This window comes from Nyctereutes procyonoides, unplaced genomic scaffold, assembly GCF_905146905.1.
Source record: "Nyctereutes procyonoides isolate TBG_1078 unplaced genomic scaffold, NYPRO_anot_genome, whole genome shotgun sequence".
Lineage (NCBI taxonomy): Eukaryota > Metazoa > Chordata > Mammalia > Carnivora > Canidae > Nyctereutes > Nyctereutes procyonoides.
In genome coordinates this window covers 12,508,193-13,084,908 of record NW_026575035.1, presented here as the reverse complement: position 1 = coordinate 13,084,908, position 576,716 = coordinate 12,508,193, and the positions used below count along the sequence as shown (strand labels likewise).

The 576,716-nt window shown below is 36.7% G+C and overlaps 7 protein-coding genes, 3 long non-coding RNA genes and 5 other non-coding genes across 33 annotated transcripts; 5 read left to right on the top strand and 10 right to left on the bottom strand.

Moving 5' to 3' along the window:
• The first annotated feature begins 13,059 nt into the window (after positions 1 to 13,059).
• On the top strand, positions 13,060 to 146,407 carry SGK3 (serum/glucocorticoid regulated kinase family member 3). Of its 5 annotated transcripts, none has more exons than XM_055318156.1 (17): positions 13,060 to 13,284; positions 83,024 to 83,236; positions 89,613 to 89,696; positions 94,579 to 94,651; positions 102,836 to 102,911; positions 109,796 to 109,883; positions 114,796 to 114,845; positions 117,388 to 117,445; positions 124,758 to 124,841; positions 124,942 to 125,073; positions 129,250 to 129,362; positions 129,466 to 129,502; positions 130,073 to 130,159; positions 132,778 to 132,873; positions 135,093 to 135,248; positions 139,024 to 139,113; positions 143,539 to 146,407. In XM_055318156.1, exons 2-17 carry the CDS (start codon positions 83,159 to 83,161, stop codon positions 143,707 to 143,709), a joined length of 1,473 nt encoding a protein of 490 aa, XP_055174131.1. In that variant the 5' UTR covers positions 13,060 to 13,284; positions 83,024 to 83,158; the 3' UTR covers positions 143,710 to 146,407. The 5 variants fall into 5 exon arrangements, with proteins under 5 accessions (XP_055174131.1, XP_055174133.1, XP_055174134.1 ...); XM_055318158.1 differs by lacking the exon at positions 13,060 to 13,284 and adding an exon at positions 13,769 to 13,866; XM_055318159.1 differs by lacking the exon at positions 13,060 to 13,284 and adding an exon at positions 31,935 to 31,955.
• On the bottom strand, positions 135,257 to 177,999 carry LOC129505204 (uncharacterized). Its single transcript, XR_008663497.1, has 4 exons — positions 177,817 to 177,999; positions 172,637 to 172,698; positions 171,006 to 171,143; positions 135,257 to 136,404 (listed from the first exon to the last, which is right to left on the bottom strand). It is a non-coding gene; the product is annotated as an uncharacterized LOC129505204 (long non-coding RNA).
• Positions 154,365 to 190,667, top strand: MCMDC2 (minichromosome maintenance domain containing 2). The gene is made up of 14 exons (XM_055318155.1): positions 154,365 to 154,582; positions 154,676 to 154,806; positions 154,877 to 154,936; positions 157,380 to 157,575; positions 158,185 to 158,307; positions 158,425 to 158,529; positions 160,948 to 161,073; positions 162,977 to 163,214; positions 167,656 to 167,861; positions 170,373 to 170,539; positions 171,431 to 171,610; positions 176,153 to 176,295; positions 182,165 to 182,274; positions 189,347 to 190,667. Exons 1-14 carry the CDS (start codon positions 154,489 to 154,491, stop codon positions 189,511 to 189,513), a joined length of 2,046 nt encoding a protein of 681 aa, XP_055174130.1. The 5' UTR covers positions 154,365 to 154,488; the 3' UTR covers positions 189,514 to 190,667.
• Positions 158,063 to 169,196, bottom strand: LOC129505205 (uncharacterized). Its single transcript, XR_008663498.1, has 3 exons — positions 169,072 to 169,196; positions 165,012 to 165,194; positions 158,063 to 158,226 (listed from the first exon to the last, which is right to left on the bottom strand). It is a non-coding gene; the product is annotated as an uncharacterized LOC129505205 (long non-coding RNA).
• Positions 185,072 to 185,178, top strand: LOC129505426 (U6 spliceosomal RNA). Its single transcript, XR_008663522.1, has one exon. It is a non-coding gene; the product is annotated as a U6 spliceosomal RNA (small nuclear RNA).
• Positions 190,668 to 190,792: 125 nt separating the features above from the next.
• LOC129505203 (uncharacterized) lies at positions 190,793 to 194,449 on the bottom strand. The gene is made up of 3 exons (XR_008663496.1): positions 194,333 to 194,449; positions 191,923 to 192,025; positions 190,793 to 191,407 (listed from the first exon to the last, which is right to left on the bottom strand). It is a non-coding gene; the product is annotated as an uncharacterized LOC129505203 (long non-coding RNA).
• Positions 191,731 to 191,819, bottom strand: LOC129505446 (small nucleolar RNA SNORD87). The gene has a single exon (XR_008663539.1). It is a non-coding gene; the product is annotated as a small nucleolar RNA SNORD87 (small nucleolar RNA).
• An 18,651-nt stretch (positions 194,450 to 213,100) lies between the features above and the next one.
• Positions 213,101 to 220,236, bottom strand: TCF24 (transcription factor 24). Its single transcript, XM_055318145.1, has 3 exons — positions 220,152 to 220,236; positions 219,177 to 219,592; positions 213,101 to 213,290 (listed from the first exon to the last, which is right to left on the bottom strand). Exons 2-3 carry the CDS (start codon positions 219,567 to 219,569, stop codon positions 213,177 to 213,179), a joined length of 507 nt encoding a protein of 168 aa, XP_055174120.1. The 5' UTR covers positions 219,570 to 219,592; positions 220,152 to 220,236; the 3' UTR covers positions 213,101 to 213,176.
• On the bottom strand, positions 220,096 to 267,905 carry PPP1R42 (protein phosphatase 1 regulatory subunit 42). The gene is given in 13 exon segments (XM_055318193.1): positions 220,096 to 220,396; positions 220,457 to 220,716; positions 221,962 to 222,021; positions 222,023 to 222,059; positions 229,522 to 229,613; positions 229,616 to 229,652; positions 229,654 to 229,681; positions 232,323 to 232,454; positions 236,801 to 236,918; positions 259,961 to 260,077; positions 262,774 to 262,912; positions 264,219 to 264,385; positions 267,777 to 267,905. Coding segments are annotated over 13 exon segments (1,617 nt in total).
• A 763-nt stretch (positions 267,906 to 268,668) lies between these two features.
• Positions 268,669 to 268,804, bottom strand: LOC129505445 (small nucleolar RNA SNORA51). The gene has a single exon (XR_008663538.1). It is a non-coding gene; the product is annotated as a small nucleolar RNA SNORA51 (small nucleolar RNA).
• Positions 268,805 to 287,141: 18,337 nt separating this feature from the next.
• COPS5 (COP9 signalosome subunit 5) lies at positions 287,142 to 304,263 on the bottom strand. The gene is made up of 8 exons (XM_055318431.1): positions 303,777 to 304,263; positions 301,341 to 301,575; positions 299,716 to 299,844; positions 298,955 to 299,020; positions 298,315 to 298,400; positions 293,102 to 293,213; positions 289,295 to 289,443; positions 287,142 to 287,383 (listed from the first exon to the last, which is right to left on the bottom strand). The coding sequence occupies exons 1-8, from the start codon at positions 303,917 to 303,919 to the stop codon at positions 287,299 to 287,301; spliced, it is 1,005 nt and encodes a 334-aa protein (XP_055174406.1). The 5' UTR covers positions 303,920 to 304,263; the 3' UTR covers positions 287,142 to 287,298.
• A 1,728-nt stretch (positions 304,264 to 305,991) lies between these two features.
• CSPP1 (centrosome and spindle pole associated protein 1) lies at positions 305,992 to 432,337 on the top strand. 14 transcript variants are annotated; one of them, XM_055318260.1, is made up of 32 exons: positions 306,028 to 306,098; positions 315,755 to 315,824; positions 315,944 to 316,052; positions 322,796 to 322,895; positions 339,536 to 339,639; positions 340,355 to 340,378; positions 344,633 to 344,713; positions 345,869 to 345,970; positions 346,937 to 347,373; positions 358,751 to 358,849; positions 359,987 to 360,057; positions 364,916 to 365,009; positions 366,541 to 366,598; positions 368,588 to 368,796; positions 371,342 to 371,463; positions 371,806 to 371,884; positions 386,562 to 386,691; positions 388,440 to 388,587; positions 399,053 to 399,205; positions 402,038 to 402,150; positions 405,863 to 406,012; positions 406,384 to 406,530; positions 410,319 to 410,423; positions 412,149 to 412,215; positions 413,028 to 413,145; positions 417,486 to 417,625; positions 420,577 to 420,717; positions 422,499 to 422,545; positions 425,907 to 425,970; positions 427,965 to 428,071; positions 429,522 to 429,660; positions 431,462 to 432,337. In XM_055318260.1, exons 3-32 carry the CDS (start codon positions 315,954 to 315,956, stop codon positions 431,668 to 431,670), a joined length of 3,657 nt encoding a protein of 1,218 aa, XP_055174235.1. In that variant the 5' UTR covers positions 306,028 to 306,098; positions 315,755 to 315,824; positions 315,944 to 315,953; the 3' UTR covers positions 431,671 to 432,337. The 14 variants fall into 14 exon arrangements, with proteins under 14 accessions (XP_055174244.1, XP_055174234.1, XP_055174245.1 ...); XM_055318258.1 differs by having other exon boundaries at positions 346,934 to 347,373; XM_055318269.1 differs by lacking the exon at positions 315,755 to 315,824 and having other exon boundaries at positions 305,992 to 306,098.
• Positions 320,414 to 320,550, bottom strand: LOC129505447 (U11 spliceosomal RNA). Its single transcript, XR_008663540.1, has one exon. It is a non-coding gene; the product is annotated as a U11 spliceosomal RNA (small nuclear RNA).
• LOC129505444 (small nucleolar RNA SNORA31) lies at positions 330,885 to 331,018 on the top strand. The gene has a single exon (XR_008663537.1). It is a non-coding gene; the product is annotated as a small nucleolar RNA SNORA31 (small nucleolar RNA).
• A 972-nt stretch (positions 432,338 to 433,309) lies between the features above and the next one.
• ARFGEF1 (ADP ribosylation factor guanine nucleotide exchange factor 1) lies at positions 433,310 to 576,473 on the bottom strand. Of its 2 annotated transcripts, none has more exons than XM_055318213.1 (39): positions 575,941 to 576,467; positions 530,766 to 530,796; positions 530,104 to 530,260; positions 521,495 to 521,641; positions 519,943 to 520,122; positions 516,482 to 516,758; positions 512,811 to 512,921; positions 500,345 to 500,520; positions 499,116 to 499,249; positions 495,555 to 495,789; positions 487,811 to 487,910; positions 487,561 to 487,700; positions 487,350 to 487,458; positions 486,452 to 486,653; positions 482,419 to 482,530; positions 481,866 to 482,071; positions 481,506 to 481,590; positions 479,361 to 479,532; positions 476,942 to 477,093; positions 473,243 to 473,371; positions 472,188 to 472,346; positions 471,791 to 471,941; positions 466,628 to 466,718; positions 461,636 to 461,676; positions 461,373 to 461,542; positions 460,874 to 461,025; positions 460,559 to 460,731; positions 459,605 to 459,765; positions 458,530 to 458,660; positions 455,350 to 455,479; positions 454,158 to 454,293; positions 453,938 to 454,076; positions 452,219 to 452,291; positions 444,754 to 444,886; positions 440,845 to 440,984; positions 439,251 to 439,419; positions 437,378 to 437,516; positions 436,241 to 436,358; positions 433,310 to 434,758 (listed from the first exon to the last, which is right to left on the bottom strand). In XM_055318213.1, the coding sequence occupies exons 1-39, from the start codon at positions 576,062 to 576,064 to the stop codon at positions 434,594 to 434,596; spliced, it is 5,550 nt and encodes a 1,849-aa protein (XP_055174188.1). In that variant the 5' UTR covers positions 576,065 to 576,467; the 3' UTR covers positions 433,310 to 434,593. The 2 variants fall into 2 exon arrangements, with proteins under 2 accessions (XP_055174188.1, XP_055174189.1); XM_055318214.1 differs by having other exon boundaries at positions 434,620 to 434,758; positions 437,416 to 437,516; positions 575,941 to 576,473.
• Positions 576,474 to 576,716: the final 243 nt, after the last annotated feature.

Sequence of the window (576,716 nt, the reverse complement as noted above, 5' to 3'; positions counted from 1 at the left end):
GGTTGCCAGGAGTTGGGAGGAAGGGACTGATGAACAGGTGGAGCTCGGAGGATTTCAGGGCAGTGGAACTATTCTGCATGATACTATTATAGTGAAAACATGTTACTATACATTTGTCCAAGCCCATAGACTATGTAACAACAAGAATAAACCCTAATGCAAACTACAGACTTTGAATGATAATGATGCGTTAATGTAAGTTCATCCATTACAACGGAAGTACCACTCTGGTAGGGGAGGTTGTGCGTGTGTGGCAGCAGGGGTTATTTGAGAACTCTACTTTCTTCTCAATGTTGCTGTGAACCTAAAACTGCCCTAAAAATAAAGTCTATTTTTAAAAATGCTTTGAAAATGACAGTGTACTTTAAAATGTAAGATATTATTAATAATGGAAGCATGTATAGTAAGTTTTTGTTAATCTCTCTCCATACCTGTCCAAGTCCCCTATGTCCTTGGCCTCATCTTCCTGCCTATCACCTCCTCCTTTCCTTAGCTTGGCCTCTCTTCCTCTGGTCCTTGTCCTCCTCTTGAACCTTCCCAACCTAGGTTCAATCCCGCTGTCTGTCTCCTCCTCCATGGCTATACCACGGCTGCAGAGCTCTGCTGCAGAAAAACCACAATGGTGAAGATGGTATCTACTGTACAACTTGCATTCTCCTACATCAGCTCATCCCTTAGTGTTTTCTGCCAATTATTTCTGTTTCATCAACCAGAGCTTTCTGCTTAAAATATGTATCACTAAGTTTTAAGTGTAGTTTGCTTTTCTGATATTGTACTATTTTGAATGAATAAAGATTCTCAAAGTCTTAGGCTGTTTCTTCCAACTCTACAGATAATATATGTCAGCTTTTTTGGATATATATAAAATTGGATTCATGTTATTAATTAAGCTGTTTTCTATTAAAACAATTAAAATAATCTGGCTTCTAATGATCATGTATACATGCATGGCAGGTAAACATATCTATCTATGACAATTCATCCAAAAATGTTTATGCATTAGCAAACCCAGGGGGTTGATGTGTTTAGAGTAATTTTAATTACTGGCGTCTTTAAGAAGATTCTGTGGAAAAGTTGAGTCATATTTCCTTCTCCAATGTGCCTCAATGCCCTGGAATAAGCCTTGCTTGTTCTTAGATTAGGGTTATAAAAAAAAAAAAATATTAGGGTTATATCGTCACTCAATGAGCTCAAACAAAATCTAATTCAATCCTTTATACTAGCATTTTGAAATTATGACATTTCACATTAAGTGTATATTGCTAACTTTTATTGAAAAATTTTAATCTAGCAACATGGGCCTTTATCCTCACATAGCAACAATCAGCTGGTAGGAGCCATCAGCCATTCTTTTAGAGAAGGCACTCATAAAGAGTGATGGTCAGTTACAATTTATCATTTCACTTTCACTTCTTCTGACACCATCTCAGGTGCCTCCCAGGTCCTTTTTTTTTTTTTTTTAATGTATTCATGAGAGGCACAGACCTAGGCAAAGGGATAAGCAGGCTCCTATGGGAAGCCTGGTGGGGAACTCGATCCCAAGACCCCAGGAACATGACTTGAGCCAAAGGCAGATGCTCAACCACTGAGCCATCCAGGTGCCCCCCTACCAGGTGCTTTAGGCATTTAGTTTGTAAACTCTTCTACACCTGGTCCTTGCTGCCTTTCACCTACCACCACCTGTGGACATGAGAGGCACTGTGGTGCTCTAGAAAGACCATGGGCTTCAAATAAAATGGACTCAGCTTTGCCACTTACCTGCTGTGTGACCTGGGTGGGGTTATTTTTTCTGTCCCTTTGTCTGTGAAAAAGGGAATAATGATGGTGTGGTTATGTGAATTAAAGGCAATAATGGGGGTGCCTTGGTGACTCAGTTGGTTAAGCATCCAACTCTTGATTTCAGGTCAGGTCATGATCTGAGTCATGAGATGAAGCCCTGAGTCGGGCTCTGTGCTCAGTGGGGAGTCTGCTAGAGATTCTCTTTCCCTCTCCCTTTGTCTCTCACCTTCGTGTGCTCACTGTCTTTCTCTCTAAAATAAATAAATAAATAAATAAATAAATAAATAAATAAATAAATAAATCTATCTTTAAAAAAAGAAATAAAGGTAATAATATACATAACATGATTTTGATAGAGCCAAGAAGAGGCAGGAAGGGCTCAGTGAGTGTGGCCTAACTCCTTTGACAACCTCTGACTTCACCTCTCAGGAGATGACAGGGCTATTCTTATAAGTCTCTAGCATGGTCAATTCATAACTAATTTGTGTGATACTCTCAAGTGTCTAGATACAAATAAAAATATAAGAAACTGGGGGTAGCTGGCTGGCTCAGTTGGTAGAGCATGTGACTCTTGATCTTGGGGATCATGAGTTTGAGCCCCATGTTGGAGGGGTAGAATTTCATGAAAAAATAAAATTTAAAAGAAAGAAAGAAAAGAAAGAGAAAGAAGAAAGAAAGAAAGAAAGAAAGAAAGAAAGAAAGAAAGAAAGAAAGAAAGAAAAGAAGAAAGAAAGAAGACATAGGAAACCAGATAGTACTTAGGTACAATTTATATTCTATAATTGTCATCTGCCTTCATCAAGGAAACATAATGGGTTAAGCTGTTAGCCAACAGTACTTCTATTGTTTGGAGAATAATCCTATGGCATGGTAAGTCAAACTCTTGCAATCAGTTATATAAAGAAAACAAAACTGAAAAAGTTTGTGATTTGGCCTTTTTCCAAAATTCGGGGGTGGTGGCAATTCTGTATATGCCACACTTACACTGTAACTTTTGTAGAGTTCCTGATATATCTATATATCTAACTTGCTTTTTATGGTGCTGTTGTAACAAATCACCACAACTCAGAGACTTAATGTATTGTCTTATAGCTCTCTAGGTCTGAAGTCTGACATCAATGCCATTGAGCTAAAATTAGTGTGTCAGTAGGGCTGCATTTATTTTTTTGGAGGCTCTATGAGTGAATCCTTTTTCTTGCCTTTTTCTAATGCTAGAGGCCACTCATATTCCTTTTTTTTTAATTTATTTATTTATGATAGTCACAGAGAGAGAGAGAGAGAGAGAGAGAGGCAGAGACACAGGCAGAGGGAGAAGCAGGCTCCATGCACCGGAAGCCCGACGTGGGATTCGATCCCAGGTCTCCAGGATCGCGCCCTGGGCCAAAGGCAGGCGCCAAACCGCTGCGCCACCCAGGGATCCCCGGCCACTCATATTCCATGGCTTGAAGTCCCTTCAAAGCCTTCAAAGCCAGCAAAATTGTATCTCTCCAACCATCCTTCCATAGTGACATCTTTTTCTCTAACTCTTCTTTTGCCTTCTTCCTCTTCACTTTTTTTTTTTAAGATTTTATTTATTTATTCATGACAGACACACAGAGAGAGAGACAGGGACACAGGCAGAGGGAGAACCAGGCTCCATGTAGGGAGCCCGACGTGGGACTTGATCCTGGGCCTCCAGGCCCAGGCCGAAGGCGGCGCTAAACCGCTGGGCCACCAGGGCTGCCCCTTCCTCTTCACTTTTAAAGACCCTGTGATCACCTTGGACCCATTCAGAAAATCCAGGATATTATTCTTATCTTAAGGTCAGCTGATTAGCAACTTTAATTCTATCTGCAATCTTAAATCTTTTTTAAAATTATTTTTTTAATTGAGGTATAATTAACATATGCCATTATATTAGTTTCAGGTATACAGCATAATGATTCAATATATGCATATACTGCTAAATGATTGCCATATGTCTAATTAACACCCATCACCACACATAGGTATGTTTTTCTTGTTATAGAAATTTTAAGATCTACTCTCTTAGCAACTTTCAAGTATACAATACAGCACTATTAACTATAGTCACCATACTGGACATTATATCCCATGACTTATTTATTTTATAATTAGAAGCTTATACCTTTTGACCACCTTTACTCATTGTACACCTACCAACTGCTTCTGACAGCCATGAATCTGTTCTCTTAACTGAGTTCATTTTGTTTTCTTTTGTTTTACATTCCATATATAAGTAAGATCTTATAGTCTTTGTCATTTCTTGTCTGACTTAATTCACTTAGCATAATGGCCTCAAAGCCCATCCATATTGTCCACTCAAACTAAGTAGGTACATTACTATGAATTTATCTTCCTTAATCTTCACAACAACCTTATGAAGTAGGAACTACTTTTATGAATAAGAAAACTGAGGCTGAAGAGTTAGTGCTTGGGTCCAGAGCTGGTAAGCAGCAGTGAAATTCAAACCCAGAGCTATTTTCCCTTAAGCCATGTGCTTAATCACTATACCATACTGAAATTTGTTCAAATGCTATTTTTCTATTTTTTTAATTTAAAAAAATTTTTAAAGATTTTATTTATTTGAGTAGGGGAAGGCCAAAGGGAGAGAATCTTAAGCAGACTCTGCACTGAAAATGGAGCCTGACCCGGGGCCTCATCCCACCACCACAAGATCATGACCTGAGCCGAAATATAGTTAGACATTTAACTGACTGAGCCACCCAGGTGCCCTTCTTTCTATTTTCTATGTAAATGATTATTATAGTGAAAATTGGATTTTTTTTGGGGGGGGGTGAGTGGGTTAGCCCAAGGAGTATATATGTATCAGTTAAAATTCAAATAAAGATATTGCTCTCTATATTTTTCAAAATTAAATTTTATATTATCTCAGACTTTTGCAACTGACTTTTCCTACCATGCTCCAAATTGTTAGTACCACTTGTTTTTAAAAAGTCAAACGGATATAGTTTCCTCCAAAGACTGTGAACTATGCCTGCTTATTAGCATAGTTTAAACGTAGTTTATGTGATTCAGCCTCTTGCCTTGAATACCTCACATCACCAATTTTTTTTCTATTTAGGGAAATGTTATGAGATTAATTTCTCATAAAATTTCTCAGGTTTCTCCTAAACTCTGTTAGGAGTTTAATTTCTATAATCTTAACTTCTAGCAGTTTTCTCTTCTACCTGTTTTTCATGATTGTTCTCTAATGCAAATAACTAGCAATTAAAAGTAATTTATCTCAGTCATGAGTTGAAATTATAAGTAATGAGATAAAATTTTAAAGAGGTGGTTGAGGCCAAATAGCATGCTTATAAAACTTTCAAACAGTATGGTATCAGGCTTGAAGAAACACAGCAGGCAAAAGTGGTAAGATAGTTAAAAAGACAATTGTACTGAGGAATACATTCAATAATGAAAGAATTCCACATGGCATAAGGAAAAGATTAGTGTGTTTTTTTTCATTTTCTGTCAAGGATATGAAATTCCCTTGAAAGCACAATGCATTGTTTGTACATTGAACCTTCCGACTGTCTTAACACGGTGCTTTGAAGAGGAAATGTTTGTTGAATCAGTGATATTTATACTTACATATGATTGCATAAAAAGCACCTTGCAGATATCTAGAAGAGAAAATAAGTTATAAATAGTTTATTTAAACTACATAAAAACTAAGTGGGTGTTCGGATGACCAGTTTCAAATTCAAATCCCAGTCCACAGCAAATCATGATCTATGCCAAGGACGAGGAGTAGAGATCGAGGAAGAAGCTGAGAAATAGGTGATTCCATGAACATTAGCTGTGGGAACAGTTCTTTATTATATGCTTCATAAGTGATTTAAACTACTCTGTGGGTGGGGATTAAATTTTTAATTTCTACCTCTCTGAGCCTAGCACAGCACCTGGCATACACTGGGTACTCAACAAATAGTTACTGAATGAAGAATAAAGAGAACAAAAAGCATTAAATTCTCAGATGACACCAAAGCAGCATGGACACACATATAAATTACATATTGTGATCTCCTATACTAATATATTGCACACGCTGTAAAACAGAAACCCCAAATTTTAAAACATGAGATAATATACTTTAAATAATTTTCTGACATTTTATTAATAGTTAAAAGCCTTTTTGCTTCCATTTGATGCTTTATTACTTGGAACTTTTGTAAAATCTTTGTTTAATATCTTCTGATACAGTGATTTGAAGATCTGGTTTGAAGATCTGGTTTGAAGTTTAGCTTATTCTGATATTATATTTTAATAGCTGTCAGAGCTAAAAGATACTTCAAAAATATTTAGATTTAAATTGAAGAAATACATTCTTGTTCCTATACCTATTATTCATTTTCTTCTTCAGTCTCATCAACCAGTTCTGCAAAGGTTTTTGTTGAAGTCTTACTAGGAAATTTGCATTTTCTCTGCTATCAATCAGCAATTCTTGCAAACTAATTTAAAGGCATTGCATTTTAATTAGTTTAAGGCCCACTGAAATTATTTGGAAATATTTAAAGAAATTGAAAATTGTGTTTCCAAAATTTTTAAGTATGTATATATGAAAGTTTTTTTTAAGATTTTATTTATTTATTCATGAGAGACACAGAGAGATAGAGAGGCAGAGACACAGGCAGAGGGAGAAGCAGGCTCCATACAAGGAGCCCAACGTGGGACTCGATCCCAGGTCTCCAGGACCAGGCCCTGGGCTGAAGGCGGTGCTAAACCACTGAGCCACCCGGGCTGCCCATATATGAAAGTTTTAAAAGGACACACACACACACGTTTTCTCACAATGAAATTACACACAGGTAAGAAATATTTCTAAACATCATTTTCAAACATTCCCTCCATAGTATTTCTTTCAAAAACACATGTATACTTAAAGAGAAGGTGGATGGAGTTACTTCCTCATTCAACGGTAAAACTTTCCCTTAAAAGGAAAATACTAGTCACAGAAAAGGTAGGGAAATCTCGATCCTTTGTATTTTTAAGAAGAATTGTGTCATTCATCTTGATATTTTTCTTTTAAGTAGTAATAGTAGCTAATGCTTATGTAGTGCTTATTTTGGTGGTAGATTTTTATATATTAGCTCACATCATCCTCAAAACAACTTGATGCAGTAGATACCATTATGCTCTCCAATTTACAGATGAGAAAACCAAACCTCAGAGATGTTGAATAATTTGCCCAGGATTACATGGCTGGTGATGGTAGAACTATGGTCAGACCCAAAAGTGTGTATGCAGAAGCAATGCTTTTAACTCTAAGTATCCTGAATACTTCAGTAGAAGATAAAGAGTTTCTATGATTAATCTCCATCTCAGTACAAACTATTATATAAATCCTATTGAAAGGATTTGTTTTGGGGCACCTGGGTGGCTCAGTGGTTGAGTGGCTGCCTTTGGCTCAGGTGGTTATCCTGGGGTCCTGGGATTGAATCCTGCATCAGGCTTCCCGCAGGGCGCCTGCTTCTCCCTCTGCCTGTGTCTCGGCCTCTCTGTGTGTCTCTCTTGAATAAATAAATAAAATTTTTTTTAAAAGTTCACTTCTTTCTTTTTAGATAAAACAAATAGACTTTGGAGTATTTTCTTCCTGAACTGTATTAGATTGTCTCGAGCACTCTTAGGATGTATGCCCTCCATGTTTTTTGACTTAACAAATACGATGAAATTCAAAATTATCCAGGAGAAGAACAGTTTTGATAAAAATAGGTATAGGGATAATCAAAACAACCTCTCAAATATAATGCAAGAAAACATAAGTAGGCCAAAAGAGCATTTCAAGTTCAGATTTTAAAATCTGAAAATGACAAAATTTAATTTTAAATATGAGAATAATTCTAAGTTACAGTATAGGAGTGTGAATTGAAGAGCTGTGAGAGAATGCTCTCACTGTACTAAGGACTTACCTGATCTTTTATAGAGTTCCATGTCTCATACTGGGCATCTCATCTAAAGAAGAATGTGAAGAATTTGGAAAGAATTCATATGAGAGTCATAAAACATTAAAAACAAGAGAGGCGTGAAAAAAAGTTAAAAGAATTGTAGTTGTTTATTCTAGAAAACCTGAAGAATTTAAGGATCTTCCAGTATATGAAGAGTTACAATCCCTTAAAGTCTATTTAAGTCTTTGACACATCTGGTTGAGCCAGACACAGATGCCTTTGAGAATTAGTTGCAGAAATAACAGCAACACACTTTTTTAAGCCAGAGGCTATTAAGCCTTTGCATTTGAAATAGGCTCAATCATTAATTGTACATAATTAACAGTAAGTAACTGAGTCACCAAATGACTAGTGTTTAAGAAAAGCTATTATTTACTACTGATAAGCAACTAAAATAATTGTTATCTTCAAAGTCCACCTAGTAGGTTTGAGCTCAAAGGCCTAATATGATTCTCTGAGGAATGTAGTAACTGCTGACACAACTTATGTAAGTACGTTATGGTCAACCATTAACAGACGTAGTTTATGTATGTAACAGACTATCCAAACAAAAGTCAGGAAAAAAAAAAAAAAGAAATGAGAAAGAAAAAAGTGATTTGTATTTTGTTCTTGATACTCATAATAACTAGATTGGAAGAAAATGAGTTTTCCTTAATCTCCTTAGTAGAGAAGGATAATAGTTTTACTTCAGATAATTAATGTTCTTAGCAAGATTCAAAGTAATTTCTAGCAACTTTTTATCAAAAAGCTGTGCCAGCAATTTAAGGGTTCTGATCTCTTAACACTTCCCCTTGGTTTTTCTCAGGAGTCTAATATAGAAAGTGAAAAAGTCCTGTGATCTAAAAGTCTTTATATATGACCCTAACATAGTCTTGCTTTAAAATAGTTTTCTTGGGATCCCTGGGTGGCTCAGTGGTTTAGTGCCTGCCTTTGGTTCAGGGCATGATCCTGGAGACCCAGGATCAAGTCCCACGTCAGGCTCCCTGCATGGAGCCTGTTTCTCCCTCTGCCTGTGTCTCTGCCTCTCTCTCTCATGAATAGATAAATAAAATCTAAAAAAAAAAAAAAAGTTTTCTTTGTTACAAAACACACTTGGATTTCAAGCACGTCAGTTTTGAGTTTGAACATGGCTAATTCGGCCCAACAAAGATGTTGAGGTTTGGGTCATTCCCACCCCCAACACACAAAATGAGTACACTCTGAACCATTTTCTAGATGAAGGAAACAAGTTAATTTGGCTCTGTGCCAAGGCAGTATAAACCAGTATCAATTTCAGCTCCCATGAATATCTGAGTTTTTCTAACTATACCTTGGGTGGCTTTGTGTTTTACTAAATTTTTTTTTATTTTGTTTTATTTTGTTTTTTTTATTTTTATTTTTTTAATTTTTATTTATTTACGATAGTCATACAGAGAGAGAGAGAGAGAGAGGGAGAGAGAGGCAGAGACACAGGCAGAGGGAGAAGCAGGCTCCATGCAGGGAGCCCGACCTGGGATTTGATCCCGGGTCTCCAGGATCGCGCCCTGGGCCAAAGGCAGGCGCCAAACCGCTGCGCCACCCAGGGATCCCTATGTTTTACTAAATTGATTTGCTCACAAAATTCAATAAATTGGTCACTTTAATTCTTATATTCTTATCTATATTACAGCAGGCTTTTCAGGTTAACTATTTCCTGAGCCAATTCATGGCTTGGACTATCCCTAAACTACCTTCCCAAGAATGGAAGGTAGTCTTCTTTTTTTGAAGCTGTGGGATGCTACAATTGGTATACCAAAGGATAAACATAGCAGGAAACTATAGCAACAGCTCCTGGTGTCTGACTCACTTAAGGAGATGAGTTTGTAGTAGAATGAACGAAAAGGTGCTATGAAATCAATACAAATAATACAAATCAAAAACATCTTTGCTTTTGTAATCATGTGGTTGGTAGCACTGTTCTTACTTCTCTGATCTTCTCGATTTATTTGCTGTAAAACAAGTATTTTCACAAATGCTGGCCCCCACTTCTGTTACCAACTAACTTATAAATAGAAGCCATTCAGGTCCCATAGCTGTTATTTTATCAAATTTTCTCCCTATGGAAAGTGAGATTTCTTATATTGTTAACACTCCTCAACTCTTCCAAAGTTACAGTGAAAGAAATAAAAATAATAGAGGACTTGAGGGGCAACTAGCTGGCTCAATCAGTTAAGTGTCTGCCTTGGGCTCAGGTCATGATCCCAAAGTCCAGGGATAGAGCCCTCTATCAAGCCCTCGATGGAGCCCCTAGATGGATTCTTCCAATCAAGCCCGTGATTGAGCCCCCAGATGGAGCCTGCATTAGGCTCTTTGCTCAGCAGGGAACCTGCTTCTTCTCCCTTTCCCCCTGCCTGTCACTCTGCCTACTTGTGCTTTCTCTCTCTGTCAAATAAATAAATAAATAAAATCTTAAAAAAAAATAATAGAGGACTTCGTTATGATATAAAAAGGGAAAAGTTTTTCCATTGTGAAAAGTAGGTGAAAATCAGGCACTTATCTTATTGGAATATGTTACCTAAAAAAATATGTATTTTGTCAGGTGGTTGTTTTTATTTTTAATGCTTAGACCAACAGTTTACAGTATTGCCAGTCTAATTTTCTAAAGTTCTGAACATAACTATATCTTAGTATTTCTACTATAATTTTTTCTTGTTATTTTTAGGACCTCTACAAAAAAAAAAAAAAAAAAAAAAAACAAACGCCAATACAAAACTCTAAAATTTGACCATTCTTTATACTAGTAGAAAAGGAATATAAAGCACTGGCATTTTTATATTCGTGTTAGAGCTAATAATAATGATGATGACAATAGCAATCAATTGATATTATGTCCCAGACATTCTACCAAGTTCATTTGATCCTCCTAGCAATTTAATGAGATAAGCACTGTTATTATCTCTGTTTCACTGAAGAGAGAAAAGTACTATTATCCTATGTTACTGGTGAAACCAGTACTCAGAGAGGTAAAATAATTTGGCCAAAGTAGAAAGTGGCAGAGCCAGAATTTGAGTCTGTCCAATTCCAAAGTTTATCCTCATAATCTCTACATTATAGATAAAATAGTTGAACAAAATATTTGCCCTATCTGCATGAATAGAGTCCTATTTCCAAACAAAATATTGGAACCCATAGTCTAAACAAAAAACTTTGTTTTTAAATTTTATTTATATGAAACCTTTTATAAAAGCATAAATATCAGCTAAACATTTAGCTGAACATTCAACAACTTTTCTTTTACAATTTTACAATAAATTGGAAACATAATGGAACATGGAGATATGATCTATATAGGTTAATATGATTAATCAAAGTGATCAGCCTTAAAGTGTGACTTTAAAATTAATTTTAAGTGAAAAAGCCCTTTAATATAAGTTGGTGAGTATATTTATTTACAACCTCTAGTATTCTCGAAACTCAAGCTAGTAAATGGCAGCTCTCAGATTATAAATGCAAAATACCCAATTTATCAGTTGGATGTGGCTCACCCATCTTCTTGTCTTAAAATTTTGTGGGAGGTGGTGTGCATGCATGTATGTACGTGTGTGTTCTTCATAGCAGGAAGACAGATTTATTCTGGAAATGTAATGGCTCCCAGATGTTTGTTTTTTAAGAAGAAGGAAGGAAGGAAAGAAGGAAGGAGGGAGGGAGGGAAGGAAAGAAGGAAATTGAAATGAGATAGCCAAGTATGTATGTATCTCTAACACCAGAATGATGTCACTACGTTTGGAGTTTATTTTTTTTTTTAAGATTTTATTTATTTATTCTTGAGAGGCACAGAGACAGAGAGAGAGGCAGAGACATAGGCAGAGGGTGAGGCAGGCTTCATGCGGGGAGCCCGACGTGGGACTCGATCCTGCGTCTCCAGGACCACACCCTGGGCGGAAGGCAGGCGCTAAACCGCTGAGCCACCCAGGCGTTCCCTCATTTGGAGTTATTGACACAAAACTTCCTTTTGTCTGAGAAATTTTTCAGCACTGTCAATATGGTTTTAATTATGAGGCTGATCACTTGTTGATTTTGTTACAAGGGAAGAAATTCTGTAGCTTCTCTGTGCCTCATTGTGTGGATCACAGTGAAAACACACAGAGGACCCTTGCAAAGCGTTGATTTGTATCTACTGTATTTTACATCCATTTCTGTATGCTACTGAAAAATCATTGTTTACAAAGTCCTGCAGGATTATTATGTTTTGAAGTATAAAAATGTTGGATTCACAATTCATTTTAAGAAGGAGAAGGCCATACTGCGCTTAATGGACATTACAAATGAATATGCTTACCTTTACCTGTGGGTTAAATTCGTGAGTATTATTTTAAAACATAAGGAAATGTCCCCTGAATTTAGAGAAGCCGCACATAAATGCTGGCTCTTCTAATTTCCTTGGGAAGTTTATTTGTTCATAGATTTATGGCATAGTCCCTGGAATCATATGATCTGAAGTATAGATCATTGCCTCAAAATCTAAAACAGGATATAGGCATAGTAATCTTTATATAGTTGCTTGAGTGGATCTTCAAGTGGTTTATCTGATACAGCTTAAACTCCAGTAGTGTTGCGGAGCAAACGACACCCCCACTCTGCTTCAAAATCCTAACTACTTTATTCCACGCCCACTGAATCATGCAAATCTTAGTTTTCCACTCACCTTCTTTACCTCTCTTTATCTTATTTGGAAAAAAAAAAAAAAAAAAAGGAGACCAGTAAAATGCAACTTCTATATTTAAAGAATCAGAAACTGTCAAGTGTGACCTCAGCTGACTTGGAGATGAATGGGAACGCAAAACAAACAAAAAGAAGTAGCTCTGGAAAATGCGTGGAAAGGAAATTTCCCTGTCCCTAGGATCCGCCAATTTCTGAACTATCAACACAAAAGCCAAAACGTTACTGATGGGGGGAAAAAAAAAGCAGAAAACTTCCAATAACGCTAAATGAAGCACAGTCACTGTGCTTTCACACTACATTATCTGGGTGCTTATCTCGCTACTTCCCTGCGTTTCCGATTCACAGCCCGCGGCAGGCCCACCAGGCCCCCGCCGGGCGGCTCCTCACCCGGCGGGGTCGGGCGGTCCTGCCCGCCGCCGACCCGGGTCGGCTCCCCCGGGCGCGCCGGCTCCGCGGCTCCGCGGCTCCGCGGCTCCCGGGCAGCAAATCGCTCGCAGCCGAGCGGCAGGAAACCTCGAGGAGCCGCAGCCTCCAGACAGAATCCACCGGCGTCCCCTGCACTTCGCGCACACGGCGAAGCGGCCGCCAGACCGCGCGCGGTGGCCGGGCTCCGCGGGGACGACAGCGAGCGGCTCCGGGCGGCGCGGCCGCGGCGGGCCCGAGCTGCAGCCCCAGCGGGGCGCGGGCGCCCTCCCGGCCTCCCGCCCGCCGCCCGGCTCTCCCGGGCCGCCCGGCACACTGCGGGAGGAGCCGCGGGCCGCCGTGACGCGTCAGGGAGGAAACGGCGGCGCCCGGCGGCCCTACGGGGAAGGAGGCAACGCGAGTGCGCTCGGCCCGGCGCCCGTAGCGCCGGGAGGCAGCACCGCCGAGCGGGGTAGGTGCGGGGCCGCCGCGGCCGGGGCGGGTGGGCCGGCCGCAGGGGCCGCGCGCGTCCGGGCCGCAGGGGAGCCCCCCGGGCGGGAGACACGGGGCGGAGCGGGGCGCGCGCCGCCCGGGCCTCGACTGCCGCCTCGCCTCCCAGCAGACGTGACTTTCCCGGGTCTTTTCGCGGCTCCCCCGACCCCTCAGCCTGAAAAGCTCGGAGGAAAGGGAGAAGCAACGCCCCCGCCCAGCCCCCCGACTCTTAGAGTTTGCGGTCTGGGTTTCCTCGAGGTGAATTCAGAGTCTGCTTTTTTTGATTCCTGAACGCTCGAGCCGTGTGGGTGGACGGACCTAGTGAACCCGTGCGCGGCTGCGCGGCGTCGCGGGGCGTCCGGAGGGTGGGCGACCCCCCCCCCCCACCCCGCTGAGGTGGGAAGAGGAGGTGCGTCACCTGGAGGATCGGGGATGGAGGAGGCCCGGGAGTGGACGGCGCGGCAATCATTAACCTGTTGGCAGCGGGCCGGACTAGGAGACCCAGGCGTTAGGACCCCCAGGTTCTCCGGGATTTGAATAAACCCTTTCCGCCTCTTTTAAGGTGACTCCGGCTCTCTTGCTTCCCACAGCTTTAGTATTGACACGTACCCTTTAGAGTGGCTTGAGATTTTTAGATTTGTCATCTTAAGTGGTGGTTAGCCGGGAAAATGGAAAAGAGAATTCATCCCCTGAGACTTCAACTCTTTGATCATTTAATTTTTGCACAGTGACTTCTGAACTGCGAGTTAGGATTTTGGTCCTGCGCAAAAGGCTAGTATAGTTGAGATGCAGGCACGCTTGAAATGCGGGAAAACATATAGGGCCCCGTAATTCCCACATCTTTATTGAAAATATTAGACTGTTGTGTGTTTGGATTCTCTCTTTTGTCTCTAGGTTGAGGACTTACCCAGCCAATCTGGGAGGTGACTTATTTATTTAGCAAACACTTAAGCGGCTCTTACTACGTGCTTGGGCTCCTTCTTAGTGTTTTGTAAATATTAACTCAAGTTGTTAACTCAAAATATTAAATTATAGCGGTTCTAGCAGTGAAGAGGTTGTGTACACTTCAGTTCCCCAAATGTCATTGCAAGAGCTAGAAACATTAGAGGAAGTTTCAGGCATATTTTAGGACTGGGTGTGCCTTCTGGCGCACTTGGCTACCACTCCTGTAAGACAAGCCGCCACCCCTCCACTCCCTGGGGGAAGGGAGTCTGGAGCTACAGGAATGAGATCTCTTCCTTGCAGATCACCAGATCCCTAGCATCGTTTATAGGATAGTCTTTCTCATCCACCCTAGTACCCATCTTAGGTAACTCTGGAGAGACCAGAACTTCCCCCTTTTTCAACTGTCACTACATTGAGCCTAATTTTGCTTTTAAAAGAAGCTTTGTTCCTAATATGTGGAACAGTTGATGAATCCATAGTTTAGTGAAATGTACTATAAAATAGACTGTTTTTGTTTGTACACATCAACGTAACAAAACAATGCTTTGTGATTTTGGTGCCATTTGCTGTTGGTAATGTTGAGTCGATCCTCAACCTGGTAGATGTCTAATTTGTGATTTGCAGATACACAGAGAGAATATTTTTCCAGAATAAAGTAGCTTCTTCAAATGAGTTCTTGGCCTGATGGCCAGATTGGTAGAGACCCAAAATGATGAATCATGGTTCTTATCATTATGCTGGTTATCAAAATCTGCATGTCATACTAGCTTTCTCTTTCTAGCTTTTTCTGTCTCCCATTTAAATTTCCAGAAAGATGATTAAATGTAGCTATAAGCCTTATTTAACAAGATTATGAAGTGTCTCCTGGAAGCAGGAAGGCTCACTTTTCCTCTGATATAATTTTTGGTACAACAGATAGTGGCATTCATGAATTCAGTTCAGTGAAATGACAACACTTTGATGGTTTACAGAGTGCTTCCAAGTATATGTGGGAAATTGGCAGCCATTTTTTATTCCTCTCTTTACAGATGAGGAAACTGAGGCATAGAAATGTTAAAATGCCTTAGCCAGGATTGTAAGCTGGTGGGGGAGAGAGCTTAAAAAGAGAGTAGGTGTGTGGACAGTGCCTGTCATGTGCCAGCCTGTAATAAACATTGTGGAATGAATGACTCCAAATGACTTCAGATTTCTTGGTCTTTCCAAACATTATGCTTCTCAAATACCATATTGATTTATGCCTAAGAGATTTTCCGGCCTATACCAATGTCCCTGCTATTTCAAACAGTATGTGATAAAACAAACATCTTTTCTATAAAAGAGAGGAGAGTGCCTTTTAGACTAATTTCTTAGGACTTAACAACTCTGGTTTTGGAAAAAGCAAAAAGATTGGTTGTTTTGTTTTCTTCTCAAACATCCTTCTTTTTTCCTCTGATTTGAAGACAGTTTAGATTGGACATAGGGTTTCATTGTGTTGACAACTTCCTTATCTCTCCCTGCTCATTGAAGGTCATTTTTTAAAAAAATATTTTATTTATTTATTCATGAGAGACAGAGAGAGAGACAGACAGACAGACAGACAGACAGGCAGAGGGAGAAGCAGGCTCCTTGCAAGGAGCCTGATATGAGACTCGATCATGGATCCCCGGATCAGCCCTGAGCCAAAGGCAGACGCTCAACTGCTGAACCACCCAGGTGTCCCTGAAGGTCATTTTTAAGGACTACAAATCACTGTAGGTTTTCAATGTCAGTGAACTCAATTAAGCTACTTAGATTTATGATCAGGTTCAAACACAATGATTATAGGTATTGTCTTTTTTTGAAGCATCTGGCACTTCTGCTGTGTTTTTTGAGATGTTGTAAGTACTTTAGCATAAAGTATCTTTTTAAAAATTTTTATTTATTTAAATAATAATCACCAGGGGGCTGGAGCTCACAAACTCAAGATCAAGAGCCCCATGCTTTCCAACTGAGCCAGCCAGGTGCTCCTAAAGGGTCTTTTTATAACAAAAAACAAAAAACCCTCAACTATTTATATCCTTTGAGCATAATCTCTGTATCCTAAAATATGTGACCTGCAGATATGGTTAACCTTCAATTAGGAAAATATGGCCATTACCAGCAAGGAGGAATTGAGAAGGACATGGAAAAAAGAGAGATGGGGTGGCCTCTCCCATGAAGGATATTAGGTGGTAAGAAGCCCTTAATGAAGCCAGACTGAGTCATCTGCCTGTCAACATTCTTCTGTGTGGGGGTGGAATAAAATACTTTTGAAACCTGCCTTGTTTCAGAAACCACTTTACCTTTTCGAATCCTCATATTTTTTCTCTTTTTTTTTAATTCATGTAAATTACTGACTAAACTGCTGATTCATGAAACGCAAATTATGTAACATGTTATTCCTGACAGAAACAGCTCCCACATTTTTTAAAGAGATTCAATGCTTCTGTTTTCCTCTTTACCTATCCCATTCCTCATGGTGACATCTTTGTTCTCATTTCACTTTTTTTTCCTATTTCATGGAGAAAAAGTAAATCTAAGAGGTGCTGATTCCACATCTTATAGTTCATGTCAAAGTAATTTTAACTCAGTACTAACTTTGAGTGAATCGTCATTGCTGAGGAAGACGACGTGGAAATCAAATGTTGAAGGCTGATTCAGAGCATCAATAAGTAACATTCTATTACCTTTCTGAAGCTGAGCCAGGGGGTTTTCAAAGGGAATTAGCGCAGTGTACAATATCCTTGTACAGTTTCCCAGGGCATCTCCTATTTCCCATAGGTCCTGAATACCTGTCTTGGCCCATCTCCTTGTAGACACTACTTCTTCTATTACTCAAAACTAAAATCTATTTTCCTTGGATGTGGGTGGTGGTGAGTGAAAGGAGGGTGAAGGGAATTGTTGTAGAGTAAGAGATTGATAATATGTAAGATGGAAGACAGGAGATGTGTGGGTAAAGTAAGCTCTCATGGTGGATTTGTACTTTGTGCACAGTACTGGCCTCCCTCAACAGGGCCATGAATATAGGGAAGACCTACATGGGATCAAAGAATGTTTGGCAGGGATTAAAGACATCTACTGCTGTGAGATTGGCAGGCAGAGCCCCTTTGTACTACCAAGGGTGGAAATATCATTTCAGGTAGCAATTTCTTCAGGCCATGGTATGAGTTTAAAATGTAGAGGGCCAGTTCTGTGGCTTTTAACTTAAGAGTAGGAATGATTTGGCAGGCTTTTGGCTGCGTAAAGGCCTGGATTATGTACCTTTTTAAAGGCTGACATTTTTTGGAGAATGTCTATAGTGTTGAGATAATGTTTTTCCTCTTACTGTTTTGTGATTTTAAATAAATGACATTGTATTTACATTGCATATAGTAATGAATGTGATTCAGGTTAATTGCTTACATTCAGGTTCCTGATGTATTTGCTATATGCCAGTCAATGCCAAACTTTTTTTTCCATAGGTAAAATAGCTTTCATATATAATATATTCATATATAAAATTGGACTCAGTGATGAACTAGCCATTCCACAGACAGCAGATGAAATGTCCTCAAGTATAGTGGGGCTTCACTAGGACTTGACTAATTGTTCACTTGAGTTAAAAAATGAGAAGGACCTTTATTACTCTAGTTATTTACTTCCCTGTTTTTATTTTATTTTATTTTTTAAAATTTTTATTTATTTATGATAGTCACAGAGAGAGAAAGAGAGAGGCAGAGACACAGGCAGAGGGAGAAGCAGGCTCCATGCACTGGGAGCCCGATGTGGGATTCGATCCCGGGTCTCCAGGATCACGCCCTGGGCCAAAGGCAGGCGCCAAACCGCTGCGCCACCCAGGGATCCCCTACCTCCCTGTTTTTAAAATAAAAATAAAGTTTACTTAAAATGACCTGGTTTCCATCTCAGTGTCCACATATACAAACACACACAAAGGACTAAGTGTATAGGCTATATAATCTAATGCACATGTATGTTATATATATGACTAGCTAAGAAGGAATACAAGAATTCTATCATTCATTTCCCGAGAAAACACTATACATTATCTCTTCCCCCATTTTAATTTTATTGTTGTCTCTTATATTTTCTAAACATTATTATTATTTTTTAAAGATTTTATTTATTTATTCATGATAGACACACACACACACAGAGGCAGAGACACAGGCAGAGGGAGAAGCAGGCTCCATGCAGGGAGCCTGATGCGGGATTTGATCCCGGGTCTCCAGGATCATGCCCTGGGCCAAAGGCAGGCACTAAACCACTGAGCCACCCAGGGATCCCTAAACATTATTTTTAATTACAAAGGTACGCCTGCCCTTAAATTCAAGCAACTGAGAAGCATATTAAATAAAAAATGAGTACTCTCCACTCTAATCTTACCCACAAAGATAATTCACCCTCCATTTTTATATCCTTCTAGACTTTTCCCTATGTTTAAGTAAACTTGTATATCTATATAGGTATACGTACATCAGTTTTTTTCAAATGGGAATCGTTCTACACAATATGTTCTTTTGTTTCGTATTTAGCACCTTATCATGTACATCTATAGATCTATATAAATTTTGACATCTACATAGTGATCTATTTCATAGCTAATAACATCCATTTTCTAGCTCCATTACTTATATGTTCCTTCTCTTGTATTAATATATATTTAAAATATATTTAAATCACCAAAGTAATGCATCTTTTTTTCAAGAAAAATTTAAAGAACAGGAGAAAAGAATCACCAATAAACCTACCATCCCTTAACAGTCGCTAGTAGTACTTTAGAGTACATTTTCCTAAACTTCTGTGTGTATATATCTGTATTTTCAATGCCATTTTTAAAATTTCTCTTATACAGGCTTGCTTTGTTGGTTAGAGAATCATGTTTATGTAGCCAACCAACGTCATAGATTCCATGCATGTTTCAACCAGTTATTTTATAGTTTCCTGGCCACCTGCCATACCCTAAACCTGGATAACATGAAATTTATACTACTGCTCATCAAGGGGATGAGGTGAGGGTACGTGGGTGGACTGACAAATCCATCCAAATCAGCATAAATCCTCTTTAAAAAAATATTTTATTTATTTATGAGAGACACAGGGAGAGAGAGAGAGGCACAGACACAGGCAGAGGGAGAAGCAGGCTCCATTCAGGGAGCCTGACGTGGGACTCGATCCCAGGTCTCCAGGACCATGCCCTGGGCCAAAGGCAGCGCTAGACCGCTGAGCCACCTGGGCTGCCCAAATCAGCATAAATCCTCTTAATGGAGGTTGGTCAATACTTGTATTTTAAGTACATCTAAAATACAAGATGTTTAAGAACAGAGGTGATGGAATATTTTCATATAATTCTGATCACTACAGGAGAAGCCAAAGTAATGGACTTGAACCAAGGAAAAGTGCTAAATTCAGTTAAAAATTAGAAGAGCTGAACTTCAGATGTTTTGAAATAGTCTCCTAATGATAAGCACATGGTTTGGAGTGCTTAGTTTAACAAAGTCTCAGCAATAGTAGGATAGATGACCTTGAAGTTCCTTGTGATCCTCTTCTATTATAGGCTGTCTCAGAGTTAGTAATACCTGACTTAGTATAATTTCATGCATATAACTCCCTAGGTGCATACTAACTCCACCAGTCTTTCCAGACAGCACCTGTCCAGGCTAACATGTCTCCACCCACTGAGCATGTGCATAGCTATCACACACGGTCCTCCTATGTTCTCTTGCCACCTTCCCCCCTTTCTGAAAGTTTAGAAGTCTTTTCATCTTTTGCTTTTTTTCCTTTTCTTCCAGCTTTTGCTCCAAGGAAATTTTTGTTCTTTCTCCATCCCACTCTCTTCATTTTGATCTTGAGCAAAAAAGATACTAATCATGGTGATACAGTTACGAACAAGCCTTTAATAAGGGAAAGGAAAGCTTTTAGTTTGAGAGGGAAGGTAGACATTATAAAGAACTAGTGGTTTCAACCTTCAAAGCCCTTGAGAATACCCAGTAATTCCTTTCAAAATTTCCACAGAAGTCTCCACCCACCTCCTCTTCTGTAAATAAGCTGGTTTTCCTTAAGCGTTGACATGTATAATAAAATTTAAAATTGTTTACAATTGGGGGGGAACTCATGTCATTGCAATAGCATTGTTTTGTGCTACTCTTTCCCTGTTGAAGATGTCAACAATCTTATGGATTGAATTAGAATGTTTTGGTCATAAAAACTTCCAAATAAGACCACTCTTGCCTTCAGAAAATACATCTAGTTCTAGGTATCTGGTTTAGAAACAATTTCTTTGGTTTTAAGTAAGTTGAATAGTAAGAAGGCTATTTTAGATAAAAGGTTAGCAATCTTTGAGAAGTGGTATGTCAAGATTCCAACCCTTTTCTTTCCAGATTTTCATCAGCAGAGATATGCATTTGGTGAGAAGCATAGATCAGACTTTCATCCTTAGGAGTCAGAGAAGAAGCAATACTGGTTGCAAGAATGTTAGTTTGCCACTGGAGACTCTCTCAAGTCAGGCCCTGATTGCTATAGCTGACTTCAGCTCACCTGTTAAAGGTGCTTTGGCAAGACATTCTGAGGAGCTCCACACCAAGAGAATAGCTGCATAAGATAAACTGAGAGGAAAGGCCTTTTTTTTTCCCCATAAATATTAATGAAAAAGCTTTTGAAGAGACATTTTTATTCAGCTTTCAAACATGATTTTAAAACTGATGTTGGCTTAAATATGAAAGTTTGTTATCATTCACTTGTTTGAACTGGGTTAGTAAACATTCAGAAATTAAGACTTTGCTATAATTTTTTTAAAATGGCTCTTATTTTTGTAGTTTTTTTGTGTATCTAGGGGTGCACAGTTCACTTTTAATCCATTCTGACCTAAGTAGCTCTCTTTTCTGATTGATCTTCTGTTACCTCCTACCCTCTCTTCTCGTGAATATCTGGTTAAGTTTTTTGTTACCTGTGAGGGAGTGATTTCTTTTTAATTAATGAAAGATAAGACACTCATGCATGTTTTAGCAGAGAACATTTTTTTAAAGAGATTTATAAGACTATGCTCCCTTTTCTCCTTGAATTTTATTTCCTCCTCAGGGTTTCCTTTATTTCTGACTCCCACTGACATTAGCATCATTTATGTTTCACCATTTAAAAGTCCACTCATGTGTGAATGAAAATTCCCAGCCTGTTGAATTTATTTGTTGCTTTCATTGGACACTTAGGATTAAAAATTTGCTTTTGAAATGCAGAATGGTATTTATAAATTGCTACTTTGGTGTAGAAAAACAAGGAAAGAAAAAGGATATATTTTTGCTGTGCTTGTCTAAGCATAGAGAGACTCCAGAAGGCTACTTAGAAATTAACAGTGTTTATCTATCTGGGATTGGGTGGTGAGAGCTGGGTGGATAGGTACAGGAATAGGAAACATACTTTTCTCTGTCTCTTTTTTATTCTCTTGGTTTGAACCATGTCAATATGTAAAAATCATTGTAAAAATCATTTTTAAAATTGTGTCTATTAATTTCCTGATTTATAGAAAATAAATCTGTTTTCCCTTTTCCATATATCTTAAGGAATGTTGTTTTATTTTTTTACAATAACACAGCTTTATATATTTTGTTTTTAAAAAGTTTTTATTTTAATTTCAGTTAACATTAGTGTTCTACTAGTTTCAGGTGTACAAGATAGTGATTCAACAATTCTATACATGACCCAGTGCTCATCATGATACCAATACTCTTTAATCTCCGTCACCTCCTTAACCCATCCCCTCACCCACCTCCCCTCTGGTAACCATCAGTTTCTTCTCTGTAATTGTGTCTGTTTCTTGATTTGTCTCCCTCTCAAAAGTTGTTGCTTTAAATCTTTTTAAAAGAATCTTTGTGTAGTCTAGTCTCAAAGGACTAGCAGTATTTTGTGGGCATCTTGACCTGTTCTGCTCTCTCAAGTGAGATTCAGTATGAAGCTTTCTCTTAGGAAATTCTGATACGGCAAATACAGCCAAACCTTAAGTTCTTGCTGGCTTATTTGATGAATCATTTTACTGAAGCTGTCTGCAATATTCTGCCAACAGGAAACTCAGTTGTTTCCCAATAAAACTGTCATACAGTACCAGCATAATTAGTACAAAGTTAGTTGATTTCCCCCCATGGTATCTTGTATCTTATCATCATGGTTATAATTTACCTGCTTAAGATTATATGAGTTTGATATTGTGGAAAATAAAGGTTCATTTACTTTTAGTATTTGGGTAATTCTGTCCTTTTTAGTACACACAAAGCCAAACAGTTTCTTCATCAAGGATTTTTGTAGTTTTTGTCATTTGTGACTTGTACTTTAGTTTGTGGAGAGCAAAGAGAAAGGAACTAATATTTGTTGGGTATCTACCTTGTGCTAGGTGCTTTAAGACCCTTTTTAAAAATTATTGTTGTTATTATTATTATTTTAACAACGATTTGAGAGTATGTGAGCATGCACACACATGTGCAGGAGCAAGGGGAGGGGCTGAGGGAGAGGGGGACAAGCAGACCCCGTGCTAAACAGGGAGCTTGACATTGTGTAACCCTATCCCAGGACCCTGAGATCATGACCTGAGCTGAGATCAAGAGTCAGACGTTTAACCGACTGAGCCACCCAGGTGTCCCAAGATATTATTTTAAATCTTTTTTTTTAATTTATTTATTTATTCATGATAGAGAGAGAGAGAGAGTCAGAGACACAGGCAGAGGGAGAAGCAGGCTCCATGCCGGGAGCCCGACATGGGACTCCATCCCGGGACTCCAGGATCATGCCCTGGGCCAAAGGCAGGTGCCAAACTGCTGAGCCACCCAGGGATCCCCCAAGACATTATTTTATTAAATGTTCAGAAGAACTCTGGGGAGTAGTTTTATTTTACAGATGAGCAGATTGGGGCTCAGTGAGGTTTTGAAGGGGGCTATACTTAGGCAACACAGGGCAGAGCTGATCTGAACACTTCTACCTGGACTTACCAGGAGGTCTCCTGTGCCTTTGAGGTGAGGGTAAAGGCTGACTCAGCTTAAACCCCTCATAGGCAGAATTGATTTACAGATAACTCAGATTGCCATCTGCTGTTGAGGTAGTGGTTAAATGAGTTTGAAGACTGGCTTTTCAGTTTACCTTATTAGTCTGAGATTACATTGTTTTAATTTAGTAGCTGGTGCCAGACCTTAAGAAGAAAGCTGACTGAAAATGTTTTAAATATCATATATTTCTTGCTTAATAGAAAAGGGCTTAAAAGTCTAAATTGAATTACTGAATGGGTTAAATTCTGCACCTACAGGTTGTGAATGTCTTATATTGGTATCTGCAGGGGTATCAAACTCCTACTATTAGCAACTAATATCCAGCGAACTTTGCCAACTCTAACAAACGCTGTTGTCTAAAATCATTTAAAGATGATGATAAGCACCGCTTACATAAATTTGAAGATAGAGCCATCAGCAAGTAGAGTCTGTCACTGTGCTAATCTTTGATGGATGTTAGCTAATGTGGATATATCTGTGTCTTGGCAGTTACTGGGATAAACTCCTGTTTAAACAAGTAAGAATGCAAGAACATTTTATGTCTCATTTTATATTACTCCATTATCTAATGTATTTATGTTCTGGGCAAAGATGGTAAGAAAGATATGAGGAAATTCAAGTGATTAGAAAAGCATAAAAAGAAGTTAAAGGCCACAGATAGTGAATGAAGAGGACAGAATAAACCCACCCACACATACTCTGGAGTCTGTTACGCTTAATATTAAAAAAAAAATAAATAAAACAGCTTTATATTCTTTTCCCATTGAATTATCTTGACATCATGTAAAAAATCAATTGACCATAAATCTGCTATATTTCTGTACTCTCATTTTTATTCTAATACCAATGCCACACTGTCTTATTTAGCTTACTGTGCCTTTATACTAAGTTCTAAAATCAGAAAGTATGAGTCCTCCAACTTTGTTCTTTTTCAGATTGCACTGACTATTTTAGGGCCATTGCATTTGAATTTTAGAATCTGCTTGTCAGTTTATGAAAAAATGGCAACTGGGATTTTGATAGGGATCACAATGAATCTGTAGATCAGTTGGAGAGTATTACCATCTTAATGATATTTTGCATTCAGATCCATGAATGTGGGTTGTTTTACATTTATTAAGATCTCTTATAATTTTTCAACAATGTTTTGTAGTTCTCAGTGTGTAAGTTCTCTTGTGCTTTTGTTAAAATTTATTCCTAAATATTTTATTCTTTTCGATACTGTTGTCAATGGAATTGTTTTCTTAATTCATTTTTTTTCATTTCTTAATTCATTTTGTTTGCTTATTGCTACTGTATAGAAATAAAATTGATTTTTTTATTAAGGTATAACTGACATACTGTTTTATTAGTACAATTGATTTTTAAATATTGACCTTGTATTTTTAATCTTGCTGAATTTATTTATTAAATAGGTTTTTGGTGGACTCATTAGGATTTTCTATATACAAGATCATATTATCTGCACATAGAGATAGTTTTACTTCTTCCTTGTCAATCCAAATGCTTTTTACAATTTTTTTCTTGCCTAATTGCTCTGGCTAGAACCTCCAGTACAATGTTGAATGCAAGTGCAAAAAGCTGATATCCTTCTCTTATTCCTGATAACAGGGGAAGAGTGTTTAGTCTTTCATTATTATATGTGATATTAGCTGTGGGGCTTTTGTAGATGCCCTTTATTAACTTGAGGAAATTCTCTTCTTAGTTTGCTATGATTTTATCATTAGGAGTGTTAGAGTTTTCAAGTGCCTTTTCTGCTGCTATTGAGATGATTGTGTAGTTTCTGTCCTTTATTTTGTTAATACAATGTATTACATTTGACTGGTTTTTAGCTGTTAATCCAACTTTACATTCCTGGGATGAATCACATTTGGTCACAGTATATAATCCTTTCTATATGTTGCTGGATTTGGTTTGCTGATATTTTGTTGAGGATTTTTGCACTGCTATTGATCTGTAATTTTCTTGTGATATCTTTATTTGGTTTTGGTATCAGGGTAATACTGGCTTCCTTGAATGAGTTCTTTCCTCTTCTTTTTCTTTAGAGGAGTGAGATTTTATGGAAGATTAATGCTAATTCTTTTTTAAACTTTTGGTAGAATTCACCAGTGAAACCATCTGGACCTTGACTTTTATATGTGGGAAATTTTTTTTGTTACTAATTCAATCTCTTATTATATATCTGTTTCAATAGTTTCTGTTTCTTTAGTTTGTTTTGTTAGTTTTTTGTTCTACAAATTTGTCCATTTCATCTAGGTCATCTAATTTGTTGGTGGACAGCTGTTCATAGTATTCTCTTAAAATTCTTTTTACTTCTGTGAGATTGATAGTGATGTTCCCATTCATTCTTTATTTTATTTTTATTTTCTTAAGATTTTAAAAATTAATTAATTAATTAATTAATTAGACAGAACACAAGCAAGGGGAGCAGCAGGCAGAGGGGAGAGGGAGAAGCAGGCTCCCTGCAGGGAGCCTAATTTGGAGCAAGATCCCAAGACCCTGGGATCATGACCTGGGTTGAAGGCAAACGCTCAACTGACTGAGCCACCCAGGCACCCCCATTCCTTATTTTAGTAATGAGTCTTCTCTCTTCTTGATCAGTATGGCCACAGGTTTGTCATTAATTTTTTTTTTTCAAAGAACCGACTTTTGGTTTTCTCTATTGTTTTTCGGTTCTCTATTTCATTGATTTCTAGTCTAATCATGATTACTTCCTTCCTTTTACTTTGCTTTGAGTTTAACTTGCTCTTCTTTTTCTAGTCTGTTAAGGTGGAAGGTTAGGTTGTTGTTGACTTCAGATCTTTTTTAATGTAGGCATTCACAGTTACAAAATACCCTCCAAACACTATAGTAGCTGAATTCTAGAAGGTTTGGTTTGTTGTGTTTTCGTTTTTATTATCTGAAAGTATTTTCTAATTTCCCTTGTGATTTCTTCTTTGACTCCTTGGTTATGTAATAATGTGATCTTCTGCTAGATGTTCCCCTTAATACTTTGAAGGCATTATTTTAATGTTTCATATAAGTATATTAATATAAATATGAAACCTTACTATCAAGATAAAGACTCTAATGTGACCTTGGGCTATTTAAAAAAATTAAATTGAAAAATTATTTACTTTCATTACTTTTTAATACTAAAATTTAAATGTAACTTAAGTTCAGTTATATTTTCTCAGGTCCATGATTCTTTTGTGTCTATGTGATAGGATTTACTAATAAAGTGCACTCAAATATTTTTTTCAAACAGTATCAACACTCATTTCATCTCAAATAAATCAACACTTTTACTGATCAACTTACCTGTTAGGAATTAAGGGTTTACTTGCTAACATGTGGTGGAGGTGACAGCTCCAAAAAATGGAACAGCACCATATCTTCGCACTATTCAAAAGTAGTTGAATTTTCTTATTTTTCATTTTCAGTGGTAACATTATTTGATCTGTACCTACAAGAATTCTATGAAATACACATTTCAAAATTTGTAGTAGTAGAAAGTGGTAGAAATTCAGTTAATAGAGGCAATTTAAAATGTACCAATATATGAATACCAGTAAATTTATTTCCTCAACTAGAAATACTTGGACATTTTAGTGCCATGTGTTTGTGAAGACTGTAATTTTACTTTGCCTTGCAGCACATATAGAAATTATAATGATTTAAAAAATAAACTATTGTTTTGAAATTATAAAAAAGCAAATACCCATATGTTAGTGTTTCTTTCTTTTAAACTGTAGTTAGAATGATCTCTCATTTAATGAATCCTATCATCCAACAGTAACCATTTTGGAAGACCATTTGGCCTAGGTAGATAAAAGGCATGGGTCAGGGGTACTTGGGTGGCTTAGTTGGTTAAGCGGCTGCCTTGAATTCAGGTCATGATCTCAGGGTCCTGGGGTCGAGCCCCACATCAAGCCTTGGCACAACAGGCTCCCTGCTCAGCAAGGAGTCTGCTTCTCTCTCTCCCTCTGCCTGCCCCCCACCACCTTGTTCATGCTCTCTCACAAATAAATAAATAAAATCTTTAAAAAAAGGTGTGGGTCAGAATGTAGAGGAAAAACTCTACATCATTTCTATATTATCCAGATTTTTGGATTATTAGAGGCAACAGCAGTTTAGGAGAAAGCATAGATTGGAGAACAAACAGAGGATTTTTGGATTATAAGACACAACAGCAGTTTAGGAGAAAGCATAGATTAGAGAACAAACAGAGGAGCTACAAAAGAATCAAAAAGAATGTCATAAGGAAAAAGTATAAAAGTAGATGAAAGAGGAGGAGGTAGCTTCAGAAGTCTTTATAGGTCCTTGGCAAAGAGGCCAGTACATGGAAATGTGTTCCTATATACATATATTTTTTCATTGAGCTTAGATTTGCCAACATATAGTATAACACCCAGTACTCATCCCGTCAAGTGCCCTCCTCAGTGCCCATCACCCAGTCACCCCATCCCCCTGACCACCTCCTCTTCCACTACCCCTTGTTTGTTTCTCAGAGTTAGGAGTCTCTCATGTTTTGTCACCCTCTCTAATTTTTCCCACTCATTTTCCCTCCTTTCTCCTGTAATCCCTCTCACTATTTCTTATATTCCCCTTATGAGTGAAACCATATAGTGATTGTCCTTCTCCGATTGACTTACTTCACTTACCATAATACCTTCCATTTCCATCCACGTCGAATCAAATGGTTGGTATTCATCCTTTCTAATGGCTGAGTAACATTACTAGGTTTTCTAAATCAATATCTACTTCTGGGAAGGAAATTTCTGAGAGTAAAGTGTGTCATTGGAGCACATCCTCTTAAGCAGTGTAGTTACTGCAATAATTGAATTTCATCTTTCCATTTAGATCATGTGGCAATATTCTCTCTTGGCAACACTAAACATCTAAAGGAGTGAATGTGATTATTATTTTGTTAAGTGTTTTAAAAATCTTATGAGCTGACTTAGAAAAGTGATGATAGATGTAAAAATGCTTGGCATAGTAAAGGGCACAGTAGGAATGTGATAAATGTCGGCTGATATTAACCTATCCATAATATTCAATAATACTTAATAGCCTTGGCTAGAGAATTTAAGAAGCCTAAGTTTTAGTGTTAGATCTACCACTAACTCCTTAAGGTATCCTTCGCAAGTCACTTGATTTTATTTGATTGTAAATTACTCAAATTTCCTTCTACCTCCAAAATTCTATGGTTCTATTATATCCATATAGGAAAAAAAGCTCTAAATAAAGATTAATTTTTTAATAGAGGTGGAAGCTTTGTTGTTGTTCTCAATTTTTACAATTTTAACTAGGGTACACTACATGAATAAGATTCTTTATAGCATTATCTAAAGCCAACCACTGATTTATTTGAAAACAAAGGGTTTCTTTACAGTGTCATTTAGCCTGGCATTGCCATGAATCCAAGAATTATTCTACACTAATCAGAGAACAGTAATTCAGTTGTACTTAAATTTAGAGTTCCACACAGCCATTCACGAGAGATGAATTGAGGTGAACAAGTACTTCTAACTTAATTTGCAAAAGTTCTAAAATGTACTGGTGGAATGCACTGTAGGAAAGTGAAAAGTAGGTTGGAAGTGTGGCTCAGATCATGCAAAGCTGTTGGAGAAACTATTGCAGCTTTTTGTTGTATTTTCTGATCTATGTGATTTCTAGTTTTAAAAAAATAGTGATCATATAAGTTTTAGGAGCATTTTTACCATTTTGTTGATGTATGGTGTGGTTGTTAGATAATGAATCAATCTGGTTGATATTTTTGTTTTAAAAGGAGGCCAGTGCCTATATGGAACCACATTCATGTAGTTGTGAAGGACAAAACTCTTGTTTTCCTTTACACACAATACTCTGAACAATTCTGTACTCTGGTCGTAAATGTATGGTAGTTTTCCAACACACCAAGCAATTCTGAGACATCAGCTGGGTTTCCTATAATTTAACTCAATCCTGACACTGCCTATCTGGAGATCCCACAGATTAAAAACTCAGTTCTATAAAACTGTTGTCCCCGCCTCCTTTGGCCAACAGTTGCAAGGCCAGGTTGTTACCTGTTCTTCTGACCAACAGGCTATAAGTTAATTTCCCATGACTCCCTCCCCAGATTTGATTAATTTCTTAGGGTGGCTCACAGAATTCAGAAAAAAAGTTTACTGACTAGATTGCCAGTTTATTATAAAAGCCTATAACTCAGGAACAGCCAGATGGAAGAGATACCTAGAGCAAGGTATGGAGGAAGGGATGAAGGAGCGTCTATGCTCCCAGTCAGGGGTGCACCACTCTCCCCACACCTCCTTGTACACCAGTTTGGAAACTCTCTGAATTCTGTCCTTTTGATTTTCTATGGAGGCTTTATTATTTAGGCATGATTGATTAAGTCATTGGCCATTGGTGGTTCTAGTAAATCTGTATAGAATTTATTTAGATTCTAGCGCTATTCCCTTCCCCAGAGATGGGGCTGGGTGGGTATGTGTCACTGATGGTTCCAACCCTCTGATCTAATCAGATTGGTTCCCTTGGCAACCAGTGCCTATCCCGATATTACCTTGGGGTTTCCCAAAAGTCACCTCATTAACATAAACTCCAGTGTGATTGAAAAAGGCTTGTTATATGAATGACAAAAGACACCTGTTTCACCTTTATTGTTTTTAAGTCACTTAGGAAGGTTTTAGGAGCTCTGCCAAAAACTGACAAAGACCAAATATATGTAATTCTTAATATAAATCACAATGTCACCGAAGTATATGGGTTTGTTTTAGGAGGCAAATTACGTGCTAAGGCTGAGTTTGTCTTTACCAGTGTGAATATTAATGATGGGAAACATCACTAAAACGGAGTCAGGAGGTTCAGCAGGCAGAGCGCTTACACCCTACCACTTGTAGTCAACTGCAGACCCAACAGAAAGAGATGGACCTTGCAAGTGGGTACTACGTTACTATCTCACAGAAGGAAGAAAAGCTTACCTCTTCTCATTCCCAACAGCCCAACCAAGGAAAATCCACTGTACTTCCAGCTCCCAGTTTACTCCAGTGGATTTCTTTGTTTATAACTGCTTTCCCAACTTACCCCTTTTATCTATGAAAGAACCTACTACTCCCTCATTCTCTGCACTTGCCTATGGTTTTGCTGCAGCTTGCTTGTCTGGGATTGCAATTCTTTTTTATTCCCAAATAAACCCATCTTTTGCTGGTAAAATAACCAGAAATTTTATTTTTAAGAACAACACCAGCACTTTTTTTTAAATTTTTATTTATTTATGATACTCAGAGAGAGAGAGAGAGAGAGGCAGAGACATAGGCAGAGGGAGAAGCAGGCTCCACACAGGGAGCCCGATGTGGGATTCGATCCCGGGTCTCCAGGATCGCGCCCTGGGCCAAAGGCAGGCGCCAAACCGCTGCGCCACCCAGGGATCCCAGCACTTTTTTTTAAAGCAGGTTCACTATAGGGATGTCATAAGCCAATAGCATACAGGATAATGTGTCTTAATAAGCCAATAAAGAAATAACAAACTCCAAAATAATGGTAGATTAAAAATCACACTATTGTTCCAGGCAAGGGGAGAATAAAGAAACAAAGTCCAAATTTAGTTGTGGTATACCTTTATATAGTTGGTTCTCTGGAGAGACAGCTCAGTCAACCGAGAGCTGACAATAAACAGCCAGAAGAAAGTAAAAATCTTTTTTTTTTTTTAATCCTTTGTTGCCTAAAGCATGTTGGTGAGGAATAATGGTGCTGGTATTGATGGGAAAGACGTTCTTTCTGGGGCCACTGCAGTTTCACCACTGTCAGGATAAGAATTGCCTTCACTCCACCAGGACCCACCAGATCACCAAGTCTTAGGAGAGCTATTTAGATCAGCAAAGGGTAGACTTGTCAGACTGAATACTCACCAGAGTCCTTGCATCCCCATTGCCGTAGTTGCCTCTTCATATGTTTTATTGATAAGCTCCTAGCAAGGCCCTCAGCAGCTGAGCTATGGAATGCTCATCAACAATAATGGATAAGAGGATGAAATTCTGAAACAACTTACTTCACTCTTATATCAAAACAACTTTACCCTTAAGAATGGTTTCATTGGGATATCCGGGTGGTTCACTGGTTGAGCGTCTGCCTTTGGCTCAGGTTGTGATCCAAGGGTTCTGGGTTTCCGGTCTTGCATCAGGTTCCCTGCAGGGAGCCTGCTTCTCCCTCTGCCTCTCTGTGTGTCTCTCATGAATAAATAAATAAAACCTTTAAAAATTGTTAAAATTATGAGAACCAAAACAATTTTTTCCACCTCCATTAAAAGAAGATGATACACTTTAAATACCTATGTAATCTTTAGTGGAAAAATCAGGAGGCAAGCTATTTAAATGTACTGTGGGTTTTTCTTTTTTAAAATTTTAAACTCTTACTATTAAAGTTTATTATAATTCTCTGTACATTGCCTTAAGATCAGTTTTAAAAGGAGGGAAAAGTGGAAAACAAGTTGTGAAACACTAAGGTAATGGATGGTGGTTATGAGTCATTATGGTTTATTATGCAAGTATGTACAGAGGTAGAAGGATCTATCAGGAACAGCTCTCATAAAATGACAAATTCATCATATCCTCGGTGAAAAGGACCCTGTATATATTTAATAGAAGTCTCTTCTCATGGAATTTCTAATCATTAAGAATTTATAGTTTGAGTCACTTGGAGAAGGTTCTGGGTAAGTGACTGTTGAAGACTGTATATTTGTTGGTCAGCATTTGCTCTTAAGCCTTTCTAGGATCCACATATCTAGCCCTAACCTGGAGGACAGTATTGACTTTCGGACTTTATACAGGTAGAAAGCAAGGAGTACTTTCTCATTTCATTTTGGGTAGTTAGCTATAGACAACATTTTGTGCTGAAAAAAAGCTATTTTCTGTTAATGTCTGTCATTGAAGTTTACCACTTAGGTTTCAATTTTAATGTTTCTCTGTCATAATTAAAGCAGAATGAATCTTTGGACTGTAGCATTGAAAAGAACCTTTATTCAAACTTTTATATAGTCATACGTGAAAACAGAATACTTCCTTAAAATGTAGATAAGATGGTCACAAATGGGATAAATGATAATGACAGGCATTGTTATGCATAGAAGTAGCAGGTTTCCTTGGGTGACTTATAATTTTTGAGAAATTATACTTAACAGTGGTTAAGAACAGGCATTCTGGGGCAGCCCCGGTGGTGCAGCGGTTTGGCGCCTCCTGCGGCCCGGGGTGTGATCCTGGGGACCCAGGATCGAGTTCCACGTCGGGCTCCCTGCATGGAGCCTGCTTCTCCCTCTGCCTGTGTCTCTGCCTCTCTCTCTCTCTGTCTATAATGAATAAATAAATAAATCTTAAAAAAAAAAAAAAAGAACGGGCTTTCTGGATTTATCCAGACCATAGTTCAAATAGTGGTTCAGCTACCAGTTAATGAGTTTTTACCTGTAGACTAGGCATAGTAATCAGACATATCTCATAGGGTTGTTATTAAGTTTAAAATAAATAATAATTGGGGATGCCTGGGTGGCTCAGTGGTTGAGCATCAGGTCGTGATCCTGGGGTCTGGGGATTGAGTCTCACATCAGGCTCCCTGCAGGGAGTCTGCTTCTCCCTCTGCCTCTGTCTCTGCCTCTCTCTGTGTGTCTCTCATGAATAAATAAATAAAATCTTTTAAAAATAAAATAAAATAAATAATATTTGTAAAGCACTTAACACAGTGTTTGTGATATAGTAGGTGCTCAATAAATATCAGCAATTAATAATACTCTAGTCTTCCTGTATCTGTAGGTCATATGTTCTAAGACCCCCAGTGGATGCCCGAGACCAAGGATAGTACCAATCCTTATATATATTATGTTTTTTCCTATACATGCATATATGTGATAAAGCTCAATTTATAAATCAGGCACAGTAAGAGATTAACAATAATAAATAATAAAATAGAACAATTACAACAATATACTATAATAAAAGTTATATGAATGTGGTCTCTCTCTGAAGATATCTTGTTGTACTGATGTGGGATGATCAAATGCTTATGTGATGAGATGAAGTGAGGTGAATGATGTGATGTAACGTTAGGCTACAATTGACCTGATGATACATTTAAGGATCATCTACTTCCAGACTGCAATTGACAATGGGTAACTGAACCACGGAAAGCAAAACCATGGACAGGGGGTGGGGGGTTACTGTATTTTTTTTTAAAGATTTTATTTATGTATTCATAGAGACACAGAGAGAGAGAGGGGCAGAGGCACAGGCAGAGGGAGAAGCAGGCTCCATGCAGGGAGCCCGACGCGGGACTCGATCCAGGGTCCCCAAGGATCACACCTGGGCTGCAGGCAGCACTAAACCGCTGCGCCACCGGGGCTGCCCGGGGTTACTGTATTCTTAATGGATAAAATTTTATGTCCTTAATTTTGTTTCTCTTTTGTTAATTACTTCAAAGGAAAACACATACCACAACTTTCCCTTTATAAGTCCTACAAAGCTTTAAGGAAGGAGAGAGATCTGGAGAATGGCAAAGAAATGATTCTTCAGAGATTATTCCTGACCTAAGCATAAATATGATAAAAGCCTGTTCCCCCTTTTGTGTCCCCAAGAGTCTGACTTCCAGCCTATTGCCTCTTGTGACTACACAAGTTCTCTATGGGTAATTAGAGCTACTCCTCTGGTTTACATGTCTTTTGTGTATGACTCCCCAATCATGGCTCCTACGCTGACCTTTATCCTTTGCCATTCAAACTAATATGTCCAATTGCCTACTACCAGATAATCAGCCTCACCTAGTGCTACCCTATAGGTAGTTCAAATGCAACATGTATAAAACATAATATGTCTTCTCTACCCTCCTCCTGATGCCTTACCCTCACTTTCCACTAATTTTGTCCTCCTTTTATTGTCCCTATTCAATTTATGGTATCTCCATCAACGTGAGAGGCATTCTAGACTTGTCTCCCTTATTGCCTATATCCTGTCATTTACAAAGTCCTCCTGATTTTGCCTCCTACATATTTCTCAAGTCTGTCTTGTCAGTTCTATGGCAACTAAAGCCTCTTGAGGCCTTTATCATCTCTTGCCTTTTTCTTTAGATTTCTCTAATCTCATCTTGATCTTGCCTCATCTTCATTCATTCTCCATATTGCTTTCAAAGTGATTTAAAGTGAAGATATGACCATTGTCATTCCTACATATGAACACCTTCATCATTTCCTATACAATCAAGTCCAAGGTCCTTAGTATGACTTATCAGGCTCATTGTGATCCTCTGATCTCTGCTTATTTACTAGCTCTTCCAGGCCCATGCTCTCAGCTTCAGTACTAATTACTTCCACACATGTTATGTGTGCTTGGAATACTGGTCTTCTGTTCACTAACGTGTCCAGTTATCAATACTCAGCTCAAGAGCCACCTACTTTGGGACAGCTTCTCTAACCTTCATTTTCCTTCCTATCCTGTCTCCCAAAACAGAACCACTTGCCTCTCCTTTGTACTTCCACTATAACCTTTGGATACTTCTATGCTAACATACTGTTGTATTGGAATTATCTCTTGTAGCCCATCAGGAGTCTTGAGCTCCCAGGGAACACCTTCAACATAGTGCTTTTTTCCAGAGGTGGAAGTCACAGTTATTAAAATTATTTCATTACTGGCATACTAATAGTGTAAGAAAAGAATAATTAATATGCCTTTGTTTTATGAAAATAATAAGTTCAGTCATTTTATGTAGACACTTTCCCAATTATACTTAAGTACCATAGACTCCCCTTTACTACACTGGAATGCTGACATTAATGTGGCTCAGCTCTCAACAATTTGTATCCATTTCATTAAAGGTCAGGTTATAGTATATGAAGCTATTCGATTTAATATAGTACAGCTCATGGAACATACAAGAACCTCAAGAAATGTTTGTTGAGTTGATGAATACTAAACTCAAGCTATACAGACTGGGCCTTTGTGGTTAATTGCTCATGTTAGCTGGCCATCTGCTCACACTTTAAAAAACAGGCTAAAAAAATGGAGGAAAAAATTCCCCCCATTCTGTCTTGCATACCAAAAGAGGCTAATCTTCTTAAAGCCCTATTTTAATTGCATGCCTACCTTTCTTAACCTACAATAGCTCTTTATTAGTTCAAGTCCCAACTCTTCACCCTGCCTTACCTATTCAACCTAATTTTGGGCAGCAACTTCTACAGAATCAGTCTGTACAGTTAGATCCACTTAATAAGCAGAGTAGGCTGGATATATGGATTGGTTGTTCTTACTTGAAATAGATTTTGACTTTTTGAATCTAGGCTTTAGTATCAGGGTAGAGACTTTAAAGTTATATGTTTGTACACTAAACAAAAATTTGTGTTCATTAAATATTTATTGAGTGCTTACTATGGGCAAGGCACTGGGGCAGTGGATGGGGCTTTGGTGATAATCAAACTCAACGTAACCTCATGGAGATTCTGGTCAATTGTGAAGGCCAGTAATTATAATTCAGGGTAAAAAGTGCTAGGACAGGGAAAGTGCCCCAGGAGTCCAAGTTCACAGCAGGAACATCTAACCGAGCTATGGGATCAGCTTAGGCTCAGTGACATCTATTTTGGTGGCAGTCAGTGGGCTGTGCATTACAGGTTGAAGGAACAGCAAGTGCAGAAGTTTAGAGGGAAGAGAGGTTAGTATGCTCAAGACAATGAGAGAACTTTCTTAAGGCTAGATCTCAGGTACAAGGAGTCATCTGTATTACTGTAGTAGATCATGACAGAAAAGAAAGACTATCTCTTTGTCCAGTCAGGGACTTACTTCCTCTTTTCCTCAGGGTCTAAATTGTTCAAGTAAATGCATTCTTTTCTTTCATGGAAGTTTTAAGAAAGTAAAAAACCAGAACGAATAAAATAAGCTTCTGTTGTTTCACTGCTTAGCTTCTAGTCACATATCATGTTGCTTTTAATTTGTGTAATTATGCATACAAAATTAATAAGTCACACTGAAATGGTATAAGCATCACTGTAGTTTGCTGACACCCCCACTTCCCTTGGAGCCTTTCCTTGGATCTACTCCTTGGATTTACATTGCTATCAGAAAAACGTTAGATTCCTCAGCAGAGTTGTTAAGCCTTTTGTGGTTAGTCTTCAACCTACTTCTCTCTATGTATTTCCTACTTATCTCTTTCATCCAGACTTACCCTTTGCTCTGCCATAGCTTTAGTACACCCTATGTTTTCCTGCCTTTGAGCCTTTATTTACCTTCTCTTCATTTGTAATAGCTGCCTTCCCTTTTACTGCCTATTATGATCCTTTCTTGAAAACTCAATTCAAATACTTTTCTACCAAGTCTCTGATTTTCTTGCTTTCCCTTTTGCCTCCTCCAATTCTCCAGAAGTGGTTTTTTTTTTCCTTTCAATAAAACATACTGTAGTCTTTTGCAGTATTTTTTTAAAAATATGGGTTGCAATCCATTAGTGACTTGTGAAATCAATTTAGTAGATTGTGATCAGGATTTAAAACCTAGAATGATGGTGCACCTGGGTGGTTCAGTGAGTTAAACATCCAACTCTTGATTTCACCTTTTTTTTTTAGATTAAAAACTTATTGTGTATTCTTAGTATCCTATTTTTTGTTTTTATTTGTTCTAGTTTCATTTTTTTTTCCACTTTGGTCCTTTATATTAGAAGTTTTCCTTTTCTTTTTCACTTTGGTCCTTTATATTAGAAGTTTTTCTTAAGTCTCTGATGATCATTTAAGAGTAGGACACTAAAAATTCATTGAAAATTGAATAAAAGTTCTATGTATCTGAGTGGAACTTGTTAAAGGTAAGCCAGCTTTTTTTTTTTTTAATTATCCTTTTTTAAGATTGCATTTTTTTGAGAGAGAGTGAGAGCCAGAGAGATCACAGAGGGAGCAGACTCCCTACCAAGCAGGGAGCCTGATGCGGGGGGGGGGGGGGGGGGGCTTGATCCCAGGACCCCGAGATCATGACCTGAGCTCAAGGCAGACACTTAACTGGCTGAGGCACCCAGGCACCCTTAAGCCAGCTTTTTTGATGGGGACCATCACAGATTTCATCAACAGCAGCTGCTTTCTCAAGGACCATTCAGTTTTTCCAGACAAGAAGCCTCTCATCTCTTTCCTGTTGCCCCAATTCTGAGCCTTTTCACAGAATCTACAGGTTAGGTAAGCTCACTCCTGTCTGGTCCCTTCTGCAGACCCAGTTTCACCTTCTGCCACTCTCCCATTCCTCCATAGACTGTCTTCATACAGTATGGAGTTTGATGTCTTTTGTGTTTTTCCTATTGTTTGAGGTGACTTCTGAGAGAAAGGGGTGAAACATCCTTATACCAACATTTTATTTTTATTTTATTTATTTTAATTTTTTTTTAATTTTTTTTTTTAATTTTTATTTATAGTCACACACACAGAGAGAGAGAGAGAGGCAGAGACATAGGCAGAGGGAGAAGCAGGCTCCATGCCCCGGGAGCCCGATGTGGGATTCGATCCCGGGTCTCCAGGATCGCACCCTGGGCCAAAGGCAGGCGCCAAACCGCTGGGCCACCCAGGGATCCCTATGCCAACATTTTAAAATGGGAAATCCTTTCCTGAACTTTTTAATTCACAAGTTTCTCCATTTATGTCATTAAAAATGGAGGGAATGTGCTAATATTTCTCCTACACAGGTATGTTGAGACCTCATTGAAGTTAATATATTGTGTAGATGAAATCCTTGTTTAAGTATTAAGTGTCCTGCTGTTTTTCAGAGCGCATAGAAAGAATGCTGTATAGATTTGAAATTACCTTTTATGGTTTCTCATTTTAAAAAAAAAACAGAGATTCTCCCTTTTAACTTTAGATTTTGGCAAGCCAGTGTTTGTTGTCTTTTCATAGCCAATTCAAATATCCGGAGTATGACATCAAGAGACGATTCATAATATGAAGCGTGCTGAATGTGGCTTTGTGAAAGTTGTTATTTCTCATGATATTGGGGTGTGAAGTTTACTTTTAAAACAGACTATTTTATTCCCTAAGCTCATTTCAATATTCTTTTTCTTTTTGACCATGGTTTTTCCATCCCAGTAACTTCAGTAAAATTTCTTGCAGAGCAATTGCTTACAAATAAAAGATTATCTTTAAGTAGTTTAAACAGACACATAGTTTTTTGAGTAAATAGTACAGAATGCCTGCTTTAGAAAGTCCAGATTTAGAGAAGTAAGAGCTGGAGGAGACTGAGATTGTGCCATATTGTAGAAGAATGGTAATACACATCAGTTTAAAATTCTTTGACATGAGGACCATTTTAGTATGAAGCTAAAAAGCCTCTAATCTTTTAAAGTTTTAGCCACTTAGCAATTTAGTTTTTTTTTTTGTTGTTGTTGTTTGTTTGTTTTTTAATATCCTTATGGGGATTACACCACAAAATGCATGTGAAGTCCTCAGCACAGAGCTTGGCTCCATTAATGTTAGTTTCTTCTATTGAGGCATGTAAAGCATTTAGTTCAGTGCCTTTTCCTCCTACTTTCTTTCCTCCTACTTACTCAGGATGTTCTGCTGAATCAAAACTACCAGTAGGAAGTTATATAATTCAGATCCTTTCGTCTAATTCTTAGAAGTTTTAATTTGGAGATAGTTTTGGTAAATTCAAAAAAATACTGCTACTAGGGTAGTGTTTATGCTCAGGGCTTTCCAAAGAGTTAATCCTGTCTGTGCTGAATTAGCAACCTATGAAAACAACAGTGTGTTGCCGGAGGGAACTCCAAATTTTTGAAATAACTTCTTTGCCAAGCTACTCAGGCTTTGGGTATTACCTACGGGAATTTATGAATATGTCAAGCCTTGATAGATCCTTCCTTTTTATGTTAATGTACTATAAATATGCTAGGCTCATCCTGCCTGTGGGACTTGTTTTGTCCAGGCTGTTCTTCGTATCACCAATATGACGATCCTCCTGGACTTGAGTAGTGCTAGGGACCCACAGGACCAGTTTAGCTCTGCCCACACTTGCATTTCCCTTTAACATTGCTGATTTTGAGATCAATAAACTCTCTACTCTGACAAGTAGAAGGAGCAGGCTCATCAATTTTAATTTTGAAAATTGCCTACATGCTATTGTCATCATTTTGTCTGGGTTACCTTTGCAAAATGGTGGATTCATCAATTTGAAACCCATTATGACAGAGTTGGCCATTAGGGATTTCTAATTTTGCTATTACATTATTTCCAGTGAAACTCTAACTAGATATTCTAGCTGTATGAATGCTTATATGAGAGAATGGTAAAGAAAATATAGAGTAAGGGATGGATCCATTTTGCATTATTCAGAAAATTATTCTATAATAAGTTTCTGAAATTAACTGCCTTTGGTCAACACCTAACAAAATGGGCAAAATTTGATTTGTTAATGATACAAAATTATCTGATACAAAAATTATCATTTTATTAATGGGCTGCTTCTTGCATCTGGAAGACTTAGTTCTAAATTTTGAAGGTAAGTATTATGTAGCTTTACAGATATATTTTTATTAAACTAAAAATCCCCACTTATATTTTTTTATTTAAAAAGTAGAAGCTTTAACATTCCATGGATATAGTGGACTAGATTTGAATTGCTTAAAATATTTTTTATAAGTTATTCACTCTTTTTTTGAGAATATTCACAGTAGATGTGCAAAATACAAAGAATAACACTAAGATAAATAACCATGTAGCTACTACTCTGTTTAAGAAATAGAATGCTAGTAATACATTAGATTCCCCATGTGCTCATTCCCAATTCAGTTCACCTCCCTCTATCCACCAGTTAACTATAGCAAAACTTTGTATTTATTATTCTCTTGACTTATGTAAAATGATTTTTTCAACATTTATATTTATCTCTAAACAGTAAGTTGAATTTTTTGATTTTGAAACTTATATAAATGGAATGATTTCTCCTGATACTTTTACTAGTAGTGTTGGTGACATTCATCCATGTTGATGTGTATAGCTGTGCCTATTCATTTTCATTTCTGTGTAACATTCTGTTGTATGTCCTACAACTTAGTTATCTGTTCCTCTCTCTCTCTCTTTTTTTTAACATTTTATTTATTTATTTATTCATAGAGACACAGAGAGAGAGAGAGAGGCAGAGAAACAGGCAGAGGGAGAAGCAGGCTCCATGCAGGGAGCCTGATATGGGACTGGATCCCGGGTCTCCGGGATCACGCCATGGGCTGGAGGCAGCGCTAAACCCGCTGAGCCACCAGGGCTGCCCTATCTGTTCTTCTCTAGATAGACATTTGGGTCTAGCTAGTTTTTTGGCTGGTACAGACATTTATTTCTTATACATGTCCCTTGTTGCACATGAGCAAAAGTGGAATTGCTAAACAAATTGCTTAATTTCTGAATTTCATGAAAAAATGCAATTTGCTTTCTTTTGAATTTAAGGAGGATTTGACATTGAGAGAATTTATTGCAAAGCAGTGGTTTGATAAAATGGATCTATTTTAGCAATTTTTCTAGGAAAAATAGTTCAAATTTTTAAAGATAGTTGGTTTATTCAGAAAAGTCAGGGAGTAAGGAATTTTAGATTATTTAGATATGTTTGTACATGGATGTAGGGATACAGATACATAGATATGAGATAAAGGGTCAATTTCAGGAATCAGGATATAATCTTAATAATAATAATGGGTAACTTTTATTGAGTATGAACCAGGATGACTGTCCTGGTACATGCCAATTGAATAGTTGAATATAAGCCACTGCTGTGTGGAAATTGTGTGTGTGTGTGTGTGTGTGTGTGTGTGTGTGTGTGTGAGAATCTTTGAATGTGGGCAGTGAAAAAATTGCCTTCAGATTTTTTGATTTTGGGACAGAAGAGGAATTTTATATTCATTCAGCCTACTTTAATCAGTGCATGCTCTACCATCTGCAAGTAAGATGGACTATAAGATGCTGAATTAATTTTTCACCATGATACTTGAATTTCTATAAATTCAAGGTAAGATGAGTCCATAATGCCTTTCATAATTGTCAACTTTATAATTAGTGTTTATTGCCAGTGCTTTCCTTTGTATATATCTGGAAGTGTATTACAAATGAAATTTATGTGCATTGCTGATAAAATGCCCTCTCTTCTGGAAAACCTTTGTTTTACAACTATCTAAAATTTACTCACTTTTAAGATTTCATCCCCTCTTCTATACTTAAGATATTTATTTTTGCCCCTGCCTGAGCCAGGCATCTATTTGTCTAAGTGCTGGAGATTCAATAAGAAACTAGATCCAGGGTGGCGGTGACTGAGTGACGGGCACTGAGGAGGGCACTTGATGGGATGAGCACTGGGTGTTATTCTATTTGTTGGCAAATTAAGCACCAATAAAAAATAAATTTATTTAAAAAAAAAAGAAGCTAGATCCAATCCTGCCCTCAAAGAACTTAGAGTTCAGTGAGAGAGAGGATATGTGAACAGATGATTCCTGGGCAATTTGCTTTGATAAGGATTGGTTCATAATCAGTCTTCAGAACAGGTGAGGGGAAAAAAAAAAAGAACAGGTGAGGGAAAGCCTCCAGTATTAAGATATTTTTAAAACCTGTTCTCTGATTTAAAATAAATCTACAATAAATTTAAATACTTGTTTGCTTACTCATTTTTATAGGTAATTTTTAATACATCTACTTTCAAAACTTTAAAGAAAAAGTTATTTATTATGATTCTTCCTAACAGAATACCATTCTGTTTTCTTGTTTGGATTTCATGAAAAAGGAGAACTGCTTTTCTTGTTGCTTCAAATATTTTTTTAATTCTATGAGTCATGACTTCTGGAAACTTATTCAGAAAACATAGTAGTCATTGATTGCATCTTGTGATTATTTTAATGAAATCATAAGTATGGCATGACATTTAGAACTATGTAAACAACACATGGCATGGGGCCTTGAATCCACATATACTCATGCACCCAATGTGGATATTTTAATACTGGCATGCTTTACTAAAAGAAAAAGCAGGTACACTACAGGAATAATCTTTGGTTACTAAATATAATTTATTGAAAGGCCAATCTAAGGGGGATATAAAGTGTCCAGTCGATTTGGGCATGAGAAGAGTGCTGTGCTATGTGTCAAAGCAGTTTAGGGAGGTGAGGGATGGAAGCTGATGATATTGGGTTGAAGAGTGAAGAGTAGAAAAGAGAAAACAACGAGTGTGGACTCTGTCCATTCAATACGTGAGTTTGCAATAGAGTGACCAACTACCCAGTACTGTAGGGTTTTCCCTGGACTCAGGACTTTCAGGACAATCCCAGGCAAACAGGAGCATTTGGTTATTCTATGTGTTAGGTTCGGTGCAAGGTTCTGAGGTTGTAAAAGTAGACGTGCAAAGAGTGAATTATTACATAATAATGATAATTTAGGATATACATGTAAGGGGCTATGCAAACACAAAAGGGAATACTCCCCAGTTTGCAGAAGGTGGTCAGAAAGAGAGAAGATGAAATGAATCCAGAGAAAGAGTAGAAATTATCCCAACAAAAAATGGGGACAGAAGATTTCAGGCAAAGAAACCATGCAGCATTTGGTTTTTAGAGAAACACAGTAGTTTTTTCCTGAAAGAGAAGGGGAAGTCACTAAAAGGGAAGGGAGCTCAGTTTCTTATCCCTCAGGGTTTGGGCATGTGGGGGATGTTAAGGGAAATAAAGTCTGGGGGCCTCTATGTCTTTGGTGAGACTGGTGTACTGCTGAGGGAGAGAGAGAGAAGAAAGGAGGTAGGGAGTTTAAGGAGAATGGGGAAATCACAAGTTTCTGAGATAGCCAGATGTGATTATATTAGGTAGAAAAGCTTCAAGCATTACAAAGCGCTAGAAGAAATAACTAATACTTAGTTATCATATACCTAGGTATCTTACAAACATTTTCACATTTAATTATCATAACAAGCACAAGAGATAGATAGTACTATTATCTCCATTTTACAGATGAGGAAACGAAGGCACAAAGAAGTTAACACTTGCCCAATGTTATGCAGGTCCTGAGGGGCAGAAACTAGGACTCAGTAGGTCCTATGGAACCCTTCACTCTTTATCTCTACGTTAAATACATTTCGCCATGTGATTTTACCTGACACTCCCAACTATCTCTTGTAGTATTTTTATCCCCAGATGAGGGGACAGTGACCAAGGTAGAATCTTGTCCAGAGTCACATGGGCAGTCAAGATATATGGCTAGGCAATGTGTAGGAAAGAACAACTCAGGACACTGTAAATTGCTGACACTTTTCTTTTCCCCACATTACCTACTTTCCCAGCTTTAAAATAAACAAATGTGATCCTATCCTGCCCATACTCCAGAAATATTCTAGCCATTTGTTTATATTTTGGTTTTTTGAATTCAAATGCACTTCTCCCTAGAAGTCACAGATGACACTTAATTCCTAACCAGGTTGTAAGGTGATTAATATTGGCCGTAGATTTTAAATGCCCTTATGAACCCCTGAACTCCATTTGCCTCTGAGTCCTGAGTTTTTGGGAAGTGGGAATGATTGTCTGAAGATTTGTCTGATTAGCAATCTGCTATTGTGGTAAGCAAGAAATCTTCAGAAACCTGGAGGTGGGACTCCCAGAGCTTTAGCAGAATTAGTTGTTAAAGATGTGGTTGATCCTCCCATCAAGGGCAGACGAGGGAAAGAGTTGGACTGTATATTTTGGATATTCACAGATTAGGGGGTTTCTGTTTAAATTGTCGCCAGTTTTGACCTTGGGTAATTTCTGCATTTATGGAAGATGAGAGATAATGCAAAGTTAAGGAACACTGCCCCATTTTTATGTTGCTAGTTAATGATTAACTAGAGTTAAATCTCTATCCCCTTAACCAATTGCCCCAGTGGGATTAAAAACCAGTGAGACTTTATCACCACCAAGATACTGATTTGCTGGTACATCCCTTGTGGATGGCAGCTGCCTCAGTATTCTGAATGCTTCCCAGGCATGCTCGTAGACCTGAAGTTTTTGCCAAAACTCTCTAATGTTGTGATACCACACAGCATTCCCTCACTGTCTCATTGAGTGTTCCTAGTATGTCAGGTATTAGCCTAAACCCTGCAGACCCAGTGGTGAATATGACAGGCACGGTCTCTGCTCTCATGTGCTTAAGGAAAAACAATCATGAAACAATTACACCAAGTATATAATTACATTTGTGTGATAAATGGTGTATAGAATAAGTATTGGATACTATATGAGTATAACAAGGGCCCTAACCTAAATCCAGGGTGAAGGAATGCTCCCCTGAAGAAGTACTCTTCAGATTGATCCCTAAAAGATAAGTAGTAGTTAGCTAAGTCTTAAAGACTGAATCATGTCTCCCTCTAAATTCATATGTTGAAGTCCTGACTCCTTAGTACCTCAGAATGTGACTATTTGAAGATAGTCTTTAAAGAGGTAATTAAGGTTACATAAGATCATTAGGGTGGGCCCTAACCTGACATGACCAGTGTCCTGATATGAAGAAATGAGGACACAGACACACCCAGAGGGAGGATCAAGTCAAGATGCAGGGAGAAGATGGCCATCTACAAGCAATGAGAGAGGCCTCAGAAGAAACCAGCTCTATAGACACCTTGATCTTGGACTTCTAACCAATAGAATTGTGAGAAAATAAATTTCTGTTGTTTAAGCTACCCAATCTATGTCACTTTGGTATGGCAACCCTAGCTGACTGACAGTTCAAGCAAAAAATAGAGGTATGAGTGTTCCAGGTAGAGTGACTATACGAAGATTCCGAAGAAGGTTGTAGTTGGCTAGTGTACCATTTAAAGGGACTTATTCCATCTATTTGGAGGAATAAGAGAATAAGAATAATAGTATGTTATTCACATTTACAAAACCAAACTTCTTTTCTAGTTGTGGGTTACCAAAAACTAACAAAGATTCCTGAAATTGAGTCATGTTAGGTCTAGTGTTTTAAAAGGTAATAACAATCTGGATATGTAAAATTATGTTTGTTTGCTTGTTTATTTTTTTTAAAGATTTTATTTATTCATGAGATACACAGAGGGTGAGAGAGGCAGAGACACAGGCAGAGGGAGAAGCAGGCTCCATGCAGGGAGCCTGATGTGGGACTTGATCCCGGGTTCCATGCAGGGAGCCTGATGTGGGACTCGATCCCAGGGCTCCAGGATCAGGTCCTGGGCCGAAGGCAGGCGCTAAACCGCTGAGCCACCCAGGGATCCCCTGTTTGTTTATTTATTTATTTTTAAACAGGAGTGGGTTGTGGGGTTTTTTTTTTGAGAGAGTGCACATGCACAGGAGCAGGTGGAGGGGAGGGGCAGAGGGAGAGAGAGAATCTGAAGCAGCCTCCATGCACAGCACAGCCTCCAGCGCCAGCTCTGGGCTCAATCTCACAACCCTGAGATTGTGACCTGAGTCGAAATTAAGAGTGGAACATTTAACTGACTGAGCCACCAGGCACCCATGTTTATGTATTTATTAATGGCCCAGTCTTCTGACATTATCACGTGTAGACCTGCTTTTAAAGTGCATTATATGTTTATGGGGTCTTTTGCCTAGAAGAGTCTTTCTCTGCCTTCTTGCCCCTGAAAATCCAATGTGTAGTTAAAAATTACTGAAATCGTATGTGCATATACTTTTGACTACTCAGGCCCCTACTTGTCTGTCCTTTTTTACTAATTGTGTATACCAGTGGTTCTCAAACATTTTGGTCTCAGAACCCCTTAGCTCTTTTTTTTATACATATATTTTGATAAGACTTTATTTTAAAAATAAATGGCCATCCAAGAAAATACACATAGGGCCAATACACATATAAAAAATTGCTCATCATCCTTATCCATCAGGGAAATAAAAAAAATCAAGTACACATCAAAGCCTCAATGATAGATCACATCATGCCCACAAGGATGACTACCATCAAATAGACAGTAGCAAGAGCTGACAAGGATGCAGAGTCATTGGGAGTCCCCCTGTTCTACTTGTAAGACTGTAAATCAAAAGAGCCACTTTGGAAAATAAGTTGGTGAGAACCCCTTACACTCTTAAAAATTATTGAGGACCCCAAAGTGTTTGTATCTGTGTAGATTATCAATATTTGCTATATAAGAAGTTAAAACTGAGAAATTAAAAAAAATATTTAAAATAAAAATATTTACTTATTACATATTAACATAAAATATTTCTATGATGTTTCCCAAAACTAAAAAAAAAGAATTAGGGCAGCCCCGGTGGCCTGGCAGTTTAGCACCACCTTCAGCCCAGGGCCTGATCCTGGAGACCAAGGATCAAGTCCCACGTCAGGCTCCCTGCACGGAGCCTGCTTCTCCCTCTGCCTGTCTCTGTCTCTGTCTCTCTGAACATATGTTCTCTTCTCTGTCATGAATAAATAAATAAAATATTTTTTAAAAAAAGAATTAGTGAGATTAACACTGTTTTACATATTTCAAATCTCTTTATTTTTTTTAAGATTTTATTTATTCCTGAGAGACCGAGACAGAGAGAGAGAAAGAGAGAGAGAGGCAGAGACACAGGCAGAGGGAGAAGCAGGCTCCATGCAGGAAGCCTGATGCGGGACTCAATCCCAGATCTCTGCGTGGGCCAAAGGCAGGCACTAAACCAGTGAGCCACTCAGGGATCCCCTCAAATCCGTTTAATTATGTCTGTCTTACGAGGAGATAGCTGGATCCTTATACCTGCTTCTGCATTCAAACAGTTACAATATTTTGTTTTGATTGAAGTATATAAATAAATAAATAAATAAACAAACAAACAAACAGACAGACAAACAAATCAGGCCTCACAAAGACATGTAGTGGGAAAAAGCAGGGATATTTTAATTGCCTTTCCAGAAACTGTGAAGATTCTTCTTTGATACTATACCAAGACTTGGCAAATGGCTGTTTTTTAAACACAAACTGTGCGCCTTAGAACAACAAATTTATTCTCTCACAGTTCTGGAGGCTGGAAGTCTGAAATCAAGGGGTCAGCAGGGCCACATTCTCTCCAAAGACTCTAGGGGACATTTGTTCCTTACCTCCTATAGCTTCTGATGGTTGTCTGCCTTCATCTTTATGTGGCCTTCTCCGTGTGTCTCTGTGTCTTCTTGTCTTGTGTCTCTTATAAGGACACTTGTCATTGGATTTAAGGCTCACTTAGATAATACATAAATCATCTTATCTTGTGACCCATTTGGGGGGCCACCATGCAACACACTATAGTCATCTATAGTCATCTTATATTTTGATTGGACCTTTGATGCATGCATTGTTTTGTAACTTCATACATTAGTCTTGGAAAACATTGGTTCACTAATTTATGCAGATTTCCCAAATGTTGACATATTTCAGTTAACGATATCTTTTAAAATCACATTTATTAATATCACCAACTGAATGCATCAGAAAAATCTTTCAGTGGAAGGAAGCAGGCAAGCTCATGTGAGAAGAAACACATTTTCCAAAATTCTTAATTTCACTTTAAAGGCTGAATTTTATCATTGCCAACAAATACACTGAGTTGTTTTCCTCGATGTGACAGGCTTACTTTGTTCATTTTCAAGAAAATGACTGCCAAATACCCAAGTTTGGCAAATATTGTCATTTGTCAGTCATCCTTTTCAGTAAAAATGGTGTTCTATATAAAGCAGCTAGTTCAGCTTTTAACTCAAAGAATCTCACAAGAAAAGACTTTCCCTCCAGACAGTCATTAGACTTTGGTAAACAGCAGAAGTACTTTATGCATACTTACATTTTGCCACACAGTATATTAAAAATGAATGGACTCAAAGGTCAAGATTTAATACAATTTTTACTGCCTTTTTTTTTTTTTTACAGATATCCTTAAGTGAACTTGGCATTTTTCTTTTTTTTTAAACTGCAAGTCAGTAATGGTGAAGAAAGCAATGAGTAGGTAGCAATGAGACTGCCTTCTTTCATGCAGGGCACCATCAATTCTAAGTACTATAACTTTTGCACCATCGATGTAAATCAGTGAAGAAGGCAAATAACATCTTACTGTTATTATGAACACAGTTTGACCTCACAGACCCCTTGAGAAAGTCATAGGGGTCTATGAATTATACTTTGAAAACTGCTGATGTACACGATTCATTTTAGAACTAAAACACTATAGACTGATTAAATTTTTAAGATACGTGTATGTCTTATTAATAGGACTGTTTCCTTAGAAATGAAACATATGAATGTATCTAAATAAAAACAAATAGTACACGAAGGCTTATGATGAAAAGTTACACTACCTTATGTCACCAGTCCTCTGAAGCAAACACTGTCTTGAGTAAAAATACCTTTTTTTTTAAGATTTTATTTATTCATGAGAGAGAGAGAGAGAGAGAGAGAGAGAGAGAGAGAGAGAGAGAGGCATAGACACAGGCAGAGGGAGAAGCAGGCTCCATGCAGGGAGCCTGACATGGGAATCTATCCCAGGTCCCCAGGATCAGGCCCTGGGCTGAAGGCGGTGCTAAACCGCTGAGCTACCCAACTGCCTGATTACCTTTTTATTATAGAAAATTTCAGACACCTACAAAAATAGTCTGAAGAGCCTTCATAATTAGCCTTCATAAACGTGTTGCCTGGTTTCAATAATTATCTACTTTCAGTTCAATCTTATTCAGCAAATCACACCCTCTTCCCCTGTCTCCACACTTTTGAGGCAAATCTGAGACACCAGGTCATCTCATCCTTAAATATTTCAGTATTTTTAAAAATATGTATTTATTTTAAAAATTTATTTATTTAAAAATATGTATTTATTATTTTGAGAGGGAGAGAGAACACTCAAGCAGGGTAGGGGCAGAGGAAGAGGGAGAGAGAGAATCTCAAGCAGATTCCACACTAAGAGTGGAGCCAATACTAGGCTCCATCCCAGGACCCTGAGATCATGACCTCAGCTGATGCTAAGAGTTGTTCAACTGAGTAAGCCATATAAGTGCCCCCTTAAATATTCAGTATTACCTCCAAAATATAGATCTTCTCAGAAACATAAAAGTAACATATCTTTAAAAAAAAACCACAATGATTTTTTAATGTTATTAGATATCCAGTTATCATATTTAAATTTCCCAAATAGGGGATCCCTGGGTGGCGCAGCGGTTTGGCGCTTGCCTTTGGCCCAGGGCGCGATCCTGGAGACCCGGGATCGAATCCCACGTCAGGCTCCCGGTGCATGGGGCCTGCTTCTCCCTCTGCCTATGTCTCTGCCTCTCTCTCTCTCACTGTGTGACTATCATAAATAAATAAATTAAAAAAATTAAATTTCCCAAATAGCCTCATAATTTTTTCAGTTTGTTTGGTCCAGTGAGGATCTAAATAATATCCATATATTACGATTGGTAATTGTTGTATCTTTCAAGCCTATTTTTTTTCTTTCAAGCCTATTTTTAAAAAATATTTTATTTATTTATTTTGAGAGAGAGTGAGCCAGCAAGCATGGGTAAGAGGGAGGGACAGAGGAAAGGAGAGAAGCAGACTCCCTGATGAGCAGGGAGCCCAATTCGAGGCTCAATCCCCGGACCCTGAGATCATGCCCTGAGCTGAAGGCAGATGCTTAACTGACTAAGCCACCCAGGCACTTCACTTTTAAGTCTTTTAGTCTAAGTGTTTCCTGCCTTTCTTTTTCCCTTACAATTTACATAATGAAGAAACAAGATCATTTATCCTGTAGAATTTACCAGTAAATTTTGCCGATTGCATCCCTGAAATGTCATTTATCATGTATCTCTGACCCCTATGTTTCCTATATATTGGAAGTTAGATTTGGGTTCAAATTTTTTGGCAATAATTCTTTATAAGTGGTGGTGTGTTTTTTCTTTCTAGAGACAAAATGTCTGGTTGGCTATCCAGTCATTGATCATCATTGCCTAGATGCATTAATTCCTTAGAGGTTGCAAAATGGTCACATTCTAATTCTGTTCTTCTTTAATCATTCTTCTATAAAAAGCAACTTCCCCTCATTGATAATTTGGTTACTTTGGGGCGTAATTTATATTGGAAACGCAGTATAAAAGCTTGATTCTTACCATTTATTTACCAGCTAAAAAAAAAAGAATTAGTTCCTTGGTATCACTCATAGATAATCCATGAGGTCTGTTTGGCATTTTTTAACCATTTATTTATTTATGAGAGAGAAAAAGAGAGAGCGCATGCACGAGTGGGGGAGGGGCAGAGACTCTTAAAGCCGACTCCTCACATAGCCTGATGCAGGGCTAGATCTCAGGACCCTGAGGTCTTGATCTGAACTGAAACCAAGAGTCGGATGCCACCTAGGTGCCCGTTTTTATATTTTTTTAATGTCTTTGTATACTTCTGTATTTATTGTGTTTTAGTTCACCATGGTCTTTTTTTTCTTTTTTTAAAAGATTTTATTTATTTATTCATGAGAGACACAGAGAGAAAGAGAGAGAGAGAGAGGCAGAGACACAGGCAGAGGGAAAAGCAGGCTCCATGCAAGGAGCCCGTTGTGGGACTCGACCCCAGGTCTCCAGGATCACACCCTGGGCCAAAGGCGGCGCTAAACCACTGAGCCACCCAGGCTGCCCAGTCATTTTTTTTTTTTTATGCTTGATTTTTACATCTTTGGTTAACTCTACATTGGTCCTAAAGCCTGTAGCATGACTGTAGTACTCATTTATATCATACCAGAAAGTAAGAAAGTTAAGATATTTCAGGTTCATCTTGTATATTTTCTGATCCCGATCTGCAATCACCCAATCCTACAGGAAGCCCTGGTTCATTTTAGCAGAAAGTATCTAGAGACCACTATCTAGGTACTAATGATGCTCATTTCACTTCATTTAAAATGTGCTCTTGTAGGTTCCTGGGTGGCTCAATCAGTTAAGCGCCTACCTACAGCTCAGGTCATGGTCCCAGGGTCCTGGAATGGAGCCATGCATTTGACTCCCTGCTTAGTGGGGAGTCTGCTTCTCCTTCTGCCCCTCACTCTGCTCATGCTCTCTTTCTCTCAAATAAATTAACCTTTTTAAAAAATAGAATAAAATATGCTCTTGTGCTATTGGTGAAAATGCAAACTGGTATAGCCACTCTGGAAAACATTCTAGAAATTCCTCAAAAACTTAAAAATAGAGCTACCCTATGATCCAACAATTACCACTACCAGATATTTATCCCAAAGATACAAACATAGTGATTCAGAGGGGCACCTGCACCCCAATATTTATAGTAGCAATGTCTATAATAGCCAAAATATGGAAAGAGCCTAATTGTCCATCAACAGATGAAGGGATAAAGAAGATGTAGTATATATATATATATACAATATAACTTGACTATAAAAAAAGAATGAAATCTTACCATTTGCAACAACATGGATAGAACTAGAGAATATTATGTTAAGTGAAATAAGTCAGTCAGAGAAAGACAAATATATGATTTCACTCATGTGAAATTAAAGAAACAAAACAAATGAACTTAGGGGAAGGGAAGGAAAAATAAAATAAGATGAAAATTGAGAAAGAGGCAAACCATAAGGATGCTGAACTCTAGGAAACAAACTGAGGGTTGCTGGAGGGGAGTTGGGAGGGGGGAGGAAGGGATAACTGGGTGATGGGCATTACGGAGGGCACTTGATGTAATAAGCACTAGGTGTTATATGCAACTGATCAAACACTAAATCCTACCTTTGAAACTAATAAAAATAAATCTTAGAAAGTATATTCATATGAATGAAACCATTAGTGCTAAGCTCCGGGACCCAAACTAGAAAAAAAAAACAACTCCTCTATTTATGACATAGTCTATTGAATCATGAAAATATAGTGGAAAACAATTTTCCCCCTTAGTATACAAAAAAATGCATAAAAGAGTTCCTGTAATCTCTGCCTCCATTAATGGAATCTGAACTAGTCAGTCTTTTAAAAGAAATACGTCTAATTAATCATAGATTAAAAATTACTGACCAGATCATATAAATCATTTGAGACAAATTTAAGCCCAAAGGCCTATTCCAAATTCCAATGTCAAATAAAATTACTCAGCACATCATTAATAGATGATTTTCTGCCTACAAGATTAATAGAAAATATCTGACTTTGGGGAGTTGAGAAAAGGATTAAATTGGATGTCAAAGTAGAAGATTTCCTCTCTAAGATGAATAACCTCTAATTGTTGTTTATTAAATTTTATTTTCTCTGGCCCACTGCTATATAGGGCTTCAATGTAAGTGTATCATAGGTCACTAATTCTCTTTTATAGAGTTAGATCCCCTTCACTATAACACTAATATTTATGTAAGTCAACATGGATTTAACAAAAGATACAGGGGAATTCCTGGGTGGCTCAGCGGATTGGCACCAGCCTTTGGCATCGGGCTCCCGGCATGGAGTTTGCTTCTCCCTCTGCCTGTGTCTCTGCCTCTCTATCTATCATAAATGAATAAATAAAAAATCTTTTAAAAAAAGATATATAAGGACTGTTATATAAGAATTGACAGACGCCTGGGTGGCTCAGCAGTTGAGCATCTGCCTTTGGCTCAGGGCGTGATCACTGGGCTGTGGGTATCGAGTCCCACACTGGGCTCCCTGCAAGAAGCCTGCTTCTCTCTCTGCCTATGTCTCTGCCTCTCTCTGTGTCTCTCATGAATTAAAAAAAAAAAAAAAAAAAAAACAGGGACGCCTTGGTGGCTCAGTGGTTGGGTGCCTGCCTTCGGCTCAGGTCGTGGTCCCGGAATCCGGGATCAAGTCCCGCATTGGGCTCCATGCGAGGAGCCTGCTTCTCTCTCTGCCTGTGTCTCTGCCTCTCTCTCAGTATGTGCCTCTCATGAATAAATAAATAAATCTTAAAAAAAAAAACCTGCTATATATAAGAATTATATAGAATTTGAGATACAGAAAATAACATTTAAATAGAAGTTTATACTTAATCAGTCTTTCTTTATGAAATCTTCAGGCTCCTTTATATTTCAGTAAATATATAGTCCTGTTGGTGTACTTAAGCTTTTATTGTGTTCCTTTATCATAGTTGATTTGCCATTATATCTTTAATAGTGCATTTTATTATGTTCCTGCTTCAACTTTGTTTCTTAGTCAATATACTTTCTTTAGTACAATGGAGTCAAGTTTATTCATAAGTTATCAGCCATCTCAGAATTCCAGGCACAAAGTCTGAGAAAACAGTGGAAGTTTCACATTAATCTGCTCTAGAATATTAGCATTGAGTTTCTGGGAAATTCACTGACCTTTCAAAGTCACTTTATTATACATGGTTAAGTTGTCATTTTAGAGAGGTGACATAGCATAGTGGTTGAGAGCATGTACTTTGAAACCAAAGTAGCCAGATTCCGATCCCAACTCTCCCAGTTAATAGCAAATAACATTGAGCCAAGTGATTTGGCCTTGTAGTGTTTCTTCACCTGTAAAATGGGGATGATAGTTGTGTGTAGCTCATAAGCTTATTGTGAGGATATATATATATATACACACACACATACTTATATGACTGTTGGCTATTATTATTTTAACTATTACTATTTAGAACATTAGCAATTATAAGTTGCCTGGGCAGCACAATTGGTTAAACATCTGACTCTTGGTTTCAGCTTAAGTTGTGATCTCAGGGTGGTGAGATTGAGCCCAGCATCTGGCTCTGAGTTCCATGCAAAGTCTGCCTAAGATTCTCTCTGCCTCTCTCTCTCTACCCATCCCCCACCTCAAATATATATATATATATATATATATATATATATATATATATTTTAAGATTTTATTTATTCACCAAAGACACAGAGAGGCAGAGACACAGGCAGAGGGAGAAGCAGGCTCCATGCAGGGAGCTTGACGTGGGACTTGATCCGGGGTCTCCAGGATCACGCCCTGGGCTGAAGGCGGCACTAAACCGCTGAGCCACCTGGGCTGCCCTAAATAAATATTTTTTAAAAAGAACATTAGCAGTTATTGTCAGGGATGTAAATAATTCTAACTTTTTCCTATTAGTGTTCAGAAATATGTTTCTATTTTTATCAGGAAACTGTAATATTACCTATTTATGTGATTTTCAAAGGGTATTAGACATGCTAGAATCAAATCTCAGAAAACACATCTCCATTTTTATAATGGAAGCCAAGAGGATTTGTATGCAGAAACTTATTTTATATTGATTTGTTTCTTTTAATATTATGTGCCTAATCTGTATAAGAATATTCTAAGGACCCTGGGAGTAACAGGATGAATCACATATGGATCTTGCTAATAATTATTGACTAATAGAGGACAAACAAGCAAACAAATAAATAACTCTGAGGTAGAAAGCAAGAAGTGCTGATCAAACGCTCATAGAAGCTTATAGGAAAGAGTATTCTCCACTAAAAGATTAAGAAAAAAAACTCTTGAAGGAGCTTGTATTTGAATAATGTCATAAAAGAAGAGCAGGACTTATGCATGTAGAGAAATGAGGTTCTGTGCTGCATGTAAAGGAAAGGGCTTATTTTGCTTGGAGAATGGTATATATGTAGACGAAGTAGAGTTATATGATGGTCAGATATGAAGGATCTAGGAGGCTAGGCTGATAAAATCTTATCCAGTCATCAGTGGTATATTAATGTGTTTTTCACAAAATTAAGGTGGCATTCACATAACAAAATTAATCGTTTTAAAATGAACAATTCAGTGACATTTAGTATATTTACAAAGTTGTGCAACCACTACTTCTATCTAGTTTCAAACATTTTCTTCACGCCAAATTAAACCCCGTGTCCATTAAGCAGTCATTTCCCACTTCCCATTCCCTCATCCCCCCACCCCCTGGCAACTACCAATCTGCTTAGTGTTTCTGTGGATCTACCTATTCCAAGTAGTGGATTTATTCAGGATATGCCCACTTGTGTTGGACTTCTTTCACTTAGCTTAATGTTTTTTGGGGTTCATCCACATTGTAGTATGTAAAAATTACTTCATTCCTTTTTATGGCTGAATAATATTCTGTTGAATATATATACAACAGAATTTGTTCATCCATTCATCCGTTTATGAACATTTGGTCGTTTCCATCTTTTGGCTAATGTAAATAGTACAGCTATTAACATGTACATGTGAATATTTATTTGGGCACATACATTCAGTTGTTTTGGGTATACATCTAGGTGTGGAATTGCTGGGCTATATGGTGGTTCTATGATTAGCTTTTTTTTTTTTTTAAAGATTTTATTTATTTATTCATGAGACACACAGAGAGAGAGGCAGAGACACAGGCAGAGGGAGAAGCAGGCTCTATGCAGGGACCCCAATGTGGATTCGATCCCAAGACTCCAGGATCACTCCCTGTGCGGAAGGCAGATGCTCAACTGCTAAGCCACCCAGGCGTCCCTATGATTAGCTTTCTGAGGAACTGACAAACTGTTTTCCATAGTAGCTGCACCATTTTACATTCCTACCAACCATATACAAGGGCTCCAGTTTCTCCACATCCTCACCAACACTTGGTTTCTGCTTTTTTTATTATCATCCTAATGTGTATGACACAGTATCTCTTTGTGGTTTTGATTTGCATTTTCCTAATGACTAATGATGTTAAACATCTTTTCATAGGCTTGTTGACTGTTTATATATCTTCTTTGGGGAAATGTCTATTCAGGTCCTTTGCCTACTTTTTAATTGCATTATTTATCTTTCTATTGTATTGTACAAGTTCTTTATATATTCTAGATACTAGACTTATCAAATATATGATTTGCAAATATTTTCTCCCACTCTATAGGTTGTCTTTTTACTTTCTTGATAATGATCTTTGATTCACAAAGGTTTTTAACCTTTTTTAAGTTGTTCCTCATACTTTTAGTGTCATATCTAAGAATCCACTGTTAAATCCAAGATCATGAATATTCATCTCTGTTTTCATATAAGATTTTATAGTTTTAACTCCTATAGTTAGGTCATTAATCCATCTTGAATTAGTTTTTATGTAGAGTGTGAGGTAGGAATCCAACTACATTTTTTCGCATGTGGATACCCAGTTGGCTAACCACCATTTGAAGAGACTATCCCTTCCCCATTGGAGGATCTTAGCACTCTTGTTGAAAATTAGTTGGCCATCAACATACAGATTTATTTATGGACTCAATTCTATCCCAGTGGTTTAAATGCCTATCCTTATGCTAGTACCATAATGTTTTGAATACTATAACTTTGTGGTAAGTTTTGAAATCAAAAAGCATGAGACCTTGTTCTTTTTCAATATTGTTGGTTACATAGGGCCCTTTGCCATTATATATGAATTTGAGGATCATTTCTGCAAAACAAGCTGTTAAAATTTTGATAAGGACTTCATTAAAATTGTTACAGGATTTTGAACAAAGAAAATGATGTGATTAGAATTTAATTGTCTTAGACAGTATTCTACAATATGGATAGGAAAAGGAAAAGAAAGGAGTCCGGGAGACCATTAAAAAAATTAGTACAACAGCAACGCTCAGACCTATATTATTGGAGTGAAGAAGAAAGGACAAATCCCAGAAGGGCATTTGAAGAGGCAGATTTGAAGGGACTGAAGAAATTGCTCCATTCATTTAATGATTTGCACCCCATTGTTTTATGCCCCAGGCACTGTGGATGCTATGGTAAACAAGATGGATATCTTATTTTGCTTTCATGGACCTTGGACTTGAATAGGGCAGGAACTAGGGAACAGCAAACGGTGAAATAAAGCACAAATTGTGATCACAGTGCTATGAAGAAAATGAACAAGCTACTATCATAGAGATAACAGAGGAAGGCCTATTTTATATAGGAAATTCCTCAATGAAGAACAGCTGTTTATTATTTGTTTGTTTATTTATTTATAAGTTGGCTCCACGCCCAGTGTGGAGCCCAGGGTAGGCATGAACTCACAACCTTAGATCAACAGTCAGACATTTAACCAACCCAGCCATCCAGGCACCCCGAAGAACAGCTATTTAAACAAGACCCGAATGATGAGGAGTTAGCCTGTGAGAGATCAGAGGTGTACAAAAGGAAGGATGCCTAGCATCCTTGTTTCCTAAGAAAACAAAATTATCAAAGGTTCTGATAACCTAAATGGGAAAGGGAGGGAAGATCTGGGGAGAAGTCAAAGAAGAATCCAAAGTTTTGAACTGGGTAAATGGTGGTGCTACTAATGCAACAGGCATGGAGGGAAAACCATGAAATCATTTTCAGGGGGAAGATATTTAGCAGGTACTTGGAAATTTGGAACTAGAGCTTGGGAAAGAGGTCAGGCTTCAGGTAAGTATATTGTATTCAGGGGTATGGAGGATGAAAATCAAAGACACAGCTTGGATGAAAAGCTGATTATAGTGAAAAGAGCTCAGGACTTAACATTGAAGAGCTGGATTTAAGTCTTCTCTCTCTTCTTGAGTGGTAGTGATACTTCAGGCAATTTCTCTTTTTAAGGTCACAAAGCTCTATTTGTTTATTTTGTTCTAACAATCTATTTGTCTATTTTTATGACAGTACCACATTGCCTTGATTATGATGGCTTTATAAGTCCTGAATATCAAGTAGTTTAAGTCTTTCAACACTGTTCTTTTTAAATATTGTTTTGACTATTCTAGCTTCTTTTTTTATTAAGGATTTTATTTATTTATTCATGAGAGGCACAGAGAGAGGCAGAGACATTGGCAGAGGGAGTAGCATGCTCCCTGTGGGGAGCCTGATGTGGGTGGGGCTCAATCTCGGGATCCCGGGATTACGCCCCAACCAGAAGGCAGACGTTCAACCACTGAGCCACCCAGATGTCTGGACTATTCTAGCTTCTTGATATTTCCACATGTATTAGTTTTCTGTTGCTGCCATAACAAATTACCACAAACTTATTGGCTTAAAACAACAGAACTTTATTATCCTATAGTACTGTGTTGAGAAATCCAGCACAGGTCTCAGCTAAAATCAAGCGTCAGGAAGGCTGTGGTCTTTCTGGAGGCTTTTGGAGAGGATGCCTTTCCTTGTCTTTTCCAGCGCCTAGAGGCTGCCTGCATCACTAGGCTCCTAACTCTCTTTCTCAAGTCTCTCTCTCTCTCTCTTTTAAAGATTTTATTTATTTATTTGAGAGAGAGAGAGAGAGAGGAGAGAGAGAGAGAGAGAGAGAGAGAGAGAGCGAGCATGAGCCTGAGTGGGGGAGGGGCAGAGGGAAGGGACAAGCAAACTCCACACTGAGCAGGGAGCCTAAAGTGGGGCTTGATCCCAGGATCCTGAGATCAGGACCTGAGAAGAAATCAAGAGTTGGGTGCTTAACTTACTGGGCCACCCAGGTACCCCTCTCAGTCTTTTTTTTTTTTTTTTTTCCTCTCAGTCTTTTTTGTGTGTGTGCTGGTTAGTCTGGTTTAGCAATTTGACTAATTTTTTTTTAAATTTTTATTTTTTTTAAATCAGCTTTTGGTCTCATTGATTTTTTTTCTTGTCTCTTTCATTGGTTGTACTTTGATCTTTGTTACTTTCTTTCTTTGCATAATACTTTGGTTTAATTTTCTCTTTTTTAAAAAATAAGATAGAAACTGAAGTAACTGATTTGAAAACTTTCTTTTTCTGTTATGACTATTACCTCCTAAGTACTGCTTTAGTGCCATCCACAAATGTTGATATGTTGTGCTTTAGCATTCATTCAATTCAAAATATTTTCTAGTTTTCCTTTTGATTTCTTCTTTTATCCATGGGTTACTTAGAATTGTATATTGATTACAAATATCTGGAGGTTTTCCAGATGTTTTTCTGTTACTGATTTTTTAAAAAGATTTTATGTATTTATTTATTCATGAGACAGACAGAGAAAAAGAGAGGCAGAGACACAGGCAGTGGGAGAAGCAGGCTCCATGCAGGGAGCCTGATATGGGATTCAATCCCGGGTCTCCGGGATCAGGCCCTGGGCTGAAGGCAGTGCTAAACTGCTGAGCCACCTGGGCTGCCCCTGTTACTGATTTCTAATCTAATTTCATTGTAGTTAGAGAACATACTTTGTATGCCTTAAATCCTTATAAATTTACTGAAACTTGTTTTGTGGTCCAGCATATGGTCTATCTTGGTAAATATCTTATGTGTACTTGAATTATATTCTTGTGTCTTATAGTGACCTATGAATGTCAGTTATGTTAAGATGATTAATAGTATTTTTTAGGTCTTTTATATCTGCCATGGTCTGAATGTTTCTGCCTACCTTCAAATTCATATACGGAAATCTTCACCTTCAAAGGTAATGGTATTAGTAAGTGAGGCCTTTGGGAGGTAATTAGGTCATGAAGGTGGAAGCCTCATGAATTGGATTAGTACTCTTACAAAAGAGATCCCACAGAACTCCTTATTTCTTTCTACCAGGCTAGGACACAGAGAGAAGATGCTGGCCATAAAGCAGAAGAGGGCCCTCACTCAACCATGCTGGCTTCTGGATCTTAGACTTCCAGTTTCTAGAACTCATGAAAATTAAATCACAGTTATTTATAAGCTACACAGTCTGTAGTATTTTGTTATGGTAACCCAAACTGATAGGACAATATCCTTGCTGATTTTTTTCTACTTGTGTTATTATGAGAATTCTTAAAACCTCTAAAAATAGGATATTCCTATTTTTCCTTCAAGTTGTTTCAGTTTTTTCTCATTTAGGTATATAAATGTTTAGGACTTTTATGTCCTCAAGATGAATTGGCCTCTTCATAATTATGAAATGACTTTCTCTTTCCCTGGCAATATTATTTGCTCTGAAGTCTACTTTATGTGATAATGTTTTAGCTGCTCCAGCTTTCTTTTGACTAGTGTTAGCATGGTATATTTTTTTCCATCCTTTCATTTTAACTTATTTGTGTCTTCATATTTGAAGTATAGTTTTTTGGAGGTGAAATATAGTTGGGTCTTGCTTTATGTCTCCAGTAAGACAGATTTTAATTGGATTGTTTTGGTCATTTCTTTTAATGTTATTATTGATATGAGTTAAATTTATGTCTGTCCTCTTGTTACTTGTTTTCTATTTGTCTTACCTGTTCTTTGTGTTCTTTCCTCTTTTTCTAACTTATTTTGGATTGAGCATTATGCTTCCATTTTTTTCTCCTTGGTTGGATTGTCAGTTATAATTCTTTCTCTCTTTAATGGTTATTTTAGTGTTTAAGTATACTTCTTTAATTTATTATAGTCTATCTTCAAATGAACTATGCCATATCACTTATAGGATGCTTACACTTAATACAGAATATATCTTTCAATAATATACTTCCATGACTCTCCTCTCAACCTTTATGCTATTGTTGTCATACATTTTATTGACATGTAGGCTTGTAGGCCCACAATAAATGATTACTATTGTTTTAAAAAGATTCAAATTGTAAAAACCTCAGTGACCCCTCTTGTTACTATTTCCACTGTTCTTCATTCCTAGTATACATCTGTATTTCCAGAAATTTGGAGTCATTTTCTGTCTGTCTGGTGGACTCCCTTTAACATTTCTTGTAGTGCAAGTCTTCTGGTTATGGTCTTCTAGCTTCTTTGCATCTGAAAAAAAATCTTTATATTCTCTTGAATTTTGAAAGATAATTTTTGCTGGGTATAGAATTCTAGGTTTACAGCTTTTTTGTTCAGTACTTCAAAAATGTTGCTCCACTGTCTTTTTCTTGCTCTGTTTCTGACAAGAAATCTGTCATCTCAACTCTTGTTTCTCTATATATAGCATGTCTTTTTTTTCCTGTGGCTGCTGTTAAGATTTTTATTGTTGGTTTCTAGTAATTGTATTATGAAATATCTTCTTGTAGTTTTCTTTATTTCTGGCATTTGGATGCATCAAGCTTATCAGATCTGTGGGTTTATAATTTTCATGAAATTTTGAAAATATCAGTCATATTTCTTCAAATGTCTATTCCGATCTCCTTTCCCAACCCCACCTGTATCCTCTCCTTTATGGACTCCCAGCTGCAAATATATTAGGCTGCTTAAAGGTTTCCCATAACTTACTGATTCTCTTTTCTTTTTAATTTTTTTCTATGGTTTATTTTTGAAATTTTATATTGTATATATTCAAGTTCACTAATCCTTTCTTCTGCAACGTTGTTCTTCTGTTAATCCCATCCAGTGTATTTTTCACTCTAGAAAAATTGTTTCCATCTCTAGAAGTTACATTTAGAAATTTTTAATACCTTCTTTATCTCTACTTAATTTTTTTAGTATATTATCATTATAATAACTGTTTTAATGTTCTTGTCTGCTAATTCTAAGATCTGTATCAGTTGTAAGTTTCAGTGATTGATTTTTCTTATTATGGGTCATATTTTTCTTTGTATGCCTTATAATATCTGATTGAAAGACAGATGTTGTGACTTTTAGCTTGTTGGGTGCTGAATATTTTTGTATTTCTACAAACATGCCTGAATTTTAATTTGAGACCCATTTAAGTAACTTAAAAAGTAAGATTCAAAAGGATCAAACTATTTTATTTATTTATTTTTTTCAGCAGCACCCTAGCAGCATTTAGCCTAGGGCTAATTACTATACAGTACTAAGGCAAGACTCTTCTAAGTACTCTATATCATCGAATTGGGAGGTTTCTAGTTGGCCTGCTGTGAATGGCCACTATTCCTGGCCCTCTGTGAGTGCCCAGTACTTTTCCTTCTAATGCTTTAAGATGGTTTGTTCTTTCCTTGACCTTGAGTACAGGCATACACTAATCAGCACTGTTGATTTCTCAAGAAAGAACTTCTGTATATCCCTGGGATTCTCTGTGTTGTTAGCTTGTCTCCATATCTGAGTTGTGAACTCTAGCTGTCTTGTTCTCCCTGGACTCACAGCTCTTGGCAGTTCCCTCTTTTACTACCATTGCCTTTAAGTTCTCTAAAGGTAATAAGCTGGGGCAAATCTTGTTCATTGCCTGATACCCAGTATCTTGAAAACTGTTGTTTTATATATTTTGTCTGGCTTATTTTTGTTGTTGTTGTTTCAGGTGGGAGAATAAATATGGTCCTTGTTTTTACATCTTAGCTGGATGCAGAACTTCCCCCAAGGCTCTAATCTTAATAGTCATTTCACATTTTTAGAAGAGGAAGAGAAACATTCCAAGAGTCTATAACCAGTAGTCTCTGGTACAACCAGTCTATAAAATGAAGTGTGACTGTTGTTTAATCTCCCTTTTTAATGCTTTTTAAAACATCCAGAATATTATAAAGGTTTGCTGTGAGTAGTGTTTTATAGATTGTTTGGGCCAGATTTCAGAGCTCTGGGGTCTCCTTTAAACATGCCAGTGACATTTTCAAAACACAAGGGGCCATTGATAGATTGCAAATCAGTTTTCACTCTTACTTGGTAGTCATTCTGCAAACTTGGTTCTGCTTCTACTTTTGTCATCTGGGTAAGTTTGCAATTAAAGAAAATTTACTTTCTAAAGATGTTAGTAGTATGTAAGGCCCCCTAACATAGGCACTTTACTGTGATTTGAGGGTTTATTTCTTGGACACTAAAAACCTTTCTAGTTCAACTCTAAGAAGTGCTGTGTGGTTCTTGTTTATCTTATTCTTAAGAATTTATTTGAAATTGAAGGGGAAACTCTACGATCTTATTTGCATAAAAAGAAAAGACCAGTATTTTAATTAAAGCAAAGGAGAGAGAGGGCTTAAGGAAAGCTGCAAATAATTATAGACTAATGAATATACTTTTAAGCACTTATTATGGGTATGTCCCTTGTTTTGGTAATGGGGTGACAAAAGAATGGGTCAGCTACTTTTTATTTTTATGTATTTTTGGAAATCTCATAGATTTAGTTTTCAAAACAAGTCTTATTAATATTAATTATTAATAGTAATTTATTTTCCTCTTTCTTTCTTTCTTCTTTTTATTAAGTAATCTCTACATCCAACATGGGACTTGAACTCTTGAACTCAAGACCCCAACCAAGATGAAGAATCACATGCTCTGCTGACTAAGCCAGCCAGGCATTGTTGTTTTCCCTTTTAAAAATCAGTCACATCTAACTGAAAGCTTTGGTTAACATGAAGTAATTAGTGTTATTTCAGTGTTATATAATTTCAGATAAAAACAGAATCTTGGGGCACCTGGCTGGCTCAGTTAGTGGAGCATGTGAGTCTTGATCTTGGGCTTGTGAGTTTGAGCCCCACGTTGGGTATAGAGATTTCTTTAAAAAGAAAATTTTTTTAATAAAAAAATTTTTGCTGTTATAGGTAATTTGAATAGCCTAATTGTAGATGAATATATAATTTCTTTTAGGCTTTTTGAGATACTGAAAAGAGCTTTTTCTTCCTTAACTGGCTGGGGCCTAGGGTTATTCAGTAAAGAGCTTACAGTTTAGTTTTGGAACTAAATATAAATAACAGAAAAAACAAAACAAGGTAGGACTACTAAGTGCCACATTGAGTGGTATCCCCTAAGTGTTATACAGCGTTTTATTGGATAGAGAGGTTCCTGAGCTGAGCTATTTATCATAATCTGAACAGGTAGCTAGGACGAGAAGTATTCTGAACTGGGAAGCAGTGGATACAAAAATGTTCAGTGGCAGGAATGTTGGCTGTATGTTGTGGATACTGTACAGTGGGGAAACAGTCCTCCAGACAGTGTAGTTGGAGATTAGGTAGAAAAAATAGGTAAGGGTCAGATCTAACATCCTGAGTTCTTTGGTTTTTGTACTTTATACAGAAATGGCAGTGAAAATGAGAAGGTTCATTGAAGAGACTCTGGCATGGAAAAAGCTAAGGGACTGGTGACCAAATGTGAGGATTGAGAGGGAAAAGTCAGAGGTTTTGAGCTAGGACAAGAGTCTTTGCAAATAGAATAGTCAGAAAGGAGAGCTTGAATGAAGTGATGCCAGAAATCAATGAAGTGATGCCAGAGGCTTTTTCTAAAAATTTCTAGTTTCTCTGTGTAGCTCCTGACTGAACGGCACTTTCTCTATGGTCCTTTGCCCTTAATTGTTGAGCCTGGCAGGATGAAATCTAGTTTGGAAGGGCATTTAGAAATCATGAGGTCACCTGGCCTAATCTCTTTTTTTTTTTATTTTAAGATTTTATTTATTTATTCATGAGAGACACACACAGAGAGAGAGGCAGAGACATAGGCAGAGGCAGAAGCAGGCTTCACGCAGGGAGCCCGACGCGGGACCCAATCCCGGGACCTGATTCTGGGACCCCAGTATCAAGCCCTGGGCGGAAGGCAGGCGCCAAACCAATGAGCCACCCAGGGATTCCCCCCCCCCCCCCGGCCTAATCTCTTTATTTTACAGATAAGCAGATGGGAGTGCGGGGCTTCAAATATTGTGATTTACCTTAGGACCACAGGGCAAGGCTGGCCTCTTGGCAGTTTTCTGAAATTCTTCCAGCAAATACTGCTTATTGGCAAAATGAGCCTTGTGTTTCCCCAAGATAATTCAATTAGTGTTTGACTTGATTCCTCAGTTTTTCACCTTCAAAAATCAAATAAATTAATAGTTAAAATAATTCCTTCTGAGTAGTCTGATTTTTTCCTTTATCCATAAATGTAGTCGCACTCCTTGTAGTACACCATGGGGCATCAATGCTGAGCTCAGCTGGATGTAATGGGTCTGCTCTCTTGCAAAGTGCCTGAGCTATTTGACAGGAGAAGGAATGATTACCATTTAAGTCTGGAGTGATTCCTACTGAGAGTCCTTTACAGGATTTTTTAAATGAAGAATAAGGATATGTGGTAGAGATCAGTAAAGGATTTGCTTCCTTTCTTTGTCCCTCTAAACCCTAGTTGCTGTGACTTCTGGTGCATAGAACCCTGAATTCATGAGTCCTGCCTTGCCCGAGGAGAATGATTAGCTAATGATCTGAATAAATGAGCCTCGTTGCTTTAAGACGTCTCACCCAGTCCTACACCTCCGTTGAAACCTGGGGAAAGCGCCTTCTCTTTCCTCTCCCAAAGCCTCTTTTCTCATCTTACCACGTGGCTGTCTGTCTTACCACGTGGCTGTCTGTCTCCCTTTGCCAGTTCCTTCTGCCTGCGTCCCGCACTTCCTCCCAGCGGGTCACGCACCCCCATGCCCTCCCCGCCTTATTTACTTAGCGCCTCGGAGCTGCGCAGCCGGCGGCTCTGCTAGGGTCCACCGCCTCCTGGCGAGCCGGGGGCGGAGCTGAGAGCCTAAACCCCGCCCCTAGCTTCGGGCGGGGCCAGCGGCCGTGGCGGTTCCGTTGATTGGTGTGGGCGGAGCCTGGGCCAGGGGCGGGGCCAGGGGTCGGGCCAAGGCGGGGAGGGTGGTGGGCTCCGCTGGGGGTGGGAGGCGCGGCGTGGAGACCCGTGGAGCGCGGCGCCGCTGTGGTCGTGTTTGCCGCTCGCTATGCGTCGGGCGAGGGTCCCCGAGGGTAAGTGTGGGCAGGGGTCTGGGCGCCGCGAGCGCCAGGGCAAGGGACCCCCGCGGGCGCGTTCGAGCCAGGTGAGGCTCGGCGGGACCCCGGCTGGACCACTTCCGTGCTTAGTAGGAGCGCGTGGTGCGGGTGGGCGGCCCTCTGGCGTGACCCCCCAGAGGGAGGGAGACGCGGGGTCTGGCTCTAGTTTTGCAGCACTTGTTCTCGGCGTTACCTCCGGGACAGAAAACATTTGCGTTGGCTCCACACACCTCCTCCCTAAATCTCGAGAGACCTCAGGTACTGAGATTTTATGTTCTTTAAAATACATTTCTAGTTCGTGGTTCAGGACTGGAGGAGAAACTCCATAGTGAACTTGGCGGTGCAGTTTTATTTTGACTTTGTGTTATTAGGTTTGCAAGAAGAGCGCGACTGGTAATGGGACTGTTATTTAAGCAAGGACACCAGGATTACGTAGGCGGTGTATCGTGGAGGTTAGACTCACAGGCTTTGAAGCTAGAATGTCTGGGTTTGAATCTACTTCTTAATTGTGAAAATGTGTGCTATCTGCTTACTTTCTCTATGACTTCGTTTCTGCATATGTAAAATAAGGATAATGATAGTTCCATCCTTACAGGATTGTCATGAGGATTAAATCAGTTGGTACTTAGTTCCGCGTGGTGCATAATCCACAGTAACCTTGGTTATTTTCTTTATTATACATTTAGATGTGTATTAATTTTCAAAGCTGTCAACACCGGAAAACCTTTCTGCACAGTTGTGGCTAGAAACGCTTGGGGATTCCTTTGGAATTTCAGAGACTGAATCCCACCAGATAAGGTCTCATTACTTTTCTCACCTCCTAGAGATGTGATCATCCACCTGATTTCAAATCTAATCCACTCTCAAATGATACAGAAGCCTCAGAGCCTTAAAGACTGTTCTAAAACAGGGATGAGGGATCCCTGGGTGGCGCAGCGGTTTAGCGCCTGCCTTTGGCCCAGGGCGCGATCCTGGAGACCCCGGGATCGAGTCCCACGTCGGGCTCCCGGTGCGTGGAGCCTGCTTCTCCCTCTGCCTGCCTCTCTCTCTCTCTGTGTGTGCCTATCATAAATAAATAAAAATTAAAAAAAATTAAAAGAGGGATGAAAAAAGCACTTTCAGAGGGGATAACCTCATTGTAAACACCACCCTCCAGTAGGTTTAAAAGGTCATGTCACTTTTATACAAAGCTTACAAGTTTTGCTACTTGGGATGGGTGCTTATTTGCACTATTACTGCAAAAGGAGGTATACCAGTGAATCGAAGTACATAAATAAACTAAACATCATAGGAACCATAACTAGCCCATAGAATTTCAGAATTGAAAGGAATCTGAAAAATCGCAACAGCTACCCTTTACAGATAAAGATGAGGCCACAGGATTCAGAACCAATAAAATTCATAGCTCAGACTAGAATTCAGCTCTGCTGAACAACAAATTATAAAATCAAAGAATGATATTACTTCTGATTTTGATAATCGTACTGTTTTTATTTTTGACAGTTTTTGTGGTGCTGTGAATGGTTTTTCTCTCTGCAGCATCCTCCTTGGTAGCTTAATTGCATGATTCATAATCATTCTTTAGCACCTTTGATTTAAATTACAAGTCCAAAAGTTGCTACATCAATGATTGCTTTGAGAACAAGATGATTGTCTTCTTAAGCTTTGTACAAACATGTTCTAACAGTGCTTTCGTTTTGTTGTTTTAAAGTGTAGTCCTTTCTCCTATGTAGGGAACATCAACAGCCAGTGTAAACAAAATGACCTACTAGGCAGTTTGTTATCACTGTGTTATTGGTGAAGTTTTCTTGATCTGGTAGGATAGAGTCAGGAAGTGGAACACTGAATGCTAGCCCAAGGAAATCGGACTGGGTCAAAAGAGATACACTGCAATTGCTGCTAACTTCAAAAGCATCACAGAGTGAAACTATTTGATGATATTGGTGTGTTAGTTGCTGACTCTTTTCTGGCTCCTTGTGTGGTTCACTCCCTCACCTCTAGGTATTTGTTTAGATGTCACTGTTTCAGACACTCCTAATTAAAATTCTATACAACCCCACTCTTCCTATAATATATATTTATCTCTTTATTTACTTGTTGATTATCTCTTGTCTGCCTTTAGAGGGTAAGTTCCATGAGGGCTGTGGTGCTTGCCAGTTATGTTCACTGCTGTATCCTAAGTGCCTGGAAACAGTGCCTGGCACCAGAAGATGTCAGATTTGTGCATCTGATGCAGACATTTCCAGCTAGGGCTATTAATTACTTAAACCAATTCATTGTCCTTTTGCCCTGCTCTCCCCTCCCCCTATTTCTAGTGATTTCTTCTGGTTACCAGGAATAAAACCTTGAGGCAATGTTAATGCCTCCTTTTACCTTGCACTCTACATGCAAATAGCTATTACTTATTTCTGTCAATTTTTTGCAAACCTGCCATTTCTATTGTTGCCAAACCCTATTTCTTCAAGCCCTCCTCCATTTCATTCCATTCTCTCCACCTACAACCTTTCAAGTTCCCTTTTACATCCTTATCTGCAGAATGAAATCCAGAGTGAGAAGCCTGGCATTCAGAGTTCTCTACATGATCTCAAATGTACTTTTCCAGCATGTCTCCTATATGTAAGAAAAGTGATTTCGATTTTATGCTTATAAATATGAAAGTAAAATAAAGCTTTAATGAGAATGCCATGTAAAAGCCCAAGGTGTTGCTTCTTGACAGTTTCTCTTTCTGTTTTTATGGAGTAGATCTTTTCCTGTAAATGGGCAGGAATTCAGACAAATTTGATGAATGGCTCTTCTCTGTACCGAGGACTTTTGCTGCCCTCTCTGTTTTGAGTGCCCATCCTTCAGATCCTCCCTCACACGTCACTACCCAAATACCTAGATAAGTTCAGTTGGAAGTGTTTTTTTTCTTCCTATGAATTCTAGAAACTTTTCATGCTTTTCTTAGAGAATTTATCACAGTCTGTTTTGAATTGTAATTCTTTGGGCATTTATCTTTTCTTTTTTTGCTACATATGAGCTCCCGGAGGACAAGAATCACGCACACACAAATTCCAGTTACTTTTTTAAGGAAAAATAAAGCACCCACTTCTTTGTTTTTTAAGTAAACGTGAACTTGAAGTTCTATTTTATAGGTCTTTAAATCATTAAATATTGAGCTTCAACAATCATTTCTACAATATGGACAATTAGGAAGAAGGCATGGGGAAATTTAATACTACATAAAAAGATCCAAATGAGAATATTGCGATCTGGATTCATAGAAGAGGTGCAAGGAGAATAACATGCCCAGCACCCACATAGTTGGACAGGCAGAAATTTAAAAAGATCCAGAGTCACTCAGAAAACCATTAGGGCAAGACAGACATTATTGAGCAACATCTGCAGCTTTGGATTTTCTTGTGGGGAATTATTCTTAAGCTTTATTTTGTTTTTGCATCTCTACGCACAAGTAATACTGTCACTTTGCTTTGTTTTCTGAAATGGGTAAGACAACTTTCTCTTCCTCTTTCTGGTCTGCAGAAAGTAGTTTACCTTCTTTCCCTTATTTTTAAACTAATAAAATGTTCATACTTCTTTCTTATTTTCCTGTATATATGGAGAAGATATATGTCAGAAGCTCTTAGTTCTTCAGAGAAAAGAATTAGAAGATACTTGAATTTATCTATTGTGAGAAGCTTCTGGTTTTATTGCTTGATATCAGCATCTAGTTTAATATATTTTGTTTTATTTCATTACCAACATATCCTTGCACATATCCCAGTTCAGCTTTTATTTTACATGTGACTTTTTTTGATAAATTAAAAACCTGTCTCTAGAACATTTCTGAAATTTAATTTTCTCTCCTGTTGCCTCCCAAACCTTGACTGGGGTTTTTCCTATTCTAGGGCATGCATTAGCCTGACTTACTTTCTTTGGTCTTGATTTTCAGTACTTACAGGTGTCAACGAAATTTATTTTACCATTCCTAGGATGAAGCTGCAGTTTCTATTGGTAGAAAAGAGTTGGTAGGGAAAATCTATATAAAAGTCCTAATTTTTAAGTTTTTATTTTTTTGTTTCTAAAAATATTATTTATTTATTATCTGAGACACAGAGAGAGGCATAGGCAGAGGGAGAACCAGGCTCCTCACAGGGAGCCTGATGCAGAGCTCGATCCCAGGACCCTGGAACCACTACCTGAACCAAAGGCGGACACGCTCAACTGCTGAGCCACCCAGGCGTCTCCCTAATTTTTTAAAAGTTAAAACTTTAAAAATCTTCATGTTATTTTTACTAATAAATAGCTAATACAAGATCAGGACTTAAAGCTAATATACTACAATTTATTACTTAATTATAGCATATTAATTTATTACTTATAGTATGTTTTAAATATGTAATTGGTTGTATGTTTTGTCCTTGGGGAATTTCTTCTTATGTGCTAACCAGTAAACTTTTACTGTAAGAATCATAAAAGCAAATATTTGCTTGGAAGTAAAGTTTCCTTTATCACACTGTATAAACATCTGTGTTTATCCTGAGCTCTCCTGTATTCAAAAGCCTTAGTGCACATCAGATAGGATCATTCATACAAATAATGAAAGATGGGGCACAGACTAATTACATATTTCTAGTACCTGGTAAACACTGTGTAAGTTATCTGTTAAATAAATTTATATTTTTCAGAATTTTGTTAGGATACTGTAGTGTATTAGTACGTTTAATAATGGAATTGATGTTAAAGAGGGAAAAGTTGATGATTCAGGAGACATTAAGGAATGATGAATCATGGTTACTTTGAAGATCTCACACACTTTGGCAAATTGGAATTTTTACATGCCTCCTTCCACATGTTTGTTGAAAACATAAATGAAATGTGTACCACAAAGTGCCCAGCAGTACGTAAGTCGCAATTTCTACAAGCTAGTCGGGGAGGTTCTCAAGCAATATCTGATCTTAGGTGATTATAAATGCTAAAATGGAAAAAAAAAAAAAACAGAATGATGACAGATTACTTTGAGGAAGGAGTGCTGTAGTTAGGTGGTCCTGAAGGCTTGTTGCAGGAATTGGGATTCGAAAAAAGGCCTCCGTGTGAAGAGCTGATGAAGAGCTGAAGGGAGAGTATTCTAGGTAGAGGGGACACAGGCACAAGAGCTAAGATCCGAGAGTGCTCAGTGTGTGTGAGAAGTAGGAAGGGGGCTGTTCCCATAGGAGTCTGATGAGTAGAGGGGTGGGAGGCACTGGTGGGATGCAGCTGGAGAGATAGGAAGAGGTTAGACCATGTGGGTGCTTGTAAGCTAGTAGCAGTAATTCAGAGTTTGGATTTTATTCTAAGGGCAGTGGGAAACAATGGAAAGGGTTTAAACAATGGGGTGAAAATACCAGATTTATAGTGATTAGGAAAATGACCTGGCTCCTGCGCAGATAACGGATTGCAGGGATAGAGTGAAAGCAGAGATACCAGATTGGAGGTTCTCTAAAGAGACTGTGAAATGCGATGGTGATTGTTGTCTTTATGGGGGGTTCTTTGGTGGTTGGGTGTTTTGTTTTTGGTTCCTTCTCAGTTTTCCCAGCCTTCCCAGCCTTCCCAGCCAGAGCAAAGCTTCCTAGGACCTGCAGTATTCCACATTCGTTGTTCTCAGGCCTCATATAGTCTTCCATCCACCCATCACTCTGCCAGTGATCACAGTCCTCCAGGAATCATCCTTGAAGGTGTTCTGTGTTCCCATCTTCCTGGAACATGTGCTGGGAGTGTGCTTTCCAGTGGAAAAGGGTAGGAAGCCAGGAATAGGGCAGGCATTCTGGTAATAGGGAGCCCAAGACAGTGGCTGTAGGAAGCTGAGAAGGATAGCAGAGCGTTGCACCTGCAGGTAACATCTAGAACTGAAACCGGTGAAGGGACATGTTACCAGTTGGACTCAGTTTAGGACCTTCTTCCTTAGTCTGGCAGCTGTGAATCTAGTTTTGGAAAACAGGACTGTCAGCTGTTGCTTCTACCTCCTCATTCAGTCCTTTCCTTAAATATCAGTATTAAATGGAACCAGTTTCAGAGAACCAAGAGACTCATGAAATTTTTGTCAAGATTTTTGGATACTCCTGTCAAATTGTTGGGTGCAGACTTCTTTTGTATTGTGTCCCTACATTGTGTCCCTATTGATATATGACCCGCCCATATATCACTTTTCTTTATCAAAAATCAGGATAAGTAAAAGGTACCTCAACTTAGAGATATAATAAACCTTGGAAAAACCAGGACTGCTTTGTGATTGCAGAATGAGGGAAAAATCAAAGAGGGGGTGGGGTGGGAATTAGAGGAAGGATATATTAGTAAGAAAGGAAAACAGGAAAAGTTGTGACTGATTCATCATGTAATATGTGTAGGGTGAAAGTTATTATGTATCTTCCATTGGCAGATCCTGTTAGATTTTTCTCATCTATTCTGCAGTGAATTTCATTTGCAGATGTGACAAAGATGTGCTTTGTTTGAATTGGATGTGTTTGGAGCTAGTATTTTGAAAGGTGGAAATCAACAGATACAGAGTATATACTATTACAGTAGACTTTCATTAAGGTAACCAGTTAGTTTGGAGTAAGAATTTTCTAAAGTACTTTTAGTGTAGTTTAGAATGAAACCCAACTCTCTTGGCCTGTTCCCTTCTCAGAAGTAATTCCTGCCCACATCCCCATGCCCAGTTCCTTTTCATATTCTCTGGATGTATCCCCATGTTCCAGATCAGTCCCTGTGCCATGCCCCTGGTCTGTACTTGGATTTTCTTTTGTCTCTTCCTTTGTCAGTTCCCTCGTTCAGGACCTTTGTTTCCATACATCCAGCACCCAGTCCTGTCCCCCTGCTGAAGAAAATGTTTAGCCCTTCCAGCTCTACTTCCTGCCTTCTGGAAGAGTATTGTTCTTAATCTCCCTTTATGCCTTAATGTGAATCTCTGAACCCCCCTCTGCCATATTAGTTAAGAGTGGATAGTAATACTTAAGAATGTATGGGTCCTGAAATTTGGGGTAGGGTCTACTAGTCAGTACCAGATAGTATCTGTGATGTGTGAAAGAAATGGAGTTAAGAACTTCTCTGCTTAAATTTTAGAGGTGAAAAGCTGGAGACTCTTAGGATTTTATGAAACAGTTTTTTGGCTGTCTGAAATAAAGATGGACAAGATCTAGGACAGTAATTGCATATAATGGACAAAAAGATGGGCACAATGATGAAGGGAAAACATGCTTTTAAAAAAAGCCTTAACTGATGTTAACTATCCTGGAATTGAAATAAAAAGCTTAATTTGGGGCAGCCCGGGTGGCTTGGTGGTTTAGCGCTGCCTTTGGCCCCAGGGGCCTGATCCTGGAGATCCAGGTGGTTTAGCACCGCCTTTGGCCCCAGGGGCCTGATCCTGGAGATCCAGGATCGAGTCCTAAGTCCGGCTCCCTGCTTGGAGGCTGCTTCTCCCTCTGCCTGTGTCTCTGCCTCTCTCTCTCTCTGTCTCTCATGAATAAATAAATGGAATCTTTAAAAAAAAACTTAATTTGTAAAAAGCCTTTATCAGTGGCTGTCTATTTGAAGAAGTATTTGTCGTCAAAATTTTAACATAGCATGAATTTGGACAGTTTTCTATCATGGTGTTTCATCCATATTTCTATTTTTTATACCCCAAAATAAAAAAAAATAAATCTATTAGTGGTTTTTTTAATACTTCCTTTTTAAAAAACTATATCCTGTGATAGCATCCTTTTTTTGTGTCCTTATTTCATAATTTAGCCATTGATTGTCCTTGTGTTGGGGCCAATACCCAGGGCCTCTTCTGCACCACACTCTTGGTTAGATGTTGGCATATGATGTTTTATCTTGATACAGTGCTACACAAACCTGACCCTCCTGGTGGCAGAATCAGAAAGCTGCTTTTCCTGTGCATGACTTTCTTTCTTTAACCTGATAGCTAATGGATTTTGAAGAAAGAAATGCATGCAGGGGAATTGAGAGACAGTGTGTGCACACCGGGCTCTCAGGTCAGAGCTGTAATCACCTTACTGTGCTGCCACCCAAAGATGTGTGAGAATGTGGATCTTGCAGCCTAAGTTTGTTCATCTGTAAAATGCAGATAAAGGTACTTCATGAGTCTCCATGAGAAGCAAGTGATGTGTTAGATGTAAGGCAAGCTTAAAATAGTGCCTAGCATTAGTACTTCATAAATATTAGTTTCTTAATCCCAACAGTATTGACATCTTGAGCTAGATAACTTTGTTGTAGGGGCTGTCCTGTACGTTGTAGGGTGTTTAGCATCATCCTTGACATGTAGCCACTTAGCAACTCCATTAAGTTGTGACAACCAAAAATATCCCCAGGCATTGCCCAGTGTCCCCCTGATGAGAACCACTATACATAAATATAATATTTACTAGCTATTTGTCTACCTTTGCAAATCACAGTCCCTCCTAAAGTCTGGCTGGTCCCTGAAAGTTCTCTTCTCATCTGACCCGCTTCTTTTTGTCATGTTGGACTTGTCTGAGTTGATTCACTGGATGAATATCAAGATTAGGTGAGCCGGGTATCCCTGGGAACCAATCTACAAGACTATATTGTGACTCTTCAACAGATTGAAGGCAGATGATTTTTTTTTTAACATCATCTCTCTACCCAAAGTGGAGCTCAAGCTCAATACCCCAAGATCAAGAGTCCCAAGGCCTACTAACTGAGCCAGCTAAGTGGCCTCCCGCCAACTCCATTCTTCTTTTGAAAACCCTAGCATATCTATGAACCTCCCCCAAAATTCCAAGTTGTATTCCTATATGAACCACATAGCTTTTTTTTTTCCTATTCTTTTTTAGTTGTGAGGTCTTTATATCAGTCCTCTTCTGATTGCTTTATTTCCCTGCCTGGCCATAAGATGATTTTGCAGAATTTTAATTGCTTCAGTTTCACAGAATAAACATAGATTACATTTATAGTAATAGTGGAGTTGCTTTTTCATAGTTTCACTCCTGACCACATAAGAATAAATTTATGAGCCTTCATTGATTTCCAGAGGACTCTTTAGAGCGTATGTTGTTGTAGAAGCAGTGTAGTATAATCTGTAAAAGTCCTGAAGTCAGACCACATGGGTTCAAATCCTGGTTCCATCAGCTGAGCCCGGTTACTTCTCCTTTTATGCTTCAGTTTCTCCTCAGTTTTCCTGTCAGTAAGACTTTTGTGAGAAGTCACACAGTCTTGCTTGTAATAAGCTTAGCCATTGAATATTAAATATTGTTAGGTTACTGGATTGATTTAACTTAAAGGAAAGGAAGACCTTATTTAAAGTGAGACAATGTGGGGCAACTGGGTGGCTAACTGACTGAGTGTCTGCCTTTAGCTCAGGTCGTGATTCTAGGGTCCTGGCATCAAGTTCTACATTGGGCTACCCGCAGGGAGCCTGCTTCTCCCTCTGCTTATGTCTCTGCCTCTCTCTCTGTATCTCTCATGAATAAATGAAATCTTAAAAAAAAAAAAGTGAGACAGTTTGGTATAGCAAACAAGGACATACAGATTTTGGAGTTGGTCAGATTTGGACTTAAATCCTAGCCCATTAACTGGATAGTAGCTTGGGCAAGTGATTTCTTTCTTTCTTTCTTTAATAATATTATTATTATTGGGGAAGGGGCAAATGATTTATTCTCATTGGTTTTCTCCACAGCAGCATCTTCATTTCCAATACAGGATGTTAGCTCTTTTCTTCCAGAGAAAACTGAAGCAGGCAAGTGTGATCTTTTCAGATTTCTACTCCCATATCTGCCTGGCTTTATTTTTAGTTAGGCTGAGAATATGAGAGTCTTCATCTGCGACCCTTCTCTGTGCTTTCACAGTGTACCATGCATACATCTAAAATCACGCTTACTGAACTTTTGAAATTTTTATATTGCTTACCATTCTCAGATAAGTTCTTTGCAGGTAGGATTTTCTCTTATCTTTGTCTTTCTATTGGTTAACGCATAATGAATCCTTAATAAGTATTTGTTGAACGAAGGAATAAAAAGTAATTTGAAACAAATTGCTATGTATTAGATCCAATTTATTGACTACTTATACAGAGCTAGGTTTTTTACTTAAATGCTTAAAACAACTATGTGAAATAGGTGTTGCTAGCCTCATTTTCTAGGTTAGGAAACTAGGGCTCAGATAATTTAATCTAGTCCAAGGACTAAGGTAGAGAATTGCAGCATTTTGTCCCTATAACAGTTGTGGTCATAAGACAGAAGATCGTCTCTCAGGAGTTTTTGGCCTTAGAGGAACACAGTAGCTAGCTACCGAACTGCAACCTGCTCAGGAGGGCACAAGATGAGCAAATACATATCCTGATCCCCTTTTCCCCATTTCATGCCAGAGGGATGAAATCAACCAGCAGCTAGAGGGCAAGGGAGCTTATAGGATGCAGGCTGTAGGGGTCAGCATCGCAGGGCGTGGAGCAGGGTGGAGATGGATCTGAAAAGACATAGAGGATATCCAGCAGAGTCCTCCCCTTCCTGTCCCTTAGTATTATCTCTTGTACTTTGGGCATAAAACTCTTGTTTCTAACTCAGAGAAAACACAATTAGTCACTGTTGGCCAACTGTATCCAGTTCATTCATACTCCCACCTGGAACCACTGCCTGTGTTCATAGAAGGGAACAGAGAAGAAAACTAAGATAAAACAAAACTGCTATTGTCTTGGCATCTGTAGCTAGTCTTTTGCCTCAAGTTGATAACTAGTACCTATTTTATGTTCCCCTACCATTTTCCAGGACTTAGCTGGTCAAAGGTGTTTACTGGTGGAGGACTCCAGACCTTCATTCCCACAGGATCAAAGTCTGTAGTAGTTCCATCTTTATTGAGTTGCCAGTTTCCCATTGACTGGTACTGTTGGACATGCCCCATTGAATCTTTTCCATTCAGACATAATTCTCCTCCCCACACCGTATAATGACATCTAAGTTTCCAACTGGAAATCCAGATCAGTCACCTGACTGGGACAGTGACCTCTGTCTTACTAGGTTGAGTGGCTTCATAAACCACAGATGGCTAAGGAGTAGGCTTAGGTTTCAGTTTAACAGGACTAGACTGTTCCTCACTGGAAGCGCTCCTCCAAACCCAGGATTGTAGCAGAAAGCAGAAATTGCTTAGAGATAATACTGAGAAGAGCTATTCTTGGTTCCTGCCCGACAGAGTTGGTGTGCAATAGCACCATACATTGGCTTTTGGTGTAGCATGTATACCACATCTTATGGTCTGGTACCAGTGTTAAACAGTGTTATCTCCCAGCAGGTGCCAGAGCTGAGCTTTCTATAGCCATTCCATTGCTCTGTTAGGCAACTTCTTCTAAGCGAAGAGACGTAAGACTAGCACATTCTATGGTTATGAGCCTTTTGTCACACTTCCTGGCCTTAAATGTGTTCCTTGGCATGATGTGATGTTTATAGGATTTATGACAGTAAGTAAGGCATGATATAACCAAGGATGGTGCTTCTGGCCAGAAGCATTTCGGGGAAGGAAGGCAAATCTGGCTTCTGTGAGGACAGATGTTGCTCCAAGTGGCTGTCTGCTCCCCTTATGGGATGGTGCCATAGTAGGGCTTAATATTGGTTTTTGCTGTTGAAGTTGGGCGCTCAGCACTGGTATAAGCTAGATCAGGATAGCCTGAGAAAGCCCACATTGTTGCCCATCTATGCCCTTTTGTTTGTATGGGGGCAGGAGGTACATGGGAAATCTGTGTAACTTCCCCTCAATTTTAGTATAAACCTTAAACTGTTAAAAAAAATAGTGTTAATAAAAACTATGATAGAAGAAAATTTAGTATCTTGAGAAGAAAAGGGGTATAGTGTCATGTTAAATCACAGATCCTGGAATGAGACACCACTTCAAGTTCTGATTCCACCAACCAGTTGCTTCAATGACTTTAAGCAGTTACTTAGCCCCACTAAGTGTCTCTTTGCTCACATGTAAAATGAGAGTGACGATAGTATCTCCTAGGGTTACTGTGAAGATTAAATGTCATCCTAGTGCCTAGCATACAGTAATAATAATCATCACTATCATTATTGGTATTAAAATATGAAGTTTAAAGTACTAATTTGTAAAATAGTATGTTCCATCATTTAACATACGTACAGATACACATAATACAGATATAAAAAATTGTCACACCCTTACATGTTTATAGACAGAAAAATGAAATACATGCAAAAAATATTGACTGTACTTGTCTATTGTGTGCTGAAATAATGGATTTTTTCTACATGCCTTTCTGTATGCTTCTAATTTTTATGGTTATTATTTTTGTATTCAAATGGCAAAAGTCACTCCATGAATTTTATGAATAATTTAAAAGTGACTCAAGAAGGTAATTGAGCCAAATTTCATCACGTAAAAACATAGTTCTTAGCCTAAGGTTTAGTTAATCCTTGTTGATGAAATCAGGGAGGATACCACAATTCAGCCAATTCAGTCTGAGAACTGAGGGTACATTCAGTCAGGGACCATCACAGTTCTGATACTGAGTTTATGCTGTTGATGATGGGTCTCCATGTCAACAAAATGAAGTATAGTCACTGAGCGGTGAAAACACAGACATTGCCCAGAGATTGAACGGAGTACTCCAGAAACTGAGTGACATAGATATGACACATACTTGATCGTTCAGGAATCTTCCGTGCATAAGCATCAAAAGCAAGCAAAGAAGCGTAAGCCGTGATTCATAGCACCAAAATGAGTGAATTGCTTCTGAAAGAGTGATTTCATTTTCTCAGATATTTCTGTACTTCAGAATTTTGGATCCCATGCAGTTCAGGCCAAGTCACAGTGGAAAATAAGTTCAACTTCTTTTTGAGGTCTAATAGACTGATTCTCTCAGGATGCTCATGAGTTCCCAGAAGTGTTAGATCTGAGTTTGGTAAATACCTTCAACAACTTTTTGCTGCTAAGTCATCTAACCAGTTAAAATAATCTAACTTTCACAGCTAACTTCCACTCCTTCCAAGTAACCCATAAACTGTCAGGTCAAAGGCGTTAGACAAAGAAATACTGCCTTAGCTACTTTGTCTTGGATTCATTGAGCAAGCAATGGGTGATTGGGAAAGAGGCTGACTGACATCCATAGGAGCAGTCATCTTGACTACCTGATTATTGAGAGTCTCTCTTCAGTGAGCTTTTATGTAGGATACAAATGTTTTTTATATTCTGTGCTGTATTGAAAAGTTCATCTACATGCATCTGCAAACCCCTTCCCCTTTTAAACTTTTAAAAAATTTGATTAAGAAAAAGATGAAAGTACAACTTATGGGAATATATTCTCCCCTTTAAAAAACAATTGGATCTTGTCCTTTCCAACTCTTTTTCCAGTGAGCCATCCATTAACCACTGGCCACAGGTCAGCATTGATATATACCTCGGGCATGCATTTCTCCTGACGCCACATATACTGCTCAGAATTCTGCCCACTTTGGGAAGATTTCCCTTCACCACTCTTTCAGGACCATCTGTGAATAGGGCAAAATTTTCTTCTTTCTGGTTGGAACTAACGTACCATACATGTCTGTTCATAATCGGACATGTCTTTTCCCTCCTCTGCTAACTGGTCATAGGATCCTCCCTGGGAGCATGTGTTGAGAGAGCTAAAAAGGAAGATGCTGCAAGTACCAGGTGTTCTGTAGTTTACTTGTGCCTTCTAGAACTGCTCAGGCCTAGTCTTGCTTTTAACATATCAAGTGGAATGCTTTTGTACAGTCTGATTTTATGATTCAGTGGGTCAGATAATACTGTTCATGATGGGCTGTTTTTAATACACAGTTTCTTGACTTTGATTTCCCATGGGCAGGTATATAATCTTTACTTCAGCCTAGTAGCAAGCCAAGAACCAAATGGACAAAAGTTATTGACAGTACCCTAAGGAGTCCATAACTCTTATTCTCTTGATCCTTGTCAGGGGCCCCTTACCCCATCCCTGCCTGCTGTGTCAGTAGTAGTACTAGTGGGTGTGCTAAGGCATTGCCCCAAGAGTCAGGGCAGCTTTTATTGCTGAAGAATCTTGTCTTGAATCAGGCCTCAGTAAAAACTGGCAGCCTTATGGGTTCCCCAGGATATAAGTCAGAGCAGCATATCAAAATATGAAGCTCACCAGTTGTGTTACCTCCTTCTTAGCGGACATAGTACCAAGTGTAGCAGTTTTACTTTAGATGGGATATCCAGCTTCAGACCTCTGGAACCATAGGAACCACCAATATGGTAGATCCCTAACTTCCATGGGTTTTATCCTCCATCCTCTGGCCTGTATGTGTATCTTACAAAGGTATGGAGTGCTTGCTACTTCTTGTTCACCAGATCCAGTTAACATAATGCCGTAAATGTGATGAACCAGTGTAGTGATCTTTGGGATACTGAGATGATCAAGGTCTTTCCAGACTATATTATGACAGTGTAGAGATAGCCCTCAGGTAAAACATTGAAGACGCACTACTATTTCAGGCAGTTGGTGGGAAATTGCATCGTATTATCCTTATTGGTGATGATACAAAAGAAAACATTTGCCAGGTCAATAGTTACTACCAGATATCAGACGTTATGCTCATTTTCTCCAGCAAGAAGGATCCCATTTAGAAGTGCAACCATGATTGGCCTCACCATCTGATCAAAGTCATAGTAATCTGCTGTCATGTTCCAAGATCTTTCTGGCTTTGGTCCAGGTAAACAGGCAAGTTAAAAGGAGATAAAACAGGAATCAGTGCTGCTATATCCTTCAAGTTTTTTGATAGTAGTACTGATTTCTGAGCTTCTCCCATGGATATGGTACAGCTTTTGGTTTACTTTCATAGTAAGGAGAGGTAGAAGAGTTCCAAGGGCTTCTTCATGGCCCTTTCTTCTATATGACTTTTATGACATAGGAGAGGAAACCATTGCAGGGACTTGGACAATTCCTAAGTATATCCCATTTGCACAAAAATTTTAGGACTTGGGACATAACCACAGGATGGGCCTGTTGTCCCATTGTACCCACCGTGAGATATCAGGGTTGACTTCATCACTCATCTCTTTTCTGGAATGAGATAGGTCCTCTGACTAGTGAGCCATGTTTTGGATCTCCAGGGATTAGTGTCAGTTTAGACCTAGTGTCTAATAACCCTTGGAAAGGCTATACATTTCTCTTTCCCCAGTGGGCAGTCACCTTTATGAATGGCTGTAGGTCTTGGAGAAGGACCAGAGAAAGATTGATAGGATATACTTGTCACCATGTATAGGATCACAGTAATCTCATATTTAGTCCTCCTTCATTTAACATTCTTTGAATGTACTCCCATATATGCTCCTCAGACTCCTGCTGGTAAAAATTTTTGACATTCTGCAGATTTTTCGGTATAAAGGCAGTCCCTTTCTAGAGTCAGCTTTGAACTTCTTTCTGGGTTCTTGTGGGAGCTAACTCCTATTAGGGTGCTATGAAGGGTGGTGGGAATAGGCAGTGAAGAATTGGCATCCCCATAAGTGCTGGGCTCTATACTTAATTGTGTACTATTCATGTCCCCTGGCTACCTTGTATGAAACCGCTTATCCTGCTTCCCAGCTCTTTCCTCCTCATCTATTCCTGTTGCCACTTAATGTCATATTTTATTGTCCCTTCCAAAGAGAAGGTCTAAGGCATGATGTTCTCCTCTAGTTCTCCTGTGTACCATGCACAGTAAGGTACAAATAGACAGTCAAGCTCATACATAATGCGGTATCAATAAGGCCTACCATCGGGATCTCTGGGTGGTGCAGCGGTTTGGCGCCTGACTTTGGCCCAGGGCGCGATCCTGGAGACCCGGGATCGAGTCCCACGTCGGGCTCCCGGTGCATGGAGCCTGCTTCTCCCTCTGCCTATGTCTCTGCCTCTCTCTCTCTCTCTCTCTCTCTCTGTGACTATCATAAGTAAAATAAAATTAAAAAAAAAAAAATAAGGCCTACCATCCCCTGGGTCCCACATTCTCAAGAGATAGGTGTGAAATGTGTAGCACTGTAACTTTCACCCTCTTGTCACTTCTGCCACAGATGGAGAATGGGCTGATATGGGTCTGGGATTCCTGGACAAGTTCATCTGCATTAGAAGAGCTTAATTTCCATCCGCTGTGATTCTTTAGCAGTAAAGCTCTGGGACTGCAGAGCAAGACTTTGATCAGGTGGCTGGTCTACTGGGGAGCTGAAAAAGCTAGCTGCTTTTATGGGACACTCTGAGCTTAGGAGGAGGCCAGTTACATTTCTGTGTTTTTTTTTTGACAGCTAATTCAACTATGTATAAGTCTTTCTTGACTGCATTTCCAGCATCAAATCCAGAAAAGTAGGTTTTGAATAATCTCAAAGGAAGCACCCTTTTTTTTATTTTGAAGTTTTTTTTTTAAGATTTTATTTATTCAGGAGAGACAGAGAGAGAGAGAGAGAGAGCGAACCAAAGACACAGGCAGAGGGAGAAGCAGGCTCCATTCAGGGAGCCTGATGTGGGACTCGATCCGGGATCTCTTGGGCCAAAGGCGGCGCTAAACCGAGGAAGTGCCCTTTTAATAGATTAAAACTCACTATACCTGAATATTCAATGCCTCCTAATAGATATTTGAAATCATTATAATTTATTTATAATTATTATATCTCTCAGAATTACTTCCTAAAATTAGTCACCAGGGAAACTGGCAAACTAATTCCTTAATGGGTGTTATTTGGTATCAGTGGAGAGTCTGGGTTGATATGTGTAGCAGAAGTGACCTCAGTTTGACATTTCAAGCCCTTTGTCCTTGGGTGAATGATAAGATTAACATAATTGTATTTGTTCTCTATGAAGATCTATAATATCTCTGATCAGGGGTCCAGTACAGAAGAATTATCCAAAGTTGTTAGAATGTATAGCATTGCACAATGCTTAAGAGTCCAGACTGGAGCCACACAGCCTGGGTTCAAATCCTGGATAGGCAAATTTATTTAAGGTCTCCATGTCTCAGTTGCCTCACATGTAAAATGGAAGTAAATAGTTACCTACCCCAAAAAGGATCCTAATCTGAAGCAGGCTTCACCTCATCTTGATGCAAAAAGTCTGAAAAACACACTTTAGGGGTGCCTGGCTGCCTCAGTCGGAAGAGTACGTAGCTCTTAATCTCAGGGTCGTGAGTTCAAGCTTCACCTTGGGTGTAGAGATTACTTAAATGAATAAACTTTAAAAAAAAGTTGAAAAACATACTTTGAAAAACCTTGCTTGAAATCTAACAGAATAGAACCCTTTTAGGTGAAAGTTGGGTTAGTCCATATGAATTTCTTAGTAGCGAGAGAAGGTAGATGGGATGCACATGTTTGATTGTGATTTAGCTATTGATGGGGCATAAGAGAAACTATATCTCTAACCTGGGCTGAGACATATGATCAAATGTAAATTCCTCCCAGAATAAGCATAAAATGAGTCCTGTGAATAATGACAAATCATTGGGGTTTTTTTAGATTATTTTGCTAATCCGTATTTTTTTTTTCCTGTTCATTAAGGTTGCATGATGGAATTTGAATATTACCTCAAGAGGTTTTATATTTTGGATTAGCTAGCTGTGTTTGTCCTCTGCTGTTTCTTCGGACTCATTTTTTGGTGTCCTCTTGAGGCAATAAACCCAAAGGGATTATACCATGGACTACAAAGAAAGCTGCCCAAGTGTAAGCATTCCCAGCTCTGATGAACACAGAGAGAAGAAGAAGAGGTTTACTGTAAGTATGTAATATAAAGCATATGGAGGACAATGGAATAGAGAATATTTCCATTTCTCCTTTTGTTCTTCCTTAACCAGAACATCCTCCCCATGTTTCCACATATCCAGACCTTACTTATCTTTCAAATGATATATATCCTCCACAGTCTTCCCTTTGTACTGTAACAGAATATAGTTTCCTTTTCAGACTTTTCCCTGTTTACCCTTGGAGAAGCTTTTGGAACCCTAATAGATCCTCTCACCAGAAAATGTGCAAACACAATGATCTACAAACATGCTTGCAATTTTGCATGCATTGTCAGGTTAATGGACTCCAGAAGTCATTGATCCCATATTAAGAACCACTGTCTTGTAATTTCCACAGCATCTTTCTTATGACATTAATCATTTTATACCTCAGTTATTAAAAAATGTTTAATCCAGTATTTTATCATTTTTTTTCCACCTGAAAGGTTTTTTTTTTACCTGAAAGGCAGTCGATCTCTAATTTTACTTTTTATCATGGTAGTATCTACTATAGAACAATAAAGAATAAGGACAATGAATGTTTGCTGGATCATTGTATCAGTGACTATTATTGGAGAGTAGCCATTTCTCTAATGAAGCATGCTGTATTTAGTTCCAGTAGTCCTGTTTGTGTGTACATTCCCAGATCGCCTGCCCTCCTCCCCCTGAAACAGTATCAGTTATCTTGTCTGTAACTGATCTGCTCTTCCTTGTAAGCTCCCACCTGCTGAGTGCTATGAAGAAATTAAGCCAATTCTGTATAACACTTACTTCGAGCTAAAATTTAAGCAGTTCCTTTAAGTTAAAATGCTTGGGCTGTCTTCATTCTGCTCTCTTTCTCCCACTTGAACACACACTTCTCCAATTTGATGTTGCAGTTTATGGGTAGAGAGGTGTCCCCTTTCATGGTATTTTGTTGAGTCAGTGACTGACTTCATGGTGGCCTGCCGAAGGCTCTTGTATTTTTGTTAGCCCTCTAGATCTTTGCTGTCCCAGGTGTAGAGTGACTGGTCTGGCAGACAGCCAGCTGTGGTTGACCTGATCTAGCCCTGGACATTTTGTTGGCATTCATTGCTGGCATCTACAGTCGATCAACTGATTTGTGATCTGTTCTTCATTGGCTTGGCCACAGTGGTGGTGACTCACTGCTGACTCAGCTTTCCTTAGCTCTTGATGGCTGTTGACCCTACTGAGGCTCTGCCATTGCTTTCACTGCTCCTCACTCAAGTGGTCTACCTTAGCCTCTGACTTGGGGATCTCCTGTCTCCTGCCAGGTGCATCCCATGACAAATGACTTTCAACTCAGAGTTCATGTCACAATGGAAAATTGAGGAGTTAAACTGAACCCTTTGGTCTGACCACTCCAGTCTCCCTTCTTAACTAGGTAGGGCAGGAGCCCCAAATGACACTTTTCTCCCAGAATCCCAGTTAAGGAGCTGGAAATAACCTCTCTTCTTCTGTCCTCTGTTTCTTAATAAATGTACCTCCACATACTATACCAAAGCCCAAAGTAGAGACTGCATTGTATCTGGCCATTTGCCTCTGCTCAGTGTCTATTGCAGCAGTATCTTAAGCATTGTGCATTTATTCCATAATCTTATAAGGAAGTCTTAGAAACATCACATTGATGGTAAACAAGAGGTCCATGTACCTCAGTAAAATAGTGGAGTGTGTGTGAAGGTTTTTTCCTTCCCTCTCTCTCTCTTTTTTTTTTTTTTTAATTATTTTTTTACCTTTGAGCATTCTCTCCTTCAAGGGCATAGCCTCATATCAATTTTTTTTTAAGATTTTATTTATTTACTCATGAGAGAGAGATAATGGTAGAGACACAGGCAGAGGGACAAGCAGGCTCCCTGGGGGAAGCCTGATGTGGGGCTTGGTCCAAGGGCTTCAGGATCATGACCTGAGCCAAAGGCAGTTGCTCAATCACTGAACTACCCAGGTGCCCGCTCTTGCCAAATTTAATGGAAGTTCAAATATAGCAAATATAGGCAGTGGGTTATCTCACTGTCCATGTACTTTTCTTGGTAGAGGTATTTTTTTGCCTTTTGTGAAAGGTGCAGGGAAGCCTATAACATCACTCTTACTCACCTGTCCCACAGCTGTCCCCTGCATACTCAAAGGCCCTCTCCAGATCACCTTATTCATTTCCTTGCTTCAGATTATCAAATGTTGCCTTTGTAGAGAGGCTTTTTCTGACCATACTTTATAAAATAGTATCTTAACACCCCATCCTACTGTTTTCACTCTCTGTCCTGCTTACCTTATTTAATCTTTTTTTAATTTTAATTTTAATTAATTAATTAATAATTTTTAAATATTTTATTTATTCATGAGAGAGAGAGAGAGAGAGAGGCAGAGACACAGGCAGAGGGAGAAGCAGGCTCCCTGCAGGGCGCCCGACACAGGACTCAGTCCTGGGTCTCCAGGATCACGCCCTGGGCCAAAGGTGGCACTAAACTGCTCGGCCACTGGCGCTGCCCTCCATCGAGTCCCACGTCAGGCTCCCTGCATGGAGCCTGCTTCTCCCTCTGCCTGTGTCTCTGCCTGTCTCTGCCTCTCTCTCTCTCTCTCTCTCTCACTCTCTGTGTCTCCCATGCATAAATAATAAAATCTTAAAAAAAAAAAAACAAGTCGGATGGATGCTTAACCGACTGAGCCACCCAGGCATCCCCCTGGTTTTTTTTGGTATAGGTTCCACACCTAGCATGGAGTCCAGTGCAGGGCTTGAACTCACAACTCTGAGATCAAGACCTGAGCTGAGATCAAGAGTCAGATGCTTAACTGAGCTACTGAAGTGCCCCTACCCTATTTAATTTTTTAATAGCATTATCACTACCTGACACATTTTGTGTTTATTTATTACTAGAATAGACTAGAATGCAAGGGCCTTTGAAATAAGAACTTCCCTCACTATTGCTTTATCAGTACCCAGAACAGAGATGGATATTAAAAAGTATTTGTTGAATTGATGTTGAATGAAAAGTAATACTAAGTTCACATGTTAGTTACTGATTGCTACAGGGAAGTCCTCAAGAACCTCAGTTCTAGGGGACGCCTGGGTGGCTCAGCGGTTTAGCGTCTGCCTTTGGCTCAGGGCGTGGTCCTGGGGTCCAGGATCAAGTCCCACAGCGGGTTCCCTGCGAGGAGCCTGCTTCTCCCTCTGCCTAGGTCTCTGCCTCTCTCTGTGTGTGTCTCATGAATAAATAAATAAAATCTTAAAAAAAAAAAAAAAAAAGAACCTCAGTTCTAGTCAACACAGACTCCACCTTACCCAACACAGACTCTGTGTTGAGCTTCAGCAGGTCCCAGATGCCTGTGTCATACTTGGGAACATAAATAGATGTTGTATTATTTGCTATTTGCTAGTATTTTTGTACTCTAGTTATCTTTTATATAGCTCTATACTGTGAAACTTCTAACAGAGAGATGCATTGCCTTCTATGATGTCTTAAATCAAGTCTCAATTATACTTTCATTAATCCATTCAACAAATTGTCATTGAGTTTGCGTGTCATGTAGGTACTGTTCTAGACATGGGATATGGTAGGTAGCAAGAATGATACAGCCCTATCTTTCAAGGAACTTAGATTCTGGTAGGGTAAGATAGGAAATAAAGAAATACTTAAAAAAAACAACAACATAATTTTGGGGCTCCCAGGGGGCTAAGTTGGTTAAGCATCAGGCTCAGATCATGATCCTGGAGTCCTGGGATCAAGCCCCACATCTGACTCCCTACTTGGCAGGGAGCTTGCTTCCTTTGCTCCTTCCCCTGCTCATGCTTGTGCATGCGTGCTCTCTTAAATAAATAAAATCTTTTTTAAAAAAACAAGTAGGGATCCCTGAGTGGCTCAGTGGCTTAGCGCCTGCCTTCAGCCCAGGGTGTGATCCTGGAGTCCTGGGATCGAGTCCCATATTGGGGTCCCTGCATGGAGCCTGCTTCTCCCTCTGCCTGTGTCTCTGCCTCTCTCTCTCTCTTTCTGTGTCTCTCATGAAAAAATAAATAAAATCTTTTAAAAAAAATAAAAAACAAGTAATTTTATATTGTAATAAGCATTGTACTGCTTTCTGTGAATTCTTGTGCTTCTTTGGCAAATGAAAGTGTTTTTTAAAATTTGAAGAGTTTGTTTTTACCTCTTGGTGTTTTATTAGAACTGACTTAATAAACCCTTGCTTGAGGCACCTGGATGGCTTAGTTGGTTAAGTGTCTGCATTCGGCTCAGGTTGTGATCCTGGGGTCCTGGGATCGAACCCCTTATTGGGCTCCCTGCTTGGCAGGGAGTCTGCTTCTCCTCTGCCCCTCCCCCTGGTTGCTCGTGCTCTCTCTCCTAAATAAATAAAGTCTTTTAAAAAAAAATAGGCCCTTGTTCATAAGTCATAGTGCTGATTAGTAACTTCAGGTGGCTTTATCTTAGTTCCTATAAACATATTTGCAGCAGAGCTGCTTCAATCTGGAACCCATTTGTGGGTTCTTGTCTTGGCTCTACTTGGGTAACCACGGGAAGCCACCTTACCACAACTAGGAAGCCAGCATAAATAACTGAAGAAGCTTGCAATCATCTAAACTTAGGTTTCTGATCCTTTGATAGCAGTCCTGCTTCCAGTCCTATCTGATCCTGAGTACTCTATGAGATAAATCTGTAGTCTAATCTTAGATGGTACAGCTTCATTGGCACCTTGACCAGCTGCTTTATCCTCTACTTCTGCATTCTTTCCTTGTGAGTGGTGTCGTCTTACAAACAAATCTGGTATCATATATCCAATAGCTTCCTGTAAGACAACTTGATGCCTTCTTGGTTAAGACCGGAAGTGCCATATTACCACCCACCACCACATGTAGCTCATGTAGAGTGCCTGAGTGCTCTTTTTTTTTCAGTGTAAGTAATTCATCACTTAACTCAGGTGATTGATACCAAAACCTTTGTTTCCCTTCCAGGTGAGACTTTATTCTTCCTCTCGCAGAGGACTGTAGCTTTACATTCTCAATGTGCATTTGTTAATGTGATCATATCTTACCTAGTGCTATAAAATTTGTATGTTATAATCACATACAGTATCAGAGAGGTGCTTTCTTCACCATATTATCTAACTATAAGTTTGTGAATGTAGCTTTCAATCTTTTATGGGAAAGGATAGTTTATACATATTTGTATGCCCATCTTCTAAAAATAAACCTGATTTACTCTATGTTGTCTAGTAGACTGTGGACAACTGTATTGTAAACCCCAAAGCAATTCCTATCTCTGTAATTCCTAACCCAAATCATATATCAGTGAGTTTTTCCTCAAAAAACTAGATTGTTGTTATTTGTCCCTTTCCCCTGCAGTTGGTTAAGTGTCTGACTCTTGGTTTCAGCTCAGGTCATAATCTCAGGGTTGTGGGATCAAGCCCCTCATTGGGCTCCTTGCTCAGTGTAGCATCTGCTTAAGACTCTCTCCCTTTCCCTCTGCCTCTCCCAACTCTGTGTGCCTCTCTCTCTTTCTCTTTCTCTCTCTCAAATCTTTAAAAAAGAAAAAAAGAAATGACACAGACCATTGGGGTCCCAAACCCTTTTCTCTACATTACTATGTTGAATTATATTCTGAGAATATGGGATGGGATGAATTAAGAGAATTCTGTATTATAATTGTTGATTTGATACTAGTTGTAGTACATGAAGGGTTAGAAGAATTAAATTTCAGTCTCGTAAGTCTGTGAATTTGGGCAAGTTTTTCAGCTTTTTTTGGGCCATCATTTTCTCATGTATATTCTAGGGGTTGTAATGTTTGTTCTTCTTACTTGTTCTTGACTATGGTTATATGGAGTTATGTATATATGAAAATATTAAACACATGAAAGATGGTAGTAGGAAGTCTGAGGATAAATTCCTAGTGTGAAAAATACTGTGTACAAGATGACCTGGAAAGAGAACTAATAACTGAGTCTTTACTATGTGCTAGGCATCCTTTTGAAAATGCTTTATAATTTCAGATTAATGGTTATTGCTGAGGAAGAAGAGAGGAGAATGGCATCAATTCAATCTATAATGTAATTTTGGGGGAAAAAGTATGAAATAAGAATGGGAAAATGTTAGAATTCAGAACATCTGAATGAGTTCACAGGTGTTCACTGTGTTATTCTCTTGAAATATATGGAACTATTTCTTAACATTTTAAAAATGAAATGTCTCCTAAAAATATAAAAATCTCCTTTCAAGAAGACTAAGTCTTTCAGCCGATATCCTTATGTATTTTAGAGAATCGTGTATAAACATGAATGTCTAGTATCAGTTTTATGAGAATAAAAACAGATTATTCACCTATTAAATCGCTAATGAATTTTTTTTTTTTTGCAATCAAGTTTTATTATACTGTTTTTTATTTCCACAGGTTTATAAAGTTCTGGTCTCAGTGGGTAGGAGTGAGTGGTTTGTCTTCAGGAGATACGCAGAGTTTGATAAGCTTTACAATACTGTAAGTAAATGTCAGTCTGCAGGATTTTTATTTAAAACAAGACACCTGAGGGTGTCTGGCTGGCTCAGTTGGAAGAGTGTGCAACTCTTGATCTTAGGATTTTAAGTTCAAGACCTATATTAGGTATAGAGACTACTTAAATAAATGAAACTTAAAAAAAAAAAGAATAAAACACCTGAGAAAACTTGCAAATAAGAGAGATTTCCTTTTTTTTTTTTTTTTAAGATTTTATTTATTTATTTATTTGGGAGAGAGAGAGCACACATGCTTGAGGAGGGGAGAGACAGAGGGAGGAGAAGCAGACTCCCCACTGAGCAGGAAACCTGAGGCGGGGTTCAATCCCAGGACACTGAGACCATGACCTGAGCTGAAGGCAGATGCTTAACCAACTGAGCCACCCAGGCACCCCAAAAAGATTTCTTTGAGTGATTAAATATTTCTACTCATATATATAAGCAGAAAAGGGTAAGAGTCTTCAGAAGCATCCTAACTTTGGAATTCCTAGAAAAAAGGGTGGAGAGAGGATAACAATCCTCTTTCCAAGTAAACTCTTAAAGATACAAATACTAGAAGTGCAACTTATTTTTTTTTAAAGATTTTATTTATTTATTCATGATAGTCACACAGAGAGAGAGGCAGACACACAGGCAGAGACACAGGCAGAGGGAGAAGCAGGCTCCATGCAGGGAGCCCGACGTGGGATTCGATCCCAGGTCTCCAAGATCGCGCCCTGGGCCAAAGTGCCCTAGCGCAGGCGCTAAACCTCTGCACCACCCAGGGATCCCTAGACGTGCAACTTAAAATACATTTAATGTCAGAATATTAGAAATAAATTCTTTCTGCTGCCTCTCTAATAATTGTTAGTCATCATGTTATTTCTGGTTAAATTGCCCAGCAACTAAATTTAGATCTAAATGTTTGTTAAAAGCTTACCTTCCTTCCATAGTTTCATTTTTGGTTAGAGTTAAGTCTTTGGTTCTGGATTTTAAGTAACCAACTCAACTAAAATGAATACGGACTTTTGTAAGTTCTGACAGTTACTGGAGGGTGGGGGGTGATAAGTAAGGGGTCATTAATTATTTAAATTTGTAAAACCTACTCTTATATATTCAAAATTCACATATTAAATATTAATTTTAATATGTAATTAATTTTGGAATTACAAATACTGTCTAAAGTAAGAAGCAAGAGCACCATGGTCATTGAAACACATCAGGTCAATTCTATACAGTGACCAGGGTTTGTGTATTATTGTTCAGTGTTGTGCATGTATTAGTCACATATACCTAGGAGGACAAAGAACACCATCTGTGTTGGTCATTATAGACCTCAGATTATTAAGAGAGCTCTGGATTCAAGCTTTACTTCAGTTAAGAAAAAAAGTAATTATGCTTCAAATCCCAAATTTAAATTTTTTCTGCCCTAAGAATAAATAGGAATATCCTTATATCATTATTTAATAAATGGCAGATTACCATGCATCCCTCAGAAAAAATTGTTTCATATTTAAGAAGATAATTTTTTTCAATTTTCTTAATCCTGTATCTTGACCTTAAAAATAGGGTTAAATAGATACATAAGTCTGTGACTCACCATTTGTAAGATACTTTAAATATGGAGGAAGTTAAGCATACCTCAGTTAAGAGATAAGTTATTTTGTAAAATGGACCAGAATTAATCAGATTTCTAGCTGTACAACATTCCATGTTTTGCTAATGCACAAAAGTAAGGCTTCTGATTCATTTCTATTTAGCATTTCACTGTGTCTGTTTTTCTTCCAAATAATATTCAAATGCTTTGCAAGTTAAAATTGAACTTTTAAAATAATACTGCAGTTTTTTAAATGGCCATTTTTTTCTATGTAAAATTAATATGTATTCTAGAAAATCTGGAGTATGGAGGAAAATAAAAGTGTTTAAATTTAAAAATCACCCATAATATGTTACTACTTAGGGATAACTGTAGTATTTTTACTGTATTTTCTTCTGTTCTTTAATTTTTCTTTAATGCATATGTAACTGAACTTAATACATATTTTTAAACTGCTTAATCAAAGGATATTGAGACAGTCTTTTTTTGACTGTAAGTAAAGTCACACTTTTGAAATATAATAATAGCAAAAAAGAATTTGTACATGAGAATATATTCTGTAACATTGAATGATTTTTTTAAATTTACTTATTTATTTTTATGTAGGCTCCATACCTTGTGTGGAGCCCAACATGGGGCTCAGACTCACGACCCTAAGATCACGACCTGAGCTGAGATCAAGAGTTGGATGCTTAATTGACCCAGACTCCCCTATAATGTTGAGTGATTTTTAAAAAATAGTTTATATTGGAAAAAAAAAGTTTATATTAGAGGCTGGGTAAGGGTTGAATTGCCAACTCTATTTGAAATTCTTGGATACATTTATATACATGATCAGCACTTTTTGAGAATTGTACAGGTTTGATCATAGTTATGTTGGTACTATAACACATGCATACAGAGACAGTTTATATGAACTTCTTAGAGAAATGAGATTAAATTTTGTTCAGTGAACTATTAATAACTGAAAAGCTGACATTTCTTTTTGTATTTTGCTTAAAAAGATTAAATGAGCCAGATTTACCTTCTAAACATTTCCTTCTGTAGAGCTGTTTATAAGAAGGAGGAATGAAGGGGATGCCATCTAAAAACTTGGCAATGTGGAGATCTTGCTTGAGTGAAAAGCCATCCTCATGTTAATGATGGTTTCATGATTTAAATAGCTAGAGATTAGGGATGCCTGGGTGCCTAGGTGGCTCAGTTGGTTAGGCGTATGCCTTCAGCTTAAGTCATGAACCTGGAGTTCTGGAATCAAGCCCAGCATTGAGCTTCCTGCTCAGGGAAGCATTGAGCTTCCTGCTTCTCCCTCTCCCGCTGCCTCTCCCTGCCTCCCCCTGCCCACTTGTGCATGTACTCACTCTTTCTCTCTGTCTCTCAAATAACTAAATAACTAAATAAATCTATAAATAAATAGCTTGCTAGAGATTAATTAGATAGGGTGTTAATATTTGAGTATCTCTAAGTGTAAAGGTAAAATAGAATGGTTTGTTTTGGGGTACCCTACCCTCCTGCACCATGATCACTTTCATTTTCTTTTTCTTTTTTTTTTTAAAGATTTTATTTATTTATTCATGAGAGACACACACACACAGAGAGAGAGAGAGAGAGAGAGAGAGAGAGAGGCAGAGACACAGGCAGAGGGAGAAACACGCTCCATGCAAGGAGCCCAATGTGGGACTTGATCCTGGGTCTCCAGGATCACACCCTGAGCTGAAGGCGGCACTAAACCACTGAGCCACCCGGGCTGCCCTCATTTTCTTTTTCTATCAAATATTCCATCTTATGCTTTTTGCAGAAATTTTTTCTTAATATATAGTTGAATTTTTATTATCCTTCCCCCTCATTTTTCCTGTATTTCTCTTCCTTTATTCCTCTTTTTCTTATTTCTTCATTTTCTCTGTCTGCTTTTTCTGTAACTACTAATTCTGTCTCCTGTGGTGAGGGACAGAGCAAAAACCAGGGGAACAGTATCAGTTGTGTTCTATGAAACCACAGAAGTGAGGTTAAACCTGGCTTGGATTTCCCTAAGTTTGAAAACATAGGTTCTTCCTCTGTGCTCCTTTTAGAGTAAAAGAAAAAACAAAAAATATCCAGTCTGTAGACACTATGTCCATATAAATGTATTTTTATGAGTATAGTTTGCATTTGAAAATTTTTAATTGTAGAAATTGTTGCACATATACAGAAACAGAATAGTACAAACATAGAAAATAATCTAATTTACCATCCAGTTGCCACAATTCCAGATACATGGCCATTCTTGTTTCAGCTCCCTCCTTAGCCAGCCCACTGTAATTTTGAAGCAAATTTTAGACTTCATATCATTTTATCTGTAAATACTTTAGTACACATCTCTAAAAAGATAAAAGTTCTTTAAAAATACACATAGAGAGTATTTATTTTCACATCTAAAAATAACAGTAACATTTTAATATCAAATATTTGTGTGTTTATATGACTGGTTGATAAATCTATGAAGTGTCTTTATGTCGCAAAGTTTCCCCCTTCCCCTTTCTTTTATTTCCTTTACAATTTTTTGTTGAAAAAGCAGGGTCATTTCTCTACAGATTCTTTGGTCTGGGTTTTGCTGACCACATACTCTTGGTGTAGAGTGATTAATACATTCTTCTATTCTTTGTATTTCCTGACAGTTGGTAGTTGGATATATAGTTTACGTGTGTGTGTTGTGTGTGTGTGTGTGTGTATGTGTGGTTTTTTTGACATCAAGCTTATAATAAAAATAAGCATGAACCCATTAATGACTTTACTGCCCCAGATTTAATGTCTTCAGAGCCAAGTTCTTTGTCTAGGGATAAGCAAATCTGATAAAATAATGTATTAAAATATTAATAAGGGGTAGGCTAGAGCAGAGGGTTTTGGAAGCAAAATTCATCAGCTTTCTTAGAAAACAATGGTCAGTGATCCCTGAGTGGCTCAGTGGTTTGGCGCCTGCCTTTGGCCCAGGGCGTGATCCTGGAGTCCCAGGATCCAGTCCCACATCGGGCTCCTTGCATGGAGCCTGCTTCTCCCTCTGCCTGTGTCTCTGCCTCTCTCTCTCTGTCTCTCATGAATGAATAAAATAAAAATCTTAAAAAAAAAAAAAAAAAGGATGATTAGTCAGGCTATGATTTTATTGCTATAATTTAATATAGTATCTATTTGATCATATATACCTAAACATATGTGTTATGATGGATTTTCTTGAAAATCAAATTATAATTTGTCTTGGTACATATATAACTAGAAGACTTAGAAAATTAAGTTCATTTAATGTTATTTTTTAATACTCTAGTTAAAGAAACAATTTCCTGCTATGGCCCTGAAGATCCCTGCCAAGAGAATATTTGGTGATAATTTTGATCCAGGTAAGCAATATCTTCATAGACCAGCTGTAAGTGATGGTTGAAGTTTGAAGAAGTAGTTAATGTACTCATTGTGCTGTTTAGTAAGTAGTAAAAGGCCTCACAAAGCTAATGATCTCATGTTCTATGAAAATAATGCCCAAGAAGGGGTTTTCTGTGTACCAGGCATTGTTTTAAACACTTGACATGTTTTAATTCATTCAGTCCTCACAAAAACCCTTTGAGGTAGGTATTCTTGTCATTGTTTTATAGATAAAGAAACTGAGGCACATTTAGGTTAATTGATTTGCCCAGGGTCCCAGCTAGTGTCAGATTGAGATGTAAAATTCAAGCAGTCTGGATTCAGATAAATTAATTGGTCATTAAGGATAATTTGGGATACTTTCTACCATGAAGGATATTATTTGTTCCTTCCAGAATATTTATAAAATTTATGCTGTATACATAGCACCCTGTAGGCCTCTGAATGGCATACTAAGAAAATGTCCTATTGTTCACCCTTTGGGAACCTAATGACACATAGGCTCTCAGGAGTCTAGAACTGTATGTCTGAAGGCTCAAGCCTGGAACTTTTTTCACTAGAATCTATAGTATCAATTCAGGTCACAAATGGCTACATACAGAGAGACTTAAGTCTTCTCAACCACCAGATAATCTCCTTATGCAGATGAGAAAAGTCATCTGTCTGTGCCACAGATGAATCCTGATGAGCTAGAGTGCCGTCCACCCTCATCATCTGTCTCATCTCTGTAAGAGGTAACCTCGTAACCCATTAAACCTATGATTCCTTACATGTCCGCTTTTTTTGGGTCTCTACTCAAGATAGAACTTCTCACATCACTTATCCTGACTATATGTTCTCCCTTCAACTTAGCCTTTTTTTTTTTTTTAAAGATTTTATTTATTTATTCATAGAGACACAGCTAGAGAGAGAGGCAGAGACACAGGCAGAGGGAGAAGCAGGCACCATGCAAGGAGCCCGATGTGGGACTCGATCCCGGGTCTCCAGGATCACGCCCTGGGCTGCAGGCGGTGCTAAACCGCTGCGCCACCGGGGCTGCCCTCAACTTAGCCTTATATCATTTCTTTCCCTCTCAAAGCTTTTCACTGTGCCCTGTGAAATTCTGTCTACAATGAACAAATTCTCTTTATCCTCCAACATTTTCATTTTTCTTTTACATTCTAGCTTTAATTAAACTTAGTGTCTTCCCTGAGAGACTACTGGATCATCCCCTATAGCCCTCTGTACTGGACACTCTTTATTCTTTTACACTTTGTGAACTTCAGGATTGGAGAGGGTTCTCACTTCCCTTATTATGTGTAGAATTTTTTTTTCTTGAGAGAATTTAGCATATTTCATTGTCATTGCCAGTCTGTCTCATCTGGCTGTAGATTTTATGAATGCTGGTATTTGTCTTTTTTATTGATTTATAGTGCCTGGTAGATCTTAGGTTTTCAATAAATACTACTTGAATACGTAAATTCATTCATAAAGAGAAGCAAATAAAAAGAAAAAAAGAGAGGACGAAGAGAAGACTGAGTCGCCACAACAAAACCAGATTGGGTGTTTGACAGAATTGATTCTGTAGGACAGCACCTTTGTTCTCATTTTGTTTTTAGCTGCAGAATGCTTTTTTTCCCAGTGAAATCTTTTGCAGAAAATGTCATGTGTAGAACAGTTAAAAATGGAGCTGCTTTGTTGGTACAGCAGTAAAGTGTATCTGTGGAGCATAGGTTGAAAAATATAATCATGGGCAACATGTGGGTCCTAGAGTTATTTAGGTAAAGTGAGTGTGAAACATGATATGAAACCAACAGTGTATGATGTACTGTAGGCACAGAGAGAAGAGACAGGATAGAGACTGGGACATTGGATAAGGGAATATTCGGTAGTCCTCACATTGGATAATCAGAATGAGGACTCAAGGGGAAATTGGCTAAAAAGGGAGCAATATACAGGAACTCTTTTAAGGAAAAATCTGTAAGAAATCTTGGTGATTGGGGCAACAGTGCGGCTCAGTTGGTTAAGTGTCTGCCCTTAGCAGATTGAGCCCCTTATAGGGTTTCCTGCTCAGCAGGGACTCTGCTTCCTCCTCCCCCTCTGCCCTACTCCCTTCCTGTACTCTCTCTTAAAATAAAATTTTTAAAATGAAAAAGAAAAGAAAAGAAATATTGGTGATTGCTTAGGTAAATGGGGGAAGAGGGAAGAGAGAGATAAGTGAGGTGTCAGGCCTCAGTGAACAACCGAATGAATTACTGTGAAGTGACAGAAAAGACATGAGAGGAATCGTACTGTGTGTTGCTGATAATAGAGACTTGAACTCGGGCTGGTGTTCTAGAAAGCCCTAAGTTAAACCCTAATGACAGGATCCTTTCATTTTTTTCTCGGGAAGAAGACAAAGAGATTAAAGCCTGCAACTTCTTTAAGGCAAAATTCCAGACAGAATGCCCTATGGTGTATACGTTTTGGTAAATTAATTATTTGATACTAAACAAAATGTATTTTTATTGAAGAGCAATTTGAAACCCATCCTGAGCATATTGTATATGATTTGGCAACAGTGTAATAGACCATATGTCACAGAGATCTTGGAAAACTTTATTGGGAGATCAAATCTAAGCCATACTAAAAAAAAAAAAAAAAAAAAAAAGGCAGAGTGACAGAGTGCTTATTTGATTAGAATTTGGGGAAACAGACATATTTTGCTAGTGGGGATGCAAAGTGGTCTAAGCCATAAAGAAAGGAATTGGGTAATATTTAGCAAAGCTATATGTGCATCTCACTATGACCAAGAAATCACATTTCAAGGCGTTTGTTCCATAGATAAACTGCATATGAAATGATGTGCATACGAAACTGTTCGTTTTTAATAGCAAAAGCAACTGAAATACCTTCCAACCTTGGAATATGATGCAGCTTTAAAAAGGAACAAGCAAAGCTTTATTGTACATTGCAGTAGAGTGTTCTCCAAAATACATTAGAAAAAACAAGGTGCAAAAAAAAAAAAAAAAAAAAACCAAGGTGCAGATGTGTATAGTGTATCTTTTTTGTGTAGTAAAGGTTATGGGGATTCAAAATTAAATAACGGAATAATAAACTGAAAAACTAAAAACTGAGGAGGGAGAGGCCAGTGGGAGGAGGCAAAAGAGAAAGAAGTTAGATGTTCCTGAATAAGTCTTGTTTATAGCTTTGACTTTGGAACCATGTGCATATTTTAAAATATTTAAAAACAAAAGTAAAATTCAGTAATAAAGCAATCTCTAACAGTTAAACTGAAGGAAAAAACCCTATTTTGATTGATAGTGTAAACACAGGGAGAATAATAATAATTATTTTATCTTATTTTATTTTTTAATAATAATTATTTTAAATGACTTCAGAATATGGAATTTTGACTATATATTCCTCATGGGATGAATGCTAAGGACAAAAACATGCACAAAAAAATTTTTGCACTACATTCAACAGTCAGTCTTACCGTTATAATATGAAGTTATTTTGTATTCATGTTACTGTCTTGGGAACCAAAGTTTTAAGCAGAAGAGGAAAGAGATAGAAAAATAAAGTCAAAGAGATTTTAAGTAAAAATCCTATAAGTTTTAACTTAATTTGGGAATACAGTGTGAAATCATGATTTATTTTTCTCTAAAAATAGCACGTATTTCCTAGCTCTGTCCTTTGGAAATACCTAAAAACTGTAACAAGCAGTAGTGAACATTCGTAGGCTCCAGGTTGTCTTTTCCAAACTGTTTCCCCCATAAAGCAACCAGAGTTCCATGGGAAAACAGTACTTCCAGGTCCCGGGCAAGAAATGTACAAGATGGTCTTAGCACATCTTGCCTGAAAGCGATGAAGCGATACAGGATTACCAAGGCTTTATCAAAAGAACACACGAGCTTAATTGATGGGGCTTTCACTGGCCAAAGATGGGACAGTTAGAGCATGAAGAAAGAATTTGCCCTTTTAACTTATCTCATGCCTGACAGCTATTGTGCAGAGCTTTTCCGGACATACCTGGGTTCTTATGTTGCAGTTTAAGAGCATGTCTCCATTTTCCTGTTTTCATTTCTTTATTCTGGTGGTTACCAACCTCTGCAAGATAAGTTTTACATGCCTGAAGGTAGATTTTAAGGGTTATTTCTTCCTATACTTTTCAAAGTTAAAATTTCATTTTGAATTTAAGAATTTGTAGAGTAGGGATACCTGGGTGGCGCAGCGGTTTAGCGCCTTCCTTTGGCCCAGGGCGCGATCCTGGAGACCCAGGATCAAATCCCATGTCGGGCTCCCAGTGCATGGAGCCTGCTTCTCCCTCTGCCTGTGTCTCTGCCTCTCTCTCTCTCTCTCTGTGACTATCATAAATAAATAAAAATTAAAAAAAAAAAAAGAATTTGTAGAGTACACAGAGATAGCTATAATTTTTATATTCTAAATGGTTTAATATCAAGCCTTTTGCCAATAGGATCCTGAGATCAATACATATATATTACTGTTTTTCTGAAATTAAAAAAAACAGTAGTTAAAATTAATTATTGAAAAATAAGAGTACAAAGTAACAAAATCAGGGTGCATCAAATAAGAGGACATATGAAATTAAGAGACTATGAATGTTAGAATATATAATTGCTCAGTATTTATCCATTCATAAACACATCAATTAAGTACCTTTTGTTACACTTGTGTTAGGCTCTAGATAAAATATTTTTTAAAGGCATAATTAACAGCTTATGTAGAAACCACTTTTATTTCTCACTTTTAACCCTTACTAATTGAAGAGAAATAGGTTTGTACAAAATAAGACAACTGCCCATTATTATTCTAATCTTTGAGTTCTTTTGAGGCCTAGGTATCGTACCCATCTAGTTCTTCATAAGACTTGGTGTAGGTACCATAGCCTTGGGAAATTTTTCTTAAGTGCTAGTCCCTAGGTGGGGTTGGGAGCCTCTTCTCTGCTCTCATAGCAGTTTGTGGATTCTCTCAGTTCCTTTGGTATGCCTGAGTGTAGTGATTTGTTTAAATTTGTTTTCCTCTAGAATTGGACCTTCTTGAGAATAGGTGCCATGTCTTAATTAAACATTTTGTATTTCCAGTGCCTTATACAAGGTGATTCGTGAACAAATGAATGCATGCATGCCATCTTCAACTAGTCACTCATTTTGGAAAGTCTACTTAATATTAGTCTGAAGATTTTAAAAATCACTTCTCATAGACCTTAAATTTTCAAATAGTTAAGGATTCTGAATTATGTACATTATTATTTTGTTAACCAGTCTTAGTCTCTTTTTTTTTTTCTTTTTTGGATGACTTCTATTTTGAGACATGAAATGGTATAACTGGAAAGAGAGCTTATAGATCATCTAATTCTATCCCCTATTTGACAAATTAAAGAGGAGTTTGTATTAAAAAAAAATAAAGAGGAGTTTGTGGTTATAAAACAAGGTAGGCAGTGGCACAAATAAGACTCAGTTACATCTTAGACTCTGATTCCAGTATTATTTCCCTGTAGCAGGCTGTTTTTTAAAATGCTGTTAATGTTATAGTATTAGTATATAATAATACAATATCTATAGTAATAATACAATAATGTAATAATAGTAGCAGTAGTAATGATAATAGCTGTGCTATTATTTGAATTCCTAACTATAAAGTAGCTCTTTTACCTCTGTTTCATGCATGAGGAAAATAGAAACTTAGCAAAGACCAGCCACACAGCTAATATATAGCAGAATTACATTAATCCAAGTTGGTTTGTTTCTGTTTTCACTTTACTCTATTGTCCGATTTATGCATGGTACCTTTAAAAACAAAATACACAATTTAAAATTACTTGTTTGGGGGCTCCTGGGTGGCTCCGTGGTTGAGCATCTGCCTTGGGCTCAGAGCGAGATCCCCGGGTCCTGGGATCCAGTCCCACATCGGGCTTCCTGTAGGGAGCCTGCTTCTCCTTCTGCCTGTGTCTCTGCCTCTCTCTCTCTCTCTGTCTCATGAATAAATAAATAAAATCTTAAAAAATTACTTGTTTGGAACAGTACAAAAATCTTTTTTTTTTTTTATAAATTAATTTTTATTGGTGTTCAATTTACCAACATACAGAATAACACCCAGTGCTCATCCCGTCAAGTGTACCCCTCAGTGCCCGTCACCCATTCACCCCCACCCCCCACCCTCCTCCCCCTCCACCACCCCCAGTTCATTTCCCAGAGTTAGGAGTCTCTATGTTCTGTCTCCCTTTCTGATATTTCTCACACATTTCTGGAACAGTACAAAAATCTTAACCTTGTTTCCTAACCAGAAAGGTGTGAATTAGGACTAAAAAAAAAAAAAAAAAAAAAAAACTCTGTGGTCCCCAGGAGCTCTAAATATCCTTTGATAATGAATATAATCAGGCACTTTGTCCATCAACGGTTTAGTGCCGTCTTTAGCCCAGGTTGTGATCCTGGAGACCCGGGATTTCGAGTCCCACGTCTGGCTCCCTGCATGGAGCCTGCTTCTCCCTCTGCCGTGCCTCTGCCTCTCTGTGTCTCTCATGAATAAACAAATAAAATCTTAAAAAAAAGGGGGGGGGGAATAAAGGGGAAAGGAGAGCAAATAGGAAATATCAATGAGGGTGACAGCACATGAGAGACCCCTAACTCTGGGAAACGAACAAGGGGTGGTGGAAGGGGGAATGGGCAGGGGAATGGGGTGACTGGGTGATGGGCACTGAGGGGGGCACTTGATGGGATGAGCACTGGGTGTTACGCTGTATGTTGGCAAATCGAACTCCAATAATAAAATATACCAAAAAAAAAGATATTTGCATGCTTAATGTTGATCTAAAAATTAAGCTTGGAATTTCCCCTAAACTCTGACTACTAGGACTTCTTTTTTCATTACTGATTTCTTTCTCTTCTTATGTCAGGCTTTCCATAGGACTTTCAAAAACTGTGAAGTCAGCAATGAAATGGAAAGTCTAGTAGTACTTATTGCAGCATGGGGCTGTAGCTCAGTAAAGAAAGAAACTTACTCTCACAATTGATCTCCCAATGTAAAATGTACCTTTAGTAAATATCCACAGAACAGGGTAAAGCTGCATTCCTATAATCATTAGATTTTCTCTAAATGATCTCAAATGTCATTCATCTTAGTTTTCTGTCATATGTTATTTACTGAATTCAGTTCCTGAAAAATAACTATGTTTCAAGTGTAGTTTCTAATGTAAACCTCACATATGCTTTACTCTGTGGTGAATACTAAGAATGCCCTTGCAGGAGTTTTAGAAGATACCTTACTGAAATTATTCAAGAAATTCACAATTGAACAGGAAAAAACTTGGATCTGGATCCAAGAGACCAAATCTAATTTACATTTGTTCTTTTATAGCCATACCTTACATTTAAGAAATGGAAAATGTGACTAGGAAAAAAACATAATTTTGGTGAGAGACATTGTACATTAAAACCTTTATTGAGTAAAAATCATTTTACTAAACCAAAACTCATTCTTGAGTTGAATATTGTTTATAGATTTTTATTGAGACATGCAGTAGATTTTTAATAACTAGTAGGTAGCACAAATAAGACACAAAGTTTTTGATTTCCAGGAATCTTTTGGGTTGACCTTTATTGCTAACCTGCTGATGCATGATCCTTAATTATTAATAGTCAGAACACTTGGAAGCTGCTGGACAATTGTTCTTTAGGAAATTGTTCCATTGTATTTAGCAGAGGGAGTTTTTTAGCTGTGAGTTTTGGTGATATTCAATTAACCATTAAGCACCGTTCCCCAGTTGTAAGGATTTCTGGTAATTTTTGGTGTTTTTTTTTTTTTAATTAGTGTAATTTTCCATCACTAGTGTCATAGTGTTAATTTTTATTCATTACCTGATAGTACTTGAGAAGTAGGACAAAGCAAGACACCTCTCTAAATTTTGTAGTGAGTCTGTTTAGAACCTAAAATGGGCATTTCTTTGGAGAATTTTCTTTTGGGAGAAATGTTTTCTGCTTGATTTTAATTCTATAATCGTACTTATAGATTTAAAAATATATTTCTAAGTATTTCTTATTGTACATCAAGAAGCATGAATTAAGAAATAGCTTATCGATCAAAGTTCACTGTCTTTTGGTTGTCTATTCTTAGATAGCTATATTAATGATAATTATACATAGTCTGACATAAGTAATCCTAATAGTTTATGTCTCTCTTAACAGATTTTATTAAACAAAGAAGAGCAGGACTGAATGAATTCATTCAGAACTTAGTTAGGTATCCAGAACTTTACAACCAGTAAGTAATTTTCATTGTGTTTTGAAGAGGTACTGAAACCAAATCTAAGAATATTGAATAAGCTACTGATAATAGATTTTATATGTTCTATGGAATGTTACTGTGCTATATATGTTTGTAAAATCCGCAAGCAGTTTTCTTCTGATCTTCTTAATCTCCTTTTCCCTCCATCAACTCATGGCCTTAGTTATTTTCTTCCTTTTGTACCTGTATTAGTTTTGTAGATCAAACTTGGAAGAACTTTGCATAATACACAGTTAAGACATTTTTCTAATTATATTTGAAAAGCATTTGTTAAATCACTATGTTGTATACCTGAAACTAGTATTTAATTGTCTGTTAAATAACTGGGATTTAAATGAAAACTTTTTTTTGAAGCATTTATTAAGTACTTGTTATATGTATTGGTAATATAAAGAGAACCTTCCAGAAGAACAGGCTCCCAGTTGAGTGTGAGAAACAGGCATATAAACAAGCAATTAAAGGTAGGAAAGTTTTATGAAAGAGGTGCTAGAAGATAGCAGAGAAAAATGTGAACAGCTTTCCTTGGGAGAAAGTCAAGCAAGGCTTCCTGGTATTTAAAGGATGTGCAGTTGTTCAGGAAAAGATAGGGAGAGTGTCCAGGCAAAAGGGGCAGTACAATGTAACAATCTGTAAGAAGTCTAACATGTTCAAGACACTTAAGTTTTGACATTTTATGGTGACTAGACTACAGAGTAGGTTTTCAGAAAGGAGATGAGGCTGAAGGAATTGGCAAGGGTCTTGCACACATGCCACTGCTTCTTGTTCCACCACTTCTTGACCCAAATGGGGTCTCCAGGCTTTCTCAACACAGCATTGCAGGCATCCACTGAGCATGAAAGTGCTTTCCCGCCCCTGTGTGTATCTCATGTTAATAAGCCAGAAGATTGGGGCATCTCAGATACGGGAATGTACAGGTAGAGCCATCGTTTTACATGTGTTTTCATTTTTTAGTCTGGTAATGAGTTCATGGATATTCATTATTATGATGTAGATTTTAAATTTACGTCTATATTACTTAACATTGTTTTGTTTATATAAAGTGTTCTTGGAAGAAATAAAGAGGATAGAGTAAACTATGTGGGGAGCTTTTCTATAATTATGTAGATATGAAGGTTGCCTTATGGACAGTGATGCATCTTTAATATTCTTTTCAGAATCACAGCACTGGAGGACTGTATTTTTTAGCAGTTCTAAAACCAGTGACTACCAATTTGTGTAGTTCTTCACAGTGTAATTATTGAGGGCTTCTATCATTCTGAGTAAGTCCTCTGACCTCCTTTTTTTAATTTAATGTAACTTACTAAATTAGTAAAATACTAGACCTGGACCTCCTCCAGCCAAGGTCTCCTGCCCATTGCTTTAGATTTTCCCTAATGCTCACAAGTAGGACAAGGGTCAGGAAGAAGCACAGCACTTGTGGTAGCTCTGGGATTAGCCAGTGCATTGAGGAGCAGGTGCCTCTCTATTCTGGGCCTTCAGCAGGTAACAAACACACACAAAATCAGGGAAGATCCTTGAACTCAGAGTTTGTACATCTGCTCTTTTCCTTAGCAAAGAGACTTTTGTGATTTGGCTCTCTGTATGATTATTTTTTAAACATTATGTCTTTTCCCTAGGACAGATTCTAGGTCTTTAGCTTAGATCTACACCCTAACCTCTAATTTTTGCTGTCTGCACTTGAGATCACTAAAGATTGGTGGGTTAGTGGCTTGTTTGAAATATAGTTCATACATTGGGAGGCCAAATTTGTCTTCTTTGATGGAGCCTCACATGGAATAAGTATAGAACGAGTGGTGGTGATGGTGGTGATTATTTCACCCAGCATTTTGAAGTGTTAGAACCTCTACCACTATATATTAAATTCTAAATGTTTATTCTGGATCTGTAACATTTTAAAGATGTTATATTTTGTGTTAAAAGCAATTTGGTTAACTTTAACATTATACTATAAAATACACAATTCTTAAAACCTAATGGATTTTTTTGTACATATATATACCCTACAACTGCCATCATTCCATTCAAGGTAGAGGACATTTAAAGAATTCCAAAAATAAATACCCAGGGATTTTTTCAAATTTAATTTTTCACTGCCATCATCTTGATGTTAACAGAGCTTTGTTAATTTTCATACTTCTCATTTATACATCAAATTATAAAATAGTACAAATTTAAGAGAGCAAGAAGAAGCCAATCATCAAGTATACTGTGAACACCTACTGTGTGCCTGTTACTTCTGTGTCAGGGAAATGTACTTTAAAAATACTTAATGGGGTGCCTAGCTAGCTCAGTCGGTGGAGCATGTGGCTCTTGATCTTGGGTTGGGAGTTTGAGCCCCATGGTGGGTGTAGAGATTACTTAAAAATAAAAATCTTAAAATACCTTTACTTATTCTACAACAACTTTATTAGAATTTATTTTTTAAATTATCTTAAAACTAGAATAAGATGGCTTAATATTTATTTCTCTAATTTCTAGATTTAAAAAAAGTTTTCTGAGCATATTGGCAGTGCATGATATAAAGTAAAACAATGACAAATTTGGTCTTTTTTTTAAAGATTTTATTTTTTTATTTATTCATGAGGCACGGAAGAGAGGCAGAGACACAGGCAGAGGGAGAAGCAGGTTCCTTGCAGGGAGCCCAATGCATGACCCAATCCCAGGACCCCAGGATCACGCCCTGAGCCAAAGGCAGACGCTCAGCCACTGAGCCACCCAGGTGTCCCAGACAAATTTGACTTATTAAAAACTTTTGAACCCCAGAAATCACAAGTGAAATTAAAAACCAAAAATGTAAAAAAAGAATGTAGGAAAAGCTTCCCATAGTAAAGGACAATCGATAAAATAATGTAGAAGGAGCTTGTGCAGATAGTACACATGACACCAAAACAAATGGACAAAGCATATTAATGATTTATAAAAGAGGAGATACAAGTGACTGTCAGAGAAACTGAACATTTCTTTATTTAAGAAATGCAAATGGGAGTAAAATACCTTATTTTAGCTTTATTGAGGTATAGCATATACAGAAAAGAGCACAAATCATATTACACAGCTTAATGAACTATGAGAAAATGAACACACCTGAGTTGCCCTCCCTGAGGCCAGGAACTAGAACATTACCAGAACACTTGACACCCCTCACATGCCTCTTTACCATCTGTATTCCTTCCCTCCTCTTCAAAGGTTAACTATTCTCCTGATTTTTAGCAGGAAAGATTAATGTCCCATTGTTGTACTTTATAATAAATGGTATCATACAATATGTATTCTCTATCTGGTTTGTTTTCAACCATGTGAGTCATTTATGTTGTTGCATATAGCTATAAATTGTTGATTTCCATGGCTGTATAGCATCCCATTGTATGAATATACTCATTTATCCATTTTACAGCTGATGCACATTTGAGTTAGTTTTATTTTGTTATAAATAATGTTGCCGGGGATCCCTGGGTGGCGCAGTGGTTTAGCGCCGGTCTTTGGCCCAGGGCGCGATCCTGGAGACCCGGGATCGAATCCCACATCAGGCTCCCGGTGCATGGAGCCTGCTTCTCCCTCTGCCTGTGTCTCTGCCTCTCTCTCTCTCTGTGACTGTCATAAATAAATTAAAAAAAAAAAATAATGTTGCCATTAACATCTTTTCGTGCATAACATTTCTGATATATTTGGAGTAGAACTTCTAGGTTATAAGGTATTATATGCTTAACCTTACAGGATAATGTTAATGTTTTCCAAAGTGATTGTAGCAAATAATACTTCCACTATCCATGTCTGAGATTGCACTGCTCACCTCACCAACACTTAGTATTGTTAGACTCTTCCATTTCAGCCGTTCTGGTGAGTGGATTGTGGTATCTTACTGTTGCTTTAATTTGTATTTCACTAATTACTAATAAAGTGGAGTGTCTTTTCTTTAAATTATTACTTTTCACTTATTAAATTGTTAAGAGTTTTATGAGCTAATATTTAATGCTAACCAGAACTGGAGAGAGTCTTCAGGATGTTCATGTACTGCTGGAAGATAATGGAATTAGTATAACCTCTCTAAAAATCACATTAACAAACTGTATTTAAAGCTTGAAAATGGTTTATAATTCAGACCAAATAAGTTTATTTTTAAAAACCCATAGTGAAAATAATAAATGTAGTTCTAATGGTATGCAGAAGGATTACCAATTGCAACATTATTTGTAGCAGTGAAACTTGTACAGTAGAAAGTTGGAGGCCATCTACATATCCTAAAGCAAGGGAGTCATTGAGTGACATTTAGTGCATTCTTATCATACAACATCATACATTTATCATAAGTGACTGCTTACAAGGAATTTTTAACAACATGGGGAAATGTTTATGGTGTAATTTTTTAGGTGAAAAACAGTAAAATAAAAATAACTTATATACAGGATGGTCTTACAGTGCAGGAAGAAGATTTGAAATAAAATACCACCAAGATAAGTAATAGTTGCCTCATGGTGGTAAGATTGAAGATCCTCACCCTCACCTTTAAAAAAAATTTTTATTGAGATAAAATTCACATAAATATCATTCACCCTTTTAACTATTTTTAAAGTATTCAATTCAGTGGTATTTAATATAATTACATTGTTGTACAGCCATCACAACTATCCCATTCTATTCCTCGAAGTCTAATCTAACATTAACATGACTCCAAAGTGACTACAGTTGACCCTTGAACAACACGGGTTTGAACTGTGCAGGTCCACTTATGCATGGCTTATTTTTTGATAAATGCAGTACTGTAAATGTGTTTTCTCTTAAGATTTTCTTAATAACATTTTATATTGTAAGAATGCAGTATATAATACATATGACACAAAATATGTGTCAATCAACTATGTTATTGGTCAGGCTTCAGGCAAACAGTAGGCTGTTAGTTAAATTTGGGGGGAATCAAAAGTTATACATGGATTTTCAGCTACATGAGGCATTGGTGCCTCTAATCCCCACATTGTTTAAGAGTCAACTGTATTTTTTAATTTCTCCCTTCTTCCAACCCTTGGCAACTACTAATCTACTTTTATGTCACTATGGATTTGCCTATTCTGGACATTTCATATAAGTGGAGTCATATATGGGATGCCTGGGTGTCTCGGCGGTTGAGTGTCTGCCTTTGGCTCAGGCGTGATCCTGGAGTCTTGGGATCAAGTCTTGCATTGGGCTTCCTGCATGGAGTCTGCTTCTCCCTCTGCCTTTGTCTCTGCCTCTCCCTGTGTGTCTTTCATGAATAAATAAATACAATCTAAAAAAAAAAAAGTGGAGTCATACAATATGTGACCTTTTTTTATTTTAGAACATTGTTTTTGAGGTCACCATGGAGGATCATGTGTCAGTACTTCCTTTTTAAGACTGAATAATATTTCTTTGTATGAATATGCTAAATCTTGTTTGTCCATTCATCAGTTGGTGAACATTTGGGTTGTTTCTACTTTTTGACTATTGTAAATAATGCTGCTGGGAACATTTGTTTTGAGTTTTTGTGTGAATATGTTTTTATTTTTCTTGGGTACATACCTAGGAATGGAATTGCTTAGTCATATGGAAATTCCATGTTGAACATTTTGAGGAACTGCCAAACTGTTTCTCACAGTGACTGCACTATTTTATGTGCTTACCAGCCCCTAGTGTTTTTAAAAATTATTTTTCATCTTTCTGAAATTTTTACAATGAATTTTACTTAATTATTAAGAACAATCTGAGGAAGAGGTACCTCAAACACAGAGATTAAATCATCCCTCAGCATCATCATTAATGCCATCCTGTCAGTGCATTCGTGCATTAAGTCTCCTCTTGTAGTTTAGTCCCATTTTTTTTCCACTTCATCTTTGATCTTCATATGTGTATGAAGATCATCCCTCCTCTTCATCCCTCCTGTTAATACTCATTTTAATATATTTGTTATATGTCCTTGGAATTTGTATTTTGGGTGTTGCTTCACATCTGTGAGTATGTAATAAATATACAAAAATGATACTGTGCTATACAGTGTTTTGTTTCTGGTTCTTTTTTTTTAAATATTTTATTTATTTATTCATGAGAGAGAGAGAGGCGGAGACATAGGCAGAGGGAGAAACAGGTTCCACGCAGGGAGCCTGATGTGGGACCCAATCCCGGGACTCCAGGATCATGCCCTGGGCTGAAGGCAGGTGCTAAACCGCTGAGCCACCTAGGCGTCCCTTGTTTTTGACTCTTGAGTGCAATTCTTTGTGGGCATCAACTGTATCTTTCTTACTAATTTCTCTAGTGGTAGATGCCTATTTTGCTTCTAATTCAGTACTATAGAGAAAGTTGGAATGAGTGTCTTAGTTATGGGTCTTTCACTGAACCCTGCAGATAATTTTTTTGTAGTTTATTCGTATTCGTAGAACTGGAATTCGTAGGACTGGAATTTGTAGAATAGGAAAAAAACATACACAGTTTCACCAAATATTGCCAAATTCCTTTTCAGAAAAGTTACCTCATTTTACATTCTTACTAGCAATGGATGAGGGTGTGTCTCCTCCTATATTCCTAACCAACTTCTGGTATTACCTTTCTGATTTTTCCGGTTAATGAACATAAAGTGGTATATCATTGGTGTTTTAATTTGTATTTGATTATTAGTTAAGCTAGACATCTTCCTAGGGTTTTTCTTTATGAACTGCCTTGTTTGTATCTTTGACCATTTGTCTGTTGGATTCCCTATTTTTAAAAAACTAATCAGCTTGTTCCTTTTATAATAATATTGATGGATTGTATTGGCTTTCATGCTGTTAATGCTACTATGGTTATTTTCATTTTAAAATGGAGAAAAGCTATAGAAATGCTTTCAAGGTCATAATAAAGTTAATTTTTGTTTTTAGTCCAGACGTCAGAACATTTCTTCAAATGGACAGTCCAAAACATCAGTCAGATCCATCTGAAGATGAGGATGAAAGAAGTACTCAGAAGGTAGTAGGAGGGATTGTATTTTTTAATAGAAAAACTACTATTCCCCAAAGATGAAATTACTGGCATCTTTAGGGCAACATTTACTTAAAATGATGTAATTTCATCAATTATAAATTTTCTACTCTCTAGAATACATAAAGACAAATGTGTACACCTCTTATAATTACTGTTTCTTTCAAAATTTATAAATGAGTACTTTTATGATAAAAAGTAAGTTATGTTAGTATTTAGTAGGAAGAGTAGTAGAAAGTTTAGTTAGTAGAAAGTTTTGAAAATTGATATATTACTTCCTTATCACTAATCAGACCAGTAATTTTTAACATTTTAGTAATTTTCTTTCTATTCTTCTCTTAATATATAAGGATTTTTAAGTTACCTGATTTTAATTGTACAGCATATATAATTATATATTCTACTCTCTTCACTTTACATCTTAATTTTTTGTCATTATGTATCTTCATAATCATTAACATACTTAAACTATTATTTTGAATTTTGGCCAGCAGGAAAGGCCTTTTCAACCAGAATGTTAATTTAATACTTCTTCCTCTACATAGCCAGGTTTTTTGGTGCAGAACAGTCAATACACATGTGCCAGTTGGCATCAACTGTTTTATTCCTATAGGTATACACACATAATCAGTATGTGTTCCAAATCAAGAATAGGATATTCTTATTTTTTTAAATCAATTGTAATAACACATAAATAAATATAATAAGCTGTGGCTTATTATAAAGATGTTTTTAGCATTTACTTTAGAAAGTGATGTGAGAAAGATAAATTGCAATAACTTAACCCAGAGAATTATTATTTAGCGATTAAAATTATAATGAAAAATGTAAATAAACATGGGTAACACCTTTATAATTAAAAAGTGATGAAAACTAGATATAAATGTTTGGTTAATATATACATGAAAATCAGAGGTGTTAGGTTGAAGTGTATTTTTGTCTTTATAATGTCTTATTTTGTCATGGTTCTGTTTTTGTGATTTGAAAGATAATATGAATCAGAATATTATGTCCCACAGCTAAAATCTTTATTTGGAGAATAGTCCTATTCCTTTTTTGCAGCTACTATAAAGTAGTAATTTTCCTTCTCTGATATCATAAGAGGGTTTCCAGTAGAGAACTGATACATCTTTTCCATTTGTGATATGATCCATAAAAGAATATTTTAATTTTATATCTGTGCATCATGTCAAAAGAGAAACAAACTGGGACAGAATTCGTAATAAATAAGGCATAAAAAGGAAAAACATTTGTGTAAAAATATCACACAAATGGATTTTTGAAAAAAAGAATATTTAAGACCCCAGTAGGTTAAAAGAAAAGGAGCATGAAGAAATACTGTTAGTGAACAGATGGGAGAATGTTCAACCTCAATGCCAATAGCAAGTGAAATTTGTATAAAAGAGATTTTTTTTCTGACAAATTAACAAAAATTTAAGTAGATAAAATACTTTAGGACTGATAAGGGTTAAAGCACAGTAGGCACCCTCGGGTTTTCCTGGCATTGCTGTAATTTTATGCAACTCTTTTGGAAAGCAATTTGGCAATGTGTACCAAACATGAAAATATTCAAGTCATTTAGGAGTTGATGCAAATGAAATAATTCTTCACACAGGGAAAAAAAAAAGATACTCATTTTAGTACAGTTTATATGAAAAATTAGAATCAGTTTAAATTCATCAATCAAATAGTGTTTGTCCCCATATATTGTGTATTCTGAGATATTAATATTTTAAGTTTTGACATACTGTTACCTGAAATTAGTGTATAAAATTTTTATGCATATTTTCACAGTATGATACCAGTTTTTTAAAGCTACACAAAGACTATATGAAATTACTGTAATATTTGCAAAATCATCTGTCAATAAGGTTACAGATTTTTTAAAAGCATTTTCTTCTTGGTACTTTCCATGTTTTCCAACTATGAGAACATATTTTTCATTGAAAAAGATGAAATTATTTAAAAATATGTTAAAGAATAAAATGTATGTAACCCTGATTTTCCATATTTTGCTTGCTAATCATATTGAGAGTATATAGGTTTAGGTCATTTGAAAAATACCTTGCCTTGCCATAGGAGACAGCTGGTTTTGAAGAAAGAACCAGACTAATGAGAACTTCCCGAATTCTGGTTCCTGTTCTCTGCTGATTTTGGCCTTAGATCTGAATTTTATTTCCTGTCTCTTTTTTCATCCATAAAATCTGAAATTTGGACTAGGACCTCTTGCAGTTTTAAGATATGGATGAAAAGAATCTCTTCAGAAAAGAGAAAGAGCTGTGTTTTGCCTTACAGCTATAGCTTTTTTTTTTTTTTATTTTAAGATTTATTTGAGAGAGAGTGCATGTGAGAGAGAGGCAGAGGGAGAGAATCCCCGCTGGGTGCAGAGCCCAACCAATGGCTCCATCTCAAGACCTATGAGATCATGGGGATCCCTGGGTGGCTCAGCAGTTTAGCGCCTGCCTTTGGCCCAGGGCGCGATCCTGGAGTCCCGGGATCGAGTCCCATGTCAGGCTCCCGGCATGGAGCCTGCTTCTCCCTCCTCCTGTGTCTCTGCCTCTCTCTCTCTATGTCTATCATAAATAAATCTTAAAAAAAAAAAAAAGACCTATGAGATCATGACCTGACACATAACCGACTAAGCCACCCAGGCACCCTGCTGTAGCTATTTATTAAGGACTTCTAAGTGGATAACTAAATTAATAGCCAGAAAATACCTTTGAGGGCATCTAGATGTTTCAACTTTTTTAGAGAGAGAAAGCAGCCAAAATAAATCAGGAAACTTATGTTTTTGGTTAGTGTTCACTGTTAATAAATTATATCTCGCCCTCAGTTTACTATTTAGATGTAATTTTTAAAAATAGAGTAAAAGGTTATCTAATTATATCTCCCAGTAATTTCCATTATCATTTCAGAAATGTGCTCTATTAGGAAAATCATTGCTATGTATTGAAATCTTCCTACATAATGGTGTGATTTAGGGCACAAGTTGTCCTATTGTTAAATCCATGCTTACTGAATCATCTTCCTTCATTTATATAAGAAAGTTAGTTAGTTGCATGGAAAAGTGATCCAGTTTTGAGGGGCCTAGGTGGCTTAGTCAGTTGAACAGCTGGCTCTTAGTTTTGGCTCAGGTCATGATCTCGAGTCGTGGGATTGCCCTGCATGGGGCTCCTCACTCAGTGGAGAGTCTGCGTGAAGATTCTGTCCCTCTGCCCCTGCCTCTGCTCACTCTCTCGTCCCTTCCCTCTCTCTCTGAAATAAATCTTTAAAAAAAGAGAAAAAGTAATCCGTAAGTTTTCTGCACATTCATTAAAAGATAAACGTATCAGAATTGTAACTTAGTTTGCTTATTTTATCAGATTCTCTGGAACACTATAATATATAAGTAGAAAAGATTATTCCATGTTAAAATTATGGCACAAGATAAATCTAATTTCATGAACCGGATTTTTAACATATTTTTTTTTGTCTTGTGCTAGATTGTATGGTTCTATTTCTGTCTTCTGGGGACTGAAAATGTATTACTTGAAAGTTTTTTGTGTAAAGATATTGATTGGTAGGAAATAAATTTGTAAGTAAGAAGCTGGTGCCAGTATTATTTATAAGAAATGTATTATTATACTTAGGAATTTTTGCCCTTTATTTTTAAAAGTAGTTTGTATTCTAGAGGTTGTCTATAAGTTTCAAATGAATTTAAATGGAAATATATATGATATATGTCTCTAAGAAGAAATTGCTTAGATAAAATTTTTTGGTTCTGATTAACCTAAAGAGAAAAATTCTTTAAAGCTTATTTTATATCTATAACTTATATGAAATGTAATTATATAGAGCTGTAGTAAAAGTATGCATATTTGGGATATATATAACTTTTAATTCTCTGTATGCATAAAGAATTTCAAAGGGAATTTATGTGAAGCAATTCACTTACACTTGGCTTTGCAAAAAGTGCTCACATTAATAGGATCACTAGATTAATCTTATGGGACTTGGGGTTAAATTTCTAGCTAATTAGTGAGCTAGAATCTATTTTAGGTTAAATTGCTTTTTGGCATAGTAGGTAAGTAAAGATTTGCTTCTAAATTAGTATTAGGGATCAAATTTACCATATTAATTATTGTAAAGAGAAAAGGCTATCTAAAATTTTTATTTGGGGCACCTGGGTGGCTTACTCAATTAAGTGTCTGCCTTTGGCTCAAGTCATGATCCCAGGGTCCTGGGATCGAGCCCCACGTTGGGTTCCCTATTCAGCAGGAAGCATGCTTCTCCCCCTCTCGCTCCCCCTGCTTGTGTTCTCTCTCTCTTTCTCTGTCAGATAAATAAAATCTTTAAAATAAAACGAAACAAAATAAAATTTTTATTTACCTACAGTGGTAGAATTAGAAAAACTCTCTTGTCTACATATATTTGATTTAGAAATAAGTCTGTCTCCTATAATTCAGTCAAGCATTTGCAGTCTTCATCATCTTAGTATCATTTGCATATCATAAAATTAATAAGCAATTATTTGAAAATTTTGAAAAAAAGACAGCCATTTACCAGCTTTTTAAATGTAGAAATGATCCTTCATAAATTGTGGTTTCTAAACCCACTTGTCCAAGGACCTTTCCCCAGTTTACTTCATTCATTTGACAACTTTGAGCTTCATTTCTGCCATATTTTTTCCTTAAAACTGCTCTTGAAATTTATCATAAAAATGAGTTTGTTTATATTGATTGTATGTTTCCAAATAACTTTCTGCATTTTTTAAGAATTAGGACTTCAGGTTTCTTTAATATGAAAATACATCCAATATCTGTGGTAGAATTATGTATATTTTATTTTCAGAAACATTCATTGACTGTTAACCTTTGAAGCTCCAATAAAAGTGTTACTGTTTTTTCCCCCATCCCAATAGCTACACTCTACCTCACAGAACATCAACCTGGGACCATCTGGAAATCCTCAGTAAGTTTGTTTCAGACATCCCCTAATTGAATTCTAGGAAGACCTTTTTTGTGACTATGCAAATATACACCAGTTTAATTACACCGGTTTAACTAGAATCCTATGAAATATAAGAACCACAGTTACACTGAATATAGTACCATCACATGCTTGCGTATTTTACTGCTCTAGCTTTGCATTACTGTAATAGAGCTCTGAGGAGTTTTTAAATCCATAATTTATTAATTGGGTTTTACTGTTCTGCCATTGTTATTTTTATGGTGTGTGTGTGTGTGTGTGTGTGTGTGTGTGTGTGTGTGTAACCAGGAGACCATATTTCTCGGGAGATCTTAAGTCCTGAGAGGTACTCTGACAAAAGTATCCATGCAGACCTAACAGATATTCTCTCTGGTGCTCAGTGTTATTGGTGAAACCCTAAGTGTCAGCCAGCTTGTTTCAGAGGAGTTGTGATGGACATGCTTAGCATCGTACAGGCTGTTAAACTTGCTCTGACCAGTTCCTCCCACAGTCCCATATTTGAGCACAGGGAAGACAGTTTGAGGAGCAGCAGAAATGGCAAATATAGACTCCATCTTGAGTGTCAACTCCCGCAGTTCATTAGAAGTGAATGCCTAGACTACAAATACAAAGGATTCCAAGGCCACTTCTTGGCTCAGTTTGAGGAGTGCCCTGACAGATTAGTGGTATCTGCCGTGAAGAAAAAGTATAGTGTTGCCATCCTTATGTATAATTATTCTTTTTCAGGTTCATTGGACTCATTCTGAAGTAGTCTGTCTTTTATCCCAGGACATTATGTTTCCCTCACTCCTTTGGTCCACTTAGTGAGTAGACAGTTGAGAAATGGCTCAGGGATTGGGTGCTGGGAGACTACAACATTGCAGTAAGGTAGAAAAACTGGGAATGCAATGTCACAAAATCAGTTGAAGGAAAGTGTGTCAAGGGAGGAGTAATTAACTCCGTTAATGTTGCTGGTAAAGCAGATAATTGTTGAGAATTGACCACCGGATTTGACCTTTGTGAGCCATTTCAGTGGTGTGGTGGGTACAGACCCTGATAAGAAAGAGTTCAAGAGAGACCTAGAGGAGAGGACAGCAGGAATAGATAAAGAATTAAATCTCTTACTTGAGGAGTTCTGTTGCAAAGGAAAGCACAGAAATGGGGTGGTAGCTGAAAGGGAAGGTTTGGTCTTGAGCATGTTTTTCTGTTGTCATACACTAAGTTGGTCAGGCAGCACAGAAACAGAAACTTGCTTTCACTTAGAGTTCATCACTGACAGTTAACAGTGGGACCTTGGGTATTGCCTCAGTTAGCCTATTTACTATGTTTGAGGAATTTGCAAGATTTTTTGCTGTTACATTTATTTAAAAAAAATACTTAAGTGTCTCAGCATATCATTCAGGAGCAAAATAACTAGTCCAAAGAGCAGATTCTTGAAGAAGAAAAACACCTGAGTTAAGTTAAAGTTAATAATAAGTTAAGTATTTATCTCCCTAACCTTTACCTGTTATTATTTAACCTAGACCTTGTGTTACTCTCATGTTTGAATTGACTTTATTTTGATAATGAATTAAAGTAGATTTAAAGTCTAGGGGCACCTGGGTGACTCAGTCCAGTTGAGCATCTGCCATCAGCTCAGGTTGTGATCTCAGAGTTCTGGGATTGAGCCCCACATCGGCTTCCAGCTCAACAGGGAGTCTTGCTTCTCCCTCTCTCTCTCTGCTTCTCCCTCCCTCTTGTTGCATGCTCTCGTGTGTGCACATGTGCGCTCTCTCTCTCTCTCAAATAAATAAATAATCAATCCTTTTTTAAAAAATTAAAGGAAATTTAAAATCTAAATGGAGTCGTTCTCCTCTTCCTAGTCCAACTTAGGATTCAGTCTGTGTTGAAGGAAACAGCTCTTCTGTCTGTTTAGGCTCTGCTTTCTGCTGCAATGTGCTTTTGCCTACCTATAGCCAATGTCGTTTTTACCTGACAGGTTAATATAAATAAAAGGACAAAACTAGTGTTCCCTCTGGTTTCTCTACTGGATTTTCTGCATTACCATGTATGAGCAGAGAGGTCTTTTATCTGTAATGTACAGTAAGTGACGTATACATGTCAGAAGAATTGCCAGACGAGGCAGTCCTTGAAATATATTACTAATTTATATAATTATTCAGTGTCCTCATTAACAACATTGGTGAGTTTATGGTTAATAAAATTGATTTAAATAGAAACTATTTTGAGTTCAAAACAATATACAGGCATAGATACATCCTTTTTCCCAAAGAGACTATTATTAAAATCCCTCTTAAGCAGAACTTAACAAGACTTAAATAAAGTTATAAAATGTCTTATCAGAAAGTAGATGTTACTACTATTCATTATTAATCTATTTTATATTCAGAATGAGTTACTACCAGTGTGGAAGCTGGAGTCATCATGCTGAAATGCCTTGTGCTCAGCATTTACTTAGTAAAGAGTAGGTGCTAAGTAATGTTTAAAAGTTGACATCTTTCCAATTTCTAGGAAGCTAAATCTTGTCATTGTCCATTTATTTCAGTGCTAAACCAACAGACTTTGATTTCCTGAAAGTTATTGGAAAAGGCAGCTTTGGCAAGGTAAGAGTGTTTTTAATTTGCCATTCAGTAAATAAGTACCTAAGAAATGCATGCCTTATGTATTCCAGGCTTCAGGACTTATTGGTATGCAGGGTATGGAGTTACAATGCTTTTCTCTATCTTTGAAATACGTAGGGAGATAAGGCATCTACTTCAATTTTAACATAAAATTCATTTGTTCAAGTATTTATTGAGCCCCTCCGATGTGCCAAGCAGCATACTGGGTTCTGGTTAGAGAGTATTGAACAAAAATGATATAGTTACTGGAACACCTGGATGGCTCAGTGGTTGAGCATCTGCCTTCAGCTCAGGGCATGATCCCGGAATCCGGGATCGGGTCCTGCGTTAGGCTCCATGTGGGGGGCTGCTTCTCCCTCTGCCTATGTCTCTGCTTCTCTCTCTCTCTTTTTCCCTCTCTCTCTCTCTCTGTCTCTCATGAACAAATAAATCTTAAAAATAAAATTTAAAAAAATTTTAAAATGACATAGTTACTACCTTTGTGGTGCTTGTAACCTAGTAGAGAAAATAGCCAATTAAAAATATGCAGTCAAGGATAGCCCGGGTGGCTCAGTGGTTTAGCGCCGCCTTCAGCACAGGGCCTGATCCTGGAGACCCAGGATTGGGTCCCGCGTCGAGCTTCCTGCATGGAGCCTGTTTCTCCCTCTGCCTGTGTCTCTGCCTCTCTCTCTGTCTCTGTCTCTCATGAATAAATAAAAATAAAATCTTAAAAAAAAAAAAAACAACGCAGTCAGGGATGCCTGGGTGGCTCAGTGGTTGAGCACCTGCCTTTGGTGCAGGGCATGATCCTGGAGTCCCAGGATCGAGTCCCACATCCGGCTCCCTGCAAGGAGCCTGCTTCTCCCTCTGTCTATGTCTCTGCCTCTCCCTCTCTTTCTCTGTGTCTTTCATGAATAAATAAATAAAATCTTTTAAAAAAATGCAGTCAGCACTTGACGGGATGAGCACTGGGTGTTATATGTTGGCAAATCCGACTCTAATAAAAAATATATAATAAAAAATATGCAGTCAATTAAATAATTAAAAGCAGTAATGGGGATTGTGATATAAATAAAGAATAGCATGAAGTGATGGAGGACAGTAGGCAAGTGGCGGTGAAATTCCTCTTCAGATGGGTGTCCAAGGATGGCTTCTTTAAAGAGGTGCTGTTTAAGCTGAAGCTGGAAAAACAAAAATGAGCAGCTCTGAAAATAACAGTTGGGGAAAGAAAGGGATATGTGAAAACCCTGCTGTTCCTCATACAGTGAGTATCAGATGAATCCTATAATTTGATCATGTGGCCAAACCAGGGAAGGAGAATCTGCTTTAAGGCCAAAAGCATCATAGATGGAGTTACCAGAATCATCAGATAGATTTAAGTGATTTTTTGCATTACACTTCAATCTGTAGTGAAAATAAATATGCATGTGTTTAATTATAGTTTGCTGCATTTCTAGCTTTGGATATCTCTAGTTTGTTTTCTGAGTTCCCTGGATACCAGAAACTGTGACCATACATTTAAATCCACGTGTGTTAATTCAGCACACATATATTGGCTACCCACTACATGCTGGACATTGTACTAGTACAGCAACAGAAGGTTAGAGAGGGATACTGCACTCAAAATGCTCAGTTTGTTGGGATGTTAGAGATAATCTGTCATTAAAAACAAAACGTATTATGGGGGGGGGGGGCACCTGGGTGCCTCAGTAGTTGAGCGTCTGCCTTTGATTCAGGTCATGATCCCAGGGTCCTGGGATAGAGTCCCACATCAGGCTCCCTGGAGGAAGCCTGCTTGTCCCTCTACCTATGTCTCTGCCTCTCTCTCTCTCTCTCTCTCTCTCTCTCTCTCTCTCTCTGGGTGTGTGTGGCTCTCATGAATAAAATCTTAAAAAAAAAAAGTATTATCTTTTGGAAATTTCATGTTTAGATCTAGAGTCTACCAGAAATTGGTTCCTGGATATACTATGAAGTTGCAGGGTGTCACAGTTCATTTTTTCCCCTATTGATATCCAACTGATCCCACACAATTTATTGAAAAGACGGATCTTTTCCCACTGATCTATAGGGTGACCTGCATCATTTATCCATTGTCCATATATGCATGGATCTGCTTCTAGATTTTATGTTTTATATTTCTGTTTCGAGATTGTACATTTTGTTCCATTGTTCTACTGGACTGCAAAATAGCTTGATATCCAACAAAACAAGTCCTCCCTCTTTGTTCTTCAAGAGTCTTAGCCCTCTGCATATCTTTTTAAGTTTTAGAATTAGCATGCTAATTTCCACAAAATTCAGCTGGATTTTTTTTTTAAGATTTTATTTATTCATGAGACACACAGAGAGAGGTAGATACATAGGCAGAGGGAGTAGCAGGCTCCCCACAGGGAGCTCCATACAGGACTCAATGCCAGGACCCCTTCAGCCCTGTGCCGAAGGCAGATGCTCACCCACTGAGCCACCCAGGTGTCCCTCGGCTGGATTTTGATTGGGATTGCATTGAACTGCAGATCAATTTGGAAAGAGTTGTTACTTTTATATCACTGAGTCTTCTGTGACCATGGATTTTTTTTTTTTAATTTAGTTCATCTTTAATTTTTCTCAGTACTGTTTTATTGTCCTATATAGAGTTTTTACACATCTTTAATTAGATTTATTCCTGTGTGTTTCATTTTTTATGCTGTTGAAAACTGGTGATAATTATTGAAGCTAAATATATGCAATTACGTGCGTGACACATTGGTTCTACTTCTACCCATATATATATCCAACAGAAATACGTGCACATATGCACTAATTCATAAACAATCTAAATGTCTGTCAATTAAGGAATGGATTAAACTGTATAATGCAGTTTTTCACAGAACTAGAGGAAATAATCTTAAAACTTGTATGGAACCACAAAAGACCCTCAATAGCAAAAGCAGTCTTGAAAAAGAAAAAACTGAAGGTATCTCAATCCATATGTCAAGATATACTACATAGCTGTAGTCATCAAAACAGTGTGGTAGTGGCACAAAGATGACACATAAATCAATGGAACAGAATAGAAAGCCCAGAAATAAGCCCAACAATTATATGGTCAATTAATCTTCAACAAAGGAGGCAAGAATATGCATTGGGACAAAGTCTCCTCAACAAATGGTGTTGGGAATACTGGACAGCTGTATGCAAAAGAATGAAACTGGACCACATTCTTACACCATACAAAAAATAAATTTAAAATGGATTAAGACTTAATGTGAGACTTAAAACCTCCTAGAAGAGCATATACGCAGTAATTTCTGACATCAGCCAGAACAGTATTTTTCTAGATGTGTCTCTTGAGGTAATGGAAATAAAAACAAAAAGAAACTTTTGAATCTACATCAAAATAAAAAGTCTTTGCACAGCAAAGGAACTAATCAACAAAACAAAAATACAACCTACTAAATGGGAGAGAATTTTTTGCAAATGACATATTTGATACAGGGTTAGTATTCAAAATAAAGAACTTCTACAACTCAACACCAAACACCAAGTCATCCAAATAAAAAATGGGCAGAAGACATGAACAAACATTTCTCCAAAGAAGACATACAGATGGCTAACAGACATATGAAAAGATGCTTAACATCACTCATCATCAGGGAAATAATGCAAATCGAAACCACATTGATAGATCACCTTATAACTGTTAGAATGGCTAATGTAAGGATGTGGAGAAGAAGGAACCCTTATGCACTGATGCAGCCACTATAGAAAACAGTATGGAAGTTCCTCAAGAAATTAAAAGCAGAACTACTATATGATCCAGTAATTCTGCTATAGGGATTTACCCAAAGAATACAAAAACACTGATTGAGAAAGCTACACACACCACTATTGTTTATAAGCTAATAAAAAAGAATGATATCTTGCCATTTACAACAGAATGGGTGGATCTAGAGAGTATTATGCTAAGTGAGATAGGTTGGTCAGAGAGAGACAGATACTGTATGATTTCCTTCATATGTGAATTTAAGAAACAAGACAAATGAAAAAAGGAAAAAAGGACAAACCCAAGAAACAGACTCTTAGCTATGGAGAACAAACTGATGGTTACCAGAGGGGAAGTGGGTAAGGAGATGGGAGAATTAGATGAAGAGGATTAAGAGTAGTACACTTACCATTTAAAAAGGGGGGGGGCAGTCCCGGTGGCTTAGCGGTTTAGTGCTGCCTTCGGCCTGGGGCGCGATCCTAGAGACCCAGGATCAAGTCCCACTCCCACATCGGAGTCCATGCATGGAGCCTGCTTCTCCCTCTGCCTGTGTCTCTGCCTCTCTCTCTCTCTTTCTGTGTGTGTGTGTGTGTGTGTGTGTGTCATGAATTAAAAAGAAAAAAAAGTCTTTAAAATTTTTTTTTTTTAAAAAAGAGTACACTTACCATAGTGAGTATTGGATAATGTATAGAATTGTTGAATTACTATATTATACACATTGAAACTAATATAACACTGTATATTAACTATTCTGGAATTAAATTTTTTAAACTATGTAATGCATTGTTCTGCACAATAAAAATACAAAATTATGCTACATGCTACAACATGAATGCATATTACGTTATTTAGAGTGAAAGAAGTCAGAGACTTTATATGATTCTAATTATGTTAAATTTAAAAAAAGACAAAACCTGTGTTACTACAAATTTGTGACAGGGATAAGTAGTTTCTGAAATAGGGGAGACAGGAAGGGGTACTTCAGGCTTCTGATGTTGGGTTTTTTAAATTTTTAAAATATTTTTATTTAAATTCCAGTTAGCTAACATCCAGTGTAATATCAGTTTCAGGTGTACAATTTAGTGTTTCAATACTTACATATAATACCCAGTGCTCATCATAAGTGCACTCCTTAATCCCTATCACCCATTTAACCCATCCCCCCCCCACTTCCCCTGTGATAACCATCACTTTGTTCTCTGTAGTTAAGAGTCTGTTTCTTGATTTGCTTCTCTCTTTTTATCCCTTATGATGTTTTGTTTTGTTTATCCCTTATGATCTTTTGTTTTGTTCCTTAAATTCCATGTATGGATAAAATTGTATGGTATTTGTCTTTCTCTGACTGACTTATTTCGCTTAGCGTAATATTCTCTAGCTCCATCATGTCATTGCAAATAGCAAGAATTCATTCTTCTTTATGGCTGAGTAATATTCTATTATATATATCATGTCATCTTTATCCATTCATCTTTTGGTGGACATTTTGGCTTTTTCCATATTTGGCTGTTATAGATAATGCTGCTATAAACAGGTTGCATGTATCCCTTTGAACTCATTTTTGTGTATTCCTTGGGTAAATAAAAAAATAGACACATAGATCAATGGAACAGAAAAGAAACCCAGAAATGAACCCACAACTATATGATAATATTTTATTTTTTGACCTAGATAGTGGTTACATAGTGTGTTCATTTTGCAGTAATTTACTAAACTGTTATGATTTGTGGGTTATTCTATATATGTGTTATGTTTAATAAAAATTAAAAGCCTTACAAAATGGTTAGAAACCAATAAAGTACAGTAAAACAAAAGCAGAAGACACAAAAAAGGAAAAGTAAATGAAAGCAAATCCACAATGTGTTTGAAAAATAGAATAAATATATGATAGGCTAACATAAATAATGGTGATCTAAAAATTATTCTAAACTCTTCTCCATTAAGGGATCTTGGTTCCATTTTCCTTTTGCCTGTTTGTTTCTTAACCATATGTCTATTCTCCAAATCTACCAGTCTATTGGAAAAATGCTTACTTTAAGAAAATTGGTACCTCCTAATTGCCACATTTGAATTATTTACTCATCATGTACTGGAAGATAAACCAACAAAAAACAGAGCTGGAAAGGTCAGGCAGGTGGGAGGTGTTGAGTAAAGGAAAAATGTAAGAAGGAAAGATGTTCAATAGAGTAAAATATTGTATCAAATAAAAGAATGGAAAATGAGGAAAATGTCAAAAGTGAAGCACGGGACATTTTTACCCTACAGATGTTTTGACTCCACCTTGATTAAAAACAAACATTTTTTTAATTGATAGGTTTTCTTTTCTTTTTTTTTTTAATAGGTTTTATTTTCTAGAACAATTTTGATTTACAGAAAAAATTGAATAAAGAAGAAAGAAAGGAAGTTCACAGAATTCCAAAACCATCCTCTACTCCATACACACTGTCCCTATTGTTAATATCTTATATTAGCATGGTACATTTGTTCCAATTAATGAGCCAACATTGATGAAAGGTCCATTGTTTATTTAGATTTCCTTTCCTTTCACCCAGTGTCCTTTTTTTGTTCTGGAATCTCATCCACAATACCACATCACATTTAGTTGTCATGTCTCCTTTAGCTTCTCTTAGCTGTGATGGTTTCTCAGACTTTCCTTGTTTTTGAGGACCTTGATGATTTTGAAAAGCACTAGTTAGATATACTATTGTAAGATGTACATATTGTAAGATGTCCCTCAATTGGAATTTGATATTTTTCTCATGATTAGATTGGTATTTTAAGTTTTACAGAGGAAGAGAACATACATACAAGAATATAAGGCCCAGAAGTATCACTAGTTGCTGTGTCAGATAATCCCAAAAAGCTTTGGAATGTATTATTTAATAGCTACACAACTTGTTGGGCATCTTGAATCTCTTAAAATTATTTGCAAAATCCTAAGTATGTCTTCTTTTTTCCTGGGGCAAGAGCCTCTAAATTTCTTCAGATCCTTGAAAGTGCATGCAACCCAGCCCATTGTAGAAACTCAGCTATACATGGTGCTTCTTCCTCTGAATGCTTTTGAATTTGAAAGTTACGAGAGAAACCTAAGTGTTAAAACAAAAATGCATTTTGATCACATAGATACCATTTCCTTCTCCTTTTTTTTATGTATCAAGAAGTTGATAGCCTCAGTATTTTCTAAGGACACTCTTGAGGACTCAGGGCTGGTGTGTGTGTGCATGGACGCGCACACACACACACACACACACACACACACCACACTTGATCTCGAGCAGTCTAGATTTTGGGACTTAAATTTAGTAAAAATCTCAAACATCAGCATATTAAATGACGAAGGAATGGTACCTGCCTATTCAAGTGACTAACATTCTTTTTTTGTTACGGTCTTGTTAAAATACCTAAGGAGAAGTGGAACAGAAATAAATTCAGTAATTTTCAGTGTTCAAAACTAAAATATATTATCTAGGTCCATTGTAGACTTGCTTTGTACATAATTTAAGTATGAATTTATTGGCAAGTGAATAATTTCAATCAAAATATTGAGATTTTTAATAGTATGCACAATCTTTACAACAGGTTCTTCTTGCAAAACGGAAACTGGATGGAAAATTTTATGCTGTCAAAGTGTTACAGAAAAAAGTAGTTCTGAACAGAAAAGAGGTAAAGTGAAAGAGCAATGTTTCTCCTAACTCCATTTTCTGAATTAACAGAATTGTTTTCTGGTATATAATACAAGCTGATCCTTTACCTTTTTTTACAGCAAAAACATATTATGGCTGAACGTAATGTGCTTTTGAAAAATGTGAAACATCCATTTTTGGTTGGATTACATTATTCTTTCCAAACAACTGAAAAGCTTTATTTTGTTCTGGATTTTGTTAATGGAGGGGAGGTAAGTTTATGAGTTTTATGATCAGTTTTCTAATTGTTGATAATGTTTAGAAAAAATAGAATAAAGTCACACTTTTTGTTTGCCTTCAGTTTTTGGAAGGATAGGCCAGCATTTACAGCTCTTAGATTCATGATGCTGGCTAATTAATAAGCACAAAGATATAGAGAATTGTAAACAAAGCTCTTAAGCAGCTTATGGTGTGTAGGTGGGAAGATTCATAAAAAAACCTTTGTGTGCAGCTACAGACTTCACAGATAGTATAGCAAGATAATATACTGAAACGTTAGAATAAAACATGATTGGTAGTTAGGTAATTATTGTCTACACAGTTGCACATAAAGATTACCTAGCCTGTCATTTTCTAAAACGTGCAAACTATAATCAAATGAGATGATCCTCTAATAAAGAGTTCAGTGGTGAAGTCAGTTTGGAAAATGTTTCATGTTCTATCCCATTGACAATTAACAATATGTTTCTTGGTGATTCACAATATGTTTCAGCATGTTAAAGTCTTTGAGTTCTACCTTAAACAAAGCCAAGATTTCTTTGAAAATATTTTCTTAGCATGCAGTTCCATTTGTTTGAACCAAATCTGTTAATAATATTCCTCAAAACTCTGAATCAGAAGCATATTAAAATACACTTTGGAAAATGCTACTCTCATCCTAATAATTATAGTAATAGCTAACACGCATCAGGTATACTTACATAAACTATGTTATACAAAATATTTTATAAAATGTTATATAAAATAAAGAAACTGAGGCACAGAGAAGCTAGGTAACTTGCTCAAGGCATGTGGTTATTAGTATTAGAGCCAGGAATTGAACTCAGGCAGTGTGATTCTAGGATTTAGGCAGCAGCAGACCATCCCCTGTTCCTGTTTCTCAATCCTCACACCTTTCTAACTTGTTTGATCTATGACCTGTGAATGTCTCCAAAAATTATTATTATTATTTTAAGATTTTATTTATTTGTTCATGAGAGACACAGAGTGAGAGGCAGAGACACAGGCAGAGGGAGACGCAGGCTCCACACAGGGAGCCCAACGCAGGACTCGATCCCGGGACTCCAGGATCACACCCTGGGCTGAAGGCAGGCACCAAACCGCTGAGCCACCCAGGGATCCCACCAAAAATTATTTTGATAGATAGTGTTCCATCTTTACAAAGGGATCTTTCAGCCTTCATATAGTATACCTAACTGTAGAATAAAGGAATTAGAAGAAAGACTAATGTCTATTCTGCAAACGTGAAAGATAATAAGACATACCTAGATCATTTTGGGGAAGATCATTAATAGAATCATTATTCAACACCCTACATCTATATGACAGAAATGCCGTATGCCTCCTCAGTGTAGAAGCAAAACTTTGAAGGTTGAAGATTAAAGGTTGTCATTTTATTTTGTGTGTACATAAGTGCTAACCTGAGAATTTATTGAGGGCCTGGCACTTTGTAATGATCTTATTGGCATTAATTCAATTAATCATTACAACTCTTTGAGATAAGCACTATTTTATAGATAATGGAAACTAAGGCTCAGAGAAGTTAACTGACTTTCTCCATGTCACCATGCTCTAGTAAGTAAGTGTCAGGGAATTAAATCCAGGGATTTAATCTAGACCTGAGTCTAGATTTGAAATGTCCTGTAAGGCATTAACTGCAGATGAGATCCTGTTGGAAGCTTCCTGCTTTGTCCGTGGTTTCTTTGTCCTGTTTTAGAACCTTGCTTCTGAGCCCTTTTTATAGTGATCACTCTAAACAGAGTGACAAAAGTGGAAAGAGTAGGCTTATATTCTAAAAGATAGACCTGGCTAAGATAATGGGGAAATAAAAAGAATGAAATAGAATGTTGGGGTTGGTGGAGGAGAAATTGAATGGGGCTGTAGGCAGAAGAGCAGGTAAAAATGAGAAAGGATAGAGGGAGGTAGGGGGAGTATAATATCATTATGGGTTTCCTGTAATTATTACTAGTATCCCCCTGATTTTCATACTTAACATTTTAACCTTGACATGTGTTCTTAACTTTGATATAATACTGGGTGTATAAACAATACAATTCCTGAACCTCAGCTTCCTCATTAATTTTCTGCCTCAAGATACTTGAGTAGATTAAATAATAGAAGCATATAAGGTCCTCAATATAGTGCCTTTGATTTAATAAACAGTCATTGTTAGCTACCATTGGTGAATGGTCAGGTTTCATTTTGGGTAGTTTTCGTTAATATTGTATTGGATTGATGTGATCAGATCAATAAATAGATTATTACAATAGTATAAGCTAATAAAGGCAATAGTCAGGCTAAACAGGAAGAAGTATTCCAGGAATAATTAAAAGATAAAAACAGAAGATTTTTTTCATTAGTTAGATACAGAGGCTAACAAAGCAGAGGTACAGAGGTAAAGGAGCAATCCAGATGAATCCCAGGCCAGCCTCCCACGTCCCTACTCTATCAGGATCTATTATAACTAATCTTCAGGGGCAGCCCCGGTGGTGTAGCGGTTTAGCGCCGCCTGCAGCCCAGGGCATGATCCTGGAGTCCCGGGATCAAGTCCCACGTCAGGCTCTCTGCATGGAGCCTGCTTCTCCCTCTGCCTGTGTCTCTGCCCCCCCCCCCCCGCATCTCTATGAATAAATAAATAAAATCTTAAAAAAAATATTTATAACTGATCTTCACCGTAATCTTTCAAAAGAGGTTAAGAAAAATTTGGGGACAGTTTTAATAAGTCAGAGAAGTTAAATGAATTGCTCACAAAAGGAGAACTAGGATTTGAATCCAGGTCTGGTCAGCTGTAAAAAAACCTGACTCTTCTCACTGGACCTCGTTGCCTCCCATGGCTCAGAGGACTGGATAGAAAGTGATGGTGATGTCATTAAAGAATATAGCAGCAGTGGCAGTAAATCTGTAAAAGAAGACGGGGGCTCTGTTCTAGACAAGATGAATTTGTTGGCTTATGAAATATTCAAGAAAGATCAGCAAGCAACATGTCTTTGCAAGAGAAGTTCCAAGCAGAGGTCTAGGTGGGGTATGTCCACACAAAGGACTGTCAACATAGAGGTGGTGGTTAAAATCACTGGATGGATCAGTTACTTGGGCAGGATATCCAGAGAAAGAGTAACAGTGGAGAAACCGAGGACGTACACCTTGGTATCCCTGCAGCATAAGGGGCCAGAAAGGAGCGTGAGATGGAACTCTCCAAGGAAGAAGGAGACCCTAAGGTGAGATCACTGCTCTAGAAGCCAGGGAACTTAGAGTAAGGACCTGGGGAAAACTTTGCCCAGGCAGGTAACCTCATGAATAAAGGGCAGAATAAAGAAATAAAATACGATTTCAGAAGTGTAAGAAATGAGCTGGCGTGTCCAGCTGCTGCTCAGCGCCAGCCATCTGCTGCCCTACTGGAATTTAGGCTTAATATTGCAGAGCTTCCTCTTTTTTTTTTTTCCCAGAAGAAACCAAAACTAAATTTTTACCGAAAAAAAATTTTCTCCATTTTTAAATGTTAACCAGTTAATTTAGATTTTTCTAAAAACAGTATTTGGCTCAAACAGATTATATCTGTGGATTATATTTGATCTGCCAGCTACTTGTTTGCAGTCTCTGAAGTGTTTTTTTGTTTTGTTTTGTTTTTCCAAATGAAAGCACAAAGGGGCACCTGGGTGGCTCAGTGGTTAAGGGTCTGCCTTCAACTTGGGTCATGGTCCCAGGACCCACATCAGGCTCCCCACAGGGAGCCTGCTTCTCCCCCTGCCTATGTCTCTGCCTCTCTCTCTATGTGTCTGTTCTGAATAAATAAATAAAATCTTTAAAGAAATAAAGCACAGTCAAAAAAAGGGGTTAGTGAGAGACCTTATTGACTCCATGGCAATATCAAGATCATCAGTCTTGGTTGATAATCTTCTCCAGAGTGGTGAGGACACTGGACATTGAGATTGAGTAGTAAATAAGAGATGAGCAAGTTAAAGTTAGCAAGAGTAAAGAAAGATGCATGGTTGAAGAGAGAATGATTGCAAGGTTGGGGACACAGATAAGGGAGAATCATAGTTCTGTCCTTTGGTGCATTTTTATCTCATGTTCAGAATAACAAATCCTATTTTTGTATTTATGGGATATATTTCTTTCACTTTTTGTGTGACTGATCTTAATATCCTTTCTTTTTCCCTTCCATTTTATAGCTGTTTTTCCACTTACAGAGAGAACGATCCTTTCCTGAACACAGAGCTAGGTTTTATGCTGCTGAAATTGCCAGTGCATTGGGTTACTTGCACTCCATCAAAATAGTGTACAGGTACATTTTAATGTATTTAATGTATTTCTTGCAGAAGTGTCTTTTTATTACTTTATTTTAGTGAATACTCAGTTTTGCTTTTCTTTTTCTTTCAATTTAATAGAGACTTGAAACCAGAAAATATTCTTTTGGATTCAGTAGTAAGTATTATCTTTTAAAAATCTACTAATTCTTAATTTTATCATTGTTATGCTTAGGGGGAAAAATGCAGTCTCAAGAGTTCCACATTGCATCATTCCATGTACACTTAAGATTCTCCGAATGACAAAACTTAGATGGAAAACAGATTAGTGGTTTCAAGGTGACAGGGACAGTGGAAATAGGGGAGTACATGAGTATGAGTGAGTGAGTTCTTTTGTTCCTTTGGGGCGTTGGACAGTACTCTGTCTTGATTGTGGTGGTAGTTACACAGATCTACACATCTCTATTGCATAGAACCACACACACACACACACACACACACAAATGCATACGTGTAAGAAAAATAGTGAAAACAATAAAATTGGCACTCTGGTTAACTACTTTAGAGTAGAGTAACTGTAGAGTTATATAAGATACTGGCATTGGGAGAAGCTGCATGAGGGGTACACGAAACTCTTTGTAACATTTTTGCAATTTCTTGTGGGTCTATAATTCATAGTCAAATGGTTTTAAAAATTGTCAGTTTATGCCCATGCATTGTTTTATCTTATTGACCCTGTATTTGTCAGGGACATGTTGTCTTAACAGATTTTGGGCTTTGTAAAGAAGGAATTGCTATTTCTGACACAACAACAACATTTTGTGGGACACCAGAGGTAAGAAAATGTCTCTCATTTGTTGTTTATAAAATAATCATAAGTAAAATGCAAAAATGAGTCACAAATTGCATATACAGTACTTGAAATCAGAAAAGTAAAATAAAATCCTCATTTCAGGAAGCATTTAGCCACTTGGATATATCTGATAATCATCCCTTCAGAACATTTAGTTTTTTGATAGTATTTTTAATTGTGATTGTGAGCTACCACAGAGAACCCATCAAAGATATAAATTATTGCTTATTTGTTAAAAATTTTATTTAAATTCAAGTTATTTAACACATAATGTATTATTAGTTTCAGGGGTAGAATTTAGTGATTATCAGTTGCATATGATACCCAGTTCTCATTACATCAGGTGCCCTCCTTAATGCCCATCACCCAGTTAACCCATCCCCCCCCCATATAATTACCTGTTTGTTTGGATTTTTTTTAAGATTTTATTTATTTATTCATGAGAGACACAGATTGAGAGAGAGAGAGAGAGAGAGAGAGAGAGAGAGAGGCAGAGACACAGGCAGAGGGAGAAGCAGACTCCATGCAGGGAGCCCAGATGTGGGACTCAGTCCCGGGTTTCCAGATCACGCCCTGGGCTGAAGGCGGCACTAAACCGCTGAGCCACCCAGGCTGCCCTACTTACCTGTTGTTTTTTTTTTTTAATTTTTTATTTATTTATTTATGATAGTCACACACAGAGAGAGAGAGAGAGAGAGAGAGAGGCAGAGACACAGGCAGAGGAAGAAGCAGGCTCCATGCACCGGGAGCCCGATGTGGGATTCAATCCCGGGTCTCCAGGATCGCGCCCTGGGCCAAAGGCAGGCGCCAAACCGCTGCGCCACCCAGGGATCCCTACTTACCTGTTTTTAATGTTAAAAGTATACCTTATACTTCTTAAAGCATTTGATTATATTTCTTATCCTTTAAAAAAAATTAAAAAATCAGCAGTGAAAAATGTCCTAAAATTGTGGTAATGTTTATACCACCACTCTTTAAATATCCCAAAGCCATTGAATTACTCACTTTAAAATGAGTAAATTGGGATGCCTGGGTGGCTCAGCCCAGGGCATGATCCCAGGTCCAGGGATGAGTCCCACATCGAGCTCCCTGCAGGGAGCATGCTTCTCTATTTGCTTATGTCTCTCCCTCTCTCTTTTATGAATAAATAAATAAATCTTTAAAAAATAAATAAAAGGAGTAAATTGCATAGTATATGAATATCTAAAGCTTTTTTTTTAATAAGCTAAAGCAAATATGGCAAAATATTGACATTGCCTGTATTTACTGGTGGCTATATTGGTTTCTATTTTCTCTTTTTCTATATGATGAAAATATTTTATAATAAAATTAAGTATTTATTTGACAGAAGGAAGTGAAGCAGTGGGTGGGTGAAAGAAAATCACAAGTCAGAATTAATCAGAACATCCCATTCTCTAATCATGTTATTAGCTAGCAGAAAATGTATCCTTCTATTTGAGACAGTAATCATTATTTCTTAAAAGTTATCTTAAAGCCTTATTATTCTCACTATACACATACACACATTTAGTTTATTTTAAACTATGCTAGTTTTAATGTATTTATAATGATCTTAGATGCCAGGTAGTATTAAATCTTTATTGTAGAGTAATTGCAGATATCATGTTGAAATGTGTGATAAAGTGCCTCATATGAGACTTTTAATCAAGATCAGAAAAGTTAAAAAAATTAAAAGTAAAAATACTTTGAAATGTTTTATTTTCTTCCTTTTTCTAATATGTATATTTGTGACCATTCTATTTTGGTTTGTGCATAAAGAAACATTTTTTTGTGAACATATATTGATTTTGTAGTTAACCAAATCTTTAAGTCCTATAGTTTTTAGAGGGGAAACACAAGTTTTTTGGGTCCTCTAAATTTAAAGATAATCAGAAATTACTAAACCCTTTTAATATGTTTTGCCATTTCTTTGGATCACAAATTTTTTTAAAAAGCTTAAGAAATCATTTTCTAATTTCATTTGGTAAGAGAAAATACATACTTTGGAATCCCGAATTCAGATTCACTGTTTTACGTGTGTGAAATTATGATGATGTTTAAATGTGTTACAAATAAAATGTGCATAGCCATCTAATAACTTGCACGACTTTTCTAAATAATATGTTAGAGAATAATTCTCTAATACAAAATCCACATTCTTTTGTCTTTAACTGAAGGAAAAAATAGATTATAATTGCCACATTAAAAATTCTTTCTTCAAGAGAAACAATTATGGGTAATGACTAGAGGAATTTCTAAAATAAATTAATCTTGTGAAAGACTCTCTCCGCCCCCCATCCCAGTACTCAGTTTACATAGTATTACAGATTTCTGCATTTGTTGTCTTCTTCCATTTGTCTAAATTGCATCACAGTTTGTGCTTGAATTTGTGTAGTTTGAAAAATGTGCCACATGATTCTGAAGAGTACTACTGTCTGAGAACTGCTGGTATAGAATAACAATACCCAACCAATTTAAAATCTAGATAATATGTTTTTAGCATCATAGTAACATCTTAAATTTGTTAAATTTCTTAATTATTTCTAAATTGTATTGTGAGTTGTTTGTTGAGTTGCTCAAATATTTAATGTTTTCTATAGTACCTTGCTCCTGAAGTAATCAGAAAACAGCCCTATGACAATACTGTAGATTGGTGGTGCCTTGGTGCTGTTCTATATGAAATGCTGTATGGATTGGTATGTATTTCTGCTTTTTCATTATTCTAGTATGTTTTCATTGCTTTGAGTTTTCTCTTTTTTTAATAATCCCAAGGACTCTAGTGACCTGGTTAAGTGAATTCAAAGTCCCTTAGGGATATGCACAAAAGAAAAAACTTCTCCTTTGTTACTGCTCTCTTAATGTAATTATTTCTCTGTCATACTAATCACTACTTACACTAATCAGGTATTCTCATCCCACTTGCATTTTTTAGAAATAAACACTAGCTGTAATAATATTATTCACTTCCATACAGTTTACCCCAATCATCATTCTTAGGCATTCTGCCCAATTTCAAAAAGATGGAAAGAAAAAGATTTTGTATTTATTAGAAGATCCTATCTTTTGGGTTTTGCCTTGTATTTTATTTTTATAGGATTAATACACTGTTCCTCCACTTTTTCCCCCATTGGGAACCTTCCATTCCCTTTACTGTAAACACATCTGGAAGATTTTTTTGCAAAAAAAGGTATATTCGGGACACCTGGGTGGGTCAGCGGTTAAGTGTCTGCCTTTGGCCCAGGGCATGATCCTGGAGTCCCGGGATCAAGTCCCATGTCGGGCTCCCTGGATGGAGCCTGCTTCTCTCTCTGCCTATGTTTCTGCCTCTCTCTCTGTGTGTCTCTCATGAATAAATAAATAAAATCTTTAAAAAAAAAAAAAAAAAAGGAATGTTCACTATGAAATAATTTACCCCAGCTTTTATTAATTGAAGACGCATAAAGCTAACCAGTGCTTCTGATTAATGTGTAAAGTTGTTTTACTACATTAATATTCCAGTCAGGGGTGCCTGACTGGCTCATTTGGTGGCATGCAACTCTTGATCTCAGGGTCTTGAGTTCGAGCCTCACATTAGGTGTAGAGATTACTAAAAAAATAAACTTAAAAAAATACATCATTCCACCCAAAAGCAAACAATTTTGGCACTTCTGTTAGTTTACATATTCTTATAGGGACAATACATTTTTTTCTCTGTACTTTTTTGAGATATTTAATTTCTAGAGTCCTTTTTGGATTCCATAAGTGTCCAGCAGCCTCATGGTGGGGACCATGAACTCATCATCCATGCTGCTGCCCACACTCATCTAAATACCAGCATCAGCTGAGACCTGCGTTGGGGTTTGGGTTTCTTGTTTGGCTTTTTGCTTTGTGTGGGGTTTTTTTTTTCCCTCTGAAAACAGGAGCTCTCGGTGAAATCCAACACATGAGGTACATGTTAGAGCATTTGTCTTATGTTGCTAATTTTGCATGATAGATTCCTATGACAATCAACATTGTCTCTTCTTTACCCTTGCTTATTAAAAGATTTCTTTTTCCGGTTATGCTAGTGACTTGGAATACCTGATATATCTTACTTTTTTTAAGTGCTGGGTATTTACTATCCTGATATTTCTGAGTCCTTTAAATTTCTTTAGAGGACTATGAAAGTGGAAAATAATGTCATTGTATATAAAGTGCAGTTAATTTAAAAGGGAACATTTGAAACATATACTTCACTAAGGACACTTATATTAACTATTTAAAAATAAAGTTTGATTTTAAAAAGTGAAAACGCTTTTTCTTTCCTATAAAAAAGAAAATGACAAGCTATATAACTTGCCTTAACTTTAAAAATTATTTTTAGTTTAAAAGTTAACTCGATGATTAACTGACTAATCCTCATGTTGTACAAGTCTTTAGGCTGTAACAATAGAATTGTAATTCAGCAGGGTGCACCCTTAATGCTGCCATTACCACAAGTACTTAGTAAGGAGTGCAATCTTCAGGTCTCCCATCTCTACTGGAAATCTCTTTTAATTCACATATTCCCAGGTCTCAATAAATTATTTAATGTTTGAGCTGTGTTGAATCTGTGTGCAGTAATTCTTTCATTATACTTTTGATGAGGTTGGTGGTTTTTTCTAAAATATACTATTACAAGTTTTACACAGTTTACACCTACCTGCCTGCAGGGTGTTCTTTAACATTCAGTGAACACATATTGGGTGCTACATCGTGCTGGGTTTTAAAACACGGAGACCACACACATCTTCACATTGGAGACCACACACTGCAGATCTACAGAGGCCTCTGCATTTCTAGAACTGTCCAGACCCCAACTGATCTCTGTAGATCAAGGCCAAATCCAACTCTTTTAACCACATTTTGGCATACTTCAATTAACATTAACTTTATTTTCCTTTTCCCCCCCCGCCAGCCTCCCTTTTATTGCCGAGATGTTGCTGAAATGTATGACAATATTCTTCACAAGCCTCTGAGTTTGAGGCCAGGAGTGAGCCTCACAGCCTGGTCCATTCTGGAAGAACTCCTAGAAAAGGATAGGCAAAATCGACTTGGTGCCAAAGAAGACTTTGTATGTACATCCTTCCCAGTACTCACTTTATTTCAGCTTATTTTAGATTGGAAGACAAATTCTTATTTTATGTGGCATTTACTGGGATGAATACAGCTCTTAAATACCACCATAGAAAAGAAGCATGCTTGTCCCAGCGGTTCTCACCAGTATTTTTATAGGGTTTGAAGCACTTACACAGGCAGTTTTTCATTTGATCTTCTTAACAGTTTGAGCCTCTCCTCACTCTTCCATCCTGCTCTCACACCCCATTATTTATTTGATTTTTGTTAAGAATTTTCCCTCCCTTCTTTTTAAAAAATGTGTGGCATGCATTTTTTGATTGCCTAAACTTTGAAGTCATTGTACTTAAGAATTTATTAAGTGCCTCCTGTCTGCATGAGGTAATGCCTTTTGCCTTGAACTATTATTTAATAACTTTTTTCTTCTGAGAATTTGGTGATATCTCCCTGAGGTAATTCTAAAATCTACAGATTTGGTTTTTTAAAAAATCAAGGTAACTAGGGGCTCCTGGCTGGCTAAGCCAATGGAGCATGTGACTCTTGATCTTGGGGTTGTGGGTTTGAGCCCCAGTTAGATGTAGCTATTCCTTAAAAATTAAAAATATTTTTTTAATTTATTTATTCATGAGAGACACAGAGAGAGGCAGAGACACAGGCAGAGGGAGAAGTAGACTCCATGCAGGGAGCATGATGGGGGACTCGATCCCAGAACCCCAGGATCCTGCCCTGAGCAGAAAGCAGATGGGCTCAACCTGCTGAGCCACCCAGGTGTCCCTAAAAAATCTTTTTAAAAAAATTGGGATAATTAAATTGCTTGTATAGCTACAGATGTTATGTTCACGTGTCAGTAAATTCATGCACTATTGAGGAACATGAACTTTTACATTTCTCATATATTCTTGGGAACTGTTTATTGGTTGTGAATTTGAACTGTGAATAGCAAACTTGTCCGCTACTGCTCTTTCCCTCCACACTCTACACAGTTCAGTAGATCACTCTGCAACAGTTTTCCATCCAGCTTGGATTCATTCCATAGTCCATTGTTCCACTTGGTCTTGTTAATACTTCACACCTTCTTGCCCCTTGGTCCTTTTATGGAGCTCACTGGCAGACATCACAGCCCTGGGTGAGTCCAGTTGTCATCTTCTGGGCTGCTAAATAGGGAAAATAGAATCAGCAGAGCAGAACTACTTCAGCCTCGCTGTCAGATTTGTAGACCTACACACACCTGCTCACTATTGTTTCCTTCTATCTAGTATAGTGGAAAAGGCCAGTTTCCACCTCTGCACTGGATCCTGACTCCTTGCAGAAACCCTGTGTGTGCTTTTTTTCAAAGCACATAACTGTTCTCTTTTGTTAGGGGTCCTTCCAATCAATTATTAAACATTATCAAGTCTCTTGCTTCTTAAACCAAAACCCCTCAACTATGCTTTCCTGCCAAGTAATACTTTTTCCTTTCACAGCCAAACTTGTTAAAAGTTTCTGTATTCATTTCTTTCTCATTTTACCAAAAATAGCTACTTAGAATTGCTGAATTCCTCTATTCCTTGGCTTGCCTTCTCAGCAGCATCTAAACTTCTAACACTCTTTTCCACAGGCTTCTGCAAGAGCTGACAGTCATCTTGTGCTTTCCTTTCTGTATTTCTGGGCCCTCTTCCATAATGTCTTGTATAAAGCTCCTTTCTTCAACCTGATGGTTGAGTGTCCTGGTTCCTTGTGGTTGTCCGAAACCTTCTTTCCTTCTTCTGTGCTCTCTTCCTAGACAGTCTTATTTGGCCCAATGGCTTTGGTTATCTGTGTGTCTATATCTGACACATTTATAACTCCAGTCCAGACCTCTCTTCTGAACTTGAGACTCAGAGGATATCTGCTTATTCAACACCACCCTTCAGATTTCTGGAGAGAACCTCAAACATAGCATGTGCAGAATTGGACTCTTCCCACTTTCCTTTTGTGTGCCTCAGGTTACAAATCCGAGTCATTCTTTGACTCCTCTTTCTACCTTACTTCCATATTCACCACCAGCCAGATCCTGTTGTATTTGCCTCCTAAATCTTCCCATATCCACACACTTATCTGCTTCCTCTGCAACTACTTTTTTTCTACCATTTCCAATTTTTTTTTAAGATTTTATTTTTAGGGGATCCCTGGGTGGCTCAGCGGTTTAGCGCCTGCCTTTGGGGTGTGATCTTGGAGACCCGGGATCAAGTCCCACATCGGGCTTCCTGCATGGAGCCTGCTTCTCCCTCTGCCTGTGTCTCTGCCCACGCCCCCCCCCCACCGTGTGTCTCTCATGAATAAATAAATAAAATCTTTAAAAAAAAATTTTATTTTTAGGTGATCTCTGCATCCAGTGTGGGACCCAAACCCACAACCCGGAGATCCAGAGTCTCATGCTCCACTCACTGAGCCAGACAGGAACCCCTACCATTTTCAACTTGTGTTTGGCCACAGCAATAACTTCTCTTTCTTAATCTGTTCATGGCTTATTTCAGTCCATTTCCTTATTACTATTAGAGTGGTCTTAAAAAACAAACCAAAGATCCCCCGTATTTGTAACACTCCAAAGCTCCCTGATGGCTTCTCAGAATCCTAGAATAAAACCCTAAGTTTTTAACGTAGACCCAATATGATACGGCCTGTTTACCTCTTAGCTTCCCCTTGTGTTACTGTCCCACTCCTTCCCTGTACTTCAGCAGTATTTGACTCTCATTTTCTTGATCAAACTAATCTCTTTGTCACCTAAGGGCCTTCATATTCTCCCTGGAATGTTCTCTAATTTTTGATCAAATGTTATTTCACCTCCAGAAACTCTTTTTAAACCCACCAAACTAGTTTGGATTCTACTTTATACACTCTTGTGTGTCACCTTGTATGGAAAATAACTGGAATCAGTACTGTGCCAGCTTTTGATAATACTAATCCAGAGTGAAATTTTTTTTTATTTTTTGGTACAATAGCTCATCACCTTGATTTTACCTCTGCCCCACTGTGTAAAAAACTTACCTTACTTCTTTTTTACCTCTGCCATTCAGATAACAATTACAATTCTTTGTTTCTATATAGTGCCTTGTTCTTTTCTTTATTTGAGAGAGAGAGCATGGAGAGGAGGGGCAGAGAGAGCAGGAGATAGAATCGTTTTTTTTTTGTTTGTTTGTTTTGTTTTTTATTCACGAAAGACAGAGACATAGGCAGAGAGAGAAGCACGCTCCATGCAGGAAGCCTGGCGGAACTTGATCCCAGGACCCTGGGATCACACCCTGGGCCGAAGGCCGACACTCAACCACTGAGTCACCCAGGTGTCCCAGGAGAGAGAATCTTAAGCAAACTCCATGCTGTGTGCAGAGCCCAATGCAGGACTCAATCCCATGACCCTGAGATCACAACCTGAGCTGAAACCAAGAGTTGGACGCTTAACTGACTGCCACCCAGGCTCCTCATGCCTTAATTCTTTTCATAGGTCTTATTTATGTTTTTTTCCACTAGTCCTTAAAATAGTGTGTGAAGATTCTAGGACAGAAATGTTAACTCTGTTTTACCTATGAAGAATTATGACTGTGAAGAGGATATAACTTGAGTTGGTCATTCTGTATAACCGTCTTTTATGTCTGCTCTGGTAGTCTCTCCACTATACCATCTTGCCTCATGAATACCAGAAACATGTACCTAAAAAGAATTGAGGGACAGAGGGTAATGATTTGGCTTCATTAATTCTTCAGTGAGCACTGAATTTTATTTTTCAACATTAATAAAATATTTCTTTAACATTCTAGCTTGAAATTCAGAATCATCCTTTTTTTGAATCACTCAGCTGGACTGATCTTGTACAAAAGAGGATTCCACCACCATTTAATCCTAATGTGGTAAGTATATATCCAAATCTTGTTTTCTAAAGTAGTGAAATGTAGAACTGTAACTCATAATTTTAGCAATAGATCTCAAAACCTGATGTGAATGAAATAGAATCAGTACCTAAGTTTTTTTGTTTTTTTTTTGTTTGTTTGTTTATTTTTTTTTATGATAGTCACACAGAGAGAGAGAGAGAGGCAGAGACACAGGCAGAGGGAGAAGCAGGCTCCATGAACTGGGATCCCGAACGTGGGATTCGATCCCGGGTCTCCAGGATTGTGCCCTAGGCCAAAGGCAGGTGCCAAACCGCTGCGCCACCCAGGGATCCCAGTACCTAAGTATTTGTAAAATATGTGTCTCAGGGTTGTCTCGTACACTGATAACTTTAAGATGACCAGTAAAATTGTAGTTATAGCGGTAGAAGTATTTTTTAGCATAGTAATTATGAAGTGTGTTTCTTTGAATCATCCCATGGTTAAGAAAGGGATGAGCTCATTAGATTAAAAAATATGCAAATTAAAGTAACTTTGAAGTGTCTCATGCTATAAATCAACAGTTTAACATTAATGCACATTTTTTTCTAGTTTTATTTTAAAGATTTTATTTACTTATTCATGAGATACAGAGAGAGGCAGAGACACAGGCAGAGGCAGGCTCCCTGTGGTGAGCTCCATGTGAGACTCGATCCCAGGACCTCGGGATCGCAACTTGAGCCAAAGGCAGATGCTCAAACACTGAGTCACCCTCAGTGTGCCCCTTTTTTCTAGATTGATATATAGCCAGACACAAGCAAACATTATTAATGGTAATATAAATTGTTAGATCCCTTTTGGGAAAATAAAATGTTCATGTTAGTGTAACTTGTTAAATCAACTGATGGGAACATTTTATGTCATTTTTTTTTTTAAAGAGGAAAGCTTCATCAAAGATCTGTTCACAATATTAACAATGTTGAAAATTTGGGGAAAATGGGCATCTGGGTGGCTCAGTGGTTGAGAGTCTGTCTTTGGCTGGGGTTGTGATCCCAGGGTCCCAGGATTGAGTCCCACATTGGGCTCCCTGCATGGAGCTTGCTTCTCCCGCTACCTGTGTCTCTGCTTCTCTCTCTGTCCCTCTCATGAATGAGTAAATAAAATCTTTTTTTTTTTTAAAGAAAATTTGGGGGGATCCCTGGGTGGCTCAGCGGTTTAGCGCCTGCTTTTGGCCCAGGGCGCGATCCTGGAGTCCCGGGATCGAGTCCTGCGTCGGGCTCCCGGCATGGAGCCTGCTTCTCCCTCCTCCTGTGTCTCTGCCTCTCTCTATGTCTATCATAAATAAATAAATCTTTAAAAAAAAAGAAAAAGAAAAATGGGGAAATAAATACAGAAAAAGCCAATAATGATGTTACTATTGATATATATATATATATATGCATATATACTTTTATGTGTTACAGTGTAATTTATTCCTCATGCTATCAAGTTACTACCATTACTATCTTTATTATACATGTTTTATAAATGGAGAAATGGAAGGTCAGAGATGTCCCAGAGCTGGATTAAAAAGTACCAGAGCAAGGATTCAAATCTGTTCCGCATTCCAAAATCACTATTCTTTCTATGCTTTTTTATGTTTGTTTGTCATTTCTTGTTAAGTGAATGGCAATAATAATAAATATAACAAGGAGTGGGCCCTTAGAAAATCTTTATAATGTTTAAATAAAAACGTGATAATCCTTAGAATATCAAATAAAAAACATGGCAATTTTTGTGATATGCTATTATAGCAGTAAAATAATGTATAAGGACTAGAGAGATTATAATATAAACCAAGATTGAAAAAAAATAATATAAACCAAGATTGATTTGGGGTTGCAGGATCATAGGTGAATTTTTTTTTCTTTTATTTAAAGTTTTTGGTGTTATGGAATTCATGTCATACTTTTTCAGTATTAGTGCAGAATAAGGAAATCACTTCAGGAAAATATTTAGTCTACTCAGATTCTTTTTATCTCGAATGTCTTCCTGAGTTTAGTTATCCCCAAATAAATATGTCATCAGGCACGTTAAAGAGACGTACTCCTAAGCAGTACTGGAAATGGAAATAATGTTGACTTCAGAGTCAGATACCTCCATTTGGATCCCCGATCTTTTAAGAATAATTAATTTTTTTAAGATTTTATTTATTTATTCATGAGAGACAGAGAGGGAGAGAGGCAGAGACACAGGCAGAGGGAGAAGCAGACCCCATGCAGGGAGCCTGACGTGGGACTTGATCCTGGGACCCCAGGATCACACCCTGGGCCGAAGGTAGGTGCCAAACTGCTGAGCCACCCGGGGATCCCCAGAATAATTAATTTTTTAAAGCAAGATCTACAACCAAGAAGCCACAGGAGAAGAATAGGTAAATTTGGCCACATTAAATTTAGAAATGTCTATGTGGTAAGAAAGAAAAAAAGAACACTGCAAATTAACTGAGGAAGATTTCTTTAACACATAAAGCATTCTTATAAGTCAATGAGAAAAAAAAAAGACCAATGACTGCTAAAAACATGGACAAAAGACACAAAATATTCAGTTACAGAAAAGTAAATTACAGATAGCTTTTAAATATATGAAAAGATGTTCAAACTCACTGATAGACTAACATGTTACCATTTTTCACTTAAGAGATTAACAAAGATCAGAAAGCTTTAGAGTATAATAAAGTAGATGTTTTCATATACTCTGTTCTCAGTATTTGCATCCTTTTATCTAAACCTGCATGGAGCCTGCTTCATAGAACAGCAATTCTATGAAATAGTACTACTATTTTCCATATAATATGGATGAGTTAACTTAGGTACAGAAAAGGTTAAATAACTTGTCCAGAGTTTAAAGTTGAAGAAATAGAATTTGAGCCCAGGCTCTTAGAAGAGAGAGCCCCCCCTCACTCTTAACATAATACAGTATTGTCCCTGTCAGTACTAGCCATGAGCCATAAGGGCATTTATAAATATCTATAAAGTCAAGTAAAAGAACATTTGCCATCATTTACTGAGTACCTTCTTCGTGTCAGATTCTGAGAATTTTATGTATTTAACACATCAGATCCTTTACAACAACCTTAACAGTAGGTGGTACTATTCTTACTTACAGAAGTAAAAAGAAGCTCACAGAGATAGGGTAGTTTATTAAAAAAAGAACATTAAAGCTAGAATAAAGGAAGGAAGGAAGCAAGGAAGCTAGCAAATTTCAAACCTTAGTTTTACTCCAGAGCCCATCCTCCCAAGGTTACATATAAGAATTTGACAACATTTTTTTATATATACATAAATACAACTTCTAGCATTCTTTCTTCTCTGTGGAGGAGGAATTTCTCAGTTGAGGGATCTAGCATTCTGGGGTTCTCTTGTCTGTGCTCTGCTCTTTGTAGACCCACCATGCTAACTGTATCCTCGTCTTAGAATATCTGCCCTGGATCCTTGTCTGTTCACCTCGGTCAGGCATGATGACCTTGACATGCTAAGGATTCCCTCCCCTTAGAGCAGAGATAACCTAGAGATTTCAGGGATGAGCTCTAAGAGTGAGTAACTTGAATTAGTACGTTAGTTTTTATCTGCAAATACATTGGAAGGGGAGAGTCCGTTAGCTTGTGTTTGATTTGTAAAGGGAGATTAAGAACTGCTGCCATCGAGCAGCTGCCATGCTTTACTTCCCAGGTGCCCTGCTTCATTCGGTCCCTAAAGCTAAGGTATCCTTACCAAATGCTTAATGGCCTCTGTAGCGCAACAGGAGTTACCTTTCACAGTTTCATTTACAACCCCTTCATTCTTTCATAAAAAGGCTTCACCTACCCAGAGTACAGAAACTAGACAGGCAAGCATTTTATGGAAGCTCAAGTGAAAAGTGCCATCCTGAAAACCTACCTGGACTTCTTTTCTAAATTTAGAAGTGGTGATGGGCAGAGAGAAAAGGAGTCAGTTGTAGGGCCTGATGTTCAAAATACATTTTTTTAAGATTTTATTTATTTATTCATGAGAGAGATACAGAGAGAGGCAGAGACACAGGCAGAGGGAGAAGCAGGATCCCTGTGAGGAGCCTGATGCGGGACAGTCAGAACCGGATCTGGGATCCTTGGATCAGGACCTGAGCCAAAGGCAGATGCTCAACCAATGAACCACCAGGTGCCCCGTGAGGCTCAAATTCACATAGGTGAGGACTCTGTTATGCTAGCCTTTCTCACCCTTGTCTCCTGGCACGTCCAACAAGAACTTTGTTAAAAGGACAGATAACCTCACCTAACTTGTAAACTCTGGAAAGGAAAAGCAGAAATTGTTTCAAAGAAATGGTGAAGCAGGAAGGCATCTAAACTTGCCAGGAATAAATAGATAAATTCATGAAGAGGTTTTAATGAAATACTAAACTAGTGGGGGGAAAAAAAAGTTAAGGTGAATTAACAATGCGTTTTTGATGTTTCAGGCGGGACCAGATGATATCAGGAACTTTGATGCAGCGTTTACAGAAGAAACAGTTCCGTATTCTGTGTGTGTGTCTTCTGACTATTCTATAGTGAACGCCAGTGTACTGGAGGCAGATGATGCATTCGTTGGCTTCTCTTACGCACCTCCTTCAGAAGATTTATTTTTGTGAACAATTTGCCATCCAGAAACCATTGAGCAAATATAAGCCTACAGATGAGACTGAATCTCCTATTTGTGTGAATATTCAAATATGTTTAACTAGTGCCTCATTTTTACATGTAATGTTAAAAACTATGAAAAAATGTATTTTCTGCTGTATGCAAGAAAATAGGGCATTTCAAAGAGCTAAGTTTTGAATTAAAATTTGTATTGTTTATTAAGCTTATTTTTAAACAGAAATTTTAAAAGCTGTTGTTCTCAGCATTAACCTATTTTTAGAGAAACTTTTTGCTAATGATGACTGTTTCTCCCACTAAGTTTACACTAACATCTACCCAAGACAGACTATATTTCGACAGCCTATTTCAGTTTGGTTAACATACATTAATGCCTTTGTAACCCTCTACTTTGACCTTTGTTTTCAGATCAGAACTATGCAATTGGTATGTGGTCAAGTTTAAGAAGAAACCACATCTTTCCATGATAAGTCATTGTTTGACATAATCAGTTCTTGGTAGGATTAAAATGTAAAAGCATAGTTATTAACACATGGGCTGTAAGTTAACATTTTGAATAAGTGTTGATTCTGCAAATCAAATTAAGAAATAAGGGGAGATCCATTGTTTTTGAAATACCAACTCAAATTTGTGAATTATTTTTTCTTTGGAAGAAAAGTAAAGGCTCAATAGTTAGAAAGTTTAAAATATTCCCAAAGATCTGAAGGGTAATTAAGTACTACTGGATTTTTTTAGGTGATGCCAAAAATGAATGTCTCTGTGTCATGTATTTATATTACAAATACATTCTATTTATGTTATTTCTGGTCTTTATGTTAAGTAGGCCTAAATCTCAATATTTGCTTTTGCAAACAGCTGTTGAAAACTGTTTAATTTGTTAATGAGTGAAAAATATTGAGCTTTCTAGAGTTTTGACCTAATTGGGAATTAAAAAATAGAATAGCAAATTCTTGGTCAGTATAAATAATATAAATATATATTTCACTACGATGTAACAAAGGTTAAAAATAGTTCAGGCAGATGCAATGTCAGTATCTTTTTTGTCTTAGAAAAAGTATAGGAAACTGACCTTAAAATCATACTAAAAGCCATCTGTGTACTTGTCATTATAAAAGAGAATAACTACAGGAAAACTAAAAAAGAATGCTTGCCTTGGAATTCTGCTTCTTAGAGTAGAGATTTTTCAAATCATGAAGGAGACATTGTGAATATTTAGGGACCAAGTTTAAATGCTTCAGGAGCAAGCATTCTTTCCATGTATTATCTCCTGAGAAAGAAATTACAAAAGCATTTCACACCAATACCCTTTGGCTTAAAAATGTCCTGCAGAATGGGGGGAGGGAAGTGTGCTTTTGTTAGATTAACAATATTTGCATCCAATACACTGAATCTTCCTTTAGAGGTAAGACTTTAATAGCAACACTGTAAATATTTGGTTTATTTGGCACTACTGTAAGTTCTGCTTTTACACAAAGCTCTTTGCTTATTATAAAGCAAAATAAAAACTAGTTTCTTGTATGATTTTTTTTACTCAGCCACTCCTTAATTAAACTGCCAAAAAATTAAAGTGCAATATTGTATATTTTTAAGAACAAATTTAAAATATTATGCTGATGTTTATTGAATCACAAGAAGTACAAATCTTATAGTATAATAAAACTAGCAAAAAAGATTATTAAACATCTAATTCCTGTCATTATTTTAAATTGGTAATGGTTTATAAAAGTCATTACAAAAATGAATTATTTGTATATGTGAGGGTTAAAAATATAAAACTTTACCTAAGTATTTGGGCACACATAAAAATTAGATCATCTAGATTATCATAGGCTGACATGTTATTCAGGGAATAAAGCCTCTTCCAAGTTTCAAGTTTATTTTTTCTCTCATAGCATGCTAAGTCTTTTAGGAAAAAAAGAAAAGTGTGCCCTTTAAATGGTTAAACTATTTCATGGCTATTGCCAAAATAAATTCAAAGGTCTAAGTGAAGAATCCCTAACATTCTTCATGTTATACATACCTCTTATTTTATTGCATATGGTACAGTGAAGAGCTTCCCAGCCATTGTTACATCATAATACACACTGAAATTTACAAGCTTTTGGTATACCTGGGGAGAGGTGCTAAATGATGTAGAGACAGGAAGCAGATTCTCTGTTCAAAATTTGTATATGCCAGACATCCCTGGGTGGCTCAGTGGTTTAGCACCTGCCTTCGGCCCAGGGTGTGATCCTGGGGCCCCTGGATCAAGTCCCATATCAGGCTCCCTTCATGGAGCCTGCTTCTCCCTCTGCCTGTGTCTCTGCCTCTCTCTGTCTCTCATGAATAAAGAAAGAAAATCTTTTAAAAAATTTGTATATGCCCAAATAATTTTTGAGCTTAAGATACTTACAGAGCATATATAAATACTGTTTGGATATAATTTTAGCAATGGTAATCATTTAAAAAGTGATTTAAATGTTTGAAATCTTTACTACTGTAAAATTTTGTCACCATTAAAAACTTCACATTACCAGTTTCTTTTAGAATACCTGTAACTAGTAATTATCCACAGGCATAATATTACAAAACTTTACACATATTTTTTGAGTTGTTCTTTTGTACATCATATATTGTATGAAAAGTGGGAGTATTATAGGAAAAATTTTGGTGATATTAAAATGAATTTTTCAATAAAGTGTGTTGAAATTAGTAACTTAATTCCTCATATATGTAGTTTGGAAGTAGGTCTATTTTTAAAGTGGGATTTTCTGCCACTTGCCTTTAAAGTCAGTTTTTACTTTTGTTGATTTTTACAGATTCCATGTCTCAAGGTAATGATTGTTTATTTATTATGAAAGTACATGCATGAGTTTCATGTGGTTGGAGTGCCTTGAAATGATAGGCCAAGTTTTGAGTGTAAATGAAATCGACTTGGGGCAGGGAATGCTACATGGCTTGATCAGATGCTCAAAAGGATTCACTGCTGTAAATATGATTGGGTTTCCTCTCTACCATTTTTGTTCTTCTTTACTCACCTACTAAGAGAAATTGCTAATTTCCCTGAAAGCGTTCCATTTGGGAGTTTATTTTAAGCATTTTTGGTGTCTTACCAATATTGCATAATCATCCATTTGTACTCCTTTAAAAACATTCCTTAATAATTAAAAAGGCCCCTATGCAGAAATATTTATTTTACTGTTCCCTTACATTATGCCCATTTTTATAGAGTTAATTCAGAAAGAAACATAGCTGTCTCAGAGTATACCTTTAAAATAATTTACCCGAAGTCAAGATAGTAGAGAATAATTTAAAGCAATATTACACCAAAAAAGCCTACAGAGACGTATAAATTCAAGGTGATATTTATAGCAGTGAAGTAGCCAATCAAAGGACCCCACAAGGCAGCCTGGCTGGCTCAGCGGTTTAGCATCTGCCTTCAGCCCAGGGCCTGGTCCTAGAGACCTGGGATTGAGTCCCACGTCAGGCTCCCTGCATGGAGCCTGCTTCTCCCTCTCCCTCTCCCTCTGCCTATGTCTCTGCCTCTCTCTCTCTCTCTCTCTCTCTCTCTCTCTCTCCTCTGTCTCTCATGAATAAATAAAATCTTTAAAAAAAAAAGATCCTACAAACAAGTTATTTTTACATTTTGTACTGAAAATGATGAACACTGTATGCATCTTAATAGCATAAAACAAAAAAATTATATCACTCTAACCCTCTTTTTTGGAAGAACCAGACATTTTTGGTAATTTTATTTTATTTTATTTACATTTGGTGATTTTACAAATCTTGTGTTCAAGTGTGACTTGGAAGTTTTTACTGAAAAGTCTCTTTTGCAGGAATATATCTCATAGATGTATCTTTTTTCTTTCTAATATATTTTCAGTATTTTCATGTCATTAAGGAGCATAGATCTAGGGACGCCTGGGTGGCTCAGCAGTTTAGCACTGCCTTTGGCCCAGGGCGTGATCCTGGAGTCCCAGGATCGAGTCCCACATCAGGCTTCCTGGATGGCGCCTGCTTCTCTCTCTGCCTATGCCTCTGCCTCTTTCTTTGTCTCTCCTGAATAAATAAAATATTAAAAAAAAAAGGAGCATAGATCTACCCTTCAATTTTGAGTTTCTGTGGGAAAATCTAGAATGAGTTATTAACAATTGTTTTTACAGTTTATTAGTTAACTCCTGGAATCCAGAAGGCTTATATGCAGTAAAACAGACTTACCCAAATAGTCTAATGTGATCTCAGTCTGATGGACTTCTTCAGTTCTTTCAAGATAGTAGTTAATATAGCCTTGCTTTGTTGAATTTTTCTCTTATGCCTCAGTAATAGGAATAATAATACAAAAATTACAGCCTACTTTGTTAATGTTACGTTGATGCTGAACATTAATACTTATTTACTTCAGAAAGATAACCCTAGCTATATGCCTCAATTAGATACCAAAAGCAAAGCTTTGGGGGGGTGCCTGGGTGGCTCAGTTGGTTAAGTTGTCTGACTTGATTTATGCTCATGTTGTGATCTCAGGGTTATGCGATCAAGTGCCTCGTCAGGCTCTGCACTCAGCAAGGTGTCTGCTTGAGATTCTCTCCCTCCACCTACTTGTGCACACACTCTCAATTTTTTAAAAAAAATGCAAAGTGTTGTATTTGTCAAAATTCATGTAACTTTAACATTTAGGAGCTGTACATTTGTTCTATATAAATTATACCTCAGTGGGATCCCTGGGTGGCTCAGAGTAAAGTTTAGCACCTGCCTTCGGCCCAGGGCATGATCCTGGGGTCGAGTCCCACATCAGGCTCCCTGCTCCCTGTCTCTGCCTCTTTCTCTCTCTCTCTGTGTGTGTCTCTCATGAATAAATAAATAAATTCTTTAAAAAAATTATACCTCAGTGAAAAATATTAAAAGGAAAGACAAAGCCATATATAATAAAAAATAAAATTTAAATAATCCATAATTCTACCATTTTAAAGTATTTGAGCCATTTTAACCACATTACATATGAAAGAATTCAGGATTTGGAGCCCAAGAAAAACTAAAAGGGAAGAGGTGAAAACAGCCCAACCTGAGCCATGTTAGTACACAGGAATGCATTACAGCGACTTACATTTACCAGTTCCACCTGTAAGGAGCTTAGAAGTTGCCAAGTAAAAAGCTGAACAGACTGAATCATCAACAACTCTTCTTGGATACAGAAGGAAAGGGAGGACACAGGGCAAACTGCTACCTCCAACACTAGACAGGTGAATATAAGAAGCTGCAACTTACTGGAGCAGAGACTCAGCTACTGCAGGAGCCAGTGCAGTAGTTGGAAAATCTGAACTAGATTAGCAAATTGCCAAAGGCTAAGTGTAAACAACTGAGAGTTAAAAAGTCCAGGGGGAGCAAGTCATAGGGATCCCCCACAGTTTTGTGAAATTGACCTCCCAGAGCTCAAGCACCTTCTCACAAATATTGGAGGAAAAAAAATATATATATAGGAGAAAAGTCCTCTTGTGCTTCCAGCATTTCAAAAATGCCAGGGCATGCTGGTCTTCATAACATTCTGGTCTACTGCCTTTAGGAGAAGCTAGTTAAACAGAACCTAACAGAGCCTAATATACAGGAAGGAAAGTACCAAACTCCAGTCAGTTCAAGTCTTACTCATGGGAGAAGGGAAATACCCAACCTCAGTCTATTCTAGCCACCCTGTCTCACCTAATGGGGGAGAAAAAAAACTAAGAAATACAGTACAGTTGTTAAGTTCTCCCAGAAGCATAGGATCACTAAAAGACCTAATCATAGTATTACAGACACTTCCGCTCCCACCGTACCATATCACCACATTTTAAAAGATCTATTAATAGCACCTTCCTTTCACCCACTACATCATGTCTGGCCACCAAGAAAAATTACAAGATATGCTAAAAGGTGAAAGCAAAAACAAACCCCACACAATTTGAAGAGAAAGCATCAGAATGCAGTGATTTTGGAATTATCAGACCAGGAGTTTAAAACAAGTATGATTAATATGTTAAGGTCCCTAGGGGTGCCTAGGTGACTCAGTCAGTTAAGCATCTGCCTTCAGTTCAGGTCATGATCCCAGGGTCCTCGGAATGAGCCCCGCATTAGACTGCCTACTCAGCAGGGAGTCTACTTCTCTGTCCCCTCTCTGCCCTCCCCCCTGCTAATGTTTTCACTCAGATAAATATAATCTTTATATATAAATCAAGAGTTGGATGCTTAACTGACTGAGCCATCCAGGTGCCCCTTATGTCTAATATATTTAAAAGAATGTATTCAATGCATAAAAATCTATTAGGTTTTACTGGATTTGGTTGAGATAAAGCTCCGTTATTACTTTGTCATAGCAATGAATTGTTACGGTTAACTATTCAAGACTTAAAAAAAAAAAAAGCCTTCAAAATATATGAGTACTTTTTTGTGAATTGATTCTCCTTTAAAATATAAGGCCCATCACCAGACCATAGCCTGGTTTTTCCCATCTAAAATAGTATTCATAACTACAGAAATGCTCCACAAGACAGTTTTAACATCCTTTTGCTGTTACAAGTTAATTTCTACTTCAGCAAAGCATTTTCATCACCTCATCACTAACAAAAATCATATTCCCCAAGAGAAACAAACTGAGTTGTTTTGTCAACCCTAGTAAATGTTAAAAAGAATGGTTTCAATTTATTTTCTGTAGAAAGTGATCCAACACTCCACTCCCTGGGTCCTCCCCAAATCACACAATACAGTGGGACTGATAATTGCACCAAGTAATTCTAATGGAGGATGAGTCAGCATAAGTTTTAAGGTTTTTTTGGCAACAGCTTTATTGAGATTTTTTTTAAATACCACACAATCTACCCATTTAAAGTGCACATTTGGGTGGCTGAGTCAGTAAAGTGTCTGACTCTTGATTTCAACCCAGGTCATGATCTCAGGGTTGTGAGATTGAGCTGCACATCAGACTCTGCACTGGGTGTGTAGCCTGCTTAAGATTCTCCCTCTGCCCCTCCCCTCCTTTCTCCCTCTGTAAAAAAGTTTAAAAACAAATAAAGTGTCTAGTTCCCTGACTTTTAGTTTATTCAGAGTGGTGCAACTATCACCACAATCTATTTTAGGACATCTTCATCACCTCAAAAAGAAATCTTATGTGGTTAAACAAAATGATATAGATACATACAATGGAATACTATTTAGTCTTGAAAAAGAAGGAAATTTTGTTATGCTACAATATGGATGATCCATGAAAGGAAATTTTGCTAAGTGAAATAAGCTAGTCAAAAGAAATAAGTAAAAAAAAAAAAAGAAAGAAAGAAATAAGTACTATAGGATTCCATTTATATGAGGTTCCTAGAGTAGTTAAATTCATGGAGACAGAAAGTGGAATGGTGGTTGTCAGGGGTATCAAGAAGGGGGTAAGGATGGGGAGTAAATGGAATTATTGTTTAATGGGTACAGAATTTCATTTTATTTTGTGTCATATATATTTTACCACAATTTCATTTCCCCTCAAGTCTAAACCACTGATCTACTTTGTACAGATTTGTCTATTCCAGCTATTTCATTAAGATGGAATCATGTAGTATTTGGCATCTTTTAAGATTTTTATTTATTCATTCATGAGAGACACAGAGAGAACGAGAGGCAGAGACACAGGCAGAGGGAAAAGTAGGCTCCATGCAGGGAGCCTGACGTGGGACTCGATCCCGGGACTCCAGGATCACACCCCGGGCTGAAGGCAGCGCTAAACCGCTGAGCCCCCCCGGGCTGCCCAGTATTTGGCCTTTTGTACCTGGCTTCTTTCACTTTACATAGTATTTTCAAGGCTCATCCACGTGGGTCGAAGCATGTATTAGTACCTCATTCCTTTCTAAAGCAAATAACATTCCATTGTAGGGATATACCGTTTTATTTAACTATCAGTTGTTTACAATTTCGGCTATGAACGTTCCTGTATAAGTTTTTGTGGGAGCATAGGTTTTAAATCTTTTCATTATCTATGTATAATAGAGAATGTGTGGCATGGTCTTGTTGGATCTTAGAGTAACTCCGCGTTGGAGGTAGTCCCAAAATATTTTCCGAATTGCTTATATTTTGCATTCCCAGCAGGAGCGTTTTCAGTAAATTAAAAACAGAAGAAACGGACGCCTGGGTGGCTCAGCACTTGAGCGGCTCCCTTCAGCCCAGGGCGTGATCCTGGGGTCCCGGGATCGAGTCCCACGTCGGGCTCCCTGCGTGGAGCCTGCCTCTCCCTCTGCCAGTGTCTCTGCCTCTCTCTGTCTCTTTCTATGTCTCTCATGAATAAATAAAATCTTAAAAATAAATAAATAAAAACAAACAAAAACCCATAGACACCCCTGGCCTGTGAAAACAACGAAAAGCAAAGTTTCATATCTAGCTTTCTCCCATTTCTGTGCCTCACAGAGAGGGGGCGACGGTCATTTAACTAAAGAGGGCGGAGGAACGGGCCGGGTACCCGCCCGATGGGGGCGGAGTCCCAGCAGCCCCCGCGCCGCCAACGGTGGAAAGGTGCGCGCATGCGCGCGAGGTCTTGCTGGGAGTCGGTCTCCAGGGAGCGCCTGACTGGCGGGCTCGGTGGGTGAGGCGCGGCGTGGGTGGTGTTCGCTGTTGGGCTAGGGCTCCTGGTTCCAGAGGCTGCGGAAGGCAGTGCGAGAGCTTCTGGGTCCCAGGGTGTGAGGTCGGATTCGCTTTTATCCGCTTTGTGAGGTGTTTTTCTGCTGAGGGGCCAGGGTGAGGAGACGAGACTCGCGCCTGTTCGAGGTGAACCGGCCCTTGAGTTCTCTGGAGTGTAGGAACGCTTGTAGAATTTTACCCCCGTTCTCTTATTTAATGCGTTTACGCAGGCTTCCATGTCGATTTCCACTTTCCCCTCCTCAAAAGTGAATCCACTCCCAGGACCTCTGCTTTACACAAGTGACACCGGGGCTTTATCTCTCGCTTTTTTTTTTTCTTTCTTTCTTTTTTTTTTTTTTTTAAGCTTATGGCCTCCAAGCTGTGATTTACGTGGCCCTCATCCTTGTATATATCGGTGTCCCAAGAGCCTGTCAGGGTTTACAGTATCTCACATGAGCTTTACGTTATTTTCCTACTCCTCGGGGTTCCATGTCTCCATGAGAGCAGCAGCATCCACCCATCCTGAGAACACCCCCAGGCTGATCACCAGGTCCAGCGTGACATCTTCAAGAATCTAGAATCCATCCCCTCTAGTTCATTTCACTCCTAATGCCCTGGATTGGACCATACATCTATCTCTCAGGACTATTTCAGTAGCTAGAAACTGATTATCTTTAACTCTCTATCCAACCCATCTTCCGCACTGGCAGCAGGCATTGATTACCAACATAAAAATCTGACCATGTTTCTCCTGTTAAAGACTTTGATGGCTTCTTTTTTGCCTATATAATCGTCACGGACTTCAAACACTTTAATAGTCTGATTTTCACCAATTTCATTACCAATAGCCTCCCTTCATTCAGACCCAGAAACCCTATGTTCAAATGAAGCACAGATGTGATGTCCTGAACACAACATACACTTAAGATCATTGTATCTATGACCACTGAGGAACTCTGAACTTTACCCCCCCGTATAATAGCAAAAAGGACAGGTCTCAATTACGTTTCTTTGGAAAGTGACCTGAATTCCAAATAGTAATAAGGACATGGATTCAATACTGTAGGTCTGAAAATTGGGGTAACAAGGGATTACCCCATCTTTGGAAAAATTCTGTTTTCACATCTCCAATTAGTGAAATCTTTATCAAATGTCACCTTTAAAGTAGAATTCATTGTTTTTGCTCTATGACCCATTGTATTAAGTCAAAATGTCCTAAAACAATAGAAAATATTATGCCCCTAACACAAGGATGATGCCGTTTTGTGAACTATTTGATATATCTTGTACATTAATATTTATTTTATAGCAAGTAAGTTATAACTTTTTTACATGTCTCTCATCTCTCACTGTACTCTTTGTGAACAGTAGGAATCATTTTACTCATCTTTGTATCCCCGGTGTCTAGGACAGTCTGGTATCTAATAAATAGTTAAGTGCCCAATAAATACTTGATGATGAGTAAATGTGATGGTCATTATCTCCGACTTCTCTTAATTGGCAACTCCTTGAAGGCAGGATCCAATCTTAACCATTTTATCCCTAACACCTGATACAATTGGTATTTATTGTTTCCAATTACTGTTTGCTGTCTTTAAATGAATTTGACATATTCATTCTCATTACCAAGGTTTAATGTGTTATGTTGGATCTGGAACTAAGTCCTCAGACTTTTTAGGTTAACTACATTTTACTTAGATTGAATTTTTGGAACAACTTTTACCACTTTCACTTTTTAATAAACAAGCTCTGCAAGAGGACCTCATCATCTACTATTTATTCCAACAAGCATTTTATGAGAACACCTACTCTGCAAAGAGACAGTTGAGGCTCCTGTTCTTAAATTTGCAATCTTGTGGAGAATAGTATGACCTACTGTCGATAAAAAATGTTATTTGGCAAAAAAACCCACAAAGTTTTGTTTCCTTTTGGGCAGGAATTTTTTTTTTGGGGGGGGGCAGGAATTTTTTTAATTTGAAAATATTACCTCATTTCACTCTCAGTTTTACGTTGAACAGTTGTGAGGTTTTATTAGAGATCATGAATTGAAAATTCTAATTTATTTTATTTCTAGGTAGTCTCATCTTTTCTGTGCATTTCACCACCTGTAGTCTTTACCAGCCAGTAGTTTAATCACTTAGTAATAGAGAAGAATCATTAACCAGAAGAAAATGTCCAATCTAAAAATGAAAGAGGCAGCCCTGATCTATCTTGACAGAAGTGGAGGCCTCCAAAAGTTTATAGATGATTGCAGGTCCTACAATGGTATGTTCAACAAAGGGACTTTATATTTAAGAAACTTTAAAATAAATCCCTACATGTAACTATCTGCATTTTTATATTTGTGTATCTTTACAGATTCAAAACAAAGTTATGCTGTGTATCGATTCAATATTTTAATAAATCCCTCTGATATTACTGAATTGGATGCTGAACTAGGAAATCACATTTTACACCAGCCTTTAAAAGCTGCTCAAGTTTTTCAATCAGTAAGTTAAAGAAAGAAATAATTTTATGCCACGTGGAATTTTTGGTAACTTTGTTTGTTTGAAATCACAGGTCTGTTTTACTGCTGTTAAGACTCTCTCATTAATTGGACAATTACAGACTGAAACTCAAGTAAGTTTTACTTAAATTTAACAAAGAAACCTAAGGTAAAAACTTGATAATTACTTGTAAATAAATATTTTTATATTCATACTTTTGTTCATTAAAAAAGAGACTACATTTCTTCAGAGTTCAACACAGTATCTTAAATACACATCTTTGCTTCTTCTATTATAACATTGGAAAATTTTATAATAAAACATTTCAAACATACCCCAAAACAAAGAGAATAATACAGTGACCTCTATATAGCTATCATTTAGATTTAATAGTTTATAATATTTTGCTATACCTGCATCATCCATTTTTTGCCAAAATATTTTAAAGCAAATCCCAGACATCCTAATGATACCCCCTACAGCCTTTAGTATCAACTTCTAAAAGTTGCAGACATTTTTCTTATATAACCACAGTGCCATTATGACCCCTTACAAAATAACAATTTTTTTGGTACCATCTAATATCTGGGTCATATTTAAATTACCCATTTGGGCTCTCAAGAGTGTCTCAAAATTGATTTGTTCAAATCAGGATCAAAACAAGGTCTATGCATTATAATTAGTTTCATTAAACCTCTTTTAACCTAGAGCAATTTCTTCCCTCTTCCTTTTTTATTCCACTGAGTTTTTGAAGAAACTAGTTAATTGTTCTGTACAATGTTTCATACTCTGGATTTGTCTGATTATGTTTTATGGTATTTATTCTTCCATACCCCATATTTCTGAAAAATATAAATTGGCTCTAAAAACTTGCTTAAATTCAGATTCAACTCAGGACACCTGGGTGGCTCAGCAGTTGAGTGTCTGCCTTCGGCTCAGGGCATGATCCCAGAGTCCCAGGATTGAGTCCCACATTGGGCTTCCCATGTGGAGCCTGCTTCTCCCTCTGCCTGTGTCTCTGTCTCTCTCTCTCTCTCTCTGTCTTATGGATAAAATTTTAAAAAAAATTCAGATTCAACTCATTTTGACAAGAATAAGTCATACTTATTGTCATGTATTTTATATTGTACTACATTAGAAATACACTGTTTTTCCACTTTTAGTAATCCCAGAATTACTGATCAGTGGGTTCTGGTAATGTCAGTCTGATCTCTTCAATATATACTCTCCCATCAATATTCACCTAATCGTTTTTGCAGCCACTGATGGCCATTACCTAGAATCCATTATTTCATTAGAAGTTGCAAAATTGTGATTTTTCTAATTTCAGCAACCTTTCTGAATTTATTAGTTGAAGTTATTCTATAGCAGAAGTTTTCTCTCATCAACTATTTGGTCACCCTGAAATACAGTTTGTACCTGAAAGGCAGAATAAATGGTTGATTCTTTCCATTTATAAATTTTCAGAGAATAGGAATCCCTGGGTGGTGCAGCGGTTTGGTGCCTGCCTTTGGCCCAGGGCGCGATCCTGGAGACCCAGGATTGAATCCCACGTCGGGTTCCCGGTGCATGGATGTCTCTGCCTCTCTCTCTCTCTCTCTCTCTCTCTCTCGTCTCTGTGCGACTGTCATAAAAAAATAAAAAAATAGGGATCCCTGGGTGGCGCAGTGGTTTGGCGCCTGCCTTTGGCCCAGGGCGCGATCCTGGAGACCCGGGATCGAATCCCACGTCGGGCTCCCGATGCATGGAGCCTGCTTCTCCCTCTGCCTGTGTCTCTGCCTCTCTGTCTCTGTGACTATCATAAATTAAAATAAAAATAAAAATTAAAAAAAAAATAAAAATTAAAAAAAAATTTTAAAATAAAATAATAAAAAAAATAAATTTTCAGAGAATAATGAATTGAAATCTAGGAGCCTCCAATAATGACCAATAATTTTTTTGGTTTTGTTTTTCCTTTTTTTATTATGAGTAACTCATAAATTTTAAAATATTTCTAATATATTTCAATGAATCTTTGTCACTCTTTTTGATATTCATATTATTGTACTTTTGATCATTGGGAGTCCCTTAGAGTTTGCTTTTATGTCCTTTTGGCACAACCCATGTTTTAATTTTTTTGTAGCTCCCTTGGTTTCTGGCACACGGAGGTGTACGAGGTCCATCTGGTATATCTTCTGCCCCAGACCTACAGTCAGTCATTTCCCTTAAGCAGCCTTGGTTCCTTTTGGTGAAAAATTACATTTAAGAGATCACAGTCTGGCACTAAAAGTATTCATTAGTATTAGATTGTCATTGTTTTGTAGGTCTTTTCAGTGTAGGTCTTGTTTTATAGCCAGGAATTTGTGGTTTTAAAGAAAAATAATTCATAATAATATTTTCAATTAAAATGTAAGATTTAAGGGGTTTACATCTTTAATTTTATATTTAAATCTTTTTTCTTATGCTTAAATTTTGTTTCCTAATAACAGTAACAAATCATTTACTTGATTTACTCCACAGATATACTTACTATAGTGTAATGCAAGTCCACTTGGATCTTCAATTTTTATTAATACCATTTTTTACATTCTTATTAGATTAATATAGTGCTGAAGTTAACACATTTACCACAACTGCGAAGTTATAGTCTTGATCTTTGTGAGTTTCCACTTGATTATGCATCTCAAAGATTTTATATGATGCAAGGAATTGTAATTTCAATGACAACTGTAACCAAGTATACACAAGGTGCAAGATTTCTTTGTTCGGATGGAGCATGCCCTCTTTCAAAAGGTAGATATAAAAATGTAAAATCAAAACGTCAAGCAATTTATTGTTTAATCCTAAATCGTGTTTACCATTAGTTATGAAACATTCATAGAGTAGAAAGAATAGAATAAAACTTGGTATTTCATGTTTATAAGTTCACTTTGCATAATCTTGAAGAGTGCATTCTTTTCTTTCCCTACTATCTTGGATTGTTGAAGTACTTGTTCTCACACATTGTTTCATGACTGTTCATGCTGTTACCTCTCCCTGTAATGTCGTCTCTCAAACCTTTGGCTTAACTTCACTTCAGTCCCTCTCCGGACATCTTTTCCATTCATCCCCACTTCTCATTGGGTTGGATGCCATTCCTCTCTATGCCACTCTAAATGAATACCACTTATTGAAATTATCTGTTTCTTATTGCTCCTTTTTGAAACTGTATGTTTAAGTATCCATATCACTAGTACCTTGGCATAGTGCCTGGCGAGAAATAGCCGTGCAATAAATGTTCATTGAACTGCTCTGAACCCATATGCAAAATTGAATTATACTTTGAATTAGATTAATTTTAAAGGACTGAAAATGGATAGCTAAATCTAAAATCAAATTTAGCTTACCTTTGTTTTCTTTCAGGATTTCAGTATATAAGAGTGCATGTGCCTGGTGCTACAGAATCTGCAACAGTAAGAAATGACTTTTTGTGTAATCTATGTTCATCTTCGCTTCAAGAAGACAGAAAATTTAGAGTACTTGGTGGTAAAAATGCATTTATATTTTGTAATTACAAATTTTAAAATAGTGTTTGATATGTTAATGTGGAAATTCAATTAAATGTATATTCAAATAACTATTCTTTTTGCTGTTTGCCTTAAGATAAACAGATAGTTGAATTAATCACAGCAAAGGCACTTCAGGCTTTTAAAGGATATTCTAACAACCAGCCATTTAGGTTTCAATCTCTTACAATTTTTCTAAGAGGTAAGTAAGTTTTGTATGAACTAAAAACCAATTGCTCTAAAATATATGAATATGTAATTGATTTCTTTATAGCCATGTATTATAAATGGTGCTTCTATAGCTTAAGAATCACAGGTCTCTTTTGAGTGTTTTAAAGAGTTATATTTAGCTAATATATCAGTTATTAAGTCATATATCATTAACTTAAAAAGGTATTAGCACCTGCTATGCTCTAAGCACTGTGCTAAATTTCAGGGATACACTTATTTATGGTAATGGTCTCCCATCATTTTATGTTGTATATTATGTAAATATTGGGGTTATTTTATTTATTTTTTAAAGATTTATTTATTTATTTGAGAGAGAGAGTATGTGCAAGCAGAGGGAGGGGCAGAGGGAAAGCAGACTCCCTGCTGAGCAGGGAGATCAGATATAACCTGAGCTGAAACCAAGAGTCAGCCTCTTAACCAACTGAGCTGTTGAGGAGGCCCTGGAGTTATTTTATAATGTAAATTTCATGAAAGTAAGGACTTTTTTTTTTACTGTACATAATAAAACCTCAATAAATATTTGTTTAAAAAATGAATGAGTTGTGACATATGATTAACTGTTGAGAACTGCATGAGTAAAAACCTGTGAGTGGACAGTCTGCCATGGAGGAAATCATTTTCGGTATCAATCACCCAGGGAAGGGTGAATCTTCACTGAAAAGCTGGAACTGTGAAAATGAGGATGGGGCTCAGCCTCTTTTCTTGGGTTGAAATTGGAGGAGTTAAACTGTTTAAAAAGAGAGAACTTGGATGTCAACCATGTATAAGAAAATTAAAAAAAAAAAGAAAAAGAAAAAGAAAATCAAGAGATAGGGAAGTAGAGACCCAAACAAAAACTCTTTCCACCATGGCCTGACAAGGATGAGGCAAGCATGTAAGCACAGATGATAATAGGTAATTTTTATATAGCACTAACTGTGTGCCAGGCACTCTTACATATATTAAATCATTTAGTCACAACCCTATCAAGTAAGTTCTATTGTTATCTCAATTTTACAACTTGGAAATTCAGGCACAGAGAAGTTACTTGTCCAAAGTCACATAGCTAAATATGTGGCATAGTCATGATTTAAATTCAGGCTTTCTGGCCTCAAAGCCTATATTTTTTGGTTTGGGGTTTATTTATTTATTTATTTATTTATTTATTTTTTTATTCATGAGAGACATAGAGAGCGGGGGGGGGGGGGGGCAGGACACAGGCAGAGGGAGAAGCAGGCTCCATGCAGGGAGCCTGACATGAGACTAGATTCTGGGTCTCCAGGATCGTGTCCTTGGCTGAAGGCAGCGCTAAACCGCTGAGCCACCAAGGCTGCCCTTAAGCCTTTCTTTATAGCTTTACAACCACCCAACTTCTAACTGTGTATTGGAGGATCAAGGTTTTTAGTATATGTTTTTATTTTTATTTTTTTTTAAGATTTTATTCTTTTATTCATGAGAGGCAGAGAGAGAGAGAGAGAGACAGAGACAGGCAGAGGGAGAAGCAGGCTCCATGCAGGGAGTCCGACCTGGGACTCGATCCCGGGACTCCAGGATCACACCCTGAGCCGAAGGCAAATGCCCAACCGCTGAGCCACCCAGGTGTCCCTTTAGTATGTGTTTTTAAGATAAATTTTGAGGGGTGCCTGGGTGGCTTAGTTGGTTAAGTGTCTGACTCAATTTCAGGTCAAGTCTTGATCTTGCCATCCTGTGCTCAAGCCCCGCATTGGGCTCCAATGCTGGGCATGGAGCCTACTTAAAACAGTCTGTCAATCAATTTTGAATTTGTGCAAAAGCTTTGCCCAGTCTGTAGATGTGAAAAGGAAAATCTAGCATAGTGCAAGAAGGTAGACTTTGGAGATAGGCAGATCTAGATGTGAGTTTCAGTTCTGCTACATATTGTTTAGACTTGTACCATTTACTTAACTTCCCAATTTCTTCAGGTACAAAACAGGAATAACAATATCTAATAGTTTTCAATTAGATAATATGTGTAAAAATACCTTGTCTATATTGTAGGCAATGAACAATACTTATAAATTATTTTCTTCTCAAATTATTATGTATAAGGGAATTTTTATTAACAGTTTTTGTCATTTAATGAAAAGATGTTTTGTCTTAAATAGAATGATCTTTTTTTCCTTTAGTTATATTAAAGGAGACTATCTAGTTGCTATGTCTCATGCTTCTTGAGGTTAACTCGTCATTGCCTATAAATATAAAAACTTATCAGCAATAAAATTGCCTCAATTTACACTATTAGTGCTACTCTGTATAGATACTGTACTAAACAAAGGTAGATGCTTTACAACCAGCTTGACTACTGAGTTATTAGTTCTAGATCTTAGAACCATATGATCATGTAAAGTTTCATTTAGTGAATACATATTTTCTTTGTGTTTACTAATCTTAGATGAATCAGTGGGTAAAATGAATATAGGAAGTGAGTATAAAATTATTGGAATTCCAACCTGTGTAAAAACTTCACAAACTGCTGTCTGTATAGAGGCAAACAGTATCATTTTTTGCAATCCAAAAGGTAAGAAAATTGTTAGTAGCATATATTAACAGATATTTAAATTTAAGTCCATGTGATCAGGAAATAAGTATTTGCTCAGGAAATAAGTATTGCTGGACACTCTTCTAAGCACTAGGTATATAGTTGTAATTAGGGCAATCAAGGTTCCTACTTTTAAGTCGTGGTAGACAATCAGTAATCATGTAAACTAATCAACAAGACGATTTCACACAATAAATGCTTTAAAAGAGATAAAATGTGATAATGTAGAACCTTGTCCACAGGAAGGACTCCATTTTTTGCCTAAACCTTTTGATTTTTTCATAATTAGCAATGAGAAAATTGTGTCCAGATGCCAAGAGTTAGAGATTCATCAAAAGGTTTTTCTACCCAACCTTTTGTTTTCTGACTAAGACAAAGTAACTCGTGGCCTGAGAAAAAGAACCCAATACAGTAGCATCCTTTTCCTCATCTGACTTCTGAACCAATCAAGAAATAAGACAAAAGAGAAAGGCAGATGGGGGCTAAAATATACCTTAATACTGGTAATTTCCTTTAACAACTCAAACGTAAATTAGCATTAAGTAAAAGTGGAGGGCAGACCTAATCTTTTAACTTGGCACACAAATAATTAAAGTAGGAAAAGACTAGTTAAATCTTGAATAGATTTAGAAAGTTTTTGGATTCATTAGTTAACCATCTGCAATAATAGAGGCCCAAGTTGAATTTATTTTTTTTTTAATTTTTTTTTAATTTATTTATTTATGATAGTCACACAGAGAGGGAGAGAGAGGCAGAGACACAGGAGAGGGAGAAGCAGGCTCCATGCACCGGGAGTCCGACATGGGATCCAATCCCGGGTCTCCAGGATCGCGCCCTGAGCCAAAGGCAGGCGCCAAACCGCTGCGCCACCCAGGGATCCCCCAAGTTGAATTTTAAATGCAAGTAGATACTAGATACCTCTGCCTGTCTTGAAAAGTTTTTTTTTTTCTTTTTTTTAAAGATTTCATTTATTCATGAGGGACACACAGAGAGAGGCAGAGACATAGAGGGAGAAACAGGCTCCTCATAGGGATTCCGATGTGGGACTTGATCCCCAGACCCGGGATCATGCCCTGAGCTGAAGCCAGATGCTCAACCGCTGAGCCACCCAGGCATCCCAGAAGAGAAAAATTTCTTAAAAGAATAAAAATATTGATGAAAGGAAGCACTAATGGACAATACATATTTTAATGATATTTTAAATATTTTTTTCTTTGAAGTGTTTCCAGTTTATTGATTTGGCAGCAGAGCATGATTTATATGTAGATGAAAATGTATTTTTTCTCATGCTGCACTACAGAATTAGGCAGATTTAACCACCCAAATGTGTCAGGAGCTACACTAAAGTAGGTCTCCCTTGGTCCGTAAGTATAAATGGATACAGGAAATAATTGCTTTATGATGGTGGCTTAAGAGGAAGGAGAAAGGGAGTAGGTTATGTATGCACAGCTATTCCTCCCAGTGATCAATTGGATTAAATCACTCATTTCTTTCAGGAGCTGGATAGAGTAGGGGAGTGGAAAAGATCTAGAATGTTACAGTAAAGTACAGTACAGTGCTTTCAAAGTAATAGTAAATCTTCCGTAATAGACAGTAAATCTTCCCTTTTAACAACAACATTCAAATATTTCCCATTCTACTATTTAGCTCTCACTAAAGGTGGTATTGTTTTAAACAGAAATATAAAAGCAAACACTGCAATACAGGAGGCCTCTGACCTGGCTTTGTTCACATAGGTCTTAAAAGGAAAAGAATTTGAATCTATATGGTATTACTAGAACTACAATTTGATAATATTTTAGATAAATGGAATTAGAAATCTATAATGTCATTTTCTTGTTTTAAAACCCCTTTTTAAAAACGTGTTAATATTTATTTTCAGTTCCCTCAGGAATTAGCAACAATTTCAAGGATCTTCTCTCTTTGACGTCCAACTCATGCTGGAAATTTACAGCAATACTTGCCAATATCTTTGCATCACAAATTGTTCCTCCTGGGACTTATAATTTGCTCAAGCTCTGTTTACTGATGAGTCTGGTACAAACATGTGACCGTAACAAGGAACTGAAAGATTGCCTGGATATTTTAATTATAACAAGTGATACTCTACTTATAGACAGGTAAAATATGTGACATGAATGTTTTCAAATTGTAAAGTGGTCATAGATTTGCATAAATCCTTTCCATGAGCATTATTACAAGACAAATATTTAGAATTTATCTGGACAGTATAAATATTTAAAAAAAGACTTTTATTAACGAAGTTCAAAACTTTAAAAACAGGAATTGATTAATTGGATATTTGCCTCAGTATTTTGAGGATCTAACCATTCAAAATTTCAACCAATTCCCCACTCAGACCTAGTTTACAAATAAATGCATCCTTAACAGGCTTCCTTTTCCCCCATTCCCTAGATCAGTGTTCTGCTTTTGTACTTTGCTTTCATTTAAAAATAATCTTCCCCCTAAGAGCCAACAAGCCATTGTCTTATTTTTCTACAAGATTCCATTAAAAAATACTCATGCACTGTATCCAAATAAGTCTGTGAAAAGTGCCACAATTACTGTTTTGGGGCTATCATCCTAACTTTGGAATAAACATCTACTCAACATTTTGGGGCTCCCCACTAGGAAGTACCATTTTTAAAGTTACTTAAGTGTTCAAAAGCTAGGGATAAACTTCTTGTATTAATACCTTGGATGCATTTGTAAAGCAAAAACAAATTTATAGAATGAATTTAAAATTTAAAAAATGCAAATTAACTTAATTGGACAGATGATGTTTTGCTAAAATTAAATTGCAATGTAAATGTGGTACAGACTGCTACAGATTGTACCAATTTAATCTTCCACGGATGAGCCTAAGAGTATTTGTTTCCTCACAGCCTCACCAACACTGGGTATTATCAGACTTTTAAATTTAGCCTTCTGATGGGTGGAAAATGGTATTTTATTTTAATTTGCATTTCTTTAATTAGAGCTTAGATTATAAATGAATCTGCTGTAAACATTCCTATACAGGTCTTTTTTCTGGACTTGTATTTTCATTTTCTTGGATATGAACTGGAATTGCTATGTTATTAGGTGTATATATTTAACTTTATGAGATACTGCCAAAAGGTTTTCCAAGGTGGTTATACCATTTTACATTTCTACCAACAATGTAAGGTTCCACTTGTTTCTATCATCACCAACATCTGGTATTGTCAGTCTTTCTCAATTTAGCCATTCTGGTGCATGTGAAATGGTATCACGTTATGTTTGTAATTTACATTTCAACTGATAACTGCTGGTCTTTGCTTATTGGCATATTGGCTGCTCACATATCTTCTTTTATGAAGTATCTGTCTGTTCAAGTCCTTTGCCCACTGTTAGGTGGGATTGTTCTAGATACACATCCTTTGTCACATATATGTACCATGAGATTTTTCTTTTAGTCTAAAGCTAGTATTTTTTTTTCCTTAAAAATGTCTTTGATGAGCAAACTTTTTCATTTTGATGAAATTCAATTTATTGGGTTTTTTAAGTTTAGAGTTTTCTGGATTCTGTTTAAGAAATCTTTTCCAGGGACATCTGGGTGGCTCAGTGGTTGAGTGTCTGCCTTTGGCTCAGGTCATGATCCCGGGGTCCTGAGATCAAGTCTCCCATCAGGCTCCCTGGAGGGACTCTGCTTCTCCCTCTACCTATGTCTCTGCCTCTCTCAGTGTCTCTAATGAATAAATAAATAAAACCCTAAAAAAATCTTTTCCTACACTAAGGTCATAAAGATTTTTTTTTTATATCTTCTTCTAGGAGCATTGTAGTTTTTGCTTTCATATTAGGTCTGCTATTCATCATAAGTTAATTTTTATATATGGTGTGAGATAGGAGTCAAGTTTAATGTTTTTTTCCTATGCATTTATACAGTTTTTCCATACCTTTTGTTGAAAAGACTTTCTGGGGGAATCCCTGAGTGGCTCAGTGGTTTGGCTCATGCCTTCGGTCCAGGGCGTAATCTTGGAGACCTAGGATCGAGTCCCACATCGGGCTCCTGGCATGGAGCCTGCTTCTCCCTCTGCCTGTGTCTCTCTCTGTGTCTTTCATGAATAAATAAATAAAATCTAAAAAAAAAAAAAAAGGAAAGAAAGAAAAGAGTTTCTGTTCCTCATTGAATTGTTGTGGCACCATTGTTGGAAATCAGTTGAACTAGATATAAACTAGGTATAAAATTGAACTTTTATACCTAAATCAATTTGAACTCTTTTCTGTTATTTTGACCTATTTGTCCATAATTATATAGTACCATACATTTTTTATTATTGTAGTTCTATGTTAAGTTTTAAATCAAAGTGGTACAACCTTTTTCTTCATTTTCAAGATTCTTTTTCACTATTTTAGGTCCTTTTCATTTTCTTAAAAAATTTAGAATCCATATATTAACACCAATCTCTTACCAGCCCCCAAAAAAAGGCCATTAAAGATTTTTTTGGAACTGCATTTAACTTATAAATCAATTTTAGGGAGAATTTACATCTTAACAATATTGAGTCTTTTGATCCATGAATGTAGTGTATATCTCCATTTATTTAAATCTTCCTTAATTTCTCTTAGCAATGTTTTATAAAGGTCTTGCCAGTATTTTGCTAGAGTGATTTCTAGATATTTGAAAATATTGATGTTATTAAAAATAGTAGTGTTTTATTAATTTCATTTTTCATGTTTGCTGCGAATATATAGAAATATAATTGATTTTTGTATTTTGACTTTACATTGTGTGACCTTGTATCACTATTTTAAAAAAATTTCTCGGGCAGCCCCCGTGGTGCAGCGGTTTAGCACCACCTGCAGCCTGAGGTGTGATCCTGGAGACCTGGGATCGAGTCCCACGTCAGGTTCCCTGCATGGAGCCTGCTTCTCCCTCTGCCTGTGTCTCTGCCCCTCTCTCTCTGTCTCTATGAATAAATAAAATATTTTTAAAAAAATTCTCATTGGATTCCAATCTGTAGACACACAAGTTTGAACCCCTTGTTCTATATAACTAGGTTCTCAACCTTCCTGCATATTAAAATTATCTGGGAGAATTTTTTTTTCCTTTTTAACCAGGCTCCATGCCCAGCATGGAGCACCTCATGGAGCTTGAACCCATGACCTTGAGTCAAGACCCAAGTTGAGATCAAAAGCTGGATGCTTAGCTGACAGAGCCACCTAAGTGCCCCACTTGGGAGAATTTTTTTTAAAATATTGTGACTTTGGCCCACCCCTAGAATGGTTTGGGGTGGGGCTTGCCATTGGAATTTTTAAAATCTCCCCAGGTATTTTAATATGAGCTAGGGTTGAAAACCACTGCTATACACTTTTGCAAAAGTTTCTTAATAAATCTCATTCCCCCATTTATATATCTTCAAACTAACATCCAAATTTCTTAGAATGGCATAAACACTAGAAATTTTATAGCATCTACCTATCCATATGTAAAAATACTGCTTCGTCCTCTTTTACACTGGATGTCTGTCTATGTCTGCTCATTATAGTTGATTGCACCAGCAAGCTGTGATTTCTTTTTTTTTTTAATATTTTATTTCTTTATTCATGAGAGACAGAGGCAGAGGGAGAAGCAGGCTCCATGTGGGACTCTATCCCAGGACTGAGGGATCACGCCCTGAGCTGAAGGCAGACCCAGGCGCCCCAAGCTATGATTTCTGTGGCAAGGATTTGAAAGCTAAGCTAAGACAATCATAAGCCTTTCTTAAAATGTAAATTTGAGGGACACCTGGGTGGCTCAGTTGTTGGGTGTCTTGCCTTCTGCTCAGGGCGTGATCCTGGAGTTCCAAGAACGAGTTCTACACTGGGCTCCCCGTGGGGAGCCTGCTTCTCCCTCTGTCTCTGTCTCTGCCTCTGCCTCTCTCTCTCTCTCTCTCTCTCTCTCTGTCTCTCATGAATAAATAAAATCTTTTTTAAAAAATCTAAATTTGAGAAATGAAGAGGCTGAGGCAATTGGCAAAGAGATTAGAAAACAGAAAGATATATCAAGAGTTACCATGATAAGTAGGCAGCAGAGATAGTCTTTATGGGCTATTGGCAAGCCTAAATGCAAAAATTCTGAATAAACAAAAGAAAGCAATCCATAAAGAGGAAGGCCCAGTTCAAATGTCATCTCTTTGTACCTTTCTCTGACTTCCTTCCAGGAAGAAGTAATACTCTCCTGTGGATGTTCTCATGAAAACACATTGTGTTTTAGTTTTTTGTTTATGTCTCTCTTTTTAGGCTGTGAACCTTCCAAGTTAAGGACCATGTCTCATATATGTTTTTATATGAGACACCTTAGACACCTTTTATATGAACACCTTAGAAAAGGTGTTCACTAGGGGTTGTCTGGCTGGGTCAGTCAGTAGACCATGCAACTCTTGGTTGCAGGGTTGTATGAGCCCCATGTTAGGTATAGAGATTACTTAAAAATAAAATCTTAAAAAAAAAGTTGCTCATGAAACATTCAGATTAAATTTAATTGTGTAGCTGTTATACATTATCACTTCTGAAAGTCAAACATTGAATAATAGTAATGAGTAATTTATTTTTTCCTAGGCTTTTGAATTTTAGTATAAACCTTGTGCCCCGTGGTATACGTAATCCAGTCTCTACTGAAATTTTTCCTACTCTAACCAGGAATAAATATGGAACTGGAGCAGTTAGCATTCAAGCTGGCAGTGCTTTGCTAGCTAAAGGTGGTATCTGCTTTATAGGAGACTTGGCTTCACACAAAAAAGATAAACTAGAACAGCTTCAATCAGGTAAACAATATTTTTTTCTAATTAATTTTTACCTGTTTGATAGTATCATTATTGTCAAGGAGTTACTTAACAGCTTTGTATTGTACACATTTTAGGAATTGAGAAATTATATTAAATAATATTTCTCCTTTTACCTTTATAAATAAAAAGAGAAATTTAATATACAAATGCTCTGTTTTGGCTTTTGCCCTAAGTTGTGCTAACATGTAAGTTTTTATTGGCCCAGATTACTTTTCTTGTCTGCTGTTTTTAGCTTGGACTTCCACTCTGATGTTGAAAAACAGTGGTGAGGGGATCCCTGGGTGGCACAGCGGTTTGGCGCCTGCCTTTGGCCCAGGGCCCGATCCTGGAGACCCGGGATCAAATCCCACATCAGGCTCCTGGTGCATGGAGCCTGCTTCTCCCTCTGCCTGTGTCTCTGCCCCTCTCTCTCTCTCTCTGTGACTATCCTAAGTAAATAAAAATTTAAAAAAAAAAATCAAAAAAAAAAAAAGAAAGAAAAACAGTGGTGAGGGCTCCCTGGGTAGCTCAGTCATTTAAGCTTGTGCCTTCAGCTCAGGTCATTATCTTGGGGTCCTGGGATCGAGTCCCTACGGGCTCCCTGCTTCGTTGGAAGCCTGCTTCTCCCTCTACCTTTCTCTCTCTGTCTCTCATGAATAAATAAGTAAAATCTATCGCTTCTCCACCTTTTGGCTAAGATCAAGTGTAGTGTAGTATAGCCTTTTGGCTAAGATCAAGTGTAGTATGAATAAATAAGTAAAATCTTAAAAAAAAAGAAAAAGAAAGAGAAACAGTGGTGAAGAGAGAGATCCTTGTCTTATTCCTGATCTTAGCAGGAAAGTTTTGAGTTTGTCACCATTAAATATGATGTTAGCTATAGGTTTTTTATAGATATTCTTTTCCAAGTTGAGGGAGTTCTCGTCTATGGTGAAATACACATAACATAAAATTTACCATTTTAACCATTTTAAAGTGTATAATTCAGTGGCATTAAGTACATTCACAATGTTATGTAATCATTACTACTCTCCATTTCCAGAACTTTTCATAAATGCCTAACAGAAACTCTGTGCCCATTTATACAGTAACACCCTATCCCTCCCCCTACCTCCAGCCCCTAGTAACCTCTACTCTACTTTGTCTTTATGAATTTGTCTATTCAAGAATCTCTTTTCTCATTGCTGAATAAGATTCCATTTTATGTACATACCATTTTTTAAAATTCACTCATTTGTTGAGGGATGCTTAGGTTGTTTCTATCTTTGGCTGTTGTGAATAATGTTGCTCTGAACAGAGTCCAAGTATCTGTTTGAGTCCTTACTTTCAATTCTTGGGTGTATACCTAGAAGTGGAATGCTAGATCATAAGGTAATTCTGTGTTTAACTTAATGAGGACCCACCAAACTGTTTTCCACAGTGGCTATGCAATTTTACATTCCCACCAGTAAAGGATGAGGATTCTGATTTCTCCAGACCAATCTTATTACATTTCATAAATGATAAAATATTTTTAAAGGAAAAATCTTTACATATTAGTACTCTTAACAGTAGCTTTTCCCTTGCTTTTGATTAAGGAGCCCATATTTTTAGTCTACACTGGACCCACATATTAAGTAGCTGGCCCTGGCTACTAGAATGGCAAAAACTAAAAAGATTGACAACAAATGTTACCAGGGTTGTGGAAAAACTGGAATTCCTATATACTGTTGGTACATAGTACAACCTTTTTGAAAACTGTTCTAGCAGTTTCTATAGTGTCAAAAATATATACTTACCTTATGACCCAAGGGAAAGATAAATATAAGCAAAAGACTCTGTTATCATGAATGAAGGCTAATTTGATAAATATTTGGAAGATAGAATCTTAGGAATCAGAATGAATCCATACATTGAATGGTTGTAAGGGGTGAAGGAAGGATAAAAAGGAGATTATGTTACTTCTACTTTTTTTTACATGGGTTTTAAGTAGTTGGATGGTGATACCCCTAATTGTGAGTAATGTATACAGAGCCATTTGAAGAGGAGAAATGATGAATTTGGTTTTCAGCATGTTGGATTTGAGATATATTTTCCCCTAGTCGTTGTAGTTTATATTCTCTCTCAATCTTACTTACCCTCTTTCACTCTCACATATATGTCCTGCTTTCTTTTTTCCACATAAAAGAACATTGCTTAATTTCAGCCCCCCCTTGTAAGCATGAACTATATGATCAGTCTCTTAACACTCTGCCTATTCCACCCAGACACTCACCATAATTCCAGCTACATATTGTAGACTGTTGTTCTCATAAAGTCATGGGACACATAAACATTCAAATATTTTTCTTGTCTTGTTCTTTTTTTGGCAGAACCTCTAATTTTAGCCATGTCTTGCAAACAACCAATTTACTTGTGCCTTTACTGTCCAACACTTAGGCGGTAAAATGCTATATAATAGTATTTGTTATTAATTTGTAGAGATATAGACCAAAATGAACCTAAATAATAAATGGGTAATGTCTTTTGACCTAGTTTTGGAAAGCAGAAGCATCACAGTATACATCCCAGGAAAGAAGTTTGGGAATGATGTTAATCAACACATGACTTTTCCAGTTCAGTGCAGTTTTTGGTCTTTTGTTGATATGGATTCATCTTCAAGGAAAAATATGCAGAAAACCAACACTCTAATTGGTCAGATGGTAAGCTATATGTATATTTTACTTCTAGAATGTTCGGGGAATTTAATCACAGATTTTAATCTCAATATTTTTGTTGTTCTTAATGTTTTGTTATTAACCCATTCCTTTTTTTTTATTTTTATTTATTTATGATAGTTACACACACACAGAGAGAGAGAGGCAGAGACATAGGCAGAGGGAGAAGCAGGCTCCATGCACCGGGAGCCCGATGTGGGATTCGATCCTGGGTCTCCAGGATCGCGCCCTGGGCCAAAGGCAGGCGTCAAACCGCTGCGCCACCCAGGGATCCCTATTAACCCATTCCTATCTTTAATAGGATACTAGAGCTAAATAATGATGCAGTTATTTGAAATTTTTCATTTTTTTAGTGTGGCAAAGAAGGTGTCTGTTTACTAGAAATTATTATTTGAATAGGCAGTAGAGTAGGCTTTAATGAATAATGTATAAGAAAATAATACAGAGATACCTGGGTGGCTCAGTAGTAGAGTGTCTGCCTTTGGCTCAGTGTGTGATCCTGGAGTCCTGGGATCAAGTTCCCCATCAGGCCTCCTGCCTGGAGCCTGTTTCTCCCTCTGACTGTGTCTCTGCCTCTCTCTGTGTGTCTCTGATGAATAAATAAAGAAAATATTTAAAAGTAATAATAATAAAGAGCATTAAAAAATTGATAATATTGAGTTCCCTTGCTACTCAGGAATCATTTTAAATAATAATTAATAATAACAAATAATAAAATAAAATAAACAGTCCTATAATTTACTGTAATGAAATAATATTATAACTATGTTAGTAATTTAAATAATTATAAACAATACTTAATTTATAATTATTTCTAAAGTGTTTTTGGAAATGTCAGAGTTTAATGTTTGCATTTTACATTTTCATTTGATGTAGGATTGCAGTTTGATTCCAGCTAATCTTCTAGAGACATTTGGATTATTGATTAATTGCAATGAATCATCTTCTTTCTACCCACTTCTTTCTACTGTGCAACATACTTTAAAGAAAGCCATTGATCCTGAAGGGCAGCTTTATGTAGCTTCTAAGAACTTCACAACTGAAGATTTTGAAAAGGTACAGGTAGAAAAAATGAGTACCAAGCATATTTGTGCTAACGTTTCTCAGTTGAAATAGAATTCAAGCACTCAGTTTTCTTTATTAGATTTTTTTTAAAGATTTTATTTATTTATTCATGAGAGACACAGAGAGAGAGAAAGAGACAGCCAGAGAGAGAGAGAAAGAGAGAGAGAGGGGCAGAGACACAGGCAGAGGGAGAAGCAGGCTACATGCAGGGAGTCTGACATGGGACTTGATCCGGGTCTCCAGGATCATATCCCAGGTTGCAGGCATCACTAAACCACTGCGCCACCAGGGGTGCCTAGATTTTTTTTTTTTTAAGATTTATTTACTTATTCATGAGAGACACAGAGAGAGAGAGAGAGACAGAGACATGGGCAGAAGGAGAAGCGGGCTGGGAGCCCAATACAGGATTTGATCCCAGATCCCAGGATAACGTCCTGAGCCGAAGGCAGATGTTCAACGGCAAAGCCACCCAAGAGTCCCTAGATCTCTTTGATCCCAAGTCCCTTTCAACTTTTAAATATTTTAAGGGCATTGTATAGAAAATATTTAGGATTATAATTTAAAAACTGTATAAGGACATAAATATTGAGTTAATTGTTGAGTTGATTCTTTGCACAGCTCTCCAAATGACTTTTAAAAATCTCAATAAAAAGAAAACCAATAAATATAAGGGAAGGGAGAAGAAATGTGTGGGAAATATCAGAAAGGGAGACAGAACATAAAGACTCCTAACTCTGGGAAACGAACTAGGGGTGGCGGAAGGGGAGGAGGGCGGGGGGTGGGAGTGAATGGGTGACGAGCACTGAGGGGGGCACTTGACGGGATGAGCACTGGGTGTTATTCTGTGTGTTGGTAAATTGAACACCAATAAAAAATAAATTTATTTAAAAAAAACCAATAGAATATTTCTTTGGAAATTATGAGAGGCTGTATAGATGTAGTTATTTACATTTTATAGACTATTCAAAGGGATTAATTTTATATAAATGCCTTCAAAGTTCTGATTTAAGAGCATACCTGTCATGACTCCCCCATTTCAGTGTCCTGACATGAAAACACATGCAGCATATTCAGGGAACCTGAGAGTAGAGGATGTAAATTAGTAATGATGTTTATAGCTACTAAAGGTACACAAGTATACAAGTATTTACAAGTGATGCCCTTTTATTTTTTTTTTAATTTTTTTTTATTTTATTTATGATAGTCACAGAGAGAGAGAGAGAGAGAGAGGCAGAGACACAGGCAGAGGGAGAAGCAGGCTCCATGCACCGGGAGCCCGACGTGGGATTCGATCCCGGGTCTCCAGGATCGCGCCCTGGGCCAAAGGCAGGCGCCAAACCGCTGCGCCACCCAGGGATCCCAGTGATGCCCTTTTAATATTAACTCTTCAGAATCTATCAACAGTATAGTTAAAGTATCTGGATAGGATAGATAAAGGGCAGGGAATTACTGGAGTGGGAATCTATGAGTCATTAAAATTATTTTTCATACCTGCCTTCCTTGCAGGTAGATTGCTGGGTAAAAGGTTGAAAAGTGAGGAGGGCTTAAAACTGAATTATAAGCATTGTTTATTGACATAATTTAGAACAGAAAAAGAATATGATAAATTAGACCTTTTGTTTTATTTTATTATTATTTTTTTAATTTTATGTATTTATTCATGAGAGACACAGAACGGCAGAGACAGGCTGAGGAAGAAGCAGGCTCCATGCAGGGAGCCCAATGTGGGACTCAATCCTGGGACTCTAGGATCACACCCTGGGCCGATCACACCCTGGGCCGATCACACCTCAGTGCTAAACCGCTGAGCCATCCAGGTGTCCCTATTTTATTATTTAGTTAGTTATATTTCTTGGAGGAAAAGTGCAGAGGAAGAGAGAGAATCCTAAGCAGGCTCCATGACCAGCACAGAACCCAACATGGGGCTCGATCTCACAACCCTGAGATCATGACCTGAACCAAAATCAAGAGTCGGGTGCTTAACTGACTGAGCCACCCAGGCGCCCGTTTGTTTTAATATATAAGAAAAAAGTAGCTAGTCTCTAGGTATGAGAGTACTAAATATATAGACACACTAATGACCCAGGGAAATTTTCGCCCAGTTTTTCTCTGAAAAACAAAAACAAAAACCCTGGGATTTATTATTTAGGTAGTTACTGGATATCTTTATATATGAGCCTACTTCTGCTCTTTTATATTTTCACAGAAAAATAAATCTTCTTTATCATTTAATTGAGATAAAACAAGATATATGGAGCCATTAAGGGACAATTTAAGTGCTAAGCTGGGTGGTGTTAACTGCAAGTATTTTAGGAATTCAGGAGGGAAGATATCAAGTAGAATGCAAGAATTGGGAAGACTTCAAGGAGGTGAGATTTTAATTGAGCTTGAAGAAAAAGTAAGATTTAGATAATAGGAAGGATGGGCATTCTAAACAGAAATGAAAGTAGGAGCAAAGACAAAAGTAGAAATAAATATACATGGAAAACTATGAGGAGGGCAGCCCGGGTGGCTCAGGGGTTTAGCGCCTGCCTTAGGCCCGGGGCGTGATCCTGGAGTCCCAGGATGGAGTCCCACGTCGGGCTCCCTGCATGGAGCCTGCTTCTCCCTCTGCCTGTGTCTCTGTCTCTCTCTGTGTGTGTGTCTCTCATGAATAAATAAACAAAATTTTAAAAAAAAATTAAAAAAAAAAGAAAGAAAACTATGAGGAGAATTAGCTGACTGGAGTAGGAATTACATGATAGAGTCATTAGGATTAGGATTTGTCAAACTTACAATAAGCCTTGAAGCTGAGGCAAAAAAATTTATAGTTGATTCGTCAGACTAGAGAAAAGTTGTACTTTATTAGGCTTGTGAAACAGTGAAAATGATTTCTCCAGAAGATAAATCTGTCCATTACTCAAAACAAATTAGATAGAGTGTGTCACAGCCTGGGCTCTCCAAGAGGCTGACCAAGATGAGTTTAGTGTGCCATTGTTTATTCAGCAGTGCTCTTCTAGCACTTCTGTTAATACCTGTGGAAGGGATGGGGCTCCTGGGTGGCTCAGTGGTTGAGCAGTTGCCTTTGGCTCAGGTTGTGATCCCAGGGTCCTGGGACCAAGTTCCACATCACACTCCTTGCAGGGAGCTTGCTTCTCCCTCTGCCTAAGTCTCTGCCTTTCTCTGTGTTTCTCAAGAATAAATAAATAAAATCTTAAAACAACGACAAAAACCTATGGAAGGGAGAAGGAAGCAGAATTAGCAGTGAAAGGACTCAAGTTGTGATGCGGGTCCAAAGATAGCCCCACAAAGAGCTCTAGAGTTAAAGATACCCACCAGAATTGTTTTGCTTTGGACATAAATAGATGGACTTATTTTTATAACACTTGTCCCACTTCCACTTCAGTCAGTGATTTGATTATGGGCTGTCCTAAAGCATTCCCTGAAGGAGCCTGGAGGCCAATTCTAACAGCACTCCTGGTAGCTGGGAACAAATCATTTCCTAAAGGGGGAGATAGGTGGCACATTACTGTGATTCCATTGGGTAAAACTTGGAGAAGGCTACTGATATTATTAATAATATTATTATCCAGTTATGAAGGTCTAGAGGGTGAACCATGGAGTGTAAAGAGAATAAAGAAGACAGGATATACTCTAATGCAGGAGTACCCTAATCCTTTAAAAGGTTATATTTAAATATAATAGCAACCTTATTATCATAAAATTTTCCTTTTGATTCTGAGTTGAAAAACCAGAAAACAATCAGGATAATGAAAACTAGAAATGATTCCATGGATTAAGGATTTAAGGGACTGGGAATCCTTTGAAAGAAAAAAAGCACAAAACTCAGAGAAGACAGTGCTAATCATTTCGTTGAAAGCTTCTTCTCTCTTGGAAGTCTTAACTCAATCTCCAAGGCCCACCTTCATAGTAATTAACACCATACCTCCCACATTGCTAGTATTCAACTGTGTTCTTTAAAAGGAAGGAAGGGGGGATCCCTGGGTGGCTCAGAGGTTTAGCACCTGCCTTCGGCCCAAGGGGTGATCCTGGGACCAAGTCCCAGGTCTCACATCGGGCTCCCTGCATGGAGCCTGCTTCTCCCTCTGCCTGTGTGTCTGCCTCTCTCTCTCTCTCTCATGAATAAATAAAAATCTTTATAAAAAGAAAAAAAGAAATAAATTGTCAAAGAATTAAAGCCTTTCAAAGGGAAATGAGCTGCTGAAGGAAACCTTTTTCCCATTGAAAAAAATCTAAGTGAGCCTTTATTCGACTGGAAGCAGAGACTTGATAGTCATTCAAATACATTGCACAGAACATCTCTGTACTAAGAGGAAGAAAGAGATTATTCTGGCTACACTTCTAACAATATTTACAAGTATAAGACTATGAGTTCAAGTGCTTAATGACTTTGGAATGGCCCCAGATATTTAATCAACTTTGATATAAATAAAATATGCACACTTTGGGGTTTTGTCATATAGATTTTATAATAAAGTTTGAATATCTTTTTTTAAGTGTGAATTTCTTAAATTTCTCATATTTTTAATTTAGCTACTGGCTTTTGCAAAGAATTTGAATGTAGAATTCAGTTTGGAGGCAGAAAGAATGATTCATGGCTATTATCTAGCAAGTCGAAGAATCAGAACAGATTCTATAAGTGGATCAAAACTGTCAGCATCTGCATTAAAATATTTGTAGGTATTCAGTCTAAAATTTTAAAGCCAGTATTGACTTTTAAATGATGTGTTTAATTAACTTTATTATGTTTCACTTGTTTCTTTTTTTGTTTTATTGCTAGTTGGCTGGTTTATAATTTACCTTGTTCCAAAAGATTTTAAGGTGATTTTTTAACAATTCCTTTTGTTATACTGTTACATCGTTTGAACCTCCAGTACTTGTTTTCATGAAATTATTTTTTTACTGTAACCTCTGTATGAGATGTGTCTGAGTAAAGTGCAATGATTTCAAATGCAAATAATTGTTTTTTAAAATGTGGCTTTTTTATATTCCAGGTATTTTTTAGTTAAACCTAGAAAAATATCTTTTCAAGTACCTCGTTCCCTGTATTTTTAAATACTTTAATAGACTCATCTATTATTGTTCCTTGAAAAGTTATTTTAAAACCTGGGGCAGCCTGGGTGGCTCAGCGTTTAGCACCACCTTCAGTCCAGGGTGTGATCCTGGAGACTGGGGATGGAGTCCAACATCAGGCTCCCTGTGTGGAGACTGCTTCTCCCTCTGTCTGTGTCTCTTCCTCTCTCTCTGTGTCTCTCGTGAATACATAAATAAGATCTATTAAAAATAATAATAATAATAAATTTTAAACTAATTTTTATTATAAAGTATGGACACAGTAAAAGAAAAGTCTAAAATAATGAATAAGGTGTCCAGGTAACTCTACCCATTGCCATCCCACTCTCTAGAGAGATAATCACTGTTAACACTTTTTGTGTGTTCTTCCAAAAATTATCCATTCAAATACTAGCTTGTTCAAACATATGTAATTTAAATATATCATGTATATTTAATACATACTTTATTTCAATATTTTATATATTTTTAGATGAATATCTTAAACATATATATATGGATATATATATATATATGGATATATATAGATAGATAGATGGTCCCCAACTTGGGATGGTTTGACGTACGATTTTTCAACTTCATAATGGTGTGAAAAGGATACACATTTGGTAGAAATCATACTTTGAATTTTGAATTTTGATCTTTTTCCTGGCTAGCAATATATAGTAGGATACTCTCTCATATTGGGCAGGGATAGTGGGCCACAGTTCCCAGTCAGCCATGAGATTAAAAGGTAAGTAATTGGTACACAGACAACCATTCTATATCCATGCAGCCATTCTACAGTTCACTTTCAGGGCAGTATTCAATAAATTATGTGAGACTGTCAACATTTCATTATAAAATTGGCTTTGTTTAGATGATTTTGCCCAAGTGTAGGCTAATGTAAGTGTTTTCAGCATGTTTAAGGTTCAGCAGGATAACCTATGTTTGGTAGATTAGGTGTATTAAATGCATTTTTGACTTATGATATTTTTAGCTTACAGTGGGTTTATTGGGTTGTAAACCAATTGTAAGTTGAGAAAGCTATAAATATATCTATATATTCAATATGGGTAGATATTTTCCTTTTGCCCAAATGGAATCATGCATGATTTACATATTATAAGAACATAAGGAATTACCTTACTTTGTTTTAATAGCTGCATTACTGTGTTCTGATGTGGCTGTACCATAATTTAAACAGTCTCCTGGGACTCCTGGGTGGCTCAGCGGTTGAGCATCTTCCTTCGGCTTGGGTCGTGATCCTGCAGTTCCGGGATCAAGTTCCGTATCGGCCTCCCTGCATGGGCCTCCTTCTCCCTCTGCCTTTCTCTCTGTGTCTCTCATTAGTAAATAAATAAAATCTTTTTAAATAAATAAATAAACAGTCTCCTATTGATAAACCATTACTTCATTTGATATAAATTAATGTGTAATCTCAAGCAAATCATGAAGTAGGACCAGCAGTAAAATAATCCATTAAATAGGGGATCCCTGGGTGGCTCAGTGGTTTAGCACCTGCCTTCAGCGAAGGCATGATCCTGGAGACTCGGGATCAAGTCCCACATCGGGCTCCCCGCATGAAGCCTGCCTCTCTCTCTCTCTCTCTCTCTCTCTCTCTGTGTGTGTGTGTGTCTCTCATGAATAAATAAATAAAATCTTAAAAAAAATAATCCAAAAAAATAATCCATTAAATAAATATCTTGTTACAACTACAATAAAAAGTAAGTGGAGGATTGGCAGGAAATGTCAGATATAGGTCTACAGGAGATAAATATGTTTAGTTAACTTTTCTAGTTATATATTTATCTTCATAGAGATGATAAAAAGTGCTGAAGAGAAAGTAGAAATCAAGTGTGATGTTCTAAAAATGGTAAATGGAATTTTGTAATGTTTTCCATTTTCTGAAGTAATATTTAAAATACTCAAATCAGGAGTGCCTGGCTGGCTCAGCTGGTGAGCCATGTAACTCTTGATCTTAGCATCATGAATTTAAGCCCCACATTGGGTATGGAGCCTACTTAAAAATTTTTTTTAATAATAAAATACTCAAATTAACACTCAAATACTCAATACTCAAAGCCTTGGAGATCCTATTTTCTCATATTTTTTTTCTCTGTAGCAAAAAGATATTTATTCAAAGCCATATAGCCTCAGTTTACATCTGACTATATTGAACCAAAAATAAAGCAGAGTTAAATTTAATGTAACTCTGCTTCTTCCAATTGTAGAAATAAACACTAGAGATGGAGATGGAGTTTATGAAATAGCAAAGTAAATAAAATTCAAAAGGATCATAAACTTAAAATTTTTCAGGCAGCCCTGGTGGTGCAGTGGTTTAGTGCCGCCTGAAGCCCGGGGTGTGATCCTGGGGACCCTGGATCGAATCCCATGTTGGGCTTGCTGCATGGAGCCTGCTTCTCCCTCTGCCTGTGTCTCTGCCTCTCTCTCTCAGCGTGTCTCTCATGAATAAATAAACAAAATCTTAAAAAAAAAAAACTTAAAATTTTTCTTCTGCTTCTATAGTCGGGTACCTAATAACAGCATCCTTGCTTTTCTAGAGTAGAGCTGAACAGGACTTTCTTTTCTTTCCCTGAAAGGCTTTGTCTATATTCTGTTGTGGTCAACATTTTTAAAGGATGAGGACATCAGGAACATGATAGTCATATTTGAAAATAAATGGAGAGTTCTCCATAGACTCAAATGATGATCTAACCAAGAATGAATGGATAAGAAAAATTTGATGGCTTAATATGAAAAAAATTTGAGATTTCATTCTTTTTATGTTTAATATGGGTAAACAGTGTAATATGGCTATTAATATTACTGTGAATTCAGGTTGTGTTAATAGAATATAGTATCAAGAGTTTAAAAAAATGCTAGTTCTGCCTCACTTCTACATTGCTGGTTAAATCACACCTGTAGTACTGTACTGAAAAAGAATATTAACTAAATCTGGTCATGATGAAAGTAGCCAGAATGATGAAGAGCCTGAAAGTTATGTCTTATGACATATTAAAAGAGCTAGGAATATTTTATTTTGGAGAAAAGAAAATATAGGTCAACTAGGAAAGTTGTCGTTGAGTATTTGAAGAGCTGTCATATTTAAGTAGTATTAGGCTTGTTTTATAATCTCAGAAAACAGAACCAGGGACCAGTGGGTAGAAATTTAAGTGAAACCGGGATGCCTGGGTGGCTCAGCGGTTGAGCCTCTGCCTTCAGCTGAGGGCATGATCCTGGAGTCCCGGGATTGAGTCCCTGCGTGGAGCCTGCTTCTCCCTCTGTCTGTGTCTGCCTCTCTCTCTCTCTCTCTCTCTCTCTCTCTCTCTCTCTCTCTCTCTCTCTGTCTCTCATGAATAAATAAAATATTTAAAAAAAGAAATTTAAGTGAAACCAATTTCAGCTTAAATTTATATAATCATTGTGAGTCCCAAAATTTTCAAATGCTTTATTTGAAATCGTAACTGAATTATTATTGTCCCCATGTTATACCTGAGCTTTAAAAAAAAAAAACTCAGAGGGCAGCCCCGGTGGCGCAGCGGTTTGGCGCCGCCTGCAGCCTGGGGTGTGATCCTGGAGACTCGGGATCGAGTCCCATATCGGGCTCCCTGCATGGAGCCTGCTTCTCCCTCTGCCTGTGTCTCTGCCTCTCTCTTTGTGTGTCTATGAATAAATAAATTAAAAAAAAAAACTCAGAAAGGGGCACCTGGGAACTCAGTGGTTGAGCGTCTGCCTTTGGTTCAGGTCGTGATCCTGGAGTCCTGGAAACAAATTCCCTATCAGGCTTCCTGCAGGAAGCCTGCTTCTCCCTCTGCTATGTCTCTACCTCTCTCTCTGTATCTCTCATGAATAAATAAATAAAATCTTTAAAAAAAAGAAAAACCCTCAGAAAGTAAATGATTTATATGAAGTCACAGAGATAGTAAATTCTAAAGCCTTAACCCAGGTTTTCTGATTTCCAAGTTCAGCATCATTCAATATGCCTAATGAAAGCTTGAGGGAGGGGCACCTGGGTCCCTCATTGGTTGAGCAGCTGCCTTAGGCTCAGGTTCTGATGCCAAGGTCCTGGGATCTAGTACTCTATCAGGCTTCCTGCGGGGAGCCTGCTTCTCCCTCTGCCTCTCTCTTTGTGTCTCTCATGAATAAATAAAATCTTTTTAAAAAGAGAGAGAGAGCTTGAGAGTTGCTTTTTTTTTTTTTTTTTTTTTTTAGGTAATCAAAGCTTAGTTTAAAAATAAAAGGTGGGGATCCCTGGGTAGCTCAGCGGTTTAGCGCCTGCCTTTGGCACAGGGCGTGATCCTGGAGTCCCGGGATCGAGTTCCGCATCAGGCTCCATGGAGCCTGCTTTGTCCCTGCCTCTCTCTCTGTGTGTGTGTCTCTCATGAATAAATAATTAAAAAAATAAAATAAAATCTTAAAAAAAATAAAAGGTAAAGGAATGGATTCCTAGTGAGCCCTAGGAAAAGTTCAAAAGAGACTGGACAATAAGTAACCTGAAATGTTGTAGAGAAGATTCAGTTTTATCTGATGGAGTCTGAACTTTAAGGTTGCTTCCAAAACTAAAATTTCAAGATTCTGAGGACTTTAAATAGATGAAGAACTGGAAGAAAGCACCAAAGATATCTATTAGAGATATTTAGTTTGGTTAATTTTCCCAGTTGTGTATTTATCTGAACAGAACTTGGGGAAGAAGGTGTAGAATAATAAAGATAAGCCAGGGTGGAAACCAAGTGTTTGATAACAAGTCAGGGTATTTGCTTGCTCTGGAACAGTCTGTTGAATTTGGTAGGAAAAAAATGCTTTGAAAAGAAACTAAATTTTTTTAAAGATTTTATTTATTAATTCATAGAGGCACAGAGAGAGAGAGAGAGAGAGAGAGAGAGAGAGGCAGAGGGAGAAGCAGGCTCCACGCAGGGAGCCTGACGTAGGACTCGATCCCAGGTCTCCAGGATCATGCCCCCGGCTGCAGGCAGCGCTAAACCACTGCGCCACTGGGGCTGTCCCTAAATTTTTATTTTATTTTATTTTATTTTATTTTATTTTATTTTATTTTATTTTATTTTATTTTATTTTATTTTATTTTCATTTATTTATGAGAGAGAGAGAGAGAGAGAGACAGGCAGAGGGAGAAGCAAGCTCCATGCACCGGGAGCCCGACGTGGGATCCCCGCCCCTAAATTTTTTTTTTAAGTAAAAATATGCTGTTCTCTAAGGTATGGTTATGTATACATATGCCTTCATGTGTTCCTGCCAAAATATATATTATCTTTTAAAAATATTTTTTTAATTTATTCTTGAGAGAGAGAGACACAGGCAGAGGGAGAAGCAGGCTCCATGCAGAGAGCCCAATGTGGGGCTGGACCCCAGACTCCAGAATCATGCCCTGAGCTGAAGGCAGATGCTTAGCCACTGAGCCACCCACGCGTTCCAAAATATATATTATCTTTATAAAATCCACATATTTTGATTAGCATCAATTTTCTTTTTCAGAGTTTCCCTAGCTGAAGCCCATGCTCGACTGAGCTTAAGGAATAAAGTGCTTAAAGAAGATGCACTAATTGCAGCCTTATTATTTGAAACATCTCTCACACTGAAATATGGTAATTTCTTAATTTGTTAATGATCACTATAAATAATTTAAATATTATTAGTCTTTTAATATGTTATATATATTTTAAATATGATTTTAAACAATAATAAATTTTTATCAGGTAAGGCTTGTTGAATTTGAACACTTACTAATTGTATATAGGTAGTATCATCTGTAAGTTCCTTGTTGTGCATGATTGCTCGGATACTTAAACTTTTGCATTGCTTACAGAATTCTGAAAAAAACATGTACTTAATACATGAAGTGATTTTCAATTTATCTTCCTTGTCAAATAACATGCAACATTTAATTGTCAAGCAGTCCCCCTCAATGGAGTTAGGAAAAGAAAAGGTGATCATCTGGCGTCACCTCCTTTCTGAATTGCTAGCTATACTAATCCTGTGACTATTGCGTTTAATTATTTATAGTGAATTTGAGCTTATGTGGTTTTGCTAAAAAAAAATGTAAAAGGACTCTTAAGAGTAAAGAGAGTCATTCTCCCAAAGGTCTTTGTTGAATTGGATGAGACATTAATTTTGATAAGATATTACCATCCTTGAAAACAAACTTTGGGGACATCTGGGTGGCTTAGCGGTTGATCGCCTCCCTTTGGTCCAGGGAGTGATCTGGAATTCTGGGATCAAATCCCATGTTGGGCTCCCTGCATGGAGCCTGCTTCTCCCTCTGCCTGTGTCTCTCATGAATAAATAAATTAAATCTTAAGAAAAAAAAGCGAAAACAAACTGGTTTCACCCTTGGGACTTAAAGGATGTATTAACACTGACTTTTCTGTGTATATATGTTCAGTGCTTATATTTGCCTTAAATTCAATTTATATAGTAATGACTTTTTGCAGAGATTCATTACAACATTAGGACTTTATTCTATAGTTATCTAAACCCAAGCATTCTTATCCTGGGATTCATGGATACTTAGAGATAAGTCTAGAGGCTCATGAATCTCTAAATTATATAAACATTTTTATATGTATGTGCTTTATAAAACCTTTTTTATAGACAAATGAATGGTACATTTTATGAAGTATGTCTTATAGGTTCATGACCCCTAGAAAAAGTTAATTATCATGCTGAATTAATTTGTGTACCAAAGGAGAAAAGCATTGGTTCCCAAGCAATGCTAAATAAGAGGAATGATATAAAAATATATTTTTGATTTTTTGATTTTTTAAAGATTTTATTTATTTGTTCATGAGAGACACAGATAGAGGCAGATACATAGACAGAGGGAGAAGCAGACTCCCCACAGGGAACCTGATGAGGGACTCGATCCCAGGACCCTGGGATTACTCACCCAGGCCAAAGGCAGACACTCAACAGCTAAGCCACCCAGGTGTCCCAAAATATTTTCGTTTTTAATTTGCTTTATCTTTTACATTCTCCTTTTACTCTTTTTAAAAAGTTTTGGGGTTTTTTGTTTTTTTTAAAGTAATCTCTACACCCAGCATGGATCTCAAACTAGCAATCCCAAGATCAAGAGTCACATGCTCTACTGATTGAGTCAGCCAGGTGTTATTTTTTACATTCTTCTTATTCTATACTTAAAAGCATTCTTGATAAAAAAAAAAAAAACTAGCACACATTTTTTTATGTACTGTAACGAAAAATTGCTGCCAATTTTAGTATGGCATGCCATCAAAATTGTTAAGATGCACCTAGATTTCAGTAAGACAAAAATGTGTGTCTTTGAACTTAAGAACTATGTTATAATATTAAGGACTCTTGTAGTAGAATATGGCAATTTTGGTAACTGTTTTGTCAAGACTTTCTTGAAGCATTTAAGAAAACATTTGCTGAGGAAAATAAAACTGTGAAGATTTTTTTTCCTTTAGTTTTTGTTTTCAGAATGAATTTGTTAGGTATATTTGATTTTTATTTATTTGAGGGAGAGACAGAGAGTGAGAGAGAGAACAAGCACAAGTGGCAGGGGGGAGTGGGCAGGCAGAGGGAGAGGGAGTAGACTCCCCACCAAGCAGGTAGCCCAGTGCAGGACTCAATCCCAGAACCCTGAGATCATGACCTGAGCTGAAAGCAGATACTTAACCGACTGAGCCACCCATGTGTTCCTGATTTGTAAGTCTTAAGCAAAAAATCAATGTTAAGAGATCCTTAAGTGTTACTTTAAACATAATAGGAAATTGGAAAGAAAGGAAAAAGGGAAAAAAACAGCAGGAAATTGATTCCTACTCAAGTACATTTTTCTTGGATGCAAAAACCAATAGGTTGTCCTGGGACAGAGGGCAGACGGAAGAATTAAGAAAACTTCCAAGTTTCTAAGTTTCTGCCTTGAGCAATTAAGTGGATCATGGAACTATTTATCAAGACTAGGAAAAAAAAGGGTTGGGTGATAAACCAAATTATAGATTTAAGTTTGAGGGATCCTACAGAGATACCAAAAGAGAGAAGAATCTGGAGTTTAGATGAGAGTTCTAATTTAAGAAATTTAATTTGGGGGGGATCCCTGGGTGGCTCAGTGGTTTGGTGCCTGCCTTTGGCCTGGGGCATGATCCTGGAGTCCTGGAATTGAGTCCCGGGATTGAGTCCTGCATTGGGCTCCCTGCATGGAGCCTGCTTCTCCCTCCTCCTGTGTCTCTGCCTCTCTCTCTCTCTCTCTCTCTCTCTCATGAATGAATGAATGAATGAATAAATAAATAAATAAATAAATAAATAAATCTTTAAAAAAAGAAATTTAATTTGGGAATCATCAGCAGAGAGATGGTACTCATCACTGTGGAATGGATGAAATTCTCTGAAATCCCCTAGAGAAAGACTTTATACAAAGAACTTCAGGTGCTCGCTTTAGCAGCACATATACTAAAGTTAGAACGATACAGAGAAGATTAGCATGGTCCCTGCGCAAGGATGATAGTCAAATTCATGAAGTGTTCCATATTTTTCTCTCTCATGAAAATAAATAAATCTTCAAAAAAAGGGTTTTTTTTTCAAACGCTTCAGGACTGCCCTTGAGGAATTTCCACATTTAGAAATGGAGTTGAGGAGGAAGAGAAACTAAAAAAAACTGAGAAGTAGGAGCTAAAATGTGGAAAGAAAATCAAGTGTAGTTATAAATGATTAGATTTGGCAATCTAAAGGATATAGGTGGCCATCATCAGTGCTACTTCAAAGGGTTGGTATTTGGGTGGGATAAGAAGTGAGGATATGGAAATAGCACACAGACAACTTTGAGATGTTTGACTATAAAGATGAGGAAAAACAATGGGTAGAGAAGGATGTGTGGTCCAAGAAAAGATTTTTTTAAAGACAATAGGTCTTATGATGTGCAATAGAGAGTAAACTAATGATACTACAGATACTAAAAAAATGAGAGGATGAAATCCAGAGTACATGTGAAAGATATTGGTCTCTAGTAGAAAAGTCACTTCATGGGATGCCTGAGTGGGTCAGTGGTTGAGCATCTGTCTTCGGCTCAGGGCGTGGTCCCAGGATCCGGGATCCAGGATCCGGGATGGAGTCCCACATCTGGCTCCTTGCAGGGAGCCTGCTTCTCACTCTGCCTGTGTCTCTGCCTCTCTCTGTGTATGTCTCATGAATAAATACATAAAATCTTTAAAAAAAGTTCATTTTATAAGACAGAGGACAAATGGGCATAGAATCAGGTCTATAGATTTGGTCATAGACTCTACACAAGGTCACCAGCTAAAACGCTTGAGAAGAATGGAATATAATAGTTGCATTGTAGGGGACAGGAGAACACTTGTGCTAGACAAACCCAGCAGGGTCTTCTGGCAGTGCAAGTGCCTACCATCTGAGGTTTCTGTGATTCATTTAAAGTGAAACCAAGAAATGCCAATTAGGTGATTCTCTGCCTAACAGCCCAGAGTGCAGACATAAAGTAAATAGTTGGGTTCATGCAGAATTGAGGTTTTGATAGGGGAGTGTGACAGGCAAGGGACAAGGGAGTTGAGGGACTGGCTTGGGAAAGAATCTTAAATAGGTTAAAAGAGGGAAGTGAATTGAAGGAAGCCAATTGGAGGTTTCAGAGAGTCCAAGAAACTAGAAGTAGAAGAGGTAGTGTAGGGAAGGGGGACATTTGAACTCATGGCTTTGAAATAAGTTTTTGGTGATTTCAGTTTCCTATGACCTTTCTATGCATAGTGGAGGTAAAAGGGATAAGGTCAAGACAGGGAGGTCTGGAATTAAATGGGTAATTCACATGGAAATCACTGAATGGCAAGTATTAGGGAAGAGAGGAAGATTGTGAGCCATGTGCTAACAACTGGTTGTTGACTTTACCATGGAAGGCAAAGGGTAATAAAGCCCAAGTGGCACTGGGCATTAGAGGAAAGATTTTTTTAAAGAGTTTTAATCATTTTTTAAAAAAAGATTTTATTTATTCATGACAGACAGAGAGAGAGAGGCAGAGACATAGGCTGAGGGAGGAGCAGGCTCCATGCAGGGAGCCCAGTGTGGGACTCAATCCCCCAACTCCAGGATCACACCCTGAGCCAAAGGCAGATGTTCAACCACTGAGCCACCCAGGCGTCCCTAGGGGAAAGATTTTTATGAAGAGGAAAGCAGGGGTGAGAATGGTTTGGTAGCAGCAAAGGGGCAGCAAGTTAGGCACTGTTTCTGTCTTGTGATACTAAGGTATGAGGGGTGTTTTGAGAAAAAGCAGCTTCACTTGAGAATGCCACAGGGAAGAAAGCAGTGTTCGCAAGGGACAACAAAGATTCAGGTAAGCTAAAGAGAGTAGTAAAGGAGACAGTCACAGAAGTCTGAGGCTATATAAATGTTTACTGATGACAGACAGCTCTAAAAGAGAGGCACTGTCTGCTTGGCTAGCAGCTGTACGCCTGGCCAGTCACAGTAGTCATTCAGTGAATCAACAATGAAACAGGAGTTTACTCCTACAGTAATAGCCAAAGGTTTTTTTTCTTTTAAATTGTGGTAAAATACACATAACATTTACTGTCTTAACCATTTTCAAGTGTACAGTTCAGTGGTCCATTTGCATTGTTGCCTCCATCCATCTCTTTAACCTTTTCATTTTCCCAAACTGAACTCTGTACCCATTAAACCGTAACTCCCCAATCTCGACTTTCCCCAGGCCCTGGCAACCACCATTCTATTTTGATAAAATTGACTTCCCTTTGTACTTCGTATAAGTAGAATCATGTGTTTGTCCTATTTTGTCCTGCTTACTTCATTTTGTATAATGTCCTCAAGGCTTATCCATGTTGTAGCATGCATTAGAATTTCTTTCTTGTTCAAGATTGAATATTCTGTGTATGTATGTATACACACACACGCACACACATTTTGTTTATCCATTCATCCAACAATGGACCTTAGGTTGTTTCCACATTTGCCTATGATGAATAATGCTATTAACATGAGTATACACTTAGCTCTTTGAAACCTTGCTTTCAGTTCTTTTGGGTATATACCCATAAATGAAATTGCTGGGTCATATAGTAACTTTTTGGATAAACCACCATACTGTTTTCTATAGGGGTTGTACCACTTTATATTCCCGCCAACAGTACACAAGCATACCAATTTTCTTTACAACCTTGCCAACATTTTTTTTTTTTGGTAGTAGCCATCTTTATGGGTGTGAGGCAGTATCACAGCATTTTCCTAATGATTAGTGATATTGACCATCTTTTTATGTGCTTATTGGCTACTTGTATATCTTCTTTAGAAGAATGTTCTCTTTTGCTCATTTTTGAATTGGGTTTTCTTGTTGAATTGTAGACCCCCTATCAAACATGATTTCCAAATATTTTCTCCCATTCTATGGGTTGCCTTTTACTGTGTTAATTGTAACATTCGATGCACCAGTTTTTTATTTTGACATGGTCTAAATTACCTGTTTATTCTTGTTGCCTATGCTTGTAATATTCTAGAAATCACTGCCACATCCAATGTCATCAAGTATTTCCCCAATCTTGTTTTAGTTATGTTTAGGTCTATAAGGTACGAGAACTTCATTCTTTTTTGTACGGATATTCTTTTCCCAGTACACTTGTAAACTGGTCTTTGTTTCCCCCATTGGTCTTGGCACCCGTATCAAAGATCATTCAACCATGTATTTGAGGGGTCATTTCCAGGCTTTTTCTATTCCCTAGGCTTATGTCTGCCTTTATTTCAATGGTTTTAAATAGAGAAACATACAATGATGTCTTTATCCTCAATCATCCACTTAATCTTTATCAAAAGTTTCCCTACCTTCTAATACCTTCTCTCCCCTACTTCTTCCACCTCCTCACGTCACTATTCAGGTTCAAAATGTAATGACTAGGTCAACAGATAACAGATTTCTGTAGTTCCTAAACTTTTTGTTTTTTTTAAAGACTATTTATTCATGAGAGACAGGCAGAGGGAGAAGCAGGCTCCACGCAGGGAGCCCAATGTGGGACTTGATCTCAGGACTCTAGGATCACGTCCTGGGCCAAAGGCATACACTCAACTGCTGAACCACCTAGGTGTCCCACTAGTTCCTAAACTTTAAAATGTGATCAACATACTTCTTGGCACTCGTAAGTTTGTGCATGTACTGAAACTTTCATGAGTCTCAAAATCAAGTCAGCTTTATTATTTTTTTTATTTAAGATTTTATTTATTTATTCATGAGAATACAGAGAGGAGAGAGAGAGAGGCAGAGGGAGAAGCAGGCTCCATGCAGAGCCTGACGCGGGACTCCATCCAGGGTCTCCAGGATCATGCTCTGGGCTGAAGGCGGCGCTAAACCGCTGAGCCACCCGGGCTGCCCTCAAGTCAGCTTTAAATGGTTATTGAAATACTCTACTAAATAGTTCAGAACCTAATTCTTTACTTTTTTTTAATTCTTTAATTTTTTAAAGATTTTATTTATTCATGAGACAGAGAGACAGAGGCAGAGGGAGAAGCAGGGTCCATGCAAGGAGCCCAATGTGGGACTCGATCCTTGGACTCCAGGATCACGTCCCCAGCCAAAGGCAGGCACTAAATCGCTGAGCAACCCAGGCATCCCCAGAACCTAATTTTAAAACTTTAGTTGAAAACGGTTTCACATTTAGCACTTCAAGGACTTCTTTACACTTTGTTTCCTTCTTTACTTAGGGGCCACTGTATTTTGTGTTGCTCCGAGTGCAGTATTTCCGTTTGAATTGTATAATGAAGAGTATTTAGAGCAGAGGGATATCTATTTGACTCAAAGCCAACAGCAGCTCCAGCAGTTTATTGCCACATATGGACCTGGGACAGCTATTTTCACTAGTGATGAATAAGCAATCGGAGGACATATTTAAGCAGTGAAAAGGGACTTTGAAGTAATGCTTCAGGTACTACTATGTACAGTAATGCATTAGAATGCTATCTTAAATGTATGAAAGATGGTCTCAATATGAATTTAGAAATTAAGCAATGTAAAAAATGGTCACTTTTATGTAATTCCCTCTATTTGTCACAAGATGGCAATACTTTAAATGAGAATATTTACCTACAAATAAGTTATTTTAAACCATTTTTCTTGCACCTGAGAACCTGACAAACGAACTGAGTAAATAACAGCAATTTATATAAACAGAAGCCTCAAACTGAAGGATGTTTCATATTTTATTACATATCATTACATCTATTATAATTTTGGAAGCCCTAATTATGAAGTCAGGGAAAGCTTGGGTATTTCCCATATTTTATAAGCCAAGTTAAATGATAATAATTTAAGTCAAATCAAGGAGCAAGAATTGGCTTTTTAAACCTAACTGGTTATAAGAAAGTTACCAAAGGCAAAGAAACCAATTTGCAAATCCAGTCTGTTTTCGGAGGGAAGAGTTCTATTCTACTCTGAATAGTGAGGAAAATATACTTAAGTTGTAAAATCCACAAATCCTTTTAATTTTTCAAAGGCTTAATAGAAATTCTAAAATAAATAACCCTGATTCTTTAGAAACTGTACCTCATGGAACTTAACCATAAAGATGGACAGGTCTCTCTACAAACCTTTGACAAGTCATTCAGTAGTGATAATTCACTAGTCCCAGAAACCTAAATTCCATTTTAAGAAAGTAAAGCTAGTTTTTAAACAATTTATATATTACAGCTCTGTAATTCTAGTTAAAACCTTATCTTGTGGCTTCTTTGTTGCTATACAGGTTTTGTACTGTTTGACTTGCCATACTGAAATTATAACCTGGATAAAAGCAAGTAATTTATATATTGTGACTCAATAGGGTTGAAAAGTAAGATTTACCTAAGTCTTCAGTTAGGAATTCGGTTTTAGAATTATTGTAAATCCTCAAGTCCTGGACAGACTAGACTGTCCAGTCACTATTTTCCTTAATGTAACATACTTGTACAGGCATCAGGATTATTTTTTTCCAGAGCAATTAATGTTTTTAATTTTTTTTCATTAACATTTATTCATGAGAGAGACAGAGAACAAGGGAGGGGGGAGCAGAGAAACTTGACTCCACACTCAGGGCAGAGCCTGACACGGGGCTTGATCTCACAACCCAAGCAGAAACCAAGAGTTGGATATCCAATCAACCGTACCACCCAGGCACCTCAGGATTACTTTTTTTATTCAGAGGTAAAAACAAAGAATAAAATAAGATTTAATCTTAAACTCTGTAGGTCACAGGTATAATCTTTACTTGTAAGGGATAATTCATTAAGGTGGTTAGGAGATTCTAAATACTCGTTTTTAGGTATAGTAGCAGGTTCTTAAGGGGAGGTGTCCATGGTTATCTAGTTTGCTGAAATCCCCTAAGGCAAGAAAAGGCAGGAGAACTGGAGGTACTGGACTGTTTCCCCAGCTGACTGCCCCCTCAAAGGTTGTCATTCCACAAATGAGCTAGTTATTGACAAGAACATACTATCCTTAAAGTATGTTAAAAAACAGTCTGACTAGTAATTATAAGAATCGAACTGTTTAAACATTTGATATATTTTAAAGATTAATTCTTTATTGCCTAGCAATTGTAAGTATTCAAACATATATTTTTCTATATAACTTATTGATTACCTCACAATAAGTTATATAGAAAAATATATGTTTGTTATATAGAAAAATATAACTTATTGTGAGGTAATCAATGTTAAATAAAATATTAATTTTCAACATGTTTCGATTCATCTCTTCTTGACCAATTCTTCATTTTTCCTTCCAATTGCATGCCTCTAGGGAAAAAAAAAAAATCAGAAACCAATAGTGAAAATCATTCCATAGTCAAAATCAAATGAACTCTTACTCCTGATACACACAGGCAACATTAACAGGAAATGGCCCTAGCCCTTTGGAGTTTCAGATCCTTTTGAATTATTAGTAGCTGTGATTGCGTGACAAATTTTAATTAATTACTTGAGGCAACGAAGAATTTCAATCACAAAAGTTATGGACGAGAATATTCATCTGCAGCTACCTATATGCTGAAAAGAACATTTCACTCATTTTAATAAAAAATTGTATTATACTTGAGTAGTTCACATAAATATTATAGGCTACTGGCATCTCAGTCTTAAAATTATTTCTTCAAAGAAACCCTCAGCTGGGTAAACGGCAAAAAATAATTTAAGTCATCACTGTGCCAGTTTTTAACCTATGTAAAAAATGTATTAAACATTTTTGGTACTGCTCTTCATAACAGTACCACAAATACATAAAAAAAAGCACAATTAACATTAACTTTTGGTACCTCGTTACATGCAGTTACGTTCCTAGTGTTTTATCACAGCCATCCTCTAAGTGGTTTCTGGAAAACAGGACAACCTTCATTCATCTTCACGTCACAGGCTCTGCTGCACAGGGAAATTAAAATATTTTGAGTGCTCATTTGTACTTGAATCTGCTTGTTTGGCATCTTACATGTAAGAACCATCCAGTAAGATTTTTTCCCCTTCTTGTCAGAAACCATAAACATATTTGTGACCTTCCTGACTCCCAGAATAACTTTTTAATAAAAACTACTAAAAAACAAAAAAACAAACAAAAAAAAAAAACTACTAAAACCGAGGCCATATACTGGAACAATTTTCTGTTAACATGTTTTTTAAGGAACAAAGTACTTTCTGCTTAATTCTACTTTTTTGGGGTACTCAAAACAGATAAACCCAAATTTTAAATTTCTATTAGTACTTTTGACTGTTTAGGCCCTAATAATTCCATAAATGATCCTTCCAAGCTGGAAATGGGCTTATTAGCATGGACAGAAAAAACGGTGTATACAATGTTCTTTACCTTGGCAGTATCGATTTTAAGACATGATGGTCCTAATGAGTACCTAACCATTGCTTTTCTGTCTCAGAGCTTGACAAGGAGATGAGTCAGGTTAAAGGTTACACATATAGAAACAAGTGTGCAGACTTCCAACTAAAGCATCACAATGGCAAATCTAATACAGCTTTAAAGCAGATACATTATGCTGGCATCATTATTGGACAGTTTTGTAGAATTAAATCCCAGGTTGCCTGAAAGCACACGTAGGTAGTGCAAAGGGAACGGCCAGGGCCACAGATCATATCCCACAGCACCCAGGAGGATAAATCACTGAACCAGACAGCTACTGGAGATGATTTATGAAGACACATCAAATGTTGGACCTTGCAAAACAATTTATCATTTTCAAGTCTGGAAATACTTTCACATAATCAATATTAGGAACACAAACTATTAGTTATGAATAATTCCAAAGGGAAGAGTTCAGTGTAATGAGATTCACAGGAACTACTGACAACCACATGCATAATCCCATTTGTGTAAAGCCTACAAGAATGTTTAGGGACACATGTTTGTTTAAGATTTTATTCATCTATTCATGAGACACAGGCAGAGGGAGAAGCAGGCTCCTCGCAAGGAGCCCGATGCGGGACTCAGATCCCGGGTCTCCAGGATCAGCCCCTGAGACGCTCAGTTGCTGAGCCACCCAGGCGTGGTTGGAATAATAAAACTGCCATCCATCCGACTCAGCTCAAAAAGCTAAGAGACTGGATACAAATGCCCAGATGACAGGCACCCAGGATGGAAGGCAGGACAACGGGATAGGGAAGAAATGAGATGCCGCCATATTATAAAAAAAATCACAGTTCTTACATGGCTTGGTGGGCTCTATTTATTATGCTGCAGGAATTACCTGTATTACCAATATTTTTACCGATAAAAATAGGACTCAAGTCCCTTAAGCCTCAATTGATGACTAATACCAAATATAAACTACTTTTGGCCATCACAACTGCCCAGAGCACAGTAACATATTTGGGGGAGACAACAAAAAACCACAGGCTTACACCCAGTCTCATCAATGAAGTATTCATTAATAACTTGTGGAATTGGCAACGGTTTTCCAGTCTCCCAGCTGTTGTCCAGTTTCCTATGTATCATGTCCCAATTATGCCCGAAACACACCCAGAGAACGCAAACACCTACGGGCGGGGCAGGCCTTCGGGCCGGGCAGGCCTTCGGCCTGGGGCGGGGCAGCCGGACACCCCGTTCTCCGGTTTCAACACCACGTCTTTAGGGCGTATTTACAAAGGAAGACTCACGAATGCTAATTCCTACCAGAATAGTTACTGCTGTCAACGGTTTTAAAAGCCAATCCGAACACACAGTTCATTCCGCAAAGCTGGTCTTACCCCAGAGACAGGCCCTTCCCCCTTGTATAAATGCTCCTTTGCTAGGGGTAAGTGCCCACCCCCCGCAGGAGACCCTAAAGCCGTCCAGGCCGCACCAGGCTTGGCTGGGAAACCGAGGGGCTCCGCAGAAGGGCCGCGAGGAGCGCCGAGCGCACCCGCCGGACCCTCCGCCGCCTCGGAACCCCCCGAACCCGAGGGCCCCTGATGAATCTTTGAGCTTAGAACAGCTGAAAGCGGAGTCTACTACGGGGAGGAGTAAGACTCCCGTCGGGTTACTCAGAAAATGCGGCCGAGCCAAGGACCGGGAAGTTAGGTGGGGCCGCGTCGACTGAGGGAGGCGGACAAGGAGACCGCGGCCTCCAGAGACCAACTCGCGCCACGCGGCGGAGGCCCCGGGCGCCCCAGGGCAGCAAGCCCGAGGCACTGAGTCGGGCTCCCGGCAGGAACAGGGGGAACTAAGACCGCGAGGACTCCCACCTCGAAGAGCCCAGCGACTGGCCCGCAGACGCTGCCGCCGGGGCCGTTCGGCGACGGTGCCTCGAGAACCCTCCTCCATCGTCGGCCGCGCGCAAAAGAAAGCCCAGCTCCTTCCGCCGGGCGGTTGGCGCTCCGGGCCCCGCCCCTTCCGGGCCTTTGCCCCGCCTCTGCGAGGGGCGGGGCCCTGGCGGCGGAGCCGGGCTGAGCGCTGGGGCCCGGGTCTCGGTGTAGGAGCCTGTTCCAACTTTTGCTATTGATATTTGTGTTTTTTTTCTTTCTCTTGTTTCTCTCAGTCATTTTATATACTGAGTCTTGGCTGCAAAGCAGTAGGCTTTCGAGACAGGTGGATGACCTTGTTGCCACAAAGAATATACATGGAAGCATATAATTAACTTGAATCAGTAAAAGACACATCCTTCCTTCAAACACTGAAAGTCTAAGAAATTCATAGAAAATATATTTGCCTCAAAGAAACACGGTGTATAACTCTAAACATTGCAAAAACAATTGTGGTTATACTCGCTTTACCAAAGGATTTCTCTTTATATAAAAGTTGTTTTTTTTTTTTTAAGGTTTTATTTATTTATTTATTTAGAGAGACACACAGAGAGAGGCAGAGACACAGGCAGAGGGAGAAGCAGGCTCCATGCGGGGACCCCGATGCTGGGACCCCAGGATCACCCCTGAGCTGAAGGCAGGTGCTCAACCACTGAACCATCTGGGTGCCCCTTAGTTGTTTCACATTCTTCGTAACACTTGGTATGATCATCCTCTTACTTTAGACATTCAAATAGGTGTGTACTGATATTTCATCATGCTTTTAATTTGCCTTTCCCTGAAGAATATTAAGTATCTTTTTAAATGTTTATTTGCTATTTGACATCGTTTTCAAGTATTTTCTCCCAGTCTCTAAACTTGTCCTTTCATTAATAGTGTCATTCAAATAGAAGTTTCCATTTGATGAAAAACAATGTATTAATTTTTTTCTCATATGGATTTGGCTTTGGCTGTTATGTTTAAGAAACTTTACATAACTCAAACTTCTGGAAAGTCCTTCCCCTCCCCCAACCATAGACCAATTCAGTTATTCCTCATGAAATAAATATGTCCTTCTCAGGACACAGGTCACTCCACCAGGTTCATCAAATGACTGTCTCTATCCAAGATTCAGAGCTATGTCCATACAGATTATGTCATGAATTTTGCCCAAACCCAATAAGGCCCCTCAACATTGAAAGACTCATCCTGGGGCACCTGAGTGGCTCAGTTGGTTAAGCCTCTGACTCTTGATTTTGGCTCAGGTTATGATCTCATGGTTTTGAGACTGAGCCTTGCATTAGGCACCATGCTCAGCAGGGAGCCTGCTGGAGATTCTCTCCCTCTGCTCCTCCAGCTAGTTGTGCTCTCTCTGTCTCAAATAATCTTAAAAAAAAAAAAGAAAAAGAAAAGAAACAAAGAAAGAAAAGACTCCTCCTAATCGAGAGTCTCAAAAACCTCATAAATATCCTGCCATTGCCCTTCCCTTTCTAAAATGCTATCAACACTGTCAAGGCAATAGTCTCCCTTACTTCCCTTATCCTTCCCTCCTTAGAAGATTTTGTGATAAGCAATGAATTTGACTTTGTTCTACCAACAGGTTATTTGGGTGGTCTTTTCAAGGAGTCAGCAGTCTCAGCAGTCAAAAATAAATAGAAAGAAAGAAAAGGAAAGGAAAAGAAAGAAAAGAAATCTCCAAAAGCATAGGCAGACAAAGAAGAAGAGTATCCATCCACATCCACATTGTGCCTGTGTGTGTGTATCTGTGTAGGTGTGTGTTTTAAACAACCTAAATATCTGGAGACTTGTAAAGTGAATTACAAAACAACCAAACAATAGGATGGAAATTCTACTTTTGTCTCTCAAATTTATTTACCCCCTTTTCCAGACTATTTCAGCCCATTTCTCCCCAAACCCCCTCTTTTGTCTCCCCCACATCACAGCTTATAACTTACTAGCTTTAAGAGAACACAAAGTAATTTAAACAGAAAAAAAGGTTTTTTTGAAATTTAAATGCAATTTGCCAACATATAGTATAACACCCATCAAGTGCTCATCCCATCAAGTGCCCTCCTCAAGTGCCCATTACCCAGCTACCTCATCCCCCCACCCACCTCCCCTCCAGTAACCCTCAGTTTGTTTCCCAGAGTTAGGAGTCTCTTATGGTTTGTCTTCCTCTGTAATAGTTCCCCATTCAGTTTCCCCTCCTTCCCTTATGCTCCTTTTCACTATTTCTTATATTCTACATGTGAGTGAAACCATATGATGGTTGTCTTTCTCTGATTGCCTTTTTCACTCAGCATAATACCCTCCAGTTCCATCCGTGTCGATATAGATTGTAGGTATTAATCCTTTCTGATGACTGAGTCATATATACCACATCTTCTTTATCCATTCATCTGTTGAAGGACATCTTGGCTCCTTCCACAGTTTGGCTATTGTGGACATTGCTGGTATAACATTGGGGTGTGAGTGTCCCATCATTTCACTACAACTGTATCTTTGGGGTGAATACTAAACAAGAAAATGTAATATAAAGATTTAACTGTAGGGGTGCCTGGCTGGCTCAGTCGGAGGAGTATGCAACTCTTGATCTCAGGGTCATGAGTTTGAGCCCATGTTCAGTGTAGAGGTCACTCTAAATGAATAAATAAATAAAAATTTAAAAAAAAGAATTAACATAATAAGAGATTATCTGTTAAGAGAAAAAGAAAATTTTAAAGAATATGGAAATAACATATCGGAGCTGCCACCCTCTCTGACCTGAGGCAGAACCTAGTAAGGAACAGATTTGGAGGAGGCCACTCCAGACTTGTGGCTAAGTGCTGCCCTCTGGATTGCTGGCGGAGGCCACTCACAGGAAGGTGCTACGTGCTGCCGGCCACAGTATGCTGTAGGAACCTGTTGAGAGGAGCAAACCAGAAACAAGAGGAGCAGCTCCTCCTGCAATCTCCCTTCAATACCCTTTACTGACAAACCTTCACATTATGTGCTTGGCAAAAGAGAAATGTTTTTATGGCCCAAGTTCATTATCATAGAGCAGGTTATGTGGGGGTAGATCTGGAGACGAAAGACAGTAAATTGATAACTGGAATATGCTTTTTTTCTCCATTGAACAAAGACAAGCCACCAGATAGGAAACCATCATCCAGCTTGCACCCCTCTGTACATCAGTACCCACTTCATTGTTCTGTCCTGTTACTGCCCAAAGTATTCCTCCTGTTAAAGGCTCTTGGTCCTGACCTCCTTCTTCCCTGCTCCAAGACGTGCCTTCAAGTATCCTCTCTCTTCTGCATTATCTATCTCTCCCTTACCAATGGCCCATTCCAGCAGCATATAAACATGTTCCAGTCTCTTTACACTATTTATTAATTTTTGGCTGCCTAGTATCCATTCCCAATTCTTTTGATAAAAGCACGTACTGATATTGCCCAAATTCATGTCTCTACCTCAGACCTCACCTCCAAACTAACACTCATATATCTTCCTACTTCACCATCTCCAGCGCTGAGGGTGGAGGCAGGTAATGAACCTAGACCTTACTTTTGATCTTTGATTTTCTTCTCTCTCTTTTTCTATTGAAGCTTTTGTATTTCTTCTTTCTCTCTAATGGAAACTTCATTTAAGTCATTTCTTGATAGGAAATGACTTCATATTTACTCCTTTAAACTTTGCTCTTAAAGTCAATGTAGAGACTCAGGGTTGCCAGATGACCTTGATTAGTGCAAATAACTTGGGGCACCTGGGTGGCGCAACTGGTTAAGCCTCTGACTTCTGATTTCGGTTCAGGTTTTGATCTCAGAGTTGTGAACTAAAGCTCCATGTTGGGCTCCACACTAATAATAATAATAACATGAGAATATTAATATGAATATGAGCAAATAATATGAACAACTTCCCATTTTGCTTAAAAAATATCCACTTGCATATATAGTCAACTGATTTTTGACAAGGGTGCTAAGACCATCCAATGGGGAAACAATAATCTTTTCAACAAATGGTCCTGAGAAAATGATATCTACGTGCGAAAGAATGAAGTTGGCCCCTTACCCTATACTACATACAAAAATCAACTCAAGATAGATCAAAAACCTAAATATAGGGATCCCTGGGTGGTGCAGCGGTTTGGCGCCTGCCTTTGGCCCAGGGCGCGATCCTGGAGACCTGGGATCGAGTCCCACATTGGGCTCCCGGTGCATGGAGCCTGCTTCTCCCTCTGCCTGTGTCTCTGCCTCTCTCTCTCTCTCTCTCTCTCTCTGTGACTATCATAAATAAATAAAAATTTAAAAATTAAAAAAAATAAATCAATCTTTTTAAAAAACAAAACAAAACAAAAACCTAAATATAAGAACTAAAACTATAGAACTCTTAGAAGAAAACAGGGCAATAGTTTCATCACTTTGGATTTAGGAATAATTTCTTGGATTTGACACCAAAAACAGGCAACGAAAGGAAAAATAGATAAATTGGATTTGACTGAAATAAAAAAATTGTGATTAAAAGGCACTGTCAAGAGAGTGAAAAGATACCCACAGAAAGGAAGAAAATATTTGCAAAGCGTAGATCTGATAAGGGATTAATATCCAAGATATATGGAGAACTCCTAAACTCAGCAATGAAAAAGCCAAACAACTCTGCAAAAATGGACAAAGGATATGAATAGACATTTCTCCAAAGAAGATATACGAGTGGCCAATAACCACATGAAAAAGCTGCTCAAATAACTACCTATGAGGGAAATGCAAATCAAAGCTGCAATGAAATACACTTCACACCTATTAGAGTGGTTATTTTCAAAACAGCAACAAAATAACAAATATTGGTGAGGATATGGAGAAATTAGAACCCTTGGATCATTGAGTGAGAATGTAAAATAGTGCAGCCACTGGGGAAAACAGTATGGCAGTTCCTCAAAAAGGTAAACATAGAATTACCCTGTGATCCAGCAGTTCCACTTCAGGGTATATACCCAAAAAAAATTGAAAGCAGAGACTTAAATACTTGTACACCAATGTTCATAGCAGCATTATTCATAATAACCAAAAGGTAGAAACAACCAAATATCCATTGATAGATGAATCAATAAATAAAATGGTGTATATAAAAGCAACTGTTTATAATGCATGCCTCTAGGGAGTGAAACTTGAGGTTTGTGGAGAAAGTGGTATTTTAATTTTTTATTGTATACCATTCTCTACCGTTTGGGTTTTCACCATGCATATGCAATTTTATAATTAAAATTTAATAATAATTATTAAAATAGTAACATTTATTCTTCAAACAACTGTAAAAATAGGTCATTTCTAAAATGTGTCCTTTAGGCTCATTATCACTCCTTCCTTCACCCTTGACCTGCGTTATGAAAGGTGCTTGGCATTCTCCAGCAATGAGCACATCCCTGGAGGTCGCTGGTCACCAAGCTGCTGAACCAAGTTAATGTTGCTAGTTTGCAGCTACAACTAAAACCATTTCAAGGGAAAAGCTTTATGGTTTAAATCTGATACAGCAGTTTATCAAAAGCAACTTTTTAAAAAAGAGCCACTCTTTGACAGTATAACCAGGATTACCTTGGAAAATTTACATTTTGCTGATGGACCTATGTGTGGCTTCAGGGCATGTAGGATATTATTTTCTCTTAAACTGTCAGAATCTATCGTCTGTACTTTACACATGTAAATCTCATTAGTAAATTAATACATTTGCCCTTCAGTCCTTTTTCATATTAGTGAATGATTTGGAGAACCTCCTAGTTCCTCTAGATGTTTGCAGCAGAAAATGAAGGTTGGAACTGGAAGGAAGTTGGCTATAATAACCTCATGTTTGTGCTCTCCCTTGCTCAGTAGTAAGCATGTCAAAATAGAGTTAATGCAAGAGAAATGTAAATGACCCTAGTCATAAATGCATGACTTTTACATATAAGATCCTTTTACCTCAGGCAAGATTATTTTTAAACATAATATTGACATTAAGATAATCATAGCATTTATACCTCTCGTCAAGGTTAAAGTTCCAAATCTGTGAAAAATACATTAAATTGTCAGAAAATAGGGCACCGATCTGAATGAAAGTTGATTCTTAAACACTTGAAGTACATGAACTTTACTGAGATAATTTTGGTGAAAATTACCTAAATTACTTATGATTTCTGCCCGGATCTAAAATAATGAGTGGCTTTAATTGTCAATGTGAGACACTAGGGCTTTCCTTTTCTGGTCCAAGATTTAACTTTTATGTTAAGAGTGAGCCTTGCAAACAACTACTTAAATCCTTTGACAAATTCTAAGTATAATGTAATGTTATTAAAATTATTCAAGCCTGCCAATGGGACCGGAGGGGAAGTCTGCTAGGAGACTTCAGGGAAAGTTTTCTTCTTTGATGAAAAGACACAAATGAGAAGAAATATCTCTTCTTCCCCTAGATATCATCTGTGAAAGAATTCTTGGCATCGCTGTAGCCATCTTCTTAAATGAGGGGAGCTTACTGGAAATAGCAAAATAGAGGCAAAGAAAGCAAGCAAGCAACTTAAAGACATGGGATAGTCACCAAATCAACCAGCCAGAGAGCCACTCCAGTTCAGGCTTCTTGTTTTGTGAAATAATACACTTGTCTTACTGTTTAAAAGAATTATTTAAGAACGATTACACAGAGAGTTGAGAATGTGGAAGTAATTGAAAAACTCAAACTAAGGCTAAATTATGTTGTTATTCGTACCTTAGTGATGATCTAATGCAAATGATGTCCTGAAATTAATACTCCATAAAATTAAACATGGCACAGAATCTTCTGAATGTTTCTTCCACAGTGTTCTGTGCATCTGCATGAAAGTTTCTTTTTTTTTTCTTTTTTCTTTTCAAAGATTTTATTTATTTATTTATGAGACACAGGCAGAGGGAAAAGCAGATGCCTCACAGGGAGCTGGATGTGGGACTCGATCCCAGGAACCAGGGATCATACCCTGAGCCGAAGGCAGCCGCTCAACTGCTGAGCCACCCAGGCATCTCTGCATGAAAGTTTCTCTATGTACAATGGTATTCTGATAAACAGGACCTAAAAACAAAACAAAACACCTAAACCCTGATTTGTTAGGGTTACAGATTTCTATGGTAAATATTCCCATCATGACTGATTTCAAGATGCTAACCATTTATCAATTGGTTTATATATGACCTGAATAGTTGAATAACTTAACAGTTGGTTCTCACAGAACACCATTCCCAAGAAGCTGAACTGCTGGATTGAAGGATTGAAGGAGGAATGCCTCTTCATACTTATATAGTCAAATTGTTTTCTAAGTGGTTGTATCACATCCCTCTCAAAACTTGCTTCAGAATTTAGACATTTAGACATTTTTGCCAATCTGATAAATGTCAAATGGTATTTATTGTTATTTTAATTTGCATTTACCACGAGGTTTGAAAAGATAACTTTACATATATATTTTTTCATTAAAAATGTTTTGTATGTTTTTAACCACTTGGGTTTTTTCACTTCTCTAAGTTCTAGCCTTCACCCAATTGTATATTGGAGTATTAGTAATTTTTAAAATTGATTTATGGGGGCAGCTCCAGTGGCTCAGTGGTGTAATGCTGCCTTCTGCCCAGGGTGTCCAGGTCAGGCTCCCTGCATGGAGCCTGTTTCTCCCTCTGCCTGTTTCTCTCTCTCTCTGTCTCTAATAAATACATTTAAAAAAATCTTTAAGAAAAAAATAAAATTGATTTATGGGATTTCTTTATATATTCTAGATACTAATCTTTTGTCTATTAACAGTTACATGCATTGCAAGTAACTTTTCCAGTCTTTATCATTGTATTTATGATGTTTTATGCTGTTTGGAAGTCTGAATTCTTCTCTGTGCTTATCAGCAGCTCCCTAACACCCAACACCTCTGCATTCCTATGCAGAATTTCTGGCTGCCTTGAAATCCAAGTTCTTTAATGGGCCTTGAAAGGCCCTCCTTGGTCTGAAAATTGGGAATGATACAGTACTCATTTCTATGATTTTTATGAGGATAAAATGAAATAATATATGTATGAGGATAAAATGAAATAATATATGTAAAGTATTCATCCCCCTTCACCATGCTCCTTCTTTCAAAGCAGCATATTCTTGCTTTTCCCTGTGCTTGGAATAATCTTCTTATCCCTCTTTGCCTTCTCTTTTCTTTTCTTATTTAAGTGGAGTCCATTGTAGGGCTTGAGTTCATGAACTCGAGATCAAGACATGAGGTGAGATCAAGAGTTAGACTTTTTTTTTTTTTTTTTAGTATAAGAGTTAGACTCTTAACTGACTGAGCCACCCAGGCACCCCTCTTTCTTGCCTTCTCAGGAAAGTCTTTCTTGATTTCTTAAGACTGGATCCGGTATCCACAGCAGACACTCTTGTTGCTGCCTCTGTAGCCATCCCAGCCCTCTTCTCTGATAATGAGACTGATTTTGTGTTTGGCCTAGTTTTAGAGCTAAGCCAATCTGTTTGCCTGTTTCCCCTGCCTCCTGTAGTAGATGCTGGAGACTGCCTCACTCGATAGCTATTCCAGCCTCCTTTAATCTGTGTTTGGTTTTTTTTTTTTTAAGATTTTATTTATTTATTCATGAAAGACACAGAGGTGGAGGCAGAGATATAGACTGAGGGAGAAGCAGGCTTACTGTGGGGAGTTCGATCCCAGGACCCCAGGATCAGAGCCAAAGGGAGACACTCAACCACTGAGCCACCCAGGTGCCCTAATCTGTGTTTCTGTACTGCAGAGGCCGAAAGCTAAGCATTACATATTCCAAGACTCTCTTGCAGCTAGGATTCTGGATGTGAATTGGGTCCTGCCAATCAAATACATTGGTGCAAAACCTGAATTCTAAATGTAGTAGTCATGTAATGAGAAAAGCAGGCCAGGAGCCGTCTAGTTTGCTGACATATTTGCAGCAAAGGCAGTGTGCTTCTAGAATCAGCCACTGTGGAGTAGCTTCTCATTTGGCAGGCAGAGTCCAGATCATTGCAGAAGTATCAGCTGCCTTGGCAGCCCAGTTCTGTGGAATGACTTTGGAAATTCTTCCTATAAATTAAGCCTGAGTTTGTTTCATCTCAATGATTCTCTAAGTCACTATTGCTCTATAACAAGCTTCTATTTTCTTTAAAAGATTTTATTTTTTAATTTATTTGAGAGACAGAGCTAGTTAAAATACAAACAGGAAGAGAGGCAGAGAGGGAGGGAGAGAGAATCCCAAGCAGATTCCCCACTGAGCCAGATGGCACTTGATCCCATGACCCTGAGATCATGACCTGAGTCAAAACCAAGATTTGGACACTTAACTGACCAGGGACCCCATTCTTTCATTACCTTTTTATGTTTATTTTTCAGAGAGAGCGTGTACTCCCCACTCCGTGGGGGGAGGAGCAGAGGAAGAGGGAGAGAGAATCTTAAGCTCCCCATTAGGGAGCCAGATGCAGGGCTAGATCTCAGGACCCCAGCCGAAATCAAGAGTCAGACACTTAACTGGCTGAGCCACCCAGGCATTCTGCATCTTTTTTTTTTAAGTTATTTGGAGCAGATACCTCAACAAAACCCAGACTGATATACCTTCCTTACACCTGGGGTGACCTTGTGCCCAAGTTCTGGGCAGTAAGAAATAAGTAGGAGCCTTGGACTCTGATAACTTTATGAAGCTATCTTACCAGTCTTGGACTGCCTACCTATGGATTTCTTTTACATGAGAGAATAAAGTCCTAAATTATTTAAGTCTGTAAAGTTGGGTCTTTTATATTAATAGCTGAATATAATTCCTAACTGATACAGTAAGCAATAAACAATATGTGCTGTAGCATTAAAAAACAAATAAGCACAATAATAATATAGTATTATATTTTATAGTATAGTACAGTATTAAAAAATGGGCAGAAGACGTGAACAGGCATTTTTCCAAATAAGACATATAAAAGGTCAATAGACACATGAAAAAATACTCAACATGACTAATCACCAGGGAAATGCAAATCAAAACCACAATGAGATATCTTACACTGATGAGAATGGATAGAACCTAAAATGCAAGAAACAAGTGTTGGTGAGGATGTTGAGAAAAAGGAACTCTCACACAGTGTTAGAGGGAATGCAAATTGGTGCAGCCACTGTGGAAAACAGTATAGAGATCCTCAAAAAATTAAACATAGTACCATATGATCCATTAACTTCACCACTTTGTATTTATCCAAAGAAAATGGAAACACTAATCCAAAAACATGCACCCTTCTGTTTATTGCAGGATTATTTATAATAGCCACAATATGGAAGCAATGCAAAGTGTACATCCACAGATGAATAAAGAAGTTGTAGTATATATTTACAATGGAATATTACTCATCCATAAAAAAGAAAGAAATCTTGCCATTTGCAATCCCACAGGGTATAATGCTAAGTGAAATCAATCATACAGAATGACAATTACTATATGACTTCAGTCATATGCGGCATTTAAGAAACAAAACAAATGACCAAATGAAGAAAAAGAGACAAACAAACAAACAAAAAAAGACTTAAATTCAGACAACTGGTGATTGCCAGAGGGGAGGAGAGTGGGGAATGGGTGAAATAAAGAGGATTAAGAGTACAGTTATGATGAGCACTGAGAAATGTATAGAATTGTTGGATCACTATATTGTAAGCTTGAAACTAATATAACACGGTAGTTAATTATACTTCAATAAAAAATAATGAAAAAATATTTGTGGACCAACTGATGATTTGTAAATAAAGGCACTGAAGCATGGAATAGCTGTGTGTGTGTGTGTGTGTGTGTGTGTGTGTGTTCTATAATGGAAAGTAAAATAGAAAGTGGTAGAGTAAGAGTAATTTGTCTTACAACTGGATAGTTTGTATTATTCTGATAGGTGAAATGTTATTTTATTGCTTTTTAAATTTTTATTTCTTAATATCACGTGGGTTTGTGTCTTTTCATCACAGATATTGGCTGTCTTCTATGAACTTCTTATACCTTTTGCAGAATTAAAAAAAAAATCTATTTATATGACAGAGAGAGAGCAAACCAGGGGGAGGGGCAGAGGGAGTGGGAGAAGCAGGGTCCCTGCTGAGCAAGGAGCCCTACACAAGCTCCATTCCAGGACCTAGGGATCATGACCTGAGCCAAAGCAGATGCTTAACTTGCTGAGCCACCCAGATGCCCCCCATTTGCAGAATTTTCTACCAAGCTGCTGGTTTTTTTAATTTCTGAGAGCTGATTTTGTATAAAGGAAGTTACTACTGTGACTATCTCACATGTTGTGGTCTCCTTCCCTGCTCCCCCTTACCCCAGGTTTGCTTTTAGCCTTTTTGTCTTCTTTGATTTTTTCTTTCATTTTATGAATTTATTTTTATATAGTCAAAGTTACCCATCTTTTCCTTTTTGGTTTGTGTGGATTTTTGTTGTATGTGTGTCACACTTCACCTTGCTATTTTTAACCCTCCATCCAATTGAACTAAGCAGCCAGAGAAGAATTCCTGACTTTTTTGCTGTCTACATGCATTTTTTTCAGCTATTATTTCTATTAGCTTTATGGGCTAATAGAGGGAATAGAGGGAAACAGGAGGAAAAGGCAAGAGAAATTTGTTGAGGGCAAACACTAAGATAAATGCATATCACAGTGAGAGACCTGAAGCAAAGAAGGATATTTTTCCACCAGGACTGGGGGTAGGACACTGGAATGTCGGACTATCCAGGGAAGTAACAGGGCAGGCAGCCTAGAGCAGGTAAGAATCAGACTTTCAGAGCTGCAGTCTGAATTCTGGGTCTGCCATTGACTAGCTGGGCATCCCTGGGCAAGCTTCTCACACTCTGAATTCCCTAATCCATTTGCAGAGGTCCCATGAATGTCCTCAGTGTCATCACAGCCATTCACTGAGGTGTGTTCTAAACTCTAAGGTCAAAAAAAATAAAAATAAAAATAAAAAAAATAAACTCTAAGGTCAAAAAACCACACAACTGAACAATTATGTTGTAAATTGTCAATGCAGGGCAGCCCGGGTGGCTCAGCAGTTTAGCACTGCCTTCAGTCCAGGGCATGATCCTGGAGACCCAGGATCAAGTCCCATATCGGGCTCCCTGCAAGGAGCCTGCTTCTCTCTGCCTGTGTCTCTGCCTCTTTCTCTCTCTCTCTCATGAATAAATAAATAAAATCTTAAAAAAAAAATGTCAACGCAGATAGTTAATCTAAGTGGCATAAGTGGGGGGTGCCTGGGTGGCTCAGTTGGTTAAGTGCGTTCAGCTCAGGTCATGATCCTGGGGTCCTGGGATCAATTCCCGGTAGTCAGGCTCCCAGCTCAGTGGGGAACCTGCTTCTCCCTCTCCCTCTGCTACTGCACCTGCTTGTGCTCTCTCTCTCTCAAACAAATAAATAAATTCTTTAAAAAAATAAAACAATAAATGACATAAGTGGGTTAAAATGTCCACACCAGGACTTGAATGTGAAGAAAATAATGTAGCTTTATGTCCTGCATCCAACTTCATCTTGTTCTGGAATCTCTACCCTTAAAGGGGAAAAATATCCGCCAAACAGGCAGTTAAATATGCAGTTAAATAAAAGCTGAGATTCTCTCGAGGCTGTTTTTTCCTCTCCATGGACTTCGTACCTGCCCTTTCCTTTCAGTCCCTGGTTAGCTTCAAGGAGAAGTTATATATCCAAAGGAAGTGGAGGGAGAAACTGCAGCTCCCATGCCTTTGTATTCTTGGGTATAGACCCAGCTGAAATGGTGTGCCTGCTACCTTGATGTCATGCTGGTGTTACTACTGGGGCTCTGAGTCCTGCCTGCAACCTTCAGTTCTGAGGCCCCCCACCTGCCCTATTCTGCTGTCTCCCTGATTCCTGGCCTCCTGGCTTCTGCAACTGCCTGCTGCGTGCCAGCTGCTCTCCAGATCCTTGCTCAGCCGCTGCCTCTCATCGCCTTTTGCATGGATGTCGCTCAGGGTGGAATCCAGGGCTTCTTCAGGGTCTGCAGCCCCCCAGGCTTTGCCTAGAGAAGTGTATCTCCGTGTCTTTGCTGCCCCGCATTTCCTCACTCTACCCACAGTGGATGACATTGGGGAGTTATGCCTGCACTGGGGCCTTTCTCCCTGTCTGCCCCCTGGCCTGACTCTCCCCGCTATTACCACTTAGAGTAAAACTCTATTTATAGACCTCCTATCTTGCCTGTTATACACAAAGGCAACTTTTTGAATTTTGAATTTATTCTCTTTTAATAAAGTTTGAACTTTAGGTCTCTTATCTTACTAGGGATTCTGAGTCAGTTTTGTGACTTCAAAGGTATGCAATGACTTCATTCTAGGAGTCTCCCCTTAACCAGAGGTCCTTAATTCACTGACTAGGGGAGCCTGTACCCTACTAAATCAGTTTATTTTTTTTTTTATTTTTTTTTTAATTTTTTTTTTTATTTATTTATGATAGTCACACAGTGAGAGAGAGAGAGAGGCAGAGACACAGGCAGAGGGAGAAGCAGGCTCCATGCACTGGGAGCCTGACGTGGGATTCGATCCCGGGTCTCCAGGATCGCGCCCTGGGCCAAAGGCAAGCGCTAAACCGCTGCGCCACCCAGGGATCCCTAAATCAGTTTAATATTTAAAAATATATAATCTCTCGGGGCACCTGGGTGGCTCAGTTGGTTAAGCACCTGCCTTTGGGGTTGGGCTCTCTGCTCAGTAGGGAGTCTGCTTCTCTCTCCCCTTTGCCCCCTCCCTCTCAAGTCACCCCCGCTTGTGCTCTAATAAATAAAATCTTAAAATATATATATTTGAAGGCAGTCTCTCCTGTACATCCCAGAACACACTCTTAAGTCTGATTGGCTCCATGGTAGAACTGGCCTTCTCTCTCCAAAAGGAGGATTTGGAAATAGCCTCCCACTTCCCACTTTCTTCCTTCTCTTGACTCTCCTGTTTCTGCCATTGGACACCACTTTTTCCACTTGGTTATAGCCTATGTTTCAAGAGGACTCCAGTATAGAGGCTAACAATCAACAAGAGGCACAGATGTGCTGCACACGAAGGAGAAACACAGGCACAGGCCTTTAAAAAAAAAAAACTTAATTAAAAAAATACTGATCCATATTATATATGCATCTATGTAAAGCATTAAGATGCTTTATAATAGCACACATTAAAGATTTTTAAATTGAGCCATTTCAGAACTTACTAGAAAATAAGAATGTTTAAGATCAATTCTTATTTAGACCTCATATTGACCATAAAAATGGAGACAAGTGATTTAAGTCTGCCTCCAGAGCTCCCCATGGACATACTTCTTGTTCTGAGAAGGCAGGAATGCACGAGTTTCTTCAGTAACATTCATATGCACAGGAAATGACTATTGACATAATCTTTAAGCCTAATAGTTAAGATTATTCTTCAGTTTATAATTTAAAAGCTTCTGACAGCTGAATGCTATGGTACAATTTATAATGAGAGTTTGAGTGACGGAGGTATATTTCACTGAGCTGGTTTCTCTTATGAATTAAAACTAAGACTTGTATAAACATAGGAAGGGAAGACCTTCCCGGGTTTATATAGTTAGGCAAGAATACTTAATGTCCCACATTCCCAACTGTGCAGCAGTACCATCTGTGCTGTTCTCAAAGTTTATAGGAAACAAATCTATAGGATTTAAGGGGCATTTTTTTCCCCAGTAAGACAGTCTTATGCTGCTACCAGTATGTAACAGAGGTACATATTGATTTCTTTGAGATACACAATTCTGTATTTCCCTAGTGTTACTTTTAAAAATTGGGAATCTTAGCTTGGGATATTTTTAAAGTTACCATAAGAACAAAAACAAAACTAAAAAATCAAAAGTGTGGGATGCCTGTGTGGCTCAGCGGTTGAGTGTCTGCCTTTGGCTCAGGGCGTGATCCTGAGGTCCTGGGATGGAGTCCCACATCAGGCTCCCTGCAGGGAGCCTGCTTCACCCTCTGTCTATGTCTCTGCCTCTCTGTATCTCATGAATAAATAAATAAAATCTTTAAAAAAAATAGTGTGCCATGGAGAAAGAGAGCAATAGTACACTACTAGTTGTAAGTCATTTAGGAAACTGTAGAGATCGCATCCTCCAGCAATGTTTAAAAAAAAAATAAAAAGAATTTGAGGTGCTTGGGTGGCTCAATGGGTTAAGCGTCCACCTTAGGTCATGATCTCAGAGTCCTGGTATTAAGCCCTTTGTCGAGCTCAGTGAGAATAGGTTTGGGATTCTCTCTCTCTCTGCCCCTCCCACTTGTGCTCTCTCTCCCTCTCAAATAAATAAATCTTTAAAAAAAATAAGAATGTTACCAGATGAAAACAGAATCTGCCAATGCTTGAAGAGTCCAAGTTCATACCTTTTCAAATAAAATATACGATATAATCTGCAATAACCTATACATAGTTGGGAAAAAGCACGTGGATTAAGCCATCCTCTCAAAGTAAGATATCTAATATATAAATTTGGATCAGAAGCAATCTGTTTGATTTACAATTTCTTCTCCCTGCCAGCTAAGAATACAATTTTATGTGGAGCCAACAGGCAACTTGTCTTATAATTACATCAGATACAATTCATGTGTTGATTTTTAAGGGAATCATGTAGGCCACTACAGAAATGTTTTGTCTGTATTGGCTTATTTCCTCAGAATGGTACCCTAAGGCTTAAATAAATGATGTGCTGAAAATATAGAATTCTCTCCCCACTAAAAAACAGAGAGAGAGAGACAAACAGAGGGAGAGAGATCTTACTAGAGTCTGAATACTTTCTCTTTTCTTGATAATAACTGGTTAGTTGCTTTCATGAATATAAAATGAGGACCTGTGAGAGAAAGAGAAATTATTGAATAATTTGACCAAAAAACAATTTTAATAAAATAATGAGTGGGTACTTCAGTAAGGTCAATCAGCATTTATTTTCTTTTTTGCACAGCTTCTTCTAAGTTTAAATAAAGTCTCCGTGAATAGATAAAAAACTACTGTTTAGAATATCTATAACTGCAGGTTGAAGTAGTTTGGCCAAATATGCCTTATAAAAATGCAAAACCCATCTTTATTACCAGGTAACGTGTGATTAGATTTCCCCACCCTTACTCTATATCCCAAACACCCTCTTCAATTGCAGGACTTCTATTTGCCACATTACCCCTTTTATTATTAAGTTTTAATTTTTAAAACAGGGAATATCTATATATACATACTTTTAGTATAACTATTGATGCATAATCAACATATAATAAACAGCATTGCATTTTTATAATCAGAAAAGGAAACAATACTTTTAAAGACTGTTGTAACTGATTATACTTCTAAACAGACACTTCCATATCCTCTAAAATATTCATTAGAGGAATTTAAATGTATGTCATATTGCTGAGAGCTGAGTGAAATGACAGAAATTTAGGATTTCCCTTGTAGACTGTAGGATAATACTATGATCCAAATAAACCTCCTCTCCCTGGTCCTAATAGATACTCCATTAAGGGAAGCACGGTGAAGACGTTAATGCTAAATAGTTATCTATCTTCTGGAAAGATTTCAGATGTACCTTAAGTACCTTAATATTTGTTAAATACCCCAAGAGACAGATGCAAATTTAACAGACTAAATTAATTTTCAAATTAATGCTTTATTTTAATAATACCTTTACCCTGACCATGCACCATTAATTAAAACAACATGCTCCTTTCAATCTTTGGGTGAAAATATGCAACTTCTCCCTTGAGATCTTCCAATCTACCAAAAGCTGTTAGCATATTTAGCAATTTAATGAAATGTTATGAAAACCTATGACAGAAATATACTTTTTTGGCATTAAAACATTTCTTTTCTGTAAGTGGACAAGAAGAAATAAAAAGTAATACTGCCAAAGGCAAAGCTTAACTATTTAACAGGATGATTTAGGGAAGTCTGGCAATTCAACAGAAGTCATAGTTTTAACCCAATTAAATGCTTTAACAACTGTAGCCAAATAGATTATTAGCAAGAAAACCATTTTTCTGAAACTCTTGGTATTAAATGTGGCATTTAGAGTTCAGTAGGTAACTTTAAAGAACTTTGATTTCATTCCTTAAGATAAAAGATTATTCTCAGCACTTTTTATGGCAATAACTTACAATAGTGAATGGCTGAATTCATATCTCATTTTACATTTTATTCCTTTCAATGTTATATGAGTGGGTAAATATATTCACAAATATTTAAATATATAAACATTTTTGCTACCTATTAATATGTAGAAAGTTTTTATTATATGCCTTTTCTTGTAAAGACATGCTTTGGTCACATTACAAGGCGTATTCACATTAAAATAATAAAAATTATAAGCTATCAGATATTAGCCAAGATATGGCCATGTGTGGCTGAATCAATTGAGTGATGGTTTTTGCCTTCAAATGATCTTTTACCTCATTTCGCTGCCAAGAGCTGGAAGAAAACTGCAGGGAGGAGAAAAATAAAATGATGGTTCAACAGCTATATTAAGCGGTTCAACCAAGTCCATTACTATACTTTTCTGTTTGCTAATCTTGGATCAAATTCAGCTACTTTAACACTAGGTTATTGAGAAAGAAATGAACTTTACAGTTGAAAGACGAATAGTAGAGACTGAGGAGAAAAAGAAGAAAGAGAGTCAAGACATGACAACAGACCTGCTTGGGGTTCAGTGTGTTCCCCGACCAACATTTCTACTTCCTGGCTCTGATCCCCGAGCTCCTGTTGGAAACTAAAACTGGCACAGTCTGGCAGTGCAGCCGCTCCCTGGGCATCTGGTGTGGAGTGCAGTGGGAGAGGCCCATCGCAGAGGACATTCCTGGGGCGGATTCAGTTTGCGGGCAGGTTCAGGGGGATAAACTTGGGCCTAGGTTAGCCCAGGGTAGCCACTCAGTGTCCTCAGACTCCCCTCACAGTGCAGATCCGTGCCAGAATTCCCAAATCAGACAGGTTTTCTCCTATTTCATAATGGCCAAGTAGATTGTGAACAGCACCTGGCAAGGGGGAGAAGTCCTGTGACAGGTTGACTCTCTGTTAAGTGGCTGCAGCTGCACCTGCTCATCTAGTCTAGGACCTGAAAGAGGGTGAGATGGATATGGAATGACAGGGAGGAGGGTGACAAACTCTGCTGCCCGGTGACACTCACCTGCTGTTCACACTGGGCTTCAGGGATTCCCAAAGCCTTCCACGGTTTGGAAACATGGCATTTCATAGTTATCTAGGAAAGGTGGCCAAGCTCTATCCAATAAAGTATTCGAATACTCCAAACAAGTTTACTGAGAGAAAAATCACTAGTTGCAGAAGTTATTGAAACTTCATATTACCCCAACAATCTTTTCATTCCATATCTTCAGCTAAAACTGAATAAATGATCTCACACTTTCCAACTGAAATGACTTCTTAGACCAACTTAAGCACAAACTGGTTTTCACAAAAATGGAATACTGGTGTCTAATTTTTTTTTAAAACTATAAAAATTATTGATAGATATCAGGTTTTCAGTGTGTAATAGATACACTACAGAGGACATGTGCATTCTTTGATATATTCACAATTCTTTGATTTTGAGGTCTTTCTTTTTTTCTATACTTTTTCTTGCACTATATAGTAGTAACTATTTCTCACAATGGATAGATAAGCTGTGTATTTTATATAAGACTGATTATTTCAACCCACATTTATTTAAATTAGACAGGTAAATCTGAACTTCCCACTATGGATTCATATGTAAACTTTCAGGAATGATGTTTGTTGTCTGATGTAATAAATACAGAATGATTTCCTACTATTTAGAAACAATAGATGCCACTTTGTACTAGCACCCACCAGGGCAAAACCTAAGGCTGTGAGTCTGTTGTAGTACTGCCATGATTTGCTTTTTCTCCAGACACAGAATGCTTCAGAAACTGACCAGTAGCACCAATGTATAATCTTGATCGCATGGGCCATTTCTGAAAAAGAACATTTAAAACAAGAATCCAAAAGTTAGTATCTATGACAGATAATGTCTGTTATAGTAATATCAAAAATTCCGATTGCCTCAAGGCAAATGCAATACCATGAAGCTAGTAACAATTGTAATTGTGAAAAGTCTGAGGAACAACATGAAAAAATGTTTATTAATGCTAACAATAAAAGTAAAAATATGCCAAGACTTTGATCATAACTGTAGAAAATAATATGGGTGCATTTGGACAAGAACTTCAAGAAGTCATGGAGTATGAATATAGTTAAGTGGAGGAAAATATATCTATCAACAGTATTTTAATTTAAAACTAAACCTAAAACAAAATTAAGCCTAAAACAAGATCTCTGGCTTTAAAGATATTTTAAGGAGTTATACATAGTAAATATTTTATGTTCTCACTTGTCACAGAAGTATAAGGAAAAGTGACCAATTCAACTATTTAAACATTTTATTTATCTAAGGGCATCTAGGTGGCTCAGTCCATTAAGTGTCCAACTTGGTTTCTGCTCAGGCCATGATCTCAGGATCCTGGGATCGAGTCCTGAGTGGGCTCCACACTCATGGCAGAATCTGCTTGTCCCTCTCCTTTGCCCCTCCCCCTGCACTCACTCACTCTCAGATAAATTAAAATCTTAAAAAAAAAATCATCTAGCTAAAAGTGGTATTTCGATGTTGCGAATGTTAGAATATTTGGTGTTATGTAGATAAAATGCCCAAAATAAATATCTGGATATAGCAGGATCACACAGCATTCATGTTTCAGTAATGATCACATTTGTATTCTAATTGAGATTTTTCTAAACTCACCTTAAAATTGGACCTTTAAAAAATAATATCACTTACTGCCAAATAGACCCAGTGATAAAAAAAAAAAAAACATATTACATAACTAGTACTTTCAGATATTTTTGGGGGGAGGGGTGTCTGATAATCAGTTCTAAGGTCCTTGGAAAACTAGTCAGAGAAATACTACTTTTATACAAAGGGAAGTCTTTTTTTTTTTTAAGGTTTTATTTATTTATTCATGAGAGACACAGAGGGAGAGGCAGAGATACAGGCGGAGCGCGAAGCAGGCTCCATGCAGGGAGCCCTACATGGGACTCGATCCCAGGTCTCTAGGATCACGCCCTGGGCCGAAGGTGGCACTAAACCACTGAACTACCCCGGCTGCCTAAGAGAAGTCTTTGGATTAGTAAAGTGCAACTCCCAAAGGTCAGCAACGGGATCCAACACTCTCCAGAGAGTAAATGCTGCAGTAAGTAGTAGGCTATTTTTATCATCAAACATTCACAAGCCCACTCCTGGTTACACAACACTATTAAATATTCTTAAATGCCTGACAGATAATCTGCAGTGTTCAAATAGAGATACAATCATTAACAAGGTAAAGACCATAAGAACTTCAGATTCTTTTTTAATTTTTTAAAATATTTTATTTATTCATGAGAGACACAGAGAGAGCGGCAGAGGCATAGGCAGAGGGAGAAGCAGGGTCCTTGCAGGGAGCCCTATGTGGGACTCAACCCCTGGGCCCAGGATCACACCCTGAGCCAAAGACAGACACTCAACCACTGAGCCACTTAGGCATCCCAAGAACTGCAGATTCTTAACCCACACTTCATATTAAAATCACTTGGGGAGCTTTAAAAAATACTTACGGCCAAGTCATACACCAGACCAATTAAATCAGAATGGACCTCTTTTTGCAGAAGTTGAGTATAAGGTGGAGTCGGATTGTACTTCTGAGTACAGCTAGTATCACCTAAACTGGCATTCCACGTGACATCATCCGGAAGTTTCTGTTCTTAGCACAACCAACAAAAGTCCTATTTTTATGCCTCCAGATATAATAAGTGAATTTGCTCTCTCATGCAGTTCAGGTCCATTTTAGAGTCCTAAATTCAGATAATTCTGGCTGTAAATCTATACTTTAAACACAGATAAACTATAAAATTTACATTACTTAGAATTTATAATTATTTACTCCTGTATAGTCTTCCTATAAACAACCTTGTATTTTACATTTGATACAGTAGTAAGACTGACACTGTGCTACTTGTTTTTGCATTCATTTCAGGTTTGTGGTATTTTTTTATAAATCAGAGATGTGCATTCTTACACATTCTGGGTGTATCACGGGTCCTGTCTTTGGGATTCTTGCCATCATGGATCGATAACCTGAGGGATTTTAGAAACTGATCTGGCATTTTTCTGATATGTCAGGAGCTGATGTTAGATCAGATTCAAGTCCTGCATTATACTGAAGAACCTTCTGCCATAGTGTTATGGACTAACTGCGTCTTGGCCTTGTCCTCCCCATTCATATGTTGATGCTCTTGCTCTAACTCCCAAATGATGGCGTTTGGAGAGGTAATTCAGGCTAAATGAGGTTAAAAGGGCGAGTCCTTCATAATGGTATAATGGTCTTTTAAGAAGTGGAAGAGAAAGCGTCTTTCTCCTGAGAAAGAGGGATGTTGGTCAACTGCAAGATAGGAAGAGAGCTCTTACCAACAATGCAATTGGCCAGCACCTTGATCCTAGACTTTCCAGACTCCAGAATTATGAGAGAAGAAATTTCTGTTTTTGAAGCCTTTCAGTCGATGATATTTTGTTATTGCAGCCCAAGCAGAAATAATACTTGTAGTGAATAGTGTAGGGCTAAAATAATCAATTTCAAGTGTAGAATTTTTGGCATGTTATAAACCTGTGCCTCTCAAACTTTTAAATTCCTGTGTCATATTCATGAGCATAAAAACCTAATGCTTGGGATGACTGGATGGCTCAGTGGTTGGGTGTCTGCCTCCAGCTCAGGTTGTGATCCCAGAGTCCTGGGATCGAGTTCCACATCGGGCTTCCCATGGGGAGCCTGCTTCTCCTTCTGCCTGTGTTTCTGCCTCTCTCTCTGTGTCTCTCATGAATAAGTAAATAAAATCTTAAAATATATATATATATATATATATATACATATATATATATATATATGTGAATTTTTGCCTCATTTTTCACAAACTTAATAAAACTTGAAGAACTGTGTACTTCGATTTTCCAAAAGGCTTCTAATAATTTTATTCAACTAAATTTAATGTACATACATAGTTTAAGTGTCAGAAATAAAATGTAAATAAAATATTGGTTAGGCTGCATGTCAGTATCATGCCAAAAAAGCCAGTAGACTGTTTTACATTTCACTTTTCAATGGAATGTTTTAACATTGTGTAGATTAACATAATCCTGACCTCTATTTTACCTAATAAAGTTTATTTAAAACCATATTTCATTAGGCTTATAACAATCTAGCAAACTCACAGAATTAATGGAACTGAACCTGAAAACCTTAAAAATGTGCTCTTGAATTCTGGAGTTAAATGACCCCAAAATAACAAAACTTTGTATTTATTTTTAAAATTATTTTATATGTATATCATCAATAGTGATTCTCCAGGGATAATGCAATTAATAAAATCATCTGTACTTTTCTCCCAATAAAAGAATCTGAAAAATATATCCCTGTTCTCTTAGAGGATCATTGCCCTTTGGTACACTGGTGCTGATCAAATTGCTCACATCCCAAAGGGACGGAAACTGCTGTTTTAGGCTATTCCCCAGGATCCCTGTCACTTAAACCTTCTAGTTTCATGAGATATTCTTAATGTAAATTCCCCCAAATAAGGACTGATACAGATAATAAGGACTGATGACTTAAAATCCTGGCCTTGAAATATTTGTTAACAGATCTTTAATCATCAAAGACATAGTGATACTTAATGGCAGAAAAAAGTCATCTTGGAACACTTTTAAACTAAGGGTTACAACACCCTTAATTAACTAAAAATTAATACAAATAATCAGAATATTTTTATTTCTTTTGCATTAGATTAATCAAAGATAGACTTAATACTTAAGCATTTGGTAATATCCGTAAAATAATGTGTTACAGGTGGTTTCAATTACGTGTATGAAATCTTTTTCCTCCAAACCTCCACAAGCACATGATTATAGCTTTCTTATGGCACACAGAACATTATCCCTTACCGTATTATTTTATTTTTGTCTTTGTCTCTATTATATATTTATTTAGGGCAGGGGCTGAGTCTTACTCTTAATTGTATTCACTTTCCTAACTGTAGACACACAGTAAATGATTTTAAAACAGACTAGTCACTTGTTCAACCATCATCAATTTCACTTTAGAGGTAATCCTTGACCTTGTTTCATTATCCCTAGAATTGTCTTTTAAAATAAAAATAATTGATTTAAGAACAGAGGAGATTTTATTTTTCTTAAAAGAGTTGTAAAACTACAAAAACATTTGGTGCCTGAATCAAGTACAAAAAGAATCAACTCCTGTTAAGCTTATTGTTACACGAAAATTATTAACAGTATTCATTCACAAAGATACTATAAGAAACAAAGGTGAAACAATTTGATTTCTTCCCTGAATTCTATATCCCACAGAGGCATTTAACAAAAGCTTTCTGTATTAAAGTCTACTTAATGTTAAACTTTTTTAGAGTATATGGGAAATGTTGAGTCAACAGAAATCTAATATTAATGATATATTTGAGTATCAATTTAATGCCGACGGTAGGGCAAAACCCATAATTAATAACGAATGACTTTTTAGCAGAGATTGTATAACACATGAATATAATGAGGTCTACCATAATTGTAAGTAAATGATATTCCAAATTTCTATATTCAAAATAGTCTGAGCCTATCATCATGTTGATTATATTTGCAAAGTAAACTGTTAAACCTCACCGCAGAATTTTAAGTTCAGTTAATATCAGGGAGTGTACTACTGAAATTTCAGTGATTATTCACTGAATTGAACACTGACTGATATGCTTAAGGCTAAGTCCTAATTTTCTATTTGCATGTGTGGCAAAATATTTCAGAATGGTAGAACCCAGAACTTGAACCTTTAGGTTTAGAAAATATAGGGAAGATAATGCATTTTGAACAGAAAGCCAGCTGAATGCTGGATTTTGAAACAATCAAATCTAGGTGAAAAGAACAAAGCAGAGTCTAAACACTGCAATATAGGTGATAAATCACAACCATATACACAATGTTAAATGACAACCCTGACCATTTTATCTATATGGGATGTAAAAAATCCTACGAAATGGATTCTATGATCTAATTTTGCACACTACAGAATTTTAATACAGTATTGAATCAACTTGATTAACATACCCCAATCTATTGTGAAAATTACATAAATGCATTATAGTTTTTCTAACATTCTACGTAACTGTCTAACCCATGATAATTAACCTTTATTAAAACGGACTGAAAATTTACTCCGTAGGATGGCAGAACGGTTTCATTTTGTTCTTATCAGTTCTACAAAAAAATTTCAACATGGTTGCCTGGATTACTTAAAGGGATAATTCTATCACCCCCCCCTTAATTCGTGAAATTTTTCAACCATCTGATAATAACCGCGATGGAAATGTAATTATGTAAATTAAGCACACTTTTTAAAAACTCTCAAAAGCTCATGAATGTAAATCAGATACCAAAAATCACTAGAAGTTGCCAACCAGGAACTCCCGAGAAACTTCTCACCTAGGAAAGGCATCGTGTAGGCTGCATCCTGTAAGTGGCGTGGGTCACCCCTCCTACCCAAGCCACCTCGGATGTAAAGCCACTACCCGGGGACAGTTCTGGAGTTAGCCTTATGCAGTGGGGGACCTCGCTACCTGCGCCCTAGCCGGCCAAGGTAGCTCTCCGGGTCTGTTCCCCGCCTCTCCCCGAGGGGGGAGTGGGAGAGCTCCTGGCATCGGCCCAGTCGGTGGCCGACCCGGAGGGTTAAGGGGCCCGGCTCCCCATCCCAGCTCCGCAGGGCGCCCTGCCTGCCTACCTTGACAGGGTGTAGGTAGCCGTCTCCGCGCAGGGCGCCCAGCGCTGGGTCCGCCGGCGCCTCGGCGTCGTCCTGCAGGCTGCGGGTGAGGTGAGCAATGTAGGTCGTGGCCAGCAGCAGCACGTCCAGCTTGGACAGCTTGGTGTCCGGCGGCACCGACGGCAGCGTGCGCTGCAGCTCCAGGAAGGCGTGCCGCAGAGTCTGCACGCGGCTGCGCTCCCGCGCTGCGTTCGCCGCCGCCGGCCGCCCGCCCCCGAGGCGCGCGCCGCCGCCGCCAGGGCCCGCGGGTCCCGGCCCGGCCCTGCCCGGGCTCGAGTCGCGGGTGGCGGCGACCGGGGGCGCCGTCTCGTTGCCGGCGATCAGGGGGCTGCTCGCCGGGCCGTCGCGGTCCATGGCGGCTTCCCGCGCGGCGTGCCCTGCAAAGGACCCAAGGCGCGGTGAGGCCCGGCGCGGGTCGGGCTCACCCCGAGCAAGCGCAGGCCTCTCGCCGCGGCTGCAGGCCGGCGGGGACACCGACGTGGCTCGGGCGTCCTGGGAGAGGAGGTCTTTCCGACCCGGGCGTGTTGGGAGAGCTGCGCAGCCCGACGGGGCCTGGGCTCAGAAGGCTCAGGAGCGGCGCGGTGCCGGCTTTACTTCTCAGGGACAAATTAAGCGAAAGGGCTACGCTAGCGAGGAAGGAGGGTCGGGAGCACAGCTCCGGTTCGGAACTTGTTCGCACTCCTGCGGCAGCCCCGCGGGGGCAGGGGGCGCCCTGGCCTCGCCAGGCTCCTCAGCGCCCACGCGGGCAGCCCGCGCACCATTCGCTCTCGAGGCCAGGGCATGCCGGGGGGCGGCGGGGAGGTGGTGACGGCGGGAGCTCATTCTAATTCCTGCGGGAGTAGAGGGGACCCCCAGACCTCACCTTGGACTAAGACACCCGCTATTCTAACAAACCTGAGGACCAAGCGGCGTGGTGGGTCGGCCCGAGGTCCTCACCTTTCCCGGAGCGGCCGTGCAGGGCTCCGCTCCGCTGCACGCGCGGGCCAGGAGCGTCGAGCTGGGTGTGAGTGGCCAGGGCCGCGCGACACAGGTCACTCCATCCCCGTCCCGCCGAAGTCGACAGCCGCCTCCAGCCCCTGCTGGCCGCGCCTTCTATGCGGGCGCCCCCGTGGCGAGGCGTGTGTGGGCCAGGCTCGCTGTAGGGCTGCGACGGCAGGGCGCGCGCAGACGTCCGCACCCACCTGAGGGGCTCTGACGGGGGTGGGAGTCATTAATCAAGCGGCCCGGCGGGGCGGGGCCACAGGGGGCGGGCCGTCGTCGTGGCCCCGCCCCCGCCCCGTCTCCGTCCGCCCCGTCTCCGTCCGCCCCGCGGCGCGACTGCCGGCGAAGCACGTCGAGCGTCCGCGGTGTCGGCGGCCGGTGAGGCGGCCTCGCGGGTTCCCCGGCTGTGCCGCGGGCCTCCGGTCACGGGTCCTGCCTGCGCGCCGGCGCCTCCCAGGCAGGCGCCCGCGGGAGGCGGCGGGAACCCTGCCGTTTTGTGGAGCGTGTGCCGTTTAATTTTCTGAGGAAACGTGGAGCGTGCGGCTGCGATGCGCTAACCTGGTAGATGTTTCCTGCTGCCCTGGTGAAAGCAGTGGCCGCTCCACCTCGGGACTCCGTGACCCGTTCGTAGCCGCTCGGAGAGTGCGCGCCTGCTGTGATATTTACAGTTTCCCCCTCAAACCAGAGTGAACGGCCCTGGGATCGCGGGGGCGCGGATCGTTGCGGGCCGCCTCAGTCGCAGACGCCGGGGCCCCGCTTTGTTTCGGTGTTTGGACCTCACGTTCGTCCTGGCTCCGCCTCCGCTGCGGGGACTCCCCGGAGGTCCCGCCCTTGGGCGCCCTGCAAGCCGTGCGGTGAGGCTCCCGTAGCGCCAGTGCTGGCTCCACGCCGCTGGGCCCGGGACGCCCCCCAGACCCTGGGGTTCCCGGGGTCCTGCACCCAGGGCCTTCGGAGGTGAAGCCTCGGTGGACGCCAGGTATTTCCTAGAACCTCGTTAGTACGCCCTGGAAATAATGCCCTCAATTCGAAGAGCAGGACATTTAAAAGTCTTTGGAGTCGAGACAGAATATGAAATTTAAAATACCATTGATGAAATTGCTCTTACATACGCGACGTAATTTCTTTACAATAGATTTTTTTTTAGATTTTATTTATTTATTCATAGAGACACAGACTGAGAGAGAGGCAGAGACACAGGCAGAGGGAGAAGCAGGCTCCACTCAGGAAGCCTGACGTGGGACTCGATCCCGGGATTCGATCCTGGGTCTCCAGGATCACGCCCGGGCCAAAGGCAGCGCTAAACCGCTGAGCCACCCAGGCTGCCCTACAATAGATTTTTAAATTGGAACTGTTAAGTAGGACGTAGTAATGGTGACACTTGGAATTTAATATATCATTTCACACTTTTATTAGTGGATCAGAATAATAACTTCAATTCCCGTTCAGTAGCCATAATTAGATGTACACTCTAGAAAGGGATGTTATCAAAATACCATTGGCTAAAAAAAGGATTACTTTCTTTTGATGAATGAGGAAGCACATCCTTATTTTCTCAAAAATTGTACATGATGAAGCATAAAGCAACTGAAAGGCAATGTTTCAGATGCCATAAAGAAACAAATCAAACAGCTTAAAGGTTTTTCTTATATAGCGAGATACCCTAGAGTTACAAACCGGGAAGGATGATATTGCCTGGTACTATAAAGGTAAAAACAAAAACAAAACGTGTCAGATCACTTAAGGCTGAATTTACTCATTTTTTTACAAACAGATTTTCTTTTACTTTTGAGTTACAGAGAAAGTGAAATTCAAGTATATCACTTTTTTGTGAGCAAGCTTTCAGATTCCATCAAAGAGAGATTCCTATGTTAATAAAGAAAAAAAACCCTGGAATATTATTTCAAAAATGGAAGTTATCCAAAATGGAAACAAACATATAGACTCTAGGATACAACAATAGCAGAGGCTAATGATTAGTCACCGAACTGTGTGAACCTTTATAGGCTTTTAAAGGAAGTGGAGGGGGATCCCTGGGTGGCTCAGCGGTTTAGCATTTGCCTTTGGTCCAGGGCGCAGTCCTGGACACCTGGAATCGAGTCTCACGTCGGGCTCCTGGCGTGGAGCCTGCATCTCCCTCTGCCTGTGTCTCTGCCTCTCTCTCTCTCTCTCTCTCTCTCTCTCTGTGTGTGTGTGTGTGTCTATCATGAGTAAATGGATAAAATCTTAAAAAAAAAAAAAGGTGAAGTGGAAAGAGTCACCCCTCCCCCCCCAAAGTGGAGAAGAATCTGGACAATCTATATGTTGGGAGAAGTGTGGAAATAAGAATTGTGTAGGGAAGGTGGCCTGGGGCTCCTTATTTTTTGAACCCTTGGCATCTCACCTGCCTGAACTTAGCCTGGCCTGCTAAGCCTCCTGTAAGTGCAGGAGGTGGGATGGAGGTGGGGGCACCAGGGAAGTTCCTCACTGATAACAGGCTGGAAAATGGACAACTGTGTTGCTTGATAGGTTCAAAAGAAAGGACTGATGAAACAATACTGGCCACTTTGGGCCATCTTGTCTTACCTGCTGCCATTCTAAGGAGCCTTTCTAAATCCTCTCATGATTCCAGAGTAGTCTCAATTACCACAAGAAACCAATATTTGCCATTAAGTTAAAAATAGAATAATAAAAGATTCAAATTTTCAACATTACATATGTCAGTAACAGGTACCTTATTTAACTATATGTGCTAAGTTCTTTACAAAAAAAGCACTTTATTTTCTCATTTAATCTACAAAAACTCTTTGAGGGTTTTACATTTTATGGTTGAGAAAATAAGGCTCAGAGGGATTAAGTAACTTGTCAAGGTCACAGCTACTAAGTGGCAGAGACAGGATTCAAGCCAGGCTGACTAACCCTAATACTTGTGCTTTTACCACACCTATTCTTTTTAATATTTGTAGAGTTCTTCATAATTTGCAAAACATTTTTTTGTATCTAATATTTCAATAAAGGACATATTTTAACTTGACACCCTATTCAAACACTATTTTCATTGTACAGTATATTCTTTGGAGTTCTTGTCTAGTCTTCCAGAAAATAGATGGCTTTAGAGTGCTGTAGATTTTATTTCATGGAACGTGGTCTTAAAATTATATGTCTTTTGGGGGATGCCTGGGTGGCTCAGCAGTTGAGCATCTGCCTTTGGCTCAGGGCATGATCCTGATCCCAGGATGAGTCCCACATCATGCTCTCTGCAGGTACCCTGCTTCTCCCTCAGTCTGTGTCTCTGCCTCTCTTTCTGTGTCTCTCATGAATAAATAAATAAAATCTAATAAAAATTTGTCTTTCTCTAAATTCATCTTTAAGTTACCGTCTTTATAATGTTAAGTCCCACACATCAGTGAAGAAAATATATTGCTGTGTTATATACATATATATAAAATAAGGATTATGTATATATAATGAAAAGTAGGTTTTATATAATTGGTGCTTTTTTTCACCCTTCAGCTATTTCCCATATTGTTTGGTTAAGGTATAATGTACATAGTTAAATTCAATCTTGAGTATATATAGTTCAGTGAGTTTTGATAAAAACTACCACAATATAGATACTTAACATTTCATCATCCCACCCTCCCATTCCTTTGTGACCCTGTGCATTCTTCCCCTAGGTCTTGGCAACTACTGATCTGTTTTCTGTCTCTATAGCTTCACCTTTGCCAGAATGTCATAAAATCATACAGTGTGTACCCTTTTAAGCTGGCTTCTTTAGCTTAGCATAGTGCTTTGAGATCTGTGCATGTTGTTTTGTGTATCACTAGTTCATTCCTTTTTTTAAAAAAGATTTTACTTATTCATGAGAAACACAGAGAAGAGGCAGAGACACAGGCAGAGGGAGAAGCAGGCTCCTCACAGGAAGCCCAATGTGAGACTTGATTCCAGGACCCCAGGATCACATCCTGAGCCAAGGCAGATGCTCAACCACTGAGCCACCCAGGTGCCCCTAGTTCATTCCTTTTTAAGGCTGAGTAGTATTGCATTGTGTGGATATACCACAGTTTGTTTATTCATTTCCCAGTGTCAGACCTTTGGGTCGTTTTGTTTTTTGTGATTATTAATAAGCCACTATACACATTTGGGTACAGATTTTTGCATGGATGTAGGTTTTCATTTCACTTGGTAAAATACCTTGGACTAACAATGGGACTGCTAGATGTTGTTAAGTACATGCTTTAACTTTATAAAAGTTATGTCAAACCATTTTCCAAAATGGCTCTACATGGGATCCCTGGGTGGCTCAGCAGTTTGGCGCCTGCCTTTGGCCCAGGGCATGATTCTGGGGTCCTGGGATCAAGTCCCGCGTTGGGCTCCCGGCATGGAGCCTGCTTCTCCCTCTGCCTGTGTCTCTGCCTCTCTCTCTCTCTCTGTGTCTATCATGAATAAATAAATTTTAAAAAATCTTAAAAAACAACAACAAAAAAGTGGCTCTACCATTTTTGCATTCCTTCAGTAGTGCACAAGAGTTTCAGTGTCTCCTTATGTTTGCTAGCATTACCAGATTCTTTCTTTTTATCCAGTAATAATATTTCTAAAGAAAAATTATTGAGCCAATATTTTAAAATTCGTTGATTTCTTAATCTAGATATCTTGCTTGTCAGTCTGATTTCTCAAGTTTGAGAACTTGAGAAAGTTCTGTCTGGCTCACCATTTTGGGGTACAATAGCTGCAGGTGCCTTTGGGTGAACAAGTGCTCTCCAGTTGACCTCAATCACATTCTCCTGCTTCCCTCACTTACTTTACCTACCTATATCTGAGGGCATTTTTGAGACCCCCTTGCAGAGTAGTTGAGAGCTTGGCTTTTGGAGTCAGTGACCTGAATTCAAGTTCCAACTCTGCCTCATGGCAGTTGTGTAACTCTGGGCCCCTCTCTGACTGGGTGTCTCCAATGCTCATTTTCCCTGTCTATAAAATAGGTCTGGTTATATTCTTATCTCAAAGGGTTCTACTGTTTTTTAAAAATTTGGGTAGTGAATATTCAGGTATCAAAGTAGAATTTTAAAATGGGTAATAACATAATTCTTAAAAATTAGATCTTCCATAGCTCTTGTTCATAGAGTGAAACATTGATAGGGTTGAGACTAGCAATCACAAAACCTAGCTTAGATTGTTCTAAAAAAAAAAAAAAACAAACCACCTTTTGCTTTCTACTATTGTTTTTTTTTTTTTTTTTTGAGGAGGGGTGTCCTAATTTCAGAAGGGCTCTTTGAGAACTAACTAGAAATCAAAGTCTCAATGTTATACCTACATTACTGATACATAGTTTATTTTGCATATAAAATTAGACTGAGGCTAGGTTTAATATAGCATAATTAAAGGCATTTAGAGCTTTGCAGATGAGTTTATATAAGAGCATCCCAGAGTTTTGTAACTAAAAATATTACCTAAGTTTTAAAAACTCTTGAGGCACATAGAAGATCTGTTGTTACAACTGTTCAAACATAACCTTAGCAGTGGTGAAAGCAAGTTATTTTTACTTTTTTTTTTTTTTACTATTTTTAAAGTTCACTTTCTAATTCAAAGAAATCTAATACTTCCATATTCTAACTAAAGATAGTAGGTATTTTATAAATAGTCAAATAATATACAGTGAACATTTCCCTGCGAATTCTGGGTCCCAGAGATTCACATTCCTTGAAAGTATCTGAAACTAAGGGTATTTTAACCCAGCTACACAGTTATTTTTACAGTAACAAAAGAGATGGATTGACTCTATGGACATTTCTTATGCTTGAAAGATAAATAATCAAGTAACAATTTGCTTTCTTCAGTGTACATTGCTCTACAGAATTCTCAGTGGATCTTATTTACAATATGTAAATGCATTTAATGTCTGTTTTAAAATTACTAAGTCTCAAGCACCTCCTAGCATGTTTGAAGAGAGGAAACATCTGTCAGAAGTATTTACTGTGACAAACACAGAGAGAAGCAATCATGTGTACGCTTTTTGATACCATAAATTATTTTTAATTGAACAGTGAAGACATTTGTTTAGAATCAGCCTTTAAATAAAAAATAGTTTTGAACTAATCTTTAATTAAAGTGTACATCGACAGTATCAAGTTCAGTTTGAGGGTCAAAACAACGTCAGTGAGTCTGACTTTTTCCTCCCTGTAGGGAAAGCAGGCTTGTGTAAATATACATGAGCACAGACTGCATGCATTTATAAAAGAGGTGAAAAACATTCCCCTGTCATTGGACAGATGTTGCTGCACTGTGTTCACATAGGATATGGGCACAGTTCCTAATGTGTAGAACCTTAAAGGAGGATGAGGTACATACTTTTATCATTTTGGAAGAAGATTAAGCTTTTTTACACCTCTGAGCATTAAATGTACACTATAGGGGACACATTTGCTAATACTAACTCATTCTCCCCTTAAAGAAATTAAGGGAAGGAGTTACTTTAATTGACTTTTTAGATTTTTAGAATTTATTCTTTGTATGTGTGTTTTTAAGATTTACTTATTTATTTATTTATTTATTTATTTATTTATTTATTTATTTATTTGAGAGACAGAGCACGCATACAGGGCTCCCCTGTATGGATGGGAAGACGGAGAGGGAGAGAGTCTTAAGTAGACTCTGTGCTCAATGCAGAGCCTGATAAGGGACTTGATCTTACGAACCTGAGATTACGACCTGAGCCCAAGCCAAGATTCAGAAGCTTAACAAACTATATCACTCAGGCACCCTGAGGGTTGAGTATTTTGCTTTAACATTTTAGTGACCTTCTACTTTATTCTCATTATTTGTTAGCTTTAAATTAGTAAAACGTTAGCAATAGACACCCCCTAAAAATCAAGAGCTTAATGAAATTCCATATTGGTCACCTTTTATTACAGAGAGGTAGAACTGATCTTCCCATTTAGTGAGACTTAAATCGTTTATAATACCAAAATGATATTTTGGCATGCCTTCAGTAAAAATGTTACCTGAAGAAATAAAAAGCTTTAAAAATATTTATATAATATTTTTTCACATTATAGAATTGAAGACTTGGGATTGAGCATAATTGACTTCACTGACAGTGACAGAAGCAGGACATTATTTTCTTCTCATGGGAACCTCTCTATTCTTCCAACTTCTTTTAGAGCATCCTGTCTTTGCAGTACAGTAGTAGTTAAAGATGCATTTAGCTCTGTATTTAGTGTTCCTAGTTGGGAAAATGAAGATAGAATGATTTATTTGCTGTTTTGCCACTGCAGTCCTAATAATTAGAGCTTTCCTTGGAGGTATAGGATATACAATACATGCCACAGTTCACAACTGATCTAACATGGTGTGTGTGGCAATGTATTTACTACCAACATTGTTTTGAGTCTGTCCATTTTTTATTGTTTTCCTTTCCATCTTGATGACCTATTAGCAAGACCTTTCAAGATGCTTGGCAAAGAAATGAAACTGAAGAACAAAAAGAAAAAAAAAGAAAAGAAAAGAAAAGAAACTGAAGAACACTGTCGTGGAACTGACACTAATTACAAAAATCTTTTAAGAAACTACCAGGGTGCTATGGACAGAGTGGCTATGGTTTTGATGGTAATAGCAATGGACATAAGCAAACTCTCACGCAGCTGCTTTGTTTTTTTTTTTTTTTGTTTTTGGTGAGTGGAGATGAGCTTAGACTCTACATCCTTTTTCCTCTGCCTGAATAAATCGTTTTCCAGACTCATAGGATCCTTTCTCCCTTATGCCTCCATCCCAGCAAGCCTAAGCCACTCTTGGGAATGGGGGTACAATTGCGCAGCAGTGTTGTTCACAGGTCTTCTTTAGGTTAGCTCCATTAAGGAATGCTAAGTCACTATCCCTTGACTGGATATACCAAACAGAATCTAATGACAAACCTACTTTACATTCAGCAAGCAGTTCTGGAAAAAGGAAATCTATTCTGGAGTATGTACACTGGCTCTGATTACTTTCTCAATGAAATATTCTATTGTCCCCTTCATTGTATTGTAATGACTACTGTGATATGGTTGGAAAGGTCAATAGAGCAATCATATTGATTATAAATAAAAAAAAAACTTGACAGAATAATGTATAGAATGTATTAGGATCCGGTTTATAATGCTTGTAGCACTTACACAGTCCACAGTAGTTGAGTCATATTTGAGTCTCTAACTAGCTTGTTGTAAGATCTTTGAGATCAGGACTATTTCATTTGAGTTTTTATATTCATATTGCCCAGCATATAGCAGGTACCTATTAATTTTATAAATAAATGAACTTATTTTCTGGGATGGTTTATCTTTACATTGAAGCAATATCATTTTTTAAAACTAAAAAAGCAGGGGATCCCTGGGTGGCTCAGCGGTTTAGCGCCTGCCTTTGGCCCAGGGCGCGATCCCGGAGTCCTGTGATCAAGTCCCACATTGGGCTCCCGGCATGGAGCCTGCTTCTCCCTCTACCTGTGTCTCTGCCTCTCTCTCCTCTCTCTGTGACTATCATGAATAAAAAAAAGAAAAAGAAAAAAAAAGTCTAAAAATAAATAAAATAAAACTAAAAAAGCAATTTTCTTTTTTTTAATTTATGATAGTCACAGAGAGAGAGAGAGGGGGGCAGAGACATAGGCAGAGGGAGAAGCAGGCTCCATGCACCGGGAGCCCAACGTGGGATTCGATCCCGGGTCTCCAGGATCGCGCCCTGGGCCAAAGGCAGGCGCCAAACTGCTGCACCACCCAGGGATCCCCACAATTTTCTCCTCGTTAGGAAACTTACGAGCTGATTCATGTGGAGCTACATTATGCATATACTCAAGGTTTAGAATAGTGACTCCAACTGATTTTTTAGATCATAAACCCTTTTGAGAATTTAATGAAACTTCTCCTTCAGGGACACCAGATTCAGAACCTTTGATTTGGAGAAGTAGTGAAAGTAGCCTATCTCTGTAATGCTCTGGGTCGCCCCTCCTTTTCTGCTACTAGATGTCCTTGGCGTAGTCATCTATTCACTAGTGGACTACCCATCATCAACTAGGCCTCAGGCTCCTTTGATATGACCTCTAGTCATTCAGACCTCTTTGCCTGCTGCTTCTTGGAATGTCCTTAGTCACTTGCCCTATCTCAGTGACTCCTAGCTCTTCTTGAAGTAGCTGTTCCACCACAGCTCTGTAATTATTTGGGCACACCAACCATGAACTTTTTTTGTACAGGGGGTTCTTGGTCATGAGGGATTGAGACCCAAGAATAAGGAGACAGTTGAAGGACCTTCTCTTCCTCTGTGTTGTTGGCAGTGTGTTCCATCTTCCCAAAAAAGGGAAATCACACAAATATTTGAAAGGACCTACCCCAGATCTTCAATAATTTTAGGGTTATCTTCTTGGGAGCTTTCTGCAGATGCACTTCCATTTGGAAAGTATCTGTGTATATCAGAGAAAAAAAAACTACTTTTGGCTTACCCATCTGTAGGTAATAAACTAACTATGTGATGCATTGTTTCAAAGTTACCTGTAGCATACAAAGAATTAAAAAGTTCTGCTTTAAAACTAATAACTGAATTGTAAACCTGGCCTATGACAGCATTATTCAAAATTACAATTTATGAAATGGACTTAAAGTTAAATAGATCCACAGTAAGACCAATTAAAAATTGATATCACAGACTTTCATGCATAAAAACCTATCCAGGAAAGTGTATGGTCAGCTCTCATAGCCAAAATGGTTACACCAACATTAATACAAATATTAACTGCATTCTGCTGATTTTAGTTTTTCAGACTGTTTAACCTTTAGGGAGTAGATTACTTATATATAGTTTTTGGAGTATGTTCGTAACTTTATTTTGGCACTTAACATTCCACATCATTTTCCTATTGATAGATCCTTCTCCCTTTCCAGCAGTTATTTCCCTTTAAGCGGGAACTGTTTTATTCACCTCTAATTCCAGCACCCAGCATAGTCCTGTGCACATCCAAAGTACCCAATAAATATTTATTAAACGAATAAGTGAATGCTTCCATAGAAAGCACTACAGAAGCATATGCTAAAAGATATGCATATATTTTGGACTTTGTTAAGTGTTTGATTTTTTACAATTTTTTAAAAGATTTTATTTATTTATTTATCTGAGAGAGGGGAGAGTGGTGTACACACTCACACAAGAAGGGGGAGGGGAAGAGGGAGAGGGACAAGCAGAATCCCTGCTGAGCCGGAAGTCCAATGCTGGACAGGATCCCATGGCCATGACCTGAGCTAAAGACAAATGCTTAACTGACTGAGCCACCCAGGCATCCCAAAGTGTTTGATTTTGTTTCCAGATTTGGGTTATATGGTGTTATGTGGCTATATTTAGAACAAAATTTCTTATCATAAGATTCTTGAAGTCTGAAGTCATAATCTCTATAAATCTTGTCATAATACCCAATTAGAGCTCCAAATTTACAAGGCTAGCAAAAACGCATAGGTCAGGAAGTACAAAACTTACTCTTGTTCACTTAATAATGTATTTGGTTGTACAGAGATGTCTTTAAAAGGTTCATCTTAGCTCTTCTAGAGACCTGAAGGTGTATTTTAGATTTTAAAAATACATATCTCCTAGACTTTAATTAATGCTTTCCATTTCTTTTGAGTAGTAATAACAGAGCCTTTGTATAAAGACAATAGTGTTAAGTTGTTGGCCACATACCTAAGGACAGAGTTATTGTATGCTACATACGTGTACCCACAGATGTCACTGATATTAAATCTGAAAGGCTCAGAACTGTGTCATTGGGTTTAGATGGGGATGGCAAATGTGTAGGAGGTGAGAGAGAAGGATATCTGCAAGTGGCTAAGGGAGAATAATTAAGTACTCCTGAGGAAAACTCAGATAGTTTTCTTTTGCGGCTAGTCAGCTTTCAATTTCAATTTATTTTAGTTGACTTTAGAGTTTATTTTTCAAAATAGTAAATCATATAATCTATTAGAATATAAATTTTTTTCATATTATCGTATTTTTTCTGTAGTCCTCTTTTTTTAAAAAAAATTATTTACTTGAGAGAGACTTGAGAGAGAAAAAGAATGAGCACAAGCAGGGAGAGAGGCAGAGGGTGAAGGAGATAAACAGAGGAGAAGAAATGCTGCCTGTCCATTTAATAGATTTCAGATCTTGGAAAATTCACATTGCCAGCATAGTGTCATCATTCATGGGTATACTGTCAATTCAGAAAGTCCCACTCTTTGAAATGATTTCCCACAGTTTATATGTAATGCACATGATATGGCAAAATCATCAGAGCTCCATGCCTTTCAACCTCTGCTTCTCCTCACCTCAACTTCCTTGTTTTGGAGCAGCAGAGCTCCTAGGATACGGTATCCATGCATAAAGCCTCACTACACTATTACAATTTCTTTTTCCCTATTCCCTGGCCTAACTCTTTTCTATGATCCCATCCCATTAACTGTGAAACAGAAAGACCGTTAGCATTCAAACACTGTCATGGAACAGAGGAAGAGGTTCATTCCAAAGTTGTGGATTATAGAATCTGTGAAGAAGGAATTCTAGGATGCTCCCAAATATGATAGAGATAATTGTTATATGTTCTACTTGGCTGGATTAGTTAGTCAAGGAAAGTTGACTTTCCTTTGTATTGTAACCTTAAGCATATTATAATGAAAATATTCAAGTGTTAGGGCATGTACATAAGAAAGGGGACAGGCCACAGAGTATAGGCCACAGATGTGGTCGTCATACATTTTTATTTTGTATTCTGGTGGAAAATGTGATTTTTGCACTGCTAAACAAATATACTAGTGACTTAGGTTTCACAATTTACATAGCTGATTGTTGTTTCACCATTTGCATAATTAATATCATGCACTTTGCCGGATAAAAAATTATATATTTTCTCCCACCCTCATGTCTCTGTTTTCATAGCTGATGCAAACTCAATATGAACCAAACACAGCTTTTGTTGATAGTAGCTACCATTTTCATATGTAAACATTACAGGTAAAATTTCCTAGGAACTATAAATAAGTTAAAAAAATCTTAAATCAAAAATCTTAACAAATACCTCTTTTTTCTTGGCATTTGTTGTTGTTGTTGTTGTTGTTGTTGAGAATATTCCTCTGTTAGAAGTGGTCAACTAATGAATGACAGTCTGCTTACTTATGTGTGAGTTACTTGCATCTTCAGTTTGACTATTCCTTTTCTTGCTGATTTTCTTGGCATCTTTGGATGCTTTCCAATTTATTAGGAATTGTCTTTCCATGTTTCTAATTTCTTTTCCATCAAGAAATTCTAGAGAAAAGTATATATGTTAAAAATGTAATATATAAATATATAGATAATATATATATGTCATATATATATGTATATGTATTTCTGGTTTAAGGCATATGAACTTAAATTATACCAGAGGCTGAAATAAATACCTTTTAAAAATTATCTTATTTACACAGCTTCTTTGTTTTTACTGAGCTTTTACTTCTTTTTAATTATTTTTTTCTGATTTCAAAAAGAATATGTGCTTATTATAAACAACTGAAACATGGTAGAAAAAACATAAAAAGACTCTATAATTACTATCCATAACTCTCCTTCCCATCACTGACAAAGATAATCACTGTAAACGATTTGATACATGGTTTTCCTTCTAGGGTCACATGTAAATTATATTGTTATTTTTAAAAACAAAAATGTTGGGCAGCCCTGGTGGCGCAGCGGTTTGGCACTGCCTGCAGCCTGGGGTGTGATCCTGGGGACCCAGGATCGAGTCCCACATCGGGCTCCCTGCATGGAGCCTGCTTCTCCCTCTGCCTGTGTCTCTGCCTCTTTCTCTCTGTGTCTATGAATAAATAAATAAAATCTTTTAAAAAAGTCATATTCAACAGAAATTAGATATTATCTGTTCATTTCCATATTATAGTTGTTCTTAGGAAAAAACAAAATGTATTTTATGTTAAGGTGAATAAGAAATTTTATACATTTAGCATGGTATTATAAAAGTACATACATTAATAATGCTTGTTATATTCTAGGCTTAACCAACTGAGCCACCCAGGGGCTGCTATTATATCTTAGGATATAGGATATGGTAGGGACAACCCACAAAACTGGTCTCTTGGTTTTGTTTCAGCCATATTTATATTTTGTGTCTCTAAAAACTGTTTTGAAAACTGAGCATCTTAAATTACACAGAATAATTTTTATATGCTGTAAGATATTTGGAAAATACAAAAAAGTGGGAAAAGAAAAAAATTAATATTGCTTGTGTTCTACAACCAAAAATAATCACTAAAACCCATTAACAGTATATTTTTTAACATTTTTTTGTTTTCTATGTGTGTGTATTATATAAAGTTGGAGTTCTTTATTTTCATAGCATTCTGTCTTAATTTTTATTGCTATATTGTGATGATTTTATTGTATCTTTCTTTAAACGCAAATTTTTAATGGTTGATAGTATTTAATTATATTTGCATATATACTACATATACTACAAAATATTAAACTATTCCTTTATAGGACACTTTGTACTATATGTAATCACATGAATACAGGTGGCCTTCATTTGATAAAAAATACTTTTTTTTAAGATTTTTTATTTATTTATTCATTATAGACAGAGGAGGGGGGGCATGCAGAGACACAGGCAGAGGGAGAAGCAGGCTCAAAGCTGGGAGCCCAACGTGGGACTCCATCCCAGGACTCCAGGATCACACCCTGGACCAAAGGCAGGCACTAAACCACTGAGCCACCCAGGGATCCCCTACTTTTTTTTTTTTAAGGTTTTTATTTATTTATTCACGAGAGAGGCAGAGACACAGGCAGAGGGAGAAGCATGCTCCCCGCAGGGAGCCTGATGTGGGACCTGATCCCGGATCCTGGGAATAATGACCTGAGCCAAAGGCAGACACTCCACAGCTGAGCCACCCAGGCATCCCAAGACTCTTTCTAACAAAATTTGCTGTATAGAGGTTTTTTTAAGTAAATATGTATTTTCTCTCATCATCCATGTAATGTCTTTCAGTGGATCCCAGAGTAAGAAAAGAATGTAGTAAAAAATTTTAAATCATGTTCTTACAGGGTGACAGATCCTCACACTGATTGCACTACTGAAATTATTAATAAATATGATGCATAATACTGTAAGATCCTAAGTACAAAATAAATGAAACTGGAAATTTAAACTAGAACCATAAACTCTAGAAGTATAATTGTTTCCACATCTTTTCTCATGTATTTCTTTTAACTGAAATTAGTACTCTCCAAATTATAATGTAAGAAATAGGTTAACTATTCTATTATCAAGCATTTTCATCCTTAATCTTTATATTAAAAGTCATTCTTTTATGCTTAGTTTTCCCAAGCACTTGGATTTATTGGTATCTTTCCAAATGTGTTTTTATCAGTAATTGTATAATTTGTTAGTGCATTTTTGCGTGTAATATGTGTAAATCAATACATATTTTAAAAATCTGGTATAAAGATAAGGAATAAAAATCCAAATCTTTTACCATCATCCCTTTTCCCTCATGTTTATGTTTCAGACAGAGCCTGAGAAATGACTGTGCCTCAGTAAGCCTGATTTCATCCTTTAGCAAATCATCGTGTAGCTCAGGAGGGGAAACCAGGTAATGGGCATAAGATCAGAGACCTCTGAGATTTGTTTTAATGAATTGTTCTCAACACAAAATTTGTTTCCACTCAGGCTAAGTAAACCAAATGTGTGGCTTGTTATTCTGTTTGGTGAGACCTGAGTTACTTACAAAACAACTTTCCACAGTCCTTATTGGGATACATCAACGAAGTCCTCAATTCACTTTTTGTTTTTTGTTTTTGCATTTAAGAAAAAAGGACATGAAAATAATGGGACACCTTGGATGCCTCAGTGGTTGAGCGTCTGTCTTTGGCTCAGGGCATCATCCCGAGGTCCTAGGCTCAAGTCCCGCATCAGGCTCTCTGCAGGGATCCTGCTTCTCCCTCTGCCTGTGTCTCTGCCTCTCTGTGTCTCTTACAAATAAATAAACAAAAATCTTTAAAAAATAAAAAAAAGGGCAGCCCTGGTGGCCCAGCGGTTTAGCGCTGCCTTCGGCCCGGGGTATGATCCTGGAGATCCAGGATAGAGTCCCACGTCAGGCTCCCTGCATGCAGCCTGCTTCTCCCTCTGCCTGTGTCTCTGCCTCTCTCTCTCTCTGTGAGTCTGTCATGAATAAATAAAAATAATAAAATAAAATAAATTTAAAAAGATACGTTTAAAAAAAAAGGAAAATAAGACAAGCTAGAACCAAAGAGAAAAGATTGAAGGGACATATATACTAAAATGCTAACAGATTTATGGTGGAATTATGAATGATATAATTTTATTTTCTATATTTTTATAAGAAATGTATATTAATTTTAGGGGTGACTGGCTGGCTCATTTGGTGAAACATGTGACTCGATATCAGGATTGGGAGTTCAAGCCCCACGCTGGGTATGGAACCTACTTAAAATAAAAAAAAAAGAAATATGTATTAATCTTATAATCACAAAATATGTTTAGAAAAGATTTATTTTTGTAAAAATTGACTAAATCCTATTTATTTGCAGATCAGTACCTTAGCTCCACATCCTTTACTACATCACCTACAGTACTTCCCAGAAATGGTTTCATGAACATAGGAAGATTCTTAATCATCTAACATTAGTTATATTTACTCTGCTGCCTAAGGAAAGTGAACTAATATTGTTGTGTATGGTGGGCAGGAAGGGAAGGAGATGGAGAGTTGGGGGAATGTGCATTGCAGATTCATCTGTACAACTTATAAAAAATACACATGACTGTTCTGGTGTATTCTCTATTTCCTTCCCTTGGCTAGTGGGATCAGGGGTGGCGAGCAGGGTGTGACCTTTGCATATGTATTTTGAGAAATCTTGGATTTTTCTGATAAAGTCTTTGTCAGCTTCTCCCTCTCCCCAAAGAACCACTGCACTAGCATACTGATTAATTAAGGTTTACAACAGCTATGAGCTTTGAAATGTTTTTGCCATGCATTAGTTTTTATACTCAAGTATAGCATGTCATAGAATTTCAGATATAGGAAACTCTTTAATGAATCTCCTTTGTGAGAAGGAAGTGTTTGTATCTCTGATGTTTTATATCTTGGCCCGTGTTGAAGAGCTGTGGTCCATTACCCCCAGTATAGTGCATAATCAGGGTGTTATTATTTCTAAGGAGCTCATAAAGGGCCTCCCTACCTTATTCCCCTTTCAAATGAAAGGAACCCTGTATGTTTCTAGGGCAATTGTCAAGCAATGAAAACTTTGATTAATTTTATCTACAGATCCAAGAACTAAAGAGTCTCTTGGGATCTTCAGAGGATTTGTGCCAATGAGAATTTGCCAAAGGTCAGCAAGTTCTATACATTTTTAAAGAAAGGGTATGTGGTGCCTTAATTATTTCTGAACAGCAGATATTTTTCATGTTTTTTTTTCTCAATTTTAACTTTTGCTTTTATTTAAAATATTGAATTTAAAGTTGACCGTGTTTGTAGATTCAGACATCATATTCATATTTTTTAAGGCTTGCTGTTAATTAACTAAAATGTTTAACCAGGTCTCTTTCTCTAAGACAATTATATTAATATAATATAAATGTATACCTAGTGACTTGGACACCAGTATCAGTCTGTCTCTGTATTTTGGTTTGAGACAAACAGGATTTCCATTTAGATCCATTTTCCACAGCTTCATCAATTTGTTCAGTAAAAATTCCAAGTCCTATCGAGAAGAAAAAGCAAAACACAAATATTTCATAATCATCAGCATTTCTTTCATATAAGTTAAACTGTTTTTAAAGGTAATTACTGCTTTTCTAGCTCTAATTACTGCTTTTCTACGTACTTAGAAGGTGTACCATAAAACTTTTTTGGATAAAATGGTCTTTACTACTAACTGATCTTGTACACATCTAGAGGAATAAACTAATCTTTAGAATAAGGTGGTAAGGGGACACCTGGGTGGCTCAGTGGTTGAGCGTCTGCCTTTGGCTCAGAGCTTGATCCCAGAGTCCCGGAATCGAGACCCACATCAGGTTCCCTGCAGGGAGCCTGCTTCTCCCTCTGCCGGTGTCTCTGCCTCTCTTTGTGTGTCTCTCATGAATAAATAAAATCTTTTAAAAAAGAGAGAGAATATGGTGGTGAGGACTACAAAGTTAATGAAAATTCTGGAGAATAGCAGCAGGCAAACACCTATGATTCTTCCATTTGTTCTCCTTAAGCCAAGACCAAAATTATAGGATATAAGGGACAATTAAGAAATACAAGGTATAGATTAATTAATAATGTTCTTAATTGCAAAGCTGAAAGCAATTAGCAATGCATTGCTTGGTATTTTTATTCCCAGTATCATTTCCACACCTTTAAGCTTGATACCGGGGCGCCTGGGTGGCTCAGTGGTTGAGTGTCTGTCTTTGGCTCAGGTCCTGGTCCCGGGGTCCTGGGATCGAGTCCCACATCGGGCTCCCCACAGGGAGCCTGCTTCTCCCTCTGCCTATGTCTCTGCCTCTCTCTGTGTGTCTCTCCTGAATAAATAAATAAAATCTTTAAAAAAAATAAAGCTTGATACCTTTCAACCTTGTATATCTTATTTGTATCTCCCATCTTATTCTTTGCTTAATCCATGTTTATTGTTACTTAAATATTTCATTTTTCCATTTTTGTGAAAATTTCTTTTGGTAAGACTGCATTTATCCTTTAGATTTTAGAAAATCATTTTCTTGTTTATTTTTGTTTTTTTAGAGAGGTTGGGGAAGGACGGAGGGACAAGGAGAGAGAGAATCTTAAGCAGGCTCCACACCTAGTGTGGAGCCCAATGTGGGGCTTGATGTCACAAGCCTGAGATCATGATCTGAGCCTAAAGCAAGAGTTGAACATTTAATAGATTGAGCCACCTAGGCACCCCGGAAAATCGTTTTTGTTTTTTTGTTTGTTTTTACTGTGAGCTGTGACAACAGTTCCCTTCCACATATTAAAAATGCCCACAAGGGGCACCTAGCTGGCTTAGTTGGTGGAGTATGTGACTCTTGACCCCACAGTAGTGAGTTTAAGCCCCTCGTTGGGCATAGAATTTACATGAAAAAAATTCCTGCAAAATTCTGTCATATCATGGAGGTAACAAATGTGGAATATCCGGATATATGCCTCTACCTACATGAAGGGATGGTGTTTTAGGGGAGTAAACACAAGGACAGCTGGGTGGCTATCTAGGACCCACTACAGAGCATCTGGTAGGTAGTTCTCTTAATCTTCTTGAGACCAATGTCTTCCTACATAAAATGGTAAAAATATTTCAGTTCTAGGGATCCCTGGGTGGTGCAGCGGTTTAGCGCCTGCCTTTGGCCCAGGGCATGATCCTGGAGACCCGGGATCGAATCCCACGTCGGGCTCCTGGTGCATGGAGCCTGCTTCTCCCTCTGCCTGTGTCTCTGCCTCTCTCTCTCTGTGTGTGACTATCATAAATTAAAAATATATATATAATATATATTTCAGTTCTATCTACTTCATTATTCAACAAAATACTTATTGATTCATGGTCTCAGTTCTGTACTAGACTCTGAGTTATCCAAATAAATAATTTGTGAAAAATATATTGGAGTTTTTTTTTTTTTAAAAATACAATCCCAGCCTTCCTGGCATTATTGTAAGTCTGTGTCTTCATGTATAAAGTGTGAATAGTTAGGATTAGTTGTTGTGGCATATGAAGTGCCTGGAACAAAGAAGTTAAGTAATATGTTAATTCTTTTTGTCTGCCCTACCACCCCTCAGCTAATAACTTCTTAATTTTGGTCAGTAGAGAGCAAAAATTATTGTAAGAAAGAATAAGCTTCTGACTTAGTAGTTGATTTCTTATAAGAAAGCTTTCTTCAAAAGTTTTAACTTCATCCTTCAGTATTGGAGCTAGATTATGCCCCATCCGCAGCATTTGTTCAGCAGCATTTGATACAGCCATGATTATTTTATATTGGAATTTCACTGTATTTCTCTTAGTCTAAGAAACTTTAAGGAAGGAATTGTGCATTGCATTTTGTAGTGTTGAATGTGACGCCCATCGTCCAAAAGTTCAGTAATAACAATAATAAGAAAATCTTAAATTTATATAGATAAAAAGAATCCTGTAGAGTTTTGTTAATTGTTCCTTGCTTGATAAATGACCCGCGACACACTCCCTCCAGTGTATGTTTATTTAAGACTAAACTAATCCTGTGCTGAAATATGATTACCCGTTGGATACGCTCTGGTAGTTCATTGCCTTCCTGTCTTTAATAAAATGCTTTCGCTTTCCTGCCCTTCAATGTTACTATAGGGAGCAGACACTTTTCTGGACAGTCTCTGTTTGATAAATGATCATGTCATGCTATCACTTAGAGGAGTGCTGCAAAATACTGAAGAGCTGATTCTATTTCCCATGCAGGGCTGGTGCCCAAGGTCCTGTATAGGCGCCTGCAGTAACTGGCAGTGCTTGTTCTACAATTAATGATGGTCACTGATGAACCTGTATTTGACCAGCATGCTCCAATCTTTATTGGAAATGTCTGGTCCAACTGTCCTAACTAAATCTAAAGACAGCCATTTGTCATCCTCCTGACTGCTTGTCATCATCTGCCTGGGAAAATCTATAATTTTTGGCTTGTTTCTGACTAAACTGTAGAGTGAATAAATTTATCTTTGGGTTACTCTGCTTGTCAGGATCAATATTGAGCAGAGGTTGAATAAATTAGAAACTGGAAAAACATGACAGGCCATAGTGGTTTGTTCGTTTGTGTCTTATAAATCAAATACTTAGTTTATCTAAGAGGCACGCACATCAAATTTTTTGTTTCCACCATTCATTCTGAAGATGCTCTACCTCATGATAAATGGTCATCAGAAAACCAATGAAGTAAATCACTAATATATCTGACTGTGAAATGAACTTTTCAGATCATTTTATTGATTTATCAAACTTTGTAGACATAAAAACTATAGGTAAAGATGATTTTTCTAAAGTTACTGTTCTTTCAAGTTTTTACACATTTTTGTATCCATGATATTATATGGCTTTATCTGTCATCAAGGCATATAATGTTGGTCCTAGTGAAGTTCATGGCTCATCACCTGCTTGTCGAAATGGAAGTTTTATTGTAAAAGGCCAGTGAGGTTTTAATATTTTAATACATTGATGTATACTTATTTAAAGGAGTTATGGGGAAAATGCAAAGAAGTGTTAATCAAAAGTAAATGTCCTTTAAACTGGAGCCCATTTAAACTATGAAATAGGGCAGCCCCGGTGGCTCAGTGGTTTGGTGCCACCTTCATCCCGGGGTGTGATCCTGGAGACCTGGGATCGAGTCCCACATCGGACTCCCTGCATGGAGCCTGCTTCTCCCTCTGCCTGTGTCTCTGCCTCTCTCTCTCTCTGTCTCTCATGAATAAATAAAATAAAATATTAAAAAAATAAACTATGGAATATTGTTTGGCGTAAAACCTCTCTCCTTCTCATAGCCTTTGCTATCAGTTTTACTGGAGAGAACTGGGTCATTGCCCACAGAATTTTCTCAGTTTTCTGCCTTTGGTCTCACACTTCTTCCAGCCCTCTTTCCTATTTTTTATCAGCAAAGAAAGAGCCACACCTCTTTTTTCAAGTTATTCAGCCCTCTTGATCTTTTCCCTTCTCTTTTTGGGATCTTCTTTCTCTTGGGTTTCCATTTCCAATCTCTCCCTCTCCTATGGCTTTTACCCTATCTCTTACCCTCTATCGCTACACTTCTTGAAAGAGTAATACAGAGCAGTGTTTCTTAAATGTTTATGTGCTTAAGAATCACCTCAGGATCTCATTTATTAAATGCGGGCTCTGATATGTTTGGTCTGGAGCAGAAGCGGAGATTCCGCATTTCTGATGCTGATGTTCCTGGTCCTAGGACCACATTTGGAGTTATAAGGGTCTAGGCCACTGACTGTGCTTCCCAACATTCTGAATAGGCACTGTTCACTGAATGAGGCACTGCTAACCTCGTCACTAGCTATACATTTCCAAACTCGGACTTTTTCAGTTTCACTTCTTTGGAGCATCTTACCTTACCATCCCTAATGACTTTGTGATTCCACATTTTTGCAGGCTCCCAAATCCTGAATGAATCTCTGACCCCACAAGTAACACACTTCTGACCATGGAAATCCCCAATGTATTAACAAGCTGTTTTATAAAAGTTGCTTTTGAGACTAGAGAAAACATTTCATTAAAAAGAGCTATACTGGGTGGACTGTTGCCTGAGTTGGCCCATGGAAACAATGTATTTTAGTTGAGAAAAAGCCCAAGGAATATCTGTGCAGTGACTGTGCTATAAAACTTCTCCAAGTGCATCATCATGTTTCCTGAGCATAGTTTCCTAGAGAAAATAGGAGCAGGTAGTGGCAGACACTCGGGTATCATCAATTCACTTGCTTCCTTTTCTATAATCTACATTTATTCCTTTCAAACTTGTTTCCTTCCCTGGATCACAGCAGACTACAAAATCATGGCTAGAAAAGCAATTGTCTAATCCACCATGATCTCCATTTATGTGCAGACCATTTACAGAAAAGGAATAGCTACACTGATGAAAATAGTAAAATATCTGTTATACTGAGGAAGGAAGGGTCATCTGTACATGACAGGAAGAACCAGATTTTATGGGAAACTACATTGAACATTTTAGCATATACTCTTTCCTCCCATATCTAGGCAGTCTCATTCATGATGGCAGTTTAAGTGATCACAATCAATATGCTGAAGATACCCACATTCTTCTGTCCATTGAACTCTGGCCTTATATATCCAATTTTCCATGTAATATTTTCTCTGGAACACTACAAAGGCACCTCAAACTCTACATGACCAAAAGTCATGATCTTCTCTGTCTCCCCTGAACCCAACTCTTGAGTTTCCTATTTTCTGTTGTGCAAGGTAGAAGCCAGAGAATCATTATTGACCTCTGCCTCTCTTTGATGCTCCATATATCCAACTCACTACCAAGTTATTGATCACTCTATTTCTGAAACAATAAAGAGCTTCTACTCACTTCATTTCCACTCCAACCAAGAGCTTCTTCTCATCAAGAGCTTCTTCTCACCAAGAGCTTCTACTCACCAAGAGCTTCTGCTCACTTCATTTCCACTCCAACTCTATTCAAGTTTCTACCATCTCTTAACTGGTCTAGCCTTTTCCACTCTATTCTCCCCACTGTAGCTATGCTGGTCTTTCCAAAATATTACTCTATTACTATTTTACCCCTTGCTTAAAACACCTTCAGTGATTTCTCATTGTTCTTAGGTTAAAGACAAAACTCTATCATGACCTAGGTAGCCCATCTACCTATCAGCCTCTATTTGTAGTATGCACTACCTTCACTCTCTCTGCCTCCTGTTCTCATCTTTGCTATGCTTTCACCTGCTCCAGGGCCTTTGCACATGCTATTCTCTACCTGGTAAACCCTTCTATTCTCTCAGAGCCAGGTTTAGCAATCCCTTCTTAAAGGAAGCTTCCACTCAGTGCCCTAAGGCAAATCCCGCTGGTGGAGGCCCTCAGAGTAATATACTTTTTCTTTGTAGTGTTTGCCATAGGTGCAATTTTACGTTTGTTTTTGGGTGATTATATGCTTAATGTTTCTCTTCCCCTCAAGGGTGAGAGCTCTTCAAGACTAGAAACTATATCTGTTTTTTGTTCACTCTCATTTCCTCCATTGTCTAGCAAGCACTACCAGATGGTGGTTGTTATGAATGAATGGAGAAGGAGAAATGAACAAATGCATGCATAAATCAATGGATTTGATGTTAGGAGGAGGACAGGAATTAAAAGGAGAAATTGTATGAAGGCACTTTGAAAAATTTGCTCATTAGAGGGGCCACAGATACAGAAAGAGGAAAGACAGGATTTATCTTCTGTTCTTCTATTTCCTCCTCTAGTCCTCTGCCACCTTCCCCTCCCTCCCTGTAACTTCCTTGGCCCAGATATCTGCCCTGGACCAATTTTGGACTAGGGAATAAGAGAAATGAGGGCAGGGTTAGAGGATCTTGGGGAAAGGAGTCTTGGCAGCTGTGGGTCTGTAGAAGTGAGAGGGAAGGGAATGAAATCTCAAATAGCAGGAAACTTCTTCCAGGTCAGTATCCTGTGCCTCTGCCTCTAACGTAGCCACTCTCCTGGGGCTCTAGGACCCCTAGTAGGCTAGGGCATGGGCAATGTTTGGGAATGCCTATTTTTGTCAGTGATCCAGTTCTCTTTCCTTTTTCCTTTTCTTATTCCTTCTACAGAGCTCCAGGATTTTCAGTTGCTCTGCCAGTATTTTTGTTGTTGTTATATCTTTTCCTTTTTAATTTTTCTTAAATATCTTTCTCACTACTCAAACCAGAATCTTGGAAGATTCAAAGTTATTTAACTATCCTAAAAGACCGTTATTTTTCCTTTTCTCTTATTTCATGTATTTTCTGTAGGTGTATACAAGGAATCTATGGATGTCCATATAAAAGCAGCTTCTCTAAGTGCTAAAAACCTTGGGTAATTATAGGGTTTTTGTTAGGAGTCTCTAATGATACCCACTTCTTTTTCCCCATGGCACAAAGCTGTCTGTTGCTGAAGACTTTTAGGATGGATGTCAACGACCTTGTTTGGCACATTGAGCTTTCTCTCCCATGGCGCACAGGGTTTGATGTCAGCAGTGTTGGGGCAAGTTCAAACAGTGAGCATAAAGAATGGAAAAATAAAAGCCAGAAAAATGGAGACACTGACCCCATTAATATATACCAAGAAACAAGTTAATATTTTCCTGCTAAACTTCAACATGTCCTTTTACTAAGGCATTGGAAGATGATTTGAAATGGACCACAAGAGTACATTTTATTTTTTATTGTTTCTATCATTTTTATTTTTTTTTATTTTTTTATTTTTTTTATTTTTTTATTTATTTATGATAGTCACACACACACACACAGAGAGAGAGAGAGAGAGAGAGAGAGAGAGAGAGAGAGAGGCAGAGACACAGGCAGAGGGAGAAGCAGGCTCCATGCACCGGGAGCCCGATGTGGGATTCGATCCCGGGTCTCCAGGATCGCGCCCTGGGCCAAAGGCAGGCACCAAACCGCTGCGCCACCCAGGGATCCCCTGTTTCTATCATTTTTAAATTAAAATTCAATTTAGTTAATGCATACTGTAGTATTGATTTCAGGAGTAGAATTTAGTGGTTCATCACTTATATATAATACCCAGTGCTCATCCCACCAAGTACCCTCTTTAATGCCCATCACCTATTTAGCGCATTCCCTCACCCACCTCCCCTCTAGCAATCCTTAGTTTGTTCTCTATATTTAAGTCTATTATGGTTTGCCTCCCTCTCTGTTTTAAATCTTATTTTATTTTTCTGTCCCTTCTTCTATGTTCATCTGTTTTGTTTCTTAAATTCCACATGAATGAAACCATACATTTGTCTTTCCCTGACTTATTTTGCATAAACACTCTAGTTCCATCCATGTTGTTGCAAATAACAAGACTTCATTCTTTTTGGTTGCCGAGTAATATTCCATTATATATGATAAAATATAAATTAAAAATTATATATATAATATAATCCCAATATATATAACCCCGCACACATCATCTTTATCCATTCATCAGTCAATAGGCATTTGGGCTCCTTCCATAAGAGGGCTATTGTTGATAGTGCTGCTATAAACATTGGGGTGCATGTATTCCTTCAATTCAGCATTTTTGTATTCTTTGGATAAATACCTAGTAGTGTAATTGCTGGGTCATAGGGTAGTTCTATTTTTTTAACATTTTGAGAGAGGAACCTCCACACTGTTTCCAGAGTGGCTACACCAGTTTGCGTTTCCACCAACAGCACACGAGCATATTTTAAATTAACCCTAGGCAAGTCTATATTCACTCTTCCAAGAAGCTATGCAGGGCATTTTAAATTGCTTGTCTTCTTGCCAGAAGTAAAAGAACTTGAAATTTCATCTACACTCCCTTTCCTCCCTCTGTATGGGAGGAAAAAGCAACTTTTTGCATAGCCCAGCCTCTGGAACTTGCTGTTTTGTTTTGTTTTGTTTTTTAAAGATTTTATTTATTTATTCATGAGAGACAGAGAGAGAGAGAGAGAGAGAGAGAGAGAGAGAGAGAGGCAGAGACACAGGCAGACTCCATGAAGGGAGCCCAATGTGGGACTTGATCCCGGGTCTCCAGGATCACGCCCTAGGCTGAAGGCGGCGCTAAACTGCTGAACCACTCAGGGATCCCCTTAAATTCCTTCTTCAGATGGTTGAATATTTTTTATTGTTCGTTTATTCATTCATTCTGTAAACATATAGTAGGTGCCTGTTACATGCCAGGCACTCACTGGGCTGAACTGTAGGTCACTCCGAAAGCAACAAAAATTCCTTGTTCTTAAATTCTCTCAGTCTAATGGGGGATATGATGATGTATGATAACAATTCTGTTAACAAGGTGTTCCTTACCAATCATTCAGTCATTTTTAAAGTAGATTTTTAAAATCAAAGCAATGCAATAAACACTTTTAAGAAATAAGACCGTAGGGTATATAACAAAACTTAAAGAGTACTTGGGGGCTTATAACAAAACAACTTTCAATTTCTACAGCTATTCCTACACTATTCTACAGCTATTCCTTCACTTACCTCCACAATACTAAATAACAGCCACTGTTTATTGATTTGTAAATCTTAGATATTTATCTACTGAATTCCTACTGTGGAACATGATGATATAATTCTCATAAGTACCATTCCAACCCCAAACTTCCCTCCCCAATCTTGTCAATAGAGTTATATTAAAGTTGTTAATCTGGTTGGTATTTATTGACTATATAATTCAGCTCACTTAAATATCATTCAAAGTTGAATCACATAATACACTATATAATTGCTTTTTATTTTCCCTGGAGTTAAAAATTAGTTGGTTATTTGTCATTTTTCTATGTATCAATTCAGCTGGCTGCAATCTGGGCTGGTAGCTGTTCTAAGACTTCACTTGAGATTTCCTTCATATTCATTCTGGGAATTTCTTTAGCCTTTCTCCTGTTTTCTAGATCCTGTGTCTTCTCTTTTCCTAATTTTCTGTTCTGTTTAGATGAAATTAATTTTTCAAGAGCTGTCTGAGAAAGGGACATGTTTTTTTGAAAGCTTGTATGTTCAAAGATATTTTATAGGGATGCCTGGGTGGCTCAGCAGTTAAGCATCTGCCTTCGGCTCAGGGCATGATCCTGGAGTCCCGGGATCGAGTTCCACATTGGGCTCCCAGCATGGAGCCTGCTTTTCCCTCTGCCTGTGTCTCTGCCTCTCTCTTTTTCTGTGCCTCATAAATAAATAAAATCTTTTAAAAAGAGATATTTTATGCCATAGAGTTGATTGAAAAATTGATGGAGTATATAATTCTAGATTTAGAATATTTTTATCTCAAAAATTTGGAGACATTATTCTACTATCTTCCAAATAGAAAGATCTGATAATTCTGGTTCCATTTTAATTTTTTGTATTATGATCCTTTTTTTTTCTCTGTGAGATTCTTTAGGAACTCTTTACTCCTGGTGTCCTAAAAACTTTTAAGGATGGACTTGGATGTGGGTCACATTCCATTCACTGTGCTGGCATTTGGGAGACAATTTCAATCTGGAAATTCATGTCCTTTGATTTTGGAAGTTTTTATAATATTTGTTTAAAATTAACTTTATGTATTTGTAATTTACATATGACAGTATGCACCCATTAAAAGTCTAAATTATATACATCCATATAACAATCACTATAATCAAGATAGAATGTTTTCATTATTCTGTAAGAGTCACTCATGGCCTTTTCCAGTCAACCTCTTCCCATTCCTGTTCAGCAACCATTGATACATTTGGTTCTATATACATCTGTTTTTATTTTTCAAGAGTTTCATATAAATGGAGTCGTATAGTATGTACTCTTTTTTGTCTACGTTATTTCACTCAGTATAATTTTTAAAAATTTTGTCCATGTTGTGTGCATCTATAGCAGTTCATTCATTTTTATTGTTGGGTGATATTCCACTTTATGAGATACAGTTTGTTTATCTGTTGCCCATTTGAGGGAAACTTGGTTGTTTCTCAAATTACAAATAAAGTTACTATAGAGACTTGCATACAGATGTTTGTATGAACATAGGTTTTTATTTCACTTGAGTAAATACCTAAGGATGGGGTTGCTGAGTCCTATTTATAAGACAAATAAAAAGTACACATTTAACTTTACAAGAGACTGCCAAATGATTTTCCAAAGAGATGTACCTTTTACATATTCCTCAGCAATTAATGAGAATTCCAGTTGCTCTAGATCCACATCAAAAATTGGTATTAATGGATAAAAAGAGATGTGATAATATATAATGGAATATGACTCAGCCATCAAAAAGAATGAAATCTTACCATTTGCAATGAAATGGATGGAACTAGAGTGTATTATGCTAAACAAAATAAATTAGAGAAAGACAAATACCATATGATTTCACTCATGTGGAATTTAAGAAACAAAGCAGATGAACATTTGAGAAGGGGGAAGAAAGGAGAGAGGGGAACAAGCCATAAGAGACTAATTTTTTTTTTTTTTTTTTTTTTTTTTAGTTTCAGAGGTAGAATTTAGTGATGCATTAGTTGCATGTAATAGCCAGTGCTCATTACATCAAATGTCCTCTCTAATTCCCTTCTTGATACCCATTACTCCCATAAGAGACTCTTAATGATAGAGAACAAACTGAGGGTTGATGGAATGAGGTATGTAGAGGATGGGCTAGATGGGGGATGGGTATTAAAGAGGGCACGTGTGATGACATTGGAGTGTTGTATGTAAGTGATAAATCATTGAATTCAACTCCTGAAACCAATATTGCACTGCATGTTAACTAAAATTTAAATAAAAATTTTAAAAAATAAATAAAAAATAGTATTGTCAGTCTCTTTCATTTCAGTTATACTAGTGGGTGTATAGTGGAATCACATTTTGGTTTTAATTTGCTTTTCTATGATAAATGATGTTTTGAGCATCTTTTCTTGTATTCATTTACCATTAGCATATGTTCCTTTATAAAGTTTGTTGAAATCTTTAGCCCATTTTTAAATGTATTGCTTGTCTTCTTACTATAGAGTTTCAAAAGTTCTTTATATGTTCGAGATAACAGCTGTTTGTTACATATATGATAGCTAATACTTTCTCTCCATCTGTGGTATGCAATTTCATTAATGTCTTTCTTTCAAAGAACAAAAGTTTTAAATTTTAATGAATTCCATCTTAACAGTTTTTAATGAGTCTTGCTTTTTGTGTCCTTTGTGTTTGAATTCTTTAAAGAACTCTTTGTCTCATATATGTTTTTTATCTAGAGGTTTTATATCTGAGCAGTTAAATTTGGATGTGATTCATTTTGAGTAAATTTTGTAAATGATATGAAGGACGAAGGATCAGTTTTTCTATTTGGATATCCAGTGGTTCCATCAGCACTTGTTGAAAAGACTATCCCTCTCATTGAATTATTTTTGGAACCTGTTTAAGAAAATCAGTTGAATAGATGTGACTTCTTTATAAATCTTGATCTCTGTGTTCATCCTATGTCACTAATGCACTGTCGTGATTCTTATAACAATAAAGTCATGAAATTAGGTAGAAAGAGTTCTTTAACATCATTCTTTCTACCAATATTGCTTCAGTATTTTAGGTCCTTTGCATTATCATATAAATTTTAGAATCAGCTTGCCAGTTTATCTTAAAAATTCTGCAGGGATTATGTGAAATGCATAGATTAATTTAGAAAGAATTGGGAAGCCCAGGTGGCTCAGCAGTTTAGCACTGCCTTCAGCCCAGGGTGTGATCCTGGAGACCTGGGATCGAGTCCCACGTCGGGCTCCCTGCATGGAGCCTGCTTCTCTCTCTGCCTGTGTCTGTGCCTCTCTCTGTCTCTGTGTGTCTCTCATGAATGAATAAATAAAATCTTAAAAAAAAAAAGAATAGGCACCTTAAGAATATAGTCTTCCAATCCATGAAAATGGTATTTCTCACCATTTATTTAGTTATTCATTAATTTCTGCCAACAATATTTTGTTGTTGTACAAAAAGTTTTTATTGTACAGCCCTTGCACATATTTTCTTAAATTTACCCTTATGTATTTCATGTTTTTTTTGGCATGAATGGTAGATAGCATCTTTAAAAAAATAGTTTTCCAGTTATTCACTGCTGATGTGAAAATTGATTTTTGCATATGTGTCCTTGTTTGTATCCTATGGCATTGCTAAATTTATTCTATAGATTCTAATAATAGCTTTTTGTAGATTTTAAAATTATTTTATATTTATCAAAACATGTAGTCTGCAGGTAAAGATATTTTTATTTCTTCCTTTCCAAACTGAGTATTGTTTCCTTTTCTTGACTTATTACACGGCTAGGGCTTCAATTATATCTTTTTTTTTTTAATTTTTTTTTAATTTATTTATGATAGTCACACAGAGAGAGAGAGGGGCAGAGACATAGGGAGAGGGAGAAGCAGGCTCCATGCACCGGGAGCCCGACATGGGACTCGATCCCAGATCTCCAGGATCACGCCCTGGGCCAAAGGCAGGCGCCAAACCGCTGCGCCACCCAGGGATCCCTAGGGCTTCAATTATAAAAGTAGAGTAAACATCCTTACTTTATTTCCAGTCTCGAGGAGGAAAGCATTTAGTCTTTCATCATTAGGTATGATATATTTTACATGAATGCCAATTATCAGATTAAGTTCCCTTCAATTTATTGTTTGCTGAGAATTTTTTAAAAATAAAAATGGGTGTTGAATTTTTAAATTTTTCTTTTAATTTTTATTTATTTATGATAGTCACAGAGAGAGAGAGAGAGAGAGAGAGAGAGAGGCAGAGACACAGGCAGAGGGAGAAGCAGGCTCCATGCACCGGAAGCCCGATGTGGGATTCGATCCCGGGTCTCCAGGATCGCGCCCTGGGCCAAAGGCAGGCGCCAAACCACCGCGCCACCCAGGGATCCCCGGTGTTGAATTTTTAAAAATGCTTTTGTGTCAATGTTGAGATGATCATACTTATCCTTTATTTTGTTTGGTGAATTACATTGATTTTTGAAGGTCAAACCAATCTTTCATTCTTGGGATAAATCTCACTTGGTAGTTATGGATTATCTTTTTATATATTGATGGATTTTATTTGCTAATATTTTGGGGAATTTGTGTTTCTGTGTTCATGAGGGATATATAGAGACTTGCATACAGATATTTGTATGAACATAGGTTTTTATTTCATTTATTTAATTCATTGTACTTTTCTTGTAATGTTGTTGGGGATAGGAGGATAATATGAGTTGAGGAGTATTTCCTGCTTATTTGTTTTCTAAACGAGTTTGTGTAGGATTGGTATATTTGATCTTAAGTGTGACAGACTGCATCAGCAAAGCCATCTGGGTTTGGAATTTTCTTTTTTTTTTTTTAAAGATTTATTTATTTATTTATGATAGACAGAGAGACAGAGAGAGAGAGAGAGAGAGAGAGGCAGAGACACAGGAGGAGGGAGAAGCAGGCTCCAAGGCGGGAGTCCCGGGACTCCAGGATCGCGCCCTGGGCCAAAGGCAGGCGCTAAACAGCTGAGCCACCTAGGGATCCCCTGGAATTTTCTTTATGGGAAATGTTTTTATCTAGAAGTATTAATAGATACAGAGCTATATAGAATTTGTTTCTTCTGGGATACCTTGGTGGCTCAGCAGTTGAGTGTCTGCCTTTGACTCAGGGTGTGATCCTAGAGTCCCAGGATTGAGTCCTACATCGGGCTTCCTACATGGAGTCTGCTTATCTGTCTGCCTATGTCTTTGCCTGTCTCTCTCTCCCTCTCTCTCTGTGTCTCTCATGAATAAATAAATAAAATCTTTTTTTTAATTTTTAATTTTTATTTATTTATGATAGTCCCCCAGAGAGAGAGAGAATGAGGCAAAGACATAGACAGAGGGAGAAGCAGGCTCCATGCACCGGGAGCCCGATGTGGGATTCGATCCCGGGTCTCCAGGATCGCGCCCTGGGCCAAAGGCAGGCGCCAAACCGCTGCGCCACCCAGGGATCCCAATAAATAAGATCTTTAAAAAAAAAGATTTGTTTCTTCTAATTTGTGTATTTCAAGGACTCTATATTACCTAAGCTGTCAACCTTATTGGCATAAATTTCTTTATATTATTATTATATTTTTTAACTATAGTGATATTTTTAAAATTTCTGATATTGTTCATGTCTTCTGTCTTATCATTCCACCTAGAATTGATTACTTTTACTTTTATTTTCAGAGTCAGCATTTGGTTTTACTGATCTTTCTGTAGTCACTCTATATTTCTCTATCATTGACTCCTGCTATTACCTTTATTATTTCCTTCTTTTGAACTGAATTCACATTTACTTTTCTTGAGTTTTTTCTTAAATATTTTATTTATTTGAGAGAGAGTGAGTGCAAGAGAGAGCATGGGGGGGGGCACAGAGGGAGAGGAAGAAGCAGACTCCCTACTGAGCAGGAAGCCTGAAGTGGGACTCAATCCCAGGACTCTGGGGTCATGACCTGAAGCAAAAGGTAGCCACTTGACCAACTGAGCCACCCAGGTTCCCCACTTTTCTTGCTTCTTGAGATGGGAAATAGATCATTTTCCCTCTTTTGTAATATAGGCATTTAAAGCTAGCTATCTAGCTAAATAGATAGATTTCCCTCTAAGCACTATGCTGTTGCATCCCACAAATTTCAAATTTTTGCTTTTACTTTCACTCAGTTCAAATATTTTCTAATTTTGTGATTTTTTTTTCTTTGTCCCAGAGGTTATTGAAAAATGTTTTTAGGGACATCTGGGTGGCTCAGTTGGTTAAGTGTCTGACTCTGGGTTTCAGCTCTGATCATGATCTCAGGGTCCCATGTTGAGCTCTGTGCTCAGTGCAGAGTCTGCATGTCCCTCTCCCTCTGCAGCTCCCCCTCAATCTCTCTCTTTCTCTAATAAATCTTTTTTAAAAAAAAGTGTGTTCTTAAATCTCCTTTTATTTTCTTTTCTAATTTAATTCCATTGTGGTTAAATAACATAATCTATAAAAATTTTAGTTCCTTAAAGTTTTTGATGCTTGCTTTATGGCCCACATAAAGACTATTTTGGTGACTATTCCAACTACTGTTTTTAGGTGGAATGTTCTGAGAGTCAATTAGATTCATTCAGTTGGCTGTGTCATTCCAATCTTTTATATCCTTACTGATTTACCAGCTACTTGGAGAGAGTGTTGAAATCTTAATTATGGATTTGCCAATTCTGCCAATTTTTGCTTTCTGCATTTTGAAGTTCTGTTATTAGGTACATAAATATTGAGGAATGTTATGTTTTTTTTAATGAATTGGCACTTTTTATTCATTATAAATTTTCATGATCTGTTTCTTATCCTGAAGTCTGTTCTATTTTATGTTAATATAGTCACTCCAGCTTTCTACTTTTATTATTTGTATTAAGTATATATATATTTCCCTATAATTTTACTTTAACCTGTATATATATTTATATATATATTTTAAAAGATTTTATTTATTTATTTATTCATGAGAGACACAGAGAGAAAGGCAGAGACATAGGCAGAGGGAGAAGCAGGCTTCCTGCAGGGAGCCCAGTGTGGGACGATGGATCATGACCTTAGCCAAACGCAGATGCTCAACAACTGAGCCACCCAGGGGCCCCTATATATTTAAAGTGTGCTTCTTGCAGAGAGCACATCACTGGATTTTCAAAATTCAGTCTTGCCATCTCTGCCTTTTAATTGGATTGTTTAGACTATTTACATTTAATATAATTACCGATATAACTGAGTTTAACATTACCATCTTGCTATTTGTCTTATCTGATCTCTTTTCCTCTTTTCCTGCTCCCCCCTATTTTTGCAACTCATTTTCTATTATTGACTTACTAGTTATAAACATCTTTGTTATTTTAGTGGTTGCTTTAGGGTTTAGAACAATCATCCTTAAATAAGCACAGTCTTTCTTCAAATAATGACATTACTTCATCTATAACCTTAATGTACTGCCATTTCCTCCCTCCCTGTGATTTGTGGTATTGTAATTGTTCATTTTACTTTTACATATCATTAACACCATGATCTGTGATTATTATTTTTGTTTTAAAAAATTGATAATCTATAAAGATTTTATTTATTTGAGAGAGAGAGAGTGCACACGTGCGTGTGAATGCACAAGCAGGGAGGGGTGGGGGTGAGAGAGAGAATCTGAAACAGACTCCATGCTGAGTGCAGAGGCCAACATGGGGTTCAATCCCAGGATCCTGAGATCACTATGTGATCTGAAACCAAGAGTCAGACAGTTAATCAACTGAGTCACCCAGGCACCCCACTTCTCCACATTATTGCCAATGTTTATTATTATCTATCATTTTAAATATGATATCTATCATTTAATATAGCTATGTCATCAGTGGTGTACAATTGTGGTTTTGATTTACTTTTCCCTAATGACTAATGATGTTGATTATATTTTCATGTGCATATTTTCCACTTGTATATCTTCTTTGTAGAATACTCTATTCAAGTTCTCTGCCTATTTATAAATGGCTTGGATAATGAATTGTATTGTTTGTCTTTTTGTTGTTGAGTTGCAAGTGTTATTTTTTAATATATTCTGGACACAAGTCTATTATCATAAAAAGGATTTACAGATATTTTTCCCTAGTCTCCTGGTTTGTCTTTTTCAATTTCTTAATGTTATTCTTTGAAGCACAAAAGTTTTTAATTTTGTTAAAGTCTAATTAATCTTTTTTTTCTTTTCTTTTTGCTTATGCTTTTGGTGTTGTATTTAAGAAAGCTTTGTCTAATGCCAGGTCATAAAGATTTATCCCGGTTCTCCTCTAAGGGTTTTATAGTTTTATCTCTTATATTTAAGTCTTTGGCCAATTTTGAATATTTTGTTTATGTTTTAGAAGAGTTCCAACTTGATTCTTTTATATGCAGCTATCCAAATATATGAGCCCCATTTGTTGAAAAAACTATTTATTCTTTGCCCATTGGGTTGTCTTGGTGCCTTTGTCAAAATCAGTTAACATAAATGTGAAGTTTTATTTCTGGATTCCCAGTCTCATTCTTATGACAGGGCCACACTGTCTTAGTTACTACAGATTTGTAGTAAGTTTTGAAATAGGAAACTGAATCTTCAACTTTTTTTTTAAAGAAGATTTTGACTATTCTGGGTACCTTGAAGCCACTATTTCTTTAGAGCTATTTTCTGCTTCTGTCTTAGTTTAGGCTGCTATAACAGAATACCATAGACTTGATGGCTTAAACAACAAGCATTGATTTCTCACAATTCTGGAGGCTGGGAAGTCCAAGATCAAAGTGTTGGCAGATACTGTGATCTTGTGAGAGCATTTTCCCTGTTTTGTAGATGCCTGTCTTCTCATTGGGTCCTCACATAGCTTAGAGAGAAAGCCACAGTCTATTCTTTTCTTAAAAAGACTAATCCCATTCATGATGTCTCCAGCCTCAAGACGTAATTATTTCCCAAAGGCCTTACCTTCAAACATCATCACACTGGGGATTAGGTTTTGATTTATGAATTTTTAAGGAATACACACATTTAGTCCCTGGTATTTCCCCTGCTCCTCCTAGGACTCCATTTACATACATGTTTTAATACTTGTTATGTTCCACAAACCACAGAGGCTTTGTTCATTTTTTAGTGTTTTTACTTTCTGTACCTCAGTTTCAGTAGTTGGAATGCTACAGCTTTAAGTTCACTGATAATTTCTTCTGTAGTGTCTAATCTACTCTTTTTTAATTTAAACTTTAGTTAGTAAACATGCAGTGCAATGTTGGTTTCTGAAATAGAATTCCGTAATTCATCGCTTACATACAATACCCACTGCTCATCACTAGTGCCCTCTTTTTTTTTTTTTTAAGATTTTTATTTATTTATTCATTCATGAGAAACACAGAGAGGCAAAGACATAGGCAGAGAGAGAAGCAGGCCCCCTGCAGGGAGCCTGATGTGGAACTCTTCCCCAGGACCCGAGGATCACGACCTGAGTCTAAGACAGATGTTAAGCTACTGAACAACCCAGGTGTCCCTTCCCTGTGAAACTTTTACATGTCAGAATTGGGAAATGTTTTCTTTTGGGCTGGTCGATTTCGAGAGGAATCCTCCAATCTCTTGCTCAGGATTTTTAAGCCATGAAGGAAGGAGTTTGGGGAGTAAAGCCTGGTTTGTAGGCATAAGAGGGAAGAAAGCATACACCCTCTAACATTTCAGTATACTTTCAGTTTAAATATCCATTTTCAGCATTACCTTCTACTGTGATTTTTGAACCACAATCTGTATGGTTCAACTTCTTCATAAATTAAACCTGTCCCTGTTAACTTTATTTTTAAGATATTCTATCCAAGTAGTCTTTTAATTTTTTCTTATCATTAAGTTTACATATTGAAATTTTAAGTATGGAGAAATATTTCATGAAAAGCCTGAAGTTTCTCAAGCTGTAAAATGGAAAGAAGTTTCTAAGAGGTTCATGTGGCTTTGGTCACAGGAAAAAGTGCAAAGCCTTGTTAAAGCACTCCATTTCTGAAATATGCAAAAAACACAATACTTGACCAGGTATAATCTCACTATTGCCAAATTTAGTGGATTTCTGTTTATGTATTATTTGCCCTCATGTCTACCACTCAACAGCATCAAATGCAAGTAGACATTCTCTCTTTCTTGAAGCTTCTTTTTCTCTTGTCTTCTTCTACACATTGACTTCTGGTGCCTTCTCATCTAAATAATCTCTAAATATTGGAGTGTTTCTGGCCTTGTCTATTCTCTGTCCTTACTGTCTTTCACCCAGTCCCATGGGTTTAAATATCCTGTTAATACTGTTGACTCTTAAAGTTTCCTGTCCTCGCCCTTGAACTCCAAATGCCTACTTGATATGTCAATTTCAGTGTCCAGTAGGCATTTCAATAGAAGGAATTCTTTTATTCCTTCCCTTGTATTTCCCAACATGTAAAGGCTATCACAGTTCTTCACACAAAAAAACAAGGATTCATCGTTTATTCTTCACTTTCCTTTATTCATGTGTGTCCTATTCATCAAGCTCCATAGGTTCAATAAAAAAAATATACCTCCATCTACCCACTCCTTTTCATCTCCAAGGAAGCATTTTTTCTTAACCTCTGCAGTAGTCTTTCCAAGTGAGCTCTTTGCTGTAATTCTTGCAACCCATTCTTCACATAGCCAATAGAGAAATCTTTTTTTTATTAAATAAATGTTATTTATTCATGACACACACACATACACACAGAGGCAGAGACATGGGCAGAGGGAGTAGAAGCAGGCTCGCTGCAAGGAGCCTGATGCAGGACTCGATCCAGGGGACCCCGGGATCATGTCCTGAGCTAAAGGCAGATGCTCAACCACTGAGCCACCTAGGCATCCCGTGAAATCTTTTAAAAATATAATTCTTTCAAGATGCCTAGGTATTTCAGGCTCAGTAGTTGAGGTCTGCCTTTGGCTCAGGTCATGATCTGTCCCACATTGGGCTCCCTGCAGGGAGCCTGCTTCTCCCTCTGCCTGTGTCTCTGCCTCTCTCTATGTCTCTCATGAATAAATAAAATCTTAAATATATATATATATATATATTATATATATATAATATATATATATATAATCCTTTCATTGACTTTCTATTGCACTTAGAATAAAGTCAAACTCATAACTATGGTCTAAAAGATCTTTATGACCTGGCATAATCTCATGTTTAACTGTTGCTTATTCATTCATTCAACAATTATTTACTGAGTACTTACAATGTGTTAGAGACTGAACTAGGCACTAGGGTCCCCATCACAGTAAACTGGCCTCTTTTTTGTTCCTAGAATACTCAGAATCGTTACATTTGCTGTTCCCTGTATTTGGCATGTTCTTTCCTTAGCTCTTTGCACAAATTTGTTCTTTATCATTTTTCAGATCTCAGCATAGATGTCATTTCCTCAGAGGCCTTTTTTTGATAAACTGATTTAAAATATCTAGTAATGGGCAGCCTGGGTGGCTCAGCGATTTAGCGCCTGCCTTCAGCCGAGGGCCTGATCCTGGAGACCTGGGATCGAGTCCCACATCAGGATCCCTGCATGGAGCTTGCTTCTCCCTCTGCCTGTGTCTCTGCCTCTTTCTCTCTCTGTGTGTCTCTCATAAATAAATCTTTAATAAAATAAAATATCTACTAACCTCTTTTCCATTATGTTATCCTATTTAATTTCTTCATAGCCCACTTCTCAGTCTTCTCTGCTTATTTATTTTCTGTTGTTCCCTCCCCTGTCTCGTTTGAATGTAAGCTCCTAGAAGATAGAGAAACCCTGTCTTTAATGGTATCCTCAGTGCCTAGAACATGTTTTCTGAAGGCCTAGAACAGAGCCTGGCACATATAATATCATAAATATTTTTAATAGATTAGTTTGATGGGGATGTGTTTAGGAAAAACTACCCAGAAATGGTAATGTTAAGTCTTAAAAAATAAGGGTTTGGTTATTTATACATGTATCATTGGACTGAACAATCACCATCAATGAAAGTATTTATTCTGGTCACACATTTACTCCTTGTTATGCATTATTAACATAGACTAAGAATAATCACTATAGGTGAAATAGCTTGATCTTAATGTTATTCAGGAAAACTTCCTTTGGGATAATTTGGAGGCTAGTATATTTGTCCTGTTATCAAACTTGCATTTTCTGTTCAGAGTTAAAAGCATAATAGAGGGGCACTTGGGTGGCTCAGTTGGTTAGGTGTCCAGCTCAGCTCATGTTCTCATGGTTGTGAAATTGAGTTCCACATTGGCTCAATGCTGTGTTTGCTTGAGCTTCTCTCTCTCTCCCTCTACCCCTCTTCCCACTCACCTGTGCTCACTCTCTCTCTCTCTCAATAAATAAATAAAATCTTAAATGCATAGTCAAATAAGGTTTAAGAGTACTGACAATAACTGAAATGAATCTTGGTAGTTATTAAAATTAACAATCAGATCTTTTAAGATATATTCACCACTCATTACCAAGCATTGTGTGTAGAACCTGGCTTACAAAAACATTTTGAAAAAATACATACACTGCATTTAAGATTGATGCCAACTGAGGAGACTAGAATTTTCCACCTTTCTCTCTCCAGGAAAAGTGAGCTTTTGTGCTTGGCTGTTCTGTCCTCATTTTCCATGTGTTGAATAGGAATTTTAAAAAAGATTTCATTTATTTATTCATGAGAGACACAGAGAGACAGAGAGGCAGAGATACAGGCAGAGGAAGAAGCAGGCTCCAGACAGGGAGCCCAATGTGGGACATGATCCTGGGGTCGCAGGATCACACCCTGAGCCGAAGGCAGATGCTCAACCACTGAACAACCCAGTCATCCCTTGAATAGAGAATGTTATACACAACCCAGGTCTTCTCTACTTAACCAAAACCTAGATTCCAGGCTCTGTCACTTTGATTAGAATCATATACATGTACAGTGTATCTCATATAAGGCTGTTGATATATCACAAAATCATATCTGATACAAATACAGCAAAATCATATGAGAATTAAATAATTCTGATGAATACAAAATGTCCAGCAGGGAAAAAAAATTTAGAAGAGCAGTCCAAAACTTAAAACATTTTTGAATGCTGAATTTATCCCATGAACTTCTTACATCCTTCATAATCTAAGTTGCAACAATTAATTGAGCCATGCTTCCTTATTCATCTTTTTATTTTAAACATCTGTGAGTGGCATTTTGGGTATTTTGAGGAATTCATTTGTAATATAATACATTTAATATTTTTGCAATTATCTACTGCTTATAGTAGTTACAGGACTAGCTAGGTAATAGTTCTGAATTTGGAAACAAGTCAGGGGAAACTTTTTAAAGATCATTGGATAGCTCTCTAGGAGTAGTTTGGAAACAAGAGTTCTGTTTATGGAGGAAAGAAGCCCTTCATTGCTCCTGTGGCTCCATGTAAAGAAATTATACCATAGCCTACCGCATTGCTACACCAGAAACTGTGAGGTCATGGCAGTGGCTCAGCTTACAGATGACTGTTTCCAGGAAGCCTTCCTTAGCCCCAGGCTGAGTTAGTGCTATTCCAATACTTATGAAAACAGAATCACATTGTAATCCTGTTACTTGTTGACTATGTGTTTTTTGAGCCCCAGGACTGTATCTTTCTTCCTCCGTCCACACAAAATAGTACAGTGTCTGATAGACATGTAGGTGCTCAGTACATATTTGAATGAGTAAATAATTTAATGAATATGGTATAATATGACATAACATGATATGAATATAGCTAGTGCAAATTAGAATAAATTCAAGTTCCAGGTACTTCCCCAAAGAGGAGCAATCAGGAGAGAGTTCAGGACTAATCAATTACTAGAAATTCATTCATTGGGAGATCAGAGTTAAGTGGTAAGAAATCTAGATTTAGAGGGAAACATTTGATGGAAAAATAATACAGAGAGGAAAAGCACATTATTTCCTTCTCAGAGAAACTCTTCTGTTGGTGAGGTGTAGAGGCATTGAGGTATGGAAGAGAAAACCAGGTAACAGGGCAGAATTAAGCAAATAAATACATTAAGAAGTAGAGATTCACATGCTTGTTTTAGAGTAAATCCAGAATAGTTTTTAAAGTGATAAATTTTATAAATATTTAGAAAAACATACTTTTTAATCACAATTTCTTGGAAATAATTTAAAATTAATTTTTCTTTACACTACCTTTACATGCAGAAGTTGGTTGTCAACTGCTATGAGCTGATTAAGATTCTCTAGTATTTCTAGGTCTCTTATGTCATCAATATTATTATTGCTGATATTCAATATAGAGAGGGATTTCTGTAAGAAAGGTAAATTAGCATTAGTAAATTAAATGCTATATATAGCAATCAGAAATCTTAATCTGTGAAAAGTTTAAGATTTATCAGTTCAGACTGTTTTGCTCTTTAGGCAAGAAAATTAAAAACCATGGAGATTTTGTTTCTATACCATACTTTTTTCAGACATGACTTTTAGGACTTTAGTAATTGTGATGTGACTTATTATTTTTGTCTAAAGTTCCTTCATAAGTCTGATTTTCCTCTTCCAGAATATAAAAAGAAATTAATAGAAAAAAAGAAGCCGGGACTCAAGAAGCAAAGAAAGAAAAAGTTGCCCCAACAAATGACAACACAGTGTAGAAAAATGCTTATCTTAATTTAAGCAAATTATCATTTTGTGTTAAATATCACTAAGATTTTACTTAATAGGAAGAAATTGTTTTTGTCTGTTTTCCTAAATAAGAAACATGACTAAGAATAAAAGATTATATGGTTTAATTTTTATCTTTATCTCTCTATATAGTTTTCTCTTGATAATCCATATGTTCAGAAGACACTTAAAATAATAATTAACAGAAGTATCAACATCAGCTGTTAGAACACAAATACACATAGAGCAGCGCTAAACTGAAGTCATCTTAAAATCTATGGCCCAGTGATCTCTACCAAGATTGAGTCTACCCACCAAAGCATTCATATAGCCAACCTTTATTTTTTTTAAATATTTTTTAAATCTTTATTTATTTATGATAGTCACAGAGAGAGAGAGAGGGAGGCAGAGACACAGGCAGAGGGAGAAGCAGGCTCCATGCACCGGGAGCCTGACGTGGGATTCGATTCCGGGTCTCCAGGATCGCGCCCTGGGCCAAAGGCGGGCGCTAAACCGCTGCGCCACCCAGGGATCCCTATAGCCAACCTTTAGAGAAAATCCTTCCTGATACTTTTTAGGACTGTAAATACAACTTAAAAAATTATGCCTTGTATTTAGAATTTTGGAATCTGCTTGAATATGTGCAAAAACTAAGCAAACAAAAATGTTTTTTCTGGCATTTGTAATAAAACTGGTCATCCCCACAGAGGAATCAATCTTTTTGGGTCAGTTGGGGTGAGCTGAGACACAGTTGATTCTATAGGGAGGATAGGGATAGGGTTGGATAGAAATCAGATCACTTCTTTCTTTTTTAAAAATATTTTACTTGGGGATCCCTGGGTGGCGCAGTGGTTTGGCGCCTGCCTTTGGCCCAGGGCGCGATCCTGGGGACCCGGGATCGAGTCCCACGTCGGGCTCCTGGTGCGTGGAGCCTGCTTCTCCCTCTGCCTGTGTCTCTGCCTCTCTCTGTCTCTCTCTATCATAAATAAATAACAATTAAAAAAAATATTTTACTTGATGTATTCATGAGAGAGAAGCACAGACACCGGCAGAGGGAGAAGCTGGCTCCATGCAGGAGGCCCAAAGTGGGACTTGATCCCGACACTCTGGAATCACACCCTGAGCCAAAGGCAGATGCTAAACCACTGCTAAACCACTGAGCACCCAGGTGTCCCAGATCACTTCTTTCTTTTCCAATTTAAAGCACTATTTTTCATTTTTTATAAATTTGGTTCACAAACCTTATATTGCCCTCTGTTTCTGGGCCCTCTAAAAGAAAGCCAATGAAATCTATAAACACATGGGGATCCCTGGGTGGCTCAGCGGTTTAGCGCCTGCCTTTGACCCAGGGTGCGATCCTGGATTCCCGGGATCGAGTCCTGCATCGGGCCCCCGGCATGGAGCCTGCTTCTCCCTCCTCCTGTGTCTGTCTGTCTGTCTCTCTCTCTCTCTCTCTCTCTCTCTAGGTCTATCATAAATCAATCAATCAATCAATCTAAAAAAAATCTATAAACACAACAACCATGTTCCCTTTACATCTCTTGCCCCAGAATTGAAGGTAGCAGTTTCCTAACAAATCCCATTTTGAGAATTAGCAAAAGCTTCCATTGCGCCCTCTGGCTTCTCAACTAATTGTGACACCTCCACAATGTATATGGGTGTCAGGTCACATAGCTGCTGCTTCTGATGAGGCAGACCATATATAGTGCAACGTACTACCAAATCAGAATCCGGCGAGAAAACAATTTATCACCATCATGGTTCTCTAGATTGTTTAAAATTTGCCAAATTATTGTGCATTATTTTTTCCTTAGGCTTTTTCCTAAAATTTTAAATTTCGAATCATGATAATCACCAAGGTGGAAATTATGAATGTATTGACATCTGGATTAGAACTTAATAAGGACATAACCTTTTCACATCCTTCTTTTGATCCTTTTGATACCCTGGAGGCAGGCATTATTATTCCCACTTTATAGCTGCTGAGTCTCTGTGAAATTATGTGAGAAAAATTAGTTTTTAAAAAAAGATTTATTTATTTATTCATGAGAGACACAGACTAAGAGAGAGAGGCAGAGACATAGGCAGAGGGAGAAGCAGGCTTCTCGCAGGGAGCCTGATGCGGAACTCGATTCCTGATCCCAGGATCACAACCGGAGCAGAAGGCAGGCGCCCAACCACTGAGCCACCCAGGCATCCCTAGTTTCAATCCTCAAATAAATTCTCACCTGGCCATATAAACATACAGGGTATGTATAATGTTCAAATATACCTTTGCTACCTTCTTGTTCCATTAAACTATTAATCACTATATTCTTTGTCAGAATACTCAAAAGTGACCTTACTGCCAGAGAATGAAGAGTTCTTGGATCAAACAGAAGCTTTTCTCCAAGGGGAAGCCTCTGACTCTCAACATGAAGCTCTCTTAATCCTTCTACTCCTTCCAAACCTTCTATAACAGCAATGTAATTGCCTCCCAGATACCTACAAAATATAAAGCAATTTTAAATAGACATTTTGAGAACATCATGGTCTGTAAACATGATAAAAACATAACAATCACTGAGCCAAGTGAAAATTATATATGTGGAAATATGCAGAATCTTCTCACTGTAATGAATCAATGAGAGGTTTATTTATATGATTCTCTCAATTTAGTCTAAGAAATATGTTTATTTTTTTTAAAGTGAGAGAAGTGGAATAGTCTTTATTAAATGATCTACCAGTACTCCTTTTACATGTTAGGGTGAAGAATTATCTGGGTAGTAGGTTTTTGTTTTTTTTTTTTAAAGATTTTGTTTATTTATTTGAGAGAGCACAAGTGAGGGCAAGAGGGGCAAAGAGAGAGGGAGAAGCAGACTCCCCACTGAGTGTAGAGCCCAACATGGGGCTCAAACCCAGGACCCTGAAATCATCACATAAACTGAAGGCAGATACTTAATTGACTGAGCTACCCAGGCGCCCCCCAGGTGGTGGGTTTAAAAATGCAAAATTATGGGGCCTAACAGTGGAGATTTTCATTTGGCTACCTAGGTTAGAGCCCAGCAGTATGCATTTTTATTTTTTTATTTTTTTAAAGATTTATTTATTTTTACTTATGATAGACACACACAGAGAGAGAAAGAGGCAGAGACACAGGAGGAGGGAGAAGCAGGCTCCATGCCGGGAGCCCGACGCGGGACTCGATCCCGGGACTTGATCCCGGGACTTGATCCCGGGACACTGGAGACTCCAGGATCGCGCCCCGAGCCACCCAGGGATCCCCAGCAGTCTGCATTTTTAATAAGCATTTTCTATCCCACTCTATTCCCATTCTGAGGTTCTTGGCTCACTTTTTGAGAAGCACTCCTAATTCTTCCAATCAGGGAAAATTGAATATACCAGACTTGATTTTTGAGTTAAAATCATTATAGGCAGTAAATACCTTTTTACAATCAAATCTAAAGTAACATTATCGACTCTAGGATCCTGCCCCTTTGAGATGTGTAATTCTGAAAGGAGAACTCATCTGGTTTCCACGGAAACCTTTTTTTACCAGTTGAGTCTTTAAAGATACTTTAGGTATTCTTATAATTGATTAAGACAACTCACCCTCCTGCTAAAGAAAAGTATATCATGCTTAATGAAACAAATCGCCAAGTATTATATTAGTAACAGTTTATTTTGTACTAATACTATAAGAATAAAAATTGAGGCCTGTTCCATAAAGCTGCAGATAATGGAAAGGCCCACATGCAAAAATATTCCTGTAATGATGACAATTATGATACTTAAAAACAAAAGCACTTACAGTTTTTCCAGTTTCTTTAATGACGTGAGGTTCTCTATGCATGAAATACAGTTGTTTTGTAGGTACAGGTGGGTCAGATTTGTAGCATAATTCAAGTTAGTCAATTGACTAATACGGTTATCATACAAATATAAAACAGTAAGATTTTTGCAAGGAGAGAGGTCTTCCTAAAAGGAAAACAAAAACAGGTCATACCTGATTTCTCCTGAACACTTAGAAATTTATTTTATTTTTTTATTATTATTTTTAAAGATTTATTTATTCATGAGAGACACACACACAGAGAGAGAGAGAGAGAGAGAGAGAGGCAGAGACACAGAGGGAGAAGCAGGCTCCCCATAGGGAGCCGATGCGGGGACTTGATCCTAGACCCCAGGATCATGCCCCAAGCCAAGGGCAGCGCCCAATTGCTGAGCCACCCAGGCATCCCAGAAGTTTATTTTTAAGAAAGTTTTTCTCTTAATCATTCTGCAAATTTCCTTAAGTTTAATATAAAAGGAACAATATTTCTCTGTTCTTAGCACAGTCAAAAGACTAGAATGATTATAAAAACAGTTCTAGGTTTTAGTATTCTGTAACTATACCAATAAAATTGTATTTGTTAAGATTTTCCTAGCACAAGCAGTTTTCCTTGGAAGCAATTAGATTCCTCTAGAAGTTGAAGCATTTAACAAATTATTGCTTCAACATTATAAATCAGGTCTTTTTTTTTTTTTTTAAGATTTTATTTATTTGAGAGTGAGTGAGAGAAGGAGCCAGGGTTGGGGGAGAGGGGAGGAAGGGAAGGGTAGATGGAGAGAGAGCAGCAGACTCCCCACCCCAAAAGCCCTCCAACAACTTGGGCCAATCCCAGGACCCTGGGATCATGATCTTAGCCTAAGGCAGATGCTTAACTGACTGAGCCAAGTTTAAGGCAGATGCTTAACTGACTGAGCCACTCAGGCACTCCTATAAATCAGGTCTTAATCTTTCTGTAGGATTAGAAGTAAACTATTGTTTCTAATACTGAAAATGGGAAGCTATTATATAGATAATCAAGGGCAATAGATTATTAACTATGATAATGCTGTTAAAGGAATACCGTTTAACTGTTTATCCTTTAGTTTCTTTAGACCTCAAAATGAGAACAGTACATTCAATATGACCCACTATTGAAAAATTATATGAATACATGCCTAGAAAAAAGATTGAAAGGACATCATCTACACATTAATAGTGATAATACACATTATCACTCTGCATGATAGGATTATAAGTCAGTTTCTTTTTATATATATATTTCATAAAAATGCACATTAGTTACTTTTGAGATAAGAAAATAATTAAAGGTATTTTTTAAAGTTTGCCATTTCCTATGTGGTGGTAGAGTCAGCCTAGAGTTAAGTAGGCAAGAGGTAAAGTGAAGTTATGCTCAAAAATATCTCAGTTTGGGGTGCCTGGCTGGCTCAGTTGGTAGAGCATGAAATTCTTGGTCTTGGGGTTGTAAGTTCAAGCCCTACATTGGGCATAGAGATTACTTTAAAAAAATAAAATCTTAAAAACTATCTTAGTTTTTATTAACAAGATTTTAAAAAATATAACCACATCTTGGGAATTTTCAGTTTACAGGCTATTCTTATCTTAGTGTGAATTTTTTTTTAGAGAGTACAGGTATGTGTGATAGGGTAAGGGGAGAAACAGAAGGAGAGGGAGAGAGAATCCCAAGCAGGCTTCATGCCCAGTGTGGAGCCTGATGACATAGGGCTTGATCTCATGACCCATGAGACGACGACCTGAGCTGAAACTAGAGTGGGACACTTAACCAACAGAACCACCCAAGCATCCCCTTCGTATGAAGGGCCCTTCGTATGAAGGGCCCTTGTTGGCCCTTGAACAACATGGATTTGAACTGCATGGTCTACTTATACATGAATTCTTTTTTGATAAATACTGTACAGTATTGTAATGTATTTTCCTTATGATTTTTTTAAAGATCTTATTTATTTATTCATGAGAGACACAGAGAGAGGCAGAGACATAGGCAGAGGGAGAATCAGGCTCCCTGCAGGACTTGATCCCAAGACCCCAGGATCACAACCCAAGCCAAAGGCAGACATCAATCACTGAGCCACCCAGGTGCCCCTCCTTATGATTTTCTTAATAACACTTTCTTTTCTTTAGCTTACTTGATTATAATAATATAGTATATAATATATTATAGTACAATTTATGTGTTGACTTTATATTATCAAGACTTCTGGCCAATTGTGTTGGGTGGTAGGATGTTGGGGAGTGTGGGGGTGTTGGTGTCTCTAACCCCCATATTTTTCTAGGGCTAACTATACTTTAACTAGTTTGCTTTCTGCCTAAAAAAGATCATCTACACCGAAGGAGCACTGATTGTTAGGAGACAAAAGAACATTAAATGGAGGCTCTCTGTAGAGGGCAAGTCTGTAATGGTATGATGAAATAGTTTCCTGGGCAATTGGATTAATGGGGAGAAGGATCACTAAGAAACTGTAAAGAAATACAGAATAGGAATTTGGTAGAGTCTCTGAAAAAAAAAGTCTTAATGGACAACTGTGCCACGGACTTTGGTATTTCTTTAATTCATTTTGATAAACATTTATTAAGCACTTAACATGGGTTAGGTGTTGTGTTGGATGGGGGATTTAGAGTGATGTGAACAAAACAGACATCATCTCTGCCCTCATATACCTTGTGTTTCTGAGGACATTTCTTGCATTTATAGTCTTTAGCATTTTATTATAGACAAAGGACACTAATACAAATGGCCTAAAAGGGATATTGCTCCTTTTAAATTAAGTTTTCCAAATTAAAGCCAAGAATTTGCTTAACACAGAGAAAATATAGTGTCAGAGTATATCTAACTAAACATAATCTTGTCTTGTATAAATGACCTACATATATATAATCAGTTAAATTATGAGTGAAAAAGATTTCACTGTTAAAGTTTTGAAATATGGTATTCCCATAGTTAATTCTTACTATCTTATTTTAAAAACCCTCATAATCCAAGGATCTGGAATTATACAAAAGTGTTATCTTTGTCCAACATATGCTTTCAAATCTAGTTTGCGGGGGATCCCTGGGTGGCGCAGCGGTTTGGCGCCTGCCTTTGGCCCAGGGCGCGATCCTGGAGACCTAGGATCGAATCCCACGTCGGGCTCCCGGTGCTTGGAGCCTGTTTCTCCCTCTGCCTATGTCTCTGCCTCTCTCTCTCTCTCTGTGTGACTATCATAAATAAGTAAAAATTAAAAAAAAAATTCTTTCAAATCTAGTTTGCTACACTAGAGAATACTTCAGGGGAACATATATATTTCGCACATGTATTCAATAATCACAATGGTATATTTTATAGACTTAATTTTCATAATTTTAACATCAAAAGCAGGAAATTAAAATGAAAACACAATATACTAATCAAAATATAGTTTAAAAGTATTTTCCAATTTGACTGTTCAAAATATAGTTAATAAGAAGGTATTTTCTGAGACTAATTTTTAAACTTCATATTGCTAATTATTTAAAAATAGGAAATAATTTCAGAATCCTTACAATTGCATCTATATTTTTGTCTGAAAAATTTATATGAGTTATTTTCTTCAGGTATCGTGAAGTGGTTTCTTCTTTTCGGGGTTTAAGATTGCTATTTTTGGCAATTAGATCCAAGGTTAGTCGAACCATGGTTTCTATAAATCAAACTCTCAGCAATAGTTCTGTTCTGATACCATATCAAAAGCAGGTTTAGGCATTGTTTTATGCCCAACTTTCTAAAAAGAAAAGAAAAAAAAGAAGTATTATGTACATGCAATTTAGGAAAAATTATTTTGACTTTTTAGATTTCTTATATAAAACTATTTGATAATCTACTTCAGAGACATTTTTAAGGCACTTAGATATTTGCTAAGTTTATAGACTTAATTAAGTCTATAACCATAAAAGTCTAACCATAAAAAGATTTAAAACACCAAAATTAATTAAATATGTAATGTTCATTCACTTCTACTTACAAATCTTTTCCTCTCACTAATATTGAGTTATTACTGTGGGCATCTTTTAAAGGATTTTTTTCTCTTGAGGAGTATCATCTGAGGTTTTCATGAAGAAACTAAGGCCTGGAGATTTGTATCAAACTACTCAAGGTAGTGGCAGTTGAGAATGAGATCAGATCTTCTGGCTCCTTTTTCCATAGTACCCATATTGATCATATTTTCTAAACCCTCAAATAAGAACATATTGTATGAAAACCTTAAGTATGTATGTAGAACAATGGTACAAAAATATTTGAAAATGGAACTGGCGTTGAAATTTTGTTATGTTACAACTGTAATCCACAAAGAGGCAATATAATACAGTGGTTTTCAGTCCAGACTGGTTCAAATTTTGGCTCCATTGCCCTTGGTTAGGCAGTCTTGGGCATGGTATTATCAGTTTCTTTTTTTAACCTGTATCCCCCCCCATTCATAATACAGACCAGGCAAAGAGCCTGGGCTGAGGTGTATTTGGTGTGTTTACTCTGGTTTCTCTTTCTGATCAGTCAGTATAAGAACACAGCCTTATAAGCTGGAAAGTACCAGGAACCTATGTTCCCTCTTTTTCTTATACAATTAGCATAATAATGGTACCTACTTCCAAGGGATATTGTGAAGATTACATGAGATAATCATGTTTAGGATATTCTACATGGTGCTTGGTACATAGGCCAATAAATGTTTGCTATTACCATTATTATTTTACTGTTTTGTTCACAGAAAGGTGAATACTGTTTACTTCACAGTTTTATCTGGAATACATTAGGACTATTAAATAGGGGGAATATACTATTAATAAAATTAATTAATAAAATATTGCTTTATGTAAGAGATCCAGATGTGGTCCATACATTAAAAAAAATCTTTTCCAATCATCCAGGAAGTATAGCTATTTAAGTGATAAATGTCTGTTTTATAAAATTTATTGTATTTTTAAAGTATAGTTTAAAATTGAGCATTACTTTTCTAAAGTATCTGGAATTTTGCCACCAAACACTTCAATTTGTGTCATATTCTGGACATGAACTCAATGCTTAGTAGGAAAAATGAATTTAGTATTTGTGTCATATTCTGGACATGAACTCAATGCTTAGGAGGAAAAATGAATTTAGTAAAAGATAGATTCAATTTGCATTCTCATGCATTGAGATAGAACTACCCAAGCTACATTATATAAAAAGCTCACAATAAAATATTTGAAGATATGGAATGTATCCTTAGATAGTCCAGAGTGCAAAATGTAATCTATAGAATAAAATTATTAAATCTTTGTAGACTTTTGGCATTTTCATGAATTCATTTACAACAAAAATGTAAAATTATTGTTTACAGATCAAATTTCAAACATGACGATAATATTCTGAACAAAGTTTCTAATTAAGTAAAAGTAATATTGCCTTAAATTTCATGATGAAAATGTAAGGAATAGCCGGGACACCTGCACCCTGATGTTTATAGCAGCAATGTCCACAATAGCCAAATTGTGGAAGGAGCCTCGGTATCCATCGAAAGATGAATGGATAAAGAAGATGTGGTATATGTATACAATGGAATATTACTCAGCCATTAGAAATGACAAATACCCACTATTTGCTTTGACGTGGATGGAACTGGAGGGTATTATGCTGAGTGAAATAAGTCAATCGGAGAAGGACAAACATTATATGGTCTCATTCATTTGGGGAATATAAAAAATAGTGAAAGGGAATAAAGGGGAAAGGAGAAAAAATAAGTGGGAAATATCAGAAATGGAGACAGAACATGTGAGACTCCTAACTCTGGGAAACCAACAAGGGGTGGTAGAAAGGGAAGTGGGCAAGGGGTGAGGGTGACTGGGTGACGGGCACTGAGGGGGGCACTTGACGGGATGAGCACTGAGTGTTACTCTATATGTGGGCAAATTGAACACCAATAAAAAGTAAATTAAAAAAAGAAAGTGTAAGGAATAACACCACACTCATGGACCTACAGGCCACCTTAAAATATAAAACATAAATACATTTGGAACACTTCTATATCTTTCTCCCTATTCTCTTATTTTTAGAGTTTAGAGTTAGATGTCTCTATTCATGTCTTTATACTTTTATTACAAATGTATGTATAGCTAAACAATATATAGTTCTTTTTAAAATATATTTTTACAGTCATAAATGTTACTATTCTGATTCCAACTTTCTTTTTGCTTAAAGTTTTGTTTGTGAGAATCATCAGAGTTGATGTGTATAGCTCTAGAATATTTGTATTGCTATGTAGCATTCTATTGTAGGGAATTTATTTCTTCTGATGATAGATCTTTGGGTGTTGTTTTTTTCTTTTGCAGTGTTGCTTTTATGATTCTTATATACATGTCATTTTTAGCTGATGTGCAAGAGTTTCTTTAGGGTTTAAAACTAGAAGTGGCTATTTCTGGGCTGCACATTATCAACTTTATTCAATTGCCAAATTGTTTTCTAAAGGAATTTTACCAGTGCAGCTAAGAACATTCCTATTGTATTACAGTGCAGGCGACTCCAGTGTCAGCAGTTGATAATGGCTTTTTGCCAATCTGATGGGTGTGAAGTGATATCTCATACTGTTTTTGTTTTTCCTCAGATCTTTATATATATGAAAATAAAACCAAAAGGGGATTTGAAGATAGCAAGATCAGTAGTTTCATCTCCTCCCTGTGTTTAATTTGCATTCTATAATTCCTAGAGATTGAGAGTTTTTTCCTGTTTATCACCATTGGAGTTCCTTTTCTATTAATTGTGGTTTCTTATATTTTACCGATTTTTCATTATGGGTTATGTTTTTATAAGTAATTTTTAGATACACTTGTATTTTTATCAGATACTGATATTTCGCTGATTATATATGTAGCAGATATCTATTCCCCAATTATAGTTTGTCTTTTCTCCTTTTTTTTTTAGTTTGTGTTTAATGGCATCTTCTAAAAAAACAGAAGCTATATATTTTTAATGTCAAATGTATTGGGTTTTTTTTGTTCATATTTTATGCTTTCTTTGTAAACATGTTTAGGTTTTGCTTTGCAGTTTTGTCTGCATTGCTGTGATCAGAGGCAGCAGTCGGTGGTCCGAGGACAGATCCTTGATATTTGGTGGCTAGTGTGTTTTTTGCCCATTTTGGCTTCTGCAAGCTGTTTGTAAGGTGCTCCAGAAACCCCTGCATGGCTTCCTGCTACAGGGTTGGGTGTAGGGAATAGATAGTTGCTGTACAGCTGAAATTGACCAAAATTTATTGATATTCATTGTCTAAGTCTTCCCCTGGAAGTTGTAAGCCTTCAGTAGACTCCAGGTTCCAAAATATTTACACCAGAGTCTGTCAGTGCAGTTGTTGTCTAGGTGGAGAAACAAGATGCTTCCTACTGTGCCATATTCCCAGAATCCTCTCCTCCTTAACTCTTTCATATATATTTTAAAATCAACTTGCCATGTTCCATGAAAAATCCTGTCAGGATTTTATTAGGAATTACATTGAATTCTTTTTAAAGATTCTATTTATTCACGAGACACACACACAGAGGCAGAGAAACAGGCAGAAGGAGAAGCAGGTTCCACCTGGGAAGCCTGATGCGGGACTCCATCCCAGGATCCCAGGATCAGGCCCTGCGCCAAAGGCAGACGCTCAATGGCTGAGCCACCCAGGCGACCCGGTATTGTACTGAATTTGTAAACAATTTGTGAAGCGCTAACACATCTCTAATATTGAGTCTTCCTTTCCATCACTATGGTATGCCTCTCTGTTTTACGAGTGCTTCTTTAATGATTTTCAATAGTTTTATAATTTTCTTACAAAGCCATGCGTATTTTTTTTGTCATTTTTAGCGATCATATATTTTTGTTGATATTGCAAGTGACATTCTTTTAGGAATCACATTATCTGGAGCTAGTGTATAGAAATGCAATGTTTAAAAATATTTGAAATATTTAAAATATTTTGAAACATGATTTATTTAGATCCTAGTTTAAAATTTTACTCTGGAAATTTCAAATATCATTTTTACATTGATAACTGTGGTGAAAATGCACATCTTAAAGTGGTTAAACCCCCAGAATTTCTTTCTTACAGCTGAGGCAGGAAACTGCTAAACAGGTGGCCAAATAGGAGCAACCCTGTACTAAAAAGAGGGTGGGAGACAGGAGTCACAAATTATTTATTCTCCCTTCTCCCCCTCCCCAAAGACTTTAGAAGACACAGCCATTTCAAAAGTTCTCACAGAAAATAGCTCTGGTCCTTTGATTTATATACAGGGCTATATTTATTCTTCCTCCATCTCTCATTCCTTTTTTCCTTCTCTCCTGCTCCCCTGCGATTACAGTCCCCCCAAAAGTGTTATCATATGAGACTTTGCTTCCGGCTCTCTTTTCTAAGCTGGGCTAAAACAGGTAAATTTTGGATCATCTGAATCCTCATGAATGACTAAGGTATAAATGGATTTTGTCTCTAGGTTCCAGTATACAAACTGGTGTTTGTACAGAAATAAATTTAATTCTCTCAGATAATTAGAAAAGTAAAGGGGCAAATGTGGTATATAAATGAAATGTTTATTAAACCAAGGGAAGGCCAATGGACCTCATCAACAAGCTATAGGAAAACTGTCCAGGGGCTTGAATAAGGGAAGGAAGATAACTGAATCAACCCATAACACACTTCACTCAAAAAAATCTGCATTGTATTAGTCAAATCCACAAGAGAGGATTTAGTTTCATCAAAACACCACCATTCATCTTGTTAATGTAACATGAATTTAAACGTTATTGGTATTCTTGTTTGTTTTAGGGATACTATAAGCTTCAGATAGTTAAACTGAACCTAGTTTGGATTTGGACACATTTTGGAACATTATAATAAAAATAATTATGTCAACACTAGTGGGGTGTTTTTGCTTTTCTTTTAAAAGAGGTTCATTATTTTCTAGAGTTTGAGAAACAGCTTTTTCATAATTTTTCACTCCTAGATACCTGTTGTCTCGGGGTTCCTCCTGCCTAGGATATCTCTCTTCTCTCTCTCTCCGGATTGCCGGGGGGGGGGGGGGGGGGGGGGGGGGGGGGGACGGGGACGGACGGGACAGAGAGCTGCTTTACAGGCGCTCTGGGAATCCATTTTAATGGACCCTTTGGCTTAATTAATCTCTTTGTGCTCCCACAAGTTACAGGTAACCGATGATTCCGAATTTAGTTTGTATATTTCCCTTAGCGAGCCCCAAGCTCACTGGCTTCCCAGTGCACTAAATCGCCGGGTTGGCTCTCAGGCTTTCACCTTTTCAAACTCAGATCTGTACTCAGAGATCCGGCTCCCTCAGCCCGGCGGCCACCTCTGCACCCGCGTCTCCCTCCTCTATAGCTGTTTCCCAACCTTGCCTGATTCTAGCTATTTGTTTCAAACACAAAAGCTTCCAGACTGATTTTCTGGAAATTCTAGATGCCTCCGAGATAAGGCTTCGTTAGGGATTTTCATTTTAACCATTGACCCAGCCAAGTCTTACTGGCAGGCAGGCTCGTTTGAGAAACGTGGCTCTGGGGCTTCCTCAGCGCCCCCACTTCTCCCCTGAAGGCACCTCACCACTTTCTGAAGGAGCGGAGTCTGGAAGTCAAGTTTCTTCAGTGCCAGGTTCCTCAGCGGCGCGGTGCGGTTGCCAGGCGACCAGACGCTCTTGCTGGGGACAGGGTTTCCGGGAAATCTCGCGATGTCTCCGGAAGCGCCCAACGCTGTTGGCGGGGCGGGTCGCTCTGTGACGCGAGCGGCCGGAGGCTGAAGGCTGCTGGACGGGGTCCGGGCGGGGCCGGTTGGCTCGGTGAGGCCGCGAGGCATCGGTCATGTTGGCGGTTACGTGAACCAACCGTAGCCAAAGCAATTTTCGGTAGGCTACAATTTCCCCCTACCGGATTATCGTCCTTCTGTCAGCTTTGAACTAACCCTGACCTTTTCCCAGTAACAGACCAGGTAATTGTCGGAACCGTAGTACAGCCCATCCTCCACACTTTCCTCAGATAAAGTCTGCAGTCCTTAGGGTGGCGTTCCAGTTCGTTCTTGACCAGCTTCACTGCTTGCTTCTTGCTCTCCAGTGTTCCAGTCTGACACTTGCCCCCATATGCCCTACTTTAAAAGAAATTTCCCTTCACATCGCCCTTCAAGGTAGCAATAGGACACGCTTTTGAATTTCAAGGACCCAGCTTGGAGTTAGCACATCCTTTCTGATGAGTCTTTTCTGCCCCTCCAAACAACGAAGATATTTTAAATGATTTAACGTAGTACTTAACACGTTGTGGTACTTAATCTGTGTTACCCAGTGTCTCCCATAAGATGGTAAATTCTTTGAGGGGCAAGGATTATGTCTTTAATTTCTCTGTTCCAGGGACCTAGCAAAGTGCCTTGTACATCAGCAGTCACTCCATTAATGTCTGAAAAATGAATAATTTATAAATGAAGAAGCACAATAGAACAAGGAACTGATATTTACAGTGGATATGGTAAATTGAGCCGTCTGAATGTAAGCGATGCAAGCTGGAAAACAGTCACAGCGGTGATCTTGGTGGGAGAGGGTGAGGGGTGGGTGTGGGCCGCCGTGGGAGGCTGTGTTTGCCCTTCTTGAGCTAAGAAGCATCAGAGTAGAAGACTGTTAAGAGTTGCAAGGCGACTTAGAGCCCATGCGACAGTCTAGTTTGTCGTTTTGCAAATAAGAAAAGTTCCAGGCCTGGAGGAAGGCAAAAAATATGCCGAAGGTCACATCTGAGGTGCCAGAGAGGGAATTTACCCTTGTGCTCCTGATTTCAAGCTCAAGTTCCTTAGACAACACTGACTGTTAGAGTAAGAGAAGCCTGGGAGGAAAGGTAGGGGAATACAGACAGATGAACCCTTACCCCATTCTGAACATTGTTGCTGAAGTCCAGTTGTGAGAGAATATTGGCCTGGATTAGGTTGAATGCAAAGGAAGGGGCAAGGAATGAACACATTTAGGAGGCATCTTGAAACATGATTTAATAAAGATTGATAGGATAAAAGAGGAAGAAGTTGAAGATAATTTCTGGCTGTTAGCTAGAGTAAAGGAATGATACTACAGAAAGAAGAGGGGTGGCAAGTAATCTGAGGGGAAGTGGATGAGTTTGGTTTATACATATTAAGTATGAAGGGAGATAGGTTTAATAGTTTCCAGAATAGAAGTAATCACTGAGACCATGCGGTCATAAATGGTAGTGAGGGAGAAAGTAGGAAAACAGAAATAGGAAGTCAGTAATTGTGCCAACTACTTTTGATGGACGAGAGAAGCAGAGCTGGTTAACATGTCAGAGACAAGGGACCCCTGGGTGGCTCAGCAGTTTAGTGCCTGCCTTTGGCCCAGGTGGTGATCCTGGAGTCCCGGGATTGAGTCCCGCATCGGGCTCCTTGCATGGAGCCTGCTTCTCCCTCTGCTTGTGTCTCTGCCTCTCTTTGTGTGTTTCTCTCATGAATAAATAAATAAAATCTTTAAAAAAAAAAAAAACATTTCAGAGACAGAGTCATCAGAAGTGAAATTTATTATGAGAACACAATTCAGTGATTCAGAAATTAATAATTTAGATTCAGATACTAGGGAAGAATTTGAAGAGGAGGGGTTCTAAAAGAATAAAAAGTTTTAGAAGGACACATATATCATTATAAAAAACAATGTGGGGATGCCTGGGTGGCTCAGCAGTTTAGCGCCTGCCTTGGGCCCAGGGTGTGATCCTGGAGTCCTGGGATTGAGTCCCATATCAGGCTCCCTGCATGGAGCCTGCTTCTCTCTCTGCCTATGTCTCTGCCTCTCTCTTTCTGTGCCTCTGATGAATAAATAAATGAAATCTTTAAAAAAATAAAAAAGTGTGATCTCATTTGTGGTAAAATTATATACAATATACACGAATATCTAAAAGGCTATATATTTACATCTATGATGTATAGATTTAGATGTAGATCTATACAGATCTGTACCTCTATACCAAAAAATGTAATAACGGTTATTTCTTGATGGTAAGATTATAACTGTTTTTCTCTTTTTTTCCCCAGTAATCAGAGTTCTTTAAAATAAAATTATTTTGGAAGGACATTTTGGGTTTTGGTCTTCATGGAATTGGAGATCTCTTTGTGACTGCTGCTATTTAAAATAGTTTTGTGGATGGAGTGTCTGGGTGACTCATTTCATTGAACATTGGACTCTTGGTTTCAGCTCAGGTCATGATCTCAGGGTCATGAGAGAGATTGAGCCCCGAGTGGGGCTCTGCACTGGGCATGGAGCCTGCTTCAGATTCTCTCTCTCTCCCTTCTCCCTAAAAAAAAATATTTTAAAATGGTCAAATTACCGGGGTACTTTGTTGGTTCAGTTGGTAGAGTGTACAATTCTTGATTTCAGGATTGTAAATTTTATTTCCATGTTGGGTATATAGATTACTTAAAAATAAAATCTTTTTTAAAATCGCCAAATTACTAATTAGGTTTTTTTAAAATTTTTATTTATTTATGATAGTCACAGAGAGAGAGAGAGAGAGAGAGAGAGAGAGAGAGAGGCAGAGAGAGAAGCAGGCTCCATGCACCAGGAGCCCGACATGGGATTTGAATCCGGGTCTCCAGGATCGCGCCCTGGGCCAAAGGCAGGCGCTAAACCGCTGCGCCACCCAGGGATCCCTTAGGTTTTTTTTTTTTTAATGCAACAAATTAAGCTTAAGGGAAAGTATTTTCTCCTTAAGATGTGAAATATAATTCCTGTCTAGTGGCATACAGTGTTAAACAATCATCTGTCTATTTTCCAATGTGGCAGAAATTTGGCAGACTACAAGAAATACTTGTCTTCAGTGACACATTTGTAAGTTCAGTATAAAGTACTCTTAGGATTTACACTTTGACAGATGTTGGTATATTTGTATTGTAAAAAAACGAAGTCTTGAGAGTCATTTTAAAAGGCACTCTTGGAAGAATAGTACTACAAAGCACATTTTTAAGTCTCCACTAGAGTTTCCAAGTACCTCTAGACAGAAACACACATTTTTCCCCCATATATTGGTCTATCTTTGTCCATTAGTATATATTTCCTGACCTTCTAGAGTACATATTATATAGCCCTGTGTGAAGTATTAAACATTTCAATGATTAGATACTGTCATTGAGAAACCAACAAATTAAAGAGCCTAGACCTGTATATCATCACATAGCTTTATACAGAAAAATTAGCAGTTATTGGAGTTAACTTTTTTTTTTTTGTTTTGACCTTATAGATGGGTAAATATTCGTGAGTATGATAGGCTGACTTCTAACATGGTCTCAGTGATCTTACATCCTGGTATCCATGCCCTGTGTGACCCCTTCCCCTTGAGTGTGGGCTGGACTTTGTGACTTTTTCTAACCAATGTAACAAAGTTGATGAAATGTTATTTCTACAACTAGGTCACAAAAGATTGTTACTTTTGTCTTGCTATCAGACTCTCCCTATTGCATTTTTGGCTTGCACTCTTTGATAGAGCAAACTCATTTAAGAGAGCCCTATGTGGCAAGGAACTGAAGATAACCTCTAGCCAACAGCCAGTGAGGAACTGAGACCTATTGTTTAAGCTTGGAAGTCAGTCCTGCCCCAGTTGAACTTTAGATGAAACCTCACGTCTGACCAACACCTTGATTGCAGCCTTATGAGAGAACCTGAAGGAGAGGACCTAAATTCCAGACCCATGGAATCTGTGAAATAATAAATGCGTATTGTTTTAAGCCACTGAATTTTTGGGTAATTTCTTAATGCAGCAATAAATAATACAGAGAGCGGGATCCCTGGGTGGCGCAGCGGTTTGGCGCCTGCCTTTGGCCCAGGGCGCGATCCTGGAGACCTGGGATCGAATCCCACGTCGGGCTCCTGGTGCATGGAGCCTGCTTCTCCCTCTGCCTGTGTCTCTGCCTCTCTCTCTCTCTCTGTAGCTATCATAAATTAAAAAAAAAAATAATACAGAGAGCAATGGAAAATTCCGTTGAGGGAAGATTTGCTTAGAAATTTGGGACATGATTACTATTTTCATAAGATATTTGGAGAGGAAGCTCAAAGGAAATAAAGTGACTACCAGAAGTTTTAGGTTAGAATGAAAGGGTTTTTTTCTTTTAAAGATTTTATGTATTTATTCATGAGAGACACACAGAGAGAGACAGAGACAGAAGGAGAGAGGTAGAGGGAGAAGCAGGGAGCACGACGTGGGACTTGATCCCAGGTCTCCAGGATCACACCTGAGCCAAAGGCAGCGCTAACTGCCCCCCCCCGCAGCCCCCCCACCCCGTTGCCCAAAATGAAAGAGTTCTTAAGAAGTATCCCTTTATAGAAGCTGCAGTTGTAGAATCAATACAAAGGAAACCCTTTGCTTATGGATGAGGCAATTTCCATTCAGGTATCACTCCTGATTTCTGTAACCTGAGATAATCGTTTAATTGAGAGCTTCATGGATTTCTAATACCATGATGTATACAATAAGGGCACCAATAATAAATATTTTTTTAAAAACTTAGTAACTGACTTCTGTCATTTATTATTTTTCTTTTTTAAAGATTTTATTTATTTATTCATGATAGACATAGAGAGAGAGGCAGAGACACAGGCAGAGGGAGAAGCAGGCTCCAATGCGGGGAGCCCGACGTGGGATTCAATCCCGGGAGTCCAGGATCGCGCCCTGGGCCAAAGGCAGGCGCTAAACCGCTGAGCCACCTAGGGATCCCTGTCATTTATTATATAATCTATAAATGTAAATGATTATTTCATAGGTTACATATAAAACAATCCAAGGCATTTCTCCTAATTTCTAGACTTATGTATCCACGTGGTTGCTAGACATTCATTTCACTTCGAGATGAAATGTCTTAGAGACACGTTTAAAGTGAACCTGTCAAAACTGAACCCAGGTAAATCCACTTAATCTCAGAAACTACTTTCAAATCCAGCTATAGATTCTCCATTGCTCCTTCACTACCCAAGAGTGGATGTGAAATAACTTTGTTATTTGTATTATATTAATACAATTACAATGTTAGTTGTGTTATATTTTTTAACTTCTATTAATTTTAATACACAAAGACTTTTTCTCAAGTTCTATATTTCAAGTTCTAGTATGTTTTATGTACAAAATATCTTTTCTAAAGTGGATCACTTTCATCCTCCACTAGAGGGTCAAGTTGTAATAAATATAACATGTATGAGATGTGACTATAAATTGAGGGATCTAAGTTGAAAATCACTAATGTCGTATATTGTACAGTTAATACATCTTATATTAAAATATTTTCTGAAAAGTAGTTTTGTAAATATTGCCACTGATAGTCTAATTTATGTAATGTTCTATATTTCTGAAACATCTATCTTTAGAGTCTAACACTTTAGTTTGAGTCTTTTAGAAAGCATTTATGAGAAAGAGACTTAACACTTTTAGAGTAAGTTTAGGTTTCAGGAACAGTTCACTGCTTATGTTTTAGGAATTTTATTTTAATGAATTAATTTATGAGAGCAAGCAAGCAAGAGGGAGGGAGAGAGAGAATCCCAAGCAGCCTCTAGGCCCAGCACAGAGCACACAATGAGGGATTTGATGCCCCAAGGAGCCCTATTCCAGCCTGAATCCCATGACCCCAAGATCGTGACCTGAGCTGAAATCATGAGTCAGAGGCTTAACTGACTGAGCCACTCAAACACCCCATGTTTTAGGAATTTTAAAAAATTGTCTTTTGGGTAAGGAATGGGGAACTTCTAATATAGATCCAAGACTTTGCTGAAGTTGATCAAGCCAATAATAAGTTCAGCAAAAGTTTAAGTAGTTGGTGATGACTGAGGCTAACAGTGAAACTCAGCAATGTAACACACTCTATTCTCATGTTTTTCACAGTGATTTGTTAAAAATCTGTGAAAATATCTTGTATATACTTTATTTAGTTGCCTATATATTTTTTTTGGCTGCATTTTTTTTGGGAGGGAAGGTCTGCTTATTTGAAAAGCGCTCCTCTCCTTCATGCTTGTTTTTGAGAATAGCAGGTGCTTTTTTGCTAGTGTGTGGCCCTTTTCATATTTCTGCAATAGTGACTCTTAAATTCTTTTTTTCTTTTAAGATTCTATTTATTTGAGAGAGAGAGCAAGCACAAGTGGGTGGAGGGGCTCCTGCTGAGCAGGGAGCCCCATTAATTATTTTTTTTAAAGCTGAAAACATGTATATGTGTGCCTTCCAGACTGGAAGGAGCCTTGCGCAGTTCTTTACAACACAAACAGGAATGGGAGGTAACCTCTGGCTCAACAGAGAACTAGCAGTCTCGGTTTGCTTCCTGGGGCATCCCCTGGGTCCTTATGGGACAGCCCATCCCACCTGGAGCCAGGGGAGTGGTGGGGGTTCCCGGCCAGTACAGCTATAACTCATCCATCATGGCCAAAAAATCATCCCCTTTGCTGGTGCTCGGCCTCGGCTGTTCTGTTCGGAGACCTCAAACTCCCCCATGATGTGAGCACTGGGCTCTATCCCAGGACCCCGACTCGGGGCTCTATCTGGGATTCTGGGATCATGATCTGAGCCAAAGGCAGATACTCAACCAACTGAGCCACCCAGGTGCCCCTTAAACTGTTGATTGACAAAAAAATTTTTTTTCCACTTTTGTTTCAAATCTACTAAGAAGTTTGAGAAAAGATAATCTTTTAATAATGACTGCACAGTGCAAAAAAAGGCAGTTTCCCATACAAAGACATAAATAGATTTAATCTTGTCATTCTAAAAACAAATATTGTTAGTGTTTCTTAAAAACAAATTTAAATGTCCACTGCATTTATTTCTTCATCCAAAAATATTCACCAAGTACTCCATGTGCCCTTCTTCAAGGAGCTGGGAATACAGAAGTTAGACCAAGTCCTCAGGCCTATGGAGTTTACATTCTAGTAAGGGGAGACAGTAAAAAAATAAATGAATGAGATAATTTCAGATTGTGGTATAGTCTGTGAAGGAAATAGAGTGAAACTGGGGTGTAGAAGTGGGGAGGGAGGAGGGAAGGGAGAAGTGTTTCCTGGAGATAAGAAGGCAAGGCCTCTCCAGGGAGGCAGAATTTGAGCTGAAACTTGAAGAATGAGGAGCCTAATAAGCCAGGCCTGAGAGCCTGAGAGGAAGTGTTCCAGGCCCAGGAAGCAGCCAGTTTGAGGGCTTGAGGGGTGAGGGGTGAGGGGTGGGCAGGGAGAACTGATGAGCACAAGGACCCAGAGGACATTGTGGCTGGATCCTATTCTGAAGGGAGGAGGAGGGAATGAAAGAAAAACAGGAACCAGATCAGCCCTTAAGCCACAGTGAGAAATTTGGATTTTGATACACTGCAACATTTAACCCATAAGGCAGAGTGTAAAATTTCCCTTTGTTATTAGAAAAAGCTATTATATTTAGAATTTGGAAGAGAGAACAGTTGCCACTTAATTATAAGCTGAAATTCAAGATCTTGATTAAAATGTAATGTTCCAGGGCGAGCTGCAGACTTGTGGTTTTGGCTCATGTCATGATCTCAGGGTCCTGAGCCCATGTTGGGCGCAAGTGCTCAGTGGCGAGTCTGCTAGAGATTCTGACCCTCTTCTCCCTTTGCACTGACCCCCACTTGTGCTCTCTCAAATACATAAATAATCAAATCTTTAAAAAAAAAGAAATGTAATTGTTCTTATGTGATATTAAAATGATATAGTATTATCAAAGATGCTCTCAGAAATCGGGCAACAAGAGCCTGTGAGAATTAGAAAATATCATTTCTACTTGTGTTCCAAATTCTTGTATTTAATATAGTTTTTTTTCCTTTTTGTTTTTTGAAATAGATAAAGCACTTGTTAATAACCTATTTTTAGGCCTGGGGATAACTAGAAGTTCATAGTGTTGATGTCTGTCTAAATAAATTACCATTTCAGTAGTTAATAGTTCCTTAGTTTTACGTGATGTAGTATTTTACCTTAAATATTAAGACTTTTTAGAATGTTAAAAAATAATCTTCCCTAAAAAGTGGTGTTCATGTATAATTCTCACATGAGTGCCATACCAAGTTAAGTTTTCTGAAGCTATAGAACACTTCAGATGGTTGTAATTATTCAACCATAGTTGTGTCCTCATAATATAAGATCATAAATTAATTTCTTATTTAGCCTAATTTGTGTTACTTTATTTAAGCCCAGAATCTTAAGATAAAAGTCTGGAAACACATGCAAGAAATGATGGATGGATTACATAGGAGTTGAAGAACAAGATTCAAGCTAAACACATATGGTTTTGAAGGATTTATTTAATATATGATACAGTACAAATAATAAAGATAAATTTATTACAAATAATAAACGGAATATGAGGATAGGGTATGAAGTAGCAAATTCTAGGAACCAAAACGGAACCATTTAAATCAAACATTGATTTGGAGATGAGCTTTTACCAACTAATTTTTCAGGAAGGTAAATAAAGTAATGACTATTAATAGTAAACATATTCAGAGTTATATGAAAGATATTTATAATTCTCTGTAATCTAACATAAAGGTCATAGAGCTCTATTCTGGACAATATACTTCTTTATGCATATGCTTCTTAGGTTATGAAAAGTACAACTGTAGTTCATCAAAATGTGCCCCAAGGCACAATACCATTTTAGTCATTAGAAAGTTTAGCATAATTGCTTAGTATAATCCAAAGAAAATATGAGTACAGACATCAGGGACTCTCCAATTTGTTAGGCAATTGTTCCATAATTTTTGGCACCAAGATAATCCACATGTTGAAAAAGCAATTAATCATTGGTGCTAGTTATCAAGCTATGATTTTAGCTATTTCCTCCCAGATTTGACCCCAAATGACAGAGTTCCTTATTTTATTTTTGTAATATTTTGACTTCTGAGATCAAAAGTTTAAATATGCCAGTTTGGTTATAGTTATTAGTTTTCTAAAATAAGTGGATCATAACTTTGTATTTATAAAGATACATGGTATTTCTTCCACTAATATTTGGATAAAAGATTTAGAAACTTTTAGAAACTTACAGACGGAGTATCTCAGAAGAAGTTAATCGAAATCCTTAAACTAGCATTTTTTTCCCCAAGAAGGTTAATTTATTTGCTGTTGGAACTTTTATTGAAAACAGACAAGAAAACACACAATTAGATTTTCAATTTTCTAACTAATATTTTGCAAACACAACTACATAGATATGTCAGTTATTAAAGTGAATGAAAAAAACCCTCATAATTTGAACATAATCATCCTTTTACTTATTTTATATAAGGATAAATAAAAATAAGAGCTATTATCTGTGTAGTATATTTTCCTGTCTTCAAAAAAAAAAAAAAAAAAAAAGAAAAAAAAAACAAACCAAACATCTCCTGCCCCCACATTGCTCACTGATATATATCTTTGGTGTTTATAGCTAAAACAATCCAGAAATATATAAAGAGACGTTGGAAATTCAACAGTTTCTGTTCAGTTCAGTTTATTCAGCTACATGTGGATACAGTGCAGACTTAGCAATATAAATGAACTCCTCTCTGCATGCATGACTTATGCATCTGTACCTCATCACTCATAGAACAGTTTTTGGAAACTCTGAATCTCTGCAATATGTAGTACTTCAACTCCCAGTTTCTGTGATTCATTGTATAGTTACTTCTGCTCTTGCTCTTCTGTGTTTATTTTCAATATGGCTGCACTTTTGGGCAGTTTATTATTATATTGTGCAATGCAGTGATTTTTCAAAACCCTGAATACCAGGTAGTCATACTAATTTGTGACAACAATCTTCAGACTTGATCCCTAAAATGGAGCACATGATGTTTGGTCTCAAAGCTTATTTTCCAAATTCTGAAACAAATGGAGCACAAGCAGTTTCTCTTCCTATTGGTTTTTGTTCTTGTTAGTACTGCTGATTTCAAAATAACAACTTGTGTGGTGTTTTGGTAATCAATAAATAAAACCTGTAGAATGAAGTACTCACTTCATAATTGGATAATGTAGCCAAAAAAATGGTAGTAATGCATAAATTCTGGATAATTTCCATAGAAAGTACTGTTGAATTGTTTGGAACAAAGACCTTAAAATATTTAAAATATCTGGACAATTTGGAAAACGCCTTGATTCTAGGATCTTGCTGTATGTCCCCTCCATGGGTCCCAATCCCCATTCTCTATCCACTGACTTCTCTTTTTCTATTCCAGTTGGTGCTCTGGCTCTAGTCTTATTATTTGGACACTGGGATTAAGCTTTTGATGACGAGTGACATTTCCTGTATATTATCACCAAAGAGCTGGAGAAACTGTCTCTGAACAAAAAACAGTCTTCACTTAGAAAATGCTCTTTTCGGCTCCTGAATAGCTCAAGACTGTAAGATAATATTTTGCAGGAAAAGACAACCCCAATTCACAACTTAGTTTTCATGATGGTTGCGCTTGAACCCTGATTTCCTAAAAGCTTTTTTTTTTTAAAAAAAAGATTTTATTTATTTATTCATGAAAGATACAGAGAGAGGGGCAGAGACACACAGGCAGAGGGAGAAGCAGGCTCCATGCAGGCAGCCCAACGTGGGACTCGATCCTGGGGCTCCAGGATCACGCCCTGGGCCGAAGGCAGGCGCCAAAACGCTGAGCCACCCAGGTATTCCTTCCTAAAAGCTCCTTAATGTGAATTGGAGCACTTGTGCCCAAAGTGATCATGATACAGTATAAAAATATACTTTAAAAATATTTGTAAAGGATCTTTTTTAATAAAGCAAGTACATTTAAAACAAAATACACATGCTCCTTTCAGTCATTTTAGTTTGGGCTGGACCACTGAGTAGAGGGGACATTGTTGGTTGCCTCTGTATTATCTTTTTAACTTCAGTGTGTAGTAATTATTGCAGATTATTGGCCCCATTCCTTCCTCTAGGCATGGCCCTTAATTGGTCTGAACCAGTCCTTATATATAATTTCTGGGGTAGGCTCATAGTCCACTAGACGAGAGTGAAGTCTGAAGCTTAATCTGACAACACTTTACCCTAACTGGATGGTGGGGTGTGCAGCCAGTTTAGGGGAATACAGCTTTAGGTTTAGGTTAACATGTGGAAGGCAGAGCGGAGAACCCTTAACAGGAAGGCTAATCCAGCTGTGCCTAAACCAAACAGGATTCTGGACACTGGAGTGAGGTAAACCAACATGTTTTTATCATTTAAGCAACTGTGTGTGTGTATGTGTTTATCTCCAATCAATGCATCATTACTGAAATGTGGAGACTTCTCAAAATGAGTCCAATTAAGTCAGGACTGAAATGCTTTCTTTTCCTAGTAATTCTGTTATCATGGGCATTTTCCATCACACCAAGGTAATGAATTTGTTTAGGTAATGAATGTAAAATTAAATGTGGATAAACGTAAACCTTAGAATGAAAATTGCTAGTATGTTTTCATGGTGACTGTCAAAAACTTTAACCATTCAATCCTGTAAATGAAACTTCAACAAGCTTGTCAAGTGTTCCTAAAGGTGTTGCTGAAAAGGCTATGGCAGTAAATAGATCTTGGCTGCTCTTTGGGAGTAGTCATTTTTTTTTTTTTTAAAGGGTATAACAATGGAGGGGAGGTTTGAATCATTTAAAAACGGGGGTGCCTATTTAAGAGAGATACAAAAGGAGGTGTTCCTGGGTGGCTCAGTTGACAGAACATAAATCTTGACCTCAGGGGAACAGGAGTTTGAGCCCCACATTGGGTATAGAGGTTACTTAAAAAAAAAAAAAAAGGCGTTTCAAAATAAGACCAAAATACTAATGTATCACCAACTGTCTGAGAATGTATTTGGATACTGTTAATGGGCTTCCTCATCTTACCAAAGACTATGTCATTGCTAAATCCAATGGAAAACTTTAGGCGTTGTTTTCCCTGATGTCTTGGCAGCATGTCAAGTCACTGGTAAATGACTTCTTAAAGTTTCTTCTCAGCCTATTTTTATAATTGATGCTTCCATGATTTGTCTTGTGTTTTCACTCTTTGTTTTCCACAAGTCATTTCATTTGCTTTCAGCCAGCTCTCACCCTCAGATCTCTTAACAGTGCTCTTAGAAACATCAATCTAGTACATTTCTGCTGTTTAACTCTTTAACATCCTATTGCTGTTAGAATAGAAGTCCAAAGTGCCTCTGCAGAATCTACCCTCATCTTACCGATTAAAGTCATCTCTTGTTACGTTCAGGTCTGAGTATCAGTTCTTTTTTTTTGTTTGTTTGTTTGTTTTTGTTTTTTGAGTATCAGTTCTTGAAGGTACTAGGTTCTTGCTCTCTGCCTCCTGCCTTCCACAGGTTGCTATCTACATTCTCTTACTCTCTTGCCTCCCCATTATGCTTTTTTAGCTAGTCCTCCCATCTTTCAAATTTCAGCTATATGTCAGGTCACTTCCTTCTGGAAGTCTGCCTGGGTTAACTCCTCCCTGGTATAAGTGTTCCTCCTGAGTTTCCTAGCACACTATTTCTCCCTTAGCTTTAGCCTCCATGGTAGGTTCCGTGAGAACATGACAGTGGCCTTGTCTCTCTTGTTCAGAATATCTGCAGAGTAAAATGGCCTATGCAGTAAAGGTACTTGGTAAATATTTGAATGATTAGATAACCTATGTTAGGTTCTGTCTTAAGTTATTTAATTTTTAGGAAAATAATTTATGATGTGACATGGTTAACATTTCATAAGAACATAAAAATGTTAACATTATATTTTTACTAATGGACTACCAAAAGAAGGTATAGGTGAATTGAAAAGTGGCTCTGATAATCAGTATGGCAAGTGAAGTGCTGAAATTCTTCAACTTAGATGGGCAAGACTCTTTAAAAAAATAGGAAGGTTCCAATAAATGTTTCTTTCCTTTATATTCAAGAACATTAAAGGATACTTGGAAAATAATGTAATGACTTCCACAAAATAATGAAAGAACAATTTCATTTTAAAGAGTTTTATTACACGATGTTAATATTCAGGACACTTCAGAGCACCTTATACTTCTAATCAGATTTTTTGGTAACTGGTTTTAAAGTGTTACTTGAGTATTTTTTCTTATACTGGCTTTGAGTCAAAAGTACTATTTAGTGATTGTTTAAGAGACGTTAATTTGATTAAACAGTTTATCCTTAATAACCTGAGACATCAATCCATGGATAGCTTCTATGGTAGTTTTACAGCTGGAAAGAAAAAACACATCACATAATGTCACAAGAACTGAAAACTGTTTTGATCATGCAAGCCCCCCCCCTTTTCCATCCTTGTACCCCCAATAATTTTCATTTCTATTCCTATTCCACAAACCACAACAATTTACAGTTTACTCTGGTGATTTTTAGCCTTCTACATGTCTTTTAACCATTTCATTCATTACAGTTGACCCTTGAACAACATGGGAATTAGAGGGATACCAAATCCTCTATACAGTTTAAAATTCATATATAACTTCTGACTCTCCCCAAACTTAACCACTAATAGCCTAGTGTGGATGGGAAGCCTAACAATACCATAAACAGTTAATTAACACATATTTTGTATATTACATGTATTATATACTGTATTTTTACAACAAACTAGAGAGAAGTGCTAAAATCTACATTTATATTACTGTACTGTATTTATAGAAAAAACCCCATGTATAAGTGGGCCCATGTAGTTCAAACCCACTGTTCAAGAGTCAACTGTATTTACTAGAACTTTCTCGAGAGAACAGTATAAAATTTGATATAATTCATAACAGTTAATTTTGTTACTTATCAACAGTTTTGGGGAAAAGTTCTGTCTTGGAAAGTGACTGAAATTATATGTAATTCATAATTATAGACTAATTCCTAAAATATACTGAAATTTGTGATTGCTTATTATTACTTAGAATAATTAAAAAAGAGATTATAAAGAATCCTATGCTTTTTTTCTGAAATAATCACAAACATCCTTCAAATAGAGTTACAGTGGGTGAGATTTTAGAACAGATAAAAAATAAAAAGCAAAAAACAATAAAACCCCACACTATTCAGAAGAGATATAGTTCTTATAAAGTTATCCAAAAAAAGGAAAATTTTCTACTTTTGTACTACTACTTTGGTCTTTCCTACTTTTCTTTTTATGTAATTGGAGATATAACCATTGTGAAATTTTTGCTTGTTAAAGAACTGAGATATAAATGTAGATAAAGTTACAAATCACAAAGAATATAAAGATAGATGAGCAAAAACATACACTTAGTGAAAGTACCAAAAATGAGACCTAATATTGAAGAAAGAATTTTTGTCCAGGTCACTAGCTCTATACCTTCTAAAAACTCATGAAAAATAATGAGATAATTTTACTTAAAATGGCTTCTCCTGACACACTTTATACCTTACCTTCTCTTTCCTATTGACTAGTCCAGTTTTTAAGATACCAAGGTATCAGTCTATATAGATGTCAACATTGTTTTTCCTTACTCTCTGCCCCCTAATTACCATATCAAATTTCAAACTTTTGTGAAAAGTAAATGTTATTTAGGTAGAATTCCCAATCTTCTGCATCTGAATGGCCACCTGATTATTTCCTAAGTTATCAAGAGAACACATTCCAAGTTTGTTCCTGAAAAATTCCTGGTAGTGAAATTTGGGACATTAAATCACTGTATTTAGGATAATTTCAGTACAGATATGCAATCATTTCTGTGATATTTAGGGATTTAAAACTTCATAAAAATGTGAAATTTTATGAATTTGGGAAAGCTTAACATAATCCCTCAAAAGATGATTTAGAATAGATTTGAACATCCTTTTGTAGAATTTTTTTTTTAATAAGATCCAATGATGGATTGATTTTCTTTATTACACTTTCTAGTTAGATCTAGAAAACATGATTGGTAGTTTTTCATTCTATTACTTAGATATTTAAGCCTTTAATGTTTTTTACCTAAATTCTCTAGGTTATAATTTGCATTTGACAACTCTTATAGGTCCCTAAGAAGTTAATATTCAGGTACCATTCCAAGTTGTAAGTAAGCTGAAACTTAAGGAGTTTGAATCCTATTATAATGTGCAAATTTTGAAACAAAAGGAACTATTTAGGGGCAGAAATAGATTTGCTCTTACCTGTCTCTTGTAGCTTTGGCAAGTTTGTCTTCAGACTTTCTGTCATGTGTTTCTAAACCCAACATGAAACTTCCTCGTCCCAGCTGGGCTTCTGACTGTTCTAATTTTTCAGACAAATCAAAGACCTGACCAGTGGTATAGTCTGCATTCTGTAGGGGAAATGGTATTTTGTTAGTGTGTGTATGTTAATATATACATATGTATTTTTTTAATGTAGTTTTTTCTATCTAGAATGTTTCATTTACAAAGAATTCCAACATGAAATGTATGATAGTCACTGAAGAAATCACATTTACTTGTAAAAACTGACTCCAGAGTTCAAGCAGTTCAAGTGTAGAGTTTTCCCCCTTTTATAATTTTAAGATTAAATTTGGAATTATTCTTTTTGACTCATTAAATCTAATATTTGTTATGATGAGAGGCTTTGAAGTACACAGGCCTGAGTCTGAGTTCTGGCTCTGCTACTGATTAGCTGGGAGGCCTTGGGAAAACTCCCTTACTTTTCTGTGCTTTTATCGTCTTCTGAAAATGGGGAGAGAACAATGATAAAAGTTATTGTGAAGACTAAATTAAGTAATATATATAAAGTATATAAAGCTCTGAGGACTGTCCATTACACCTGGTAAAGGCTTAATAATTGTTAGCTAATTTTGTTATTTGTTCTTGTTGAAATTTCAGCATTTAGTATGACAGTTTTTTAATGAAAAAAAAATGACATCAATTACATTTTAAACAACAGAAAATGAATACAGGGAACTAATTTCTTAAATCAGAAAAGATGTCATTTTTTTTTTCATAAAGAACTGTCATCAAAAAAAAAAGAACTGTCATCAATTACATTTTAAACAACAAAATGAATACAGGGAACTAATTTCTTAAAACAGAAAATAACTTTTTTTCTGGTAGCTTTTAGGTTATATGCTTTAGCTAGAGAAAGAGATGCACTGAACATGTATAAGAGAGGGGAGGGGCAGAGAGAGAGAAAGAGAAGCAGACCCCGCTGAGCAGGGAGCCTGATGTGGGGCTCCATCCCAGGACCCTGGGATCCTGACCTGAACTGAAGGCAGATTAATTAACCGACTGAGCCAACTGGGTGTCCTATAAATTTTTTCTTAAGATGCTGCAATGTACCATATATACAGCCACAAAAAAGAAAAAAATAGAACCTTTTCTTGATTATTAATGACCTCAATAATCAGGCTGAGTAGGCAGAGCTGTTTGCCTTTACACTAAGGTTCAGACTGCTCTGGTCTTAGTGTCATCATGTGTCACTTCTGGCTCTCATTAGTATACTTGCCTCTAAGGAAACAACTCATACAAAGCATTTAGCAGCATATGGCACAAAGGAAGCAATTAATCTTTGCTATAATGATCACTCTCTTTCCTTTTAGTTTGCTACTTCTGACTGTTGAGGTTATGAAATAAGAACAGAAAGCCTGTCAGAACTCTACTTAAAATCACAGTAAGGGTTGCCTGAGTGGCTCAGTCAGCTAAGTGTCAACTTGTGGTTTCAGCTTGATCTCAGGGTGGTGGGCTTGAGCCCTATGTTAAGCTCCATGCTTACAGTCTGCTTGGGATTCTCTCTCTCTCTCTCTCACACACACACCACACATATGCTCTCTAAATAAATAAAATCTTTAAAAAAATAAAATCATAGAAAATATGCTTAAGGGAGGCCTTTTCCTATGAACCACACAAAAAATAATAATAGCTTATTGAGGCTTTATTATATGCCAGGCACTTTGTTAACTGCTTTATATAAAGAATTTCAGGGACGCCTGGGTGGTTCAGTGGTTGAACGTCTGCCTTTGGCTCAAGTTGTGATCCCAGGGTCCTGGGATCAAGTTCTGCATCAGGCTCACTGTGGAGAGCCCGCTTCTCCCTCTGCCTGCGTCTCTGCCTCTCTCTCTGTGTCTCTCATGAATAAATAAAATCTTAAAAAAAAAAAAAAAGAATTTCATTTAATTCTCCGCATTCTTCATGATGTAGGTATATTATCACTGAACCCCAAAAAAGGCTCAGTCTCATTAAATAACTTTCTGAAGGTCACACAATTAGTAAAGTGCCAGTGTTGTTTTTGAACTGAATTTATCTTATACCAAATTCTGTGGTTCTAACCATTATGCTGTACTACATACTATGTGAGGGGGCCCTCTTAAAAAAAAAAAGGAAAAGCGGGATCCCTGGGTGGCGCAGCGGTTTGGCGCCTGCCTTTGGCTCAGGGCGCGATCCTGGAGACCCGGGATCGAATCCCGTATCGGGCTCCCGGTGCATGGAGCCTGCTTCTCCCTCCGCCTGTGTCTCTGCCTCTCTCTCTCTCTCTGTGTGACTATCATAAATAAATAAATTTAAAAAAAAAAAAAAAAAGGAAAAGCAACTGTTAATGACTAAGCTCTAGACAGAAGCTTGTAAAATATTATGTTAGGTTTTAATGATATATTGGAAAAAAAAATCACATAGTGATTTTATTTTTTGCTGCCCAGTATCTGCTGCTACTTTAGTTAATGATATTCTGATTTCCTTCTGGGGACAACTCTTCCTAATTCTTAGTCCATGTGCTCCTGTAAGAGTTTTTCTTTTTCTTTTAAAGAGTTTATTTATCCATTCATGAGAGACACAGAGAGAGGGGCAGTAACACAAGTGGAGGGAGAAGCAGGCTCCATGCAGGGAGCCTGACGTGGGACTCGATCCGGGGACTCCACGACTACACCCCGGGCCGAACGCAGGCACTAAACCGCTGAGCCACCAGGAATCCCCTGTAGGAGTTTTTTCTACCCTAGCCCAGCTGTGAGGTACTTGCCCTGGCACAGACTGTCATGGTGTTCATTCTCTTGGCCCAGAGAAGGTTTAAGGATGGGCATGTGACCTAAATAAAGCTCAGACACAATAGACGTTTTGCCTGTGGTTATGCATGAATATGTGTATCCTGACCTTCTCTTTTGAGCCTGAAAGTGAGAAACTGAGCGGCTGGAAGGTCTGAAGTTAATCTTGTTTTCTTTTTTAAAAAAAGATTTATTTAGTTTACAGAGAAAGAGCATGAATGGGAGGGTCAGAGGGAGATAGAGCCCCAAGAAGACTCTGTACTGAGTGCAGAGCCTGAGCAGGCGGCTCAATCTCATGCCCTTGAGATTAGAACCAGAGCCAAAGCCAAGAGTTGGATGCTGAACTGTAAGGGCCACCCAGGCACCCCTGCTATATTGTTTTCACATGAAGCCCAAAACTGAAGCCAACTGACATGAAATCAAAGCTGAGACAGAAAAAACAAGACCTCAAAATATTGTTTGAATATAAACTTGCTATACCTGAAGTAAGTCCTACTCCTTTTTTTTTTTTTTATAAATTAATTTTTATTGGTGTTCAATTTACCAACATACAGAATAACACCCAGTGCTCATCCCGTCGTAAGTCCTACTCCTGAAGTAAGTCCCACTTTGCTTAAAAGATTCTCTTTTTAGGTCATTTTGGTTTGGTCTCCTGTCACTTGTAACTGGGGGCCTACCTGAGTCACCTGACAAAACTAAAAGCAGTATTTGCATTTTTCTCTCTGTATCTTTAAGGCAGGGGCAGATTTCACCCTCATCTGGCCACATATATTTGTCATTTGGACTTTGTCTCAATGGTATGTGACACAGATCTTGGCTTGGCCTACTATCCCAATCCAGCTCTGGTCATGTGCAGAATCTGACCCCAGCCCTGGTGTCTTGGCCAATCAGATACAGCTTTTCTATGAAAAAAAGTTTCAGATATTATATAACTTATGTAGCTTAGAAAAAATTCAAATGCATCCCTTGGAAATAGAGTACTTACGGTAAGCAAACTAGAGGAACTCAGTGTATTCACCCAGTATTTATTCCACAAAAGCTCAAGCAATTTGCGATCCAATGAGGATTTGAAATATGAGACTTCTAAGGCATAATATCTATGAAACAAAAGGACAAATTTAGTAAGTAAAATTAATTAAAATTCAACCATATCATATAAAAGTTATGGTCAAATTTAAGTGAATTACATTTTATATCCACATAGTTATGTTTTAGTTTTTAGTCCAATAGAACAATAGGTAACCATGATTTCCTTACTCTTCAGAGGTGTGGTTTCAAATCTTCTGTTAACTGAACTTTCTTGTATTATATTTCTTCCCACTGTAGAGCCCAGAAATTCCCTAAAACTTATCAATAACCAGTCAACACTTCTGTATGACATATGTTTATCCATGTTGAGTTCATAAATTCTAGCCAATAGCACATAAACTTAATGTACTGCCTCTGTAGAGTCAATGATAATTTTTGATAGGCTTTTTAAATACTAAAAAATGACATGTGGCTTTCCAATTTCTCCTTTTCTAATCCCCTAAGAAGGACCTATTGCTTTTTGGGAAAGCAAACCTTAAATTATAATCATTAGGATGCCTAAAAAAAATTAAGAACATCAAAAAAAAAAAAAAAAAAACTGCTTCCAGGGTGCCTGGGTGGCTCAGTGGTTGAGCGTCTGTCTGCCTTTGGCTCAGGTCATGATCCCGGGGTCCTGGAATTGAGTCCCGCATCAGACTCCCCACGGGAAGCCTGCTTCTCCCTCTGCCAGTGTCTGCCTTTCTGTGTCTCCCTTGAATAAATAAAATCTTTAAAAAAAAAAATACTGCTACCAAAGGTGCCTAATTTATAATCAGTGAGAGCAAGAAATGTTTGGTTACATGTATGAAAAATATGTATTTTTAAAGTAATAAATATTTAAATATCTCACTAGGTTCTGTACATCAGTGGATATGAAGAAAGGGGACTTTTTTTACCTTAAGGAGCTTACTACTGTTTATAGGAGAGATGTGGTATGAATCCACAAAATTAAATGTAATGGTATATACTAACTAACAAGTGATGTTATAGTCATGTATAAAATTAATCACCTACCAATTAAATGTTAGAGATAATGAATACTCTTAATGTAGACAGAACTGCTCTAGAAGCCCCAGGAAGAAGGCAGGACTGAGAGTAACCCTTACATGAGTCCATGGTGTAGATATGTTGACATCAAGGAGGGCATTAGGCAGGGAAAATTGACTCAAAAATAGGAAAGTCATGAAAGAATAGTAAGTAAATGACTGGACAGTTAAGAGTAGTGTAATTATGTGAGGGGAAACAAGAAAGCTTTGTTGGGGTCTATTTGGTGGTAGATATTACATAAAAGGGTATGAAATTTAAACTGCATGGGTAGGAGGATGGGTGAAATAGGTAATGGGGATTAAGGAAGGTTCTTGTGATGAGCACTGGGTGTTGTATGTAAGCACTAAATCACTATATTGTACACCTGAAACTAATATTATGCTATATGTTAACTAACTGGAACTTAATAAAAACTTAAAAAAAAAGACATTTAAACTTTATTTTCTAGGTAGTGAGGACTCACGGAAGGTGTTTGAGCAGAGCAATGATATGGCCAAAGAGGTGTTTTAAAAAACACCTTTTTTTTTTTTTTTTTTAAGAAAGCTGGCTTGTGATAGGATGTGTTGCAGAGAAACCAAACAGTAGGCAGGGAGACCACAAAGGATACTATTGCAGCACAGCAGGTGTGAAGAGGGAAAGGCTCAGACTCAGGTTAGTGATAAAGATAAGGACATGTGGACACAATAAGAAATGCTTTTTGATTCAATTTAGGAGTGAGTGAAGAAATAATAAAGAATAAGAATTTAAGACATCAGAATTAAGTGAGGGTCTTTGCAAGGTTAAGATACCTGTGCAGGTCTGAAGAATGATAGGACATGGCTAATGAAATGTGAAGGGGAATAGTGTATTTCTTGAGCACCTGTTATTTCTTGAGTGCTTTACATATTCTCATTTAGTCCTATAGTCATACACACAAAGCATTTAGTATTCCCAGTCTATAGATAAACATTTAGAGACAAAGACTCTACTCAAAGCCATATAACTAGTAAGTGGCAGAGAAAGGATATGAAAAGTTGTATCATACATCCAGACTATAGACATTTAAGAGAGTATTTAAGAAGTGAGATCCTAGGAGTAAGGGGATTAGCTATCGGGACAGGATGAGGGGCTCAAGTAGAAAGGTCAGCCTTAGAAAGAAGGAGGTTGTATCTCTGATACTAGAGGAAAAAAGAGATGAGAGGATGAATAAAGCAACAGATAGTTGGATTTATAAAGGATAGAAAATAAGAGAACTCAAATGAGGTTCTTTTTTTTTTTTTTTTAAATTTATTTATGACAGTCACAGAGAGAGGAGAGAGAGGCAGAGACATAGGCAGATGGAGAAGCAGGCTCCATGCACCGGGAGCCCGATGTGGGACTCGATCCCGGGTCTCCAGGATCGCGCCCTGGGCCAAAGGCAGGCGCCAAACCGCTGCGCCACCCAGGGATCCCTCAAATGAGGTTCTAGAGTAAGAGTTTGTTTTAAAATTTATGCATCACCTTAATGTAATTGCTGTTTTAATTCCACAGGTTGATGCAGTGAAATTTTTTGTCTAATATGTAGTGATTGGCTGCACATCTCAGTAGTAGAGTTGAAAACAAGAAGAACATTCAAAATTATTTGTGGAGCTAAATCTTCATCTTCTGTATGGGAAGTCAATAATAGATACTGCCTAGGACTGAAAATCAACAAGTAGCACCATCAGCACGTTGTTTGAAGATACGGGGTAAATATTTACAGGAATAACTATAATAGTTTCAGTGGATGCCTTGGAGAATGAGAAAGGGAATGGTACAAAATTGTTGTTTTTCATAATTAAGCTTCATAGAACCATTTTACTCTTTAAACCATGTTCCTACACGAATACTGACAACATATAAGCTAACTTAAAAAAAAAAAAACCCAACACTTTGTGTCCTATTTTCATAAGGTTCTTCAAGGTTAAAAATATTTAATATCTACATTATATTCTATGTTTTAAACAGACTTTGTGCAATATTTGTGGAATTTAAGGTAGGAAAGAAAAAACAATATAAACTGCAAATAATACCTCATCACTAAATAATTTAGGAAATGGATTTATAAGCAGTCTGCTTTAAACCCCTGCTCTTTCAACCTGGCACTATGTTTCGTTAAAGATTTTAAACAAAAATAAATTCTTATTTGCCCTATGAAAAAGTTTATTTTCTCTTATTTAGGAACTGATTCCAAGAGAACATCTTGGAATACCCTAGCAATTCCAGGTTCAAAATTCTAGACTCTAGCAATGTAGATAGCTAGAAAGTGGCTATTCTCCAATGGATTTGTATTTCAGTAAAACAGAATGCACAGACTGCCTCAGTCTTGTTTCAAAAGTTACTGTTGGTAGTTGAGAAAAGTAGTGTAGGTATTAACGGTGTAAGCTTTTTCTACTGCTATAACTCAATATAAATGAAAAAAAAATTGACTTATTCTGAGAAAGTATCACAGCAAAGGTGTTTCCATGCTTAGAAGCAATTCTCTCAAACTGGAATGGTTTAAATATTTTTTCCAGTAGGGCAAATTATGTGATTTATTCTCAAGTCTCTAACTGAAAAATAAAAAAGAATTTTTTCCCAAAAATGTCAGGGATGACTGATATATTTTAAAACTCAATTTTAGAAATTCTAGAATTTTCTAAAAATTTCTGAACAGAAAAATAAGAGCACATAGGTAGTCAAGGTTTTCCTAAAGGTTGGATAGGAACTATGGAAAAAGGGTACCCTAGATAATCATTTAGGTAACTTTTTTGGAGGGGTGCCCACCCTTCTATATGCCATGCCCTGTTTAAATGTTAGGATACTGTGGTGAATTAAGTCTACTGTCATGAGGTTCACATAATGGAATCAATAGCAAGAAAGCAAAAACTTAGGTGGTGACAAGTGCTAAGGAGAAAAATAAAGCAGGGAAACTGAAACACAGAGTGATTGGACGGTGTTATTTTAGACAGGGTGACCAGTGAACATTCTGTTAAGGTGATCCTTAAACAGATACTCCATGACTGAAGTAGTTAGTGAGCCTCATGGAAATAAGGAATAATTTTCCTAGCAGAGAGAATAGCGTGCAAAGGCCCAGAGGTAGAAAGCTGCCTGGCACATCTGACAACCGTTAGGAGGCCAGTATGGCTGAACTGGAGAGAGCAAAAGTTTAGTGATAGGAGATGAGCTCAGAAAGGTAGTAAGGACAGATCACATAGGGCTGTGTAGCCCAAGGTAAGGAGTATGATACAGGAAATCATTCTGGAGAAGGAGGAGTTTGATCTGACTTACATTTTAACAGAATCCGTTTGGCTGACAAAAGACCTTTAAAGGGATGAATGGAAGAAGTTGGAAGCCTAGTTAGAAGGCTAGTGCTTTGGTTCAGGCTCCAGAATGTAGTGGGTGGGTCAATGTGAGGTGGCAAGATATACTTAGAAAGTGGAGAAAACTATTATCGTTGGTTTAACACTTTTAAACACTGAGATGTAATTTCATGTACCTTAGCACTCACTATTTTAAAAAAAAGTATATAATTCATTGGTTTCAGTATGGCTTCTTTAAATTTTGGAGTGAAAATGTTTACGATGAAGTTTTGCTAAATGGAACTGAGGGGTGCCTGGGTGGCTCAGTAGGTTATGTGGCTGCCTTCAGCTCAAGCCTTGATCTCGGGGTCCTCAGATAGTAAGGGAGTCTGCTTCTACCTTTCCCTCTGCTCCTTCCTCCTGCTCCTGCGTTTTCTCAATCTCTCTCAGAAGGAAAGAAAGAAATGAATGAATGGAACTTGGACACTCTGTGGGCTTACAGATAAGCTAGTATCAGGCTGGCCCTGAATAAAACTTCTTTCAGTTGTTAATTTCATTAATGAGCCAAGTATCTTGTACATGGATATGTTTATGGTTGTGTGAAAGGTAAATAACATGTTACCTTAAAACAATTATTAATAAAATATTCAAACATTATCCTATCAAATTTTATATTCTTCCTACAATTTTAAAAGGATTATGAAATGCATTCATCTGAACTTTTATTCACATCTGTAAAATTAGGGGCTTGGACTAAGGTTTCTTATGATGATTGTGGCATCAGATACATTTAAAAATGACTTACTGTTTGCAATGTACGCCAAAGTCTTCTATTTTATTTAGTGGGATAGTCTGGTACTCAGAAGGTCCTTCATCAGGGGGTTTGTAGCCCTCAACAAAAATGAAGAAAATAGAAGATTAAAAAAAAAAAAGCCACATATACACACACACACAGAAAAAAAAAAAATCTTTCTATGCAGCTTTCCATTTATAGAAACATTAATTTTGAGGAGCCATGTATTGAACTTAAACATTCCAGTACAAAATATATATATATGTATACACACACACACACACACACACACACATATATATTGCTTTGATGGTTGGATTTGGTTTACAGATTCATTTTTCTTGTCCTTAGAGGATATACACATAGGCTAATATTTATTTCAGATTACAGGGAAGGAAATAGATGTATTAGCTTGTTTGTGAAGTACCTGTCAGAATGTCATGGGCACAAAGAGACTTATTAACAAATAAAAACTGCTTTCTTAGCAATATATAGCACAAATGTGTTATCTTTCACTTAAGACAATTTGTATTGGTTGACTATTTTGTAAATATTATCAAATTGTTTTAGGACAAAAAAAGATATTAAGCATAACATGACTTAAAAAGGAGTCATTTAAAAAATTAAAAGGACTTCAAATTTTAAAAATTACCTTTGGGTATGTCCTAAAGGCTCCAAGATTCACTTTCCCTGCAGATATTGTTCTTGTTGGGTCAATCTAAAAGAAACATATATTTATCATCTGCTGGTTATAAAATTTTTATATACTTCCATTTGTTTAAACATTAAACTTAGAAATACATATGATATATATAACACTATGCATGCATACAACACACACACACACACACACACACCAACATTGATTAAAATAATGAAAAAGGAATAAAGAGTAGGAAAGAAAATAACCAAATACCAAAGAAGTTGAATAAAGTGGTTGAGTACAGAATTCTCATAGTTAATAGAAATTATATCTAGTTATTATACTATTGAAGAATGTTATTTGAAGTTTTGCTCATCTCTTTTTCAAAAGTTTTTTTATTAGATGAACAATTTCTACCTTTCTCATAGTAACCTGGATTGGATCTAAACCACTCTAAGCATAGCAAGAGCTGCTCTATCAATTCCCGAGTTACTCAATTCAGTCAATATTACTGAATGTCTACTATGTGCAGAGAACTGAGACCTAGGTGCTGTGATCACCTTCATCTTACAGAGTGGGGGAAGAGTTACAGAGAGGTTAGTTAACTTGTTCAGACATAAGTCCCAGCTTCTAAGAGGTGGAATTCAGATACAATCCTAGGTATAATGACACCAGACTGTTGTGCTTTACTACAGTTTTTATTTCTCAGTGTACTTACTTAAATAATTCTTCAAGAAGAACTTAATAAGACTGGTTGCAAAAATACTTACTACTACTGCTACAAATGGTTCCTGGAACTGCTGATTGAGCATCTGAGTACTAACATCAATTCCAGAAAGCCAGCAGCCATAGCCAGGATGGCTATGATACCAGCCAATTGCATTTTCAAGGCGGCCAACCTAACAAATTAAGAGGACAAAAAAGATTGAGGTTTCTGTTTAATCTTAGAGACACTTGTCATTTATTTGTTTACATAGCACTATGGTAAAATAATAGCATGCAGAACAGTTGATAGCAAATGTGGCTTTCCAGTTAAAAAAAAAAAAAGATTATTTTGAATAGATAATACCCAAACTATAATACCTGAAGCTTCAACAAGATACTAGTACAGTAAGGTTATTCAGTGTCCTTCCCACCTTTTCCCTCAATAGCCAGTTTCTCAGCCCACATGTTACCTCTATAGCCGGCTGCTTACATACCTATCTTGCAGATGTATTTTTGCATACATTTAAGTTAATAGAAACACACATAATGACATACCACATACAGTGCTCTACTTTGTTTTTTCAACTCGACATAATATTGTAGGGTTTGTTCCATGTAAATAAAATATACAGATAATTTTTTAATTTTTCTTTCTTTTTTCTGAAGATTTTATTTGTTCATTAGAGACAGAGACACAGGCAGAGGGAGAAGCAGGCTCCATGCAGGAAGCTCGATGTGGGACTCGATCCTGGCACTCCAGGATCACGCCCCGAGCTGAAGGCAGATGCACCCAACTGCTGAGCAACCCAGGCATTGCAATTTTTATTTTTCTTAAAGGCTGGTTTGCATTTCATTGTATCATAATCTATTTAATCAGGTTTTTTTTTTTTTTAAGATTTTATTTATTCATGAGAGACACACAAAGAGAGACAGACACAGACAGACAGAGAAGCAGGCTCCTTGTAGGGAGCTTGATGTGGGACCTGATCCTGGGACCGGGATCACGTCCTGAGCCAAAGGCAGTCGCTCAACTGCTGAGCTACCCAGATGTCCCAAGTGTACTATCTTTTTTTTTAAAGATTTTATTTATTTATTTATTCACGAAGACACAGAGAGAGAAGAGAGACGTAGGCAGAGGGAGGAGAAGCAGGCTCCATAGAAGGAGCTTAATGTGGGACTTGATCCCAGGACTCCAGGATCACATCCTGAGCTGAAGGCAGATGCTCAACCACTGAGCCACCCAGGCATCCCTATTTAATCAGTTTTATACTCAGGAACATTTAGGTTGTTTCCAAATTTTGGTTTTAAACATATATCTGATACTGAGTGTGAGAATTAAAAAAAAAATTTTATTGAGATATAATTGACGTATAACATTATATTAGTTCAGGTGTACATCATGAATCACTATATGTATGTACTGCAAAATGATCATTATAAAAAACGTAGTTAACATCCATCACCACACATTAGGTACAACTTTTTTTCTCTTATGATGAAAACTTTTAAGATCTACTCTCTTGAGTATGAGAATTTATTAAAAAATATCCATGCTAACCCTTTACACATTTTACATAGACACTGTTGAAAATAAAATATAAACCCTATGTAACGAGGATAGTTTAAGTTTAGAAACTCAACAGTCTCCATGAGACTCTTAGAATTACTGAACTTTAAGCAACATTTTTACCTGTTTGGCGTTTTCGATATATGCAGCCATGTACTCATATGCAGCAGCCTGAGCATTTACTCGGGTTTCAGTGCCCTCTACAGGCAAAGCAAAACTGTCCATAATGATCATGGTTTCACCGTCCACCTTTCCCAGCATTAAGCCCATCACTTCCAGGTTGCCTCCTGATCTGGCATGCATCACCATTTTCAGTAGAGCCAATGCTGAGATTTTGCAGTACTTAAAATAATGGTGACTACAAAACAAAAGTACAGCACAATTAACTTATATAAAACACAATTTCAAAGATAGTTTTTGTAAAGAAAACAAGTATTGAAGGAACTTACAGTGATGGGAAAGGGGAAAGAGTGTAGAAATGTGGGAAAGAAAAGGGAAGTAGAGTTCTTGCAGGGGGCTGGAAATGAAAAAACATGTTGGGTCCTGCAAAGTATTTCTTTAGGGGAAAAGTATGAAATAGTTTTTTAAAATATGCTGTTTTAAATATGCTGTTCAAGTAGAAAGGAATTATATAGAATTCAATAGACTTTTTCTCCATTAATTTTGGAATCACCAAATCTCTGATTCTGAGTCTAGTTGGATGGTTGTGCCTAAAGATTCTCAGGCCTAACTTTCTGGCCTGACATCCAAATGTGGGCTCTGACATCCATCTGATTAAGTCTGAGTCTTTGCCTTGCCATGCTAGCTGTTGCCTAGAGACAATCACCTCATGCCTACGCCTTCGTTTCCTCATCTGTAAATAGGAATATTTCACAGATTTGTTGTTAGGAAGAAATAAAGTGAAATAATGTACATAAATGCTTATTTTACTACCTCACACATACCAAAACTTAATATTAAGTGCTAGCTGTTATTAGCCTTAACCCATCTTTTATAGTACTCTCAAAGAACAGCGTGTTGTTTCTTTCTGTGTTATCAGCCTCAAAATGAAAAAAGTAGCTCTAATATCTTTAGTTCTGTTTTGATCACTATTTAGAAGTTTGTCATATGTAGATGTGACTAAACTACTCTTGAATAAAATTACATTTTCCGTTTCCCTGATGCAGCTCAAGATCGCTGGGATGAACATAATTAGAGCCACAATCAGACACATGGATAGTTTTCAAATATTTGGTAGGCTATAGTATAGCAACCTTAAATGCATAGCCTGTTATAGAGTTAAGCAGACAAACTGTCTTTAATAATGTGGTCAATGTGTTTAAGAAGCCCCCCTCCCCTACTTTTTTTCCTTCTTTCCTGAGAAGCCTTTTTAAGATGTCTGCCCACAGATTTCAATCACAACTGAAAAATATGGAGACCTGGTCTTGGGAGTCAAGACATGAATTAATCTTGGGTCTTTATTCAGTGGGGAAAAGAAAAAAAAAAGTTATTGTGCTCTTATTACATACATTGTAGACCCTTTTTAATGCATTATCTCATCTAATCTTTATGAAATCACCAATGGGTGGGTCTAATTTTCTTTTTACAGGTAAAAAATGAAGATACGTAAGTTTTCTAGGGCCAGTCAATGAACTAGGGACACTTGTGAGGTTTGAATTTTAGTCTATTATTCACTTAAGAGTTCACTGCCTCAGTCTGATCATGAAATAAGTTACTCGTATTTGCTTATTTTCTTATTTCCAAAAAAGGAATGAAAATACAGTACTGGGTTGTCATGTAGACTAAATAATATATAGAAATTCCTAAGCTCAGTGCTCAGCCCATATTAAATACTCGATAAACATGGAAGAATGTTTTGTTGTTGATCACTGCTGTCCTTTCTATCTCTCCATTTGAAGACTGCTCTTTTTACTCTCCCTTAACACTAAGGGTAAATGCTGTGGGTAGAGTCCTTCACTTGTCATCATTCCCAGAGACACAGGGCATTTGCTAAGGGGCAAACAGCTTTAAACTCTATTGATAAAATTTCTAGTTCATGTTAACTGGTGGAGTAACGTTTTGGGAGCCTGGGTGGAGCCTCCTTATATCTGAATAGTTATCAGCAATCAACAATCGATTTATAAATGTCTAAAAGATGGCTTATAGTTAGAGACGCCAGGGCTGACTTGGCTTTTGAAGACGGGTGCAGTCTCCAGTCTCAGATAAGCTAGAGATCTCAACAAGGTGTATATCAACACAAGGCTTAAGGCAGAGTGTGTGGCATATATATGACAATATAGATATTGAGAAATGAGAAATTATAATCGTTTGTCCTTTACCCTTACATCCCCTGGAGGCAAACGGGTTAAAGAGACAAGAAGGGGAGTCGAAGCAAGCCCCAGGAGAGGGGCTTTGACTCTACTTGCGGAGAAAAAGGTGGACCCAAATTTCCCGGGTGCATATTCTTCTCCCTGTCCATGAAAACGCTAGCTTCCCAACCTCTGCAACTCCCACTCCCCTGGGTGTCCTAAACTCCCGCCACCCCTCCCATCCCCTGCGTCTCGCCAGGGACCTCCTCACTCCTTAGTCCAGGGCTTCGCCGCCAGTATTTCTTGCTGTTGTTTCTTGTCGTATTTGTAGATTTCATCGATACTCTGGGCTTCCTGCATGTTGTTGGCCAATTCCCAGGTTTTCTGAGCCATACCACTCCCGGACGCCGCCATCGCCGTGGAATCCGAGAAGCTGTCGCCTCCACAGCCAAGACGCAACTTTACCCGGCTAGGTTCCTGGATGTGGGCTTCGGACCCTTCCCACCACAGGTGCAAACTCGTACTAATCTCTCGAGGCAGCCATGACACCCAGAACCGGAGGTGAAGTCAGTACAGACCATTCGGGGATGGCGGGAGCGCTTCCGGGGCGCCACGATACAAACAGCGGTTACATAATAGAGACAGAGGAATCCTCCTGTGGCTGAAACGAGAACATATTATCTTAGAAAATTATATGCGCGCATTAGGACAAACACAATGACGGAGCGTGAGAATGGTATAGCCTTCCGCACCGGAAGAAGGGCACGGCAACGTTATGCCAGAAACGAACGGGTCCTCTTTGTTCGCACTGCGCAGGCGCGGCCTCGGCCATATTAAAAGTGGGATAGCTCTTTAGGCTGTGTTGGGGAAAAAAAGACCTGTTTTCGTGTGGGTGTGTGGGTACCTTAAACAAAATGTTTGTTGAAAGCCTAAAAAATAAGGATGTCTGTGAAAAACTTGAGACATAAGCAGTTCTGGATGCTGGTTGAGACGAAGATACACCTGGCATCCCAGTTTACTTCCAGATGAGTCACTGCACATGCGTAAAATTCAAGGGACCCTTGGTTGGGCTCTAAGGGTCTCTTAAGAGAGCAGTTCTCCGGCATTTCAAGAAAGCTGTGGAGACTCGTGGAAGACTACGACCGGGTCTTTTGTCGTGTTTGTAAAAATTAACATCTGTATGAGCTCTTAGTGTTTTGAAAAGATCAGTACCCAATTCTTACAATTCGTTTAAGGTGTGAAACCACTTCCTATCCCCGAGGCCAAATTAATCTCAGCAACTTTTTTTTCCCCAACAGTTAATGCAGTGTTTAATTATTTCACTTATTTGCTTGCTGGCTTCATCTTTAATCATCCTGAAACTTTGCATATGTGGTCAGCCTTGCTTGAAATACTCTCCCCTGGCGGTTGTGTTGTGTTGTTTTTTTTGCCTGGGAGCTCAAATTCATCTTCAAAAACAGCTCAGGGATCTCTACCATGAAAAGTTGACTTTCTCCGCTCTCCAGTAATGATTCCTTTTAGGTGTCTCTAAACGTCTGTAGGTGCTTCTAGAACTGTTACGTTGCATTGTAATAATGTATTTATTTGGATTTTTTTCTTTTCACTCAAAGCTTTAGAGTTCAGGACGCGCGGCTCTGGGTTGTGTCCTCCACTCCTAGTACGGTACGTGCCAAATAGTTAAAAACATTAGAATTATTGAATCCACATCCCCGCCTGCGGTTTCGACATTAACTTCCATTTGAAGAAAATTTGTTTTTAAAACCCTCTTACAAAGTAACTTAGGACAAAGGATTCTTAGTTCCCCTCTGCTGGAAAGCTAGAGATCTCTTTTCTCGTGTGGCACAGGGCCGTTCAGTATTGGGGGGAACCGAACATGTTGACATTAGTAATAAAAAGGGGGAATCCTGGGTGGCTCAGTGATTTAGCGCCTGCCTTCGGCCTGGAGTCCCGGGATCGACTCCCACGTCGGGCTCCCTGCATGGAGCCTGCTTCTCCCTGTGACTGCTTCTCCCTCTGCCTGTGTCTCTGCCTCTCTCTCTCTGTGTCTCATGAATAAATAAATAAAATCTTAAAAAAAATAATAAAAACCCCCAGGACAAAACATTGATGACCAGACTCCAGGAAGAGGAGAAATACGCAGGGGGAGGTGTGCAAACATCTTTTCCCTGTCACCCCTATCTTTTTTTTTCCCACGGCGGCTGCGGCTAGCAATGCGGCTAGGAAGGTTTAGAGGGGCTAGAATCGATTTAGCCTGGGACGAATTTCTCATGGTATAACAGCTCCCACGACAGACCAGAGGCACCAGGCAAAGGGCCAAATACATCCAGCCTACGTGTAGGCGAGCCTGCTGTGCGGCCTCCGGGGCGAAAGGGGGCGCTCCGACTGCGCGACGGTACCCCCGCGGCCGTCGTGGGGGCGGGGCCGCACTCGCCGTTGGGAAGGGCGGGAGGAGGGCTCGGCTTAAGAGGCGGAGCCGGGGCCGCTCGGCTTGTCACTGTGCTCCGGTGCGGGGCGGCCGTCGCCACCTCTCCGGCCTGCGAAGAGCTTCCCTGGGGCTCTGTGCGTCCTCCCCAGCGCAAGCCCGCTCTCCTGAGTAAGCGTTAGTCAGCCGCGGAAGGGAAGCGGGCCTGGCGGGGTGTGGCCGGGGTGGGCGCGGGGTGTCCCGGGGCTGGGTTGGCGGCGCGGGGGCGGAGGCAGGGGCTCCCGGCGGCCACGCCGGCCGCGGAGCCGGACTTCACGGGGTCTGTGAGGGCGGGGGTCCCTGTCGGGTGAGTCCTCGCGGCCGCCGGGCCAGGGGCGTTGCCCGAGCTGCGGGGTTGAGGTCGGGGTTTCGGGGCTTCAGGGCGGGGGGCGGGGTCGGAGGTACAGAATCCTGGTCAGTTCGGCCGGGGGCGGTGCTTGGTTCCTGCGGGCGGGGGTCTCGCCGCTGCCCGGGGGCTCGGGGGCGGCGTCCCGGTGGCGCGGGCTGGGCTCCGCGGCCCCGGCGGCCACCGCCGCTCTGGGTGCTGTGGAGACCCGGTTGCCTGACGACGGATTGACGCTTCTTAACTGGGCCGCCACCCACAGCTCCCGCGCGCCTTCCCTACCCAGCAGCTGGCTCTCCACTTCGGGGCTGAGTTTCCCGGAGCACCTCCCCCCCCCGGTGCTGATTACTGGTTAACATTTATTGAGTGTTTGTGCGCTCGGCGCGGTTCTCAGCGCTTTGCTTTGCAAGGAAAATTTACTCCGTTACCACAGCCCTGTGAAGTCGGTGCTGGGTCCTTGAGCTCACATCTCCTCGTTGCCTTCATTTTAGGATTGTTATCTGGGATTTGGCTCCAGTTTTCAGTAAAAGTTAGCAGTGGGACTCCTTTCTCGAGAGAAGTTGGCTCTCAGATTGTAGGATTGAAAAGTTTACCTTGCATTTCCGGGAGGTAATGCAAACCAACGCTGTTTCCAGACATTTCTCGGAAAATCCCAAGAATCTAATAGCAACCAATAAAAGTTTGCAAAAACTCAAATACCCTCAGAGAGGTTCTATTTTATATGAAAGAATGGCATGTCTTGTTGACAAGCAAGAAGGAATCCCACGGACACCAGTAAGATGGTGTTTTCTCTTCTTTTTCTTCTCACTAGGAGGGCACAGACTTTGCGGTGGTTAACTAGCTGCTGAAAATACTCCCTAGGGATGAAATTTTAGGTCTCCTGCGTACAGATGACCTTCTGAAAGGGAGCAGATGGTTTTAAATAGGATAAATTGAAACAATGGTTTCAGCACAGTTTTTTTTTTTTTCCAAATGAAGTTCTCAGATAAATGGGACTTTCTTATTACAAACTTGGGAGATTTCAGATTATTCTTTTAACATCATTCTGACTTGCATTCCCATTGCTCTATTGAGTGGAAGGCAAAGTTGAGTAAGTATTCTGGTAATTTTGCATAACCTAAAGGCCGTCTAATTTATGCTTCTGCTCTTTGTCACCATTAATGAAGGTGCTAAAAAAAACTTAATTGTGCTTTTTATATATTCACTCTTATCTGTATCCTAACACTCAACCTTCCTCTCCCCCCGGTTACTTGTTAGCAACATTTACAGAGATTTGTCAAAATTTGGGTGTGCTTATGGAAGCAAGTTGATCACGTGGATGTATTTGCCAAGAGAAAATGATTAAGTACCTTTCATTTGGTGGAAATATCTCTGGATGGATGGGAAATGAGCAACATTGCCCAGGTTCACCTCATCCCATCTCCTCTTTTTTTTTTTTTTTTTTCCTTCTCCTCTTTCTTCTAAGACTGTTTCACAGGCTCCTTCCTGCGTTCCACAGACATATGTTCTCACTTCCTGCTATTCTGTTCTCCGCTCTATTCTCTGACTCTAGGGTCTTTTTCAAAGCATCCTTTTCTCCTGTAGCTGTAATGATTATCTTAAAAACTACTAAGCCTTCGCCTTCCACTCTTGTCCTGGACCATATTCTGAATTCCAGACATAGTCAAATTGTTTTCTTCATATTGCTGCTGGATCTTTCATGGGTATCTCACTCCCTAACCCCAAGTCTGGCCAGATGTAGCCATGTGACAGGGGGCGTTATTTTGTTCAGATTTGAGGGCAGGGTCCGTATCTTACACTTTGCATTCCTCTTGCATCTGAACAGTGCCCTTCTAAGGGAGAGGAATATTTACTGCTCCTTACGGTTCCATAGTGGGGAGGAAATTCACATTTCACTTGAAGGGAAAAGGATGGGAACATTTTCTCCTCTTTGTGATTGAAAAAATTGGGAGAAGGAATTGGACCTATTCAGTTCTTCCTGAATCCTGTTTGTTTTAGATTCACCAAGGCTTAGCACAGTGAGAACATGTTCTGATTTGCTTGTATTTCTATCTATACGATAAACATAAAGTGGGTAAGTTTCAGATTTAGACATGTTGATTTGTTGTTGTTTTTTAAAGATTTTATTTATTTGAGAGACTGAGCAGAGTGAGAAAAGGAGCATGAAAGGGGAGGGCAGAGGGAGAGGGATAAGCTGACTCCCCACCAAGCAGGGAGCCTGACAAGGGGCTCCATCCCAGGACCCTGGGATCCTGACCTGAGCTGAAGGCAGACACAACCGACTAGATATCCAGGTACCTTCCTTGACATGTTGATATGGATTATGATAACCAAGTATCAATTACTGATGATTTAAATTCCAGTGTACTTTGGAGGCTTTCTTTAAAAAAGTGATTACTGATGTATACGAGTACTATGAAAATCAGAATTAATAAAACAGCTATAATTTGTTGATTTCTCAGTGCCAGGTGTGCCACACATTTATATGTGCTATTTTATTTTTTATTCTGGAATAGCTATTTCCATTTTACAAATGAGGAAAGTAGGAGGGAAGTTAAGGAACATATTGAGGTTGATCACACAGTGTCAATTAGTGATGGAATTGGGTTTCAAATCCAGATCTTTCAAGTTAAACTGTTTTATTAAAAACTGTTTATCATCCACATACTATGTACATAGCTACTGGGGTAAAAAAAAAATTGGTAATAATATCTTAAGTTGTGAGTGATTTTTCACTGTAGTGTGAAGGAAGATAAAAAAAAATCCCCTTTAGATTTCTTTTGGCTGATTTTTCTTGTAACTTAATCTTTAAATTATAAATATTCTTAATCTATTTTGTACAGAGGCTGTTCCAGTCAACTCAGTCTATGTGATCCACTAAATCTTGAATAAGTTTGTAGCTGTAATATGTTTTATGTAAGTTGTCATACACTTGAAGGAGTGAAAAAGAAAAAAACGGGTCATGACAGCTGGAAGCTGGGCTGTATTATCACTAAGGCCTTCGTGTTGCTAGGAACTGGCTTGGCACTACTGCTTAGGCTTGTTCTTCCGCTGAAGATAAACAATTGTATAGAACATCAACGTTTGACAAAGCTCTGTGTCAGTGATGGATCAAGAGGAAAACAATACCACTCCATAATTGTAGACAAAACATGAATGTTGTCCAAGCCACAAAAGACCAAGCATCCTCTCTCCCGGCTGATGAGTGATGGCTGCTTCTTAACCAGTTACAGCTTTAGATAAGATTTGCTGAGATGTCCAATAATAGAATTACTTTTTGACAGCCTTCAATCCTGAGCAAAACTCTCTGCTCTCAGATTACCTAACAAGTCACAAACCCTATTAGTCTTTTCTAACACCTTCATACTGAGCTACCTCAGAGTTCCCTATGGTGGGTATCAAGGATGTATCCCTTGATGCAATGAGTAATAAACCCAACTAGTTTAACCACAGTAGTGTTCCTGGTGGTCTTTGGAGGGCGTTACCAGGAGAAAGCTTGTTAGTATCTTTGACTCTTCAATTTAATATCAAAAATATTATAGTCTCATCAGATAGTAAAACAAAATTAGAAATGATTAAATGTATACTTATATTTAATAAGTCTGATAGTTTAGTTATGGCATGTATAATACATACTACCATTGTTTAAAAATATTACTCTGGTTACAAAACAATTGTAGAATTTATAATGGATGTTAAAGTGTTAAAGAGGGGCACTTGGGTGGCTCAGTCCATTAAGCATTGGACTCTATCAGCTTAGATCTTGATCTCAGGGTCATGAGTTTGAGCCCCTCATCAGGCTCCATGTTGGATAGGGAGCTTCCTTAAAAAAGAAAAAAAAGTTAAAAAAAAAAAAAAGACTAAAGGGAAATTTAAGTAGCTATAAATTTAAGAGATCTTCCAAAGTTTGTTTAAATGGATGTGTTAATCATTTTTAACAGTATTATGTGGAGTCCTTAGAGGGAGAGGTTTGTTACTGCCTGTTTTTTAGAAAATGGCATTTCAGCTTAAATTTTGTATAAAATTCTGTTTCAAAGTATATATCAGCCCATCATTATCTTTTTATTTCTCTCAGAAATAAAATATTTAGAGAACGTAGGGGATTACTATTTGCTGTTGAGCTGTTTTGAATTTTTACTAGTAAAAATCTTTTGTCACAATTAGCAAATTAAAAGTGGCTTAAATATATAAAGTTTTGTTAGTTTGGCATGTATTTTGCTAAAGCCATATTTTAAAATCCGTGTTGTTTTTGGAAGTAAGTAAATAATAGAATGCATTATGTACTATTCACATTATGTACTGTTTAATTGATAAAACATTTTTCTTCTTTTTTTTTTTTAAGGTAAAGCTTGCTTTTCTATATTTTTACAAGTTATTGTCCCCCAAGTATTAAATTCAGTGGACACTTCTTTAACGTTCTTGCATTTGATACTGTTTTTTTTGTTTCTTGTATCTTTTCTTCCACAAATTATGTTGACTGGGTTTTCTTTATATCCTTCTTTTAAATATTCCTTTGGATTTTTTTCCAGTTTCTTCTGTAACCCCCAACATTGCCCAACATTTAGTTCTGGGTCATCTTTTTTTTTTTTTTTTTTTCCATGTCCATGCTCATTTACCATGGCTTTTAACGTATTATCTTTAACATAGTTAACTCTCAAACATTTCTAATGTGGTCTTCTTACTTGAATGTGAGTCTTGAGTTTGTAAGTATCTGCTGGAAATTCCATTAGCATATCTTACTACCTCCAATTTAACAAATCTAAACCAAACCTTTCCAGGCCAGCCAGCTTCTTGTGGCTTATTCCTGTTCAGGATTCCATCCACATTTAGTTCCCAGCACTTAAGACTTTTGTCCTCAATGACTCCTTTCTTGCTACGCATCTAATTAATCAGTAAGTTTCATGGATATTTGAAAAAAAATTTAAAAAAAAATCCCAAGGTCAATAAGGAAAGGACAGTTAAAAAAATGTTAGAATAATTTTATATCCATACAGAAAAAAAAATTAAATCTTGATGACTCTTAATTTGCACCATTTGCAAAAATTAACTTGAAATGGGTCATAGACTTGACTATAAGAGAAAACTATAAAGCCTTTAAAAGAAAATGTAGAAGAAAGTATCTGTGCTCTTGGGTTAGGCAAAAATTTCCTACATAGGACACAAAGCACAATTGATTCAAAAGGGATGAAAATTGAATTAGTAAATGAATTAATTGGACTTCATACAAATTAATTGGACTTCATACAAATTAAAAACTTTTGGTCTTTAGAAGACATCATCACACGGATGTTTACAGTAGCTTTATTCATAATTGCTAAAACCTGGAAGCAACCAAACAACATTTTTCTTTGAATTCATGAATGGATAAATATACTGTGATGCATCCTAACAATACAATATTATTCAGTGCTAAAAAGAAATGCACTACAAAGACATGAAAAGACATGGAGGAACCTTGAATACATAGGAGTGAAAGAAGCTAATGTGAATAGGCTACATACTGTATGATTCCAACTGTTTTTCTGGAATAGGCAAAACTATGGAGGGAGTAAAAAGATCCATGGTAGCCAGGATTCAGAGTAGAGGGAGGAATGAATGAGATGGAACATAGGATTTGGGGGACAGTGAAGCTGTTATGTATGAAACTGTACTGGTAGGTAGATGTTGTTATACCTATGTTTAAGCCATAGAATGTATAACCCCTAAACTGAACCATGATGTAAATTATGAACATTGAGTCATAATGATGTATTGATGTATGTTGATCAGTAGTAACAAATGTACCACTTTGGTGGGGGTTGTTGATAATTGGGGAGGCTATGCATGAGTGAGGGCAAGGGGTATGTGGGAAATCTGTACCTTCTGCTCAATTGTGCTGTAAGCCTAAAACTAAAAAAAAAAAAAATTCTTAGTAGAAAAAAGATATTAAGTAAACTTAAAACATTTACTAAGAGAAAATATTGACAAAATATGTTTGATGAAGAATGGTATCCAGTATATATAAAGACCTCTTATAATTTTTTTTTAAGATTTTATTTTATTTATTCATAGAGATGCAGAGAGAGAGGGGCAGAGACACAGGCAGAGGGAGAAGCAGGCTCCACGCAGAAAGCCCAACGCGGGACTCGATCCAGGGTCTCCAGGATCACGCCCTTGGCTGCAGGTGGCGCTAAACCGCTGCGCCAGCAGGGCTGCCCCAAGACCTCTTATAATTCAATAATAAAATAATTTAAGTTTAAAAACTGGCATAAGATATGAATAGACATTTTGCCAGTGGTTAGGTATATTGATACATGAATGGCAGATAAGCACAGAAAAAGATGCTTGATATTATAATCTTTAAAGAAGTGCAAGTTAAAACCACAATCAGATACTATTACATATCCAATGACTTACGGATCAAAAATGGAATGACCAAGATCAAAATAGACTGAAAATACCCAGGGTTGGACAGGATATATAGAAATTGCAACCCTCATGCACTGTCAGTTGTGATGTAAAGTGGTCTAGCTATGTTATACTTAGAGGAATAGTTTTGCAGTTTCTCAAAATGTTAAACATAAATATTATATATGACTCAGTAATTCCATTTCTAGGTGTATATCTAACAGAACTCAAAGCATATGTCCATGCAAAACTGTACACAAATATTCATAGCAGTATTATTCATAAATAGCCCCCAGTTAGAAACAATCCAACTGTCCAGTAATGGGTAAACAGTAAACTGATATTTCCATACAATGGAATACTACTTAGCAATTAAAAAAACACCTACATAACTGATAGATGCAACTCAGAAACATTTTTAAGTGCAAGAAGCCAGACTACATATTGTATGGTCCAATTACATGAAATTTCTACATTATTCAAACCATTATTTTTTCTACATAAAGACAAAACAGATTGTTTGTTGCCTAAAGAGTTGTAGGAGTAACTGACTACAGAAGGACACAGGAATTTTCTGGAGTTATGAAGGCATTAGAAAATGTGATTGTGGTAATAATTGCACAACTGTGAATTTACCAAAACCTAGGGAGACTGTTCAGTAAAGTGAGTAAATGTTATAGTATATAAATTATTCCTCAATAAGAACAACATCTTATTAAATTGAAAACAACTCAGGAAAAAAAAAAAAAAAAAAAGAAAACAACTCAGGGCTTACTGAAGAATTATAGGGGGCACCTGGGTTGTTCAGTCGGTTAAGCATCTGCCTTTTGCTCAGGTCAAGATCCTGGAGCCTTGCAATGGGCTCCCTCTCAGACAGCCTACTTCTCCCTCTCCCTCTGCCCTTTCCCCCCTTGTGCTCTCTTTCACTCATGCTCTCTCTTGCTCACACTTGCTCTTAAATAAAATCTTAAAAAAAAGGAATTAATGAGTCCATATTGATAATAAGCTGATAGATACATGTGGAAGGAGGAGGAGCTCATAGAATAGAGTGTCAATTGGTAAATATGCAGGGAGTGGTGGAAATGAAAAATTAGAATTTTGTAGCCATCTAGATTGAAAGATTGGATCAATTAAAAATCACCAATTGATTCTAAATCCAGGAAATTTTGAGTAGGAGCAGTGTTTGCATGGTCTAAATGTATCTCCCTATGGGCTGCTTATTACAAGGGAATAGTGAAGAAATCAGCATGTAGACCAGACAATCAAAAGTAATATCATTAGACAAACCATGAGAGACTCCTAACTCTGGAAAACAAAGGGTTGTAGAAGGGGAGGTAGGTGGGGGGATGGGGTAGCTGGGTGACAGGCACTGAGGAGGGCACTTCATGGATGAGCACTGGGTGTTCTATATTAGCAAATTGAATTTAAATTAAAAAAAAAATCACCAATGAAGGACAAATGGACATGTGTGTCTTTATATTGTTGATATTTTGAAAGGACACATCACCACCTAAGTAGTATTTCACCTGAGAATGCATAAACTAAATTTAGGTTAAAAAGATACATTAGATGGGGCACCTGGGTGGCTCAGTCAGTTGGGTGTCTGCTTTTGGCTCAGGTCATGATCCCCAGGGTCCTGGTATTGAGCCCCGAGTCAGGCTCCTTGCTCATCAGGAAATCTGCTTCTCCCTCTCCCTCTGCTGCTTCCTCGCTTGTGTGCTCAACATGCATGCACGTGCATTCTTATTCTCTCTCTCCCTCTCTCAGGTAAATAAATAAAATCTTTTTTTTTTTTTTTTTAAGATTTATTTATTCATGAGAGACTGAGAGAAAGGCAGAGACTTAGGCAGAGGGAGAAGCAGGCTCCCTGTGAGGAGCCTGATGCGGGACTCCATCCCAGGATCCTGGGATCATGACCTGAGCCAAAGGCAGACATTCAACTGCTGAGCCACCCAGACGTCCCAAATAAATAATATCTTTAAAAAAAAAAATTAGGCAAACCCTGAAAGGGGAAGTTCTGTTAAAAAGTATGGATATTAGGTGAGCCATATGAAAAATCAATGTTATGAAAGACCAAGGAAGGTTGTGGAAATGTTCCAAATTAAGAAAGGCTAATGACACATGACCTAGACTGGATCTTGAGCTGGAGAGAGAGAAAAATAAACTGTAAAGGACACTGTTAGGTCATTTGGCAAAATTGGAACACAGATAGTAGATTAGATTAAAAAAATTCGTGTTGCTGAAGTCGATAATTCTGTTGAGGTCTGTAAGAACCTAATTTGACGCCTGGATGGCTCAGTGGTTGAATGTCTGCCTTTGTCTCAGGGCTCCGGACTCCCAGGATCAAGTCCCACATTGCGCTCTTTGTGTGGAGGCTGCTTCTCCCTCTGACTATGTCTCTGCCTCTCTCTGTCTGTCATAAATAAATAAAATCCTAAAAAAAAAAGAACAACCTAATTCTTAATACACACTTGAGTGTTGAGGGGTAAAGGGTCCTCATGTATGTAATTCACCCTCTGAAAAATTTTAGAGAAAATTGTATATGTAGAGAATATACTTAATATTCTTGTGTGTGTCCAAAGAACAAAGCAAGTTGTGCAAAATCTTAATAGAAAATATGTAAAGAATATATGGGTATTCACTGTGCTGTTATTATTTTAAGATTTTATTTATTTGAGGGAGAGAGAGAGAGAGAGAGAAAGAGAGAGCACATGAGCAGGGTGAGGGGAGCAGAGGCAGAGGGAGCAGCGGATTCTTTGCTCAGCAGGGAGCCCAATGCAGCACTCCCATCCCTGGACCTTGGGATCATGACCTGGGCTGAAGGCAGATGTTTAACTGACTGAGCCACACACACACCCTATTCGAGCTATTCTTATTGTAACTTTTTTTTTTGTTAAGTTTGAAATTATCTCCAAATAGTTAAAAACAAGTGAAAAAACCCAAAACTTAAAAAAAAAAAAGTGGTTTGACTTAACGGATCAAAGTGTGCATGCGTGTGAGAGAGAAAATGATAGTTGTGCTTATTTTTTATTTTCACATATTTTAATGTATGTCCTAGGTTTTCGGGGTAGTTGGGAGAGAAGCCAGCATGTGTATTTTGGTCAGTCTTACTTGAATTTCTCAATTTGGTAAGTGAAATTGAATAATACTAAATGTGGGCTAAGCCTGTATGTTGTTAATTATCCTAAAAATACTGTGATATAGCTGTGCTCATTGATGTTTTTTTTTTGTTTTTTTGTTTTTTTAGTATCTGCAAAATGGCTGATAATTTGGATGAATTTATTGAAGAGCGAAAAGCCAAACTGGCCAAAGATAAAGCAGAATTGGAAAGTGATCCACCGTACATGGAAATGAAGGTAAAGTTGTTAATTTTTTTTCCAACATATTTCATTAAAATTGTCTCTGAAGATTAGTTTTGTGTAGATGCAAAACATCCTTTTCAATGAGTGAGAATCTTCTGTTTCATACTTTTGTTTGGGTGTCCTGTCACTCTGAGTCCGAAAGCCTGATTCTGGACAAGATTGAATTGATTATGAATGAAGTTTTTCTGTTGTGGTGTTTTGTATGTCACAGTTTTTTCTCTCCTATTAGGGTTTAATTAATAATTGCTGTGCTAGAAGTAGTTCACTACTAGTAAAAGGAATTGTCATAATGTAGATATAAAAATAAGTTCTCATACGTATTCTAAGTGAAAAGTACTTCAATAAATTAGCTCTTAAATTTTTAATCTACAAAAGTGAATTTATTGGAATAGTTTATTTTGGTATACTTACTTTTCAGATTAGAATTTGTTCAAGTGTTTCTGAAAGCAATGTTTGAAAAAGACTTCTTAAAGCTTTCCTAATTTTGGTGAAAGAATGATCGATTCATTTAGTAAATATTTATTAAGACTATGCTAGGTACTATGCTAAGCTCTATTATGGCACTAATCTAGACAGATGTGGCACCTTCTCTCTTGAGCTCAGTATATTAATAAAATATAGGATATGAATCAGTCTTGCCCATCATATAGTCCATTGTAATCAGAGTAACCATATATATTGGCTTGATAACATAATCCTGGTTTAACTGTTGCCCTATGTCTCATCTGGTTTAGCTTGTGTCTTGGGCAAAGGTATAGGCATCTGGTTGACATGATAAATAATATGGACAGCCTAATTATGAGGGACTTTTACTTACATAGCTAACATTTATTTTGTGCTAATTATGGAATGTCTTAGTCTTTTTTATTTTATTTTATTCTATTTATCTTTATAATTCCAGTATAATTAATATGCAATATTATATTAGTTTCTGGTGTACAATATAGTGATTCAGCAATTGTATACATTATTCAGGGCTCATCGTTCTAAGTATACTCCTAATGCCCTTCATCCTCATCCAACTCTCCTCTGGCAATCACCAGTTTTCCAAACTTAAGAGCCTGTTTTTGTCTTTTTTTCTTTGTTTTCTTAAATTCCATATATGAGTGAAATCATATGGTATTTGTCTTTCTCTGATTGACTTACTTAGTACAGTACCCTTTAGATTCATTCATGTTGTTGCAAATGGCAAGAGTTCATTCTTTTTTATGGCTGAGCAATACTGCATTGTGTATATATGCATATGTATATATGTATGGATAGATGCTTGGATTGCTTTCATGTCAAAAAACATATGGTTGCACATATCCTTTTGAATTCATTTTTTCATTTTCTTCGGGAAAATACCCAGTAGTAGAAATAACTGGATTATATAGTAAATAAATAAATAAATAAATAAATAAATAAATAAATTTATTTATTTATTTATTTATTTATTTGTAGATTTTATTTATTCATGAGAGACACACAGAGAGACAGAGACACAGGCAGAGAGAGAAGCGGGCTCCATGCAGGGAGCCTGACGTGGGACTCGATCCCGGGTCTCCAGGATCAGGCCCTGGGCTGAAGGTGACCATAAACTGAGCCACCTGGGCTGTCCATACAGTAATTTTATTTTTAATTTTCTGAGGAACTTCCACATTGTATTCCACCAGTGGAATACACTGCACCAGTTTGCACTTCCATTAAGAGTGCATGAGGATTCTTTTTTCTCCATATGCTTGCCAACATTTGTTTTTTGTGTGTTTTTGGTTTTTGATTGTTGCCATTCTGACAGGTATAAAGTGATAGATATCTCATTGAGTTTTTTTTTTTTTTTTCATTGAGGTTTTGATTTGCACTGTGGTTCCCTACAAATTTTAGGATTCTATTTCTGTGAAAAACATTGTTGGTATTTTGATAGAAATTGCATTGAATCTGTAGATTGCCTTTGGGAAGTATGGATATTTTAACAATGTTCATTCTTCCAGTGCATGAGCATGAAATATTTAACCATTTGTTCATGTTGTCTTCAATTTCTTTCATCAGTGTTTTATAGTTTTTACACATAGGTCTTTCACATCCTTGGTTTATTCCTGGATCTTTTATTATTTGGTGCAGTTATAAATGGAATTATTTTCTTGATTTCTGCTTCATTATTAGTGTGTAGAAATGGAACAGGTATCTGTATATTGATTTTTTTTTTAATCCTATGACTTTACAGGATTTATTTATCAGTTCTAGTACTTTTTTGGTGGAGACTTTAGGGTTTTCTATACATAGTATTATATCATCTGCAAATAGTGAAAGTTTTACTTCTTCCTTTCCAATTTGGATGACTTATTTCTTGTGTGATTGCTGTGGCTAGGACTTCCAGTATTATGTTAAATAAAACTGGTAAGAGTGGACATCCTTGTTTTGTTACCGATATTAGGGGAAAAGTTCTCAATTTTTCTCTGTTAATGTTGTTAGTTGTGGGTTCTTCACGTATGGCTTTTATTATATTGAAGTATGTTCCCTCTAACTTCTTTGGTGAGAGTTTTTATCATGAATGGATATTGTACCTTGTCTCAAATGCTTTTACTGCATCTATAGAAATGATCATGTTTTATCCTTTCTCTTGCTGATTTTGTCAATCGTGTTGATTGATTTGTGACTGTTGAACTACCCTTGCATCCCAGAAATAAATCCCACTTGGTCATAGTGAATAATTTTTTTAAATGTATTGTTAGATTTGTGTGCTCATATTTCATTAAGGATTTTTGCATCTATGTTAATCAGAGGGCCTGTAATTCTCTTTCTTTATATTGCCTTTATTTGATGTTGATATTAGGGTAAGGCTGGCCTCAATAAATTTGGAAGCTTTCCTTTCTCCTCCAATTCTTTTTTTTTTTTTTTGGAATAGTTTGAGAATAGGTATTAACTCTTCTTTAAAATATTGGGTAGAATTCACCTGTGAAGCTGTCTGGTCCTGGATTTTTGTTTTTTGGCAGTTTTTTGATTACTGATTCAGTTTCATTGCGGGGAATTGGTCTGTACAGATTTTCTGTGTCTTTCTGATTCATATTTGTAACATTATATTTCTAGGAATTTATCCATTTTTTCTAGGTTGTCTAATATGTAGGTATATAATTTTTCATATTCTTTTATAAGCTTTTGTATTTCTGTGGTATTGGTTATTTCTCCTCTTTCATTTTTGATTTTGTTTATTTGAGCCTTTTTTGGTGAGTCTCCCTAAAGGTTTATCAGATTTTGTTGATCTATTTTTCTTTTTCTTTTTCTTTTTCTTTTTCTTTTTCTTTTTCTTTTTCTTTTTCTTTTTCTCTTTTTCTTTCTTTTTTTTTTTTTTTTTACAAAGAACCAGCTTCTGGTTTCATTGATCTGTTGTTTTTTAGTTTCTATTTCACTTAATTCTGCTCTAATCTTTATTTTCTTCTTTCTACTGGTTTTGGGTTTTGTTCTTTAGCCCTTTAGATGCAAGGTTAAGTTATTCTTTTGAGATTTTTCTTCTTGAGGTAGGCATTCATTGCTTATAATCTTGCTGTTTAGAACAGCATTTACTGTGTTACAAAGATTTTGGTCCGTTATGTTTTCATTTTCATTTGTCTCCATGTATTTTTTTATTTCATCTTTGATTTCTTAGATGGCCCATTCATTTTTTAGTAGTATGTTTTTTAACCTTCATCTGTTTGTATTCTTTCCAGTATTTTCTTGGGGTTGATTTCTAGTTCATAGCATTGTGGTTAGAAAACATGACTTTAATCTTTTTTAATTTGTTGAGACTTTTTTGTTGCCTAATATATGATCTGTTCTGGAGAATGTTCCGTGTGCACTTAAAGATTGTATATTCTGCTGTTTTAGGCTAGAATGTTCTGAATGTATGTTAGATTTACCTGTTCAGTGTGTCATTTGAAGCCACTGTTTCCTTGTTGATTTTTCTCTTGGGATGATCTATCTATTATTGTAAGTGGGGTGTTAAAATCTTGTATTATTAGTATTACTATCATTACTATCACTAGTATTAATAGTATTGATTGATACTTCCTTTTGTTATTTAATAGCTAGCTGCTTTATGTATTTGGGTGCTCCTATGTTGGGTGCATAAATATTTACAATTGTTATATCTTGTTGAATTATTCCTTTTATGATTGTATAGTGTCCTTTGTCTCCTGTTCAGGCTTTTTTTTAAAGTCTGTTTTGTACTTTTTTTGCGCTATAAGTATTATTACCCCCATCTTTCTTTTCACTTCGATTTGGATGATAAGTGTTTTTCCATACCTTCACTTTCAATCTGCGTGTCTTTAGGTCTGAAATGAGTCTCTTCTAGGCAGCATATATTGTGTCTTACCTTCTTTTTTTTTTTTTTTTTTTTTTAATGGGGTGCCAGGACCAATGGTCAGCAGGTATCCAGGTACCAAAAAATTATGGTTCTGAAATATATTAATGTTGATTCCATAGGAAGAATAGTGTAGCTGTCCTATGTGTGCCACTCACGACAGAGCCCTTGCTTTTTTATTCATTTAGTCACCCTATGTCTTTATATTGGAGCATTTAGTCCAATTACATTCAAAATAATTATTGATACATAGGTACTTAATGCCATTTTGTTAAATGTTTTATGTTTTTTTTTTTTTTAAAGATTTTATTTATTCATGAGAGACAGAGAGAGAGGCAGAGACATAGCAGAGGGAGAAGCAGGCTCCATGCAGAGAGCCTGACGTGGGACTCGATCCCGGGACTCCAGGATCATGCCCTGGGCTGCAGGCAGCGCTAAACCGCTGCGCCACCGGGGCTGCCCTATGGTTGTTTTTATAATTCTTTATTCCTTCCTTCCCTTGCTGTCTTGTGGTTTGATGGGCTTTGTTTAGTGATATTCTTGTATTCCTTTCTCTCTTTTTTTTTGGTGTATCTATTAGTGTTTTGTTTTTTTTTTTTAAGATTTTATTTATTCATGAGAGACACAGAGAAGCAGAGACATAGGCAGAAGGAGAAGCGGGCTCCTTGCTGGGAGCCTGATGCAGGACTCCATCCCCGGACCTGGGATCACGCCCTGAGCTGAAGGCAGACCCTCAACCGCTGAGCCATCCAGGTGTCCCTCTATTAGTGGTTTATGATTTGTGGTTACCATTAGGTTTATATATAACATCTTATGCAAATAGCAGTCTATATGAAGTTAATGATTGCTTAAGTTTGAATCCATTATAAAAGCACTAAATTTTTACTTCCTTCTCTTTCATGTTTTAGGTATATGGTGTCATATTTTACATTATTTTGTGAATCCCATTACTGATTTTTATAGATCATTTGATTTTACTACTTTTGTGCCTCTGTACTGATTTTATAAAGGATTATTATTCTGTCCTACTATGTTTATATGTACCTGTGAAATTTGTTCCTTTCCTACTTTTCTTATTCCTGCTTTGATCTTTCTTTTCAACTCAAAGAATCTCCTTTAACATTTCTTATAAGGCTGGTTTAGTGGTGATGAATTCCTTTAAATTTTGCTTGTCTGGAAAACTCTCTCTTTCCTTCTATTCTGAATGATAGCCTTACTGGGTAGAGTTTTCTTTATTGCAGGTGTTTTCCTTTCATGGATAAGGCTTAGTCTTAAGAGGCTACATTTATGATTGACGTGAATCTATGAGATAAATACTGTTGTTATGCTCATTTTCTAAATGAGTGAACTGAGGAGGTTATAGAATTAGTCGAAGTAGGCTTTGATTCCTGATATCCTGACTGTATGTAGTGCTTATTCTCTTAACCATCATATTACATTGCCTTCTTTCTAGTAGCTGCTCTGGTCAAGGAGTTGTGTCAAGGACTTTATATGTATTATTTTATTTAATCATGATATCCCTGTTAAGTAGGTAGAATATTTTTGTTTTACAGATCAAGAAAGTGAAGCTCAAAGGGGTTAAGTAATTCTTCTAGGTACATACAGTGGTGGATTCATGATTGGAACCATCATATGTTCAGCCCCAAAGTCTATGGGTTTAACAACTCTCCACTTAGTACAATCTTACAGTGTTTGGAAAGGGTATTACAAAGTCTTAAATATAATTTTATTATAATTTCTCATATTAAATAGTATGTAAATCAGATTTTTTAAAAAAGATTTTATTTATTCATGAGAGAAACAGAGAGAGGCAGAGATACAGGCAGAAGGAAAAGCAGGCACCATGCAGGGAGCCCAATGCAGGCCTTGATCCCGGTACTCCAGTATCACACCCTGAGCCAAAGGCAGATGCTCAACTTGCTCTGCCACCCAGGTGTCCCAATCATGATCTTTTAAGTCTTAATTCAAATATCACTGCTCAGTCAAGTCTTTCAGTCCCTCTTGCATCATTTATGGCCCTTCTTACCATGCTCTATTGTCTTCCCCATAGATCTTACCACTTACTCTCTACGTATTGCCATAGTTTAATTACATATTGTGTTTATTGTTTGTCCCTTCAGTAGTTTGAACTCCATGATTGCAGAGATTCTCATGTTTTTTTTCATTTGTGTTTCCAGTGCCGAGGAACTATGTATAGGAACTTAGTGAATATTTGTTGGTAAATGAATTCTAATATTTAATTAGAATTTATTGCATTTATTACAGTATTAAATACTTTTGGTTAATTCCTCAAACTTCACATTTAAATTTCTTCCATGATGTATTGTGTAATTTTGTCAAGTCACTTAATTAAAGTATTGAGATAGAGTGGGTATTTTGTGGATTTTTCCCTTTACCTTTGTAAACATACTGTCTCTTTCAGGGAAAGGCATCAGAGAAGTTTTCTGAAAACAGTAAACTATTAATCTCCATGGCTAAGGAAAACATACCACCAAACAGTCAACACACCAGGAGTTCTTTAGGTATGTCATTAGGTATACTGAATTGATTTTAAAGTATTCTTAGCTTTGTTGTGAAAGAGGTTTGTCTTGTCAGAAAAAATTTCTTTGGAATCCCAGTATCTCTTGGCTTTCTGGAATCTTACTGTCTGTATGACTGTACTGTCTGCAAAGGAAATATAATGCATACTGAGAACCATTCCCCCCCCCTTTTTTTTTAAAGATTTTATTTATTTATTCATAGAGATGCAGAGAGAGAGAGAGAGGCAGAGACACAGGCAGAGGGAGAAGCAGGCTCCATGCCGAGAGCCTGACGTGGGACTCCATCCAGGGTCTCCAGATCACGCCCTGGGCTGCAGGCGGCGCTAAACCCCTGCGCCACCGGGGCTGCCCCCATTTACCCTTTTTAAATGATATTCCCTTATAATCTATGGAAATCATAATAGTATGTATAACATAAGCAAAATTAATTGAAAAATTTGAGTGAAATTTATGTATGTGTGAGAGATAGGCACCCTGAAAATGGAGGACTTTTATTTAGAAACCAGGGATACTTAAGAAGATACAAAATGCTATTTGGTGAATGACCATTTTAATTATTGATTACTACATTAAAATTTTACAGAAGTTAATATTGCAGCTATACTGAGTTTTTGAATATGGTTTGCTATGAAAATATGTAGAAATTTTTTTGAAGTACAATACATATTATGTTATTATATAATATATTAATTGTTAATTTCAATATAATGTTATTTATTGTATCATTAGTTTCAGGTGTACAACTTGCTGGTTCAACAATTCTATACATTACTCATTGCTCATTATGATAAATATAGTTATCATACAACATTATTGAAGTATGACTATTTCCTATGCTGTAGTTTTCATCTTTTTGACTTATTTTTAACTGCAAGTTTGGATTTTTACCTATTTTACCTGTCCCCCTCATCGACCTCACCTTTGGCAACTACCACTTTGTTGTACTTAAGAATCTTTCTTTCCATTTGTTTTTTTAGATCGACATATTAAGTGAAATCATATGGTATTTGTCTTTCTCTTTCTGACTTATTTCACTTACCACAGAACCTGCTAGGTCCATCCATGTTATCTCAAGTAGCAAGATATTACTCTTTTTTATGGCTAATATTCTATTTCATATATGTAACCATATTTTTAAAATATATTTGCTATTTATGGACACTGGGTTGCTTTCATATCTTGTTATTGTAAATAATGCTGCAGTAAATTTAGGGATGATATATCTTTCAAATTAATGTTTTTATTTTGTTTGGTTAAATAACCAGTGGTGAAATTACTGGGTCATATGTTTAATATTTTGAGCTATCTCCATTTTGTTTTCTATGGTGGCTACACCAGTTTGCATTTCCACCAGCAGTGCATGAGGGTTCCTTTTTCTCTGCATGCTTTTTCTCCTCTTCTCCACTTGTTCCTTGTTTTTGATTATAGCCATTCTGCCAGGTGTAAGGTTGTGATTTGTATTTCCTTCCTAATTAGTGGTGATGAAAATCTTTTCATGTGTCTCTTGGTCATCTTCTTTCATCATCTTTCTATGTCTTCTTTGAAAAATGTCCGTTCCTATTTTCAGTCCCCTCTAGACAGAGAGTTAGAGACAAAGGCAGAAGGAGAAGCAAGCTCCCTGCTCAGAGCCTGATGTGGGACTCAATCCCCAGACCCTGGGATCACGACCTGAGCCAAAGGCTGATGCTCAGCCACTGAGCTACCGAGGTGCCCCTTCAGCCCATTTTTAAACTCTGTTATTTGTTTTTTTGGTGTTGAGTTATATAAGTTCTTTATATATTTCTGATATTAAACCCTTTACTGGATGAATCAATTGCAAATATCTTCTCCTGTTCATTGGATTGTCTTGTTGTTCTGTGGATGTTTCCTTTGTTGTGCAAAAGCTTTTTATTTTAGTGTAGTCACAGTATTTTATTTTTGCTTTTTTTTTTTTTTTTTTTTTAAGATTTTATTTACTTATTCATGAGAGATACACAGAGAGAGGCAGAGACCTAGGCAGAGGGACTCCTTGCATGGAGCCTGATGTGTGTGTGTGTGTGTGTGTGTGTGTGTGTGTGTGTGAGAGAGAGAGAGAGTGAGAGAGAGAGAGAGAGAGGCAGAGATCTAGGCAGAGGGGCTCTTTGCATGGAGCCTGATGTGGGACTTGATCCTGGATCCTGGGATCACGCCCTGAGCCAAAGGCAGACGCTCAACTGCTGAGCCACCCAGGCATCCTTGCTTTTGTTTTCTTGCTTTAGGAGAACTATATAGAAAAATGATGCCAAGACCAACGTCAAAGAGATTATTGTCTTTGTTTTCTTCTAGCAATTTATGGTTTCGGGTCTCACATTTAGGTCTCAATCCATTTTGAATTTGTTTTTATGTATGGTGTTAGAGTCATCCAGTTTCATTCTTTTGCATGTAGCTGTCTAGTTTTCCCAACACTATTTATTGAAGAGATTATCTTTTCCTCATTGTATATTCTTGCCTTCTTTGTTTTGTATATTTTTTTATTGGAGTTTGATTTCCCAACATATAGCATAACACCCAGTACTCATCCTGTCAAGTGCCCCCCTCAGTGCCAGTCACCCAGTCACCCCATCCCCCTGCCCACCTCCCCTTCCACTACCCCTTGTTTGTTTCCCAGAGTTAGGAGCCTCTCATGTTGTCACCCTCACTGATATTTCCCACCCATTTTCTCTCTTTTCCCCTTTATTCCCTTTCACTATATTTTATATTCCCCAAATGAATGAGACCATATAATGTTTGTCCTTCTCCGATTGACTTACTTCATTCAGCATAATACCCTCCAGTTCTATCCACGTTGAAGCAAATGGTGGATATTTGTTGTTTCTAATGGTTGAGTAATATTCTATTGTATACATAGACCACATCTTCTTGATCCATTCATCTTTCGATGGACACCGAGGCTCCATCCACATTTTGGTTACTGTGGACATTGCTGTTACAAACATTGGGGTGCAGGTGTCCTGCCATTTTACTGAATCTGTATCTTTGGGGTAGATCCCCAGCAGTGCAATTGCTGGGTCATAAGGTAGTTCTATTTTAACTCTTTGAGGAACCTCCACACAGTTTTCCAGAGTGGCTGTACCAGTTCACATTCCCACCAACAGTGCAAGAGGGTTCCCCTTTCTCCACATCCTCTCCAACATTTGTGGTTTCCTGTCTTGTTAATTTTCACCATTTTCACTGGTGTGAGGTGGTATCTTATTGTGGTTTTGATTTGTATTTCCCTGATAACAAGTGATACGGAGCATTTTCTCATGTGCTTGTTGGCCATGTGTATGTCTTCTTTGGTGAAATTTCTGTTTGTGTCTTTTGGCCATTTCATGATTGGATTGTTTGTTTCTTGGGTGTTGAGTTTAATAAGTTCTTTATTGATCTTGGATACTAGTGCTTTATCTGACATGTCATTTGCAAATATCTTCTCCCATTCTGTAGGTTGTCTTTTAGTTTTGTTGACTGTTTCTTTTGCTGTGCAGAAGCTTTTTATCTTGATGAAGTCCCAATAATTCATTTTTGCTTTTGTTTCCCTTGCCTTTATAGATGTATCTTGCTGCCTCCTTTGTTATAGGTTAATTGAACCTATAAGTGTTGGTTTAGTTCTAGGCTATCTATTCTGTTGCATTTCTCCATGTCTCTACTTTAGTCTAGTACCATACTGCTTTGGTGACTACAGCTTTGTAGTATATCTTGAAATCTGGGATTGTGATACCTTCAGCTTTGTTCTTTCTCAAGATTCCTTTGACTATTCAGGCTCTTGTTATTTATTTATCTGAGAGAGAGCATGAGAATGCATGCAAGCGTGAGCAGGGGGGAAGGGCAGAGGGAGAGAATCTCAAGCAGATTTCCTGCTGAGCATGGAACTTGATGTGGGGCTTGATCCTAGGACCCTGAGATCATGACTTGAGCTGAAATCAAAAGTCCAGTGCCCAACCAACGAGCCACCTAGGTGCCCCCAAGCTCTTTTTAAATTTTAGTATTATATTTTAGAAAAGCTCCTTTATCTTTAAGGACCCCAGTTTCCTTATCTGTAACATAAAAATTTGGGTAATCTTCTAGCCTGAAATTTTTATGAATTGAAAAGATTTTATTTATTCATGAGAATACACAGAGAGGAGGGGGAGGGGCAGAGACACAGGCAGAGGGAGAAGCAGGCTCCATGCAGGGAGCCCTACGTGGGACTCGATCCTGGGTCTCCAGGACCACGCTCTGGGCTGTAGGCGGCGCTAAACCGCTGAGCCACCCGAGCTGCCCTGAATTGAAATTTTGATTGTTGCAAGAGATAACTTTATAAAAGTTTTATAGTAGATGATCTTACGCAGTAAGGTTAGACAGACTCACTTTGAAATTCTGGGTTATAGCTTGCTCTGGATTGTATCTGTCATGCCTTTGTGACCTAGCACAGGTTGTTTAAGCTATTTTCTTAAGATGGCATCTATCTTAAAAGGTTATTGTGGGATTAATTGAATACATATGAAAAGACGACTGGCACATAATTGGTGCACAATAAATATTTTGTGACCTTGTATTTTTTTAATATAGATTTTTGAGAATTAAGAATTGAAGAATTATACTTTATTACATGGACAAATGATGGAGAATTTAAAGTCTAAAGACCATGACCTCTACTTATTAATTGGTGTTCCTTTGGGCTATGTCCTTTGCCTTTGCATTTCCTACATTCTCTGGCTGACCTCATCCACTCATAGGCATTATATATCATCAGTGTATTCATGACTCCTAAATCCATATTCCAATCCAATTTTTTAATTAAATTCCTGACCCATATATCTAATTTTCTGTTGGATGTCTATACTTGGATGTTGTGGGCTCAGAATTCACATGTGCAAGATTACCTTTACTCTTCTCAAACTTTTTGGTATTTTGGTGAGATGTTTGCCTAGTCATCCTTGACTCCTATCGTCCCTTTGCCTCCCACAGCAAGTAATTATGCAAGTTCAGTTGATTCTACTGCTTAAATTTAAAAATAAGTTTATTTTTCTCTAATCTCACAAACATTATTTTATGCAGGCCTATGCTGTCTCTAAGATTTTTTTTCTAGTATTGTTTGTTTTATGGTTTAGCCCCCCTCCCACTAAGTCTCTGCATTGCCCTTCATAATCTTTTCAAAAAACAAATAGGATCATGTTAGTCCTGCACAGCTCCAATGTATTCTTGTTTCCTGTATAGTAATTTTATCCTTTTATTACTTTTCCCAGATTGTGCTGGCTATTTATGTCTTCTGCTTCTGTTGCTTTGGTTCTCCCCTTAAAGTGTAGTTTTTTTTAAAATATCTTTTTTATTTATTCATGAGAGACACACAGAGAGAGAGGCAGAGACACAGGCAGAGGGAGAAGCAGGCTCCCCATGGGGAGCCCAGTGCAGACTCGATCCTGGGACCATGGGACCACGCCTTGAGCCAAAGGCAGATGCTCCACCACTGAGCCACCCAGGCATCCCTAAAATGTAGTTTTGAACTTACTCAACTGACTCTTGTACTGCAGTGGTATGCCATTGTATATTTGCTGCCTAGCACAGTGCTTGGCACATTAGTGTTTAAAGAAGATTTTTGAATGAATGAAGGTCCCCATTGTAAAAATAAACTATTCTGTTATGTAGAATTTAGGTTTCATAAGAATGTTTGTTTTTGCCAATTGAAGCAATAATTATTTTTGCACATTGAATCTTATTAGAGAATAATATATAACTTGATTAATTTTATAACATCAGCATTCAGTTACTGACTTGCTTGAATAATTGTGGCCTTAAAATTAGACCAAAGATACATGAAAAGATGCTCAGCATCACTAGTCATCAGGAAAATGCAAATTAAAACTACCTAGAGATCACCTCATGTCTGTTAGAGTGGCCATCATAAAAAAGACGGAGATAACAAATGCTGACATGGAACCCTTGCACACTGTTGGTGAGTTGAAGGCATTATGCTCAGTGAAGTAAGTCAGAGAAAGACAGATATGCATGATCATTTGGAATCTAAGCAAACAAAACCAAACTCAGAAAAAGGGACCAGACTTGTGGTAGGTGAACAGTGGGGGCAGAGGGTATTAGAGGAAAGTGGTTCAAAAGGTTTGAATTTCCAGTTATGATATAAATAAGTGCTAGGGTTTAAAAATAAACAGAATGGAAGAAGATATTTGCAAATGACATATCAGATAAAGGGCTAGTATCCAATATCTATAAAGAACTTCTCAAACTCAACACCCAAAGAACAAATAATCCAGTCAATAAATGGGCAGAAAACATGAACAGACATTTCTCCAAAGAAATGGCCAACAGATACATGAAAAAATGCTCAGCATCACTTGGCATTAGGGAAATACAAATCAAAACCACAATGAGGTAAGGTATTACCTCACACCAGTCAGAATGGCTAAAATGAACAGGAAATAACAGATGTTGGCAAGGATGTGGAGAAAGGGGAACCCTCATACATGGTTGGTGGGAATGCAAGCTAGTGCAGCAACTCTGGAAAACAGTATGGAGGTTCTTCAGAAAATTGAAAATAGAGCTACCCTACAACCAGCAATTGCACTACTGGGTATTTACCCCAAAGATAAAAATGTAGTGATCTGAAAGGGCACCTGCACCCCAATGTTTATAGCAGCAATGTCCACAACAGCCAAACTATGGAAGGAGCTCAGATATCTATTGACAGATGAATGGATAGTGAAGATACACATACACACACAATGGACTATTACTCAGCCATCAAAAAAATGAAAATTTGCCATTTGCAATAACGTGGATGGAACTAGAGGGTATTTTACTAAGTGAAATAAGTCAATCAGAGAAAGACCATTATCATATGATCTCACTCATAAGTGGAATTTAAGAAACAAAACAGAGGATCATAGAAGAGAGGAAAAAATAGATGAAATCAGAGGAGACAAACCATAAGAGACTATTAATCATAGGAAACAAACTGAGGGGATGGAATAACTGGGTGATGAACATTAAGGAGGGCGTGTGAGGGATCCCTGGGTGGCACAGCGGTTTGGCGCCTGCCTTTGGCCCAGGGCGCGATCCTGGAGACCCGGGATTGAATCCCACGTCGGGCTCCCGGTGCATGGAGCCTGCTTCTCCCTCTGCCTATGTCTCTGCCTCTCTCTCTCTCTCTCTCTCTCTCTCTCTGCGTGACTATCATAAAAAAAATCAATTAAAAAAAAAAAGGAGGGCATGTGATATAATGAGCCCTGGTCAATATCTAAGACTGATGAATCACTGACCTCTATCTCTAAAACTAATAATATATATTAATTGAATTTAAGTAAAAATAAATAAGTGAATACATATATAGTAGGGAAATAATGTATAGCATGATGATTATAGCTAACATTGCTGTGTGATGTATAGGAAATTTGTTGAGAGGAAGTCCTAAGAGTTCTCATCAGAAGGAAAAGGTTTTTCTTTTTTTTGACTTTTCATTGTATCTAAACCAGAAGATGGATGTTAGCAGAACCTATTGTGATAGTTATTCCACAGTATATATAAATCAGTCAAACTGTATGCCTTAAAATTACACATTGATAGATAGCAATTAGTTCTCAATAAAACTGGAAAAAAATTAGGTCAAATAATATAGAGTGTCACCATGGGAAAAACGTAAAATAATTTGACAGTGGAGAGTTTTGTGATGTGGTGAGCACTGGATGTTATACTATATGTTGGAAAATTTAATCTAAATAAAATGAATAAAAAACCAAAAGTACAGAACAGTATAACATGAAAATTTGTGACATTTTCAACCCTTTTTTCCATTCTCTGTTCTTAAGCATTATCTTATATATAATTTCATGATTAGACTGTACATATGTGTATTTGTATATAACCCTTTCTTCATTTTCTATATTGGGTAGCATGGATTCTGTTCTATATTTAAAAATACTAGTTTTGTGATTTATAATACAGGGACACAACCATAACCTTTTGAGATTAAGAAGCAATGGGATGCATCTATTTGACAGACCTGGAGCAGTTACTGTCTGCTACTAAGGTTTTCATTACAGATGCAAGAAAAAAGTGTCCTTGCCCTTTCTGTCTGTCTAATTGTGGCAGCCATGATTGAATGGGGGAATACAAGGAGAAAACATGAAGAGAAAATTTTTGCAACTTAGAAATGACTTGTAAACAGTAAATAGCCTGTTATACTCCAAAAAAGAAACTGAAATTTGAGTTAGAAAAGGTAATGTAGACCTGGGCATAAAACTGTCTTAACCAGCCTTTATCTCTGGGTGAAAAGAAAATTCATTGTATACCAAATTGGTACTTGCAGTGGGTTATGGAAGGTGTCAAATAGCACATATTATATTGAAATTATATGCTTGCTTGTTTACTGTCTAGACGCTGTTCCTTTGGGCAAGGATTTATATACCTGTTCATCGCCCCAAGACTAGCAAAGCAAAATACCTGGCATATGGGTGGTGCTCAATAAATATTAAGTGAAGATTTACTGAGTCAGTATGTCTCTTGGTAGAGAGGTTGGCATTTACATATGACAATGTTGAAATTTATTTTAAAAAACTAAATTCATAGAAGAAATCCATTAAGAAATTTAGTATTTTCAGGGCAGCCCGGGTGGCTTAGCCATTTAGTGCCACCTTCAGCCCAGGGTGTGATCCTTGAGACCCGGGATCAAATCCCCGTCAGGCTCCCTGCTTGGGGCCTGCTTCTCCCTCTCCCTGTGTCTCTACCTCTTTGTCTCTCTCTCCTGTCTCTCATGAATAAATAAATAAATCTAAAAAAATTAATATTTTCAGTAAATTATTTGATAGAATTTCATGATTTAAAGAATTATTAAAATTTATCAAATATGTTCTCCTTAACATGAAAAAGATGTTAGGTTAAACTTAGATAAATCTTCAAATCCAGCAATTAAAAAATGTCACTGTATTTGTTAGGGTTCTTCAGAGAACCATTAGGATGTGTGTGTGTGTAAAAGTAAAAATATGTATTATATATATTTTATGTATATATGTGTATATGTATATATATAATACATAAATACACATACATATCTATAGAGAAAGAAGTATTTAAGGAATAGGCTTGTGATTATGGCGGCTGAAAAGTCTAGTACCTGCCAGGTAAACTGTGAAGCTGGTGACTAGGGAAGAGTTGATGTTGCAGTTCTAAGTCTGGAGATTTTTGGCAGAATTCCTTTGTGCTTGGGAAAGGTCAGTCTTTGTTAAGGCCTTGCATTGATTGGATGAGGCCAACTTACATTGTGGAGGGCAGGTTGCTTTACCTAGTGTCTACCAATTTAAATGTTTATCTCACCCAAAAAACACTCTCACAGAAGCATCCATAATAACATTTGACCAAATATCTGGGTACCATGGCCCAGCCAAATGGACACTAAAATTAGTCATTTAAATTGCATTTTAAAAATTATTCTCAGGGCACCTGTGGCTGAGTAGTTGAGCATCTGCTTTTGGCTCAGGTCATGATTCTGGGGTCCTGGGATTGAATCCTGCATCAGGCTCCCTGTAGGGAGCCTACTTCTCCTTCTGCCTATATATATCTCTACCCCTCTCTCTGGGTCTCTCATGAGTAAATAAAATCTTTTTTTAAAAAAGTGTATTTAACAAAATGCGCAAGACTTACACATGAAAAACTACAAAATGTGTCAGAGAAAGAATGTGCAAGTATATGGAGAGACCATTATGGTTGTAGATTAGAAGTCTTTCTTTTTTTTTTTTTTTTTTTTTTGATTAGAAGTCTTTCAACACCAAAAGACGTGTACAAGAATGTTGTTCTCCAGGATCAGGCCCCAGGCTGAAGGCAGCACTAAATTTTGCTGAGCCATCTTGGGCTGCCCAAATTAAAATATTTTAATTCTCAGTGTTTTCTGATGTTTTAAATTTCAGTGTACTAGCTAATTATTAGTTTCTTTTTTCTTATTTCCCTATGTTTATAAATGACAGAGAGGGTTTTCTTTTTTCTTCCTCTTTTGGCAAAAGTTCATGAAGATCACAGAACTCAATTTTCCCATTGATTTGTAAGATTGCTGCACTATTTCAGTGTGCTTGGTGATTAGAGCAATACCAGCAGGCTTTTTGATAGCTGAAGTAAAAAGAACTTGGAAATCCATTCTTGAAGAAAAAGTTGGAAACAAAGTTGGAAAACTTAGTGTTATATATAAAGACTTGGTATGAAATTATAGTAATTTGTGTCTGATTTAGTTTTGGCACGAGTTTAGACAGACCACTGGGACAGAATAAAGAGGATAGAAACACACCTGCTTGTAACAGATATTTGATTTATGACATAGGTGCTTCTGCAGTTCAGTGGGAAAAGGAATAGTCTTTCTAGTAAATAGTGCTGGGTAAGTTAGACATCCATACTAAAGAAGAGGAAAAAAAGAAACTTTTAACCTGTACCTCACACTACATAGACTATTAATTCAAGAGAGATCACTGACCTGAAGGTAAAACTTAACACTATAGAGCTCTTAGAGAAAACACATGAGAATGTCTTTGAGATGTTGGAGATAGGTGAGATTTTTTAAATCAGACACAAGGAGAATTAATCATAAAAGAGAAAAGGCAGCCATAGGTATGTGTATGTGTATAAAATCTACTTACGTTTATATGTATGTATACATCTGTGTGTATAAAATTTAGATAATAAGAAAAAGACCACCCAGTTCTGAAAATGGACAAAAGACTTAAATAGCTGTTCTCAAAAGAGGGAAATCCAAATGCATTGCAAAAGTGCTCAGCATCATTAATTATTAGGAAAATACAAATTGAAACTATAGTGAGACAGTATTGCACACAAATATAATGTCTAGTATTTAAAGAAGCTACAATACCAAGAGTGGGCAAGGATGTGGATCAACTAGAACTCATTCATTGTTTGTAGGAATGGCTAATGGTGCAACTTTGAAAAACTGGCAATATCTGCTAAACTCTGTGACCTTATCTAATGACCCAAGAATTCCACTTCCAGGAATAAAGCCAAGAGAAATACATGTGTTCACCAAAAGACATGTACAAGAATGTCAATGGAATTTTGTTCATATTAGTGCTTCCCCCACTCTCCTAAACAGCAGGAAACAGCTCAAATGTGTTAACAGTAAGATGTATTAAAAAAAAGTTGTGAGGTATTCATATAATGAAAGACACAAACTGGAAAGAATGAACCATTGCCACATATAGCTATGTGGCTGAGTCTCACAGATGTAATATTGAGTGAAAGAAGTAAAATGTAAAAGATCACAAACTTCCTGCTGCTTTTTTGAGGTTCAAGAACAGCTCCAACACATCCACATTGATAGAAGTCTGAACACTTATAAGCTCTGGAGAGGGTATTGATGGGGAAGGAATGTAAGTGTGCTTTGTGATGTGGAAAAAAATCTGGGTTGTTACAATAGAGCATACATTTGTACAAATTGAGCAATATGCTTAAGATTGTGCTTTTTGTTGTGTGTATTATTCCTCACTTTTTAAAAATTGGGCTTGTGTGGGAAAGATTGCTTTACTTTCCATGATAGAAAATGCTTAAAATCCGTATTTCGGGATTTGCCAGAAAACCTTAACTGACTGATACCTTATATATTTGACAAGGGAAACCAATAAAGATAATTAAGAAGGATCCTGATGTTTGAAAGATCAATAAAAATATTAAAGTCTGCTATTCTTTCTGCTATTGCTGCTGCTGTTACCACTACTACCAACTATCCTAGATTGAGTGCTCAGTATGTGCCATTAGCTGTGCTATGTATTTTTCCCTTGTTTAATCTGGAATTGGAGTAAATGCCATGTTCTTTTTTGGGACTTCCATACTATCATGTCTCCTGTCCTCGCTATAATCCCAACACCTTTGAAATTTGTGACATTGGTCTCTTGTGCTCACTTGCTTCTTACTGCAGTTATTTACAGATTCAAGCCATTCGTCTGATTCCTTAAACATTTATTACCTCTTCAGTTTCTTGACTTCTTCATCTTGTGATATTGTTTTCCACTCTTCCTCAGCCACCCACTCCAACAGTCATATCTTGGACCTCTGTTACCAGTGACTGAATAAAGTTGCAAATATTTTCTTTAATGACTACTTCCAGTTTTTTCTGCTAATTTTCTTTTGTATCCTGCCTCCAACAAGTATACCAAATAATTGACATTACCAGGACTTACTGTCTGTTTATTCTTCTCCCTTAAAGGCCCTACTCTCATTATTTTCTTCCTTATGCAGCCTAAATTCTGTGTCCAGTATATTGACTCCCTTGCACACTCTCCTCTTTTCTTGCCTCTTTTTCCCTTTATCTTATTTTCTATTTGGGAAAATCTCAACTCTTGTTAAATCCAATTCTGCACTCGTTGTGTGCTGGTATGTATGTAGCTGAATTTGGGTAGAGAGAAACCAGAACCATGTAATTGTTCTTTCTTTGAAGTACTGACTGCTGACCTAAGGTGTGTCCTCACTGCTGTTGGTGATTCTATTACATTTCCCTAATCTAGTGCTATCCTATTCTACAAGACAGCCATTTCCTCTTTCCTCCCTCCTTAAACTCCATTCCCCATCCCCTTGCCAATGGTTTTACTTGTATCTCACTGCAAATAGAATCAATTAGAACATACCCTTGTCTCCCACCCTGTATCTGCCAGCTCACCATCATTTGTACTGTATATTTTGCCTTGTCTCTTGTTACCATAGATTGTCATTGCGACTTTGACTACCCCTTCTACTTACATAGCATTCTGTCCCTTTTCACTGAAAATATTATCACTTCATCAGTTTTCATCCACATCTGAATCATAAATTATGTTTCCTTTCCATTAGATCATTTATGTCAGAATACAAGCATTGCTGTAATATCTCCTATTTTATAAAATCCTTTATGTTCCTCCAGCTACTGTCAATTTCTAGGTGACTCTTTGTAGCAAAAGAGTTATCAATAATCTCCAGGTCCTCTTGCCTCAGTCTCTTAAATCAATCTATCTATCATCTATCTATCTATCTATCTATCTATCTATCTATCTATCTATCTATCTCCTTCCTTCCTTCCTTCCTTCCTTCCTTCCTTCCTTCCTTCCTTCCTTCCTTTTTTTTTTTTTTAAAGATTTTATTTATTCATGAGAGAGAGAGAGAGGCAGAGACACAGGCAGAGGGAGAAGTAGGCTCCATGCAGGGAGCCTGACCTGATGTGGGACTCGATCCTGGGTCTCCAGGATCATGCCCTGGGCCGAAGGCGGCGCTAAACCGCAGAGCAGCTCTGAGGTTTAGATAAAGCTAAAAAATTACATTTAATGTTAAAGATTTTCCTGTTGTCCTATAGACAACAGGAAATTGTTTTTTTTTTTGACTAATTTTTAGTTACATTTTTAATTGTCATTCTTTTTAGCATTTGTAGTCTTAGATTTCTCTTATTGTGAATGAATATCACATTCTGCTGCTGTTGTTCAGTTTTGTGCATGTCAAATGAGTCATGTATAATACTCCTCTTTATACTAAAGTTTGAGTACAGTGTTCTCAGTTAAAGCAATCATGTCTGTTGAGAAGTTGCCTGCTTATGGAAAGTTCAATTATTATTTCCTATAATTTGTCTTTTGATTGTTTTTATGTAATAACTTCTCATGGTAGTACAACAAAAGAAAAAAACTAAGTGTTCCATAGTAATTTGTTACATAAAGTGTTTATTATGAGTGCTATGTTAGGTAAATTAATTATAAAAACTTTGCATACTTTAGTTTTGAATAGTTTATATAGCCCAAAACTACTGTAGAAACTAATACTTGTAATTAATATAGTTCTGAGCATAATGTTAACTGTCTTAGAGTCACTGATGTACTTGAAGTGACATCACTTCAAATGACCCTAAGATGACTGAGGCTTTACTTGCCACTAGAACCATCGTAAGACAACTGCTCTGAATAAGTAAGTCTGACCATGTTTTGTAGTTCATTAAGTCAGTTGAGGTGTCATAGTTAATGCATAGTTTAAAATGAACAGGATATTTAAAGTGTTCCTACAGTTTTTAATATTATTTCTCTGACCTACCTCTAATGCCGTAAAATGTTAGTACTAGATGACAAAAATAACAGTTAAAAAGTATTTTTTGTTGACTAAATCTTAAACTTAAAATTTAAAGTAGTTCAGAAGGCAATCCGTATGCATCCTTCCTTGTCTTTTAAGACAATTATTACAAATACTATGTGTCAATAGTAAGAGCCAGATACTCTTGATAAATGAAATTGAACTTAGTATATCTAATAGTTTATAAGTGAAAATCACATTTTAATTTCTATTCTTCCACATAAATCCACCAAGCAGAATTGAAAACCTGTATTAAAAACCTACCTTAAATGACTTTTCAGAAAGTTGTAAATTATTGCTTCCCTGTGTAGGAAAGCCTAGCATGTTGGGAGGCATCCTTCTTGCAGCATTTTCTTTTTCTCCTTGCCACAATAGAGTATCTATTGTGACTAGAGATAAGCAACTTTAGTTACTAGTTATGATCATACTTCTTGTCCATGCAGACTGCCTAAAAGCAGAAATAAATTAGAATTGTGTGCTTTTTCTCTTCCTCTCATTATTTCCTTTTATTTAGGCATTCATTCATTTATTCATTTATACATTTACTCATTGAACATTTCTTGAATATATATACCAGGCATTATAAAATTGAATAAAACACGGCCTTACCTTCATTGACTTTATAGTTTAGCTCTATGTGTGATACTCCATTCTGAATGTGGGAATCAAAACTATTTCTCTCTTTAGGCTTAAATTCTGTATCTTTAAGGTTTAGATTTCTGTGTTCCCTCACATAGAAAGGAAAGAATGCTTTTCTTGTATGATTTAAAATTCTAAGCTATGGGATAGTTTAAATTCTTTTAGGAGAGAGTTGGGAGCATAAGTGAGAGGCATCCCTAAGGATACCTGCTTTACTCACTATTATCAGGATTATGTAGGCTAAAAGTGTTTATCAAGATAATTCCATGGTGTTTATGGTAGAAAGTGGAATTTAGTATTCCATAAAATCAGCAGACATCCATTTATATTTATATTGCTTGGACCTTTCCCCCTGAAATATTTCAGTGATGTAATAAAGCAGTTATATGACACTTTTATGAAAAGTCCCATCATTTAGCTGCATTGTGAGGGAATAAGACACAAAAATAGTGATACCCATACCAGTTTATAAACTATGGTTAATTATTTCATCTGTATTCTTTGTAGCTGAATCATTAAGGAAAATTATTTCATTTAGAAATGTTAAATTTTTAATACTGTGGTATTATATAGTAGGACTAAAAAAAAAAGAGGAGCTTCAAAAATCTAAATACTCATCTGGTATTTGTATTTCTTGACATAGTGTATTTTACTATTAAAAATATTTTGGGGGATCCCTGGGTGGCGCAGCGGTTTGGCGCCTGCCTTTGGCCCAGGGCGCGATCCTGGAGACCCTGGATCGAATCCCACATCAGGCTCCCGGTGCATGGAGCCTGCCTCTCCCTCTGCCTATGTCTCTGCCCCCCCCCCCTCTCTGTGACTATCATAAAAAAAATTAAAAAAAAATATTTTGGAAGTATATAATTTTAACAGATTTATCAAGATATAGTTTACATACCATAGAGTTTACCCATTGAAATTGTACAACTCTGGTTTTTAGTGTATTTACAAGTTGTACAGCCATCACTATTGTCATCACCCCAAAATGTAATTTGAATTTGAACTCTACGTAAGGAAACATGACTCAAAATTAAAGGTTTTTCTTAAAAAAATTAACATCCTTCTGTGGAGTTTGTGTTTGGGATGATGAAAAAATTCTGGAAATGGCCTTAGTTTTGTGTGTGTGATGATGGTTGCACAGTATTGTGAATATACTTAATGCCACTGAATTATTGTATGCTTGAAAACAGTTAAAATGGTAAATTTTATGTATATTTTACAATAAAAATTACTATCAATTTATATGAAATCAGAATTTGGTGGCTTAACTTTAAAAGTTTTTGGAAATTTCAGCCTCAGCCACACTTAGTTTTTTTTTTTTCCCCACACATAAGTTTTGATAATTTTTTCTGAAACATATTATAACAAAGATATTCTTAGAGTAAAACAAATCACATTATTAATTTTCACAAACTGGAAAACAGACCTTAAAATTGTTGCAGATATGTTTTTTGGTAGGTATTTATTTTTATAGAATTTCAGTAGCATTAAGTGAAGAAATAAAGTTAATCAGCTTTCCTTTGCTTTAGTTTTGTGCTCTGTGAAAAAGCCAGATGCCAAACAATGCAGAACCATGTATCTAAGGGGGAAGAAGTAAATATACAGATATATGCACACAGAGTAATTTAAAAGTCTCTGTTTATAGATGTGTAAAGTCTCTGGGAGGAAATAGAAGAAACAGTAACATTAGTTGTTTTGGGCAGGAGAACTGGGTGACTGGGTTTCATGGGTGGGAGGGATATTTTCCATAGGTGTGAATGTATGAACTGCTGAAACATTTTAAATAAACAATTTCTTATCCTGATCCCAGTCTCAGAATCAACATGACTGTGTTCTTTCCTACTGTGCTTTGGTGACAGCAGATTGTATTGAAATTGGGATTGGTTTAAAAGTGAGCTATGTTACTTAAGTTGTTTTCTTTTTAGGAATTGATTATGGATTAAGTTTACCACTTGGGGAAGATTATGAACGGAAGAAACATAAACTAAAAGAAGAATTAAGGCAAGATTACAGACGCTATCTTACTCAGGTAATACATTCTGTTAGTTAGCTGGATCTTATGCTTCAGAATTCATCTAAATTTATTTTCTAAGGTTATGTGTGTTACTTTTTAGATTTTCATTGATATCTAACAGTAAGATGTTATAGTGAAAGTTAAGGGATTATATGTGACAGTGGTAGAAAAAAACTGATGCTCAGGACTGGTGCAGATTCTTGATCTTTACAGTAGGGTAGTGGTTTTTTATTTTAAATGAGATTGTGAGTTCTGATTGTTCTTGTTTTCTGTAGAGTTATCATGGTTTAAAATAGCCCTGTTATAATTCCCTACTCCTCCAATTCCCCATGACTGTGGATTAAAATGACACATGGAATTCTAGTTGCTACTTATTTTCCTGCCAGTTTAAGTTTATGAAAACTTCATTTATTTAGCTGCCAAAGTCTTTGCTTTATGGTTTAATCTATTTACTTAGCAGAACCCTTGTTTTAACTATATTTGGTTAAATTATGTAATTGCTAAACTTAAAGATTTCTTATAAGTTTTGAAATGCAATTTACTTTTTAGGTTATCAAATTATTTTAAACAATCATGATGTTTCTACTCATCCCAAGATATTCTATAGTTTTTTAATACTTTGTAATTTTTGTTCCAAATGTATAAGTGATCTCTTACTTATTCTGATTTGCACATGGAGAGAAAGAACTTTGAATATATTTTATCATTGGTTTGTTTTCTTTGACTTCAGGGTATTACACAAGCAAAAAGGAAGGTAGGGTTGCCTGCAAAATGTTTTTTGTTTTTGTTTTTTAATTTTTAGCTTGCAATTATTTTCATTTATGATTTTGCTCTCAAACAAATGAAAATAACTTCACTTGTGATTTTGAGACTTTTGAATGATAACATTTTGTATCCTTGCTTTTACCAAGATGGCAGTCTATACATTATAATTTTTCATTAGTACAATCAAGCATTCTTTATGATTCCTGCTTTGCATTTATTTTTGTTGCTTTCTTATGCATCTTTTAGAGACATTGCACAGCTATCATAAACTCATTTGTTTTCAGCATGCCAGTTTTTTCTTCAAATTATGCTAATCACATTAAGATCAATAAAAATAATAGGATATTCTAAGATGTTTTTAACTGTGTTGTCACTATTTTTGCATCCAAATCCATGGATTGCATTTGTAAATTTATATTGGAAAACAAAAACATTATAGTTTTATAGAACTTTATAAAAAGCACCTCACACATCCGTTCATTTAACCAACACTTTTTAAGCACTTATGAAGAAGAATCTGTCTTCAAAGGATCTTAAATCTGGTTGTTGAGGTAACTGATAAGACTATATTGATCAGGAAAGACCTCAAAGTGTTATTTTGTAAAACATATAAAATGGATAGAATTTGGATATTCTGGAGGGCAGATCAAGGAGCAGAAGCTTTTCAGATGGAGAGTAGAGAAGGAAGGACTTGGAAGGTAGGCTTTTGCTTTGTATGAATGAAACATGTGATTTGCCAGTTTGAGTCGGTTAGAGTAGATTCTTTTTGAGAGTAGTAAAAAATAATGATGTAAGTAGATAGGGTAGGATCAGATTAGATTTTTTTAAAAAGGAAATTTATTTATTTTCTTTCTCTCCCCCCCCCCCCCCGTAGGGTTCACACGCAGTGTGGAGCTTGAACTCATGATCTTGAGATTAAGAGTTGCATGATCTATAGAATGAGCCTGCCAGGTGCCTCTAGATTAGATTTTTAATTTGGTATGTGTGAAGCATACCTTCTTAAGCAGCATGTGAAGAGCTTGGTAACTGTTGTAGGACTATTCTGCATATTAGAGATTCTTATTATTTATTTTAAATTACTGCTACAGATTTTTAGCTCCTCTCCTTCCACTAATTTTCAATCTGTTCTTCACCCTACTTTCTAGAATCATCCTGTCCATTACAAATACTTCAGTGTCTCCTCACTGACCTTCAGGATTAAAATACATATTCCTTAGCATGGCATGTGAAGTCTTTCATGTTCTAGCCTATCTCCTTGGCCTTGTACTTCAGTATTCTCCCCCTCTCTCAGCAGTCCTTTTTGTGTGGGGTTTTCCTCTGATATCCGCCATTTTCACTCATGGATCTTACATTACTTTGTAGATAGGAGATTTTATTCTTTTTTTATTTTTATTTATTTTTTAAAAAATATTTTATTTATTCATAGAAACACACAGAGAGAGAGAGAGAGACAGAGACACAGGCAGAGGGAGAAACAGGCTCCACGCAGGGAGCCCGACGTGGGACTCGATCCCAGGTCCTCAAGATCACACCCCGGGCTGCAGGCGGTGCTAAACTGCTGCACTACCGGGGCTACCCTCCTTTTATTTTTTTTAAAAGACTTTATTTGAGACAGAGCACAAGTGGGGAGGAGGGTCAGAGGGAGAGGATGAAGCAGACTCCCTGCTGAGCAGGGGAGCTTGATCTCAGGACTCTGAGATTATGACCTGAGCTGAAGGCAGATGCTTAACCGACTGAGCCACCCAGGCACCTGCATAACATAAAGGATTTTATTTTTTAAAAAGATTTTATTTATTTATTCATGAGCGATACAGAGAAAGGCAGACACATAAGCAGAGGGAGATGCAGGCTCCATGCAGCGAGCCCAATCCTGGACTTGATCTCCAGACTCCAGAATCATGCCCTAAGCCGAAGGCAGATGCTCAAAACGCTGAGCCACCCAGGTGTCTCACATATAAGATTTTAAAAAAGAATGATGATAGGAAGCATAGGAAGAAATTGCGTTTATAAACGGGAAAAAGATCAAGAAATACAAATCTTTAAATTCAAATTGATATAAAGGAGTTTTCAACATTGTGTTATCAAGAATGTGGTTGTGATAGAGGAGCAATAGTTCCTTAATATTCAAGAGACAAATTTTGGTTAAGGTATGAGAAGGTACCTGGGCATGGAAAGGAACACATGGGGAAAAAAAATTACATAGGATTTCGGTAGTTGGCTTCAGTGGCTTCCTTGACCCCTAGAATCTGTAGTTTCCAAATCCTATTCTTTTTAGATTTTTTTTTTTTGTGGCTTCTAGACTTGAATTACATGGATATTTAAATTAAAAAAATTAAATGCTTAAATTTTACCGAGAACCATTAAACAACTACCATCTTCTTTCCAGTTTTTAGAAGACACTTGACCATTTAAAAGTGCAAAGAGGTGATCCCTGGGTGGCACAGTGGTTTAGCGCCTGCCTTTGGCCCAGGTGCGATCCTGGAGACCCGGGATCAAATCCCACGTCGGGCTCCCAGTGCATGGAGCCTGCTTCTCTCTCTGCCTATGTCTCTGCCTCTCTCTCTCTCTCTCTCTCTCTCTCTCACTGTGTGCCTATCATAAATAAATAAATAAGTGCAAAATAAATAAGTGCAAAGAGGGTAGCCCCGGTGGTGCAGCAGTTTGGCGCCTCCTGCGGCCCAGGGTGTGATCCTGGAGACCCGGGATCGAGTACTGCGTCTGGCTTCCGGCCTGCTTCTCCCTCTCTGCCTCTCTCTCTCTCTGAATGAATAAATAAATAAATCTTTTTTAAAAAAAATATAAAAGTGCAGAGAGAACATATTCTCAGAAGGACAGTTTTTAATTTGAATTAGTAATGTATATTTCCAGTCCAGACTTCTCTCCTGAACCTCACACTTTCTATTTGACTACCTATCTTAGAAATCTAAGGGTATCTTATACTGAGCATGTCCAAAAGGGAACACTAGATTTCTGTTCTTCTCACTCCCATCCTCTAGAAGCCTGAACTACTGTAGTTTGTTCTTTTTAATTGTCACAACACTCAATATCATCTTCTAACATACCATACTCTTCATTATGTTTATTATTTCTTGTTTTTCTTTGCTTGAATATAAGCTTTAGGTAGGCAGGGATCTTTCTTTTTCTTCACTGATGAATCGCAGATATATCGAACAGTTTGGTACATAGTTGGCAATCAGTATTTATTGAATGAATGAGACAATGTCTAAAGTTCAGCTTTTTGAATAGCTCACTCTATGGTCCTTATTTATTTTTTTTCGTTGTCGTGATTTCAAACATCATTCTGGGCCTCTGTTGGGAGTGGGAATTGCCTAATGAAGGAGTGGGGATGCTGTATCTCTGTCTTCCTAGGGTTGGAACGCTGAGTATGTTTTTTATACATGTATAACTGTAGAAAATGGCTAGGTTTATAGTGTACTTTTTATATAGGGGTTAAACTGACTTAGGGATCTACTCAGGTATTCTATTTTTTTCTCTGGACAGATAAGTTTAGAGTTCTATACAACCAACTTTCAAATTAGCTTTTGTACCACAACTTATTTGTAAATTGAGACTCAGTGATACCTTATTTACTTATTAAAGTAAATTTACTTTACTAAGTATTTACTATACTAAGTAAGTATATTATCATATATTTATTATATATTGTATATATATAATAGTCCAGGCTAGTCCTGGAGTCCAGTCTTGTGATTCCTGGTCATATGCTGTTTTAATACACTGTTATCTGAATATTTAATGAACAAGAATGGAAGTACACATAAGGAAACAGTGTTCATAGTTAATATCTTTTGGCATTTGAGTGGACATCCCCTCATAAATTATTGCAGGAGAATTAGTAAAAAACATTACTGCAGCAGGTATGTGAATATTGGTGAGGAAGTTTGAATTTGCCTTAAGTTTGCCAAAGAATATTAGAGCACTAAGAATGAGGAATATGTGGCTTAGAAAAGAAATATAAATTGGGTAAGAGTTTACTTTTACCCATGCTTTTTAGTCATCTAGAATATATATGTTGCAAATGAAAATTAAGATGTGATTCTCTTCTTAAGGGACTTGCTGATTGGAAGAAAATTCTGTTTTCTATTTGCTTTTGTACTTTGTCTTATCTCCATTTCATTCTTTTGCTCTGTATAATAGTTTAGAAAATAGAATGTAAAGACACATTTATGAAACATTTTATAAAGGCAATAAACTAATATTTTTTTAATGTGTATACCTACAGAAAAATTTTCTGTCCACAAGTGAAGCAGATCCATCTACTCTGGGAGTTTCTCTTCCTATTGATGAGAGGCTATCTGCCAAGGTAAGTGGATAGGAAGTTATTGTGGGTATTAGTTTTTTGAGGTATCAAAATAATTAAAGAATGAACTCCTGACTTAAATACAAGCAGAAGATTATATCATTTCCCATTCTTGCATATATGCCTTTTAAAAAAATCTGTGGGGTCTCTAATTGTGCTGTTTATAACAGAACTTTTGAACATAATGTTTATAATGATGTGATATATGTTTAATATGTGAATTAATCGAGTATTTAGAATTTATGTTTTTCAGCATTGGTTTCTGTGAAGTTAATGCTGTGCATCAGGGTTTTCAGTGACATAAGTGGATGAGAGTATACTGAGCTTTGATGTGGGGTGAGGTCTGGGGCTTTTTGAATGTGTTTATCACTCTATGAATACATGTAGTTACTTTTCAGAGATGGTAGTGATAAAACACTGCATGCCTCTGGTAGAGACTCAATTTCCCAGCTAGGTCACCAATCATGACATAGTACATAAGACAAACATAATAAGTTTCAAAAGATGACCTAGTTAAATCTTTAATTTTTTTTTTAGATTGTGCTTTTTCAATGATAGTTGGAGATATTAAGGTTTAAAAACATTTCCTAATGTAGCATGTGTTTCAACAGAACATTTACATTATAATATTTTAGTGTCTGTGATAATTTTACTTTTTTATGTTTAAAATGTAATCAGCCTTCTTGATACTTGTGAAAGAAACGATTAGTAGTAGGTCTTTTGTGAGTGAGATGGGGGAATAGAGGCAGGAGGTGTCTTGAGAAGGAAAGAAGGAAGGTAACCTGGTCAGATCTCCTTGGAAACATGCTAATAACATCTCCTGGCAAGCACATTTATGCATTTACTAGTGGGACAGATTTATTTATGAATGCTTTTGATGGAAGCAGCTCCCTTCTATTAAAGACTGCCTGTATTAACCTGCACCTAAGCATGTAGTAATGCTTATTTCATGTGGCAAGAAAGGATATGGGGAATTGCATTGGTGGTTTGAGACCTCTTCCTGTCTCTCTTGTGCCTTGCAACTACTTGTATCCTTGAAATTATTAAGAAAGCTTGATTTGGGGTAAGATCTCTTAGTCTGTATGAGTTTGATTAGACATAAAGGTACTTTTTCCTGAAGTTGGAGTTTTAACATTACCTTTTGGTTTTTATATTAAGGAAAGGTTGAAACTTGAACGCAACAAGGAATACAATCAATTTCTCAGGGGTAAGGAGGAATCCACTGACAGGTTCAGACAGGTAGAAAAGAGTAGTACCGAGGTAGGTTTGCTTTTAAAGTAAATCTTTAACGCCAGAGGTTGAATATTTTGTACTTACTTGAAAATATTTTTTTATGTTAAACATTTCACTTGGTTTTTACGTGAATATTGTAAAGATTAAGCCAAATGGAACTAAATACAGGGAATTTTATTTTATTTTATTTTATTTTTTTGGGAATTTTAATATTTGGCAAATGGTTTTATCACATATTGAAGAACTTACCCTACTTTTTAACATCACAGGGGAGATTTAATTTTAGAGATTGGCTTTAAGTGGTGTTTAGTTTTTACTTTGTATTTAATTTTTTGGGGGGTGGGGGAGGAGAGAGAGTGAACAGTAAAGGGAGGGAGGCAGGGAAGGAACAGGAGGAGAGGGAGGGGATCTAGGCAGACTACATGCCCAGCATGGATGGAGTCTGGCATGTGGCTCGATCTCATGATCCTGAGATCATGACCTGAACCAAAATCAAGAGTCAGATGCTTAGTGGACTGAGCCACCCAGTAGCCCCTAGTTTTTATTTTGAGTGATTTTTAAAATATTGACAATTTCTAGATATATATTTTTTTCCAAATTTAAGAATAGTGGATTGATATCAGTAGGGCCAAAAAATTGACCACTTTCTATATTTTTTTTGTATTAAGAATTTAATTTGAAGTATTTTGAAGCTATATTACCTGCAAAAATATGCCTAATATCTCCTGGGATAGGAATTTGCATTTAATTTATCTTCTCTTTTTGTAGCTATTTACCCATATTGCTGTTGCTTGTTTATATGATATTTAGTAAGTTTTGAAGATAACATTTCCTTGAGGTTTTTTTTTCTAAAGATAAGCTATTTTTTTTGGTAATTAAGCCTTGGAGTTCAGATAGTAAGTAGACTAAGCATCATTTGAGGGTTTAATTACTTTCTAAGAAATAGCATTGTACTAAGATCTATTTCTTGTTTTCTTTTTAATTGACCAGCAGAAGAATCAAAGAAATAAAAAACCTATTTGTCAGGGTAAGCCTGATTTATCTTCACAAATACAGACATCTTGTGAAAATTCAGGGGGTCTTGGAAGAAATGTCTTAACTCCTTCGGAGGCATATGAAGAGCTTCTAAACCAAAGAAGACTGGAGGAAGACAGATATCGACAACTAGATGATGAAATTGAATTAAGGAATAGAAGAATCATTAAAAAAACTAATGAAGAAGTGGGCATACCCAATAAAAAACATCAAAGGTTTGCCAACAAAGCTGACATTCCAGATAGAAGATTTCGCAGGTTTAATGACGATCGTGTTTTTGATAGACAGTATTATAAACCAGATCAAGATCCTGAAGTAAGTGAAGAAATGGACGAGAGGTTTAGATATGAAAGTGATTTTGATAGAAGACTTTTGAGAGTGTATACAAATGACAGGTATTTACAATTTTATATTTATTTTCTTTATTTACTTAGTATTAATGTCGTTACTTTTTATCAGTATGTTAGGGAGAAGCAGTTTCATTTATCTACATATTTGATTAATTCTAAGATGCTATCAGTTTGAAGTTGTACCGCTATTTTCTATGTGCCATTGAAGGAACAAATAAAACCTCCAAGATGGGGGAAAAAGGGACCCGTAATCAAACTGGGACACTGAAAGACTACAACCTTCGTGTAAAATTAAATGGGAAATAAACTTTTTCACAGAAGGGGACAGAAAGGAAACTTGCATGTTTCAACCTTTGCACTGAATGGGAGGATTAAAAAAAAACCAAACACCTCTGAGATTTTGATCTGTAAGCCAGTACTGATTCAGGTTTGCAGTCTGAAATTCATGTTGACAGTATTTAAAAAACCTTTAGGCAAGAATTCAGGGTTGTCTCAGATTCAGAGTGCCCTTAGACGACTGACAGAAGAAAAAAAGAACTCCACATTGCAATAACTTGACTACAAACCAGGTTGATGGCAATCCCAGATTCAGATGTTAAAGTATGGATACATAAGACATTTTAAAGTAGTTGAAATACAGCTTGTTCCGTTAATGTTCCTATGCTCTAAATACATTTATCAATATATTTCATTGTTTTTAAGTCACGTATTCAACATTTAAATGAAACGATACCAGGTTTTTACTATCAGATTTTCTGATGCTTTTCAGTTCTTTGGGATGATTATTTTGGGGACACTATTTGTAATTTCTTAACTGCTATAGGGGGGTTTTGTTTTATTAAGTCATTTGTCTTAATACTTAAAATTTGCTGTATTGTCACAAACTTTTGGAGATAGAAATATGGCAGGATTCCATATTTGTCAGTGACTTGTTAACTTGAAAGGGTTAAATTTAAAATTTGAAGATTTTATTGGGATCTGTTTCTTTAGTCCAAATAGATTACTTTTTAAATATTTTAGAAAATTTTGAGACATAATGCTGTACATTAAGTATTCTAGTCAATAATAACACAAAATCTTTATAGTTTGTCATCTTCTACTCTTTATTCTGTAGCTATGATGGCCTGCTCACCCAATCTGTTTAATAATCATCCTGATTTAAGTGATATGAGTGGAGGATTAGAATTTTGCAATGCTACTTGTCATTTACATCTGATTTGAGTCTAACTGTACTTCAGAAAATACTCCAAATCCTATAACGTTTTATATTTGAAAATGTTTATACCTAAAGATAGTCAAAGGCTGCCTAAAACTAAAAGAGCTCTCAAATAGAGAACTGCAGGTAATCTTGGACTCTTGGTTTTGCCTTTGTACATGAAACCATTTTTTTTCTTTGTGGTGTCTGTTTTTCTTTGAAGTGTAATATAATGCTATCTTTTAAGTTTGGAATTTCAAGAAACTTACGATGATTGCTTTTAAAATATATTTTAATCTATTATATTTGTATTTATATCCTGTGATAATTTTATACTTGAACAAATGAATTTCAGCCTAATTATTTGAGAGCTTATTTTCTTATGTATTCTATAAATGAAAAAATGAACTCTCTTCATATAATCTTCCCCAAGTAGTATTTTAAGAATAGATAAATATGAGGATGAGTGAGAAAAAAATCCTGTAACATGTCTTAAAATATTTGAAAGTATGTCTTCAAATTTAAATCATTGTATTACTTCCATTTTGTTAATGCATAAACTTATATCTCTAGATGTAAGGTTTTCCACATGTCTCTAGCATGAGGTTAAAATTGAATTTCTGTATTTCAGATTTGTAGATACCTTAATCGCAGCAAATCAAAATTCACATCTATCATTTAGTAGTTTTTACTTAGGAGGCAGAGTGGTTGATAAGAAAAATGACTACTTGTGAAATTTTTGAGACTGTAGAAGTATGTAACTGCATTTGGCCTCTTGCTCTAACCATTTATTAAATTTTTTTTAAATAAGTATAGTTGATATGCAGTGTTAATATTAGTTTTAGATGCACACATAGGGATTCAACAGTTCTGCATGTTATGCAGTGCTCACCAAAATACATGTAGTTACCATCTGTCACCATACAACATTATTATAATATTACTGACTATATTCCGTGTGTTGTATTTTTATCTCTGTGACTTATTTATTTTATAACTAGAGGCTTGTATCTCTTAATCCCTGTCACCTATTTAGCTCTTTCCTCCCATGCCCCTACCCTCTGGCAACAATATTGTCTGTATTTACGAGTCTGTTTCTTATTGTTTGTTAGTTTGTTTTTTAGATGTCACATATAAATGAAATCATATGGTATTTTTCTTTCCCTGATTTATTTTCACTTGGGATAATACCCTCTAGGTCCATCCATATTTTTGGAAATGGCAAGATCACATTCTTTTTTATGGCTAATATTCCATTCTGTATCTATACCACATCTTTTTAATCCATTCATCTATAGATGGACACTTGAGTTGCTTCTGTAACTTGGCTATTATAAGTAAGGTTGCAATAAACATAGAGGTGCAGGTATCTTTTCAATTTAATGTTTTCATTTTTTTTTAAGATTTTATTTATTTATTCATGAGAGACACAGAGAGAGGCAAGACACAGGCAGAGGGAGAAGCAAGCTCCATGCAGGGAGCCCAATACAAGGACTCGATCCTGGAACTCCAGGATCACGACCTGAGCAGACACTCAACCGCTTAAGCCACCCAGGTGTCCCAATGTTTTCATTTTCTTTAGTTAAGTACCCAGTAGTGGAATTACTGGATCATATGGTATATCTATTCTTAATTTTTTGAGCCATCTCCCTACTGTTTTTCCATAGTGGCTGCACCAGTTTACATTCCCAACACATTGCATGGGAGTTCCCTTTTCTCCACATCCTAACTAGCACTTATTATTTCTTGTCTTTTTGATACTAGCCCTTCTTACTGGTGTAAGGTGATATCTCATTTTGGTTTTCATTTGCATTTTCCTGATGGTTAGTGATGTTGAGCATCTTTTAATGTGTCTGTTGGCCACTTGTATGTCTCTTTGGAAGAATGATTACTTGGGTCTTCTGCTTGTTTTCTAATCCGATTATTTGGTTTTTGGTTTGAATTGTAGGAGTTCTTTATATGTTCTAGAAATTAACCCCTTATTGGATGAATCATTTGCAGATATCTCCAGTGGGTTGCTTTTTCTTTTATTGATGGTTTCCTTTTTGTACAAAAGCCTTTTATTTTGGTATAGTCCTGATACTTTATTTTTGCTTTTGTTTCCCTTGTCTCAGGAGACCTATCCATAAATATGTTGCTAAGGCTAATGTCCCAGAGACTCCTGTGTTTCCTCTTAGGAGTTTTATGGCTTCAGGTCTCATGTTTAGGGCTTCAATATATTTTGAGTTTATTTTTGTGTATGGTGTAAGAAAGTGGTTCAGTTTTAATTTTTTACACATAGTCGTACAGTTTTCCTGGAACCATTTACTGAAGAAACTGTTTTTTTCCCCATTGTAGATTCTTGCTTCTTTTGTCATATGTTAATTGACTGTGTAAGTGTGGGTTTATTTCTGGGGTCTCTGTTCAGTTCCATTGATCCATATGTCTATTTTTGTGCTAGCACCATACTGTTTTGATTACTATAGTTTCATAGTACTGTCTTGAAATTCGGATTGTGATGCTTCCAGCTTTGTTTTTCTTCAAGTTTCTCTTGGCTATTCAGGGTCTTTTGTGGTTTGGTACAAATTTTAGGAATATTTGTTTCAATTCTGTGATAAGTGCTTTTGGCATTTTGATAGGAATTGCAATGAATCTGTAGATTGTTATGAGCAGTAGGGACATTTTTAGCAATATTATTTCTTCCAGTCCATGAGTATGGGATATCTTTTCATTTGTGTCATCTTCAGTTTCTTTCATCAGAGTCTTATAGTTTTCACAGTGTAGGTCTTTGACCTCCTTGGTTAAATGTATTCCTAGGTTTTTTTTTTTTTTTAATGCAATACAATTGTAAATAGGATGAAAAAAAATTTTTTTTCTCTCTGCCAACTCATTATTGGTTTATAGAAATGCAGCAGATTTCTCTATATTAATTTCCTATTCTGTATTACTGAATTGATTATTAGTTCTCATAGTTTTTTGGTGGAGTCTTTAGGACTTCCTGTATATAGTTTGGCATCATCTGCAAATAGTGAAAGTTTTAGTTCTTCATTACCAGTTTGGATGGTTTTTATTTCTTTTTCTTGTCTGATTGTTGTGACTTGTACTTCCAGTGCAGTGTTGAATAAGAGTGCCAAGAATGGTCATCGGTGTCTTGTTCCCAATCTTAGAGGAAAAGCTCTCAGTTTTCATCATGTGTTTTTCATATATGGCCTTTAAAATTTTTTAAATTTATTTATATTTTTTACTTTATTAGTATGTCTATTTTAATATCTGTATTATAGCTTTATGTTATACATATTGCCTTTATTATGATGAAGTATGTTCCTTCTAAACCTACTTTAACAAGAGTTTTTATCATAAATGGATGTTGTATTTTGTCAGATGCTTTTTCTGCATCTGTTGAAGTGATCATATAGATTTTATGCTTCATTTTGTTAATGTCAGGGTCATTGTCTTGCATATATCGAACCATCCTTGAATTTTTTGGTAGAATTTCCCTGGAAAACTATCTTGTCCTGGACTTGCTTGTTAGAAGTTGTGTGTTTTTTTTTTTAAGATTTTATTTATTTGAGAGATAGTACACATGAGCGGGGAGGGGGGGAGAGGGAGAAGCAGACTCAGCGGGGAGCCTAATGCAGGGCTCGATTCCAGGACCTTGGGATCATGACCTGAGCCAAAGGCAGACACTTACCTGACTGAGCCACCCAGGCACCCCTGCTGGAACTTTTTTGACTGTAGTTCAGTTTCCTTATTAGAAATTGATCTGTTCAGATTTTTTGAGTCTTTCTGATTCAGTTTTGGAAAATTATATGATTCTGGGAATTTTCCATTTCTTCTAGGTTGTCCCAATTGGTTGGCATATAATTTTTCATAGTAGTCTCTTAAAATTCTCTGTATGTTTGTGTTGTTATTTGTTACTTGTCTTTCATTTCTGAATTTATTTAAAATAAATAAATTTATTATCTTCTTGATGAGTCTGGCTAAAGGTTTATCAATTTTGTTTTCAGAGAACAGCTTTGTTTATTGATCCTTTCTATTGTTTTTTTAGTCTCCATTTTATTTATTTCTGCTCTGATCTTGTTTTTTCCTTTCTGCAGACTTTGGGTTATTTATTTATTTATTTATTTTTAAAAAAGATTTTATTTATTCATGAGAGACACACACAGAGAGAGGCATAGATACAGGCAGAGGGAGAAGCAGGCTCCATGCAGAGAGCCTGACATGGGACTCGGTCCTGGGTCTCCAGGATCACACCCTGGGCTGAAGGTGTCACTAAACTGCTGAGCCACCTGGGATGCCCCATGGGTTTGTTATTTTTTTTTTTTAGATCCTTTATGTATAAGGTTAGATTGAGTTTTTTTTCTTGTCTCTTGAGGTATGCCTGTGAAACTGTAGATGCTCTTAGAACTGCTTTCACTATGTCATATTTCTCCATGTGTTTTGGATTTCCTCTCATTTCTTCACTGACCCACTGCTTGGTAGAATGTTGTTTAGCCTCCACATTTTTTGTGTTTGCTTGCTTGCTTGCTTGCTTGCTTTCTCTCCCTCTCTTTTTTTCTTTCTTTTTTCCCTTTGTAATTGGTTTCTAGTTTCATACTGTTGTGGCTGGAAAAGGTGTTTGATTAGGATTTCAGTCTTCTTAAATTCATTCTGACTTGTTTTGTGACCTAGCATGTAATCTATCCTCTGGAATGTTTCATGCGCACTTGAAAAGATTGTGTATTTTGCTATGTTTGGATGGAATATTCTTTATATATCTGTTAAGTACATCTGGTATAATGTGTTCTTCAGAGCCACTGTTTTCTTACTGATTTTCTGTCTGGATGATATCAATTGATGTAAGTGGGGTGTTAAAGACCTCTACTGTTATTATATTACTGTCAATTTCTCTCCTTATGTTTGTTAATATTTACTTTATGTACTTTGGTGATCCTATTTTGGGTGCATATTTACAATTGTTATTTCCTCTCAATGGATTAATCCTTTATCATACATTATGTAATATTGTTCCTTGTTTCTGGTCTAAGTATTTATTAGTAATATTATAAACCAGAAGTTCTTTTTTTTTTTTTAAACCAGAAGTTCTTGACAAAAAATAGTTATAACTGTGGGAAGTACAAAATTAATTTTCCTTCATTTTTCTAAATTTCTCTTGTTCTTTTTTTCTTAAAGCCAGCATATGATAAATTCCACTTTTAATTTTGAACAATTTTTGAGTTTTATATTTTTGGTCTCACTTTTTTTTTTCTAATTATCCCATAAACGATTTCATGTTCCATAATGTATTCATTAGTGAACTACTGTGCCCATTTTAAATATGGGAAAGCTAAAGCCTAGGAATGATGTTACACTTCTGAACTCATCATTAATCACCAGCCAGTGTTTTAAAATAGTTAACAAGGTAGTTAGTATTTTGCTTGACACTTACATTCTTTGTGTATGTGTGTGTGTTTGTGTATGTCTTATTTATTTATAAATATTTACAATTTGACTAAAATTTATGTTTTACGAACTTTTAGAGGTTGAAGGTAATGGTGTATTTCATTATACTTTGAAATTTGTAGGCTCTTTTTAAATATGATCATCCTGGTCTTTATTATTTATTAACTTGACCTGTAGAAGTTAATATATTACTTTACTGTGTTTATTTTATAACCAATGTTAATGAGTAAAAGAAACTTAGCTTTAAAAAATGCTTTTAAAAGTTTTAAAGTAATTAATGCAGTTAGCACTCCCATTCTATTTTACTCTTGATTTTTGTTAGTTTGTAATCTTAATAGTCATTTAATAAAATTCTGAAATAACATTCCATGTGAAATTAGAATCTGTGTGTTAGTCACATAGATGAGTATGTGCTTGCTTAATGTGAGACATTCTAAGAAATGTGCATGCTTAATATGTAAGGTGTAAATGAGGAGGATTGTCTCAGAACTTATTTTTTTTTCTCTAAAATATAGTAATTTTCATTTATCTCTGGAATGGCCTCTTTAATATAACTTTTTTCTCCATTTTGAAGATGGGCTTGATAATAGAAAAAACATACTGATTTAAAGCAAATAAAATCATAAAACAACAGAAAACAGTGAGAAAAATGGTAACCCACAGTTAACAGCTAAGTATTAGGAGAGTACCCCTAATAGCAGAATTCATTTGTGTTAGAGAAATTCTTTATATAAAAACAAGATGGTATAGCCATTTTATGAATTAGATGATTTTTTTTTAAGTAAGGAGAAATTTGATTTTTTCCCTCTTTTTAAAAATTTTAAAAATTTATTTATTTTTTATTTATTTTATTTTATTTATTATTATTTTTTATTTTTTTCCCCTCTCTCTGAGCTATATAAATCCAGGACTAACAGATGGTAAATATTTTTTATGATGTGTTATTCTTGATAGCACAAACATTGTAAATTTGTTCCTAAAGTAGTTTGATTCTGTGATTTGTTAAGGAAAATAGAGAAGTTATTCATGATTTAGGAGTTGTTCATTCATATTTAAATTAGCTGGGACAACCAGTGGTTTTAGAAAGTTTGCTTTTCTTCTGTAAGACTAACTTTTTTTTTTTTTTTTTTTAAGGTAAACGTGTGTTAATTTTTAGAGTAAACTTGGCCTATAGCTTATACCTAGTCTCTTTGGGCATTGAGATTTGAACCTCAGTAAAGTTGTTGATCCATGTCTTTCAGGAAATAGAGAAAAACCTTTTTCCATTTAACATACTTGTAACTTTTTTTTTTTGTGATAGTAGGATGGTAAAACCGCTTATAATTTTTAAAATTACTTCGGTTAAATCTGATTTGGTATGTCAAAGAAAGCAAATTCTTTTTTGAGGTGGTCTCTTTCTGACAAGATCTGGTGGATTGAGGTGTGAATAGTGAATCTATGGATTTAAAGCCATAAAATATTTAGGTAGATTGGTTCTGAGTCTTAGGGATAGTTTTTATTTGGTATTGGCTTTAAAGCTATAACAGAAAGGACTTCTCAGGGACAAACTGGACCCAAATTGAACTCTTGGACTTTAATTAGAATCAGATTGCTCTTAGAAATTTAATGAGTTCGTTATTTTTGGCTATTACCATTTGTTGGTCTCCCTTAATGTTGAGAGGATTGAAGAGAGGAGATAGAAATGATAAAACACCATTGGCTTTCACCAATTTCTTTCTGGAGAACTTCACTGTCTCGGTAAAGGTTTGTTTGTTTGCTTTTAAGATATTGAGAAAATGAGCAAGTGTGTATAGGGTAGGAGGAAAGGGCAGGAGGAGAGAGAGAATCTTCAGCAGGTTTCATGCTTAGCACAGAGCCTGTTGTGAATACACCTTAAGCTATCTTCCCTATTGTTTGTTAGAAAATCTTTGTGATTTTACTATAGAATTTAACAGAGATCATGACTTTATACATAAATAATTTCTTAAATTTCTTTAATTTAGAATGGACTTGAAAATGACCTTTTGTGTTTATGATGCTTACTTTATTAAGCTATTTATGCCGAAGAACCTATGAAACATTTTTTATTTTTATTTATTTTTAAAAGGATTTTATTTATTCATGAGAGACACAGAGGTAAGAGGCAGAGACATAGGCAGAGGGAGAAGCAGGCTTCCCAAGGGGAGGTTGATGTGGGTCTCCATCCTGGGGTCTTAGGATCGTGCCCTGAGAAGAAGGCAGACACTCAACCACTGAGCCACGCAGGCGTCCCATATGAAATATTTTTTAATGCAGATGATTTGGATATAGCATATTTTCAGGACAACTGCATAAAGTTAGGGTAGAATTGCAAAGTCGAAATATTGCTTTTAGAGAACTTAACTGAAAATGCAGGAAGTCACAAGCTCTTGGATAAATTTTAGAAAGAATTTTTGTATATTTAAGTAGCCTTTAATTCTGGTTTAATCACAAGGTATGTTTTTTAAAATTTGTAACTTTGTTTCTCTGTATATGAAAACTATTATTTGTTGAGGCACCGCTTTGCCACATCAACACATTTACTTACTTTTGTCTTTTGGGTCATGGGAGACCACCTCCAGGTTTGGTGATTCACTAAGGGGATTTACAAGACTTCTGTGTATGTAGTTATATTTATGGGTATGATTTATTACAGTGAAAGGATACCAAATAAAATCAGCAAAGGAAAAAGGAGCTTGGACAAAGTCTGAGGGCAAGCAGGCACAAGTTTCGGAGAGTTCTGTCCTAGTGGAGTCACAGAGGACATGCTTAATTCCTTCAGTATTGAATTGTGACAACATGTGTGAAATGTTGTCTAACAGGAAAGGTCATAAGAGACTCAGTACCCAATGTTTTTATTGAGGTCTGGTCACATAAGCACCCTTTTTTGAGGATATATGAAAATTCTGAGCTTCTTGAAGGAAAGCAGATCTTCAGCATAAACTGTATTGTTTGTAGAAATAGTTTAGGCATGACTCACTCTTTATCAGTTTATCAGGGCCAGGCTTCCAAATAGGTCTTGTTTTCTCTTCTTTCTTTCTTTTCTTTCTTTTCTTTCCTTTCTTTTCTTCTTTCTTTCTTTCTTTCTTTCTTTCTTTCTTTCTTTCTTTCTTTCTTTCTTTCTTCTCTCTCTCTCTCTCTCTCTCTCTCTCTCTCTCTCTTTCTTTCTTTCTTTCTTTTCTTGATTTTCTTATTTATTTGGGAGAGAGAACAGTGACAGAAAGCATGAGGGGGGGCGGGTGGGAAGAGAGGGAGAAGCAGGCTCCCCACTGAGCAGGGAGCCTGCTGTGAGGCTTGATCCCAGGGTCCTGGGATCATGACCCGAGCTGAAGGTGGATGCTTAACCAACCCAGGTGCCCCCAAATAGGTTTCTTAAAGGTTGACAATTTTAGGCCTATTCTGTTAACTCTTTCCTGTTCATGCATGTTTTATATAGAAAAGTATAATTAAATCTGGTTGCCTGGCATTATTAATTACAAATTTGAATCAGAGTTTGTATTTACTAGTTCTTTAAGTGGTAGAAATAGGGAATGAGAGACACCAAACTGACATGTCAGTTTAAAACAGAGATCTGAGCACATCGGTTTTAGATATTAAATCAGCTATGCATTGGTAAATTGAAATAATTTGACATTGCTTTTTGAAAGGGCTTGTGGAGAGTTCTGTAGATATGGCTAAAAAATGGGAGCTATTTATGTATCATGCCAAGTCAGTTATGATGAAGATGTATTTCGGATAGTTTTTTCAATGATCTAGATAATTTTGACAGTGCTTATGTGATGGACACAAATGAGGAAAGACTTCTATGCTGGCTCTGTGGAGAATAAGTTCCTTTTCTTCTAAAAATTGCCATTTTTCTTAATGTGAAAATGAAATTCACCTAAATATTGAATAATACTTTAACAGCTATATTTCTCTCTAGTAGTCTTTTTGAGAGAAAATAGTTTCTTAACAACCACATGAAGAAATGTAACTTGTGAAATGCTGATTTTCATGGATGCTGATAAAAAGTCATGTTGGTTTCTCTGGTATGAGGAATTAAGCTAAAGAAATCAATGTTTGCCAAGTGGAAAAAAGATTAAATGAAAAAATTTTAAGATGATTTTCTGAAAAGGATTTTTAAGGAAAAAGAAATTCTGATCTTTCTTTTATGTTGTCTATGACCTTGTGAGTAAAGTGATCATTTTTAACCCATGTATCAGACTATTTGTTTATAATGTTTGCCATTCACCTGTTGCTAATATTTATTCTTTCATGTGATTTACAGTGTTAGCAAATGTTGTGCTTTGCTATATTTGATTTAATCTAATGGTAAGACAGCTGCCATATTTTTAAGTCAAAAAGGTTTGTATATGCAGTGAAGTAATTTCTAAAATCTGTGAATTTTGTTTAAAAAAGAGATCTCATTGTGAAATTGATCTATAATCTTCATGAGAACAAGGACCATGTTCATATACCAGTGCCTAGAATAAATAGTAGTTGGCATGTAGTAGGTACTAATTAATTTTTTGAATTAAATGAATGATAGGAAAGTATTAGTATATGCATAGTCTGAAATTAAAAGTTAGACGTTATATTGAAATAAGTTATAACTTTATTTTAAAGAATATTGAATTTAAACTCTCAGTTTCTCCTATTAACCAGGAAATCATATTCCTTCAAATTAATTTTTGAATGTGTTTGCAGTAAAACTTCATTATAACACTTTGTTCCCATTAACATTTTCCATATCAAATGTAAAAACACCAAAGGGTTATAGGAAGGTCCACTGTATGTGGAGCAAGCTTTATAAGCTAATGTGTTTTTAAGGATGTACGGGAACAGACGAGGGAATGTGCCTCCTAAGGACTATGGTGGTGATGTCACAGAGCAGTCAAACATACGCATTTCATCTGCTGGAAATAAAAGGTATAGTATATAATATAAATTCTGCCATTCAGTCCTTACACTGTGAAACAGCATCTACTAAAACTGGCTTGCTGAATAAGTAGAAAGGTATAGTATGTTAATAACTTTCCTTATTTAATAAGAAAAGAACTAAAGGGAAACAAAAGAAGGAGGGGGAGAATTGTGTTAAATGAAAATTTATAGTACTTTACAACATTCTTTTGAACAGCAGGTTTGGATTATTAGTATGCCACGGTGTTCCAAAGAACTCCCTATAATTATAAAGTATATATAAATTTGTTTGAAATAATGAAAGGAGAAATAAGCATGTAGCTTAATGGACTAAAAATCAATTTAAAATATCTCAGAGTTATGGGAGTGATATAAATTAACTAGAAATAAATTGAAAATGTTCCTGCAATGTGAGTTTTCCTTTGAAAAAAATTTTTTTTTCATTTTCAGCTTATTGATTAGGTAATTTTTATGCTTACTTTGTAAAATTAGTGCTCATAATAATTCTGTCTTGACAAAGAGAACAGAAATTATATGTATTTTATATTCACGTTTTCTTTCTGTTGATAGTTTTTATCATTTTGGTGGCTTTCTTATACATAAGTATAAATGGCTCGGAATCTATAGTGTATAATGAAGAAAATAATGTCATATGTCAGGAAAAGTGTCTGTTTTCTCTGAAGAAAAGTAATATATAGAAGTGCTTGAGATAAGATAATCTGTTGTTTGGGTCTGATTAGATTTCCTTTGAGTCAGTTGTCTCCCCCGCTCCCCATCTTATTTCTGTACTTTAAGGAAGGAGTTTTTAAGAGCTGCTCTTCTTTCTCAACTGTGTGAATAGGTATCTCCTTTCTCTTATTTAGGATTTATGTGTATTTATATCCATTTTCCTTACTGATTTGACTGTTCTTATGAAAAAAGGTTTTATTGGGAATCTATAGAGCCAGTGATGTAAGCTGAAGAAAAAGGTTATATGTTTATAGAGGCTGAATCTATTGAGGTCCCACTATTTAAAGAGAGAACATGCTGATTTTACCCTGACTTTAAAAATATGTGACCATTATAGTGTCCATAGTACTTTGAAAGGCCTATAGCTTGTTCCTACAATTTCATTTGAGTTGTAATTCTTTTTGTTTTTTGTTTTAGTGCTCGAGACAATGAACCATCCAAATCTACTAACCGAGAGATCTGTAGTCCTTTTGCGGGAATGCTCTTTGGTATGTATAAAACTTCCAGTTGATTAAACTTTTGCAAACTGTTGTAGAAAAGTTCTTTGGTGAGAACTCAGTATTGTCATTAATACTACTACTACTAATAATAGAAAATACTTATCTAGTGCTTACTTTATGATAGGCCCTATGCTAAACATTTAATGTATATTATATATAGCTCTGTGTTATTTTATTTTATTTAACTTATTTTATTTTAAAGATTTTATTTATTTATTCATGAGAGACAGAGAGAGAGAGAGGCAGAGACACAGGCAGAGGGAGAAGCAGGCTCCATGCAGGGAGCCCAACGCAGGACTCGATCCTGTGTCCCCAGGATCACTCCCTGGGACAAAGGCAGTGCTAAACCGCTGAGCCACCCGGGTTGCCCTGTGTATAATTTTAAAATGGAATAACTTTAATAATGAGCTTTCTATAGATGATAAGTGAAATATTAATTTCAGTAGCTTTGTTGTAGTGTGGCTGTTTCTTATATTCTGTTTTATATGTGACAGTTTTTTTCTTCATTCTTTCTCTTCTTTAGTTAGTATAGAGCTGCCTGACATTTTAAGTTTAGTTTCCTTGAACTAGTTCCTTTTATCCTTTGATAAACATCCTTTCCTATGATCTTTCCATGTAGTTCCTGAAAAGATGTTTTGTACAAATCATGATCATAATCCAAATTTTCTATTTTATCAGAAATGAAGGTCATTGCTTCATATAAGGTTGTTGATTTGCTACTTGTCATAATTTCAGAAACAGTGTAAAGAGAGAGCCTTACTTATTTCTTATGTATAACTTTAAAATAGAAAAGTGGTCTGTTTTCTGTGCAAAAACTATTAGAAAAAATAACATGAAATTTGATTTCAAGTGAAGTAGGTGAGAAAATTGGATAAAAGTTTAGATTCATTCAGTGTGAAAGCGGTCAGTAATTTAAATCTTGGCTTAGAGATATTTAATTGCATGATATTTTCAGATCTTTCTTTCCTTGAAATGGCTATTGTGAGATAATAGGGCATAGCAACTAGATTTTTACTGATTTATTTTTTTAAAGATGTATTTTTATTTTAGAGAGCACAAGCAGAGGGAAGGGCAGAGGGAGAGGGAGAGAGAGAATCCTCGAGCAGGCTTCCCACTGAGTGCAGAGCCCGATGTGGGGCTCGAACCCAAAACCCCAAGATCATGACCTGAACTGAAATCAAGAGCCGGCCACTCAACTGATTGAGCCACCCAGGCGCCCCTAAAGTTTTATTCTAATGTAATGTCTTTAAGTGAGAATTTACCAGTGTAACCTAAGTCAGAATAAAGGCTTCGTTCTTATGATGTATTTTGTTAAACATGATAAAAATTGGAGAAATGGGTTTCTTTGTTGAAAGTCCACTGACAATTTTATCAATAAGTAGATTACCCTAAAATTTTAAGGTTGAATGGTATAAATTAGCCATTACTGCAATCTAGGAATTATGGATGACTATTAGGTAAGATAATAGACTCTACTGCTTGGAACAAACCATTTAAAATTATTCAATCCAGTGATTTGTCTCATGTTCCCCCCCCCCCCCCCCGGCCTATATGTGTGTGGACCCATTGGGAAATCCAGAGATAGCACAATCTGATTGGTATAAAATTCTCATTTCATTTGAATTGAAATTTGTCTTCCTATGATTTTGCTCCAGGGACCTCATTTGAAGCCTTTTGCTTTATTTTAAAAATTAAGACAGTGACTACTTAGAGCAAAAATAATAATATATTGTGGAGTTCATAAAAGAATCATGGATTATTTGAGATTTTCCTCCTGTTTTTTTTTTTTTTTTTTTTTTTTTTAATCACTGTCTGCTTGTTTAATTCCCTTATGGTCTGGAAAGGTTTGTATAATTTCAATTTTTTAAATTTGAATTTAAAAAATATTGTTAATGGCTTAGAATATAGTTTATCTTGGTGAAATTTTTTTTTTTAAAGGAAGATCTTTATTTATTTATTTATTTTTTATTTATTTATGATAGTCACAGAGAGAGAGAGAGGCGCAGAGACACAGGCAGAGGGAGAAGCAGGCTCCATGCACTGGGAGCCCGATGTGGGATTCGATCCTGGGTCTCCAGGATCGCGCCCTGGGCCAAAGGTAGGCGCCAAACCGCTGCACCACCCAGGGATCCCTATCTTGGTGAATTTTTAGTTTGTAGTTGTAAGAATGCATTTTATGGGTGTTGAGTGTAGTGATTTATAAATGTCAAGTAGATCAGTTGGTTGATAGTGATGTTCATGTCTTGTGCATATTTAATAATTTTTAGCTCTTTTTCCACCACTTGTTTAGGAATAAATTTTAAAAATGGCATAAAATGGACACATAGATTAATGGAACAGAATAGGGAACCCAGAAATAAACCCACGCTTACATAGATGGTTAGTCTGTGACAAGACAAGAGCATACAATGGGGAAAGACCGTTTCTTTATTTATTTTTTATTTTTATTTTTTAAAGAGAATCTCTTGGGATCCCTGGGTGGCACAGCGGTTTGGCGCCTGCCTTTGGACTGGGGCGCGATCTTGGAGACCCAGGATCGAATCCCACGTCGGGCTTCCTGCATGGAGCCTGCTTCTCCCTCTGCCTGTGTCTCTGCCTCTCTGTCTCTCTCTGTGTGACTGTCATGAATAAATAAATAAAATCTTTTAAAAAAAAATAAAGAGAATCTCTTTATAGTGCTAGGAAAACTGGACAACTACATGTAGAAGAATGGAACTGGACCACTTTCTTTTACCATACCCTAAAGTAAACTCAAAATGGATTAAAGACCTACATATGAGACCTAAAACCATAAAAATCCTAGAAGAGAACACAGGCAGTAATTTCTCTAACATCAGATGTAGCAACATTTTTCTAGAAATGTCTAAGACAAGGGAAATAAAAGCAAAAATAAACTCTTAGAACTACACCAAAATAAAAAAGCTTTTGCACAGCAAAGGAAACCACCAGCAAAATGAAAAGACAACCTACTGAAATAGGAGAAGTTATTTGCAAATGATATATCTGATAAGGGGTTAATATCCAAAGTGTATAAAGAAGCTTTAGAACTGGATACAAAAAAAAAAAAATCAATTGAAAATGGGCAGAGGACCTGAATAGATATTTTTTCCAAAGAAGACATACAGATGACCAACAGACACATGAAAAGATACTCTGTATCACTATCATCAGAGAAAGGGAAATCAAAACCACAATGAGATAAAGAAATACCGTATGATCCAATAATTCCACTAGTGGGTATTTACTCTTAAGAAAATGATAACACTAATTTGAAAATATATATGGATCCCTATGTTTATTGCAACATTATTTACAGTAGCCAAGATATGGAAGCAACCGAAGTGTCCATCAGTTGACAAATGGATAACGAAGAAGTGGTTCATACAGACAATGGAATATTATGCAGCCATAAAAGTATGATTGTGCCATTTGCAACAAAGTGGGTGGACCTAGATGATATTATGCTTAAGTGAAATAAGTTAGAGAAAGATGACTACCATATGATTTCATTTGTATGTGGAATCTTAAAAAACACACGAATAAACAAAAATTTGGAATCAGACCTATAAATATAGAGAACAAAGTGATAGTTGCCAGAGGGGAGCAGGGTGGGAGAATGGGCAAAATGGATTAAGGGGAGTGGGAGATTCCAACTTTCAGGTATGGAATGAATATGTCGTGGGAATAAAAGGCACAGCATAAGGAATCTAGTCAAAAACATTATATGGTTGCAAATATTAACTACATTCCTGGTGAGTATAGCATAATGTGAAGACTTGTTGAATCAATGTTGTATACCTGGAACTAATGTAACATTGTCAACTGTAGTCTAAAAAAAAATCACAGTAATCACTAAATCATTTGTAAGTAAAAAAAAAAAATGCAGTAATCTGTGAATCTAAAATGTTTGCACAACTTGATTTTCACACGATACTCAGATTTTTTTTTTAAAATAGTATTGAGGGAACTATTGAAGATTTTGAGCAAGGTGCCCATATAATTAGTTGTATTTTAAGACAGTTAATCTTACATAAGTTTGCTGGGTGTATTGGGGCAGAGAGAGGGAGAATGGGGAGACTAATTAGGAGGTTATTGCTCCAATCCAGGTGAAATGTAGACAGATCCTATTCCAAGTTAAAGATGGTGAGAATAAAGCGAGGATCTGTATATGAAGTGAATAAGTGAGAATGATCATTCAAAGTAATATGAGGTTTTGAAGCTTGATGTTCTTGCCATTAGCAGAAAACAAAGGATCAGTTGCTCTTGAGATGTTCTTTTCGGACACACTTGTTAAATTTAAGGGGCTTATAGGAGTTAGTGGTGATATTATCCCAATTATTAGAAAAATGAGGATGGGTGTTATTAGAGTATTCTCTTTCTAAAAAAATTTTAAATTTTTAAAAATTTTTTTAGAGATAGCAAGTGTGTATGCAGATGGTGGGAAGGGGCAGAGGGAGAGGGAGAGAGAACCCCAAAGTAGGCTCCACCCTCAGTGCAGAGCTCCATGCAGGGCTGGATCCCACCACCCTGAGGTCGTGACCGGAGCCAAAATCAAGAGTTGGACCACTTAACTGACTGAGCCACTAGAATATTCCTTTATTTAAGGTTTTTGATTAAGTTTAGAGATTTGGGAAAGCGTAATGTGTCTTGTGATTGACAGAGGATATTCATAAATTATGAAATTAATTGAAGAGGTAATATACAATTTTGCCTTTTTATATATTCTGTAGATGTAGTCATTAATTATTCTTTGTAATTAAAAATGGAGGTTTTTAAAAATTTGAGTTTCTAGTTGGAGATGTTGCTTAAGAGTTAAAAACATTTTTTTCTTAAAATCACTTTCTAGGAGGTGAAGATCCAGAACTTATTCAGAGAAGGAAAGAGAAATATAGACTAGAACTGTTGGAACAAATGGCTGAACAACAGAAGAACAAGAGACGGTAATGAAAGGTTTGCATTTAAAAAAAAAAAGGTTTGCACTTAAAAAAGGTGTTTTGAACTTCAAATGCATTTGTGTAGGGATGCCTGGGTGGCTTAGTTAGTTGGGCTTCTGACTGTTGATTTCAACTCCAATTGTGATCTTGGGTCATGTGTTGGAGCCCCACCTTGGGCTCTTTGTTGGCCCTATGGTATCCACTTGAGATTCACTCTCTCCTTCTTCCTCTACCTGCCATCCCACCTGCCCCCCCTTTCTCTCTGTCTTTAAATAAATAAATAAAATATTTAAAAAAATGCATTTGTGTAAATAACATGGTGACAACAATTATATAATAAAATAATGGGATATTTTTCTTAAGATGATAATATATTTGTAAGTCACTTCTGTTTCAGCCTCTACACTGTAAATCAGGACAATAAAACAAATACTATATGAGTGTTCATTTATTGTGTTATATAGGTAACAAATGAGACTTTATATTATATAACAGACCTTTTGCATACCTTCATTAATTTCTTCAATTTTTGAATTAGAGAAGCATTCAATGTTATCTACATGCCCCCTGTATTATCTCATACATAGTAACAAATACAAAATGCAACTATTTTGTCTATTAACAATGTAAAATGTTAAGCACACTGATATATATAAAAAGTAATCATGATAAATCCACAGATATATATATAGTATACAAGTCTCAGTATTTGTAATCTTTCTGGTAAAAATACCTGTGAAATAGTAATTATGGTTTATAATTAGGAATAGATATCTTAGTTCTAGAGAATTCGAGACCTACTATTATCTTCTAGTTTTACCTTTTTGCCTCTATGTTTGAGAAAGCCAGTATCTACTTTCTTATATTAGTTCTTTTCAACATCATTGTAATTTTTTTTGTAACATAATTTTCTTAGAAACTCTGGTTAAGTACTTAAAAAGTATGGTATTAATTTTTAATTTTTTTTATCTTTTTTGCCAATAAAACATAACATGAACCCTCAGCACTTTTGTTTTATTTATTTTTTTTAAATTTTTTTTTAATTTTATTTATGATAGTCACAGAGAGAGAGAGAGAGAGGCAGAGACACAGGCAGAAGGAGAAGCAGGCTCCATGCACCGGGAGCCTGACGTGGGATTCGATCCCGGGTCTCCAGGATCGCGCCCTGGGCCAAAGGCAGGCACTAAACCGCTGCGCCACCCAGGGATCCCAGCATTTTTGTTTTATAAGATAAAGATTTTGTCTTCTGTACAAATTACTGAGACTTTGACTTCAAAGTCTCCAGGCACTGATTCTCCAGGCACTGATTTTAAGATTAATTGTAAGTCAGTTTACATGTGAAATCTAGTTTACTTCACACCAAATCAAAAATTTAGTATTCCAGAATTATTTAAGGCTTTATTGTCAGTTAAAGGAATTACTAGTACTCGAAGATGTTATTGTATGGACTTTGTGTTTAAGTTTATTACAATAATGATTATGATTTTGATAGTGTTTACTACAACTATTTAATATATAGAATTTTAATTTTGTTCAGAGAAAAAGATATGGAACTCAGTGTTGCAGCTTCTGGAGTACGAGACCCTGAAAAATCGGTAAGGATTCCTGGCATCTTTTAACGTTTACTCTTCCATTTAAATAAGCCTCAGTGGTGATGGCAGGTGGAGGTAGAAGATATTGATAGGAATATAATAGTAGACCAATTTGAAAAGTAATAAATTCAGTCCTCATAAAACGTGAGTCCTAACTCATTTATTCCTCTAAGATAATTTTTCCTTTTTCATATGTGCTTGCTTATTTATTTATTTATTTATTTATTTATTTATTTATTTATTTATTTATTTATTTTTAAAGATTTTATTTATTTCCGAGAGACAGAGAGAGAGAGAGGGGCAGAGACACATGCAGAAGGAGAAGCAGGCTCCATGCAGGGAGCCCGAAGTGAGACTTGATCCAGGATCTCCAGGATCACGCCCTGGGCTGAAAGCCGTGCTAAACCTCTGAGCCACCCGGGCTGCCCTTTTAGTTTGTTTTAAATTAGTTCTTTCTGCTTTGTTTACATGTACTATCCGAGGGAGAGTTATCTCAGTTTAATTTACAACAGGTGTTAATAATTTATCACTTTTCTTAGAATGATTTCCATGGAAACTGAAATCTTTGATTATATTGTTAAAGCAATTTAGTAATTTTTATTTACTATAAAACTAGAGACATAATAATCTTGTTTTCAATTTTGCAATTCTCATCATTAAGTGGAGTGAATTACATCATTGCAGTTAAGTAAGGAGGAGGTAATAATTTATTGCTCTTCTTAAAATGTGCTTTTTTTGGTAGTGAGATATGTAGAATTTGCTAAGACAAGTTGTTGTCTTTGAGTAAAGACACTTTAATTTCATTAAAAAGTTCATTCTTAAAAAGAATAGAGCAACTTAAAATTATTCAATGATAGGCAACTTTTAGTACACTTACTTATGCTAAGTATATATCCTATTGATTTAAAGAAGTATATATCTGAAGTATATATCCTATCAATTTAAAGAAGTTTAATATTGTACTAGTATCACTCCCAGTGTACCTTTTTTCCCCCAGTGTGCTTTTGACTTCCCTATATTCCTTTTGACTTCCCTATATTCCTTTTGACTTCCCTATATTCCCTAGAATATAGTTTTATTCTATAAAACTTTCAGATTAATCTGAGAAATCATTTCTGAGGGATTAAACATGGTGGGGAAGAAAGGATAATTCCAAAGCTAAATATATTTTCTTCTCTCAGTGAATACCTTTGAAATAGTTTTCACAGTTAGAAACTTTCTTTTAAAATCTTGAACTTTTTAATGTAATGTGGTAGTTAAACATTTGCTTTACAGCAACATTAGTGTTTGATGGACATCCTTTATATTTGAATGAAACAACTTAGAGTTTCAAGTTGCTTTATGAGAATAAATAAAAAACATTAGGTACAATAGTTAGACCATTACTTTTGGGTTTACTTTTGATGTCAAATCTTAGAAAAGGATATATAAATGAATTCTGAAGCAGGGGTTAGGAAACTATAGCCAAATCTCGTTGCTTCCTATTTTTACAAATAAAGTCTTATTACAGCACACCTTCGTTGTTTACATATTGTTTTGGGCTACTTTACTGGTATGATTGAGTTGCGTAGTTCTGAAGAAACTGCATGTCCTGCAAAGCCTGATATATTTACTTTCTGGCTTTTTATAGAAAACATTTGCTGACCATTCTCGAGAACACTTATGTCAGAAATGGCAGTTGGATAGAGAAATAGCACAATGTTTCTAGGATAATAGAGTTTTATATTTAGAATTAATATCTGGCTCTAGTCTTTGCTTCATTATTTATTAATGGTGAAACCTTATGTACTTTCAGGGATCCTTAATTACCCCGTATATAGAATTAAGGATTGGATCTTCAAAGTTTTTTATAGCTGTAAAATGCCTTTATTCTCTAACGTAAGTGCCTGTTTGCAGTCTGAGTTAGAGGGTCTTTTGAGCTCCCTTCCACCTTTAAATTTCTACTTTTAAATTTATGATTACATGTAACAGATTTTTTTTTCTTTATTTTAGCCTGATAGACTAAAGCAGTTTAGTGTGGCACCAAGACATTTTGAAGAGATGATACCACCTGAAAGACCCAGAGTAGCTTTCCAGACGCCTCTCCCTCCTTTATCTGCCCCACCTGCCCCACCCATCCCATCAATTCACTCCATCCCATCTCAAAATGAAGATTTGCACAATGGATCCAGCTGCACCCTTGGTGAAATGGTGCCTCCCAGGTGCTTGTTTAAAATGTTTTGGTTTGGGAATTAGGTAAGGTATCATATTTTATGTTCAGAAGGATTTGGTGAAGTAGATAAAGTTGTCCTTCAGAGATTTTTGTATGATTAACAGCTTCTGTGAAAGAATTTCTCTTCAGATTTGTTTGCATTGTTGGTCTTTTCTCTTATAAAAACAAGGGAAATCCTTATAACATTCTTTTATTGTTTAAGGATGCTCTAATAGTTTTAGAATGCATAATAAACTACATTTAGTATTTAGTTTTAGGGTACATTTTAGAATATCTATTATTAAAAACTCAACATATAAAAGCTATACTTTTTCTTCAATTTTATAATTTCCACTTGGCAAACACTGATTAATTCTTTGAGTTTAAATAGAAAAAAGTTTCTTATGTGGTTCTTTTGTATATATTACTTTATTTTAGATTCTATTTCCTTCAACTCTTTCTCTGTGATTACTTATAGGCTATGCAACTCAAATACCTGAAATAAAAAGTGTTGAGAATATAAAACTTGCAACTTAGGTATTAGGGTAAGGGATTTGGTTTTTATAGGTAAAAGGCATCATGCTGTCCTAGACTACATATAAATAAAATTGTCTTGTTAACATTGATATTTTCGGATATGCACTTTCTTCCCTTAGTAAGATTTGAGCTTATTTTTTGTTTACTATTAATGTATTAATTATAGGAATGTGTTTAATTAGGTGTTTTTCCTTTTTAATATTGATATTTCCTGTGCTATAATTTCTTTCAGTAGGACTTGATCTTATCTTTTATTTACTAACAAATTGTAGCACTGTGTGTACCGTGTTTATTAGGTGTTTTGTTTGTTTGATCTAATGACTTGCTGACTTAAAGCACTAGGTAAGATTGAAATTACAGAGCATGGTATGATGGTCTCTGCATTGGTTTAGGGATTAAAATGGTTGGCTCCACTGTCTGGATTTTGGGAATACCACACCTCTTTTAAACTTCTGTTTTTTTATTTGTAAAAGTGAAATAGTAGTCTTTTTTTTTTTCTTACCTATATTTACAGAGTTGTTGTGCAGGTCAAATTCTATATGAATCTCGGGGATCCCTGGGTGGCTCAGCGGTTTGGCGCCTGCCTTTGGTCCAGGGCGTGATCCTGGAGTCCCAGGATCGAGTCCCGCATCGGGCTCCCTGCATGGAGCCTGCTTCTCCCTCTGCCTGTGTCTCTGCCTCTCTGTCTCTCTCTCTCTCTATGTCTATCATGAATAAATAAATAAAATCTTTAAAAAAAATTCTGTATAAATCTCTATCCAAATTTAAGATATAATGATGTTGGCGGTTGGTTTCCTTTCATAGTGGTTTCTCAACTGCTTTGTTAACATATCCAGGCAACAGTTAGTAAGGTTAGACCCATTGAGTTACCAGTAAAGTGTGAAAAATATCAATGACTGGAGAGAACTTTAATGCCTTCTTAGCTCTTCAAAATTATTTTGAAGTATACAACAAGGGATAACCTGTGAAGATAGACTCAAGAGGGAAGACATTCTAAGATGTCTCCTTTTCTTTTTCTGGTCATCTAAAGGAATTTGCCTTTTCCATTTTTACTATTGGAAAATATTGCCTTGCTGCAAATAGAGATTTTCCTAATCAGTCAAGTGCTGAAGTAGAGGTTTTTAGAAGCTTTAACTTTATGAAATACAAAGCATTATGTCCATTCTTTACTGTTGATATTTAAGTGGCTTCTCTTTCACATTATGGCTGACTTACCTTTGAAAGAACAATAAATTATTTTAGAGTTAAAAAAAATATGCCCTTTCCCCTCAGTCAAATGGAACTATTTTTAATCCTGTTTATACTTTGCCTTTTCTTCTTGCACTATCCTTCTCTGTGTGACTCCACCAACATGGCTGAAGCATTGTCTTTTATTTATTTATTTATTTATTTATTTATTTATTCATTCATTCATTCATTCATTCATTCGAGAAAGAGAGGCAGAGACACAGGCAGAGGGAGAAGCAGGCTCCTCGCAGGGAACTTGATGCAGGATTCCATCCCAGATCCCAGGATTATGCCCTGAGCCGCAGGCAGATGCTCAACCACTGAGCCACCGAGGCATCCCAAAGCATTGTCTTTTCTAGAAAGCCTTACTACTACTTTCCTCTTTTCCCCATATGATTGAAATGTCCCTGTTCCATGTTCCTACGGCACCCTGTGTCTGTTTGTGTTGTTTCACATACTGTGCTGTAACTGCCTGTTTATTTCTGTATTATTTATGAGGGACAGGGACCATGTTTGTTCAATACTGGCATATACTGATTAATTAGATATTAATTGATTATTATAATTCAAAGTTTTCAACTTATAAGTGTTATACCTTAAATTCTGAAATTTGGTAGAATATTTTGCTTTTGAATCCTAATTTTTGATAAGAGATTAAAGCAAGATGGTGGCCTTGTCAAAGCAGCGATTAGATTTTCAGCAAAATTGTGCAAAAGAATTATGTCTTGATTTAAAAATGCAATGAAATATGAGAAAAGTTTTCCCTTTTTTTTTTTTTTTTTTTGATATAGGATTGCACCTCTGCCACCTCCTCCCCTACTACCACCTCTGGCTACTAACTATCGTACTCCTTATGATGATGCATACTATTTTTATGGGGCCAGGAATACTTTGGATCCCAGTCTTGCTTATTGTAAGTTATCTATAGGTTAAACATTTTTTTTCTGGTGGTTCGGTCAGGAAAATTATTTAATGTTAGCAAAAATAAGTTAAAAGCCACAGCTTTACTTATTTCAAATATTACATATTTATTGACTTAAAAACACCCAGTTTAAAACTCAGCTATATTTCATAGTTGTTTTTTTATTTAGCTTTAAGAAATATCTATTTTGTGGTTTCTTGCAATGTTCTTTGCTAACTCCTAAGAAGGAAATACGAAATTTTTCCCTTAGATAGTATTCAATATCTGATTTTTTTCTTTAGGTTTAAAGTGTTGATAAATGGGTACTCTGAAATAAATTTGTTTTCTTTTAAGATGGTTCAGGAATGATGGGAGTACAGCCTGCAGCTTATGTTAGTGCTCCTGTCACCCACCAGCCAGCACAGCCTATTATGTAAGTTATTAAAATAATAATTTCTTTCAAAATTAATTTGTCTTTCATAGAACCTATATTATTTTTTCCCTTCAGAACAGGTGTAACTTAATTTGTCAATTATTGCATAACCAGTATATTCAAGTATTGCTTTTAAGTCAGTGTTTCATAGTACATTTAAAAAATTAAGAGTAATCTCACTTTCACTTAGAAAAGTCATGCATGCATATTATTGATAAATAATAATACAAAGAAGCATATGCAAAAAGTTGAAATCACCTGAAATCCCATTCATTCAGTGATAGGTGTATCTAACTAAGCATTCAGTAAGTCTTCTTTCTTTTTTTCTTCCCCCAGGAAGTCTTCTTATGTTGTCACAAAATCATACATACAATGTACACCAAATCATGTTATATTATGTATACTGTTCTTTTAAAAGTAACAATATATCATAAACCCCTTTTCCATGTCAATAAGTATATTTTATAGTTATTTAAAATTAAACTTTTTTTTTTTTTAAAGATTTTATTTCGAGAGAGAGAGAGAGAGAGAGAGAGAGAGGCAGAGACACAGGCAGAGGGAGAAGCAGGCTCCATGCAGGGAGCCTGATGCGGGACTCGATCCCAGGCCTCCAGGACCATACCTTAGGCTGAAGGCAGGCGCTAAACCTCTGAGCCATCCAGGGATACCAAAATTAAACTTTTTATTAGAGATATTATAGATTCCCATGATGGAATTATAAGAAATTATATAGAGACATTTTGTGTACCTTTAACCTAGTTTCTAATGCTAAGTTCTTGTAAAACTGTGGAACAATAACAGCCCAAATATATGACATTGGATACAGTCAAGATACAGAACACTACCATCATCACAAGGATCCATTATAATGCCCTTTTCAGCCATACCTAATTCCTTCCTGCACCTATTCCCTCCCTCCACTAGGGATAGCTAATCTGTCTTCATGTCTTTAATGTCATTAAAAAAATGCTATGTAAATATGGAATCATTTATGTAACCTTTTGAGGTTGACTTTTTAAAATCATAATTCCCTAGGGATTCATCAAGTAGTTGCATGTATAAATTGTCCTTATTGCTGAGTAGCATTTCATGGTATGTTTGTACCACAATTTGTGGTACATTGTTGAAGGACATCTAAGTTAGTATGAATAGAGTGGCTATAAATATTCATGTATAGGTTTTGCATGAACATAGTCTTTGGTTCTTTAGGCAAATTGGTCAGGAGTATTATTTTGGGTTATATGGTAGTTATAACTTAAGTTTTATAAGAAACTGCCAGACTTTTCACAGAGACTGTACCAATTCACATTTGTATTGGCAGTGTATTCAGAATTTGGTTTCATTACATCTTTACCAGCATTTGGTGTCATGACTTTTGTTTATGGCACTTTGATATGTGTGTAATGATAGATCATGGGGGGGTTTAATTTATATTTCTCTGATAATGATGATGCTTAACATCTTTTCATGTATTTGCTATCTATAAATCTTTAATGAAATGTTTCTTGATTTTTTTTTACACATTTTATTTTACTTATTTATTTTTTTTTAAATAGGCTCCATTCCCAGTGTGGGGCTTGAATTTATGACCCTGAGATCAAGAGTCACATACCCTACTGACTGAGCCAGCCAGGCGCCCTGTTTTTTAACACATTTTAAATTGGAGTAGTTGTTTTTCTAACTATTGAGTTTTTGAGGATTCTTGATATATCCTAAATACTAGTGCTTTATCAGATACATGGTGTGCAAATATTTTCTCTTACCCTACAGCTTGTCTTCATCCTTTGAGTAGCATGTTGCAGAGAGCAAAAATTTTAAATTTTTAATCAAGCCCAACTTCAGTTTTTTCTTTTATGTATCATATTTTCAGTGTCAAGTCTAATATTCTTTTTCTAGGCCTACATCCCAAAGATTTTTCTTGTTTTTTTTTTTTTCTTCCCCTTAAAGTTTTGTAGTTTTTTGTTTAAGTCCATGATCCATTCTGAGTTAATTTTTAGGTAAGATGTGAGGCTTAGGTTGAAGGTTTTTCTTTTTTTTTTTTTTCCCCCTTTGGGTGTCCAGTGGTGCCCAGCACCATTTGTTAGCAAGATTATTTGTCCTTTATTGAATTGCTTTTGCATCTTTGTCAAAATTCACTGGACATGTATTTATGTGAGTCTGTTTCTGGGATTCTGTATTCTGTTCCAATCATCTATGTGTCTCCCCTTATGCCAGGAATATTATTGTAGTACTATAGCAAGTTTTGAAATTAGGGAAGTATGAGTTCCCCAAATTTATTTTTCTTTTCCAGGATTACTTTTGCTGTTGCAGGTCCTTCGCATTTCAATGTGAATTTTAGGATAAGCTTGTCGATTTATGCAAAATGTCAGTTGAGATTTTGGTACAGATTATATGGAATCTATAGATCTGTTTAATATATTTTTTTCAATTTCTTTATTGTAGTAAAATACACAAAATTACCATTTTAAGCATTTTAAGTGTGTAGTTCAATGTTATTAAGTACATTCATATTGTGAAACCATCACCACCACCTGGAACTCTTTCATCTTATAAAACTAACTGTACCTATTAAACATTTCTCTATTCCCCCTTCTTCTGCCCCTTTCTGTCTCTATGATTGCAACTACTTAGATACCTCATAGAAGTCAAATCATGTTACTCCTCCTTTTGTGTCTGGTGATTTTACTTACTATAATGTATCAAGGTTAATCCATGTTGTGATACAAGTCAGACTTTCTTCAAAAGGCTGAGAGTAATACTTAATTGTATGTAGATACCACATTTTGTTTATCCAGTTCATCCATCAGTGGGCACTTGGGTTGCTTCTATGTTTTTCTGTGCGAATATGCAGCTAGCTGTGAATGTGGGTGTACAAGTGTCTTTTCTAGACTCTGCTTTCTGTTTTTTTGAGTATATACCCAGAAGTGAAATTGCTGGATCATATGGTAATTATCTGTTGGGTTACCAACGTATTGTATTCTACTTCAGCAGTACTATTTTTCATTTCCATCAGCTCTACATTAGGGTTCCAATTTCTCCACCTCTTCACTGGCACTTGTTATTTTTGTTTTATTTGATAATAGCCATCCTAATGAAGTGTTATCTTACTGTGCTTTTGATTTGCATTTCCTTATAATTACTAATGTTGACTGAAGTTTTATGTGCTTATTGACCATTTGTCTATCTTATTTGAAGAAATGTCTATTTAAGTCCTTAATAGTTCATTTTTTAATTGGGTGATTTGTTTTTTCTGTTGATGAATTTTAAGAGTTCTCTATATATTGTGGATATTAATTCCTTATCAGATATATGATTTGCAAATATTTTCCCCTACTCATTGTGTTGCCTTTTTACTCTGTTGGTAGTATCTAGCAACACTATAGATGCATACACATTTTTAATCTTCATGAAGTTTAATTTGCCTATTTTTTCTTTTTTTATCCAAGAAATTATTGCCAAATCCAATATTTTGAAGCTTTGGCTCTATATTTTCTTCTAAGAGTTTTATAGTTTTTGGTCTTACTTTGAGGATTTTAATCCATTTTGAATTTAACTTTGGTATGAAGTGTTAAGAGTCCAGCTTCATTCTTTGCTTGTGAATATCATTTTCTTAGCATCATTTGTTGAAAAGACTGTCCTTTTCCTATTGTGTATGGTCCTGGCACCCTTGCAAAAATTTTTTACATGAATGCATTTACATGAATGCATTTAGTTCTGAGCTCTCTATTCATTTGTTCTCTATGTCTTTCTATATGCCAATACCATGCTGTTTTGATTACTGTAGCTTTGTGGTAAGTTTTAAAATCAGGAGGTATGAGTTCTGTAGCTTGTTCTTTTTCAAAATTTTTTTTTGACTATTTGGAGTCCCTTGAGAGAATAAAATCTTAGTAAGACTTTTTCTATTTCTGCAAAAATATCATTGAGATTTAGATAAGATTTGCATCAAATCTGCACATCACTTTGGGTAGTATTGACATCTTAGTAATATTAAACCTTCTAATCCATGAATGGGATACATTTCCATTTATTAATGTCTTATTTAATTTGTTTCAGCAGCGTTTTGTAGTTTTCAGTGTTTGTACAAGTCTTTCACACTGTGGTTTACTTAATTCCTAAGTATTCTATTCTGTTTGATGTTATTATAAATGGAATTGTTTTTGTAATTTCCTTTTCAGATTATTCATTGTGTATTGAATGCAACTGGTTTTTGTGTGTTAACTTTGTATCCTACCATTGCTGAATTTGTTTTACTAACTGGTATTTTTTGTGTGTGGAATCGTTAGGGTTTTCTATATGTAACATACATCATCAATGAACAGAGATTTATTTCTTACATTCCAATTTGGGTGCCTTTTACTTGTTTTTCTATCCTAAGTGCTATGGTTAGAACTTCCTGTACTATGTTCAAGAAAAGTAATGAAAGTGGGTACTTTTGCCTTGTTCCTGATCTTAGAGGAAAAGCTTTCAGTCTTTTAAATATGGCATTTATTATGTTGAGGTAGTTTATTTCCAGCTTGTTGAGTGCTTTTATCATGAAAGATTGTTAACTTTTTTTATCATTTTTCTGCATCAATTGAGATGGTCATTTTTTTCCCTCACTTCATTCTATTAATGTGGTATATTGATTTTTGTATGTATGTTAATCATTCTTGTATTCCAGGAATAAATCCCCCTTTGATCATGTCATGGTGCTTGATTCTTTTAATAGGCTTTTGAATTTGGCTTGCTAGTATTTTATTGAGGATTTTTACATCAGTGGCCACAGGCAATATTGACCTGTAGTTTTCTTATAGCATCCTTTTCGTTTTGGATATCAGGGTAATTTTGATTAGTGATTCAGTTTCCTTACTAGTTATAGGTCTTTTCAGGCTTTCTATTTCTTTATGGTTTACTTTTACATCTTAACATTATTAAGTCTCTAATCCATGAATGTGGGATGTCTTTATAAAATTTTTGGGGGTTTTTAAATTTCTTCCAGTGATATTTTGTAACTTTTACACTGCTTAACTTCTGCTTAATTGATTTCAAAGTATTTATTTATTATTTTTAAAAAGGTTTTTATTTATTCATGAGACACACAGAGGGAGAAGCAGGTTCCCTGTGGGGAACTCGATGTGAGACTCTATCTCAGGACCCTGGGATCATGCCCTAAGTTGAAGGCAGATGCTCAACCACTGAGCCACCCAGGCATCTCCTATTTCAAAGTATTAAACACTCTTAGGTGTTGTGAATGGAATTGTTCTCTTAATTTCATTTCCCTATTATTCATGCTAGTTTGTAGAAGTACAGTTGAACTTTGTATATTGATCTTATATCCTGCAACTTTGCTAAACTCTTAGTTCTAACAGTTTTTAGTGGATTTCTTGGCATTTTCTGCATGCATGATTACATCATCAGTAATGAAGATAATTTTACTTCTTCCTTTATCTTATAGGCGTTTGTTTAGTCTTTAACCATTAATTGTGATGTTAGTTATGGGTTTTTTGTAATTGCCTTTATCAGCTTGAGGACGTTTTCTTCTATTTTTTGTTGATTGTTTCCATTATAAATGTATTTAGCATACATATTTCAGCATATTTCTAAATTAGAAGTTGAATTTTGCCAGATGCTTTTTCTGCATCTATTGAGATGCTTCAGTGGTTTTGTTCTTTATTCTACTAATAGGGTGTATTATATTGATTCATTTCATATATTAAATCAACCTGGAATTATTTTTTTTTTTTAAAGATTTTATTTATTTATTCATGAGAGACACAGAGAGAAAAAGAGGCAGAGATACAGGCAGAGGGAGAAGCAGGCTTCTCCCATGGAGCCCGATGCGGGACTCCATCCTGGGACTCCATCCCAGGTCTCCAGGGTCACGCCCTGGGCTGAAGGCGGCGCTGAACTGCTGAGCCACCCGGGCTGCCCTCAACCTGGAATTATTGTGATAAATCCCACTTGGTCATGAAATATAATTTTTATGATATGTTGCTGGATTATTCAGTTTGCTTATTTTTTTTAAGGATTGTTGCCTCTATGTTTATGAGTGGTATTAGTCTTTAGTTTTGTTTTCATGTCTGATTTTGTTTTTACTACTGTTGTTTTTAAAGTTTTTATTTGAGGGATCCCTGGGTGGCGCAGCGGTTTAGCGCCTGCCTTTGGCCCAGGGCACGATCCTGGAGACCCGGGATCAAATCCCACGTTGGGCTCCCGGTGCATGGAGCCTGCTTCTCCATCTGCCTATGTCTCTGCCTCTCTCTCTCTCTCTGACTATCATAAATAAATAAATAAAAATTAAAAAAAAAAGTAAAGTTTTTATTTGAGAGAGAGCATGCAAGTGTGAGTGGGGGGAGGGAAAAAAGGAAGAAGAAAGAATTTCAAGTAGACTCCTAGCTGAGAATCGCATCTGGTGGCCAGGGAGGGCAGGGTGCTGATCACAACTCTGAGATCATGACCTGAGCTGAAATCAAGAGGTGGATGCTCCACCAACTGAGCCACTCAGGTGCCTCTTCATGTCTCATTTTGGTATTAGGATAGTACTAGCCTAGTAGAATTAGTTGGAAGTGTTTTTCCATTTTCCATTTTACTTTGGAGTTTGGGAAAGATTGTTGTTAATTCTTTCAATGTGGGAGAATTGATCAGGAAACTAGTTGGCTCTCGTCTTTTCTTTGTGGGTAGTTTTTTGTTTTATTACTAATTCAGTGTCTTTACTTGTCATCAGTTTATTTAAAATTTTTTCTTGTGTTTGTTTTGGTACTTTGTATCTAAGATTGACCTGTGTCAATGATATCTAAGATGTTGATCTAGATATCTAATTTGATCTAATTTGTTGGTATAGTGTTGTTCATAGCATCTCTGACATTTTGTGTCTTGTCTTTTCATTTTCATTCATCTCAAAGTATTTTCCAATTTCTCTTGATTTCTTCATTGATGTATTGGTTATTTTAGAGTGTATTGTTTAATTCCCAACAGAATTATAAATTTCCTTTTTTAATTCATTTTTGATGTAATTCTGTTGCAGTTGGAGAACATACTCTGTATGATTTCAATCCTTTTTTTTTTTAATTTCAATCCTTTTAAATTTAATGAGGCTTGTTTTATAACCTAACATATGGTCTGTCCTCGAGAATTCTGTATAGACTTAAGAAGAATGTACTCTGTTGTGGAGTGGATCATTCTATCATTGTGTCTTAGATCTAGTTGGCTTGTAGTATTGTTTATTTTCTGTATTTCCTTGTTGACCTTCCATACAGATGTTCAATTGTCCTATTATTTGAAGTGAAGTACTGAAGTCTCCGACTATTTTTGATTTGTCTTTTTTCTCTCTTCAGTTCTGTTTTTGCTTTTTATATGTAGGTCTCTGTAGTTATGTTACATATATGTTTATCATTATTATCTCTTAAAGATAGGTTGAACTTTTATCAGGATAAAAGATTCCTTTTTGTGTCCAGTAACAGTTTTTGAACTGAAGTGTATTTTGTCTGTTATAAATGTTGCTACTCTTGTTCTTTTTTTTGGGTTAGCTTGCATGGTATATAATTTTCCTTGTAATACCATCAGTTTATTTGTGTATTTGAATTTAAAGTGTGTCTCTGCAGACAGCATACTTCTGCCTCCTAGTCTAACTATACCCCCACAACCTCAGTCCACCCTTTTCTGCTATCTTCTGCCTAAATTTACATATAGTACATTCTTATTAAGGTAGAATTTTTGTCAGCTATTTTTTTTAAATCTTTCTTGTTTCTCTGTTCCTCTGTTAATGCCTTCTTTTATATTAAATATTTTTTAAAGATTTTATTTATTTGAGAGAGTGTATGCCCACTAGCTGGGGGAGGGTCAGAAGGAGAGGAAGAGAGAGAAACAGACTCCCTGCTGAGCACAGAGCCTGATTTGGTGCTTGATCTCAGGACTCTGAATATTGACTTAAGTGAAATCAAGAGTTAGATGCTTAACTGACTGAGCCACCCAGGAGCCCCTTATGTTAAATATTTTATAGGATTCCTTTTTAATTCCTTTTAGTATGGTTTTTGTGTGTGTGTGTGTGTGTGTGTGTGTGTATTTTGTTACAGATTAAAATTACTGTGTTAATTTAAAAGAACTGAGTTTAAGGTCAATATTAAAAATAGTAAAAAAATTTTTTCTACATTGTAATGCCATTACTTCCCCTTTCCTTTATGCCATTGTTGTCATACAAATTACATCTTTATACATTTAAACTCATCAGCACAGTTTTATAATTCTTTCTTTTCCTTTCTTGTTTGTTTCTTTGTGTATTTACCTTTTAAGTTAGAAAGAATAGAGTTGCAAATAAAAGCATATTTGTAGGGACGCCTAGGTGGCTCAGTGGTTGAGTGTCTGCTTTTGGCTCAGGGTGTGATCCTGAAGTCCCGGAATGGAGTCTCGCATTGGGCTTCCTGCATGGAGCCTGCTTCTCCCTCTGCCTGTGTCTCTGCCTCTCTCTCTCTCTCTGTCTCTCATGAATAAATAAAATCTTTATTTATTTTTTTTTTAAATAAAATCTTTAAAAAAGAATATCTTTGTCTTCCTGTAGTTACTGTTACTGGTGTTCTTTATTTCTTTGTGTTTACTGCAGTTATTGTCAAGTGTTCCTCATCACAATCTGTAGTGTGCTACATTCATTATTATAGGATGTATCTGTTAGTGATAACTTTTCTGAGTTTTTATTAAAGGCCTGATTAGCTTTAATGTTCTAATTTTGCTTTTATTTTTGAAGGATAGTTTTCCTGGGTGTAGAATTCTTGGTTAAAATTCATTTTCTGTCAGCATTTTGAATATGTCGTCTCATTGCCTTCTGGTCTTCATGGTGTCTGATGACCTGTTAATCTTATTAAAGATACCTTGTACATGATGATCTCTTATTTTCTTGCTATTTTCAAGGTTCTCTCATTGTCTTTAGGCAGATTGACTATAATGTATATATGTATGGATCTCTGAATTTTCTTGCTTAGAATTTGATAAGTTATTAGATGTGTTAATATTTTTCATCAAGTTTTGGAAATTTTCAGCTGTTATTCAGACATTCTTTATGTTCTTTGTCTCCTTTCTTTCTGAGATGCCTATTATGTATATGTTGATATAGTTGATGGTGTCCCACAGGGTCTCTGAAGTTCTGTTAATTTTTCTTTAACCTTTTTCTTTCTGTTTTTCAGACTGGGTAATCTAAAGTGACTTAACTTCAAATTCAGTGATTTATTCTGCCTGCTTAAATCTGATGTTGAGACCCTCTACTGAAATTTTCTTTTCAGTTTTTGTACTTTCCAACTCTGTAATATCTTTTTTTTAAAAAATAATTTGTTGATATTCTTTATTTGGTATAACACTGTTCTTATACTTTCCTTTAATTCTTTAGATATGGTTTTCTTTAGTTTTTCCAAGATACTTGTAATACCTCATTCAGAGTCTTTGTCCAAAAAGTCCAACATGTAGGGTTCCCCAAGGACAGTTTGTATTGACTGATTTCTTTTTCCTGTATATGATCCATACTTCCCTATTCTTTTGTTAGTCTCATATAAAATTTTTTTGTTAATTGTAAACTGGGCATTTAAAAAGATAAAATGTGGCAACTGTGGAATCAGATTTTCTCATTTCCCTAAGGCTTATTGTTGTTGCTATTTGTCATTGTGGTTCTTTTTAAAGTACTATTGTGAACTAATTCTGTAAAGTTTATATTGTTTGTCATGTGTGACTATTGATGCCTCTGCTGAGTTAGCTTAATCGGTTATGACTGGACAGAGATTGCCTTAAAGGGCTTAAATTTCCTTAAATGACTTAAAATAAATGTCTAATACTCGTTGTTAAGTGTTCTGTTTTTGTATTGGGGCATGTTCAGTACAATACTCCAGCAGTTTTCATCTCAGTTTTAGCCTTTACTTCCTTCTCGTACAGACCTCAATACCAGCCAGAAGTGAAAGATTAGAATGTTCTCACAGGTTTTCTGGGTATCTGTGAAACTGCATATGCATGTGGCTTTCTAGGTTCATAAGAATATGTTAGTTTTCCAAGTCACTATGGATATGTTTTTCCCTAATTAAAAAAATAAAAATTTTTGTCGGTGGTGGTTAGCCTTTTGCTTGCTCCACAGGTTTTGCTGCCACAGTTAACTGTAATGTGGAACAATTGCTCTGATTGTTTTCTACAAATACTTCATGATAAGAACATTTATACTGAGCAAGCTCTAAGTACGCATTAAATAAAGGCAGGCCTTAAGAATGGTGCTCTTCCAGGGAGCTTCCAGATAGGTCAAAGGTCACATTTTTTAGAGATTGGCTGTTTGGGGAGCTCCAAACCTGTTCTACATTTCCATTGGCTGTGGGCTGCTGATTTTTATAGCTGCCTTCTGTGACAGGCTGTTGGATTTTATGACTTCAGTAAGCTAGGCAGAAGTTGAATGGGAAGGGGCAGGTTCACATGCCATAAATATTATTGTTCTTAATGAAAGTTTTTATTTTTTAATTTTTTATAATTCTTCTTGGATTGTTGCAAGCCTTTCATTAATTTTCAGAATTATAAAAAAGTTGGTCTTGACAATTTTTAACAATGTTTTCAATATTTTAATGGGATAGCAGATTTTTAAAGGTTCCTACTTTGCCATCATGGAAGTGTTTCCCGGTTTTAGAATACTCATTTCTGTAAGATCCTTCATGTCCATTTATTGTTAGTCATGAACCGGGTTCTAGTGTAGTTGTTTTTAAGTTGTCATTCTTCTATTTTGTTTTTCTGAATGCCACATTACAAAGTATAAAATTGTGATATAATAACAGTCGAGTAGTAGAATTACCTCTTTAATTTCTTACAAACCATTTTCTAATGTATTTATTTTCAAGCATTTTAGCCTAATTAGAGGTGGAAGGAATCTGTGATTCAATTAACTATTTTGGTGTGCACGTGATCTGTCTTTATTCCAGTATTTTATTTCTTTAACACAGCTTACTTCATAGATAAAAATGGTGTAAGAAATGGGTTTGTAAGTCTGCCATTCATATCCCCAAAATTGTATTCACTAATGGATGATATGTACTTAGAATTTTAATTGTCCAAATTGGATATACATTTACTAAAACAATAATAGTGATAATAGTAGTAATTTCAAATTACTGAATAACTAGTGTATGCTACTGTCTTGTCATTATATATATTATTTCTGTCAATATTTGCAACTGAGGTAATTGAAACTCAGCTATATAATGGGACTTCCCTAAGTCCTCAGTTAATAAGCAGTTAAGATAGAAATCTAAAGGAGTTTTGTCTGGTTTCAAAGCCTTAACTCTTTGCCACACTTTAGGAAACTTATCACATTTACACTGTAATGATTTGTGATAACAGAAGAGGTATAATTATTTTGTTTAACTGATGTTTATACCTATGCAAGTATTATCTCTTTGGTGAGCAAGGTCTATTCAGGACCAAATTAAAGAACTTTAGAGCTGAAAAAAATGTTTAGGATTTAACTTGAGGTGTGTAAGTTTCAGAGAGGCTGTATAAATCCATTGAAATATTGTATGCATAATTTGTGTGTGTGTGTGTGTGTGTGTATTTCTGCAATGAAAGATAATCTTTAATCATATTTTCAAGGGAAATGTCACAGACTCCCCTCCCCAAAATTAGGAGATATCATTGATGGGCATCTGTGGCTACACTGAAGAACAGATTATCTCCTGTGATGTTGAGAGTGTCATCCACTTCTCCAGTTTTGATATTGGCATTGTCCTTAATAACCACTTTGTCATACTCATTTCTTGCATGTCAATAAATCTGACTATATCATCTATATGGTATACTTCGTGGTCTGGATGATTTCTAAGTAGTAAGAACTCTGGATCACCAGAGAACGATGGGGGGAAAAAAAGGAAGGAAAGAAGGAAGAGAGGAAGAAGAGCCTTCATTTGCTGAGGAATCATGAATCCAGCTTTACCCAACACTAAGAACCATCTTTGGCACAATTTTCATCCCAAGTCTCATAAAGCAGGGCAGGGTTCTAGAGATTCTACTAATTTTAAGCCATTAATATCATCAGTAATATGTATAATGACTCAGTGAAAAGAGAAAAAAAAGTGTAAATTCACTTATTTTTTTATTTATTTTTTGGATACTGATAAAAAGAATTAATAGTTTTTAACAGCATTGCTGAATACAAAATCAATATATAAAAAGCAGTTGCAGGAAATGGCAATTTCTTAAAAAGTTAAGCATACTTATATCACTTGAATTGTCCTCCTAGGTCTATACTTAAGAGAAATATAAATGTATATACACACAAAGGCTAGTATATGAATGTTCATAACAGTATTTGTAATAAATATTTATAAGTATAAACAGTTCAAATGTCTATCAGCTGGTAAATGGATAAACAAAATGTGTTATATCCACATAAATGAAATACTGTTGAGCCATAAAAAGGAACTCTTTTTTTTTTTTTTTTTTTTTTACTTAAATTCAGTTTAGTTAACACATAGTGTCTTACTAGTTTTAGGGGTAGAATTTAGTGATTCTTCATCGATTGCATATAACACCCTGTGTTCATTACATCAAGTGCCCTCCTTAATGTCCAATACCTATATATCCTATCTCCCTACTTACTCCCCTCCAGCAACCTTCAGTTTCCTATAGTTAAGTGGTTCTTAATGGTCTGCCTCCCTCTCTGATTTTGTCTTATTTTTCCTTCCCTTCTCTTATCTTCAACTATTTTGTTCCTTAAATTCCATATATGAATGAAAGCATATGGTATGTGTCTTTCTCTGACTTATTTTACTTAGCATAATACCCTTTAGTTCCATCCACATCATTGCAAATGGCAAGATATCATTTTTTTTAAGATTTTATTTATTCATGAAAGACACCCAGAGAGAGGCAGAGACACAGGGAGAGGGAAAAGCAGGCTCCATGCAGGGAGTCTGATGTGGGACTCGATCCCAGGTCGTCCAGGATCAGGCCCTGGGCCGAAGGCAGCACTAAACCCCTGAGCCACCCAGGCATCCCAAGATTTCATTCTTTTTGATGGCTGAGTCATATTCCATTGTGTATATATATCACATCTTCTTTATCCATTCATCTGTCAATAGATATCTGGGCTCTTTTCCATAGGTTGGCTCTTTTGGACATTGCTGCTATAAACACTGGGATATTGGGGCACAGGTTCCTCTTTGATCGCTATGTTTGTGTCCTTTGGTAAATACCTACTAGTGCAATTGCTGGCTTATAGGGTAGTTCTATTTTTAACTTTTTGAGGAGTCTACCTACTGTTTTCTAGAGTAGCTGCACCAGCTTGCTTTCCCACCAACACTATAAGGAGGGGTTCCTCTTTCTCCACATTCTTGCCAACATCTCTTGTTTCCTGAGTTGTTAATTTTCAGTCTTCTGACTGGTATGAGGTGGTATCTCATTGTGGTTTTGATTTGTATTTCCCTGATGCCAAGTGGTGTTGAGCATTTTTTCATGTACCTGTTGGGCATGCATATGTCTTCTTTGGAGAAATGTCTGTTCATGTTTTCTACCCATTTCTTAACTGGATTTTTTATTTTTTTTGGTGTTGAGTTTGAGAAGTTCTTTTAGATTATATAATTTATAGCCAATTTGTTTTAAGAGATTAGTCTTATTCAAATAAGCCCTTTCAACTTTATCCATTTGCAGATGCAGAGCCCCCTTGCTCTTAAAAAGTATAAGATTTTTTAGGAACCATTTGCTCTGGCTCTCCTCATCTTTCCTTTTCTTTAAAAAATTTTTTCTCGGAGGTGAGGGGAAACAGAGAGAGAATCGTAAGCAGGCTCCACACCTAGTTTGGGGCTGGATCTCATGACCCTGAGATTTTGATCTGAGTCAAAATCAAGAGTTGGATGCTTAATAACTACCTGCACCCAGGGCCCCATCCTCATCTTTCCTTTTATCCTCTCATGATCCAGTGTGACAGTATATATAGATATTTCTGTTTATTCTAATAAAAGGTTGTAAATATATTGGTTAAGTTAGATACACAAAAGGAACTCATTATTTTGAAGTGATGATGTTTTTGGAGATGAGAAGCCTTTGTAGTCTCTTTAATAATTACAGTTTAATTATAAAACTAATATTTGAGTTTATCTTCAATAATTCAGATTTTTAAATATATTGCTTTCTTCAAAGTGGCTGCATTCCTGTATTTAAGACAAATAGCACTTTATTGCTTGAGATTTATGTAACCATATTATGTCTTAAATTTTCCCTTTCTTGATTCCTTGCAAGTTTTTCAAAAATCTGAGTTTTATTTGAGACAGATTTTTTGCTGTAATTTTATCTTATTTTTGAAATGGCTAAGAAGTTATTACTTTATGTTAGAGTACATTTATTAAGTAAATTATTAATTATGATATTGGGAGACTTCCACCATATTGTTACTTCTCTACATTCAGAAAATTGCATGAGTCATGTATATACTACTTAATGAATTATCACAAAGTTTTTACCCCCTTGTAACTGCCACATAGGTCAAGAAATAGTTCTAATAAATTTGAAAATTCCATTAATTGGGAAAACAGACAGTTGAGAGCTTATTGGTAAGGGACGTTTACTTAAGGATCTCTTTGACCTACAGAGAAATATTTTTCCCTGTTTTCAAATCTACTTAAATGCTATGCTATTTCAAAGGAGTGTTGTCTTCTTACTCTGTCATAAATGGATTAAAATTATTGTGTATTTGTTGTAGGAATATGGTTGGACAGAATGAACTGAAAATTACAAGTGATCGAGCAATAAATTCAGGATTGTTTTTTGAAGATAAACCAAAGCCTTCAAAACAGTCACTTCAGTCTTACCAAGAAGCTTTGCAGCAACAGGTATTCATTCATTCTTTATTCGTTCATTTAAGTGTTGAACATCTTATGTGTTAGCACAATGTTCTCTTAGAACTCAGTTTGGCAGAGGAGAAAACAATACTAGTCATTTATAGTTCAATGTGATAAATTTTGATGCTGATGGATTAGAATGCTGTTGGAAGCATAGGATAAAAGAATAATTGATAGGAGGGCTTCATGTGTTGTTGATACTTGAACTGCATGCTATACAATGAATAGGTTTTAAATTCTGGGTATATTCAGAGAATGGAAATTAATGTGGGAGAAGGGGCTGAAGTGTTAAGATTGTGCTGGATTGTGAAGGATTAACTAATAAGGAATTTTCAGCCTATGGGAGGAAAGTTTAAGCTAGAAAGTGAAACGAATAGTTGATATGGACACTTTTAAGTTTTAGGAGGATAGCTATTTGGAATGTGTATGATTAGGAAAGAGATGTGGCAGATTTTAGTAGACTATTGAGGGAGTCCAGATAGGAGGTAATGAGGCCCTGACTAGATGGGGATGATGGGAGGACATCCAAAAGACAACATAGATACAGATACAGGGAATGAGAAAGAACAGAGGACATGAAAATGATTCTGAATGCTGTAGTCTACATGAAAAACGAGGCTATGAATATGAACTAAGAGAAAAAAGAACAACACTTGTAGGGAGGAGGAGAACGAGTTCTATTGTAGTTTGTAATATTTGAAGAGATTTACTTAAAAGTAATTATATCAAATGTATGCGGGTTTTTGGAGGATATATCTCTGAGAGGATGCTGAGTATATGTGGGTGTATGTCCATCTAAAGTACTCTTCTATAAAGTTCCAGTTTGATTTCTTCTAAAGCTCCTTTTGTTCAGTTTTTACATGGACAACATCCTTAAAAATGGATTTTTTTTTAAATTGTGGAATTACAGCTATTTTTTGGGTGGTAGTTTTCTACAAATAAATGACTAAATTTATATATCTATTTTCAAATGAGCATATTAAAAACATTGCTGACAAAACTACATTTCCTAACTTTAGAATTTTATTTCATGTGTGTGATAACTTCTTAGCCTTGCTGGAGTGGGTGCTTAAATTTTCCATGCATGTGGTTATAATTTTTCTGTGTGTGTGTGTGTGTGTGTGGTTATAATTTTTAAAGTAACTTTCCAAGATGTAGATACTTGTTCATTGCCTAGAGACCAACCCTGTGTTTATACTTGATGATGAGAAGACTGTTTTGTATACTTTGATAAAATTGTACTTAATGTAGCCCAGAAGTCTAAATAGCTTTGAATCTTCAACCTCTTGAGTTCTGGGAATGGAGTTTGCCCAGGGTAGAGTAGGTTTGGTCAGATGTGGAGATTAAGTTTGTGGCTGGCCTGGCCCCATGAAAGGATAGGTGGAAAAGGAAAGTTGGGAGATCCTATTGGTCCTCATGCAACTGATGGAGATTAGGGAGGGAGTGGTTCAGGGAGAAATTGGAGGTGGAAAGGAGGAATCATTGGCATTAGTGGCTGCAAAGATTCTAGTAGCATGATATGAGGGACCAACAACTATTTATTCTAGTCAAGGAACTGTTTTTGAATTGGGTATTCCATAGATTTGTGATTTTAAATTTTATAGTGAGACCAACTGTAAAAAAAAAAAAAATCCAGTTTTTTTTCTCTAATAAGAAAAATAAAAACTGATATTAAAACGAAACTTTTTGTAATAGAATACGTATCAGCACTTACGTAAATGTTTCTTAATATTACCAAGATTCGGGAAAGAGAAGAAAGAAGAAAGAGAGAACGTGAAGAAAAAGAAGAATATGAAGCTAAATTAGAAGCTGAAATGAAAAGTTACAACCCCTGGGGAAAAGGTGGAGGTGGTGCTCCTCTGAGAGATGCAAAAGGAAATCTGATAAGTATGCTAATTCCATTGATTTGTTGTTTTCAAAAGAAACTGAACTGTTTTTAAATTTTTAAAAGAATGAGGTGATAGAAAAAATGAGAATCATAGCCTGGAAGGCAAGGTCTCTTTTTGTGTAGCTTAATGCAAAAGAGATATTTTGTAATAAACATAATGACAGGTTAAGAGGTCTTTTTTTTTTTTTTGAGGTAATATTCATTTAATTTTGTTACATATTTTTCATCCTTTAATGATAATAATTTAATTTCAGAGGAAAGCTCATGTTGTCAAGCTTTTTACCCAAGCTAGTAGTTAGATTTTTAAAAAATATCCTGGTAAAAATAAGAAAACTCTTATTAAATTTTTTAAGCTAATAAGACATATTTAAAATAAGTTATCTGGAATAGTTGTGAAATGCGGTATTTCATATATGCCATATACCTGCACAGTGCAAGGACTCCATTGAAAAATAAAGACCTAATTTCAGAAACTTTCTGGCAGGTTGCAGAATCATAGTGATTTGTCTTTAAATTATGAACTTTCAAAAATGTTTGATCTAGAGGAGTCCCTGGGTCTCTCAGTCAATTAAGCATCTGACTCTTGATTTCAGCTCAGGTCATAATCTCAGGGTTGTAAGATCAGCCCCATGTCAGGCTCCATGCTGGGTGTGGAGCCTGCTTAAGATTTTTTCTCCCCCCCCCCACCACCTCCACCTTGTTCTCACATGTGCGCACTCTCTCATGCTCTTTCTCTTCCTCTCTCTCCCTCCCTCTCTCTTAAAAAAATGTTTGGTGTAGAAACCACAATAACCTGCACTTTGGAAAAAAAGAGGTCTTATGACTTGTTATATATATTAGGATGATCTCTGATTAGCTTTTAGATAAGAATAAAAATAGACAAAGATGGGTTTTTGAAAATGGTTTTATTAGAAATGAATAATAGGAACCCATTAAATTAAAGGAACCTATTAAATGGTAAAAATGTAGATTTCATGTTCTTTAGATATTACACTTTACTGTAGGGATAGTTGAGGGATGTAAGAATATTTTTTGGGTATTGAATTATTAAGAGTTCTTAAATATTATGCTTTTGTTTCTTTGTTAAAGATGACTTTTTAAAAAGATGAATGTGAGGCCCACTTAAATTACTAAGATAACTCTTTTCTTCCCAAATGATTTGTTCCTTTTCTATCTTCACCTCATGTTTTGCTCACGGTTTTGAAAACTAGAGCTTACTCTTTTGTAGATGAGGTGATTTTAGGTGACACATAGATAAACATTTCTTATTTTAGAAGTTAAATATTTATTTGAATATATATTACAAAAACACTGGTTTTTCATTTAAGGATAGTGCTCTAACATTTCCTTTTAAAGTACAGGCATTAGTTCAGACATTTAACAAAAAGTGCTGTAACAAATAACCCCTAATTATCATACGCTTGAGGCTTAAGGTTTAATGCAGTAAAAGTTACTTCTCACGTCACATTCTGATGCTGTTTGGGTGGTTCTCCTCCAAGAGTGACTCCGGAATCCAGGACTCTTCTTTGTGTCATTTCTCCATTTTGAAATCCTTCACTTCTAGCAGCCAAACAGAATTCAGTGGTAGGAGAATGAGTTGAGTTTTGTGGGGGTTCTGGCCTAGAAGTGGAGGAGTATCGCTTTGTCTTTGCTCCAACATTCAGACCTAATTATAAGGCGACCTAATTATAATGCCCACGAGGAGGAAATGAGATTGATAAGTATCTAGTCAGTCTTGCTGCAGTTAATTTAGATTGTGAATTGATAGAAACATAGGATTTAAGGAAGAAGGTACGTAAATGACTGAAATTTTGGTAAACACTGGAATAGAATAATTTGCTCAGGACTTTCAAGCTTATCTCTAAGCTTATTTCCAGTTCACACAATACAATTATGTTGTTTGTGTATGTGTTTAGTTGGTGGAAGCGAGTAGGATAAGTGTGGGTTATTGAATTATAAAATACTGTTTTAGAATTGTTTGGCCTAACAATAATGAAGCAGACTTTTCTGAGGTTTTGATTTTTATCAGTAATGTTTGCTTTGCTTGTTTAATGCTACAGTCATGCCATGAGATAGAAAAGGTATACTGTTTTATCAAATACAGTGAAACTATTTTAAATGATATTTTCAAAGTAAGTTAAATTCATCCTTTAAAGAGTATCAATTTGTTTGTGACTGATATATTTTAGAGAGGGGAGGGAGGGCAGGTAATTTTTCTATTATATTGAAATATGTAGTAAAGATTAAAGATCTGTATTCATTCTACTTTACTTCGTGTAATGACCAAAATCATATAACCTTTGTACTTTCTGTTGGCTAACTTTAATTTGGCTGCTGGCTTTTCTAGTTACTCCTGTTTTATTTTTTATTACAAAGAAATTAAGGAAATTTAAAGTTCATCCTTAGCTTCTAGGGAAGATCTCTTTATAGGGGAAGTAGTTATTAATAAATATTAAAATCTATTTCCCATATAACTGGAATAGCATCAACCTTTTTTTTTTGTATCAACCCTTTTAAAATAAATATTTTTCATTTTTATTATTTGTACACTTAAAAATCTGTTTCCTCTTTTAACTTTTTATTCATTAAACTTGCTTTTCAAGTTCTCATTACAAAAAACAACTGTGTTCTAATGACTTTCAGTGAGTGAATGAATAAACAAACTTTGGTACATTCATACCATTGGTTGCTACCCAACAAAAGAATGAACTATTGATATGCATAATAACTTGACTTTTCAAACAAATTATGCTAAGTCAAAGAAGCCCCTCTCTAATGGTTATATACCTAGAATGGAGAACAAATCAGAGGTTGCAGGGATTATTATGGCTAGGGATAGGGAATAACTATAAAGAGAGATAGCATGATGAAGTTTTTTGAGGTGATGAAACTGTTCTGTATCTTGATTATGGTGATGTTACATGAATCTGTCATATGTTAAAATTTTTTAAAGCTACTCCCAAAAAATCAATAAAATAAAAAAATACTTAACCAATTTGAAAAACAGCAAAAGTATCTCATAGTTCTGATTAATAGTAAGATTAAAGGTTTCTTTATGTATATTTGATTGTATTTCTTTTGTGTATGTATTTGCCTCCATTAGGTTTTTGTTTTTATGTTGATTATTGAGACACAGTTTGCATATGACAAAATTCACCCTTTTTAAGTGTATTATCTGGTGAGTTTTGACAACTGATTCCAGCAGCCATTGTCAAAATCAAGATATAGAACATTTCCAATTTATCCAACTCTATACTTGCCAATCTCTGATCTGCTTTTGTGTCTTTTTTTCACTTAGTTTTAATGATTTATTCATGTTGTTGTATATGTTTGTTCTCTACTTTTTTTTATTACTAAATAGGATTCCGCTATGTGGAGGTGCCATAATTGTTTATCCTTTTATGGATATTTGGGTTGTTTACAATTTCAGGCTGTTATGAATAAAGCTTTTATAAACATTTACCTTCAGGTCTTTATGTGCACATAAATATTCATTTTCCTTGGGTAAACACACAGGAATGAAATTTCCTGGGATGTATAGTAAGTAAGGGTATATTTAATTTTCTAAGAAATTGCTAGACCATTTTCCAAAGTGGTTATATCATTTTGCATTCTTAACCAGCAAAGCACAAAATTTCTGGTTGCATTGCATCCTCATCAGTCCTTGTACTTGTTAGTCTTTAAAATTTTAGCCTTTCTATGAAGTAGGTGGGATAACTCTTTTTTTTTTTAACTTTGTTTGAAATAATTCAAGACTTAGAGAAGAGTTGGAAAAAGATATAGAATGTACCCTTCACCTAGTGTCCCATAATGTTAACATCTTACATAATCTAGTACAGTGTCCCAAACCAGAAATTAAGATGGGTACAGTACTATTAAATAAACTATAGACCTTATTTGAATTTTCCCCAAACTTTGTTATTCTGTTCCAGGCTGTAGTACAGGATCCCATATTACATGTAGTCGTCATGTCTCTTTATTGAGACTTTCAAGCTGATAGTTCTTCTTTCTGTCTTATTTGTTTTTATATATATAATAGCTTTTAATGAGATCTCATTTCCCATGCCATCCAATTCATCCCTTTAAAATATACAATTCAGGAGTTTTTAGTTATATTCAGAGTTGTGTTACAATCACAGTCCATTTTATAACATTTTGTACATTGAATTGCCCTGATACTTTTGTTGAAGGTCAGTTGACCATAAAATTATTTATGAACTTTTACGTTCTGTTCCATTGATCTAGATAGATGTCTATTATTCTGCTCATATCATACTCTCTTGATTAATGTAGCTTTGTAGTAAGTTTTAAAATTGAGAAGTGTGTCTTCCAACTTCATTCTTCTTTTTCAAGATTGTTTTGTCTACTTCCCTTGCCTTTTCATATAAATTTTACTATCAGTTTATCAACCTCAAAAAAAATGTGGTGGGATTTTCATTAGGATTGCACTGACAAAAAGATCAATTTGGCACAGCCAGCAATCTTAACTATATTTTTTTTGATCCATGAATGTGGAATATTTATGTACTTATTACTCTTAGTTAATATCTTTTAGCAATATTTTACAATTTTCAGATATTGTGACATTTTGTTAATTGTATTCATATGTATTTCATGTGTTTTAATGCTATTTTAAATATTAAATGACACATTAAAAAGTTTCAATATCCATTTGTTCATTGCTAGTGTATAAAAATATAGTTGATTTTTGTATGTTCTTTTAACTCATTAGTTTTAGTGTATGTGTAAGTTCTTTGGGATTTTTAAAATGTAGACAGTCATGTTATCTGCAAAGTTTTACTTCATTTCCAATCTGATTGCCTTTTAGTTATTTTGGTTGTGTTTTGCACCTGTTAGGAACTCTAGCACAATACTTAGAAATCATGAGAACAGATATCCTTGTCTTGTCTGATTTAAGGTAGAAAGCATTCAGTCTTTTCACCATTTAATGTAATGTTGGCTGTAGATTTTTCATAGATTTTTTTTAAAGATTTTATTTATCTATTAATGAGAGACACAGAGAGAGAGAGACAGGCAGAGACACGGGCAGAGAGAGAAGCAGGCTTCATGCAGGGAGCTGGATTTGGGACTCAATCCCGGGTCTCCAGGATCAGGCCCTGGGCTGAAGGTGACGTTAAACCACTGAGCCACTGGGCTGTCTCAGATTTTTGTTTTTTAAATCCGGTCTAGGGCATTGTCTTCTATTCTTGCTCATACTTTTCACATTAGTATGTATTGAATTTTGTCAAGTGCTTTTTCTCCATCTTTTGAAATGATAACTTCATCTTTCTTATTCAGTTGCTTGCTATATGGTGAATTACACTGGCTGACTTTTTAAATGTTGAACTGCTCTTTCATCCTGGCAAAAACCATAGCTAGTCCATGTTTTATTGTGTTTTTAAAAAATTCTGTATTAGAGAATTTGATTTACTAATAGTTAGGGATCTTTGCAGCTAGGCTCATAAGGGATATTTGTTTTTCTTTTAGTGTTGTTGTCTGGTTTTGGTATCAGGATGATGCTGGCTTCACAGATAAGAGTTGGGAAAAGTTTCCTTTTCTGTTGGTAGAATTTACCAGTGAAGGCATATAGGCTGCGAATTTTCTTTTGAGGAAGTTTTTAAACCATGAATTCAACTTCTTTAGTAGATAAAAGACATTCAATTTATCTCTTTCTTCTTGTGTGAACTTTTGTTTGAATCATTAAAGGAATTTAATCTTTTATTTAAATATCTGAATTTATTAGCGTAAAACTGTTCACAGTATTTTATTATTCTTTAATGTCTGTAGGATCTATAGTGATAGTTTATTTTTCTTTTATTCCTGATATTTGTAATTTGTTCTTTTTCTTTTAACCATTTTTGCTGGAGGTTTATTCATTTTTTTGATCTCTTCATAGATCTAGCTTTGGTTTTCATTGATTTTTCTCTGTAGTTTTTCTTTTCATGTTTCCTTTATTTTTGCTCTCATCTTTATTATTTTCTTCTGTTAGTTTGCTTTGTACTTAATTTTCTTTTTCTGTTTCCTTAATGTGTAAGCTTAGATTATGATTTGATTTCTTTTCTAATATATGCATTTAAAAATGCTATAAATTTCCTTTTGAGTACTGCTTTAAATGTATCACAAATTTTGATAAGTGGTGTTTTCATTTTCATTCAATATACTTTCCTAATTTTAGTGATTTTTCTTTGACTCATTAATTATTTAGACATGAGTTTTTAAAGTTTCCATATATCTGGGTATTTTCCAGGTAACTTTCTTTCACTACTAGTATATATTCTCTTTGTTCAGAGAATATCTTTTTGTTATTTTAATATTTTTAAGTTCATAAGATTTATTGCCCACCAGTTAGATTTTTATTTGTCTTGAAGACTGATCTTTTTAAATAAGCCCGTGTATTTTATTTTGAAATATGTGTTAATAGTCAAATTATGTTGGAAATTTTCTTTAGTTCTCTGAGTTATAAAAAGTTTGTATTATCAGTCATGATTGCTGAATAATCCTAGGCCCATAGAAATCTTTTTAGTCATTTTCTTATAATGTTTTGATATTTTCCATTAAAGAACAGCTAACTTATAAAATTAATTTTATGGGGCACCTGATTGGCCAGTCACTTGAGCATCTGACTCTTGATTTCTGCTCAGGTCATGATCTCAGGGTCGTGGAATCAAGTGGGTTCTGTGCTCAGCCGGGAATCTGCTTCTCACTCTCCTTCTTTCCCTGTCCCTGATTGTGCATGTGTATGGTCTCCTTCTCTCTAAAATAAATAAGTCTTCAAAAAAAAAAAGTTAATTTTAATTTCAAAATATTTAGGTTTGTAAAAAAATAATAAAATAAGGGGTAGAGGGATCCCTGGGTGGCGCAGTGGTTTGGCGCCTGCCTTTGGCCCAGGGCGTGATCCTGGAGATCCGGGATCGAATCCCACGTCGGGCTCCCGGTGCATGGAGCCTGCTTCTCCCTCTGCCTGTGTCTCTGCCTCTCTCTCTCTCACTGTGTGACTATCATAAATAAATTTAAAAAAAAATTAAAAAAAAAATAAGGGGTAGAAAAATTTAAGTACCTGTATTATTTACCTGTAGCTATCATATAATTTAGTCCTGATCTGATAAATTGTTCAGAGAGTAGAACTGTTTTCCCATTCATGAATCTGTAATATTTTCTTTTGCTATGCTATTCTATGTAGAATTATTCTATAATGCTAGCAATTTTATATTAAATGACATCATGGTGCACATTTGATGTAAAAGCCAGTTTTTGGTGACATCTTTGCAGTTGGCAAATTATACTTTTCACCAAAGTGCCTTTTTTAATTTTGATTTTTAGCTGATTTCAAAACCTTTTATTTTACCACCTCACAGAAAGATAGGCAAAGAGTGACTGCTTGATTGATAGTTTTTTCAGATAAATAGCACTATGTACTTGTCTTGATTGCTTAATCTGACAGTCTCAAATAATTATGTATTCTGATGACATCAGTTTTTTATATAAATACTGACTTCTCTAAATGAGAGGACTGTATTGTGTATAATCACAACAGTAAAGTAAAACATTACTCATTTTGAAGTTTATTATACTTATAGGACATTTATCTCTTAATTTATGGTTTGTGTAAGTGAATATCAAAATGAGATTGCATTCCTTAACCATTCATTATTTTGGTAATAGAGTTCTGGTTATCAACTTGGAAGGAATGAGTTTGATACACCATACTTTTGTAATAGAAAATGGAAGAATACTGTATGTATTGTTACTCATAATGACTTCTCATTTATATAGAGTAATATCAGTTCTAGTGAATTTTGGATGATGAGATAGTGATTTTCCATTTGTTTTTGGTTTAATTTGGTGACTTTTAGGGACCACAGCTGTTCATGACCTCAATTTCATCATCTTTCTGTTTTCATTTACCTCCCATATCCAGATAGATCCCAGGATTTAGGAATGATTGCAGGAGAAATAGCTAATTTGTCCTTACCAATTCTTGTTGGTTGGCAGTTATTTTGCAGTCAGTATCTGATTTCAGCTAGTCCCTTCTCTCTTGCGTTTTCAGTTTTTCTATTATTTCTTCCCTTCTACCTACGAACATACTTAGGTTCTTGTATTTTTATTTTTTTTTATGTTCTTGTATTTTTAAACACAAACAAAAATTCTACCTTGACCTTGCTATACTTACATAAAACACATTTGAAGAATAGTCTGTACTTGTTGCTTCCACTTCTTACTCCCTCTTATTGTTCCATATTCCGTAATGCTTCTAGCTCCTACTGCTCTACTGGTGCTACATTTTCAGGAATAACTGATGTCCTGATTTCCAATTTGGTGAATTTTACTCAGTCCTTATTTTCTTTGAACTAGGTTGATAATTCCTTCTAAGTCATGTGCATTCTGTGAGATGCTGTCTTCTCTTTAACTGACATTTATTGAGATGTGTATTATGAAGCAGATTAAACTCATCTTGGTCTGTGAACATGAGCTTTGTTCTAGGACTGTCTTCTGACATTGTATATTCCTTGAATTAGATACAGTCTTCCTTTCATCTATTCTTTTTCTCTAGCTGCCATTATTACTAGTACTACTTCTGTTACTACCAAGACTGTCTTCACTACCATCTATAAAACAAAATAGAGAATCAGCTTGCGTTTGAGAATATTCCAGAACAGGCATGTAATCTACATTTTCCTCTCTTATCTCTCATTGCTCTGTTACATGTGTTTTGTGATCTAGTCAGGCTAGACTACTTTAATATTACCAGAACACTCTTCATGTTTTTTTGTTTTGTTTTTAAAGATTTTATTTATTCATGAGAGACCGAGAGGCAGAGACACAGGCAGAGAGAGAAGCAGTCTCCATGCAGGAGCCCAATATGGGACTCAATCCTGGGTCTCCAGGATCACGCCCTGGGCTGAAGGCAGACACCCAACCACTGAGCCACCCAGGTGTCCCTACACTCTTCATGTTTTATCCACCTGCAACATCTCACATTTTCCTATTTCTTTATTATGCTTTCTCACACATCTTCATCTCTGAAGCTCCTATCCAGTTTGCGAGTCCAGCCTGTTCAAATGATGCAACAGGATGTTAACATCCCTGATTCTGAACACTATTCTCTTTGGTAACATTTATGTGTTATTAGCCATGTTCTGTCTGGTATTCTAATTGCAATTCATTTCCAAAATACATTCTTGAATATGACAGGCTTCCTGGTGAACACTTCTTGTGTACAGGTTTAAGTTCTCCTTCACTGCTGCCATATTATTGCAGTTGTTTTGTGGAGAAGAACTATTTATTTTGTTAAGCTTTGGAGTTGTGTGGTCATTCAGGTCTGTTTTTAAGTTGATTTGTTATCTGATCTGGTCTTGTGTGCTCAGATTTTTGTGATGTGAGCTATCAACTGTGTGAGAAATTACCCAACATGTAATGTTTTAATATGACAAATATTGATTATCTTGTAGTTCTGTGATTCAGTAATTTTTAATGGGTTAGCTGGGTGGTTCTGTCTCAGATCTTACATGAGTTTGGAATCCAAGATGTCAGCCAGGGCTATAGACATATGAAGGTTTGACTGGGACTGGAGAATCCATTTTCTTTCTTTTTTTTTTTTTTAAAGATTTGTTTATTTATTTATGATAGACATAGAAAGAGAGGCAGAGATACAGGAGGAGGGAGAAGCAGGCTCCATGCCGGGAGCCTGACGTGGGACTCGATCCTGGGACTCCAGGATTGCGCCCTGGGGCAAAGGCAGGCGCCAAACCGCTGAGCCACCCAGGGATCCCGAGAATCCATTTTCAAAATGGCTCCCTCACATGGCTCAGGAAACCTTAGTTCCTTGCCATGTGGGCCTTTCCATAGGATTCCAACAGTGCCCTTACGATATAATAGCTGGCTTTCTTCAGAGTAAATGATCCAGTAGATCAAGCAAGGTAAAAACTATAATGTCTCTTATGAAGTAGCCTTGGAAGTCGTATGCCTATAATATTCTATTCATAAGAAGTGAACTACTAACTGTGCTTTTAAAAGGGAAGGGAATTGAACTCCATCTTTTAAGAGAGGACTAAGAGTTTACAGATCTGTTGTGAAACTCTGCACTACATGATTATATTTTTTCATTAGGAATGCTAATGAAGGGTAAATTTTGCTATGACTTGTTTTGAATTGTTGCTGTTTGTTCTGTATTAAAGAGATTGCAAGTTCTTAAGTAACATAGATATGAATATATTTTTATGGGTTGTCAAAGCTCTGCATATTATTAAGGTTTCTACGGATTTTGAATTTATTTTACAGAATTCTTTTTTGAAAATCTTACAAGTTTTAATAATTCTGTTTCTGTTTTCAGGGCACCAAGATACCATCAAATAATTCCAACTCTGTCCTATTGTTTTCTCTCTGATTCTCTACTTTAAGATATATTAAGCATACTAATTATAAAAATGTATTTGTTGAAATAAATGGCTTATTTTTCCCTCTCAGCTGATTTGAATAGGATGCACAGACAAAATATAGATGCCTACCATAACCCAGATGCAAGAACATATGAAGATAAAAGGGCTGTTGTATCTCTAGACCAAAATTTAGCCACCTCAAATGCTGAGAACCTAGAAGATTCTACAAATAAAAACTCAGGTTTTTAAGCACATTTTATTTATTTTTGTTTGTTTGTTTACATTTCTAAAGTTCAGTAACATTTCTCTTGTCTGACAAAGTTCATATTGTGATTCTGAGAATTTGGTTATTAGACTGGGCCAGAAAGCATCACATGTTATTTATGTTATTTACAATACCTTTTCTTAAGTATTTTGAAAAAGGTAAATAGGGAAATATAGTTTGCTTCCTAATACTATGTGTTTCTTCTCAGCTTTATAACTTACTTGTGTATACTTTAGCTGCTGCTAAAATTTTTATTTTGCTGGTGGGAGGACTTTCTTAAAATCAAATAGTCTCTTTACACAACACAGATGTGAAATGATATATTGTACAAAGAAATTGCTTATTTTTGTTATATTTTATTTTAATTCTTATTTTTATTGTTTGCTTATTTTGTGATCATTTGCCCTCCCTTGTAAAACCACAGAAGATGAAGAAATGAAGTTTAATTTTTTAAAAAGTTTAATTCACTATATAGTCACATCTCTCTTTCTTCTTTGATATGCTATCAGACAACATCCTTTAATTAAAGGTTCTATAAATAGAAAATTATTATGACTTGGGAGGAAAAGTTGTCATAATCTCTGTTTATCAGGTGTTACATATTTTAAAAGCAAAAGAAACTTAAAGAATATATGACCTTGTACTGTATTTTAATGCCTATAAAAGTAACCATTTATTTACTACAAATTTGGCCTTTGTATTTCCACTAAAGTTTTGATTTTTAGACTAGAAGAGAACTTTACATTAGAAAGTCCTTCTAAAAAAAAAAAAGTCCTTCTAAGATATTCCTGACTTATATAGTCTTCAAAATTTTTTTATTTTTAAATAATTTTAATAAAAATTTTGACTTCTTTTTGATATTATTTTTCTTTTCATTTGTTTCTTCTGCTAGTCTGTATTGAGATTTCAGTTCTACATACTCCTTCTCTACCCTTTTCTTCCACACTTGGTATTGTTTGTAGTTTTGTCTTCACCTAGAACTATCTCTATCATAGTAATAACAATTTAGGCATGTAGCTCTGCTTATCAAGCAAAAACAAAGTCAAGTTTCTGTGACTCTTTCCTAAGAAAACACACAGGCTTGGTGATTGAAAATGCACAGCAGAATTTACTGCCCGTTTCCTTTTTGTATACTGCCAGGGTTTGGGTATTAGTATCATAGGCAAGATGCTTTCATTTAAGAAAGGATACGATATCGTAAAATGCTGGCATTTCCCTTTTTTTGTGTATTGAAGTTCCCATATAACCTAAAATAGACTTTCTGAATATAAGAAACTATCCAGTCATGTAGTTTGTTGCTGTGCTAGCATATGAGAGTGTGTATGTTTGTATATGTATATTTGTGTGTACACATACACATGTATATGTGGCATTTAATATTTTAAAGGCCTTAGGGAACTTGACTATATCTGAAAATTGAATGTTATAATGTGTGCTTAAAAGTTCATTAGCTTCTCACATTTTCTCTTCATTAGGCCTGTTTGAGGCCTTTCCTAAAATTCATTGTTTTTCTTTTACTTTACTTTATGGTTCTAGGATGAAGAATCATATTTATGAAGTCCATACTAATTTGACTTAAACTTAGTGTTTAGGTATCATTATGCTATACATTTCCATGGGTTAGAGCATGTGCTTCCCTATGTTTTTATTTTTGTGATTTTTTTATTTTATAAAAGGCTTTTTTTTAAAAAAACTTGATTTTGTTTTGCTAATCCACCTCTTCATTATAACATTTTAATGTTTAAGTATTGATTTTTCTGCTGATTCATTCAAATAGGCATTAGTAAATTTAAAGACAAAGGCAAAACAGGCCTAAACGGCAGCTAAATTGCAAAGCATGAGTGAGAGAACTAAATGCTTTAGATTGATGGTATAAGAATGAGTCTGTAACTAAAAAATAATATAAAAAGTTATGTGAGACAAATTTAAATATATTGTTTTTCAGGTTGCCTTATGAAATCATTTAATCCTTCCCCAGAATGTGTAATTCTATTTATAGGAACATATAGCATATTTTTATTGTTTATGTTTATATCCCATTACTTTGATAGAATTTTTAAATACAAATATTTGCAGCGATTAAAAGAATCATTCTAATTTGTAAAAAATGTTTGCAGAGCTGGCTTTCTAATCTATTATGAACCATAGATGGAAAGACTTTTGGAATTACTGATTTTCTAAAACAAATTTTTAATACATCTATGCATATTAGATTTTAATATATAGGGATCCCTGGGTGGCGCAGCGGTTTGGCGCCTGCCTTTGGCCCAGGGCGCGATCCTGGAGACCCGGGATCGAATCCCACGTCGGGCTCCCGGTGCATAGAGCCTGCTTCTCCCTCTGCCTGTGTCTCTGCCTCTCTCTCTCTCTCTCTCACTGTGTGCCTATCATAAATAAATAAAATTAAAAAAAAAGATTTTAATATATAATTAAGTATATTCTTAAGAAAAGGGTATTTACATAAAAATGTAAACATGTACTTTTTTTCTTTCTATAAATTTTACTTTAAAGTCTTTGCTGCATTGAAAGTTGTTTATGCTATTACCTTTTGTTTCCTTGGTGTCTTTCAGGTATAAACTTTGTAGATTTTTCAACTATCTTACTTTTGTTTCACTTTTCTTTCTCTTGTTACTTTCATCTGGTCTTCAGATTCTAATCTCAGCCTTCCTCTTCTGATTTTTGACCTCTGGACTTCCATAGTTAGCACATTTATTCAAAATACGGACTTACTAGCAAACTTTATTTTTTAACCTTTATGTTTTCTAACCATTGAGTAACAGTATGTTTTTGTAAAATTTCTCTTTCAAGGTTACATGCAAACACAGAGCTCTCCTTTTGCTCGGGGAAATATATTTTGTGAGCCTCCAACTGAACTTCAGATTAAACAGCAAGAATTATACAAGAATTTTCTTCGTTTTCAGGTGAAGTGCTTATTTTATCATTGTTTCAGAGTTTTGGTAGAATTGTAATAAACTAAACTTGCAAAGATTTTATTCACAGGGTAGGGAATAAATTCTAAAATACCTCACAGTTATTTAAGATATCTAATATACATCAGATGTAGGTAGTATTAAAATGATATTATTTGATTTATATCTGAAAAAGGAAAATGGAGACATATTAGGCATTCCAGTTGTCTTAATGTTTTCTAAACTGTATTAAATCGTTAAATGTTAAAGAATGCTGACATTTCTAAAACTGAATGACTTAATAAAATATTCACTTATTAGGAATATTCATAGAATGAATATTATTCTAATATTCATAGAATGAATATTTCTAGATGCTTATGTATTAGTAGAAAATAGTTTTTTTCCAACTGATATACCCTTGACTCAGTGTAGTTTGTAAATTATTAAAAATCAGATGTAATTACATTTTGCAATTATTTGCCTCATTTATGTATGTAAGTCAGTAACATTTAAAATAGTAGAAATGCCCAGAGAAAGATACTTCAGTATCCAGTGTTTGTTAAGCAAACAGAATTATTGAACATCCATAGTGTGTGTCTACCACTGTGCTGAATACTAGGGGTGGAGCCTGAGGTGAATGAGAAGGACTCACAATTTCTTCTCTCCTTACCTCCACACCCCTTCCCACCCACACTTATATCAGATTAATCCTGTGGTCTGGTTAGTCTTCCTTTGATATGACTTCTCATGTTATACTTTGCTACTCAAAATCTGGTAGTAGCTTTTCTCTTCTACAGAAAATATCCATATTCCTTAGTCTGACATCTAAGGCTATCCAGTCTAATCCCAACTCTAAATAAGGTTCTACTCAAACATGTCCTCTTTCTAATCCTAATTATTCTAATCCTAATTATAATCCTAATCTTCAGTAAGGCATTGACGTAATGGATATACTTTTGAGGGTGATTGATCTGGCATTAGTGTTTAAGATGTATTTTTGGAGGATTTAAAAGATTGGAAGCAGGGGTATTTTACTAGAGTAGGAACAATGGAAATGGATGGAAAGACCTTTGTAAGGACTGACAGAATGAATAGAGATATTGAATGTAAGACAAGTGGCATCAGAAATCTCTGTGGTGTTGAACACTCGGTAGCAGCTGAATTAAGGTTACAGAGTCACCTATAGAACTTGAAGTACCCTGTGGTATGCTACCCAGATGACAGCAAGTCAAAATTATATAACTCCTTTTATAGTTAGCAAGTGTTGTTAGCATGGTTTAGGGTAGAATTCAGGGAGAAAAAACAATCTTGAAATTATGTAGTCTTTTATTATTTATTAAGTACTTTTGCATAATTAATCTCATTAATCTTCAAACTCTCTGAGGAAGGTATTATTTCTGTTTTATGACATACAACTAACATCCAGGCTAAGAGGCTCACCCCTGGTGGCAGAGCCAGCAAATCGTGAGGCCAGTGCTGGAACCCGCATCTCCTGACTTGAAGTATCATATCTGCAGTACACACTTCTGTATCTAGAGTGCTTCTGAGAGTCTTTTCCTCTGGAAAAACTAGTAATAGGGGAAGCTTTGACTATATCAGTTTTAGAGTAAGTTTAGCTTTTAGTTCTCCCAGCCTGTAAATCCTTAGCGTACCTGTGAATAAATTGCTCTTGAAGGGTGGCTTGCTTCCATTTTTTTTTTTTAAGCAGCCCCGCAAGGGGCTTTTTCCCTCATAAGCAAAATGTAACACAAAACCCTAAGAAAATTTAAAATATCTAAGTGGTATTTATTATTACTGTCATCACTAAAGTGTCAGTTAAGAAGTACCCCAAACTTAAATGTTAAAAGAAATGTTATAAAATGTTCAAATCTATGTACAAAGATGGCAAGATATGCTTTATCTCCATGTATGCATAAAAAAGCTATACTGTTAAAGTTAATGCAGAAGTCTTCATGTGGTTAAAATTTGATAAGTAATGAATATGAGTGTTTACATATCATTTTTATTTTTATTTTAAATTTTATTTATTAATCATGAGAAACACAGAGAGAGAGACAGAGGCAGAGCGAGAAGCAGGCTCCATGCAGGAAGCCTGATGTGGAACTCAATCCCAGGACCCCAGGATCACGCCCTGAGCCGAAGGCACACACTACACCGCTGAGCCACCCAGGCGTCCCTACGTGTCATTTTTAATTACAGCTTTAGAAATAATCTTTTCAGCTGTAAGATAAAATTTGATAAAATATTTGTAGGACCCTCGAAGCACCTTGATATTACACAGTTTGGAAACAACTGACCTAGATGATAGCTTTCCTCTTTCTGTTGAACTGCCATGTAGCATTTTTGTTGGAGTGGCATTTCTGTGTATTTCTTAGGTGTGTGATCCATTTATGATGTGACCTTTAATGGAGAAGTGACCTTATGACTGTGACTTTTTTTTTTTCCTTGTGGAATAGGAAGTAGGGGAAACAGTGTTAAATGTGAAGTTTTGTTGTATAGTTCATCATGAACCTTTTGTCTAGGTATAGTGTACTTGGAAAAGCGATTATGGGGATGCCTGGGTGGCTTAATGGTTTAGCGCCTGCCTTCAGCCCAGGGCGTGATCCTGGAGTCCCGGGATCGAGTCCCACATCGGGCTCCCTGCATGGAGCCTGCTTCTTCCTCTGTCTCTGCCTCTCTCTCTCTCTCTCTCCTTCTCTCTCTGTGTGTGTGTGTGTCTCTCATGAATAAATAAATAAAATCTTTAAAAAGTGTGCCTTATTAGAACTTTAAATATTAGGATTGTGCATATTTAATAGTGTTGTTTGAAAGAAGTGTTGGAAGAAGCCCTAGCATGTGAAGTGGGACATGTAAGAAGAGTAAAGTTCTTACAACTGAAAAGATTGATAGCACTAGATATAACAACCCTGAAGCTAGAGGAAATGTAGACAAGAACAATGAAAATGTGAATGGTCATAACCATTTCATATTTAAAAGTAACTAAAATTTATTGATAACCTTAAAATTGGTATCATGAATACCCAGTACTTTTGTTGTCATTCTTCCCTACCTCATTTGTAGAGGATATAGGCTATATATCAGGGTCCTCTTCCTTTCAGATCTTAGACTTTGCCTTAGAATAGTTCTCCAGAGTACGCGGCACTATAGGTGCCAGGTGGCATTCCAGATGAAAATTGTGAATCTTTGTGGCTAAGATCTTTGTTTACCTCACCACTTGCCAGTAGGATAGGAAAGAAGAAAGGATATTTTGGGGAAGGGATTCTTGCATAAGGGATGATTAAATGCTAAAATATTACACTGTTGTTTAAGGATGCTAATCAAGCCAAGGAACTTTGAAACATAATAGTAACGATCATTATAAAGTGATATAATCATGAATTATTTCCTGAATATGTGTAAACAGGGAAATTAAATTTTTTTATATGCATTGTTTCACTTCAATTCTTTGACCACTCCTTGGAGATCATCACCTTTTACCAGGTGACAAAACTGAATAAGATTGTCTTCTTAAGGTTACTTGGTGTGTAAGTATCTGATGGAGCTGGAACTTTACTCATAACCCAGCATTACATCAAGTAGCCTCCCTAATAAAGCAAAGGAAACCGAAACAGTAACTTAAAAAGAGGGTATGGATGTTGAATTCACAGGATACTAGAAAATATTGCATGATATTTTAACTTTCAGTAGCTTTACAAAGTAATAACTAGGTTTAATTCTTTAGATTGAGGAAAAGAAACAAAGAGAGGAAGCGGAGCGAGAGAGACTGAGAATTGCAGAAGAAAAAGAAGAAAAACGACTTGCAGAACAGAGAGCACGTATTCAACAAGAGTATGAAGAGGAACAGGAAAAGAAAAGGGAGAAAGAGGAGGAGGTGCATTTTTTCCCTTTCTTTTTTACTTACCCTGAAAGTACAGTCTTTATTTTGACTTGAAAAGGTATCACAGAGAACAGACCTAGAGTACATTTAGAAAATAATGCGTCAATATCCATTTATTGGACACTATTTTATTAATTGAAAGATTAAGAAATAAATGACTTTTTTAAGCCAAAAATTGGGCTGATTCTAGGATAGTATAAAAGATGCCTAGTACTTTATTGTTAAATAGCTTCTTTTTGTTAAAGAACACTGTGTCATCTGTATCTTCAATTTTATCTCTTTATTTCAGACAAATAAGACAGCAGATATATGAATGGACTATAGAATGTATATATGGAGTGTGTATTTTTCTCTTTATTTTAAAGCAAAGGCTAAAAAATGAAGAGCTTATTCGGTTAGCTGAAGAAAGACGAAAAGAAGCAGAAAGAAAGAAAAAAGAAGAGGAAGAAAAACATAATCTGCAGCTTCAGCACTACTATGCAAGAGAAAATATAATCGGGGAAGAAACAAAGGTAAGTTTTCAGCAAAAATGTCAATTAAACCTGTATTTTAAACCACTTTCACTGTGGCATTGTTAGCAAAAGGGAAAGAGTGGAGGAGATGCTTTGGTTCCTCTGGGTGCAGCACACTGAACTTCTGTATAGGTCATGTCATTGCGATTTGCTGCACTTTGCACCCCAGTGAGTATAAGGGGTTTACTTACCTTTGTCATTCTTAATTTTGTTCCCATGGTCTATGGAGTAGCATCTAACCAACCATTCATGATAAAAATAAGTAAAGAAATGGAAAATAAATGTCTGGAAACTTTAGTAGCAATTTGTCAAAGTAATTATATGTCTGTTGGGTCTGATTAAAAAAAAATTGGACTTGAATTATGTAATGTCTTTAAAAAATTTTTCATGTATTTAGTAATTTATGTTTCCTCTGGTTTATACTTTTATCCTTGATGATTGGAAGTGAAAAAAGAAACCAGTGGCTCAGGCAGCCTGGGTGGCTCAGCGGTTTAGCGCTGCCTTCAGCCCAGGGCCTGATCCTGGAGACCCGGGAGATTGAGTCCCACGTCGGGCTCCCTGCATGGAGCCTGCTTCTGTCTCTGCCTGTGTCTCTGCCTCTCTCTCTCTCTCTCTCTCTCTACTCTCTCTATCTCTCTATCTCTATCTGTCTCTCATGAATAAATAAAATAAAATCTTAAAAAAAAAAAAAACACCGGTGGCTCACAATGGACTGGTTTGAAGTCCATATCTGAGATTGGTTGATATTCATGGTCATGTGTGTGGTGGATCAAAGTTATCAGACAGGTTTTCTCTCTGGGATGCCACTTTGCTCCTAAGAAGCTCCAGTTTACACCCATGCTCATAGTTCAAAGCTATATTTAAAATTTGATGTGCATAAGTATCACTGGGGGTTTGTTAAAAATTTATCTTCCGGGATGCCTGGGTAGCTCAGCGGTTGAGTGTCTTCTTTCGACTCAGGGTGTGATCATGGAGTCCCAGAATCAAGGCCCACATCGGGCTCCCTACGTGGAGCCTGCTTCTCCCTCTGCCTGTGTCTCAGCCTCTCTCTCTGTCTCTCATGAATAAATAAATATTAAAAAATTGTCTTCAGGTCTCATCTACAAAAGTGTCTGATTTTAAGAAGTCTGAGGGTAATCCAGGAATCTGCATTTTACAAGCATTCTTAGTGGCCTGTGGACCATACCTTGAAAAACTGTATGTGCTGTAGGTTTAGCCCAATTTAAGAAAATGGTTTTCACAAATACAGATTTATACAAGACCTTATTTCTTCTAAGCAGCATTCACAAAAAAGATCACTTTTTAACCAATGGGTTCTCCTAGTGTATTTATCATGTGGTTTGGTACACTATTTTATGTAACCTACTACAGACAACATGAGCCATTTCTGATTGGTTCAGATACACTATTTGATTTCTCACCCCAGGCTTTTATGGTAATAGAAATAAGTGTTTGCAATTAGAATCTGCTGAAACATTGTTTAAAAGAGAATTTATAAGTAACACCTATGTTTTTTGTATTATTTTCATTGCTCTAGTAATGTTAGACAATACCCTTCATTCTTAAAGTTGGATATATATACTTATTCTGCCTTTTAAAATATTATTCAAATGTCATTTGTTCATTTTTAAAATTAATAGCATTTATTCCTTTTAGAGTCATGTTAAGCTTGTAGCAAAATTGAGTGGAAAACACAAAATATTTTCTTCTAAAATTGATTAAAAATGAAAGATAATTGTTAATTTTCCACAATTGTGTTTCTGCCCATTTTTTATTACGTTTAAAAGAAAATACTTTCCTTAGGAATACACAGTTTTATGACTATTATAGTTCAGTTGTGAAGCAGCATAGTTTTAAGCCAGCTTTGTTAAATTTAATGAATTTTATTCTCATTTTTTTAAAAAGATTTTATTTATTCATGAGAGACACAGAGGCAGAGACATGGACAGAGGGAGAAGAAGCAGGCTCCTTGAGGGAAACACGATGTGAGACTCTGTGATAACGCCCTGAGCCGAAGGCAGATTGCTCAGTGGCTGAGCTACTCGGGCGTCCCTGTATTTTGCTCTCACTGATGAAGCTAGCTATAATTTTTCCTTTATTTATGTATGCCTGATATATACGTTGTCTGTTTTCTTAGTTTTTACTTTTGTGTCACCATTTATTTTTTACTTAGCTTGTATATTTTGTTGAATTTATTTTTTATTTTATTTATTTATTTTTTTTTAGATTTTATTTATTTATTCATAGAGACAGAGAGAGAGAGGCAGAGACACAGGCAGAAGGAGAAGCAGGCATCATACAGAGTGCCTGATGTGGGACCATCCAGGTCTCCAGGAGTCTCCAGGATCACGCCCTGGGCTGCAGGCGGCGCTAAACCGCTGCGCCACGGGGGCTGCCCTATTTTGTTGAATTTAGTTTTATGTTTTTTAATTGTTTTTTATCTTAATTAGAGAATTGTAATCTTTTGAATAGTGATACCCAAATCCATCTATTTTTATCCTAATTTTTTTTGTTTATGCTTCCTTGATAGTTATTTGTTTTCTTACTATGTGGAGTATGCTATTTTTGCTTTATCCTCTGGAGTCCTTTAGGTTTATATTGTCTTTACAATTCTGCTTGTGGTCATCTAGTGTTTTTAAAAGAAAAGATTTTCTCCTATATTTCTAATTTTAGCAAAGTCACCAGTGAAAGTAATATTTGATTTTGTACCATGCAAAATGAACAGTTTAACATCCATACATCTACTCTGGTCTGGGTGTTTTGTTTTTTTTTTTTTTTTTAACCAGATAATTATTGCATTTTGTTGAGAGTTTTTATGGGTTCTTTTGCATTTTGATTTTAATGAGAAGTTGGAAACTGTTAGCTTCATTACTCTGTAGACTGGAAACCCTGATTTACTTCTTCTGGAGACATAGAATATTATTGTGATCTGGAAAATTTCCTCATCATACTCTTGGTGACAAGGGATCTAGATTTTAGAGCTTTTCCAGAAAAGTTTTTGTTTGTTTTTCATGTTGTCCTATTTCTTTTATTATTTAGACAGATGTTTACCTTAGTTCTATTTGCCTTTGTTATTTTCCTGATACTTAGCATGATGTTGCTTTACTTAAGTTGAATATTTTTGTTCTGAGAGTCTTGTTCTTTTAATAAAAATATCTAAATCAGTTTATATTTATCATACCTGATGTTTTTGATCTTACACAATTGAGTTCTGGCTTTTTTTAAAGTACTTTATTAAATAAAAGAAATAGCATTCCAGGTGCGCCTGGGTGGCTTACTTAGTTAGGCATATGCCTTCAGCTCAGGCTAGGGTCATGGGATCGAGCCCTGTGTTGGGCTCTCTGCTCTGTGGGGAGCCTGCTTTTCCTTCTCTCTCTCTGCTGCTTCCCTTGCTTGTGCTCTCTCTCTCTCTCTCTCTCTCTGTGTCAAATAAATACAATCTTTTTTTTTCCTAACGATATTTTTAAGAGACGCTTTATTGTCCAGAAATGAAATTTAGAGATGATATAGCTTCCCTCACACATAATTCTAAGTGTAGGGGGTTGAACAGCCCCCCTACCCCCAAGAAATAAAATCTTAAAAAAAAAAAAGGCAGTAGCATTCTGAACTTCCTAAATGGTCTTGTTAACTGTTAGGGGTGCTTGTGCACACAGGCACATATATATGTATACATATATGTGTGTATGTTTATATACGTACATATGTTGGTGTATGTGTGTATATATACATGTATATTGTGTATATATGTGTGTGTGTGTGTGTGTGTATATATAATTTTTCTCCCCCAGCGCTTGAGACAGCCTTCTCCTGTAGTTCCTGCTCTTCAGAACAAAATAACAAGCAAACTTCAAAGACCTCCTTCAGTTGACAGCATTATAAGTTCTTTTATTCAGGTATATGCTTTTTCTTTTGATTTGTTCATCTTAGCTAAGTTATTTTAGATTAGGGGAATTGAATGAATTTTTTTATTCATCATATTTAGATCACATTTTTTCAGATCTGAAATATAGATGATGTTTGTATTTATTTGTTGCATCAGCTGTAATTGATAATACTTGGTACCCTACAGTTAAATTCTTTTGATAGATTATAATTTAGCAAATGGTTCTTGTCCAGGCCCCTCAAGGAGGCGTTTTCTTTGATAATATATCAACTGGCTAGCTGTAATTACGCTAATGAAATCCCTTATACTTTAGACTGAGCTGTGATCAAAAGAGATCTGGGAAAATGTTCTAGAGGGATTGTTCCTTGAGTTGACTCTTGAAGAATGAGTAGCGATTTGCCATAAAGAGGAGGAAGAGGGACTTTGAGCATGTGCAAAATTGTGGAAGAAAGTGTAAGCCATGTGGCACACATGGAGAAGAATACACCGTGGTTTGGTCTGGTCTCAGTGCCTGACCAGGGTGGCAAGAGAGGTAGAGGTCAGAACATAAGCCGGATGTTGTATAGAGTGCTGAGGGGTTTGATTTTATTTCCATTGATGAGTGGATACCAAAGGGGCTAATTACCAGAATAGACAAAGCAAATGTTTGGACATTGTCCTGAATCCCACCCTCTGAGGTTCTGATTAGTAGGTCTGTGGTAGATAATGAATAGGGATGCATTGTAATACTTTAAGTAGGAGAATGACACGTGTCATCAGTTGGAGAAGACAGTGTTGTGGAGATGTATTTTAGAGGTCGAGTAAGACCATAAACATGGAAATGAGTTATAGTGGTTTTGCAGAAGTCCATTTGTGAGACTTTGAGGACTTAAACAAAGGCAGTGACATTAAGAACTGAGAATGGATAGCAAATTCAAGATATCCTTAGGAAACACAGATAATGGCATTTACAGACTGTAGCGGGGGGCGGGGTAGGCATTAGTGACGACTTTCAAGTTTCTTGTGAGATTTATATAAAGTGGGTGGTTGAAAATACAGGTTGTGGCTAAGTAAGGAACTCTGGACTGGTTTTGTAGTTTTGAGAGCCATTAACATTGTTCCTTGTCAGATGAGTACAGCCATCTAGGATGAATTTGGGGGAAGTAAAGAGGTCTGAGGATGGAACACTGGGAGTTAAATATTTAAGAAGCAGAGAAAGGAAATAGAGAAAGTGACAGAGAATGGCAATATCAGTTGCTACTGGCCAAGTAGAAGAAGGGTGTAAAATGCCCATTGGTTGTGTCACTTGGGGTCACCTGGTGACTGGTGAGAGCTGTGTTAGCGGAGTGATAGGGTGTAGAAGCAAAGGCAGTAGCCGTGTGGTGAGGAGTGAATGGGCATGAGGAAGTAGACATTGTACTGGCATCTCTTCTTGAGAGGATAGCTGAGAAGGGACAGTAGATAGTGATGAAGGAGGAGATTCTTTTTTTAAGCATAAACTGAGAAAAGAGAGTGATTGGAGGAGGTCAGAGTCAATTTACCAGATACAGAGAATAGGTGAAGGGATTGTTTTTGGATGGAGCAAGGAGGACCCTTCCATTGTGATGGGAAGGAAAAATACATGTAGGTAAGTGTATATGTAGGATAGTGGGAAGTCTGGTTTCTTTCACATATAGTTACTTCAAAAAAGAATTGTTTTCAAGCTTCTTTGTAGAGAAGGCATACTGAATATATCTTTGTTATGATTGTTAAACAGGAAAGTTCCATGTCCAGGGCACAATCTCCTCCGGTACCTGCCAGGAGAAACCAGCTACGTGCAGAAGGTAGAGTTAACTATTAATACTCAGTCTGTAACCTAGACTATTTCTCTTTTAAGCTTTTTATTTTGAGATAATTATAGACTCACGGAATGTTACAAAAGAGCACAGTGAAGTCCCTGTGTACCATTTCCTGCAGCTTTCCTCAGTGGTAATATCTTACATAGAACACTAACCAGGAAATTGACATTTGGTATGCTGTACAGACTTCCATCCAGTCTCATAGTTTTAACACAAAGTAATTGATATGTATTTGTGTTTGTGTGTGGTTCTGTGCATTTGTATTATGGATAATTTGTGTGACTACCACACAATCAAGTTGTAGAACTGTGACATCAGGAGCGCCTGTGGGGCTCAGTGGCTAAGAATCTGCCTTTGGCTCAGGTCATGATCTCAGAGTCCCTGGATTGAGACCCACATCGGGTTCCCTGCTCAATGGAAAGCCTGCTTCTCCCTCGCCTTCTGCCTCTCCCTCTTGCTTGTGCTCTATCACTCTTTCTCTCACATAAATAAAGTCTTAAAACACAAAACAAGAACTGTGGCACTACCACAAAGGAACTCTCTTGTGCTTCCCGTTGTAGGTGTACTCTTCACCCCCATTAAGAATAATTCTTCACTTTGGAAATTTTTGTATTTCAGAAATAGGTGTGTATATCTTACTGGTATTCATAAATATCTGTATATATAAAATACTAAAAATAACTTTCATAAAGATATCTTTCTGAGCATTTTAGTTTTATAAGTCAGTTTATGTTTAATGTTTAATCTTCTCTTTTTATACCTGTCTTATTTTTTTACTTATTAATGTGAATTTGCAGAGGAGAAAAAAAATGTAATTATGGAGTTATCAGAAATGAGAAAACAGCTTCGTAGCGAAGAGCGGCGTCTGCAAGGGCGGTTGCTACACATGGACAGTGATGATGAAATTCACATAAGGCAAGTTACAACTTGTGTTTTTTGTTCTGTGTTTTGTTGTTCTTATATTCAGGAAAAGGAATTACATGCTAACCAGAACCCATTCAATCATTCTACAGTTTTGGAACAGGATTAATCAGTCTTTATTTTAAAATCACATTTATTAGAATGGTTAGTTTGCATGCTTGAGAAAGATTTTAACAGATTGTTGGTAAAATTGTAATGACTGAAATAGCCTTTCCCTTAAAAGAAATGTAGCTTAATAATTATATCCTAGGGGAGGGACTCAATGCAACTAATCCAAAAAAAGCATATGATTTATTAAGTCTGTTTGTGTTTGTAGTATGTGGTAGGTTTTCTTTCTCTTTTCTTCTTTCTTCTCTTTTTTGGCAAAGCAGCTTTTTCTTTAACCAATATGCTTTTAGATTCACATTCTTGAGTTTTATGTAGATTAGGTTGCCTTCATAAAACATTTATCCATACCTGTTGAATCTATATTCAGTGCAAAAATGTGGGATATTTAATGAATTTTATTTAGCCTAATATAAAACATATAAATTGAGTGTTTTAGCTGTCCTTCCTCTGCCACTAATATATTTATGTAGATGGTGGTGGTGTGAGATGTTAGAATCCGGGAGGAAGAAAGAAGTAGCACTTTCTTAAAGGAATACCAGAAATAGTAACTCTAACCATGAAATGTGTAACAGGATTCGACTTAGTAAAAAATGAGTTCCGAGGGGGCACGTCATTCTTCCAGCTCTATCTTAGAATGGACTGTTTGTTTCACCACAGAAATCAGTGAATGAAGATAATTGACTGATTTCAGTCCATATGTGCGCAAGGCAAATAGGTGCAGATGTTGCTTTGTAAGCTAATCTAAGTGGTAGGGAAGTGCATGCTGGGAAAGAGATAGTTGAAACAAGACTAAAAAATTATGAAATTGGTCTCTTACTTTCCCATCTTAGTCTTCAACAAAATCAGGCATAGAAATTTAGTCCTGGGGTGGGGAATGATATAGGAATGGAAAACTTCAGAATTAGAATAATTATAAACAATTATATTTTAAGTTATCTTTTACATTTTCATTCAACAATCTGTTTTCTAAAATACTTTCTAGCAAAATAACTCACTATCAGACATTTATGATCATTTTTGCCAAGATGACTCAAATTTTTTAAAATAGTGTTTTTCAAATTGCAGTTGCAGTCTTTTTGTAGGTTGTAAAGTCAATATAGTGCATAACTACCACACTTTTTTAAAGAGGGTTTATTTTAAAAAACATGATTTATTTTGGCATAGTTTTAAAGAAAAGTTGCAAACATAGTACAGAGTTTCCATATGCCTCCTCACTCAGTTTTCTCAATTGTTAACATCTTGTGTTACTAGAGTATGACTATCACTAAAAGCTGATACTGGAACATTACTACTAAGTTCCATACTTTTCGGATTTCTGAAGTTTTTCTTTTAATGCTCTCTTGTCCAGAATCTAAACAATATAGGGTACCACATTGCATTTAATTGTCATGTATCCTGGTCTCCTCTGGTCTGGGACAGTTTCTTAGTCTCTCCTTATCTTCATGTCTGTGACAATCTAGAGGGGGGGTATTGGCTGGCTAGAATGTCCCCTAGTCTGTGTTTGTCTGAAGTTTACTCATGATTAGACTGGTGCTAAGGGTTTTTGGAAAAAATAGCACAAAGTGGATGGCCTTCTCATCACATCATCATATCGTGGGGATACCTGGCATCTACAGGACATTCCTGGGGATGGGAACCTTCATCATGTGGTTAAAGTAGAATTTTATCAGGTTTCTCTGCTCCAGGACACAAATCAATAAATTTGGCACACTCACAAGAAGGGGTAGGAGGTGAGATTAAGCTGCATCTTCTATGGGGAGGTTGGTTATCTATGCATATTCTTTAGAATTTTTTCATAAGAAAGATTTGTCCCTTCTTGGGATGCCTGGGTAGCTCAGTTGGTGGAGCGTCCGACTTGATTTCAGCTCAGGTCATGCTCTGAGCTCATGGGGAGTCTGCCTCTCTCTTTCTCCTTCAGCCCCTCCTCCTGCTCGCCCACTCGCACTCAATCTCTTTCTCTGTTTAAAATAAAAAAATCGTTAAAAAAAATTTGTCCCTTCTCTTCCCTTTATTTATTTATTTAATCATTTATTTATCTCTCTTGTATTTTGTGTATATTTATTTTGTACTTTGGAATATAATCCATTGTCCATTCATTTTGGGCACTTCTATATTTTCTAGTATTACAAGAGATACTCCAGGATCTTCTTGTATTTCCCCTACCACCTCCCTGACATCAGTCATTTGTCCAGGAAGCCATGGTTCTTCTTGGAGAATGATATTTAGAAACAAGGTCTGGATGTTAGATGTGCTTGCTGCTATTGGATGTCTTTGCCTCTGGGCTCTGTTAGTTTACAGAGCTAGATAATTTAATATATGTATGTGTACTACATCATAAACATATCTGTCTTTGTTCCTGGTCTATCAATTTGTATGTTTATTAACTTTATACTGATATTTAAGACTCTGGTCCAGTATATGGTAAGATTTTAATATAGCGGCTTAACCTTCAAGCATGTTCTGCTAAGTAAACACAGTGAGAAAATTTCAAGAATACAGAATGGCTAGATAATGAAATGTTAACCCAAGGTGGTAATTTTCAGTGAATAATTCTGTTTTACTTATCAACTACTTCTAAGTAATTGAGAGGTCAGTATCGTTTTTATTTTATGATGTTATAAATGTCTTACCTGTTGCAGCTTTGCATATTCAGACATGCATATTTACTTCAGTATAGTGGATTATTGACATGTATTTTCTTTGCTTCATTCATAAATTGAACACTGTACTCTTTTGGCAAACCAATATAAGAAAGACCAGGCAGCTTTTTAGTTTTCTCATTTGCAAATGATAACCATGAGATTTTAGTAAAGAAAAAATATACATATGTGTTTGAAAGTACCTTGTAAATTTTACATGCTAACTTAAGTTAGAGAATATATGTTAGAATTGCCATCATTTAGCAAGAACTGGTTAAATACATGTACTTTGGTATAATTTTTAATATGTATTATAATCAGAGATATCTCAGTTGATCCTTCATTCCAATTTTATAAATTGTTTCACAGAAAGAATCTTATTCGTTAATTAAGCTCACATTATTGAACTCTTTGTGTTAGACACAAAACAAGCATTAGTCATCTCATATCCAAGAAAGATCTGATAATCTAATTCTTAGCAGCCTATTTCACTTTTAGCAGTAATGGGAACTAGGCAGGAGTCCAGTTTAATGGCCTCCTAGAAGGCTTTGGTATTTGTTTTGCAATGTAATGAATCTTTGTTGCAGTTCCTATCATCCTAGGTGGTTCTCTATTTAGAGGTCTGTGTCAGCCTTGACAAGAGGGCCATTTTTGTGACTCTTTATTCTCACCCTGAAAAGAGACTCCAGGAGAGAGGTGGTATTTATTGCCTTTTGGGATCCAAGCTACTCCCATCTAGGTACTTAGGGAAGATTTAGTAAACAAAGAAATGAAAGGAGTTGGGCCAAGTCTCTGACAGCTATATCTTAAAGCTTCATTTATAGAAGAAATAGAGGGGGCCCTCTCTAGTGCCGTGGAAGCACAGATAGGTCTTTCTTTGTAGTGCTAGAGACACTGTCTCCCATCCCTTTCCTCTTATAGTCACTCCCCCAAAGCCTTAACAGAAAACTCGCTTACTAAGCCACCTGCCTAGTAGGTTAACTTTCTAGGTACGAGAGGAATAGAGTATAAAATTAACCAATTAGGTATTGAGTTCCCTGAAAGCCCATTGTAAAATTAGTGTTGGAGACTGTGGCTCATACCCATTGTATTGGGTGGCGTACATTTTTTTCTGTATAATTTTTATTTTAGGCTGAAGGGAAGACTACATTTACTGATTACCTAACATAAGTCAGGTACAGTGCTGGGTACTTTACAGTATATAACTTCACTTAAGTAGAAGTACTAGACATCATCTGCATCATATAGATGATGAAATCGAGGTCAAACTGCCAGTAAATAGCAGAGCTGGTCTTTATAATCTTTGAGGTCAGAAAAACCAATATTTAATCTCTCTACTATGTGAACATTTTAAGGTAAAGCTAACTCATTATATTCTTCTAATAGGATACTTTGCATCGGAAGATCATGAAAGATTACAGTGACTTTTGCCATATTTTTTAATATAAGAGGTTGTAATAACAGATGTTAAAGTTCTGTAATATACTGTGATGTAAGATGCCAGATTTCTTGTTCAGGGAGTTAAATGTGAACTCTGATTCTCTTCCTATTAAAATGCATATACCAAAATTTGTCATCTACCTATAGGAAAAGAGAAAGGAATCCCATGGATATATTTGACATGGCTAGGCATCGGCTGCAAGCTCCTGTCAGAAGACAGTCACCTAAGGGCTTAGATGCTACTACTTTTCAGAATATTCATGACTTCAATGAGCTGAAAGATAGAGGTGAGTAGAATGCTACTCTTTTAGATACAACCTATGTTCTGCCCTTATTCAAGTATTTATTTGTATTCTTTTTTAAAAGTAAAGTTTCATTTAGAATACCTATTTTAAATGATGAGTAAAATTTCTATCTATATACTTGAGTTTTCAGCTTACCAGTCTGGTAGATGAAGCTTTAGTAGGTCTAGCTCTTCTTTTGGAGAGCGTACAGCTGTTACAGCCTCTTGGGAGTGGATTAGAGGAGTTAGAATAATGAGAAGAGTGGCCTTTGTCATTAATGGATGGGGGACAGGGCAAGATGAGCTTAGGAAGGAGCCTGAGGAGGAATAGCCACAGTGACTGGAGAATGTGGTATCTTGAGAGCTGAGGGAAGATTGTGTTAGGGAGAAAGGATCATGTAAGATGAATATTGCAAAGTGTCAGCTGGGTGAGAGGTCATTGGTGACCTCACTTAGATCTCTTCTGGTGAAATTAGGGCTTCAGAAGCCAATTAACTTTGGAATGAGGATTGACTAGGAGGCAGAGTGTTGGAGGCAGTAAAGCATAAGACAAGCCCTGGAGGAAGCTTGGCTGAGAGGGGAGGAGTGCAGGGTCTAGAGCTTGGGGGATCTTGTTAGGATGGCTAATGTGGGGTAGGGTACAGTAGAGGGAGGGAGTGATGAGAGCAGGGTCCCTGAGTAGGCAGGAGCAAATGGAGGATTTCTGATGGAAGAGAGTAGATTTGATGTAGCACCTAGAAGGAGGAGAGAAGCTTAGTAGAGAAATAGGATTGCCAGGGATATACAGGGGCCTGGGAGACCGAAAATGAGTAGAGGAACAAAAAATGTGTATTACATGTGATTATCCTTTTGTACCTTTAATAGAACAAGTGTTGGAGTTGAGGTGACAAGTTGCTGGATATGTGGTCATATGACCTATACTGGATGAACCAGATTTTGACTTTTCTTCTTTTTGTTTTTAAAAGTAGTATCTATTACAGAAAGTTTTGAAAACACAGATAAGATAGAAAAATCTCCTTACTCAAACCACCTAAATATAAACACCATTCATATTTCTAATCTTCTTTCTGAGCCTAATTAAAACAAAAACAAGATATAACCATTACTTTTCTCTTTTGTTTTTCATTTAGATTTATAAATGTCACCAATTACATTTACTGTTGTTTTTTAACGCTATCATTTATTGATAATTTACTGTATGCCAGGCGTTGTATTAACCCAGTGGGTCTCAGAGTTTGGTCATGGGACCTGTGCAATTAAAACTGTTTTTAGGGATCCCTGGGTGGCGCAGCAGTTTGGCGCCTGCCTTTGGCCCAGGGCGCGATCCTGGAGACCCGGGATCGAATCCCACGTCAGGCTCCCGGTGCATGGAGTCTGCTTCTCCCTCTGCCTCTCTCTCTCTCTCTGTGATTATCATAAATAAAGAAAAAAAATTTAAAAAAAAACTGTTTTTATTGGGGTGACTGGGTGGTTCAGTTGGTTAAGCATCTACCTTGGGTTTGGGTCATGATCCCAGGGTCCTGGGATGGAGCCCCATGTTGGGCTCTCTGCTTGGTGAGAAGCCTGCTTCTCCCTCCCTCTGCCTGCTGTTCCCCCTGCTTGTGCATTCTCCCTCTCTGTGAAATCAGTAAAATCTAAAAAAAAAAAAAAAAAAAAAAGAACCCTGTTTTTATTATAAACTAAGACATTATTTGTCTTTTTCATGTTTATTCTCACGTGTGTACAGGTTTTCTGGAGGTTACACAACATGTGACAACTTCATTGTTCTAACGCTCATAACACATTTATGTATTCTTGCATTTTAAAAATTTCTTAGTTTTAATTTCTAATAAGGCTTGTGAGTGTGAGAGAGAGACACAGATAAAAGCTTCTTGTGGTCCTCAAAGAGTATAAAGAGATTGTGAGAACAAAAAAAGCTTTATCCCATAAAATTGAGCCATTCATTTCCTTGTATTATTTCCACATTAAGTCCTTGTTCATTATGTGATTCAGTTGTTAATATCTCTTCTTTTTACAGAGAGGAAACTGAGTCTGGAAATAGCCAAGTCAGGGTCCATTCAATCCAAGTTCATGTGTCCAGAATATCTTCTGTTAACTTTGCTCTTAGCCATTTTCTAATTCTTAGATATTCAGCACGGTTCTCATGTTTTTGTTATATTACACTATTACTTTATTTTAGTAATTTTTATAATTTCTGATCATAAAGCTTTTTACATATTTAGGATCATTTCTTTATTTTTTTATTTTTATTTTTTTAGGATTATTTCTTTAAATTATATTCCAGCAGTATAATTAGTAGAACAAAGGGAATAATTTCAAGGCTTTTTAAATGTATGAACTATATTTTTATTCTTAAGATTTAAAAATAAAGGTTTAACGTTTTCATTCTGATAACTTGATATTCTTGAACTTGTGGCATAGATGAATTCTTAGATTGTTTCTTCCAACAATGATACCTCTCCTAAAGTTCCAGCCAGTCTGCATTTATTTTGCTTTTTGCATGATATTTGCAAAGGCTAAAGTATTAATTGGCCAATAACATTATATTTTGATTTTTTCAGTATATTCTGAGATTGGCTGTGATTACAGCGCCTAATGGCTGCCTGAGTTGTAGCCATGTCACTAACTGCTTGGCTATCCCTGTACATAGTTGCCCAGCTGTGTGCTCTGGGGGCATCTTGGGGAGTGGGAAGGTGGGGAATGCATAGTAAGCTATGCATTGAAAGGTTTCCTTTCAATGTTGATAAGTTTGTGAAAGGGCAATTGTTTAAAGAATATTAATTTCCTGTTTTTGAGTTTTAATGATAATTTTAATATCTTTTGACTTTGATAGTTTATTATTTTAATTGTTCCCTGATTTTGAAATTAGGTTACTCGTAGGTTACTTGCAATGAAGTTCTATAAAATATCGTTTGGAAACAAAGATTGAACTTGGCAATATATGTTTTGTACTAGATTCAGAAACACGAGTTGATCTGAAATTCGTGTACCCGGATCCTCCAAGAGATCACCACACCTTGGAGATTCAGCAGCAAGCCCTACTAAGAGAGCAGCAGAAGAAACTGAATAAAATAAAGATGCAGGAAGGTGCTGAAGGTAAGAAATAATCATTCCTATCTCAAATAGTATCAGTGGGTTTTTTTGTTGTTGGCTTTTTTTCCTCTCTGGTATTGATACAGTCCCAGGCAACTTCCCTCCACTGGCAGCTCCATGCTCTCATGGCCTTTTGGGCCCAGCCATTCACTATAGCGAGGAGGATGAAGTACCTCAGATAGGCCAGGTGACATCTGCAGCAGGAAGAAGGAGCTCAGGGAAGGAGTGCTGGGCAAACACACCAGTGCCCTATGGAGCATTTCTTTGCCCTATGTGTCTGACAGGTTTTGATAGGACATAAAATCTGTTCAGTGAGACTGGGCTATGAATAACCAGCCAGTCAACAGATACTTACTGAGTGCCTACAGTGAACACAAGTACTGACCCATATCTGGGGATGTGGTGATGAAATATGCTACTGCTGTCAAGGAGCAAGTTAGATGTTGGATAAGTTAGATGCCAAATAAGCATAAGTGTGCTGAGTGCTGCAAAGGAGAGATCTGGGGTCCCTTGGGAGTGTGGAAGTTTGGGTGGGGGAGCACCTGATGGCATAGTGGAGGTAGCATCTGTGGGCCCTTTTGGCTCAGTGTCCTACACGACCCTCACACATATTTCACCAGCTTTGCCAGCCTTCAGGCCACAGAGGGCAGCCATGGAAAAGGAGTCCTAAAATCACAACAACCCAGGATTAAAAATGAGAAGACATTCTCATTCTTAGGCCTGCAGAATCTGAAGAACCTTTTTTGACCATAAGACAGTACACAGGAGTAAGTTGTGTACCGTTTTAGGCCAGGTCAGGACTTTGGTAAAGACTGATGTAGGGAAAGTCCTTCCTCCATCGTATACCGAGTTTCTTACAGTGGTCTCCTAGGTCACTCTCTGACAGCATAGTATCATCAGGTGGTCGCCGGCGGGACACTGGGTGCATCTTAGCACCGAAGGTATCCATCTTCCACAGCAGCCACCTGCCCACTGCCATTAAACTCTGTGATGGTTGAACTCATAAGAATATGGTTTAACTATAAAAAGTCACAAACAGGGCAGCCCAGGTGGCTCAGTGGTTTAGCGCTGCCTTTAGCCCAGGGCGTGATCCTAGAGACCCAGGACCGAGTCCCACGTCCGGCTCCCTGCATGGAGCCTGCTTCTTCTTCTGTCTGTGTCTCTGCCTCTCTCTCTCTCTCTCTCTCTCTCTCTCTCTCTCTCTGTGTGTGTGTCTCTCATGAATAAATAAATAAAATCTTAAGAAATCACAAACATTGTATAAAATATTCTAAGAAGGAATACAGGCTATCTCATTCATTGGTAGCCTATTTATTCTCAAAAGCAGTCTCTGAAGGACAAAATGTACTATTCAGGGGAACACACAGGAACACTGGTCAAATCCAATATGGGCCTTTGGGATACCTGATTCAGAGTCTTTGTGGAACCCAGTGCCTGGGGCTGAACTAGTTCCATGTGAGGGGCTCGTGTATAACTCCACTCAAGCAACTTTCTACCAAGATTGTGGAAATATGAGAGAAGCTGGTGAAGTCCTACATTATCTTCTTTATCTATAGGCATCAGTTTTAAGTTTACAATGATTTTACTCATTCTGTTCATTAATGTGAATTGAAGAAAATTTTATTCAACTAGAATGGATGCTGAGTTATATTTGTTAATAAGTAATATCTTAACATTCTAAAATGTGATAGTTGAAAAAGAATTTACGGTAGAGAGCTGGTCACAAAAGATATTCTAAAAATTTTTATTTTTAAAGTTTTGTTTTTCTCCCCCATCAATGACAGTTTACTTGGATGCCATCCCAAGTGCTAAACTACGGGACCACAGAATGGTAAGAAGCCAGTTATAGTTTTTCAAGCTAGTGTTTGGGGAATAAAAAATTTAGGAATATGGTAAGTAAGTAAACCAGTTTTGAATATTGAATTAAGAAAAAAATCTTGTCTCATCTGTGTAGTGCATAGGTAGGGATATATTAGTAGAATATGCAGAGAGAAAGCATATTGTCATATGAAGTATATTGTGATTGTAAGACATTAGAGCTAGGCTGTTCACGTTGGTCTGTTTTTTAGCTGTGTGGCTTCAGGCAAGATATTTATTCTTTCTGTGCCTTAGCTACCTGATCTGTAAAATGGGATAATATTACTTACCTCTGAGAGTGGCTGTAAAAATTATTATTTGCAAGGCACCGAGGGATAGGCCTAGCAAGTAATTTCTCTATAAGTGTTTATTACATAAATAAAAAATAGCTCAGGTTGTTGCTGGGATTAAGTGAAATACTATATTAGTATGGGGCCTGGCCCATGAGTGCAGTGTGTTTGCTGTCAACATCATTAGTGGCAGCGGAAGGAGGAGTTCTTATGTTAACTAGTGGTGAGGCCTGTTAAGAAAGTAAGCAAGGTAAGGGCATCACTCTTATCCTGAGGAGGTGACATCCGTGCAAAGACTGAATGAAGGGAAGGGATGAGCTGCTTTCATGCAACAAATCTGTATTAAATACTTACTGTGGGCCAGGTATGATGCTAAGGTGCTGGGGGGTACTGGAGTGAGCAAAAGGTACAAAAATCTCTGCCCTCAGAGGGCTTGCTTTCTGGTGAGAGGGAGAGACAATAAACAAAATGTTATGTTAAATTGTGGGGTTCTGGAGAAAATGATAGCCTGGAAAAGGGGGTACAGGGTATCCTTGGGTGACAGGATTTATAATGTGAAATAAAACGGGGATGAAAGGCCTCACAGAGTTAAGTAACATTTAAGCAAGGGCATCAGGGAGGTGGCCATGTGAATTCCCTGAGGACACATCTGGAGGAAGAGGTTTCTAGGCAGTAGCTCTGGGCAGGAATAGGCTTGGTGCACACAGGGAGCAGTAAACAGGCTGGGGAGGCTGGAGAACCATGAGCCGGGGGGGGGGGGGAGCAGATGGGGTAGAGGGGAGACGGGCTGGACCATGGAACCTCTGAGCCTATCACAGGATTTTGCTTTTTACACTGAACGTGTTGAGAAGCTTCTAGAATTTTGAGGCAGAATAGTGGCAAGGCTGCTGCTATAGTCTAGTCAAGACATAAGGTGATTTAGCCCCAGGTGGGAGCAGTGGAAGTGCTCAGAAGTGGTTAGATTCATTTTGAAAGGAGACCAGATAGAATTTTGACATTGACTGTGAAGTATGAGAAGTCAAAGATGGACTTCAAGCGTTTGGGTTGGGATTTGCAGTTTATAGCAGTGGCAAAGCAGGAGAAACAGATTTGCGAGTGGGTAAGATTAGGAAGTTGATTTTAAATATGGTAAGTTTTGGGGCGCTTGGGTGGCTCAGTGGTTGGGTGTCTGCTTTGGCTTGGGTCGTGATCTCAGCATCCTGGGATCGAGTCCTACATCAGGTTCCCTGCAGGGAGTCTGCTTCTCCCTCTGCCTGTGTCTGCCTCTCTCTGTGTGTCTCATGAATAAATAAGTCAAACCTTTTTTTTTTTAAAGATTTATTTATTTATTTATTTATTTATTTATTTATTCATTCATTCATTCATTCATTCATTCATAGACACAGAGAGAGAGGCAGAGACACAGAGGGAGAAGCAGGCTCCATGCAGGGAGCCCGATGTGGGACCCGATCCCGGGTCTCCAGGATCACACCCCAGGCTACAGGCGGCGCCAAACCGCTGTGCCACCGGGGCTGCCCAATAAATAAAACCTTAAAAAAACAAAGTAACATGGCAAGTTTTGAAATGCCTTTAGACAAACAATTGGACTGGCAAGTAGCAGACTTAGATAAGAGTTCAGGAGAAAAGTTGACACTGGAAATAAATTTAATTTTCCAGTTAAAATGACAAACAGCATTATAGCATTTTCAGATTATAAAGGTAAGGCTTGGCTTGGCTGTTTTAGTAGCCCAGGGTAACCAGTTGATAGCTCTTGGTGCTTCAGTTTGAACTGAATAGGACATTGCTAACAGCTACCATTTACAGAGAGACCACTCTGTGCCAGATTCTTGACATTTCTCTGAAGTTCACAATAAGGCATCCTTATCCCTATTTGACATAAGGGGAAACGGCTAGCCCCTGGTCACACAGTCAATAAGCTGCAAAGCCTAGATTTGAAACCAGGCTAGTCTTGAGAGCTCCTCCTCGTCCCCATACCACACCTATTCCTGAAGGCTCTGTAGGTCATGGGTTTCTCTGTATATGGCAGCCACATTTCTCAGGGAAAAGATACCGAAATGTAACAGCTGGGATTTTGGTTCAAATCCTGGATTAGTAACACAATATTTTGCTAATAAATTTGGGCTCTTCATCTTCCCAGAAACTGGATTGTGTGGAAAACACAAATGAAAGTGGTGCAGGTTGTCATGGAGAAGATAGAGCTTGCATGGACTTGGATCACTCTTCAGTTATGTGAAGGACTCTGATGAGGAAGAGAGGTGGCACAGTGTGTATGCCGTGCTATATTAGATGCTGTTCACGCTAAAAAGCAAAAGTAGATTCAGTAGATGTTAAGTTAAAAAGGAAAGTTAAATGCAATATATAGAAGAATTCAGTAAAAGAAAAGAGCTTTCTGATAATCAGTGTTGTGTATCAGTGGAATAGATTTAGAAATTAATGAATAGCTCTTCAGTGGAGTGTTCTAGCCTATCCTAGCAATAAGTTGGGGAAGTGGTTGTAGGTGACTTTAGGCTCCTTCCAGCGTATAAGGTGATATTATCCTCCTATATGTAAGTCTGTTAACCTCTTGAGAGCTCATCACAAGTGCAATCCTAGTGTTATTTTTTCCTCCACTCTTTCCCTATCTGTGCTATATTTTTGTGATAGCTGCTGTCTCATTATCTGAGGACTTGCCTCCCCCTTTCCCCCATGGTATTACGATCCACTCTACAGCAGAAACTCTTATCTTTGTTCCTTGCATGGAGGACATAGTAAGTCTGCTATACAGATTTATTGAATGAATGAATCTGGGCAATGGTTTAAAGACTTTTAATGTTTAATTGGGTTCATTGCTTTGTACTTTTTTGTCAGCAGTATTGTGACCCTTAATAAAATAGTTATTTTCTGTAATTTGGGGGCATTGGAATGTGGTGTAGAAGGCAAGTAGCCAGTCCTACCTGTCCCCATCCTTTTTTACTATTTTGGGGGACAGCGTGGAGACTTGTGCCTCTTGGTGCTAATTTGCTGTTTTTCCATCCAGGACTAATAAATATATGATGTTTCTTTTAGTCCAGAGAAGACTCTGATGATTTCTTGAAAACTTCATTATTGGAATCTGACAGTGCTTTTATTGGTGAGTTATATTTATTTTACCAATCTAGTTCTTTAAAGGTTAAATATTACTTAAGTATTTTTCTCTGTACTTGACAAAAATCAGTACTTTACTCTCTGTTTTGCAAAGTGGTAAAAAGGGAATATTCTAATTTAATGATCATCAAAATGACTTATTCTGATTTTGAAAATTTTATAACCAAAATGAGATTTAGAAGTCATAGGAATGGTTCATACAAAAATCTGTACATGAAATTTCATAACAGCTTTACTTCTAATGGCCATAAACTGGAATCAGCCCAGATGTCCTTCAGTAGGTGAACGGTTATGTAGTACATCCATACCATGGAATAGTGCTAAGAGACCAGTGGATCAGGATCAAGGATATTTTATCAGTATCAGTATCTTGGGTATGAATGAGACTACAGCTCTTCTTTTGCAAAATGTTACCACTGGGCAAAGTATGCAAAGGATCTCTATTATTTCTTAAAAATGCATGTGAATCTTTAAATTTTAAAAGGTCATAAGAATATTTTTAGTCTTAAAAAAATCTCATGGTACCTTTACCTTTCTTCTTAAGTATTGTAATATACACTCAAAATTATGTACCCGATCATAAGCATTTATGCTGTTATAGGGCCATCTGGGAATTATAGCTCCTACATATTAGTGGTATTTCATGAGACTAAAATTACAAACTACCCTATAATTATTTTTTAATGAGTTTTTCCTTTCCTTTTCCATGATATTGTGGAGAGTGAGTAAAGGTAGAGAAATCAGAAGGAAACAGGGATGGGGAGGATCTCTGGAGGCATTAGGGAAATGTGACCTGTTCCTGTTATGTCTTGGACTGTTTCATTATACTAGACCAAAGGTACAGCAATCTGTCTTTGCTATTCCACAAATATCCCACAGTCTTGACTGTTACCACTGTTCTAATGAATGTGGGTAAAGAGTGTGTGTGTGGGGGGGGGAGAGGGAGAGAACCTAGATGAAAGTTCTGATGATCTAAGTGTATAGCATGTTGACTATAGTTAACCATACTATATACACAAAGGTTGTTAGCCTTATTGTCAAAAACATTTTGCAGAAATTCCTGGGGGGGCTCAGCGGTTTAGCGCCGCCTTCGGTTCAGGGCGTGATCCTGGAGACCTGGGATCGAGTCCCACATTGGGCTCCCTGCATGGAGCCTGCTTCTGCCTCTGCCTCTCTTTGTGTCTTTCATGAATAAATAATTAAAATCTTTAAAAAAACAAAAAAACATTTTGCAATATGTAATTGACCCTTGAACAACATGGGTTTGAACTGCGTGGATCCACTTACATGTGGATTTTTTCCCAGTAAATACAGTACAGTAAATGTATTTTCTCAGTAACATGTTCTCTTCCTTTATTGTAAGGATATATATGATATATATTTAACATACAATGTTATGTGTTAATCGACTGCTGGTGTTTACTTCTCACCACTCCTAAACATCATTGTGTAAGTCCTAGCTAATGTGCTAAGAAAAGGAGTTAGATTGGGAGGGAGAAATAATTACTGTCTTTGTGCACAGATGACATGATTATAGGAAATCTGATCAATAAAAGAAACCCTGGTATAATAATACAGCATGGTTGTAGGATACCAGGTTAATATATAAAAGTTGCTTTCCTATTTGTATGCTACCTGGAAGACACAAAATATAACACTGCATAACTTCATTTATATGGAATCTCAGGAAAGGTAAATCTCCTGAGCTTGCAAGCAGCTCAGTGTTTACCTGGGGCTCGGCAGGTAGGAGTTGTGTTTCCTGTGAGCACAAGGGAACTGAGGTGACAAGCATTTTCTAAAACTAGATTGTAATGATGACTGTACAATTCTATAGAAGTTACTGAACTGTGAACATTTGTAGTATCTGAGTTTTATTATATGTAAATAATACCTTAAAGCTATTAAGAGTCTTGGTTTAGCCTGGAGCAAAAAGATTTGAAATAGTGGATGTTTAAGACCTCTTTTGTGTGGTCCTCCTAGGTGCTTATGGCGAGACATATCCTGCCATTGAAGATGACATCCTTCCTCCACAGGGAGCTCCCTCTGCAAGGGAGCGCAGGAGGAACAAACTGAAAGGACTGGACTTTGTATGTATGAAGTGTCTTTTTCCTTTCTTTTTTCAGTTTAGGAGTTGAAAGTTCTGGGTTCTGGCCCATGCTAAATTGGCATGGTCCAGTAAAGAAAGAGCACTTGCTCTGGAAAGAGGTGGCCATAGGTCTAAATGTAGGCTCTACCACCAAATAGCTCTCTGGGCTTAAGCAGGTCATTGAACTCTGGTTTTTGGCTTCTTTGAGGTAGTATTTTCTTATCTCTTACAGTGGTTATAGGCCTAGTAGTACCTGGTACAGAATGTTCAGGAATATTCATTCCACCCCCTAATCTTCCTCCTTCCCTGTTGCAGGCTATTTGGATTTCAGAGAAGGTACAAGAAGCAACTAATAAACATTTATTGGAAAGTCTGATTTATCCTCTTAGACTACTCTGTAAGAGTAGGCATGTACACCTAGGAAGAGAACTGTTGGGGTGTAGAGTAACTATAGTCAACGTTTTGAGGAATTGCCAGACTGTTTTCCAAAGTGGCTGCACCATTTTACACTTGCACTGCAGCGGGTCCAGGTTCTTCATCATGGCTACACTTGTTACTGTCTCTTTTGTTATAGGCATCCTAGGGAGTGTGAAGTAGTGTCTCATTGTGGGTTTGATGTACATTTCCCTAATGATGTTCAGTACCTTCAAGATAGGTCTGTGCAAATCCTTTGCCCATTTTCTAATCAGGTTGTCTGTTGTTGATTTGTAAGTTCAGATACATAAAATTTGAGACACAGCCCTTATTAGATGGATGATTTGCATAGTTTAATCTTTTTTTTTTTTTTTTTTTTTACTTTCTTGAGGGTGTCCACTAAACTACAGCAGCTTTTAATCTTGATGAGGTCCACCTCACTCTTTTACTGCTTATCTACAAAACCATTACCTAACCCAGCACCATGAATTGTGTTTTCTTCTAAGGGTTTTGCTCTTGAATTTAGGTCAGTGATACACTCAGTTAATTTTTATAACTAATATGAGGTGTAGGGGTTCAAATTCATTCCTTTGCATGTGGACAATCCACTTGTTCCAGTACAATTTGTTGAAAAGGCTCTTCTTTCCCCTAGTGAATTAGGTTGGCTCTGTTGTCTGTAAACTTTATGGGCTTATTCGTGGACTCTGTTCCCTTGATCTGTGGGTCTTTGTGCCATTACCACCCTGTCTTGATTACTCTAGCTTCATTGATTCTAGACCCATTGTTTCAGTTTTTACCTTTCGGGTACTCTAATTCCCCACTTGCACCCAGCCTGGCTGCATTCAAATATTATCATCACAAGTGCTGGATCTTCATCTGAGCCTGCATGAATAAACACCAGGGGTTAGAATATAAATGCTACAGATTTCCATTTGTTTTTATTCTGCACTGTACATTTATCAGGGGCAAGAATATTTTTAGGCTCACTGATTAACGTTTTAGTAATGACTTTCTGAAATTCTGTTTTCTAATTGTAGGATAACAGTCATCCTAATGTGCCACCAGATGGTGTCTCTTTAAAATCGGTGTCCAGCATAAATATTGATCAGCTTAGAATGAAAAATGAGGAACGGATGCGAAGACTGAATGAAATTCAGAATAAACCAGTTAATACAGGTAAATAGCCAGTCTTGGTGGACTACAGCATATTCTGTAAGAACTCAAACCTGTTTACAAGGAAGTTCTCACTAATGGCTGGGGCTGGGGAGAAGAGATGGGATGAATTTTGAAATCCCTTTGAGTTATAAGGCCTAGAATCATAGACACTATCCAGGAAAACCTGGACTTTGGATCAGCTTTGCATCCGATTCTACCGGAGGGTATGCTTTTTCGAGTGGATTCTAAACAGACGGAATTTTTATTAAATATATCCAAGCTTTCTTTGCTTTCAGCAGGAAAGATGCTGGTTAGTATCAGCACCTCACTTCCCTTACTGAAGTGGGGGATTATCCGAAATTAACTTGAAAACTTGGTGTTCTTTAGATAACACATCTATTATAAATGTATAGTACTATGAAGATTTTTTTTTTTACTTTTTTGCTTGGCTTTCAATACCACAAAGCAAAATAGCCTCAGGTGGTTTCTTTTTAGAATAGAAGCCAAGGGTGTGGTATTTTTTTTTTTTAATTTTTATTTATTTTTGATAGTCACACAGAAGAGAGAGAGAGGCAGAGACATAGGCAGAGGGAGAAGCAGGCTCCATGCACCGGGAGCCCGACGTGGGATTCGATCCCGGGTCTCCAGGATCGCGCCCTGGGCCAAAGGCAGGCGCTAGGATCCCGGGTGTGGTATTTTCATTAGGACCATGGTCTCCCCTTGTTTGGGTGAGCAGCAGGTTGAAGTGTGCTCACGGAGGGCAGGCAGGCAGGATGGTTCCTTAGGCAGCTAGTGAGCCCCTTGATAGAGTGATCTTTTGGGAAAATTCCCTTTTAGTCTGTTGAGCTATATACAGTAATTTTCTAATAGTGATTTTCCTATCTTTAACACTTTATTAATTTAAAACTAATACTCCTACAATCTCCAGCAGTCAGGGTATCAGATGTATTGGTGGTGATACCACACCAGATGCCAGCACATACGGTTACCTGATGGAGCATATCTTACCTGAAAAAATGTGGATCAGTGGGAAAACAATTCTTTTAATCTGTACTGAGGATGACCTATTCCTCAATTTCTTTTAGAACCAGTAGAGGTAATTAATATTTAACAGGAATATGTTTGTTTAAATTGAGAGAAAATAGAACATTTGAAGAATCTTACAGGTTTTCAACTTCTAAACTTCTTTTTAACATTGTCCTTTCAAACAGGAGCTTTTTGGTACGATGTGGATTGATTGCTCATTAAATTGACTGCACATACCCCTTTGCTGGGCTAATCCTTCACAGACCGGGAGATGTAATTTAAAAAAAAAAAAAATGACATCACAGGGTAGGAAGACAGATTTTCCTATTCTATCTAATAAGTAAAATACAGATCTAGAAGTTGAGTACATGCAATTAAAGAATGAAACATAAATTAAGGATCTACCTTTTAATGGAGTTAGACACCAGCCTCCTAGATTAGGTAAAGAATGGAAGTAGTTTCATCTCTTGTCTGCCTGTCTAGTGCTTTCCTAAAAGGACTTCATTTCCTTAAAGCATTAACAGGTTTGACTGACTTCTAAAACTTTGCTAAATTTAAGACTGCGTACACTTCTACAGTCTCCTTTGCTATCTTTGGAATCCCTGTGGGGTTTGTACCATGGATTCACCTTATTCACTTGACCATTTTCTTCCTACATCTAAGATAAGGGGCCTGGACAAAACAGTACTGTGTAGAATGAAATACTATGGAGAACTGCAGGGCTGGAACAGGTTAAATTAAGGGAGATGTGTGTTCGCTTCACCTCCTTGCCACCAGTGTGCCTCTTGCCTTTCAGATGATGAGAGCTCACTGGTCGACCCTGATGACATGAGGCACATGGGGGACGATGGCTCAGACTCTGCAGCAGCCGAGCCCTGGCTGCGCCCAGGTACCTCTGAGACGCTGAAACGGTTTATGGCAGAGCAGCTGAACCGGGAGCAGCGGCAGGTTCCTGGAAAACCAGGCACTTACAATTGGCAGGGCCTGTCTACTGCCCACGGTTAAAATAAATCGGTGTTGGACTCAGCAGTGCCTTTTTAAGGTGAAAGGAATGTCACATCTGAACCTTAAATAATATTTGTGCTACTTTGGGCTCCTACCTGGAAGCCTCTTACACAACCATCTGTGTATAAAGGTCTATTTTTTCCCATGATGATATATAATGATGTATATTATGTATATAAATAAAAGGCAATGATTAATTTATAGATTGTAGAATCATATAAAATTATTTTTGCACAATTTTGCCATAAATTGGGGTGGTAATGAACTCTTGGAATCAACTACCGTATGTGCATTACTTTAAATTCTGCCTGTAAGGTAAGGTGAATAAAACAAGTGTCTTAACAATACTGTACAACCAGAATATGCTTGTATGTACATTTGCCATTGTTCCTCCTATTCAAAATAATTCATTTAATAAATACATTGGTTATAGCTGTGACTATTTCAGTTGCTAGGTAATGAATCAAGTGTGCTAGTTATTTCCATGTCATTTATAGCTATTCATTCAGTATAAGTGATGGGAATCATAACTGATTTTATTCCCACCCATGAGCCATATACTAAATATCAATCACATCTTTCTGCCTCTATTTTTATGCAAATGAGGACATTACATTTACTAATTTATATGACTTAACCACTTGATAGAAATAAAGTACTTATTACCTGTCTCAGTTTCTTATTTTAACTGGAATTGAGGTTTCTAGACAAGGTGTTTTAGAAGTTAGGAGAGAGATAGGAACCCCCAGGGGTCAAGGACAGACACTGGAATCCTTGCTGTGCCCACCACAGACCCTTGGATAAGTGAGTCAGTTTTCTGTCCCTCCGTAAGTGGTATTTTTTAAAAAGTAAAGATTAATACAAATTCTGGGAAATAATAATGCTTTGGTTTCAGTACTAGGACAGCTGAGAACGCCCCCAGGCCCTACTTCTTGCACACTGCCACTAATGGTGGACAGGATCAGACAGGTTTACTGCAGGTATGAAATTTCTCCATTCTGAATTTTAGCTGCATATAGATTTTATATTTAATACTGCGAAGGTTTTTCCTCTTTCATCTTCATTTGAAGGTATCATGAAAGCCTCTGTCTCAAGACAGGGTCCTGATACCATAGCATAAAATAACCACCAGGTCATTTCACTTACCCTTCAGACAGACTGGAAGTCATGGTGGTTCCCAGCTACCAGGGTGGGCGACTCCCAGCTCTAGCATCCAGCTGGGCTTGCACAGGGCTGTCTTGGGGGAAGAATATATGGTAATACCTCTAAATGCACTGTTCAATAACATCAAAGACTGAATACTTGAAACACAATCATTATCTTGTCATGTTCCATTTTTCTTCAGATGCCACTGTACCACACAATTGAACTAACTCCTAGGACACACAGTACCCCAAATGGGACGTCTGCTCTTCACAAACGATATAGCCTTATCTTGGGTTATTAATACACAAAATTTTAACTATGAATATCCTAGGGTTGAAAGATGCATGATCCTAATGCCAAAAACTGGAAACAAAATACCAGACTGAAGAACACCGAATTTGTGGTTCTTTCTCTGGCCGAGTTGTTCGGCTTTTAACACAGAATTAATGAAACATGGGGCTTGTAGATTACACAGGTTTTGATTGCACTGATGAAATAATCCAAAAACTTTATTGACCTATAACCTGATTAGAATATGCCAGATGAGAATCAATATTGTACAGAAAGTTGTACAGAATTTTTTTACATAGAAAACTTTACATCTGTACCATATACATTTTATCCATCTGAAAAAATTTTCTACATCCACTGTTAATCCGGAATGCTTGACAATCTTTTTTTTTTTTTTAACCATCAGAGCACAATTCACAGTATGAATACATTTCCAGTAAATCTAACTCCCCCAACCATGCCAGGTTTGTTATTTTAACATATTCAACATTAAATTCTGTACATAGAGTAAAATCTACAACAAGCCCCGCCACCCAAAAGAAAAAAGTGACAGCAACCTAGATTCATTTTGCAGTGATTCAAGTTTCTGTCCATGAAGGATCAACTCTATTTTAATGGCTCATCTTTAGAAGCCCTAAGAGAAGTATAACAGGTAGTTAGGTCAGTGGGAGGATTTTCTACCTTTGTTGTTGATCATGACAAGTGTCAGCCACAACAGCTTTCTGGGCATGTTAAACCCTCAAAATTCCACCCCCCCAAGGGCAAAACCAAAACCCCCACAAAATAAAAAAGACAAAAAAGTTCAACCCAAATATTTAGTGCATCTGACAAAATATTATAGGTATTTAGCAAATGAATAAGAAAATAAAGAAATTAAAATAAAACAGTGCAGGAAGAACTATATAATGTTTAAGATTTTTATATTACAGACCTGCATCTCTGTACATTTTTCACAGAAGGATGATTACCAGTATCTCAGATAGCCTGAGTGTGCAAAAATCTTCAGAATAAGAATACCATAGTTGCTAAATATCTTTTACCATGAACAATAATTTCTTCTTCTCCCCCCCCCCCCAATTATAAACATTTTATCCTTCAAAATACAGCTCTCCTGAGTTGTACTTCTTGTAGAAGTTCAAATCTTTACATCTGTAGTTCTTTGGGTAAAGTTTTACTTCCACACCTGCCAAAAATATGTGGGGCTCTCCCTACCGCCAAGGACAGGGAAGGACACATGAACACGAGCTGACACTGTGGAAACAGGCTTTCTGCTCAACATGAGCCCAACGTGACAAACAGAATCCACCAGATGACTAAACAGGGACTGGAGCGTTGCAAGTTTGAGTTACAGTTCTAAGCATCTTTACCAGTAACCCTCAAACACTGCAATTCAGAGAAACCATTTTTCAGGTAGGAAACCTCAGCTCCAGGGTCCTTTTCAAGAGCAGAGGGATGTAAACGCCAACAGAAAAATACCAAGTTGCCATCATTGCTTGTTTATTCCAAGTTCCTGTTCAGGTGGTTGTGATATCTGAAAAACTACTCCAATTCGCAGAAAAAATCTTCTAAGAACGGCACGAAGTTCAGGAATCAAGTCAAATTGCATAATTTCACATAAGAGAGGGTAGTAGAATGACGCGTGAGCTTTAAACTGGGGGGAGGGGGGGATAAATTTCTCCATTAGTATTGCTTGCATTCCAAACCACAGAAGCTCAAAATGCCTTTACAGTCAAACCACTTTGGGGCCCCACACTGATCAGTGAGGACAGAGGAAAGGCATCTGCATAAAGCAATGACTATACTGATTATGGAACTGAAAGAGCAGTAGTCAAAAGACTCACTTAACACAAACATTATTCACTTATCTATCCTTACTTTGAAAAATATTTTCCATCATATTTCCTTGACAAACTTATGACAAACTTTTAGTACTTATTGCTTTTGCTGGATAAAAAGCAAAAGTAAGAAGACAAGCAAGAACCAGAGTTGAGTTTTTATAAGCTATGGCTAATTGAAACAATCTTATTTCTTAAAGACAATTTTAATTTTTAGGGAAAAATTCTACCTAATACTGCCCTATTAAAATTGCAATGTCCAGGCAAATACACATTCCACGTTTATAGTTCAACTGAAATGACCGTCTTTGCTGGAGTTCCTCAATCTCTGAATACAAATTGCCTGCCTATACCCTTTTTTGCTCTCCACACCCCAGGAGGGAAAAGGAAGCCTGCAGTGGAACCAGACATGATGGGGTTCGGAGTCCTTCCCGGCCACATGGCTGCCTTAGGTCACTTCTCCAAGCTTTATCCAGCCCAGGAGTCAGAAGGAAATGCATGTGGACTAGAGTACATGACTTGGGATGAACATCCCCTGGCACCAAGTCACACTGCACAGCCCCTCTGGGGTGCTATTAACCACCATGTCCCAAATCTCAGGCTACCTCACTGCATTTTTAAACCAATTCAGGGATCATGGCAACCTGTTTCCATTTATGAGCTAAGTTGCTGTATTTTTTTTAAGAGTGAAACATGTATTTTTGAAAATCTGAAATATGTATATTTAGTTATATATTTTAACTTATAAAGATTTATAAAATATAATTTATATTTAATATATAAAATACAAATATTTTAATTTATCTTTTCTATTGGCTTCAAATTGTTAAATGAGTTTATGGCCCATTTGCTAGAGGCTCTGTTACAAGGAACCAATAAATATGCCAAAGGAAGGGCTGGGCCTGGGACCCAGAAACAGCCTCAGGTGTAGAGGCAGAGGATAAAGCTAGAGGTTGGGCAGGATGGCAGTTTTCAAAATGGGGCAGGAGAAACTTCAGTGGTCAGGATGGAAACTGCAAAGTGTGGGGGAGGATTGATTCCTTCGCTACTGATCCCCTACAAAATCACTGATCAGAGAAAAAAGCACAGTGAGAAGGGCAAAGACTGCAGGGCCAATGAGACAGGCCCCTGTGCTCCGGGACGAGCAGCAACACGAGCAGCAACATGGCCTGGGCTTTGCTCAATGCCCCCCCGCCCCTGGGGGCAGCGGGCCTGCAAGCTGGTGCCCCTGCCTCTGGCTTGGGCACAATGCTGGTCAGGCTAGACCTGCTGGGCTGGAGAATACACCTCATACTTACCCTATTGTCGCTTATCTTTAGAACTTTAGTGAGAAACAAGAGCAGTAAGTTAGTCCAGGCTTCCCGGTGACTTTCTGATGTTAGAGTGAGGAAGTAACTCAGGGCCTCGCTGCAGACACTGTTAACAGAAAAGACTCATTTTTACAAGCGCTCCATACCCGCTGCTCTGGATGTTCACAGAGACAACAGCTGGGACGAGGCGGGTGGGACTATCTGTATCGGAACTGGTTAGAGTCTGTCTGCTTACACCAACTAGTGCCAACATAAACGTATCCTTTTTTTTCTTTTTTTTTTTTTTTTTATCCTTTTCAAATTAAGAAGAAAACCAGACCTTAAAAGAAGCTGCTGCAATTTATCAGGAAACTTATTTTTCTAAAAGTTTCACCGAATTTCAGAGCCCCTATGCAGTAGCACATTTAAAGCCTGGTGTCAAGAAACCGAGGCTGAAATCTGGGGTGGCTTTGCAGGTTATGCACTGTGAAGGTGTAGATGCTTCTGGGTCTTAAAAGTCTCATCCGTAAAATGGGGAACAGGGACTAAGTCATCTCTCAAAGTTTTAAAATGTACTTACTTGGTCTCTGAGAACATATTTCCTGGGAATATAAAAAAATACAACGCAGAAGACAGCATTCTTCCTGAATGGCATGTTTCATTCTTAGCATGAGTTTAAAATTTGAAGGACGGAATCTTAAGTTGTCATGAAGTAAAAATAGAATGCAAGAAAAATAACACTAACAAGACTCCAAATATGTTTTCAAACTAAATGCAGGCCAGCAGGTTTTCACTTTCACATGTGATCTATTTGTAAACATAGTTATCTGCGACATGAAAAGACCTAAAAACTCTGAAGTTTTAAATTTTAAGAGAGAAAACTTTCTCCCTGTCCCACAGCAGCAACGACATGAATTGCTCATGTCCCCCCCCCCCCCAATTGCTCATGTGCAAAAGTGCATCCATCTCTAAGACTGTATTTAATTTGCACGATTCTTCCTTGGGTCCCAAGCTGTCTGCACAGTCCTGCAGTGGGGCTGAGGCATGGACTCCACCCCAAGTGCAAATCTAGTGGCCCTTTCCTATTCTGTACCACGCAGCCGCAGACACGTGGGTCAAAGGCAGAAACTCAGCCAAGAGTCTTACTTTAAAAGCCTCTGCTGGACCTCCTCCCAGGCACTAACCCGGCTCTCATCCATGTACATCCGGAAGAGAATGCGCAGCCCACACGCCAGGCTGCTTGTCTCCTGCTTTAGAAGGTTAGGTTTGGATTTGCCTTTGAAGCCTGCAGAAAAGGGAAGTTTCCAGGATTAATTTGTGAAGGCATCTTACAGAAAGACAAAACCACCTTGTGTGAAGGGATATATTTTTTTAATTTTTTTTAATTTATTTATGATAGAGAGAGAGAGAGAGAGAGGCAGAGACATAGGCAGAGGGAGAAGCAGGCTCCATGCACCGGGAGCCCGACGTGCGATTCGATCCAGGGTCTCCAGGATCACACCCTGGGCCAAAGGCAGGCGCCAAACCGCTGCGCCACCCAGGGACCCCTGAAGGGATATTTTATGTACGCTCAGCTCTGGCATCTGCTGCTTACAAAGCACAGCTGCCCTGAGGTTGGGGCTTCGGCACCCCTGAGGTGGCCCACAGGGACAGAGCTGCACAGAGGCACACCTTAAGGATGTGGGGGAAATCAAATCAGGCTGGAGGTCCAACTGGAAGGCGATTTTTATGTTTAAAATTTCCTGTCCTTTCAAGCTGGGGGAGATGGGATGCAAAACCATGTGGGGGCCTGGGAAAGTGAAACTCTTCCAGTGAAACTGCACTTGAAAGCTTATTACAGCTTACAGGAGGGCTTCTGGATGAGCAGGGCCAGACCACTTCAGCAGGGAGAATGTTTCAAAAGGCCACGGGCACCATGAAGGGCCCAGAGCACACGGAAACCTGGAGCCTGGGGACTGTAGTAGGAGCAGTCCCAGCTGAACGGCAGAAACAACGTGGGTTGAATAAAGGGTATAAAAAAAAAAATACAGACTACTCTTCCTAGAGGTTAGATTGTAAAGGGAAGAGGATGAAGAAAGCCATGGACTTATTTGGGAATTAAACAATTTTAGATCTAAAAAAATATGCAAATATAAAGTATCCAACACTATTTTACAGAGTTTGATGTTTAATAAACATTAGCTCCCTTCTTGTTTTCTTCATATTCTACTACCTCTCTCTCTTCCAGTACTATCTGTTACCTAATAGGCACCAAATAACTATTTCTTAAATAAAAAATGAGATGTCAGTATAATCATTACATTTAATCATATTTGCATTTTCAAACTTGTTCAAATATAGGCCTCCCTCCCTCAAAACATTCACTTCCATTCTGAGTGTGGCCACTCCCAGATAAGCATGGAGATATCATTTGAATACATGTGCAAGGGCAACCCCCGTGGCGCAGTTTAACGCTGCCTGCATGCAGCCCAGGGTGTGATCCTGGAGACTCAAGATCGAGTCCCACATCAGGCTCCCTGTATGGAGCCTGCTTCTCCCTCTGCCTGTCTCTCTCAAGAATAAATAAATAAGATCTTAAAAAAAATGAATACATGTGCAAGATTTCATGTTTGGGACTTAACACACTTTTTCTCAAAAGGGCAGCTTTTAGTATGTTAACAATATCAACAAGGAGGCCCAGGCTGGGTGAACAAGATGAAAAAATAAACAGTCAAATCAGGCAAATAACAGATTGTTATTGTTAACAAACAAGGGGAAAACACATCTCCTCTAACAGTTAGCTTATTTTATTACATATTATAATGTATCATATGTAATATGTATTTTAGTATATTAAGTTTATTACAGATCAGAGAAAGGCCTGCCTAGTAGACTGCCTTCCTACTATTATTAAGGTAAAAAGTTCCAAGAGTGAAATGCATTCGCCTGGATTATAAAATCAATGAATTCTGGCAAGAGTACACCCCTGGTGCACAACCATTAAAGGTGAACATCAAAATGTGGTACTTGTGCAGCTTACCTGCTTTCCACAGAGCGGTCCTCTGTTCATTGTTGGAATTAAATGCTTTTGCAAATCTATGTGACTCTAATAAGCAGTCCAGTAGCTTAAAAAGTTGTTGTGATGTTAAAAAGCGGTACATTCCTTGATCTTGAGTATCAACTCGAACATCAAAGTCCACAGCATCTCTCTTTGGAAAACAAATCACCACAGCACACACACACACACACACACACACAGAGTCACAAATTTTAGTACATTTAGAACTCAAGGCTCCCTCAAAGATAAGTTTTACGAGCAAGCCACAGAACTTAAACCTCTTTTATTTCAACATAAAATAGGAAAAGGTCCTTCTTTTGTTACGTAAATTTCCAGAATCTTCCTTCCAGGCATCCTAGTCATCAAGTATCTTTCCAATTCCCCCCTCCTACTTCCTGACCTCAGGAGTCCTGCCCCTGCAGAGCCCACAGCCCTTCACCATTCCTCACCCCTCTTCTCAGTTTAGACTCCATGGGATCCGGTTATAATATTCTCTCGCATAATCCCTCACTCTTTTTAGATTAGTTGGCTGGCGAAACACCTACTCCAATCTACACCCACACAACAAACATGACTGGAGAAAACAGTTTTAATCCCAGCAGGCTCTAGGTGCTACCCCGTAATCCTGCACTGTGTCCTTGTCTGCTTTCCTGGATGACTAGCTCCTGTTTCCTCTTCTTTCAAGTACCTACAACTCTCTTCCCAACCTTATTTGGTGGATGATTTTTCTTCTCATCTCTATCAGAAGAGACCTCCCACCAGCGAACGGACCAACCTTCCTGTGTTAATAACCCACACAGTTTATTGCTTTCCTGTTATGATGCATGAGTGGCCAACCCCCCCCCCCCCCCCCCCCCCCCCAGGGACTGGCACTAGATGCTACCCGCATTCTGCATTCAGTTCTCTCTCCTCCCTGGAGAACACTCATCAGGGAAAATACTGCAATACTGCCAATCTTAAAGACAAAACAAAGCAAACCCTTCATCCTCTTCCAGCAATTATCCTAGTTCTATTTCTCTCTTCCCCTTTAGAGTAAAACTCCCCTTGACAGAGTTATCAATATTTGCTGTCTGCAATTCTGTTCTTCTCTTGTACCCATTTCTATAATGCTTTTGTCTTCAACATTACAATTAAACACAATGTCAAGGTCACCGAAGTCTACCAAATTGCTAGAGGGTGATTTTCAGATGAAATATAACTTGACCCATTGAGCATTTCACAGCGATGATCACATTCTCTTCCTTAAAACAGTTTCTTTGTTCCGGTTTCCAGAACACCACGGTCTCTTGCTTTCCCCTTGCCTCAAGGATTCTTATTCTCAGGCTCTTTACCAATTCTTTAACACCAGGAGTTCTAAGCACAGAAGCCTCAGGGCTCAGTCCCCCACCCTCCTCTCAAACGCTGTCCACACTTACTGCCTCAGGCATGTCGTTCAGTCCCATAGTTTAAAATGGCATTTCTATGATGGAAGAGCCCCCCAATCAAATCTCTAGTGTGATCTCTGCTCGGAAGCCCAGACTGAAATCCAACTTTCTACTCAATGTAAAATCAGCTGTCCTCCCATGTCCATCCATACCTGTGCAGCGGCTAGGTTTTCAGCATCTTCCTTCTTACTTGTGGCTGGGAAGAACACAATGTTGTCGATAGTCTGGATGAGTTCCAGCTGCACAACACATTTAATCAACAGGGCGGCAAACAATTTTTGTTCTGGAAATTCTGTGAGGAAACCCACCCCAATGCACATGCAAACAAAAATTATTTTGAATTCTTTATAATTTCTATGACATTACAATGCTAAGGAAACATTCATATGTATGAAGGTTACTTGCACATATCACACTGAGGACATACTGCCTTTGCACATAAGCACTACTCAATAAAACTTTAATTTTTAGATAAGACTTAGAAAATTAATTTTTTAAGTAAACAAAAATATTCCGAATGACTTAGAAGAGTAAATAATGTTCAAAAAGGTCCCACTACAATTTTTATAATAAGATTTAGGTTATTCTCTGATAAAATCTAACAAATGGATTAAAAGCTAATAAGCATTTACCAGAACTCAATTCTGACCTTGGAATATAGGTATTATAAAAACCTATACCAAGAGAAAACAACAGGAAACAGAATTGTGAGAAAGGAAGTGAAGGACAAATGGGGTAATACTGTGGGTTAACCAGAGAACGTTTTATTTGGATCCAGGTTAGAAGTTACAGCTAACTGTGTTTTCAAATGCACGCATAAGCAAAGAAGTCTATAAAAAGTTATGCTAAGTACATGGTCACAAAACTAAACAAATTCCAAAGTAACAAAATGCTCTCCACACTGCACAGGTGAGATGAAACACAGCTAATTCCTCTAGCCTGAACAAATCTGCTCAACAAGAGGTTTCTGACAATCCACCAGCCTATAAGGACGTGTTTACAGAAGAACTTTCCATTTCATGACCATACCAGTTAAGCAAATGCAGAAGCACAAGGTCAGAAAAGAGGACTCAACTACTGAGATGCTGCAAGAGCTGCTCAGCAGCGCTGACATGTGGCTCAAAGGGAGGCCCAAAGTCATACCTGAATCCTGGGATGTCAGAGCCAGCTTTCCCAGTGAGCTTTCCAGGAGGCCTAAGAGAAGCAGCCTGTTAACTACTAGGGCAATTGCTCAGCACTGGATGACTTATAATCCTTCAGTCTCTACTTTTGCTTTTAATTACAAATTCCCTTTTGTGGCACCAATTTGTAGAACTTAAATTCATGTTTTAGAGACTTTAGGAGTAGCTAAACAACATGCATAAATTTATTCTTATTGAGATCATTAATAAAGGCTCCCTTCCAGGTAGTTTTCAGAAATGCTGTTGTATTTAATACTTATTACTACATCATATGAGAAAGAGGGAGGGAGGGAGGGAGGGAGGGAGGGAGGGAAGGAAGGAAGGAAGGAAGGAAGGAAGGAAGGAAGGAAGGAAGGAAGGAAGGAAAGGAAGGAAGAAGAAGAAAGAAGAGAAAGAAAGAAAGAAAGAAAGAAAAAGCAGCCTCAAGTTCCACAACTTCCACAAGTTCCTCCTCTTCAGTGTCTTTTTCATAGCAGTGACACATAGAGTTGACAAGTGCCAGTTGTTCCTTCACTTCCCCCATTCAAGTCATAAAACTCAGAGCCTAGAGAAGGCTCCTGGCCGCACAGCTGGAACTCCCAAAGAGACCTGGGAGTAGGCTGATGTCTGACAAGATGTCTTCTCATCAGTTCCAACATCAGCTGCTTAAGGGCAGGAAGGGCTTTCAGCAAGGGGAACTGAGAGTACTCCTGATGAGCTGATGAGGCTCCACTCTGATGGAACAGGTGAAGCTGGGCCTCTCCCTGCTTTCTGGTGTCCTTGGAGGATAAGGATCTTAACTTCAGACTCACTGGCAATGACCAGCAGCGTGTTTGCGGACAATATCTATTTGGACAAATTTTACAAGGGTTGGCTGACACTGCTAGTGTTATATTAGGTTGACCATTTCACTGGTTCACCCAAACCAGGCAAAGATTAACTAGTGGGACAGCAGGTATTGAGCAGAGGCTAGATGGGGCAGTGGTGTTTTCTGAAAGTATACAGAGAGAATGAGCTAGCTAGCTGCCCTGCAGATAGGGTGAAGTACTCAGGGCCTTGTTATGATTCTTTTCTCTGAGTAGGAGAAAGTCAGAGGGCATCACGCGTCCACTAAGTGGAAGGGTTAATGGGAAAATGGTGGCCACTTGTTCTTCCCCCAGCTCTACTTATTTTGAGTCAACAAGCCCATGGTGAACTTTTCCTAAAGAACTTCAAGGGGAAAGAGATCCAGGATGTCTGAGAGAAGGAAAGGAGCATGGGTCCTCAGCTCAGGATGGTAGGGGAGCAAGCACTCTGCTTCAGTAAAAGGTATGTTCCTAGATTAGTCATGTGAAAACTTTCTCATGTGTCATAACCATGTCCTTCCTTTACAAAGCCAAGTATATTTAAATTCAGTCTTGGCTAAGAGAAAAGCCATGCACTATTCTGTCCTCATCGCATGCTCCAGGGCAGACTAAAGCTGTTATGGATTCCGGCACAAGCCATGCCACTCTCCAGAGAACAAGAATAAAAACAGAAAATAAGCCACTGACCACTACCTATCTTCCTTTTAGAAAGTTAGCAAAACACAGTGATTAAAGCTAGAAACTCCTTGCAAGTACGACACCAAATCTGTCTTCTCTCAAGAAAAGTATAAGCACCTAGGATTAATACAAAATTCCTTGAAAGAAAATGAACACAGAATGGATCAAGGACCTAAATGTAGCAGTTAAAAGAATAAAACTCTTAAAAGGAAACATCAGGAAAAACCTTCATGACCTTAGATCTGGCAATGGATTCTTAGCTATGATGCTAAAAGAACAACAAAGACAACAACAAAAAACCCAGATAATTTGGATTTCATCAGAATTAAAAACGTTCTGCATAAGAAGACGTTATCAAAGAAATGATAAGACCTACACAACAGGAGAATATAAGTATCTGCAAATCATCTATGTCATATAGGTACAGTATCCAGAGTGTGTAACAAACTTACAATTCAACAACAAAAAGAAATAACCCAATTAAAAATAAGCAAATTACATGAATAGATATTTCTCCAAAGAGACATACAAATGGCAATAAGCACATGAAAAGATGCTAAGCATCATTAATCAAGATGATTATACAACACTGTGAATGTACTGAAAATATTGTTTTGAAAAGATAGATTTATTTTAGAGATAGCATGCACACACAGGGGGAAGGGCACAGGAAGAGAGGGCATATCAAACAGACCCACAGGTGAGTGCAGAGTTCGATCCCAGGACCCAGAGATCATGACCTTAGCAAAAACCAAGAGCTGGTCCCTCAATTAACTGAGCACCCAGGTACCCAGAAAATGGTTACTTTTCTTATGTGCATTTCACCTTATTTTATAAAAGCAATTAAAGTTGTCCTGTTTTCCTCTAGAAAGGAGATGGCTTTTCCTTGGTGTTATAATTTTCCTTCAGTAAATAAAGTTGGATCAGTTTTGTAAAAAACAGAAGAGGTTCCCCTGCTTTGTGAAAAGAACTAAGAAGGTGAACAGAGGAGACATGGTGTAGAGCAGTTGAATGTAAAGAAGGCTAGCTAGCTCCACAGAAAGCTGAGTGCTCCTGCTTAGAAAGCACTCTAGAGAAAGGCCTGTCAGGCCCCACTGTTGCAGAAAGAATATGGGGCTGACATGCAGAAGGGACTGGAGAAAAGACTGATGTGCTTGAGAAAAGACTTGTGTCTAACACAAACATTAGCTATAAGCATCTGTGGAAAAAGCTGGTACACTACAGTTAGTGGATGTCCAAGTTGGAACAAACACAGTAACAAAGTGACCACGCCATCAATTACAGCACATATTTATTAATAACAAAGTAAAAGCAAACATTTCATCCTTTTCCTATGTAAGACAAAACACACTATTTTTATTAGGAAAAAATAACTCACTTGCTGTATGTTTAATTTTGCTGACTTCTTCGTTCACAGTAGAGACAGAAGCCAATGGTGCTTGCTGTCTATTATCTGCAGATCTTGGCTGAACAGAATCATGAATATCTACAGATTTCTGTGATATTGTATCCTAACAAAACAAAAAATTCATTGTAAGTACAAAGAATAAAGCTTTAAAGATGAAAACAGTTTTGAAAAAAATTATGTATGTCACTATGAAGAGGACATTCTACACAGAGTGTGATTATATACACAATGAGAAAATTATTTAAAGTTAACCTATGCATCAATAAGAGCTGACAACCTTTAAGAGAAAAGTTTCCTTTCTGACCCTTATTTGTCTTGGTCTGGTACCACCCAAAAGCAATAGGTAAAAACGCTAAGCTTCACTGTGTGTAAAAACTAGTCAGTGATATCCATGAAATGTCATTAAATCTGTTTAAACAGAATACACGTATGGCACAGGTGGGGAAGGTTTCTGCAAGCCCTGTGTAGGTGGAGCTCGGGAAAGCTTTGTAGGGGTGAGTTTAAGGAAAATATGTTCTGTCACCCAAAGGAACTGGCAACCAGAAAGGTCAGTGAGAAGGTGACTAACTACAAGTGTGGTAGTGAAGAAAAGCTGACGTTTATGTCCCAAAGAACTAAATCAGCCTTTGACTCCAGCAGTAGGGGAACCTTGGAAAACCAAAGAACACTTGAACAAAGATTTTCTGATGTGAAAATGGAGAGGTCACTTTCCTTGTAAGCGATTAAGGATAAGATAAAAAATGGAAAGCACTAGCACAGTGTCAGACAATATAGGATAGCTGGCATTACTATTAGCTTTATTTTGTGATAGCAATACAACACACTCCAAACAGAATCCAAAACATGGTTTTCAAAGGAACTGAGAATTCTGACCTAGCAGTCTTAGCTGGAAGAGACCTCACCTGGCTTTCTGAAAAGCAGCAGGGGCTTGCGTTCCCAAGAAACAGTGCTAATCAAAACAGCATTTTAACTTAGATTTAAAATATCACAGTTTATGTACCAAACAGCTAAAAAGTTGCTGAAAGCATCAAATGTGAAAATATTTTTTATTTTTATTTTTTTAAATTTTTATTTATTTATGATAGTCACAGAGAGAGAGAGAGAGAGAGAGAGAGAGAGAGAGAGAGGCAGAGACACAGGCAGAGGGAGAAGCAGGCTCCATGCACTGGGAGCCCGACGTGGGATTCGATCCGGGGTCTCCAGGATCACGCCCTGGGCCAAAGGCAGGCGCCAAACCACTGCGCCACCCAGGGATCCCGTGAAAATATTTTTTAAACAGTGAAGTGCTACACAAATCTAAAGCCGTATTATTATAGTTATAATTGTTCTTACTCATCTTTATATTCTTTATAAGTGTTTAATATACAAGACGCCTTTCATAATAATTATATAGAACCAACTGAGTAGTTAATTTCTCTGGCCATGATGGCCTGTAATATGCTTTTATTTTTATTTTTTAAAAAAGATCTTATTAATTGAGAGAGAGAGAGAGAGAGAGAGAGAGAGAGAGAGAGAGAATGAGAGAGAGGAAAGGGGTGAGAATGTGTATCAACTTGGGGGAGGGACAAAGAGAATGGAAGCAAACTCCTCACTGAGCAGGGAGCCCGACTCCAGGGCTCAGTCCCAGGACCCTGGGATCATAACCTGAGCCTAAAGCAGATGGTCAACTGACTGAACCACCCAGATGCCCTATAATACTTTTAGATAAAAACTTAAATGGAAGAATGCATATAACAACACTTCTAAATTTATAAACCCTTTAAGGGAATGTTTAAAATTAACTATAAAAAAACAAATGTCTCCTTTTAACTTGTATATTTTAATAAGTATATTTTAAGGGGGAAATTAATAAACTAAACTAAAATAAATAAAATAAAAAATAATAAAAATAAAATAAAAAATACATTGTCTTACTGAATATAACTGAAAGTCGTTTTAATTGAAAGCACTGGTTTTTAAATTTTTTTAGACACTGGTCATTTTTTAGTCAATGCTCTTTTGAACATTCTAATGATTTCTAAGATGCTTCTCCCCAGAAAACTAAATGGACACAAAAACTAGGTCACAGTATTGGGTATTTAAAAATTCTCCTTTATATCAGAGGGAATTTTTTTTAATGTTAGGCATATTGGGGGCACCTGGGTGGCTCAGTGGTTGAGTGTCTACCTTTGGGCTCAGGTTGTGATGCCAGGGTCCTGGGATCAGTTCCACATCAGGCTCCCCACGGGGAGCCTGCTTCTCCCTCTCTGCCTATGTCTCCACCTCTCTCTCTCTCTGTCTCTTATGAAAGAAAAATCTTAAAATCTTAAAAAAAAAAAGGTATATTGTATTCTCAGTTTCTCTAATTAACCAATGTAAATAAGGATGATTTTTAGGTAATCTGTGCATTTTTTTTAGAACAGCTATGTACAGAGTATGGCCAGAACTCCTTGTTAAAAAAGGACCATTTAGTGGAAAAGGAGGAGCTCCTATGAAAGAAAACTCTATGTACTTAAGTGGACATATCTCTAGATATTCCAAATACAAAATGTTAGTCCCCAATCTCCAAATAAGATTTCATTTTTTGAAAAACTACATATAGAAATGTACTGACAATTGCTGGAAGGACACATATCACTGTATTAATACTGGAATTGCGGTTGAAAGGGGCAGTATAAAAAGGGACTTGCATTTTTTACCGTATTTTCTTCTGTACTCTACAAAATTTTTTTTTTTACAATGACTAGGTATTTTTCTATTTTTAACAAGTAGTCCCTTCACCAAATCCGTGGTGGATAGGCAACTGTGCTGGATTGTCACAGGTCATACTGTTTGCACGTTTGCTGAAATGAAGAAGAATCATTGATATGGCTCCTGACAAGCCTGTGTGTGTTGAGAGCTTCTCTGACTATCCTTGTGGCCATTTTGCTCTTCATGAAATGAGACCAATGGCTGCTGTGGTGTCATCAAACAGTGGATGAGAAGGCAGGTGGAACTGGTAAAGTCGAGTTTGCTCAGAAGGCGAAATGAGTATTATCTCTAATACTTGGCACCTCAGTCTTAGTCAGTGGTGGAAGAACAGTCTCAGAAACGTTTGAATCAATTGGCCATTTATGTTTAATAGTGAAAGACTGGGGGATCCCTGGGTGGCACAGTGGTTTGGCGCCTGCCTTTGGCCCAGGGCGCGATCCTGGAGACCCGGGATCGAATCCCACATCGGGCTCCCGGTGCATGGAGCCTGCTTCTCCCTCTGCCTGTGTCTCTGCCTCTCTCTCTATGTGTGTGTGACTATCATAAATAAATAAAAATTAAAAAAAAATAGTGAAAGACTGGCTAATGATAATGCACTGTAAAACCTTCAAAAGGAAAGGAGAATGTTTTGTGGACCTGTGTGTGTGGCAATTTTAAGTCCTTAGTTTTTAAAGTCAGTACTTTTTAATGGGAACAACTTGACCAAAAATCTGCCGCAGAATTTTGAGAATCATTAAAACAAAAGTTTAATGAGGAAAAACAAATAAAAATAAATACGAAGCAGTCCTTTAGCGCACAGCAGAAATATTCAGCTGACAATGGTAGTGAGAAAAGTACTGCAATTTATTGGTAAACTGTAAGTTGTACAGAGAAGAGAAAGCAAAGGAAAGCAGGGTGAACGAAGTGGTGGTAGTAGTAGCAGCAGCTCTGAAAAGGAACCACATAGGAGACTATGAGCTGGTCCTAAAGAGCATTGCTGGCTTCCCCTGTGGAACCTGGCAGCAGCCCAGGCACTGAGCACTTACCCCAGCACATGCAGTTCCAACAACTTTATGTGCGTTACCGGACTTAATTCTCATCAAAGACTCACTCCAACAGAGGTTAGTTAAACTTGCTTAGACCACAAGCTAGCTACTGTGGAGCCAGGATTTTATTTTGGGTCTGGCATCAAAGCCCACACTGCAAACTACTATACTATACAGCAGAGGTAGCAAAAACAAAGCAAGCAGGCGGTGGGCCAAATTTAAGAAAAACAAAAATGGGAGCAAGCTCATTCTAGGCTTTGAAACCGGACTTCGTAAGTGGTGTATCTGTAATGAACAGACAACCCCTGCAGATCAGCGTCATGGAGCAATGTGGCCCCAATGTACTAGATGTGACAGTTCTCTCAAGATAAATTCAGAGCAGTACTTTTCTGTGAAATCTGTATTTTAGCCATTGATAATTAGTTAAGAAATTTAAAAGTTGTTGGGGGACAAACCCATCAATGGACACTAATATGCTACCTCTGTGCTCCAGGGTTTAAAATTAAGTAAAGCCAGATTAAATAATAGTACTGTTCGAAGGGTAATTTCCTGATTTTGTTAATGGCACTGTGGTTATGTGTTGTTTTAAAGAAAAACACTAAAGAATTTAGGGTAAAAGGACATCTTATTTTCAATTTACTTTCAAAGAATTCTGAAAAGTTTGTGCGTGGGGGTGAGACAACAAGATAAAAAGGAAAGAAGGAGGGAGGAAATGATAAAGCAAACATAGTGAAATGATAACATCTGGAGAAACATGGGGTCATGCAGTTTTATGTGTCTACCTGGTTAGGCTCTAGGATCCAGTTACTCAGTTCAACACTAATGCAAGTGTTGCCATGAAGGTACTCTGTAGATGTGGTGAATATCTACAGTCAGTAGACTTTAAGTAAAGATTATCCTCAATAAAACGGCTGAAGCCTCATGGGATCAGCTGGAAGGCCTCAGGTCTTCCTGAGTAGTTCTGCCTGGGGACTCTGTAACTGTAGCTCCTATCCATGAGTTTCCAGCCTGCTCTACAGATTTAAAATTATTGGCGCCTATAACTGCATAGCCAATTCTGTGAAATTTAAATTTAAAAAAAGAGGTAGCTATATGCACATACATATATCATACCCACAAAAACATATATATATATATATATATATATATATATATATATATATATACACACACACGCGCGCGCACACACACACACAAATAGATAAATATTTTCTGTTGGTTCCATTTCTCTGGCAGAACACTGACTGATGCAGATTTTGGTACCATGCTGCTGTAACTAATACCTAAAAATATCAAAGTGGCTTTGGAATTGGGTAATGGTAGAAGCCAGAAGAGTCCTGAGGCATATGACAGAAAAAGCCTAGACTGTCTTAAAGAGACTGTTAGTAGCAACACAGACATTAAATGAGATTCTGGTAAGGATGCAGAAGGTGGTGAAATGCATAATAGAGAAATCTTTTCTTCTGTCACCCAAAAGAATGTACCTATGGTCACTGAATAGAATGTGGACAGAAATATGTTAAAAGTGCTTCTGGTGATGTCTCAGAAGAAAATCCAGAACATGTTACTGGATAATGGAAGAAAGGTGATATTTGTTATAAAGTAGCAGAAAACTTGGCTGAATTGTGTTGTATTACTGGGTGGAAAGTAGGACTTGTAAGTAATGAACTTTTAGCTGAGGATATTTCCAACCAAAATGTTAAAGGTGCGGCCTGGTTTCTCCTTGGTGTTTACACAAAAATGTGAGGCTAGGAGATACACTGAGGAACTAATAAGCAAAAAAGAACTAGCACTTGAAAATTTGGGAGGATTGTGGCCTATCCAGATTTTGAAGGATGCTAAAATTGGAAAATTCATTGTTATGAAAGCATTTCTTCGGATTTAAACAACTTTTTGTTGGAAGAGATTAGGTGTATGGATCCAATGGATCCATTCAAACATTTCAGCAGAAACCAGAAAGAGAGATAAAGTTATTCAGAAAGGACCCATGAATAACCCTCTTGACATACACAGGAGACCCGACCCATAGGGATTTTAAGAATGATACACCAGCAGAAACACAGCCAGCTAAGACTGCAAGGGACAGACATAGGATAAAATGAAGGAAGGTAATCAGATCTCTGGGATTCTACAGGTAGGAAAATGGGCTACATGGCTGCAAACACAAGTTAACCTTTAAGAAGAAATGATTTAGAGAGCAGAGCTGCAGGTGCATAGGAAAAGCTGTGGGCCCTGAGGGCAGAATATCAAGGTACAGAGAATTATCCTCAGGCCTTGAACATCATGAATTCAATTTGCCCTGCTGGGTTTTGACTTGTTTAGGAATAGGACTCTTTTATTCCTTCCAATTTCTCCCTTTTGGAATGAGAATGTTTATCCTATGCTTGTTCCATCACTGTATTTCACAAGCAGGTAATTTGTTTTCTAGGTTTACAGGTCCACACATGGGGAGGGATGGTGCCCCCCAAAGAAACCACAAACCTGATCTAGATGACTGTGATGATGAGATTTGGGGCTTTTGATATGATGTTTAGGTCAGATTCTGGACTTGTTGATGCTATAATGAGTTGAAGCTTTATGGAATATTGGGATGGGATGAATATATTATGCCTGAAAGATGAACATGAATTTTTGGTGCAAGAGGGTAAACTGCAAGAGGTTGAACAGCGGCCCCAAAAAGGTATATCCAAGCTGTAACCTCTGGCACTTATGAAGGTTACTTGGAAATAGGGTCTTTAAAGATGTAATTAAATAAAAGATTTTGAGATGAGATGGCTTATATTTTAACTTATAGACATAAGAGATGGCTACTGTCCTTAAGAGAAAGGAAAGGCAGATACGACATATACAGATTTGACTTTACACAGACATGTGAAAACGGAGGCAGAGATTGGGATGATGTGTGTACAAGTCAAGGAAGGCCAATCACTGCCAACAGCCACTAGCTAGAAACTGAAAAAAGCAAAGAAGGATTCTCCCTAAAGCCTTTGGAGAAAATGTGGCCCTGCTGATGCCTTAATTTTGGGCCTTTGTCCTCCTCAACTGAGAAACAATACATTTCTGTTGTTTTAAGTCACTAAGTTTGTGGTAATCTTGTGGCAGACCTAGGAAACAAATATACTGGGTGAAGGGTATATTAGGATTCTTTGTACTGTTATTGTAATATTTCTTATAGGTTAAATTGTATCCAAATTCAAATTTTAAAGTGAATTTCCAATAATATCTTTAGTTTGCCATGGAAATCCTTTATAATTCTTTTTATTTTGTTTAAGTAGGCTCCATGCCCATCATGGAGCCCAATGTGGAGTTTAACTCACGACCCTGAGATCAAGACCTGAGCTGAGATCAGAGCTGGATGCTTAACTGAGTCCCCAGGTGCCTCTTGGCATGGAAATCCTTACATAATCTCAAATCTGCCTCTTAATACTCTTGACATCATTTTGCTGTATGTCTCAGAGCATCTATATTATAAAATAATTTAAAATACCTCTTTCATTGCACTTAACAAAGATAAATTTTAGCCACCTGGGAAATTTACCATCATGAAGCTTAACCTAAGAGTTCTGGACAGTAGATTTACACCATCTTTTTAAAAGACCTGGACTCACATAAAAGAATTGGCCCAGGTAAAATTACTACTCACCAGCAATTTTAAATCTGCTTTATTTATGAAAACTTACCAGCTGCTTCTCACTCACAGGAGATGGAGGTGGGGGAACAGTTTCTCCAGAAGAGGGACGCCAGGTTAAAAGCCTTTAAAATATCAAAATCACACCAATCACTGAGAATGTGAAATATGACACATCCAATATGTTTTGAAACAGGCATAAAAACGTCGTAAGAATATGCCAAAAACAATATAATCCTCCTCTGACTACTGCTAAAAACTATTTGCTGAAAAAATCTAGTAAAAAATTTAAAATACGTTATTTCCAGAAAACAATTAACTAGCATATAATTAAAACTGTACAGTGGTCATCAGTTAAAAAAAAAAAAACACACTTCTGAAAAGTTTCAAAAGCTTTAAACTCACTTTTTCTAAGTATTGTCATTAAATATTTTCTAAAGTGAGACTGAGAAAAGTTGGAGAAAAATTTTCAAAAATTGATAGAACTCTTTAGATTATATTTTTTAAATGTATAAAAATAAATGAAACGAAATTTGGCCCAAAAGAAGAAACTAACTTGCCATCCCTGGATTGGGTACTTGGAATAGAAAGATGATTAAGGCCCAAGTTCTTGCTTCTGAGAAGCAGGAGCTCCTGGGGAATGGAGTAGACAGATGGTAGATACATCATTTCAATTCAATATGGAAAGAACTCTGGTGCAGTTATTTTCTATTAAGAAATGTTTATTAGATGATCTTTAAGATCATGCATCTTCATTTGAATTTGTAATTCAATAAATTAAAACAGAAGCAGTTCCTAAAAACAAAACAAAGAATGTTCAGCCTGGCTGATTTTTGTTAAGATTTCACAGGGACAATAGCTAGGCAAGAATTCGGACTGTCTTTTGACAAAAAGGCTACAAATAAACTCTGACAAAAATGGATTGTCAAGTACATTGTTCCAACAAAATGTGCACCAAAAAATAAGAAAAACTGACCAGTATTTGTCCGTTTTGTGTAGACTCACCTAGAGGTTGCTTTCCTAGAGGTGCGTTTGATTTCCAATGTCTTATTAGGATACTTACAAGGGGCTCATATTAGTGCACACATATTTAACTCAGGTCATGAAAAAGTTTATGATGCTTAAAAATCTGAACTCAGTTTTCATATAGTTTTATGCCAGTACATACATACGTCTCTACTTACGATGTTTTAACTCAGATTTAAAACATCCTATTAAACAGATCTAAAGTAAAACTTTGTGTAGGTAAGAGAGCCCCAAAGGTTGAGCTGGGAAGTAAACTGAAGTATGTCCTACAAATAATCCAGGTGCTATTAGTCATTTAGCGAGACTACGTCTTAGTTTCCCCATTGATAACTACTCCTTCACTACAATTCAATTTTGAACTAATTCATTAGAAGATGACAATTAACTATAAAATATATTTGCAAATAAATTTTCCTTAAATTATTAAATCATAGTAATGAAATATATGTTGTTGTTTAAATTCAAAACCACTGCTTGCTTTAATCTGGATAAATAAAACCCTATTACAGTAGAATCACTTCAACATGACCAATGACCATATGACCAATCAGACTAAAGTGTTTGGTTTATAAAGAATTTAGTACAAGTATTTGTTATGGTTTACAGGAGTCCAATTTGCAATAAATAAAAATTCATGGAACACTGAGGTATTTTTAAAAGAATCCGTCAAAAAAAAATCACTAGTTACTATCAAGCTTTTTATGTCTATCATTCAAGATACAAATAAAGTTGTATAAAATCTTACGCATGTGGGATTGTGGTTTTGAAGATATCCAGTGTGCAGTTACAAGTTTTATCCCAGATTTCTAGGGTAAATTTCTCACCATTCAGAATAACAACATTCTCTAAGCAGTTTGTACCAGATCGTGCTAACTGCTCATTGTCTGGAAAAGAAAAGAGCAATTCATTTATATACCACCAGGGCCATATATTTAACACTGTGTCACTATTTGCTATAGACCTACCTTGCTGCACACACCAGTATAGTTGAGCAAAAATATCATCCAAAAGTACATCACTGAGTACTTCTAAATACTGGGTGAATACATCACAGATCGCATAAAGTGCATGATTACAAGTTGTAGTCATCCATTCCGCTTTCTAAGAGAAAAAACATCATTAAAAGGTTAGACCATTTGTCAACCACCAGTATTAAAAAATAAATATGTTTGCATATTTAATAGCTAAGCCTGTCCATGTTCCTCTCAGAGCGCTTACTTCCCTCTAGAATATTACATTCACCTCAACTCAGTATCTGAGATTTTTCTGTTATTCTGTAACAAATTATGCGTAAAATAACTATTTCTGCATTATTTTTGATTATAAAAAATTACTACTGAATTGTCTTGCTACTAACATTATGACTTCTCAAACAATATGCATGAATATCAACAGCTGGCCCTGCTCCACAATATGACCGAACATAAAAGGGAAGTAAGAATTTAACCAAGTGGGTTTAGCATAAATTTAAAATAAAACTTTCATGAAGTAGGGTTACTTGAAAATACTACAAATGGTAAATAAGGCCGTACAAAATAAGTTTAAATAATTTATTTTTCTCAAATACATAAAGGACTAATCTGGACTCGCTGATAAAATTTTCATATACAGTTTGGTGTCTACTTATTAATGTTTTCTGTAAGAGTCAACCTGTAGATTTAAAAATCACAGATCTAAAGTAAAACTTCTTGCAGGTCAGAGAGTCTCTAATGTTTGCATTTAATATAGCTGTATGGGACAAAACAAGAAAACTTGAAGCTCTCTCCCTACATTGAATGAAATGCATACTATAATTGGTTTTTAGTAAAAGACACTGAAATACAAGAAACAAAAGAATACTATGTATTCTTTACTCACTTCAGAATAAGAAGTTGCTATGAATGCTAAAAAACGTTATTGGTGTCTATAGTTGTAGCAATATTAAAATGAAGAAACTGGAAGTTCAACAAAAATAAAAAACAACCAATTCATTATAACTCAGTTTTTTGCCCAAATAGTGTTCTTTCTTTATAAAGATATACTTTTTATTACAATGAAAAACTTGCTAGGAATTTTTTCTCTTTTGAAAGATTTAAGATTTTAAGATTTGATCTATTAGAGAAAATATTAAGAACGCTTTTAACTTGACTGTGTCAAATGAAAATTTTTTTCTCTTACCTCTGTCTGCTGTTCTGGCAATTTCATGTTGTCAAAGATTCTGAAAACAATTCTAAATAAATCCTGCCACCAGTGTTTTTCATAAGTGTGGCCATAAGTTTTCATTATTTCGAACATTACTGTTAAACCCCTAAAATGATAAAAACACAAGTGGAAAAAATAATACCAAAAAGTATACCATATCAGATTCTCTTAAAATAGATTTTAGAGGTCATAAAGCTACTGAAAAATTTTAAAACTGGTTTTAAACTAACACGAGATATTCAGTTTTAAGAAATTTCAGCTGTAGAACAGGTTTCTTTGGAATGCGTCATGTAGGAAAAAATTCCAAAGGCCTTAGCCTTAAAATATTTTATTTCATTTTTCTTCCATTCCCACTCATCATTCCAGCAATTTAAGATTATAAATAAAATTAAAGATTGTGAATGATCACCATTAAATTAGTTTCTGGGAAATCTTTTACAAAGAGTTATAGGACTTTTTCGCTAACCCTGTAATTATTCATATAGGATCTCTGAAGAAAAGGATTTATAAAACTGAACCACTAAGATATTCATGTGGGCAGTTATTTCCTACTCTATATCCTAGGCATAGAGGAGTGCTTCTCACTCAGGAGGCACAGAGTGTTTACTGAACAAATAAACTGCTCAGTATCACATTCACTGTCTTTTAAGTGTTAAAGTTAAAACTCAACATTGCCTTCCTAATTCCTTAATATCTTCTTCTAAATAATAATCCCTTCTTATAACAATGCATTAAAAAACTTAATCTTTCTATATGCTACTTTTTTCTAGCAAAATTGGTATCCTTCCATTTAGAAAAGGTTTGTGTTTCTGAAAAGGTCTGATGGTAAGCCAGAACAAAATGTTGTTTGAAAGACTCCATAAGGATTGGTTCACAGTCTAACTCATTTACTATGTTACCTCTGGGCCTAATACATGTCTGGCACATAGCAGGCTCTAAATAAACATTTGTTAAATAAACGTGTAAAGCATATTATAACAGTCTGGTACAGCGAGTTCACAGCAGTGTATTTGATCTGTAAGATATCTAATGTATATAATGAAAAAGTAAAGGAGCCATAATAAGAAAATTCCTGTGAAGAAATACATTCTCTGCTTTGGGAGAAGCCTGTTGAAATTCATGATTCCCCCTACAATGAAACAAGGCTCCCTCTTCCCTTCCTCCTTTTCTTGAGCCTGAAATCCATTTCCTCCCACTCTAAGTAACTGGATGCTAACTCCCAGAGCTAGGGGTAAGGAGATGTGGGAATCCTGTTTCTTCATGGCCCACAAATCAAACACAGACTTACAGAGGTTTCCAAGGATTTTCACTATTCCAGAAATCTTTTTGAAAGCAATACTTAAGTTGCTGGTACAGGGAAAAAGAGTATTTGACACCTTAGGTTAATTAACCAACCCTAAATTTATAGAATTTTAAGGCAATCAAATGGGAACACATGTGAAAGTACTATGTAATTAAACTGTTATACAAATTGTGGTATTACATTTTTTTAAGGTTTATTTATTTATTCAGAGAGAGAGAGAGAGAGAGAGAGAGAGAGAGAGAGAGGCAGAGACACAGGCAGAGGGAGAAGCAGGTTCCATGAAGGGAGCCCGACGTGGGACTCGATCCCGGGTCTCCAGGATCATACCCCGGGCTGCAGGCAGCGCTAAACCGCTGCGCCACAGAGGCTGCCCTGGTATTACATTTTAAAATGTAATCTAAATATCAGCCCTTACAATCCTGTAATAAGAAAAAAGTTCACTCATATGATAAACTTTGCTCAAGTTTACTCATATTTTTCCTCTCCTTTACTAACTAGAATACATGTTTTCTCTTTTCTTTAGCAACTAGAATTCATCCATAATCTGAACATGGGATATGGCAAGAAGGAAAGCAAGATGGTCCCAGACAAGGAGAGGCTCAAAGACTAATAAAGGAGGAAGGTCCCTCATCAAATAAATTTCTACAAATAAACAAGGGCAAGGAGAAGGTGCCAAGTTTATACGATGTGTCTGTCAGGTATGTTAGTTGCTCCAATGACGTGGCTGGACAATTCAAAGTTGTAAATCTCAATAATTCAGTTTACATGAGTCAGGGGCTATCGTGAATTTTATCAAGTTCCTAACAGGTCCACTGCCAAACAATTCTCAATGTCTTGTGATTTCTAAATTCTATGACAAATTCCCAAGGTTTGAGTCCTATTTTGGATTACTTACCTAATTTCATAAAAATTTCTGTTATGACAAATAAAAATGAAGTTTCTTAGGATATGTATCAAACTCCACCTTGGATGGGGATGAGGGGGGTTGTGGCATAAGGGGAAGAAGGAAAGATTCATTCTTTCATTATAGTTCTATCATTGATATGTTACAAGTCTGTATTTACTCTTTCCAATTTTAGAAAATCCAATAAAGTTAACTGCCCAAATGACTGATTCTCCCCTAAAAGGAAGATGGGATACATAAAAGACAGATTTTTAAAAACATGTAATTGAACTCATGATGTCTCAAGCACCTGTTGACAGGTAACAGGATATACAAATCAGTCATTTCAATTTGGCAGTAAAATATGTAGGATAAAAATTTTACTATGGGATTGATAGGAGCTGTAACATCATAAGAAGTGTGTATTGAATGCTTATCCAGTTATACTATAAGCATAATAGTTTCTTTACAAATGGACTACACATTCATATAGATCTTTTCTTAAGAATATACTTTTGAAAGAGCTCATCTCTTTTTTTAATAGACCTACATTATTGAAAACTGTGTTACTGACCAGTCTTCAAAGAGAAATGGTTCTTTATCTAAAGTCCACCATGGATGTGCATTTGGAAATTCTTCTAGCATTCATCAGGAAATAAATATTCCCACTAACTTCAATTTCTAATTAGAAACAAGTGTATGAAAAGACAGAATGTGTAAACTATTACAAAAAAGCTAAAACTCAAAGTAGTATGCTAGACTATAATCTGAAGGAAAAGTAATATTTCTATTTTTACTGTTGCTCCATTTAACATTTTTAAATCTGCCTATCAAATAATTACTATATGTGATAAAACACATGACTTACGGACTTATGGCCTTCAACTACTAAACTTATGTTCACATAAGAAAAGTTAACTTAAGTAAAAATGAGCCTTTCAAAATTATAGTTACAAGCAATGACTGTTACCTGGTTCTTACATCTAATTTGCATCTATTGATGATACAGGATAACTCAAAGAGAATTGGGAACCATCCTCTCACCCACACCCGGTCTTCAGGTGCCACATTCATATCATCACTTGTGTACTCCTTGAAAGCCTTCAAGAAGAAAGGTAGATATATTTAAGGCAAAACATAAAACCTGTATATTATTTCTCCAAAAATCTTTCTGAATGCTTTACAAATCAAAAGTGAGCAATTTAAGACTATAACTGCCTATGAAGAGGACTGCACTAAAGCTGAAGTTGGTTTTAGTTTCAACTCTGTGATCAGCTTTTCTGTATTACTCTATTCACCAGGTTACATTAGGCTTCCATTTTTATTATTTCCCTGGTTATGACACATGCAGTCATACAAGCCACCCTGGGAAGTGTGAAAGGTCAGATGAGTCAATGTATGTAAAAAAGTACTAAGCACCCCATACATCCACATTTGTATGTAGTAAAGAAAATCTTACTACCAAATCTGTAATGAATCACTTCTCTTGATGACAATTACAGAGATACATTCAGATATGCAAATTAAGGTTGGCAGCCAGGTTGCCAATTCAACTTTTTATTTCAGTGCTTAAGCCCACACTCATCCACAGTCAACCTCAGTGCTGCCCAGTACAACATGCAAGCAATAGTATGGGTTCATGGCTAAAAACATAAGATTGGGTTCAAACCCTAGGTCTCCTTTACTAGCCCTGCAATCATGGACACAATTTTTAACTCCTTTGTGCTTCAGATTCCTTACCTGTATTGGGCTATAACACTACCTATATCCCATAAAGTTAACATTAAATGAGTTAATACGCATCAAACACTCAGAAAAACACCTGACATCTTTAGTAAAAGACAGCTATCATTACACTTAGGAAAACATCTGATACTTTTAATAAATGATAGCTATCATTACTATTTAAGTCAGAATCAAGCTCAAATAATTTTGGGGTTTACTGAAAAATAAATGCTTCATATCCCCTCAATTCACCAATAAACTTCAATCTCAGACTGGAAATAAATACTCAGCAAAATTTTGTTTACTAAATGATGCTATACCTGAGGTCTATCAGACACATATTTTGCACAATGGCGAATAAGTCGAATTGCTTCCATACTTGTGTCTGGGAAAGCTGCATTGCACGCAAATTCAGACAAACACTTCACTGCATCCTGGAAAGAATCAATGGTCGCTGGAAAGTGTTTTTCAAACACAAGAGCTAAAAGGGTGGGAAATATATCAAAATAATTATAATTTTTCAATTATTCCTAACTGTACCAAAAAACACCAATCCCTAGATGTAAAGCATGCTTAAAGGTGAAGGGTTTTGATGTCTAACAGACAAGGCTTTGTGTCTCTCATTACCACTTATTTGACTGTCTTGAGTAGTGGGGAGAGGGACACAGGTCTGTGTTTTCTTTACACTATAAAGCCAGCACATACTACAGTGATGGTATACAGCTGGTACTAAATCAACAGTTGAGTGAATATACAAAATTATGTTCAATCTATCTGTATTTCAGTTTCTTAATCTATGAAAAATGACAATGGTCATCATCATTATTATCTTTCAGACAGCTTAACCTATATCCTCAGGATTTCATTCTCCTTTATAGTCAAAGGAGGCTAGTGTAATGTAGTGGCATAATATTGTAACGTAGCAGTCAAAAACCTCTCCCTGGCTTTGAATCCTAACCCCATGATGCATTTTATACAAATCACTTAACCTCACTGGGCTTCAGTTTCCTGATCTATTTAAAAAGGGATAATGAAGCTACTTATCTCATAGAGTTGTAAAGACCAGAGGAAACACATTCAAAGTGCTTACTATACTATACTTGCCATACAGTAAACATTCAATGAATGTTAATTATAATAACGTAGTAACAATATGTCATTATTTTTACTCTGTTTCTACAGGCAAAACTTGGTAAACTTAAAACCTAGAATAGACCCCTGATTTTACATTTGTATTATTTTTTTATCTTCAACAGAGCCAGAAGAATACTCACTGACAATGTGCCCTGTTGTTTGGAATGCAAGTTCCACTATGCTTTCATCTTGATCAGATGCAGCTAGATGAAACACAGAGAAAATGTTCTTCCATCCAGACCGAATGTTAGCAGCTTGAGAATTAACCATTTGTGCTATACACCGTACAACCATATCTCGAATTGTTGGAGACCTAAAATATTAATATCATTGCTTGGATATGCATATAGATAAAACCCATCAGTTTTTTTTTCCTTTCTTCTGATTTTCCCCCTGCTGTGGAAAATAATAAGGTATTTTTCTGATATTAAGCAATTCAACAAATATTATAATACCTGTTCCGTTTCATTATATGTTCAAATGGTCTTAAGAAATCCTTCTGGAATCTGAAATTAGCAAGCTCCCCTTTCTCTAAAAACTTCATTGACAATTGCCTCAAGGAGTCTACTGCAAAAATAGCTACATCTTCATTAGGATTACAGCCAACCTGTAATGGCAACAGAAATATAGGGTGCTAATGTCAGCAGTGAAAATCTATTTCTTCATTTTTTAGAAAAAATATATCACTAATGACTAGCGTAGATAGGTAAATCCTAAGATTCTCCACAAAGGCACTAGGTGTACTAACAAAATTTCTCAACAAGAGAAACATATTTTAACTAAACTCTTAAAACCTGCAGCAATCACTTCTAAAAAGAAAGGATTCAAAGGGTTTTCTAATTTCAATTACAAAAATGTAATTTAAAAAAGCTAGAAAACGAAAAAGTCTCAATTAGATTATAAGGAATTGTTTAAAATTATAAATGTAAGCAAATCTTATAACTATTTAAATACCTTATTAAAATGATCGCCAATAACTTCCCAAATTCGAGACCACTGCAATCTTATTCTTCCCATGTTGTAATATGATATTTCTACTATTTTTTGTAGACTAAACATTCTTGGATGTGTAGTGGAAAGTAATTCATCCATAGACACGGCACAGAGCCAACGGACAAAATCCACTATAATATAAATAGATTTACATTGTTTAGCTTAAGTTTCAAGACTTTTAGCCAAAAAAACAATTTATAAATGAAATAAATATATATACTTACCAATAGCATTTCCATCTAGCCTTGTAGACCCTGTAAATATTCTAAAGGAAAGAAACAAAATTCAAAAATTTATAAAGTCCTATGTCTGTTTCATCAATTCAAAAAAGTAAGTAGCCTGAGGTACTTGCTACTTTAAATCTGGTTTAAGGTAACAAAAAATAAGGCAGTCAAATTAGTATTTTATCATATCATTTAATAACAAGTATAGTTTGGATGTTCCTCCCTCCCTCCTTTGCATATAACTGAGAATATATTGTTGTAATTTTATTAGTAAGTTTACAAACACTAGATCAATAGCTTATGAGACTCTAAGAAAAATATCAATTGTAAAACTAAATGATAATTGGCACAGTGCAAAACAGAGGATTTTTTCAATTCTTCCTGATTATCTACTAGCAATAAACATGTCCAAGATGAAAAATTATTTGTTTTTCAGGTAACATGTTTGATTAGAAAACTCATTTATGTTAAATTACAAGCAATTGCAAACAGTCTCCAATAGTTTAACCAAGAAGTGGCTAAATAACTTTTTTTGGAAAATTCAAATGTTTAGGGTTAAGCTGTCCTGTCTAGCTTTGCCCAGATTTCTTCACTGAGCTTTTTCATTGTTTTGAAGTTTCATAAAAGACTTCAGCATAAACCTATTAGTCTTCTTTCAAGGTCTATATTCTTAACCATGCCCTGGTTTTGTAACCAAAGGTATAATGTACCTTCCAGAGTGAACTGATACTCCTCAATTTACATTGTGTACTATAGGATTTGCATGGCAAAAAGGTAAAGGCAGGAGCAGGTCAAATATTAAGCTTAGAAATAAAGGAATTGGGAGCCCCTGGGTGGCTCCATCAGTTAAGGAACTGACTCTTGGTTTCACCTTAAATTATGATCTCAGGGTCATGAAACTGAGCCCTGTGTCGGGCTCTGTGCTTAGTGTGGAGTCAGCTTGGGATGCTCTCTCCCTCTGCCTCTCCCCCCTGCTTGCTCTCTAAAATAAATTTAAATAAATAAATAAATAAATAAAAAAATAAATAAATAAATGTAATCATAGTAACAGTAATAGCTACCAACAATCACAAAGTGGGTGCTCAGTGTTTTATACTATATATCCGCTCACTTACTAATCACAAATATCCTGTGAAGTAGGAACTAGAACTAGTATACTTCTAATTTTATAAACATAGAAACTGAGGCACAAAGATATTTAATAACTTCCTTAAAGTCACAGAACTAGTAAGTGCTACAGCCAAGATTCAAATCAGGATGGATAAAAAACACAAACAAACAAACAAACAAAACAAATCAGGATGGATATACTCCACCCTCTTTACTACTCTGATACACTGCCTCACACTTACCTGAAACCATAAGCATAACAAAACATAAACATTTAAAGTATATTGTTTTTTTCCTACAATGTCTACTATATCCATGCTGTGAGTAGATCATGATTTTTTAACCTCACTGCCCTTGAATGTCTGTCCATGTGTCCTGGCAATGAATAACAAATACAAGACAGGAAAAATAGCCTAAAAACCAACAACATGATGACTCAGAATCTGATCTGCTAAAGGAATATTTTAAGTTTTCCTCTATTGTTCTTGTCAGTACAACAAAATAATTCAAAGACCTAGCTGAGAATACCATGGGGGTCGGGGAGGGAATAGAATAATAAGACCCCATTTAATCCAGTGGTTAGACTGGATCCAGAAATTAAAAATACAAAAAGCCTACAACTTCTTGCATAAACAAAAATGAAAATAGCTAGAGTACACATTATAAATGTCATTAGGTGATTTCTCAAACCACATATATTCTCATAGGCAATGGCTATAAAAAAAAAAAATACCACAGAGGTAAAACTAAATAGTATACAGGAGAAACAGCAAGAAAAGGAAGAAGGAAAGAATTTTCTTTAAACTGAGAAGGAAGCTAATGACAAAGAGTAGTGGCAGAGATGGAGATTATACGCAACTACATGGGAAAGCAGCAACAAATTGAAGGCCCTGAAATCATGGAGAATAAGTACAAAGAAATACCAGTAGCAGACAAGTTTATAGACTCAGGGTGACAGAATTTATTTCAGGAGCATACATCCTGAAAAAAGGCATTCAAATTCCTACTCACTTTGGTAGCCTCTGAGGGATCACTTTATTTCTAGTCATGCTCCACTATAGATAAGCCATATGGTAGAGCAAAGCAGTCTGTGGAGGCATGTAAAGTTAAGCCTTCATAAACTAAGGCAAGAGAACAGAGCTATATTTCATAAAATCAGTCTATGAAATGGATTCTGCATTCCCTGTACAAAAAGCAAAGGACAGAAGCACGAGAATCCTGTGTGTTATTATTAAAAGACATATCCTTAAAAGCATGAGCAGGAAAACAAAATGATAGATTACTGTTCCAGCCACAAAATGAAAGCAAAGCAGCAATACCCCCCCCCCCAAAAAAAGTTGACAAAACCTGACGATTCTGGACCTCCATAAACTTTAAACTGTATGCAATGCAAAGGCAAACTACATGTAAAAAGTTTTCACAGTGAAAATATGAGGTAACACTGGTTTTTTAGACCTAATTGGAGGATATTTATGATCAAACACAACTGGGGATGTGCTACATGTATTTTCTGATAGGTGATGGAATGTTCCAAAGTGTGAGATAGGCCAATATAAAGCTAGATCTGTGTGCTTAAAATTAATAAAAACAAAAACTATGGTACTGTTTTTTTTTTTTTTTTTAACTTTTAGCAGTAAGTCATTCCTGGATAAGATCTATTCCTGCACAAAATAACTTTTAATTGAATCATGTTTTTTCTTTTAAGAAACAGAAGCTAGGGATCCCTGGGTGGCGCAGCGGTTTGGCGCCTGCCTTTGGCACAGGGCGCGATCCTGGAGACCCGGGATCGAATCCCACGTCGGGCTTCTGGTGCATGGGGCCTGCTTCTCCCTCTGCCTGTGTCTCTGCCTCTCTCTCTCTCTGTGACTATCATAAATAAATAAAAAAAAAATTAAAAAAAAAAAAAAAAAGAAACAGAAGCTATAAATAATTAAGCAAAAAGAATTACTATGATTTTTCATGTTTATTTTCTATACTTGTCATAACAGATTATTCAGAACAAACCTAAGGACAAGAAAATGATTTTTTTGCAGGACAGGTATAGAACTTTCCAGGATGATGCCTAAGACTATGTGCACCACTGACTTGAATTACCCAGGTTATCTAACTGACTTAGCTTATGAATTAGAGTCAGAATATTACATATAAAAATATACTCAGATACTGAGAAAGAAATTCAGAAGAAATATAATGAGAAAGTAAAATGTATCACACAAGAGTATCTTATAGTAAATCAAAGATATAACTTTTAATGCTTTTACTATAAGCTAAAATTTAAATGTTGAGGTTTTATATCAAATTGGACATTGGATTTATGTTTCCAGAAGTTATCTGGTGATGGCGAATTTGAGACAACAAAGTACTAACAATTTGTTTCAGACTTCTCTAAAATATCTTAAATTCTTAAAATGGAGAGGCATATCATTTATTCAAATGAATTCTATGTCTCCCTGCAACAAAAAGTGGATGGATGGATAAATCAGAATCGGGTATGGTCATACAAAATAAACTATGGAAATAAATAGTAGGTAAAATGTTAACTCTTGTCTGAAGAGATTCTCATTATGATAGTAAAGAGGATTTTTTGCAAGGCAAGAAAATCATTTGGAAACAAGCTACCCTGTCAGAAGAGCAGATTATTACACTCCTCTCCAGTTGTACATGCAAGCAGAGTGGTGGAGAGGCTAAGCGTATACACTCAAGAGATAGATATGCTGCCTGAGTGTATGTCCTGACATCACTCCTCCTAATTCTCTGTGGGTGAAACAGTTATTGCAACAATAATCAGATCAAAATTAGTTGTGGGGATAATCAAGTTATTTAGGCCCCCTCTGTCTCAGTTTCTTCATTTGTAAATTAAAGACAATAATAATACTCATTTCATGAAGTTACTGGAAGTATTAAATGAAGTAATACAGGGAAAGCACTTCAAAAAGTGCCAAGCACATGGTAAGCCTTCAAGTTACATAGTGGGTATAAAAGGATATGCAATCTTTCTTCAGCCTTCACAAGGAAAAGGCAAATGACCTCCTTCCCTCACCAAAAAAAAAAAAAAAAAAAAAAAGGTCAGCAAGTGGAGATTAAGAGTTCTTTTCAAGGAAAAAGTTGCAGGGAGTATTTCCATGGTGACCAGCCACTGAATATTCTTGTTCAGTCTGTACTTAGAGCATTAAGTTTTATCTGAAATAATTCTGGATTAGCAGAAGTCTCCAAGCACCAAGAAAAAAACGCATATATTTCTGAAAGTTTCATCAGAAGTAATAAATATATTTAAATGTCAGTGTTGTAAAATGTTAAGTTTCAAATATATGGGCATTCATTTAGAAAAAGCTAATCTCAAAGGAATACTTAGTATGGGCTTACTTTTAGAAAACAAACTAAATATGATAATATATATAATATACAAATTCCAAAGTCCTTTCCAAAGAAGCTTACTATAAGAATTGCCAGCAAATCCTTCATTTACCCATAATGCAGTCTTATATCAAATAGGACTTGAAAGACAGATTACATTCCATTTTCATATAGGGATAATAAGAGCAATTAGCTTTCTATAAAGGAAATAAAATGTGTTCTTTTTCATCAAGATTACCATTTTCTTAATGTTCACTAATATCTATTTTAAGTTAAATTTTCATACTGTTTATCTCCTTCCTATATGTCATAATCTAAAGAGCAAAATTATAGCAAAATTATAGGTACTTCATCACCTAAATCACCATATATCACAATACAGTCTTAGGTAACTTTAGGAAAGTTATTTTGGCAATGATTTTTCTTTCTTTCTTTTTTTTTTTTTTACCACTACTGAGCAAAATGTACCTAAATGCTACAGAATTAGACCAGTAGTCATTTGAAAAGGGAATAAAATAAATACCTTACCTATCTACAGCAACAACAACACTTTGAGAACTGGTTTCTCCGATGGATTCCTGAATACTTGCTATCTGCTTCCAGTCCACATTTCCTCCAACTACCACACATAAAAGAGAGTCATTTCAGTCTGAAAATAATTCAGTGGAAGAATACACTTACATTTCTAAAACATACTTCCAAAATCAGTTATTTTCCTAATGAAAGAAAGCAAGCTTTTGGTAAATAATTTTTTTAACATCAGTGACCTATATCAAGGCCAAATGTGCTTAATTAGCTATACTAAGTGGCATATAGACATGAATGGTTATAAAGACAAATTGGGCTCAGAGATCAACAAATTAGGGGCACTGAGAATTCAGATCACAAAATTAATGACAGTAGGCATAATTTCACTTAATGTTTAAGAAACAGCACTAACTGCAGCTCCAATGCTACCTTCCTTAGGATGATTCTCAATTCCATTAGATCTCCCTGTCATTTAATCTCTAGTCCTCTATTTACAAACACTTACTGGAAATTTTACCTGTATTTTCTAATATCTTCTCATTCAAAGGAACCATTTCTCTTTCCCTCAAAAACTGGTTCCCTATGCCAGACAGCAAAAACAATTTTCCCAGTTTTCAAACTCTTAACCTCCCAATTATCTTCCACCAGTCATTAAATCTTTCTTTTGACCTGTTTTGGTATCACTCCCTCATTCTCATTCCTACTTAGGTTAGAGTCTTATAATTTCAGGGCCAGATTATGGACAGTTTCCTGACTGCTTTCCCTGCTACTAATTTTTCCCCTCTTCAATCTCTCTTTTCAGTCTCCTGTCAGGTTAATTTTTCTATATCATCACATTCATTTTGCTTACTATTACTTTCAGGATAAAGCATAAAGTTTTTAAGCCTAGCATTTAAGGCAGTACCCTGCAACATTCTAGCCATTATATGTCTGTTCAGTCTATCCCTCAACTATCTAAAACCCAATTTGAGTTCTCAAGAAGGATTCCTCCCATTGTTCCTCTGAACTAAGCATTTGTTTAAATAACAGTCAAATCAGGATTTCTTCCATATAGTTTCTCATAAATTACTATAGGTGTGTTGATGTTGCCTTCTCAGCACAAAAAGCTCCCTAAGGCAAGGAACCAAGTCATACACATTTTTTGTTGTTATTTATCGACCTCACTCAATATTAAGTCTAAAGCAGATGTTAACAAATATTTGTTGACTAAACTGATCAGACACTCACTAAATGCCTTCACGTATGCAGCCACAATAGATGATATTATTTAAAGCAGCTGAATTTAAATTCTCTTCCAGGAACTAAACAATGTGAAAAAGATGTGATTGTTGACTGCAGAGAGTTTATAATTTATGAGGAGAGACAGACTGAGACAGACTTACAACCAACTTTAGTAAAACGTAGTAATTACTTCATCACTAAGATAAAACTAATGACATATAATAAAAGTTTTGTTAAATACAACTAATTCTGGTAGGCGAGAGAGAATAGGATTGTTAGCTCATGGAAGGGTTTCATATATGATGACATATTAATTCAAGTTGGACCTAAAAGGATGATCATGTAGAAAAGGAGGCAAAAGGAAAATTTAGGTAGAAGGAGCAGCATATGTAAACTAACAGAAGGATGAAAGCAAACACATTTCAACACACTTGGTTATAGCCATAATGGAGGATCTGGCTGGGGATGAGAGAGAAGGGAGTGAATAGTAGTAAGGAGATGAAGCTGGAAAGACGGGCTAAAATTAAAATGTGAAGAACCTTGACTGTTATGTTTAATGTATTGCTTTTGAAAACGGAACAATACAGGGCACCTGTATTGTGGCTCAGTCAGTTAAGTGACAGACTCCTGATTTCAGCTCAGTTTATGATCTTGGTCCTGGGGTATACCCTATGTCGGGCTCACTGCCTGATGGGGAGTCTGCTCCTCTCCCTCTGTCCCTCACCCCACCCTTGCTTTATTTCCCTCTCAAATAAATAAATAAATCTTTAAAAAAAGATTGTAAACAGGGAACAACAGACCTTTTAGAAGACCGACATGACCTACCTATTTTCTAAAAAGTTATTCTGGTAGTATCTGTAAAACACAGTGAAATAGGAAGAGATACAAGAGCTAGAAAGACAAATTATAAGAGTCTATTTAATACAAGTGAACAAGGATGAAAGCCTAAAATAAGCAACAGAGAATTGGGGTACCTAGGGAAATAGGGTCAAGCAACACTGGACTTGAAGCACATTAGCACACTACAGGAATTTAACGAAGAAAAATCTATGAGAAAAAGTAATGCCCATCACCACAAAAGTTCCTTTGCATATTATCTGAATGTCTTTCCTAGAAAGCTTTTATATTTAAGAGCTTTTATTATACTTGAATAATCTGTAATCATTAATAAATATATTTAGAAGAATCAAAAAAATATATAAAATGTTTAGCAATCCAAAGAACCTATTTTAAAAGCACATGAAATCTTTCAAAATTCTGTATTATACTGGAACATGATAGGCTAATAGTTTCAGCTTTACCAATCAAATTACTCAAAAACACAAATATTCAGATAAAGAACAAAGAGGTAGGTGTGAATATTCACTTAAGATTTATATGACAAAACCAACGAATTATTTATTTATTTATTTATTTATTTATTTATTTATTTATTTATTTATTTATAAGATTTTTATTTATTTATTCATGAGAGACACAGAGAGAGAGGCGGAGACATAGGCAGAGAGAGAAGCAGGCTCCTTCCTGGCAGGGAGCCTGATGCAGGACTCGATCCCTGGATTCAGATCATGGCCTGAGTCGAAGGCAGACGCTCAACTGCTGAGCCACTCAGGTGTCCCCAAACCACTGAATTTTTAAACTTTGATATACACCTTAAAAGAATAGTATGCATATAATTCTAATAATCATATGCTATGTATTCTTAATAATTAAAAGTTTCATGTTTCCAAAAAGTAGAAATACAGACTTGTATCATATCAGTCAGAATGTCCGATAAACTTCCACTCAGCCCTATTAATGTGGTTACATGGACTACCTGGAGATGGATGTTGTCAATAAAGGAGGATATTATTTTTAAAAACCACATATATATATGTATGTATACACACACACACACACACACACACATACACACACACAGATTACATCTCCTCCAACGTCTGGACTACATATTCTTCTAGCTTGAATTCTGACTACAGCATCCTGTTGAAGAAAAACTCTGTTGCCTGAGTAAGTGACAGGGCACAGATGGACAGAGGTGGACATCTGCCACACTGGGCTAGCTGATAACCAATGAAATGGCCTAAAGGTAATACTCTGCCCAACAGGGGCCAAATCAACAGAATGAATCCCTCTAGGTTATAGACTCAAAAATGAGAGACCTAATCAATCAGGAATGAATGGAGAATGGAGCAGGTGAGAACGGGAAGTAGATGACATGAGATGAAATCTAGATAAAGTATGACAGACAGATGAAGAACATGGCTGCTTGCTTGAGTGGCTTGGAAGTCTGAACTTTGTATTTCATTTCCAGATCCAGAAAGTGTTTATTTTTACGTAAATTCCCTTTTCCTGAAGTGAGAAGGTAGGTTATCTCATCCCTAACAACTTAAGTAGCTCAACAGTAATGATCAAATTAATTTTAATTTACTTTCAAGTATACTAGGAAGCAATATCAGCAAGTATCATTATTTCTCTTTGACTAAAACTTTTAAAAGATAAAATACTCCACTGGTATTTTATTTTTAGTGTAACCTACTTTTACTGCTTGCCAAAATTAAGCCCTGGCAATTTGCACCTCTTATTATTTTAGCATTCCTATAGTCCCAAGCCCTTTTCAAAAAACAAATTAAAAAAAGCCTTCCAAAAGTTACTGAATCAAGGCACATTCATTTCACTTGTTGGTAAATACTTTTCAACTGTATATCACACTTCCAGGTTATGTAAGTCACCATGAAGGTGCTCACCAGTTCTAAAACCTGCTGGGTAGCCAAGTTATTAGGTCTGTACCTTCACCTCCCAGAACCAGAGCATCTAAGATACAGCTGGGGTAAGAACTGCACTGCTGGCTGCCACAGTTGAAATATCACTAGCAAATAACTGTCCCTAGTTCGACTTGAAGGCACAACATGGTCCTGGTGTTTCTTCTTTCCCTATGGATCATTTTTCAAACACGAAGTTTTTTTGTATTTCTTATGAATTTTTACTGAGAGGAACAACAGAGAAATCACTAAAAGACAAAAAGACTATATCTAGAGATACAGTACTAAAGTAAAAGAAAAACCTTAAAAGGTAAATATTCTTAGATTTCATTTCAGATATGTATTTTTCTTTTCTGCTCTTTCCCCCGCTCCTGCTCTCCTTAAATCATGCCTCTAGATTTCTTGGACGGAAGTGGGGTGGGGAAAATGGAGAGAGAACAATCCACAAACCATTAATACACCAGCCACTGTACTAAGTCCATTTATACACATTTTTATTTAATCCTAAGACCTCTATAGGTAGGTATTTCTATTGGTTTGCAGAAGTGGAAACCAAAGCTCAGAGAGTTAAAGTAACTTGTACACAGTAAGGAAGATGTACAAAAGAATTCAAACCCCAAAGACAGTCTAAATGCTGCTTCTTCCCTGGTGGTATGCTTTCCATTAGGACTAAAAATGTATTGTCTTTAGTTCTTCTGTAGCCATTCTCACTAATATTTTCCTTTATTCTATTGTGTTAAATCTGCAAGTTCCTGGCCACACCAATCAGACAAACCATGGAAAAGTTTCTATACAAGTATAAGTATTGGTAAGAACTGCATAGTGCCTTTAGAAAATCTGAATGTGAATGCTTTCTCCAGTTGCCCCAACTATTTGTCATCTTATACAAGCCTTCACTCATTTAAGTTACCTGTTCAGCGTTAAAAACAAATCATTTTAAATTGTACCTTTCTCCTACCATCAACTATGAGATTTAGATTAAGGGTAACTTAATTCTGCAAACTAGATCAGGCAAAAATGGTCTGATTCTCTACATGGTCTTCCTGCTTTTCCATAAGGTTAGTCAAAGGGCATTTTATCATGTCCCTCTAATTGTGTTTCACTGCTACAATAAACTTACATATATTGAACAAGTTAATAATCTTTGATAGTTCATAAAAATAATTTAAAAATTTCTCACCTAGCCCCAGACCCACAAATTCATCAGGAGCCTGATCTTTTGTTCCAGTAAGAGATCCTTCTCTGCCTCGTACTGTTCCAGAAATGTATCGAGGTTTCACTCCAGTTCCTATAAGTTGTGCAAGCTCCAACTGACTGATGCACTTCAGAATCTTCATTATTAAAAAAACAACAACAAAAATTAAATTCCATGTTAAAAATATTCACAACAATACTTTAGTGTATGCAGCCAGGATTTAAATACAGGCTATATTATACATGATAAAAAGCTAAATAAACGTATCCTGAATGTACTAAGTTAATTTTTCCCCAAACACTTAAGCATGTCAGTGGTAGAATATTTAGCATTAAATCATTTTATAAACCAAATTACAGAGTTGTAAATAAAGAGCTTATACCTCATGCCATGAATTTCCTAAATAATTTCCATCTGTATGAGCCACTGTGATAAGTGTTTTTATTGTGTCAATGTTCTTTTGTTTCATTTCAGTAATACCAGAACTCACTGTAAGTAAGGTAAATCTTGCTAGTGCCTGGACATACGCATCTCTTTCCAGCTATAAAAAAGAGAAAAGTACACTTACATTGTTATAAACACAATAGAGTGATCTCTAATTCCCTAACAAACTTTTTACTTGTTAAGTAAGTTTTTAACTGACAAATTACATACCTCAAACTAGAGTGTTTTTATTTCTTTTAAGATTATAAACGAAGTAGAAAAGGATGAATTTCTAAAATTTAAGGCAATGGAGATGTCAAATCAAGATGAGATTTTAGTGACAACAAATGAACTCATATAATAAAAAGCATTCCTGGAGTGCTTATGTTTCAAGTACTGTGCAGACCAGCAGAAACCTGATTTGTAAATTTGTTCATTTTTTTCTCTACAGCTAGGCTGTGCTTTTTAAGCCATAACATTCATAAACAATGTGAAATGGGTTTGTTTTTCTTTTTAAAGCAACCTATGCTAAAATTTATTATCAAAATATTTAAGTTACTAGAAGGGCTTTGTCTTCATAAAAAGTAAGTACTAGATACTTAGTTCTCTTCAAGATAACTTTCCCTAGGTTTAAGTGAAGTTATAAAGTAATCTATATAAGCACATAAGTAGGAAAAAATATGATTCAGTAAGTATGAACATGCAACATATTTAAGTAAGATATTCAAATTAACATAGAAATTCAGAGTCTTAGAAACTCTGGATATAGCTAATATTTTATAGAGAAAAAAATTGCAAACCAAATTATTATGATGAATTCCAGATGCATCAATATAGAGCTACCCCTTCTGTCACAGCTTCTTGGAAACTTAAACATTAGATTCATTTAAATTCCATCATAAACTTGAGATTGGGTTTTTAGTAAGTCAAACACAAAAAATATTTTTAATTATAGTAATGACCTAAGTAATTTACGTTTTCCAGACTGGCTACAAAGGCAAAATTCTTTGTTACCTGAATGCTGAAAATGCATGCAATTCTGATTGCACATCTTATACCTTCCAGGCAAAGGGAGGCTACTTCAGTATCATCACAATCTTGCAGGCCCACACTAAATGCAGCCAGAAAAGGTGTCCAAGCCAACTAGAAAAATTAAAAATTTAAACTATATAGTGAACATCAAGTGATAATTAAATTATATGATAGCAATATATTAATATTTATCAAAAGCTTCTGATAATAAATGATTTGAGGAAGTTCTTAAAAAAAAGCAATTGAGTTTTTCTGGGGAAAAATTACATAATGTTGCCTGGGCTTAAATAAGTGGGACAGCAAAACTACAAATTCAGTAGAGGACATTAAGTATATTTTGAGCACAGCATCTATAAATTATTAACGTCAATAAGAAATGGGAACTGTTGATATTAGTCTTACCCCTAGTTTCAGATCTCATCTCTCTCTGTAAGCTTTGTCCCTTGCAGTATTTCACACTTTATTTCTAAGAAAATTCTTTTAGTCATTTTCTACTTGCAATAATTACATTATTCTTTTTCTTTACACTTGTTCCCTGGACACCATTTAGCCTTACATTTTTTTATAGTCAAATATTTTACATTGAAACATCAGTGATATCTCTGGTTTCTAGTTGGCCAATACTTAAAAATATAGTTCGATAAAATATTTCTTTGTTACAAGCTGCAAAAACCAACAAATACTAAATTTACCAGTAGGCAGCACTGAATACCTAGTAATGTTAAAACTGTAATGTAAAATAAACAAAAAGGGCTACTCTTGGACTACTGAAAATTTTAACATCAAAACATGTGCGTACATTGTTGTGTGCCTGTGTGACTTTGAATTGACTAATGCGAGTATTTGTTGCTTTTAATTAAGTTCTAATGAAGCAAAACTCTGTACCTAGATAACTACAGAGATGAAAAAGATTTATACCTGTGCTGTAAAAATGACACCTGGAATTTTAAAAATATCTAAAAAGTTTTTAAGATTATTTAGAAAAACATTACCCAAAGGATTACCCAAAGTTTTGTTTGTAACATCAGAAAGTTTAGAAGTTAAAGTATATAATTTCTAAACGAAGGAACATAGGCCACAGTACCTAATTTCTAGTCCTAGGTTTGCTGCTTATTTAATCTCTCTGAACCTCATTTTCTTCCTCCTTAAAACGTGGACTGCCACTATAGACAGATGCTTTGGGAAACATATGAAGTGGAGTACTTTTAAAATATGAAGTACCACATGGAAGTAATAAATCACATGTTCTATTGTAAGTAAAGAAACAATACAACTATTCAAAAACCTGTGCAATATTTTATACAAGACTAAGTATAAATGGTTCTTAAGCCAGTGAAAAATATGTTTAACTCCATTAGGAATGAAAAGACAATGATTTTTCCTATCAAACTATACCTAAATAATATCCAGGGGTCAGTGAAAATATCTGCTCATAAATGTATAATGTAAAATACAATTTGGCAATATTTAAAAAGATTCTTAATAATATTTGTATACCTTAATATTATATCACATCCTAGAAATCTCTCATTCTGCTAGTCAATGCTTGTTTATTGAGCACTTACTACAAAGCCAAGAATGGTGCTAGACACTGGGAAAAATGAACAGAGCAGACACAGTCCCTTGCCTCATGGAACTTAAAGTCTAGTAAACAGACAGACATTAAATTTTAAAATAAGTAAATGTATAAACACAAACTGTTATAAATACAATGAAGGATAAGCATAGCACATTATGAAAAGGGACCAAATATGGATGGTGGGGATAGGACAGAACTGTCTGAGAAGGTAACATTTAAGGTGAAAACTATTTGGGCAAAGAAGCAAAGAGCATTCTAGACAAAAGACACAGCTTATAAGAATACTCTGAAGAGAAAATAGTTTAGGACATTCTAGAAACTGAATTGCTAGCGTGTGACTACAGTAAAGTTAGAAGAAACCTAGCAATGAGGCTGGAAAGGCAGGTGGAGCCAGATCATGCAAGGCTGTAGATGTTGCAGGTGTGTTAGTTTAGGAAGAAGGCAACATTTCATTTTGTATATGTGCTGCCGAAGCGAGCACCAACATTTCATTTTGTATTTTAAAATGATCAGTCTAGCTTCTGTAAATGGATAAGAGGAGTACAAAAATAGACGTACAGATACCAGTTGGGACACTATAATAATAAGGATGAGAAATGAGGATGTGTGGAGAGGCTAATGGAAGTAGAAACAGTGATAAGAGGAGAGATTCTTAATTCTAGCTTAGAAGATGTTTAAGTAAACTAGATCTAGAAAATAATCAAAAATATTTATGAAGAATTTTTAATGATACAAGAAAATACTTATGTGATAAATAGCAAGATACAAAATTCTACGTATAGTACAGTCACAATTATTCAATTAAGACTTAAAAAGTAGTATATAATATAAACATTAACAGAAGTTTTTTCTGAGTGATAGAATTATGATTGGCTCCCTCTTCTGTTTTTTTTTTTTCTTTTAAAGATTTTATGTATTTGACAGAGAGAGAGGAGGGAGTGTGAGGTAGAGGGAGAAGCAGATTCCACTGAGCAGGGAGCCTAATGCGAGCTTGATCCCAGGACCCAGGGATCATGACTGAGCTGAAGGCAAATGCTTAAACGATTGAGCCACCCAGGAGAACCCCTTCTTTTTTTTTTTTTTTTTTTTCATTCTCTACCTCCTCCAACCAAAAACATTTGAGAAGAAAATCAACAGTGCAAGACTATTCAAAATAAACCAAAAAGCTGCTTTATAAAATGTTTTGTAATAGAGAAAGTGTTTCTTGTATTTTTATATCACTTTATTATTTCAAAGATAAGGCTGGTTCTACTCCTCCCCTACACCTCTCTCCCTCATCCTACAATTCTTCCACTTTTAGAAATAACGTTACCTCACAGACATTAGACGTAGAACTATAAATATTTACAGCTAAAAGAAAACAGGTATGTTGTAGTCATCTTTTACTGCCCATGCATAGGTGTACTTAATATATGAATGAAAACTCTAATTACAATCTTTAGCCTCCACAGACCATCTTACCACACTGTCTCACAAACTGGAATGTACTTTACTCCTTTTCCCTTTTCACACTTGACTAGACTCTTCTCTATTTCCCTGTAATTCTGATCAATTCACTGCTTACTTACTCTCAAATTTTGGAGAAAGGATAGGAAAAAAGAACAGGAGCAACGAAGGAACAAGCAATCAAATTTTAAAGAACCTATTTACTGGTTCTTTTGAAATAGCATTCTTACTAGATGAACCTATAAACATAAATACTGCTTGCTTTTTTTGTTCTTTGCTCTCCTCTCTGGGTACCAGGTATATTCAGAACCCTCATGTGAGTTCCTGGGCCAGAAGTTCAAGATCACTTTGAAATTTGAGGTAACTCCAAAGGTTTGAACAGAACTCATGTGGAGAAAACCAGGCCAAGAATTAATGATCATTCTCTGAAATCTTTCCATCCTTTTCTTAAGATCATATACTTATCGCCAATATGTATAAGTTTTCACATTCTCTTTAAGAAAACATTTATATCTGCTATATTCTAAATAACATTGCTTTTGCTTACAGGTCTATATTAATGGGCTATAATCACTGTATTTCCTTAACCTAAAAACATGATGAAGAAAATTATATATAAACGTATACCATAACCAAAAGTTATCAGGAATTCTTACCTTAAACATGGGTCTCACATGCTCCAAATGTGTTGCACTTGTAAAAGGTGCCTGAACATGGCTCACAGCCTCCATGAGAGCTTTTGCTGTCTTGGCCATTTGTTCCATTTCTAAGTTATAGAGAAGCCTTCTTTGTTTTTCACTGGCTACATCTGAAATAACAAACACTATCAGTATTTAAAATATAAAGCATGTCAAGTGTTTTTTTACTATAAAATAAATACCATCAATTAATACTAATTAGATATAGTATTAAAAAGTCAGACACAAAAGATCACACAAGGTATGACTCCATTTATATAAAATATCCAGAGTAGGTAAATCCATTAAAAGACAGAGCAGACTGGTGTTAGCCAGCCAGAGGCTGCGAAGAGAGAGGGAATGTTAGGTTTAATTACAAGGTTTTATTTTGGGTGATGAAAATGTTTTGGAACTACAAAGGTGGTGGTTGCACAACAATGTGAATGTACCAAATACTACTCAACTGTTCAAAATGTTTAATTTTATGTTATATGAATTATACCTCAAAAATGGGAGAAAAAAATCCTGAACTAAGGGATAAGTGGAAAACCTATAAGAAGGGAAGAGAGTAGGTATAAATCTGCCACAGTGAAACTACTAGGGAAACAACCCAAACATGGGATAGGAGAATAGGGAGAGAAAGATAAAAGGCAAGGGCATCCTTGGATGACACAGGCTTGAAAGATAATTTCTGAGTTAAAAAGAAAAGAGTGGCCCTAATATTCCAGAATGAAATTAGTATTTCAGTACACCCACATCCTTTCCATATCCTGCTTCTCATTTTTTTTTAAAGATTTTATTTATTTATTCATAGAGACAGAGAGACAGAGAGAGAGAGAGAGAGAGGCAGAGACACAGGCAGAGGGAGAAGCAGGCTCCATGTAGGGAGCCTGACGTGGGACTCGATCCCAGGTCTCCAGGATCATGCCCTGGACTGAAAGGCGGCACTAAACCGCTGAGTCACCTGCTGCTTCTCATTGATACTCTATAGGTGGCTTCATTCTAGACATTCTGTGCATGTGGACCGGAGAAAGAAGGCCGGAGAAGGAGAGAGAAGGCCGGAGAAAGAAGGATAGAAGACGTTTTATTATGGGTTTGAAGAAGAAAATTAAACCAGAGAATTGGCATGACATTCTGTGCATGTGGACCGGAGAAAGAAGGCCGGAGAAGGAGAGAGAAGGCCGGAGAAAGAAGGATAGAAGACGTTTTATTATGGGTTTGAAGAAGAAAATTGAACCAGAGAATTGGCATCTCCTTCGGTGTGAAGTCTTGAGCAGCATATGTAACAATATTATTAGCAGAAGAGATAAAAGTAATACGACCAAGTTGCTGATTGCTACTGGACTGCAATATGATGAGCCAAGGATGCCTAGTTCAAGATTACGCTTTGTCACTCTTTGGGTTTTAGATATAGAGATTTAACAGAAGTTTTTTACATTATACTCAGCTTATAGATTCTAAGTTTCCTAACCTCTTTGGACTTCAGTTTCCTCACTGATAAAATGAGGGGAGCACTAAAATTCCTTAGAATCATCCTCTACATTATTCCATAAGATAAGGCCATTTATGCTTTATTATTTCTTCTAACACCTACTCTCATAATTCTTCATCAACTTCTGGAAATACACATATCACATGGGTTTTTGTTCCTCTCCTGTCGACAGAATTGTGCTACTGCAATGTGTTCTGTGAGATAAAGCTTGAGATTTCATTCCCAAGTGGAGTGCTCAGAAAGGCAAGAGTATTCTTTCCGTATTACTGCTATACTCCTGAGTATAAGATACTACCCTCATCTTATTTTTTATAGTCAGATTTTAGCTCTGATTTAATTACCACTGTCCACATGCACAGAATGTCTAGAATGAAGCCACCTACAGTTGGCTTCTCATGCTGATTAGATCTAGGACCTCTGTAACAATATAATGTGTGGCACATCTGAAGGAGTGATTTCCAACTCCACAAGCTCCCTCACAGTTTTAAACTTCCCCATCTCCTTGAATCATTCTGACTTCCAGCTTATGTTTATGTGCAACAATAGATGGATAGAATTGTGTTACTTGTATAGATAATGAGGTGGCAGAAAAAGACAGAATTGAAGTCTATTGAGGCTGCATAAGCAGTCTTGCTAACCTCCAAATCCATGCTGAGATTTGCTGAAAAACTGACAAGTATATATTAAATGCACACTAATCCATGCATGTTATGTAGCATTTTCTGTTGATCACTGGTCACTGCTATTTTTACTCAGAATGTGGAAAAAAATATAATCAGATCAGCAAACTGTATAATACTTCTCATTAGAATAGTTAACTGATTTACTTTAAATCAAGTGAAAAACTCTTAGGAAACCATAATTTTCCTCCTGAACAATCAGAATTCAATTGATTTGGATACTTACTTTGCTTACTTGATTTTGTAGGGATTGTGAGTTCTTTTGTTTCTTTCAGTGATATCTTTTTTCCAGCTATTTCATTATAGATGGCTGATAAATACTCTTCAGGAAGGTCTTTACTGTCATTGATACCTCTATTCATCTTAATGTACTGCTCCTTTGTCATTTTATTTTTAACCTAAAAATGAAAAACCATTATAATTCCTAAAACTTACTTTAAAAATACTATTTTATGAATACTCTTTAAAAAAAGGGAATTTATAAATACTTTGAGGACAGGAAAGGGAAAATATTTAACAAAATATGTATTAAAATGAAAACAGTCACAGAAAAAAAGGCAATATAGAAAAGACCTATCCTGGCATATGCTAATTCATCTTCTCTGATGGGCACATAAGTAATTTATAGTAAGAAACAGGGAAATCAAATAATGAAATTATTTGTTTTTGCCCAAGGTTTCAGAGCTCTAGCTAGAGTCTTTGAAAAGGACCATGACAAGTATTAAAAACAGATGGTATCAAAAAGATTCAAATCTTAGTTTGGGAAAACATAAATATGTTATACTGACTTAAAAGCTAATTTTATATTAACACTGGCTGCACAATAACAGCTGAATTCATTTAAAATCAGGTAACAATCTTTCTGACTGACTCATCATGGCAAATGAAGGTTAGGTGGTCCTGGTGAAGTATCCTTTGAATATTGTCTTGTTAAGAGCACCCTGAACAGGAATGTCCTATAGCATACCTTGATCAATCTGTAGAGTATAAGTTTGTAGTTTATAGGATGTAGCCCTGTCACCAAACTTGAGAACTAGCACAGCCAAAATATTTTTATCTCCAAAAACCCAGATGGACAAAATCCAGGAGATCTTATGACATCTCTGAAGATACAGGCATACCTCGGAGAAACTGTTTGGGTCCAGACTACCACAATAAAGTGAGTATTGCAATGCAGTGAGTCAAATGAATTTTGTTTCCTAGTGCATATAAAAGTTATATTTATACTATACTATAGCCCATTAAGCATGCAATAGCATTACGTCTAAAAAAAAAACCCAATGTGCATACCTTAATTCAAAAATATTTTACTGATAAAAAATACTACTCATCATCTGAGTTTTCAACGAGTCCTAATCACTGATCACAGATCACCCTAATAAATGCAATAGTAATGAAGAAGTTTGATATATTGTGAGAATCACCAAAATGTGACAGAGACCTGAAATGAGCAAATGCTGTTGGAAAAATGGTGATGACAGACTTGCTTGATGCAGAGTTGCCATAGACCTTCAATTTTAAAAAAAAAACACAATTATCTGCAAAGTGAGCTGGCCATAGTGGGTAACTGTAGAAGCTGGGTCATGGGCACAGAAAGGATTCCCACACTAACCACCCTATTCTTTAAGTTTCAAATGTTTAAAAGAAAAAATAAAGTTCATATATAGTGTTTTCCATGTTGTAATAAGTATTGGCAGAAGAACTATATACATATTCTTAAAATTTATCTTAAGCTTTATCCAGCTATCAATCATGAAACAAATACAGATTTATTTTATAGATATCGGAAAGTCTAATTAGAATTATTACCAGAAATTGCATTTTTAAAATTATTTATTTATTTAGGGGTACCTGTGTGTCTTAGTCAGTTAAGCCTCTGCCTTTGGCTCAGGTCATGATCCTAGGGTTCTGGGATCCAGCCCCTGCTCAGTGGGGAGTCTGCTTCTCGCTCTGCCCCTCCCCCTGTTTATGCTCTCATGCACTCTCTCTTGCTCTCTCAAAATTAAAAAAAAAAAAAGATTTATTTTGACAGAGCGAGCGAGCGAGAGAGAGAGAGAGAAAAGAGAGAGACTGAGCTGTGGGAAGGGCAGAGAAAGAGAAAGAATCTCAGCAGGCTCCCTGCTGAGTGTGGAGCCTAACGCAAGGCTCCATCCCCCAACCCTGAGATCAGGGTTGACCCTGAGTCAGACACTCAATCAACTGAGCCACCTCAAGTGGCCCCAGAAACCACATTTGTAAAATGAATACTACACCAAATTAAATATCTCAATTTGATGACTGGTTTCACTGAATAAGATTAAAATTTTAAAGACTGCTTACTGAATTCAAATAACTTATTTAATCTGTACTATCTATTATACATAGTACATACCTGTGGACTGTGAAGATCTGTGGTCAGCATGATAATTGAATATGCCAAAACATAAGCAGTATCTGCACTAGCAAAAAGGGTTTGTCTGGAAAAATAAATGTATCATGTTATAAACTTTTATTGTTTCGCAGCTGCATTTGAATAAAACATCTCGAAGCTCCATAATTTTCTCTTTCAGGATTTATGTATTAGCTTATACTACAGTTTTTTTTTTTTTTAATGGAATTGTCTTATCACTTCTAGATCATAGACAATATAAGTTCTCTGGCGGCAGGAGATGATGAATCTTCTGATGCTCCCAAACATAGCTTCTTGGATATAGCTGGAAATCATAAATACTTGAATGTGAATCTTGCTTACCCTTGGTTGCATTCAAGGTATCTTGCAGCAAATTTTTCCATCAATCGATCGATTTTCTGAGCTTCCCCTGGAAGACGGAATCCTTCCAGAAACATACGAAGGGCTGAAACAAAGTCTTTTCCTGAAAAGTCATGTTGATCCACATATGCATACATGACTTCTTTGTTAAATTTATCATTATCTCCCAGGAACTCACCCACTTGAGTCTAAAGGACAAAAGATTAAAAAAAAACTGATATCCTAATGAAATGTTACACTTGCCACAGAGACATTTAAGCAGCAGAAAAATCTGTAAGATTCACAGGTTTTGACTACAGGGTTAACTATATCAAAAGTGAAGCTGAAAGTTAAACATACTAAATCTATTTATAAAAAAAAAGATAGTCTTTTTGAGTTTAGAAAAATTAAAAGGCAAAATTAAGAAAAATTAGGTTATTCTTTAAGTTTTACATACTTAGAAGGGCATCTTAAAGGGGAAACAGTATGTATTATTATTATTATTAAAAAGGAATTTTACAGAGAAGGTTAAAATGAAAAAAATCAGTATTCTTACAGAGTCTAATCTTTCCTCTTGATGTAAGAATTGGGCAATATCTTCAGGTGTAGTGCCAAGCATCCCTTGTTCTTGGAGGTACTGTATTCCTCTCTTTGGTTTTTTATTAAACCTAGATGATATTAAAGTTAATAGAAACATTAGAAACAGAAAACTATTTGAAAAGAAGACCTTAAGCTATAATAAATTACTTTTCTAGTACCACTTAGAAAATAAGTTTAACATAATCAGTGCATGAATATACAAAACTTATTACATTATGCAAAATTTTATTTTTCTTTTCTCAGAAGTCTGAAGCAAAAGGCTATCTCTATCAATGATATGGATCATTTCACAGACTTTTGAGATAATGTCATATAATGGATAAGTTTTGAGTAAGGATATAAATACTATCTATCTCATGCCTTTAATATTTATATTCTCCTTAATGCTCAAGTAATCTTGGTTCATTCCATGTATACCCATGGATTAACTCTAAGTTTCCTACTTTTAAAGTAAAGAATTTAAATTCTGGAGACTGTTTTAACCATAATCTGACAGCATAATTTCCTTTATTAAAAAACATCCCTAGTGGGGATCCCTGGGTGGCGCAGCGGTTTGGAGCCTGCCTTTGGCCCGGGGCGCGATCCTGGAGACCCAGGATCGGATCCCACATCAGGCTCCCGGTGCATGGAGCCTGCTTCTCCCTCTGCCTATGTCTCTGCATCTCTCTCTCTCTCTCTGTAACTATCATAAATAAATAAAAATAAAAAAAAATTAAAAAAAAAACAAAAAACATCCCTAGAAACCCAATGATTTCAAAGTCAAGTCAAAACTGACTAGACTGATACACAAAGTCTTTCTCAATACAGCTCCAGTTTATCCCCTCATCCCCTCTCACCCATCTACTCCAACATATCCTATTCTCATTCCCTAAGCAGAGTGCATTTCTGTAGTCTGCATGTCCTTTACCTGCTCCATTTATTGTGAAACTCCTTCATGCTTACAGATTCAGTTCAAAGGTCACCTCCTTGTTTCCACATCATTTAGTTTCTACTTTTATTTTACCACAAATTATTCTGGTCCCTCATCACCTGTCACCTGGGTAACAGTACTTAAATGGTCTTGCTATCTTTTGTTTTGCTGACATTCTAATCCATCCTTCAGGTTACTGGTCAAGTCATTGTTCCAAAACAAAAATCTGCTGCTGCTGCTGCTTCTCTGACTAAAATCTTTCAATACATAGTAGGCCAAAGTGAAGAAGACAAGACAAAAACTTATTTACAAGGAGAATCTGGAATCTGGATCCAATTCAATGCTCTCGTTTCATCTCCTTCGAGTACCTGCCTCTGCCATGCTGCCCAACAATCCTCAGACATTCCTCCCTCCTGTGCTACTGCACAGGTCATTCTCGTTGTCTGCAATGTCCTTACTTGTCCTGTCTGAATGATTCCTGTCAAGTCCTAATTCATACCATAAATTAAAATCAAACATTTTTCACTGAGATAAACACAATCTCTGCTCTCTGAAGGCTTTCTCCCTAATAAAATAAACTTGATTTTTAAAAAAATTCTAATAGTAAAATGCAGTAACTAATGAATGTATTGACAAGGTGAGGTGGCATAGAAGAGGAAGTAACTAACACAGATGGTTGTGATATATTTCCTGGGGAAGGTGACTGTGAAATTGAGCTTTGAGGAATGACTACGTATTTCATAAAAATAAAAAACAGCTCAGAGAGCAACGGGTCATACTAACACATGGCAGCATAAAACAGCATGACATTATAACAAACAGCTTTGCATTGTTGGAAGGATGAAGTAAGCTAAAGAAGTGGCAGGTGATATAGCTTAGAGTCCAGCATATCTATGTCATGAAGGGTACTGTATCCCATTATAAAAAAGTGTGACTTTATTCTTTAAAAGCAAAAAGGGAGAGAAACAGAAGCTGACTTTCATTCAAGAGAGCTCACTTTAGCTAAGTGTGAGAAAAGACTATAGAATAAATAAGACCAAAGAAAGATAGGCCAATTAAAAGATTTTATGAGTCAAGGCAAGAAATGGTGATAGTTTGACTTACCTGTGGGAGGAGAGAAAAGATAAATAGCATTGATGTTTAGCAAGTACAATCAAGATTTAGTGACTTTTTAGTGATTTTCCAAGGGGGAAAATCTAGGTAACTCTCAGGATTCTAGCTTATAAATTTGGTAGCCTGCTGGGGTTACTAGCCCAAATAAGAAATACAGAAACAGTAGTTTTCTGTTTGTCATTTCTTTCTTGGGTAGGAGTATTGGGGAGGCTGATTATGGAGAGAATAGAGCCTGATAAATTTGGCTACGGACATACTGAGTGTGAGAAGCTAAGCCATATACAACAGAGATGTCCAATGGGCGATTACTGACATGAGCCTGAACTTCAGTAGAGGTATTTATGTTAAAATAACACTTGGGGAGTGGTAGTAGCTGAAGTCATAAAAAAGACCACAATCACTCAGAAGAAATTACAAAGTAAGAAAAAAGTTGAAGGACAAAACTCTGGAAATGCTAAGTTATATGCAGGAGATAAATGGTCCATAACAAGACTGAGACGGCATGGTCAGAATGGTAGGAGAAATAAGACAGGGTGGTGCCAAAGTCATAAAAGAGTGTAATGAGAATACAGCAATGTGAAAGAATTCTCATGAAAGTATGAAGTGGAGAACAAGTCCAGGGGCTGAAAGGAGGACTACAGACTAAGAAAACCTCCACTTTGAAGTCCTATGTCCACTCCATCTTTTTCCCAAGTATTCAAATAGAGTTATCATACTCTGGCACCACTTTGTATATGATTATGGACTAAATATACATAGTACTATTTTAGAAAAATATTTTTTTCCCATATTTACACTGTAATCTTAAATATAAGAAGCAATGCTTTCATGGTTCTTGGCACATAGTCCCAACCCAAATATATATTTGCTGAGTAACACTTGCAGAGAATTTCAATATAAAAGTCTGATTACACATATTAGACCTCGAGTCCCTCAGAAGCCATGCTGTTTCATTCATCAAGTATCCCAAGGACCTTGCATAATGTCAGTATCAGATGGGACTTTGATAAATATTGACTAAAAAACTGGAATGAATGAACTATTAATGGCTATTTCCTGAGGCAATTTTGTGAGATTTTATAACTTTATGACAATAAACGTACATACATTTTTGTTGTTTTTTTTGTTTTGTTTTTACATTAACAATAAAAAAATGGAACTTGATCATTCACCAAAAGGCACTGCTTAAAAGTCAGGAAGAAATGCTTTAGTACGAGTAGCAAACCAAGTAAATATACAAGGGAATTTTTAAGTTTATAGTAGCTAGATCTACAGAGAAATGTCAGCAACTTCATTTTTCCCTAGCTTCTCTTTGAAAGAGATGGGCAATTAGAGGAATAAAAGCAGCACAGTACTATTTAGATAGGAAATAACCCAGGAGCAGGCTGATGCCATACAGCTTAGTGGGAAAACTGACTTCACAAGATCTGGGAATGGCAGAGTAGCCAAGTTGGAAAAGGAGGTTAGTACCTTATTAACACATAAAAATGAAATTCATAACAATAGATTAATAACAAGAGTCGCACATTTGCAACCCAACTGGAAAATATAAAAACTGTAAAGCAATAATGTTAGCTAGCTATTAGAAGTTTCATACTGTAAATTTTTGACTTGTAATCTGCTTAGGAAATATAATGGGGGATTTTATAATTGAGCTACTAAATAAATAAACAATACAAAACTACAGAGATGATATTCATCAACAGTATTTAAGATATGCTGCAAAATTAATTTAATGTACATTATAAGGGTCTATTAGGCTAGATTGCAATAAACAAGGAGAGCTGAATAAGGAACTACTAAGAAGTCTTCAATGCAGGAGAACTGCACCCAGTTTTACTCAATGAAAGGTGGTATGAGAAAGGAACAGAAATAACCTGAAGATGTAAAGAAATGCAGGGCAAGGGTAATACAGTACTAGCAAGAGGATATTCAATAACATTTCTCCTTAAAATTGGACACTCACAAATCTATTCCTTGTTCTATTATTTCTTTTTGTTGCTTTAGGACTTCAAATTGTTCTGGATTATCAGTGCCAGACATCTGTGTACTGTAGCTGCCTATTCCTGATGATGATGTTGACTCCAGGGAATTTAAACTTCCATATCTGTTTATTGTCTCAGGGTGTTTGATCTCACTTGTCTCTTGCTCTAAGGGTTTTTCCTGACCTGTAAGTAGAAAGACTGATATAATCTTTCAAATAAAAAAATGTAAAAGGTAAAAAACAAAAAGAAAACAAAAACTCCAAACAATTGTCAAGACATTTCCATGTTTCTTAGATGAGTATGCAATACAAGCAAAATACTGAGTACCATCACAGACCATATACTTTGATATTAAAACATACTGAAATTCGAATGTGTAAAATTTGTACCATTAAAAGTTCTTTTTGCAGTTGCAGTGCTAAGTATCCACTGGGTTTCTGCTCTCAGCTCATGCCTCATGAGAAATAATTTTCCCTCAAAAAATTCTTGACTGACAGAATACTATATGGTAGCCTTGTAGCTATGAGTTTTTCTCCTAGTAAGGGTAAATGTCAAACACAGGTGAACAAGTCAATCTTCTTAAAACATCTTTGCTTGTATAGGTTTCTTCTATAATTATCTTTTCACAAAGCTGCATAAATATGTTAAAGCTTCACTTTAACATGATATTTAAATATTTCTAGGAAGATTTAGAAACAAAAAAGTTTGGATAACTAAGTCAGAAATTTGTAAGTTTAAAGCCATATTAACTCACACAGATTGTTTCTTTATCAGCTAGAGGAGGTCACAAAAATGGCCTAATGGCAACTGGAACTATCCTTTTCAAAATACCATGTACTTGAAATGACAAAGAATTTGTAACTCAAGATGTCACCTTACCAAGAGTTGTCTGAGAGTTGGGATTCACATACTGATCCTTACTCCACTCAACCATACACTTCAAAATTGACACTAAACATTCTAAACCTTTTTTCCTCAGGCTCAATTCCTACAAATTCATAAAAAGAATAAAAACAAAAAGATCTTTTAAGAAAACACATAGCTCTTCCTTGACCAAGTTTAAATTTGAAAATGCTTTTAAAGGTCTTACCTGAACATTACTCATACCAAGTTCTTGACTGCCCCGTCCTTGAGCAATTTTTGATAGATCATTTACTAGTCTTTCAAATATATTTGCTGCATTTAAATCACAGTCATAGTTTACATAAATATCCACTACACTCTGAGCATCTGTAATAATATAATAGATTACTTTTAACAAAAGGCATCAGTATATGAGCATATTTTGGCTTCTTAAGTATCTCTTAATAAAAAGAAATAATAAGGATAATTTCAAATACCTGCACAGATTCTTGTCAATGTCTGAATAACCATCCATTTGTGGTCAAATGAGCTGGTAGAAGTTTCCAAAATGTAGAGGAAAATTTCTTTAAAGAACACCTGTGATGAGGGGGAAAACTTCTGTTTCAAATATTATTTATAACTCATATGTGATCACTTTTTAAATATTCCAAAGCTGTAGAGCAGAGATTAGGACCCAAGCTCCTCTGGAATTCAACTCCTTTTGAGTTCCATCTCTGAAACGTAGGACTAAGTAACTTGGGTGTGTGACTTAAACTAGCCCTATGGTAGGAGTATTGTACTTCACATTGTTTTGTTTGCTATCACACAGCCACCACAAAGGAAATCTGCAAAGATGTGGAGCTCCTCTGAATAAGAATTTTGTGAACATATTTACAAAACCAATATAACTCATACTTCATTTTTCAATCCCCCCAAAAGAATAAGTTTATTCATCAGTTATGTTTTTCAGATGTTATAACAGGTATCTTATTTTCCTAGATTTAAATGTACCTAATGCTCTAATCCACACAATAAAAATAATTTCTTACATTATGATATTTTTATAATTACTCATATACTGCAAATCTTTGTCTGAAAATAACAAACTATTTCTCACTATTCTTTACATCATATAATGTCAAAAGGAGTTAATCAACTTAATTAAATAAATTACAATTTAAGAGCAAGAAGGAATTTTTAGATTTAAATTTCTTTTGGAAAAGTAGCTAATTTAAGAAAGGATGACTGAAAAAGAAAACCAAAAGTCACACGTTAACATTTATAGAGCTTGCTTAAGTGGTCCAGAAATTCATACTGATAACATGAGGTAACGTGTTATCAGTATGATAACTAACTGGGTGTGGTACCCTTAAAATGCACTTTTCTTTCACAAAATCCAACATATTTCTATTACTTCCTTAATGTCAGCAGAATTTCCTACAAGAGCTTAACTTGTGAAAAGGGTACGGACCAGGTCTTTCTTGCTAAGCACTGTATCTACACTGCATGGCATAGAGCAAGCATTCAGTAAATATTTATGATCACACTCCTAAACATTGCCCCCAAAGCACCCCTGCAGCCAACTCAGAGGAATGCTATGACAATTTCTGAGGGAAAATTCAGAAGAATTACATTTGTTGAATACCTCACAAGACTGCTCAGTTTCAACATTTGATCAATTACATCACACTACATTCCTTTCAGTGACATCATCATTTTTGCAAATCTGGGTTTTAGTGAATGCTATAATAAAGAGCAGGCACTGCATGAAAGTCAATGAAGAATAGGAAATAAGAGTGGCAGTGTCCAAGTGGATTCCACAGTCTGAGAAGTTGGACAGTGTCCAACAGGTACATACAATTCGGTAGTCAAGTACTTGTGACTACTTAAAAACATCATTTAAAAAAATTTATCTTATTTTTCTTCAAATGGAGACTATATTGTTAAGACAAATACTTGTTAAGCTGTTTGGACTTAACTTTTAAAATGGAACTGTAAGGTATTTCTTTTAGGACAAGTACACTGTGAAAAGATTAGACACTCTAAAGGTACCATGAGTGAAGAAGTCGGCCATCACTGGGACAAACAAGCAGCAGTGGACATGACACTTGCTGAGGCCAGAAAGCACGGGTAGTTACAGTGCTCCCTTGCCCCTGGCTGAGGCTGGTGAGCACAAGTGGCTGTGGCATTCTCCTGCACTCAGCCTAAAGCCAGAGGACACACAAACAAGGCACTCTGTCATAGCACTGCTGAAACCCATGGGCACATGTGATCAAGACATTTTCCCACTGCCTTTCTTAAGTCTGAAGACAGCAAGGGTGCCCCTCCCCTTATCCTCTCCAACTGCCTTGCTACAGCCAGTGGGTGTACACAATCTACAGAGTAGATACCAGTTGACTACCTGGCTCTGGTGGCCAAGAGAGCTGGCATTCAGAACAATATAGGACTGTAACAATCAGAAAGACTATTCTTGGCATGTCACCTTCCAGAGGGCACTGCACAGACAGTGGACTGAAACACAATGTGTCTTCCTGTATTTACTTAGCCTGGAAGCTTCAGCATGAGGAACAGGCTTCAGGCCTCCCTCACATTTAGAGGCTAAAAAGCTCCTCCCTGGGAGCATAAGCATGGAGAAGCTGTGCTTTGCACCTCCCCTTGGCCTTGCTACAACTTGACAAGGTTTCCCAGAAAGGAGCTTATGCACTGCATTGGAGTCAGGATTTTTGCAACTGATCAGGGGACATCTTCAGATCTCCCAGTCTGGAGAACAGGACTGTATATATTTGCATATTTAAAAGTTGCTGCCTGGGGGAGGAGTGGCTTGCAAACAGCCTGAAACTAGGTGTTAAATGAGATTCTTCCCCATGGATGACAGGATGTGGCACATCCTCAACAATAGGTGCATATCAAGAATAAATGAAGTGGTTTAGGTAATCACAAAGGTTCCAGGGACAATCAAGAGCTAGGGCAAGGTTGAATGAGAAGGATCATCACCTGAATAAGGCTACTTCCTCAAGACAGAGAGGTAGCTGTTTCACCAGTACATAGAAACAGAGTCAAGCAAAATAAGGAAAGAGAGAACTAGATTTCAAACAAACAAAATAACAAGACAAAAACCTCAGAAAAAGACCTTAATGATATTGGAGATAAGTGACCTACGTGATAAAGAATTCCAAGTGGTTATAAAGATGCTCACAGAATGTGGTACAGGAATAGTGAGAATTTTAAAAAAGACAGAAAACGAAATAACAAGTCACAGAGCTGGGGAACACAGTAACTGAGCTGAAAAGTACACTAATGGGGTTCAACAGCAGACTGAAACAAAGAGGTAAGGACCAGGGACCTATAAATCAGGGCAGCTGAACCCCCCAAATAGAGCAGCAAAAAGAAAAAAGAGTTTTTAAAAAATGAAGATCACTTAAGGGACAACAACATCAAGTGGAAGAACATTATCATTATAGTGGTTCCAAAAGGAGAAGAGCAAGAGAAAGGGGCACAAGAGTTATTATCTGAAGAATTCATGGCTAGAAACTTCCCTGAGGGAAGGAAACAGACAGACATCCAGGTCAGGAAGCCCAAAGAATTATAAATGAGACAAACTCAGAAAGGTCCACACCAAGACACATTATAATTAAAATGTCAAAAGTTAAAGATACAGAGAAAATCATAAAAGCATCAAGAGAAAAAGAACTAGTTGTGTATAAGGAAAAACCCAGTGGCTCTCAAAAGATATCTGAGCAGAAACTGTGTGGCCAGAGGGAATGACATGAGATTTTCAAAGTGCCGAGAGGAAAAAAAAAACTTCCAACCAATAATACTTTAACCAACAAGGCTTAAAATTAGAAATTACAAAAAGAAAAATCGAAAAACTACAAGTAAGTGAAGATTAAATAACATGTTACTGAACAACTGAGTCATAGGAGAAATCAAAAACTACCTTGAGTCAAATGAAAGCCAATATAACATACCAAAATCTATAGGATGTAGCGGCAAAAGCAGTCCTAAGATGGGAATCACTGCAATAGAAGCCTACTTCAATAAACAAGAGAAATATCAAATGAACAACTTTACATCTAAAGGAATTTTTTAAAAAGAACACATGGAACCTAAACTTTGTAGAAGGAAGTAAATAATAAAGATCACAGTGGAAATAAATGAAAGAAAAACTAAAAAGACAATAGAAATTATCAATAAAGAGTTAATCCTCTGAAAAGATAACATATATTCACAAATCCACAGGTGAACTCCCCAAGAAAAAAAAAAAGACAGGGCTCAAATAAAATCAGAAATGAAATAGGAGGTTACAGTGGATTCCACCAATATACAAAGGATCACAAAAGACTGCTATGAACAATTATATATCAACAAATGGGACAACCTAGAAGAAATGGATAAATTCTTCCAAGACTGAATCAGGAAGAAATAGAAAATCTGAATAGACCAATTACTAGTAAGGAGATTAAATCAGTAATCAGTGTCTTTAATTGCTGGTGTTGGACAAACAGGACAGCTACATGTGAAATGATGAAACTTAACCACTATCTTACACCACGTATAGTATAAAAATTAACTCAAAATGGATTAAAGACTTTAGTGTAAGACCTTTAATCATAAAACTCCTAGAAACAATATAGGTGGTAAGCTTCTTGACATCAGCCTTAGTAATGTCTTTTTGGATCTAATTCCAGAGGCAAGGGAAACAAAAGCATAAATAAACAAATAGGACTGTATAAACTAAACAGCTCCTGCACAGCTAAGGAAACCACTAATGAGACAAAAAGGCAACCTACTAAATAGAAGAAAACATTTACAAATAATATATTTAACAAGGGGTAATAACTGAAATATATAATGAATTTATACAGCTTAATAGCAAAAAACAATTAAAAAATAGGCAGAGGATATGAATAGACATTTTTCCAAAGGAGACAAATATAGATGGCCAACAAGCACATGAAAAGATGCTCACCATCATTAGCCATGAGGAAAATGCACATCAAAACCACAATGAGATATCCCTACACTTGTGAGAATGGCTATTATCAAAAAGATAAGAAATAAGTGCTAGTGAGGATGTGGAGAAAAGGGAACTCCTGTGCACTATTGGTGGAAATGTAAACTGGTATAGCCACTATGGAAAACAGTATGGCATTTCCTCAAAAAATTAAAACTAGAGTGACTATATAACCCAGCAATTCCACTAATGGGTATCTAAACAAAGAAATGAAAATACTAATTAGAAAATATACAGGCTGCCTATGTTTATTGCAGCATTATTTAAGAACAGAGAATACTGAGAAACAATCTCACTGTGCATGAATGGGTAAAGAAGACAGACATACATCCAATGGAATACATTTCAGCCAAAGAAAAGAATTTAAATCTTGTCATCTGCAACATTATGGATTTATCTTGCAGGTACTACGCTAAGTGAAATAAGGCAGAGAAAGACAAATACTACCATTTAAAAAGAATTTAAGACAAATACTACCATTTAAAAAGAATTTAAATCTTGTCATCTGCAACATTATGGATTTATCTTGCAGTTACTGCGCTAAGTGAAATAAGGCAGAAAAGACAAATACTACCATGATTTCACTTACATTTGGAGTCCAAAAAACAAAAACAAAAGAAAACAAAGCTCTGACTCAGATACAGAGAACAAGCTGGTAGGTGTCAGAGGGGTGAGGATGTGGAGGTACAAAATGGGTGTAAGGGAGTAAGAGGAAAAACTGCCATTTATGAAACAAGTGATGGGGATGTAATACACAACATGGGGAATATAGTTAATAATTTTGCATTAACTTTGTAAGGTAACAGGTAGTAATTAGACTTATTGCAGTGACCATCCTATAATGTACACAAATGTTAAATCCCTGTTGTACAACTGACACTAGTATAATATTGTTAACATCAATTATACTAAACAAACAAATAAAAAGAAAGTTTAGAACTCTCCAAATTGTGGAATAAATAAAACCCCTACATTTGGAAAAAGAGGAAAATAAAAACTTTACTCTCTTTGAGTTATCAAATCGTACTAACAAGCAATAGCCTATTGTAATTTAAGACAACATGCCCATCAACAGGGGCTCTAAAAAACCAATTTTTAAAGGTTTATAGAGCACTGAAAATATAATACATGTAGTGTAACAGCAATATCATAAACACTTTGCAAATATTTTCTTGGAAAGTTGTGTATTAACTATTTTCTGATGTAGACATGTAAGTTAATGTCTGTGGAAAAAATCACATTATAGAAACTCTGAAATGAATATTCTCAAAATATGAACATTTATGTAATAGCAATCTTTTTTTTTTCAAGGTGTGATTTTTTTTTGTCTTGTGAATAAAATGACCTATGCTTGCTTTCGTTTTTTTATTTTTTTTTACAAGATTTTATTTATTTATTCATGAGAGACACAGAAAGAAAGGCAGAGGCAGACGGAGAAGCAAGCTCCCTGCAGGAGCCCTATGCGGGACTCAATCCCAAGACCCCGGGGATGACGACCTGAGCCAAAGGCAAAGGCTCAACCACTGAGCCACCAAGGTGTCCCAAGTAATAACAATTTTAATGTTGCTTTGCAAATTTAGGTTTTTTGGCTTTGTTTTCTCCAACTAGAACATAGCTTATCTCGCATTTGAATGTGTTTAGTGTTTTCAAAAGCGTATCTACACTTGTCTTGTTTGATCCGTGAAATAAACCTGATCTCTTTAAACATACAAATCAGTATTACAACAATTTTGTAATGAGAATCTACCATCTGACGAGAAAGGAAACTTCTTACCAGTATTTTCTTTTAAATTTGTGCTTCCAAAAGTTTTGTATATCAAATTTAATCTACAAAAATAGTAATCTCAATTTAAATGATCTTTGTGATAGCTGCTCCCTAAGAATTTATATTTCAGTCTACTAAACTACTTAAAGAAATTAAGTCCCAGTGTTCAGAAATCTCTAAGTAAATAAATGCACAGTCTTCTAAAATGATGTAATGGCAATTTAAATGCTTTATTATCTATCACATGAAAGACTTTTGGGTTAGTATGGAAGTAAAAGTTCCAAAAGTTTTTTTTTAAATCTCTTTTAATTGTAACTCCTGAAGATAATGGGAAAACTATCAAAAAATAGCAACTGTTCCTAGTTAAATGCCTTCCATTATTTTAATAGACATAAGACAAACTAAAATTGACAATATACATGCACCAGAAATGTTTCCTGTTCAAAATTTGGCCCCAGTTTAAAAACTTTTCAGTTAAAATACCAAGGCCTTATTCTGTCTTATTTCCATAATATTCTATGCAAATTATAATAGATACTGTAGAAAATTAATAATAAAGTATAATAGGATTGTTCTACCCACCTCAAATCTCTAGGAAAATGATAATTTATCATTTGCACATTAGAAAAATAATACAAAGCAAAAATCAAAATTTCAAATTCCTAAAATATAACACTAAAAATATAAACCATCTCAACAGCCTCTCTAAAGTGCCCAAAACTTAGATGGCTTAAAACCATGTAGATAAAGTATATGTTTAGAGCTTTCTTTTAAGATAACCAAATTCACTATTACATACCATATAAACAATGGCAAAATTATTGCGAGGACCAAATTACCTCAAAACATCCAGAGAATCATTCATTCAACCAGTATAAATTCCATGAAGGCAGAGGCTGTGTTTTAATTTGATTTTGTATTCTTAGCACTTACCTGGTGCTTAGTACTTCATAAGCACATGTTAGTCGAATGAGTAAATGAAAAATAAAAACAGCAGAGCTGACCCTTGAACAATGTGAGGGTTAGGGTTACTGATCCCTGCAATTGAAAATCCACATATAACTCTGGCTCTCCAAAAAACTTAAGTTCTAATAGCCTAGCCTACTACTGACCACAAGTCTACTGACAACATAAACATTCAACACATATTTTGTACATTACATGTATTATATGCCATATTCTTACAATCAACTAGAGAAAAGAAAATGTTACTAAGAAAATCATTAAGAAAAAAAATTCTAAGGAGGAGGAAAATACATTTACAGTACTGTACCTTATTGAAAAAAATCTACATATAAGTGAGCCTACCCAGCTCAAAGCAGTATTGTTCAATGGTCAACTGTACCTGACAATACACAAATATTATTATTTTACATTCTGAAAAAGTTTCTAGGGGATCAATAATCTGATTTAAAACATGAAACAAATGAAATACCCAACAATACCTAAATGCAGAACATACCTCAATTTGCATCTTCAGATGTGTCTTGAAGTTTGACAACAAAGTGAGAAATATGGAAAGAGAAAGCTCAAAAACTTCTGGAACAGATGAGACTCCATTTTTTGAGAGTGCAACACACAGATACTGTTTAATAGCATTAATAAACATCTCATTTGTCCTGAAAACAGGTCCTGCATTCTGCAGAATGGATAGAAGTAACTGCAATGAAAGAATCTTGGATCGTAACTCATGAGACCTAAAATGTAAAAAAGAAGGCACAGTATATGGACATATTTAGCATTAAGGTAATAAAAGGCTGTTCAAAGATATTTCCTGGTACCACATAATTTCATTCACTTTTAAATGGAGAAGAAAACTCTACCACATTAAAAAAGTACAGTACACAAATATGCTTTGCCACTAATAATGAGTAGTTCCACTTATGTTCTCAAGTACTACATAATTTCACAAGCTTTTTATATGGAAAAACAATCATTCACATATATTTAAAATCAACCTATTGTTCCTTTGGACAAGAAAAATAAAGATTTATTCCTTGTTCCTTTCTTTCACAGTGTATTTTACCTTTTAGAAATCATCATGAACTTCCCAGATTATGTGCCGTTATTTAGTATATAATAGTTCCACAGTATATAACATTTAATAGTTTAGTATATAATGTACTTTTTTCCTAGGTATGTTACTCAAAAACCCTAAACAAAATAAAAAGTTCCAGTTGCATGAATAAGTTATATAGGACTACTTCAAGCTTATTTTTTCAATAACCATTTAAAGGTATTTTCTTTTTTGAAAAATAAAGGCTTTTAGAACATTTCTATCTCTTAACAGTTTACCATTTATTCTAAACATAATAATGAAATGCAAAAATCCACCTTTTCAGCTTAAATTTTCACTTTTTTTCTGATCAATATACTAAGCCATATTCTGATCAGTATCTAGAGCATTATAATTATCAGATTTCACACATATAATTTTTCTCCCATTAAAACAAGTTTCTTAAGGCCAATAGACCAAGACTGGATCCCAGGCAACTTTTCAAATATAGAACACGCTTAAATGCTTTAGCAGCTAATTCTTCTATTTTTTTTCAAATGCTGTATCAATCACATTCACACCACGGATAGTAAACTTAATTGTTCCTGATTTCTGTCTTAAAAATGTTATGGCTTTAAGGGCTGAGTATTTCAAAGACTAAGAAACTCTAACAAGAAATATTTAATTTCATGTAAATGGGAATCACAAATATATTGCCATCTTTGAAATAAAAGTGAAACCAATAATATCATCACTTGCTAATTATTACATATCAACTTTCCAAGATGGCTATACCTCTGAATCTATGACTATGTGCAACAAATATACACCCCCTGCCAAAAAAAATGTTTAAATAAATCAAGTTAGAAACAGTGAGAAGAAAGATTATGAATAGCTACAGGAAAATATGACATGGGTGAAATATTTTCCCTTCATGTTGAAGGCTTCCAAGGATTTTGTATTACTACTACTTTCTAGCCTAGCTATTGTATCATTTTTTCTCAATTCCAATAGTTATTAAAACCTGCACATAAGTTTTTGTTATGTTTTATTTTTGTATCCTCAGCTCTAACAAACTGCCTTGTACATAGTATGTGCTCAATACAACTCGTGGATTTATTCATGCACCATTTAAACATTTATTAAGTACCTACTATCTATAAGGCATTTTATTATGAAAAAATAATCAAAGGATTGTCTTATGTACATTTTTACAGGCAAAAGCAGCTAGAAATTTCAGGTCTACAGTTTTTCACAGGGTAGTTTCAAATTATAATTCAAACTTAACATTTCCCGAAACATCATCTCAGCAAGATCACAAAATATCAAGAGAAACAAGGCAAAAGAGAAAATGATATAACTACAAGTCATTAATTTTGGAGAAAGAAATCATTCAAGGTAAGAAAACCATATATTCCCTTTGGAAAATGAACAATTTCTAGGGATGGAAAATTTGATTTCTTCCATATTCAATTGCAATGTTTAATGTCCCTGATGACCAAAAAGATATTTTTCTTATGTTCAAACAAAATTTCCTAAATATTTGGTTTACATCCACTAAGTAGAACTAATTTACATTATTCCTCATAAGAATCTTTTGTAATATTAAAGATTGCTGCTCTCCAAAACTAGATTATTCTTTATAAGGTGCTAAAGGAAGCCCCACCCCCAAAAGAATACTCCTTAAAATCATGTAATTTCTTTTTGTTGTAGACACTTCAAAGAACTCTCCCTTTTCTGCTTACAGTTTTTCAAAACACATTTTTTTAAAAATTGATTTGGAAAACTAAACATCTGAGACTTTTAAGGTTAATAGCATTTTTGAATCATGGCAAAGATGACCTTCAGCAATAATACAAAATTCTTAAGTTATTTCCTCCTTAAAGTAAGTCTTCAGCAATTTGCAATGACATGGTTATTTTTCCCTTCACAGAATAAGAAATTTAAAAAATTTGTATTCTTATACACAGGGTATAATCAAGTTTTTACTGCAAACTAACAACCCTAATCCTTTTTCTGTACAGTTTATATTTCCAAAATATAAAAATATCAATGTTCTATTTCTGACTCTCAGGATTTGAGCCTAAAGATTTTAGAATTTTAGGCTTTAGGGCCTAAAAATGTTTCTCACTGAATCAGTATAGTGTGACAAAATAAAAAATAGAACAAATGTGGTTTCCCAAAACTTATAAAGTTTTTATTATAACTGTGTCTAATCTTTCTTCTTAGGTGACATTTAGAAACTGAAATGCTCTAAAGTCTTAAAAAATGAAGTAGTATTGCTTACATCTCCCCCTATTTCAATATCCTTTTCTCAAAGCCACTCAGCCCTTCTTTAAAACTTCTTTCTCCAAAAAGTTCTCCTAGAATTGTCATGCTGTATTACATCATGTTGCAACGTTAGGCAGGCATGGCTAACAGTACCCAAACTTGGTCTCAAGCAAAAATTAGTTACATTTGACTCATATGAAATGAAAGATATTTGAGATTTATGGCTTACAAAAATGGCACTTTCCTACAGTTTAAACTAATATATTTGACAGGAATCAGGTAAGTGACTTCTATCTCAAAGTACTTCCTGCTTCCCACAGAGAAAGGTATCACATTAGGACATTTTTCAGACCTTAATGAATATGTAGTATCTTTCATCATGAATTTTAAAATTTCTCTTAGGTTTTATTACCTTTCAACTGGTAGCTTTCAGAAACCTAGCATGAATCTGCATGTAACAGGGCTACATTAACTCCAAAGTTTCTTATAATACCGAAATAAGAATTCTTTCAATTGTTCAACCAGGTACAATTCTCTAATGCTATTGGTATGCTTTGGGAAACAGTATAAGGTATCTAGCAATTTTGGAACTGTTTTTCAAATACATTTCTTAAAAAGCAAAATAATCCCAGTTTATATTTTTGATGTTTCTACAGGACAAGAAGAACAAAAGAAAATCCAAAGACTATCTATCTTATAGTAAGTTAAGTTTCAAGTTTAAAAAACTGTATTTTTCAAGACTAGCTAATAACTTACTTTGGATCTGGTGGTCCATCTGATAGTGGTTTCATGGACAGTTTACACAATGACCTGAATACTAGAAAGGCATCCTTTTGTAAAATGTGGGAAAACTTAGCACCAGGTGAAGGTCCTGAAGAATTTCCAGATTCCTAAACAAATTAACATACCATGTAAATAAAGACATTTGCCAGTATAAAATCATTTCAGCCTTCTATGGAGGGGGTTCTGTTGGAGGAGAAATGAGATGAGGAATTTGCTAAACCGTTTCTCTTTAGTTTGACATACCACCCTCCTCCCCTGCAATAAATTAATACCTTAAAAATAAATTATTTTTTTAATAAGGATTTTTATATGAGAGAGAGAGAGAGAGCATGCACATGGGTAGAGGGAATGGCAAAAGGAGAGGGAGAAATAGACTCCCCAGTGAGCAGGGAGCCTGACTCCAGGCTTGATCCCAGGACCCCAGGGTCATGACCTGCACCAAAGGCAGATGCTCAACCGAGTCACCCAGACACCCCCAAAAATATACTCTTTAAAAATATTCTCTCTTTGCCACCAAAAAAAGATCATGGAATTTATCCAGTTCATACCAATATTTAACAAAATCTGGCACATCATACCCTGACAAGATAGCTCACCCATGGCCTAAACCATACTTTCCACTCCCTATCACTGGGTGTTTTATGTTTTTGTCCTATTTTATGTTTATCTACTCTGTGCAGATACTTATAAAACAACAGAAACTGTCAAGGCAACAAAGCCAAGAAATCTGAATCGTATACATAGGGCAATGATTTAGGGTAGGACTCCCTTACCTAAAATAAGAACACACTAAATTATAGGGTAGGGATGATGAGGAGAAGTTATCATTACAATTGTATAGATTCCACTGTAGCCCTGAATGAAAGTAAGATAAAGTTCCCTAGATTTCTAAAATTCTCATCCAATGATACTAGAATTGTCCTATGAATACATGATAAAAATGGTCTTTTTAAATGCAATTTCAATGGGGGGGGGAGCATAGAGAAGTGTGAACACATACGAAACAACTTAGAGTTGAGAATTTAGTTATCAATATATTTAGGGAATAAACTGCTTTAATTTATATCAATAAGTAAAACCCAAGTTTTTATTTTCCCTAACTATAATCAGCCAGCATTATCAACTGGACATATTCACCACAGGGTACTGGTAGCCTATAAATCTATAAGATTAACAAGATACCCTCTACCCCCCATTTATACCTGAGTATCATTGGAAGAGACAGACAATCTGTCATCAGGTAAAGACGGTGTATATGCAACAGAAATTGGTGTTCCTGGAATTCCATTTGCTTGAATATTTTCACTGTCGCTACCATCTTCTATAGTTCCAACGTTGCCATCTGCACTCGCATTTATAGTAGTCCTTTCTCCCATATCTAAAATGGTAAGAAGAAAAAAGCATGCAAATATATCTGACTTAACTGAAGTGTACTGAAAAAGGATAAAGAGTATTTAAAATGCAACAGTAGCAAAAAAGCAATGTGAAATAGTATGTATTGGCACCATTTAAAGGTTAGCATACTTAGTAGTAAGTATGCATTTGGAATATATCCAAATATAATCCTTAAGTAGCTCTAGCTAGGAAACACACTCAGCTGATGAAAGGCTAACTGGGATGTGCCAAAACAGAAGCTTACTTTCAGTCTATATTATCATTTACTAAACTTGGTTCTAATGAATGCTAAAGCCTTAAGAAGATAAGAGAGATTTCTTCCCAAAAAAAATCTCATTATCAAGTAAGTTACAGAAATGCTGGGAAATAGCTTTATTATAGCCTTTAATTTGCTCTCTGAAGAGGCTATATAATATGCAGTGTTTCCAAAATCTGTTTTACCATGAGCTCCTCTTCCTCTTTTTAGAATACCTATTAATAACTCTAATAATATATTCCTTAGAACAGGTATGGAAAAAAAAAAGAACATAGGTATGGAAAAATTGGCCTACACTCCTTGAATATTTTTCAGCATGTCACTCTGAGTAATTACACTTTTAATTAATATAAACAGAAATAAATGACTTCCAGTAGAACAGATAATGCAAATAATATCAGGTCTTATAACTCCTCTACATGTAATGTATGTTATTTCAAAAAAGAAATACATACATGTTTGTGGCCATAACTCAGCCATCTGGCAGGAAATTGCTCATTTCACACTACCAATTAAAAGAGAACTATATAAAAAAAAAAAAAGAAAAGAAAAAAGAAAAAAAGAAAAGAGAACTATAAGCAATGGAAATATACTAAAAGGAGCAAATTTTGGAATATGAAAATTCTGTGTTTCAATCATGTTTCCCCATTTAACTGGATAACTTATTTCATCTTTCTTTGTCTCAGTTTCTTCATCAGCAACAAAGATAATAAATGTGAGGAATCGTTGAAACACACATACCCTACATACATATAATACTGAAGAACACAACTGATTCTCAATAAATGGTAGCTATTATTTTGTCAGTATATGATAACATGAGCCCAATTTTTAACTGATTCAGTGATGAAAGGAGTATATATATCTGGTGTCCCAACTCTGAAGATGCTTTCTTCTCTCCAAATTAGAATACCTTGGATACATTAAACTGGATGATTTAAAAGTATGTTTTACAATTAAAAACTGGTACATGAAAAAGATACTTAGTAATAAAATATTTTTGGGGAACTCTGCACTACACAAAACAGTAGTTTTCCCATGGACCTTTTGAGACTTTAACATTCTAATATTAGATATGCTAAATACTATTGTAACTTTTAACATATATATTATATGCATACTATATATGTATTTATGTGCTAGATACTGCTACAACTTTTAAAATATATATATTATTTATTATAGATATCTTACATATATAAAAATGTTTAATATGTAATGTATTCTCTGGAAGAAGTCATAAAAAAATTTAATAACAATTATCAGAAATTGATAATCATCCCTCAAAGCACTTATTTCACTTTCTCGCAACACCTAATTACATCTCCTCCCACTGCCCCTCCTCCACTTTCCCTTACCAAAGGACTTTCACCTTCTACTTAGCTAAGAGGTAGGTAATTTAACATAGGCTATTTCAGTTTCCCTTGTCCCACCATAAAGTTCTTCCCAAAAAGATCAGCAATCTTTTTCTTTCAAATATTCCTTTGTATTTCTCAAGTTAACTATTTATTCACCCTCAAATCCATCTCTTCTTACATTCATTAGTATCTTCCCCCCTCAAATATTTTCTTTTAACATTATATTTTCAATCTCATGTATATGACTGAATCTTCTCCAATACTCAAAACATACTCAAATCTTTCCACTGGAAAAAAAAAATCTTCCTTCAACTCTTGCTATACCTCCACTACTGTCCATTGCTCCTTCTTTTCACACTTCTGAGAGGAATAATCAATATTCATTCATACTTTCTTTCCCCCCTTCCTAGGAAATTTCTCAAAGAATTGAAAATATTCTTCACTTTACTGCTTTCTACAAGTTAACTTAAAATCTCTCAATTTTCTCACTGTAAAAAAAGGGAATAGTAACAACACCTAAGTATCCCAGTGTTTGGGAAGGATTAAATGAATAAACATAAGTAAAGCACATAAAAATCATATGGGATACATAGATATACAGAAAATACTTGAGAGTTAGATATTACTATTCTCTAAGTCTTCTCCTTTAATTCTCCCTCCAATTGTCCCTTAAAAGTAAGTGCAGACTTCTGTTTTCAAGGGAGTAAACTGAGTCCACTAAAAATTAACTTCTCCTTTGATGAATTCCACTGAAATTTCTATGAAAAATATAAAAAAGAGACAAATGTAATGTTTTTAACATTATTGCTTTATTTCACCAGTAAGTTTGATAATTGCTAGTCTGGTATTTTTCACTGGCATGATAAAATTCAAGTTAATCCTGACTTTAAAAAAAAGTAAAATTATACCCACGCACATCCACACTTAATTTGATAGAGTATCTTCCAAAAGACAATAGCAATTATCAAACTTACTGGTCAAATACAGCAGTAATGTCAAAAACAAAATGAGGTTCCTTGTCATCATTAACACTATTCAGTATTTTCTAGAAGTTCAAATCAATGTTCTATAATAGAAACAAAAGAACAAAAATGAGGAATAAATATACTGTAAAAAGAAGAAATTAAGACAAAATATATCATTCACCTAGAAAACCCAAGATAATCAAATAAAAAACCTTTAGAAACAATGGGAGTTCAAAGGTGAATAAGTAGAAGACAAACATAGAAAAATAAGGGTTTTTCTATATTCCAATTAAATTAGGAAGTGGGAGCCTTTTGTGGCCAGTGCCAGCAGCCAAAAAATGAAACTCAGTTCCTTTGTGACTTCTGTCTGGACTAAGAACGGTAAAGGTATTTCAAAGTGCCTTCCCACATTCACAGGAAGATTGTCTTCCCTTCTTTCCAAAAAGCTGAGACAAACCCGCCCCCAAAAAAAAACAACAACAAAAAAAAAAAACAAAAAGCTGAGACAACAGAAGTACAACGTTCAATCCACGTCCATTCAAAAGAATGATGAAGTACAATTTGTGCGAGGACACCACAAAGGTCAGCAAATTGGCAAAGTAGTCCAGGTTTACAGGAGAAACGCAGCATCTACACTGAACGAATACAGCCAGAGAAAGTGAATGGTATAACTGCCCATATGGGCTTTCACCCCAGCATAAAAAGTCTGGTTAACACTAGACTAAAACCGGACAAAGATGGCAAAAACATCCTTGATGTAAAGCCAAATCTCACCATTTAGGAAAAGGGCAAATATAAGGAAGAAACAACTGAGAAGATGCAGGAATAAAATAATCTTATATATGACTTCAAATAAAAACTGTTAAAGTGAAAAAAAAATAAAGTAGAAAGGGGGGGGGGGAATGATTTATCCAAAATAGTATCAAAACTAAAACTAAGGGGGCAGCCCGGGTGGCTCAGCAGTTTAGTGCTGCCTTCAGCCCAGGGCCTGATCCTGGAGACGCAGGATCAAGTCCCACATCGGGCTCCCTGCATAGAGCCTGCTTCTCCCTCTGCCTGTGTCTCTGCCTCGTGTGTGTGTGTGTGTGTGTGTGTGTGTGTGTGTGTGTCTCATGAATAAATAAATAAAATCTTAAAAAAAAAAAAAGAAAACAACCCTAAAACTATGGATGCCTAGGTGGTTCGGCTGTTGAGCGTCTGCCTTCAGCTAAGGGTGTGTGACCTTGAAGTCCTGGAATTGAGTCCTGCATCAGGATCCCCACAGGAAGCCTGCTTCTCCCTTTGCCTATATCTCTGCCTCTCTGTCTCTCCTGAATAATTAAAAAAAAAAACAAAAAACTAAAACAAAGGTATAGAAATAATTTAATAGGAAGTGTGCAAGAGCCAAAGGATGAAATTTTACTGAGTGACACAGAAGATCTGACTGACTGAACTTATGTTTCTGGATAAGAATTTTCAGTACTACAAAGAAGATATATCTCCCCAAGTTAACTTTGTAAATTAACACACAATTCCAAACACCAAATAAACATTTTTTTAAATTTAATCAACGGGTTCTAAAGTCATGTAGAAATACAATAAAAAGATGTCTCAAAAAATTGGCAGGGGTTGGGGACTTGCACTACAGAAATCAAAGTGTACTATAAAATTAGAATATTTTAAACAATTCAACACTAGATAATAAATAAATAGCTCAATGTTACTGTAAAGGAAACTCAAGCAGAATCATGTAGGATAAAACTGGAATTTCAAATTAATTGGGAAAGACAGGATTCTGTTGGTTAGCTATGCAATCACATACTATACAGAAAAATCAATTTCAGATGAATTAAAGATCTAAATTCAGAAAATAAAAACAAAAATACGGGATGCCTGGGTGGCTCAGCGGTTTAGTGCGCCGCCTTCAGCCCAGGGGCGTGATCCTGGAGTCCTGGGATCGAGTCCTGCATCGGGCTCCCTGCATGAAACCTGCTTCTCCCTCTGCCTGTGTCTCTGCCTCTCTCTCTGTGTCTCTCATGAATAAATAAAATCTTTAAAAAATAAAATAAAAACAAAAATATTAGAAAAATGTATTGGCAGAATATTTCTGTAATCTTGAGGTGGTAAAATCCATTCTTAGCAAGACAAAAACAGAATTCACAAAGAAAAAGACAGTATTTGGGACGCCTGGGTGGCTCAGCAGTTGAGCATCTGCCTTTGGCCCAGGGCATGATCCTGGAGTCCCAGGATCGAGTCCTGCATTGGGCTTCTTGTAAGGAGCCTGCTTCTCCCTTTGCTTATGTCTCTGCCTCTCTGTCTCTCATGAATAAATAAATAAAATCTTTAAGAAAAAAAAAAAAAAACAGAAAAAGACAATATTTGTTAAATTTTTTATGTGTGGTCAAATATCTGCTTGGAATAACATAAGCAAATGCCGAACAAAATGAAAACAAAACAAAAACTGACTAGAAAATAATATTTACATTACACTGAATAAGGGCTAGTTTCTTGATGTGAACAATCCTTGAAATAAAAACAAACAAATCAAAAAACTAAAAGGAAAAACAGGCAAAAGTCATGAATAGGCAGTTTAGAAAAGTATAAATAGCCCCTGGTTATTCAGCTGGACCATGAAACTACCAATATTTGACCTACAAAAATAATGACTGCTGCCTGTGTTTTGACCCTGCCAGTGATCAAAGAAACACAAAGTACAAAAACAGTAAGAAATAATCCATCCAGTAAAGCGATATTAAACAAAGCACTGTGTATAAATTTTAAATGATCATACATTTTGATCGAAGTATTCCTTTTTCGGGATCCCTGGGTGGCGCAGTGGTTTAGTGCCTGCCTTTGGCCCAGGGCGCGATCCTGGAGACCCAGGATCGAATCCCACGTCGGGCTCCCGGTGCATGGAGCCTGCTTCTCCCTCTGCCTATGTCTCTGCCTCTCTCTCTCTCTCTCTGTGACTATCATAAATAAATAAAAATTTAAAAAAATATATAAAAAAAAGAAGTATTCCTTTTTCAAAAGTATTCTTTTAATAAATTGATCCTAAAGCGCTAAAAGATATCTATAACAAGAATGCTCCTCAGAGTAGTGTAAATAAAAGAACAAAACCCTGGAAATAATCTAAATGTTAGTATTAATAGGAGATTATTTAAATAAATTATGGACCATCAGTGTAATAAAATACAAACTGACATAAAATGGAAACTACAGAATTTGAAAGAGCAGATTATAAAACAGTAAGTACAGTGTGTTCCCGTTTAGATTTTAAAACATGTATGCAGACATGCATGAACAATATTTAAGAAAAAAGAACACAACTCCTGCAGAGCAAAAAACACCATATCAAAGTCAAAAGACTTGACAAACAATAAAATGAGAGAAATTATTTGTAAAATATATCTCAGAATCCTAATATAAAAAGAATTCTTAAAAACTAAGGGAAAAAATAAAAGATAACAGAAAAATTAAAATCTGATAGATGAACAAAAGATATGCATAGATGATTCACTAAAAAAAAAGAAATACAATGGCCCAAATATCTGATATAATATTTAATCTCACTGACATAGAAATTCAAATTAAAACCAAACTAAGAAATGAAGAAGATGTAGTATATATACACAATGGAGTATTACTTAGCCCTAAAAAAGAATGAAATCTTGCCATTTGCAACAACATGGATAGATCTAGAGGATATTATGTTAAGTGAAATAAGTGAGAAAAAGATAAATGTTATATGATTTCACTCATATGTGGAATTTAAGAAATAAAACAAATGGACAAAGAAGAAAGAGACAAACATAAAACCAGACTCTATTTAAATATGGAGAACTAATGGTTAACAGATGGTGAAACTGGTAAAAGGGATTAAGAGTACACTAACAGGATGAGCCCTGAATAATGTATTGAATTGCTGAATCACTATATTGTACACCTGAAACTAATGTAACACTGAACATTAAATATACTAGAATTAAAAAAAAAATAGACTAAGATAGGTTTCTCACCTAACAGGCTGGCAAAATTTCAAAACTTTAAATTCCACTGGCAATTATGGAGAAACAGGTACATTGCTGGTAAGAATGCAAAATGGTACAAATAAAAAATAAGACCGCAAAATGGTACAATATCTATGAAGGGAAATTCAGCAATAGCTAATTAATCTTCACATTCATTTACCACTTGACCCAGTAATCTCACTTCTATGAATCTTTCACCAAGATAAACCCCCACAAGTAAGAAACAATACAGATGTAAGGGGTTATTCACTGAAGCATTACTAGTAATAGCAAAACATTGGAAACAACCAAAGTTCCTGTTAGTAATGGACTGGTTGAGTCAACTATGACATGTCCACATGATAGAGTATTATGCAGAGAGTGAGCCAAGAGAAAAAATAAGGAAAATCTCTATCAACCATCACCTAAAATAAAAGGATTTCTAGTAAATATTAGGTGAAAAAAAGGAAGACAAAAAAAGGGAGAAGACATAGTGTTTTGCCAAAAAGAAAGAGAAATAATGTTAAGTACCTGCTTGTTAGTCTGGGGGAAATTCACACACACACAAACACAAAACAAAGGATAAACTAAAAGCTAATGAAAGTGGCTACCTATGGAAACTAGGTCAGCAAAGGAAGGAATGGATGGAAGAATTCTGAATTAATGTTTTATATAATTTTTACTTTGATTCATGCAAGTGATCTTCAAATAAATAAAATTAAATCAATAAAAGTTAATACAGTTTACTATTGTAAACTGTGTTATTGCATATAGCATAGCTATTATTTACTCTTAGTAGGACATACTCTAAATACACACATACAAAAGAATTTTGAACTTTAAATTAGTAAGTCGTTGCTGGTAATGGTACATTGTTGCTGAGAACTTGGGTTTTTAACTGGGGAAGAGAGAGATACAAATATGAAATATCAGAAGGATGAAGAGAAATCTAGTGGCTTTGAATGTGAACTGGAACTATCAATATGAACTTGTGACTGTAGATCACCCTATTTCTGTACACTGGAAAGGCTAAGAAGTAATGACACCTCAGTAGCAATGAGTAGTACACCTAGTCTCTAAATACAACTGTCCACTAAAAAGAACAAAAACTCCTTAAAGAAGTAACCGATTCAAGGTCAGAGGAAAGGGAAAGTTGAACATTTAACTTAAAACATACTGCTGTTCCAGAAAAGAAGGAAATGCTCATAAGATAATAGATTACATCAGAAAGACAAAGGAGCTCCATTCCTAATGCCCAGATCAGGAACAAAGAATAATGGCAAATGATTAGAATACATTGAATAACAAAAGACTTCATGAGCTCACAGTATTATTTTTTTTAAAGGAGAAGAGGTCTTGTCCACAGAAAAGTTGTCAATTAAAAAAAAAAAAGTTGTCAATTAATGTTGAAATTATGAAATCACTATTTTTAACCAATGCAACATCTAAGTAAATCAAGGATCATCAATGGATGCTAAAACCACTAAATGAATGGATCCTATGATCTCAAAGTATTATTCTCCAATTATTTTATATTTCAGTTGATCCTTGAACAACAGAGGGGTTAGGGGCACCAACCTGTGGTGTAGTTGAAAAGCTGTGTAATTTTTTGGCTCCCCAAAACTTAACTACTAAGAGCCTACTGCTGCTCAGAAACCTTACTGATAACATATAGTTGATTAACACATATTTTTCATGTTGCATTATTATATACTATAATTCTTATAATCAAGCAGACTAGAGAAAAATTAAGAAAATCAATGAGAAAATACATTCACAGGACTATATTTATGGGGAAAAAAAATCCACATATAGTAGATCCATGCAGTTCCAATGCATGTCATTCGTTGAAATGTCAACTACAGTTATAAAGGGAAAAATGCTCCTTTACAATGAAGAGAGCTGGTCATCATCATCTTAACCAAGTGATCAAACATCACTAATAGGAGTAACTTGTTGTTATACACCAATTAACATAACATGATGTATTAAGAGGTACCAACATTACCTATGCAGTATTCCTGTCAAATACATTTAAACTAAATCAGGAAACTGTCATATCAACTCAAAATGTGTAATATTCTACAAGAGAATTTCATACTCTTTTAAAAAAGGTAAATGTTATGAAGGAGCAAGAAGACTTGTTCTAAACTAAGGAGACCAAAGAGACAAAACCAAATGCAGCGAAAGTGTACTCAGATCAGGTCCCGCATTTAAAAAAGAAAAGGAAAAAAAAAAAGATGTAAGAGAGACATTTTGGGAATTTGGGAACGTTTTAAAATGTAGTATTTATATTAGATATTCTTGAAATAGTGTTAATTTTCTTAGGTGTGAAAATGAATTATGGTTATGTATGAGAATGCCTTTATTCTTAGAAGATATATGCTGAAGTATTTAGAAGTATCAAGATATACATAACCAATTTTTAAAAGGTTCAGCAAAGATGGGAAAAACTCACATATTTACATATATGAATGTATGTAGGTCCATTTAAAGACACATAAAATAAATGTTCCAAAATTCTTAACAACCAGTGAATCTAGAGAAAGGGCATACACAGGGGTTCACTATACTGTTCTTTGGACTTTTCTCTAGGTTTGAAAATGCTCTAAGTAAAAAGTTGAATAAAAATGAGAGAAATTTCACTTCACACTCTGAATTAATATGTATTTGAGACTGGTGAAGTTTTTTGCAAAGGGCCAGTTAGTAAACATTTTAGGCTTTGAAGGCATATGGTCTGTTGCAACTACTTAGTTCTACTTTTGTAGTGCAAAGACAGCCAGTATAGGCAATACGTAAACAAACGAGCATGTGTTCCAAGAAAACATTTACAAAAACGGGCAATGGGCCAAATCTGGTTCATGGAATGTAATTTCCCATCCCCTTGGATATATTATTAAACTTTTAAAGAATGTATGGGTACATAATACTCTTTCTTCCCTCATGGTAAGTTTATAGGGCTTTTAAAATTTGTTTTAAAATTCATATTCCCCAAGATCACAGCCTCTTCTTTACAGTCTCTATACTTTCTCATTCAATGATCTTATGGCTTCAACTACTAATTTTAATAGAATTGACTCCTATGTATAGCATCTGCCTTGGTATCTTAGGCTGGATTTCTATGTTTCTGTTTCTGTTCTATGTTTATGAAGTACATTTCACAAAATTCCCATATGAATAGGGCACCAGAAGGTCAAATTTAGTATGCCAAAATAGAAACTAGTATTTTTTCCCCCAAGCCAACTTCTCCTCCAACATGATTGAATTCTACCAACTCTACAACCATCCACCTGCCATTTAGGCTCAGAAACTGGCAGACTACCCATGGAGGGAAGAGTTAACACAGCAGGTCTGAGACTGCCTATCCTTAGAAAGGCCTGCTTTCAAGGTTGGGCCTTCGCTAGCACCCAGGAATTTATTTTATTTTGGAAGGGTTCCCACTATTCCCAGAACTATTAAGAGTGGTTCACCATACCTAAACTATTTGTACAAACAATATGGTTTATGCTGAAAAGCAGCTTTCCTTGTGGAAATCTGAAATTTGGGCAGAAGGAGCCTATATAACTCTGGATACAGGTCTAATGAGCTGCCCTGATGTGGAAGAATTAAAAGCCTCCTGTGTGACTTTACTGGGAGAGGATTCCTTGAAGTATGCATCTGATTTCCTTTCAGGCATTGCCCCATATACCTTTTTTCTCTGATGATTTTTTTTTAAAGATTTTATTTATTTATTTATTTATTTATTTATTTATTCATTCATTCATTCATTCATTCATTCATTCATTCATGAGAGACACACAGAGAGGCAAAGACACAAGCAGAGGGAGAAGCAGGCTCCATTCAGGGAGCCTGACGTGGGACTCAATCCCGGGACTCTAGGATCATGCCCAGGGCTGAAGGCGGTGCCAAACTGCTGAGCCACTCGGGTTGCCCTCTTCCTGATGATTTTGTACTGTACCTTCACACAGTAAAAATTCTAGTGGTGAATATAACTATATGAGGAGTCCTGAGTCCTTCTAGTGAGTAACAAAACCCTGAGGTATCTTGGGGATCTTTGAGATACCTCATAATTTCTCTTTGTCACCTAGATATTTAATCAGTTGCAAAGTCTTCTTTTTTTTTTAAGATTTTATTCATTTATTCATGATAGACATAGAGAGAGAAAGAGAGGCAGAGACACAGGCAGAGAAGCAGGCTCCATGCCAGGAGCCCGACATGGGACTCGATCCTGACACTCCAGGATCGCGCCCTGGGCCAAAGGCAGGCGCTAAACCGCTGAGCCACCCAGGGATCCCAGCTGTAAAGTCTATCTCACTTCTCATTCACGTTTTCGTCTCCATTTCCACTGTTTCTGTCGTATTGAGGATTCCATTATACTGATTTCCTACTGTACTTTCTACTTCCCCACCTAGTTTCTTAAAACATAATTCTAATCATTCCACCTCTTAGTTTAAAAATCCTTAATGCTAACTCATTTTGTGATGGAATGAAGTCTAAAATCTTAAACCTTTAATTAGTAAGTTTGTTCAAGATTTCTTTAACCTTACTATTCTATGACATCACATACTTAATACGTCAGCCAAACCACCACATGTCATTTCCCAAACCACCCTCTCCTCTACACTTGAATCAAAAGTTTTCAATACATCAAATACCATCCCTAGACCTGTGTGAATCCAGTCTAATTTCAAGTATCATCTCCTACATGAAACTCTTCTGGTTCATTTTAACTAGAAATACTCACTTTTTTTCTGAATTTTATTAGGATGTTAGCTATTTCTATGTAATGGTACTTATTACTCTATACCTTGTATTAGTCCTACATACATATATTCCAGAACCCCCTTCTTCCAGAGTAGGGTCTATCTTGGATTAACTTTTGTATCCTCCTACAGTGCCACACAACTGTAAGCACTTCCTTAGTATTTGCTGAATGAAAAGATAAAAAAAAAAGAGAAGGCAATCAGATGAATGCCTGGTTCTAGTGTTGCATTAAAGGAGAAAATATATTCTTAGAAATGATGTTATAAGTGGGAGTTAGGTATGGTGGAAACAGTATTATTCTCATTCAGGAGCCATATAGTACCTTTAATCATACATCTAGAAGTATATGTAGCAAGGTATTACGCTTAGTTCTGGGCAAGATACTATGAACTAAATAAGCTTCAGTGGATTGGTCTCAAACCTAATCCTATCTATAAATAATACTATTCATGGAAAATGTGAGTTTAATTCCTAACAAACTTTAAAACATCTTTATAATATAATCCATAAGATAGGACTTGGCCCTATAACAACTATACCTTGGCTGTGATAATAAAGGTATAAAAAAGCATGATTTTTCTTAAAAAGGCATGAATACTTAAAACCAAATCAAATTCAATATTTTCTAGTTTATCAAGTTTAGCACATTTAGGAGGATAAAGAATATACCTCTACCATGAAACACAAAAACAAAAAAATGAAATGGCATCAACTTTTAATGGGGTAGGGGAATAATGGATATTTATAAAAGATTGTAACTGAACCTAGAGAAAAAAAGAGAGTAACTCTTCTATAATGAAAGATATCTAAATATTTTTTCTATATACACACTCTAATTTGAGAAAGAGCTTATATTTTTGCTCCATACATTACATAAATAGCCTCCAAGTGAGATGAAGCATCAAAGACAGAAGAAATCAATTTTGAGTGAAATACACTACCTCCAACAACAATGTTCACCATTTCTTCTACAATGCTCTGTACAATGTCTTGTGGCTTTTCCTCACAGTCATGGTTTTCTCCATCATATAATATGTCATTTTTAGATAATGCTTTAAAAAAGAAAAATCCAAGGAAACATTATTTTGGCTTTTTCGGAAAACTTTACCAAACATTTAAAATTAAAAACTTTCTTAAAAATTAAGAATAAAAGAAAATCTGATACATGAAACTAGGAGCTATTATAAGTTAAACCTTCAAAATTCATAACTAAATCAAATTTAAAATATTTTATAAATTCAAGTCAATTTAAAAAATGATTCACTTGACAAACTACTAAGTGATCATTCAACTTAAGTGAATTTTCTAGACTATTCCTTTAGGAGCCAAACATTTTAAAGTATTTTGAATGAAACATTTCTAACATATTTGAAACTCTTATAAGTATACATATACTGATTAGCCCAGTTCATCAATAATAACAAGCTCGTCATTGTGCCTTAATATTTGTGAGATCCTTGAAGAAGAGAGGGCTATCTGGGTATCCACCAGCCCTTCCTTACTATTTTTCTTCCCCAAAAGAATCTACATATCCATTGTAAAACTCTATTTAATAAGTAAAAAAGAATTTGGTCCCCAATTTAACAATAAAAAAGATTGAAAAGCCCATGAGAATTCCTGAACAGCATAAGAGAAACTGATAAAATTTTACTTTCCAGAGTTAGCTTACAGATAAAAATAGGATTTCCATTGGGTTTTTTGAAATGCTGCAAATATCTAAGGAAGGTTCAACTAGCACTTTGAGATGCTTTGGGATCCAGGACCCTGTTCTGTTTTACTACTCCAAATGGCATCAGACTGCGCATGAGTTTATAGTGCTAACACACCCATCCCCCATTACTATAAAACACACTCCCATTACTATAAAAGGTAGTTATACTTTAAAAGAAGTATAGTTATACTATAAAAGAAGTTTATAGTGCTAACACACCCATTACTACTTATGATTCTGGCTTCCAGAAGCCTGTCTTCCCTATTGTTCACTGCTCCTATGTTTGCTATATTCTATAAAATACTGAATGCCACAAGGGGAATTTGATAAATAAGGAGACCAAATCAGTAAACTTATTTTATAAAAAATTCAAATACAGTAACACTTAGATTCTTCAGTGGAGTAAAAATATAAATGTTTGACAAAATATTTTTTCCATCATTCTTAGGCTTTTATATATTTTTTAAGATTTTATTTTTTAAGTCATTTCTATACCCAACATGAGGCTTAAACTTACAATCTCCACTTGACGGGATGAGCATTGGGTGTTATTCTGTATGTTGGTAAATTGAACACCAATAAAAATTAATTTATAAAAAAAATAAAAATAAAAAAAATAAACTTACAATCTCAAGAGTCATAGATTCCACTGACTGAGCCAGCCAGGTGCCCCTAAGCTTTGTATTTCTGTGCTCTTATTGGCTAAAATTATCTAAAGTCTGAAAGTTAGTTCAACAAAACTTAAATATACACAGTCACTAATATGTGTATAAAATAACTAGTGAAATCAAGAGTCAATTCTCACACAAATTATCTAACAGAAAAGATTTGAATAACAGTAATATTTACTACACATAGGAAATCACTAGAGAAGCTAACTATTATGTCCAAAAAGTCACATAACTAATAAGTGACAGAGATGTAATTCAAAGCAGGTAATCTAACTCTGGAGCACTCTTAACCAATGCTTCTCAGGCAGAATTTTCCTTATCAGCTGCTGGGAGCAAACACCTATACTGCCAAAATAATCATTACTACGACACAGTGAATTATGTTTTATTTATAACTCTGTATCCTATAAAGTGACTCATACAGTAGATGCTTCCATTCTATGGGTCTCAGCCCACGTTGTTTCTTCTGACAAAAAATTTCCTAACTAGAAAGGAGGTAAACTCAGGGGAGAAAAATTAGAGAGGAAGACAAAACAATGAGAGACTCCTAACTCTAGGAAGCAAACAAAGGGTTGCAGAAGGAGGTTGTCAGCTCTATTATGGATTAGCTCTTTCAATCAGTCCTTTTATAAACTCGCAGTAAAAGCAGGTAAAACTCTGGCAAGGGCAGACTAGAAAAATGTAAATCATATAAACAATACAGATTTACTATTAGCTTGAGTACTGTGTGTACTTGAGTATTAGCTTGGATTTATGGAAATTATCCCTTTTAAAATAAAGAATAAAGCACTATGAAAAATAGTGAAAAGGCATCCAATCATGCCACTGCTGATGTTCATGTCAATATTGTTATAAAAAAAAGATGTGTGGTTAAAAAAAAAAATCCAAAGCTGAAAATATATTACAGAAGTCTCTTCTCAAAGAAAAATACAGAATTCAGATAAACTGTTACTAAGCCCTAACCATCCTACCTCTACGCAAACACAGTGAATAGGCAAGAGAATTTCCGTCATTTTTTGACACCAATCTAAGAAGGAACAAAGGGAACAACCCAACTCCCTGGAGGTTTTATAGAACAGCTAAAGCTCAAAATAATGTTTGGGGTGAAAGATGACTTCATGTGATTATTTTTAGAGAAATAAATTAGTACAATAAATAAATGTAATTTAATTTTTTGTTATCTCATAACCCACTTTTAGAGCTTGTTTGGAGGTTCTAGCAGGGGAGCGCAGCTACTCGTATACCCTTGACCGAAGAACGGTCCTCCTCTATCGGGGATGGTCGTCCTCTTCGACCGAGCGCGCAGCTTCGGGAGGGACGCACATGGAGCGGTGAGGGAGGAAGGGGACACCCGCCTAGCCAGCCAGATCAGCCGAATCAACCCTGGCGATCAATGGGGTGACAGATGTCGCAGCCAGATCGCCCTCACATCCTCATAACCCACTTTTAAAAAAGATTTTATTTGAGAAAACAGAGAGTGCCTGAAGATGGAAGAGTGGAAGGTGGAGGGAGAAAAAAAAGGGGAAAGATCTCAAGCAGACTCCATGCTGAGAGTGGAGTTAATTCAGGGTTTCTTCTCAGGAACTTGAGATCATGACCAGAGTCAAAACCAAGAATCGGTGGCTTAATGGACTGGGCCACTCAGATGTCCCACTCTTTTCTTATAAATAAATTTACTTAGAAAAATACTATCAGAGAGCATCTCAATTTCAGTGATTGCTACACATCAGGATGTAAAAATACTTTCGCATGTCAGGTGGTTACTCAAAAGATTTCTTTTCATATTTAATTTTAGTACTTTATAGACCATAATATTTTCCCAAACCAGTAACATTTTGATGCCCTAAAACTTTCAGTCATATTCCAGAAAACCTTACTAAAAAAATAGGTCGTTGTTCACTATGAAGCTAATTTTAAGAAGAAAACTGAAGTTCCTGTATCACATGCTAGCAGACATTTATGACCCCCTCTAGTAATATATTTATCTCCTCCAAAACAAGTCTGTAAATCATACTACTCATGAGATGCTAATGAATGCACACTATTATTAATAAATGTCCTATGTGTTGTAGTCAATTAACTTCGCCATGTAGGATGGAAAAATTCACATTAACATAATGTGTCTGATATTCATTAAGTCATATTACCCTTTCCACATTTCTTTCCCAAATATCCATGCCTACACTCTTCCCTTAACACATGCCCCACAACCCCTTCTCAAAAAGATTACTTTCAGCTGCAGTTGCCTGATCAGCTTCAGTCTGTTCATTTTCTGCACTGGAAATATCAGATCCATTTTCAGGTTCTGTGTCATCCTGAAGGCTTTTATCCACATCATTTGTATGGGAATCAAGGTCCCCTTCATGTTCTTGGGACATGTGATCAACAGTTTGAGGTGGCAAATATCTAAGTTGAGGTGATTCGGGCTCATGATGGCTTACTGGAGACTGTAAAAGATGATGATGCTGCCGATGCCTTTCTTTTTCCATTTGTTTGGCTTCCTGCAACTGCAAAGAAATAGAATAATTTCCAATAATAGTAAAATAAGTTGTTTAAAATTTGGAGGTATCATATTCAACTATAAACCCTTTATATACGGATCCCTGGGTGGCGCAGCGGTTTAGCGCCTGACTTTGGCCCAGGGCGCGATCCTGGAGACCCGGGATCGGATCCCACGTCCGGCTCCCGGTGCATGGAGCCTGCTTCTCCCTCTGCCTATGTCTCTGCCTCTCTCTCTGTGTGTGACTATCATAAAATAAATAAATAAATAAATAAATAAATAAATAAACAAACAAATAAACAAACAAACAAACAAACCCTTTATATATAAGGTGCCACTTTGTCCATCAGAAGAAAAAAATATAAAATATACTAAAAACACACAAAAACAAGTAATAGTGGTTACTTCTTAGAGCAATGGAAATTGGCACATAAGGACAGAGATGGAAGTCTTTCAGTATATATCTTCTCTTCACTATTTTTGGTGTTTCAATCATGTGAATGTATAACCTAAACAAAATTTAAAAACCAAAATAAATTTTTTTAAAAACCAAAATAAATTTTAATAGCTTCAGACTAATAATTCGATTATTGTCGATAGTGGATTTTCCTAAAATCAAAATTTCACTAAGGAAGGGAAAAAGTAGATGGGGAAATAAAACAGATTCATTTTTACTAATATATACAGAAACAAAATCTAGATACACAAGAAAGCAGTTAATAATAATAGTTACCTATAGGGGGTAGGGGGTCAGAAATGACCAAATTAGAAACAAGAGAGGGAGGAAATTGTCAGTGTAACATGTTATTATGTCATGTTGCCAAATGTCTTTTTAATTAAAAATAATAAAACTGCATTTAATAAAACAGCAATGAGTACTTCTATGTCTCTGCTCAGTCATCTTAATAAGGATGAAAAACTTTTATTGACAAATATCTGTGTTTTATTTTAGGATACTTGTCATTATACATACAATACCACCTATAAAACTAGCTTACTTAGAAGATGCTAAAACAGTAATATCAAGATCACAGGGTTTCACTTTTTTTTTTTTTTTAGCACTTTATTGCTTTTAGACACATCTCTTTTGGTCCTCATGGCCTAATAAGAATGATTCTCAGAATTAATTTCCATAAAGGTAAACACTTTACTGTGCCAAATATGAACATTTCGTATTTCTTAGTAATATTGCAGTTTATGTGAAAATATGAGTTTATAAAATCAATTTAAATTGAAATATTTTAATACTTAAAGTGTAGGAATAATCTTATAATACACATGATCTAAATTCTGTATTTTACAGATAAGGAAACTGACGGGCATAGTTAGATGCACAGTTGGAACTGGAACAGAATTTTCAGACCAATACTTTAGCACATTCATGAAAAAGTCAATTTCCAAATTAGCAGTGAAGAACCTATGACTTACAATCCACTCCCACCCTCAGTCTAAACTTTCAACAGGTTGGCACTATGGTTTAGTAGAGGAAACACATGCTTTGGAATCACAGACAAGCATGGTGTTGAATTCTAGTTCTATTTAATCCAGTGTCATAGAAACTCTAAAAATATCCTTTAAAAAAAATGTGGGCAGCCCTGGTGGCTCAGCAGTTTAGCGCAGATTTCAGCCCAGGGCATGATCTTGGAGACCCGAGATCGAGTCCCACATCAGGCTCCCTGCATGGAGCCTGCTTCTCCTCTGCCTGTGTCTCTGCCTCTCTCTCTCTCTCTGTGCGTCTCTAATAAATAAATAAAATCATAAAAAAATCATAAATAAAAAATAAATAAATAAATAAATAAATAAATAAATAAATAAATAAATAAATAAATGTTATTGCATGAAAACAAACCTTTAAGCATTTTCTATATACTTCTATACTTTCTAGGCCAGGGTTTCTCAGTATCAATGCTACTGACATTTTAGATCAGATAATTCTTTGTTGTGGAGAGGGGCTGTCCTGTGTATTGCAGGGTATTCAGCAACATCCCTATCATCTACTAAACTTATATTAAGTACAATGTCAGATCCTGGATTGAATCTTGAAACAAAATAAAGGACATGTGTAGGAAAATTGGTGAAATTCAAGTAGATTCTGTAGTTTATTTAACACTAATGTGTGTCAATTCCTCCTTCTGATTATTATAATATGGTTATAAAAAATGCTGATATTTAAGGGAAAGAGGGGTAAAGGACAGCTCTCTGTAATTCTGAAGTTTAAAATCAGTTCCAAAAAAAGTTAGAGGTTGATAGCTTAATTAAAGTGTTTGATTTGCATTCAATCAAACATTCTGTACAGATCTGCATTCTGTAATTATGAAGACCTGAACAATTTAAAAACATGTATAAATGATTCTTTAGCTGATCTCTTACTCCCTCAAATGTATTTCCACAATATAGATACATAATTTTTAGAGGACTTAATGACTAAATAATTTTATAGCAGAAGAGATCAAATTAGGTAGTTTTATATCTACATTAAACTCATCTAAGTTTGAGTACAATAAAAATATTATCAATTCATAAACACTTCCATGAGGATGATGACAATAAATGTCTTTCAAATTCTACTTGTGAACAACTAAAAATATGTTTGAAATTCCAAAGTCAGGGGCGCCTGGGTGGCTCAGTGGTTGGGCGACTGTTTTTGGCTCATGTCATGATCCCGGGGTCTTGGAATTGAGTCCCACACATCAGGTTCCTGCTTCTCCCTCTTCCTATGTCTCTGCCTCTCTCATGAATAAACAAGAGGAAAGGAAAGGAAAGAGGAAAAAGGAAAAAGGAAAGGAAAGGAAGAAAGAAGAAAGAAATTAATTCCAAAGTCAAACAAGTCAGTAAACCTCAAAACAAAGCAAAATAATGCCACAGATCTCAAGTAGAACTATAAGGGAAAACATTCTTCTCTATAAGCACAAAAGATTTCACTGTAATTTCCTTATAAACTCTTTTCTCTCTTTTTAAAAAATATTTTATTTATTTATTCATGAGAGATACAGAGAGAGAGGTAGAAACACAGAGGGAGAAGCAGGCTCCATGCAGGGAGCCTGATGTGGGACTCAATCCTGGGACTCCGGGATCACACCCTGAGCCGAAGGCAGACGCTTAACCGCTGAGCCACCCGGGCATCCCTATAAACTCTTTTCTGTATTTGATGCCTGTGGTATTCTTTACAATCTCTCTTTCTTAATACTTACCGCTTGGTTTTCCATGCGTGCAAAGATAACATTTAGCATCTGAGTAAGAGTAGCTTTGGCTGTTGTCTGATTGATGAGATTTTTGCTTGCTAGATAGATATTGTAACATGTTCTCACAGCTTGCAGTACAGTTCCTTCATGAATTTCTATGTGTTGAGATGTTACTGCAGTAAGTAAAGCCTTTAAAAAGAAAGACACAGTTGAAGCAATTTTCTACATCAGAGTTTTAGCACAAAAATATGAATATTTTTATATTATAATTTAAGCTTTCAGACACCAGTACACAATTTTCAGTATACACCAAAAGAATTTCTACCAGCCTTGAATACATATCATCACCTGGCAGTAATTTCCAAATAATCCAAACCCAACTATAGAAAACTATTCAATTAAATTGTTTCAGCCCAAGTTTCATCTTAATAAAAAGATTACTTAGTTTCTTAAAATGCACAGCACTAACTCTGTTGCAGCAGAACACAGATATGCTTCATATGACATATCTGTTGAATGAGACTGTCAACTTTGGAAGATACATTTTCTTATTCACTCCCAAATTTTTCTGAGATATTTCTTACAGCTCAATAAATGTACTGCTGTTGTTGTTGAAGAGGTTTACAAATAGAATAAAGTTTTAAAATATCAGATTAAATTGGAGTAAAGCATTTAAAATCATCCTAAGTGAATCTTTCAATAAAGTCAATAGCTTTAACTTACGTGAATGTTCATACATTAGGGTACTTGCAATTTCTCAAGAGCAAGAACTCCTTTTTCTTTCCTTTTATGTTGTATAACGAAAGCTATGCAGAGTCAGCACTAAGTATATGCTAAATAAACCATGAGTGATAAGAAATTGCAAATATAGGCCAATTGATTAGGCAGCTTTTTTAGAATAAAGATATGACTTGTGAAGTAAATACAGCTATGAAACTGAAAAGCTCAGAAGGGCTATATTCACACACAAAAAATACTTCATACATGTAAATGATTTCAAAAGTACTAAAAGCATAGGAAAATTTTACTGATTTACAAATATATCACCAAAACCATTTAGCAGTCACCTTAAGAATTCAAAACATATAAGAGACTGAAAAAAACAACTGAGTAACTTTTCTTTTAAGGAGTTTAATCATCCAGGTAAGTTACAGCACAAAGATTGGCTGAGTAGGTACAACAGATGAATAGGTACAAGGGAATCTGGAAAGCTGGTGCACAAATAGAGGGCAGACTATAAGGGGTCTAGAAAAGTACAAAAGAAAGTACAGGGGTCAGAGGGACCATCACATGGGCCCTAAAGCTCAAAAGATGGAATATATACAGCAAACATTTCAGAAACTGAAAAACTCTGGGAGACTCTGAGGGCCCACTGGACATATAATCTTTTAGATGATAATCAACAAAAATCTCCTCAAATGGTATCTAAAAAGCAACTAAAAGACCTCAACTACAGCTGGAAAGCACATAAAATAACCTTTCTAAATATTTCTAAGATAAATAGCTTCAGATTTTAAAAAATAGAGATTGTGAATGACAAATTCACTATATAATCAATTACCTTTATTATTTGCAACTGAACGCCTTCATCTGTTTGAGGACCCTGGAAGCAGCCACAAATTGTTTCAATAATTCTATCAATTAATTTTTTGCCTGGTGTTGTACTATCTGGAGCATTACCAGTCAAGTGACCATAAGCAATAAGTTTCTGAAATTGAAAAACAAAGATCCTAATTAAACTAATACATATATGCTAATTAAATATACATTAAAACTATAGTGTATAATTGAATATACATGAAACCTTTCAAATAAAAACATTAAAGTAAAATCAAAGCCAAGGCTATACCAACCTTTCATGAAGAAAACTTTATTAGCTATAAACACATAAAATTATTTACATTCATAATAACCACAGAAACATAATAACCACAATAAAACAATCAGGCAACATTTTGAGAAAGCCAAGTCTTAGACCTTGTCTCTGATGAATCAGAGTAGCTTACTGCTTTCTATTTAATCACTACTGATACTGCTTTTGTGAAAGTTGTATTATCACATTTAACTGGGCAAGATGGCGGAAGAGTAGGGGTCCTCAACTCACCTGGTCCCACCAACTTACCTACATAACTTTCAAAACATCCTGAACACCTACGAATTCGACCTGAAATTTAAAAAGAACAGCCGGAACGCTACAGAAGGAAGGGTTTTGGCTGCTAGCAGGGTAGGAAGGCAGAAAAAATAAAATAAAAAAGAATCAAGGGATCCCTGGGTGGCGCAGCGGTTTGGCGCCTGCCTTTGGCCCAGGGCGCGATCCTGGAGACCCAGGATCGAATCCCACATCGGGCTCCCGGTGCATGGAGCCTGCTTCTCCCTCTGCCTGTGTCTCTGCCTCTCTCTCTCTCTCTGTGACTATCATAAATAAATAAAAAAAAAAAATTAAAAAGAAAAGATTTTATTTAAAAAAAAAAAAAAAAGAATCAAGTAGGGGAGCGGCACCAAGAGAAACTAGGCTAAAGCCAGGTGACAAAAGCGTCCAGGATAGGAAAGCCCAGCCCCGGAGAAGTGGGAACTTTAAAAATCCACAAACTGTGGACCAATCTCAGTAAAGGGCTGGAGCAAGAAGCCGGCAGGGCATTTGGGAGAAGCCAATCAGTTAGGTGGGCCGGCTCCAGACAGAGATGTCTGTGCCCTGCTGCCTTCGGAAGCCGCGGCCACTGGGAGCACAATTCCAACAACACAGGGCCCTGGATCCCAGGGTGCTGAGCAAAGTTCACAATCCTGTGTCTCCCTGGGACAGGCGGAAGCGGGGAGGGCACAGGACAGCGAGAACTCTGCCACTGGGCGCCCTGCAAGCTGTGCAAATCAGTGCACCCATGTACCCATGCCAGGCTGGGAACATCTAGGCCAGTGCGGACTGAAAGACTACATTAGTTACTAGTGGGGAGACAACTCCAGAGCTGGAATTCTGGCTGCCACCATTGTTGTTTTTCCTCGTTTCACTTTGTGCTTGGGGAGAGGCGGGCCGCCAGGAAACAAAGGCTTCACCCGGCAAAGAGCTCCCACTGAGCCCTGCACCCAGCAGGGGTGAGGCATCTCCTCCCAAGCACACACACCTGAGATTCAGTACAGCAGACCCCTCCTCCAGAACCCAGAAGACCAGCTTGAAGAACCAGGGAAGAGCAAGTTCTTGACCAAACATAACTGGAAAGCTCCAGGGGAAGTCGAGCAATTTATAATATATAGAACTAGAGGGTACCTCTTCTTTTTTTTCCCCCCCTTTTTCCAGTACAACTCATTTTTATATCAGGCTAAAAATTTCCAATATTTTTTTCCTCTTTTCCCACCTTAACTACATTATTTTACAACCTCTTCATTTTTAAGTTTCCTCCTTTTTGATTTTCATATTTCTACAATTACATATCTTAGATATATTTTCCACTTCTAGATTCCCTGCAACATACTCAATTTAATTTTGGGAGATATACAGCATATTTTTTTTGTTTTGTGTTGTTTTCACTGCCTCACCTTCTAAAACATGATCAGCATGCACCCTGAACCAAGTGGAATACCGTGCTGGTTTATTCTGTGAGATTATATTCTCTCTTCATTCCCATTCTGCCCCCCTCTTTTATCTTGTTTATGTTTTGGTGGTCAATGTTGGGGCTTTCTACAAGTATTGCTGGCTTATATAAATTTTGGACTGAGCATCTTCTAACATACAGAACTTAATACACTCAGAACCAAGAGGATCACCCTCTAGGACTGCTCCCGCCACTACAACTTCCTCACCACCAAGGAAGAGTTCCTCCTAGTTCCTCTCCCTTTTTTTTTCTTTTCGCTTTCTTTTTTTTCTTCTTTGGGATTCTTGGCCTTTTATTTTTGACTACTTTGTTTTAAAATTTGTTTTTCAAAAAAAATAAATAAATAAATAATAAAATTTGTTTTTCCCTTGTAGTCCTTTTGTTTCATTTTGTTCTAATCTTTGTTTTCATTTTCTGATCTCTGACCTTGTCAGAATCAATCTAGGGTGAAATTTATTTAGGTCGTGGTTGATATTCTTGACTCAGCCGGCTCATACAGCCACTCTGCACGGAGTAAAGTGACTAGAAGGAAGAATTCACCACAAAAGAAAGAAGCAGAAACAGTACTCCCTGCCACAGTTACAGAATATGGATTACAATTCGATGTCAGAAAGTCAATTCAGGGCACAATTATAAAGCTACTGGTGGCTCTTGGAAAATGCATAAAGGATTCAAGAGACTTCATGACTGCAGAATTTAGATCTAACCAGGCCAAAATTAAAAATCAATTAAATGAGATACAATCCAAATTGGAGGTCCTAACGACAGGGTTAATGAGGTGGAAGAAAGTGTGAGCGACATAGAAGACAAGTTGATGGCAAGGAAGGAAGGTAGGAAAAAAGAGAAAAACAATTAAGAGACCATGAGGAAAGGTTAAGGGAAATAAATGATAGCCTCAGAAGGAAGAATCTAGATATAATTGGGGTTCCAGAAAACACCAAAAGAGACAAGGGCCAGAAAGCATATTTGAACAAATCATAGCTGAGAACTTCCCTAACTTGGGGAGGGAAACAGGCATTCAGATCCAGGAGATCTAGATGTTCCTCCCCCCAAAAACCGTTCAACACCTCGACATTTAATAGTGAAACTTGCAAATTCCAAAGATAAAGAGAAAATCCTTAAAGCAGCAAGAGACAAGAGATTCTTAACTTATATGGGGAGAAATAACAGATAAATAGCAGACTTCTCCACAGAGACCTGGCAGGCCAGAAAGGGCTGGCATAATATATTCAGTTCTAAATGAGAAGAACATGCAGCCAAGAATGCTTTATTCAATAAGGCTCTCATTCAGAATAGAACGAGAGATAAAGAGCTTCCAAGATAGGCAGAAACTGAAAGAATATGTGACCACCAAACCAGCTCTGCAAGAAATATTAAGGGGGACACTAAAAAAGAAAGAGGAAGCCCAAAGAAATAATCCACAAGAACAGGGACTGAGGAATGCCTGGGTGGCTCAGCAGTTGGGCACCTGCCCCTGGCTCAGGGTGTGATCTCGTGGTCTCAGGATGGAGTCCCACATCGGGCTCCTTGCCTGGAGCCTGCTTCTCCCTCTGCCTATGTCTCTGCCTTTCTCTCTGTGTCTTTCATCAATAAATAAATAATATCTTAAAAAAAGAAAAAAAAGAACAGGGACTGAATAGGTATTACGATGACACTAAATTCGTATCTTTCAATAGTTACTCTGAACGTGAATGGGCTAAATGATCCCATCAAAAGATGCAGGGTTTCAGACTGGATAAAAAAGCAAGACCCATCTATTTGCTGTCTATAAGAGACTCATTTTAGACCTAAGAACACCTTCAGCCTGAAAATGAAAGGGTGGATGGAGAACCATTTAACAATCAAATGGTCCTCAAAAGAAAGCTGGGGTAGCAATCCTCATATGAGATAAAGTTTATCCAAAAGACTGTTCGTTAGAATGAAGAGGGACACTATATCATACTTAAAGGATCTATCCAACAAGTAAACCTAACAATCATGAATATTTATGCCCCTAATGTGGGAGATGCCAAGTATATCAATCAATTAATAACCAAAGTAAAAACATACTTAGATAATACAGTAATAGTAGGAGACTTTGACATGGCACTTTCTGCAAATGACAGATATTCTAAGCACAACATCACCAGAGAAACAAGGGCTTTAAATGATACACTGGACCAGAGGGATTTCACAGATATTTACAGAACTTTATATCTGAACACAACTGAATACACATTCTTCTCAAGTGCACAATGGAACTTTATCCAGAATAAACCACACACTGAGTCACAAATCAGGTCTCAACTGATACCAAAAGATTGGAATTATCTCCTGCATATTTTCAGACCACAATGCTTTGAAACTAGAACTCAATCACAAGAAGAAATTTGAAAGGATTTCAAACACGTGGAGGTTAAAGACCATCCTGCTAAAAGATGAATGGGTCAACCAGGAAATTAGAGCAGACTTAAAAAGATTCATGCAAACTAATGAAAATGAAGATACAACAGTTCAAAATCTTTGGGATACAGCAAAAGCAATCCTAAGAGGGAACATCTTACATTGTAATACAAGCATCCCTCAAAAAAACTGGAAAACACTCAAATACACAAGCTAACCTTGCACCTAAAGGAACTGGAGAAAGAACAGCAAATAAAACCTACACCAAGCAGAAGAAGAGAGAGAATAAAGATTCGAGCAGAACTCAATGAACTAGAGACCAGAAGAACTGTAGGCAAGATCAACAAAACCAGGAGTTGGTTCTTTGAAAGAATTAGATGCATAAATCATTAGCCAGCCTTATTAAAAAGAAAAAAGACTCAAATTAATAAAAGCATGAATGAAAGAGGAGAGATCACAAGCAATACCAAGGAAATACAAACAATTTTTAAAACGTATTACGAGCAGCTATATGCCAATAAATTAGGCAATCTAGAAGAAATGGACGGATTCCTGGAAAACCACAAATTACCAAAACTAGAACAGGAAGAAATAAAAAACCTGAAGAGGCCAATAACCAGGGAGGAAATTGAAGCAGTCATCAAAAACCTCCCAAGACACAAAAGTCCAGGGCCAGATGGCTTCCCAGGGGAATTCTATCAAACGTTTAAAGAAGAAATAATACCTATTCTCCTAAAGCTGTTCCAAAGGATAGAAAGGGACGAAATACTTCCAAACTCGTTTTATGAGGCCAGCATCACCTTAATTCCAAAACCAAAGACCCCACCAAAAAGGAGAATTATAGACCAATATCTCTGATGAACACAGATGCAAAAATTCTCAACAAGATACGAGCCAATAGGATCCAACAGTACATTAAGAAGATTATTCATCACAGCCAAGTGGGATTTATTCCCCAAGATGCAAGGCTGGTTCAACACTCGTAAAATAATCATCGTGATAGATCACATCAACAAGAGAAAAAACAAGAACCATATGATCCTCTCATTAGATGCAGAGAAAGCATTTGACAAAATGCAGCATTCATTCCTGATCAAATCTCTTCAGAGTGTAGAGATAGAGGGAATATTCCTCAGCATCTTGAAAGCCATCTATGAAAAGCCCACTGCAAATATCATTCTCAATCAGGAAAAACTGAGAGCCTTTCCCCTAAGATCAGGAACACGATAGGGATGTTCACTCTGAATAACCACTGTTATTTAACATAGTACTAGAAGTCCTAGTGTCAGCAATCAGACAACAAAAAGAAATAAAAGGCATTCATTGTCAAAGAAGAAGTCAAACTCTCCCTCTTCGCAGATGACATGATACTGTACATGGAAAACTCAAAAGACTCCACCCCAAGATTGCTAGAACTCATACAGCAATTAGGCAATGTGGCAGGATATAAAATCAATGCCCAGAAATCATGGGCATTTCTATACACTAACAATGAGACAGAAGAAAAAAGAAATTAAGGAGTCAATCCCATTTACAATTGCATCCAAAAGCATAAGATTCTTTGGTTAGGAATAAACCTAACCAAAGAGGTAAAGAATCTATACCCTAGAAACTACAGAACACTTCTGAAAGAAACTGAGGAAGACACAAAGAGATGGAAAAATATTCCATGCTCATGGATTGGAAGAATTAACATTGTGAAAATGTCAATGCTACCCAAGGCAATTTACACATTTAATGCAATCCCTATCAAAATACCATGGACTTTCTTCAGAGAGTTGGAACAAATCATCTTAAGATTTGTGTGGAATCAGACAAGACTCCAAATAGCCAGGGGAATACTGAAAAAAGAAAACCCAGAGCCGGGGGCATCACAATGCTGGATTTCAAGTTGTAGTACAAAGCTGTGATCATCAAGACAGTGTGGTACTGGCACAAAAACAAACACATAGATCAATGCAACAGAACAGAGAACCCAGAAATGGGCGTTCAACTCGATGGTCAACTAATATTTGACAAAGCAGGAAAGAGTATCCACTGGAAAAAGGAAAGTCTCTTCAATAAATGGTGCTGAGGAAAATTGGATAGCTATGTGCAGAAGAATGAAACTAGACCATTCTCTTACACCATACACAAAGATAAACTCAAAATGGATGAAAGATCTAAACGTGAGACAAGAATCCATCAGAGGAGATGGATCCATCCTAGAGGAGAACACACGCAACACCTTTTTTGAACTTGGCCACAGCAACTTCTTGCAAGATACATCTATGAAGGCAAATGAAACAAAAGCAAAAAATGAACTACTGGACTTCATCAAGATAAAAAGCTTCTGCACAGCAAAAGAAACAGTCAACAAAACTAAAAGACAACCTACAGAATGGGAGAAGATATTTGCAAATGACCTATCAGATAAAGGGCTAGTATCCAAGATCTATAAAGAACTTATTAAACTCAACAGCAAAGAAACAAACAATCCAATCATGAAATGGGCAAAAGACATGAACAGAAATTTCTCCAAAGAAGACATACACATGGTCAACAAGCACAGGAGAAGATGCTCCGCATTACTTGTCATCAGGGAAATACAAATCCAAACCACAATGAGATACCACCTCACACCAGTGAGAATGGGGAAAATTAACAAGACAGGAAATAACAATTGTTGGAGAGGATGTGGAGAAAGGGGAACCCTCTTGCACTATTGGTGGGAATGTGAACAGGTACAGTCACTCTGAAAAACTGTGTGGAGATTCCTCAAAGAGTTAAAAATACAGCTACCCTAAGACCCAGGAATTGCACTACTGGGGTTTTACCCCAAAGATACAGATGCAGTGAAAAGCCAAGACACCTGCACCCCAATGTTTATAGCAGCAATGTCCACAATAGCCAAACTGTGGAAGGAGCCTCAGTGTCCATCGAAAGATGAATGGATAAAGAAGATGTGGTATATATATACAATGGAATAATGGAATATTATTCAGCCATTAGAAACGACGAATACCCACCATTTGCTTTGACGTGGATGGAACTGGAGGGCATTATGCTGAGTGAAGTAATTCAATCGAAGAAGGACAATCATTACATGGTTTCACTCATATGGAGAACATAAAAAATAGTGAAAGAGATAATAGGAGAAAGGAGAGAAAATGAGTGTGAAATATCAGAGAGAGTGACAAAACATGAGAGACTCCTAAGTCTGAGAAACGAATACAGTATAGTGGAAAGGGAGGTGGGTGCAGGGATGGGATGACTGGGTGACAGGCACTGAGGGGCGGCAATGGACGGGATGAGCACTAGGTGTTATGCTATATGCTGGCAAATCGAACTCCAATAAAAAAATAAATATATAAAAGAATAAATAAACTTCTAGAAGATTAAAAAATAATAAAAAATAAATAAATGACTCAAAATCTTTTTCCACATCAGATCTGTGAAAATGCAGAAAATCCAATTTCCATGCACTGGCTATAATAAATCATAGATCATAGATTTATTCATTCATCAGCCATTATAGCCCTGAAAGCCATAGATACCATAATTTTAATTTTTCAAAGAAAACAAGTCACAAATCAAATGAATTTCATCTCTCTTCCCAAAAAAATCATATGAATATAGTCTTTTCCTAGCCACTGAATTATCAGTTCAATAGGTATAATTTCCCAAACAGTGAAAACACCTGAAAAGAGAAAGACCCCTCCATCTGGAAGTTTTACATATATCTTAAAAGAATACTGTGTGTCTCTCTGTGTGTGTAAATAAAATAGGATGAAAGATTTAAGGAATTTTTCTGACATAAATAAAAATCAGAGCTACAGTCCAGCAGTGAATATAAATACTAACTTGTCCATATTAAACTCCTGCTTTAAATAAAACAGCAGGCATTTAGTACAATCATTGCAAATAATAATGTATGTAAAGTCATCAGCAAGTTAAACGTATTATTGCTTTTGCATTTCACTAACAGAAAATGAGACCAAATCAACACTTAGTAAAGATAATGTATCTCACTAAGCTAACTAATGATTTTTGTTACCCTTAAACTAGGAATATCCTATTTGCAATTATTAATCAACCATTTGGTTTCTTATCACAAAGAGAATATTCAAGGCTTTAATGGAAAATGAATCCCAATTGTGAGTAATGTTTAATTAGAAACACATTCAAATTAAATAGTTTTTAGATAATGCCATTTTATACATACCTGTAAACAATCAAGAGATGTACTAACTATACGAGGACATTTGGACTGGCATGCCAATTCAAAGGGTAAGAAGTACTTGTCTGCTTCAATAAAATTTGTCTTCGATTTCACTGGTGGAAGGGTACTTGATCCACCTTTTGCTTCTCCAGGAGGAGGACTAAAGGAAAAAGAAGGGTTTGATTAGAGTATCACACTTTTCATATTGATGATGAACTCACACAAAAACACAGAATTTCAGTTCTAAAAGGAATTTTGCTAAACCAACTGTCATCTTCCCATATTTCATAAGGGTAAGCAAACCCTAGAGAAATTATAACTTGCTACAGTTCAAAAGCTAGTAGCCAGAGCTGTAACTAAATGCAAGAAAAAAAAAAACAGTTATTACTTAAAACGTATTTAAATTACAGAGTAATTAAATGTTTAGTAAACTTTCTAAATATGAATCAAAGTCTTTAAGCAACGACTTTAAAACATATCTATGGTATTTCAGGAATACCTTTATATACTTTTTAATGAGAACTTTTTTTTGGCTTCTATTTCTTAAAAATAATTTTTATTAATTTTATTATAAAGATCATATACAGAAAATTTGCCACTTAAGTATTTTAGCCAAGACTGATATGCTTGCAAATTATTTTTACTAGAAAAGAAACCCCACGAACCTCTGTTTTTCAGTTTCCGCTTTTATTTCCTCTGCGGGGGGAAAAAAGAGGCATATGTTAGGAAACTTAACAGAAAGATCATCAAGTAATTTGATTACAGGTTTTTGCAAACTAATGTGTAACATCTATAAGAAGTTGGAAAGAATGCAAATTCAAAAGAAAATTCAGTACTAAAATTCTCTTGCTATTAAATGTATTAATTACACAAATCATCTTATGAAGCTATACAAAGAATATATGTTAATAACCAGAAGGATAGGTACAACTGTAAATTACTAATTCCCAAAGCATTTCTTTTCTCAAAGTAGAATGTTTTTTGGTCAAGTAACTATGCCAACCAGAAGCATTAAGAATGGAGTATTATATATATTGTATTCAAGTTCTAAAATACAGGGCACATGTTCAGTGAACGGGGCGGGGGGATTCAACATATCATTCTTGTGATTATCTCAAGATTATTAAACCAGGACTATAACCTCTTGACCATGTACATGTGTTGATATTTAACCAATTTTTCTACTTAGGACTACATACGGCACTGTAAAATACACATACCCAGTTCAAAGGGAAATTTTCCCTTCTGTGGTATATAACTTATAAGGTAAATTAGGTAAATCCTATCTGTTAATAAAAGACACTTAGACTTAATTAATAGGCTAGGGTGTCTGCTTAATTGATTAAACCTGTTTGAAATGTGGAAGAAAAACATTCAAACATTTACAGTTACTATTATTGTAAACAACAGTTGTTGAGAACAGACCATGTGCCAAGCACTATTACGTTTTACATGTACCAGCATAATTAACTGTCACAGTAACCCTATGAGGTCTGTACTAGCATTTTCATTTTAAAGATCAGGAAAGTGAGGCGCAAAGAGGTTAAATAATTTGCTCAAGGGCTGCATAGCTTGGGTGTATGTCTAATCAGGTTTCACAACTAGATAATCTAATTCCAGATGCTGGTTTCTTAACCACTCTATTACATAGGTATATCTATGAATATTGATCAAATGTGTTAAATAGAGTATTAAAATTTTTTTAAGTGGTAGAAGTGGAAGAGGGACAATATGAAAATAGTATCCATAGGTATTTAAACTACTACTTAATAAAAGTTCACAATGTCTCACACCAAAGATCTGTATATGGCTATTAAAACTGTACAGTTCAAAAAAAACTATACAGTTCACCAATACATATAATTAAAAATAATTTAAATCATCTTAAAAAATACAGTACAGACGAATGGAAGATAAATTAACTGTCCCAAGTCTTCATTAAAAATTTTAAAACTGTATTTTTCATTTAAAATATTATCATTATTATTTAAGAAGCTGAGGTATTGCTAAAATTCAAGTAAGGCAAAAAAAAAAAGATATAAAGTAGGGAAAGGGGTAAGGTGGCAATTTTTGTAGAAGGTGAATTTCCATTTATAAAATAAGCAGGAAATAGGGTATTCTGGTTAATAATATATTCGTTAAGAACATCAGAAGTAGTTCATTTTATAAAGCACTATGGTTTGACACCGCCTATTACTAAATAACTGTATGATCTTAGGAAACAACCCTCACTTCACTACTAGATGACTGCGAAAGTCCCTTATATTCTAAAACATCAGTCAACAACTATGGCTCACATGCCAAAGCCATGTACCACCTGTTTTCCTGAGTTTAAGAATAGTTTTTACAGCTGAGTATCTGCAATCATTTTGATAACAGGGTACACTAACTTTCAAATCTAGTGAAGAGTGATGTTACTCCACCTAAAAGAATTCTCATTAGACCAGGATTACAAAATTTGTACTCAATTATGATTATTTGGAATCTCATCAACAAAAAATCTATGTAAATTTGTTTCCTCTTAGTATGTAAGTACTCATATAATATCCTTGGTTTTACTTCTTGGCCTGAAAAGCCCTTTATAAAAAAGGTTTGCTGAACTCAGCTCTAAAACATTATGGTTCAAAGAAACGTATAAGACTCTATGAACCATTTTATTCTGTAATTCCATTATTTTTAAATGTCCATATCTATCTATCTATCTATCTATCTATCTATCTATCTATCTATCTATCTATTATAGATGAGGAGGGCAGAGGGAGAAAATCTCAAGCAGACTCCCCACTGAGCACACAGCCTGATGTGCACTCAATCTCAGGACCCCAAGATCATGACCTGAGCCAAAATCGGCAGTTGTACGCTCACTGACTTGAGCCACCCAGGCGCCCCTAAATGTCCGTATTTAATTAGCCTAATAAAACATACCCAACATAAACTATATTGAATGTGATGTTTCTCTAAATCAGATAGTACCATATATTTTTCTATCTCTATATTGTAAGTTATACAAAGCAAGCAAATACTGTTTAAACTGATCTAGAAAAGCTTTCTTTAATGAAGAAAACAATTTAACTCACTATTTCTAATGTTTTAAATTATCTTGTACTAAATATGAGTTTTCCTTTTTCCTTTCCCTATACATTTATAACCCACAGTAAAAAAGTTTTAAATGTTTTAATAAAATCTTTAAAGGTCACAGAAGAAATACAATCCTTCCCACTGATTATCAACATAGTTTACATGGTTATCTTTCTGGTCCTGCAAAATGCCTGTATTTTTAGAGTCCCATTAAGACTATGTATTCATTTTAGTCCCATTAAGACTATGTATTCATTTTAATATGTTTCTTTTCAAAGCCATTTGAGGCCACTTAAGCTGAAACACACGGTCACTAAAAAGTAATCAAGATTAAAAGGACAAGGGGCAATAAGGAAGAGGCAGAAAATAAGTATTTGTCATAATACTAAAAGTAACAATAAAATAAGCCACAATATTTTAAAACAAGTTGAAATTTTTAAAGAATATGCAATACTACTTTTTATTTGCGCAACAATGTAGAGTTTAAAACATTTTTCCACACATTATCTAATTTCATCCTCAAAGGACAACTCTTTTATTTTATCAAGAAGGAAACTATGGATCAGTTTAGTTAAATAATAACTTTAAGGTCAAACAGCTAGTAAGCAGTGATCCAGAAACTAGTTTCGCTCGTCTTAGGGTATTATACAGGACACACTATCCTATATTTAAGCAACCTACTATTAACTAATGCAACTGTACTGAGAAATTCATTCTACGATTATCAGGACAAACATTATAAAGCAGTGCTTCCCAAAGTATGCTCTCAGGATCAGCATCACTACCACCAGGACCCAAAGACTTACTGAATCAGTAAATATTGAATCAGTACTGTAAGTGTAGAGTGTGTTTTTAGATAGCTTCAAGGGGATTCTGACAAACAAATTTAAGAATCACTGCTATAGGGAACCCTGGGTGGCGCAGCGGTTTGGCGCCTGCCTTTGGCCCAGGGCGCGATCCTGGAGACCTGGGATTGAATCCTGCATCGGGCTCCCGGTGCATGGAGCCTGCTTCTCCCTCTGCCTGTGTCTCTGCCTCTCTCTCTCTCTGTGACTATCATAAATAAATAAAAAATTTAAAAAAAATAAAAAAAAAAAGAATCACTGCTATAAAGCAGTTAAAAGAAACGAGTGGAAAACAGGTTTCACCTACCATGGCTTTGGCTTTATCCATCCATTTTTTGTACTTATAAGAATTCTTGGACTAGTGTTTCAGTGAATGCTAAAAAGGCCTTTTCAGTTTTCTTATAATGAATACAGTAATACAGTTCTTGAGGCAACTACCTATTTTAATAAATTAAGGCTTGGTTACAGTTTGCTTCATGTTGGCATCAACAGTAGAATCAAGAAGTAAACTAATTATCAATTATTAAAGAAAACACACCCGGGAGAAAAAAATATTAAAGCACCAAATTAAGAAGTATTAGTGTACTCAAACTAAAAACCACATAGTGCTTCATTGTGAAGTATTTTGCTGTTAAAGTCAGAATCATGACAAGGATGACCACAGTCAGCAAAATATCTTTTTATACTGCTTTGGAAACACTAGACAACACAAATAGATAATATTGGATGTCTTAAAAAAAGTCATCACTTCTGAGATGAAAGAAGTTAAAAATCAGATGATCAATTTGTTTAGTGATATTTAGGGTTTTAAACTATGCAGTTTTAACCCTTTTAAAAAAACTGAATTACTGAAATTCTTTTAGGAATTAGTTTCTCTCTAGCCATTACTCTCCCTATTCCTTTGAACTAGTTTTATTTATTTATTTTTTTTTTAATTCATGATAGGCACACAGTGAGAGAGAGAGAGAGAGGCAGAGACACAGGCAGAGGGAGAAGCAGGCTCCATGCACCGGGAGCCCGATGTGGGATTCGATCCCGGGTCTCCAGGATCGCGCCCTGGGCCAAAGGCAGGCGCCAAACCGCTGCACCACCCAGGGATCCCTGAACTAGTTTTATAAAAATTTTGAAAACCATGAAACACAACCACAGCATTATATACATAGAAAGATTAAAATTGGAAGAAATGGGTCATTGTAAATTAGCATTAAAAATTTAGACTTGAGGGCAGCTCTGGCGGCGCAGCGGTTTGGCGCCGCCTGCAGGCTGGGGTGTGATCCTGGAGACCCGGGATCGAGTCCCACATCCGGCTCCCTGCATGGAGCCTGCTTCTCCCTCTGCCTATGTCTCTGCCTCTCTCTCTGTGTCTATGAATAAATAAATAAAATCTTTAAAAACATGTTTTAAATAAATAAATAAATAAATAAATAAATAAATAAATAAATAATAAATAAGAATTTAGACTTGAAGTACTTTGGAAGAAATGCGAATTTTATTCCTTTAGGTATATTAAATAACTGGAACCAAGTGAACACAGTTGATAAGGCACAGGACTTATGGAAGGAATGATTTACTGAAAAATAACTAATTATATACAAGTTTTATGACTGATTTCCTAAGTGTATTAAGTATTCCCTCTCATAATGTTTACTATCAACTTGCTTATTAGCAGCTTTCTTTTCAACCCCTGAAAATGCAAACAAACTTCAAAATAAGACCAACACAATTCAATAAATTCTATTACCTATACACTATAAATGATTTATAGCTACCTCTCATGACATCATTTCATCTTTAGATGGTAGAACAGTATTTACTCAATGCAAACTAAACTGGTAATCTAAGCAAATATCTTATAAGTTAAATGAATAGTTTTTAATAAACACATTAGAACTTATACACCCAAACTGCTGTCTCCTTCAAAGAAGTAAGTGTGGGAGGATATGCATCAATTATCATAATAATGCTAGTATTCAAAAATATTTGTGGAATTCACTGTTTGCAGTTCTTTCCTCCCTGCTTCTTTCTTTTAAATGAATAACCTCACAGAAGGAAAATTCTCTAGAAAAGGAATCATATTCTAACTACCAATTAATCATAGCTGGCTTAGAGCCAAGTATGAAGAATGGTATGTGACCACAAAACAAAAGTTCTTAACTTTAGTACTTCTTTGAACCATTTCAAATTGTGTGTGTGTGTGTGCAAACATTATTCTAGAAAAAAGAGTACGTAACTCTCATTAGTCTCCAGAATCCTGTAACTCAAACTATAAAGATGATATAGGATCAATTAAGAACAGGGATTTGATCAACTATGACAATATATATGTATGAAAGCAACTTTAAACAAAAAACATTAAAAAGTACAAATGTAGGAATTACTTTGAGAAATAACATTCTTTTGGATGTATATAATCTACTAGGTTTATCTTTTCAATACAGTTAAAGATTAAATTAAAATATACAAGTTAAATAGAATGCTACAATAACCTAAAGAGGAGGCAATGGCTTGAATTAAAGTTGTGACAATAGGGATGAACACCTGGAAAGAAAACCAATGAAACAATCTCACTTATCTAGAGGAGAAACAGTGTTAGCAAGAAGAGATTTGGCTTGTGTAACTACATAGTAGAGGTACCATGAACTTAGACATAAAATGCAGTTTTCTCACTATGTGAGAAAGTAGAGGTAAAAGAGCAGGAGTGAAGAAGAGGTACATGTTGGTAGTGTTTTATTTTAAGTCACTGAAATGTTTCAGTGGCACTATCCAGTAGGTATTAAGACCTATAAATTTGAAAATCAGGACACTATGTAGCAGATTGTATTTTCTAAGATGGTCACTATATTATCTCCCATGAATCTGCCCATCTGCAAAGTGACCTTGCCAGAATCCCTCCAAGATATAGATCTTCCCCGAGGAGATTCATTTACAACCAGCAGAATGCAGGGAAAGCAACAGAGAACTACTAGAAGATTAGGTCAAAGAAGGGTAAGCAGCTACTTACTCTAGTACTGATTCTCTTGTAATGCTATTAACTCTTGGAACCCAGCAGCCCTGATATGAGAAGCATAAGCCACATGGAAGTTCAGTCAGCAATCCCAGCTGAGCCCAGGATAAGTAAAGGAGTCTAGAGAATTCTGGTTCCCACCCATTCACATCTCACCCAGACATTTGGGTCTTCTCAGCTTAGGCCCCTGAAACTGTTGAACAGCAGCACACCCTAAGTGAAATCCCAACACACAGAGAATCTGTGAGCATAATAAAATAAAATGTTATTATTATTGACCTCAATTGTCTGAATATCAGTGAAACTCTCAAGTAAAGGTGAAAAGTGAAGTTTCCATCATAAAACAACAAAAGCCACCTAAAGGATAGCTTACAAATAACTTTAAATTAGAATTTCCATATTTAACTTTACATCTTTAAATTTTTTAATTACCTCTAACAGAAAGGCACTGTACAATTGTAAAACTTTTAAAATTTAGGCTTTGATCTCTGGCCAAAAATAATGTGTAATTTAAGTTCTCAAGTGCATTTAAATAATTTTTCCAAAATAAATAACTTAAAACTAGGATTATAAATCCTAATAGACAGAAACTGATTTTTGAATGTCTGGCATATAAACGATACTGAGATCCTTGAGAAATATTTTCTAAGATGATGAAACTATAATGAGCCCACCAAAATCACATGAATAGGAACAAGTCTAATAAACAAAAAGTACCTCATATTTGTGTATTTTACAATTTACAGAGCTGTTTTACATACATCTTATTCTTAGAATAGCACACAATATTAGCAGCATGCCCATTTTACAGATTAAAAAATCTGAAGTGACTTACACTTCAAGGGAGGTGCAAAATGACTTAAGTGTGGTTTTTATAAGAAGCCCAAAGCAAATGGCTGAGTTTCAATAACTCGTTAATGAAAAAGAATATTAATTTCACAATGTTATCACAACTAGTTTTCTAACAAATAAAACCATGTGCTGCTTATTAATTCAGAAGTAGGAGTCCCGCTGTTATGAAAACCAAAACTAGGAATGTGACTTGAGTGATAAATATTCCAAGTCACTAACTTTTTCTTCTGCTCCAGACTTTATGTATAAAAAATTTTAATTAAAATAAAAAATGAAAATCTCAACAAAATTCAGATCAAGTGCCTGCCTAATAACACTAAAGTATTAAATATAGATAAATCTAAGAAAATTCAGTAAATGAAAATAAGCATTCAAAGAAACAATGAATTATGAAAATTATCCTTTAATGGAACTTAATATTTAGATAGAAAAGAACACAGTGGCTGTTCACTGTCAACAACTTTCAGTGACTACAGTGAAAATCAAAAAGAACAGAGTTATTGTACTAATTGTTAACAACCTTAGTGGTAAATAAACAATCAGACATTTCATAGATTCTGCTCAATATAAGATGTGCAGAAGCAGCAGCTTTGGGGGTCATGGAAAGAATACTGCTTTGTAAGTCAGGGCCCTGGGTTCTATTTCAAGCTTGGTCACAGAAATGAAATACATTAGAAAGAAATGGGTTGAAGGCCCCAAAAGACAAGAGTCAAACCCCAGGTCTGTCACTGTATAAACTTTTTAAACCTCAGTATATAGATTTTTCAAATGGGGATGATAATACCTCGTTGTCTATCCCATAAGAATACGAGGTTTATCAAAGAGGTATGAAAGTGCTTTGTTTTAGCTGGGTTTAGTCTTTTTTTTTTTTTTTGCCAAGTTTTAAATATGAAAAGGTACAAACAACAGATACACTGGGTAGCTCACTTGGTTATTTAAGCACCTGCCTTTGGTTCAGGTCACAATCTCAGGGTCCTGGGATGGAGCCCTATGTGGAACACCCAGCTCAGGAGGGAGCCTGCTTCTCCCTCTCCCTCTGCTACTCCCTCTGCTTGAGCTCTCTCTCACATGCACTCCTTCAAAAAAATAAAATCTTTTTTAAAAATGTGATAAAAACAATGTGATAAATACTGAGTAACAACCTGAACAATTTTAATTTTTTAGTTTTTAAAAAATATTTTTTTATTCACGAGAGACACGGAGAGAGAGGTGGAGACACAGGCAGAGGGAGAAGCAGGCTGCATGCCTGATGTGGGACTGGGTCCCGAGACTCCAGGACCACACCCTGGGCCGAAGGCAGGCACTAAACCACTGAGCTACTCAGGGATTCCCTGGGCAATTTTTTTAAAAAGGATTTCATTTATTTATTCATGAGAGACAAAGAGAGAGAAAGAGAGAGAGAGAGAGAAAGAGAGAGAGAGAGAGAGAGAGAGGCAGAGACACAGGCAGAAGGAGAAGCAGGCTCCTCGTAGAGGATCACCCCTAGCCAAAGGCAGATGCTCAACCACTGAGCCATCCAGGCATTCCCCTCCTGAAAAATTTATTGAAAGCATTTCATAGATGTCCAACTCTTTCCAATTATAAGAGCTTTTTAAAAACAAATAGTCCAAGGATGCCTGGATGGCTCAGAAGTTGGGTGTCTGCCTTCAGCCCAGGGCGTGATCCTGGAGTCCCAGGATCGGTTCCCACAGCAGGCTCCCTGCATGAAGCCTACTTCTCTTTCTGCCTATGTCTCTGCCTCTCTCTGTGTCTCTCATGAATAAATAAATAAAATCTTAAAAAAAATAAAACAAATAGCCCAAAGTTAGGGATATTAAAAGATAAAGTATTTAAGTTTGGGATAAAGGTACAAAGGTTCCACTTAAAATAGACAATAGGGAAAATTTTTAAAGTAACACATATGCTATATATAAGTGTGTGAACCCTTACTGAATGAATTTGCTAGAAATACTAATAGTGTTTGTCTAAAGGGAAAAAAATCAAGTGACTAGATAACAGGAGAAAACATTTTTTTATTTTATCTCTTTGTACTTTTTAAACTTCACACTATGTGTATATTTTAACTTTTTTGAGAAATTAAACTAAAAAATTAAGCAAACAAGACAATAAAGATTTTGGTAAATATTTTTTCACTTGGCCCAATATTAAAGGCTGGCACCTATTTACTTTTAAATCTATAAATATTAATTTCCAATTTCAATGTTCCCTTACTGAAAAGGTTTTTGCATTATTCTGAGATTTTTTTTATCTTAGAGACTATTTTTCCCCATAAAAGCAGCTCTAATCTTAAAATGAAAATGAAGGGAAAATTACTTAACCTCTAAATATTCACACTACACAAAATTTTCCAATAATGTATCTAGTCTCTAAAAAAGTTATGCTCATTGTAGTCATAAAAGCAAACATCTCATGAAATCATACATTTATGATTTTATCAGAAGGTTCTACAAGTAGTAGACATACAAATAAAATTATTTTTCAAAGAAACAAATCTCAAAAGTATCTCAGCATAGACCAGCAAAATTTTACACATATTTATATTAAAAAGTACAAGGAAGGGAGCCTGGGTGGCTCAGTCAATTAAGCATCTGCCTTTGGCTCAGGTTATGAGACATTTTATTTCTCCTTAGTAGTGCCCTTCACTTATGTAAGTACTTGTTCTGTGTTTTGATTTCTCACCAGGTTATAAACTATGCAAAAAAAGGGACCCTGTCAGTCTCATGCACCAATGCATCTTTGGTTCTTATCACAAGTTGCACATAATAACCACCTAATGTCTCCTGAGTAGTTACCAAGTGCTGGGTACTACTGCAAGTGCTTTTAAAATCTCCTACTAGATTCTCCAGCAACTTTGAGATAGATGCTACTGTTGTTCTGATTGTATACAAGAGAAAACAGAGAGAGATACCTAAGTGACACACCTAGGATCACACACTCAGTGACAGGGCCAATGTTATTAACAAAGTGGACATTCAGTAAATGATTGTTGAATGAATAAATAAATAATCATAAAATCCAGTAGAAGATATAACTTATACATAAAAGTAATTTTTAAAATTCAAGATAATTTCAGGCCATAGAAATTGAGAAAGGATAGTCTGCAGACCTTAAAAAAAAAATCCTAAAATTTGTAAATAAGTTTATGGCAAATAATTTACCTTGTAAGGAGAAACCATAGCTGCCATGTTCCTAGGCAGTGGCTAACCTTAATTATTAGCTAAGTGACTCACTTCCTCAGGCCAGCCTTGAAAAGTAATGCACAACTGATTCAAATTCACACTTCAGAAAAATTATAAATTACCAAATCCAGAGCAGAAACTCAGTATTTCCAAGTGCAAATTTTAAGTTCACCAATGCTAACATTTTTCCACTCTTTAAAATAATTACTAATTTTCAAGGAACAAATAATTAGTATAAGAGACCAGGAAAGTGAGAAGTAGAAGTAATAGCTAAGCAGGAAAGCCCTCGAAAAGAAGGTGGTATCTGAACTAAACCTTGAGGAGTAAAAAGAATTTAGGAAGGTACAAAATACTGAAAAAGAAAGGAATGACAAAGAGCAAGAGATAGAAGATATGAATGTGCATAGGGTGTTGTTCAATTGGTAAAGATACATAACCGTCAATAAGACAATTTAAAAAATGGGCCAAAAGATTTGAACAGACTTTATATACATCATATAAGCAAGACACATGAACAGCTAATAGACACATGAAAAGATGCTTAACATCATTAGTCTAGGGAAATCCAAATCAAATCCATGAGATGCTATTTTACAGCCCTTACAATGGCTATTCTACATTCTAAAGATATACAATAAACAAATGTTGGGGAGGACAGGGAGAAATAGAAACCCTCATCCACTGCTGGAGGGAAGTAAAATGCTGTAGCCACTTTGGAAAACATTAGAAAATTAAACATAAAACTGCCATATAACCCAGCAATTGCACTCTTAGGTACCTAGCCAAAAAAATAAAAACATAAATCCACAACAAAGACTTGCATGTGAATGCTGAAAGTGGCATCATTCATAATTGCCCCAAATTGGTAACAATCTAAGTGTCCAACAATGGGTGAACTGATAAACACATCAACTCCATACAGTGGAATGCTATTCAGCAATAAAAAGGGACGAAATACGGATACACGCTAAGACAAGGATAAAACTCAAAAACATTATGCTAAGAAAAAAGTCATACATGGAAGATATACTATATGACTCAATTTACATGAAATGTCCTGAAGGGTCAAATCTATAGAGAAAGTATGCCATTAACAGACAAGAGAGATTTTATAAAAGTGATGAAAATGTTCTAAAATTGATTTGCAGTGATGGCTGCACAGCTCAGTAAATTTACTAAAAATAGCAACAAAAAACCATAAGTAGATTAGAAATAAGGGAATTCTATGATATGTAAAATATATCTAAAAAAAAACATGCATGACTGGGATGAAGGATCTGTAACAAAGTAGAGAGCAAAATGACATTTCATGTGCATTCTATAAGTGAATTTCAGCCCAGTTAAAATGATTCAGCTAAAATGTAGGAACCGGTAAGCCCAGAAAACAAAAAACTTCCCATAATTGTGAAATACTATACATGCTTCAGCATCCAGAGACAAATTATTGTCCAAAAATTATTCCCCTCAAAAAAAAAAAGAAAGTCATCTTATACTAGAATGCTTATTAAGTCTCCTATTTCACTGTGCACTCTTCTAACAGTTTTTATAAACTTTTTTTATGGAAAATAACAGACACGTTCAAAAGTAAATAAATAATGAATCCCATGTCCCATTTTCCATTTTAAACAATTACCTTGTTTCACCTAAACACCCCCAACTACTTCCTGTTCCTCTTCTTTAATGAATTCAATTAAAGCAAAATACAGGTATACCATCTACAAATATTTCAGTACTAAATTACCCTTTAAGTTTCTTTTAAAAAATAATTATAAAAGAAACCCACAATCACTTTCAAAACCTGGAAACTACAGAAATGTATAAAGGAGAAAAAAATACCAACCATAATCCCACTGTGTAGAAAATGCTTGTTAACCTTATAATGTATAATGTTTTCCCTATGCACATTATTTTTAATGTAAATTTATTAAAGTATAACATATATTATGGAAGGGGTATGAGTTATAAGTGTTCAGCTCAACAGATTTTCCGCTGGCAATATGCTTGCATTAACTGCCACTTTACTTTGAAAAACCAAATGATTTAAGCAAAACTGTCTTAATATTATGTAGATACTTATGGTTTTGTACATAAATTGTCTATACATCTCTTTGCCAACCACAATATAGGGGATAAGAGCATTTGCTTACTACATATATTGTCTCATTTACTCCTGTAATAACCTATGAGGAAAGGAGACCCAAAAAGACTTGATTATTTTCTTGTCTCAGATCTAATAAATGGTAGAATCAGAAATAGAATTTAAAAAGACAGGGCTTTTGTTCACCATATCATGGCATCTATCTGAATGAACAGTATGAAAAAAAAAAAGAGAATGCTAGTTCTTTTCTCTTACTAGTGCTTTCTGCTTTTTATACAACATTCATAATCACCATAGACAACCTAAACAGTAATGTAACTTCTATAAAAGAGCAGCTTAATAAAATGTGCAATACTGCAGAAAGCCTTAGGAGGTCACCAAAGTAAAAAAAGAAAATTCTTAACCAACTCAAATTTCTTTAGAATTCTGTGTTTAGTAGCAACTTCTAATATTAAAAGTTTTATCTTTCTAAAACTAAGGCTTATGCTAAAAGATGTACATATATGGACCTTTACCTTACACCATATACAAAAACTAATTCAAAATTGATCAAGAACCTAAATATAGAGCTAAAACTTTTATCTTTACAAGAAAATATAGAGAAAAGGCTTTTTAACATTGGATTTGGCAATGATTTCTTGGATAGGACAGCAAAAGCATAAGAAACAAAAGTAAAATTAGACTACATCAAAATTAAAAACTGTACATAAAGGGATGTAATCAACAGAGTGAAAAGTGAATCTAAGGAATGGGAGAAAATATTTGCAAATCATAGATCTCGTAAGTGGTTAACACTCAGAATTATATTAAAAAAATATGACTACCCAACAATGAAACAGACAACCTGATTTAAGAATGAGCAAAGAACTTAAATACACATTTCTCCAAAGAAGGTAGACTAAGGTAGACTAATGGCCAACAAGCATTTGAAAAGATGCTCAACATCACTAATAATTAGGGAAATATAAATGAGAACCACAATGAGATATCATTTTATCATCATTAAAATGGCTTACTGTCAAAACAAACAAACAAACAAAAAACCAAAGGAACAAGTGTTGGTGAGGATATGAAGAAATTAGAATACTTGTGCACTGTCTGTAGGAATGTAGAATGGTGCAGCAGCTACTGATAACAGTATGGCAATCCCTGAAAAAATTAAAATATGACATGATTTAATAATTCCACTTCTGAGTATACCCAAAAAAATGAAAAGCAGGGTCATGAAGAGGTATTTGTACATCCATGTTCTCATAGCAGCATTATGTCTAACAGTCAAGGATAGAAGCAACACGTTTCCTTGACAGATAAATGAATAAACAAAATGTGGTATATAAATACAATGTATGCATACATTCAGCCATATAAGGGAAGGAAATTCTGACAGATGCTACAACATGGATGAACCTTAAAGACATTATGCTAAGTGGAATAAACCAGTCACAAAAAGGCAAATACTGTATGAATTCCATTTCTATGAATTACTAGGAGTAATCAAATTCATAGAGACAAAAAGTAGAATGAAGAATAGCTGCAAGGGGCTGGGGGAGGGGAGAAGAAAGAATTGTTTAGTGGGTAATGAGTTTTCTACAATTTGAAAAAAACTCTGGAGATCAGTTACACAACAATGTGAACGTACTCAGTGCTAGTGACCTGCACACTTAAAAATGGTTAAGACCATAAATTTTATGGTATGTATATTTCACAATTTAAAAAGAAAAAGACCTAATTTTGTTTTGGCCAAGATGTAATAAGCCCCATTCCTCACAAGTCTAACCTCTTATAACTAAGAAATCCTAGGGTATGTAATACACTGAAAGAACACTGAATGGGAGAGAAGGCAAAATGCCTTGGGACCTTGAGACTTGAGGAAGAATACAGTGGTGAATTCCCCAGGTTTTCTTTCTGCCTCCTATATACCCTGGAGAGCATGCTGAAGAAACTACTAACAAGCACAGACCAAAAAGAAAAAAAAAAGCCTCAAGAAAATCCAACTCAAAAAAAAAAAGAAAATCCAACTCCCTCTAGCCCAACAGACAAGTAAAAGAGCAGCCAGCAAAACAGAAAACTTTTAAATATTATCTGTCCAACTGTTACCAGAGACTGAAGCAAAAACTGCTTCTGCAGTGTCAATGGTACTAAAGGGGGTAGCTGGACTTACACTCCCACGTGGTGGCAGTGGGACAGAACAAGTGACCTTAAGCTTTTCCGACAAAAGTGATGTCAGTGAGGCTGAATGGGCAGTTGTACTTCCAACCCCACAAGGCAGCACAGAGGAAGAATAAAATGGCGCAAGGTGGTGCTAGCAGGCAATACTCTACTCAACAAAGAATGCACATCCTTATCAAATATCCATGAATATTCACCAACATAGTCCATATCATAGACCACAAAATAAACTTCAACAAATTTAAAAGAACTAAAATCATACAGAGTATATTTTCTGCCCACAATGGAATAAAACTAAGGAATCAAGGAACAGTAAAATTTCTAAACACTTGGAAATTAACATATTTCTGAACAATTCATGGGTCAAAAGGGAATCCCAGATAAAACTTAAAAATACATGGTATAAATAATAATAAAACTACAACAAACAAGTTTTATGGGACACAGCTAACCTGTGCTGACAGAGAAATCTGTAGCACTAATTGCTTCTATGAGAAAAGATATCAAAGTGGGATTTATTCTTGAAATGCAAGGAGAGGGGATCCCTGGGTGGCGCAGCGGTTTAGCGCCTGCCTTTGGCCCAGGCATGATCCTGGAGACCCGGGATCGAATCCCACGTCGGGCTCCCGGTGTATGGAGCCTGCTTCTCCCTCTGCCTGTGTCTCTGCCTCTCTCTCTCTCTCTCACTGTGTGCCTATCATAAATAAATAAATAAATAAATAATTAAAAAAAAAAAAAAGAAATGCAAGGAGAGTTCAAAATACACAAATCAATCAGTATGATACCCTACATGAACGAAATGAAAGATAAGGCATATAAACCACCTCAACAGATGAAGTAAAAGCACCTGATAAAATTTAACATCCTTTCATGATAAAAAAAAAAAAACTCTCCAAAAACTGGGTACAGAAGGAATGCACATAATAAAGACCATAAGGACCATATATAACAAGCCCATACCCGACATCACAATCAACAGTGAAAAGCTGAAATCTTTTCTTTTAGGATCAAGAGAAGGAGAAAGATGCCCATCCTCACCACTTCCATTCAATAATGTTCAAGAAGTCCCAGCTACAGGTATTAGACAAGAAATAAAAGGCATTCAAATTGGAAAGAAAGAAGTAAAACTGTCTGTTTACAGATGACATGATTTTATATGTAGAAAACCCTATAGAGTTCACCCAAGAACTGTTAAAACTAACAAATGAATTCAGTAAAATTGCAGGATACAAAATACACAAAAATTAGTTTTTATACATTGACACCAAACTATTAGAAAATTTCTATGTAAACCCAATACTTAGCAACAAATTTAAGGAGGTGAAACCTATACACTGAAAACTATAAGACATTAATGAAAGAAACTGAAAGTGACACAATCAACAAAAAATATTTTATGTTCATGGATTGGAAGAATTAATATTGTTAACATGTCCATACCATCCAAAGTGATCCACAGATACAAGGCAATCCTAATCAAAATGTCACATTTTTTTCCACAAAATAGAAAAAAAAATCCTGAAATTTGTATTGAATCACAAAAAAATCCAAATAATCAGACCAATCTTGAGAAAGAATGAAGCTGAAGTCATCTCACTTCCTGATTTCAAACTATAAAACTACAGTAGTCAAAACGGTATGGTACTGACATAAAAAGATACATACAGATCAATGAAACAGAATTGAAAATCCAAAAATAAACTCATGCATGCATGGTCAGTTAATCTTCCACAAAGGATCCAAGAATATACAATGGGGAAAGTATGGTCTCTTCAATAATTTGTGCAGGTAAACTGGATATTCACATGTAAAAGAATGAAACTGGACACCTATCTTACACCATACACACAAAAAAATCAACTCAAAATGAATTAAAGATTAACATAAGACCTGAAACAGACAAACTCGTAGAAGAAAACATAGGGGGTCAGCCTCTCAACACGGCATTGTCAGTGATTTTTTTGGACTTGACATCAAAAGCAAAGGCAACAAAAGCAATAATAAACAAGTAGGACTATATCACACTAAAAAGCTTCTGTAGAGCAAAGGAAGCCATCAACAAAATGAAAAGGCAATGTATAGAATGGAAGAAAATATTACAAAACATGTATCAAATAAGGGGTTAACATTCAAAATATACAAGGAACTCCTACAATTCAAAAGCAAAAAGACAATCTGGTTAATAAATGGGCAAAAGGCCTCAAAAGTCATTTTTCCAAAGAAGACACACTAATGGCCTAGAGGTACATGAAAAGGTGCTCAATACCACTAATCCTTAGGGAAATGCAAATAAAAACAAGATACCAGGTCATACCTGTTAGGATGTCTATTATCAAAAGAGAAAAAAGCTGGTGATATATATTGACATGGCAATAAGGTGGTAAATCCTTTGCATTTAGGGCTCTCCCAGACATTACCCTATGGTCTCATAGATGCTTCTGATTTGTATTCCTTACAATACAATTGTAATGCTAAGCAGAGCACTTTCCTGAGTTCTGTGAATTGTTCTAGCAAACTGGGGGTGGGGGTGGGGAGTGGGAACTTCAAATGTACAGCCAGTTGGTTAGAAGTACAGGTCTGGGCCTAGAAATTCCTCTGGAACTTAGGGCTGGTGTCTGAGTGAGGATAGCTCTGTGCAGGACTGAGAACTTAACTTGTCAAATGTGACCTCACCATGGGTTTTATCAAAACTGCACTGCACAGACACAGACAGTAGCCCAGGAAAAGAAAATACAGATCCCTACCACTTATGAATACGCAAGTAAATATCCTCAACAAAAACATTAGGAAATAGGGGCGCCTGGGTGGCTCAGCAGTTGAGCATCTGCCTTCAGCTCAGGGCATGATCCCGTGGTCCTGGATCGAGTCCCATATCAGGCTCCTTGCATGGAGCCTGCTTTGCCCTCTGCCTCTGTCTCTGCCTGTCTCTCCGTGTCTCTCGTAAGTAAATAAAATCTTTTAAAAAAAATTAGGAAATAGAATCCAGTAACTTAGGAAAAAAATTATATACCATGACCAGATGGAATTTATTCCAAGGAGCTAAAGCTAATTCGACGTTCAAAAAAATCAACCATGTAATCCACCATGTGAATAAGCTAAAGAAGAAAAATCATATGGTCATATCAACTAATGCAGAAAAAAAGCATCTGACAAAACTCAACATGACTAAAAAAAAAAAAAACTCTGTAATCTAGCAATAGAAAGGCATTTCTTCAACTTTTAATAGTAGTTATAAAAGACTTCTGGGGAATATTGGGGAGTGGGAGGACCCAAAGCTCACCTCATCCCACAGATACTAGGTAACAGCCATATCAATGTAAAACAAAACAAAACAAAACAAAAACCAGAAAATGACCCAAAGACTAGCAGAACAGTCTCTCCACAGCTAAATGTAAAGGAGAGGTAACATCTAAAAGGATAGGAGACAGGTGGAAACATGGTAAAGAACTAAACAGACCACAGGACTGTCTTGGAAGGGAAGGACACTATGGGAGTGAAAAGGGGGGAGACAGACTGACACAAGGGATCCTGCATAAAGAAGACAAATGCCCATAACATTTAGTTCTGAAAACCAGAGGGGCTGTATTTCCCCAATTTTTATAAACAGTGAGGCTTAACACCTGGAACTTTAAAAATTAGCAGGGGAGGGAGGGTCTCTGCCCTTAGAAAGACAACACAAAAAGGAGCCCCTTGGAGACACAACATAGAAGCAGCAGTTTGTAAAACTGCCTGGGGAACACACAGGAGAGATGTGTTTACTAATAGCAGAGCATGGATAGAAGGGGGCAAGGATCCTCGGAAATTTCTCTAGGAACAATGGAGCTGGCGGGCACCGTTTCCCTACCCCACTCTACCCCACCCTCACATAAATATATGGATCAATGATACCTCAAGGAACCAGCATGGTGCCAACATTCACTATCTAGCTTGCTAACAGGGCACCCGGCCCCTGAGTTCTGCAAACACAGGAGGCCTGGGGTCCAAATCCCCTCCCACAGCAAACCCATCCTTACTTACTGGCACAGAGTGCCTCACCTCCACATTTTCCTGAAGTCTGGTGATACTGCATCTCTAGCAAATGTCTGGTTTGATGCAATTTACACCCAAGGTGGCCACATACTGGCCCACTAAAAACAGAGGGAACAAATTCTTCCTACAACAGGCAAAAGAGAGCCACTGCAGATAAATGGACAAAAAGGGCTCAGCCACAACAGCATGGTCCATGCAATACATATAGGAGACACCCAGAAGTGCCAGGTTCTGGTAAGCAGAGACATGCACTTGCACATGTAAGTAAGTTACAGGACCTCTTTTTCATAAGGCCACTACTTTGAAGAGCAGGAAACATAGACGACTTGCCTAAGACACAGAAACAGAGTTGGACAAAAGGAGGAGACAGAGGAACATGTCCCAAATGAAAGAGGACAAAATCACAGCAAGAGAGCTAAACGAAATGGACGTAAGTAATATGCCTGATAAAGCATTTAAAGTAATGCTATAAAGATATTGGATGTGAGAAAAGAGCGGAGGATCTCAATGAGACCTTTAAAAAAGAAAGAAAACATAAAAAGGTACGAATAAGAGGTGAAGAACTCAATAACTGAAATGAAAAATACACTAGATGGAATAAATAGTAGACTAAAGAAAGAGAAGAAAGGACTGGTGACCTGGAGGACAATGTAAAGGAAAGCAAACAAGCTGAACAGAAGAGAAAATAAATAATAATAAATGAATACAGACTTAGGGAACTCTGACACTATCAAGCATAAGCATAATGACTTTCACATTATAGGGATCTCAGAAGAAAAAGAGAGAGAAAGCAAGGCAGAAAATTTATTTGAAGAAACAACAGCTGAAAATCTGGGGAAGGAAAACAGAAATCCAGATCAAGAAGGCATAGAGAGCCCTCAACAAAATAAACCCAAGGAGGTCCATATGAAGATACATAGTTACTAAGATGGCAAAAAATGGCGATAAAGAGAAAATCTTAAAAGCAGCAAGAGAAAAGAAAAGTTACATACAAAGAGAATCCTATAAGGCTTTCAACTGATTTTTCAGCAGAAACTTGTAGGCCAAAAGGGAGTGTCATGATATACAAAACGTGCTAAAAGAAAAAAAATGTGCAGCCAAAAATACTCTACTCAGCAAAGCTATTATTTAGAATAGAAGAGACAGTGTCCCAGAAAAACAAAAGTTAAACCACTAAACCAGCCCTACAAGAAATGTTAAAGGAGACTCTAAGTGGAAAGACCATAAGTAGGAGTAAAAAAAAAAAAAAGTAGAAAACACAAAAGCAGTAAAATTAAGTTTATCTATAAAAAGCATTAAAGGGCTTCACAAAATTAAAAGATTTAAAGTATGATGATACCATACACCTAAAACATGAGGTAGGGGGAAAAATTAAAATCTAGTGCTTTTAGAATGTATTCAAACTTAAGCAACCATAAACTTAAAATAGACTGCTATATGCATAAGATGTTATATACAAACTTAATGCAACCACAAATCGAAAACCAGTAACACATATGCAAAAAAAGAGACAGTAATCCAAGTATATCACTAAAGAAAGCCAGCAAACTGTGAGAGAACAAGAGAAGGAACAAAGAACTACAAAAACAACCATAAAACAAGTAACAAAATAGCAGTAAGGACATATCTATCAATAATTACTTTGAATATAATTATTAAATGCTTCAATCAAAAGATATAGGCTAACACACTGGGTAAAAAAGCAGACTTGGGGTGCCTGGGTGCTCATTCGATTAAATGTCTGCCATCGGCTCAGGTCATGACCTGCATTAGACTCCCTGGAGTCTGCTTCTCCCTCTCCTTCTGCCTGCCACTCCCCCTGCTTGTGTTCTCTCTGTGTGTCTAATAAATAAATTATAAATCTTAAAAAAAAAAAAAGGCAGGACCCATCTATATGAGGCCCACAAGACTCATTTCAGATCTAAAGATACATGCAGACTGAAAGTGAAGGGATGGAATAGCATTTATCAATAAATGAAAGTAAAAAGAAAGGCAAAGTATTAATATTTATATCAGTAAAAAGAAAGCCAAGGTACTAATATTTATATCAGACAAAATAGACTTTAAAACAAAAACTTTAACAGGAGACAAAATAGGACACTATATAATCACAAATGTAACAATCTAACAAGAAAGAAGAATAACTATTTTAAGTATTTACACACCCAATATGGGAGCACCTAAATACACATAAAGCAGCTAATAACAAACATAAAGAAGTAATTGATAGTAATATGGCAATTGAGGGGTGGGGGACTTTAACACCCCACTTACATCAATGGATCACCCAAAAAGAAATTCAACAAGAGTGGCTTTGAATGACATGTTGGACCAGCTGTATCTAGTAGATATATTCAGAAGGTTCCACCCAAAAACAACAGTGAGTACACATTCTTTTCAAGTACACATGGAACATTCTCCAGAATCGATCACATGTTAGGACACAAAACAAGTCTCAACAAATTCCGAAAGACTGAAGTCATATTATGCATCTTTTCCAACCACAACACTATTAAACTAGAAATCAGCCACAACAAAAAAATCTGAAGGGAACACAAATAAATGGAGGTTAAATAACATGGTACTAAACAATGAATGGGTCAACCAAGAAATAGAAGAGAAAATAAAATGGACTCATTAAAAAAAGAAATAGAGGACTCAAATTAACAAAATCAGAAATGAACTAGGAGAAATAACAGCTGACATCACAGAAATATAAAGAAATGTAAAAGAGTATTATGAAAAATTACATGCCAACGAACTGGACAACCTGAAATAAATGGATAAATTCCTAGATACATATAACTCTCCAAACTTGAAACAAGAATAAATACAAAATTTGAACAGACTGATTACCAGCCATGAAATTGTATCAGTAATCAAAAAGCTCCCAACAAGCAAAAGTCCAGGACCAGACCATTTCCCAGGTAAGTTCTTTATTTTTTTTAGATTTATTTATTCATTCATAAAAGACACACAGAGAGGCAGCGACATAGGCAGAGAGAGAAGCAGGCTCCCCACAGGGAGCCTGATGCAGAACTCGACCCTGAGATCACGACCTGAGCCAAAGGCAGACACTGAACCTGCTGAGCCACCCAGGCACCCTCACAGGTAAGTTCTAACAAACATTTAAAGAAGAGTTAGTATCTGTTCTTTTCAAACTATTCCAAAAGACAGAAGAGGAAGGAAAGCATCCAAACTCATCAGATGAAGCCAGCATTACCCTGATACCAAAACCAGTTAGATAGTACAAAAAACAAAACAAAACAAAACAAAACAAAACAAAAAAACCTATAGATGGTCATCACTGATGAACACAAATGCAAAAATTCTCAACAAAATATTATACACCAAAATCCAACAATAATACATTTAAAAAATCATTCACCATGATCAAGTGGGATTTATTCCTGGGATGCAAGGGTGGTTCAGTATTTACAAATCTATTGATACATCACATCAACAAAAGGACGGACAATAACCATATAATCCTTTCAACAGATGAACAAAAAGTATCTGACAAAATACAAATCCATTCATGCTTAAAACCCTCAACCAAGGGATCCCTGGGTGGCGCAGCGATTTAGCGCCTGCCTTTGGCCCAGGGCGCGATCCTGGAGACCCAGGATCGAATCCCACGTCGGGCTCCTGGTGCATGGAGCCTGCTTCTCCCTCTGCCTGTGTCTCTGCCTCTCTCTCTCTCTCTTTGTGTGTGTGTGTGACTATCATAAATAAATAAAAAAAAAATTAAAAAAAAACCCTCAACCAAGTTGGTTTAGAAGGAACATTCCTCAACATACTAAAGACCATATATGAAAAACCCACATTTAACACCATACGTAATGGTGAAAAACTGAAAGCTTTTCTCCTAAAGTCAGGAACAAGACAAACTCTTACCACTCTTATTCAAAATAGTACTGACAGTCCTAGCCACAGCAATCAGACAAGAAAAAGAAATAAAAGGCATCCAAATTGGTAAGGAAAAAATAAAACTTCCACTATTTGCAGGTGACATAGTACCAAGTACAGAAACCCCAAAAGATTCCACCAGAAAACTATTACAACTGATAAATGAATTCAGTAAGGTCACAGAATACAAAAATCAATATACAGAAATCTGTTACATTTCTGTACACTGATAATGAAACAGCAGAAATGAAATTAAAATAATCCCACTTATAATTGTACCAAAAATAAAATATTTAGGAATAAGCTTAACCAAAGAGGGAAAGACATGTACTCTGAAAACTATAAAACACTGATAAAAGAAACTGAAGATGACACAAATGGAAAAATATTCCATGCTCATAGATTAAAACATTGTTAAAAATGTCCATACTACTGAAAGCAATCTACACACTTAATGCCATCTCTATCAAAATACTAATAGCATTTTTCACAGAACTAAGACACATAATCCTCTAATATTTATGGAACCATAAAAGATTCCAAGTAGCCAAAGTAATCTTGAAAAAGAAGAACATAATTGGAGGTATTACAATCCCAGAATTTAAGATGTATTATAAAGCTGTAGTCATCAAAATATTATTGTACTGGCACAAAGACAGACACATAGATCAATGAAACAGAACAGAACCCAGAAATAAACTCATGATTACATGGCCAATTAATGTTCAGCAAGGGAGGCAAGAATAACCAATGGCAAAAAGACAGTCACTTCAACAAATGGAGTTGGGGAAAACTGGACCACTTTCTTTCACCATACACAAAAATGAACTCAAAATGGAGTAAAGACCTAAGAGACATAAAATCCATAAAAATAAAAAAAATCCATAAAAATCCTAGAAGAGAACACAAACGATAATTTCGCTGACACTGGCTGTAGCAACATTTTTCTAAACTAATCTCCTAAGGCAAGGGAAACAAAAGCAAACATAAACTACTGGGACTACATCAAAATAAAAATTTCTTCATAGCAAAGGAACTAAGAAAATAAAAAGACAACCTACAGAATGGGAAAAGATATTTGCAAATGACTATCCAATAAAGGGCTATTAGTATCCAAAAAATACAAGGAAATTATGTAACACACAAAAAACCCCAAATAATCCAGTTAAAAGGGGCAGAAAACATGGACATTTCTCCAAAGACATACCAGATGGTCAAGAGATACATGAAAAGATGTTCAACATCACAAATCATCAGGGAAATGCAAATCAAAACCACAATGAGATAATCCCCCTTACACTTGTCAGAATGGCTAAAATCAAAAACACAAGAAACAAGCGTAGACAAAGATGTGGAGAAAAAGGAAACCTCATGCACTGTTGGTAGGAATGCAAACTGGTACAGTCACTGTGGAAAATATGGAAGTTTCTCAAAAACTAAAAATATAAATACCATATAATCCATTACCCAGTAATTCCACTACTGAATATTTACACAAAGAATACAAAAACACCAATTGGAAAAGACATATGCACCTCTATGTTTATTGCAGCACTATTTACAATAGACTAATTATGGAAGCAACCCAACTGCCCATGGATAGATGAATGGATAAAGATGTAGATATATCAACACAACAGAATACTATTAGGCCATAAAAAGGAATGAAATCTTGTCATTTTAAGCAACATGGATGGATATAGAGAGTATAATGCTAAGTGAAAGAACTCAAAGAAAGACAAATACCAAATGATCTCTCTCATATGTGAAATTTTAAAAACAAAACAAAGGAACAAAGAAAAAAAGGACAAACCAAATGGTTACCAGCGTGGAGGTGAGTGGGGATGGGTGAAGTAAGTAGAGGGAATTAAAAGTACACTTACCATGATCAGCCCTGAGTAATGTACAGAATTGCTGACTCACTACACTGTACACCTGAAACTAATACTGTATATTAGCTACAACAGGAATTAAAAAACAAACAAACAAAAAAACACAAGGAGGAATCAGGAACATGTGGTATAGAGTCAGCCCAGTACCCCTGCAGCCTAAAGCAGAATTGGTCAACTAAGCCGAATCCAGAATTGCAGATCCATGAGCATAAGAATAAATACTTATTACTGTAGGAAAAAATTTATGGGTTTGGAAGAATAGTTAATGGAATGGAAAAAATGTCAATTATATATTAAATGCAAATATCTGGATATAAAATTATACATATGCTACGATTACAATTATACATATTATATAAAATTTTTTTAAAAAGAGTAGCTACAAAAAACCTACAGCTACCACCAAACTTAATGGTGAAAAACTGAATGCTTTCCTCCAAGATATGGAACAAGGCAAGAATGTCTATCACCACTGCTTCCATTCAACTGTGCAGTGAATGTCCCAGTCCGAGCAACAGGCAAGAAAAAGAAATTAAGAAGGCATGCAGACTGAAAAGGAATAAAATTATTCCTATTCACAGATGACATGATTATGTAGGTAAAAACAAATAAATAAATAAAAATAAAAATAATCCCAAGAAATCTAAAGAAAAACTCTTAGAACATATAAATGTAGTTAGCAAACTTTTAACACACAAAAATCAAATTTCTATATACTAACAACAAATGACTGGCAATCAAAACTTAAAAAACAATACTATTTCTAACAGCTTCTCCTAAAATGAAATTCTTAAGTGTAAACCTAGCAAAACATGAAAGAAATCAAATAACTGAAGAGTAGGAGAGACACATGTTCATGGATTGGAAGTCTCAAAATAATAAAGATGTCAATTCTCCCCAAAATGATCTATGGATTTAACTTACTGCCAATCACAACGCCAGCAAAACTTTCTGTAAATAAAGATTCTGAAATTTACAAGGAAAATCAATATAACTAGAATAGATAAAATAATTCTGATAAAAAAAATAAAGTGGGAAGAAATACAATCTCCAACTTTAAGACTTTAAAGTTACAAATCAAAACAAAGAAGGGACAGACACAGAGACCAATAAACAGATTAGAGAGTCCAGACACAGAGCCAAAGAAATACAGCCAATTGATTTTTGACACTGGTACAAAGACAATGCAATGAAGGAAGGATAGTTTTTCTACAAACCATGTTGGAACAATGAGAAATTCAAAAAAATTAACAAATTGTGTTTTGTTAAAACCTTCTGTTTTGTGAAAGGCATTGTTTAGTAAATGAAAAGGTAGGCTACAGAAGTTATTTGAAAGTCACATATCTGACAATGCACTTGTGTGTGAGTGTGTATATATATGTAGTTTTAAATAAATGGAATATATACATATAACCAAATAACCAAACTAAAAAATGAGCAAAAGACTTAAGACACCTCACCAAAAGGATGTAACATGGAAAATAAATACATGAAAAGATGTTCAACATCATTAGCCATTAAGAAAATGAAATGAGAACCACAATGAGATACCACTACACACCTATTAAAATAGTTTAAATACAGTTAAAATATACACACCAACAAGAGCTGGTGAGGATATGGAGGAACTGGAACTCTCCAACAGTGATGACGAAAATGTGAAATGGTACAACCACTTTGGAAAACAGTTTGGAAGTTTCTTATAAAGTTAAACATATACTTACCATATGACCCAGCAGTCCCACTCCTGGGTACCTATCCTGGAGAAATGAAAACTTATGTTCAAATAAAAGTCTATATACATGAATGTTTACAGCAGCTCTAATCATACTAACAAGAACTGTAAACAACTCAAATGTCCTTTTTTAATGGGTGACAGATAAACTGTAGTACATGTGTATGATGGCCTATTACCCAGCGATAAAAAGGAACAAACTATTAATACATACAGCAACTTGGATGCAACTTGGATGATCTCCAAGGCATGCTGAACGAAAAAAGCCAAACTCATAGCTTACATAATACATGATTTGATATATGTGACATTCTCAAAAAGACAAAACTATAGTGACACAGAACAGAGCAGTGATTGCCAGGGATTAGAAATGGGGAGAAGTTTGTGACTACAAAGAAATAGCAAGAGAGTTTTTTGGGGTGCTTTAAGTATTTGATGTCTTTTTTTTTTTTTTTTTTTTTTATGATAGGCACACAGTGGGAGAGAGAGGCAGAGACATAGGCAGAGGGAGAAGCAGGCTCCATGCACTGGGAGCCCGATGTGGGATTCGATCCCGGGTCTCCAGGATCGCACCCTGGGCCAAAGGCAGGCGCCAAACTGCTGCGCCACCCAGGGATCCCGAGTATTTGATGTCTTAATCGTGGAAACCTTCACATGTTAAAATTCATGTAACTGTACACACACATAGAAAAGAAACTCAATTTTACTTATGTTAACGTAAAATATAAAATTAAAAAGCAAAATTAGATGCTCAGGCCCATGCCCAGACTTAGTGAAACAGGATCTCCAGTATTGTGATACAGCTGATTACAGTTTTAAAAACACTCCACTGGTGCTCTTGGTGTATAGCCAAGGATGAGAACATTTGGAATTCCTTGAACATGGCTTCTCTATTCCTTCTGTTACATCTTTAGTCAGGCTCTTATCTCTCATCAGGTCTATTGATTCCTCATCTCTCTTCTTGAGCCCTACTACATCAGTGCCAGAGTGATCTTTGACAGAACAAATTTCAGCACGAGGTCATCCAAGATTTGGCCCCTCTCAACCACTCCCATCTCCCTGCATATTGTTCCTTGCATTCCACACTCCAATATTAAAAAAACACTCTAAATCCCCCAAAGTGACCTACCATTTCACACTTCTAGGCTTTTTGCTCAAACTATATCCTATGCCTGGAAATCTACCCCCACCACAAATTTGCCTGGCAAGTACCTTTTAAGACTGGTTCAGCTACATGTTTTATGTCACTCCCAAATAAAAATCTTTATGTTTTAGTTTTCTGTCCATGCTCATCATCACCTATAATACTGCCCACAAGCCTCGTCTCCTACCATTCCTGCCTCACACTTAAGACTCCTAAAATGCCAATCTTCTGGGTAACTCTCTCCCAAAATTCATGTTTTTTCAGCTACTTATGCCTTACCTAATGATACTCTTCCTTCCCAAGAAGAGTTCGCCCACCCACTTTTTCCTAACACACATTCATCCTTCTAGAATAAACAGCTGTCTTCTCTAAGAAGTCTCCCCCTGCATTTCCTGGCTAAGATATTTACACCCCTCAGGCAGCCCAGGTGGCTCAGAGGTCTGGCGCTGCCTTCGGCCTAGGGTGTGATCCTGGAGACCCGGGACTGAGTCCTGCATCGGGCTCCCTGCATGGAGCCTGCTTGTGTCTCTGCCTCTCTCTGTGTGTCTCTTGTGAATAAATAAATAAAATATTTTTTAAAAAAAGATATTTACACTCCTCTATTTCCACAGCCTACCTTATTATATTGAAATTATTTTCTGTGTCCATCTCCCACAATTTGCTTCTTAACAGCAAAGGCCATCCTTTAGATCTTTATATTATCAGGCTTAGCATAAAATCTAGAACAAACAGGTTCTTAACAAATGTTTCTTGAAAAAATAAATGAGAGTAAATTTACTGGGCAATTTAACATACGTTTCCTTTTCTCCAAAAGGATCTAATACCTAAACTTCCATCTATAGCTCAACTCTCTCCTCAGCTTTTGTAATGTTATCAACTGTCAACTAAGCATCTTTACTTAGATGTCCCACAGTGCCTTGAAATCAATTTAACCATAACTGAATCCATATTGTTCTTCAATTCCTTCTTTTAAATGTGGTCATTTTCTTGGCAAATGGATCCAAGAGCCCAAAATCACATTAGAGACACCTCAATCATCCTAAATGCCTTCCTTTCCCTCATTTCTCAAACCCAGTTAGGAAGTCCTGCTGATTTACCGAGATCTAAGCTCTCCATAGGGGCCTCAAGTCCACGCCCCTGATTCTTCAAATCTGGGCTATGCCAACAGTTATTAATATAATGGTCTTGCTAAATGGAGAAAAGACATGAACAGACATTTCTCCAAAGAAGACATACAAATGGCCAACAGACATATGAAAACATGTTCAACGTCACTTGGCATCAGGCAAATACAAATCAAAACCACTATGAGATTACCACCTCACCAGAGGCGAAAATTAACAAGTCAGAAAATAACAAATTTGGTGAGGAAGCAGAGAAAGGGGAACCCTCTTATACTGGGAATACAAGCTAACACGGCCACTCTGAAAAAAATATGATGGCATTTCCTCAAAAAGTTAAAAACAGAGCTACCCGATGACCCAGCAACTGTACTACTAGGTATTTATCCAAAGGATACAAACATAGTGAGTCGAAGGGGCATCAGCACCTCAATATTTATAGCAGCAATGTCCACAAGAGCCAAACTATGGAAAGAGGTCAGATATCCATCAACAGATGAGTGGATAAAGAAGATGTATACACACACACACACACACACACACACACACTGGAATATCATTCAGCCATCAAAAAATGAAATCTTACCATTTGCAATGATGCGAATGGAACTAAAGGGTATTATGCTGAGCGAAATAAGTTAAAGAAAGACAATCATATGATTTCATTCATATGTGAAATTTAAGAAACAAAAGAGAGAATCATCGGGGAAAGGAGGGAAAAATAAAATAAGACAAAATCAGAGAAGGAGATAAACGATAAGAGACTCTTAACTATAGGAAACAAAGTAAGGGCTGCTGGGGGTGGGGTGGGGGGGATGGGGTAACTGGGTGATGGGCATTGAGGAGGACATGATGTCATGAGCACTGGGTATTACACACATTGATGAATCACTGGAAATCTACCTCTGAAACTAATAATGCATTATATGTTAATTGAATTTAAATAAAATAAAATTTAATATATATATATATATATATAAAATGGTCTTACTGCCTACAATTCTGAACCCTAGCAATTTAGTTTTCAAAATGCCAACAGTGATCTTTTTGAACTGCAACACCATCATTTCACTCCTTTGTTTGGCACTCTACCATCTATATAAGAAAAGGTCTAAACTCCTTAGCATGGTATAAAAGGTCTTCTGGCCCCTGTTGTCTACCCAGACTCCTTTCTCTCTTTATCCACTCTATCAAACTACACCCTAGTCAGTCACAGTGAACTTCTTGCATCTGCCAAGGGATAGTCATACTAGTTCACACATCTATACTCAAGCAACTCATTCTGTCTATAACGTTCTTCCACAGTACAGTCATCTGGTGATCTTGCAAGCCTGGGGTCTAAGACAGATTCTACTATAAAGCTATACCTGATCCATGCTCCCACTCAACCACTACTCTTGGAAAGAACTGATCAATTCTTTCTTTAGGTTTCCATCAATTTTATATATGTCTACAATAGCACCTGTGTATCACCTATAACATCTGTTTATTGCAATCTATTTCCCCCAAGAACGCTAAAAGCCACTTAAAGGCAATAGTCATACATGATCTCCAGCATCTACAGTATCTAATAAAATTATAAGACACCCTGAAGGTGTTCAATAAATGTTTATTAATGCACCTGGCTTTTATTTTTTTTATTTTTTTTTATTTTTTTTATTTTTATTTATTTATGATAGGCACACAGTGAGAGAGAGAGAGGCAGAGACACAGGCAGAGGGAGAAGCAGGCTCCATGCACCGGGAGCCCGACGTGGGACTCGATCCCGGGTCTCCAGGATCGCGCCCTGGGCCAAAGGCAGGCGCCAAACCGCTGCGCCACCCAGGGATCCCTGCACCTGGCTTTTAACCATGTGGTAAAATCAACAGTTCACAGTGACAAAATTTAAAATACGAAACATTAGGTTGTCCCAAATAACCACAGAGGCAAAATCCACCTATCTGTCTCTTTAACAGAAAATAGCTAATAATTGGCATTATCCCCCAAACATAAAGAAACTATCACCATCAAAATTTAAAAAGTACTGACATATTTGAAATAGTATACACTGTTCCTATGTGCTGTAAAGCTTGTTTTTAATACTTTCTCACTTCACCATTCTGCACCTTTCCATCTATTCTTTCTTATCCACATCTTGCTATCCTTAGGTTCTGTAAAGGAGCTTGTTTCAGGCCTGTTCCAGTTCTGTAATGTCTCAAGTCCCAAAATTAATCCATTTTCTCTCTCCTTTTTCAGTCAAATCTCTCATTCTCTCAATGGGCAAAACTCACGTTGATGGTGAAGCCAAGAAAGCATTCTCCAGAAATCTAAGGACAGCACCAACAAATGAGCAACTAATATGTTTAATATTCCCAAAGATTACCTGCATTTTAAAAGAGATAATTATAAATGCAAATAAATACTGAGTTGCTATAATATGAGAGTAAGACTGAGGAGAAATTTACCAATGGGTAAGGAAGGGAAGGAACACAGAAGTTCATCATCTCAAAACTAAACAAGTTGTAATCACATTACACAATAGAACGAACACAAATTTTGGCTCACTGAAAGAGACTAAAAAACATCAGCAATGCAAAGTATTTTGTGACTCAACTGGAATATGCAGGAAAATACTTCATAAATGACAGATTCTATGTATAGTGGATTTTTTTTTTTAAGATTTTATTTGACAGATAGTGAGAGCACAAGAGGGGAGACAGCAGAAGGAGAGGAAGAAGCAGGCTCCCTGCTCAGGAGGGAGAGGGACAAGGGGCTTGATCCCAGGACCCTGAGATCACAACGTGAGCTGAAGGCAGACACCCAACCAACTGAGCCGCCCAGGCACCCCTGTATAGTTCTTTTTTGAAAAAGGTTTCATTTATTTATTCATGAGAGACACAGAGAGAGCGAGGCAGAGACATAGGCAGAGGGAGAAGCAGGCTTCATGCAGGGAGACCGATGTGGGACTAGATCCTGGAACTGCTGGTTCACTCCCTGAGCTAAAGGCAGATGCTCAACTGCTGAGCCACCCAGGCATCCCTGTATAGTTGATTCTTGAACAACAGGGGTTTAAGCTGCCCAGGCCCACTTATACTGGTTTTATTTTGTTTTGTTGAGAACTGACAGCAAATGCCACAGGGCATTTATTTACAACTTCCCACCCCAGTCATTCACAGGACTGAATGGAAGGTAACTGGCACACAGGTCACAACTTTTGTTCTCTAAGAACTAAAGGGAGGTCTGCCTAGACCATGAGCAGCCCCTCCCTGACCTCATGGCCCAGGACCAGGGAGAGTTGTAAGTTGCCCTGAGTGCTGAGCTGGATCAAGCATCCAAGACTAGCAGGCAGGAGGCCGTGCTGAAGCAGAACATACCTAGAGGGCAAGGTGGGCACTGCTCTGGGAGCCCTTTTCCTTCCAATACTCTAGTAGACATAGATGTAGACCTAAGAATTTGCAAGACGAAGTTTATACCACTAATAGACCTTTATAAATATCAAGAAACCTCTATTCAATCAATTTTCATACCTTTACTAAATGTATTTAGAAGGCTACAATGGATACCCTACATGGAAAGGAGATCTTCTAAAACCTGTAAATTTTTCGTAGCTTAGGGTTTATCTGAGGTGAAAACTAAGGCTTCCTTTGTGTTTTCAAAGATACAGTAACCAATGGACTTTTCTAAGAAAGACTCAATTCTTATATGATATTCACTAGATTACCAGAGACATAAATTATAAGTAGTTCCTAGCCAAAAGTCTGTTTGAGATCAGTTATTCCTTCTCCATTTTGAGTAATCAAAACAAGAAAGAGCATGATGGCATTAACTGAAAAACAAAACTTTCTTACCATAAACTAATGAGTGATGAAGCCTGATCTTCCCCTATCAATGAATATATTTCCAGCATGCTCAGTGCTTTGTAGTATTCCAAATACCATTATTTATTTAAACAATCCCATATTGCTGACAGCTTAGTTTGAACTTTTAATAATTATAGAGAGCACAATGATGGATAAATTTGTACAGATATCTTCACAACATGTCTGATTATTTTCTAACAATTTTTAGAAGTTATTTGAAATAAAAAGAAGAAAAATACTATTTGAAATACAGGGAATGAGAGAAAAGAGTGGATATAGATGAAAGAGACAGGAAAAGGAGAGGAAATTAAGGAACAAGGAAAAAAAGAGAAGCACGTTAAGGCATAGATTTAAAAAAATAAAGACATGAAACAGTATATTTGACTTTATTAGCAGAGTTGCTGTTGCTGTTCTATGATTTTCAGCAAATTCCTATTACTTAAGTTTACCTAGGGTAAAATTCTCCCTTGCAATCTTAAACTTACAATTCCTTTGTTGGAAGTTTATTTTCTCTGCCTAGATATTTATGGGATTTTTTTTTACCCCTAATTTTAAATAATATCTGTAGATTGAGACTTGTAAGAATCTCTTTACATTGTTGTTTTTTTCTTCCTAGAATATGGCGGTTCGTATGCACAGGTGTTTCTTTAGGGCAACCATTTCAATACATTTCTGGTTATTACTTTGTTTGCAATTTCAAATTAATCATTTTTTCATTTAGGAAAAAAGAATTATCCCTATGTTAGACAGCTTTGTTAGATACCTAGGATATCTCTCACTCTCTTAGCTTCTTCTCATTCCTCCCAGACCTAGTAACGGACTGTCATTAATCTGGTTTTCCACAATGTAATGAACCTTCTTCCATTTCCACAAATTAGTGGTCATTTGGGAGATCACATCAAGAGATACTACCAGGTGCGTGGTTACTTTCTGATGATTTTTAAATTGTCTCAATTGCTTTAAAATATGTCTTTATTGGAACGCCTGGGTGGCTCAGCGGTTGAGCATCTGCCTTTGGCTCGGGGTATGATCCTGAAGTCCTGGGATCGAGTCCCACATCAGACTCCCTGCATGGAGCCTGCTTCTCCCTCTGCCTGTGTCTCTGCCTCTCTCTGTGTGTCTCTAATGAATAAATAAATACAATCTTTAAAAAATAAATAAATAAAAAATAAAATATGTCTTTATTAATCAAGAGTGGATTAACATGTCGATGCTCACAAGGTTCTGAGGTTTGAAAAGAGGAAGAGAGATAAGAAGGATCAGGTAGGAAATAAACATAAAAGGAGTGGTTCCAAAAAAAGGAACTGAAATATTGTGATAACTTTTTTAAGTGAAAACTTCAGGATAAAAGTTTAAAAAATAAACATGGAAAACTGAGGAAAAGCAAACAGGCTTGACATTTAATTTCCAAACTCAAAGATATTTTTATTTTCTTATACATCTCCCAGAAAGCCAAATTATTAACAGTGACTATCCTAGACAAAATATTTGGGGACATTAATGGATCAACAAAAAGTTTACATTAAGAAATTTTAGTCATGCAAACTAATAAGAGATCTTAATTACACAGAATAGCATTAGGCATGCATGAGTGGCAATCAAAGCTCCTTATTTGCTATCAGGCAAAGACCACATAATTTTAATAAATGTTAAAGATAGAAAACTTCAATGAGCATTTTCAAAGACATTTTACCACATCTTATTCTGTCAGTCAATTCTCAATTTAAATTAGCATAGTGCCTGAAATGGTATCTGATTGATGAGTCAGTCCTCACTGTCATTTATTTGTTTATATTTTTTATAAGTGGTATTTGATGAGACCATATTTGTAGAAACCATTTAGGGAAACTTTAAAAAAAGAAAATTCAAGGGATACTCAATTTTATATATAATTTAAAATTGCTCAGTAAATATTCGTATTATTTTAGTTTTGTAATAAACCAGAAAAAGGCTAAACTCTCCTAAAAACATTTTTTTAAAGATTTTATTTATTCATGAGAGACACAGAGAGAGGCAGAGACAGACATAGGCAAAGGGAGAAGCAGGCTCCTCACAGGGAGCCAGATGCAGGACTTTATCCAAGGACTGGGATCACACCCTGAGCCAAAGGCAGACACTCAACCACTGAGCCACCCTGGCATCCACCTAAAGACATTTTTCATTCAAACCAAGAGAAACCAACCAAACAAAAATAATTATAAGAATAATTTGAATGCCTTTTTTATAGGCAAATCAGATTTTGGAATATTAATCCAATATGCTTTTTGAAATGTAAAAGAAAATTATAAACTGAAGAAATACTTGTTTTAACTATTTCAAATGGAATATAACTCAACAAATATATAAACACAAAATCACATAAATAAGTTTAAGATACCATACTTTGGCCTATTTGTTGACTTTTTAAGTGAAGAAGTGTGTATATTAACCAAAAAAAAGTACCTTTCTTCCTAATTTGCCATTCAAGAGTCCTCTCCAACAGCCACAGAAATGGGGTTGGGGTGAGAACAGAGAGAATAGCTTTCGCTTCATATATACAAGCATAGAGATTCATCACTGCTTTATAAAAACAAATACATTCTGTTAAGTTTAATTTCTGTCCATGTGTCTTGTAGCAAAATAGTTGTAAAGTATCCGCTCTAAAACCTCTGTTCTCTAATCATAATAAAATACCTATTTTGGGCACTGATACATATTTTAAAAGTTTAATTGTTAAGTATTGTTAATTTAATTATTAACTGGTATCAACACATACTACATTTTATTTCTATTCACTATTAAACTGTGGTTCCATTTTCATTTCTAAACATACAAGCACATTAGAAATTACAAATAACCTTTGGCTTGTGAATTCATTGAACACACTCTCAATTACTATGTAAGAATTAAAACTCGGAATAAAGCAGAAACCCAACAAAATACATAACATAATCAACTTCTTTCCAACTATAACACTTTTTATCTTACATATAAAAATAAAATGAAAGAAAGGCTGACTTTACCATTACATTAATAAAATGCTAAAAGTAAACATTAAAGAACAAAAAGTAAAATACTAAAATTTGGGGGAAAATTCAAGCAACATTATAAAAAAAAATAAATAGGAGGCAACGAGGACTAATCAATCCCATCAGATACCGTGTTAGGTACTATGCTAATAAAAATGAGAATGATCAATAGCATAGAAAGTAATAAAATGCTTTCTAACTTCATAACTTTTTTACCACCTATCAATTCACAGGGAGAAAATGAACCTATTAAATACCTCCAACTATATCCTAATAAATTCAAGAAAATAAGCACCAAAAAAGTAAAAATCTATAGAAAACAAAAGTATACATATCCTGATTTATAAAGGGGAGTTTTAGGTCTTTATTTTCTACTTTTAGAACAGGAAAAAAAAATTGCAAAAGAAAGATGAAAAGCAATGGTTACATAAAAATAAGTCAAAAATCAATAAACCTAAAGAGAATGAATATTCCGGTCTTATTTTCCTCAGTAGTCAGCTATATACTTGCACCCAGTACAAGTAAGAGTACATTTATGACAATTCTACCTGAGGAACAAGAGCCATAAATGACCATACTCTCACCCAGCGAACTCAACTTTAGTGTTTAATGTAAATAACTCTGCATACATAACAACAAATTTTGCAGGGATTAATAAATATATATACACACAAATATATATATAAGAAAAGTTTGTACAGCAAAATTTAAAAGTGAATGTTCCCAAACTAAAAACATACTTTAAAACATTATTAAAATTCTTGGTAGGAAGACAAAATACATATATAGAAAATGCATATGAAATGATGAGAGATCATACAACTGAAAATTATGACAATTACACAATAACTATATTTACTTAAGTTTTACTTATTTTAGAGAGAGAGCATGCACACACGGGGGGGGGGGGGCAGGGAGAGGGAGAATCTCAAACAGACTCCTGCTGAGCGCAGAACCCCACAGAGCTGGATTTGACAAGATCCCTGACATCACGACCTGAGCCAAAATCAAGAGTTGGACACTTAACCAACTGAGCTACCCAGGTATCCCACAATAATTATATGCTTATGAAGACAATGAGATATATACAACCATTTATTTTTAGGTAACAAAGTCTTACTTCCCAGAACATTTTAATAAGATTTTGTCTTTATTTCAATTTTTAAAATGATTTGAAAATGCTATAAAATATTAAGATAAAAAGTAAGAATATTTTTAAAAGATGAGGAACTCAGGTACCATAAAAGATCACCAGAATCCTTAAGAGTGTCACAGAACAGGTGACTTTTCCAGATGGCTTAAAGTATTAAAATCTTAGTTTAAAATTTTGTTTAAAATATTATATACACAGAAATACACATAAATCTGGCTGACTTAAGCAAAACACCAAATAAAGTGATTTTTTGTATGACAGATTCAACGATGCCATTATTAACATATAGTGTGTAAACACCCTTGAGAGTCACTGAAATATAGAAAGCAGTTATTTTTCTGTACTGTTGTGAGATAGTTGTTACGTATTTTGCCCCTTCTCTTTTTTTTTTTTTTTAAGATTTTATTTATTTATTCATGAGAGACACAGAGAGAGAGAGGCAGAGTTAGAAACAGGCCCCATGCAGGGAGCCCGATGTGGGACTCGATTCTGGGACTCCAGGATCATGTCCTGGGCCGAAGGCAGGAGCTAAACTGCTAAGCTACCCAGGCATCTCCTCCCCTTCTCTTTCTTAAGAGTAGCTTTGTTTCCATAGAAGTCCTTCTTTCCTTATTTGTAATTTGTTAATTGTAAAAAAAAAAGTTTTGCGAGTAAGGGTGCAGGAGGGGTGCACCACATTAGGGCCAAAAAGACTCATTCATATTCTAATTCTGCCAAACATAGGCTCTAAACCTCAGTTTCTTCTTTTGCAAACTGCAGATAATCATAGCACCTAAACACATAGGGTTGTTTGGAGAACGAACTGAGATAAAGACAATAAAGTAATAGGCACAGAACTCGGCATACAGTAAACAATAAATATAAGCTATTTCTTTTCCTTCTTACTATTGCCTTACGAAATTAATTAGCTCAATTTTTGAAGAATACTTCTGGGAGTGTATGTGTACGTATGTGTGTTTGTGGTATGTGTTGTCAGAATAAGGTCTAGAAAAAACACTTCAAAAAGTTAATAGTGTTTCAAAGAAATAATTTCATGTCAACTAAGACAGATAAAATAAAAAAAGACAGTAATAATCTTTGGCTGGCAAGGATGTATGAAAAACCCTCCTACACTGCTGATGAGGATATTAAAGGGTGCAGCCACTTTGGAAAAAAGCTTAGTTTCTTAAAAAGTTAAACAAAGGTTTATCATATGACACAGCAATTCCTCTCCTAGGTAGTAACTATACAAATGAAAAATTTAGGTCCACATAAAGACCTACACACAAATATTCACAGCAGCATTATTCATTCAACCCAAATGTCCATCAACTGGTGAATAAACAAAATGTGGTGCCTCTACACTCTGGAATACGATTCATTAATAAAAAGAAATGAAATAGTGATACATGCTACAACATGAATGAACCTCAAAAACATGCTGAAAGAAGCCAGACACAAAAGATTATATATATATATATATATATATATATATATATATATATATGATGATACTTACAAGAAATATACAAAAAAGGCAAATCTAGACACAGAAAATATAGTTGTGAATACCTAGAACTGGGGGTGACACCAGGGATTAGCTATAAACTGGCCCTGGGATCTTACTGAGGTAAAGGAAGTGTTCTGAAACTAGATTATGGTATGCCTGTACAACTCAATGAATTTAATAAAAATCATTACAATTAAATTTGGCAGACTTTGGGCATGCAGTTGGCTCAGTCAGAAGAGCATCTGACTCTTGATCTTGGGTGAGTTTGAGCCTCATACAGGGTGTCAAGATGAAATAAATTTTTTCAAAAAAGGACAGATTTTATATTATATACATTATACATCAACAAATTTCTTTTTTAAGGTTAGCAATGTCTATCTTCACTTAGCAGTGTCACAAATGATTTTTCCCCAGTTTTACTTTTGAAAGTGGTTTGAAGAAAAGGTTTTATTTAAAACAAATAAAAAAGGATAAACTGCCAAATTCATTGGACTTCTATATAATTAAAAATAAACAGGCAGCATAAAGACATTTGGACTCTCCTCTGAATACCTGGTCTTCATGATACTTACTGTCAGCTTATAGTTTTATTATTTCATTTCTTAGCAAGGTTCTAGATAGATAAAGTTACTTAACAGCTGATTAAGTGATTCAAACTTGCGAGAAAAATATCAACTGCCCACGTGAATTTTTCTAAAGATACTGCCAGAGGTAATAATGTGATATGAAATATTTTATAGATTTTTTTCACAATCTTTCCTGGATGAGAAAATAACAAGACTATATAGGCCAATGTAGTTATATCAAGTCTAAATTTAAGCAAAACAGAAATACTAAAAGAATACTAACCTTTTAAATACTTGGTCCCAGGACCCTTTTATAAAGAACTTTTTCAAGAGACACACACACTGAAGCCTCAGAATAATTGCCTTCTAGATTTTTGAAACAGAAATCAGCCAAAGACTGCATTTGACTGTTTTAAACACATACATGGTATACTCTATAAATGGAACTCAAATCAAACTGGGTCTGAAAAGTTAGGAAAGGGAACTTTCACTCGTTTTCTAGGGCTGCATTAAAAACTTGGTGGCTTAAAGCAAGAGAAATTTGCACTCACAGTTCTGGAGCTCAGATATTTGAACTACAGTATCTCTGAAGGCTCCAGGGAAGAATCTTTCTTGCCTCTTCCTAGCTTCTGGTGACTACAGGCGTTCCTTGGCTTATTTACGGCAGTATAACTCCAATTTCTACCTTCATTTTCACATGGCCTTCTTCATGTATCTCCCTGTCCCTTCCTCCACTTATAAGGAGGAAGTCACTGGATTTAGACGCACCCTAAATCCAAAATGATTTCATCTGGAGATCCTCAACTAATTTAAATCTGCCTTTGGTCCAGGGCATGATCCTGGAGTCCCGGGATGGAGTCCCGCGTCGGGCTCCTGGCATGAAGCCTGCTTTTCCCTCTGCCTGTGTCTCTGCCTCTCTCTCTCTCTCTCTCTCTCTCTATCCTGAATACATAAATAAATAAATCTAAAAAATAATAATAAACAAATAAATCTGCAAAGATTCTATTCTAAAATGGGATTAGGCCAGTTGTTTATTAACTATGTGAAAGTTTGTTCTCTTAGGAAAAAACTTCACTGAAAAAAACCTAACAACTCAAATTTGAAATTGTTTTGTGCATTCTCAGTTGGAAATATCCTATCATTTTAATTGTGTCCTTTTCTAAGTAGAAAGTATCCTATTTTATCATCAGGAAATTCTATCATTAAAAAATTATATATACATATAAAGGATTAGATGAAAATGTTTATTAGAACTTATTTCCCAAAGGCTATTTCTCTCCTGGTATTCCCTCATCATTTTGAATGCCCTCTCCAACAATCCTGTAGCTCTGTACAAGACTGTTGTCATACAAGCAACCCGTCAGCAAATCCCATGGACTCCTTTAAAATATATTCCAAAAAGCAACCAATTCTCACTGCCCCCATCAGCCAAGCCTAAATCACTACCATCTCTGGCCAAAGTGAGCCTTTTAAGATGTAAATCTGCTACATCATTCTCTTACACAAAACTCTCCGGGTGGCTTCTATATAGATACAATAAAATCCAAAGTCACTCTCCCCTCCTACCACTCACTATCTTCTCACTCTCCCCCAGCTGCATAAACCTCCTTTCTTCCTGGAAAGTACCACGCATACACTTGTCTTATTGTTACCTCTTTTTGTTTCATCCAGGTATCTGAAAGGCTAAATCTCTGTCTTCTTCCACTTCTCTGCTGAAATGTCACCTCATAGAAAGGCCTTTACTGACAAGCCTATCTAAAACTGCGCTCCTGGGTCATTCTCCCTTTACCCTTCTAAACCACTGCTTCAGCAAATAAAAATCCAACAATCCATGTTTGTTTTTCACTGTTAGCCTCCACGGACTAGAAAGTAAGTTCCATGAAAGCATGTTTGGTTCAGCACTGTATGCCCAGCACTGGAACAGTATCTGGCACACAATTATCTGGCTAGCTCAATCAATATCTAGATGAAGAACACACCTAAATTTGAATAGTGACAATCTTTTCACGTATTTTTTCCCTTTTCAAATATCTCCTCCTCCACTTTGTAAGGATTATGACAAATATCCCCCAGATTATTTCCTATGCACAATATATTTTTATTCTGCTTTGAAAAAACAATTACCACACAGACGTTTCTCTACAAGTCAAATATTATCAGGAGAGACAACTAGTTGCTTTCAATTAGATGGGATGGGAAACAGAGAGAGCTAGTAAGCAAACAGTCCTATGATGGGACTGCTCGTTATTTCTGACTTTCTTCTTCCTACCTGTCAACAGAGCTGCTTCCCAAAACAAAATGACTATTCTGAAGAATAGTCTCATCTATACTTAGGGCTACTGTGTCTATTGTATCTCTACGTTATCAGTAATTAGGGCTTTTCTTTCCCTTGAATAGGGTCCCAAAATAAATTCTAAGGAACAATGTTTCACAGAAGTGTTAAAAGACACTGAAAGGGGTCAAATAAATTAAGAAAAACTTCAATAAGCAAATAGAGGAGATATCTTTCTTAGAGGACTTTTCAGAATCTCAACTATGTTAATGTGCATTGTAAATCTCCACAATGGAAAAGAATATACACTGAAATCCAAATGTATTTTTTTCCACTCAAATTTAATAGAATCTTTCATCAATCATTTGATTCATTACTCTTTTATCCTAGCTATATCAAAAATTCTGTCAGCCTGACTTACTGAAAACACCTTATACCTTAAATATCAAGGAAGGTTTAAAAGGTTTAAAAGGAGACTTGCTAATTGATTTAAATTACAATTAAAAGGGACACTGCAGGATATAATTTGGGAATGAATCACTTTTCTCCTTAAAAGGTGAAGAGTAACAAAAATTGATATTACCAAAAGCAGCATAAAATTGGGGTAAACAGCACGCAAGTAATTCCTCTCCACCTATATATCCCTTTTTGCAACACTGCTAACCAAAATAAGGGCAGGATTGGAGGTACAGAAAGAAGTTCTGTAAATTTTTAGACTAAATATTATATTTGTATTTCTGGGGTAACTATAATTTTGGGTAACAGACTATTAAATAAAAGAACTAAATCAGTAGGATCACTTTAGGATATGATTAACAACACAAATTCATATGCTAATATAAAAATTACTTCCCTCACAAGTCCTCTTTTTCCTCCATCATTCTCCCATATCTCAAGGGATCTCACCCTTATGATGGCCCCTGCATGCGTCCCTTGCCTCTAAAACCTTCTTGTGGTAACCTTTTTCACTCCTATTCCGTATCAGTGCCAGCTTCCAACCTTGAACTAGTTCATCCTAACATTTGTAGAGGATCTTCATTGATATCTGTTAGAAGCAGAAGCTGAACTAGTCACTGCTCTAAAATCAAAGAAACTCCTGAAACTTAGAGGCCAGATTGGAATATGGCCCAAATGTACCCTCCCGTGAGACAAACAATGCTACCTTCAAGTCCGATCCTGCAACAATCCTAAATTCTTTGAAACTAAAAATAGCTCAGCTGTTGTCTCATCTGCCAGCAGATGGCCAGACTATTTTTAATTCAGGATTCTAGAGAGCAGGAATGGATCAAGCTAAGCTAGGGCAGCCTGGAAGAGTTTACTATTAGCTGCAGAGAGCTGTAGCCGGGCAGGTACCAAGAGAGGGCAACCTGGAGCTGTTCTTGGGCCTGTGGACTTCACACTGATTATAACAATACAGATGAGAATATTTTTTTTTAAATCATTATTTAAAATAAAGTCTGAAATGTAAGATAATTTGACAAAAATTTTAAATAATCTGCATACCCTTTAAAGTTTTCCTTACTTTTCTTTTTGTGAAAATAAAATGTAATTTCCTTTTTGTACGATCTTTGGGAACGTATTTTGTTTTAATAAAGTAAAATCTCCCCTAATCTTGATAAGGTTTGCTAAAAGCTTTAACAAAAAAAAATTTATTAAGAATATGTGGTGAACTATGATTTATTTACAGAAAAACTGTAAATGGCCACTGTTAAAAGGTAACTGAATTTTGAATACCAGTTTTCTGAAATCTCATCTGCCAGTAACTTTAAAACACAAAAGGATTGAAAGTCTGACATACTATATACTTTCCTGTTAATTGTCCATCTCCCTCCAGCTCCTCTGTAGTGCTCCATAAATATCTGGGGGTGGGAAGGAGGAAGAATGCTGGCAGGTGTAGTCAGAAAGGTTATTCAGAAAGTATATTTATAAGGATTATAGCACTAGCTTCTATACTTCCATCATACAAGTCCTACCCACTCATAACCTAATCTAGATCTGAGATGACCAAACCAGTCCATTCCAGTTTACCTTCCCATCCTGCTTGATGGCCACACAGATTATCAAGAGACCAAAGTGGGTCTGGATTCTCAATAACCAAGAGCAGAGAGGAGGTTTATAATAGTTTCCAGGGACAATATATATTTGAAGACACCAACTCACTGTAAAACATTACTTTCTAAAAAAAAAAAAAAAAAAAAAAAAATTACTTTCTTTAAAAGTGAAAAGGGTTATCCCTATCAATTTATGATTGGCAATAATTTAGATAGATGACTAGAAGAGACAAAGTTCATCAGGGATTAACTACCTTGAGATTGCTCAATGAGATTTTGCATGAAAACTAGATGCAATTTTTATAAAATGTGAGAAAAAACATTATACATCTTTTAAAAAGTATTGCATTGCCTAGCCCCTGCCTGGGTAGTCACATCCCTTATAATAAGCTTCTCCTAACTAGATGGAAAAGGCATGCAAAAAGGTAAAACCAGCAAAACCTGCAATAGACGATTCCTCATATAGCTAGCACACACACTACCCAGTAGCTCCTACATCTAGATACAGCAAGGATCAAGCCATAAGCCCTCAATCTCTGAAGATGGCAATCAAAAGGGGGAGGAATACTCAGTGCACAAGTTAACAGAACGGTGCGTTCACGTTCATACAACATTAGAGAGGATGTAACTGTACAATAATAAAGTTCACTATCCTAATTTTACAAGGAAGGAAGAAACCAAGGCCCAAAGCCTTGAATATACTGCACTGTAACAGAACTGGGATTTACTCCCAGGATCCCAGATTTTCCTTCCACTGAACTCTCTATTAAAACACACTCAACTTAAACTGGCATTTTGGAGAGGAAAAAAAAATATGTATACAAAACACTACCTTGTCAGTCTAATATCTATAATATATTAAAAATGTAATTAGCATGGAAAATCTGGTCTCAAATTAAAACTTTAGTCTGAATCTCTTAAGTTCCTTAGCCTGCAAGTTATTTTAAACCTAGACATAATTCTTTTAAAAACTCTAAAAATCATTTCTTCCCTCATCCCATCCCAATGTAACAATTACTCCTTTAGGATCTAGATATAAATTCAATTTTTATCACTATACAATGTCTTCTCATCGACCTAGAACAGTCTTCCATTAGCTACAAGAATAAAAAAGATGAACTGCTGATCCATGAAGGGCCAAATAACTAAACTTAAACCCACTATACCAAAGATTCAAAAATATTTTAATGAAATCTTTTCAGTAGTATCTTTCAAATCATTGCCTTAAAATACCTAAAAAAGGAAAGAAAAACAGTACAGCTTATTGTAGCAGATTAAAAAGTAGTCTACTTTAATAATCAAAAGGCCTTTCCTGTCTTCACCTTTTACTTCAGCACACATTTAAGCTATTTTGGATTTTCCTCCATTCAAGAACACTTTTTTTCCAAAGCCCATTTAACAAGCTTCATTTTCTTGTTAATTTGATATAGTCTTATTTCCAGTGCTATAAAATTAAAACAGAAGCATTAGGAATTCCTCTTTGTGTTAAATGTCCTGGTCTTTCCTTAAAAGATTTCATCTTTGACGGATGCAATAGATCAGTGTTCCCCCTTTAACAATTCCTCATCTGCCTGTTCTCACTACAGGTATTGTTTGGATTTACTCTGCTACAGGCTTCGGTACGCTACATCTCCTCTCTGAACTATAAATCAGAATTCAAGCTTGAGAGCAGCTGCCACTGTCCAGACATGTGGCTGGTGGGTGTCATTGTCTTTTTCATTTTCCCCATTTCAAACCCCTCCCTTCCTTGTCACTAAAGCCAGCATATTTAAAGGTCCTTCCCTTCCTTCCTCGCTTTTATATCGCCACCCCCCCCCCCCCCTTAACCTCTCCCTGGTCGTCTTCTTCCAGGTCAGCCCAGTCACAGACAACATCACTGTTTTTCCTGTGGCGGAGGCAGAGAGATGTCAGAATGGACTATACACCTCTTGCAGACTCCTTCTCGAGACTGTCAACAAGGGAACAACTTCGGCCTGTCTTCCCAAAGTACCACGCCGGAACGACAAAGTTATCGAAATTACGATACGGAACCCTTCCCACGCCCCATCTTAACAAATCCGCTCCGCCTCAATTTCCAAGCTAATAAACAACAGCTCCTCTTCCGCTCATCACAAAGGGGGGTAGCCGGTCCGCACCGCACGGTCCACCAGCAAAATCTTCTCCTACTCTCAAGTCGATCCCAAGCCTAGCTAACTGCCCTTTCCGCCTCCACCCGGGCTCTGCCCCGCATCCAGCCGAGTTACTGTCAACTCCGGCCGCCGAGCAAAGCGCTTCACGAGGGCTCCCCGAGGTCAGCGGCGCCGGCCTACCGCAGCCCCAGACGACCCCACCTCCCGGGGCGGGTGCCGCGCCGGCACCCCCCACCCCCCGCCCCCCCCCCACTTCCCCGGGCCTCCTCCCGGCTCACCTAACGCCACCTCACACGCTTTGCGCAGCTGGGAGTGATGCGCCTTCTTCACTTCCTTGTCGGCCAAAATCTTCTCCAGGGCCCGGGTCAGGAACATGTTCTTCGTCTTCTTCCCCTCATACATGGACGCAGAGAAGGAGGCGGCGGCTCGTCCGACCCGCGGCTCCCAGCGGCTGGAGGGGAGGAGGAGGGGGAGGAAGAGGACAGAGAAAAGAGAGGGGGTGGAAGTGGGGGAGAGGAGGCGTGGAGGGCAGCGGCAGGATCAGGAAGGGACGGCGGGTGGGAGCAGCCGCGGTGCGGGCGAGGGGCCCGGGGGCTTCACCAGCCCTGAGAGGCCGCCCCTACAGGGCCGCGCCCGTCGGACCTCCGCTCGTCCCGGTCTGGGGTCGCTTCCCGGCCACCCCCCCCCACTCGCCCCTCCGGCCCAGGGGCGGCGAGGGAGCCCAGCCCGGGCGGCCGTCTGCCGGGAGCCGAGGGACGCGGCGGCGGCGGCTCAGAAGCCCGGAGAGAGCACGGCTGCCCTGGCTACTGTGGGGATTAGCACCCGCCGCGGCCGCTGACTGGCCTCCATCACCGCCGACCTGCCCCGGCCGCCATGTTGGGAGGAAACGACGCGTCACGCCGCGGCCGAACGGCTGCAGAGGAGGAAGCGGCGGCGGCGGCGGCGCTGCCTGCCCAGAGCTGCCGCGGCGCGGGGAGGCTGGGGGCGGAGGGCGGTGCGGGAGGAGAGGCCCGAGCCGCAGCGCTACGGTGGCCCGGCGGGGCCTCGCCGCCTC

Coding starts and splice junctions, on each gene's coding strand:
- ARFGEF1 (XM_055318213.1), bottom strand. CDS start 576,064: ATGTATGAGGGGAAGAAGACGAAGAACATGTTCCTGACCCGGGCCCTG. Junction 482,531..486,451: donor ATAGAACAAGGAATAGATTT/GTGAGTGTCCAA, acceptor AATATCATCTAG/GTTTAATAAAAAACCAAAGA. Junction 440,985..444,753: donor CAAAATTAAACATACAGCAA/GTGAGTTATTTT, acceptor GTTTCCTCACAG/AATTTCCAGAACAAAAATTG.
- MCMDC2 (XM_055318155.1), top strand. CDS start 154,489: ATGTCCAATCTAAAAATGAAAGAGGCAGCCCTGATCTATCTTGACAGA. Junction 171,611..176,152: donor CAACTGAAGATTTTGAAAAG/GTACAGGTAGAA, acceptor TTTTTAATTTAG/CTACTGGCTTTTGCAAAGAA. Junction 182,275..189,346: donor ATCTCTCACACTGAAATATG/GTAATTTCTTAA, acceptor TTCTTTACTTAG/GGGCCACTGTATTTTGTGTT.
- COPS5 (XM_055318431.1), bottom strand. CDS start 303,919: ATGGCGGCGTCCGGGAGTGGTATGGCTCAGAAAACCTGGGAATTGGCC. Junction 299,845..301,340: donor ATATCGAAAACGCCAAACAG/GTAAAAATGTTG, acceptor TTAATTTGTTAG/GTTGGCCGCCTTGAAAATGC. Junction 287,384..289,294: donor GCCAAAGCTACAAGAGACAG/GTAAGAGCAAAT, acceptor TTTTCTTTCCAG/CTGTAAAACTACCATAGAAG.
- CSPP1 (XM_055318259.1), top strand. CDS start 315,954: ATGGCTGATAATTTGGATGAATTTATTGAAGAGCGAAAAGCCAAACTG. Junction 322,896..339,535: donor ACACACCAGGAGTTCTTTAG/GTATGTCATTAG, acceptor TTTTCTTTTTAG/GAATTGATTATGGATTAAGT. Junction 420,718..422,498: donor GATGCAGGAAGGTGCTGAAG/GTAAGAAATAAT, acceptor CATCAATGACAG/TTTACTTGGATGCCATCCCA.
- TCF24 (XM_055318145.1), bottom strand. CDS start 219,569: ATGGACCGCGACGGCCCGGCGAGCAGCCCCCTGATCGCCGGCAACGAG. Junction 213,291..219,176: donor GCTACCTACACCCTGTCAAG/GTAGGCAGGCAG, acceptor GTTCTTTTTCAG/AAATGGCCCATGCGATCAAG.
- SGK3 (XM_055318156.1), top strand. CDS start 83,159: ATGGACTACAAAGAAAGCTGCCCAAGTGTAAGCATTCCCAGCTCTGAT. Junction 94,652..102,835: donor TGGTGATAATTTTGATCCAG/GTAAGCAATATC, acceptor CTCTCTTAACAG/ATTTTATTAAACAAAGAAGA. Junction 124,842..124,941: donor TAGTTCTGAACAGAAAAGAG/GTAAAGTGAAAG, acceptor CTTTTTTTACAG/CAAAAACATATTATGGCTGA.